Source organism: Pantherophis guttatus, chromosome 1 (assembly GCF_059756535.1).
Source record: "Pantherophis guttatus breed Tessera chromosome 1, ASM5975653v1, whole genome shotgun sequence".
Taxonomy (NCBI): domain Eukaryota; kingdom Metazoa; phylum Chordata; class Lepidosauria; order Squamata; family Colubridae; genus Pantherophis; species Pantherophis guttatus.
In genome coordinates, this window is record NC_142063.1 from 41,021,638 (window position 1) to 41,539,952 (window position 518,315).

A 518,315-nucleotide genomic window follows, 5' to 3' on the forward strand; every position below is an offset into this window, starting at 1 on the left:
TTGAGGAGGGGCCTCACTACCGCCTCTTTCAAGGCGGCAGGAAAGGCACCCTCACTCAGAGAAGCACTTATAATCCCCTGGAGCCAGCCTCGTGTAACCTACCGGGAGGCCAGCACCAACCAGGAGGGACACGGGTCCAATAAACACGTGGCGGCACTAATCTTACCCAGAACCCTGTCCACATCCTCGGGAGTCACAGGATCAAACTCCTCCCAGGTAACATTCTCAAGACCTGCCCTCGTCTCCTCCCGTGGACTCATCCAGTCGGAGTCCAAGCCATCCCGAATCTGAGCGATTTTATCGTGCAGGAATTGCACAAAATCCTCAGCGCGACCCTGCAAGCGATCTTCCCGCACTCCCCCCCGGAGGAGGGAGTGGGTCACCCTAAACAAGGCAGCTGGGCGGTTCTCTGCAGATGCGATAAGAGCGGAAAAGTGGTTAGACTTTGCCGCTTTTATCGCCACTAGGTAGGTCTTGATATAAGACCTCACCTGTGTCCGGTCGGAATCGGATTGACTAGTCCTCCAAATGCTCTCTAGGCGTCTTTTCCGACGCTTCATCTCTCTCAGCTCCTCAGAGAACCAAGGAGCCAGTTGAGATCGGCATCGGGTCAGAGGCCGCAAAGGCACGACGCGGTCCAAAGCTCCAGCGGCCGCCCTTTCCCAGGCGGCCACCAGCTCTTCAGTCGAGTCCTGTTTTAGGGTCTCAGGGCACGGCCCAAGCTCCGTCAGGAACCTTTCGGGTTCCATCAGGCGCCTGGGACGGAACCATCTAGTTGGCTCTGTCTCCCTGCGGCGGGGGACGGCGGTAGGAAAGTCTAATTGGAGGAGCAAATGATCTGTCCATGACAAGGGTTTGATGTCTAGGTCCCCTCTACCAAGATCATTCAACCACTGACCAGAGACAAAAATCAGGTCCAGAGTGTGTCCCCTATGTGAGTTGGGCCTTGAACTAACTGGGTCAGGTCCATGGCCGTCATGGAAGCCATGAACTCCCGAGCCGCCTCTGAAGCCTCACCCGCGGATGGAAGGTTGAAATCCCCCATGACGATAAGTCTCAGGGTATCAACCGCCACCCCGGCAATGACGTCGAGTAGCTCGGGCAGGGTCGCTGCCACGTGGCAGGGAGCCAGGTACGTAGTCAGCAGACCCATCTGCACCCCACGGCCCCACTTTACACAGAGGGACTCACATCTGGCTATCTGAGGAACAGTGGTCTCCCTCGGACAAAGACTTTCCCTAATAATCACCGCCACTCCCCCACCCCTCCCCTGGGCCCTTGGCTGATGAAATGCACGGAAACCTGGCGGGCACATCTCAACGAGGGGGACCCCCCCTCCTGGCCCAACCAGGTCTCCGTAATACCTGCCAGGTCCGCACCCCTCTCCAAAATAAGATCACAAATGAGGGGGGCTTTATTAACCACCGACCTGGCATTACACAACATCAGCCGCGGACCCAGGGCCTGAGACTCTACACAACCCAGGACACGAGTCACGCATCGGGGGCCGGAGTGCGCAATCGCTCGTAAACAGCGTATGCGCACCCCCGACACTTGATATGGCCCCCTGCGTCCGTCATACCTGCCCCTCCCACTCATTATTTCAATTTCACAGCCCTTCCTGTCATCCCCCTGCTTCCTGGTTAAATTCCCTTTCGCGACCCTCCTGCTGCAACTAATCGACCCATCATCCCGCTCAGTCGCTATCTGGACTCCCCCAGGTCCACTTTTACAACCCCCCCTCCCTCCCGGGTCCCCTTAAAATTTTTTTAAAAAATTTACCTAAAAAACCCCTCAACCCCCTCTTCGCTACATGCCATCTCTCGGGGTTCCAAAACCCGTCATCAATATAGGCCCTCGATAATGTGGAGGGCCAGGCCTGCGAGAGGGGGGAGTCTCGCAGCGCAAGAAGGTCGGCTTTTTGGAGCATCAACCAAACCAAAGATGGGAAAAAGGCCAGTCCGGGGGTCTATCATAGTCCAAAGGGATAACTGAACATAAAGATCACAGAGTGTCCATTTGTAGAGCTGGACTCCACTGTCCTCTCACGACAGGGAGAAAGTCCAATGTTCTTTTACTCCAACGGAGGCTAATAGCTAACCGTCCTCTCACGACGGCCGGTCCCGTTACAAGAGGTTAACGGGAACAATGTTCTATCCTCCCCGTTGGGATACAAAAATCTCTCAGTTCTTTCAAATGGTGTTCAGTCTCTCCTACCAGCGAGGGCATGAGTGGAACATAGTGGGGGGGGGAGTGTCCAGCATGAAGTGCTCCAAAATCTCCTGGTAGAGGGCTGCATTGACCCTGGACTTAACGAAGCACAGTGGACCAACACCAGCAGATGACATGGCTCCCCAAATCAACACAGACTGTGGAAACTTCACACTGGACTTAAAGCATCTTGCAGTGTGTCCCTCTCCATTCTTCCTCCAGACTCTGGGTCCTTGGTTTCCAAATGATATGCAAAAGTTGCTCTCATCAGAAGAGGACTTTGGACCACTGTGCAACAGACCAGTTCTTTTTGTCTTTAGCCTAGATAAGACGCTTCTGACGTTGTTTGTTGTTCAGGAGCGGCTTGACAAGAGGAATACGACATTTGAAGCCCATGTCCAGGATCCGTCTGTGTGTGGTGGCTCTTGATACTGACTCCAGCCTCAGTCCACTCCTTGTGAAAGTCTCCAACACTTTGAATGGCCTTTTCCTGACAATCCTCTCCAGGCTGCGGTCATCCCTGCTGCTTGTGCACCTTTTTCTTCCACACTTTTCCCTTCCACATAACTTTCTATTAATGTGCTTTGATACAGCACTTCGGGAACATCCAACTTCTTTTGCAATGAATTTGGGGTTTTCATGAGCTGTAAGCCATAATCATCAAAATTATGACAAATCAAGGCTTGAACTATCTCGCTTTGCATGTAATGAATCTATCTCATATATGTTTCACCTTTTAAGTTGCATTACTGAAATAAATGAACTTTTGCACGATATTCTAATTTTTCGAGTTTCACCTATAGTTTCGAACTCATTTTTTCTATGTGAAACAAGTATAAAAGCCTTCAGCAATATATTTCTTACTGGGAAGTATTTTTCTGTCCACCAAAAGGAAACAGTTAACTCAATTTCCTCTAAGATTTCTTCCTGTTCTGTAGCGAAAACTTCCTCCAGTCTCAAGTACTGACTTTATGTGATTGTGGGTTAGCTCTTCCTTTAGTGTATAACTCATTGTAACAACAAAAGTTGAAACTAAGATGTGTGGAAATGGAAGAACAATGTATAAATTTAGCATAACATAGTAAAGTAACTTGCACCACAATCCTTGGCCTCATAATTTTCTCCTTGAGTGGAACTATTTGCTCCAACTTCTGCTGATGACATTACTTTGGTAATGTCAACTTGTGTTCTGCCACCAGAACATCAGAGATAAAGCACATAACATAAAAGGGACATACAAAAGGCAGTATTCCCAGGAGAGATCAGTGTCACGCTTTACAGTGCTGTCTCTTGCTTGGTGCAACACATATAATTGTGTATTGGAATACTTGTATTGCCTGTCTTCTGCATTGTAAGATTAACTATTACTGACCCTTTGGCACCTAATGTAAGTATTCTAATAGTTCTGAATTCATTTAGCTCAACCTAAGTGCATTCAATAGGTGGGGTTGAACTAGGAGTTGGAAAGCGTAGTCTCCCAAGTGAAATCTGGAAAATAGCCAAGGACATAAAAGATCTAAAACCTTGCCTGGTGGAACACATATAGGTCTCTCATAGTTGAATGAGTCCCTATCCCCTAAACCTTCTAGCCAAACTTACAACTACCAAGCAGGTTGTCTTTCAAGAAAGTCAATGGGAGTCTGTTTAATGAGATGGAAGAGATAAGCAGTAACAGGCACCCAATCAATTACTTTCTAGGTTTGTTGCCAGATCCCTCTTTAGACCTACCTGTAGAGCCCCCGAGTTTCAATATTCAATGATAGTATTTTCATTTGAAAGTGTGCCAGGTCAACTGATCCTAATTGTGGATATAGCTTTGGGCTCCAAAATAAGCACTATGGCTTATTTTCTGAAAAACATGATTTCAGGATGACCAGCTCGGCTGGGTGCCCTGGTGCACGCACAAAAGGCAGAGAGAGTTCAGGGGGCAACATTGTCTGGCAGCAGCTGCAGCCCACTAGCCTCTTGCTCAGAGCACTCTGGGGCTGTGCAGCCCAGGTGAGTTAATTACCTGTCCAAGCAGCAAACAGTGGCAAAGGCGCGGGGGGGAAGCACGTAATCTGGATGTACTGCACGGCCCACAGGCAAGCCAAGATGGAATGTGTGGGTGGCCACGGGAGGCTCATTTTCATATCTCTTGGTTTACCTGTGGCGAGCATCCGATCACTTGCCTTCCCCGCCCCCCCCCGTGCCCCCCTGCCTCTGTCTGCTGCTGGTGCTGCCACGCAAAGACGGGCTTCCTGTGGCCACCTGCCTGCTCTGGCCCACCTCTTCACTTTCCTGCGGTCCGCATAGTGTATCTGGATCGCTTGCTTCCCCACCTGCTGGAAAGGTAATCAACTCACCTCAGCTGTGCAGGCAGCGGCCGGACGCCATTGGCCCCCGCGCCTTCGCCGCCTCTGATACTGGCCACACACCCTCAGGCTGATGATGACCTTCACTAGGGCTTATTTTCGGAGTAGGTCTTATTTTAGGAGAAACATATTAAGAGGGAGTGAAAAGGACATCTGTCATGTGACTTCCTATTGTTTTGCCTATCTGCTCTGGAAGTAGACACTTCCATAACTGACCTCAGCTTCCCGGCTGCCTCATTATTCTTAGTACTCTTTCTTCAGGGGTGTCCCACACAAGGCTAGGAGGCCGGATCTGGTATGCAGGGTGCTTAGATCTGGCCCGCAGGGCCACCCTGTAAACAGCGAAGGACCAGCCCATAGCGGCTCTGCCAGCGAAAATGGAGCTTGGGAGGGCTGCATACGGCCCTCCCAAGCTCCCAAGTTCTCACTGGCAGAGGGTTGCAGGAGGCCATCGCAGCCGAAAACAGAGCTTGGGAGCCTTTCTCTGGCAGAATGCTTTGGCAACCACAGGCGCCCCCAACACAAGTGACATCAAGATGACCATGCCCATCCTGGCCCCCCAAGGTCAAATACAACCCTGATGCGGCTCTCAATGAAATCAAGTTTGACACTCCTGTCTTTCTTGAATCTATTAGGGAACATTAGAGGAGTCTTCAAATCTTCATGTGCTAGAAAATCAGTGTCTTGATTGCTGCTATTTGCTCACCTCCTGTAGTACATTCTTCTCGTTCTGAAACCATATACTTGATTACCTTTACTTTCCCATTGGCCATGGACTTTACCCATTTTCTGGGGGCTTCTCTAACTCAGTCATGAAACTCTCTTGGCTGTGGCCTTCTTGTTGGCATGCCAATCAGCTCCCAGGAGCTGTTTCAGAGCATCTGGCCCACCTTTTTTCTCAGGTCCCAATAGAGCTAACAGGTAAAGTCTTCTTCTACAAAGAAGGGCATTCAGAGGGCATTCCTTTACGGGACAAGGTGTCATCTTAAGTTTTGCCTTCTAGCAAAACTTCTAATAAGCTTTCAACATTATCCTCATCTTTGGAAATTTTCAGAATCCTGTATTAAAAAAGCCTACAAAACCTATTGAAATAGATCTGTTTGAAAATTACTACAGAAAGAATGTACCAAACATAAAATATTTTCTACTTCCTCATCTTACTTAAGAACAATCTATTATATTCAGAATCCACTTTTCAATAAAATTAACATTTTAATTATAACATCCAGCAAAGTTCCATAACCTCCCACCACTTTCACGGCCTGATTCCAAATGGTTCAAGGCCCAGGGCAGTGGGCAGGGTAGTGGGCAGCGGCCCAGGGGTTGGAGATCCCTGCCATACAGGAAATGCAAGTTCTAAAATTAGGGGCTTTTGTTTGTACTGGACACATCTTTAGCATTTTAGGCAACAGACTGAACCTATCACTGATAATGTCTTAGTTATAACATTTCATCACTATACTTGTATGTGCAAGAGCAAGTACAACCATTTGACCTGATCCAACTGTGTAATAGCATTAATTAGAAGAGATGTCCATCTAGATGACCATATTCTTTCCACTACAAAAGCAGTAATGTTGCCAGAATTATGGACAAAAGGAAGACAATGAAAAATTATCCAAAACAAGTTTTTTAATGTGAAGAACGTATCATTTCCTTAACCCAGAAACTCGGTTGGCTGGTTATAAATTTGGAGTTTTTTTAACAATAGACATGCCCTGCATAGCACAGCTATTCTAATGTAATTCAATCCAAAGTATTCTAATGCTAAGTACCAGCTTTCATCGGAGATCTCTCAATTACATCCATATTATGTTAGAATTCACAAGCCCAGTGCATCATACCATACAATTGATTCAACTGATACCACCTTACCTTAAAGCAACAGCATTCCATGAATTACCCTGTCCCATCGTTCACTGATTGCAGAGAATATGAGTATATTCCACAATATCTGCTAAGAATGATCTGTTGAAAACATAAATCTTTTTCTCTTGCAATCATCAGATCTGTTCTTGAAGGTGGAGACCCTGTGGAGCATTATCTGAGAGGTTGAAGGTAGAATAAAAGGAATGGGAAATCCCACAGCAAATGTTTGCTTACGTAATCCTGGAAGGAATCCAATAAAACTTGAAATTTTACTTCAGGAAAATCCATTATTATCTGGATAAACCAGAACTCCATACTCATTTAATGGAATGCTATGCAAAAGACAAGCACACTTATGTTTTTTTAAAATAAAAAAGTCTAATTGAATGCATAAACAAGTAAAGGTAACTTGAGTTTTATTTATCTTCTAATTTCTGGGAGGTTAAAGAACTATAATTTGTTTTGGACAACAGAAGAAAATAGGCTGTGCTTACAGATAATTTTCTGCCATATTCTTCAGGACCACTGTTTTATTGTTGCCCACTCTATTACACGAGATGTACATATCAGGTGTTGTTAAAAGGTCAGTGCCTGTACAATACATTCTACAACTGAGCACCACTTTCCTTAACTGAACAGGCAAAGAGAAAGTACACGGAACATCAGCATCTGGCAGTATTTTTCCCAAAAAAAGAGACTAAAATGGGTTTAAGTTGATTAACACTATTAAATCACATCTAATATTTGTTACTACATGATTTCATTACAGCTATACGATACAATTATACAAAATGTGTTAACATCAAAGAATACAACCAAAAAAAATTTAAGATAGCAAACAAAACCTATATAACTTTTTTTTAATCTTTACAGGAAAATACTTTTGAAGTATGCATGTAACTGCCCATTCTTTTAAAGAAAATCTACTGCAAGCAAAGTTATCAACCTCCAGAAAAAAATCACACATAGCATTACTAAGCATATCCCCAAAAAGTGTACAATATGCACACTTTGAAAATACAAAATTAAAAAATTGTAAGCAACAGGTGAGCATCATATTTATAACAATGTGAAAAGTCCAATTTTAGCACTGTTTGTAGAAAGAACTGTCTTTGATGCAAGTCCATGAATTGTCTGTCTCTTCCAGGTAGGATCACACTTTACAAAAACACCATGCTCTTGAAACCAAATTACAGAGCAAAATGGAGCACTGGAGCAATGCTGCCTTAAAGTTTATTTTGCTACTTTATCAAAAACAAGTCCCTTAGGCATGTAAGGTTCATTTTTTGTGTGTTTTTTTTAAATTCTTTCCTAGAAACAATATACAAAGGGGGAAGCTTATTTATTTTCAACCATTCTCCTGTAAGGTAAAAGATGTTTTGAGTTCAAGAGCTTTCTTCTTGCAGTTTCACTGGTTGTTTTTGGCCTTAGCATGTGTTAAGATATGAGATTTCAGATTAGTTGATTGAGCAAACTTCTTATTACAGCCATCAAAAGGGCACACATAGGGCCTATCTCCAGTATGAATTCGCACATGTGTGCGTAAATTGAAGTCCAGTGAAAAGCGTTTGCCACAGCCTTCAAATGTACACTGGTGAAAAGAAAACACAAGAAATTAACAATTTGTTTACAGATCTTCACTTGCAATATTAGATTTACATGAAATAAATGTTCTATTCTGTACAATTCCAAATTGGGTCTTTGTTATTCATAAGTGAGTTTCATGAAATTGGAAATGTTGAACAGCAAAGAAATACATAAGTATATCCTCTTTGCAGAGAGATTATAAGATTTTCTCTGAGATGGTACTACTTTGTAGAATTCACTCCCAAGACAAATCTACCCAGAACTTTTTTCAGATATATTTCATCTAAGTCAAAACATGTGTACAAGACTTTTCTACAGTCTGATGTTCTAAAAGATTCCGATGGTTTATTTATACTTCCATTTATTAAAATATTCAGAAAGTATTGAGAATTTCTTTCCTTCTTTTTGCAACCTAAAGTAGGCAATATTTTAAAAAATCGTAACAGCCTCCTCCTATTTACTATCTCTCACTACATGGTGGTGGCCCATATTTAAGTGGGGGAATTAACAGATATTATTTAGAAAACATGAACTGGAATTTGATATATTTTAAACCATTTGAAACAAAATACTAACGTAAATTACCAATGAAGATTATCATGAACATTTTAACATCTTACTATAATAATCCAGCTAACATCATCTATGTATATAAGTAAATGTTGTTCAAGTAGCTTCTTTGTATTTAAATATTAATTTTTTAAAAAGCATACTTTAATAGGAGAAATGGTCAGGAGGCAGAACATACTAAAATATACTTTTAATATTTCTCCAATTATCTTCTAAATATGCAATTTAGCCTCTAAACAAATTCCTTCCAAATTTTCAACTGATATTATCTATCAATTTATCTAGCTTCAGAAATAAAGCAAAAACAGAATATACACCAGAGAAACTAACTAGATTCTCATGACAATGTCATGATTGTCTCATCTAGAATATCTGAAATAGTTACCTGAAAGGGTTTTTCTCCAGTATGAACTAATTGGTGCCTCTTTAGCTTTGAGCTCTCAACAAAGGCCTTTCCACATTCTGCACAGACGTGTACCCGAGGCCCATGAGTATGTAGATGCTTCCTCATGGCCGAATTATCCCTGAACATCTTTGTGCAGCCCTTCAAAACAACACAAGTAAATTATTTAATTGTCAAGGCATCCAAATATCAGAATTATCATCATCTTAATCTGTATACATTGACTAGGCTTACAATTATATTGAACCAAAATATGGTTTGATTTTGGTATACTGCAAAGCCCAAGCATGGTCACTGCTGCCTATATGACTTAATTCTGTATGAAGGGAGATTGCTAGGAAAAAATATCTTCTTTCTTGAAAACAGGAATTAGAATTTTTTATATACTACAACAGTGATGAACCTTTTGGGTTCGACATTTCAAAAATTTAGAAAATGCCTTACATAACTCTGCTAATGTGTCAGTGCCCCCCAAAAAGAAACAATTCTTTACATATTCATTTATTTTAAAAAAGACAGTCAAATCATGTATGGTGCTATGTATTATACAAAGAAACATTCAATAACTACAAAAATGAAATGCAAGTAAAACAAGTGCATTTGGAGGGGGGAAGTGTGGAAGGAACGGAGCATGCTTTTGAAAGTAGTTGTCGGGTGTTGGTGGCATGTCACCCAAAACATTGTGGTGCGTCACCTTTGACACACATCATAGGTTCACAATGACTCTAATATGTCGTGGGAGAAATTTAAACTACACTGCAAAATATTGGCAAAAAAAAAAAAGGCCAGAACATGAGCAAAACATTCATGAAACTCCTATATTAAAAAGGTTCTTACTGAAATAAATTGCTCAAAATCGCTTCACTCACTTTATGAGGACATGCTATCGTTCTTGGTGCATCATCTTCTTTGATTTTTCTTGGTTTCATTCTTACAAGAAAAAAAAACAAGCATTGATTGTTGAATAGCAGATAAGTTATCAGAAGTACCTTCTATTACAAATCATTGAACTGCCTTTAACTGCTTTAATTAAGGAATTTAACAATTTACAATTCAGATTCTATGAGATAAGAAAAAGCTGCCAAGTTTGTTTCAGTTAAAAACTCAGAAGTATACCCAGAGGAACAATATTATATTATTATTATTATTATTATTATTATTATTATTATTATTATTATTATTATTATTATTATTAAATTTATATACGCCCTACTCCCGAAAGACTCAGGGCGGTGAACAGCCAAAAAATAAAATACACATAGTACAAACGTTAAAAAACCATTTAAAACATATTTAATACTTTGGCCCAGAAAACAAATTTAAAACACCCCAATTTATAGACAAATTTAAAATTTAAAAGCAATTTAAAAGAGAAGTTAGGCCAGGCCAGCCTGCTGGAAAAGGAATGTTTTGAGGACAGTAGGACTGACATAGAATTAACTGCAGAAATGATTACTTAGCAAGTGATTGAAAAACTAGACAGCAGTTTCTCATTTGTTGTGCTTGCTTTAATACTAACCACCAACATCTCTTGGTGGACATTAAAATCAGATATATTACAGGAAATAATTAAAAGCCTGAGAATTTGAGACTTTTCAAAGACTAACAACAAAGTGTCTACCCAACCAGAAGTGCAATCTAGAGACTGGGACAGCTAGTCCAGCCAGCTAACATTAATTTTTAACATCTGTGAATTATTCTGAACCTTCTGTGAATATCAAAGTGATTACCCTTGTATTGAAATTATATCTCTGCATTGATCCAATTCAGTGATTTTAACTGAGAACAGAAAAATTACATATTGCTCAAAATAGGAAAAATTATTTGTGAAAAAATAATACCAACCTTGCAAATTCAGCCAATTGTTTAGGATCAGAAAGATCAATCCCAGGTATTCCTCCAGGTGGTAGCTTCTTTCCCGTCATGTATTCAGAGTAGTCAGGAGGGGAGTTCTCGCCAATGATCTGTTCTTCCACCACAGTCTCATGGTCAATGTCTTTTTTGTCATCTGCAATGATTAGAGAAAACTGAATTTTGATTTAACATCCACGAAGGACGACACTGATAGTGTGGAAAATGTTTCTTAGACAATGTTTGTACTAAGAAACAAATTCAGCTATTCTTTTTAGACAAAAATACAGAATTTACACTTAGTAAGTATAAGAAATCGTATATAAGTATATTGATTATTAATTTTTAGAAACTAATTTCCTTAAAAACATGTTATGAATTATTCTATAACATTTGACACATAATTATTCCAAATGCACTGTAACTAAAGTGAGACATCTTTTGCAGAAAAGCTTTTTAAAGATATCACAATAATCTGTATATTATAATCTCTGCTATTTATCTTAATTCAATCATACATTTATAAAGCATTTTCCTCAACTTGAAAAATTTCTGAATACTTGCTATGTAATTAACACCAAAAACCCCAGTCTGGCAAGATATGAATAAAACAACACACACATACTTACTATAATTAGGCCAACTTAACATCTGTTGCAGCAACTTTTAAAAATATATTTGAGCAAAATTTCTCTGGCAATTTCTCTTCCTTTTATTTTAGCTATCAAAACTGCAGGTTTATTGTTTATTCTTCAAATAAACATATTTAAAGAATAGTTTTCACTAATAAATTATCAGAAGCTTATATTGCTAAATCAGGTGAAAAGTTTTCAATCTTAATTGTTTCAATGAGGACTCAAGTAGCTTAATAAAGACTAAATAATTCCAAATTTATATATTATTTTTAATAGACATGCTAGGATACTAAATCACAAAATTTTGATGTGTGAATGATGTGTTGGTGTAAATAGATAATACTGTGGCATACAAAACAATGAGATGATTCTCTGTCTACTACCTTGAAAGATCCAGCAGCAGACTGATAGCTGTATAAATTTGTCATGAATACAATCCTATGCCGCCCGCAGTTCAGAAAGAAAAATAGTTTGCAGTAGGATGGATCGAGGAAGTTTTTAATGGAATACAGTGTAGAATCCAACAAAGAATATATTATGATTTTCATTTCCAGCTTTGTTTTGTCGCATTAGGATTTCGTTATTCACTTTGGTTTAGAATTATTCAGGATACAGTCACTGAGGTCACTAATTTTAAACAGCTGTTTCCCCTCTATTATGATTGTGCAAATAATTCATTTCCTTTATTTCCATATGGATAAGGAGACTAGACTTTGTTCCTAGCTCAGTTCTGCTCTCTAGGCAAATTTATAACCTAATTAATTGAGATACAGAACTCATACTAATGTAAATGTGTCTGAATTGTTCATATGTATTTACAAATCATATTTACATGGCTGCCCACCTGATAGAATGTGACTCTGGGCAGTGTATTATAAAATCATAACACTATTAAAACATACCATTAAAAACATTTGAAGTTATTATTAAAAAGGCTAACTAAGAGCATTGGATATTATGAATAGTGAAGCCACCTCAGCAGATCACTTTAAGACTCAGGCTTGTTGACACAGCCACATTTTGGGGGATTTCTGGAAGAATGGCAGAGAAATGGCCAATCTCACCTGGGGAGGGGATGATATTCCACAGGGCGGATGCCACAGTAGAGAAGGCGCATCACCTGGCTCCTGTCAGATGTTAACTCCTTAGTGGATGGGACCCACAACATATCTCTTCTGCTGGATCTAATGGGATGGACAGATGTATCGGGAAGAGGCAGTCTCTCAAATAACCTTGCCTACTACCATTTAGTGTTTAAAATCCACCTTAAATTGGATCAAAAAACTGGCAACCAATAAAGCTTGCAGAGCAGAGGTACAACGTGGGCCATTCTAGGAGTACACATAACTACTTGCACCACCTATTCTCTGCCAGCTGAAGCTTCCAGATACACTTCAAGGGTAGCCTTATGTAGAATGCATTACAACAGTCCACCCAGGAAATTACTGGGAATAACTAACCATGGGTAGAGCTTCCCCATTAAGAAACAGGAGCAACTAGAGCACAACATAATTTGCTTAACTACTGCTTTTCTTAGCAATGCAATATAAGCCAAAGATGACCTGTGGGCTCATGTTTCCTGAGAATGGCTCACTCTCCATTTCTTGCTGTACCTTCCCATGACCATTTCCACCATAATATTCTCACCTACGCAGTCTCGTGAAAGCCCAGACACTGCCCAATCCAACCCTTCCGATGCTCAAGGCTAGAGGTCTCCTCCTGTCCTGCATCCCAAAGAGTGAAGGCTAAGTCCCCTGAGACACTACAGTCCTAGCTCTCAGTGCCATCAAGATATAGTTATCCCTCCCCCAGCTGTTCTCATCAGACTCCTCAGGGCTCCCTACCATTCACACACACCCTTTCCCTTGTTCTCAACCCATGGGAGATAATTGGTGCCTCCGTGGGAAATCATAGTTCACCATCCTTGAGAAATCAAGCCAATGCTATGACTTTCATTGCCAGAGATTGCATCCTCCTGTGTAGATTTGAACTTTGCCCACAAAAAGAGAACATAAGCCAACTTTCTTTTATGAACAGTTCTCAGACTTGAAGAATGTGTGCTAAAGCTTCTACCAATCTCAATAACCCTACATCTCTACACTTTTTAATTGGAGCTTGGAAGTGTGGGCATTGTCAAAGAAAACTGGAGTCTGAGGCAGAGCTGCAGGCATTAATCACATTTGACACGTTGGAGAATTTGGTCTATTAGGACATATCAAACTCGCTGGTCAAGGATTATTCCTGCACTGCAATGAGAAGATAGGAGGAATAGAGGTAGGGAGATATAACAGCAAAGAGAATCCACAGCAAGTAAGTACATATTTAAATTGGAAGAAAGATGTTAAGTTTAACTTTATGCTATGTGGAAGCTAAGTTGTGAAGTAAAATTCAAATAGGCAGATGGTGGCTTATAGATTTCCTATATGTTGTGCTTTGTCCAACCATATCAAGTACAGGAATTCAAATGAAATAATTTCTGGCAGATGGCTATCATATTTCTGCTAGAATATATCCAATAAATGGAAGCCAATCGCTTCTCTGGCTAACTGCTCAACTATTAATTAAACTATTCTTGCTTTTAGGAGGATTTTTAAAAAACGTTTTTTTTAACCTATCTGCCTTTTTTTAACTTAAATCCATTATTCCATGTTCTACTCTCTGTAATGATAAAAGAACAGATCCAGGCCTTCCTCTGTATGATATCCCCAGAGATATGTGAAGAGTGGTATCATATTCCCACATTCTCAATCTTTTCACAAAGCTAAATCTTTTCAGCTACTTCAAATCTCTCTTCAAGGACTTAAAATTTAGTTCCCCAATAATCCTCATTACCTTTTTCTGAATTCGTTTAGATTTTCTGAATACTTTCTAAAAGTATGAAGTATGAATAGTTAACAAATAATTAAAACAGACACTTTAAGCCCTTCACTAAAAATGTTAAATTTTATTTCTGAATACAAAAAACTATCACACCTGTTTTGAGTCATCTATACTTCTAGCAATATTTCCTCCCCTCTTCAACCATGTTATTAATATAATGATGAAAGAATACAGAACCTAAGATTGAATTCATGGCCTTCTCTTTCATACCTCTCTGCAAATGACTACTACATTGCTAACCACTCTTTTTCATGCAGTTTTCAAGTGACTTTTATTTCCATTTAATTGTCATGGAATACTTGACCACAATTAAGTAATTCACTATCAGAACATCATGGGTATTTTATCAGATATTCCTCTGAAATTAAGATACGTTATAGCAGTCCTATTTCTACTAAAATGGTTAGCTGGTCAAACAACAATCAATCAGATGTCACAAAATTTAATCTTACAAGATCCACCCAGGTAATCCAATGGCAAGATGGGCAGCAGATAAATTTAACAAATATTTTTTTCATGACAAATCTACATGCATAATTCTGTTCTGCATGCATAATTGGAGTGGAGAAATTTGGCTTTAGGACCTTCAGAGCCATGATCTTATGTAAAGTAACATAAATGCAATGGTACAGGAAGTCTAACTAGTTACCAACAATGTTGCAATTTATTTGGCATCCAATTATAACACTTAGGGTTTATGAAATATATATATGGAAAGTCAGAAAATAGTTATGGCATCTGAGAGATTCACATATTATAACTGATTTGACTATTTGGATATCCAAAAGCTGCAATGTTTATCGCAGAATAGTTAATATATTCTAGCAAAATCCAACAAAAACCCAAGCAGGTTCAAGTATCTGTGTAGCTTTCCTCAATCTTTAGGTTCAAAGCTGATACCTACTTATGAATCTCCCTACACAATGAGATGATTGTAATATATAATACCAAGCCTAAACATGTTTATATGTACTTAACTTAGTGTGACAAATGCATTTTTTACATACACAAAAATATATACTAAGTCTATGCTGGCCTATGACCATTATGATTTCATCTGAAAGAGCCAGTCCTCAGTTAATGTCTGCCCTATTTAGTGACCATTCAAGCTTACAATTGGCACTGAAAAAAGTAGTTTTATGAATAGTCCTTGAACCTATGATGGATGCAGCATCCCGCTATCACATGATCACCATTTGCAACCTTCAAAGCTGGCTTCCAACAAGCAAAGTCAATCAGGAAGCCAGCAGAAATCACAAGCTGTGGCTGTATGACACTGCATTTAATGACTGCGGGTGATTCACTTAATGGCCATGGCAGAACTTGCATCACAGGTTAGGTGCGACTATCTTCCACTTAATGGCCATGTCGCTCAGCAATAGAATGGCTTAATAAGAAAGGTATAGAATTAAACAAAATAACTGACTTGAAGAATTCAGAGTAAAAATCACAGATTGTACTTGCTCTTAGATTTTTAACAAACTCAATTCTTTCTGCATGATATCTAGTTTTATAATTCTATATACCAGACTTCTACAAGTATTCTCCAGACACATTACTATGCTGACTAATAGTTATGAGAGCTGTACTTGGAAGATTGAGGAAAGCTGCACAGATACTTGAACCTGTTTAGGAGCATGCAGCAAAATCTATGGCAGATGCATACATTTTGCAATTATGATTATATATTCTGAATATTAACAGAGTTCTATGAAATCACTCAATGTAATTATTCGAAAATATAATATAGCAATTAAATTAGTAATACAGAAATTACTATAGCATTTACAGTTTCTTCCAATGGGAGCAGTAAAAATAATTTCAAACAGGGGAAGCCCTTTATCTAATGGGGAAAATGTCTAGGAAACAGCAGTGCTTAAGATTTAACTATTTCTATATACTGTGTGGTCAGAAAATATTTTTGCACATCGAAGGCCCCCATCTCTACCTTATATGGAAACCAAAATGTTCATAGTCATTTTATAATACCCTATACCAGTGATGGCTAACCTTTTTGCAGTCACCTGCCAAAAGCAGGGGGAGCGTGGGGGGGGGGCGTCACACATGTGCGTGCCCACACCCATAATTCAATGTGCCCCCCCTGACTTTTGGCACATGATGGCACGCTGGGCCCGGTAGGCCCATTTTTCGCCCTCCCCAGGCTCCAGAGGCTTCCTTGGAGCCTGGAGAGGGTGAAAATGGCCTTCCCCACCCCATTGGAGGCCCTCCGGAGCTGAGCTAGGGCAATGCTCGTGTGCCCACCGATATGCCTCCATGTGCCACTTGTGGCACCCGTGCCATAGGTTCACCATCACGGCCCTATGCATTTGATCAGAAGGCAAACTGATATAATATTTGTAATGTGCAATGTTCTTTGATTAATTTTAGGATTCAAACTTAGAACAAGTTAGGGTAGAATAGAAGTCCAGTATTGCACGGTGAAAATTATACAATATTTGGGGGGGGATTTCAATTATATTTAATAAATCATTAATTTTTAAAATGAGTAGTGTCTAGTTTCCATTATTTCATTTTCTGTGTGTACAACTCTATCATGATAATCTCTCATTAGGCTGGATTCAGACTCAATTCCAATTTAAATCAACAGGATTTGAGTAATAATTTAGCCCACTGATTTCAACAGAATGAAAACTTAAACTTATCATACAGTATAATTCTATCTTGGAACATAATGTCTAATTAAAAAATGATCCTTTTTCCCATGTCAAATTGAACTTATAGAATTTATGGAAAACCCAAATTTAAAATTTGGGAGAAGATGTAAAATTGGATGGAAGTAGAGTATCAACTTTGGACCAACAGATGATGAAGATGAATTTGTAACAAACTGTAACATACTGTTAACTGTTATGGAACAAATATCATCTATCAGATATATAACCTAATGGCAATATTAACAATTAAGCTTTTGTTAATATTGTTTGGACCAGCAGCATTTTCAGCTTTTGAGATACCTGAGATACTAGAATAACTTGTTAAATCCTTTAAAATTAAAAAATCTATTGGTTTTTATAAGTATTTGTTATCAATAAATCAATTTGATATGCAGATGTTAATAAATGAATAAAGAACTAGAGGTTCCTATATTGCCTAGAACAAAAAGATAATACACAGAATTTATTCTCTATGTAGAAGAGGCTGTCAAAACAGCACTTTGCTGGACTTGTAATAAGTATAATACTTCTTTAAAACTTTTTTTCTACAATTTCCTATACTTAACAAGAAGCATTAGAAAAATTAATGTATGGATCAGTTTATTTAATGAATTGAAGACCGGACTGCATTTGCCACTTATGAGCGGATTGCTTATGGACGTAGGCTTTGTATAGACAAGTATAATAAAAATGGGGCTCATTTATATAGTAGGTTAAAAATGGTCATGTATGTATGTATGTATGTATGTATATTTTGTGTGTGTGTGTGTGTATTTGAAAATTTGGATTAGTCAAGTATATAGAATAACTTTTTGTTAAAATATGTATTTTATTGTATTTTTTCACTTTTTTCTTAGAGCACTTTTTATGTGTTCTTTCCTTTTGACAATATTTACATTGTATCTCCATCATTGTTATCATTGTGTTTTGTTCTCATCAAAACAATAAAATATAAATTTAAAAAGTACAATTCTATCTCTGCTTACTCAACAAAACCTCTGAGTTCACTGTCATAATTTTGTCATCTGGATTACTACAACACACTCTACAAGGGGCTGCCCTTGTAAATGATACCAATTAAGCACATATAACAACACAGTGTACTGCATTGGTTGTCAGGGTGCTGCTTGTCATCTTAAAAGCCCTTCATGGCTTAAAACGCATGACCTGAGGGTCCATCTTTTTCTAGTTGTTTCTAACCATCCACTTGGGCAGGATTCAGACCCTGTTGGTAGCTAGTAGGACCCAGGAGATGTGCCTTTTCTACTGTAGACCCTTCGCCTATGGAACATTCTCCCTCCAGATATTAGAACAGCCCTGACCCTAATGATCTTTTTTGCAAAGCATTAAAAGACCTGGTTCTGTGCCAGAGCTTGGGGCACTGAGGGTGTAAAAGGTCCCATCTCATGGCTGTGCTAACAACCAATAATATAATAGTATTTTCCTTGGCTGCTGTGTTTTTTATTTTTTGTACTTCTTAAGTTTTCAATTTAAGAGTATTCACTACCCAATGGCACTTGCTGAAATGGGTAGCCATACAAATAAATAAAAAAAATATAAGCAAATAAAACAGACAAGTATTTTCATGGGAAAGTTTGTCTTGTGAATTATCAGTTTTTGCTTTCAAAAGTAAGCAATTTCATCTAGCTTTAGATGAAACTATTACTAGTTTCTAAGCAACACAAAACTAGAGCATAAAGGAAATGTGAGCCACAAAGACTTTTGGCCCCTGGGTAGGGCCAAATTTCTAATGTAAAAAGAGATTAAAAGTTTTCTAATGTAAAAAGAGATTAAAAGTTTCCTTTGCAGAATTTAGTAAGGACATAGGCCTCTTCAGAAATCCATGAATTTCAAAAAGGAAACTTTTCCCTCCTTTACCATTACATTAATTATTCTATTCTAGGGATTATATCAACCCATCAATCACTACATTTGTCTTTTCAAACTATATATTATCTCTGAAACAAAACCATTGAATTTTAAATAGTGATCTTAAAAAAATACTTAAAATATAAGATGTTCTAATCAACCCAGCAGTCATAGTGTGCTTAAAAAATAGGTTTCCTGCAATAAATAAGCTGCATTCTTTTTTGTGTTTCTGCTAAGTGTATGAGAATTCAATGCCTTTTATACACAGTAGAGAATCGCAATACAACTCAATTTTTTTAAATTACCCTTAATTTTATGCACTTAAAAAGCATTTTTACAGAGTGTCATTTAAGTTCTAAAAACCTGCAGGATCTTCACAATTGTCATGCAGTAACTATATCCATCTGATTATATGATGGCAGTTCCTTCTAAAGTTGTTGGAGATTTTAAAGCCATTTTTGGGGTCCAGGACTGAAACTACACTGCTCAAAAAAATAAAGGGAACACAAGCAGATCTGAATGAATATAATAGCTTTATTAAATACTTTGTTCGTTACATACAGTAGTTTTGTGTTCCCTTTAGTTGTTTGTGCAGTGTATAAACTACTGTATGTAAAGAACGAAGTATTTAATAAGGCTATTTCATTCATTCAGATCTAGGATGAGTTCTGCTTGTGTTCCCTTTATTTTTTTGAGCAGTATATTAAATCATATATTCTTGCTGTGTCATATGTGAAAAACATGTCCCGGTTAATAGCTCTGGAGTCAAAGATCTAAAACCAATATCTACAGAGGTAGAGGATTTGCTTCTTTTCTCCCAAGGTGAATAATAACAAATATTAAAAATAACCGAAGCACCTATTTTAGGATACTTTCAAGCCCCTAGTTATTTAAAGCCAAAGTACATGAAGCACATAAAGTACATAAAGAAAAACTGTATTTCTTGTGAAGAGTTCAAACAGAATACAGGGAAACCAGGCACTGTTCTAACACTACCAGTGCTGAGAGCTTTATATAGCCTGCCTTTTCCAACACAGAGAACCGGGTGCAATGGCCTTCGTCCTCTTACTTTACTCCTCATTCTAACCAGAGAAAGAATTCCTATCTAAAGGTTTGAGGAAGGGAAAGTGGGAGGGAAAAGAAAAAAGGAAGATGCCAGGAGGAAAAGGAAATGAGGAGGAATCTGCGAAGCAAACCGCCGCGAAGGCAGGACCGTCGATGGGAAAGGAAAAAGGACGTTTAGGAGGGGCAATCCAAAGGAAGCCTTGAAAGAAGAAGCCTGCGCGTTGAGAATACTTAAGAAGAAGGAACTATATTGGAAGGAAGCTCGCCAGGAACAGCTGGATAAAGCCTTAAGGGGGCGCCAGGAGATGTCGAGCAGAAGCAGCGGTTAAATAAAATCAAATCCGACTCAGCTGCGAGGACAGAAGGAAGGGGGGGGGGGAAAGGCAACCGCCGGAGAGGCGAAGGCTGCGCGCGCTGAAGCGACGGCGGCAGGAAGAGCGCCAGAGCCGGCGAACGAGAAAGAAACGGAGCAGGGAAGGCGAAGGAACGGACCGCCGAGGTCGCCGCGCGCCCGCCCCGCCCCCAACCTCCCTCCTCCTCCTCCTCCCTCCTACTGCAGAAACTACGCCATTGCGGCCTAGTCCAGGAATCAGTCAGTGAGGGAGGGCGGGCGCGCGCGCTGTATCCCCTCCCCCCCTCTGCCTGTCCCAGCGGCCATCTTGGCGGGGCCGCCGCCATCTTTCTTTTCCTTTTCCCCCCCGCCGGAGGGAGCCGGGCAATCAGGCAGGAGCAGCGCAGACCCCGCCATCTTTTCGGGGGAAGCCGCCATACTTGCCCTGGCGAGATGAACATGGCGGCGCCCATCACACACATCCAAACATGGCCTCCCTTCAAAACAAAACGGGGAGAAGAAGCCTGCCGGGCACCGTCCGGGGCTCCCCAGACCTTCCCCAGTCCCCGCCGCAACGTGCCGGACTCGTCCCAGCCGCTCTACTTACCCGAGGCCCACATGGTGACTGAAAACTCCCCCTCCAGGGTCTTGATCTGCACCTGCTTCTGTTCCCATTTCCTGGCGCCGCCGCCCCCTTCGGCTCCGCCGCCGCCTCCCGTCAAATAACTCTTCTTACTGCTCTTCTTGCCGCTCCCGCCGCCTTTCTTCACCCGGCCACCGCCAGAGGAAGAACCTCCGCCCGAGCCGCCTTTACTACCGGCAGCCGCGACGGTGACCAGAGTCTGCTCGATGTACTCATCCTCGCCGGCCGGAGCCGGCACCGGAATGAGAATCTGGTCCTCGAAGCCGTCATCGGCCCGCAAACCGTCCGAGTCGTCGCCTCCTACCACCTCCTCGCGAGTCTGCACTAGGATCACCTCCTGATGGTGCGGGTGGTGGTGCAGGTGGAGCTGGCCCCCGCCGGCCCCGACTCCGCCGCCACTCGGGTCGCCGTCGGTGACCAAAGGCTGCAAGGCGATCATGGGCGGGTGGTGGTGATGGTGGTGGTGGTGGTGGTGACGGCGGTGGGGCGGGTGATGAGGGCCGCAGTCCTCGCAACACTCATCCTCCTCTTCATCGTCCTCGTCCTCCTCGCCGCCCACCACAGTGGTCTCAATAGTCTCCACTGGGATGGTCTCCACTTCGATCTCGTGCAGTTCCACGATCTCGGCGGGCATTTCCGAGCCATCTGTGGCAATGTACAGGGTATCTCCTGAGGCCATGGTGGCTGAGCCGCCACTGGCGGCGGCGGCGGGCCCAAGCCTAGCACAGGGCCTCGGGTCCACTCCTTTTCCCGACGTCGGTGGGACTCAGGCTTCTCTGGCTTTCCTTCCTTCTCTTCCGCCGTCGCCTCCTCCCCCTTCCACACAAACACCACCAGTTCTTCGTTAGGCGGGAGGGAGGGAGGCAAGCAGGCAGCAGCCTCAGCCGCCGCCAAATCCCGCTTGCGCCGCCTCGCGAGACTACCGCCGAGAGATGCAGACACCCTAGTTCTTCCTCACCCGCCATCCACACCCGCGGAGGCCGCGGTAGCCGCCGAGACACGCCCCCTCCTAGCCCTGGGCCAATCGCAACCCTCGGCTTGGTTTAAGGACAACTCTCCTCGAGCAAACTCTCCGGCTTCACCAACTGGCAAACGGGCCGGTTACTTCGGGACCGCCCCTTTTCTTCCTGAGCGTGACCTATCACCACGAAGTTGAGCAGATCAAGTCCTGCCCCGCCGATTCCACTTAGCTGGCTTCTTAGAGGGAGGGAGGGAGGGAGGGAGGGAGAGCCGTTGCTCCTGTGGTCACGCCCACTCTTGTAAATGAGCCGTGAGAGAAAGTTCCCGTCGGTGTGGGCGGGTGCCGGTCTCTTCCGCTGCCTTTTGCGTCGGGAGGTTCGGGAAGGCGTTTTGTTTTCTCTTCGGGTCCTGAGAGCTTTTGTGGCTGGGTTGGTTGGTCCACCTGGGGGGAGGAAGACGGGTCGCCTCGGCCTACCTGGGAACTTTAAAAGGGTGAAAGTTGGCTCGTTTTCAGATTCCTGGTTGTTGTTTTAGGTAGACGCGAGAGAAAAAAATGCAGTGTCGCCTCTGTCGATTTTCTGCCCCGGTCTTAAATTTGGTACGTCCAAATTATTTTTTATTTTATTTCTGCCGAGTTCTCGCAGTCCTGTTGAATCTCGCTTTTCATGATCCCAAACAAACGCAGTCCGGGTTTTGCGCCACTCTCTACAGTGGCTGAGTTTGTGGGTCCTTGTGTTGTGCGAACTGAAGAAACGGCGGTTCCTTAATAGACTGCAGCTCAGTTAGCGACCATTTACGCGTGGCGCGAAGAGGGAGGCTTCTTTTTCCGTGAAAGAAAAAATGGGGGGGGGCGCTTGAGGTCCCCCCTCCGACCACCCGCAGAACCGGCGCAGGGTTTCCTTAAGCTCCCTATTTTGCTATTCGGGCTCTTGGTTTTAGGGATCCCGTAAGCTGACGGAGTTCCCACTCTTTACTCGATGCGTTGCGGCATGGTAGGAGCATGTTTCTTCCAAGCTTTTCATACAGAATGTCATTTTCCCCTTTTGGGTAAAGTGCAATTAATGTTGCAACTTGGATGGTTACTGTAGCGTGCATCCCATCCCGCTGAGTGCAACTGCCATTAAATGTTTACAGCAAGAATATCTTCGGTGCTTCACCTTTACTTTTTGTTGTTATTCTTGTTGAAATCTTAGTAGAAGCAGTTTGGCTTAGTGGTTAAGCCTTAAGGCATCAGGCTAGACATCAGGAAACTCTTGAGTTCTAGTCCTGCCCTAGAGATTAAAGCCAGCTGGGTGACTGGCCAAGTACACAATCTCAGCCCAACTCACTTCACAGGGTTCCTCACAGGTTGTGGGGAAAATAGGAATAGTATTGTGGATGTTCACAGACTTGAGTTACTTATAAAATAAGAAAGACGAGATTTTAAAAAAATCTAACAAATTAATTTGGCCCACTTTACTGTGTGCGTTTAATTTCTAATAAAAACTCAGTGCAATTTCTGTGTCAAGTTTTTGTTTGAAATCTGTGAGTCTTCCCTGCAAATATTAAGGTAACTGGATGAATTATATGTTAAGCAAGACTTAAAGAGATCTTCAGTGAGAGAAAAGGATCATATCAATTTACTAATAGGATGGCAGATCACTAGGAAATATTTACTTGTTAAATTTATATGGTTGACCAACTCACAGTGACTCCAAAACTGCAAGCTAGAATGTAAGCTTTTTTTAAAAAAAAATCTCAGAAGACGACGATGGCAAATAATTCCTTATATTACCAAGAAAGCAAACTAGATGGGCAAAATCCCCAAGAGCTGAGTTTGACTTCAAGAAGATTCTACCTTTTTAGCTATCTTCCAGAATTGTGAAATAGAAATGTGATATTTCAATTACAATCTTCTTCCAGAGTATGTTATAAATAGCAGTAATATCATATAATTCTAATTCTAAGCTCAAATTTTCAACCCCATAATCAGAATACATAATGAGTAAGATAAAAGGGGAGAACAAGTTTAAATTCCAGTTCTTACCACCTCTTGCTGGGATAAAATGTTGGTAAATAGTGGAATGCATGATTGTTAAGGAGAACAGAGTAGATAGCAGAGGTCCCTCAACAGAAACAATGGAACAGCTCTGTTTTTCTTTCTGTTCTGTGTTATGAGCAATATTTAAGCGCCTCTAATCATGTCAAACATTAGTTAAGCTCAGAAGAGAAAACTTTCATATCCATCTTTTCTTGTACTAGCTAGCAAAATAACAGTGAAGATTTAGATCCAAGGTTGTGCCAGGGGCAGCCTGTTAGTTAACAGGGTAAAAGTACAGGAAATGATGACCTCATGAATTTCAGAAGCAGTCGCTGACCTGTTTGTTCAAGCACCCTCACAGTGTTTGAGCAAGGGAAGTGAGGGTAGATATCCTTGAACATGAGTGGCTAGATGATGAAGGTCACTGGATTTGAGAGAATGCAATATTGTGCTCACGTTAAAGGCACTATTTACCTAAAATGGGCTCAGGAACTTCCAGCATGGAAAAGGGTTCTCTTATTTCTCTTGTTTTATTGTGAATACCCAGAGATATTCTGAAGTCAGAATGTTGAACTTAATTGTATACACAAGACACTATATCACACAAATATTTCTTTGTAAGTAGTTTTACAGCTTAGAACACACAGCTCTAACATGCCTCATGTAACTCTCCTGCTGCTATGACATTTCACACTTTAATTTAGCAGTAATTGTTCAATGACCACTGGGAAAGTCTATTCTAACTATGTTTCAAGAGGGATGAACACTGCCTTAATTTCATTATCCCTGCATTACCTGATTATGCTTTATCAATTGCCAACCTCCCCTGTTATGTTGTTTTAACTATAGCTTTGCAAGGATTAATCTTCTGTTTCTGACTACAACTATTAAATGATAATATTTATCTAAGATAACAGTATTTTAGATGAAATTGATTCTAGTTCTTAATATTTATACAGAGATTGGCTTTCCAGTAGATATTAACTAAAAAGGTAAACTGATTCTCTCAGCATACCTATGATTCATTCAACTGTCAATTTGGCAAACAACTGTACATGAAGCAAGAAATGAGCAGCAAGAAATACTGTTTCCCCAAAAATAAGACCTATCAAAAAATAAGCCCTAGCTTGATTTTACATACATGCCTAATATAAGCCCTACCCCCCAAAATAAGCCCTAGTTAAGATCCCACCCACTCCATCCCACTGTCTGGTTGTATGAGGTGAGTGAGGCGCATGCGTAAAAATCAAGCTAGGGTAGGGGTGAGGGGGTGAAACTGCCCCACAAAACCCGCATCCACTTACCTTAGGACTGCCGCAGTCAGGCCTCCCACATCCCACTCTCACACATTTTGCATGTTTTTCTTTCACAACACAGTTAACTTTACAACTTGGATATAGAGAATCCAGTTCTACAGGTATCTAAAGTTGTCCAATGAAAGCTACAAAGACGGTATAACAAACCTTGGACAAGCAAATATTTTCTTTGGAATTGTATCCCATATTTTTGAACAAGAGAAAGCATGAAAGTTTCATACTGCTATGGAAGAGTATGAAAAAAACCTACACTTTCTTTGAACATACTGTGATTTGATCATCAGAAATTCAACATTTGGGAGACATACCTGATGATCGTTTTACTGCATCTGCTGATTGGCCTTTCAGTGCTTTACTTCTTTTGGTCACTGACTTGATTCACAAACCACCTATGGAAACATAAAGTTCAACCATTCATTATGGGAGCCAATTTAGAGAGTTCCAATCACTACGTTGACTGGGTAACAAAGCAGAATATGGAGTTCTCCTACATAAGAAATGAAGTGAGGAGAAAGGCAGAGTGAAAAATAATTTCTACTGTATTAGTAACTGGCAGCAGAAGAACTATATTTCTTTTGCTGAATTTTTTTTGTCCCTCAGAACTATCACTCCATTTCATAACAAGGCTGGCATCAAAGGAGTCATTTCCTGCTGCTTCTCTTATGAGAAGAGAAGAGACCTGTTTCTCCTTTTACTTTGTTCTTCCCATCTAGTTTCCTGGCATCCATTGCAAGAAAGTGGGTTCCCCCCCCCACCCCAGTTTTCCAGTCCTATGGAGTGATCAGCCTGTGAGATCAGGACTCTTTTCCCCTGCTTTTCTTCCCTTTCCTCCTCCTACTCAATTGGAGCCCTTTTTGATACTGGTTCTGGCTCAATCCTCCCAATACTCTTTCCATAAAGTAGAGGCCGACCTGCATTTCTCCAGCTTCCTTTCCCAGTAAGGCAGCCTGCAGTTTTGGATAACACTGCTTACACTTTTCCTTGGGGGAGAGCCCAACTCCCTCCCATGTCTTTTTGGTATAATGGAAGGCAAATAATCCTGCAAAGCAGTGGTCAGGAATCAAGGTGGGTGAATGGGTGCATGGCAGTGGTGGATTTCAAAATCTTTTACTACCAGTTCTATGGGTGTGGCTTGGTGGGCGTGGCATGGCTTGGTAGGCGTGGCAGGGGAAGGATACTGTAAAATCTCCATTCCCTCCTTACTCCAGTGGAAGGTTACTGCAAAATCCCCATTTCTTTCCGATCAGCTGGGACTCAGGAGGCAGAGAATAGATGGGGGTGGGGCCAGTCAGAGGTGATATTTACCAGTTCTTCGAACTACTCAAAATTTCCACTACCGGTTCTCCAGAACTGGTCAGAACCTGCTGAAACCCACCTCTGGTGTATGGATACATGCCACAGCTACTTTAGATAGCTAAGAGGAGCAGGAGAGCCGCCCCCATCCCTACCCTGACTTTGGTGTGATATGCTTCAGAAGAACCAGAGAGGATAGGTTGTGCTGGAAGAAAGTGGAAATGCTACTTTTGAAGGGGGGCACAGAAAAATGTTAAGTGGAAACCAACTTCCCAAGTACACGGAGTGCAGTTTGAAGAGGACATTGTACAGTCATGACATCAACAAGGGGTTTGTGGAGCATCTTCACATTGTGACATTAAGATGAACCCCAAGCTGAAATGCTTGTTACAGGGACCAAGGCATTGATGATAATGAAATCATAAATTAACACAACATATGGATCTAATTATTTCAAGAGTAAACAAAATTGATGGTCTATATTTTTATAATTCTGGAGTACTCTGGTAATAATTTTTCTGAAGACTTTCCTTTTTAGCATTATATTTCTTAATTTAGCATCTTAATTTGATCCAAATTCATTTTAAGGTGCTAATAGGAAATGTGTAACTTTGAACCATATTAAAGATTATATACAATTGCATTTCTACTTCAGTTATTTCTGCTTACAGTGATTTATGATGTCTGCTAGCATAATCCAGCCATCAATGATATGATATAAAATCTATCCTTTGCACTGTTGTACCGCATAATGACACCTGTTAAAAGTATCTTTTTAGCAGTTTGTTTAACATTCACCATAGGGGTTAATAGAATTTTTTCAATGCTGAAATGCTATTCAAGTTAGAAAAAGTCCCATATAATCTCTCTCTCAATCTATCTCTATCTATCTATCTATCTATCTATCTATCTATCTATCTATCTATCTATCTATCTTTTCTATCTATCTACCTACCTACCTACCTATCATCTATCTCTATCTATAATTTAAAAGTTGTTTGACTAAGTGGAATCTATATCAACCATTGCAGTTCCATTATAACTAAATTATAGAGTTGGATTGCAGGGAAAATTACAAGTAATTCTTGAGTTAGTTCTATTTCTTTTAGGTATTTCATGACAATGTACATATTAGCCCTACACTAGAAGGTCTCATCAAATTTGAACTGACCAGTATATATTCTTATAATCATGATTTCTCATATTTCGTTTCCTACCGCATCATCTCACAAAACTGCATGATGTGAAGTTCAATCTGAAATAAAAGAAACATGTTTAGAGTGATGAAAATGAAATAGATTTTAAATAAATATTGTGTGATAGATTTACTTGACTGCCTGCAAGAGTGAAACTGCAGTCTTAAATAAAATGCATTAACTTGAAAGGAACACCATTAAATTATTTCTGAACATTCTTTTCATACTAGCCGTGCAAATCTGATAAAGATGTGAATATGTAAAGAAATTGCCCTAGGCAATTTTATTATTTATATGGCCACTAATCTCATAACAATGTGGGTGATATACAAGGATTAAAATAATAGTTACAAGCAATGATTCATGGTATCCTAGGTAAGCAATATATCCCAAGCAGAAAAAACCATATCAACAGCAAGCCTGAGCCAAATGCCTGAGGAAGCAGCCAGGTCTTCAAAGCTTGACAGCAGGCTAAAAGGGTCAGGGTCAGAGCACAGAACAGAGGGATTCTGTTCTGTAAGGCAGGTGCTGCTATTCAAGAGGCCTAACGCCTGTGTTCATCCAGATGACATGATAGAAGGGGACCTGAAATATGCTCCTTTGCGAAATCTGGTGAGACAAGCAGGAACAATGGGAAAGAGGCTTGCCCTATGTCGCTTGGCCCTATGTCACTTACAGCTTTATAGGATATAATCAACACTTTTGCACTCTCATCCACTCCAAAGTACTTTCTGGAGATCAAGGCGGGTATTACACAAATTTGTTAGAAGTACTGTCAGTTTGGAACTGCAGCTTTCATGGGATTTTAATGACCAGTCATGATTTAATGTGTTTATCATGGATCCAGCTGAGTTTAAAATGTACTGTAACTGCTATGAATATATGTGAAAACTGAAAAGTTGACTACATTCGCAGCTAGGCAAAATTAAGCTTTTTTTTTTTTTGTTATTTTGCTGATTTGCACTTGTTGCAGTTAGATTTTTGAATTTATGATTCCACAAATCTTAACGTGATTTCTTACATGAGTGCTGCCCAACGTGTTTTGTAAATCATGGTACATGACTTAGAATAGTGTGCTAAATCCAGCTAAAGTTGTTTATTCAACAATGGCTAAAGCAAATCATGGCTCAGTGTAAGTTTACCTAACTTTTCCAAGTCAAAGATTGGATCTAACTTTGAGTTGGAGTGTCAGGAGGACTCAAGAAAATAGTAGATTGGAAACAAAATCTAAAATTGATTTCATTTACCCTTTATTTAGCTAATATGATTACTTTTGTCAGGTAATTAATCCTCCCCCCTCCCTTTTTTTTGTTATATTAAAATTGCACTTGGTAACTATTTTTGGAAGTTTCTGAGAACCACTTCTAAGGTGTTCAAAGATAGGCCACATACCAAATTTATTTTACAAGTATTTTTATCTTATGGTTGGTTGCCTTAACTATTATTATGTATAAAATATGTATTTCTAATTGTTTTATGTATCCCTGTGCTCCTCTTTGAGAGAACTGCAATTAGTAAATTATTTTTTTGGTTTTTTTTAACATTTTTATTGAATTACATAATATTACAATTCAACTTATATCGGTTAAGCAGTGTTCATACATATACATATATGTAGGTTACTTACATGGTGTCTCTTAAATCACTTATTCCTATTAATAGTTACACCATCTCCTTCTTTTATTTTATCTTCCATCCACTTATACCATCCTTCCTATACTATATAGTATTCCGAATTTTCATCATCATTTAACTCATATGTTAATTTACTCATCTCAGCGCATTCAAATACTTTTCTAATTATGTGCTCCTCCGGTGGTAATCCCTTTTCTTTCCAGTATTGTGCATATATTATTCTGGTAGCCGTAATAATATGTATAATTAGATACCTCTTTTTTTTTTTTCATATGTCCTTTTTAGTATTCCCAGGAGAAATGTTTCGGGCTCCAAATCAATGTTATCCTCAATTATTTCTTGTATCCATTTTCTAATTTTTTTCCAGTATTTCTTCGCTTCAGGGCATGTCCACCACATATGATAGAAGGTGCCCTGATGATAGCCATATTTCCAACAATTTGGGCTTGCAGTTGGGTAAATTTTTGCTAACCTTGTAGGGGCTAAGTGCCACCTATATAGCATTTTATATTGATTTTCTTTGTACTTTACTGCTCTCATCAATTTGTAGTTCTGCAATTAGTAAATTAAACAGCTGCAGTCTGAGGTACAATTCTGAAAATCGGCTGACAAGTATTATGTAAAGATGTGTAATTATCTGACTAAGCTTTAAAACAGCAATGCAATTGCTGTAAGAAATTTGTGCCAAAAGTGTGTTACTGATGGATATCAGCTTTTAATAATGAAAATCTGGATTTTCTGTGAGTCGGCGGCTGCCACAAAGCTGGGACACCCGGACTAAGTGTAGAGCTGGAGAGAAGAGAGGAACGGAACAGAGTCTTTTTGAAGCCGGGTGAGTGACAGCCAACTCAGGCTTCAATAACAACAAGAAAAACATCTTACAATTATAAGACCCCTAATGTGTAATAGCGGCTAAGGAGCATGGGGGCAAAGAAGATCTTGAAATGTAACTTTGAAGAGATAAAAACCCAATTGAAAATTGATTTTTGAACAAACTATTTGGAAACTTTAAACAATTAAATATGGTCAAAGGATTGGAAAGAAATAAAGAGATCCTTTTTTTTCCTTTCTTTTTTAAATTGCAAGAAAAACAAAAAGAATGGATAATACGCTTTAAAGAGAAAGAAAAAAAGTGATGTATAAATAAAAGGGGGAAAAGTGAGAAGAGCTATTTAAATTTCGACTGGACTTTAAATATGATCTGATATTTTTAAACTGAAAAAGAAATATTAAGGAAATTTAAAAAGTCCAGGACTTGGATTTATAAAATGACTATATTAAGATTAACAAATATGAGAAGAAATATGTTGCAGATATTTAGAAATGAAATAGGGATTGAAGCTAAAATGTATGGAAAATAGACTATGTTAAAAGAAAATATAGCAATGGACATAATGAACCAATTTTTTATTAAGATGTTAGAAGGTACTACTTGAGAAAACTGATGGTTATAATAATTGGGATATTGTTTAAATACCTATAACAATTGTTATAATTTGAATATTTTTAATAATATATCTACAAATGTAAAAGATGACTATGCTGAGATTAACAGTGAGAAAAATAAAGATAATTACACTGGGATTAACAGTGGAACAAAGATGATTACCCTGGGATTAACAATGGAATAAAGATGAGTACACTGGGATTAATAATTAATAATTAATAAAAGAAAAGGTTAAATTAGAAAAGCACTTTCATTTTTTTTTTAATCACTTTGAGTCAGTGTTGACTTCTAGTGATTGTCTTAACTAGTCCCTGCAATTTTCTTGGCAAGATTTACTAAGTGTTTTGCCATTGCCTGCTTCCTAAGCAGCATGACTGGATCGATGTCCAGATAGGACAAGAAATCATGGTCACCTGCTTTATAACCTGACATATTTTACCACTGCATGTGGTCCTCCATTTATGACCACAATTTGGGCCAGAATCTTGGTAATTTAGTGAAATGGTGATTAAATTAGATATCACATGATCAGTGCACTCAAGAACTGCAATCCAATCATTAAGCAACCATGCAGGTCATTAAGTGGACAACGGTAGAGAGGGCCCAGGCTTCCTACCACACTTACGAAGCCTGGGGCTCTCTCCCCAGTTCACCAGGGAGAATGACTACAAGAAGACAGGGGTTCACCAGCATTTCCCTCTCTCCTCTAGATGGGAAAACACTAGCAAATGCTAGTGTTCTAACATAAAAACTCAAAATGCTGATGTTCAGTAGCAATTTCCTCTGAAACTTTCTGACCTTTCGATGGGGAGGGGAAAATGCTAGCAAATACCAATACTCTGAAATTCTGATGTTCACTAGCATTTTTGCTAGATTTGAGGTCCCTTCTTTCAGTGTGTGGAAAGACGACTTCTCCTTGCATGGAGGGGAGGGGAAATCTGGGGGATAATAAACCTCTAATACAGGATCCTTTCCACTGGCAACTTTCCCTGCCAGCTTCCCCCTTGATTTCTGAAGAAACTAGCAGAGAAAATTGCAAATGGTGATCATATGATCACAGATCACTTGGCAACTGGTCAAAAATGTGAACAGGTTGCCAAGTGCCAGAAATTCAGACATTCCACCAGCCTGCCCCTAGTCCCCAGGATGATCTTTTATAAAGACTGGAGGTGCTTTTATGGGCTTTAAAGCACCAAATGCAAGGCCATTGGGACTGCAAACTGTTGTTAAATGGCCAGTTATAGGTTGAGGGCAACTGTACATCAAATTGTCTCTCCAATTCTAAATATAAATCCCTAAAATAAATTATGTAGAGATAGATTTTAGTAATGGCAAGTAAATCAGGATAAAATAAAAGATACATATAATGGTATTAATTGGCCCCAGACTACTCAACAGTGGTGCTTTACACAGCATAGAACATTTTCTTATATGTGACACTTTACAGAACACAGCCCTTCTGTCATAATAAAAGCTGCCAGCATAAAGATGTATTATCACTTTCATCATACATACTCCATTCATTGTAGCTGGCTAATATTTTTTACTATAGAAAATAGCAGGATAAAGCTACATTAGTCGTGGTCTGATCTAGATTGGTGGCACAGGGGTTAGAATGCAGTATTGTAGGCTAATTCTGCTGACTGCCAGCAGTTCGATTGTCACCAGCTCAAAGTTGATTCAGCTCTTCCATCCTTCCAAGGTAGACAAAATGAGGAGCCAGATTGTTGGGGGGGAAATGTTGACTCTGTAAACTGCTTACAGAAGGCTGTAAAGCACTGTGAAGTGGTGTTTAAGTCCAAGTGCTATTCAGTAGTGGGTTGCAAAACCCATCGCCACTGGTTCGCTCGTGCTCGCCGCTCTCTCTCTCTCACGCGCGATGATTCTGTGCATGCGCAGAAGCATCCAGCATGGGTGGGCGCAGCCTCCCACCACCGCCGATACTGGTTCGCCAATCCAGGTAAAACCGATAGCAATCCACCACCGGTGCTATTGCTATCTAAGATCCTGCCAATCTAATGGGGAAAGAGAAGAAAGTCGGGGGTAGCCAGGTTTCTGTGGGATGCTATAAATAGTTAGTGAAGAAAGGAGAATTCCTGTTGAAATGTTAGTAAAAAGAAAAAAATCAGGAGGAGTCTACTAGTACTTTTTCAACTAGCAAATTTTCTAAAAAGAAAGATGCTACCAGACTCCTGATACTTTTAGCATCATGGACAAACCTGGCTCTCCACCAACAATAATGAAATAAGTTGATATTTATGTCATTTGCCACTAGATGTCACACTTTCACAAATTAAATATATACAGCCCTGGCGCAATCTGTTTTACTTGGCAAAAGAAAACTGTTCTCTTTCTTGCTGTTTTGTAGCGTAGAATTGGAAAATACCGTATGTCTGAATCCAGCTACTATCCAGTTACTATCATTATTCCTTTCTTATATTTCTTAAAACAAAGGTAGGATTAGAACATTATGAAAAATCAGTCTGTAAACTTCAGTCATCAGACACAAAATAAACTCCATGGCATTTACCAAACTCACAATGTAGCATGTATTAACTCACAGACCATATTATTTTTTTTACAAAATCAAACAATGATGGCTATTTTGATCCTCAGCATATAAACAAATATCTTCAGAGCCTCCCTTATTTAGACAAGATAATACAACCACATATTCAAAGAAAATAAGCAAACACATCTTGCCTCATTTGCATGCTTCTCCATGTAGTTGAAAGCATATTCATCAGCATCCACCAAAAGAATGACTCAGCCCTGGCTTGCCTTCCCCTCTGCCACCAGTGGTCAGCCACAGGAGGAAGGTAAGCGGGACGAAGAAAGGTGGCAATGGCAGAATCCGTGGCGATGGCAGTACTGGCCGTGGCGGTCCAGGGCTCATCATACCTGGGGGCAGGGGAAATGCAGCAGGCGAGTGTGGCAGCAGTGAGAACAGTGGCATCCGTGGCAATGGTGGCAACAACCATGACAGCGATGCCAGAATCAGCAGTGATGGCGGCACCGGCCACGACAGCCTGGCATTGGAAGGTGCAAGCTGGGTGCAATGCTCTCTGCTGAACTTGTGCTGCCCAGCTGATTGGATGGCATAAACCGGCCACGGCATGCCCCACCGTGGGATGTAGCTAAGGACATGTTACGAATGGCTGCGGTGGAGGAACGGTCTTCCTTAACAAGCTTCAACTGCTTCAAGCCTGGGTTCCTCGTGGGTGCTGGAAATATCGGATGTTTTTCAGGCCATTTTTTGGCCATTTTGGGGCTGTTTTCAAGCCTGGAAAACATCAGAAAATGGCCAAAGCTGCAGCCTCTTTGCCGGTGCGAACAGCCTCCAGCCACTGCTTTTTCCAGCCAGAACTGGGCTGGCATCAGCGGCTGGAGGCTGTTCATGCTGGCAAAGAGCAGCGGCTGGAGGCTTCTTGCCCCGAAAAAAAGAGGAGGCGGCTGCAGGTAGGCTGGCCAGCCCAGGAATTGACCCAGGAGTGGGGGTCACCTAGCTAGGCCAGTCCTGCATGCCACTCACCCAGGGAGATCAGGGCCATGGCAGAAGGCGGGCTAGCAATGGTGGGCAAAGGCAGGCAAGATGAGGAATGACTGGGCAGGGCGGGGCCAGCTGATGGCGCGATTTCCAGTTCTCTGAACTGCACAAAATTGTAACAACTGGTTCACCCAAACTGGTCTGAACCAGCTGAATTCCACCCCTGAACTGGGGTGAGGTTTTTTTTCATTGTATACATTTGCATATTTAAGGTCCACCAATGTACCCAAGACTTAATTATGAACCAGTACCTTAAGAGTTGCAATCATGGATGTGAAAAAAGAACCACACTTTGATTGTTAGAAATATATGTTAACATTTTTCATTCAAGATGTTTCCATAAATGAATGGACAAGATAGCCTCTAACTTTTGCCTTGCAATTTCCATTTTAGAAGAAAAGGGAGAAATAATCTTTTAGATCACAGCCCCTCCCCCATTATATTACTGAGATAGTAATTTATATGACACATATACCCTTTCAAACAACATACATTGGAATAAGCCCTGAAGATACTTAATTATAGTTATTTAACAATTACTGGATGCAAAAAAGCCAATGGTAGTATTGTGAGTTAGCTATCAAAGTTAATAAGAATAGAATGGTGAATATGAATATTAACTATTATATATGCTTACTTGAATATGCTCTGATTGGAAGGATTTTTGCTTTTCAGAGAGGAATGGCTAAGGTCACCCAGCTAGTTTTCATGCTTAAGGCAAGATCAGAGTTTCCTGGTCTTTCTAGCACTTCAAGTTCTTAGTAATATCTATAATGCCCCATGAATCTGTTTGACAGTATTCATATCAGCCAGAGAACATACAATTTGCAAATTCATGCTAACCAGATATTATGTAATGATAACGATTTTCTTTGAAAATTCTCCAAAAGTGATTAGGAAGTTAAGCAATCCATGCAATAGGCAAAAATTCTTGCCAGATGGGTTTGGTGTATTGGTCATATCCTATGAATAAACCCAATCACACTGGTCTACCTGCATTCTGCATGCATTTCACATCGACATAAGGCATACATAGTATCAGGGAAATCAGGAACAAAGAGTAGGAAGGAAATGCAGCAGCAGAGGGAATTATTGGTTAGTGATCTGGAGAAAGCACATAAGCACTATTATAAAATGTTTGTCTCTTACAGATAATTATCTAGTTCATTTTGTTGCATTGGTCATGATATATTTAAATGTTCAGATTGCCCTACAGTACAAACATTAGAAATAATATTAACCCCTTTGACATTACCCTATCCAAAGTTTTACAGGACAAAGACATAAACTAAAGCTATTAGGGTTGAAGACCAATACATTAAAAAAAGGAGGGGCAGAGGGAGAGGGAGAGGGAGGGGGAGAGAGCAATAGCAAGAGCAACAGTGAGTGCGCGTGCGAGAATATCAGTTAAAACTGGATACTTGCAGACCTTGAGTTTGACATCCTTGGTCTAAAGTATTAATATTTATCCTATCCTGCTTTTTCAAAGTCCAATTTTCAGTTCCAGAGTGTCAGTGAGTATACCTTTGTTTGCAAATTCCTGTCCTTTGTAAGTATACATCATAGCATTTGATAAGTGCAGTGTATTTTTTGACTTGTTCCTTAACTGTTGAAGCTATATACCATTTAGTTACAGTAACTTCTGTCAGAGTATAAGAATTTATGAACTAGAATAGCCATAGGAACAAGTCAGCCAATGGGAACTGTTTGGTGACTGAGACACAGGATTTGTTGACTGAGCCATATGAGACAACTTGGAGCCTGGGCGTGGCTTAGCTTAACTGTTCTGTGCTGTGAGAGTTCATTTGTTATAAGCAAAAGAGAACAAGGCTGAGAAGGCTTGCAGGATGGCTGTTGATTTAAAGGAGAGCTCTCTGCCCTGATTGGGGCAGAAGAATTATATTATTTGGGCTGCAAAAATGGAGTGCTTCCCGAAGGCTAAGGAGCTCTGGGATATTGTTAGTAATCCACCTCAGGGGCTATTAGCAGCTGCAGATCAACGGCAGCATGATAAGACACTGGCCTACATCATTTTATGCTTGGAAGATGAACAATTCTTGAATGTAGCTGATTTAAAAACTGCAAAGGAGGTTTGGCTGAAATTGAGAACTGTGCATGTGAGTGTGTCAGCATGCAATATTGTGCAATTATCAAGACAATTGTACAGAGCCCAGCTGCTACCACAAGAGAGTGTAGAGAAGCATTTGCTGCACATGCAGACCAGGAGTGAAATGCTACCGGTTCGCTCCAGTTCGGGCGAACCAATAGTGATAAAAACTACCGGTTCAGGTGAACCAGTAGTAAAAAAAATGCTATAAAAAGTAAAAAAAGGTTCCGAAGACCACAGCTGTGCCACGCAATCATCAGAACCTTTTTTGACTTTTTTAAAGCATTTTTTTACTACCAGTTCGGGCGAATAGGTAGTAAAAAAATGCTTTTAAAAAGTTAAAGAAAGGTTCTGAAGATCATGCGGCACAGCTGATTGACAATCCGTTGTGCCATGCAATCATTGGAACCTTTTTACTACCAGTTCAGGCGAATAGGCACGGCACAGCTGTGATCGTCAGAATCTTCTTTTTTTACTTTTTTAAAGCATTTTTTTACTACCAGGTTGGGTGAAAAGGTAGTAAAAAATGTTTTTAAAAGTTGGCCATGCCCACTCAGTCACATGACATGCCCACCAACCCACGCCCACAGAACTGGTAGCAAAAAAAATTGCATTTCATCACTGATGCAGACTCTGTTTATTCAGTTAGAGCATACTTGGACTGTGCACTATGTAAATCATCAAAGTCCAAGGCATTCTCAGTAAGCAAAGTAGCACAAGGCAGATAACAAGAGCTCTAGGGCCGGTACATGCAGATTTGGTTGGACCAATGCAAGCCAGTTTGGGAGGAGCAAAGTATGCGCTGGTCATTGTAGATGACTACAGCAGATTTGATTTCTGCTATTTACTAAACAGTAAAATAGAGTTTTTAGAGGTCATGGTTGTCCCAAAGGTGCTTTTTCAAGAGACAAAGACTTTCTTGTTTTTTCTTTTGAAGATGTTTCGTTTCTCATCCAAGAAGCTTCTTCAGCTTTGACAGGATAGTGGGTAATGGAAGGATTTATATTCCTTGTAGACAGCTGGTAATTTTCATCCTTTTAGACGGTCATTGAAACACTTGTAGGTTTATCTGTGTCCTCAGGGTCACCGGAGTAGTGCTCCTGGTTCCTGTAGTTTGCAATTTCCAGAGAAAAGGACACAGAAAAGACCCTGAGGACACAAGTGTTTCAATGACCCTCTAAAACAGGGGTGTCAAACTCGCATCATCACATCGTCACATGACGTATCATGACTTTTTCCCCCTTCACTAAACTGGGGGTAGGTGTGGCCAGCGAGTGATGCATCCAGCTCTTGGGCATTGAGTTTGACACCCCTGCTCTAAAAGAATGCAGATTGCCAGCTATCTGCAAGGAGTATAAATCCTTCCATTCCCCACTATCCTGTCAGTGCTGAAGAAGCTTCTTGGATGAGAAGCAAAATGTCATCAAAAGAAAAAACAAGAAAGTCCAGTTGCCTCCTGAAAAGCGTCTTTGGGATACTTTCCTCCAATTATTATTCATATTTCTATAGCCAAATCTGCAAACTATGCAGAGATAACCATTTGGCTGGATCTCAAAAAAGAAACCATAAAAAGCAAAACGAATCAAGTTTTCACGTTTTTGCTTATTAGATGGATTCTTAGGTGGAAAATTAATTAACTTTGGAGTAACCACGAAGATTTGGATGGTGAACCCTGGGGGAAGAAAGAGCAATTTTGTTGCAATTTATCAAATGCCACCTGGTTATCAGAGCATTTAATTCAGAACACTTAGTTCAGAACATTAATTAATGTTCTAGGTGATATGTTGGAGGAACAAACTTTTTTTTCACATGATAAAAAGTTCTGTCCCCTTCAATTTGCATTATGAAACCTGACTCATGCTCACAGGTTTGTGCTGTGTTCTCACTGCAGGCTTCTCTTGCCACGTGATGTCACCAAGCCATTATGTAGTTGCCACCTGCACCATCACTAGCTGTTTTATCTTTCAGGTCTTCTAACCCCTGGATGGAAATGAGTAAGTACAAACCATACTGATATGGCGTCTGCTTCCCATTTTCACTCAGATCTTTGTCTCTTTTCTATCTTATCTTTTTCCCCCCTCTCCCAGTAATATGCAGGTTTATTTTCCACAAGGAATATACAGTAGCTGGATTAAAAGACACAATGGATGGAATCAGACGGAGAGAGATCAGAGGGAGATCCAGTCTCAAAATAAGGAAGAATTTCTTGACAGTGCAAACAATTAATCAGTGGAATAGCTTGCCTTCCAAAGTTGTGGGTTCTCCATCACTAGAGGTTTTCAAGAAAAGATTGCACAACCATTTGTATAAGGTGATACAAGGACTCTTGCCTTGGCTATTGGTTTGGACTAGACACCTTCCAGCCCTAAATTCTCTGATTGTGAAGGCAAGTGCCAGTTTCCTACTGCCTTTGTGAATAGATAAGTAAATCACAGGAAATTCCCACCTTCAAATGCTGCATAACATTGACATCACTTCAATCAAATGTTGGGGGCTGAACACATCAGGACCAAGATAGTATATGCACTGGTGTAGTGGAAAAAATACAGGCAAATGGAGACTGTACCCTGTCCCAGACAAAGTCACCTGTAACCTCATTTAACCAATTTAGCTCATTTTCCCTAACAATAGAAATAATCCCAAATTGGACAAGCAGTTTCCTAGCTTCTCCAGAACTGGTCAGCAAATCAATTTCCTAGGATTTCCCACTTAGTAGCCCTCAACCTCTGTACACATTTTTGTTTTTCCATTTTCCAGGGTACCTATTTCTTGTAAAGGCATTCAATGATGGCAGCAATAAACATGCTTCTTCTCAGTGGTGAGCTCCTTACTTCAGCAAAAATTATTTAAAACTCAAAAGAGTGTGAATTTGGGTGAATTTCTCTCGCTATCCAGCCCAACAGAGTTTTTTTATTGAACTCAACATAATTTTATTATACACATATACATAGCAAGCATTCTTGGCATACACTTTGATCAATTTTATACTTGTAATCTCAATAATTTCTCTTCTGTAAATCAGTTCAAGGTGAACAATTGGAGGAAACACTCAAGCCCAAATTCACACTGGGACACTCTTAACTATACTTTTTTATTCATTGCATGGTCAGCCAGATGTTCAGACTGGATTTGGTATTTTTGTCCACTTATCAAGTCCTTCCCAATGACCTGGGATAGGCAGTTGTTGATTTTTTAATGATGTTAAAGGTAAAGAAGCTTCTTGGACGAGAAGCGAAATGTCTTCGAAGAAAAACCAGAAAGTCCAGTTGCTTCTTGAAAAAGCACCTTTAGGACAACCATGACCTGGATGACTGAGAATCTCCATAGACATTCCTATTGGTACTTGATTTCTTTTGCCAGAGTTGGTTTATTTCTATTTGCAGGTCTTTGTATTTTGCTATCATCTCCAGTTCTTTCTCTTCTCTTCTGCTGTCTCCAAGCACTGCCACAATATATTATTATTAATGTTATCATCCAAACAAGAATTTAAATTTAGGCATATAATTTTCTGACTCTTCAGGCAGGTCTGAATGATCAATGATATTCCTGGAGCTCCTGGTGGATCAGGAAGCTGAGCACCATGCTTTGATCTGAGCCAGTCTGATAAATGAAGCTTCCATCCCCTTTGATGATATCTTTGACATCTTCCTCAGGAGCATTCCTGCAGGATCATTATACTATCTAGACCCCAAATCAACTTCCTCTCCTGTTCTGGACTTTTCATAACATTGTTGTTATAATTTACAACCATGCTAATCTGAAGATTTTGCAGAAGTCGTTTGAATTGTTGCACACTTCTGCATTCTTCTTGCATCAGAATGCAATTGCTTCATATTTTGGGATCTAACAGACAAACCACTTAAACCAAAAGCCATACCACTAGAACAGGTGTCTCCAACCTTGGCAACTTTAAGACTTGAAGTCCACAAGTTTTAAAGTTGTCAAGGTTGGAGACCCCTGCACTAGAAGGCAAACCACAACCCACTGGGTCTGACCCCTACTCAAGCAGGACACTCTCTCTAGCCTTCTTCTGGGGTCCTACTCATCTCAAACCTTGTGTTGTCCACCAGCTGCTTCTTGCTCACTCCCTGGCCACCTCCTACTCACAGTTACCAAGCCTCTCTTGTCTATGGAGATTCTCAGTCATCCAGGTCATGGATGTCCCAAAGGTGCTTTTTTTCAGAGCTGAAGAAGCTTCTTCCATGAGAAGCTAAACATCTTCAAAGGAAAAACAGAAAGTCCAGAGCCTCCTGCTTGGTTTGGACCAGGAGCAATGACTCTAAACGATGAAAGTTCACCACTCTGCGCCTAAGGAAGCCGGCAGGCTCTGACCAGCCGGCAAAGGATGGCGCCCCTCCGCCCCCCTTTGCTCTCCTGAACGCAAAGGGGGAGCTGACTCCATTCGCAAAACCAGATTAGCTGGGCGGCCCGGGAAGCTCGGTGGTTGAAGCGGACGAGCGTGGGGCGGGGTCTGCCTCCAGGCTGCTCCGGGTTGATATAAGGTGCCTTCCTGGACCGCGCTTTTCTGTTCAGCACCAGAAGCCACCCCGCTTAGTGTGGTAGCAGGGATGGGTAACCGGGTCACCCGTGGGGATTTCGAGTGGGTTTACACTGACCAGCCCCACACGCAACGGAGGAAGGAGATTTTGGGTAAGTTAGGCTTGAGACGCTGGCTTAACGTTTCGAAAAAGGGGCGCTTCTCCTGGCGAGGTGGAGGCTCTCGTCCACCTTTCTTTCCCCTCTTACACGCAAAGAGTTGCCCTTTATTCCCAGTTGGTGGTCGGTTCTATCGCTTGGGATGATATATGAGCGCGGCTGGATTTTTCCCCATTGCTTCTTGTTCTTTCCTCTCCCCCCCCACCCCCCACCCCCTTGCAAACTCTGAAGTCGAGCTTGTCTTCTGGTGCCTGTGAGGAGCCTTAACAATTTCCCCAGCGCCAAGGAGGAACTGCTTTGCCACATCCCCTTCCAGGACACCTTTGTAGTTTCCCAACTAATACAGAAGCCTGGATTCCTAATTCAATTACTGATCAGCTCCAAACCTGCTTACTTTGATATCCTATGATGAGCTAGGTGCTGCCGTTGCGCAGGATAATTTTTCGTGTGTGTGTGTGTGTGTGTGTGTGTGTGAGAGAGAGAGAGAGAGAGAGAGAGAGAGGGAGGGAGGGAGAGAGGGAGAGGGAGAGAGAGGGAGAGGGAGGGAAGGAAGGAGAGAGAGAGAGAGGGAGAGAGAGGGAGGGAAGGAGGGAGAGGGAGAGAGGGAGGGGGAGAGGGAGAGGGAGAAAGAGAAGGAGAGGGAGAGGGAGAGGGAGAGGGAGAGGGAGAGGGAGAAGGAGGGAGAGGGAGGGGGAGAGAGGGAGAGGTGATCGAGTGATCGAGATCAGAGATATTAAGGCTTTAAACCAGTTTCCTATGTAGACTCTGCTTCCTTCACAAATGAATTTTCAACAGTATTGGTCCTAGTAAGGATCGGGATATGAGGCTTTCCCCCACGTTTTTTGTGGACTATGGGGTGAGCAAGAGAAGTCTAGTGAACACAATGATTCCTCTTTGTTGCAGTCATGCTGAACAGTAGAGAGTTGAACATAACAACTAAACCTGTCAAGCTATCCTTTGTATCCTTTAAAACCAATACAAAGGAGTAACAATGGAGTCAGAGGTTCTTAGAGCAAGATTTAGAAAGAAGGATCCCCAAAAGTAGCAAGGCTGGTTTATTATTTGAAAGAAGCAAAACAGCATTTATACATTATCATCTAAGCAACCAATGTCCCACATTTTCTTATTTCCTCCCCTGGCCCTTCATTAAAACCTTACTTTCCAGTTTAAAATGAACCTAATCCTTTCTCTCTCATTCTACTCTCCCTCTTTTCAGATTATTTTTGTCACAAATAAATTTCTTGAAACATTTTGAACTCCTGGTCCTATCATGAAAGATGGTTAGTGGGATCTAGTTTAGCAACACCAAAGGGACTAGATAAAACAACGATGAGGCTTGCTACCTTTTTAAAATAAATATTATTTTTATCCAGTTTTCTTCCTCCGGAAAGCTCATTTTTTTATGCATTTCTCCATCTCTTTCTTTTTACTGCACAGCAGTTCTGTGGGGAGGGATGATCCAGCTGAATAGTCATGGTCACTCAGCTAGGGACCCCTGGTCCTCCTCTGATTACCAGAGCTTCCTTTAGCTTTCATAGCAGGTTAGTTGACTATGTACTGTGCAATCAAAGTCCTTCCTGAACTGGCCACAAACCTGACTCTTTTTATTGGCTGAAGGAGGATGGAATACGTTCCTTTCACTTACCACCCTCCTGTTTTGTTTATGGTGTTGGTTCTCCTTTAGTTGTACTAAAAGGTATAGTGTAAAATTCCTGCCTGAAGCAACTTCATTAAATCATATTGTTTCCCATGGGGCAACTTGTTTCCTTTTAATTCCATCTGCCTTATTTAGTAGGCAAATATACTTATTTTGAAATGGGTTGACTTGAATTTAAATTTCTGCATGGCATTTAAGCAGTGGTGGGATTCAAGTAATTTAACAACCGGTTCTCTGTCCTAATGATTTCTTCCAACAACGAGTTTGCCAAACTGCTCAGAAAGTTAACAACTGGTTCTCCCGAAGTGGTGTGAACTGGCTGAATCCCACCACTGCATTTAAGGCATACTTTATACCCATTGTGTATCCAATCACTTGTCTCTCTTGGCTATATCAGAACCCCTTTTCATTTTTACAAGCTTAAATAAGTGTAGCAGAGTGTTTGTAATTCTGGAAGGTTCCGTTGTGTTTGACTCATGAAATAAGCTAATTTAAAAGTTCTCCAAGTACCTCACACACTGTTCCCATCCTTTCTTGTTGACTGGAGGTGGCAGGAGTTTTAATCCACCATCTCTGGTGGGTGATAGATCAAGGAAGATCAAACTAAGTCCTTAGGGCTGGGCGTGTTGGATGATTGTGTAATACTCATGTTCCTTGTTCCATCCCTTGGGGCGTTTTCTTATATTCCCTTTCCAGCATGGCTAGCCTGATAATGAACTCCTCACAGGAACGTATATAAAAGGTATTTTTTATAAAATCTAGTATTTTATGCCCTATACAAAGTAAAGAATGCATATATGCATATTCCTTACTGGATAATTTTGAAGTTCTTGAAGTTTTAGGGGATGAGCCTCAGTGGCACAGTGGTTAGAGTGCAGTACTGCAGGCTACTTCTGCTGCCTGCCTGCAATTTGGCAGTTTAAATCTCACCAGGCTCAAGATTTATTCAGCCTTCCATCCATCTGAGGTGGGTAAAATGAGGACCCAGATTGTTGGAGACAATAGGCTGACTCTGTAAACTGCTTAGAGAGGGCTTAAAGCACTGTGAAGCAGTATATAAGTCTAAGTGCTATTGCTATTGCTATCCTCCATGTTATTTATTATTAATTATTGTTGACCTAATGCTAAGGCAACTCCATATTCTTAGGCCTTTTGGCTAGACCAGGGGTCTGCAACCTTAAATTCTCAAAGAACCGGGGCCTGGTGGCTCAGTAGACTGATAGCATTGTGATTAACACCAGCTGTCTGCAATTACTGTAAGTTCGAATCTCACCAGGCTCAAGGTTGACTCAGCCTTCCATCCTTTCTAAGGTAGGTAAATTGAGGACCCAGTTTGTGGGGGCAATAAGCTGACTTCGTATAAATATACAAAAGTATGAAGGCTATTGCTTAACGCATTGTAAGCCGCCCTGAGTCTCCGGAGAAGGGTGGCATATAAATCAAATTTAAAAAAAAAACCCATTTGGACCTATTTCCCACAGAAAAGAAAACACCGGGAGCCACAAAACCTGGGTGGGCATGGCCAACTCGATGTCACTCACTTCCACCAGTCACATGACACACACCCCAGCCACGCCTACCCAGCCGGTCATTAGGGCAGAGAACCAGTTGTTAAAAAACACCAGGAACCACAAAATCCTTTTGACATCTCTCACTCTCCTATCCCTCCCTCTCTCCCCCCCTCCCTCTCTCTCTGTATCTCTCTGTCTCTGTCCTGGCTTCTTCTCCATCCCCCGCTGCTGCCCTTACCTTCTCAGAGGAGTGGTGAGGAGTGACTGGGAGGGGAGGGGAGGGCCAGGGGTGGGGCCAGCCAGTGTTGGGATCACTTGACAGGGAGCCACAGCAGAGGGCCCAAAGAGCCACACGTGGCTCCGGAGCCATAGGTTGCTGACCCCTGGGCTAGACAGTGGGAATATGAGAAGAGCTGTGCTCAAGGATTAGTTTCATAGATCTGGGCTCATAAAATTGGGTGTTTTGGAGGCAATAAAGTCAAGACGTCTGCCTGCTGACTTCCTTCTAGAGCCAAACAAAGTATAAGTGGTCCTTGATTTACAACCATTCATTTAGCAAGAGCTGACCGAAAAAAGTGACTTAGGATGGGTTTTCACATTTATGACCATTGCAGCAGCCCCATGCTCACATGATCAACATTTGAGCACTTGGTGGCATGTACTTGTGATTGTTGCACTGTCCTGGGGTGTGTGTGTGTGTTTGTGTGTGTCAGGTGATCACCATTTGTAACCTTTCCAGGAGCCTTCCAAACAAGCAAAGTCAATGGGGACAGCTAGATTCACTTATAGACTGAATGATTCACTTAACTGCATTGATTTGCTTAACAACTGTGGTAAAATGGGGTTCAATTTACTTATTTATTTATTTATTAGTCCAATTTATATGCCACCCTTTTCCGTAGACTCAGGGCGGCTTACAATGCATTATAGCAATAGCCTGCATACTTTTTTTGTATATACCTGCTTATTAGGGCTTTCGCCCCCCCCAAGCAGTGTTTTTCTATACAAAGTTGGCTTATTGCCCCCACAATCTGGGTCCTCAATTTACCTACCACGAAAGGATGGAAGGCTGAATCAACCTTGAGCCTGGTGAGATTCGAACTTGCACTAATTGCAGGCAGCTGGCAGCTAAGTGCTAGCACTTAACAGCACTTTAGTCTGTTGCACCACCGAGGCTCTTTTAACAACTGCCTTGCTTAGCAATGGAAATTTTGGCCTCAACTGTGATTGTAAGTCAGGGACTACCTGCGTCCATTTTAAGTTTTCAAAAAACAGTAGCGAAGCAACCTGAAATCTAAAAACTGATTTGGGTTACTCTACATTAGAGGGAACTGGCATTAGGATTGATACCTTTCCGGTAAGTAATAAATGAGACCTTCAAATTCAAACTATTTAATAGTAATTTTATTAAACTTTATAATTAAAATGATAAAAAACTAATACAAAAAAAAAGAAAAAGAAAAAAATAGAAAAGAAAAAAATTAAATATAGTAAAGAAAAAGAAAACATATACTGTATATAGAAAGAAATTATTTCCGCCTTCATCACAGCAAGTATTAACAATTTTAGTAATTTATCACCTTCTCAACAAACTATTTCTTTCCACGTCTCTTATCTAGAAACAAATCGTTAAAGCCTTGTTCAGTTTGGGCAGCAAAAGTCCATTATTGATTACTAAAGATAACATGTCTATTTTAACCTATATACTTTATTACAGGGGTGAAATCTACTTACCTTCCTTACCGGTTCGGAAGTGCACACGCCCTGCGCGTGCAAGCATCACATGCGCGCACAGACCTTCTGCGCATGCGCAGAAGCTAAAAACACATTACTTCCTGGTTTTAACCAGGACACCCGGATGGGTGGGAGGAGCTTTGCTCTACCATTGCTACCGGATCGCCGAACCAGCTGCGACGATCACTACCGGATCGCCTGATCGGGTCCGAACCGGGAGCATTTCACCCCTGCTTTATTATTTATATTATTTTATATCTTCCATAGGGCAATTTGGTCTGGACTTAGTGGTTACGCATCAGGCTAGAAAATAGGAAACCATGAATTCTAGTTCCTTCCTTAGCCATGAAAGTCAGCTGGATGACTTTGGGCCAGTTAACTCTTTCTCAGCCCAACTTACTTCACAGGGTTGTTGTTGTTGTGAGAAAAATAGAAGGAGGCAAGTGTGTTGGATATATTGGTTACCATTTTAATTTTTTTCCATTTCATTTTTTTTTTAATTTCAAAGATAGGATATTACATATAAAAAGAACAATTAGAAACTCAATTTTAAAAAAACCCAAAAATTACAAACGGGGGGTGGGGGGGAGGAAAAAAGAAAAAAGAAGTCTACACAACATATATAGAAACAACATTAAACATACATCGTCCACCCTGGTTGAGTGCTGAAAAAGAGATCTCAAATAAATCTAGTATATTCCTTCCCCTTACACAATAAGCTTACAAATAATTATCAACTTTCTCATTTACTGTATACTTAATATATATATTATTATATATATTAATATATATTATATAATAAATTAATATATAATTATATATATATATATATATAAATATATAATTATATAATTATATAATAAATTATTATAATAAATTTATATACAGTCAGGTCCAGAAATATTGGGACATCGACACAATTCTAACATCTTTGGCTCTATACACCACCACAATGGAGTTTGGATGAAACAAACACTATGTGCTTTAACTGCAGACTGTCAGCTTTAATTTGAGGGTATGTACATCCAACTCAGGTGAACGGTGTAGGACTTACAGCAGTTTGTATATGTGCCTCCCACTTGTTAAGGGACCAAAAGTAATGGGACAGAATAATAATCATAAATCAAACTTTCCCTTCTTAATACTTGGTTGCAAATCCTTTGCAGTCAATCATAGCCTGAAGTCTGGAATGCATAGACATCACCAGACGCTGGGTTTCATCCCTGGTGATGCTCTGCCAGGCGTCTACTGCAACTGTCTTCAGTTCCTGCTTGTTCTTGGGGCATTTTCCCTTCAGTTTTGTCTTCAGCAAGTGAAATGCATGCTCAATGGGATTCAGGTCAGGTGATTGACTTGGCCATTGCATAACATTCCACTTCTATCCCTTCAAAAACTCTTTGGTTGCTTTTACAGTATGCTTTGGGTCATTGTCCATCTGCACTATGAAGTGCCGTCCAATGAGTTCTGCAGCATTTGTCTGAATGTGAGCAGATAATATTGCCAAAACACTTCAGAATTCATCCTGCTGCTTTTGTCAGCAGTCACATCATCAATAAATACAAGAGAACCGGTTCCATTGGCAGCCATACATGCCCACGCCATGACACTACCACCACCATGCTTCACTGATGAGGTGGTATGCTTAGGATCATGAGCAGTTCCTTTCCTTCTCCATCTTCTTCTCTTCCCATCACTCTGGTACAAGTTGATCTTGGTCTCATCTGTCCATAGGATCTTGTTCCAGAACTGTGAAGGCTTTGTTAGATGTTGTTTGGCAAACTCTAATCTGGCCTTCCTGTTTTTAAAGCTCACCAATGGTTTACATCTTGTGGTGAACCCTCTGTATTCACTCTGGTGAAGTCTTCTCTTGATTGTTGACTTTGACACACATACACCTATCTCCTGGAGAGTGTTCTTGATCTGGCCAACTGTTGTGAAGGGTGTTTTCTTCACCAGGGAAAGAATTCTTCGGTCATCCACCACACTTGTTTTCCGTGGTCTCCCAGGTCTTTTGGTGTTGCTGAGCTCACCGGTGCAGTCCTTCTTTTTGAGAATGTTTCAAACAGTTGTTTTGGCCATGCCTAATGTTCTTGCTATCTCTCTGATGGGTTTGTTTTGTTTCTTCAGCCTAATGATGGCTTGCTTCACTGGTAGTGACAGCTCTTTGGATCTCATCTTGAGAGTTGACAGCAACAGATTCCAAATGCAAATAGCATACTTGAAATGAACTCTGGGCCTTTTATCTGCACATTATAATTGGGGTAATGAGGGAATATCACACACCTGGCCATGGAACAGCTGAGAAGCCAACTGTCCCATTACTTTTGGTCCCTTAACAAGTGGGAGGCACATATACAAACTGCTGTAAGTCCTACACCGTTCACCTGAGTTGGATGTACATACCCTCAAATTAAAGCTGACAGTCTGCAGTTAACGCACATTGTGTTTGTTTCATTCCAACTCCATTGTGGTAGTGTATAGAGCCAAAGATGTTAGAATTGTGTCGATGTCCAATATTTCTGGACCTGACTTCAGGCTGGTGTCTTTGGCTTCGTGCTTCTAGGAGCAACTCATCCAAGATCAAGTGGCTGTGGTTTCCAGCGTCCCGATATAGTCAGTTGGTGCCATCACTGACTATTGGGGACGAGTCGCTGGCCCTCACAAAGGGGGCTCACAACTTGGGTGTCCTCCTGGATTCACGGCTGTCTTTAGAAGAGCATTTGATGGCTGTGGTTGGGAGAACTTTCTATCAGGTCTGCCTGATTCGCCAGTTGCGTCCCTTTCTGGATCGGGACTCCTTACGCACGGTCACTCATGCCCTCGTCACCTCCCTCCTGGACTACTGAAATGCTCTCTACATGGGGCTCCCCTTGAGGAGCACCCAGAGGCTCCAACTGGTCCAGAATGCAGCCGCGCAGGTGATTATGGGAGCGACATGTCGTTCCCATGTAACACCTCTCCTGTGCGAGCTGCACTGGCTCCCAGTGGTCTTCTGGGTGCGCTTCAAGGTCTTGGTTACCACCTTTAGAGTGCTCCATGGCTTAGGACCGGGGCACTTACGAGACCGCCTTCTGCCACCAGTAGCCTCTCACTGACCAGTACGCTCCCATAGAGAGGGGGTCCTCAGGGTGCCGTCGGCCAAACAGTGTCGACTGATGGCCCCCAGGGGGAGAGCCTTCTCTGTGGGGGCACCTGCCATCTGGAACGAGCTCCCCCCGGAGATACGGAGGATCCCGGACTTACGCACTTTCCGCCGTGCCCTCAAGACCTTTTTATTTCAACAGGCTGGCCTGGCCTAACCTCCTTTTTAATTGTTAATTTTAAATTTGTTTTAAAATAATAGGGGTGTTTTAAATTGTTTGGGCCAAATTATTTAATGGGCTTTTATATTGTTTTTAAATTTTGTATTATGTGTGTTTTATCTTTTGGCTGTTCACTGCCCTGAGTCCTTCAGGAGGAGGACGGTATATAAATTTAAACAATAAATAAATAAATAAATAAATAAATAAATAAATAAATAAATAAATACATACATACATACATACATACATACATACATACATACATACATACCATTGGTACATAATTTTTCACCCATTTTACTGTACAGCCCTTAACGTATTTATTTTCCAAATTCACCAAAATACTTGAGCTTCCTCAAATAAAGTATCTGTCCTTCCAAAGAACAGTCAGGGTTGATTTATTTTAGAATTGACTGATTTGATCTCCTTACAGTCCAAGGGGGTCTCAAGAGTCTTCTCCCACAACACAATTAAACAGCATCAATTCTTTAGCCTTCCTTATGGTCCAACTCTCACAGCCATACATTGCTACTGGGAAAATCGTAGCTTTGACTATATGCATCTTTGCCAGCAAGGTGATGTCTCTGTTTTTTAATATGCTGTCTAGGTTTGCCATAGCTTTCCTTGCAATGAGCAAGCATCTTTTAATTCCATGGCTGCAGTTGCCATTTTGGAACCCAGGAAAATAAAAGCTGTCACTGTTTCCATTTCTTCCCCTTCTATTTGTCAGGAAGTGATAGGACTGGATGTTATGATCTTAGTTTTTTTAATGTTGAGTTTCAAACCAACTTTTGCATTCTCCTCTTTCACCCACATCAAACGGCTCTTTGGTTTACTCTTCACTTTCTGCCATTAGTGGTAGCATCTGCATATCTGAGGTTGTAGATATTTCTCCTGGCAATCTTTACCATACATAACTATGTTATGCCACCCAGATCTCAAATCTAAACTTTCAAGGTCCAACAATTTTGAATTTTTCAATACTTTTTTTTCCTTTTCTTTTTGCAAAGTTTAAATGGCCAGAGGCTAGACTACAGATTTCATGCTCGGCATGTTGCTTGTCAAGACAATTAAGCTTTTACTGGTACTAGTAGTTGGTATGTTTGTGGTTGATTTGTTCTTCCTCATATAGTCAGTTACCCCGAGGCTAGGGTCAGGCTGTTCATGCTTAATTCCTGTGTTATGACCTACCTAATAGCACAATATAGTTTAACATCAAGCAGCAGTTAATTAGTATTTTTCTCTTTCTCAAGGGACTTTCTTACACAAACTCATGTTTGCTTTCTTGATAGGGTGCTCAGGCAGCAATCTCATGCATCTAGATGCCATTTTTTTTTGTAATGAAAAACAAAGAAATGTACTGTTGGAAGAAATGTCCATCTGGGTTCAGCTCCAAGTGGGAAGAAAGACACTGGAAACATGGAGACTACTTGGAAAGATGGCTTAATGGTGGGCAGGACCACGTGGTTTGAGGTCCTGGGCAAAAAGAGTATATGGAGTGGAGAGAGGGATATATTTATACACGCTCTTGGGCCCTGCCTTAGAGTTTCCTGTTCCTGTACAAGAAATGTATCCCATTGGCTGTCAGACTCCCAGGGGGCGAGGGTCTTAGCTAACTTTGTAATCTGTCTGTGTCCCAGGCCTGGTTGAATCTTGCTGGGTGATGATGTAGTGAAAGGGCTTTGAGTAATTCCTATTATGGCTTAATGGCTTTGCCCTGGTTTGGCTCTTGAGTGAGGGCTAATCCTATCATATCCTGAGGGCCATGTCTTTTGTGTTGTAGATAAACTGGCCCACTCTTTGTCTTGTAGATAGGTTGGCACCAAAATATCTGCTAAGGGGGCAGAGAGCTGAGGCTCTGAGTTTGTCTTTAGAAACATGTTTCTCATTTAGGGAAAATATAATATTCTGCCTTTTTAATATTTCTTAGAATATTTCATTTTCCTAGGAGAGGGGTGGGTGCTAACCTCCTACTGTCAGGGTTCCAAGGAACACCCCCAAAGAAATAAAGCTCTGAGGCCTGAAGTTCCTCAAAGTTCCAATTTATTAGAGATGTCATGTTGGCACATCTGGAAAACCCGAATCTGAAAGCTTCCATGTTTTCCACACCCAGCTGACAGTTCACAGCCCTGCCCCACACCCACAATTTCATCACATTGTCCAATCAACTCTTCACACTCAACTGGATACAATCTTCAGGCAGTCTTCATCAGATGCAGGCAAAAGTCCTTGAATACGGAATGTTGTTATGACTAACTTTCTACCGCTCCAACAAGAACCCCCTGCCAACTTCCCCACCTAAAATATGTGGCAGTTAAGAAGCAAAAAAGAAAATTGTCTTCCAAAACTGACATCTACAGTACTACTTGCTTTTTGGTTATTTTGGTAAAAGTACGAAAGCCCAGTTTTGCCCCAAGAAACAGCCCAGTTTTGTGCAAGCTAGAATCTCTGATGCTGAGACTAGCTCACAAGGCCAAGCCCTTTTGTTGCCTGCAGCCTACTGAAGAGGCAGTGCTTAGTAGGCGGCTGGCAAAAGCTCAGATAAGCAAATATTGCATTAATATAATCTCAGTATATTATCTATGCTATATCTCTTTCACCAGATACACAGAGATGAAAAGAGCTTTTCCAGGACTTGTGGCTGAACCTATGTACCATTTTATAGATTATACACTAAAAATCACTCAGAATGAGCTTGCATGGCAGATGAGGGATCGACAATCCTTTCTGGCTTTCTCATTCCATTACCATAAAGCGAAGTACAATAAACATTGCAGAGTGGCAGGGAAAGTGGCTTAATGAAGAAGTCATGGTGCTGGATGAAAATTTCCATCATGCATGGCTATAGGTCTTGCTGGTTTATGCTGAATTTGATTCCAAAGTAGCTAGAAATTTGCAGATTCCAGTCCTGCTCCAGCTCCAGTGCAGATTGGAAATTGCATTTAAGGCAAATTGGGGCAAAGAAAGAAGCAATGTTTTATTTTGTTTTATTAGCTGTATGATTTATCTCCTTTTAGCTTTCAAACCAATCTGGTACTTTTGTTGTGGCAGGAAACCTAGATTATATTAATTTTGCTATTTCTACCTGTGTCATTAAGGTAGTATTCCATTGACAGAGAAGTTTTACTTCACAAATGTCCTTGAAATGGCTTGTATATAAGAGATAGTATATGGACCTACAGGGGGACAAGTCATTTTGTGCCTTTATAGTTCTTCACCTCGTTTTGCATCTTTACAATTTCAATCCAACCCATAAACTGGCTGACAATCTATCGGTGGCAGATTTCATTGACTAATTCTTGCTTTTCTCTCCAAGGTCATAAAAAAGGGTCAAATAGGGTCAAGATTGTTTCTATCAAATACCTTTAAAAATTTGTTCTATGCTCACAGTTTGCTGTTACTACCTATTGGCATAAATAAATAAGATACTTATATGACAATATAAAAACAGATATGTAACTAATAAAACTTAGATAGCTACAGGGAGCCTTCTGGAACTCAAGAACATAATCATCACCATCAAATTAGCTTTGTATATTTTTCTGTGTCTGGAAAAAACGAGTCTGGAGAAGGAGAAAAGGTGTGCCTTTTCTTAACTGCTCCAGAAGGAAGGGGTGAGGCAGAATATATTTACCTTATTTTTCAGGGTATAAGACGCACCTTTTTCCCACCTAAAAGGAGGTGAAAATTTAGATGCGTCTTATACACTCAGGGCCGGATTTTCCTATAGGCTAACTAGGCTTCAGCCTAGGGCCTCAAGATCAAGAGGGGCCTATATTCAAATTGTTAGCAAAATTAAAATTACACTTTCACTATAGGTGAAAGGGCCTCATAAGTGGAATAGCCTAGGGCCTCTTTTCATCTAAATCCGGCCCTGTATACACTGAATGTAGCCCCGCCCACCCACTGGCCCCCACCCTTTGGCCTCTGTCTCCCAGCAATTTACCTCCTTGCAAGCAAACAGCAAGAAAAAACAGCTCCTTTCAGCTTCAGCACAGCCTAATTAGCACAAGTTGATTCGATCAGCCTCCCGACTCTCAGCTGATTTGCTCTCAGCTGTTTTGCACAGGGCTCTGTTGCTTGCTGCAAAGAGGTAAATTGCTGGAACAGATTATTTTCCTTGTGCTAATCAAGCTATGCTGAAAACAAAAATGAAAGTAAAGCAGGCTGTTTGCTGTTTGCTGCAACTAGGCAAAATTCTCAGAAGCAACGGCAGAGGGAGATTTCTTTTTCTTCTTTTCCTCGCCAAAAAAGGTAGGTGCGTCTTATACTCCGGTGCGTCTTATAGCAGTAAGCTATCCAGGCCACGCTTTGCAGCAAGTTTTCTTTCCACCATTCAGTTCATTGTGGGAAATGATAACTATTTCATGTTCTCTTATCTTGGGGGTGGGGGGTGCACAGTTCTTGTTGAGGACTTGGTCACAGTAAGCATTTGAGTAATGTTTGTGTTAAGAGTTGTGTTAAGAGTAAAAAAAAATTCAGAAAGAAGCCAGGACCACAATTAAGTCTAATTTAATTGAAAATGAAATAAATGAGGTCAACGTGATTGTCCCTGCCCCATATTTTAATCATTTCCATTACTTTGGAAATGGGTTTGAGAGGCTGCATTCAAGATTTTGAGGAAGACCCATCTTTGTGAGCCTCCCTATTCAGCAATTCTTTAGCTCAGTACTTCTCAACCTTGGCAACTTCTAAGATGTGCGAACTCTTAAAGACGTGTGAAAGAGAATAGAAATGTAAGAATTGGGAGAATTTAAGAATTTCTATTCTCAGCCTAACTGGGGAATTCTGGAAGCTGAAGTCCACACTTTTAAAATGGTCAAGGTTGAGAAACAGTCAACACTGAGGTCATCCTTCCCTGGGAAAAACAACTTTGCCCCAATTTTGTAGCCAATGACAAGCCTAGATTGATTTATTATGTTGGGCTGTAATTAACTCAAGAAGTCAAATCACCTTCTCACAAAAGCAGATACTCATGCAGGTGCCTTGCAGCCAAGAATTAGCCTTTTCTGTTGGCATATAATCCAGTTTATAAATTGGAGTCAAGGTGCTAGTCCTCAGCATAAAATCCTGAGTCTCTGCTACTGGAAGCTTTGTATGGAATAAGTAATTTCCCCCTCCATTTGAAAATAAAATAATTCCAGATGTTTACTGTTCTTCTGGTCTGCTGACGTGGATGGGGTAGCTTCCAGATAACCCATGTGCTATTTCCTTAATGCTGATAGGGAAGCATAAAAAAATGGAGTGCCAGCTGAAAAGAAGGATTTTTTCTTAAGCTATTTGTTGTGCTTGTATATACCTGTAATTTGATTGTTCAACCTTGTATATAGAAATTTAACTTAACTCTCTCTCTCTCTCTCTCTTTGTGTGTGCATATACAGTTGTATGCATGTATATGAGAATGTTTATATATAGCCACACAAACACATATATACCTACACACAAATATAGCCTATCTCCAGGAAGATGTTCCTATAAGAAGAAAAGCTGTTTTCCTGGAACAGAAAGGTGGACGGATATAGCAACAGGCTAGTGTTGCTGTATCCGGTGGGTTTCAAATTTTTTTACTACCAGTTCTTTGGGTGTGGCTTGGTGGGCGTGGCATGGCCTGGTGGGCATGGCTTAGTGGACATGAGAGGGGAAGGTTACTTCAAAATCCCCATTCCCTCTCCACCCCATTAACCTGCTCTGGGAAGGAATCAAACTCCCCCCTCTTCATTTCCCCAAATAAAATATTACTCATAAGAAAAGGCTCCCAGAAAAGCAAGGAAAAATCAAGCTGCTAACAAAGGAACCTGCCTAAGGCTCATTCTACATTCCTGCTGCATAAAAGGAAACTTTGTAAGAAGAAAACATCTACAGATGCTTAGAGACAATATAAAGTGGAAGTCGGAAGTTCAGCTCCATTTACAAGCAGGCAGGAAATTCATTTCACAGTGGAAATTGCCCAAACCTTTTTAGAAACACAAAGCCCATGTTGTGCAAACCTCCAAACTTCAAAAACATAGAACCATATAAGAATCCCTCCTCTTATCCAGTTTGTTGTTCAGCGACCCAGAAACGAACTGCTGAATGTCACTTTGCTTCTGCAAGTAAAAACCTTCCAGCAGCTGCTTCTTGGCTTGTCAATTTAAAGCGATGGCGTCTTGTTTTATTATTTCTTCTTCTTCTTTGCCAAGTGATTTCTCGGCTGAAAAGCGAGCCCTGAGTTTTTCCTTCTAGCCGATCAGTTGGGAGGCTTCTTGGCTTCTTAGTTTAAAGCAACAGTGTCTTGTTTTTTTCCCCTCTTCTTTGCCAAGCGATCTCCCAGCTGAAAAGCGAGCCTAATTTTTTCCTTCTAGCCGATCAGCTGGGAGACTGGGAGGCAGCGAATAGATTGGAGGCGGGGCAGAGGTGATATTTACCGGTTCTCCGAACTACTCAAAATTTCCACTACCGGTTCTCGAGAACTAGTCAGAACTGGCTGAAATGCACCTCTGAAGCTGCTGCTAAAATGTCTTAGTCTGAATAGGATTTCCTTAAGCGAGGTTAGAATCAAGCTGGCATAAGCACAGGACAAAAACAGTTTAAATGGTAAATTCAGATAAATCCAAAAAAGCAGTTCAACAACTGAAGCAGCAGATTATTTATTTATCTGTTCATTCATTCAATTTATAAGACAGCCCACTGACCAGGCGATGATGATGATGATGATGATCTGTATAGGCTGAGTTCCAGTCTGAATTTATGGAGGTCTATTATTTTCATTTCATTAAGTATTTTGAAAAACAGTCTCATCTAAGTCTTAATTTGCATCTGCATCTGCATTTGCATCTGCATCTGAAGAGATATGGTTGCATCACATTGTCTGTAACATATGATGGATGTTAAACAGACTTTAAAAAACAGCTTTCTGCAATGTATATACTGTAGATATGGTGTTTAGTCACAACCGAAACCACAATGGAAAGCGATTCAACTTTGGACAGAAAGGGATCTTTTAGAAACAGGACATTTAATTGGAAAGTTGTGATTGAGAATGTGAGGTGCTTATTGCTTAGCAAATTGTCACATTTCTGAAAGCAACAAAATCCTTGAAGTGTGTGCATTTTTTGTTATCTAGGGCCTATTGGTTACTTTACCTAACTAAATTTGTCCAAAGGAGGGATAGCGAGATAACAGACTCTGATATCTCTGATGTTATGAATGAAGCCATTCGAGAATGGAAAAAGAAATTGCCGACATGCCAGTAATGTTTAAAAGTAAATGGGAATTTGTGTAAGTACAGTTTGATAACAGATCACAGTGAGCTATTGGTTTCTCTAATGGAATGTGATAATGACCGTGGAAGGTGTGGTGGGGGAGAGAGATGCTGCCTAGGGAATGATCAGATAAAAGGAAAAGATCCTGAACTAATCACGCCATAAAATTGATGGTGGAAATTTGTACTGTTAGATTTACAAGATTATTACATAAATATAGCTTTATTTTATTAAAAAGTAGAATTAGCTCACCTTGTTATGTTTCCTGTCTGATCTACTTGGGAGGTTGACAGTTTTCAAGCAGTTGATATAAAGTTAGACTGAAGGATATCCTTTCTTTTCAATTTCTCACAGTGGTCTGTCCTTTTCTGTATGCTTCTTCTAGATGTCCCAAAGGTGCTTTTTCAAGAGGCAATTGGACTTTCTGGTTTTTCTTTGAATATGTTTCGCTTCTCATCCAAGAAGCTTCTTCAGCTGAGATGAGAAGCGAAAAGTCCAGTCGCCTCTTGAGGACCTTTGGGACAACCATGACATGGATGACTGAGACTCTCCATAGACACTTTTATTCTATATGTTTTCGTTAGCTAACAAACAAACTCTATCAACAAGCTGGGAATGGCTTAATCATATGAAGCCTCCCATTTGAGGGGCAAATAATAGAGAGGGACAGAGATTAGAATCATTGCAAGTGCTAAATTTTAAAAAGTACATAATTACATTAAAGTGTAAGCATTAATATTTAAGAAATCAAATGGACACCCCACCATTTACTGTATTTTTCGGACTGTAAGACACACTCCCCCCAAAAAAGTGAGTGGAAATGTCTGTGTGTCTTATAGAGCAAATGTTGCCAAAGCCCCACCTACCCGTCGGCCCCACCCACCTGGCCCCTACCCACCGGCCTCTGCCTCCTAGCAATTTGCCTCCTTGCAGCAAACAGCAAACGACCTGGTCAGCTTCAACACAGCCTGATTTAGCACAAGCAGCTGATTAGCGGTTAGATCGGCCTCCCGGAATACAATCAGTTGTTCCAGGCTGCAGGGATTGCTGCCGCCTATCGCTGCCTCCATGCGCCCCATTTTCAACCTCCGTGCATCCCGTTTTTGGCCTCCATGCATCTCATTTTCGGCCTCTGTGCATCCCATTTTCCACACATCCCATTCAGCAGTGACAGGTGGTGGCAATCCCCACCACCTAGAACGGGCTGAAAATGGGATGTGTGGAGGCTGAAAATGAGGCACGTGTGGAGGTGGTGATGGGTGGTGATGGGAGATTTTTTTTTCTTGTTTTCCTCCCCAAAAGCTAGGTGCATTTTATAATCCAGAGCATTTTATAGTCCAGAAAATACAGTAAGTATTTTTTTGTGGCCCACAGTATCTTATTCAAAGGAGCCTTGGTAGTACAGTGGTTTAATGCACCCTGTTATTAACACAGCTGCCTGCAATTTCTGCAGGTTCAAATCTCACCAGGCTCAAGGTTGACTCAGCCTTCCATCCTTTCTAAGGTAGGTTAAATGAGGACCCAGTTTGTGGGGGCAATAAGCTGACTTTGTATAAATATACAAAAGTATGAAGGCTATTGCTTAACGCATTGTAAACCGCCCTGAGTCTCCGGAGAAGGGCGGCATATAAATCAAAATTAAAAATAAAAAAAAATTAAAAAAGGCTGAAGTGGCCCTTGGATCATTAAAAGTTGTGCCTGGCTGCTTTCAAGGGGACTCTGGAGCAGCCAGGAGCTCCATGTTGGATGGCAGCCAATGCTCTGAAAAAAGATGACATACACCTGTTTCTTGATCATAATATCTCCCAACTTGATCAAAAGTCAACAAAAGAAGGGCAGTGACACACATTTTTTAAAAAATCAGTTGCATTACTTAATTTTTTATATTGTTCCCATGAGGATAACCAGTAGATCTGTTGGAGGAAAAAAATGTCTCTTAGATTTATAGGCCATGCCGTTTGGAAATTCTGGAAGTTACAGACCAGATATGTCTTAAGGGTGCTATAGATGGCAGCTACAAATTCCCTTGCATTAACTGCCTTGGTATTAGAAATTTTGGTTGAGTGTATTGCCAAGAAAACTCATTGAGCTTGGCCATGTAGCCTGTAGGGCTCATGACAAACTTATAAAGCCAAAGCAACAAAGTTTTTCTGTACATTCCTGGCAAAGGATCCCAAGGTCAAGCTTAGACACCAGTATAAGAAACCTATCACCAGCCTAGACAGAAACCAGGGTAGGAAGATCATAACGGTACTTGAATAGTGTGTTTTCTCTGGTCTTAGACACCACTAGAGGGAACCAGGGCTTAAAATTACAGTCTCTCACAACAATACCAGATTTCAGTCCCTAATTCCTACCCCATTATTAATGTTATTGAATAGGCTATCCATTTTCATAATGTGTTCACATGTCCATGAGGGCTTTAAGGCTTTTTCATAGCCTTAAAGATGGCACACGTCTCAGTAGCTTGGATCTTGGATTTGGGAGATCAAGGACTTCTTCTTTTCGTAGATAGGCAGGGCTGAAATTCAGCAGTGGAGGCCATTTTTATTGGTTATGCTCTTCCCGTTTTGACAGTTGGGGAACCAAAGGAACTGTCATTGAACAAAGACATGAGTGAATACTTTCTTCCAAATGATTCTAAAAGTAATTCTTTGCATCCGAGGAAGGTGGCCATACAGTATATCCTTGAGCTGGCTTTGGTGTTCCTGCTATCAAATTCTTCTATAGCATCCTTTCGTAATCTTTGCCCCGGGATTATGGAGTTATAATGTGCTATATTCTCTTGGCATCAAGTTTTAGTGTTGGCTTTATAAGTTTATTTTATAATAAACTTGGCCTCTTTTTAAAACCTAAGAGGAAGAGTGTTTAGTTACAGAATTGTAGCTGAGGTTTTAGGTCTAGAACTACATTTCATTTTAATCCAAGTTAAAACTATTTTTTAAAATAACTATTGCGTATTTAAAGTGACAAAGTTTAAGACAAGTTAATAATACTTATGTAATTAATGGGGAAATGGAACCAAACAATGGAATACATAATCGGATTACAGGATCCTTGTTGGAAGATCCCAAGGAAGGATTTGAAGACATGTGATAAAGTAACTTTGCTGAAACTAAGCAGGACTAGATTCAGCTATTTGGCTAGGAGATTGTCTGGGACATGGACTCTATAACAGAAAGACTGAATGTTACTATGCAATAAAAAGTTCCTCATATAAATGGTATGGTGGCCTTGTCCTTTGTTGTTGTTTTCTGATTTTTATCAGACGAGCATGTGATTTTCAAACATGGTGGATTTACAGTATAACCTCTTTGCTTCTTTCTGTCACGTGGGTGTAATTATGTGGAACAGACAGTTGGAGGAATGGTGAGATGACTTTGCTGGGCTAGATGAGCCTTTTTTTAAAAAAGGAAGGCTGTTCTCAACTGCCTTTAATGCCATCTTTCTTTCCTCCCTCAGCCAGATATCCAGCCATCAAGTCTCTAATGGGTTCAGATCCCCATTTAAAATGGATTGTGACAGGAATGGTACTCACTCAGCTTCTTGCCTGTTACCTGATGAGAAATTTAGCCTGGAAGTGGGTTTTCTTCTGGGCTTATGGTTTTGGGGGCTGCATCAACCACTCCATAACACTAGCAATCCATGACATCTCTCACAATGTTGCCTTTGGCAACAAGCAGACTAAGTGGAATAGGTGGTTTGCAGTCTTTGCCAACTTGCCTGTTGGATTACCTTACTCTGCCTCTTTCAAGAAGTACCACATTGATCACCATCGATACCTTGGCGGAGATGCTTTGGATGTGGACGTTCCTACTGATTTTGAGGGCTGGTTCTTCTGTACTCCATTTCGGAAGCTAATCTGGATTGCCATCCAGCCATTTGTTTACAGTTTGAGGCCGCTATATGTCAACCCCAAAGCAATTACTGAGATGGAGATATTTAATGCCTTGGTACAATTCTCCATTGACCTTACAATCTATTATTTGTGGGGTTGGAAGCCTATTGTTTATTTAATAGCAGGAACGATCCTGGCCATGGGTTTGCACCCTATTTCTGGGCATTTCATAGCGGAGCATTATATGTTTTTGAAAGGATATGAGACATATTCGTACTATGGACCCCTCAACTGGATCACCTTTAATGTTGGCTATCATATGGAACACCATGATTTCCCCAGCATTCCTGGATCTAGGCTGCCAATGGTAAGCATTGATATTCTTTCCTTTCAATGTTTCAAATTGTTTGTGACCATTGCTTATTAAACTTCTTCAAAATCCCTATTATGTGATGTGACAGGGAGGAAGAATAACAGAATTAAAGCATGCAGAATGAAATAGTAAAAGACAGTTGAAATAGCTTCTAACACCAAAATATGGTTGGGAATGAGAGGAAAAATTATAGATATTAATGAAAAATACTGATTATCAGTGTGAAATCAGATGTATGGTAAATAATGGTTCTTGTTTTTCCACTGGATTATAAATTATAAATTATCTACCTTTCAGTGATTCATCTGCACATATTTTTACACACCCTTCCGAAGGAAAATCGCACACCTCTGGCCTATATTGCATTCCAACCCCTGCAAACAACCACACCCACCCACCTCCCAGTATGTACCACACTAGAATATTATTTGTATAACCTCTCTTAAAAAGTACCTACTTTCAAGAATTAAACATTAATTTTTGCTTGTTTTACTAGACCAAAAATGAATGCCCATGTAATTTTTCCACAATTTACAGCACTGTGCAATTACAAAATCATTGCCTAAAGGGCATGTGCCTTGCACCTGTTGTTCCCTCCCCAAACCCCACACGACATATGCCCTTATATACTAATAAATGGGGGCTTGGAGCATGGATTCCACGAAGTAAAAATGCATTGTATTGTATTCTGTAGGACCCCTGAATTGTTGTGTACTGTGCATGTAGACCAGGGGTGAAATGCTCCTGGATCGGACCGGATCACCCGGTCCGGTAATGATCTTGGGCAGTGGATTGGTGATCTGGTAGCAATGGAGGAGCAAAGCTCCACCCACCCACCCGGGGGTCATTACTTCCTGGTCTGCGCATGCACGTGATGTGCGTGGCGCGTGCACTTCTGAACCGGTAAGGAAGGTAAGTAGATTTCACCCCTGATTTCATTATCAAATATTCTGATCTGTGGATTTTAGCTAGCAAGGGAGTCCTTTCTAACTTCGATCACTGTTGCTGTGAGACTTGGATAAGCACCAAATAGTTGCAGACACTTGGATTGAGATAAACAGAAGGGCAGTTCTCTAATTGTGGCACCAGAATGACCATCTTGCAAATTCTGATATCCTCCCCGCTGCTGTGGTGGGCCTGTCAAATTATAAAGCATTCATTCATTCTCCAGAAAGGCCTTGTGAAGTTAATGCCCACTATCCTTCTGATGTTCTTAGGATGCTCCCTACCACCCCATTTGGCTTTTGAGGGGCAGTAGGCACAGATCAAGCAAAGTAGGGAGGTGCAGCAATCCTCCACTTTCAGTCCTCTGGGAATGTCTGGGTGTGGTCCAGAGGCATTCTTGTAAACAAGAGATCATGCTAAAAATGGATGCTTAGCTTTGCAACATGGCAGCTTTCCATTTAAATTGGTTTAATTGAACCTGTTAAAAAGCCCTTTCATTTTAAAAGTAAATGACTTTAGAAAAGGTAAATATGTGGGATAGGAACCTGGCATGTGCCGAGGGAATTGACAATGTCTCTGACGTATTGGGAGTTGGGGGGGTACCCCTCTGGAAAGCCTGTTACAAACCATGTTTTTTCTAGTGTGAGTTTCTGATTTTGGTTTAATACATTTGATTTTAAAGATTATTTTGTGAAGATTCGTATCGCCCTTAACCATACCTTCAGTTTTGGGGAGTCTTAAGCCATGTTATAATATGGATAGCTATTAAAGAAGTTAAACACATGGGCAGGCAATGGGAAATAACTTCTCCAACATTCCAATAATAAAAGATTATGTGAATATTATTTATTCAGTCAAGGAGTGGGCAAAAGCTCAGTTTGTATGCAGTGGAACTACTATCTTCGCTTCTGCTAACTACCGACTGACTGCAATTTGACAGTTCAAATCCCACCAGGCTCAAGGTTGACTCAGCCTTCCTTCCTTCCGAGGTGGGTAAAATGAGGACCCAAATTGTTGGGGGCAATAGGCTGACTCTGTAAACCACTTAGAGAGGGCTGTAAAGCACTGTAAAGTGATATATAAGTCTAAGTGATATTGCTATCCCTTCATACACTCTTGTCTTTGGGCACACCCTTGCCAGACATTCTCCTCCACCTTTGTTTACACATTTATAGTATAGGATAAAAGAGTAATCTAGCTTTGATCTAGATTTTTGTTAACACTTCATCTTCACCCTTCCCTTCATTAGCATTCCTGTTATGGAATGAAAGACCTTGGGAGACAGGGCAAAGAGACCCTGCCAAGGGGAGACAGCATGGCCAGCATCTGGAGGCAAGAGGCTCAGAAGAAATTATTTATTTTTATTTTTATTTATTTTATCATATTTATATACCACCCTACTCCCGGGGGACTCAGGGCGGTGAACAGCCAAGATAAAAATACAATAACATACAAAAGTTAAAAGCTACTTAATTTAATTTAAGCTATTTAAATTAGTGATTCTTACAGGTTTAATATTTGTAAGAAAATTGGTAACCTATTAAAGAAGTAAGAGCCTGATGGGAGACACTCATAGTGTTTTTACATAAATAGGAATAAACAAACCATTTTTTTCCAGAACATAAAAAACATTGAAATCTAATCATTGTCCTAATAAAAAATATAGCTTGATTTTTTTTTATAAAGCACCAAACATCAAACACTGCTTCAAGGTTACAAATGCCATTCACCCCCCCCCCCAACACATATGCAGATGTACACAAACGTTCTTACTATTTTCATTACACAGAAAAAAACCCCATACTTGCGTAATATTTGTTTCTATGATTCTTCATAGCATGTTATATTTTCCCCACTTCTGTTCAATTTAGCTCTGCTAACTAAAGGATTACAAGTCCTATCATACTTACCAGCATTGGGGAGGCTACAGTATGAATTCATAGTGATATCCTTGGCATCATGACCCTCATGTCAGAGCCTAGTTATCTAGTCCATTCTCCAGGCTTTTTATAGCATCCTCAAAAATAAGCTATAAGCAATTTGATATTCCTTAAAAATGCTTGATTAGACAAATAAGAGGAAGCATAAGCTTAGTCTAGCACTGATGATGTTACGTATTTGAATAATGAAACATCTGCAAGAAAGCAATCAAGGACCCTTCCCCTCCCCAAAAGGAAGCATATGGATTGATACAGCTATCTAGAGTATTTCTATATCTGACATTATAGAATAAGTGAACTGGCTATGTGTTTCTGTGGATTATAGTAACTGCAGGTTGAAGTTATCTAATAAACAATAGTGGTTCAGCTTAATAAATCCAATATATTCTTCTTTGCCACTCTTTCGAACTTTTTTCCAGTTCCCTCCTGCAAATTATTTTGCCACTACTGAATCTCAATTCTCTGACTTTTATTCATTCTTCTGTTAAGTTGACTTGTATCAGATATGAAAGTCCTTGAGATATCTATAGGTTGCAATCTCATTGACCAAGTTCAGATCATTGACCTTGGTAGCTGAGGTTGAAGCTGGACTTCATCTATCTGGAAAGTCAGTGGAGAGTTTAAGTAAGCCAGGGAGGTGTTACCTGCATCTGTCATTAGAGACTGACTTTGTTTGTATTAACCCTATATTAAGTAAATTAGGATTTGGAAAACAGGTCCAAATGTCTGAATTTGCACACCTAGATCTAGTCAGTAATGATGCTGGCTGCATACAATGCACTGAGCTATTCAACAGCACTTTAGCTGATGTGTTATAAAAACTCTACATCTTCTATTTTTCATATGAAATGTACAAAGGCTAGTACATTGCTTTAGGATGCTTTAGGAAGGAACCACATTAGGAAATGGTTGTTCCATACGGAATCCTATTTTTTGCAGAAGAAAGGAAATCAAAATAATAACACAGCAATCATAGTGAATGCCCATTGGGAACAAATCCTAAATATATGATATATTATAATCTATAATAATTTTTTTTTTGATTTGATTTATATGCCGCCCTTCTCCAGAGACTCAGGGCAGCTTACAATGCATTAAGCAATAGCCGTCATACTTTTGTATATTTATAAAAGTCAGCTTATTGCCCCCACAATCCGGGTCCTCATTTTACCTACCTTAGAAAAGATGGAAGGCTGAGTCAACCTTGAGCCTGGTGAGATTTGAACTTGCAGTAACTGCAGGCAGCTGGTGTTAATAACAGTGCTTTAGTCTGCTGCGCCACCAGGGCTCAATATATAATGATATGATAAATCATATATATGAATTTGTGTCACCTGTTGACTCCCCCCGACTCTGCTACAAATCTTTCATTTAGCATAGAGGCCCCCAACCCCCACGAATGCATGAAACTCCATTTGCCCAAGTGGTAGGTATGCGTGTGAAACCATCTCCTCTCCCTCCCTCCCTGATGCTGCTACCACTGCCGGTCCATAAAGGCAGAAAGGTTGGGGGCTGCTGATGTAGCAGCATGCATAACCTTCTAAACCTTTACTAAATTCCTTCCCAAACTTCACATTTTTCTGTAAGTTGACCCAAAATATAAAAAGATTGTACTTTGGGGTATGGATACTAATGCCTTTAACCAATTTCTTTAAAGATGGGGCATACACAAAAGTTAGGGATGCAGTGGCTCAGTGGCTAAGATGCTGCGCTTGTCGATCGAAAGGTTGGCAGTTTAGCAGTTCCAATGCGTATCGCCACATAACCGGTGAGCTCCCCTTACTTGTCCCAGCTTCTGCCAACCTAGCAGTTCAAAAGCACATAAAAAATGGAAGTAGAAAAATAGGGACCACCTTTGGTGGGAAAGTAACAGTGTTCCGTGCACCTTTGGCGTTTAGTCATGCCAGCCACATGACCATGGAGACGTCTTCAGACAGTGCAGGCTCTTCAGCTTTGAAACGGGGATGAGCACTGCCCCCTAAAGTCGGGAACAACTAGCACATATGTGCGAGGGGAACCTTTACCTTTATCTATATACAAAACAGCAGAGGTATGGGGGGGGGGAGAAGTAAAGCTGATGACCACTATTGAAATAAAAAGAGGTTGGGCTTTGAACACAGTTATGTATTGCCTGGCAAAGCATTACCAAAGAAAAGCTTGCAATAAAGGTACTTGTGGTGTAGCTAGGCCTAGCCACCCTGTGGCATTAACTGAAATACATCTCCCGGCTTCCAGAAGCTGTTTTCCTTTTGGGGAGGTAGAGTAGCAGTATCTAGTTTGTGATGAATGACCAAGTAGTTCTATTCATGAAACATACATAATGGTTTATCCATAGAATATTTATACACTTCTTTGAATTGGCCTGATACATCAGCTTCCCACATGGACCAGTGGTTGCATTACAGTTAAAGTTGCTTATGTGGCTAGCTTATGTCAAAGCATCATGCAACAGTGGTGGGTTTCAAAACATTTCACTACTGGTTCTGTGGGCATGGCTTGGTGGGTGTGGCAGGGAAAGGATACTATAAAATCTCCATTCCCTCCCCAATCCAGGGGAAGGTTACTGCAAAATCCCCATTTCCTCCCGATCAGCTGGGACTTGGGAGGCAGAGAATAGATGGGGGTGGGTCCCGTCAGAATTTTTACTACCAGTTCTCCAAACTACTCAAAATTTCTGCTACCGGTTCTCCAGAACTGGTCAGAACCTGCTGAAAACCACCTCTGTCATGCAAATATACCCACCATTTTAAGAGTCAATTAATTTGCCAATATAAATCAGAGTTTGTGCTCATTCTCCATGAAGAAAGACAAAGAGCCTGATTGCATTTGAAGAGTTAATAGAGGTCAGATGTTAAACATTCATAAAACCTTGGAATTCCTTTCTGGGTGACTATTGTTTTGTCTGGCTCACTGCCCCTCAAATTAATAACTTATGTGGTGCTTCGGGATATTGGGTTTGGTCTGCAATAATCAGAAAAAAAACAAGTACAAAAACTAGGTTACACTCCAGGTAGGGTATGCTGACTGAAAACATTAGAATACATTTTATCACCAATTAACTTGACCTTTCACTTGAAGGACAAAAGCCTGTTGTGTGTAAAAACATGGAACTGGGTGCAGCAGAAACAGGGGTCGATTGAAGTGCGTGCACTGAATTTAAAGAATGGATTTTAACTTGTACTGTTGCTCTTTGGTGTAAAAGTTGTCTAAAAGTTACCCTCTTCCCCAATCATGTGGTTTACTGGAAGCTGCAGGTACTTCTTTTTAAAAAAAGGTCCAGAAGGTCCCCATCTTATCAGCTAGGAGCCTGATTGGTCAAACTGATTTAACCTCCCCTTCTGATTGGCAAAAATAAGTAATAAATCTGCGATTATCTTGCCACCATAAATAATTTCAAAGCAAACATGTTGTGTGTTTTGATCATTCTACTTAGGCCTGAATACCTTTAGATGTATGGGCTTCAGGCATCAATATTCTCAGCAATGGCCCTTCAGTTGGCTGAAGAATTCTGGAGCCGGAGTTGAGGAAGACTGAGTTAGATGATAAAACTGCATCACTTGATTGGTGCTAAAAATGATTGTATCACCTTAAAAAATCTGAAGAAAGGGAGGCAGCAGTGGTCCTTTGCTTTCTCTGAATGGTCCAAGGTAAAACCATCTCCTTGCTATTTTTTCTTACCAATGAAATGACAAGTAATTTTATTTATCACACCTTAAGTAAAATGGAAAGGATTAACTTTTCTTCCATACAATGGTGTCCTTGGAGATGGTTAAAACATGGCAGATACAGCATTGCAATCTAAACCCAGAGGTGAAATCCAAATTTTTTTTACTACCGGTTCCGAGGGCGCAGCTTGGTAGGCGTGGCAGGGGAAGGATACTGCAAAATGGTTAAGAGTCAGTGAAAATGTTAATTTGTTAATAAAGAGAATGATGTTAGTGGTAGAAATTATATGTGAAAATGTTGTTAAATGAAATAGACCAGTAGGTGCAATGTGAAAGAAAGAATGATTTTGGAGAAAGCATTAAATGGAGAGAAATAAGTAACATAAGCATTAATTGAAATTATGATGGAAAACTGAAATTGAATGTAAAATTGAATGAAATTGAAATGTTAAAAAATGATTTAAGTGAATAATATAATAATAATAAATTTATTTACGGTCACAGACCAAAATGCAAGCATAGCTACAGAAAAACATAGGGAAAAGAACATCACGAACAGCCGGCCACCGGAAGCCCCGGCTGAGAGGGACCACAGCGCTCTCCTCTAATGGTTACGGCTCTTAGAAAAAATTTTGAGACCTGAGAGGTAGTGTATGAGGAGCCATCCCCTAGACAATACAAGGCCAAATCACTATCATTGGGCCCACAGAAATCTGTCTCTAAGAGAGACATCAAATTAGTCCTGGCTACGTTGTACATGGGGCAGTGTAAAAGGACATGCTCCACAGTCTCAACCTCCGCTCTACCACAGGGACATAGCCGCTCGCCCCTCGGAAGCCTCTTGAATCGACCGTCCAGCAATGCTGAAGGCAAGACGTTAAAACGAGCAAGGGAGAAGACTCTTCTATACTTAGGGATGGTTAGAGTATAGAAATATGAGGCCATCCTCAGTCCAAAATTATTAAGTTGGCTGAAGACCAGAGGGGAGCAGGTTTTATTGGCTCTAGCTCTCAGATATTGTAAGTCTATGTCCACAAGCCGTTGGACTACCCTACATTGGGCATCTTTAAGGCCATAGTCTCCCATGGCATCCCCCGAAAAACCTAACAGGTGGAGTTTCTTCGTCAGATCCCTCTCCCATCGAGACGTATAGGGGTCAGCTAACACCAGGGAGAGGTAGCTGCCAGGGGCTGCCAAAAAGAGTGCCCGAAACCACCATTTAAAGGTGTTGATCCACGCCATGCATTCAACTGATCGAATGCCCAGTTCCAGATACATCGGAGCAAAGCCAACACAGGGAGGGAGACCCAAAAGTTTCCTTAAAAAAGCAGCCTGCGTTCTTTCAATACACTCCTTGAAGCCCTGTATCCATATCGGAATTCCATAAAGAGTTTGGGCCAAGGTTTTGGCTTTGTAAATACGCAGAGCAGAAGGAATAAATTGGCCACCTTGGGTATAGAAAAATCTTAAAATCTGCTGATGGCTACAAAAAGCTGAATTCAGCACCTGGGTTCGGTGTCTAGTCCAAGCACCAGTGTTCTGAAAATGTATACCTAAATACTTAAAATGGGAAACCTGCTTAACAGCATTACCCTTAATAGCCCAGTTGTGTAACTTCCGGGCACTAGAGAACACCAAGACTTTTGATTTGTCGTAGTTAATGGACAAGTGATTCTCAGCACAGTAGGACCCAAATGCAGAGAGAAGCCTTTTCAGGCCAAGCCTCGTCAGTGATAGGAGGACCGCGTCATCAGCATAAAGGAGAAGCGGGATCTTCGTTGTTGACAGCTTTGGGGTGTGAGACTCAATACATCCAATATAAGAGGCCAAATCAGATAAAAATAGGTTAAACAAAAGAGGAGCCAGGAGACAGCCCTGCCTTACTCCACTCTTTATCGGGATAGGGTTAGAGAGTTCTCCCTGCAAACTACACCTAACCTGACTAGAAGTCTGATTGTATAGGGATCTAATTAGGAACAACAGACGTCTGTCGATGGAGCTTTTGAACAATTTTGTCCACAACAATTCCCTTGGGATTGAATCAAATGCTGCCTTTAGATCGATAAAAGCAGTAAAAAGTTTACCACCTGGTATGGTGGCATATTTGTCAACCAGGTGCGCTAGGACAAAGCAGTGGTCCAATGTGGCACAGCCTGCTTTAAACCCAATCTGTTCAGCACCAATAATGTTGGACTCCTCGACCCAGGTGAGGAGTCTGTGTTGGAGATATTTAGCGTACAATTTCCCAGTGATGGAGAGCAGACTTATAGGACGATAATCGGTTGGGTTGTTCCTATTTCCTCGTTTAAAAATAGGGACAATAATTGCTTGGTTCCAGGAGGTAGGAATCCTGCCAGAGGTATTGATATGGGTAAAGAGTGTTGCTAAAAGAGGAGACCACCACTTCATAAAGAATGAATTGTTAAAGAATAAAAGAGAATAAATATGAATAAGCAGGAAAATTAGAATTTGAGGGTGAATGAAGATGTTGTTTATATAAGTAAGCAAAGAAATATTGAGATATGATTAAAAAAAAGGAAAAAAGAAAATTGTGGCAAAAATTGTAATTGAGTAAAATGTATTTGAATTTGATAAATTGTATAAGCTAAGATATAGCCAATACTCTGTTCAAAAAAGATGTGGGTGAATGGGGGGGGGGAAACCAATAAAACTTGATTTTTAAAAAAAATCTCCATTCCCTCCCCACTCCTGGGGGAAGGATATTGCAAAATTTCCATTCCCACCCCACTCTGGGGCCAGCCAGAGGTGGTATTTGCCAGTTCTCCAAACTACTCAAAATTTCTGCTACTGGTTCTCCAGAACTTGTCAGAACCTGCTGGATTTCACCTCTGTGTAAGCCCCACCCCTTTCGTACATGAGCTCACATTACATAGACCTATATGGGTGTGAGGCAGCCTCAGTCATGTTGTGATGGCCACAAATGTGTCTGTTTTTTCAACCACTCCTGTGGTTGAAAACACCCCTGTGTTTTCATCAAAGGATAAAATAGAGCAGAGGGCTAAATAATGTTATGGATCTAAAATATTACTATGAGTAAGCGGGTAGTAACTTTTATCAACTGTGTACATTTTGTCTATGAGAACACTTTGGGATTTGTTAATTGTATTACTTCCCTATTTAGCAGAGGGCTAAATTGTATTACTTCCCTATTTAGCAGAGGGCTAAATAATGTTATCAATCTAAAATATTACTATGAGTAAGTAGGTAGTAACTTTTATCAATTGTGTACATTTTGTCTATGAGAACACTTTGGGATTGTGCTGCTCTGTTAATTGTATTACTTCCCCATTCAAATTTATTCAGGTAAATTGCCTGAGTAGAGAAAGGGGGAAAGAGGCTGAAAACTTCTGATTTTTTTTAAAAAAAATCATTTTGCTCATTCTTGTTTGATCACCTTTTCTCCAAATCCATATCATTTTATCTTTATCGTTCCTTAACTTTTATTTGTCTGACCTCTAGTCCCCTGTAAAGCCAGTTTGCTTACATTCTTCAGCTTTGTCCTCCCTCTCAATCTTCCCATTTTTCTCACAATTTTTATCTGCTTTTTTCTAGTACTTGTCTCTTCGTTTTAAACTGATTCTTCATTCTTTGAATATGCTGAAATAATATACTTGGTATTATTGTATAACAAATAATTTATACTGTATTATGATACAATCTGGAATTTTAATAATACAATATTTTCATACTTTTAAAAAAATAATAAGACACTAAGAATTCTGTCTGTACTTGAAGTTTATGGAGTTATGACAGGAACTGGATCTATTTATGTTTTTTATGCCCTGTAATCCAATATCAGAGCTGGTCTTAGAAGTGATGTTAAAAGTTGTCATGTTTTTGTAGTTCAGACGTTCATGTACATTATGGTTTTGATGTCTTAAATTTATGCCTCATCTCATCACCCACATTAGACTAAGTTGCCCCCAAGATGCTGTTCAAAAGGCAACTGAACTTTCTTGGTTGTTTTCCTTGAAAACGTTTTACTTCTCATCCAAGAAACTTCACCAGAACTGAGAACTGAAGAAGCTTCTTGGATAAGAAGCAAAATGTTTTCAAAGAAAAAAACCCAAGAAAGTCCATTTGCCTTTTGAACAGCATCTTTGGGACAACCATGAGCTGGATGATTGAGAATCTCCACAGACATTAGGCTAAGATCTTTACACCAAGGAAGGTGGTATTTAGGTGGAAGAAACAGGAGAGACTGTCATGAATAGATCATCTCAAAGTCACTGTTTTATGTGACAACTCCCTAGCAGAAGCAATGAGATAATTTAAAAGATCTGTCCTTGGCAATTTCTCAATGCATAGAATTTCAGAATTTGCTAATGAGGAAGCAGATAAATGTAAATTAGCAAAATCTGAAATACTCAGGTATGTTTAATTTTCCCACATTCATCAGGTGTGCAGGTTTGCCTGGTGGGCTTCTGTCTGGATATAATCTAGTCATGGTAGAAGGTTGGATGATTGGGGAGACCTAATACATACGATAAAGAGTATCTGTTGTAGATGGATATTCCCCCCGCTTGTGAAAGAGCAGGTATGCAATCTTAAGGTCTTCTTTGACACTATGTTGGGTTTGACTTTGCAGATCAATGTGGTAGCAACAGGTAGCAAAAGCAGTCTTTTTCCAGCTGTGAATGCTCCATCAATAACACCTTTTCCAGAAAAGATCTGACTATTAATGCTCATTCTCTTGTTCCCAGTTAGACAGTTCTAATCTTGTACTTGAAGATTCAGAAATTAAGCTGACAGATATGTCAGATATTGACTAGTAGCACTTATTCTAATTCTAGTTGTCAAGGCAGATTAATGGATTAATTTTAGATTGCTTATTATAATAGACAAATCCTTGGATAGATAAGTAGATAAGTCCAGGGTTTGCGCCGTTTATCTGCAGAATCAGTTTTCCATAAGTTAAAAACTTACACAGTAGCTCCAATAAATCTCACTTTATTGCAAGTATTGGAATCAACTAGGGCAAAAGCTTGATGTTGTTGTTGTTTTGGTGGTACCTTCCCTTATGATCTCTGTTCCTAGAGATCCAGACTGCTCCATCTTTGGCCTGTTTTAAGAAGTAATAACTAAGAGTACAATCATTTTTATACTCAAACTTTCACCTTCTAAGAGTTTTTATATTGGATATTTTTATTGCTTTGTGGATTTTATAAACTCTTTTGATCTTGTTTGGTATTATATGATAGCTGGATTTTATTTATGATAACCATTGTGGTTGGTATTATTGGAGTCTTCAGTTTATAAACAGACAAAACTCCATCACAGATAAAACCATCGTGTTAATCAAGTTATCTTAAAGTCAGCATATTGTAGGAGTTGCGCCTATCTCTTTATGGGCAGCATATAGGGGAATTCCATGACCATAAATGCAAATTACTTTCAATTTGAACAAATTTCAGTAGATGTTATGCTAGCTAGAATGCACCTATTCCATCTTGTCTTAATTTTTTATCTGCTCCCTGCCAAAGTCCCTGGTCAATCATGTTATATATCTGCATATCTAATTTCATCAACCAGGTAAACTGAGTTTCCAGTGTGTCCAAGAGTGCCTTTTTGAATGCATTTCTATGTCCAATTCATCATATATCACAACACACTTGTTAATATAAATTCATAATAAACGGAAAAATAATAAATTGGGTTATGCAAATTACTTTTGTACAGAGATTCCATTGCAAAGAAGAGAAAAGTCAAGGCATGAATGTTTCAAACAGAAAAAAAGCTTCCCACTCTTCAAATCTCAACTTATTCTTCAGATAAAATTCAGGTTGTATTTTGGATAGGAATTGAAATTATATAACAACTATTATTTTTGAGTCCTGTGAACATTCAAGAACATATTGTGGCATAAGTTTTTAAACTACAATTCACCACAAAGTTATGGGTTGAGTTTAAGATTTCCTTGCCTATACATGTGACTGTATTTACCTGCAGAGACAATAAACTAGCAGCTATACAAATTTGAAGTCTTATGTTATTAACTTTATATCCAAAACAAATACTGAAAAATACATGGGTATTCATTGGATACCAATTCTGATAACAAGAGAGATATAATGTATATTCTGATATTAAACTAAGTATTTTGCAGGTAAGAAATTATGGATTAATATGTTCCCATTGATCTTTACAGGTAAAGAAAATAGCAGCTGAATATTATGACACCCTACCTCAACACCAGTCATGGGTTCTTGTTCTCTGGGACTTTATTTTTGATGATAACATCAGTCCTTATTCAAGGGTTAAAAGAAAGTGTAAATTGGTTTCTAAATTTTCCTAGATTGCAACTCCAGCTTTTCCTTCTGGACTTCTGTACCTTGAAAATTTTTCCCTCGCAAACATGAATGATTCATTGGATGAAGTGTCTTAGGAAGATGTAGCTGATGTATCTTTCTGAATACAAAGGATTGTCTTAAATCCAAATATGAAGAAATATGCAAATGAAGTTAACGAAAAACCTTTTTCTTTAGTACTGTGCAATGCAAAACTCAGAGGCGGTCAGAGCATGGAGGACCCTGAATTTATAGATTTGGAAAGTAGAGAAGAGAAAAATAGCTAGTTCTGTATATTTTGACTAATTAAAGTATATGGCTAAGAAGTCTGATATTGGGTACAATAGACCTCTCTCCATCTTTGTAGATCAGGACTGTCAAACTTCCGGCCAGCAGGCCAAATGTGTCACGCACTGGCCACGCCCATGCCCATTTTAGTGAAGGGGAAAAAAGTTCCAATATGGCACATGATGATGCCGTGGCAACTTGAGTTTGATACCCCTGCTGTAGGTAGATAGGGAATTTTTCAAGTAGGGGAAGATGGAAGATCTCCGTGTAATTAACTTTTAAGTAATGTGCAAGTATGTGGGAATTCCTCATCTCATACTATTGTGATGAGCAATGGTTCTGAGAGCTATAAAAATTATCCATCTAGACCAGAGGTTCTCAGGAATTCTGGGAGTTGAAGTCCACAAGTCATAAAAGTGCCATTGTTTCCCATCCCTGATCTAGACAGAGAGATTTGCCAATGCATATTAGTTGCAATAATTAAATCAGACCTCCACACTGCTACAGGCAGATTACAAAGTACCCAGCAGTGTATATTTAAAGTGATTGAATATTAGGCAGCTCTGTTTATGACTTTAAATTATTTAAAGAGAAAGCCCATATGTATCTACCTATAAGTAATCTCAGTAGAAGTTAATACAATCATCAAGGTAAATAGGTTAGGATTGCAGCTTAAAATGGATTGTGGCAAGTATATTTTTAATACAGTTATGTGCAATTGTGGAAATAACACAGCCTGATAGCAGTGAATATAGTTTGTGTGCTTCAGTGCTTGATATTCCTAATTACATAAAGGGCAGTAGTTAATATTGGAAAGACCTCTGAGAAAATGTTCTAAGCAGGGTGAATGATACTAGTTTGGATGGGAAAATGGCAGACTAATTTATAACTTATTTTTACCTACCTGATTTTCCTTTTTTTCATTTCTTTTTAGGCTACTACAAATGTTATTAGTTTCCAGAGGGGTTAAGCATGTTATTTTAGTGCAGCAAAAAACCAACAAAATTTGTGTTACCTTAAAGATGAATGCATTTATTATCACATAAGCTTTCATGGACTACAGTCTGCTTCCTTAGATGCATGGTTCATTATTCTGAAATTTATATTATATACTCTTGATATGACAACTCACCCCATCCCCCCACCAAGAAACAAACAAAAAACACAACCCCAGCAGTCACATAGCTCCTGAAGTGTGAAATTTGAGGTGCTTCCACATTAAAAGAAATCAGTTTTCAAAGGAACCAAAAAACTTTATTAAAAAAAAACCTAGCCAGTGCTCCATTTATTCTTATCTAGTACCACCCCACCCCCCGTTATAACCACGTTGTAAGTTATTAAGCAACATGAGATGCACAGTATTATTACTTCTTTCTAATCAGCAATGGAAGTTTTATAGTCCAAGGCAGGTAAAGAAATAATATATTCAGGACATAAATGTTAGGCTTGGTCATTGACTTTCCCATAGAGTGAAAGTCTGAGGAGACTTTTGAGGGTCCTGCTGAGGAGAAACCTCCATATAATTTCAAGAGAAAAGAGTTTCAAGGATACTAGCAAAATTTTTTGTGTGGGTTCCACATAACTCTAGTGGTTTGCTCAAGCCAACATACATTTAAGCCTAAGCAAAGTAAAATAGTTTGCTATTAGTTATCACACAGTATTTATGACAAAATATTGGATGACGTGTTATGGGGAGATCTATTCAGTGCAAACTTGTTTTGGGAGAAGAATACTAGTAATTCTGAATATAACCACTATATACAGAAGACATGCTTAAAAATGATGAAAGACATTTTGTCTTTGGAGTTGTTCTATTCTCCAGTCTAGGTCCAGTGATTTGCAGCCATCAATTTTGTAAATTGATATATTTCATACAATAGCCAAGAGATGTAAACATGAAAATGTGAATTTTCTATTTCTCTAACTGTATTTCTGGTAGCACCACCAGAGGTCAGATAAAGACCTGGTTTACACAATATGGAAACCATAATAAGATTTCCTTAATTTGGTATAACGTCTTGTGTGAATTCGGACAATTCAATAAACCATGGCTTCATTCAATGTGTAAACATAGTCATAGCCATTTCCTTTGGAATGCCATAGCTGGTCAAGATTGCCAAATTGGCCATCCCTGTTGTTAATAAGTAGAAAAGTATATATTATGAGCCCAAATCTATTGCAAGAATGAACTGAAAGAAAAGCCAATCAATGCCACAAATGCCACATGGACAATGAACAATTTATTACCAGTATGAGCACAGATGCTGTGATGCACTGATGTACCGCTTTAATATTGTGGTAGCTTTGAGACCAGGGACTTCCTGGCTGACAGCTGGCATCTTCTGGCCTCAAGTACTGATGCCATTAATAAGATTCTGTTGGCAAAAAGGTTCTCATTTACACTGCAGACTACCAGTAAAATTATTTTGAAGTCATCTAATAAAAGCAAATGGATCACATGTTTCCTTACCTACAATATACTAAAAACAAAAATGTCATACATTTAAATAAGCAAATACAAAATACAAAAAGGCTGACCAAATCTGATGTGCATTATCAGATGAATTTTAAAAATCCAGATAAATTTTTAATATTTTCCATTTCAAAGATTTTAAGACTTTTTTCTTTCTTTTTTAAATGAAGCAAATCCAAGGCAGTAGCAAGCTTCAAAGTCTGCTGAGTCTGCTAATAAAAAGGATTTTAAAAACAAAAGATGCTGTCAGGTGTCCTCTTTCACCATTCTGCATGATCTTGGTACACTTAGAAATGAACCATCACTTGTCATGTCCCTTGCAACTTCCAGAGGGCCATTCTTGTGGCCATTATGTTGTGCTGATTCGACTCAATTCCTGCCTGATGGCTGAAAAACAACAACAGGAAGCAAATAAGATGTAAGCCAAGGCTTATTACAAAAGACAAGATAACCACAATCTCACGCCTAATTTAAACTCCATCAAATATTTCATGAGGATTGGCTGAAACAGCCAATACAGAAGCAGCACTGAGAAAATAAGGTTGAGCAGATTAGCTCCTGGTAAAATTCAGACGACACAAGCACCTTGGTGGCCTGGAGTTTCCTCTTTGCTGTCTGCTACACATCAACCTTATGGGTCTCGAATGTTCAAGTTTGGATTTAGATATCAAATAGGTAAACACTCTGGTATATTTCCTTAGGGTAGCAATGCAAAGTAGGTAGTATGTGAGACAAGCCACCCTCCTTCCACACTAGGAAAGAGGTATCACCTTTATATGCCAGTTGAGTAGAAAGCCTGTATTCCTGTATTCTGACATCTCAAAACATAGTGACAGCAAATTTACTTTCACTGTTTTATTTTAAATAAGAATTGCCTCTATCACTTTTTATCAAATCCACATCTGGCAGTTCTTCAACCCTGTAACATCCCATTCTGGTTTATGCTTTTATAGCTCCCTAACTTCTGAAAAGCATCTATATAAGCTGTAACATTAATGGTGGCACCTAACTAACCTTAGTTGATCTCAAAAGCTAAGCTTGACTACACCTGGCTTACCTGGACAGGAGACGGTCAAGAAACTTAAAAAAAAAAAGCATTGGCAGTCAAACCATGTTTGTAATGTTGCTACAGAAAACTACACAGATATGCCCAGTTTAAATATGGCAGAATATATTTTTACTTCTCTTTATGCCAAATCCTGAGTCCAGTTGACAAGTTGAAAGGCAATCTTTCATTCTGTGTTATCTTGGAATGGAATCTGTTTTCCTCTCCAATAACCCATATTGAATGTGAGTTTAAGGCAGAGGTCTTCAAACTTGGCAGCTTTAAGACTTGTGGACTTCACAATTCTCTAGCCAAAGTCTTACAGCTGCCAAGTTTGAAGGCCTCTGGTTTAAAGTATACCTAAAGCTGCTACAAGAACAAATATAGACATAGGAGAGGAGCCTGGTTTCCATGTTTTGTAAAAGTTAACTGAGCATGTTTACTGGGTGTGTAAATCATTAAAGATTTTCAGATCAGGCTGGAATAAAAAACCCACACTGCTTCAAGTGTTTTCTACCTGACTTCTCTGGGAATCTGAGCCTAATAGCAGTTAAATGGATATAATCCTGACAGGGTGGACAATCTCTTGCATCTTTCACATACACCAAAGTTGTTAGTTGCGAAGTTGTGTCCGACCCATCGCGACTCCATGGACAATGTTCCTCCAGGCCTTCCTGTCCTCTACCATCCCCCAGAATCAATTTAAGCTCACTCCGACTACTTCAATGACTCCATCCAGCCACCTCATTCTCTGTTGTCCCCTTCTTCTTTTGCCATCAATCGTTCCCAGCATTAGATTCTTCTCCAGTGAGTCCTTCCTTCTTATTAGGTGGCCAAAGTATTTGAGTCTCATCTTCAGGATCTGGCCTTCTAAAGAGCAATCAGGGTTGATCTCCTCTAGGACTGACTGGTTTGTTCGCCTTGCAGTCCAAGGGACTCACAGGAGTCTTCTCCAGCACCATAGTTCAAAGGCCTCAATTCTTTGGCGCTCAGCCTTTCTTATGGTCCAGCTTTCACAGCTATACCTTGCAACTGGGAAAACCATGGCCTTGACTATACGCACTTTTGTTGGCAGGGTGATGTCTCTGCTTTTTAGTATGCTGTCTAGATTTGCCATAGCTTTCCTCCCCAGGAACACCAAAGTTAAAGCTTCTTAATCTGCTCATTGGGGATGACAGACACAACTGCCCTAACCTCTGGAATGCAGTTTATTGAGAAAGGGTGTGATGGATTAAACAGTTGTGCTTGTCCTTGTTGATGAACACCATTTTTATAAGACAGGAAATGGACTCCATTTTGATCCCTTAGCCCAGGCCAATGAAAGAAATGAACACTTTCTTAGCTTCTTACCATCAATTATCTCTTCTTTTACTTTGTGTAATTCTTTTACAACTTCCTCCAATATTTCCTACAGAAAGAAAAACAGAAGGCAGTTGAAAAATGCTCTTCAACACTGTAAAGGCCCAAGCCCCTTAAAATGGTAAAAATAAAATTCTCCCAAATATTCCTGTAAATGTAATTTGAATTTCTACTTTTGCACTACACAAATAGAGTTAAAATGCACTATTCAGAAAAATGATCTACTGAAGTTAAGCAACCCTTAGGCTTACTTGAATTTCATAATAACAAACTGAAAAGTGAGTTCCTACGGAATTATTGTGGCATGGAATTGCCCATATGCATATGTCAAAAGCTGACGCTACAAACAGATGAATACTTCCGACACACAAACAGATTAATACTTCTTGGATTAGAAAGTAAGGGCCATCTGAGACAAACCTGGTTTATAAAGAGAACATATATTTTATTGTTGGGGGTGGGAAATGCCCTTCAAAATAGAAGACAATCTTGAATTTCATGCTGGCACCTGTTACTGCTTTCTCTTTTTGTAAATTTAATGCAGGGTCAGAGGGACACAGATCTTAGCAAATACTTTGCATGCAAAAAAATTCAGATTCAGTTCCTGCTCTCTCTTTGCCTGAAATCTGGAGAACGGGTATCAGTACTGAGTTAGATATACCAAGGATCTGACTTAAATATAAACCAGGTAGGTTATTTCAGGAATCTTAGCACTAAGATTGAGCGGCTGTGGTTTCCGACGTCCCGATATAGTCAGTTGACGCCATCGCTGACTTCCACCGGCCGGTACGCTCTCACAGAGAGGGACTCCTCCGGGTGCTGTCGGCCAAACAATGTTGGCTGGTGGGCCCCAGGGGGAGAGCCTTCTCTGTGGGGGCACCTACTATCTGGAACGAGCTTCCCCTTGAGATACGGAGGATCCCAGATCTACGCACCTTCCGCCGCGCTCTCAAGACCTTTTTATTTCACCAGGCTGGTCTGGCCTAACCTCTCCCATTCTCTTTTTAATGTAAATTTTAATGTAAATTTTAATTTGTTCTTAACCTGGGGTTTTAAATTTGTCTTGGGCTAAATTGATTTAGTTCAATTTTACTTCTGCTCTTAAATTTTTGTATTCTATGTGTTTTATCTTGTGCCTGTTCACCGCCCTGAGTCCTTCGGGAGTAGGGCGGTATATAAATCAAATAAAATGAAAAAAAATAAGGAATGAAAAATAAGGAATGGTTTGTTTATTAACGAGGTTGAGAGAATCAGAAAATAATTCTTACATCCACAACTTTTCTCATTTTATTGCCTTCGGAGGTCATGAAAATGATTCATTTCTTTGTGAAACAGACATTTCGTAGCCAATTCTGTCCGAATTATATAAACCAATGGCCCTCTGAAGAAACATAGTTTAGTGTTGGTAGAACAGCTCCAGGCTCCATTCTTGAATTTTCAGTTAAGCAAGCAGAAATACTGAACAAAATTGTCATTTTTCCTGGTTTGAACACCATTAATAAACATTTCCTCAATCAATATTCATCAAGGTATTCATTCCAACTCACTTGTTTCATACGATCAAAATCTAAAGTGTCCATTGCCACATCATTACTGCTGCTCGCTGGCTTCATCCTTCAGACAGAACAAAGAAAATAAGAGACAATTCCATGCTGTGTTCCACAGTATTGAGATGTTAATAATTCCTTATAAAATGGTATATAAAAGCAGGTGGAAGTTCACCATGCAGCTGAACAAAAGTTCATTGTTTGACATTCTATTTTCTGTATCACTTAATGGTTAGGTAATTTTGCTAAACAAGCAGCTTCAAACCCTACCCAGTATAAATCATTGAAATATCATTTTAGCTTTGAAAATGTCTTGGGAAGGGAGAAAGCAAACCAAATTATATTTGTGTACCGGAAGACTTTTTTTTTACCTGTAATGCTAATTCAAATAGTTTCCATGGCTATTTTACTTCATAAACTGTTATTGCAGTTAATTATTTACTAAATAGTGTTTGCAATGGCTTCATTGGCAGGATAACAGCTGGGTAACCTTTCAAAAATTTCTGTTCATTCTGCAAATCTATCCTTATTTTTCCTATTAATCATCTTCAACATCACCATCATGTGACAGTCACAGTATCACTACCACCAATATATATGTAAATTTATATACCGAAAAATCTATCATCGCTGAACAATGTCTCCTTTTTACTCAAGCCATTTTGGTCACAACTCATTTCAAAGCCTGAGCCATGGGGACATCATGTGGTCAACCCAAGCAATAAATCAGGAACCAGAAGAACTTTATATGACCTCTTTTTGTTTGATGTAATATGGGAAGCTGAATGATGATTACATGGTAATTACAGGAAAATTACAAGTGAAATGTCACTATCAATGGACTATTGGCATTTAAGGGTGGATGGGATTTGGACAGTATATAAAAGGTTATATGCAAATATCCATCTTTTATAGTCTTTCAAACCCAAATAATTCTGTCCCATCTTTTTGGTCAATATTCAAAGGCTATGCAATAGATCAGAAATAAAGTATTTATTAACACCCATTGCAGTTTATTTTTTTTTTCAATTGCAGAAAAGGCAATAAAAACAATTTTGTACAATTTATAATATTTTTTTCTAGCATACGTGTATGTATCCGCATATTTTTTTGCAAACGCTGGAGGCTGAACTAAGAACATCCAGCAAAATATTTCAGACTCGACATCTGGACTAACCAAATGGTTATAATGCTAAAATTATAATCAGATTTGGCTGAAATCTAAGAGGTACATGAATATATCGTTTAGTTTTGGGAAGGAACATAACTAAATTTCATTATATATTTTTACTTATTACCTTTATTGAATATATTACTGTAATATGAAGCATGTAGTTTGATGCTTCTCAACTCGTGTTTATAAAGTTTTTACAGAATAGTCGCTGAGGTGAGTGTGTGCTCAGGCATGGAAATATATGATGTGGAAATAGTCTCCTTTATTATATTGTTATTAGACAGGTGAGAGAAACAGCTGTTGACAACTAAATGCCTCTCATCTAGTGCAAACCTGATGCTTCAGGGTATAATTTTCACTGTGAGTGCTGCATTTTGGAAGGGGTGCATGGGGATGAAAGCAGTTAAAACAAAGCAATCATCATTGGCATTTTGATTTTAATTTGGCCTTCCATAGCCACTACATAAAATATTGAAAAAAAAGTTAAAAGCATAATTCAACATCAAGTAATGTTTATTATATTGACATTCTCTAATGTTAAAGTAACATCCCCATATATCTGTGGTGGAATGAGCTGTAGTTATGCTGTATCTTTCCACAATGTATTTTCTTTATGTAGTTTCTATATCTCATAGCTACGTTTGTCCTCCTGTTAGATTGCTTTATGTAACATATTTTATTTAATTTTAGGACAATGGTTTTTTTTTAACAAAACAGTCACAAAGTATACTAACAGCAATGCATTTTTTCCCCAAACTACACATTATTTTTCCAACAAAGAACAGTGGTTTTTGCTAACTGAGTTCTGCTGAATTCAGTCTCGTGATTCATGGTATTTCCACGTAAAAACAATCCACGATAGATTTCAATTACCTGATTTCAATTATGTAATCCTAACGTAAGCATCATTGACATGTAATTTATTAAGCAGCAGAAAGCAAACAAACAAACAAAGATGGCAAGTCACACCCAGACATATAGCTGGTTAGTTGTTGCATGAAAAGTTACATGTTTCTGCAAAGGATAAGCCAAAACACTACAGAGAAGTCAGGACAATTTTTCAGTACCTAAAAGATGGCTGAAACTGAACAGGACCTTTAGATTCAGGACTTCTCCCCACTGATGGGTTTCTATGCAATGGAATGAGAGGATACAACATGATCACATCCAGAAGCATCATGCACAGGTCCAATACATGCAGGTGATCCATACATGATGTTCTGCAACTAACCTAGAGAGTAACGAAGTGACCGGTTTTTCCATGGAGTTGCTTCTCTCCCAAAGTTTCTTGCCAGCATCTAGGCAAAGAACAGACAAACAAAGAGAAGGCTGTAGGACTTAAGACTGTGGAAGAAGAGTTTAGGCAGAGGTATGGGGAGGGGAGACATATTTTTTATAAGAAACATACTAAACTACCTAATGTGTTTCTAATAGCAGCAGGTGTACTTGGTGGAATACACCCAAACAAACAGATCCAGGTCAACAACAGTTATAAATCTGCTAAATCAGGAATTCTCATTAAAAACCTAGAACACTAAGGAAGGATCCTTTCATCTAATACTGAGGAAATGAATTCTTGAACTTTTAGCAACAGAGTAACATTGCTAACTGAAGTATAAATAAAAAATAATATAGTTTATCATTCGTGTTATACTCCTTTATTTCACCATCCTTTGTTAATATCCAAACCTATGTACAGTAGATTCTCTATAACTCATGAGTCCAGCAATTCTGTGGGAAAGAGAGCATCAGATGGAAAGAGCCATGAGAGTGGTATTTCTCTTTTACCTGGCCTCTGATATTGTTTTGTTTTTTCATGGTCCTATTCTTTTATTTGGCTGGTTCCTTCTCCACATATCTAGAATGATATGGGACACAACCATGGATAGCAATTCCCACATTGTCACTGTTGGTTGTAAGAAAGCAGATTGTCCTTATTCCTGCTCATGTATGCAGGTTCTGTAGAGAAACACATCTTGAATCCAACTGTTTGGAAAATTTAAAACCTTCATTCACTGTGACTGGTTTCATTCAATATATCTTTTAAAAAATCAAGTAGACCTTCAAATGAAGAATAATATTCTGACCATTTCTCAGCAACAAATTTCATAGTCAATATGCAAGAAAGTAATCCACAGTGCTTAAGATATTATCCTGCGTGGTTTTGCATATTCGATTGGAAAGCAATGGTATTTAGGCGTGCTCAAAAATATTATGTTGACATATGTGTTGGATATTTAGTTTTTGTCTTAAGATGTGTTAATTTCTAGACCAGACACAAATTACTGTTGCTAGGCTCGCAAATCAAATCTAGTTATAAACCGATTTTAATCTTGCTTGAATAATCCACAACAGGCCAACCACAAATACTGATTCTTACAATATTTTAAGGTAAAAATCAAATCAACTACATTACTGCTTAGCAAGTTATCTGAATATAAGCACCAAATTACTGAGGCCGACTCTCTTTCAATTATTGAGTAGGGATCTTTTAAAAGATTTCTGAATCTCCTTCACATCCATTTTGCATAATTTTGATGTCATCACAAATACAAATATTGTCAAAGGAAGATTACAAGTACAAGAGTTTAATACCTGAGGAATTCTGCTGTTGGACAGGGCCTCGTGTAACAGGTGTAGGAGAAGTGCTAGCATCTTCCTAAAAACAAGCAAAATGTTCTCTTAATATTGTGACTGTGGTTTGGAGTACATATGATTTATAATATTCCTGTACAACAGCAACAGAATCTCATTATGTGGCACAGGAGGCTCTCTTTAACCAGGAAAAGCTATTTATTCACAAAGCCCTTTATTGTCAGCTTTTCTATGCCTACTATCCCATAATCATAATTTATTGAAGTTGGCAAAAATCTAATACTGGTGCTCAAAGTATTCCTTCCTTCCTTCTCTCCATATTAAATTGTTCACCACTCATCTTGCTGTGAGGTGATTGTTGGTGGTTTACATTAAAAGCAATAAAATTACACACACAGACACACACACACACACAAAATCAGGAGGGTGGGATCAGAAGGGTCCGTTACACAGCATGCCTCCTCTGTCAGCACAGATTCCATTGGGGTGAGATGGTTCCTCAAGTAGCCTGGACCCATGCCATGTAGGGTTTTAAAGATGATAATTAACACCTTGAATTGCAACTGGAAGCAAACTGGCAGCCAGTGCAGCTCATAGAACAGCAGAGTAATACGGGATGCTCTAGGAGCCCCAAAAACTGAATGTGCTGCCGCACTCTGCACCAGTTGTAGCTTCCAAATGCTCTTCAAGGTAGCCCCATGTACAGTGCATTGTAGTAGTTCAGTCATAAGATAACCAGGTCTTGAATGACTCAGCACAGGGTCTTGTGAGCCAGGAAAGGCTGCAACTGGCACATAACCCAAAGTTGTGCAAAAACTCTCCCAGCTGGGGTTGCCACCTGCTCTTTAAGCAGAAGCAGCAAGTCCAGGAGAACCCTCAAATTGCAGACTGGGTCTGCCTGGGGTAGTACATCTGCATCCAGAACTAAAGATGTTGAAGTCCTGGATCTTGAAGCTCCATGCACCCAAAGCCACTTTTCCAGGGTTCAGCTAAAGTCTGTTATCCCCCATCCCGCCCTGTGAGAGGGCAGTGACAGCATCACTTGGATCACTAGGGGTAGAGATATAAAGTTCAGTATCATCAGCATATGATTATATCTCAAACCATGATGACATATGATCTCACCCAGCAGCTTCACATAGGTGTTAAAAAGGAGTGGAGAGAATACAGAGCCCTGCAGCACCCCACAAAAGAGCAGTCATGGGCTGGCTCTCTCATTCCAATTAATACCGATTGTGACTGGCCTTGGAGAAAGGAGCCCAACCAGCACAAGACTCTGCTGCCCAGTCCCAGACCCCATAGCAGGTCCAAAAAGATAGCATGGTAGGTATTATTGAAGGCTGCTGAGAAGTCAAGGAGAGCAAGATGTCAAGTCTGAGGTGTCATCCTTGTGTCAGGTTCCAAGTAATGCATCCATCATTACTCGTTCACTCTCGTTCTGCTCTCATCAGAGATGATTCACAACTGCGACCTTCCTTCCTTCCTTCCTCCCCTCCCCTTCCACTAGTGGTTAATAATATAACAAATGAAATGTCCACAATAAGCCAACATTTAAGCAATTAAACTGTCCATTAAACAGTAATGAAAAGATGTCATGACACCAAAGCTTTCTAGCTCCATCTTTACTACTTAACAAGAGATCAGCAATGTGGCTAGTCTAGTTTCTAGGAACAGACTAGTTCATAATATCCTAGAGAAACTAGCTCCCTTGTCTTGGCCCCCTTCACTCTCATGAAAATGACAAATTATCTGAAGTTTTCTTTGGAGTAAACATAATGGACAGGTTGAATTAGTTGGAGAAGACAGTGGTAAGCATTTTGTGATAAATCATATAAACCAGCACTTTAAACTGCTCTGGAAACTCAGAGGGAACAGTGCAGAGTCTGCAATGTACATGTACTACTATATGTTTTTGGTGATTAACAGTCTCCAAAGCAGGAGAGGACTGCATAATATAAGAATTGTGGGTTCTGAATATCTTCAACAGAAGCCCTATGTTGATCATTCTACAGTATGAATAATGAAGAAGGTGTTTTTGTTGAGAAATCCTCACTCTCCAGGTAAAGTAACAACAGATACACCAGTAGAACACGGCAAAGAACCTTCTTGCTATGATTTCCATCTATTCATCCAATAGTAGTGATGCGCCTAGGGCTTGGGTTCATAGAGATACTCGCTAGGCATACTCTTTCCCCATGAAAGACAACAGTGGGACTGTCAGAGATGTCTAAAACATTTTTCAATGCTTGATGAGGCAGATCAAATATTTCAATATTAAATTATATATAAGAGCAGATAAAGGGTACTCTTCACAAGTTCTGATAGACATGCAAATGACTTCTGTGATTCAAGTGCCACAGAGTCAGAAGTATTCCACTTACATTTTGGCTTTCCTCTTCTTTTTTGTCCACTGGCTTATCTGACTGAGATGCTGCTTTTCTCCTTAGGACAGAATGAAAAAGGCTATAAATCAATTCCTTAGAAATATATTTACAACTTACAAATTCAGATATGTTAATTCCTCCCAACATAGTTGGAATTCTCTGTAGAAATAGAAAGGGGTGTATTCAGTAGTGTGCTGGAGCTGGCCACACTGGCTTATGAGAGCCAATTGTGTGTTTTTAAAAAAATACTTTTGCGAGTTAGTTGAGAGCAGAGCTGAGCCTCAACATCTATGTGTCAATCAACTGTTTAGTGTCTAGCAGCATGGCATGAGGGTGGCAATGTGGCTGTCAGAACAGGTGGTTAAACATTGAGTCGTATGCCATTGGACATATATAATGAAGAACTCACATTGACTAGCAAATAGCTCAAATAACTCACTGGGCCTGGTGGCTCAGCAGACTGATAGCATTGTGATTAACACCAGCTGTCTGCAATTAGTGTAAGTTCGAATCTCACCAGGCTCAAGGTTGACTTAGCCTTCCATCCTTTCTAAGGTAGGTAAATTGAGGACCCAGTTTGTGGGGGCAATAAGCTGACTTTGTATGAAGTATGAAGGCTATTGCTTAATGCATTTTAAGCCGCCCTGAGTCTCCGGAGAAGGGCGGCATATAAATCAAATTAAAAAAATAAAATAAAAATAAAAATCTTCATCTTCTACCTGAAACATGACCTGGTGGTCTTAATTAGAGATATGGTCTTTTGCTTTGAAAATTTGGTTAATCTTATATCAAGTGTAGTTTCACTGGGTGATTTAGCCTGCAGTGGACCAACTCCTTCCCACCCTTCTAGTCTTTTTGAAATTGTGGGTAAGAAAAAAGAGGTGCTGTTTGTCACGATCACAATCACTAACCTTTTTGCCAATAGTTTATTCATTTCCTCCATAAGACCACCTCCTCCACTACTTGTTCGATTGGCATCACTCTTGGAAGCACCACTGGGACTAGAACCTCCAGATCCATCCTCTGGCTTTTAAGACAGAAACCAACAATGTAGAGTCCGTAAGCATTAAAAATTTAACTGTTCAGAAAACTCTAAACATCAAAGACATCCATTCTTACTTCTTTATATATTAGAATTTCAAGATCCCAATTTTAAGCTTATAATGCTTCTATCACAGCCAAGAGTCTTACCCGTTGCACTCTTCTTAGTTTGGCACCAGCCAGAGCCGCTGCTAGTCCTGACACTGATCCGTCATCAATGCTATATCCTCCACCACCTGCTGGCAATGGGGGAGGAGGAGGAGGTGCGGTTCCCGTAGGTGGAGGAGGAGGGGGAGGAGGAGGGGGTGGTCCACCAGATGATGTGGGTATTCCAGTGGCAACAGAGGGGTGACCTGATGGTAGAGCAGGACCTGAAACAAAGAATTGTCATTCAGGAACTGGAATATATTGTCTTGTTTGCTCTCTTTACTGGCAGTTGCTTGGACCAATAATAGCAATCAAAATGAAAGCCATGAGAGACATCGTTTTTAGGATCATCAGAATCTCTCAAGTGATTTTATCACTATGACACAAACCATAAGGCTTGTTGGGAAATAACTTGGGCCTTCCCTCTTGCCTGTAACAACCAGCTGTCATCTCTCTCCATCATATTTAGTATCTAGTTGGATGCCTTATTTTAGGCTTAGGAATGCTACACCAGGAAGGGGATGTATCTTAGCATTTTATAAAAAAAAAATAGCAATGTATAGTAAATAAAAAATAATGCATCTGTGTACATAATAATGTCTAGTAAAATCTACGTACCTTGCAGTAATTAAACTGAATATGAGAGGGAAAGGGGACGGGATTCAACATTATATGATAACTCAAGTTGAGAATTATAGCTACAATATATGGGCATTATTTTCAGTCATGTTCTGTTTCGGTAATTTCTCTACAAGACTTTATTTTTGAAAGCAAAAGCTACAATGATGGCTTTGCTTCAACATTCTTATTCAAGGCTTTTAATCCAAAAACCTCATCTCAAATTTTACATGAAGCTACATTCTGGAGTACAGCTGTCAACAGTAACATAACATAACTCAATTCAGGTGACATTTTTAAGAGTTCTTTTAAATGTTTCCAAATTGTGTTTCTAATTATTATTTATTTTACTGTTACCGATATTCTTTTGGAAACCACATCATCTCTCCAAAAAGAAATGCTTGGCTAAGTACAATGAAATCTTAGTTGAATACATATTTTCAAAGGCAAAGAAGTTCTATATGGTTCTTATGCAGACAGGTGGTTTAAACAGATGACTCAAAAAAATTATTGTTGCTGAGCTAATTATTTGTTATCCAGGAGTATGATATTGGCATGTTACTGCTTTAAATAAAGATTATGGGACAACAAGTGGCAAAGGCCAAAATTCAATATTACCCCTAACCATTACAATAAATTACTTTTTTCAGTTTCCTATATATTTTAGCAGTATATATTTAAGTGAATATAGAATTAATTTTTCTAAAATGAGATTAAATCCACTGCCATCAAATTTGTTATATAGAATAGAGAATTCTATTCTAGGGAATGTTCATTCAAAAGTTTTGAATGTTGTTCTTTCAGGCGAATTGTTTTTCAGATACTTAATATATACTGGCTAAATTATCCACATCAAAATAATGGTGAGAAGAAAGATATGTATAATGTTCCTATTTTCCCCCCAATAAACTAGATTCAACATATTTTTTAAAGACAGAACCATTTTCTCTGTGTTTTACCATGAGCATCTAAAAACAGCATAGAAGCAAGATATTAGATAAGTATACTTCTGATTTGATCCAACAGGGGTCATCTCATCTATATGTAAAATTTTATCCTATTGTATTAGATACAATCTGCATGATTTCCAATTTATGCAATACTTTGCTCTTCCTGTTGCCAGATTAAAATTGTTTCCAGGTAACGAAGTATGTGATAGTTTTCTTTTTAAAGTTACAATTTTAGAACACAAACATAGTGGGCAGGTTAATAGAAACAATGAGGAATAATCACTCTAATTGCAAGTCCTCCTCTCTCTAGTCTAGAGTAAGTATTTCTCATAATTAGGCTAATAAATAGATTTTGACCTGGTCTTCATAATTATCTTTTGATTAAACATTCTTTCTGTAGGAGATGACCAGGCTGAGCCTTAGGGAGAGGTCAAACATGTCATAAGTCATGAGTCCCTGCGCACCCACAAGACATCTAAGTCCATCCCACCACTCTTATTTCCTGCTCATTTCCTTGGACTGTTAGTTGGTCAGATTTGTGTAGGCATCTTAAACTGACAATAAATCATTTAGGAGATGTCTGAATCTCCTAATTTCCCTGGCACTTGACACTTTCCTTGTATTTTGAATAAGTATTTTCAGGTATTAGATGCTATGTTATACTATTGTCACCACTCTTTCTTTTTGTCTTTTTTTCAAAGTAACATAACTTTAGTGTTTCATATAAAAGTGGTGTTACATTAATTTAGCCCTTTGAAACCATTATTACAACTAAGCCAATAATCAGTAATTAGCACCCAATACAAATAATCAAGTTAAGAAAAAATTAAGAGTTTTAAACTTATTTCAGAAGTCTGTCCTTATTATAATGAATTGGGCAAAATCTACTATTTTAAAAACTTATACTAAAAAATCCCCAATCTTCAACAGTGGTATTAATCCACGTGCAGAATTATATTTTATAAATATTTTTGAGATTAAACTGAAATCAGTTATCAGGCTTTAATCAGCATATTTCTATAGTTAAGCCTGCTGTTCATCTAAAAAAGAAATTAGTAATTTCCAGTAAGCATCATAAAAATGTTATCATACGCTCAGTATATTTTGCAATAATGTAAGGCTTAGTAATGCTTAACAAAAAAACAGCCTGCAAGAAAGAAAAATGAGTATTTAAAGCATGTTTCATTCCACATTGAATTATCTTCCAGAGCTCTTGAGTTTTATGACCTTAATGTATGAAAAAATATCCATTCTGATTATTGCATTTCCAGTAGTTTTCTTTTAAATAAATGATTTTTTGAGTAATTGTTACCTATTTTGGCATTCAACCAACAATTCTCCCTTCTGCATAAACGTATTTTCCCCAAGTGAACTACCTGTGCTTTCATTTTATTAGGATTTCTTCTTGCTTCAGTTTAGCTTTTTATTGTCATATAAATAACATGTAATTTTAATCTACATTTTGGAAACCATTTCTAAATTCAAGGCTATGGCAATATTTGAATTTGTAAAGTATTCTTCATTTCCTATCCAAGACTCTCATAAACAGGAGTTAACAGTACTGCATTAAGCTGTCACATTAAAACTACAAGAAACTACAGTACCTCACATTTGCCTTTCTGTTCTCAGAAAACCAAATACTAGATTTGTCTTTCAATGCTACAACACAAAGTGTCCATTCCAATTTCAGTAATGGTTGTCTATAATATGAGTAGGACTGCTTGACTAATGAAAGTTCAAAACTATTCTAGCAGAATCCGTACAGACAGCAATTTTTTATCAGGAATGTGGAACCTTCTGGTGGCCAGGAGTAGCTGCATATAACATCTTGCTGGCAGCTTATAAAGTGAGCAGGTCCACATCACAAATGTGTGCAGGATTGGGTCTGGGGTTTTCTTCCTTTTTAAATTGTGATATGCCTGATCTTTTTTTAGCGCAAGCATGAATAACTTACAGCACAAGGCTTGCATGTGGCACCTAAAAAACTTTAATGGAAGCCTGGAAATGGTCCCAGTTGGGTCACTGAATTACAACAATGCATTTGCCAAACAACTGTAGCAATAATTCCTATAATTCTGAAACTAGAAACAAACAATAATGTATACCATAAAATAAGCTTGGAATAATGAAACACAGAAAGATTCCTACACCTTTGAAACACATTCTGGGGAAAGAAAGAAAAATTCTGTTCATGTTTGCGATCAACTCTTTATTATACCTGCTATTGTCCTAGTCAAAAAAAAAAATTAAGTGCATCTCTTTGCTACCAAAAGGTTGGTTTCTGTGCTTTAAAGTGTCCAGATTGCTTGCTTGTATGACTTCACTAGCAATGTTGTCAGATTTTATTTTATCTACAGAGATCATGCAATCACTGATATACAACACATTATAGATACAGACACAAATATATATTATACAAATACAATAATCTTGTCAGATTATTCATCTACCAATCACAGATCTACCTTTATGACATCTTTAACTAAAATTACTTCATGGATTCTGTCTTCAATGCTCCTTCATTGAAAATGCTTTGATCATTTAATAGGAATTAGGATACTAAACCAGTAATTTCCCAATCCAGATATATTTCACATACATCAGTTTCAAATAGTATGGCCATTACTAAACTTAGAATCTGACAAGTGTAGAAAAGATTGCCCTAAACTAATTATGATTTTACATTACATCATTTACAGCATTGTCTGGATGGTAGTTTATATCATGAATTCATCATAAGCACCTTAAAGGGCTACTAAAAGACATATTTTCAAGTCAAGTACTTACTTATGTGGGAAAAGGTAGATGAAGCCATGTAAGAAGGGGTCCTCTTGGACAAATTCATCTCAGAAAAAGCAGCATAATGAGGATGTAATGAAACAAAGTGTGACATAGATGGATAGAGCTGGTGTGGAGAATGAGACAACTGTTGGGAGGGCCAAGAAAAAGCCTGGATAAAGGACCCAGGTGGGCTGGTCATAACAGGTAAATGTGAAATAGGCACTGCTTCTAAATAGGAGAAAAAAGATCGATCTTTTCTTTTTGGCTGCGTCCTAGAGGAGCTTAGAGGAATTTGTGTAACTAAACAATCTTCACGTCGGCCATTCAGACCTGACTGAGGTACATTTGCTGAGGCATCTTGGACCACTGCATCTGTAGGCCCCTGGAGTCTGCCATTCTGGGCAGCGATCACAGGAAGGACTACTGGAATATGGGGCTGCAGGATCAGCCCCTTCTGTATAGGGGATGTAAAGGTCAGAGGAGGAGAAGCAGCTTGAGGAGAATATGACAGGGAAGAACATCTTATGGACTGATGAGGGGAAGCAGAGGCAAGAGGTGGAGATAAAGATATTTCCTTGGTGCTTCGTGTAACAGTTCTGTAACCTGGCCAAGTCGGTGGAAAGGAAGGGCCAGGAGATGGTGGGCATTCAGAGGGAGAATATTGATGGCTACGCAGAGGGGATTCCCGGACCCTATGAGCCGATCTGAAAGAGGCCTTGCCAGCAGATTCAGGGAGAGCAGATGCTGATGAGACTGCTTTGGCATAAGGAGGAGGAGGAGGAACAATCGCACCAGTGGAAGTAGAAGCATTGTAGTTACTGTAGTCAGGAGGAGGAGACTGGCAGTGAAAAGGGGAAGAAGACACTTTAATCTGAATGGTGGAGACTATAAAGAACAGAAAAGGGAAAAAGAATAATATGGGTTGGCACTGAGGAATGACAGAAAGCATCATGGTTAGAAGACAGGGGGAGAGGGAATGAAACAAAAAATAAATCAAAATGATCCCAATGCTTAATAGTTAAAAAAAATTAGTGAAGATACAGATATCATGGTTATTCAGAGGAAGCCAGAAAAGCTGCTAATTTGTTTAGTTTAGAGCCAACAGAAGACACAGCACTGAACTGTCTTGTGATTAGGAGACTTTTAAACTTACAACCAATTTGATTAAAGACCACTTTCAAGACCCTACCGTCTAACATATACTCTTATTTGCCAAACTTGTTTCTATTTGTTGCATTCACATACCACTTCTTTATATTGTGCTTCCTTCCTTATATTGTACTTGTATCCCTCTTCATTTGATTTACAGGGTGATCCAAATGATCTTTTCCCAATATTAATTACATCTACATCTGTTTTACAGTAGTATTGCTAAAGTACCCAATGAAGTTGGTTGGGCCAAATCAATCATTAACTTACGTATCATACTCTTCTTTGCTCCAGGTCCCAAAATTCCCTACTGTTATTTACCTGTGGCCACAATGGCTGGAAATTCTGGGGCCTATTTCTAACATACCTGATACCTCTAAGGGGAAGACTAACTTGGAATACCCATATGATCTCAGTGGTGGAATTTTATGACCCATCTGGATTATCTCTTAACCACAGATCCCTTCTGTTCAGAGAAGCAGTAATTCACAAACAATTATGACTAGGCATACCACAAACCATGTTGCACCAAGTTAAAGTTTTTTTGCATGCTGTTCAATTTTTGGGCTACTGTATCTGTGTAGTTGTCACATCTATACACATACTTCAATAACAAATCTATTGTGAAAACCAAGTAAGTGAGGACTATAATGAATAGCTGACTAATCTCAGTCAGTTCCCATGCTGAAGAGGTATTCTATAGAGATGTGAATGCACCTTCATTCTTCCCATAAGATCTCCCAAATTATATAATTACTGTATGGGAGCATGGACAATGTGGGAAGCAGCAGACTGGTACAGTCATAGAAAAACTAATTTTCAAAACCCGTTGTTTTGTGAGAAAGACAAAAGAACGATCACGATGACACTATCTAAAATTAAGAGTATTTTCAGACATACAGAATTAAGAATCTTGGAGTATAAAGTGAACTCTCTCTTGTTATTTGTGCTATGTTTCTATGCTAATAAAGATATGCTAGAATGTGAGACTGTAATCATTATGAGCTTTCTATTTGCACTTTGAGTAATTTCAAACAAAATTGATTTAATTCCTACCAATAAAAACACCCTAAAGAAAATGAGAAAGAATAATAATAAAAAAACCCACTAATACTGCATTGCATTTCAATGGAAAAACATCCCTGTATGCATTATGTATGAACTTTAGTAACTGAAACCACAGAATAATTGTAGCAACAGACAAGAAGCTGAACTTTTTCAATAAAAGCACAAGGAACAGCCAGAAGTTAATAGGGAAAATCAGGGGAAAAAGTAGTCTCGCTTGACTTCCAAAAGCATGATACATGCCTGTGGTAGAGGTTCTTCTTTCCAGGGATTCTTGGCGTTGCTGCTGCTGCTGCTCCATCGCTTGCCTATAATAAAAGGGTTTAAAAAGAATCCAGCTTTAGTTCCCCAAATGCATTTGAGAATCCACTTAACACAAGGAGGGTCTAATTAGGGATTTTTAAAAAAATATCTCTGTGTAGTCATTGAATAATAAAAATAGAATAGAATAACAGAGTTGGAAGGGACCTTGGAGGTCTTCTAGTCCAACCCCCTGCTTAGGCAGGAAACCTTACACCACTTCAGACAAATGGTTATCCAACATCTTCTTAAAAATGTCCAGTGTTGGAGCATTCACAACTTCTGGAGGCAGGTTGTTCCACTGATTAATTGTTCTAACTGTCAGGAAATTTCTCCTTAGTTTTAAGTTGCTTCTCTCCTTGATTACTTTCTACCCATTGCTTCTTGTCCTACCCTCAGGTGCTTTGGAGAATAGCCTGACTATATAAAGAACATTTGATTTCTATTCAATGATCCAGCTCAAACGAAGCTAGATTTCTGAAAAAATATTAGTTATCTGAAGAAGAAAGCAAGACACTTATTTTCATAATTTGTTTAGTATTCTTTTAAATCAGATCTCTAATTTGTATCTCGCCTGGCAAGCCAGAATTTTTTAAATTCTATTTTTACTTTATTTTTAATAGTTAAAATACAAAATACAAACACAAAGCTTCCTTTAAAAAAAAAAGCCCCCAAACGTCTACAATATACAATCAAGACATTAAAAACTGGCATTAAAAAAACCACATACACACATATTATCCTCCCTAGTTGAATAGCAATAGCAACAGCACTTAGACTTATACACCGATTCACAGTGCTTTACAGCCCCATCTAAGTGGTTTTACAGAATTAGCATATTGCCCCCAACAAACTGGGTCTTCATTTTACCAACCCTGGAAGGATGGAAGGCTGAGTCAACCTTGAGCTGGTGAGGATTGAAACCTTGGCAGTCAGCAGAATTAGCCTGCAATACTGCATTCTAACCACTGCGCCACTACGGAATACCAGCATACCTGCTTGTTCCTGATAAATCAAAAATCTGAATTATACTTGCCCACTGCAATGTTAGTAGTGATTCAATGTATATTCAATAATACATGAGGTTATGGTTCATCAAGAAGCATTACACATGTATGGAATGGAAAACTGCTTTTATTGAAGATATATATTATGGAGCCTACGTTTATAGCCATAGCCTGGCTATGAGAGCTCATGGTAATAGCCTGTGACTGTTCCTTCAATATCAATTCCATAACATCATCCCCAGGTCTATGAAATAATAATTATATTTATTGCAAGGACTGTTTTAGCCAATGGAAGACAAAGTATCATCTCTGCCCAGCAAAAGTCACTTCAGAAAGTGTGTGTATGTTTGCACTATATGCATGTTCTCACTAGATGGAATTATTCTTTTGCTGTGTGCCAATTGCCTGGCTCCTGTTGTAGTGGTGTGTTGGCATGGTTAAGAGGATAGAAAAGAATGGAGGTCTGCCACCATTCCAGGTGGGAAACCGTTGAATATTCTTTATACACTTGGTTATATTTCACACTTCCTCCACCCCACCTTCTGGAATTCCTTCCCCTTCCCCAAATCCTGCAAAAACATCCACAAATAGAAATGCAAAAAAAAAAAAAAAAAAAACCCAAAAAACCAAAAAACCCTCCACCAAACCTGAAGTGTAGGAGATGAGAAACAGCAGCAATTTATCTTTATTCCATTTATGAAGAAGGAGATGGGATTATTATTATTTATTATTAGTATGGCATAAAATTGGTGAAATTAGGAGAATGCTCAGATACAATTTGGCTTGAAAGGACAGAAAATGAGCACTGATTGGATGGCAGTTCTATGTGCTCAGCTATTGTCCAAAAAAGGCAAGCAATAATTTGCTGAGAAGCTTTGAGAGCTCTAGACATGCAAATATAGAAACACAACTGCTCTTTTAACACACTGATGCTAAATAGTTCTGCAAATAATCAAGACATACTTGATCAGTATTGCAGGATCATAGCACTAGACACAGTCATCTCCCTTTAGTTCCTCTGATGATGCACAAAATAAAAAAACACACTTCAATTTTCAATATCACACCCTCAACTCCTTGTGGTAACTTGATTTATTGGAAAAGAAAGTTAAGTGTGTGTTCAACTGTTTTCAATAAGACAGTGATTCAGGGTTATGCTAACTTCACTGATACTATACATACCAAATGTTTAGTGATAGCTAATTCTATATTAGCTATTTTAAATCGCTACATATTAGGATCACCTTTTGTCTCTAACTGGTCCATCGGTTCTGGTAGCAGGGTCATGCTCTGCATCCTATCAATTGAAGAGTTTGACCTGACGACTCCCAGAAAGCATGGCTCCCTGTAGCAGGACCTGCTATTTGGAATATTATTCTTCCTACCATTGTATTAGCTCCAATTTGCCTGGCTTTCTGCAAAGCCCTTAAGACCTGGTTGTTCTCTCAGATATGGGGTTGAAAATTGGCAATCTTGTGAATTGTATGAATTTATCATCTGGCTGCTTAGGTTGTTTGGATGTTGTGGGTATTTCCATCACTAGAGGTTTTTAAGAAGAGATTGAACAGCTGTTTGTCTGAAATGATAAGAGTCTCTGCTTGAGCAGGGGGCTGAATTAGAAGAATAGAATAGAATAGAATAGAATAGAATAGAATAGAATAGAATAGAATAGAATAGAATAGAATTTTTTATTGGTCAAGTGCGATTGGACACACAAGGAATTTATCTTGGTGCATATGCTCTCAGTGTACATAAAAGAAAAGATACATTCATCAAGAATCATAAGGTACAACACTTAATGATAGCCATAGGGTACAAATAAGCAATCAGGAAACAATATCAATATAAATCGTAAGGATACAAGCAACAAAATTATAGTCTTTGAAGACCTTCAAAGTCTCCTCCAATTGTGTAATTCTGGTTATTTCTGTTTTTTTATATTTGTTTTTGCATTTACGTTCTCATTGTGTTAACTGCCCAGTGTTGCTTTCTGTGAGATGCATGGCACAATAATTCTAATAAATAAATGCATACATGGAGTGCTATCAGTCTTTCTAGTTTAAGAGCAATATGACTATGGCAGAAAATCATCATTTAAAAATTTTGTAGTAGGGTTTTCCACATATGGATTTTTTTAGTGTACTTGTATTAGATTCTTAAACAGCCAAGATTGTATGTTAGGATTTTATATTAAATATAATTAAAGGTGCATGAATTCTAAAATACAAGAACAGTCCTTGTAAAAATGATGGACAAATCTCAACTATGTAGAATTACTTTCAGCAAAATAGTGCAATTTGAATTTTAAAAAACACTGCAAACCACTGTTCTCCCCATACGCCAAAAATTTCATCTTGGTTGCAAGCTAGCACATTAAGCTATCTTACATGGAATCTCATTTATCCCTCAGAGGTTTTATGGCCAACTTCTCAAATTCTATTAACTGTAAATAATCTTCACTTAAGGATATAAAGTGATACAGGTAGACCTTGAGTTATGACAGTAATTGGGACCAAAATTTCTATTGCTAAGAAATGTAATCATAAAGCGCAATGTCATATGACAGCATCGCTTAGTGGCAGCAGTCCTGGCATTCCCCATTATCATGGTTAATTAAATTTTAGTCAAGGACACCCCCCTCCCAAATCCAAGCCATTCTGGACTTGGTCTCTGCAAGCCCCATGCTTCAGTTCTTCCAAAGTCAGAGATTGCCTCTCCTTCAATTCCCTTCCCCCATCTCGGCCTGTTTGGACAATCTGCCCTTTGCCTATGGGATGGTAAGCAGCCCCAGAACTGTGCGGCTCTGAGGTTACTTGCCACACTGCAGTTCATTGGTTTCTTGCAGTTTGCCTTTGTGGGTGAAGGAATACTGTTTTGCTTCTTCTTCCTTAGGGGACAATTTCAATTGATAGTGATACTGGTGGAGAGCTAACGTCCTATGGCCCTCTGGTGTGGGTGTCCCAGAGTTTTACTCTCTTGTTCTTCCTATTTATCATCTACAGCAGCTCCTGGGAGAGGTCATCTGTCAACATAGGTTGATATTTGATGATATTCAGTTGTACATCAAAATCCAAGGTTAACAAGAAATGCAGTCAAGGTTCTATCCAGCACCTGCAGGCTGCGAAGTTCTCAGTGGGAAGAGCAGATACGGGTTTGAAATCTTCCATCAAAAATTGGATAGTAATCTGCCAGAAATGCTCTAGCAAAACTAATGCTAAACAGTGCATTGGATTAGATGACTGTATGGGTTATTCTAACTATCATTTCACCACTGGCTTTAATAATTGAACGTGCAACTATGTATTTTTCACAAATGAAGATAAATATATTTTTTAATTTTTAATTTTAATTTTTTGATTTATATGCCGCCCTTCTCCGGAGACTCAGGGCGGCTTACAATGTGTTAAGCAATAGCCTTCATACTTTTGTATATTTTTATACAAAGTCAGCTTATTGCCCCATAAACCGGGTCCTCATTTTACCTACCTTAGAAAGGATGGAAGGCTGAGTCAACTTTGAATATATTATCTAAACAAATTCCCTAATGACTGAATTGATATGCAAGTTTAAATATTAGGCAGCAATTTGGCTTCAGTTTATTTTTAAAATGAAAATCTGGGCATTTCTGTAGATTTTGGTTCCTTACCTTCTCTGAATTTCAATTTCATCTGGAGAGGGTCCATTTTGAACCTGGCGCTGGGTTGTGGGACCTAGAAGACAGTAAAACAGCTTAATAACATGGTTATTAATGTAATGTAGTTAATGGTAGTAAGGATCTGAAAAATTGGTTATTCAAGGAAGTGTGATTAACATCCAGTGGCTGGTTTCAGTGTCAATGGACTTTGGGATTTACTGCTGTTAGATTTATAATGATGACTAAATTGCTTATAAATGAAGAATCTCTTGCAATCAAAAAGAAATGCTGCCATAAACACCAGTATTATGAAACAAAACATATTAAAGGAAATCTAATTCAGAATAGAATTATAAATTAGGAGACACAGGAGAGGAAAACTGGGAAGAGATGGTTGACAGGAGGAGTATGCTACAAATTTCTATGTCTAGAATCCACACTCCAGCCTATATATTACTCCTGAAGCCATTGTAGTAGAATCAACAATTTTCATAGATTTTGTTTAAGCCACATTTCAAACACCATCTCCCAGGCAAATGTTTTCATTTAACATGCAAGTTTTTAATTATTCAACCAGCAACCAGTCTGTGTGATGATTAGCATTATAATGAAGAAGGGAATTTAATTCATTTACATGATTGATAGCAATAGCACTTAGACTTATATATCACTTCACAGTGCTTTACAGCCTTCTCTAAATGGTTTATAGGGTCAGCATATTGCCCCCAACAATCTGGGTCCTCATTTCACCAACCTTGGAAGGCTGGAAGGCTAAATCAACCTTGAGAAGTTAGGCAGTTGGAAGAATTGAACTGCCCAACTACTGGCAGTTAGCAGTCAGTAGAAGTAGCCTGCAATACTACAGTCTAACCACTGTGTCACCATGGCTCTTAGATGCCCTAAAACAAAATGAAACAAACACAAAACAAATCTTCTTCTGGAACTCTAGGTAGTCCTTGACTAACAACCATTTGTTTAGTGACCATTCAAAGTTACAACAGCACTGAAAAAAGTGACTTATGACCATTTTTCACACGATCATTTCAGCTTCCCCATAATCATGTGATCAAAATTTGGATGCTTGGCAACTGGTTCATATTTATGATGGTCGTAGTGTCCTGGGATCCTGTGACCATCTTCTGCAACCTTCTGATAAGCAAAGTCAATGGGGAAGCCAGATTCACTTAACAAGCATGTTACTAACTGTAGTGATTTGTTTAACAACTGTGGCAAGAAAGTTTGCAAAATGGAACAAACTCACTTAACAAATAACTCCCTTAGCAACAGTTATAGGATTGGGCTCAGTTGTGGTCATAAGTTGAAGACTATCTGTACAGGTCTCAGGAAGAATTCCCTTTTCCTGCAAACAATTATCAGCTTTAATGGACATACACGAAAAACCCAGATTGTTGGGGGCAATATGCTGTCTCTGTAAACCACTTAGAGAGGGCTGTAAAGCACTGTGAAGTGGTATATAAATCTAAGTGTTATTGCTATTGCTACTTATATCAGGCCTACAATGAAAAATGAAAAAGTTAAATTTCCATTCTTTCCCTGCATATCTGCATTTTTACCAATTGGACATTAAACGAGTCATATATAAAAGTCTTAAGTGCCTTAATTAGGCACTTTTATACTTGCATGCATACACACAAAGAAGTATCGTGGACTGGTTTGGACACAATGCATGTTGTTTTTTTGCAATGACAGATGCATGTGCCTTTACCCACATTCTGTCCTTACAGTACCCCTATGCTTTGCACCAGTGGTGAAATTACTAGGATGAAAAAAAAAGTTAAGAACAGAATCATAGGTGGAAATTAGTTTAATCTCTTAGGTGTATATTGAACCTGCTCTAATATAATAATATTGGGGGAAGGGGCAACTTGTTGGAGAAGCCTATGCTAGACTCAAAATCACGAAGATGATAGTAAGAATAAAGAACTTGTGGCCTTCCATAACTTGTTGCATTATAATTTCTGACAGTTCATGCATATCTACTATAAAGGAATGAAGTTAAAGAGGCAGGAATAGCAGATCCCATGCTAGGGATGTTATGAAATATGGCATCAAAACCACTAAAAGAACAACTATAACTAATTCATTCCAATAATGTCTATAAACCTTCTGCCAAATAACCTGAATAAGAGGATCAGTGCTGGAAGAGCTATTTCTTGCTGGGTCAGAGGAAAGCTAGTATCTGGAGGGCCAGAAGTTCTGCTCTCCTCCAGTGTATTACCAAACTTGGTACTATTCAGGTAGGAATTATTAATAGCTGCTAAGAAAGTCTGCAAATAAAGAAAAAAGGCTGAAATGAGACAAGAGGTAACACAAAACTATTTCAAAGATTGAGCTTGCCAAGAGAGAGATGAGATTTGGCCCCAATTCATAAATATTTAAGAATTTAGAATGTACACGCATCTTTAATATCATCCTTCATAGAATAATTAACATCACAAGCATTTTGCACGTGATAATAGAAGTATCTATTAGTTCTAGAAGTTAGTTCTACAGTATTCAAGAGATTAATAAAATTATAGAACTCTTCAAAATCATTCTGGCAAACTATACTATTTTCAAATGTCCTAGAACAGGGTTGTCAAACTCATGGCCTGCGGGCCGGATGCATCATGCGCTGACCACGCTCACACCCAGTTTAGCGCAGGGGGAAAAAGTCTTGATACATCATGTGACGATGCTGTGATGATGTGAGTTTGACACCCCTGTCCTAGAAGAACAGAGGATGAGTTTTCTTTTCTTGTGATCCTAAGCAAAATAAAAATGAAATCACTGTAAACAGATACAATTCATCCTGCTTCTAACAATTGTTTAACTGAAACTATCACCATTGCTTAATTTTAATTAACCAGAAGGTTTTCTGATTCTTGCAGCTACTGGCTACAGAATTTTGCATGGTCATGTTATCTGATTTTCAATTTTGTATTTGTGCTCTCACAACATTCGTGCACAAATTCAGTGAATGGAATTCTTTTTAGCAACAGACAGATTTCATATACATATGATCAGTCTGAGACAAATCAGTCCCTGCTTTGGGAACTAATTACATGTTACACCCCAATGTATGCAATTCAACCTAGTTTGTGGTTTTAAGTGAAAAAAGAATTTTGGAAAAAATAAGACCAGAGAAACAGAAGCAAATATTATTTTTGTTTTCCTCTCCTAAACACTCCCAAACATTCCTATGCATAAAATCTTGCTGGGGAGAAGGAACAATTTGACGGCAAAGAATTAAGAACTGCTTCTATTTCATTTCAAACCTCTCTCATATTTTTTTTTCTCTAAAAAGATGCCTTAGTTTTGCTATTTCAGTATTTAGAGAGTTATTTTTTCTTTTGCAGAAGAGTTGAACTGTGAAAGAAAGAGAAGATAGGAAAACAAAAAGGGACTACAATTTACACAAAAAAAAATTAAAAATAGATTTGAAAAACTGCATCAGTTTCTTTTTTAAAAGGCAAACACAGGGCAGTGGAAACAAAACAGAGTCCAACTCATTTTTTTTAAAAAAAAATCATTAACAAAATTCTGAAAAAAAGTGAAATGATGTGCTCGTACATGCAAATGAAGAGATACAATTATGAGCTGCAATCGCTTCTCTTTAAAAAAAAGGGAGACAAATGAGCAGCAGGAAGAACCACTCGACTTACAACAGTTCATTTAGTGACTGTTCAGTTACAACAGCATTGAAAAAAGGGACTTATAACCATTTTTTATACTTACAACCATTGCAGCATGCCCATGATCATGAGATTGAATTCAGACATTTGGCAACTGATTCATATTTATGAAGGTTGCAATGTTCCAGGGTCATGTGATCACTTTTTGTGACCTTCTGGGTGGGCATGGCCAACTCGATGTCACTCATATCGAGGGACACCTTGCCAGCCTCTACTTGCCCCTCCCCTCCCACCCATTCCTCCCCTGACCGCCCGGGCTCCTTAGAGCCCCAACAGGAAGCAGTTGTTGGAGCTAAGCAGCCACCACGAGACAGAGTTGGCAAAACAGCTGGCTCAGTTCAAATTGGATCTGACCGAGAAGGAGGCTCAGCAGAAGCACCTCACTGAGGACTACGAGCATAGACTTTCCAAGCAGAGGGAAGAGTGTGGGAGTGCAAGGCCTGGTACCAGCATCTGGAGGCTCAGCAGGCTGAGATGATCAGCCAGTTCCAGGCCATAATGCAGTCCCACTGGAACAAGACCCTCCAGCTCTTCACAACCAGGTGCTTCCCTCCAGCCTTCGCCCAAAGCCCCACACCAGGAGGCTGAAGCAGACCCCAAGTTGGAATTTCTGCCCCCCTCCAATCTGCACAAAAAGACTCCGAGGGTGGAGACTCTACAGCAACACAAACGTTCATTGCCAGGGGCCGTAGTTTGAGGACCCCTGTTTAGTGCAATATAAAAAATGCAAATAATTTTTCTGTGGACCACCAAAATTTTCTCACAGACCACCAGTTGGTGATTTAGACCACTACACAAAACGTTTTTCCTCAATGCAAGAATGTAAATTAAACATTCTGACAAACTCCAAACTCTATCTAGCCTCTGCTTGAATATATCAGCAGAGGGGGATCTACTGTTTTCCCAGGTAAACTGTTCAGGATTGCATAGCTTGGTTCAGTTTAATGGTTAAAATAATAATAATAAAGACTAATTAATTATTACACTGTATCCTAAATTTTTACTAGCCCTGGTCCAGAAAGGTAGGACATGTTCTCTGTATTTTGATAAGCAATACAACTCCTGAAAGAACTGAAATATCTGAAGTACCCTGAGGGAGTTGCTTTCCAATAAAACCCCAACATTTTGCTTAAGTAACCTTTGGTTAATTTTCTGCAGATTCTTTCAGAACAACAACAACGGAAATAAGTTATGTTTGGAGTTTTCCTTTAGCTAATGAATATTTGTCAAGATACTACTTGTCTAGAGTTAGGAAGAAATATCCTTCTGGATTCAGCTCCACATGGGGAAAAGGTCACTGGAAACATGGAGACTGCTTGGAAAGATGGTTTAATGGTGGACAGGATCACATGGTTCGAGTTCCTGAACAGAAAAGGGCCGAGATGCAGCGAGTCCCCGGGTTTTATGCCCTCTCTGGCTTTGAACTTCCTGGGGCCCCGAAAGAGTATCCTGATTGATTGTCAAGGCTCTCAGGGGATGGGGGTCTTAGCTATCCTTACTGGCTGATGTAATCTTCCCAGGTGCCATGTGATGAGTTTCTGTTCCTAGATGGGTCCTATTGTGTTGCAGATGATGGTCCATTGACAAAGATGGGAGGGAATTGAGTTTCTGCCTCTGGCCCATTGACAAAGGGTGTGGAGAGCAAGAAGGTGGGAGCTGCTTCATCTTTAAAACATGCTTCTCCATTTCTCATCCAAGGAAACATAATATTCTGCCTTTTTAATATTTCCTAAAATATTTAATTCTTCTAGGAAAGGGGTGGGTGCTAACTTCCTACACTAGGGAATTGTTTTAATCATTTTCCAGCCTAATGTTTCTGATCTACTAATTTTAAAATATGCTCACAGATTTGTTCTGAATAGTGTCTGGCAATTAGACATATGCAAAAGAATGATAGTAGAATCAGAGACGAACCACTTGCAAATGAAACTCTCCAAGGCTGAACAGATAATTAAGCAAAATAGTTTTATTCTTTTCCTGATTAGACAAACTATTTCCTTGAAATACACTTTAATATCATCCTTTGATCCTCAAAGTTCTTGAAAAGATTTGAGCTCCCTGGTAATCTGTCATGTATTTATTTTTTGATGGTACAGAGACAAACAGAATAAGTAGAAATGTGTTTTATCCTTACAGGGAGCTACCATTATGTTGCAGCTACAGTACCGTAATTGTTACTGATGTAATATCGTAAACTTAAATATTCCCTAAATCTATGCCTATTTGCTGGTCTACAGACTTATGCTTATTAACCCAAAGGTTTATTTATAAATAAGCTTTCTCCTCTGTAACACAGCCTCTGAATCAAGTTGATACACAATCTCCTTCAAAATATATGGCTGTCTTTTTAACTACTTCTAAGACCCCCTTTTAACTTTCACTTTCATTCCTCTTTCCCCACACAGCAGCTCCGGTTCTGCTTCACTCTCTCTTGGAGATTCCTTTTCATCTGCTGGGAGTGAGGCTTGGCTTCTTTACTTGTTTTCTTTGTGCAAGACTGTTTCTTCTTTCTTCCAGACTGCTTGCAGCTGCCTCTGCTTGTCTTCTCTCCTTTGGCAGTTGAGCTAGTTCTCTGCTTTGCTGTCCCATGCCACCTCTTTCCTTGGTCTTCTTTCATCCTCCCTATGAAACTACAGCGCCCAGGCTCAGACAAACATATATCAGCTCCAGCAGCAACTCCTTATTTCAACTCTCTTCACCTTTCATCTGCAGGAGATCTTTTGATCAGTAACCGAGTGCAGAGACTCTTGTCACTTCTAGAATGATTGCCCCTTCCAGAAGCTCTGTTTCAAATAATAAAATAAAACCACAAACAAAACAGGGCTGAATTGTTCTATTTGCTACATTTTAGAAAACTACCCTCACTATGGTATCACAAATATGAAACAGTCTCTACCATATATTGTGTCTGCTTAATTGCTTCTTCATTTTTACTCCAAATTAGTGATGTTGATAATTAGTGATGAAGAAAGGTGTGTAAGGGAAGAACAGAAGGAACATTTTCTTCAATGTTCTCCTTTGCTCCAAAATCCAAAAAAAAAAGGATTTTTTTTTCCTTTGAAATGAAACTCAACACTAGGGTTCTACCTGATATATTTTGCACAAAGGAAGTGGTGTTGATTCTGTGTGTAAATGGAAAAGTTTTAAAATACTCTGAAAGATCAACCGGCTCATATTGAAGTATGCTTAATATGTTTTAAAAAGCTAGATTTTAAAGTAGCATGACTAATAAATCAACATTAATGAATAACAAAGATAAAGGGTCACATAAAATAAGAGAATAATGAAATAAATAGTGTAGCTAGTTATTAAACAATCTTTGTTTTAGTTAGGATTTTTCTCTCCCACTTAATGTTTATTAAATCTAAACATCATTTAGTCATCATTAATTGGAAAAGAAAGGGCATATTAAAAAGAAGAGATTTTTACACAAAGTGACATGTATCTGATTCATAATAGAACTCTAGCAAGAATCTGGATGCTGCATGTTGAATTGGCTTGAATTTTCTATAACATTTAAGAGGAATCCTGAAATAACCAAGTCAAGAGATTTCATGCACCAGAACATTCAGATCCTTCATGAATCAACCCAAAATATGTAACTTGCTTCTAGACATTATCCATGCAGATGCCTATATGCAAAAAACATTCCAAGACAGTGGACTTCACCTTAGGTCCATAACTACCTCATCTATGGTAGACATTTCTGCCATCCTAGCAAAATTAGGCTTGTTTACTATGGGCAACTCTCACCTTGTGTATGAATTTCAAATTTCCCCTTCATCCATCTAATTCCAGATGAACACCCAACAAAGAGATGACATATTTTTATTCAGATGAAAGGGAAAAATACATCAACCCGGTAATCTGAATGATCTTGGCCATCAGTATCAGACAGATGTCAGTACTGTAGAAAGTTAGCACCCACCCCTCTCCTAGAAGAATGAAGTATTTTATGAAATATTAAAAAGGAAGAATATTTCCCCTAAAAGTGAAATAGAAATCTTAAGACAGAAACTCAGCCCCAGCTCTCTGCCCCCAGCAGATATTTTGGTTATCTACAAGACAAAAGACTGGGTCAGCTTATCTACAAAACAATAGATCTTCACCCTCAGGACATACTAGGATTAGCCCTCTACCCATCTAGCAACAGAACTCACCACATGGCATCTGGGGAGATTGCATCACCCAGCAAGGTTCAACCAAGCCTGGGACTCAAGACAACCTACAAAGTTACCCCTGCATAGATCCATGGGAGACTGACAACCAATCAGAATACATTTCTTACACAGGAACAGGAAGATCCAAGCTGGGCCCAAGAAAGGGTATAAATCTCTCTCTCACTCAATCATGTGCTCTTTTTTATTATTTTTTTATTATTTATTTTTATTATTCATATTTCTATGCCTCCCACTCTCCGAGGACTCTGGGCGGCTTACACTAAAGACAGTATACTAAATAGCATATTGCCCCCAACAATCTGGCTCCTCATTTTACCCACCTCGGAAGGATGGAAGGCTGAGTCAACCTTGAGCTGGTGAGATTTGATCCGCTGATCTGCTGAACTAGCAGTCAGCTGAAGTAGCTGCAGTACTGCACTCTAACCACTGCGGCACCTTGGCTTCCTCAAACCATGTGGTCCTGTCCACCATTAAATCATCTTTCCAAGCAGTCTCCATGTTTCCAGTGTCTTTCTTCCCACTTGGAACTGAACCCAGGTGGACATTTCTTCCAACAGTACAAAGGGCAATACAAACCTATGAGGAAGAAAATCCCTCCATGTTATAGAAATGCAACTTCCTGATGAGATAGGAGTGAAGTTTCCTCCTGTGCCAACAACCTAAATCTCTTATCTGCAAGAATACTGTGGCCAGAAAGCTGACAAGGAAACCAAAAGCACCAACAGGTATATATTTCTCAGCTAACTCAATTAAGGTGCCTTGGAATCCTACATAAAATCACTTTTTTCAAAATCTCCCAGAAGATTTTGATACTATTCGGTGAGCAACTTCTTGAATAATTTGGTCAATAACTGAGCAATAAACATTGATTTATATTGCCACAGATAATGAAAACGAGCTATTTTTTCTCCTAGCAACCATTGTATAATTGTATATATTTCAAATCAAATAAACATGTAATAGTAAAGGATTCCCTTTTGTGTGAAACCTACATGCAGAGTTGCATATGTAAAATCGTACATGCTTTAGTTGTTGCACTATATACGTGGATGCCTATGACCACATGAAATGTCAGGAAGCAGAATTTACTATGCAATCCTATCCCCTAAACTCTAAAATTAATACAATTTTCATAACTATAATAACTGCTATACAAGGATTCTGTTCTAAGCGGAAAAAAACCAAGCCCTACTTCTCTCAATTAATATTGAAACACATGGGTCAAATAAGGAAGGCATAGCTGAGACAAATCCAAATATTTTGATTTAATGCTCAGATCTCAGCAATTTATCCAATAATAATCTGATCAGAGATAGCCTTAATTATTCAGTTAGTTCTCATGTTGCAACTTCTTTGGATAGTGATTATTCACAAATCCAACAGTAATAAACGATAATAAAAAAAATATTTCTTGACCAATACATTTACAACAACAAAAGCCTGCAGTGTGAAATTGATTTAAGGCCTGGTCAGTTTCAGACAGCAGCTGCCAGTTAGCCAGAGGATTCTAATCAACCAATTAAGGTCACAGAGCTGAGCTTGTTAACTTGTAGCTAGCATTTTTAGGGATATGCTGTGCTGTGGAGAAAAGCAACAAGAAATAGCTTGTTTAAGCAATCTCTCTGTCTTGCCAGGGGGAAAAAAGGGGGGAAAATGGGTCAAGCACAGGATACTGTGTGAGAGAACTTTATCTAAATGAGAAAATTTTATCTAAATCTGTCTTTGCAGCATCTTTTCCCTCAGTCATGTGGCATGCTTAGCGACCATGTTCCTTAGCTACCATTCTGCTGGAATGGATTGCAGTCACTAAATGAGGACTACCTGTATTTAATGAACAATAAAATTCTCTAAATTAGTTTTAGAAAAGAATTTTAGTGGAAAGCTCTTTTTTTTTTTTAAAGCAATTACAAGATATGGTGTAACATAGTTTATAATAAACCTGATGAAGTAACTTTATGACCATTCCTCGCATTTATGACTTTGGCAGATCTGTAAAGCAAAAGAAACCTGCAGTAAAATGAAAAGTACAGTTACGGTTTCACTCAGCTACACAACCAAACTACCGATCTCAATTGTGGTCGCTAAACAAGGCCTACCTGCATCATACAGATTTCCACTTGTCTTTTTATGTTTTGAGTTACCCAAAGCAATAATCAGAAATGACAATCGCATCTTATAATTTGAGAAAAAAATGCAAAAAGGAAATTCTTCCATTTGCTACTTTAGATCATCATGCCTATGAAGAGTACTGTACAAAACTGAAAAAGTTTTGAAAAAGAAAAAAATGCAATAATCTCAAACAAAATACACATAATGAATTAAAGTAAGGTGTCAAACCAGTAATTATAATGAGAAATCAGTCCTACTTTTCACTATAATAAATTTGTAAATGTTCACTACTGATGCAATAATTTCTATGATCATTTAAATCAGGGGTGTCAAACTCGCATCGTCACATCGTTGTCACGTGACATATTGTGACTTTCCCCCTCTTCGCTAAACCGGGCATGGGCATGGACAGCGTGTGACGCATCTGGCCTGTGGGCCAAGAGTTTGACAGGTCTGATTTAAATCAACTACATTTTGAAAACCAACCAACCAACAAATGAACTCCATCTCAACAATTTTTTTAAAAAAATAAAGAGCCAATAAGAGACAGCAATTCATCCTCTTCCATAGGGCTGTGCATGTTCCTTTTTAAATTCAGCCTCTGAAGCTGGCTCCTCATTAACATTCAGGCAGTAAATACTACAATGGAAATACTACAGTGAGTGGGGCAGTGACTATGAATGAAGGGACTCTTAGAAATATGAACCTAGGATGGGAAGGATTAAGTACTTATATTAACAATTCCACTCAAAACCGCAGAAGTGTATTTATATTCATCTATGTACAAAAATTAAGTTTTTCTCCTTCCTGAATGTTAAATAATATATACTAAAAATACCTGAAGATGTATTTGAAAAATGGGCAACTTCTCACCTAGAAAAATTAAGCTTAATCATTAATTAACAACACCAGCAAATGCAGAATACAATATGCTAAGAAATGTTACAGAGATCCAAAGCAAATAATATGGCTACTTATTAGACAAACTTACTTTTAGTCAGTGTTCACTACACTTGAGGAGTCCTCTCCTGCTCCATTTCCTGATATTACTAGACATCATCTAAAAAAACCCTGTTTTTAGCTATCATCCATTGGAAAAGAAAAGACAGAATAATCATTTTGCACATTATGGCACTAAAAGCATCTTTCCAGGACTATCGACAAGGAAGATTCATTTCAAAGCTTGTAAAGTCCAAGCATATAAAATTAGAGAGGATGATTAACAATACCATCCACTCTTCCCTTTGCAACTGCAATCTGAATATGAGAGACACTAAAAATACAAAACAGAGAAGTAAAACGTTTCTATCACCTACAGGACATTCGGCACAGGATGATGCAGTCACACTGACAGAGGCAGAAGCAGTGGCAAATCCATTCTCTGTTAACCATAATAAAACTTCAGGACAACTTTTTCATGACCAAATAAAACACATAGCATCCCTCAATGGCCAGGTTGCACAGGATGAAATCAATACCTTTCCTACAGCAGTAGAGTGGGGGCCTCTTTCTTTAATTATTTAATCAGAGGCTGCCTTCTGAGTGTAACAGAAGGCTTAAATGTTAGGTTTATAATGGAGCACTCTGTCTAGAGAACAAAAATAAACATGGCTGAAAGGGCACTACGGGAAACATTTAAGAGTCCCAGAAGGACAAGATGACTGACCTTTCTTCATACTTTACTTCTATGGCTACTGAGGAAAGCAGAATATGATAAAGCAGTACTTCTAAAAGGGAGGTCCCTGAACAGCTGCTTTGTCTTATCTGTAGCTTTCGAAGGACAGGTATTAAATGAATCAACACATTTCACTTTCCCATAATATGGAATGCATACAACCTCTTCATCATTATCGTTATTTTCATTACCTATTACAATTATATGCTGCCTAGTATCAATTCTGGGGTGGTGGTGGTGGTGTTAGGTCTCTTTCCTTCCACCTTTCCCAGTATTAGAATCCTTTTCAGAGAGCTAGGACGTTGCATAATATGTCTGAAGGAGGATAATTTGAGCTTGGCCATTTGTGCCTCAAGTGAGAACTCCGGATGGCTGTTCAGATCCATTTGTTTGTTTGTTCTTTTGGCTGTTCACTATATTCTCAGGATCTTCCCCAACACCAAATTTCAAAAGCACTAATACTGTTCCTATCCTGCTTCTTCAATGTCCAACTTTTGCTTCCATAGAGTATCAAAGGGAATACCATGGCTTGCACTATTCTGACTCTGCAGCTATAGACATCATCTGAACACTTTTTCCAAGGCCTTAATGGCTTCTCTACAAAGTCATAGTCTGCAGCATATTTCTTGACTGATCGTTGCTTTATTATTGATGGTTGATCCTAAAAGGCAGAAGCTATCCACCACTTTTGAATTTCTTCATTACCAATTCTAAGGCTGGTTGTTGTACCTGTGGATATTAATTTGCTTTTCTCAGAACATCTCATCGTCCTTATGAGAAACTGGTGTGAAACTGTTTTCTTTCTTCATTAGCTTTACTTGGAATTTGCACATGAGAAGTTTGTATCCCACAATCAGTACCTGGCCATGTCTTTGATGCTATACTTGAGTTCCTTCATTTCCTTTTAGCAAATAATACAGTCAATTTGATTTTTATGTACCTCTGTGTATGTACTGAAGTGTCATTCTGATTGTTTGAAAGTAGTGTCAGCAGTAATCACTGGACTGGCAGAAATTGAACAACAGGTCACCCACTTTCCTAAAGTCATATAATCTAACTAGTTTCTTCTTTTGAATTTCCAACATTAGCATTCCAGTCTCCAATTATAAGTAGCACATCTTGCTTGTAAGTACTACTGATTTCAAATTGAATTTGATCATAACACTCATTATCTCTTCTTCTATACTGCTGTTTGGAGCATAGACTAAAATTATCTTCATATTAAAAGGATGTCCACAAAGTGTAATCAATATTATTCAGTCATAGATTATATTTTAGTCAAATACTGTTTTTGCTATATCCTTCCTAACTATAAAAACAATACCCTTCCTTTCCTTTTTGTGTCCCGAGTTATAATCAAAGTGATATTCTGAGTGTCCAATCCTAATCCATCTCAATTTACTTATGCCTATGATAACTATCTGTAATTGTTTCATTTCAATTTTCCCATGTTAATGCTTCTTACATTCCATGTTCCCACTTCGCATCTTTGGATTTTCTTTTCCTGTATGATAGCATCAGCAACTAGATGTCCTGAAGGCTTTAATCTAGTTGTATCTTTAAAATCTTCTGATCTCCAAAAAATCCTCACTTTTTCTTTAGTAGCATGTCGACAGCCTTCCTACCTGAAAGGCCCATCATCTGGCATTTTATCAACAATTTTACATTTTCTATCTACGTGGTTTTTGGTAAAATACAGGAGTGGTTTACCATTGTTTTTTCTTTACAAAGTATTGATGCTATCTTCACTAATAATCTGCCTCTAGCATCTTCCTATATCACTGCTGCTCAATATAGGTTTCTGCTTGCTTTGGCTGGGCAGCTGGAATGACCTTCACTTGGATAATCCTGCTGAGAATATATACTCCTGGTATACACACCCAATAGTCTTTAGTCATTGTAGCATTGTAACCTATCCCCCACCCAAAATGAGGCAGCACAGCAGGATTGACTCTCTCTCTCTCCCCCTCCCTCCCTCCCCCCTCTCTCTGTGCAGAAGCACAAGCTTGTGGATATATAAATGCCTTTTACTATAATATCTCTTTCATACTTCCAAAAAAGAGCTTCTAATGTTTCCAATTATCATTCTGGATTTCCCATTTAACAGATTTTATCTCATAATAAGAAAAATGATCAATGAAGATAAAATTGTTGCATGGCACATTTACCTGACTAGAAACTGACACAGAAAGTCAAGAGGACTAACTTCAGATGTATTTGCTGCCATTCTACATTATGGATCCATTTATATTAGTCATTTATGAACTCCATACTGCTAGTTATGCTCATACCATTATATTATTTGCATGTTTGCAGGAGATTGAAATGTATCTTTAAAAGAATATTATCCCCAATTTTTCTGTCAAAGGGGACAAAACTATTACATACACATACAAATTTTTGGCATACACAAAAAAACTAAGATCGTTATAGTGATCCAATTTGTGAATCACTTTGTATTAAATAACTGATACAGCAGTTCCCTTCTCCCAGAGGAAATGCGAGGAGGGAACTGCTATATCAGTTATTTAATATGTCCAACGAACAGTGCAGATGGTTGCAAAGAAAAGAGGTGTTATATTTGTGAGATACAAATAGTTCAGATCAAGTGTCCTTTCAAAGCCAGCATCTTTCATATTTGCTGCTACTAATTTAGATTTCTTTCTCTTTCTCTTCCTAAATATGTGCTCTCATCTTTATCATTCAACAACACCTGCCGTGGTCCATGCAAGACAAGGAGGCATGCTATCCCAAGCAGTATGCTGATTGTTTTAATTGCTTCTGGACTGAAATCCTTTCATTGCATCATTAGTATGGGACCTAACAGCTGCCTAAGATAATCTTAGGGCTGCTCTTGCATACAAATGCAATGTATAATTCTGAAATTCTGAAAATAATTCACAAGTACTTTGGACCTCACATGAACTATAGCACCTTTCTGTTACTAAAATAATCTGATTTTTTCAGGCTTCTGTATAAGCTTGAGGGAATAGGTGGTAGTGTTTTAAGAATCATATTGTGATATATTGATTTATTAAAATTAGTGGCTTTTTTTCAGGCTTGTGCAGAAGCTTGCAAAAAATTCAGGAGAGAGATATTACATTTGTAAAAAAAAAAAAAAAAAAGCTCAATAGCTCTTCTGAAACATTTTCAAAACTGAATACAGCCCTATGGAGTTATACCCTTAATAGAGAAAGACTGGTGGAAAAAAAGGGAATCATGTGGCAAAGTGACCTCACTCCCAAATAAATGCTACTCTCTAAGGAATACTCAAAAGAACTTCAACACACAACTGTCTCACCTAGTTATCAAATGACCTGAAATATGGCCTAATCAGGTACAATAGCAACTAGCTCACTGGTAATTGGAAAGCTTCTAACATGTTATTAAACTGCCGTCCAAGTGAAAAACCAAATACAATCCAAGTAAAAAGCCAAGTGTACTTGGTTTAGGTGGCATTGGGTTCAACAGCAGTAACTATGAGAGGGATCCAGGAGTCCTAGTAGACAATTTAAATATGAGCCAGCAATGTGCTGTAGCTGCCAGAATAGCCAATCTAATCCTAGGTTGCATTAACAAAGAGATAGTATCAAGGTCATATGAAGTGTTAGTACTGTTTTATATTGCCTTGGTAAAACCACTGTTGGAATATTGCATCCAGTTTTAGACACACGAAACAAAAGTGGTGTTGAGACCCTAGAAAGAGTGCAGTGAAGAGCAATAAAGATAATTGGAGGCTGGAGAATGAAATATATGATAAACAGTTGCAGAAATCTGGTATATCTAGTCTAACTAAGAGAAGGACTGGGGAGACAATGTTAGCAATCTTTCAATATTTGACGGGCTGTCATAGAGAAGAGGGGGTCAAATCTATTCTCCAAAGCACTTGAGGGCAGGACAAGAGATAATGATGGGAATTTATCAAGGACAAATCCAATCTAGAACTAAGGAGAAATTTCCTGATTGTGAGACAATTGATCAATGGAACAACTTGCCTCCAGAAATTGTGGATGCTCCATTACTGAGGGTTTTTAAGAAAAGATTAGACAGCCATTTCTCTGGAATAGTATAGGATCTCCTGCTTGAACTAGAAGACCACCAATGTTTCCTCTAACTCTGTTATTTTGTACTGTAAATTGTTAATTATTAATTTTTGAAGGCAAGTTTTTTTTGTCAAAACTAGGTTGGCTGACTGATTTAAAAATGTCTCTAAAATTTTAGATCCACATTTTATTTCTGTAGCTATTCTGGCTGTTCAAACTTTGGAACTGGATTGAGAGTATACTTTGGTAGGGTCTGTCATAACTTTGAGCAGTTGTTAAGCAACTGGTCATAAGGGGAGAACTACCAGAATACTACTATGGAAATTCTATGAGAAATTGCCTTGAAGAAGTGCTCAGTTCAGCAATACAAACAGGCAATTTCATTGATTTATTTTATTCTTCCCAGGTGGCTGTCCTAAAAGTAGTCATAAGACCCTTAAAACAATTTACAAATTTAGCAAAAATAAAAAAAAACATTTGAGAAAAACTTTCGTCAATAGCCATCACATCTGCTTATAGCACCAACATTTAGACCTAAATACCACTCCATAGTGATTTGCAGCATGCTCTGAGCAGTTTACAAAGTCAGCATATTGCTCTAAACAATCTGGGTCCACATTTTACTGACCATCAAAGGATGGAAGGTTAAATCAAAGTTGAGCCGGTCAGGATTGAACTCCAGGCTGTGGGCAGAGTTAGCCTGCAATACTGCATTCTAACCACTACATTATCGCAGCTTTTATTTCATAAATATATGGAACGTATCTTATTCTGCAATTATTTAGAGTAAGATACAGTTTTTAAAAAAGTAACACAAAATCATGGTATAATCATTATGTTCCTAAACCTCCAATATCACTTTTGGGAGGGGCAGGGAGGACAGGGCTATAATTTTAGTATTTCAAGGTCTTCACCAAGTTTTCCATAGAATATTGAGGTCCATACACCAAACAAAAAAGGAATTCAGGAATTGAAGGAATACATCGGATTCTTAAACATTGACAATATTGAAAGTTACATTGGCTAACAAGTTTCCTGAACACTTTGAGATGTATCTTATAGATTTTTGGCTACTAAAAATAACTTGTATTTTAACCTATTTATAGAAATCTTCCGTTTTTACATAATGGAAATGTATACCCTTCAATACCTGTTGGCTGTGCTGCACACATGAAAGAAACATACGAAACATGGAACTGTTGATGCACATCTAATACAAGTACAACCGGAATATCTGTGAAGATCTAAAAGTAGTGGTTCTGCTGCTTGGAATGCAGCTTGGACATACCAAGTACTACAGTTACATATGCAAATGTGACAACTATTCAAGAGAGTTGCGTTGCATTAAAAAGACATGGCCACTCCAAAAGAATTTGGTTCCAGGACAGAATAACATGGCACATGAACCATTTGTTGATCCGGGGAAAAAAAGATATTCTTGCCTCTGCTTCACATAAAATTCAAACTGATGAAAGGTTTCGTGAAAGCAATGAACAAGGAAGGTGAAGGTTTTTGTTATTTGAGACAGATGTTTCAAAGAATAACTGATGCCAAGATTAAGGAAGGCATTTTTATTGGTCCACAGACAAAATACATAATTAGTGACAAGCAGTTCAAAGATCTGTAGTGGGACCAGAGAATATTGCTTGGAAAGCATTCAAGGATGTTGTTGAGAATTTCTTGGTAACTACAGAGTACCAAACTACATTCAGCTGGTTGACAAACTTGTTACAATATACAAGAGCATGAAGTGCAACATGTTACTGAAGATTCATTTTCTACATTCACACTTGGACTTTAGCGCAAATCAAGGTGTAGTCAGTGACGAATGTGATGAAAGTTTTCACAGGACACTGTCACAACAGAAAAACGGTATGAGGGCAACTGGAATCCATCAATGCTGGCTGACTACTGTTGGATACTGCAGCAAAATGCATTTATATTATTTTGTGGTCTTCCGGGTGCGCTTCAAGGTGTTGGTTCTCACCTTTAAAGCGCTCCATGGCTTAGGGCCAGGGTATTTACGAGACTGCCTTCTGCTACCGATAACCTCCCACCGGCCAATACGCTCTCACAGAGAGGGCCTCCTCAGGATGCCGCCGGTCACGCAATGTCGGCTGGCGGCCCCCAGGGGGACACCCTTCTCTGTGGGAGCACCCGCCCTCTGGAACGAGCTACCTCCCGGAATACGGCTGATTCCGGATCTCTGCACTTTCCATAAGGCCCTGAAGACGTTTTTATTTCAGCAAGCCGGCCTGGCCTGAATAGGTTTTATGGGTTAGTTTTTAATTGTATCGCTAGGGATTTTAAACTGGGGTGGCCATTTAATTTAATTTATTTTTAATTATTTTAACTTTTATATTGTATGTCATTTTAATTCTTGGCTGTTCACCGCCCTGAGTCCCTTCGGGGAGAAGGGCGGGATATAAATTAAATAAATAAAATAAATAAATAATATAAATGAAAATCAGCAGCAAAATGCATTTAGCCCTGTTGAATTCATGCAGCATGTTGGAATCATTATGTGATTAAACACATTATACTATAATCATTAAAAATGAATTTAATATTTCTCAAGATTCCTATAAGACACAGTCATTCTAAAATTATATTTGCATTCAGTTTGAATGGGTCTAACGTAATCACCAAACATTTTTCGGGAAGAAAATACTGTGCTTGATCAGCCATTTATATAATCCATCAGTATCCAGTATCAGTATCCATCAGTATAATGTTCCCACCATAATGTTCAATATTATTCATTAGAGATAACATTAACAATTTTATTTCATTTGATCGTGCAAGTCTTCTCAACTATGAATGAAATCAATAAGAAAAGATTGCTACAAGGCTGCCTCTATCAAAACATTAGCGTATCCTTATGGGACACACATGCTGTCTTTAAATTTAGTGTGTGAACTGTCGAGACAAACTACTTAGGAAAATGCCAGCCAAGAGATTTCTTGTTCAGTTCTACCTTCTCTGTGGGTTAATTAAAATGTTTGGTTAATAATAGAGTCTTGTGTTTGTTCAGAAAAGCTATTCATCACTAGATTTGAGTAAAGGCTAAAGAACACCATTTGGCTAGTGTTCTGAGTTTATTCCAATGTGTTGCTCTTATTTTAGAGGTGCATTGGTAAAGCATGCAAATATAGTTGGCATTAAGCATTTGCTCTCAGTAAAGGCAGCTTAATAAAGATAGTGAGTAATTTCTGCAAAATGGTGCCCCTCAAAACAAAAAAGCTCAAAAATTATTCATCTCACATTCATTTTTAATCAGACTTAGAAATATACTTATAGATTGCTGAAATTGAAACAATTATTCATTAGACAGTTAGATCTTGTAGTCATATTCATATGATTCTATTAAATCCTATTAATATGATTTGCACTTTCTGAACTTTTTTCATATCCTTGAATGAAATTTTATCAGCGCTTAAGATGTGTCATCCTTGATCCATAACAAATTCACCAAGAAGAAACCTTTCCACCCAACTTTTCTTGCTATGTGTTGGAAGTACTTTCTGATTTGTGTCACCTCAAGCTGTACTATCCAGTCTGCCTGCTATAATTCATTTTAATGTGGGTAAACACTTCTGCTCCAATTGCCTACTATGCATTTTGGCAAGATTCTCCTTCCCTTCTAGTCATTGGTTGTTGCCCTTCATGACCATTTAATGTCACCAATAGAACAAGACCAAAAAAAAAAAAAAAAACCAGAGAGAAAAAGCACAAACTCATTGATGGAAGACTGGCATGATGCGGGTCTTTTTAAGACAGGTGAAATTATCTTGAATTCTGCTATTTTCCTTTTCTAGCCCAAGTAATAGGGAAAAGTAGGTTAACCCCTTCCTTCCTTCCTTCCTTCCTTCCTTCCTTCCTTCCTTCCTTCCTTCCTTCCTTCCTTTCCTCCCTCCCTCCTTCCCCATCCATCCCTCCATCCCTCCATCCATGAGTGGCAAACAAGCATTAGAAACCAACAATCAACATTCATGTCAAACAGTCTAAACAGCAGGGAAAGAGGTTGAAATTTGGAAATTTCTTGAACTGGTTTCATTTTTAGCTTGTCTATGTTTGGCATATAAGCAGTTTAAGACTGCAGCGCAGAAAAACGTGGTGTCTCTGTGATTCACTGGAATCCTGGAGCTTTAGAAATGGCTTTGTTACTTTCCCTACCCTGATAGGCATTGATGGCTTTTTTATGGAGTCTTTCAGAAATTTCTTTTGAACAGGATATGATAGAGAAAACATTACTGTTATTGGGAAAGTCAAAATTTGTCTGATTTACAAAAATCGGGGGGGCTGGAAAAAATAACCCCTGAATATTTAATAAAATAAATAGACAACTGATGTTTTAATTAAATTGATTACACTAAAGGGATTGCTTACTTTTCAAACTGGAAGCTTACATGTTGGATGAAGTTCTGATAATATTCAGTGACAAAGTTCTGCAAAGAATCAGATAAAAAGGGCTGATTCCACTCATCCCATGAATTAATGGCAATTTTTTCCCCCAAAAGGACAAATAATTCAGGATATGGACAGAACTATTTTATTGATTATGTGTGAGATTATTCATAGACTGAATGGATAGTCCCAAACAAACTTTAATCTATGAAATAGGGATACTAATTATCTACTTCATAGAGGTAATACACAGAAACCTGTAAAACAGGTAACAAACTAATTCTTGAGTTTATCTTACTTTGTTTTTTAAAAGAAATAGTTTAAAGTTCTTGTAATGCTAACAGCAATAACTTAAAACAAGTTATAAAACAATATTCATTTGAAGACTGAAAAAATAACATACACCGCTCATCAAATTAATTAATTTAAATTAATTATTTTAAATTATTAATGAAAACATTAATCCAGAAGAGTAAATAATTTCTCCTGTAGCAAGGGATTTTTTTTCCATGAAGGGAAAGAGGTTTAGAATTTTAAGGTTTTGTTAATCTGCTTTCTTTTAAATAAGTATGTACATAGTACATATACACGCACACGAAACATTCTATACATAATATGCTTTTTCATTGTGCTGCTAGTGTATCAGTGAATTCCATCATCGCCAACTTCTTCAGTATTTTGTAATTGGAAAGAGAAGGTTGCAATAACTCATGGTATGTTCCATTCTCCAATGTCAATACATTCTGTTTTGCTGGTACTGTATTTCAGTACCTGAGAATGATGATCCCAAAAAAATAAAAATAAAATCTCAGTCTAGATCAGTGATGGCTAACCTTTTTGCCATCACATGCCAAAAGTGAAGGGTGTCCGGGGGGGGGTTGCGGACATGCGTGCCCACACCCATAATTCTATGCTCCCTGCCCCCCCCACATGCATGTATGACCCCCCGGCGCGCTCCCCCCGCTTTTGACACGATGGGCCCAGTAGGCCCGTTTTTTGCTTTCCCCACGCTCCAGAGCCTTTCTACGAGCCTGGGGAGGGTGAAAACGTCCTCTCCCCCAAGAGGCCCTCCAGCATGTTTCCTGACTTCAGGAGGGTCCAGAATGCCCCAAAATCAGTTGGCTGCAGCTGAGCTTGTATGCCCACCAATATGGCTCCATGTGCCACCTGTGGTACGCGTGCCATAGGTTCGCCATCATGGGTCTAGACCAGTGGTTCTCAACCTTCCTAATGCTGCGACCCTTTAATACAGTTCCTCATGTTGTGGTGACCCCCAACCATAAAATTATTCCTAAAACCATTGAAAAAATGTGTTTTCCGATGGTCTTAGGTGACCCCTGTGAAAGGGTCATTCGACCCCCAAAGGGGTCCTGACCCACAGGTTGAGAACCACTGGTCTAGACCAATGTGCCATAATACCATAGAGAATCATTAAAACAGACCGACCCTCTTTAAGAAGCAAAACTTTTCTGAAAAGCTCTGTATTGTTAAAGCAGTTATTAACTTATGCTATCAGGTGAAGAAAAAAAAAACCTGTTCACTTTAAAGCAAGGCACACAAAACAAGTTTATAAAAGGCATGGGGAAATAGCTCTGTCATGCTTGCTTCAGGCGTTATGCTTTCATGTTATTCTTACAGGGTGTACTGGGGATAATTTACAACCCAAATTAACCTCAAATAGCCAAAAATAAACTCTGGAAATAATGCCTGTGTGCCACTCTTCATTCTTCCAAGTTTAGAGTAGCAGAAAAATAGGGTAACATATGAACAGTGAACAAAAAGTTTTTAAAAATCCTTTTATTTTTCAGGCTGCACACTAAAAAAATAACTCACAGAAATATTATGATAATAAAGGTTCTGTGAATTTTATTTTGAAAACTAACAAGACATCCAAGCCTGAAACATTATTTTGTTTTCCATTTTCCATTTCATTTCTATTTTTGTTTCCTCTTCTATTCTTTTACTTTTTTTATTCTTTGAACTTGTATTCTCCTCACACCAAATTGTCTTGCCACTGTCTTCCATAGAATGCACATAATAGCCCAAGAAGAATCTGAATCAAATATAATCAATTATTAATCAACATAGTTACTAGCTATTCTTTTGTTCCTCTCCTCACTAAATATTATGATTATCATATAAAATGATTCTATATAGGTTACCTAAACCATCTAAAAAGCTGAAAATGTGAAATTTATTCTGCAGAGGAACAGGATATCTGAACCTGCAAGATACTTTTAGTTGCCCTTGTTTTGCAAAGAAGCTACTCGCCACTCGTGCAGAGATGCACACTTGCAAAATGCGACATTTCTCTCCCCCCCCATTTAATGCACCAGTAGATAATATTGGGAAGGCCTTGAGTAATTGGCTATGCTCTTAATGAACAGAAACTGTTACTTACTGTGTGCACTCAAGCTGATAGTGGCCCAACTCACTCCCTTCAGATGACCATGCCGAGTCCGTCGGACTGGCATTTTTAAAACATTAGGTTACTTTCCACGTTGCAACATAAAGAGGAACAAGACAACTCTTCCAACTGATTTTTGCGTTGGGCATAGAGGATACTGTATCCAAATGACACATCCGGAAGAAGGACTTTGCAGCTAAGCAGCCACAGAATCAGTCTCCAGCATAACAAGAGAAATCCCTTGTGTAGAAAAGTTCCGAGTGAGGGAAAAAAGAAAGGAGGGGAAGGGAGAGAGAAGAGTAAACCTGGAACACAACCAATAACCCTAAAGACTCCTTGAGATATTTTGGACCTAAAAATCCTCCAATCAGAGACGTGATGACAGGAAAAAGCAGACACATGTCTCCCTCGACCATATATGTCGTAGATTAGGCAGACTTTGGAGGGACTGAAACAGGAGATGAGTCTTTGAGACCCATCAACCGGCATCACATGTCACTTGTCAACGTGAATTACAGTAGAGTTCCGAGGTCCTGTTTTGAGAAGTGGAATTAGTGGGTGAAACAACATGCGTTAAAAGCTCTTTTTTTAATATATAACAACACTGACACACACATTTATATAGGGCATTATTACAAGCACTCAGATTCAATTGCTTGGAGATGATTTAAATACATTTTTCTTTCAAATCTGTTACTTTTCCCTGGTTATAAGTGCTAGGCTTTTTTTTTTTAACAATCTGATAAAGAATGGAACTAATTAGTTAGTTTAGTTAGTTAGTTAGTTTATTTGATTTGTATACTGCCCTACTCCCGAAGGACTCAGGGCGGTGAACAGCCAACAATAAAATACATAAATACACAAAATTTAAAAACCCGATAAAATCAAATTAAACTTTTTGGCCCAGACAAATTAAAATACCCCAATAATTTAAAAACAGGTTAAAATTTACATATTTAAAAAGGGAAGAGATCAGGCCAAGCCTGATTATAACATTAATCCACCTGAGAACAGCTGACAAATCTAATGATACAAATTAGCTCATTTTTTGGAACTTGGCACTAACAGAAGATCTCTTTTCCCCAGTTACTTATTTCCTTGGTGAGTTTTAATAGATTAATAACAATTAATCTGCAGCAAAATAAACGATGTCCCCAATAATCATTAGGTGATTTAAGAATTGCATTTTGCCGAGACAGACTACATGGAAATTCAAAAAATTACATCACTGTCAATCTTCAATTAGCTTCCACTATTTAAATTGTCACTCTGTGTCATAATTTTATACGTAATCCACCAAGAAAGTGGAAAATTAATCTACACAGAATCATTCATAACGCACCTTTTCTAAATAAAGTTAAGTATACAAGAACAGGAATCACTGGAGATTAGAAATGAAAACATTCTGACACAATGTTTACGCACGATACCAGACCTCCGGACTTTTCGTCGGGCCCTGAAAACACATCTATTTCATCTAGCCGGGCTGGCTTGATCCCATCCTTGCGGTTTTAATTTGTAATTGGTTTTAACTGGGTTGTTTTAAATTGATGGCCAAAATTATTTAATGTCTTTTAAACTGCTTTTAAATTTTATATGTTGTGTTTTATCGTGGCTGTTCACCGCCCTGAGTCCTGTTGGAGAAGGGCGGTATACAAATTAAATAAATAATAAATAAATAATAATAATAATAACAATCTAACATTGCTTAAAGATACTTTCTGCTAGTTAGGAGTTTTAATTATAAAATTCCAGGGCAAAAAAGAAAATAGGATGCTGTAACCATGTACTTTATTTGGAAGTATGCTTACCTATCCAGAAAAAAGGCACTGAAGCCTTAGAGAATACCTAGGAGATTTGAAAGAAAACTGGGTGGACAGCAACCTCAAACATTTACCTTCTGGTAAATTACCTTCTGTAATTCACCTTCATTTTGGCAGTGTATTGATTGCACTATCTTGGAATTCAGCATGGGTCCACTTTTCACTGATGGAAGGATAAATTACAGCATTAGCTTATTCCATTTTATCAAGGGCTTTTTTGGTAAAATATTTTAGTGATGCAGGAAAGAGTAATTCTGCCAAAACCAGGCTGTTGGGTAGTTCAAAGACTTTCTGTGCACTCCTTATGATCCCTGAGAATATGCCCCATATTCCTGACCCTATCCCCATAATTTTAATCCTATCGTCTGAGGGCAGGAAGCCAGATCTCAACAATCCATTCCAGCTGCTGTGAAAAGAGGAATTCCATTGGGAGTTTCAGGGAAAGAATTGGTCTTTAGTCTTCATAACCTTCCAGTTTCCTCAACCCAACTGAAAAGCAGCACCCAATAGAATGGTATTCTTAAGGAATTTTTTAAGTGAAGACAAAAAAAGCCCCTTTATTTCTGCCTTACTAACGCAGGCTTGACTGAACATTGGATAAGGGGATTCCTTTGCTTCTAGGTGCCCCATTCCTGACACATATACAAATATACACTTGGTAATATGATTATTTGGCCCAACATTTATCCTTAAGGAATAACTTCATTCATTTGGTTTTACATTCCAAAGCTTAATCTCACAAAAAGATCTCTCCCTCACATTCCTGTTAAGTTGTATGGAGCAACATTAATACCGTGCTTCCCCAAAAATAAGACCCTGTCTTATATTTTTTAAACCCTGAAATAAATGCTTGGCCTTATTGCCATGCTCTCAAAAACCCGTTTGGGCTTATTATCAAGGGATGATTATCTTATTTTGGAGGAAACAGCCCAGGGGTGAAATGCTCCCGGTTCGGACTGGATCACCTGATCTCGTAGCGATGGAGGCGGGTGGTTCGGAAAACCGGTAGCAAAAATCCTTCCCCCCCCCATTGCCCAGCCGAGCCACGCAATCATCAGAGGCTTTTTAAAATTATTTTTTAAAGCATTTTTTCTACAACCTCTTTGGCCAGAAATATGCTTTCAAAAGTAAAAAAAAAAAGCCTCTGATGATCACACGGCTCAGCTGGGATCATCAGAGGCTTTTAAAAGCATTTTTTCTACAACCTCTTCGGCCGAAGAGGTTATAGAAAAAATGTTTTTAAAAGGAAAAAAAGCCTCTGAGTATCAGGCAAGTCAGCTGGGATCATCAGAGGCTTTAAAAAAAAAAAGAAAGCCTCTGCCGATCAGGCAACTCAGCTGGGATCGTCAGAGGCTTTTAAAAGCATTTTTAAACAACCTCTTCAGCCAAAGAGGTTGTAGAAAAAATGGTTTTAAAAGTAAAAAAAAAAGTTGGCCATGCCCACAGAACCGGTAGTAACAAATTTTACATTTCACCATTGAAACAGGCTATAAATGATTAAGAATAAATTCAGCTGTCCCCAGTTTATGTATTGACTAAACCAATTATCCAATCACAGTAGGTTTGATTCAGACATCTCATTCACATAAACAATAAGAGTTAAGTGTCTGTGTTAATTGTCTCCTATGGAATGAGCAGGACTTGTTAAACAAAGCTAGAATATGCCCACCATGGGTGTTGTTTTTTTTTAAATGATTTCACTCTAATATAATATATGGATTGTCTCTATAAATAAGTACATCGTACGAAACCCATGTCAAAAATAAGAAGCCTAAACAAATCCGTACCTATGAGCAATGGGATAGGAAGCTTTACACTACCAAGTCACAAGTTCCAGTCTGGCTGAATTAAGTAACATGATTATCAAATGATAGCCAAAAATGTACTCATGACGGATCAGTTTGTCTTACTGACACCTAAGATTTTAAAATAGACAACTTTTCATCAACAGAATACTGAAAAACATTCTTAATCACCTGACTTACCAGGATCTTATTTTAGTATCCTTATTTGTTCACATGTACTATGATATTACTACAATGGTAGACTGCTTTGTTTTCTCTTTATTTTTAAATTTGTATATGCTGTCAAGTCCCAATATTTGCTCAACCCACAAATATTCATAATTCAATAGAATTATTAAATCCTAATTAAAAACTCTAAAATTGTGAAAAGTTCTAGAAGACCTGTATTAAAAATATTTAAGCCCTCTTCTAAACTGTAATACAAAAGAGGAAAGTTTCCGCACCAAATTATTACATAATCTGGATTCAGTTTCAAAATTAGTTGCTGATATTATGTAGGATCTGCAAGACATGTGCCACTGAATGGATGTAGGTGGTCCTGCATCTAATCTGGGCCCAAACTATGTAAGGCAGTGGTTCTCAAAATATTCTTCACCACAGACCCCCCCCCCTTAAATATCTTTTGTGTCCATAGACCATGGCCACGGATCCCCAAGGCTTAAGATTTAAATCACAACATTTCTTCAAGCCTTTGTAAACCCTCTGTGACATTGTGCTCCCCCTCAGAGGCCACAGGTTGAGAACCACTGATGTAAGGTATTATATAGGACAATTAGTACCTTCAATTGAGACCAGAAAGGAAATGGCAAGTAGTACAACAATTTGAAATACAGTTGTGATATGGTATTCTCTGGAAGCACCCCCACTACCACTCCTGTGCTCCCTTCTATAAAAAAAAATCTTTTTATTTATTTATTTATTTATTTATTTAAAATAACATTACAAACATGTAATGTTGTAATGTATATGTTGTTTGTAATTTGTAATATAAAAAAATTCTATGAACATTGAATTGCAATAATGCATCAAGAAAATAATTTGAATATGCCCAATCAATGCCAGGATTCTTACTTCTAGCAAAGAATACAATTTTTTTTATCAATCAATGCTGAAAATGCTCCTTTCCCTATTGTAACTTGTCTATTCAGCATTAAAGACAGATCCCCAAATCTGAAGAGAAACACAACCTTATTCAGTGCAGGCATATTTTCAAAAAATCAGCCTCTGGAATTGACAATTCTGTCTTATCCAGATTTAGCTTTAATTTGTTCTCTTACATTCAGTTCTTTATAACCAACTCTCTTTGAATATCCTAATAAGCCATGATAGAGAGGAAGACAATGAAGTAAAGAGATATAAGAACGTTATCCAAGGGACAAAGAATGGCATAAATTCAGACTTCTCAAACTGTTCATAGCAGAACTTTGTTGATATGTCAGTGCCTGTTGGAAGTTCCAAGATCCCTACCATATTGCCAACAATGTTAAAAACTCTTATTGTTCAGTTCTGTGGAGATGCAGTCAAAGGCAAAATACTTGGTCTCTTTTTATCCAAGTCTATAAACAGGCCTTATAACATGCCTATATATTATCCATAATATTTTCCTATATTTACCTATACCCATGACATTGGCATTAATATCACCTGCCAAGCTTCATAATAAGTTTCAAATTAAAGTCTCCTCACTCTGAGATTCTTAAGAAGTTAAATAGCAATACTACAGAGAATCAGAAAGACATAGATACAAATAGGAATACAATTACAATATTCCTATATATGCAAATTAGGAAGCCCTATTTACAAAAAACATTTTTCATTTAACATGGAATCTGAACCATATACTGTATGTACTATATACTGGGCCTCTGCCACCACTATTTGAACCTGTGGCCATGTAATTTACTATATTTGAAGGCTTCTGCCATTTGTCTCTTCTCTAGCTTTTCCTGCTGTGAGAATCAGAGATCTTACCAAGTTCCATCCTTAAATATCTTCTATGCACCATGGAGTATGACAGACTCTGACACAGGGTAGAAGTCACTTAGATACTTTCTTATTTTGTGTCTCTGCCAGATAGTTAGTTAGTTAAGTAAGTAAGTAAGACTGCACCTAGAGTTTTGGTCACCACACTGTAAAAAAGATGTTGAGACTCTGGAAAGAGTGCAGAGAAGAACAACCAAGATGATTAGGGGACTGGAGGCTAAAACATATGATGAATGATTGCAGGAACTGGGCATGGCTAGTTTAGTGAAGAGAAGAACCAGGGGAGACATGATAGCAGTGTTTTAATATTTGAGGGGCTGCCACAGACAGGAAGGGATCAAGACAGGAGTGAAATGCTCCTGGTTCGGACCGGCTCAGGCGAGTAGATAGCGATGGTGGCGGACAGTTCGGAGAACTGGTAGCAAAAATCCCTGCCCCCGCCTCCCATGCCCAGATGAGCCACGCAATCATCAGAGGCTTTTTTTCTTTTAAATGCCTCTGACGATCCCAGCTGAGTTGCCTGATCGGCAGAGGGTTTTTTAAAAACCCTCTGCCGATCAGGCAACTCAGCTGGGATCGTCAGAGCCTTTTGAAAGCATTTTTTTACATGGTTTTACATATAAAAAATGGTTTTAAAAATAAAAAAAATTGGCCACGCCCACCCAGTCACATTACCCCACACATGCCAAGCCACGCCCACAGAACCGGTAGTAACAAATTTTAGGTTTCACCACTGGATCAAGCTATTCCCCAAAGCACCTGAAGGCCAGACAAGGAATAATGGATGGAAACTGAACAAGGAGAGGTTCAACCTGAAATAAGGAGAAATGTTCTGACAGTGAGAACAATCAACCAACAGCTTGTCTTCAGAAGTTGTGAGAGCTTCATCACTGGAAGCTTTCAAGAAGAGATTGGACTGCCATTTGTCAGAAATGGTGTAGGGTCTGCTTGAGCAGGGGGTTGGACTAGATGACCTACAAGGTCCCTTCCAACTCTGTTAATCTGTAGATAATTAATATGGTGGATGGGAAAATCTGAAAAACATTCCATAGAAACAGTCTTAGAAAGTCAACACATCCAATTGAAGTGCAAATAAAAGACAGATATCTGCTATTAATTCATTGCTTGGTATATTCTTGTTATTTATTTATTTTATTTATTTTATTTGATTTCTATACCGCCCTACTCCCGAAGGACTCAGGGCGGTACACAGCCAAACAATAAAACACATACATACAAAATTTAAAAGTAGAATTAAAATCAAATTAAATAGTTTTGGCCCAGACAAATTAAAACTCAAAACTATTTAAAACCAATTTTAAAATTTGAATATATAAAATACTAAAAGATATTTAAAAATTAAAAATCTTTTATAAAAGAGGGAGAAAAATTAGGCCAGGCCCGCCTGGTGAAATAATAAGGTCTTTAGAGCGCGGCGGAAGGTGCGCAGATCCGGGATCCTCTGTATCTCTGAGGGGAGATCATTCCAGATAGTAGGTGCCCCCACAGAGAAGGCTCTCCCCCTGGGGGCCGCCAGTCGGCATTGTTTGGCTGACGGCACCCGGAGGAGCCCCTCTCTATGGGAGTGTACCGGCCGGTGGGAGGCTATTGGTGGTAGTAGGCGGTCCCGCAAGTATCCAGGTCCTGGGTACTGGGTACTTGTTATGAATAAAGGTCACATTACATCACACTACATTATTTGATGTCATAGTTAAGGCAGGGGTGTCAAACTCGCGTCGTCATGTCATTGTCACGTGACCTATCATGACTTTTTTCTCCTTCGTTAAACTGGGGGTGGGCATGGCCAGCATGTGACACATCCGGCCCGTGAGTTTGACACCCCTGGGTTAAGGTATTGGCATAGGAGATTGTGAGTTCTAGTCCTGCTTTAGGCATGAAAACTGGCTGGGTGACTTTGGGTCAGTCATTCTCTCAGTCTAACCCATATCACAAGGTTGTAATAAATAACAAAATAACAAAAGGAAGAAGTATAATATATGCTCACTGCTTTGAATTACTTATAAAAATAATAAAAAATGGGATTTAAAAATTAGATTATTTTTTCATAAATGTTTTTTATCTAAAAATAAATAAATTAGAAACTAAGAAGGAAAGAAAGATTGGTGATTGTGTGGCAATTTAAACCTAGCTGGTATCACGGCTTCATATAGTGTGTTCTCACTGACATCATTCCCCAAGGCAGAAGTCTTTCTTTATTCTGCTCTCTTTTAATTGGAGACTGAACTTAACACAGCAAAAATAACTTGGGAATTTAAATAATAGGAATAAAAATAGGGTGGCAGCTCTGAAATCTGAATTCCCTTCATGCAAACTATGTGCTCTACTTGAGCTAATGGGATAAGCTGTTCTGATTTTTAGGATATTAGAAGCTCTCTCCCTCCCTCCCTCCCTCCCTCCCTTCCTCAAATAATTCATAAAGGAGAGAAAATAAAATTGGAATTGTATATGAATTGAATATGAATTGACTATTGTCTCTAAATTCTAAGATATTTCTAATATCCATTTCAAAATCCACTATATTTTTGAAATATGCACTTATAAATCCAGACTATATTAAATTCACGTTATTGCTACCTGATCTTTTTACAATTGGGAAATGAATTGGATCTTCTATATGCAAAGTATGAATACTGCACTATTCTTAAATTCTGAAAAAATCATTCCGCTCCTATCAGTTTCTTGTATCAGTAGGAATTACAACTATTTAAACTAATTTAAATTTGCATTCTAAGAATAGAGTAGATTAAAAGAAACAAGAGGAGAAAGAGAGATGTTTCAAATTGTGAATTAGGGTTGATGAATCAAGGGCTCCTTTGAGAATAGATTTGAAGGAATCTCTTTTGGTGAATTACCTAAATGCTTAGCTGTGTCTGCCCATCCATGATGCTACAGAGCAAATTAACACACTTCCTCTAACATCTATGAGTTGAAAATGGATGTTTGGAAGCAAAATTAGTCTCAGCAGCTCTATATTGTCCTCAAATGACAGGAGCAAAGAGCAGTATTAGTTCTGAGCCCTCCATTCTGGGAGCCCTCCATTTGGGAGAGCACAGTTAGATGAGGAGAAACATCAGAAAGGAGAGCTGTAAAGGAGTTCCAAGTACACCAAGCAAGGAGAGAGAATATAAGGGGTTTTTAACGAGAACACAACTGTTTAAAATAACACATTCTTCTAGGAGAAACAAAAATGCTTAGGGTTAAAAAAAAATCTAAAGCCAAAGTGTCCAATCTTGGCTATTTTAGCACCTGTGGATTTCAATTCCCAGAATTCCCCAGCCAGCTGGCTAAAGAATTTTGAGAGTTAAAGTCCACAGGTCTTAAAATTGCCAAGATTGAACACCCCTGATCTAAAATGAAGACAGAAATATTGATTTTCTTTATTTTTCTGATTCAGCATCTATTTTCTATTTGTATCTTTGCTCCTCATATCTCCCACTCCTCCTGGCTGACACTGATTTCTGTGAAAGCAGGAAAACTTTAAGGAACTTTCCCAAGAGATGTGTTTTAAAATGTGCTTTCAAAATGACTGCTGGTAAATCTTTATGTATATAAACAACAGTAATTCTTTTCCTGCTACATTTCTAACAAGAGATATTTGGGCTCTGACTCTTACCACAAGATATTCGTAAGACAATCTTCTTCTCCATACAAGGTAAATCGTATTAGAAGAAAAAAAAAATTTTTATTTCTTTACCTAGGTTGATGTTAGTTAAAGCAATGGGATCATCCATGGAAAACACCACCTCAGAGTTACCAGCTGTAACTTCCAAGCACTTTTCAGGGGCAATCTCATGTACAATATTACAGGCAGTTCTCAACTTATAACCATTCATTAAGGGACTGTTCAAAATGGTGCTAAAAAAATGACTTATGACCATTTTTCACACTTTCAACCCTTACATCATCCCCATGGCCATGCAAATTTAGAATTTAGGTGCTTGGCAACTGGTATGCAATGCAAATAGTTGCATTGTCCTGAGGTGATGCGATCACCATTTGTAATCTTCCCAGCTGGCTTCCCACAAGTAAAGTCAATGGGGAGAAGCCAGATTCTCTTAACAACTGCATGATTAACTTAACAACTGCACGGATTTGTTTAACAACTTTGGCAAAAAGGTCATAAAATGAGGCACAACAACTGTCTTGTTTTGAGCTCAATTGTGGTCATATGTCGAGGACTACTAATTCCAACAGGGAGATGATTAGTGCATGAGAGTCTGTGAGCAGGGCTGGTTGAGCCAGGAACAACACACAAGATTTTCAAGCCACTCAGAATCATTTTGGAGTAGGCAGCACCTAAATCAAGTACGTGAAATTAAAATGAAGCCAGATGCATCTGTGTAAATGCCCCCTTGGTCATACCCAACAACTGCTCCTTGAAAAGGTGTTCTAAGTCCAGGAGAATGCCTGAATGACAAAACCACCTCTAAGCAGGAGAATACATTCTGAGCTAAAGATCATTCTACCTTGGCACTGTTTAGCCCACAGATCCAAATCACCCAGCCTTTGAGGAATTCCATCTGGGTCTGTTCCTCCCAATCCAGGTCCTGACAGCTTCTAGGCAGTGCACCAGCAACTTCTACCACTGTTTGTTTATGCAGAACCAAACTGGGCACAGGAAAGTGATCTCCTAGTGATCTCCATTTCTGTAGCCCAGATCCCATAGTCTTCACTATAAATAGTACTGTACAGTATGCCTTTGTAGAGGAATAGGGGTCATTTTGCCTGAAGCAGAAGCAAGAATAATAGTTGTTGAGATATTGTAGCACAGCAGGTGGAGAAATGAAAGTGTTTGTTTCTTTGATTACAGAGCAGATCAAAGCAGGGAGGTTGAAGGAACAACTATGGAGAATGTTGAGCCACTGCAGGATGTTTAACCAGAAGGCATCTGGTTGCCTTTCAAGAGGGCCATATTCTTCCCCCTTGCTCTCAGTCTGAGTTAGATATAGACTTTTCTAACCTGCCAAGATGCTAATCTGTTGGACATTATGGGACATACCAAATGCAAATTATGGATGTTAACTTCTTGACTTCTGTTTAAGGACTGCATCAAATAATAATAACTAGACAACAGTGATTCACCGCTTCATCCTTTCAGAGGTATTTTCTTACCTAAACAGAAACACAAAGTCCATGGGTGGACAAAAAAAGCAGTGGGAGCAGGTATGACTTCTGACTTTTTGTCATCTTTGCAACTGACTTTCCTAATGGGAAACTGGCAGGAAGTATCAGAATTTTTCCTTCCTTCCTTCCTTCCTTCCTTCCTTCCTTCCTTCCTTCCTTCCTTCCTTCCTTCCTTCCTTCCTCCCTCCCTCCCTCCCACCCCCAGCTTCCTGCCAGCTTCCCCATTTATTTTGTTTATGAGAAGCTTGCAGCAAGAAAGCCACTGGAGAAACCATCAGAAAGTTGCAAGAGTGGATGGGTGGGAGGATCAGTGCAGATCAAGAAGAATGTGTGGGGTTCATGAGGGGTTGTGAGACATGCTATGCTGGTTGGGGAGGACACATAGGGGATGTTATGGACCGGGAAGGGTGCTTGGGGGTGCTAGGGAGTGCACAAAAGGTACTGTGCAGTTTAGGAATGACAGACATGGTGGCAGTGTGGGTCATGAAAGGTGCATAGGTGCTTTCAAGAGATGTTGCACAGATCAGAGCAGGCACATGGGGGAAGCATGGGTCAGAGAAGATGTGTAGGATTGCAAGAGGAGCTGTGTGGGTTTGAAAAGGCACATGGAGAATAATGTGGGTCAAGGAGGTTGAGGGGAGGTGCACAAGAGGTGCTCTATGAGTCAGGGAAGACTTCCTTCCTCCCTATTCTACCTTCTTTCCTCCTCCCCCTTTCCTTCCCAGCAGGCAAAATATCATAAAATATCAAAATCTGAAAAACGAAATTGAAAGGTTATAGATAAACCAGCATGGTTTATGTTTGTATATTGAACATCTCATGCTATTTGAGATCCTTTTATAAAACATCATACCATAAATTAACACAAGAGTTACCATTTAGTCTAAAATTTTTTCTAAGTACATTTAGGTACATTTAGACTGCAATTGTATATGCACAAAGCTCGGAATAACCTACTAAATTCAGTATGACATGCTTATGTATAGATGAATAGAGGGCTGCACTTTTATATGAATTACTCATTTCATAAAGGCTTTTATATTTCAATCTTATACACGCCTATTTAGAAATAAATCACTGGATTCACTGGGCTTATCTTTATGTATGTATGCTAAGGGTTATACTTTAGTCTTCCTTTTGTAGTTAAACAAACAAGATGGATTATCCAACACCATTCCAGTTAGTTGCAATCTAGGCTCCATTCCTATATTGTTTGTTCAAATATGGCTCACTAAATAAACCACTGTCTGAAGTTACACCACAGACTAAGCCATGAACAAAGCTTTACAAGCAAGAATTGTTGCTTGACACAATATACTGTACACAATAATCTTAAAGAGGAACATTCATCATTGTTTCCTTAGTGTTCTTGCACTTTTTAAAACTTTATTCATGGAATTCTTGATTGTTTAAGGAGAAGATAGTCTATTACAATTTTCTTTTCATTTTATTCCAGTGCAATTTCTCACATTACCTAATTAAATACTGTCCACAATGACAGTATGAGAGAAATAAGAGAAGAAAAAAAGATAAAGAAAATGAAATGAAATAAATTGCATCAAAAATACTCTATTTAGTTTATGATAATTTTTAGTAAGGGTGTTTAGTATTTTAAGTGCATGGAAAAGATCACTTTCACAGGTTGTATGAGAAAGAAAAGTTTCAATCACTCGTTCATCACTTTGGATTCTCAAAACCAAAAACCAATGTTTTCAATGTAGCCACTTTTTTATTGCAAGTTTCTTAATGCTTTTGCTGCTAGGAAATATAGTATACTCATATTATTAGGAGTAGTTATAATATATAGATTATTGCCATATTTATTATTTTAAAAACAGAAAACTCAGAACAGAAAAAGACCTAATGGTCCATTGTATCAGTCCTTTGCTAAGTTGATATATGTTTACTTTCTCTAAAACTAACTTTGGAAAAAAGACAATGACAGAAAATGATCTCATACAACTGGTCAAAAGCAACAAATGTTGAAAAAGAAATGTATGATTTGTTTTGTAAAAAAAAAAAGATTTAACCAGTTACAGTGATCTGAAATATTTAAGAAATTATGAAACACATTTAATTTTATGTTGCTGCATCCTGATCAAACAATGTTTTTAAAAATGTCAGAGAGTTTATACTGCACTTTTTTCTTTGAGCAATATAAAATAAAATACTGTAATCTCCAGTTGTGTTACTATTTGCTTCACAAGATCTTGCTACATTTTGTAAACATGACTATGATACAAGTTTTCATTTTCAGACATGTAAATATGTTGGCATGAGCACTTGGTTTCTTTAACAGAAATGCAGTTACCAAGTTGTTTTAAATCTTATTTAGCAGTATAAATTAAAAATGTAAAAGGGGGATGAATCTGTTATGGACCACAGAGGGGGAAAAAATCAAACCCTATCTTTGCCGGCATTCTAGTCCAAGTCGAAGTGTCTGCACTTACAGTACTTTACCATAAGGGGGAATAAAATTGTTTAAAATATAACTTGCTTCTGTATATGAAAAGGAGAGCTGGTTAAAATCTGCCAATGTCATTGAAACCTGAGATCAAACAAGATTCTGTCTTTAAATGATGGGAGGGGAGGGTTTTTTTTAAAAAAATTAAAAGTGCTTTCTGTCACTGCTTTCTGTTGTCCATTTTCATTTTCCAATTTTATTTATTTTTCCTCCTGCTGCTTGTGTTTCTCTTTCCTATCATAATTTCTTTTACTATCTGCCTATTTTCTTCTTTCAGTCCCCATTTTTCACTTCCTTTTAAAATTACTTCCAATTTGCTCCTTGCTCCTCCATGGAAGACAAATTCATTGAAACTCTCATAACAGAACTTGTCACCTTCCTGTGGAGATCATATATATCTGTGATGGCGAAACTATGGCATGAGTGCCACAGGTGGCACACAGAATCCTCTCTGCAGGCACGTGAGCTGTCGCCCCAGATCAACTCTGCCGCACATTCGTGCGCGCCTCCCACCAGCCAGCTGGTTTATGGGTCTCTGCCACGCATGCATGGGGTAGCATGAGGGAGATGCGTGAGCATGCGCAGAGGGCAGGGTGCATGCAGGAGACGTGCACATGCGCGGTAGTGTGGCACATGCAGAGGGTCACATGCACATGTGCAGGGGTGGGGCACACATGGGTGGGTCACGCTTGCAATGCATTTTGGGTGTGCGGGCGCACTTTCGGCACTTAGTGCTGAAAAGGTTAGCCATCACTGATATATATCATTTATATGTTTTCTAAATAAAACAAAATGCTTGGAATCAATGTTTGGTAGGATCAATTTGAAATAATTAGCAAAGTCATACTGCTCAAATAAGGGACACAAAAATCTCTTCACTAAAGCTTTTTTTTTTTTTTTTAAAGAAGAAGCAATGATGTTCATATTAAAAGAAATTTCTTGTGGGCTGCCCCCAAGTAAACCACTCCTTAGTACAGCAATTATGTATTGTATTTTTCACATACTGCTATTCACATACTGCTTACAACCAGAGGCTTGGAATTATACTGCAATTCTTCATGTGATAAATGTGCCTCCCAATACATCATAGTTACATAAAAACTATGATGCAACAGAGAAAAGTAATCTAAATCCAACTATAAAGGATTTATACAGGTGATCCTCAACTTTCTAGGACAATTGAGCCCAAAATTTCTATTGCTAAATGAAACAGTTGCTAAGTGGGGTTTTTTTTACCACCTTTCTTGCCACAATTGTTATGTGAATCACTACAGTTGTTAAGTTAGTAACATGCCTGTTAAGTGAGTCTGGCTTCCCCATTGACTTTGCTTGTCAGAAGGTCGCAAAAGGTGATCACATGACCCTAGGACACTGCAACCATCATATGTAAGAGTCAGTTGCCAAGTGTCTCAGTTTTGATCCCTTGACCATGAGGATGCTGCAACAGTTGTAAGTGTGAAAAACGGTCGTCACTTTTCAGTTCCAGTGTAACTTTGAATGGTCACTAAATGAACTGCTATAAATTGAGGACTACCTGTATTTACAGTCTGGGAAAGCATGTCCCAGACTGGGTTCTAAAATTTTTTACTACTGGTTCAGTGGGCATGGCTTATTTTGTGGGCGTGGCTTGGTGGGGGTAATGTGACTGGGTGGGTGTGGCCAACTTTTTTTTTATTTTAAAAGCATTTTTTTCTACAACTTTAAGAGGTGGCAGAAAAAAATGCTTTTAAAAGCCTCTGATGATCAGGCAACTCAGCTGGGATCGTCAGAGGCTTTTAAAGGCATTTTATTTCCTACAACTTCTTCGGCTGAAGAGGTTGTAGAAAAAATGCTTTTAAAAGCCTCTGACAATCCCAACTGAGCCGCGCAATCATCAGAGGCTTTTTTTTTTACTTTTAAAAGCATTTTTTCGGCTGAAGAGGTTATAGAAAAAATGCTTTTAAAAGAAAAAAAAAAGCCTCTGATGAGGTGGGCAGGGTAAGTGAGCGGCGACCGGCCAGGGACTGGTTCGGGGGCATGGCCAGCCAATGTTATTACTGGTTCTCCGAACTACTACAAATTTTTACTATCGGTTCTTGCGAACCGGTGCGAACCGGGAGCAACCCACCACTGATGTCAGGGCAGTAGAAAAAAACTTAAGTTTATGTTAAAGCTACAATACCAATGCCATCTTTATATAAAGAGGACTAATCTTTATTGATGAGACATTTGATGTCACAAAGTTTGTGCTTAGCTTCTATTTTAGCAGCTATGCTGTCACGATAGAACAGAAGAGCAAGAAAAAAAGCTCAGGATTTTCGTGCCCTCCAAATGGCTTTACTATGGACTTTGTGTTTCTTCTTCTAGTATAGAGTAATAAGAAATTCAATGGAATTGTCCAGCAGAGAAATGCTGGGATGGATTGATTAAATTAACATGACTATTCAATTCAATGGTTCAAGACACTTATTTATTAAAGACTGAGAGTATTTTCTTAGGGAATCTAAACAAAAAACCAAAAACTGATAAAGATAATTCTAATGGTTAAAAAAAATGGCCAGCACTATCCCCAGGTACTCAATGATCTCCCAAAGAATACACTGCTTCAAAAATATTCTGCTGCAGCTAAAACAAATGGAACCTGGTGAGAGCAGATATAGTGTTAATTTCTCCTTTTTTCAACCTACACCACTGAGCAGATCAATTAATCAATCAATTACATTTGTATGCTGCCAAATTAATTTACTCATGGTAGTCATACAGGTGGGTGTCTGAGTGTAATAAGCAGTTTAGTGCCAAACACTCAAGATGATCTATGTAAACCTCACAAACACCTCAACATAAAGTACTGAGTCTGATTTATGAAGAAAGTAAATGTTAAAAATAGGACATCAGAAGTAGTCTAAGTAACTAATCCCATCAATTTGACATCCTTACTTCTTTCTCAAAAACGATCACAATAATGTACAATAAAATTCCTGCCCTCAAACACAGACCTGTTAAATAATAATCTGAGTTTAGGAAATACAAATTGACATTTCTTCATCTTTGAGAAGACTCAATCATGTTTATTTAGTGATAACAAAATAAACTGGAAAGCTCTACACACTGTTATTTTTACATTTTTTTGTTCATATTTCAAGCATTTGCTTAAAATGTGTCTAAAAGCAAGTGCAACTAGATTTTGGGGGAAAATAGAAAAAAATTGCTAAGCATTATTCTAACTTAACTATTATTCTATATGCCGTGGGAAGAAAAATCTTCTATGCATATGAAAAGCAGAAGTAAACATCATGGTCAACCAAATCTTATGTTCACATTTATTTTAGGATAAGGACCTATAGAGAGTGAGGAAGATAACTTTCTTGGGGATATGCAGAAGTTCTAGCCTAGTAAAAGGAGCCAAAATATTATTTTTAATTCCAGAACAGATGTGACTCAGACAAACTCCTTCCTGATTTATTAAATTATAAGGAAGAAGAGCTATAGCACAATCTGCAGCACAAGATTCTACTGTTAGAGCCAATCTCAATAAAAGTAGTTGTAGACAACCTGTGGAATTAATTTCATAGTGTGGTCTACCTAATGGGATTGACAAGACAAAACTAAACATCACATAGCAAATTCATGTCTCATATAGATCTCGCACAGATGGATTAAAACAGTGGTGGGATTCAAATAATTTAACAACCAGTTCTCTGCCCTAATGACTGGGTGGGTGGGCGTGGCCAGGGGATGTGACAGGCAGCACTTGGCTTCCTGCACCTCCCTGGGAGCAAAAAACAGGCTGTGAGGGGGACGCCCTGACCCCCTGGGTCCGTTTTGGGCCTAGTAGTCCTTCCTGCAGCCTCCTGGGAGCAAAAATGGGGTGCGTGGGGACTCCTGGAAGGGGCTGGGAGGGGCAGGGCCAGCCAGAAATTTAACAACTGGTTTGAACCGGCCCAAACCTGTTGAATCCCACCACTGGATTAAAACAAGAAAAAGAAATGTATCACACTTCTTCATAATAATGGAAACAGTAAAATTTCAGCTATGAAAAGTGCCTAGATTATATTTGTTTTATGAGCATCCATATCCCCCCCCCACATGGGGCAGAGACAGAAAACAGCATGTGCTATTGCTAGCAGTAGTGTTCTCTTAAAATTTAACACAAGCCTTAAAACAGAAAAATGCATATTTTAAAAATACCAAGGTTTTGCCTTCATTTGCTTTCAAAAAGGGCAGATATTGCGCTCTGAATGAGTCATGTATCCTGACTCTAATATTTGTACTACTGTATAACAGGCTATAATTTGCTAACAGAGGTGGTGATGGTGGACCGATAATCATAATTATTTGTCTTACCTCCATCTTGCTGTGAGTTCATGATATTTAGGGCAAATAGCATTGCATTTGAAAATGTGGTTGCCTCTTCTTTACTAGCAAAGTTCAGTCCATAAACCTGCCGTGCGTCACGCCACTGATGGAATGTTGGCGTTGCCTGATTGTACTTCAATCCTTTCACAATTGAATAATTAATCACTACCTGAAATTGAAATGTAAGAAATGAGCAGTCACTAAGAACATACGCTTTAACCTGATGCCATTATTTTCATACAATTGTTTTTTTACTACTATAATAGTGCATAATTTTATTATCTGGTTTTATGAATGGGTTAATATTAGCTGCATCAGAAGGAGAAATAGCCTAGAAGGCAGCACAACAACCTACTAAGATAATAATGAATTAGCAGCTACTAATTCGAATTAGCAGGAACAACAATACACATAAACCCATGTATCATTTTAACATTATTTTATAGTCAAATGTTATATACCTTGTTTTTCTCTTTATGTAAGACTTTATTTTCTTTTTGAAATAAATTTTGATTCCTCCCCCAAATATATTTCCAGAAAGGCAGAAATCAAGAAGATGTCTTGAATGAGATTGTTCTATCTTTTCATTTAGCCCAGTATTGTCTGTTCTCTTGGGAGCCCAAATATGAAGGAATCTTTCTCAACACCTGTTATCTGATTCTTTTAGCTGCAGATCCTAGGGATTATAGCTTGGGGCCCCCACACGTAAAGCAAATATTTATAACTGAGCTAGGGTTTATCTCAACCATTCTGTCGGAATCACCAATAGTGAGCCTCCAGAGCACTGGTGAAATCCAAATTTTTTTACTACCAGTTCTGTGGCTTGGTGGGCATGGTGTGGCTTGGTGGCTGTGGCAGGGGAAGGATACTGCAAAATCTCCATTCCCACCCCACTCCAGGGGAAGGATACTGCAAAATCCCCATTCCCTCCCCACTCCTGAGGGAAGGATATTGCAAAATCTCCATTCCCACTCCACTCTGGGGCCAGCCAGAGGTGATATTTGCCGGTTCTCCGGACTACTCAAAATTTCCGCTACTGGTTCTCCAGAACCTGTCAGAACCTGCTGGATTTCACCCCTGCTCCAGAGTCTATACAACTCCTTGTTTTGCCCTTCCCTTCCAGCTCAGACTCCTAAGTATCATCATACCATATCATAAATTTTGTTCTTTTCAGTCTAGGTATGCTTCCTCTTCAGATCCAAATTCCTAAATCAGATACAGTTTGGAAATAAAGTACATTCTGCAAGGGTGTAGCAGTAATGTGACCTGAAAGTAGGGGACACTGCCATCAGCCCTCTTGCTACAGTCCAGTCAATTATGCACATTGTCACCTCACCTGACCCCTGTGAGGGCAATGGAATGGTTAAAATGGCCTGCCCCAGTCACCTAATAAATCCAAGACATAAATCCAATTCCGAGGGCACCTAGGAATTTTTCCAGCCTTCAAGTAACTATTTTCTGGGATTCAACAAGGACGTTAAACATGACTGAATACAAGCAGACTTTCCCAAGTTGAAGACTGAAGGCCTCTCTTTTTGCATAGCTCTAAGAAATGAAGCAGCTAAAGAGAGAGATATATAGTAAAATTGGCAGAAGACAATCAGTGAGTGTCCATTGTTTAGGAGTATTTAGTAGCATAAAAGGAGTGGAACGTGTTTTCTTCACCGCTTTTCCTATGTCTCCAGACTCACATCACATAGTAGCTCTGGGTAAAGAAGCTGACCTCTATGCTGACCACCACAATAGTTGTATGGGATTCTTTGAGATAAAATGATTCACATTTATTGAAAATAGACACTAATTGGGCAGAATCTTACAAGGTGACGAGGGTAATGTCTAACAAGATTATCTGGGATCCCTTTGAGCTTGTAGAGATCAAGAAAGTGAAAATAATCCTCTACAGCACGATTGGATTTATGCCAATCCTGGCTTCCTAAGTAGAATGCCTTCAGCTGGATCTGGAAGGTAAGTGATATCACTCTGATGGAAAGAGAGAAACCATCTACTATAAAGGAGGCATACTTCTATCCAGCTATATTACAGAACTTCTGCCCAATCTCCAATCTTCTTTTTTTTAGAGAAGATGGCAAGGCTTCTTCTACAGAAAATCCTAAAAGAAATGGATCATCATTATGCAGGCCTTGACATGGAAGAGAAACAACATTGGTTACTCTGGTGGAATCATCTATGTCAAGGTATATATAGCTGGACTGTATACCTCTTGGTCCTAGTGTACATTTAAGCAGCATTTTATGCCATCAATTATGATATTCTTGTAGACTGCCTGCAAAAATTCAAAGAGGCACTGGTTCCTGCTTGACCATCAAGTAAAGACTGGCTAGGAGACCTTCCAATTTGACTGATGAGCCAAACACAGTCCTTTTGGAAACAGAAAGCCCATATAACTTTGATTCATTCCCACCTCATGTTTAGATTACTGCAATACTTTAAAATGGAGCTCTCCTTGAATGACTCAGAAATTGAAACTGAAGTAGTCCAATTTACTTCTGCAAAAAAAAGTGTGCCAGTTTGGTAGTTTCCACATTATTGAAGTTAATCTACTGATAAACCAATAGGCTTCCAGCCAATTTGAGATTTTAACTTTTTAATTCCTACATATGTGGCATCTATTAGATCAGGGGTGTCAAACTCAATTTCATTGAGGGCCGCATTAGGGTTGTGTTTGACCTCATGGTGTGTGTGTGTGTGTGTGTGTGTGTGTGTGTGTGTGGCTGGTGGCATGGTCAGGGTGGGTGTGGCCAGCTCGAGGTCACTCATCAAGGCTCCATTTTTGGCCGCGACGGCCTCCTGCAGCCCTTTGCCAGCAAAAATGGAGCTCAGGGAGGGTCGTAAGCTCCATTTTCACTGGCAGAGGCACAGCGGGCAGGTCCTTCACTGTTTCCAGGGCGGGTCCACAGGCCAGGTCTAAGCACCCCGTGGGCTGGATCCGGCCCCCGGGCCTTGAGTTTGACACCCCTGTATTAGATCATCTTTATTGACTAGAGTTAGTTCTGTGAACTTATCTTAAGAAGGGAGCTACTGGATGAATGAAGCTGCTCATTCAAATCCAGATGATAAGAAACATCTTGTTTCTGAAGATATGGAGAGCTTCAGCTTGCTTGCCTTTTGATAATCATTAAGGCCATAAAGTTCAAAGGGACTTTCACAGCAAATGATGACTATAGAAGATTATTATGCTAATGAGAGTTTTCTTGTAAGGCAAGGGGTTTGAAGTAGAACAGTATGTATAAATAAATAATTCAGACAAATGTGGGGGAGTATAAAGCTTGGAGTGTACAACATGCTATTTATACAGTATCCCACATATAAAAGCTGGCATCTCTTGGTAATGCTGGAATTATCTGAAACCCTGGAGAACTTCTTGTAACCACTTGAGACAGATCTGTGTTAAATGGAGCAACAGCCCACTTCAGCATAAGGCATCCTTTGCTCAGCATAAACTATGTATTTCAACCACAGAGGAAAGAATGTACTCTTAAAATAAAAAGTTTATATGTACATACACACACTAATATACCTTTTTCTAAGACACAGAACAACCACTGTTCTTAGAATTCTATTTTAGAACTTGTATGGTTGAAAGGCTGAAAAAACACTCACTTGTTGATCTTGAAGTTTAACTCCAACTACTCTAAATGTGTTGCTGGCCGTGTTGTGATAGATGTTGATTCGGCTGAAGCCCTGTTGTCCAGGCTTTATTGGCACCCATTTCTTACTGGTATCGTCATAAACCATAACTGATGCCCGGGCTTGGCATATACTCTGTTCACTGAAAAATAAATCAATAAGAATAAACAATAAATCAAAGACAAGCACGAGATCTGTGATATATTTTATAATCTGAAATAGTAGTGCAATAGTAGTAATGTTACCCTGTTTCCCTGAAAATAAGACATCCCCTGATAATAAGCCCAATCAGGCTTTTGAGTGCATGCGCTAAAATAAGCCCCTTCAAAAAATAAGCCCTCCCTGAAAATAAGCCCTCCCCAAAAATATTTAAATACATGCGCAGCCGGTCCCCACCACTTCCTCTGGTTAGGGTTAGGGAGACAGAGCTGGAAATCAGGTAAGATGGCAAGAGGAGCCTCGTCTTGCTCAACACGCCCCAAAATAATAAGACCTCCCTGAAAATAAGGCCAAGTGCTTATTTCGGGGTTCAAAAAATATAAGACAGGGCCTTATTTTAGGGGAAACATGGTAGACATTTGCATTTTAAATGAAATGATTCAATTCAAATTTCACCAATGGAAATCTGAACATTATCTTGTAGTCTCTACATTTTATATTTTGGATAAAATGCATAGAATAATACACTGTCTGTGGAAAACAAATATTTTCATGTTTAAATGCAAATTCGTTTTTGTTTTTCCAATGATGACTAAAACAAATAAGCATGAAGCAGACTTATGAACACATGAAAATGAAAGGACTGATTCACACATTCCCTCTAGCCTGTAAAATGAAATATTTAAAAATGACTGTATGCATACAAAATACATACTATATGCTAAAATAGGATCCCTAACCAGTTTCACACTTTCAGAGGTTTCTGTAATGCTGGCCTGGTTGTGCTGGTTTGTGCTATCAGAGGGGAAAATGATCTTGCCTACTGCTTGTAGTTTCTTTAGAGAACTCGATGTAGAAGAAACTCTGTTTCATAGGTTTATCTGAAGCCCAGGACTTAATCAAGCTCAATTTTCTTACAAGCCATTCATCCTTACTTAAACATTGTACATTCCAAGGGAAGTGCTAAGAAGACTGTTCACAGCAGAACTTCTCCTTACAGGATTTAAGAATTTGAGTTCGCCTGCCAATAGAACAAATGGAATGGCAAACTAGATTGTTTTTGTCCCTTCCAGTTCCCAAAGATCACCAAAGAAATTTTGGAGATACAGTACAAATGAAGAAAAGTACAGGAAGTCCTATTGCACAACTACCAGTTTGTGTATATCCATCACACAAATTGTTTGAAGAGGGATTTTTTAAATTGCTGTCAGCTAAATCAAAGAAATCTAACCTCATTTAATTATTCACATATAAAAAAAGTAATTTAAAAATTTAAATTATCACATTTAATAGACATAAAAAAAACAACCAAAACAATTCTTAGCCAATCTTCTATGTAGAAACTTCATTTTGTTTTATTTTTAATGGAAAAAACCCAGCTTTTTATGTGAAAGAAAAATATTTCTTGTATTACACTACTGATGTCTGTGCCTTAAATAGCAATACTGGATACTTGTTAATCAAGCTACTAGCAATAATTCTAAGCAGAGAAATAAAAGGACAATTTTTTTTTCTTTTCTTGTTGTATCACCTCCTTTCTAATCTATTTTTTAGGCTAAGAATGTTTTAAAAAACAATGAAAAGTGCTACAGTTAAGATTAAAAGCACTTCTTAAGTTATAGTGCTCTTATAGTGTATTTCACATAGAGATTGCATTCTAGGATAGAAGAATGCAATCACAAAATAATTCTAAAAATTGAAAAGTAAATATTGATCAACATAAAACTGTGAGTAGAATTACAATTTAATCTAGTGGAGTTGTTGGTATGAGAACTGGAACTCTAATCTAGCAAAACTACAATTAATGCTCTGCAATGTATACTGGAGAGACTTTAACATTGGGCCAGAATGTTTTTATTTGTTTTGTTTTGAGCACAGAGGTAGCCAAATTTGCCAACACTACAAAAATTTATCACAACAGGAAAATAAAATATACAGTGAAGAGCTCCAAAAATATTTCTCCAAACTATATGAATGAATGAGTGCCAGATGTCAAATGCAGTTCCACGCAGAGCAATGTACCGTACATCAGCAGAAAAATTCAAACTTCATACATTAATGAATGGGTTGAAAGTTGCTGGCAGTTGGGAGCAGCTGATCGGGGAAGGTATCCTGGAGTCATGGTAAATAAGTCAAAGAAAATATCAACTCAGAATGTAATGCGGGGGGAGGCACAAGTTGGAGATTTTAAAATAAAGCATCAATATTGCAATCCCCTTAGCTAAATCATAGTGACTCTATTGGAACATTGTGTACATAACTAAAAGAGGATATTATGGAGCTTGAGAATCCCCCCTCCCAAAAAAAAGACACATGCACACACACACACAAATATATATCTTTAAACAATGTATAATTTCATTGTGCAATTACAGTGATGGCTACCAATTTAGAATATTTTAAAAAGGGCCTGGAAGATTGGGCTATCAGAGGCTAGTAGTCTAAAGAGCTGTTTACCGCTCCCTTAAATATTGACTCCTGTATTCAAATAGCAAGAAAAGGTTATCACTCTCCGGTTAACATCATGGGGTGCCCATAAAGCATCTGGTTTGGCAATGTGGGCACAGAATGCCATCCTGATGGGTCACTGTGTTATTCGAGATGACACTCATGTTCTTATGGTGCTACAAATATGGAATTTATAATGGATAAGCCATATCATTATGTACTGCTGGGTTCTAATTTCAGATTTTAAAAACATTTTGCTTTTCTTTTATAACTCAACCCAGGCAGGACTGTATATACAAGTTATTACCAGACTCACACTAGAATGCCTTTTTACATTTCAATTTCTCCTCTGATAAACTCTCATGGTAAAGCCTAAAAGCCCGTTTCCACACTGCTTCAGGAGCTTCCACTCTTACGTTAATATTTATTTAAAAGCTCACAATAGTTGGTAGGATTCTGTCATGAAATTATGACAGTCCTTCTATCATTACATGTCATACCATCAATTACAGTATATCACAGGAGTACACCCCCTCACATTTTGTAAATATTTAAGTATATCTTTTCATGTGACAACACTAAAGAAATGACACTTGACTACAATGTAAAGTAGTGAGTGTACAGCTTATATAACAGTGTAAATGTGCTGTCCCCTCAAAATAATGCAACACACAGCCATTAATGTCTAAACTGGTGGCAACAAAAGTGAGTACACCCCTAAGTGATAATGTCCAAATGGGGCCCAAAGTGTCAATATTTCAGGTAGGTAAATTGAGGACCCAGTTGTGGGGGCAATAAGCTGACTTTGTATAAATATACAAAAGGATGAAGGCTATTGCTTAGCGCATTGTAAGCCTCCCTGAGTCTCCGGAGAAGGGCGGCATATAAATCAAATTAAAAAAGAAATGGCAAAAAAAAAAAAAAAAGAAGATATCTGTGACAATTAGAAGGAATTATATCCTTGAAGCTTATGTTTGCAGTTGTGAGTTTTCTATTCTAATTACTGGATTTCTGGTTTCTAGTATATCAAGGAGCCAACTTTTGAAACAACTAATGGTCTTATGGGTAGGTGTAATTCTCAGGATGAGGCCAACCAAGTACTTAGAACATATTTCTCCTGAATCACAAACTTGGCAAGAATCATCATTGTGTAGAAAAAGGAAACAGTGAGGGATTCTTCTGGAAACGATCCCAAATACCGACACTTAACAACATGCATATTGTAGTACCCTGCATGATTAATGGTGACTGCTGGGATTACAACTTTTGTTTTAAGTAAGTGGCAGTTTTTAAAAACACATGACAACACTTGAAGCACAATCAATCTTACCCAGTCTAATTTCTTTGGGGACTGAATGAGACGCTATGGTAGATGGTAAGATTGCTGCAAAAAAGCTACCCTATATTGCTGCTTTGAGATGTCTGGGTTTGTATAACATGATGTAATATCATTCAGCAATGATTTTTCCTAAGTCCCAGTGAATTTGAAGAAAGGCAATGAAATTGTGTACCAAAATAATGTGATGCCATACAAAGGGGAGGTGAAGGAAGAGCTGGGGCTAATGGTTTGGGCAGCAGCTATAGATCTGCTTTTGCATCTGGCAGGAAATGAGTCACAGCATCATAATTCTCATTCATTTTGAGCAGAAGATGTTCCTGGTGGATTGCACCTCAACCCTCATCATTTTAGACCAAATTATAACACCAAAACACAAAAGTATTTTGCCCAGGGTTGTAATTCAGTATATCACTTTGGCATGCAAAATTTTGGTTCAGTTACCATAAGATATAAATAACTTTGGGATAGTTCCATGACTGGAAAAAGTATTCTCTGTTCAAGACTGTACAGAAAAATTCTGCCAGGCAGTAAAGAAAATAATTAAGTTAACACAGTCAACAATGTGAAGCACCTTTTTACAATACATTGTGCTAGAAGGCTGAAAGACTTTTCTGTATCTTCATATTCTCTCAAGCCTTACAAAGTTCTTCTACAATCACATCAAACCTTTTTTTTTCCATTTGCTTCAGTGAAGCAAATGTTAGTTAGGTTTATATGATAACAGTGCAGCCTCCTCTGATGTGCTGGTGTTGGCATTTGCAGCCAAATGAAATTTTCCAATATATCTGAAATTTGAGGAAGAGCTTAAGACTGTACATGCAGCCTTTCTGGAATGCTTGAAATACAGCAAGTTTTGATCTTAAATGATCAAGAAGTGGATGTCCTTAAAACTTTTTAAAATGCAAATGGCTGAAAGAGATTCTGAAAAGTAGAGAGAAACAGGCATCCCCCCAAAATAAAGCCATACAAGGGAAGGGCTGAAATAATAGCCCCTCCCCCCAATCTTTCAGGTGACAGCTGCTCTATTAACTGAATAAATGGACTACAATGATCTTCTGAGGTGTACAAACAAGAATAATTTTTAGAATTATTTCCTTGCTCTCTGTTAGATTCCACTGTTCTGGTTTTGTTATTTAGAGACTTAATACTTTTTTCTTATTCTCCTTTTGTTAAATAACTCTGTTTTTAAAAAAAATATCTCAGTAACTTGTATATTTGTTTTTCTTATGCAAGATCAAGAGACCTGGTAGGGTTATTTTGAGAGCTCACCAGTTGTGCACATATATCTATATTACCATCACCTCTACCAAGAGTGTTGTATTTATTTTGTTTATTAGATTTTTAACCCACCTTTGTTACTTGATAAGTGAATCAAGGCATCAAATATCCATAATACTCCCCTTCATCCTTTTATTTTCCTCACAAAAACAGCCACGTGAGATGGGTTTGGTTGAGAAGAGCAACTGGATTAAAGTCATCCAGCTGGCTTTCTCATGCCTAAGGTAGGATTGGCATTTTCATCTCCTGGTTTCTAAGGCAGCATCTTTAACTGTTACAACAAACTGGCTCTCTAATATCCCTGCTCATTCCCCCTGCTCCACCATACTCCACAGCAGTGTTCCCTGAACCTTGTAACTTTAAGGTCTGTGGACTTCAACTCTCAGAATTCCAAAGCCAGCATACTGGTTAGTGAATTTTATGTGTTGAAATCCACACATCTTAAAGTTGCTAAGGTTGAGAAACACTGCTCCAGAGAAACAAAAAGCCTGTCCCAGAAGACCAGCAGGATTCTCGAAGTTTTCTGTAACGTCTCATTCATCAGAGCCTGTGAGAAACAGCCCTGAACAGACATACAGTTTCATATTTTTGTTTAAGCAGAAAAGAAAGAACGAAAGCCAAGGAAAAAAATTACATTAAACAATATGCAAGCAGATATTAGTACTGGAGAGGATGAGACAATTTACCATTCCTCTCTAACTTATAGCAACAGCTAAGTGCCAAATTACGTGTCTGTGATATTAGTCCAAACACACCTGGACCACAATACCTGCTTATAAGCAAAATAGATCATACCAGTCACATAAAAGTTCAGCAGTACATTCTACAGTTGGGGAAGTTATGGGAAAAAATTGAGCTTCTTCTTTACTATAAATGACAACAAGCAGTTCTAATTCCTGTTGGTTAACCAGATATTTTTTTTAACTTATGTGAATGCAATAATATTTTTTTCTCTCAAGCCAACAGGAAATCATAAACCTATGGTTCTGACTTTACTAGAATGATTTGGCTAAAGCCAATGTAAGCTGCATTTAGTATGGCTGTTTAACAAAAACAAAAAACAAAAACCTGAGATTATACAGGATGTACAGCTGACCGATGTTACCTAGTATGATAGAGATAAGAAGCCACATGCCTGTTGCTGCAATCCACATACTCTGAAGAGCTAATATATTAAACAGTTAATTAAAATAAAATTAGTTATGGCAATTTTTAGGAAAAATGTACGGTAATGTAAGTTTAATGTAAAACAAGATTGGTTGAATTGAGAAAATGTAATTTAATTACAGAGCAAAGTAATATAACTCTAAAATAACTTCTCATATCAGAGGTAATCTGCCTTTTAATGCCACTTGCCCAAGTAAATGGATGGTGTTCGGCCTATTTAGAACCTGAATGGGATTTCCTAGGAATACCTGGCTAACCAGGAGGTCAAAAACAAGACAAAACACAGAAGATATAAGGCAAACTATATCTGTGTAACTGACAAGAAAGCTACATGGACATGAATTCACCACGAGTCAAGCTTGACTTGAACAAAATTTTATCAGAAGCTACCAGATACTGCCAAATGTTATTTGGCCCAAATAATTGCTTTGACTTGACACAATGCGTATGTATAGTTTTTGTTCAAGTTCAACACATTGTTAACTCTGTTTGTATGCCCTAATTTTTGAAAATATAGTTAGACAATTTTGAAAACTTACACTCTTCAAAGAATTTCAGTTTGTGCCTGGAAATATCTATAAGGTACTAAATGAAAAGTTTAATTCTACTCTCCTAAAATGATACAATATGTGTAAATATAGACTCTCTTGCAAATAGCTTTTGAAAGTTTAAATTTTCACATTTCAATGATTTTGAGATGAACCTTACCAGTAAACCACTTCAGAGAACAGCTTTCAACAACCTTTCTGTTACACAACAGCTACTTAACACCAAACTGTTTCTAAAGTGCTCATGGAGTGACAATGGGTTTGAAAAAATTGTAGAAGATTCTTTTGAGTTATTGAGGAATTTGAACTATCACTAGAATAATTTTCACATCAGAACCAATTAAGTATTAGGAAATTGCACGATGAAAGAGGCAAGAGATGTATCAGTACATGATTCAAAACAAAAGTGCAAAGTGATTTTCTTCTTTTTAAAGAACATTATGAGTAAATACATTACATATTCAATAGCTGAAATAAATCTGAAAAGTCTGCAAAACAGGAACTCAAAAAAGGTAGTATGATGTTACTTGAACCCATACTCAGCATTATAATGTAGAGATCCAAAGGTTATTGACGTAGATGTACAGTGAATCTAAAGGCATTTTATGCTGACTTTCAAGAGACGTTACACCTCAAAATAAATTGAACTTTATTTTTGAACCAAGACAATGCCCAACATACATACTACAGGATGTAATGTAACATACACAGGATACGCTATATCTCACTATAAAAAGGCTATCATTAATTTAAGTTCTTCACTTGGAATCATTGATCTCCACTTGCATTATAAGGTTCTTTCCTGATCGTGATTGGTTCAGTCCCCACAAAATCATTAAAATAGAGATAACATGATTAGAAAAAGAAAAAAAGGTCCACCTTCCCTAGTAAAAATAAATAAATGAATCTGACCTGGTCACTTGGTTATTTGACCGATTGAAATCACTCAGGTGTGACATCTGTAGTTTATACTCACCAGACGTTGGCCATATCTGTCTTATGAACAAGCCAACTAATAGAGATAAAATTAATTTCAATACTACTTCTGACAACTAATGTTTCAGGATTCTCCTCCAGACAGACTTGATTTAACTATGGTGTCTCTATTTTATATTGTTGGTGCCTGACTTAAAAATGACAGGAAATTGGCCACAAAAAGAGACATGGAATCATGTTACAATGGCAAAGCACTGGCATCTTATTTATACTGCTACTATAGAAATTTGAGGTTCCAACCTCAAACTGATATGCTAAACTGGATACTGGACTGATAGTAATTTATTCAAAGTAGATTCAAAGGTGGAAGGAATATACAGTACTGAAATTTTGTACAGCAGAGATGCCAACCTATCTTAGAATATGATTCCTACTTACAGGAATCTCTAATACTGGAAGATGAAAGTTAGATCTGATTATTACCAAGTCAGAAGGCTAAAGAAGCTGGTGTAACACTCATAGAAAATTTATGGGAAAAATAAAAGAAGAATCAGTAAAGGATTTATATAGGTTGTCTTCAACCTACAATCATTCATTTAGCAACCATTCAAAACTATGATGGCACTGAAAAAATGACTTATTACGAGTCCTCACACTAACAAAGTATGACAAAGTTCATGAGGGAAGCTGGATTCACTTAACAATTGAATTATTTACTTAACAATTGCAGTGATTTGCTTAACAACTGTGATAGAAAGGTCATAAAATCAGGTGCAAACTCACTTGACAACTACCTTCCTTAGCAATGGAAATTCTGATAGCAATTGTGGTTGTAAGTAGAGGACTACTTGTAATCAACCCATGCTAGAAAATCTGGAGAATGTTACAGTGGCCAACAGATTGGAAGATGACAATATACACACCACTACTAAAGAAAGGTGACTTCATAGAACATGGAAGCCAGCAAAGGTGCTTTTCAAAGGCAACTAGACTTTCTTGGCTTCTTTCCCTTGAAAACATTTCACTTTTCATCCAAGAAGCTTCTTCAGTTCTGACTGAATAGTGGGGAATAGAAGAATGATGGGGAATAGAATAGAATGGTGGGGAATAGAATTATTCTCCACCATTCAATCAGAACTGGAGAAGCTTTTCAGATGAGAAGTGAAATATTTTCAAGGAAGCCCCCCCAAAAAAGTCAAGTTGCCTTTTGAGAAGTACCTTGGGACAACCATGACCTGGATGATTGAGAATCTCCATAGACAACATGCAAACTATCATACAATATCCTTAATTTCACAGAAAAGCAAAATAAAACTGAGGGGCATCTGAGTCCTAAATAGTATTTCATTCTCATGCAAAACCTATAAACAGGATAGGAAGTCACAGTACGGACAGAATGTGGCAAAATAGATTGGGTCCAAGCTGGCAAAGGAATGAGACAAAGCTGTATACTCTCCTATTATTTATTCAACTTACATGTGGAAAATATATTAAGAGAGCAGGATTGAAGGAAGGTGAGAAGGGTTTTAAAAATTGAAGAAAATCACCAACAACCTGCACTACACTGATGAGACTAATAGCTGAAAATGCAAATGATTACGAAGCTCTTGTAACAAAAGAGCACAATGAAAAAAATGGGACCAAATATAAAAACTCACTTATGGTAATGGATAATGCAACCAGTCTCACAATTAACAATGAAGATACTAAAGTGATAGACAGCTTCTGCCTTTTAAGGGTTGCCTATCAGCACTAAAGGAACCAGCAAGAAATTTGGAGATGTCTATTATGCTGGAAAAAGAAGAAAAGATCAGAGTAACCAGCATCAATATGGATGTCCTCAATTACAGCACTAAGAGGTGCACCATTGGAAGACCTGAAGGGCCAAGTTGGGGACAGATGCTTTTAGGTAAATTCAACTTAATATCCTCTAAGAGTTCACATCAACTTGATGGCTCATAATCAATAAATCAATCATGACGCAAATTCAGTCCATGGAAAATTAACCATTGATTCAAAATCTTACAAAGGAATGTTCCAAAGAGTGGGCTTCTTTCTTCCAATTCGCAGCCTCAGTGCTTATACTAAACTTACTATCTACAAGAGAGAACCAGGTAGTCACAATGGTAGGTACGTCATTGTTTTTTCCCCAAAGTGAAGAAAATTATAAACATATATTGTTATTTCAAGGAATATGAGAAGTAAAGCTCTTTGCTTTGTTATACTGTCTGTGCCTCTTTCGTAGCTGGAACATTTAATTTTAAACATATATTTATATCGTGGAGACAGAATGGAAAACAGGATCAAGACCATGTCTTGATTTCTTCTTTTTCTTGTGCAATCTGGATGAGTCAAGGTTCAAATTCTACCTAAGCAACTTCCTTGAGTTCTGGGAAGAGTCACTTCAAGTGGTTCCTCATGGTAATCTCAGCCACCATATATCTTCCCATTTAGGGTGAATATGAAATAGCCAAGATAGCTTCAGATATGTAGGGACTTCAGCTGGAATATAATACAATACAAGCATATAAACATATCTCTATCCTCTTGCTTAGGAGAAAGAAGGAGATAGCTAAGACAGAATGTCATTTGTATACATATCAACAGAGGCACCGGCAGTTATTGAGAGGGGAAGGAAAGAGCTAAACTCAAGGCCTTGCAGGTTAGATAACCCAAAGGCCAAATAATTCTCATCTCCCCAGATAATCTTTTTGCTTACTATTTAACAGTATGGTAAAGAAATGGTGATTTGCTGATTTTTTTTTTAAAAAGCAAAGACTTTAAATATATAACATTAAGGAATAGCTGCTATTTTTTACAGTGCCACAAATAAACACTGACATGGAAAATAGCATTAAAGAAATAGTTCTGTAAATATATTTGATTAATAAGAATAGCAAGTTAAATCTGTTTAGAATTGATTATCTGAATTAGTAATGTTGCAAAATTTGTAGCAATTCTATATGCAACTTGCATGACATATTCAACAGCACATGGCAAAATAATTTCATGGATTTAAACAGAATGGCATTCAGTTCATATCATACAATAAAGACAGTTTAAGAAAACATTTTTTTAAAATCAGTAAGATTCATTAAAATGAGAAACGTAGATAACTAGGTAGGCACACTAACTAACAAATAAGATTTACTCTACAACCACAATCTGAAGACTGAAAAAAAATCACCTTGTAATGATAAATAAGTCTAAAATTACTTTTGGGCTGATGATTTCAGATTTGAATTCTTACTTGTCATAATATAGAGTATTATTCTTCAAAGAAACGGTATCTCATTCTTAGCAGGCTTGTCAAAATCTTACCTTGCTGCCATCACAGAAACTACTCAATGTGTTTTTGGAGAAAATCAGAGTACTAATGATTTGTCCAGTACGAATACTACATTGTAGTTTCAATTTGCAAAGGAGAAGTACACGTTAACAGTTTGAACAAAGCCAACTGCTTTAACTTTATAGAGTCATAACTAAACAGGAAAAAGGAAGCTTTACCAAAAAAGAAAGCACATATACAGGAAACAAGTTATAGTTGTGCTTTTTGATAAAAAAAAAAACCCAATGATTGATCAAAAGGGGATTGGAAAAAGACATGAGACTCTTAAAATATGAAATTCATGTTCAGAAGTTGGCACAATGGCAAGAGCTGAGGTTACAAAATTATTACTATGTATAGCAGTCAGTTGAACTGTTTTTCTGTAAGATTTATATTCCACCTTTTTTCCAGGAACTCAAGAAAGCATATATACTAAATAGACTGGTCTGATAAGTTTAAGCTTATCAGTGAGTTTACATGTCTATCCCTGTATTAAACTGGGTCTCCCTCGTTGTCATCCAACATTCTATCCTTTTGCAGCAATTTAGAACAAATCCTGCAGTAATGTGACTCACAGCATGATCAGTTTTCTCTAAGCCCTCTTAATAAATAAAGGGATTCTGGTTAAACAAACACTGTCCCAAAAGGTGTACTGTATCATGTTTTTACTGAAAATACAGAAATAGTATTCACTGTTTTTATTGGAAAAAGGGCATGAAGTCTTGGAATAATCATATAACAGAGTTGGAAGGGAGCTTGGAGATCTTCTAGTCCAACCCCCTGCTCAAGCAGGAAACCCTATACCATTTCAGACAAATGGTTGTCCAATCTCTCCTTAAAATCTTTCAGTATTGTAGCACCTACAACTTCTGGAGGCAAGTTGTTCCACTGATCAATTGTTCTGTTGGAAATTTCTCCTTAGTTCTAGCTCGCTCCTTTCCTTGATTGGTTTCCATCCATTGCTTCTTGTTCTCACTTCAATGGCTTTGGAGAATAGATTGACCCTCTCTTCTTTGTGGCAGCCCGTTAGATATTGGAACACTTCTATCATGTCATCCCTAGTCCTTTTCATTAAACTAGGTATGGCCTTTGGCCTCCTAATTATCTCTGTTGCTCTTCTCTGCAGTCTTTCTAGGGTCTCAGTATCTTTTTTATAGTGTGGCAACCAAAACTAGATGCAATATTCCAAGTGTGGTCTTCTCACGGCATTATAAAGTGATATTAACACATCACATGCTCTTGATTCTATCCCTCTGTTAATCCAGTCTAGGACTGCATTGGCTTTTTTGGCAGCTGAAGTACACTGCTGGCTCATATTTAAGTGATTGCCCCCTAGGACTCCAAGATCTCTCTTACAGTTACCATCAATCAATTCACTTAAAGGGAGAAATTTGAATTTGATGTTCCAATTAAATTATGTTATGGCATGGTCTCAAATACAGGCAGACCCAAAATATCTATGATTGAATGAGGAAAATCTCCAAGCCAATGGGGGACATTCATTAATAGATACAGGAAAGATAAGACTGAATTTATTGCTGTTAAATAATTGCTACTAGTTACTAAATGTAAAATTTTATAACAAATCAAGATACTGAATGTTGGCTCAATATTTTCAATAAGAACATGATACAGTATACTGTTCAATCAAAGTCACTTAAGATTTAGATGAAATTCTAATCTGGATCTTGCAGATTATATATAGTTTTAAAGAGTTCACAAACTTTGTCTCACCACTGTAGCACATGACAGTTTTCTAAATTCTTCCTGCTGTTATCACTGAGGTCAGCAAAGCAGGAAAATGAGCACTGCTCTTAGAACTAGGTTAAAGAGCTTTGACATGCAGTGAGATCTAATTTACAAGAATGGCTTTTTTTTTTTTAAATGGAGGGGACTTTCCTAAATCATTAGTAGCTCAGCTTGTTTTTGTCAGCACCTGTTCCTGACTATCCTCTTCAAAAAATATGGCTAAATATATTTATTTATAAAACAACAACCTTGAGACTCCAAGTGTCCAATAGCTCTAAGCAGATTTGGTCTATTACTAAAAGCCTTTAACAATTTCAGCATTTACAGGAGCAAATAAAGAGCTTCACATAAGTTCTTAAATACTATAGGAATAGCACTTAGACTTATATACCACTTCATAGTGCTTTACGACACTCGCTAAGCAGTTAACAGAGTCAGCAAATTGCCCCCAACAGTCTGGGTCCTCATTTTACCCACCTCAAAAGGATGGAAGGTTGAGTAAACCTGAGTCAACTTGAACAACCAAATACTACGTGATTCAGCATGTACTTTCTCTTCTTATTTTACTCAAAATAAATATTACAAGTCCTCTTCATAGAACATAAAGTTTAGAAGGGATTCTGAAGATCGTCTAATCCCAACTCCTGTCCAATTCATCAGTACAACATCCTCAACAAATGGTCCTCTAGTCCCTAAACACCTCCAGTTTCTTATTCTGTTTTCTGGAACAACAGAACAGTTCTTCCCTTCCCATTCAGATACTTGAAGAAAGCAAATGTTGTCTCCACAGCCTTCTTTATTCTTTCCTGCCTCCGAGTCCAACCATTCCTCAGTTTCCTTCCAGGCCCCTATCATCTTGGTTGATCTTCTCTGGATCTATTCTAACTTGTCATTGAGAGTTAGGCAGCATACACATTTTAATTTAACAACAACAACAACAACAACAACAACAACAACAACAACACTCCCCCCTGGTGACAGCAGAATCGATGAGAAACAATTTGAAAAAGTCACCAGATATCAGGATTTGAGAATCAAAATGCAGAGACTCTGGCATAAACCAGTGCAGGTGGTTCCAGTGGTACTCGGCACACTGGGTGCTGTGCCGAAAGACCTAGGCAAGCACTTAAAAACAATTGGCGCTGACAAGATCACCATTGGTCAGCTGCAGAAGGCCACCTTACTGGGATCTGCTCGCATAATCCGTCAATACATCACGCAGTCCTAAATGCTTGGGAAGTGTTCGACTAGTGATTTGGGATACGAAATCCAGCATGGTCATCTCGTTTGCTGTGTATACTGTCATCATCATCATCATCATAAAATGTATTATTTATTATTCCGCTGTAATAACACCAGCGGAACTGCAATAAACTGTGCTACTCGGAACATCATATATTTTAAGATACTTGGTTGATACCTAGGACGCTGGCAGCAACCCGTATCAACTATTAGCACCAGTCAGTTGTATTTGTGACACATTTTTAAATGTTCAGTTGACTGAGTTTCATGTTTAATGAATAAAAGCAATAATAAATAATTCAACTCCCTGCCACATGACTGAATAATCAGAAATAACAGAAGAGTATCTGAAGGACAGTGAAAAAGACTCACTGAAGTTAGTACACCATGAAGGATTTCTGAGTACGGGAGAAATAGGACATGGCAAGGCAAAGTATTACATAGCCAATACAGGTAGTCCTCAACTTATAACTGCAATTGAGCCCCAAATTTATGTTCCTAAGTGAGACATTTGTTAAGTGAATTTTGCCCCATTTTACAACCCTTCTTGCCATAGTTGTTAAGTGGATCACAGTGTTGTGGCTCCATTACCTGAGCCTGTGTCATCGGCAGGAGAGGACTCCAAGAGTGAAGGAGAGGAGTTGGCAAGGCCTCCCTCTCCAGGACCCTCCTCTCTGGCAATGCCTTCGGTGTCCACCGAAGGGCAAGAGTTAGGGCCGGGGCCAAGCACATCCATGCAGCCACAGGTGGACAGTGATGAGGGTAATGAGTCTTGGCTGGATCCTCGGCAGCGTCGCAGAGATAAGCGCATGCAACAGAAGAAAAGGCATGCCAGAGATTAGGCTGAGTCACTGGACCACACCCCACAGGGTATAAAAGGGGGTGAGGTGGCCATTCAGACTCTGTGACGGACAAAACTAACTACTATCGAGTCACATTGCATCTTTGGAAACAACATTATCGGCCTTGGATTTATTTTACGAACTGGACAATTCTTGACTGTGGGTATTTTGTTTATTGAGTAAAGTTCTTGGCAAGCAGCTACTGGGTTACTGCCAAGCATCTTATCGGAAGAATTGGTTGTCTGCCAGTTTATTTAACCCCCGGCTGTTTGTGTGCGTGTGTGGGATGGGGACAGAACACACAGCTGGTGTTAAATTAGTCACACAGTTGTTAAGTGAATCTGGCTTCCCCACTGACTGTGCTTCAAAAGGTCGCAAAAAGCGATCACATGACCTTGGGACACTGCAACTGTCATAAATTATGAGTCAGTTGCCAAGTATCTGAATTTTGATCACATGACCATAAAACTACAGAAACTGGTTTAAGTCTGAAAAATGGTCATAAGTAACGTTTTTCAGTGCTGCTGTAACTTCAAGCGGTTACTAAATGAACTGATGTAAGTCGAGGACTACCTGGACATAAAAGAAAGCAGGCAAAGCAGATAACACCTGGCAATCGCTAAGAGCAGGGAAATAGAAGAAAGACCTAAGGCAGAGGTGTCAAACTGGTGGCCTGCGGGCTGGATGCATCATGCACAGGCCATGCCCACCCTAGCTCCGCATATGGGAAAAACATTGTGAAACATCACACGACAGCAACATGAGGCTGCGAGTTTGATACCCGTGACCTAAGGGGATAATTCTAGCCGCCAAGAAGAAATGCCAATCCCCGTGTGAAACAAAAACCTGAAGTAGACGGTCCTTCGTTCACACCATCACACTTTCTTTCACGCTAGGCTTCTTTGGCTGGTGCACAAAAGAACACCCTGGCTGCACTTTCCAACTACATGCCATAGTGATAGAAATTTCACTCCCAGTTACTACCTGATGTCTTCCCCCCCCCAAAGCCTTGGATCTTAGTGTACACTCATGAAAATTCAAAAAAGGAAAATGGACGTTGGTCTTACCTGATACGTCCATTCTCGACATGAGGAAAAACGTCTGAGTCAGAGTGGGTATACGTCCAGTCCAGCCAATGACCGAGTCCCTTTTACAAGCTAAGGCTCCGCCCTTCGAGGCTGCCCCAGTTCTTTGTTGAGGCGAAGCGACGGACTCGTGCACGTGTCCTCCTGAAACGATAGAGAATTAATATCACCCCCCCCCCAACCACCACTGGAAAGAAACCAAGGGCGGGGCTGACTGACGTTTTTCCTCATGTCGAGAACGGACGTATCAGGTAAGACCAACGTCCATTCTCCAACGAAGAGGAAAAACGTCAGTCAGAGTGGGGACATACCAAAGCTTGATGTCACCAGGGAGGGAGATACTGGTCCGGTAACCCTTAAGCGAGATGGACCGACTGGAGCACCCTTCTGCCGAATGCAGCATCAGTGGAAGTGAAGGACTCCACTTTGTAATGTCTGATGAAGGGACTGATAGTAGTCCATGTGGCCACTCGACAAACTTCCTCGAGAGGAGCCTGAGTCGCCCAGGCGGCCGATGTAGAGGCGCTCCTTGTTGAATGAGCCATGATGGGGTGAGGCAGAGGAGAGTCAGAATGGCGGTAAGCCAAGGCAATTGCGGCCCTAATCCAACGACCCAAGGTAATGCTCGATACGCGTACTCCCAGAGAGGAAGGGAGGAAGGCCACAAACAGAGCCTCCGTCTTTCGGTGAGTAGCCGTTCGGGCTATATAAATCTTTAATGCCCTGCGGACATCCAGCGTGTGCCAGGCTCTCTCCAGCCGATGAGAAGGGCGAGGACAAAAGTCCGGGAGAACGATCTCCTGTGCCCTGTGAAAGGTTGAGTTTACTTTGGGCACAAATGATGGGTCCAGCCGGAGAACCACCCTATCGGTATGAAAGATGCATAAGTCCGCCCGCACGGATAATGCTGCCAGTTCCGAAATCCTGTGGGAGGAAGTGATTGCCACTAAGAAGGCAACTTTCAGAGAAAGGAATCGCAGGGAGACAGAGCGTAGAGGCTCGAAGGCAGGAGACATGAGAGCCCTAAGGACCTTATTCAGGTTCCATGTAGGAAACCGATGAATGGTAGGAGGCCGTAAATTTGTAGCTCCCCGCAGGAAGGTCGTGATGATCAGATGATGTGAGATGGAATCCTTCGAGCCGCAAGACAAAACAGAGGCAAGGGCGGCCACTTGTCGACGTAACATATTAGGTCAAAGACCTTTGCGAAGACCAGCCTGCAGAAAGGTTAAAACGTGGATAATTGAAGCGGAAGTAGGCAAAACTGGAACTGAGGAACACCACGAGACAAAGGACCTCCACGTGGCCTCATAAATCCTCACAGTAGATGGTCTGCGAGCAGCTTGAATCGTGGAAACGACCTCTGGCGGAATCCTGGCCTCCGTCAGGAGGAGCCGCTCAACCGCCAGACGGTTAAGTGAAGCCACCCCGGATCCGGATGGATGAGATGACATTGTGACAAGATGACCTTGGAGACAGGGATCTGCCAAGGAGGAGCCACGGAAAGGTTCATCAAGTCCGCAAACCAGGGACGCATTTGCCAGAATGGGGCCACCAGAAGAAGTTGAGCCCGTTCGAGTAACTTCCTTATGACTCTGGGGATCACCGGGAGGGGGGGGAAGGCATACAGAAGCCCCGATGGCCAGGGGCTGCGAAGGGTGTCTGTGGCTTCCGCCTGAAGGTCCAGGAACCTGGAAAAATAACAGGGAAGACGATGGTTCATACGAGAGGTGAATAAATCCAAGACCGGACATCCAAATCTCGAAACGATGTCTTGGAAGAGCTCCGGGGAAATCGACCACTCGCCCTGATCCACCTGCAAACGACTGAGGGAATCAGCCTGGATCTTGTCGGATCCCAAAATGTAATCTGCCCTGATGGAAGCCAGGTGGTCCTCAGCCCATAAGCCCAGTAAACGAGCCTCGTTCATTAGTGAATGAGACCTCGTGCCCCCCAACCTATTTACGTGGGCCTTAGCAGTAGTGTTATCGGTTAGAACTAAGATATGTCTACCGTCCACCAAATCACGGAACTGCAACAACGCGAGCCGAATGGCTCGCAATTCCAACAAGTTGATACTGAGGAGAGCTTCCTGAGAGGTCCACCGACCTTGAGCCATGTGATGTTGCAGATGCGCCCCCCAGCCAGATAGACTAGCATCCGTAGTAAGCTGGAGTCTCTGAGGCTCTCTAAAAGAAGATCCCTGAGATAAAGCCGGAGAAGTCCACCAGAGAAGCGAGCGGAGAACCGGCGCAGGTATCAGGATACGACGGGAAGAGACCTCTTGATTCGCACGTTGAAAGGGCAGCAGAAGCCATTGAAGCTCCCTACTATGCAGACGTGACCACTGTGTAATTCCGAAGGTGGACACCATCATGCCCAACAGACGGGAAAGAACGAGAACGGTTGCCGAGCCAGCCGCTAGACATTTAAGAGCCAAGGAACGCAGATTGGACTGGCGTTCCGGCGAAAGGCAAACCGTGGAAGAGGTGGTATCAATAGAAGCTCCTAAGTGGAGGATAGTGGTGGAAGGGGACAGATGGCTTTTGGACCAATTTATAGAAAAACCATGTGATTGAAGGGAAGACAGAACAAAGGACAAGTCCCCTCGAGCTGCCTGAAGGGAAGGGGACATAATTAATATGTCGTCTAAATAAAACTGAAGGCGAACCGAATGAAATCTGATGTATCCAATTAAAGAGGCCATTATCTTTGTAAATACCCTAGGGGCTGAGGAGCGGCCGAAGGGCAATGCCTTATACTGGTAATGAGCTCCTTTAAAAGCAAAACGGAGGAACCGTCGATGAGCAGGCAATATAGGGACATGCAGGTAAGCTTCTGTTAGGTCAATAGAGGAGAGGAAATCGGAGGGACGGATGGACTCAAGGATTGACGAAAGGGAGTGCATTTTGAACCGGCGGTATTTAACGTGCCGGTTCAACGACTTCAAATCTAAAATGGGGCGCCAACCTCCCGAAGCTTTCTGGACAACAAAAAGGCGGGAATAAAACCTGTGACCCTGTTGAGAAACAGGGACCTTTTCAATGGCGGAGATTCGTAAAAGATGGTCAACAGCCGCTGAAATAATCCCTGTTCTGACTGGGTCCCGAGAAACGGGGCAAGGAATAAAACGGGAGGGGGGAGGAGAGGAAAACTCTAATGCCAACCCAAACGATATGGTATTGAGTACCCAAGTATCGCTGATGGAGGAAGCCCAATGATCTCGAAATAATGAAAGGCGACCCCCAATAGGAGAATGGAAATTCTCCTCACCGAGCCCTGCGAGACCAACGACCCTACCACCTCGGTATGTCTTACGAGGGGGGAACCTGGACCCTTGTCTGACCTGGGGATCCTGTTGAGGTCTGGAAGGAAAGGATCGTTGCCCCTGAGGCTGAAAGGAGGAGGGATCGGAGGCCCGAAAGGACTGAAACCGTGAAGATGAGAAACGGGATTCAGAACGACGAGTAGCGGGAGGAAGAATTTTACGACGATCCCTGGTCTCGACCAGCAAGGGTTCCAAGGCGGAACCAAATAGAGAGTCACTGGCATAAGGAGCAGAAGCGAGCTGCCATTTACTGCGTATGTCGGCCTGCCAATTTCTAAGCCATAAGAGTCATCGAGACGTTACGTTGGAACCTAAAGCTCTGGCTGAAAAATGAGTGGAATTCAATGTGGCATCTGCCGAATATTCTAGAGCCGCAGCAATCTTGTTTAGGTCTTGGTGGGACCGTGTGTCCGAGAGAGGGAGCCTGGCTTGTAGTTGTTTAAGCCAAAGCAAGGCCACCCGGTTAAAGAAAGAGGCCGAAGTAGACACTCATATAGACCAGGCTGTAGCTTGGTGTCCTTTCAGAAGGGTCTTTTCAGCTCTCTTGTCCTCAGGTCTGAGAGAATCTTCGGGAGGCCCTGCGGGATGGGCTGTATCAGTCAAGGCCACAATAGGAGGATCCACCGTCGGAACCTGTAAAATATCCGCTAACGGGGAGGCAGAATTATAGAGTTGCTTATCCAATCCGTTAGGGCTAGGACCAGCCCCTGGCAAGGCCCATTGGCGATGTAAGACATCGGTAAACAGCTTTGGAGCAGGAATGGTTTCAGGCTCGCTGGTGGGTTACGCAAACATGGCAGCTGCCGGGTCCGAAACTGATGAAGCTGGAGCTGTTGTGGGAGGAGACCCCAAACGGGTGACGGCAATGGCCTTGAACAGCAAGGAGCGGAAGAGCTGTGGTTTAAAAAGGCCAATAAAGGCCGGCTGATCGGGTCCCAAGCCTTCATCATCCGACCAGGCTTGATCCTGATAATCCTCACCTTCAGACACTGAGGCTTGATCGAGGGTAACTTGAGGAGCGGAAAGCTCCTGATCCAACAAGGAGCCTTCCCGGGCCTCAGAAAGTGGCTGAGGAGAGGCCCTTAAGGCGGTAGTGGCAGGAGCCTGGTGAAGGCATTCCGCAATAGTCTGTCGGATCGCCCTAGAAATAAATGTCTCCAAGGAGTCAGTCATCGGAGTAGACAGAATTGGAGGTGGAGGAGGAGGAACAGGAGGCAAGCCAGAAGGCTGGCCAGAATCCGGAAGGGTCTGAAACAATCTCTGGGGCTCCGAAGGAGAAACTGCCTGAGGATCACACATAACGTCAGGGGAGAGATCCCTCACCGAACGAGGCGAGCGAGACCCCAACGGTGGCTGGGAGGAAGGCCGCTCAGAAAGTAAGGCATGTGACTGTGCCTTCAAAAATGCCTTTTCCATGGCCTTATGTCGACGCTCCTCCTCACGTGAAGTTCCAGATTTTGAGGACTGGGAACCATCCCGTTTAGAATGGGATTTTTTGCTTCGCGGAGGAAGCGAGGTTGATGATCCCTCAAGTGGATCGCTAGGATGGCGCCTTCGGGTGGTGGAGGAAGAAGGCCTGTCGGAGCTCCGCATGGCAGCCGCCATTTTGAATTAATTCGAGCCTCCGAAATGGCGTCCCCAGAGAAAAAGAGCCCAGCGCTCAAATCGCGGCAAGTAAACTGGAGAGATCAATCACGCCCGTCGCAGCCCTCAGCTATGAGCGACCCAGCAGTACAAAGAAAGCGTTCGCTTAGCTTTATCTCTCTGATCTCCCCGTTTGCACCGATCAGCTGGGGAAAGGGGCGCTCTTCAATTGCTAGCTGTCCGGCCTTAAACGCGACTCGGGGAAACTGGCGCGCAGCCGCTAGTGCCAGTAAGAGCTGCTTGGCAACGGCCTTTTACACGCAGCAAGGGATCCAGAGAAATTCGCCCTGTTGCAAGGCATGAAGCCTGCAGGAACGAGGAAAAACACTTGCCGGGTGTGAAATGAAGATCGGAGCAGCGATAGGAGGCTAATTGAGCTTGAGGAAAAGTCTGTCAGAGGAGGACACGTCCTGTCAGGCGAAGACCGAGACGAAGAACTGGGGCAGCCTCGAAGGGCGGAGCCTTAGCTTGTAAAAGGGACTCGGTCATTGGCTGGACTGGACGTATACCCACTCTGACTGACGTTTTTCCTCTTCATTGGAGAACTTCCTGTGTCTGCTCCTGTTCTTCTGGGACTCAATAATACAGGCATTCCTTGTTTAATGACTAGTTGCTTAGTGACATTTTAAAGTTATGACAGACCCAGAAGTGAAATCCAGTCAATTCTATCTGGCTTGGGCGAATCGGTAGCGGCGGCTGCGGGAGGCTCTGCCCACCCACACGGATGTCATGATGTTGCTTTTTTGCGACATTTTAAGCCTCTGCGCATGCGCAGAAGGCTTTGCGCATGCGATGGCACATGCACTTTGGCGAACCGGTAGCGAAGGTAAGTAAATTTCACCCCTGGATAGACCCTGCCCCTCCTGAGCTACTTACATCCGATTCTGATGGCCATGCCCTCCATGGTCATGTGATCACATTTTGGGCACTTGGCAACCAGCTTGCATTTATTTGCAGCTTCCTGCAGTCATGTGATCATGATTTTCAACCTTTTTCCAGCATTTACTTCCAGTTGCCAGCAAAAACTGCTCATTGAGGAAAATGGACTTTTTTTAAATGACTGCCATGTTCAATTACTGATACAAAAGTTGGACGTGGTCACCACCATTATTTGCAACCATAATTCTGGGCTCGACAGTCATAAGTTGAGGACCTGTACTTAAAAAAAGATACTTCGTATATCTATTCAGAAGTGAGCCACACCAAGATTTATTTTCCTCTTGTTATCACATAAACAAATTATCATGCCAAAGTTACAGAGTATCCCCAAATTGAATATTTTTTTTATTTTTATTTAGAACACTTTGTGGTAAGAGAATTTTAGCATTATAAATCTAAACTAGGAATCATTAACTTCCTTTACTTTGTATCTTGACAGACATACTGTAGTTATATGCAGTGCTGCAGTGAAATCAGCACTGAAGGTAGGCCCAATGCTTTCAGTCCTATTTTAATTGTGTGTGTTTTTAAAGGAAAGGATGCAATACTTTAATCTTTATTTTTTTTAAAAAAAAATGGCAAATCAAGCCATGAAGAAATTGTCTATTACCATTGAATTAAGTTAATATAATTCTGGGGCTTCAGAGATTGCAAAAATGAGTATGGAAGGCCACATTTACCCATGAACTCTCCACCTACCACCTAGAAAATCAGAATAATAAAGTTATATACTGTTTTCAAAAATACAACTCTAGGATTTATAGAGCAGTGTATAATACATATTTGACAGCTGACCCACAAGATTCTTTCACTATCATTTCAACTGGCCCACTTAAGTGTTAAATATAGTTTGGAGCTTTGAGATATGGGAGAGGTCACTGAGGAATATAAAAAGAGAGATCCTGTAGTGAAAATGGCTATGGATCTAACAATTGTAAGCCACCCACTGAGCTTAAACGTTCTGTCCATTTAGCAAGAAATACAAATGAAATTGTTCAACACTTATTTTGAATTGTTATATTTCTGACAGAAAGTAAGGATACCAACCAATCAAGCAAAAGTATTTTGAAGTCTGTTTCCATATATCAACCTCAAAAAACAGTATGGTAAATAAAACTATCTCTGGGACAACTTCACCCAAAGCTTAACATGATAATAATTCTCAGTTCCAAAAACATAGCAAGATCAAGATTCCAGGGCTTTTGGCCTTCTGCGGCTGTGAATGAACAATCATAGCAACTTGGATATTCCATTAGGCAGTGTTGTGTTACCCTAACAGTTTAACTCAGTGGGAGGCTGAAAATATAGTCTCAGTAAATTGTTGATGTGGATAATGAATCCTAACCCCATACTGAGCAGCAATGAAACAATTTATAGACCATATGGAGGAAAATATTCTGCCAATTCGTATACACAATGGAGTTTCAAAGTCCATTGCACTAGTATCAATGTCTTTTTCACTGTTTATTCTATTGTTCCATTACTTTTGGAACAGTTATGTTTACACTTCATTTCTTCGTTTTTATTGTTGCAAGCTGCCTAGATTAGTCCAAGAGCAAAATAGGTGGCAAATAAATTTAACAAATAAATAAATGTAGGATAAATACCATGTCACAGATACAATACTTAAGTTGAAATACATTTATCCTCTTCCAAAATGTCTAAAATATTTTATAATTTTTTTACATACATACACAAAAGAATTTGGAGCTCCAAGTGTCTGAGACATTCTACAACATATATAAAATATTTCAACTGAGGAATAAAAGAGGTTGAACATAGAAGTGGTAGAAGAAAAGAACCAGGCTGGTTACACAATTCACACAGGGATCACCCACAGTGAATGAACAAGAAACCATTGGATCAGGAAGGAGGAAGGCTTCTCACATCTATTTATTCCCCAATTCACCTATTTTGAGGAGAGGCTGGGTAAATCTAGGAAGACAATTTGTAGCATAAGCCAAATTAAGAGGTAACTAAGCAGTTTAAGATTTTGAGAAGAAAATTAAAAGCCAAAAAAGCAGCAAAACATATTCTGTAGATCTAGTGAATACAATCTGAAAGGATAAGGCATAACAATGAATCAACTGTGGCACGCTCCTTGCAGTTTGCAAAACACTGTTAAAAATAAAACTTAAAGGATCTAATCTTCTTCGTTAACATGCTCATTTTCCTAAGTTCATCTAATGTCAAGGGCAAGGGATCAGGATCACACATAAGTTGCAGTTCAGAAGATTTATTGATCAAGCATATACATAAGAATCTAATCAATTAATGATCAGCACTAAATTGGCACTAAATAAATGGTAATGGAATTCGGGGGGGACTAGACTTGGAGTGTTTGTGGACTACGTTCTCTCTTGACTCTGCCCCCCCCCGACCCCGTCCAGGCTCTGACTGCTCTTCTCTTACACCAGGGAAGTAAAACTCAAGGCTCGCAGACCAGCTCTGGCCCTTGGGGTGCTTAAATCTGGCCCATGGGGCCAGCCTGGAAATAGTGAAGGACCAGCCTGCAGTGCCTCTGGCAGCCAAAACAGGGCGTAGGGGGCCCCCACACCCCGTTTTGGTTGGCAGAGTGCTGCAGGAGGCCGTTCAGGCTGAAAATCGGGTTCAAGGGGGGCGCGGACAACCCCCCATGCCCCGTTTTGGCCAGCAGGGTGCTGCAGGATGTGTCCATCCCGTCCTTTCCCTCGGCCAGCCTGCAGAGAAGTACAATGCTGATCCGTCCCTTGAAGAAATCCAGTTTGACACTTCTGTCTTACACCTAATTACATTTCTGCAATCCAACAAGAACACAGCAGCAAAATACAATTAGTGACAATTTTTTTATACCAAACTGGCTAGAAATAGTTTTAAGAATTACTTTCACAGATATCTTATGTTATTACTGAGCTATCTCCATAAATCAAGCTCAGAGTTAAGCCCTAATAACTTTCCTGTGTACTTTCCTGCTTGAACTTCAAAAAAGGATAGATAATTGATTTGTTATCATCTGAAAGATGCTCTTCTGCTCTTTTGCCTGCACAAAATTAACTTCACCACTATAAAGACAAAAATACAGATCAAGCCAAGCCATCCAATGTTACAAAATCTGCTTGGATAGTTAATAGTTTAATAGATAAAAATACTGGCCTACCAGGCCTTTTTCAAATCCAACTGAGAAGCTACTTTTTTAAAATCACACTTTTGTGCAGCTGGATATCTTTCTGCCTTTTTTCTTCCAATATTTCTACTTCCTTACTTGCCCATTTCAGTTCTTTCTGTGGTAAGGTTCAGCATTTTCTAATACTCAAGCATTGAACCTTACCAGGTAAATCTGCAGCAGAAAATGTGTATTCTTGTGAAATGGAATAATATGCATGAAAAACACCTTGCCTTGCACCAATTTTAATCGACTTCTGCTTATTTCCCAATAGTGAGTGAAATTATCTTATTTCCGGTTAGGGAATAACATATAGATTGTACTGAAATCTGTACTGAAACATTTTTATTCTGTAAAGCAGGGGAAATGTATCATATGAAGGAATCCCTGAACTATTCATTTCTAACATGTGCTTCTGTTTTTTAAAACAATAACATAATTTATTGGTAAGTATCAAATAACATTATTTCCAAACAATACATCATAAGTAGTGTAAATTTTAATCTAATTTCATCTTGCTTTACAATTAATTAAATCCATTAATCTTATTATAATGCTTTTAATTTAGTAAGGATTTCAGCATAGATTTCAGTGTGGTACTTGGTCTTGTTTGGTTTTCAACTGAGGTTAGTTATTTTCTATAGATTCTTGTACTTCAGCTTAAAATCCTTATATATTTTGATTTACACCTGCTTTAAGGCAAAAAGCACTTTTATTTTCCTAAGGTACATATTATGAAACCAGAAAAGGCTATTTTTTGCAGAGTAATCCTGTTTGAAATGTTTACTATGTATGTGTACATGTTTGCATGCATGTTAACATTTACTAATGAAACTAGATAAGGAAATAATCCTTCTGAGTTTCAACATCAGAACATTAAGAAATGATTTGGCAAAATCTATCCTGTTGATGTAGCTAATGGTCCAGGTTTATACCCCAGAAAGCAGTAGCTGACCTACTGCTCTAATTAGGCTGGCAAACATTTTGACATTTATGCTGTGGAAAGTAGACAACGTTTATCGCTTGAGGGAAGTCTTTCAGTTCTTCTAACAATCACAGAATCTCTTACATTGCATGCTGTGGCCTTTAAGCTTCTGAATGCCCAGTGAATGTGTCCTGAATTTACTGATTAAAAAAGAAGGTTCATTCTGCAGGAGGAACACTATATAAGCAATATTATTTCAGCCATCTTGCACCTGATGTTAAATTTCCTCTTCCCAACTTTGTAGTTTATATATATATTTCCAATTCAGGAGATGGATTAGTCATACTCGTAAAACAGACAAAGGAAAATAATTCTTCAGATCAGACCTGTACGAAGCTCTGTCTTGTTCTTCCCCAGCTAGGATCCATTTAATCTCTTATTCTTCCAAGCCTCCGTAATGGCACTCAGGACAATGATAAAAACTAAGCTGTTCCACAGAATGTTCTAGATAGCTAATTTCCCCATTTTTAAAGAATCTTTTATCTGTTCTTCTGCATTTTTAAAATTTTTAAATTCCTAATTTGTTATTCATATTTTTAATGCTTATAGTGGAACTGTTAATGTTTTTTATATTTTGTAAACAGCAGAGACTTACTTAGATTATAATAGGTATAAATAAATAAGTATTATTTATTTTTTATTAACAAAAAAAGTAGATAAAAAGGAAAAAAGCTTATTTGAAGAACATTAATTCAGAATAATGGAAGTATCCTCTAATTGCCTAATTGGGAAGGCAAAGCATCCATATGTTTCAAGCATTTCCTTCAGTGTTACACTGTCATTTATTCTATTGCATGCTAGCTATTAAACAAGTCCATCTTAATTAAATATAGTTTCATAGTGATATTATTCGTCATAAATCACTGTGTAAAACAGAGGTCTTCAAACTTGGCAGCTTTAAGACTTGTGGACTTCAACTCCCAGAATTCTCTATGCTGGCTGGAGAATTCTGGGAATTGAAGTCCACAAGTCTTAAACCTGCCAAGTTTGAAGACCTCTAGTGAAAGTATGAACATATTTGGTGAAATCAGAATGAAAGTATTTGTAATTACCAAGGTAATATGCTTAAAAGTATTTAAGTGTTAATTACTGGTATACATCACATATGTGTAAGCATATTACCAATATTTATGTGCCATAAATAGGACTTTGGATTTCTCCCGGTTTTTAAGTCAAATTCAGAGAAACTCTACAGAACTCCTTATGGGTAGACTCTTTTTTTGCCAGTACCACAAATGTTGCTGAGGCCTAGACTCTGTATTATTTGCTTTATTTAAATTGTACCTGAAATTAAGTCTAAGCAAGTTCTATGTAGCATTAACTTCAAAATTCTCATTTTAAGAATATAGCACAATCTAATTTTCCTTCTTTTACTACCCTTCTTCTACCCTCATTTCTTCAAGTTTCAGATATTTGTCTCACTCAACCTGACCACACAGCTGTCTCTAGGTCTCCCATGAAGATTTAATCCCAGCCTAATGTCAATATTCTTTCTGTTAATACAGGCAGTCCTTGACTTACCACCATTCATTTAGTGACTGTTTGAAGTTATAACAGCACTGAAAAAAGTGACATGACCATTTTTCACACTTATAACTGCTGCAGATGTTTGACAAGTGACTCACATTTATGACAGTTGCATTGTCCTGGGGTCATGTGATCCCCTTTTACAATTTTCTGACAAGCAAAGTCAATGGGAAAACCAGATTAATTTAACAATCATGTTACTAATTTAAAAACTGCAGTGATTCACCTAACAAGTGCGGCGAGAAAAGTCGTAAAATGGGGCAAAACTCACTTAACAAATTTCTCACTTAAATTTTGGGATCAATTGTGGTCGTAAGAGGAGAACTACCTGTATTTTAATTCCAAAATTGATAGGGCATAGATAGAGAAATGGAAAATGAGTAACAATCTTAACATCAAATAAAAATAAGTGATGACTGTGGAACCACAATAAGAAATTATTATTATGCAGACCTGGCGGGTATTACGGAGACCTGGTTGGGCCAGGAAGGGGGAGCCCCCCTTGTTGATATGTGCCCACCAGGTTTCCGTGCTTTCCATCAGCCAAGGTCTCAGGGGAGGGGCGGAGGGGTGGCGGTTGTTATTAACGAAGGTCTTGGACCAAGGGAGGCCACTGTTCCTCAGACGGCTGGATGTGAGTCCCTTCTTGTGAAGTGGGGTCATAGGGTGCAGTTGGGCTTGCTAGTCACGTACCTGGCTCCCTGCCATGTGGCAGCAGCCCTGCCTGAGCTGCTTGATGTTATAGCCGCGGTGGCTGTTGACACCCCCAGGTTTATGGTCATGGGGGATTTTAACCTGTCATCAGTTGGCGAGACATCTGAGGTGGCTCGGGAGTTCATGGCTTCCATGACGGCTATGGACCTGACCCAGTTAATTTATGGCTCTACTCACATGGGGGGACACACACTGGACCTTGTTTTTGTCTCTGGACAGTGGCTGAGTGATCTCGAGATAGGGGATATAGTGATTGAACCCTTGTCATGGTCAGATCACTCCCTCCTTCGCCTGGACCTTTGAACTGCCACACCCTGCCGCAGGGAGGTGGAACCGACCAGGTGGTTCCGCCCCAGGCGCCTGATGGATCCTGAGAGATTCCAGATGGAGCTTGGACCATTTCCTGAGGTTCTAGCACACGACTCGGCTGAGGACTTAGTGGCCGCCTGGGATAGGGCGGCGGCTGATGCTTTAGACTGAGTCGTGCCTTTGCGGCCTCTGAGCCGGCGCCGGTCTCACCTGGCTCCTTGGTATACTGAGGAGCTGAGGGAGATGAAGCGCCGGAAAAGACGCCTAGAGAGCAGTTGGAGGGCTAGTCGTTCTGAATCCGACCGAACACTGGTAAGATCTCATATTAAGAATTACCTAGTGGCAATAAGAGTAGAGAAGAGTAACTAATTTTCTACTCTTATTGCGTCATCAGATAATCGCCCAGCCGCCCTGTTTAGGGTGACCCGCTCTCTGCTCCATCAAGAGACACGGGAAGACCCCTTGGAGGGTAGAGCTGAGGATTTTGTACAATATCTGTATGACAAAATTGCTCAGATTCGTGAACAGCTAGACTCTGACTGGATTGATCCAGAGGAGATGACAGGGGCAGGTCCTGAGAATATTATTTAGAAGAGTTTGATCCTGTGACTCCCGAAAGCGTGGACAGGATACTGAACAGACTAAATGCGACCACATGTTTATTGGACCCGTGTCCATCCTGGTTGGTACTGGCCTCCCGGGAGGTGACGCGAGGCTGGCTCCAGGAGATTATAAATGCTTCTTTGAGTGAGGGTGTCTTTCCCACCGTCTTGAAAGAGGCGGTGGTGAGGTCCCTCCTCAAGAAGCCCTCCCTGGATCCAGCTGTATTAGCAAATTATCATCCTGTCTCCAACCTTCGCTTTGTTGCAAAGGTTGTTGAGAGTGTGGTTGCACGACAACTGCCTCAGTACCTGGATGAATCGAATTATCTAGATCCATTCCAGTCAGGATTCAGGCCCGGGTACAGCACAGAGACAGCATTGGTCGCATTGGTTGATGATCTCTGGAGGGCTCGGGACAGGGGTTGCTCCTCTGTCCTGGTCCTACTAGACCTCTCAGCGGCTTTTGATACCATCGATAATGATATCATGCTGCACTGGTTGGAAGGGTTGGGGGTGGGGGGCACTGTTCTACAGTGGTTCTCCTCCTTTCTCTCTGACCGGTCGCAGTCTGTGTTGACAGGGGGGCAGAGATCGACCCCGAGGCCCCTTATATGTGGGGTGCCACAAGGATCGGTCCTCTCGCCCCTTCTATTCAACATTTATGTGAAGCCGCTGGGTGAGATCATCCGTGGTTTTGGGGTGAAGTACCATCAGTACGCTGATGACACCCAGCTGTACATCTCCACCCCAGACCACCCCAATGATGCCCTTGAGGTGATGTCCCGGTGCCTGGAGGCCGTACGGATCTGGATGGGGAGGAACAAACTCAGACTCAACCCATCCAAGACCGAGTGGCTGTGGTTTCCGTCGTCCCGATATAGTCAGTTGGCGCCATCTCTGACTATTGGGGGCGAGTCGTTGGCCCCCACAGATGGGGTTCGCAACTTGGGCATCCTCCTGGACTCACGGCTGTCTTTTGAAGAGCATATGACGGCCGTAGCCAGGAGGACTTTTTATCAGGTTCGCCTGATTCGCCAGTTGCATCCCTTTCTGGATCGGGACTCGTTACGCACGGTCACTCACGCCCTTGTCACCTCACGCCTGGATTATTGTAATGCTCTCTACATGGGGCTCCCCTTGAGAAGCACCCGAAGGCTCCAACTGGTCCAGAATGCGGCCGCGCGGGTGGTAATGGGAGCAATGTGGCGCTCTCATGTAACCCCCCTCCTGTGCGAGCTGCACTGGCTCCCAGTGGTCTTCCGGATGCGCTTCAAGGTTTTGGTTACTATCTTTAGAGCGCTCCATGGCTCAGGACCAGGGTACTTACGAGACCGCCTCCTGCCACCAATAGCCTCTCACCGACCAGTTCGCTCCCATAGAGAGGGACTCCTCAGGGTGCCGTCGGCCAAACAATGTCGACTGACGGCCCCCAGGGGGAGAGCCTTTTCTGTGGGGGCACCTACCATCTGGAACGGGCTTCCCCCGGAGTTACGAAACATCCAAGACTTACGCATATTCCGCCGTGCCCTGAAAACATTTCTATTCCAACAAGCTGGTCTGGCCTAACTCTCCCTTTTTAATTGGCTTTTAAACTGGCTTTTAAATTGGGTTTTAAACCTCTTTAGATAAATTTGGATGTTTTTAATCTTTGAGCCTAAATTACTTAATCTGTTTCCTAATAGTTTTTAACTTCTATATGTATTTGTATTTATTATGGCTGTTCACCGCCCTGAGTCCTTCGGGAGTAGGGCGGTATACAAATATGAAAAATAAAAAATAAAAATAAATAAATAATAAATAGGGTGGGCCTATTTTGCCTATCATCCTAGATCAGGGGTGTCAAACTCAAGTCCTGGGGGCCAGATCAGGCCCACAGGGTGCTTAGATCTGGCCCACGGGGCTGCCTTGAAAACAGCAAAGGATCACCGTGGTGCTTCTGCCAGCAAAAACAGAGCTCGCAATGGCCGCGGGAGGCCCTCCCAAGCTGTTTTTGCTGGCAGAGGATTGTAGGAGGCCGTCGCAGGTGAAAACAGAGCTCAGGAGCCTGTTTTCACTGGCAGAGCATTCAGGCCATCAAAGGCGCCAACACGAGTGACAAGTTGGCCATGCCCACCCTGGCCCTCCACGGTCAAACACAATCCTGATGTGGCCCTCAATGAAATTGAGTTTGGCTTCCGGTTTGGCTTCCGTCGCCGGCAGACGGTCTTTCGGGACCGCCAGCCTCGTTGCCTGTAAAGAGCCGTCTCTACAGCTGAGAGACGGCTCGAAAAACTCCGTCTCCTTGAGGAGACGTGAGATAGAGCCGGCGAGGACAGGTAGAGCCCTCTGCGAACTCCCCAGAGTTCTTTATTACTCTTGGGGAGGAAGCAGAATGTGGCTCTCTATACAGCTCGCCGCTGCTCCGGGCTTCGAGGGAACTCTGCTTTTTGCAGAGCCAGGCGATGGGACCAATCCAATTAATGAAAACTAACAGATTGTCCAAACAAACAGGATGAAATCCGGATTTGGGATCCTAAATTGCAAGTATTTCTAACAATTTTATAAGTGATTTTAAAAGCGAAGAAAAAAAGTTTAAAATGGCGACTGGCTGAGGCTTGAGAAGAATAAAGCTGAAAGCGAAAGTCCTTCTGCCTGAATAGTTCAATACGTTACAAAGTATCTGAAATAATAGCGCTGGCTAGTATTGAAGAGAAAAATTTCTACTTTATGTTTCTTCCTTCTTAGAGACTTGATACTGATACCGTTTGGAGAGAAGTCTTTTTCTTTAAAAAGAGTTTGTCTGTGTGGCAGGATGGCGTTAAAACTGACAAAGCCAGACAAACAAGCAGTGGGGGGGGGGCTCCCCCATTTACAAATCATATGAACAGGTTTTGAGCTTGCAGATTCAGAAGAATGGCTTTAAAGACCTAAAGGAATTTGTTTTGGTTCACAATCCCATGATGAGATTGTGAACCAGAATCTTGAAAAATTCAAGCAGGAAATTAAAGAGTTGGTGCAACGAAAATATGCCAACCTGAAACAACAGATTGTAACAGCTTTGAAAACTTTTTCAGAAATAGTTATAAAGATGGATAACGATACCAACCTAGAATTAGAGTCTAAAATGAAGGAAGCTGATAATAAGTTTTATAATTTGGACAATAAAATACAAAGAATTGAAAATGATTTGATAAATATTCAAGACAATAGCTCAGAAATAAAATCTAAAATAAAGGAAGCTGACCACAAGATTTACAATGCAGACAATATAAAACAAAGGATTGAAAAAGAAGTCATAATGATGCAATACAGGTCCATGGAATTTGCGGTCAGAATGAGGGGAATACAGGAAAACAACAGAGATGATTTGAGAAAGATGTCTGCTGAAGTTCTGGCTGGGATTTTAAAGGTTAGTCCTGAAGAGGTATCCTGCAGGATTGATAAGGTCTACAGAGTGAATTCTTGGGTTGCAAAGCAAAGGCAGTTGCCTAGAGATGTGGTGATTTATTTTACTGATAGAGCAATAAGAAATGATATTGTGCAAAAGTCTTTTAACTCCACTTTGGAAAGGAATGGAAGGAAGATTTGGATATATAAAGAGCTGCCATCCAAGATGTTAAAAGATAGAAAGGACTTTGGATTTTTGGTGACTGAGCTAAAGAAACAAAACATCCCATTTAGGTGGGATGTTCCAGTTGGTATAATATTGAGATATCAAGGAGAAAGATATCAATTAAATACTGTTGAAAAAAGCGGAAGAATTTTACTACAAGGTTTTTAAAATGGATCCTAAGTGTTAGGAATACAGGAGGGGAATAAAGAAAAGTAAAATGAACAAGAGATTGAAACTCAGGCTAAGCAGATGGCGATGGAGGCAATGGAAAAACAACAAGTTACAGAGGCCCTTTTGGATGAGCCGCTTTTGGATTCTCCTTCAGAGGTTATAGTTGGATTACCTATAAATACAAGAGAGGCGGCTTTGGATTTTAATGTGATGTCTTATCAAGTTACAGACCAGCATGGAAATCAATCAGCTGATATGCAAGTTCTAGAAAGGCAACTAGGATGGAGATCTAAACCACAAAAGGCCAAGAAAAGAAGAAGCAGGTCCTACAAAACTAAAAATTTTTAAACTAAACAACAGTCTAATGCCAGTTACTTAAGAGATGATTAAATATAATAAGCGGGATTTATAGAAGGCTGATACATAAAAATATAATTGAGGCAAATTATTGACTTATACTATTTTGAGAAGAATAACAGATCTCTGCAATGCTGGTGCCTTTGGGATGTGGAAGGTGGCTTCTGATTGAGTGGATCGGAACTTTCTATCTTGGACTCTTTGAAAAATGGATTACGTATATGTTGAGTTATGTGGCAAGAGATCTATGGGATTGGGGCATGCAGAAGATCTGGTTGTTACCCCAATGTGGTGGTTGGAATTAACAATCTAGATAAATGACACTACAGAAGATACTACATGGAATATAAATATAAAGTCACTCGGGTGGTTTTTTATATATGAAAATACTTATTATTGATGGGGGCAGATGGTAATTGAAGATACTGAATATACTGTTGGAGGCTGAACCTGATATTACCCTAATATGGGTGATGGAATTAATAATCCAGTTGAAAGACATTACAGAAGATATTATATGGATTATAAATTTAAAGTCATTTGAGGATTTTATTTATATATGGAAATATCTTTTAGTGGTGTGGTGTGGGCAGAAGAACAAAGATATTAAAAATATTATGTATGTTAGACCTGTAGGAAAATGGGTGGAGATAGGTTGTTGATTCTTTAGTTTAGGAAAAGGGATGTTATGTTTAGATATAAATATATGTAAAAGATTTGAATTAAGAGATATATGTTTGGGGGTGGAGGAAATGGGTAGACTATGAGTTGAATAAATGCTAAATCAGGATTTATTATATAGTTTTATAGCTGAAGGTTGTTTTGAAATGTATAGTATAGTATAAGGGGATATAATAATAATGTTAGAAAGAAATGGTTAGCATATGGGTGGTAAAGTATTATATAATTTGATGTTAATTTGGATTTTATTTTGGAGAAGCCATGGGGGGGGAGGCTGAGGGGGGGGTTAGGGTGGAGGGGGGGGAAATGGGGAAAAATCTGTATTTGAAAAACTTTTTCAATAAAAAAAAAATGAAATTGAGTTTGACATCCCTGTGCTAGACCAATTAAGACAACGTTATAGTTATTTCACCTTTTCTACTCCCAACTATGTTCTTTTTGAATATAATTCCAGTCTAAAAACAGCCTAAATTATGATGCAAATTATTTACTGGAACTCATACCCAATACTATATTTGGATAAAAAATATTAGTAACATAAAGGTATTACCAGCATAGATTTCATAAGTGACTGAAGCATTAAGTTTTTGAATGGGAAAAATAGGTATCAAGAAAACCTTAAATCCTATCTTAGAATAAAATGGACAAAGATTGAGAGAGCAAGAGAGAATGCAGTATTGCAGGCTAACTCTGCCCATATGCACTATGGAGCAGTATATAATTCTAAGTGCTATTGTTATTGCTATAAAATAATGTATCAACATAAAAATAATCCTCCAAAGCACAGCATAGATCTCCACTACTTTTTAAAAACCTGCCAAAATTTTATTTATTTATTAACATCAAATTTAGAGACTGCTCCATTTCACTCACTGAGAAACTCTGGGTGGTGAAATGGTTTTAATGACTTTGAGGAAGGCCAGCAATAATGAAGCCAGGAATGTCTCTGGTGTAAGGGTTTCCAAAATTAAAATTATTAATTCATATTTCCACTAAAAATAAATTTACTGAGCACTGAAGAGTAAACTGCTGTAATTCTTTCAATGTTCTTGCAATACCATGGAAGTATGCTTTCAATATCAACATATGTAATTAAAACTCCAATGTTTGCATACTAATGACACAAAGTCTAAAATTCTAAAAGTATTCCCCATGTTTGGTTGTTCAACAGATACGCAGCTGGGCCAGTTCTAATACTGATTTTTAAAAGATTTTATTTTTAAAAAATACCAAGATGGAGATGAACTTTACTGCAGTTCTTGAATTAGTAGCAATTCAGTATACATACTTTTTAATGTACCAGTGGAATAGAAAAATATATTTAAATTGCAATGCCATACCCAATTTTTTTGGAATAAATTCTACATTAATGCTAGAGTTTATTTCTGAGGTACAGAGAGAGAAAACCTGCTCTTTGGATACTCGTTATGTTGAGGGGTTAAAACAGAAATCTGTAACTATTCCATTTAATATTCCCACATGGCCCAATAATCAATGTTTCCTAAAATGTATATAATGCTAACATGAATATTTTTATAGTTAAGGGGAAGGGGAAGGGGAAGGGGAAGGGGAAAGGGGAAGGGAAGGGAAGGGAAGGGAAGGGAAGGGAAGGGAAGGGAAGGGAAGGGAAGGGAAGGGAAGGAAAGGAAAGGAAAGGAAAGGAAAGGATTGGATTTTTTGGCCAGGTTTAACTAATCCCAGCAAGAATTTACAATGTTTTAATAACACTGGAGTAAAAAACTGTTACCTAGTCATTCAAAAGTACTATGTGTGCATACACCTACATTACCTTCTTGCTTCTTGTTTTCAGAATAAACCCATATTAATTTCTGTGCTGTACTTCATACTTTTCTGAGTCACAGTTTCCAACACCTTTCTCTTCTGACTCACAGTATCATCAATTGGTTAACAACTGATTCCGCAGTTGTTAACCAGTTTCTTCCCATGAACAAAAAAAGGCAATTGACTATGAAATAGATATCTTCAACTGTGCGCAAGTTATAACAGTTTAGTAAAATAATCCTAACTATTTCCAAACACAAACCTAAAATTATTAAAAATTATGCAAACTGTTTGTAAACTAAATGCATGTATGTCAGGAAAAGACCCAAGAAAGCGTAATTGTAACAGACAGTTTATTAATTGATGACTCTTATAATCATAACAAAAAATAAAACAAAAATCAATATAGGTTCTAATTCTAGGGTACAAGAGATAAAAGAAAATAAATAATTGTAAGAGACCTAATCCTTGGCCCATGGTTTGGTATCTATTTTGTGTGATGCCATCATCTATTTAAGCCTAGTTCAGGGACCTGCAACCTTAAACCCACAAAGAGCCATTTGGACCCATTTTCCACAGAAAAGAAAACACCAGGAACCACAAAACCTGGGTGGGTGTGGCCAACTTGTCACTCACTCCCCACACACACATGACCCCCCTAGCCACGCCTACCAGCCAGTCATTAGGGCAGAAAACAGTTGTTAAAAAACACCGGGAACCACAAAACCCTTTTGACATCTCTCTCTCTCTCCCCCCTCCCTGTATCTCTCTCTCTCTCTGTCTCTCTCTCTCCCACCCTTTCTCTGTTACTCTTTGTGTCTCTCTCCCTCCCCTCTACCCTCTCTGTATCTTTCTCTGTGTTTCTCTGTCTCTGTCTCTCCCTCTCTCCCTCTGTATCTCTGTCTCTCTCTGTGTGTGTTTCTCTGTCTCTGTCTCTCCCTCTCCTCCTCTGTATCTCTCTGCCTCTCTCTCCCTTTTCTCCCTCTCCCCATTTCTCTGTATCTATCTGTCTCTCTTTCCCTCCCTCTCCCTCTTTCCCTCCCTCCCTCTCTTTCCCCCTCTCTGTCTCTCTCTATATATATTTATCTCTCTTTCCCTCCCTCTTGCTCTGTCTGTCTTTTTCTTTCCCTATCTCTTTCCCCTCCTCTGTCTCTGTCTGAATTGGTGCTGGGTGGTGGGAATCTGATGTCAGGCTAAAGAGCCCAGGAGCAGCACACTGAAGACCAGATTGCCGGCAGGGAGGCAGGGCATCACAACACCGGCAGCTCTGCAGGAAAAATAATTGACATCCAGGAGGCGAAAGCGAGCCGAGTGGGGCAGGGTCGCATTGTGGCTCCACGTCTTAATGGGTTCCAGGAGGAGGGGACCCCGCCTCCCCCACTGTGAAGCGTGCTGAATTTCACTGTGCCACGCAAGGCGCTGCGAGAAGTAGCAACAGCAAATGTACGTGACAATGGCGCGCAAAGGCAACTGCACAGGTGCTTCGCTCCAACACTAAGGCTCTGGCCATCACCACCGCCACAACAGGGCAACAGCTTTTTCATCCCTCTGCCGCAACAGGGCAACAGGGAGCCACAGCAGAGGGATGAAAGAGCAGCATGCAGCTCTGGAGCCACGGGTTGCCAACACCCGGCCTAGTTCAAATAAATTGTTTACTGGGTTTGCACAACACACTAAACCACAAACCATGGTTAATAAACCACATTATCTAGATTTATATAACATACAATATTACAAACAACAAACCATATTTTAGTATATCATGGTATGTGAACCAGGCAACTAAATCTATGCACATTTGCAAAAATCAAAGCATTCACTTTAGAAGCAATGTGTTATTTAAGATAAGACAATTAAAATGGATCATATGTTTTAAGAAAACTCTAGGCAAAACAATATAGTTAGTCCTTGACTTACAACCACAATTGGGACCAGAATTGTTAGATCCGGCGCAGGGAAAAGAAGACTGGACCAGCTCGATACATAAAGCAACTTTTATTCATTACAAAGTAACGAGTCAAGACTGCTGGCGCGCTGCCGGAGCTCTCCTTATATTCGCTCCCGGCAGACGCACCGCCCCTTGACAGGGATTCAAATCTCCCGCCCGATGGCTGGCAGCCAATCAGGGCGGATGTCCTTATAAGGACATAACACTCCTCCCCCCTTAGTCCGAAATGTCAATCTCATTCACAAACGTTACGTAGTCGCGCAGGTACGCCGGACGCCTCGGCACCCTAGCTGACCTGCGCAGTCTCACTTCTCCTCCGTCTCCGGCCTGGAAGGACGGGGCTCTTTCGTCTCCTGGTTCCCTCTCCGGAACCGGGCTCGGTTCGGCTGTCGAGTGAGCGGGGCCACCCCCAGCGCCTCCGGCCGGACCGCAGACCTTGGATCGCTGGTCCTGGTGGTCTTCCTCCTGTCCTGTGGATCTCTCGCCTCGCCTCGGCTGCTCGGTTCCGACCCGGGAAGAGCGTCTGAGTCTCGGTAAGTCCATTTCTTGCTCTTCCCTGGTCTCCCGGGCGCTGTGGTTCGGTCTCGGTCCGGCTTGCTGCCGCTCGGGTGGCGGTTCCGCTCGGTTCGGGTGGTGCTGGCTCTCGTTGTTGTTGTTGTGCCGTCCGACCTCGCAGGGGTGGCGTTGGTCCCCTCGGTTGGGCTGGCGTCGGTCTACCTTGTCTGGCTGGCGGTGGTCGACCTGGTCGGGGTGTTGTTGCGGTGCTACCTCCGCGGGGCGGCGGAGGTCTCCCCTGCCGGGGTGGTGCAGGTCTCCCTGGCCGGGTTGTTGTCGACTTCCCCTTCCCCCTAGTCCCTGGTCTACCGTTGGTTGGTGCCTGGGGCCATCCTGGTCGGGGTGTCGTTTCTTGGCTGTCTCTTGTGATGGGCGGGGGTCCCCCACGTCGGTGAGTAGTGTGCCACCCTCGCCCGTGGGTCGTGGGTTGCCCGTCTTGGCTGGGTCCCGGTCTACTCGCCTTGAACTGCAGTCTCCCCTGCCGGGCTGGCATGGGCTGCTGTCACTGGTGGGGTGCGTTGCTCCTCCTCTGGGCAGGTCCCGGTCTACCTGCGGGCTGGGTTGGTGGTCCCTGGCCTTGCTGTGCCCGGTGCCCACCTGGCTGGGTTGTTGTTGCCATCCTCCGTGCGGTTGGCCCCGGTCTACCTCGCTGGGCTGCCGGCGTGACAGCATCTGGTAGTGGGCTGGGCCGACCTTGACGGGGTGGTGCTGCTCTGCCTCGCAGGGGTGTGGTAGGCCTACCTCGTCGGGGTGTCGTAGGCCTACCTCGCCGGGTTGTTGTAGGCCTACCGGGTCTGGGTGTGGTAGGCCTACCTCGCTGGGGTGTTGGAGGTCTACCTCATCGGGGTGTGTAGGCCTCCCTCGTCAGGCTGGTTTTCATGCGCTCCCCCCCACCTTTTTCGGAGTTGGTCGATGTGACGTCTCGCGAACTGTCCATCTTCCAACTCGACGATGTATGATTTGGGGCCGGTTGTGCTGGCAATCTTCCCCTTCAGCCACTTAGGAGAGCCGCTGAAGTTCAGCGCGAAAATTGAATCTCCGTTGCTGAAGGCGCGAAGCGGGCGGCTGGCGGTTGCGGTCACTTCCGGGCTGTATTGGGGGTGCAGCCGGTCCAAGGGTGACCTCAACCTTCTGCCCATCAACAGTTCGGCCGGGCTCTTGTGGGTGGTGGCGTGTGGCGTGATGTGCTGGGTGAGGAGGAAATTGTCTATGCGCTCTTGCCAGTCCCCCGGGCCCATCTTGGTGAGGGCCTCTTTGGTCAGTCGGACCATGCGTTCCGCTTGTCCGTTTCCGGCCGGCCTGTAAGGGGCGGACAGGGCGTGGCGGATGCCCAGTCCCGCCAGGAAGGATTCCATGGCCAAGGATGTGAGCTGGGGGCCGTTGTCTGAGACCAGCACATCCGGTAGACCATGAGTGGCGAAGAGACGGCGCAGGGCTCGGATCGTCGCGTCCGTTGTGGTAGATGCCATGGGCACCACCTCGAGCCATTTGGAGAAGGCATCTACCACGATGAGGAGGTGTCGCCCCTGCATCGGACCCGCGAAGTCAATGTGGACCCTCGACCAGGGGTTGCCGGGGGTCTCCCACTTCGCGACCTCGGATTGCGGCGGCGCTGGGCGAACTTCTTGGCACGGGTCACATCTGGAGACCCATTGTTCAATGTCTTTGTCCATGGAGGGCCACCAGACATAACTCCGTGCCAGTGCCTTCATGCGGACGATGCCCGGGTGCCCCTTGTGCAAGGTCTCCAACGTTCGCCGTTGCAGAGTGCTTGGAATCAGCACCCTGTCTCCCCATAGCAGACAGCCCTTCATGGTGGACAGCTCCTCCTGTTTCCTGGCGAACGGGCTGAATCTTTCCTCTGGCTTTCCCGACGGCCACCCTCTGAGGATCCAGGATTTCACTGTGCGGAGTGTGGGGTCCTTTTGGGTGTGGACGGCCACATCTGCGGATGACACCGGGCAGCTGGCGTCGTCATCAATGTGCAGTAGGTGGAGTGTGGGGGCTGGGTCTTCGACCGGCTTCTTCGACGGGCATCTGCTGAGGGCGTCGGCGTTTCCTATGGCTGTGCCTGGCTGGTGCACGAGCCTATAGGAGTAGCCCGCTAGGAAGATTGCCCATCTCGTCATTCTCGGGGACATGAAGGTCGGGGTTGGTTGGTCGCCTGCGAGGAGTCCCAGGAGAGGCTTGTGGTCTGTGACTATGGTGAAGCTTCTTCCGTAGAGGTATTCGTGGAAGCGCTTCACTCCAGCCACGATGGCCAGGGCTTCTTTGTCCAGCTGGCTATAGTTCCGTTCTGCGCCGGACATGGTCTTTGAGAAGTACGCGATTGGGGCTTCCGAGCCATTGGGCAGTTCGTGGCTGAGGACTGCCCCCACCCCGTAAGGCGACGCGTCGCAGGTCAGTCTGATGGGAAGCGTCTCGCTGTACTGAATGAGTACGCTTTTGGACGTCAATAGTCCTTTGATGGCCCGGAATGCCGCTTCCTCTTCCTGGCCCCACTTCCAGGAAGCCGATTTTCCCAGCAGGCGGTGGAGTGGCTCAGCAACTGTGGCTTTCTGTTTTAAAAAAATGGCGTAAAAGTTGAGCAACCCAAGGAAAGCCTGAAGCTCCGTTTTGTTTTTTGGGCTTGGAGCTTCATGGATTGCTTCCACTTTTGATTTGGTGGGGTGGATGCCTGTGCTATCAATGAGGAAGCCCAGGAACTCGACTTCCTGTACTCCTATGATGCACTTGTCCCGCCTGACCCTCAAACCCTTGGCCTTGAACCGCTGCAGGACAAGCCTGAGCCTTTCAAGGAGTTGGGTTCTTGAGTCACCGGAGATGAGCACATCATCGAAGTAAGGCACCACCCCTGGAACGCCTTGGAGAAGGCGTTCCATCATGGATTGGAAGATGCCAGGGGCAGCGCTGACTCCAAATTGGAGGCGGTTGCATTTAAATGCCCCTCTGTGCGTGACAATTGTTTGAGCCTCCGCCGTTTTGTCATCCACTGGCAGTTGCTGGTAAGCCTGGGCCAGGTCCAGTTTCGCGAAAATTGATCCAGATCCCAGGGAATGCAGCAGATGTTGCACCACTGGGACTGGGTATGCGCTCTGTGCCAACGCCTTGTTGATGGTACAACGGTAGTCAGCACAGATGCGCACGGACCCATCATGCTTCAGTGGGGTCACAATGGGGGTCTCCCATGAGGCATGATCGATCGGTTCCAGGACGCCCTGGGCGATCAGCTTATCCAGCTGCTCATCTACTTTAGGCCGCAGGGCAAATGGAACTCGGCGGGGCTTGAGCCTGATTGGGGTGATTCCCTTGTCCAGATTAAAGGAGATTGGCCTCCCCACAAATTTCCCCAGCTTACCATCGAAGACTTCTTTGAACTCTTCGATGATGGAGTCGAGTTCGTCCCTGCGGATCTCGTGGATGCCCTGAAGTGAAAGTCCCAGCGGCTTGAACCACTCCACACCCAACAGGTTCGGTCGGCTGTGCTGCACAATGGTGATGGGTAGCTTTCCGTTGAAGTCGTTGTACTTCACCCGGATTGTGGCTCTGCCTAGGATTTCAATGGGGTTCCCGTTGAAGTCCACAAGTCTCGCCTTCGGGGTTTTCAGCTGGGTCCTTTTGTATGCCGGGTTCAGCTGCTGTAGGTGCTGCCAGTCCATGATGGAGTAGGCGGATCCGGAGTCTACCTCCATCTTGCACGGAGACCCCTCTGCTAGCAGCGTCACGTGGAACTTGGTGGTTCCCTCGTCGCTTGTGTGAGCAATGGTGGTGGTCTGGTGCACCGTCCTGTTGCGGGGATATTCCTCCTCCCCGCGCCGGGACTGGTTTGAGGACCGTTTGGATGTCCTCTGGTTATCTTTGCGATTTTCCCTGAATCGTGGTCTGGGTGGTTCCGGGGCTGGATCTGTGGCTCTGCAGACCTCTGCGATGTGGCCCCTCTTCAGGCATCGGCGGCAGGTCGCGTCCCTCCATCTGCAGTTTGCCCTGGGGTGGTCGCCTCTGCAGCTGCCGCATCGCTCTCCCCGGTCGCCATGCTGTGGGTTTTCCCGCCTGGGAGGGCGGGACACCTTGTGGACGGCCATTTCCTCATCAGACTCGGATTGAGTAGTTGCCTCGTCTGATGAGGTCGGGCCCGACTTGTGGATCTTATGGATCCCCCTTGCTTTTACCATCGCGGCGGCTGCTTGCTCAGACGTTTCAGCCGCCGTTGCCTCGTCGAGGACATCTTTGAGCGGAATCTTCTTCCGGCTGAGGAACTTCTTCTGCAGCCCCACATCTCGCATTCCAAACACAATGCGGTCCCGGATGGCATTGTCCACATTGTCGAACTCGCAGTTGGCAGCGATTTGGCGAAGCGCTGCCACGAATTCCTTGATGGATTCACCTTCCCGCTGGTTTCTTTGCTGGAAGGTGAACCTGTTTGCGATGGGGGTGCCTGTAGGTGCATAGTGCTCCTGTAGGACTTCCTGCAGGTCGTTCCAGGACATCTCCTCGATGTCCCTGGGTGCCACGAGGTCAATCGCCATCTCCAGAACGTCCGATCCGCAATGAGCCAGGAAGAGGGCTCTTTTTCTCTCCTCATCGAGGTTCTGGTATCCATTGCCTCGCAGGAACTGCCGGAATCGGACCATGTATGACCTCCACTTCTCCCGGGATGGGTCGAACGGGTTCAGCGCGGTCATCGGGGCTTGCGGGGTGGCCATTCTGGAAGATCGCTGTGGTGTGGTGATTTTGTTCGGTGGGCGATCGTGCCAAGAGTCTTGTGAAGGTTCTTCTCTCTAGTCCTTCGTCGCCAGTGTTAGATCCGGCGCAGGGAAAAGAAGACTGGACCAGCTCGATACATAAAGCAACTTTTATTCATTACAAAGTAACGAGTCAAGACTGCTGGCGCGCTGCCGGAGCTCTCCTTATATTCGCTCCCGGCAGACGCACCGCCCCTTGACAGGGATTCAAATCTCCCGCCCGATGGCTGGCAGCCAATCAGGGCGGATGTCCTTATAAGGACATAACAAGAATGTCTGTTGCTAAGCAAGGTAGTTGTTAAGTGTGTCATATCCATTTCTATGACCTTTTTGCTATGGTTATTAAGTGAATCATTGCAGTTAAGTGAATTATGCAGTCGTTAAATGAATCTGACTTCCCTCATTCACTTTGTCAGAAGTCAGCTGGGAAGGTTGCAAATGGCAATCACATGATCCTGGGATGTTTCAACTGTTATGAATACATGCCCACTGCCAAGTGCCCAATTTTTGATCACGTGACCATGGGGATGCAAGTATCAGTTGTAAGTAATTTTTTTCAGGGCCATTGTAAGTTTGAACAGTCGCTAAACAAATGGTTGTAAGTTGAGGTATGTTTGTAGTAAAAACAATTCTAGAAGAAGGATAACTTTGAACAGGTAAGCGACGTGTGAAAATCTTTGAGTCAATGGTGAATCCTGACAACTGCCTGGACAAGTACCTGCAGCCTCCTTGGCAAGGTTTCAGAGGTGATTTGCCATTGCCTGCTTCCTAGGGCTGAGAAAGAGTGTTTGCCTCAAAGTCATCAGGCTGGCTTTGAGGGGGAACTAAAAACTCAGTGTCTCCCAGTTACTGAAAAAACTAAAGGGCATCAACATACTTCAACACTATATGCCAGTGATGGCTAACCTTTGTGCCATCGCATGCCAGGAGTGTGGGGGGGGGGTGTCACACTCATGCGTGCCCAGACCCATAATGGGACTGGAAGTTGGCAAACGGGCCATTTCCAGCCTCTGGAGGGCCTCTGGGGGGGTGGGGAAGGCCGTTTTCGCTCTTCCCTCTGGAGCCTGGGGGAGAGAGAAAAACGGGCCTTCCCCACCACCCCGAGGCCCTCCGAAGGCAGGAAACAGCCTGTTTCCCTACTTCCAGTGGGCCCAGAAGGCCCGAAAATCAGCTGGCTGGTGTACACATGCATGCCGGAGCTGAGCTCACGTGCCCACTGATATGACTACGTATGCCACCTGTGGCACGCTTGCCATAGGTTTGCCATCATGGCTATATGCTGAGTTAAAAAAACTGCACTGAACGATGGATTATACCAATAGCAAATTAGTAGTCATAGCTGCCTTATACACTAAACTACAATGCTTAGATTCACACCAATATTAAACATAGTTTGTTAAACTAACATGCTGGTATGAATTTGGTCATTTTGATATGCGATTCTCATGATAGCAAGATATAGCTAACATTTGAACTGTGGCTGATTCAACAAATTATAGTTAGGCAAATGATAATATTTGAAGATCATGCAATTATTAAAATTAAAACAAAAAGGGGGAGTGGTGGAGGAGAGAGGTTGGCTAGAATTCTCTCCAGTTCACATATATTTTACCACACACGAAACATAAGCAGCAAGAGCAATTTAGGAGATAAGCCAGGCAGCTGGATGTACAATGTTCTTGGACGCCTGTCAAACTTTCATGCCTCTTATATTAGGAGATACAGATGGAATATTGGGGCTTCACACAGCAAACTGTATAAAAATTATATAAACAAAGAGTATATTTAGTACAGGCATGTACATGTGCCTGGAAAGCCTAAGACAATTAGATTTATTATTATTTTTTTAGAACTGAATGCCAGTAAAATTTCAAAATGTTAAGAATTATGTTCAAATAGTTATTTGTGCACTCTATCTTTGAGTCATGTTTAATTTAATTTAATTTAATTTAATTTAATTTAATTTAATTTAAGTCCTTTAATTTGTTACATGCATCTTTTCATTACTAACCTGCTGCCCATAGCGAAAACTGATAGTAACTCCATCAACTGAATCAGGATTTCAGATTCATATTTTCATAGTAACTATCTTAATGCAGAGGCATTATCAGTTCTTAGCATCTTTGAGTAACTGTAGTCCTATCACCCTGGCAAAATCTTTCACAACTACCCACCTCAGTACAATTTTGAAAAATCAGTTACAATTTAGTGTTTCAAGTAGCACTGGTAGTCAGGGATAAGAAGTCTAATTTTTCACTGTGCCCATGATGTGCTAACATTCATGAGCAATCTGGTAATTAAAAAATGTTAACCACTACCAATCAGGGTTGCATGGATCACTTCTGCCAGATAACTGTCAAGGCACAGCAATGAACCAACAGGCTAATTGAAGGAAAAATTATCCAGAGTCTTCTTAAAGCCAGTCTCTGCCTTGCTTGTTGGGTAAACTTAATTGTTTCTAATAAACCAATAAATTTCTTCACAGACAAGGTCTGCAATATAATTGTCACAGCAAAGCTTATCACCCTTTCTTATTCCATCTCTATGCATACCAGTGGACAATCTCTTTCCACTCTGACAGCAGTGACTGTAGGTAATTACTTTCTTACCCAACTTAGACTGCAAGTAGCTACATAGTAGAGGAGCTTCAAGTCAGAAGAGGAATGTTCATTTCTAGTGATCTTTATCTGAGCCTTGCTGGAATCACAATAGCTAGGTTCACATGTAATTCTTAACCATGGTTTGCTAAATTAGTGATCACATACTGGCATAATGTTACCATACTGAGACAAAGTCATATAAACCAGATTATTATTGGAAGATTCCCAACTAGCTAAACCCATGAATAATGCCATAATGAAATCAGAATGTTTTTTATGTTAGACAAGAATATAATTACAACGTTCAAGTCAAGTCAATGCTTATTACAGTCAAAGACCAGTGCAAATCTTAAAACATTGTTTATTAAAAAATAAAATGATAATACATTAATAGTAATCAGTATAAATTTACACTTCCAAACTCAATTCAGGTCTCTTGTTTCAGGCAGTCCTGTCCCACAAGTTGTGATGAGACCTTGTCACTAGGGAACAAATTTTTGAAACTAACAAGATAATCTTAGGAGTTATTTATAAGGTAAGATAAATATAAAACTCATCTCAGTAAAATTTTCAGGAAAGTAGAATTAGTTCAGTAAAACTAATTTAAATTTACTTTAATTTCAGTAAAGTAAAATTCACAGCAGGAGAGATTGTTGATTCAATCTTACCGGATCACATGGACTAAGAAAATTGAGGTGTAAATAATGCCCATCTATAACTGGGATCAATAAAATCTATAGAAGTAAGCTGCTGGAGCAATTGTCTGGAATTGTTTAAGATGCTGATAAAACTTAACTTGTGACTTAAATTGTTCTGAAATTCTATGTTCCAGATCCTTTGTTTTATAATCTCTTTCATCTTCTCTGATCACCGATGCAAAAGATACATGGGTAAAAGGCTATATAAATTCAGTTTGTTTTGATGGTTTTTCATTGTGTAACTCTAAAGTTATCAGAGGATATTAGTAGAGGCAACACAAGTGGTGCAAAGTTAAGCCTCAGCCAGTCAGTCAAGATAGTTAACCAAACATTGGATTCAATTTTGGGCAATCTGAGTCTAGTTTTGGAAGTGCATTAGGAATGCATCTGGAGGACTTGAAAAAGAAAAAAAAATTCAAGGAAGCAGAGCTGGAATAAGATCCTATTATGTACACTTCATATAATAATTCTGTTGTTGATTTTGCAACAAAACATTTCTCTTCATGAAGCTTGGAAAACAACTCTTATAAAGTTTAAGTATTTAGCTTGTTTATGGCTGTCTATATGCCATTTATGGATCTTAGTCCTGTTGGGGGGAAATTCTGATATATTTTTGTTTTGTTTTGTTTTATGACCGTTCATAATTAGCTGCTTCTCTTGGCAATGATGGCCTCAAGAGCTCTCCTGAGTCCAATCAGAGTCAATGACAAGGTGACAGCATCATCTGCATAAAGCAAAATAGAAAAATCTTTGCCAGACATATTAATCTATTCCCTCCAGACATTTAATAAAGAAATTTATATGACTATTGAGCAGAAATATATTCTGTTTTACTCTCTTGGGCACTATCTTACTCTGCTTCTTGTATTATCACACATTTTGTGATAATATCAGAAGCAACCATTTGCCAGTAGTAGAATTCTCCAGCTTTTCCCACTCTCAAAACTGATTGAAAGGCTGCCTCAAAATAGAACCCATAATCTGCAAAGCTTATAATAAACGGTATCACAGATGGAGAAAATTCTCAAAGGAAAGAATATATGCTTTTTTTTTTGTCTTAGCAGAAAATTCTTCCTTTCTTCCATTAAAATATATATGACGGACAGCAATCATTTCATTGTTTAATACATCATATAATTCTAGTTCACTTCTAAGGAACTAATTCTATAGTACAATGCTGGACACACTGCTATTGGGGATGGAAATTAGTGGAATAATTGTATTATCTTTATGAATGTTTTGTTATCTTCACTTTATTACAAAGATTGCCTAGTCTCTACATGAAAATTCCCAATAAATACTTTGTGTCATTATTTCACAATTGTGAAGGATTCAAAAACTACATTTTTTACTTAGAAAAGCAACGTAGAACATAGACTGAAGAGCTGTACCAAGAAAAAGCCAACTCTGCTACATCTCAATACTTATCAGCATTAATTTTTTGTCAACCCTGAAACTGACCTGACCGAGGCCATTTTGATGTTTCAATGTTGCCACACTGGAGATGGGGGATGGGGGGAGGGGAATAGAGATAGTTGGGATGTGTAGCCAAAACAAAATACTTTCTCCTGGGAACCAAGGACATTCCTACAGGTGGTCCAAGAGAAGAGGAGTGAAGTTACCAGGCAACCAGACGATACTTTGACTGGACCATGTGACTGATTGTTTGGGGAAGGGAGAAAACCTTTACTTTTAATTAGGTGAAAACTGCAGGAACATTCAGAGTCGGTTTCCACCAGCCTCTGCCAATATGATACTGTATATCCAAATAAAACTTTTCCTTGAGGAATCTACTTGCCTCAGAGTTATGTTTGCTATGGGTGTATTACTTGGAACCCTGACATTTTTACTCTAGGCTGACAGGAGTCAAACACACAGTCATCATTGTGTTAATTAAGTCTGGTAAGTGATCAAAATTCTGAAAAGTAGGAGCCATGAAAAAAGAAAGAAATGATGTATAAGGAGGACATTTGATTTCTATTGAATAATGAAACATAGATCCTTTCTCATAAAACACAATAATTCATGTTATATTAAAACACTTGAGTCAGCGCATAACTCTACTTTGTGTATGTGTGAGTATGTGTGTTTACTTTCAAGTTAATCTTGATTCCTAGAAAATCCCTGGACTTGTCCCTACATTTTTCTTGGCATGATTTTCAAAAATGAAAATGAATTTGCCCTTGACTTTTTAGAATTGAGAAAGTCACTGCCTAAAAGTCACTCAGCTGGCTTTGTGCCTAAGGCAGGACTAGAACTCATGGTCTTCCAACTATAGCGTGGATTGTACTTGGCAACTACAAAAGATATATTTAATTTTTCTGATGAAACAAATAGTAGTATAACACTAACAGCAAGTTCTGACCCCTTTTGCTGCTTTTCCCTATGAAATAAATTTAGCTAACAAAATATTTCATTTTTTTTTTTTTTACAATGGGGTTTACTAAGTAAATCTCATACCTGATGGCTTATCCTGGGTGCTAATGAAAGATTGGAAATAATCCAATAATGATAAATTATCCTGAATAATATTTAATAGTGTTAATATACACTAAGCAAATAAACTCAAATGCATTTATGTAGAAGTAAACTCTTGTGATGGAATGTGCACCTGGAGCAGCAGTGGAGGGGTGTTTTAGCAGCACAGAGAAAAAAGGCAATACATTCCAGAGAGAAGCACAAATTAAGAAACTGCACAGTCCTAAATTAGATAAGGGAGGTTCAGGGTAGCTCTAGAATCTCTCAGGATATATCCATTTGAGTACAGGGTTATAGTTTAGTTTAGTCTGGCAAAATTCTGCCCATTAGATATAAGCAAATACATGGCAAGATGGGCAGCATGACAATCGATCACTTAAAGCCCTAGGGATCATTGCTTTTTTCTTGCTTTCCAGAAGACCTGTACAGTAGAGGAGAATCTAATATTTAAAGAAAGTCTATTCTATAAAATTGGTGTTATTATGGAGAAACATCTCACTTTAACCATTCATGATGTCATGGAAGTTGTGTAATAAAATTCACAATTATTTAAACATAAGTTTACCATCAACCATTTCCCTATTCTTGAATACATATTCCCTATTCTTGAATACATACATACACCTCCATTTGGTGAGATGTGGGGAACAATATACTTGGATTGCAAAGTAGCATCTAGATTAGAAATTCTTGTTTCCAAAAAATAACTTAAACTTACTTGGAATAAAACTGAGCTCTGATTGCATTTGTGACAAACTGTGTGGAGATAGTGGGGGTTATGCTTTCATACTTGTAAGATTCTGTTAATGTATCTTTTAAAAAAAGCAGAATTGACTCATCTGATCATGTTTCCTGTCTGGTCTACCTAATAAGGTTGACATTAATCTTGCAAGTTTAAAGGTAAAAACCGCTGCCCCTCCCCACAGTCTCATATACAGTCCAAGAACCTAGACATGATCTCTTCTGAGCTTCTTGCCCTGCCCACTATCCATCTGTAAACTATGCTGTCTCTTATCTGACCATTCCCTTGTAGCATCCCTTTGTAGTTCCCAAGGTCTTTCCCACATTAGACATTACAGACAAAAATGTGCAGAAACTGTCTACACTGTTCTTATTGTTGGAAGGGAAAATTGCACATCTTGTGGGTAAGACTAAGGTTGGAAATATACTGTACATTGTCTCTTGTCTTTCTAAATGAAAACCCTGATTGATCAAAGCCATGGTGATGATCATGTGTTATGGAAGAGTTCAAATACAACTCTAAATTGTAAAGAGTATGAATTAACAAAGCCAAAAAACGATTCTATTGTTTTAAGAATCACATTAAAAGCACAATGTTTTAATGACTTGATTTCATTAAAGTTAGAAGCATCTTCATTCAGACTTTCATGGAATTATGGGAGGAAATGTGCACTTTAACAAAGAACAGAGAGATTCTGAGCTCATTTAAGGTCCAAAGCAGTTTCCCCAAATAATTTCTATGATTTCTAAGTTGTTCTTTAGCTGTTCAGTCACTTCTGGGATCCAATGGACAAGACATTATTTCATTAGGATACTCTGGTTTATGGTTCTGTCATTCAATATATCTTTGCTGCAGTGGTTTCCCTTTGCCTCTAGGTACATCAATAAGTAGATATCCTTCCAACTTTAATTGAGCTACACTATAAGTAGCAATAGTACACTCATAGTTGTTTGCTCTTCTCAGTAGCTGACTGGATACTTCAAACATGAAGGACTCATGCTCCAAATATCAACTTAGCATTGTCCTGATTGTGAGTAACTATTTGGTTTTTTTGACAGAATTTTACAATATTCTTTTTCCAATGGACTGTATTTAGTCTGATCCTTTATCTTTGACCTACCTGTCATGGATGACCTTTCTGGGAATGTACACTCTCAACGGTTAAGAGTTCATAGCGTCACTGGGAATTGCTAGTCCCTGACATTACAAAGTAACAACCCATGGAAGAATCATTCCAAGTGTATATAACCCAGAGGTGGTATTCAGCAGCTTCTGACCAGTTCTGGAGAACCGGTAGAGGAAATTTTGAGTAGTTAGGAGAACCGGTAAATACCACCTCTGACTGGCCCTGCCCCCATCTATTCTCTGCCTCCCGAGTCCCAGCTGATCAGAAGGAAATGGGGATTTTGCAGTAACCTTTCCTGGAATGGGAAGGAAATGGAGATTTTACAGTATCCTTCCCCTGCCATGCTCACCAAACCATGCCATGCCCATCAAGCCACGCCCACAGAATCGGTAGTAAAAAAATTTGAATCCCACCACTGACTATATCTGGGCTGAAAATAACCACTAGAAGAGATAAAGAAATATTTAACACAACAGACTTTTACAGATATGGTAGCCTTAAATATTCTTTAACATTAAAACAACTAGGAAACTGTCAACATTTTAGATTAAATCAAATCTCTAGAATTTGTGGTTCTGATCAGATCAACTGACACATAGAGATAAACATCATTTAAAAGATATAACCAAAAGGCAAGGAAGGCATCAAACATCCCACAACACATCTTTCCCAGCAACCAACACCAGGATAAGAGAAAACAGGATCAAATAAACAATCAAGGGAAGATACAATACTTTAATCAAGAAAGAACTCATATCACAACAAAGACTGGCAAGGAAAGCTACAATATATATATATATATAAACAATCTGCAAACTTCACTCTCCAGTGCATTGATGATATTATCTAGACTAGTAATGAAAAGTCTGTAGGAAAACAACCAAGCTCAGATACAATCAGAAGGCCAACAAAATATTATATAGTAATGTACTGCATGGAAGCAGTAGACACTTAATGAGGAAGGATTTGCTAACCAAGTATGTAACAATATTATTCGTTCCAATAATTTCGGTAGAAGAGCTGTGGTGGTATATTTGTTAGAATGCAGTACTATAGGCTAACTCACTGCTCACTCCAGGAGTTCAATTCTGAATGGCTCAAGGTTAACTCATCCTTCCAAGGTTAGTAAAATGAGGACCCAGATTGTTGGGGGCAATATGCTGATCTGTAAACCACATAGAGAAGATTGTAAAGCACTATGAAGCAGTATATAAGTCTATGTGCTATTGCTATTGCTATGTTGAGCCATGCCCCATTCAATTTTACAGCATTCTCTGAAAATCAGCAGAGAACCAAATTCTTCAACACTCCTGACTAACCAGCTTTTGTTTTCCCTTATCTCAGAGATAAATGAAAAAATCCAACATTTGATGGCATTTGGTTTCTCACTGGAAAAATTGCCCGACATACCTGCCTTCTAGCTTACATTTAATACAGCTCAGATCATCAAAGAACCTTCAAATGAAATTTGAGGTTTTGTGGAGAAAACAAGCTTTTCTTGGAAAAATATCTGGTATCATAAAGAAACAGACTATTTAGACTTCTAAATCCATTTGTTAATATATTCTAACATCAAATTTTTATTGTAATTGCTCCTCTAGTATCAGGAGGGAAGTTTTGAAAAGCAGCAAAATATAAATATACTGAAATGCGTGTTCTAAAACAGACTGTGTGGTGAAAGGAGGAGGAAACTAGAAATTAATTTGATCTACATTTTGTGAAAGGAGAAAAAGTTAACTCAGAACACATACCGGAAATTCGTTGGGGGGAAGGACGGCAGGAAACAAGTTTGAAGCAGAGAGAGCATGTCCTCATTGGCTGGCATTGTCTTTGTCAGTTATCGGCCAGTTTAACTGAGCAATTCAATCAATCAATTTATTACAGTCTTAGACCAGAGACCAGAACAAATAAAAACATTTAGTATATATACAATTAAAAAACCTAATATAAAATAATAATTGTTGGTTCAAAGCTAAAAGGGAAAGGACTAAGCCAGGGTTCAGCAACCCGCAGCTCTGGAGCCGCATGTGGCTCTTTCATCCCTCTGCTGCGGCTCCCTGTTGCTGGTCAGCTCCACAATTGATAGGGCTTTCAGTTAGGACAGGTAGAAGAAAAAGGATGCCACACTAGAAGGAGATTCTATGGTGGGGGAACCGGACTTCCGGTCAGCAGGGGAAAAAGGGCGCTGCACTAGGAGGAGACTATGATGGGGGAACTGGGCTTCCGGTTGGCTCCATAATTGAATGGGGACTTCTGGTTAGGACCTTTGTGGCTCTTTGACTGTTTAAGGTTGCCGACCCCTGGACTAAGCAGTGCAAAGGGTTTACTACAATTGTTATATAACATCACTATGGTGGAGAAAATATGTTTGCAACGAATCCCCAGTGCTGCTGCACAGAAACTGGCCACCAGTGCTGTAGTTGTGGACTATTCGTCCTTAAGCAGCCATTGAAGATAGGTAGTGTCGGAATGGTCAGGATACCTAGCAGTTATTGGCAGAATATGTTTTTTCTAATCTCCATGTAAAAGGAGCATCTAAGGAGCATCTTAGCATCTACCCACAGTTTCCACCTCTCCTGAGGTGGACTATTCGCTGGAATAGTCTTTCCATCAATGGTATCCTTTTATACTTGCCATACAGGACAGCCGGTGGAAGCGCATGGCACCGTGTGGACAAAAATGCTTTCTGGTGGTTTGTTGACTCCAACTGACTAAGACTGGCAGGAGCAACAACACATCTAATGGTATCTGGAGCAGAAACAGCAGAGCTTTTCCTAAGTCCACCTGCTTCTCGATGTCCTCCACCCTTTGTTCCAAGGTTTGTCTTGCTAGTCCATCTTGAGTATTGAAGCTGGGGAGAAGCCTAGTTTGGCAAGGTTGGACTTGACAGCCTTGATCCATGACGAGGAAAATTTGTTTTGGAGGATTAATGGAGCAAGCCCTTGCGAAAAGAAGTTAAGCTTTAGCTAGAGATTTAAGGACGCTATACAGATTCTTGCTTTGTCAATCCTGTCTCCAGGCACAGGAGTACATTTAAGACACAACATGGCATCTGGAGAATTGATCTAATGAATTTGGATTGAACTATTTCTAATGGTATAAAACACGAAGCTGACGGTCCAAGCAAGATCCCATAAAGAAGCTGTGCTAGTGACTTGGCCAGAAAAAGCTTAATTGCGGGAGGGACATAATATCCTCCCTTTGTGTAGAAAAATTTAAGAATGGCGCTCACTGATCTTTGGCCCAAGGCAGCTGCATATTCTCCATGTGCTTTTATTGAACCATTGGCCTGAATGACTACCCCCAGGTATTTGAAGGTGGTTACCTGCTCTATTTTGTGGCCATTTAGATACCATGAATAAAGTTTTGACCTTTTTGTAAAGGCCAACTGAGCAATTAACAGCTTACCTTCAGATGTTGTGGGTGCTTCATCACTGGAGGTTTTTAAGAAGAGACTGGACAGTCACTTCTCTGAAATGGGGTATAGGATCTTCTGCTTCAGCAGGGGGCTGGACTAGAAGACCTCCAAGGTCCCTTCCAGCTCTATTCTGATGTTTGATGAATTATTGGCTAAACCTGTATTCCACAAGCTTCAAACTGCAAACCCACAAACAATGCCATTGTTTCTGGCCTGGTCATCTTCAACCCTTCAACATATATACATATATAAGTATATATGTCTTTTTTCTGGATAAGCAATATTTTGCAAAGTTCAGAAAATGAATAAGAAGAATTTTAATAGAAATTAAAAGAACAATAGAGAAAATAAAAAAGACCAGGTAAATGTAGTCTACCACTGTACATTATTTTCCTCCTGTCTTTTTCTCTTTGCTCTCTGGCTGGTCTCCTTCCCCCCTCCCCCTTCTGCTCTTCTTGCTCAGTCTCAAACTCATATGCACAAACACTTTCCTCCCTATTCCTGCACAGATTCCTGGCCAAGCCAATGTTGATCTACTTGGTGCTGCCTGCTCCTCTAGGGATCTGCGTAGGAATGTAGAGAAGGAGAATATTTGTGCCTGTATAAAAGACAAAGCAGAGGTGAATTTGAGAGCAAAGAGAAATTCAGAAAAGGAGAAACAGCGTGGTAGTATTCTTGGATTTCAGCAGGCACCAGAGTGGAAAGGCAACAGTAATGTAAAGAGCACGGGCTGCCTCAGGTAGCTTGGGAAGAATCTGGGAAGCTGTGTGTGTTTTTCTCCACTCTGGCATTAAGAAATCCAAGTGGAAAGTGTTGACCTGCCTGGGGAAACCAACAGAGAAGATTTCAAAAAGTGATCATATGATTGCAGGACACTTAGCAACCGGTTGTAAGTGCAAAAGTGCCCAAATGGCAATCACATGATGACGGTGTTGTGTGTGTCTGTGTGTACATGCAACATTTTGCAATGATTGGAAGTACAAGTAGCCCTTGACTTATAACCGTTCAATTAGTGACCGTTCCAAGTTACAAAGGCACTGAAAAAAGTGACTTAGGATCGTTTTTCACACTTACAACCATTGCAGCATCCCATGGTCATATGAATAAAATTCAGATGCTTGGCAATTGACTCATATTTATGACGGTTGCAGTGTCCTGGAATCATGTGATCCCCTTTTGCAATCATCTGACTAGCACAGTCAATGAGGAAGCCAGATTCACTTAACAACCGTGTTACTAACTTAACAACTGCAGCGATTCACTTAACAAATTTGACAAGAAAAGTCATAAAATGGGGCAAAACTCACTTAACAAATTTCTCATTTAGCAACATAAATTCTGGGTTCAATTGTAAGTCAAGGACTACCTGTAAAAGCATGCTATTCAAGGCCACTGTAACTTCTAACAATCGTTAAGCGACCAGTCATAATTTGAGGACTATCTATATTGAGCTATCAAGACATTGCTTGAGTTGAGTATAATGCCACTGTTGTGAGTTAAGGGTAGCAAAATTCTATTTGAAGTAAAAAAAAAAAGTAAAAATAATTATTTCAAAATCAGAGATTTAAAGTGATTCCATTAATAGTTTCCTATAAAACATTTTTAAGGGGACACGGTGGCTCAGTGGCTAAGATGCTGAGCTTGTTGATCAGAAGGTCAGCAGTTCAGTGGTTCGAATCCCTAATGCCGCTTAATGGAGTGAGCTCCCATTACTTGTCTCAGCTTCTGCCAACCTAGCAGTTCGAAAGCACATAAAAAATGCAAATAGAAAAATAGGGACCACCTTTGGTGGAAAGGTAACAGTGCTCCATGCGCCTTCGGCATTGAGTCATGCCGGCCACGTGACCACAGAGACGTCTTCGGACAGCGCTGGCTCTTCAGCTTAGAAACGGAGATGAGCACCGCCCCTAGAGCTGGAAACGACTAGCACACATGTGCAGGGGCACTTTTACCTTATAAAACATTTTGCCACTTATTTTTAAAGTAGAATTTTTCCAGAGTTAAATATTAACGTGTCTCAAAATTCAAAATCCAATCTGCCACCTACAGGGCCCATACATATCTAGCTGTACACCATCCAAAAAAAATGGAACACCCCCCTTTCTACTATATGTTGAGCCAGAACTTTAATGGAAATATATATAAAAAATTATTTGGAGCATCCAATAAAGTTCACAAAGTTTTGTTTGTTTTATTGTTTGTTTTATTTGATTTGTATACCGCCCTACTCCCGAAGGACTCAGGGCGGTGAACAGCCAAGCAATAAAATACATAAATACAAAAATTTAAAAAACCAGTTAAAATCAAATTAAATCATTTTGGCCCAGACAAATTAAAACACCCCAATAATTTAAGAACAGATTTAAAATTTATATATTAAAAGAGGGAGGAGATTAGGCCAAGCCTGCTTGATGGAATAAAAGAGTCTTCACAGCGCGGCGGAAGGTGCGCAGATCCGGGATCCTCCGTATCTCTGGGGGGAGCTCATTCCAGACGGTAGGTGCCCCCACAGAGAAGGCTCTCCCCCTAGGGGTCACCAGCCGACATTGTTTGGCTGACGGCACCCGGAGGAGTCCCTCTCTACGAGAGCGTACTGGCCGGTGGGAGGCTATTGGTGGTAGTAGGCGGTCCCGTAGATAAAGGATGTTAATTCTAATGAATGTAGCTTATAGACTATATACCTAATAATATTTGTGAAAATCCTTGGTGGGCCATTTTCCCATATAAATTTCCTCAATAATTTATCTGAAATTTTTTTTAGTTAGGATTAACACTGGAATGCCTCTTAAAACACAATATTCATTTTAATAACAATAACATGAATTTGTTAGCTATTGTCCGATCCTCAGGCAACATGGAAAATAAATTCACACCCACTTTCTGATAAAACCCCATCAAATATTGGAACATTGCTGCCATATCTCCCTTTAGTTTTCTCTTTTGGCTAAACATATGTTCTTTATAGAATTTAGCCTTCAAACCCTTCATCATATTTGTTGCTCTTCTCTGCATTATTTCCAGTTCTTCAACATCCTTCTTTATGGTGGAGACCAAAACTGGTGTGGTCTGACCAATAAAACTATCAGTTCTCATGATCTCAAGACTACACATATCTCTTTTATGCAGCTAAAAACTGCTTTGGCTCTCTTGGCAGTGACAGCACACTGTTGACTCATTCTTAACCTATCATCTACCAGAATGACCAGATCTTTCTCACAAGCATTTTTGCAAAAAAAAAAAAAAAAAAAGGTCCCATGTTAAATAAAAAAAATAATTCCAGAATAGAAGATTGGGGTTTTCAGTACATGAACATGCCAACAAAATAAAATATGAACATTCTGTCAGATCTATAGCATAATACAGAACATCGTAAGTTTTTACTCATCAAGTACAAAGGAACATATGCCTGAGGGATTCTGGCTCTGGCTTAATTTTTTTACCCGTCCCTACTTTAATGTTCTTATATAGTTTGAAATGGAAGACAAGGAAATAGAAATGGGGTCCATCAAGATGATAAATACCGTATTTTTTGGAGTATAAAACGCAGCTTACTTTTTGGAGAGGAAAATGGGGGGGGGGGGAAATCTGCCTACCAGGTATTCATCTGGCTAACATCCTTAGTCTGGTCAGCTTCAGCATGTTAGTTTGCTGGTTTTTTATCCCCTGCTTGGGGATAAAAAACAACTTCTAAGGCACAGCTGAGAGGAAGCAGCAATGAGAAAAGTAGGCAAAGCATGGGGAGATCACTTCACTTGTCTAGCGCCTAGTTAGGGCTGAAAAAAAGCTTCTAAAGAACAGCTGAGAGTCAGAGCAAAGCATGGAGATCTTCGAAAAAGCTACATTTGGAGTATAAGACGCACCCAAATTTTCAGCCTCTTTTAGGGGCGGGGGAAAGGTGCATCTTATACTCCGAAAAATATGGTAAGTTCCAAGAAAACTGATTTGGATGGAGGCAGGATTTATTTATTTATTTATTTATTTATTTATTTATTTATTTATTTATTTATGAATGAATGAATGAATGAATGAATGAATGAATGAATGGATGGATGGATGGATGGATGGATTTGTATGCCACCCTTCTCCCAAAGGACTCAGGGTGGCTCACAACAATAAGAAACAGAAAATACAAAAGTTAAAAGACAAATTAAAGCAGAATATCCAATAAATAAGATTAAACGTGGGAATACAAATTCAAATTTAAGATTTAAGAATTTAAAAAGCTACAAAATCAATTTAGAGTCAACCTAGGCCCACCCGTTGGAAGAGCCAGATCTTCAAGGCCTGGCGGAAGGTTCGGAGGTCGGGGATTATCCGGAGCTCCAGGGGTAACATATTCCAGAGGGTAGGAGCTCCCACAGAGAAGGCTCTCCCCCTAGGGGTCACCAGTCGACATTGTCTAGCCGAAGGTACCCTGAGGAGGCCAACTCTGTGGGATCGAATCGGGCGATGGAAGGCTACCGGTGGCAGGAGGTGGTCTCGCAAGTATTCTGGTCCTAGGCCATGTAGGGCTTTAAATGTAATCATCAGCACCTTGAATTGCACTCGGAAGACAACCGGGAGCCAATACAGAACGCAAAGGAGTGGTGTGACATGGGAGTACCGAGGTACCCCTATGACAACCCGCGCGGCCGCATTCTGCACCAGTTGAAGTCTCCGAGTGCTCCTCAAGGGCAGCCCCATGTAAAATGCATTGCAGTAGTCCAAACGAGAGGTGATGAGGACATGAGCAACTGTGAGTAAGGCATCTCGGTCCAGAAAGGGGCACAATTGGTGAACCAGGTGCACCTGAACAAAGGTTCCCCTGGCTACGGCAGTCAAATGATCTTCCAAGCTAAGCCGTGGGTCTAGGAGGACTTCCAAATTGCGTACCTTCTCTGAGGAGGTCAACACCTCCCCCCCTAGGTATAGCGATGGAACATAGTGGACAAAATGGGGTGCTGGTAACCACAGCCACTCGGTCTTGTCGGGGTTGAGTCTAAGTCTGTTCATCCCCATCCAGACCCGTACGGCCTCCAAGCACCGGGACATCATGTTAAGGGCATCGTTGGGGTGGTGCGGGGTGGAGATGAAAAGTTGGGTATCATCAGCATATTGATGATACCGCACTCCGAATCCCCGGATGATCTCACCCAGTGGCTTCATATATATGTTGAACAGGAGAGGCGAGAGAACCAACCCCACAAGGTAGGGGCCTAGGGGTCGACCTCTGCCCCCCTGCCAGCACAAACTGCGTACGACCCGAGAGGATACCAAAGTAATAAATAAATATTCATAACAGATGTCTCCCTACTAGTTTAAAACCCCTAGACTGGGGAAAGCAAAAAGAGAATGAACCAAGAAACCTCTCATTGTTACTTCTTAAAATTCTGATACCCTGACATATCCAGGGAATATCTCAGCATTGCTAGAATTGACAGGAGGAATGTTTACTAACTTTCCTACAACTCTGCAGAAACCATGCTTCATTGTCTACATAGGTTTTTGGTACCAATCCCAGATTAGTGCCACAGTGTTCCCACACTGTTGAAGGTATCAGATGACTAAGCTAATTTACTTCAGACTCCACATGAACTGCAAAATTTTAGTTGTGCAAGCTGCATCATTTTCTTATTAATTTCTGCCTTTCAACTCCTTAGTTCTTCCACTCCCTACAAGTGCCAATTTCCTATATTATCTCTCATGGGGCTTTCACAGAACAAAAGGGTGTAACAAGGAGAAAAGGATGAAGATAGGTACTAGCTCATTTTTATTTTTACGATGTCATGTAAGTCACCTACCAGAAACACTGATTAAGTAATCAGAAGTTTAAGGCAACTTTGGTGAGGATAACTGCACACCATTTTAGGATGGGTTCCGACAGTTTGGGAAATTATGACAATGATTACATAGGAGTGCCATGAACTGCAGCAGTGAGCTTAATTGTCTTAAACTGGCAGACACAAATTGGGCATTTCATAGCTGCAGTTACTTCTGCCTATATCTTGTATCTCTGCTTGAACTGCTCTTACCAGAGAAGATGCCATACACACATACACACATGCATAGTGCTCTCTGTGCAATTATACAGTTGCTGCTGCAGAATACACACAATCTCAGAAATGCTAGGATCACGGTACACCGTCCTCATTTCCCTTTTTTGTGAAGGCAAGATGTCTCAATAAACTTATTTATCCCTTAAAGAAACCTTTCAATGGTTAAATATCAGCAAAACATTTGTGGTTTAGATCACATCTGCTATGGGTTATTGTATTATGAACACTCCAGCAAGCAAAAATAAGCTCTTCTTTGCCAAAATCTCATCCACACTTTTGACAGATTTTTTTTAACCACCACTGACTGCTATATTGTACCTTACGTTGTATGCTCTGAAGAACTGTTGTCAAACTTCTTATTTAACTGATGACTTTGTTCTTCTCCTGGGAATCATCCAGTCACAGTTATTTCCACCCGACACATGGCTATAGGTACAGTTTTTGAACCTGTAGTATTAGTCCTAGCATTGCTTTTCTTTTGTAAACTTAGTAAATTTATTAATTTTAGGTTAGAAGTTTCTTGAGACACAGGTTTTTCATATAAATCACCATGTACATCAATAATGCTGTATTAGCAAAATACTATCATAGCTGCTGTGCCATTTTTCATTATTTTGGATATTCTTTCATGCTGAACAAAGACTGCTGTAGGATGAGCCCAAGGGAGGGGTCAAAAGTGTCATCAGTCTCGAGTGCCTTCATGCCCACAAGAGATCTAAGTCTGCCCCACCTTGAATTCTATTGGCTCTTATCTAACACCAATTTGCTTTGACTGTTAATAGTTCTGATTCTTGTAGAGCAGGGCTGCCAAACCCACGGCCCGTGGGCTGGATGCGTCACGTGCTGGCCATGCCTGCGCCTGGTTTAGCGATAGGGGAAAAAGTCCCAATACATCATGTGACACCGCCATGACGCTGTGAGTTTGACACCCCTGTTGTAAAGAGTTTAAGCTTGCAATAAAACTTTATATTTATTTGAACTGCCTGGATTTCTTGATTTCCTTGGCTCTTGACAATCGCTGTTGGAAGAAGCAGTTTTTTTTCAGCATACAGCTATGACTAGTAATGCTGTTAATAATTTCATACAAATGCATGCAAAATTGTGGATTCAGTTGTTGCCACTTCCAGCTGAAATGGAAGGGAATAGACTTATGAACAATTACTTGAGAAAATAATGCATTTAGAAAAAGAACCATCCATTCATTTAATCCTACAGGAATTGGCATGTACACATATATTTTATGGCAATAATATCTAATGAATACTTGAGATTAATTTAAATATGCAAACATAGTCTTGAAAAACTATTCAAGCAAATATTTTAATCACACCCACAAAACTGTATCAGGAGTTGAAAATAAACTTTCTTAAAACTCAATCAATCTTACTGAATTTAAAGACAGTATAGGATCCAGTGAAAGCATTATTTTAAATCAATTGTTCTGGATTTGTAATCTGTCCTAATAATGGGTTTATATTTATCCTTTAGTACCTAAAGATTCAAACAATGCCATAGTCTTCTAAAAAAACCAATGTACTTTGCCCCCATATCCTCCTACATATGTCCTTAGACAGACTTACAGGTTTTATTTTTCATGTGCTAGACTAGAGCATGATAAGGCTTTGCTCTTATAGCAGAAGCAGTGATGCTATATTATTTTGGCAGAACTGAAACATTCTATATTTCTGAAAAAGTTCAACACCCTTTGTGTGTGTGCAAAAATGCAATTGCCTTAAACTCTATAAACTTGTACTTATCAGCACAATGACATTCATCGAACCTGAGATTTTTAAGATGCCTTTTTTGCATATATTTTGACTTGTTCAGAATGTAAATACATTATATTGTTTAACTGACACTACTGTTATGTCTATGTCAGTTATGAAAGACACAATAACCTAGCAAATAGTTAAAAGTTTAAAAATCCCCATAAACCATTCACTTACTGACCAAAAATCTAAAAGCAGCTGTCACACTTTTATTCCAAGTTAAGTGTGTGATAATGGATGAAGTTTCAATTTGCTTTTTTTCTTTACTTGTAACTTGTGACTTGTTATGGAACAATGGGTTGGAGGGAATCAAGCTTGCAGCTGAGAACAAAAAATCTTGCAGACTTTGCAACTTTTATGGTTTTATCTTTTTGCAGAATGTAAGGTTTACTTATATATATGCTGAACAGAAAAGGAACCATATAATCCATTCTCTATATATGAAGCATTTTGTAAGAAAACTCTTCAAATGCAAACTTTTACACATGATATATACATAAACATATACAGAAAAGACGTTGGTCTTACCTGACACATCTCTTCTCAGTGCGCTGCGGGAGAACTGCAACCTCAAATAATAGATATTTGATCTAGAAATTTGACATTTTGATACAGATACTCCTCAACTTTTGACAACTGGGACTGAAATCTTGATCACTGAGTGAGGTGGTTATTAAGTGAGACACACACGTGATTGTTTTGCTAAAAGTCTACAATGGCAATAGCACTTAGACTTATATACAGCTTCACAGTGCTTTTACAGCCTTTCTAAAGCAGTTTACAGAATCAGCATATTGCCCCCAACAATCTAGGTCCTCATTTTACCCACCTCAGAAGGATAGAAGGCTGAGTCAACCTTGAGCCTGTTGAGATTCGATCTGCCAAATTGCAGTCAGTTGGCAGTCAGCAGAAATAGCCTGCACTACTGCACTCTAACCACTGCGCCACCATGGCTCTTACAGCAATCCTGGCACTACTTGTTGCAGTTAAGTGGTATCCAGAGTTGTTAAATGGATGGCCCAAAAAGCTGCCTACCGAAGGATCTCACCTCTGTGAAAAGCTGAAATCCTCCTGGTAGGCAGCTCTTAAGAACAAAAGGGCTGCCTGCTGAAAGAGTTCAGTTCTGTGTGATGCTGTAACCCTCCTGGCAGGCAGCCTTTCACTTTCAAATGTTCCTTCCAAAGGATTTCAGTTCTCCTCCTTACACAGAGAGGAAATCCTTCAAGAGGCTGCAGGAACAGAGCTGAAATCCCCAAAATTACAGCTCTATTCCTGCAGTCTGCGAAAGGATTTCCCCTCCCTTCCATGCAGGGAGGGAAAATCCTTCATGGAGCTGCAGGAACAGAACTGAAATTTCAGGATTTCAGCTCTATTACTGTAGCCCTGTGAAGGATTTTAGTTCTTTTCCTTCTCCTTGTGTTGAGAAATCATTCACTTACTTCCCATTGGGAAAGTCAGCAGAAAATATTGCAAATGGTGGTCACATGATTACAGGTTGCTTGGCAACTGGTTGTAAACCTCCTGAAATCTGATCATGTGACTATGGGTTTTATGAATGTGTGTGCAACATTTTATGATGGCCAAGATTGTCATAACTGACCGGACATTTAATAAGTCAAGGACTACTTGCATTCCAGTTAGGATGTCAATAACCCTGAATAAAACCAACACACCCTATTAAAGACAGTGCTTTTAGACTGTTACTGATAAATTTAACAGAAGGATTCAACACTGATTATTTGTTCTGTTATATATTATATTGTTCCATGTCTTCCTATATCAGTCTTAGAGTGGAAGCATGAATAGATCTGTACTGGCAGGGAAGTTTAATGTCATATTCAAACATATTTAAAAATTTAACATTCATTTATATTAGAATACCTGACAACATTTTAACACAACAGTTCACTTGCTAGGCTTGCCACCTGCTCTATTTCAAGAAAAATTTATTTAGTCCTATGATTTAGTGTTTATTTGCAAATGCAAATCCTTTCTTAATTTAGATTCTAGCAAGGAGAAAACAAAGATGCTGACAGCAACTATAATAATAATTTCTGCATGCCCTAAAAAACTGCAAGCATAAATATGTTTCCAAGGAATAGATTTATGAAAACAGTTAGCAGCAGATGATGGACAGCAGATGATGGTTTTATGGTCTGATCCTAGTTGGATACTCTAGAACAGGGAACAACTCAAGGCTCACAGGCTGGATCTGGCCTATGGAGTGCTTAGATCTGACCCACGGGGCTGCCCTGAAAACAGCGAAGGAACGGCCCACAGTGCCTCTACCAGTGAAAATGGAGCTTCAGAGAGCCCCATGTGGCCCTTCCGAGCTCCGTTTTCACTGGCAGAGGGTTGCAGGAGGCGGTTGCAGCTGAAAATGGGGCTCAGGAGCCTGTTTTCGCTGGCAGGGCACTTGGGCCACCACAGGCATCCCTGACATGAGTGGTGTTAAGCTGGCCACGCCCACCCCAGCCCCCCGAGGTCAAAAACAACCCTGATGTGGCCCTCAGTGAAATTGAGTTTGACACCCCTGCTCTAGAACGAAGTTTTTCAGCTCCCATGCTAAAAGATCTGCAGTTATGCTGTATTAGTGAGCCACAAGTAAATAACAGAAAGCAGAACACTGTCTTTTTTATTATTATTATTATTATTAAAGTTTTATTACACACATATTAAAAACATTGGACACTGTGTAACCGTCCTGGCATTCTTTTTGCCATACATACTAAAAAGGTAAGTATCATATATACCTTAGTCTGTTCCGTATTTACATATCTAAAGACATCCTTCTTGTATCTATATTACTTATACATTTGTTTTATCCATTATCATTCTATTGTAGTTACATATATAACTTTAATTCTCCATTTTATGAATTCTAGTCAGTTCTTGTTTTTTGACCCTCTTTTCTGTTCCAACCATTGATACAATTTGTTCCATATCTTGTGGTATTCTGACTCGACTTTATTTTTCAATTCCAAAATTAATGTATCATTAATCTTAATCACTTCATCTTTTAGAGGAGTTTCCTTATTTTTCCAATTTTGGGCAAAACTCATTCTTGCTGCTGTTATAATATGTACTATTAAGTAAGTTATCCCTTTACGTATTTCTCATTTATTATTCCCAATAGGAATAGTTCTGGTTTATATTCTATTTCTTCTCCAATTATTTCCATCAACCATAAATAAATCTTCCACCAATACTTCTGTGCTTTTTTACATAACCACCACATATGATAGTATGTGCCTAATTTGTGGTTGCATTTCCAACACTTTGGTAATAAATTTCTAAACATTTTTGCCAATCTCGCTGGCGGAAGGTGCCACCTGTAGAACATCTTATATAAATTTTCTTTATACGGAATATTGTCAAAGTTATTTTCCTGTTTTTTTCCCATAATTCTTGCCATTTTTCCAATTGTATATTATACCCAAAATATATTGCCCACACCACCATTGCTTCCTTGACCTGCTCTTCCTCCATTTTATAATCCAATAAGTATTTTCTTTATCAATTTATCATTTGTCCCCAGAAAAATATTATCTATTGTCATTAATTTCCTATTAATGCCCCACTCTTTCATGTCTTTCAAATAATGTGTTTGTATTTGTAAACACTGTCTTCAAGACTGGGGTACACTTCCATTTCTCCTCCAGAGTCCCTGAATGCCATGAAAGGAAAAAGGTTGAAAATCACTGATCTAGAACATTTAGAATATTCTAGTACCACTGCTGGGAATTTTCAAGAAAGGATTGGATTTTGTCCGTAATAATATTAAAATATCCTGCCGTGGGCAGGGGGTGGACTAGAAGACCTCCAAGGTTCCTTCCAGCCCAATGATTCTATAAAATTCATCATATTGGCAAATACTTATTTCTGAAAGCTGTTAATTCATATGACATTTTTATATACTTTCTTTTCAACAATCAATTATAGTTTCCATAGGGTCAGCTGGATTCCAAAGGGCTTTCACAAGTTCTCACATTGTTAATTAAATTGCTATTACACTTTCTCTGAATGTTACATTATTTGAAACGATATTAGTTGGATGCAAACAGAATGATTGGTTTCCCAAGTGATAGGAAAGTGGAGGATAGTCTGACTATTTTTCCCATCACTTTTTCAAATAGGTGAACATATGTTTTAACAGTGGTATGAGGAAGCACAACTTCTGGGGATAAGCAAAAATAGATTTATAAAGTTTTTCATAATTTCACAATTCATAAATTCATAATTATTGTTGTGGTTTTATTATTATATTATTATCTCTTTTATTCATTAAATATGAAACTCGGTCAACTGTACATTTAAAAATGTATCACAAATATCATTGACACATTGTTGTTATTATTGTTGTTGTATGGTACTGTTACTTAGCCAGACCAAAAAGCTATTGCAGAGTAATAATTTGGCTGCCAATTTACCAACTCTATTGTGGGACATGCTCATGCACCTTGGGAAGGTGAAGGAACAAAAGAACACAGGAAGGTGAGCTGGCACTGCACCAGAAAGAAAGAAAGATGAGTCACTCTTCCTGCAGCATCATTCAAGGCCCCCTCCCTTTCCCCGAACCACCTCACAAATAGGCATCACAACTGGGAAGCTTCAGAGCCAGCCAGAATTATAAGGTAAAACTTGACGAAAATGTTTAAACTGGAGACGTCACACCATGTCCAATGTTTTTAATTTGTATTAATAATAAAAAACTTTTTAAAAAAAGAATCTGCCTATCAGCATGGAGCACCAACTCATTTACCCACTGAAGTGGTACCTATTTATCTATTCACATAGAACATGCTTTCAAAATGTTAGGTGGACAGAAACTGAGGTGAATGATCGGAACTCAGCCTACTATGCAGTGCTAGGACTTGAACCACTGGAATAGAGACCCACTCCAGCGTCATTAAGCCATTGAGCCACTGCATCTCTTGCTACAACAATAATAAAGATAATAAAGCCACCAATGACAGAGAAAACAAAATAAAGGACAGAAAACAAGTTAAAGAGCATCAGGGTCACATATGCTTGTGTAGGTAGTATGCAATAAGACTTTATTCATTCACTTCAGTAAGAAGTGAATGAAGGCAATATTAAGTAGGAAGGATGACTTTACTTCCAGAAATATAAATTTCTTCATATAAAATTTCAGAGTTAGTATCTGTTGGGCAGTGTTGAGCTTCAGGGTTTAGTCACTGTGGCGTAGACCACACATTTCCTGATGTTTCACTGGCATCCTCAGAATCAAGATGGTCTGCTACATGTCCTGCACCACACCAAGATCCTGCCCTTGAGTAGGAGAAACCAGGAATATGATAAATTTTGTTGTTCAGTTGCTAAATTGTGTCTGTCTTTTTGCAAGCTCATGGACCATAGCATGCCAGGTTCCCTGTCCTCCACTATCTCCCTCAGTCTGGCCAAACTCATGCACACTGCATCAATGACACTGTCTAGCTATCTCATCCTCTGCTGTCCCCTTCTCCTTTTGCCCTCAACCTTTCCCAACATCAGGGACTTTTCCAATGGATCCTCTCTTTTCATTTGGTGGCCAAAGTATTTAAGTTTCAGCTTCAGTATCTGTCCTTCCAAAAGACAGTCAGATGGTTTCCTTATTAGATGGATGGATGGATGGATAGATAGATATAGACAGACAAACAGACAAATAAAATGTGCAAATCAGAAACTTGGTTGAACAAGAAGTGAATCAGATCACAGCTGCTCAGAATAACCAACCAGAATCCAGCACAAATAAAAATCCGATCAGGAATAAACACTCCATGGTACATATCACTTTTCACACACATGACCATTGCAGCATCCCCATGGTCAAGTGTTCAAAATTCAGCCTCTTGGTAACTGACTCATATTTATGACGACTTCAATGTCCTGTGGTCATGTGATCACTTTTTGCGATCTTCTGACAAGCAAAGTCAATGGGGAAGCCAATTCAAAACAACTCTTTTACTACGTTAACAACTGCAGTGATTCACTTAACAGAGTGGTGGCACAGTGTTTAGAATGCAGTATTGCAGACTAATTCAGCTCCCTGTCAGGAGTTCAATCTTACCGCATCAAGGTTGACTCAGCTTTCCATCCTTCCAAGGTCAGTAAAATGAGGATCCAGATTGTTGGGGGCAATATGCTTCATATAAATCACTTAGAGAGCTGTAAAGTATATAAGTCTAAGTGCTACTGCTATTGCTAATTGTGGCATGAAAGGGCATAAAATGGAGCAAAATTCACTTAACAACTGTCTCATATAGCAACAGAAATTTTGGGTTCAATTGTGATTGTAAATTGAGGACTATCTGTATTTTTTAAGGTGCAATAAATGGTTACATTCATATCTCAACAGGAGTTAACATAAATTTCCTATTTTGCCATAATGCAATTGTTAACTATGTTCGTCTCAATACTGATAATATTCACTGTATCCTATTTCAAGCTACATAGTCTCATGTAGAACATTAACTACAGTAATCACAAATTTGATCAATAACAAATTTGCTTTTTTGCCAAATAACATTGCCAAATAACAGATACGTTTAAATTTCAAGAATGCAGATTTTAACTGGACATCAAAAAGAATATTCTTATAGTGCAAGCTGATTAACAATGGTACAAAGTGCCCTGGGAGTTGGTGAACTCTCCTTTGCTGGAAATATTGAAACAGAGGCAATGTATTAGAATATATACTTGGAGAAGCAGTGTGTATGTGTATGTGGGGGGGGGGGGTGTCTTGGCAAGAGCACTGTGATTTTCTAGGGAGTGGGTAGTACATTCCAGAGAGAAGCCCAAAATAAGAGACTGTGCCATCCTGAAGCAGACGGGGGAGGGAGAAAGAGGTTCAGGGTAGCCACACACTAGAATATTTCAGGATACATATATTCAATCAAAAGCTTATAGCTTTAGTCTGGCAAAATTCTGTATATTAGGTGTAAGTAAATAAAAAATTAGACTCAATTGGATTTCACTTTGTCATTTTTTGAGTTTGAACCTGACATCAATCTTGCCAGACTCATACTCCCTAATAAAGGGGAGGAAAATTTTCAAGCATGGCTACAGTGCACCTATAACTCCACAGCAGCTTGCAAGCAGCCTAACTACAACACCAACAGCAGGTGGATAGGAAGATCATTAATTTACAACATGCTGTAATACAGTTGTTGCAGCAGATTGGGCATAATGTCCAGCAGCCTGCAGTCATTCCTGTAGCAGCGGTGCAGCCAATGCTTGTGTCTCCCATGGAAGCATACCAGAGAAATATGGAGAAGCCATATACCAAATTTCTGGCTCAGTGTGAAATGTTGATTAACAGCAGCCAACACCAGACTGATTTTTTATTACACTTACTGAAGAGGTCGACAGCAAAATGAGTCACTCCAAAGCAATGACCTGATATTAGACAACTACCAAAACTTCATCAAGAAATTTAGAGACTACCAGCAGGTGCAAGATGAAGAAGGTAAGCAAGAATATTTTTCTTACCCTATCACAATAATCTTCAAATTGGACTACCCCCAAACTTCATAGATCTAGAGATATTGCACAGTTTGCAATTACCTACAGTAAAGCTATCAAGACTGATGGAAACAAAGACTGTAAATGGCCAATCTTTAAAGGTGGGCCCTGTTGTGAAGTATATGACTCTTTTGCAGTTGGCAATTGACCTTCACACACAATTCTTGCCCTTTTACATAACAGCAAGTATTCATGGTGCTCAGCACTTCCTGGCTATGACTTCACAACCCATTGGTGGACTTGATAACAGGGGCAATCTCCTTTCTCTCTCCAGATTACAAACACCATCAGGCACAAACTTCTACATTTTCTTTGGTGTCTCTAGAGCAGGGATTTCAAACTCATGGCCTGCGGTGTATGTACGTATACAGTGTATGTACGTGTATGGTGTACATACGGTGTAAGTACGATTTATATGGATGACATTTTAATATATTCTGAAGATGTAACCTCTCCTATTAAGCATTCCAGTTATATTTTGTAGGGGCTGAGGGACAATAAGCTTTTTGCCAAGTTGGAAAAGTATGCATTTGATCTGTAGCAGTTAGACTAGTATGCATGTTACAGGACTTCCACAGTAGAGCTGCAGATTGACCCAGCTGTGGTATAACAGTTTTATCTGGGCACACTTCCTGTGGGGAAAAAAAATGCAGCAATTCCTGAGCTTTGCTAATTCTTTGTCAGACATCAGGACAATTTGTAAGGTTGCAGCACAGACAATTTATTCAAGCCTATATACAAGAATCTAGTCAACTAACGATCAGCACTAAATTGGCAGTAGATAAAGTTTAATTGAATTCAAGAAGGGGCATCTCTTGTGAAGATACAAGGACTCTAAACCGATGACAAGTTTAACTCCGCCCAGCAGCTCTGCCTGCTCTTCTACACTTTTACAGGAAGCTCATTTCTAATTCTGCAGACAAAGTTAAATCTCTTTCACAATTCTTAAAGAAAGGAAGGACATTTGCTTGGATGACACACAAACAATTGCCATTCCAAGCATTAAAATGACTCTTTGCCTTCCAATCCCTCCTCCCAGATGCCCCCCAATCCGGTGCTTTGGATGCCAATGTCAGAGCTATACTACTCCAAGCTATAAAAGTAGGGGAAGGAGAATTACTACCATGCATCTTCTTTTCTCACATGCTCTCAAACACAGAAACTAGGATATATGTAACAAGGAACTGCTGGCAATCAAGGCAGCTTTTCAGGAAAAGAGGCAGTGGCTAGAAAGGGCAATTTCCTATACAAGGTTGCACAGACCACAAGAACTTGGAACTGATGCAAAATTCAGTCTCATGCCCCCAGGCAAAGCAGATGGAGTCAATTTTAATCTCATTTTGATTTCCATATAATTTATGTACCTGGTTCCTGAAATATGCTACCAAATGCACTCTCATATAAACCAGAATACATTGTGGTTCAGAAGCCTTCTTCCCATGCTACTCTTTTACAACCTCACAGCCCTGCAAGGATTACAATACGGAGAATAACAACAAGCTGAAGATCTAATTGCAAGAATCAAGAGGGAAACAGCTGCAGGACCTGTATGCAAGGCCCCAGATCATGGGTGAAATACTCCTGGTTTGGACCGGATTGCCTGATCCGATAGCAATGGTGGTGGGTAGTTCAGAGAACCGGTAGCAAAAATTCCTGCCCCTCCCCATGCCCAGCTGAGCCGCACAATCATCAGAGGCTCTTTTTTTATTTTTAAAAGCATTTTTTCTGCAACCTCTTCAGTCGGAAAAATGCTTTTAAAAGTAAAAAAAAAGCCTCTGACGATCAGGCAACTCAGCTGGGATCGTCAGAGGCTTTTAAAAGCATTTTTTTACAACCTCTTCAGCAGAAGAGGTTCTAGAAAAAATGGTTTTAGAAGTTTTTTTTTTAAAGTTGGCCATGCCCACCCAGTCACATTACCCCCCACCAAGCCATGCCCACAGAACCAAATTTTACATTTCACCACTGCCCCAGATGGATAACCTCTGGGGGCTCAACAAGGTACTGTATCTTGGTTTTCAGTGGACGGAGGCAACTATGGCCTAATGAATGCCTTTATGTTCCCCTTCCTTTATGGTTGGAGGTATTGCAGCATTGTCATAACAATGAAACAGCTGTGCATGAAAGAGTTTTTAAAACCCTCCACAGGACTCTTGAAGATTACTGATGGCCCAAAATATCTGTGGCTATAAAAGGCTATGTTGCATTTTTCCATGTCTGCTGGCACTCAAAGCCAGTTCTGGGCAACAGCCTTTAAACACACCTACCCAGCTTGGGATACGGTCAATGGATTTAATCATAGATTTACACCAGTGCAAGGTTATATGTCTATTTTGGTAATAGTAGATCGTTTCACCAAGATGTCCCATTTATAGCATGTAGGGGACTCCCAACACACAGACTATGGCTCTTTTGAGACAACATATTTAGACAGAGGAGTGCAATGGCTCAGCAGTTAAAGAACTACGCTTATCAGTTGGAAAGCTGACAGGCTGGGTTCAAGACCTGAGCACCATGCAATGGGGTGAGCTCCTGTTACCTGCCTCAGCTCCTGCTCACCTAGCAGTTTGAAAGCATGCAAATGTGAGTAGATAAATAGGTACCACTTTGGTGAGACGATCACAGTGTTTCTGTTACATACTAACAGTGAAGCAATAGGCTTCACTCAGGTCCGCTGAATGAGCGGGAAAAATACTTAAACCTGATTGGTTGAGACGCCTGACAGCTCCCTATATAAGGGCTAGCTGTCAGGCAGGGTTTTGCTGGATGTTACAGATCTACAATAAAGATTAGTTGTATGAGCCTGGCTTCCCGTCTCTTCATTCACCCTAACTAACAGTTTCATGTGGCTTGGTGTACAGTCATACTAGCCACATGGTCACAGAAACATCTTCAGACAACACTGGCTCCCTCGGCTAAAAAAACAGAGATGAGCACTGCCCCCTACAGTTGGACATGATTGGACAGGGAAAACTTTTTCCTTTACCTATTTAAGATATAGAGGAACAGACATTCACATAATACCAAATAGAGGAAGTCATTTCAGTTTTGGGTTTTGGAGAACTTTTTTTCCAGTTTTTAAAAGTATAGATTCACTTCAGCCCACCACCTTCCTACTAAAGGAGCGGCAGAGAAAATTAGCCAGGTAATGCAATAGTATGTAAGACGTTACAGCACTTACAGCCAAGATAACTGGCTGGCACTTCTCCCTTTAGCAGTATTTGCATACAACAATTCTGTGCACACTCATCAATTGGCATGTCACCATTCCAAACAATGTATGGAATCCACTGAAGAGTTTTGTCAACAACCACTCAGTACGGATCTGTTCCTAGCACAGCACAGTTTCTCAGGGAACAGCAAACAGCTATTAAAACAACAATTGCTCAGGAAAAAAACAGTGTACAAGGAAGTAGCAGCTGCTCAGAATATAGCTTTCTACTACTTCAACAAGACCATCAAAGAAGTTGGATTCTAATTTTGTGAGACCATTTGCCACCATGCAACAAGTAAACCAGTGGTAGGTTGCTACTGGTTCACCCCGGTTTGGGCGAACTAGTAGCGGCAGGATGCTCCGCCCACCTGCCCGGATGTCTCTACGCACCCACGAGCAAACTGGTAGCGACGGGGTTTGAAACTCACTACTGAGGTAAACCCAATAGCTTTTCACTTGCAACTATCACTTTTGATAAAAGTCCACTCCTGGCTAGTCAAGGAAGCTCTGTGATCCCAGGATCCCCCACTCCTACTCCTGATTGTGGATGGAAAAAAAGAATATGAGGTGGAAACTATCTTGGTTTCAAAGAAAAGAGGAAACATTCAACATTTGTTACAGTGGAAAGGTTACCAAGAGACAGAGCGTTTGTAGGAAAATGCACTCCAAAACTGGTGCACTGTTTTCATCAGTGTTTCCCTGACTAGCCATGGCTTCTCTAGCTCCCTGATTTTCCAGATGTGTCAAAGCAATAGGAGGAGTTCGTGAGTGGAGAGGGAGATTACTCACAGGGGCCCAAGAGAAAGGGGAAACCAAGGCCAGAACTTTCTGGCCCTCAACCTCAGGCATTCAGTTCCCAAATGAAAGGGTGGTGTTTTTTCCTAATCCTAAACCTGTTTTGCAAGACAGGCCATTTGACTTGAAGGATATGACCTCTATTTGGACTTACGTGATTGTTATCTCAAGTACATTAATTTCCAGTTTAATTTGCATTTTATATAGAAAAGGCCACTGAATGATCAAAATCAGCAACTTCAATGTGATGGAATCAATACCATGTAAAAGGAGAAGCAGAAAGAATTCATTAGAGGATACCATAATTTAATATCTGCACAATAACCATAGGTATGAACTGATGTTATCTGCTTTAAAATAAATATGGTGTATTAATTATTTGATTCATTAAACAATCTGTTTTCAATGTTGCTTATTTCATAGACTTCACATCATCAAATGTTAGATTCCCACAACAAAATCAGAGATCAGAATCAAATCCATTAGCTTATTAAGATGGAAAATTGAAGAGTGTACATCAAGTTGCAGAGTAGACAGATATAATGACCTCATTTGGAAGCTAGCCAAATGCTTTGGATAATCTTTACGTTGTGAATATCCAAAGAGTCAGGAAACTGCATCATTTAGCTAACACTATAATCAACCTGTTAAGCAGTACAGTAATACCTTACATATATAATGGCACTGATTCCTTCAATTTATAAAAGTATTCCCACTTTACTGATTTTAATCCAATACTTTCATTTCTATCCGCCACACCTGCAACTGTTTTTTTTTAAAAATGACCTTATAGTCATTCCTGAATACAGGGGGGATCATTTCAAATGAACAGATTTGGCATCTAGAAGACAGGCGCAAACACACAGGCACAGTTCACACACTAAATCTTCAGAAATCATACACACCTCCAATTATACAGTATATTTTGGTTTTATGTGATTTCAACCTTGCACCTTAAGAGCTACTTTCTTAAGAAGCAATTAATTTTCCAGTTAAAGGCAACACAACTGAAGGCCAATCAACAAAAATGAGAACTAGTCAAAGGAAGAAGGATGGATGTTTCTTAGCCTAATTTCCAATTCTTCTTTCCTTGAATGCTTAACTCCATCAGTTCAACTAGAGGACGACTGCATAAGGCTAACCAAAGAGGATGGTAGTGCTCTTGATATCCATAGATTTATCTGTCAAAGGCTCCCACCCACTTAAAAACACTAGAAAATATTATACTATAATTAGGCTTTTCATTTTATTTGATATAATTCTCATCTGAATTCCACATTTTTTTTCTAATTTTATAATTTTAATATGATTTAATATAAAAAAAACATTTATAGGGATGACTGTCATTAATCAGCTCTGGGAAGCTCCCAATTAAAAGTTAAAACAGCATATAAATCATAAATCAAATCACATTTTTTTCATCTCTTGGAGGTGGAGAGTTATGGAAAATATAATCCAACACATTTGAAATGTAACAAATTGAAAAAAGCTGCCCCATGCAAGGACAGAAGAAAGATCTCTAAAACTTGCAATGAGAAGGAAAACGGAAAAATAAAAGAAGCAAGGGTAAAGGAATGATATACATTTATTTCAATTACATCTTCATGAATATTTGGTAAAAATTGTTTTCAATAACATCAATCCTATTTAAAATGCTGTTTATGTAATAGTAAATAACATTTTCATTCTTAATTATGTTCAATTTGAATCAGTAATTGTACAAGTTAGAAGGAGTTCTTCATTCTGGCTGATAAAGAATTCTTTGTAGTTTAAAAACTTTCACATTCTTACAGAAGTGTAAAAAATATAATCATGACATCAAATGAATGAAAAAAATACTAAGCTGGTGATTATAATGACATCAATGCTAGTTGCTTGTAGTACCTTCTAAAGACACCAACTCCATTTTATTACTAATTCAGAATAATGGGGACACCTCAACGATGAGCGGGTGATATGGATGATGCTGGGTGACACTACTAGTAGTTACTGAAGAAATAAGGTACTGTTTCCCTAAAATAAACCTCTGTAATTTTAAAAAAAATGGCATGCTACTTGCTCCAAGACAACTAGGTAAATGCTAATCTTGTTTGAGGCTATCAGCAAATAATAATGTGGTTTTGCCTTCTATAGATAGTTTATTTTATCTAACAGACTGATCTGAGTATCATGATGAAAACCACTTTTGTATCACTGGGTCTTCATCTGTGCATGATGACAACACAAAAATACAGAAGGGTTGGTGCCTCTTCTCTATTTGCACTGTAACTTGGTGACAGTAATTGGCCCTCTTCAAGGTTTGCTAGCACCCTCATAACAATGCAGTTACAATACAGCACTGCACTGATTTCTAGTAAAATCCTTCTGTTATCAAGATGGTAATTTTTCTGTTTTTATTAAATAGCACATGTTTCTTGTTTTTTATCCTAAACTCCACAAACACTGATGACATACTTTCAGGAATTAAGAATTAGCTAATGATCAATAATCTGCTAATGATGTGAGACAAGAGCAAAGATATCACCAATATTATATCTGACATCAAATATCATACTATCCTTATAAGTAAAGTCCATCCTTCCCTCTTAGACTGGTATTCAGTTAAACAATCTTCTTCTCTTATGCAAAAAGACACCAAGCTAGCTTTTTACATAATGCCATAATAAAATGACATTATGACAAAACCAAATAAAATATAAGCAACATGGAAATGTTCATTATTGTTACCAGTAAGTTTCATCAAGAAATTAACAGATACATCTTAAATAGTAAGTTTAAAAAACTAAATATTATAAAGTGTAATACATCCCTATATTATTTAGTTATAGGTTAAGAATAGCATTGAGATTTGATAATTAAATAGACATTTTAAAGACTGAATAGTTATCCAAAGGTGCCATCACAAAAAGAAAACACTTCTTATATTTTTTCTACTTATCCATTATCTATTAAATATATAGTACTTTATATTTTTACACAAAATCCCTGCAGTGGTGTCTAAAGCATTTTATTTTTTACTAAGTGATATCAATGAAATCCTGCAGCAATGAAACCACAAGAAGCAGACATGTATGTGGTGCAGAAGCTTCCCAGTTTATTCCTATATGTGATCCAAGCATATTTTGCTCCTTAACTCTCATCATCTGCATTTTTTACAGAGGAGAAGCATTTCTCATATACCAAAGATAGCGAAGATGCTTTTTATTTTTCCTGACAGAACACCATCTTTTTATAACTCTAGATTACACTTGCAGTTTAAGGCAGCAGCAGTGACAAAAATTCCAGTAAGGCTTAAGAAGCTATTACTCATCTATGTACTTCATCATGCAGTTAGCTATTGTTTACCTGCATCTCATCTTTGACACACCCACCTCCCAAACAGTACGGAAGAGCTGCAATTTTTAGATGAAGGCAAAAATCCCTCTTGCATTTTGGAAGCCTTTTGCAACCGTAAAAGCCATCTGAAATTACCCAGCGGAAATATTCCAGGAACAAAAAAAGCCAAGCATGCTGATGTATGAAACCCAGCCTACCTGAATTCTTCAAATGCATACATGGCCTAGGAAACAGGACAGAGGCCTTGAAGTCTGCAAGATAACCTTGGTAAATCTCAGGAGAAACATTTAGTTGGCCAAGCCACAGGCATCACCAAGAGCAGCAGGCTGTAAAGATTCTGGAAGAAAAGGGGCTGCAGATATTGGCCTGCAGCCTGCAGCTCAACCAGCTGCTGACAAGCAGCAGCTCGCAGGGAAAGGCGATAGAATACCATGTGATCATTCCAGCAAGTCTGATTAATGCAGCATACTCTAATAATACAGGCTGATATCTTTATTATTCAAGCCAATCCATGCCATACTTACTAAACCTGAAACACGCAACACTTAGCATCTCTTGTTTTATGTTGGGAAGTGGGGAGGGGGAGGGTTTGCATTTTTTTTAAAATGAAAAAAAATGCATTTATTCACAGAAAAGAAAAATGTGGAATCAGAGAAGGTGTCGTTTCAACAGGATTCACTGGAGTTACACAAACTAAAACTGTGAAATAGGATTTTAATTCTATTTTTTATCATAGCTATTTTATGTTTTAAAAAACGGCAATAAATCCTACCTAATGTACTATGTTAAATGCTTCAAATCTGCATACAACTGCATGAAAAGGCAACTCCAGATAGGGCTGGAAAAACTAGTGTGAGCCCCTGAAGAGTTGCAGTCTCACAGCACGCTAATAGTTTATTTTGTTGCAAAACAATACTAGAAGATTCAGTTTCACTCATCTCTGAAACTGGGAGTGATGTTTAGGGAGAATAGGAACTACGGTCCAATAGTTATGGGGTCAAGTTTGAGAACCAGTGCATCCACCAGGATTAAGTAATCAGATGCCTTCTAAATAAATTGGTCTAGAATTTTCATAATTATTTAGCATTTAACATTGATCCAGAGGAGCCAGAGGTCTCAGTTGATAACAGGCAGATCCAATATTTTCAGGAAGCCAAATTAGCAAGAGTTGAGCTGGAAGACACAAATCAGCACTCTGGAGTTAACTATCTGATGGCTATTGATGGTTCATATGAACATCCCTACAGTTGTACTTCATCAGCTAATATTCAAGGATGTGGTTCTAAATCTGGAAGTAATGTATAACAGACAGAGTTATCATATTTGGACTCTCCCATCTCTTGGAGAGAGAGGGGAAGAGGGAGAGAGAGGGGGGAGGGAGAGAGAGGGGAAGAGGGAGAGAGAGGGGGGAGGGAGAGAGAGGGGAAGAGGGAGAGAGAGGGGGGAGGGAGAGAGAGGGGAAGAGGGAGAGAGAGGGGGGAGGGAGAGAGAGGATAAGGGGGTAATCTGTCTACAGCAGCTTCCACCTGAGTTGGCAGGTAACACATCTGGTTCCCATGGAAGCACATGCATATATGCAAAGGTTTCCTGTCCCGTCCCCCCCCCCACCTGGCAGACAGTTGTACTGTAAGTATAAAAACAATCCCTTCATTTCTATTCCTCTTATGCTGAGGAGATAATACCTGAACACAGTAGAGATCAAACCTAGACAGAAGACTGCTCTATCCCCCTTCAGCAAAGGCAAAATCTGATTTCTTTTCTGCAAATCTGGCACACTACAGTATTAGTCAAACGAACAGCTTTCACACTCAAAACTCGAGGCAATGTATCTGAAGGGATACAACATAGCCCAGGCTTGACTCTTGCCATATGAACCCTGGGGGCCATGAGGTGCATCAATCAGTAGCAGCCACTCCTCTTCTCAACATATTGTTGCATTAAAGTAATAACCTTCCAGATCAGAGAAAGCAAAATCAGAATATCACTTACAGCATTGTTTTTTTCCCTCACGACTAAGCGAACCTGCTCTTTCTAAAGCTCTCCAAGCCCTTTAAAAAGAAGGGATGCCAGATATTTTTGCTATTTTTAGTTTTCTAGGGAGTTCAATGTTAAAACAAAGATTTGTCCAGGAAATCCCAGATGTGTGGTAACCCCACAGACATCATGCATTATCTTCCATTAATTTGTTCAAGCTGCACGAGTAGATTAAAATGGCTGGAGCTATAGCGAGACCTTCTTCGCCCTTCTGCTCCTGCCTCCCCAATGCAATTTTTTAAAGGCTGTGGCTATCAAAAATCACAAAAATGTGTGCTTAATTGACAAGATTCACATAACATGCTATTTTACTGTAATATAAAATAGGGTCTATGGTTCAAGACATTTTCTTACCATGTTATGCGAGCCAGATCATTGTATAATGACACAGGAACTGTGAATGTTTAACATATGTTTACTGTTCAGCAAATGAAATGTTTTAAAATGCGATAGAATAAGAACAGACAAACTGGTGTGACTTGAAAAGGGCCAAACCAGCAGAGTCACATTTTGAAAAAAGCAGCGCTGACTGAGGGAAGTCGAAAGTGTTAGGAATTGAAATATGCGTCAGGCAAAAGCTTGTCTGCCTAGCAACAATACAAGGAGCAATGTGGAACATTCTAGTTTAGCAGACAACATACAGTCAGGGGAACAAACTTTCAAACATGAGCAGCATTCATTATTAAAAGCATGGCTTTTTAAAAAAGAGGCAGGAGATCTGCAAAAAGAAAACTTATTTATTTGCAAGATATTAGAAAAGTCAAGGTATTGCAATGTGCAAAAAGAGAAAAAAAGGAAAAGATTGTCTAGGAAATCATTTTGGGAATATTTCCAAAATACCAACTGTACCCAAAAAGCTTTGAAAGATGTTGGTATTCATATTAAAAAACAAAGCATCTCCATCAATCCTAAATTCACTTCCTTTGAAGTCAACTGGTGACAGAATTTCGCCCATTGAAAGGTTTAAGGTTGCAACCCTGTCACATTTTTTGATAATGTTCATTGAACTTCATCTAAAAAAATATCTACACTACAGTTTTGAATTTGATTTATATTTTTCTAATTGTCACATATTCCGACCAAGGAATCTTTATTAATGACATGGAGTTATTTCAAGATATTACCAAAAAAGGCTCTATTTCATCAAATGTTGTGTTCAAGAAAATGTTTTAGTAAGTCTATAAACATTTTCAGTTAACTATGCTTAAAATCACTACTTTTTGAATCATCTATTTCATTTTTATTTTTATTTTTTTAGTCATTCACCAATTTCTTCTTCTATCTTTTTCTTCCCAACATTCTCAGACATCATACCAGGCTCATCACCAAATCAGTTTTCCAAATACTCAACCTATGGCATTTAAAGTGATGGTTACTGGCTCCAAAATGGCAGGCAATATTTTTTTGCATGCATGTAACACATGCGATGCACATTTAAAAGCTTTCGTTGTCTGATTACACCTTCCATTTTGAAGCCAGTAACAATCAATGTGATTTCCTCTGTACTTTACAACCTTCAGACACTTTCAGACACAACATAGCCAAATTAGAATGTTTAATGCAAACCAGAAGAATGGTTTAATATAACTGTCAGCTGCAGAGCAAAGCTTTTATACAGATACGCCTCAGCTAGATCTTTTAATTTTTCTAACTTTTCAAAATTAACAGATTTTGGGGGTTCACTTAATGGTTTTGGCATGTAAAATCATATTTCTCTGCAGCTTAAAAAACAACAACTCGTTCCCACCTTGGATTTTCAGCTATTACATATTCAGCACTTCATATTACAGGTTTGACTCAACTTGTATCAGCTTCCATTTGCAGTTTAATTATTATTTTACTTCAAAATAATATATAGAGAGACATGGTTTTATCACTAGGCAATAAAGTCATTTGTGGTTCAACTACAAATCTCCAATTTGTATGATTTATAAATATTTTCAAATATTTTTCTGATACAATGAATTAATGATATTCTTAGCAATTAATAAATACTCTTTGGAGTATTAGCTACTCTTATGACATTTTGCAATCTGAAATGGAATAGCACAACTCTAGTTTCACAACAAAGAAAACAGTAGGTACTCCAGGATGACCAATATCTTTTTTCACCAAGAGACAATTAATAACAAACAAATCCCACACAATTTGCTATTTTTTACCTAATTGTTGCTACAGGCTAGCATGTAAGATTGTTACATACTGTTTGCTACAAAAAAAGACTTATCTAATTTTAACTCCCTGTGAAAACAACTCCTCCTCCTCCCCCCCCAATCATCATCATCATCATCAATCATCATCACCATCCTGCCTTCTTGCCCATAAGGGACAAAATAGATAAAATATAATTAAAATTAGACTTTAAAAATATATATTGATTGTTCCCAGGTTAATTTGACAGGTCAAATTAATTTCAGTTTTAGTTATGTGAAAACTATATAAAGCAAGTTAGAAGAAATGTGATCTTATCAAATAATTCAAGCTGCCTGTTGTAGAGCTCAAATGCATGAACCATTCCATACATTTATATTTTAATTTCAATCCCACATTTTCACAGCGGGATCAAGAGCAATCCTGGACTCAAGGTTAAGTATTGTCAATCACCTACAAAAGTATAACTAAATTTATCAGCATTCATTATTATTAAAGCATGCCATAGCATGAATAGATTATGTAATAACACACTTATCCAATGAGTCAAAAATAGCAAAATTGTTTGTAAACAGAATTTATGTAGTGTTTAAATCTCACCAGTTAATGAAGTGTGCGTGTGCACACACACGCATCTTGGATGTATTTTTACATGATAACAATGAATAAATAATGAAATATTATCTGAGATCTCACAATTAAATTTGATGATGTTTTAGAACCAACTATTAAATATTTCTTTGCTATGATTTATTTTTCTCACCATACACCTTTACAATTTATTTATTTTTCCTAATAGATTTTCCAGAATCTTTCTTCCAAATACCATCTAATTAATCCCCCAGTGGTACTTAATCATGGTTTGACAATCAGAAATTATCATTAATATGTTATATATATATATGAGAGCTAAATAGCTTGAAATAGATCTATACTAGTCTCCCTTTATTTCTTTATCAGCGAAATATAAATTTGGTATAAAATGGTTTGTCGTGAATGCGACTGCTTGAGGGCTCCTGGATTGCAGCTGAAAGAAGAAAGGGATGCAGTATGCTCCCTCCCACATGCTGGGGTAGACTAAGTGCCTCGATAGAAAAACACTTAATCTCCCCCCTGGCTCAAGATGATAAAGGGAGGAGAACTTGTGGCTCAGAGGTTAATACAACTGCCTAACATGCAGGCAACCCAAGTTCGAATCCAAGTAAGATCATGGCTAGCTGATGAGAGCTAAATAGCTTGAAATAAATCTATACTAGTCTCCCTTTATTTCTTTATCAGTGAAATATAAATTTAATATGTGTGTGTGATATATGTGTGTGTGTGTATGTGAGAAAGAGAGAAAGATGTGATGTGTGTGTGTGTGTGTGTGTGTGTGTGATATATATATATATATATAGCAGTTTATAGACAAAGACATTGTATATAGTTAAGATAATTTCCCACAAATTAAAAATACTAGATCCAAATAATATTAAGTATGACAGAATGATGTATTATAATGTATTCAGGAGCCCAGTAATTAAACAAAATAATTACATGGAAATTTGAAGGTTTACTTTACTAAAACATGGTCTATATGTCACACATTTATAACAAACCATGCAATCTGATCAAATACCAATTTCCATGTTCCCACATTAGCTTTCATTTTCAAAATTTTTATTTTCACTTTTGAGATTGTAATCAAAAATTACATCAGTCCCACTAGGCAGACCAGATTAGGAATCAACTCCACATAAAGTCTAAAACTATTTTTATTGATATAGGGTATAATAATAGAATCTTGCAAGTCTGACTGTGCTGTACCTCCTCCTCCTGTTATACTCATCTGAATTAGGGAGGTGTCTTTCTCTGCGGCCGGCCAAGGGGGGAGCAGGGAGATGGGACAGATGCCTCCTGCAGTACCCTGCTGCCCAAATGGGGTGGGAGGTGCATGAGGCCCTGTGTGCCCTGTTTTCAGCCTGGACGTCCTTCTGCAGCACTTTGCCAGCCAAAACGGGGCACAGGGGGCCTGCAACAGAGTGCTGCAGGAGGCCATCCAGGCCCCAAAATGGGGTGCGGGTCCTGTGTGGCACTCCTATGCCCTGTTTTGGCCAGCAGAGTGCTGCAGGAGACCATCCAGGCATGCAGCCCCCCCATACCCCATTTTGGCTGCCAGAGGCACTGTGGGCGAGTCCTTTGATATTTCCAGGCCAGGCCAGCCCCGCAGGCCAAATTTAAGCACCCAGTGGGCCAGATCTGGCCCGCGGGCCTTGAGTTTGGCACCTCTTGTCTAGAACTTCCAGTACTCACTCAGGGAAATCAAAGACAAAGGGTTAGGGCAGATAAGTAAAGCTTATTACAGATACAAAATATTCCTAATGAAAAAAATAAATCTACTTCTTTGAAATTTAATAACAAGTAAGAGATATACCAATAGCTTAACTACTGTACAACACTCGTGGATCCACAAATTATGGCCTATCTAAAATGAAAAAGAATATCTTGCAGTAATATAGACATGTGGATGGTTTTCAAAGTACCTTTATGGTTTGAAACTCTTCCACCTATGTACAGACTATGATCCATTGCTTCCTCTGATAAAATTCAGTTTTAGATTGAGTACCAATAAGACCCTGAGATCTCTTTTCTGTTCATGAGCCATAACCTTCGTGTTTAATGCCATCTAGGCAAAATAACTTAGTAGTAGACTATACTGTGCTTGTTTGCCTTGTTTTACTTGTTCGTTTTTATGTAATAATCATGCTGTATCTTGTGACTGAGACCTTGGAGTCAAGTTTGAGCCCAATATTTTTCTCAAACTATGATAAGATGAGTGTCTGGGAACTACTGCCAAGTTGTTATCAGTGAGCTGGGCATCAAACTGTAAAACAAATTGAAATTTCCAGCTTCACTGCCTACTTCCGATTGGTGTTTTCAAGTTGTACATTAAATCACTGCTTTTGACCCACTTCCATGGGCAATAGCTTTTTTTAAATGGCTTGTCATCATAGTTATGCGACATGTCTATTTCACTCAATCTATTCTTTAGATGACAGAAAAACTTACAATATCATCCAGAATGACTTTTGGGTAATAAAACTGTTATCCTTGCTGAAATGCTGTAAAAAGTTTTGGAAAAACTTTAGGAAAGGCATCATTAAACGCAGTGAATGTGCAAAGCCATCTGTTCAGTGTACCAAGTTAAGTCAAAGTCTTATCTCTTTTGCAGCAACCAGAATCTTTCCAGTGAAAAGAACCCATGTGGTTTACACCAGTGCCAGACAGACACTGGAAGAAAATTAGAAGTAATAGTTGTTTACCTGCAGTTTGTAAGTATTTGATCATCATATGCTATTTTTTTAGACATTTTAAGATTTTAACCATGATCAATTTTACAAAATCCACTACCACTGATTTCTTAAAAAGCATAATGATTATGATAGGGATGCCTTAATGAGCCCTAGTCAAAGAAGAAATTAAATGGAAACTCTAAAACCATTTTCTAGCATTGTATGGCCAAGGAGGTCTTTGAGATGAAGAATTTTCTAATGGGTCATTTCAGTGGTGAAATCTAAAATTTGTTACTACCAGTTCTGTGGGTGTGTCTTGGTGGGGGGGTTAATGTGACTGGGTGGGCGTGGCCAATTTTTTTTTAACTTTTAAAACCATTTTTTTTTACAACCTCTTCGGCGAAGAGGTTGTAAAAAAATGCTTTCAAAAGGCTCTGACAATCCCAGCTGAGTTGCCTGATCAGCAGAGGCTTTTTTTCTTTTAAATGCCTCTGATGATCAGGCAACTCAGTTTGGATCGTCAGAGGCTTTTAAAAGAAAAAAAGCCTCTTCCGATCAGGCAACTCAGCTTGGATCGTCAGAGGCATTTAAAAGAAAAAAAGCCTCTGCCGATCAGGCAACTCAGCTGGAATCATCAGTGGCTTTTAAAAGCATTTTTTCTACAACCTCTTCAGAGGTTGTAGAAAAAATGCTTTTAAAAGCCTTTGAGGATCCCAGCTGAGCCGCGCAATCATCAGAGGTTTTTTTTTTTTTACTTTTAAAAGCATTTTTTCAGCCAAAGGGGTTGTAGAAAAAATACTTTTAAAAGTTAAAAAAAAGCCTCTGATGATTGTGCGGCTCAGCTGGGTATGGGGGGCGGGCAGGGATTTTTGCTACCGGTTCTCCGAACCACCTGCCTCCATTGCTACCAGTTCGGGAGATCCGGTCAGAACCGGGAGCATTTCACCCCTGGGTCATTTCTTTTCTATATACATGTACTGCACATACTTCCTCTTTCAAGATGCTATCATCTGTTGTTTCCACTTTAATTCTGATTTTTCCACCTCTTGCCAGGCTAGAAGTATCAAAACTTATCCTAGGAAACTATGTGCATATCAGCTTACCATATCTATTAAAATAATAGGTGGTTTCTCTTTCTTCAAGAAGTCAAAATATTAAAAAGATATGACAATGAAGCCAAGAATAACTTTCCATATTAGGAAATAAATGTTTAACAGCACAACTTTTTAAAGTCTTTTAAATTAACTTTCCCTCATGGAAAAAAAATTACTGTTTAGAAATATCTGTTCTACTGATATTCTTCACATGGAGAATATAAGGGGTGGGGGAGGGGTGGAAAGCCAAACAGTGTCATGCCAGATTGTTCTAAAACTTTTAGGAATCTAAAGATTTAATCTTTGTGTGTATTATATTTGGACTGAATTGAGTTCTTTTGTTTTGTTTGAATAGGATGTTAAAATCCCATAAAAGTTATCATTCATTTATGTATAACATACCAAGCAAAAGGGTCGAAATAAAACTGGAATATTGTAACAATTTACAACAGGATATTAGGATTAATTAGTACAAACAGCTCCTCATGGGAAATAGATCCTATCTGGTTTTTACGAGACAAAACTAAAGTAAGCAATTTCATGGACCCTAGAGAAGACTAAAAATTTTAGGTAAAGATTTACAAGCCTCTAAAATGTTGCAAAATAATACTATATAACAATGAAAATAGTGAAGGAAGTGTTTAAGAATGAAATTAGAAAATACTTCTAAGGATTTGTTTATAGATAAGATATGAGAAATGGGATGAAGAGATATTTCTAACTTTAAAGAAGGTGATGAGTTACTAAATTTGTTTCAGAGGTGGGTTTCAGCAGGTTCTGACCAGTTCTGGAGAACCGGTAGTGGAAATTTTGAGTATTTCAGAGAACCAGTAGTAAAAATTCTGACTGGCCCCACCCCCATCTATTCTCTGCCTCCCAAGTCCCAGTTGATCGGGAGGAAATAGGGATTTTGCAGTAACCTCCCCCTGGAATGGGGGTGGGAGTGGAGATTTTGCAGTAACCTTCCCCTGCCACACCCACAAGCCACGCCCACCAAGCCACACTCACAGAACCGGTAGTAAAAAATTTGGAAACCCACCACTGATTTGTTTATATTTGTGATGAAGGATGCTTTTTCTCTATGGGCTGAGAAATCTCGTCTGTCTGCTTTCCAGGCAGTGGCTCTTCCTCTTGTCTTCCAAAACTATTCTTACAGCTCTTACACCACTTCTGTGATGTTACCATGTTATAAACCATGTCCAGAGGCAACAGGAAATGCATCTCTCCCACCAAAAATATGAGGTTGCACATTTTTTAAAAAACCCAGTGATACCAATGTGCTTTATGCAATGCACTACATACATATATTATGCATGTAAAACTGAGAGAGCCTGTTTGGTCTAGTAGTTAAGGCACCAGGCTAGAAACCAGGAGATTATGAGTTCTAAGTACCCCTTAGGCATGAAAGCCAGCTAAGTAACTTTGAGTAAGCCACTCTGTCTCATGATGTCAGGCTCAGGTAACAAGCCACTCAGTCAATTCCTGTCACAAACAATGGATCAATATTTGGTTGATCAAAAAAAAAAAAAAAAGGTGGGTCCTGTGCTTGTGAGAAAATGCTAGAAAGAAAGGAAAATATATGGGAAATTGATCTCAAGCCTTTTGTTATAATTGGTTAGAAAAAAGTGTGAGTGGAGGTTATGCTGAAACTCTTTGAACTTCAATATACAGCACTGCCTTGACAGTAGCAGTGACACAAGATTTTATGAATTCAATTTGTTTAATTAAGAGACTTTCCAAGCCAAGCACATAATACCATAAATCTTTTCTTTTTTTTCTTCTTCCTGGACATTTTGGAATTTGTGGATTTAATGATAAACTTTACTTTTTTTCTTGCTTGATTATTTTTTATGGTTTTGAAATTTAATAAAATCATTAAAAAAAAGAAAACAGCAACAAGTAAAAGTCAGGTGAATGAATGAGAGAAGAACAAGTCTTTCCCTGTTTCACCTCATCATCAGAACAAGGTCTCTGATGAGGATGGGTGGGCTCTCAAGTGTTCTAGATCCCTGATGTTATATTGATCAATAGAATGATGCTTGGAAGGACATAGGTACCCAGTGACATTTTTAAACAATAGTTCGTTTAGTGACTATTCAAAATTACAATGGCACTGAAAAAAGTGACTTATGACCATTTTTATACAACTCTTACAGCATCCCCAGGGTCATGTGATCAAAATTCACATTGAATATTTATGACCATTGCAATATTTTGGGGCATGCTTTTGCGACCTTCTGACAAGCAAAGTCAATGGGGAAGCCAGATTCACTTAACAACTGTGGCAAGAATGGGGCAAAACTCACTTAACAAACTTAACAACAGAAATTTTGGGCTCAATTGTGGTTGTAATTCAAGGACTATCTGTACTGTATTCCAAATTCATGGAGGAACTAAAGTAAGAAAGTAATTTAAATTACTGTGCAAAATTTATCATCTTCTCTGTTTCAGCAAATATCACATTTTCTCATTCATCTTATTTGTGTGATAAGAAATAAAATTATCTGTAGTAAATCTCTTACTTTGCCTTCCACAATATCAGAATATGATTTTTTTTAAAAAAATCAATTATTTAGCAACCCATTCCCATATAGTAAGAAATTATTTAAATATATTTTAAAGAATGTATATTATGGATCATGACTGAAAAAAGTTATTCCCATTTCTCACTGTTTTGAATGTATCACTCCCACATATAAAAATGTGCATCAGAAGCAGGGTACAAATAATTAATTAAAATTAAAAATAGCTGCCCTCATATTTTAATTAATACGACTTTCCTCAAAAAGACTTTGAAATAATACCTGATAATTTACCATCATTTACTGTCAGTGCTGAAATGTGGCATTAGCTTTTCCTGTGATTGATTTTAATGCCAGGAAGAACAATAATTATAATAATCTATTCCGGCACAGACATTGTTTCATAACAAGAGTCAGGTTGAAAATATTTCAGAGGTGTATCAAAAGTTCCATTTCTACTAATCACAAAAGCTTAAAAATAACAACACTGGCTGTGTTCATCAAATGAACCATGTTATGTTTAGCCATAACAAATCCATTGAAACACAATGCTATGATGATTAATCATCTAATAGTAATGCCAAGTAACAGGGCCTTTAATACATTCTGAGCCCCAGAACCATGTACATATATTTGTAAAGCTTTGCGAAAGGCCAATATAGTTGGGGCCTCTCTAATTTCCAAGGGAAACCTCAGCCCCAAATCCTGGCTTGAACAGATTTTCTGTGGACCGGAGGGGCATGGTTTTGCATGCTGCCTGCATCCTGCAGATGGAGCTTTGCTTGTTTGCGCGGCCCAGTTTCTAGCATGCTGAGGCCTGGTGATGGACCACGGACTGGGAGTTGGGGAACCTATGATCTAGATTATCCATTTCATCCAAAATCGTCTGCAGCTGCCATGTAACCATTCTCTACACAATCTTCCCTAAGAAGGGAATATTGGAAACTGGACAAAAATTGTTTAGCTACATTAGGTTGAGCAATAGTCCTTTCAGGAGCGGGCACACCACAGCCTCCTTAAGATACAAATAAATACAATAAATTAAAAATAAAATAAGTTAGTTATTTTACCCATCAATGTCAAAAAAAATGACAATAAAACAAAAACCCCTCCAGTTTTCAACAATAGGAAGAGTTCTCTATTGAAACAAGGTGGAATTAAATGCAATGTAAGAGAAATATTTTCTTGGCTTTTAAAAATCCCTGTACTTGAATGCCAAACCAATGTTTTAATCTCTAGAACTAAAGTTATAGCATTAGCTAATTTCATTATTGCTCTCAGTAACATAGTTCAATTCTGACCAAAGAAAATTCCATTTCAGAGGACTACTCACTTCTGTGCAGCTCACAAACCAAATATAGCCACTTGATCATAACAGTTCTTTTAAATCTAAGACAATTTATTAACAATAAAAAGGGCTTATTCTCATTTCTTTTACAATTACTTTACCATGGGTTTTTGAATATGTTCTTTAAAAGGCCTGTTGCTGCCTCTCAATGGCAACTTTTGTAATAATTTATTAGCAAACATATCCACATATCCACAGACAAATGCCACATTCTTTCGGATTGCCAGGTATGAAAACCTAAAAGGCATTCAAGTTTTCAAAATTCAGTTCAAGGATACATATATATTTATATATTAATCATCCATCACAGGTAATAATTAAACAACAAACACCATCTCAATTCTTTATTTTAATAATGTTTATATTATCTGAAATGATTACCTTAGTATAGACTTTCCCCAACTACTTCAGAATTCCTGGCCCATATTCAACCATCAGAGGTAGAAAATTTTCCCAAGTGAATTTTTCAGTAGTTAATTTTATTGAAGAAAAAAATCTTATTCCACAATCAGAAATACTATTTAGCATTTAATTATTTACATGGATATCTATAAATCATCCTATTTCAACATATTCATGACAGTTTTCCATACAGCATAACTACAAGCAGTTAAGAAAATCACAAAATTAACTACCAAAGACAATGTAAAATGTCAGCCCATCAGAACAGTTTTTACTGCTTGAGAAAGTTGAGCAAAGTGAAAGCACCATAACCCAGTGGCCAAGGTTTTCCACAGCATGGGGGAAGCCACCAAAAGACCACAGGAGGAGTAGGAAGGCTTTCCAGTCTCTCCTGGAATAAATATGCAAGATGACCAGAGTGGGTAAGAAAAAAAATCCTAAAACCAGTACCCTGAACTGGGCCTGCAAGCTTATCAACAATTAGTTGTTGATAAGAATCAGCTACAGAGCTCTGATGTAATGCTACAAAATCTACTGCTCCATGTTGAGCCTTGCATTTGGGGTCACATACAGCTTTCAAGTCACTTCTGCCTGCCTTCCATGCATACGCCTTGCCTTCTGTGCATGCGCCCAGTCTCAAAAACGTGCCTAAATAGGATGGCATAGAACCGTGATTTCCACTACTGGTTCGGGCTAACTGGTCCAAACCGGCTGAATACCACCTCTGATGAGTTTCCTCTCCAGTCATTAAGTCCACTTGCTGTCAAGCAAGGGCAATAAAACTAGGAAGACTTCAGAGATGCAGATCTGTTCCTTCAATGGGACTGAGACTCCACTGAGAATTAACCTCACAGCCATAATCAAGCCACTTTCATCACACAACAGCAGCAGCTGGGATTTCATTAAAGCTTGTTTTGACATGTAAGTAGACCTCAATTTATGACCACAACTGATCCCAAAATTTCTTTTGCTAAGTGAGTTTTGCTCCATTTTATGACCTTTCTTGCCACAATTGTTAAATGAATCACTGCAGTTGTTAAGTTAGTAATATGGTTAAGTGAATCTGGCTTCCCCATTGACTTTGTTTGTCAGAAGGTCACAAAAGATGGTAGCATGATCCGTGGGACACTGCAACCTTCAACAATATGAGTCAGTTGTCAAGCATCTGAATTTTGATAATGTGATCATGGAGATGCTAAAAGACATGTGAAAAACAGTCATGTCATTTTTTCCAATGCTGTTGTAACTTGAAACGGTCACAAAACAAATTTTATAAATTGAGGACTACCTGTACCTTGTTCCTTATTCATCAAATCAGGACTTTCATAGCATCTTTGGCCCTATATAAGGTGACAATGTATTGTGAGCATTATCCACATATTGATGATAACCTTATCTCAAATAATTAACAAGTTTCATGTAGATGTTGGGAGCCACCTATAAAATAAGTGTTAAGGACAATGAGGGACAGAATTAGTCCTTGTGGCACCCTACTATTCCTCTTCTTCATACACTGTATTCTGCTTAGGAAGGAGCAGAAGTAATGCAGAAAAGTGCTTCCTACACCCAAACATCACTAGAGTTCCTGAAACTCTAGAGTTCCTGAAACTCTAGAGTTCCAGCCATGATGGCTGATGGTACAGAATGCTACCAAAAGGTCTAATAGAATAAGAACAGGCGCAATCCAGGTTTCCAGGTACCAACACAGGTGATGTCTCTTCTGCTACATATACTTTCCCTTTCTTAATTTCTACAATCTTAAGAGACTCTCAAAGCAATGCAAAGACAGTATCAGAATCATCTCACAAAGCTATGTCCACTGGGTAACTAATCCAGAGCAATTGTTAGCAATTTTGTCAGCAAAGAATTTCACATGTCACATCTTCAAAAATACATTCTACAGTCTGTAGAAACAATGAGTCTGAAGAGATAATCATTTTCCATTTTTATCATCATGCTATATTTCTGAATACGGATACACAATCATGTTTAATTAGATTCTTTGTTTTTTTTTCCTACTGTTGTTCTCAGTGTCTAGTCATCAGCTTTATTCTGGGCCCTTCACTTCCAAATTCCAAAACACAAATACATGGCATAAAACACTCAGGAAACCATTAATAATAGTAACAACAATACTATCAGTGGTAAATAGGATTCAAAATAAATAGGCAATATTAGTTAATATCAGAGTTTCAATGTTTAATAATTTTTCAGGAGATTACTCCAAGTATATGAAAGAAGTCAGATGATTTTCCAATACAAACTAGAAATTTTCTAATTGCAATTACTCTCTCCCTAACAGCACAATTGCATGCAAAATGCTTCCTATCACATTTTCTGAAAAACCAAGGTCTCTATCCAACTGTTATGGAAAGTCAGGAAAGCACCAAGTCAGTATAGAGACTGTTCTAAAGCCAAAGGAAAGGGATCCACCCTCCAGTGAGATGATAATCTTTCACCACAAATTTGGAACTTCTGTGCCTTCAGATGCATATACTGGCAAAACTAGACTTTGCATCAGTTATGTGAATTCAATTAACAAGCATATTATGAGCATAAAAATAGATTAAAAAACCCTCCAGCATAATCATGGAGAATGAAGTTTAGCCAGTTTTGCTTGCCATAGCCTTTTACCTTAAAATAAAGAAATAAATATTAATGTCACACAGAAGATCACTAGCCATTTCTACCATCTAAAGCAGTGATGGTGAACCTTTTCGGCACCGAAAAGGGGAAAACAAAATCATACCAGCCATCATTTGTCTAAAATAAAACGGCAAGTCAGAGGTGTACAGGATTTACTAAGTGACTAACTTTGTTGAGCCAGAGGTCACTTGTGATTAGATCACATCAATAGTTCTCAAAGTGTGGTCTGGGGACCAATGGGATCTCTGAGAAGATTTCAAGTGATCTGCAAAGTGGAATAAATATTTTTAAATTAATATTTTAATATTTCTGATAACAGTAAATATTGATAGTTAAAACCCACACAAATCAAAGCTCTCTGGGGTCCTCAATAATTTTTAAGAACGTAAAGGGGCCAGAAGACCAAAATGTTTGAGAAGTACTGGTTCACATCAGTGCCTTTGAATTGAGCAGCTTTTGAGGTCTGATTAAGATCCTTGGTTATTATTATTTTATTACTATAATTAGATTCCTATCCAACCTTTTTAAATTATATGTTTTGATCAACTCCAGGCAGCAAACATACTTAATACTCCAGCCTAATTTCTCTGCAACAACCCTGTGAGGTAGATTGGACTATGAGAGAATGATTGATCCAAGTTACCCCGCCAGCTTTCATGCATAAGGCAGGTCAGTTTTCTGGCTTCTGGGCCAGCACTTTAGCTTTTGCACTACACTATGATTGTCCGGCCTCTCATTTTGAAAAACTATTTTATAAACTGGTTTGTAAAACCTAACAACTGATTTAAATTATGGAAAAGATCATTGTTTCATTCCTTACACTTTCATCTTAACTCTTGACACTCAACTCCACTGTACTGTACTCAGAAAAGTGTAATGTTGCTTCTTTTAAAATCCCTTGCCTTCAATTTATCTATCTGAATTTTTGCAATGGGTATTCCCAACACCAAGGCAAAATTCATCATATTCTGTTTCTTCACACACACAAAAATTGTACAGTTCCAAGAGCTTGGTTCCTTTAAATCCAACAGTTTTAAAGGAATAGAGCACAAAAATCAATTTATATAAAAACTGGAACTCTTTCTCCCCTAGGAAAGATCTGGTTTTCCAGAATATCCCATTCTAATACTGTAAAAATGTTTCAAACATTTATGTTTATTCCACATGAATAAACATACTACGAAAAAACTTCACTATGAATTCAGCTTTTAAGTAAAAATGAACTACCTTTGACATGATCCAGCTTTGACCAAGTAATTTTAGAGTTCTTGATTTAATTCCAGTACTGATTGGGTGGCCTCTGCACAGGTTTAGTAAAAGGGAAGAAAAAATTATTTATTTTAATTAAAGACAAATACCAGGAAATAATGTGCAATTAAGAATCAATACGTGGTAGCTTTTCTTCATTGCAGTTTGCCACAGTTTGAGTCTATGGAGTATTAATTCACATACCGTAGTCGCATATATCTGAATATGTACTCAGAAACATGTTGCCAAATCTTAAGTGAACTGTCTGTTTACACAGCAGGGAGTTAAATCCATGCCAAGATGTTTCTTCCCAGAGCTTTTTGGCACCTCCGTTACCTCAAGTATTTTGCTTGTTTGCCACTGTTGCCGATGATCTTTGCTCTTCTTTATACACATTATTTATTTTTTTTGTATTATGAATTGTTTGCATATTCTCCTGTTTTTTAAAGTTACTATATAATGTTTATTATTCAGGGTTTTTTTTTCCAAGTTTTCACTTATGTTTAATCTTTTTAAGCCCCCAAACCATTAAAGGAGTGGATGACATACCAACACTTTAGATAAAGGCATATTGAAGCAATCCATCTCCCCAATCACTACAAAATGCTTAGCATTCACAAACAAGATGCAAAAATATCCCAGCTTGTTTAATATGTTATCATTTTTAATAGTCAACTCAAGATTTACAAGGGTGGTGGACAAGCTTTTGAGTTTCCAACAATTCTCCCTAGAGTAAGACCTTGAAAATTAAAAAACACATTCATTATTTTGGAAATTTATTGGCCTAATAATGATATTTCATTAAGGTTTTCCCCTTGTGGTCCATCAGGCTGCGTTGTTTTTTTTTTTTTTCTTTGTTTGAATGTAGTTTTTAATGATAGTAGACTTGGAGAGCAAGTAGACAGACAAAGCATTTTGTTCATTAATCAGAAGTATAAGAGTAGAGCACCAAGCACCCAGGTTTATAAATATTTATATCCTAAAATTATAATAATCTACAATTGATTTCTAATGCAATTTACAGCAAGTCAATTCAAAGATCATGCCGAATCATACTTTGTTGGAATATAAACAGGAAATCTTTCTTGCTAGCAAATTGCCTTTATATTATCTGCCAATAGACCATAGAGTTCTTTCATTGGACCACTTTAATGTTTTGCCCTCTGCTGTATTGAAAGGAATATATAACAATATTCTCTTTGTAAAGAAACTATATCGTTTCTTTGTCTTAATGTCATTCTGCTTTATTTTACCTTCCTCTCCAAATATATCTCCAACTCTGCTATTCTAGTCCCACATCCAGTATTCTCTTTAGAGACTAAAATTGCAATTGCATACTCACTAATTTAGTAGTAAGTTGTAAACAGATATCCACAATATGATACAAAATCCAAGTAGAAATCTGTCTTTGAAGCTTTGAAATAGAATCTCCCAATCAAAATTGAAGATCTGGTACACAGAGCATCCTAAATTATAATGTGTTTTATTTGGTTTTTGGCACAGTGTATGTGCAATCCTAGCCACTGTAGTTTGTTCAATAAACCATAGTTTAATATGTTTAGTTCAATGATGAGAAAAGTAAAGTTCTACATTTAGGCAAGAAAAACCAAATGCACAGGTATAGAATAGGTGGTAACTGGCTCAATAGGAGTAACTGTGAGAGGAATCTTGGACTCCTAGTGGACAATCATTTAAATATGAGCCAGCAGTGTGCTGCATTTGCCAAAAAAGCCAACACAGTCTTAGGCTGCATTAACAGAGGGCTAGAATCAAGATGAAGTGAAGTGTTAGTAGCGCTTTATAAAGTTTTGGTAAAATCACACTTACAATACTGCATCCAGTTTTGGGAGACATGATATAAAAAAGATGTTGAGACTCTAGAAAGAGTGCAGAGAACAGCAACAACGATTAGGGGATTGGGGGCTAAAATGTATGAAGAATGGTTGCAGAAATTGGTTATGTCTAGTTGAATGAAAAGAAGGACTAGCAGGGTTAGATAGCAGCGTTCCAATATCTAAGGGGCTGCCACCAAGAAGAGTGGGTCAACCTATTCTTCAAAGCACATGAAGGCAGGACAAAAAGCGATGGATGGAAAATAATCAAGGAGAGAACCAACTTAGAACCAAGAAAAATCCTGATAGTTAGAATAATTAATCAGCGGAAAGACTTGCCTCCAAAAATTGTGGGTTCTCCAACACTGGATGCTTTTAAGAAGAGATTGGACAACTCTTTGTCCAAAATGGTATAGGACAGTGATGGTCAACCTTTTCAGCACAGAGTGCAAAAACTGGAACACGCGCATGTGCCTGCGCCGGAGCACCAGAACCCAGAAGAGAGCAACTGGCCAGTGCACGGTGGCCAGCTGCTCTTCTGGGTTCCGTTGCGCGCATGCATGTGCCCACAGAGTGGGCTCTGCATGCCATAGGTTCACCATCATGGGTATACGATTTCCTGCTTGAGCAGGGGGTTGGACCCGAAGACCTCCAAGGTCCCTTCCAACTCTGTTATTCTGTTAATATATCATGGCTTAGCACTGTAGGAACTCAGTGCAGATCCATCTTCTTTTACTGTATATTAAAGAAAAACAGTTTGCTTTTTGCCTTCACACAGTGTATGATTCTCAGTAAGGATGAAGTTAAAACACTGCCTTCTCTGTGTATGCCAGGAGATCTAGGAGAGGAAAACAGTTGGTGGCAACTACAGACAATGCCTGGCTATCAAGGCTTGCCAAGATTGTGAACCCTCTGTCAACATTACAGAGCCAGCTTTAGAGTCTATAAAAAGAAGAGAAAGCCTTCACTTGCACGAATATAAGAGGTCAGCTATTTTGTGATCAGAAAAAACATGAACTAAGTAAGCCAGTCTTCAGTGGATGCTCATGAAAATAATAAATATTTTCCTTTCTCTACCAAATAACCTTTTAAGCATTCTGCTGACCATTACCCCTTAGAAGACATGGGTAAAATGAGACCTTTGAGAGGCAGTCTAATTACTGTAGCTCATGTACTGTCAGAGGTAGAAAAAGACAAGACTTACACATTACACATACATATGTAGTCTATGGAGTTCCATATCAGTACACTATTTTCTGGTGTTGTCTGCAGCTTTTAATAAACCCTGGCATACTCTGTCATACCAATGTAAGTAATGATGGGCAATCATGCCAAAACATACCATCCACTCACATGATATCTATTCATCCCATTGAAGGACTGAGACACAATGATACTTCAGTGTCCTTTATTCCTGGAATGTCCAGTTCCTGTCTAATAAATAACCTGTGCCTAGCAAGCAGCTGCAGAACATTCTGACATTTCAGAATGTGCTCCCATCATAGTCATCATAGTCATAGTCCTGGGAATCAACTAAAGGGGTACCTCAATAGACAAAATTCAACAGAGGCCAAAACCTTCTCCTGCCATTTCATTTTTATCTTGCCCCAAGAGGCTTCCATATAAATTATGAAGTGCCACAAACAGTGGCAATTATACCAGTTGCATGGAGTTTGCATTTTAAACCCAAAGCTTCAAAAAGAACTCCATTCCAGAATTTTTCCTAAAGGCACATGCTTAGATAATGCACAGAGAAGGGGGGAAATGCTGGGTTCACCCATTTGTACAAGTGGCAGACTCTCAAAACAGCAACAATAACAATCAGGATTTTTGTGCCATTTATTCTCTGTGCACTAAGAAAAAAATGCAGAGTGTTGTGCCATTGGCAAGAAAAATAACAACATAAATCCAGAAACAAGCACATGTATAAGCAAATAAAGACCACCATCATTATATATAAGATCTTAATTACAGACCTCATTACAGACCCTGGACCAGAAATCCTCAGTGGCACATCTTTTCTTAATAGTCCCATCTCTTCCTATGCGGTATCATTGCTTCCAATAGTAGAGAACATACTGTAGGTAGTCAGTATATCACTGCTGCCTGTTGACTTGTTGTTTTTTTTCCGCTGCACCCAATCTGCCCCATAGTTCAAGAAAATATTCAGTACATCAAGAGGTTGTATACAGATTGCTCTAGTAGCTGTTTATATTTCCAGAAAGCAGCATTGGAAAAATAATGAGAAGATCAGAAGATTAGCAGCATTTGAGGGATCATCATTTAGTTCAATGCTAGAACCTATATCTTTTCCTTTGGTACCTAACAATGTCATCTACCTAAATTGGTCCTGCAAGACATATATAGTATATAAAGCTTAAACTACGTATCTATTTTACATCATAAAATGAGAAAATACAATGAAGAAATCTCTTCTCCCTAGCTCAAAACCACACATATTCTCAAATACAAAGGAAAATGCAGGACATACACTACAGTATGCAGAGAAACAGATACACGACTTCAATGAATTACCTTCCAAGAGATAAAGGAAGGAGTCTTAGCACTGTCAGTTAATGCATGGCAACAGTGATGAAGGAAAGGCACACCCACATTCATGGCAACAGAAGGAAGCAGTACATTTTCCCTGCCTCTGTTGCCATGCATATATTCTGTTTTCTCCACATGAACCATTCCCTGATCATTATTTGGAGTATAAAAGCCTATTTTCATTGTTCCCTTCTCTCCCCCTCCCCATGTAACAGCCGATTGATAAAACAATTTACGTATGCTGAGCAATACTAAAATCACATGCATACAGAACTGAGAGGTCTCTTTATTAATTACATACACAAAGAGTTCTTTCCCACAACTCAGTTTAATGCTTTGCTCCCATCTGTGAATCATCAGAAACCTAAACTTTAAAGCCTTTCCCACTGTTAATTCTAACTGCCTCTGTGCTGGCTTATAGTCAGAAGACAATGTTCTCATTTCCCATGTAGGGAAGGCTGCTTTCACCTTCCCGCTTCTTAATATCATCAGCTGGAGGGAAACCATCTATCAATCACAACATTGATCCACCTGATAGATTTGACACATGGATAAATCAGTAAGTTTAGCCAACTCTCAGAACCTGCCCTCCACTTTCACCTGGAATCTCTTCAAGTCTGGAGAGGATGGGATGGGAACAGCTTCCTATTGCCTAGACCTGCTGTAGGCCAATTAATGCAATTAGTTCAAAATAACAGTTTGGTGGGGATTACAAAAGCCCACTCTTTTCTGCTGTTTGTGATGTACTTCCCCCATCCTGGAAGAACATGGAATTTATTTTTTGAAAGCAATCAAAACAATAGCTGAAAGAAGTGGAAGAGAGATATGCTAAGAAGTTCAAATAGAGAGTTAATCTGTTGTGATCCTCATGCAATTCCATCCCCACCATTGCTGGTCAACTATTATTTGGGCTGTTCCAAACTGGGGTTGGTAAAGGAACCTAATGTCTACAATCCTGCCTCCCCATGGACCACCTAACAGAACCATCAACAAAATTGTTGCCTCCATGTAAAACTGCCACAACTAGTCAACTGCTCAATAAAAAAAAAACATTAGATAGTTAGCACTGACTTGTTTACCTAAAAGCATGCTATGTGGTTATTTTATTTTGGGCTAAACAGGACATATGATCTTTCTGATTACAACATGATATGTGAACAAGTAATTATAGTTTGTTCAACAAATTAATTTTAAAAAATATGAAATTATTGTTAGTATAAACTCAGGCAATCTGTCGTCCTAGCTTAAGACATGATAGTCTATGCTAAACCACTCACAAGCGTTGCATCCATCTCTTCATTTGGTGAAAGACTGAAGGACCCAATAATCTTTCTTTCACCGAAGGGAAAAAACTACACAAAATGACAGGGTTTACATTTCTAGGACAGGCTCCAAGCCTGACGCCCACTTGGAAGTCATTCCTCTTAATGCCAGCTGCCATGATTTGGTTGCTATTCTTTGAGGCCAATGTATTTCCACTATGTGCACTCACAGTAAAGCTGAATTACCTGAAGGGAAAATGTTTCCCCAACTCTGAACAATGCCCATCTTCCAAAGGATTGGGTTATGTGCTAAGCACACGAAGGACCTTAGTTTTGAGAACATGAAAGTATATGTGATTAGATGAAATTCACAACAGAGGTAAGTTTTCAGGGTGGCAACAGACCAGGAAAAAAAAAATACTTTTTCAACAGCTCTGCAGAAATCGTTAAGAAATCTAAGTAAAGGTTTGCGCCATACCACAGAGAAAGAAGCCCGGCCATCCGCAAATGCTTGTCAAATTCTAGAGAGGGTGTGAACCTGTCAAACCCGCAAAAGACATCACTTGGTAGGGCCTTCAGATTTACCCTACTGAGACTTTAATGAACTAGATAAGACAACTCACAAGAGGCAGGTGTCACCCCCACCATACCCTGCTGGCCACGGGGATGCCACAAAGGATTCTTTTTGTCTCCCACAGCTGCGGATCCCGCCGCTATTAAAGAGCACAGGAGCAATGGCTCATTAAAGAGAGAGAGAGTTGGCAGTTCTATTCATGTTCTCCATGGAAGCGGATACAGAAGGCTCAATTCCGCCTAGATTGAAGCTCTCTGGAAATTCTAGGCCAGAGGCGAAGAGGATTCGAGACTGCATTGCACACGTGTCCTTGCTAGAGGCAGACCCAAGAATCCCGCTCTTACACCACTCCGCGCATACTCCTCTGAAGGGCAGAACCAGCGTTACTTGCACCTGCCCGCTGCCAGGTGAAAGCGCCAGCCCTCCTTTCCCCGAGGAGGAGGACGAGGAGGAGAAGAAAGAGAGCTCGAGCACCCGCGCCTCACGCTCGGCCGACTCACCTCATTTTCCTCGCAGCTGAGCTTTGCGCAGCCGTTTCTAGCCAGCCGCCTTTCCCCCCCGCCGCACAGCGGGAAGTTTCCCCGCCCCGGCCCGGGATTCGGCGACGCTCCTGCAGCAAAAAAAAAAAAAAAAAAAAAAAGCGGCAGCAGCTGCTACTCTGGCTGTCAGATGCTCAATGGAGGAGCGCCCGAGAGGAGGAAGAAAAGCCCGCCGAGCGCTGGCGACTTCGCTCTTGCATCTGCTCTTCAATTCTGCCGCCTCGCTCGGCTCCTCCGGCTCGCAGGCAGTGGCATCTTCTTACCTCCCCCCCACACCCCCTGGCCAAGGGCGCTAGCTGGGGAGCCACTCCTCGGCGCCTGGCAGCTGGTCCAGGGCCCCGGCCATCTCCCCCCGCCGTTTTCCCGGGATGTGGCGAGGCAAGAGTGGGCGTGGGACAAATCGCTGGCGAGGGAGGAGGAGAGGGAGGAGGAGGAGGAGGCGCACAAAGCCCGCGGGGCTCTGCTGCCCACTGCTGCCGAGAGACACTTCCGCCAGCCTGTCTGCCGCTGCTGCAGCTCTCACGAGCACCGCGGACCAGGCAAGCCCATCCAGGCACGCGCAAAGGGGAGAACGCACGCCGAAACGTCTCTGCAACACACACAAACACCGGCAAGCGCGCACGCGCCTGTCGGTACGAGCAAGGTGCGGGCGCCCTTCCGCTTCGCTTGGTAGGACTGTGTGCCGATTGCTCGTTTAAAAAAGGAGCCGCCGCTGGTATTTGCAGTGCAGTGAATGCAGAATCGTAGGGTACCCTAATTCAGTGTGTTTTATGTGTGCCCGCAAACTTTCGTGGGCTCTTGCCGTCGTTTTATTCCTTAAAACCGATACAAAATGCGATGCTGTGGGTATACTGTGTAGCTGCCGGTCTTGCGCCTTACGACTTGGTATGGGATTTACCTCAAAACCAAACACCCTGGCTGGGAATCCATTGGAGCCGAAGTCGCTTCAAAAGCAGTCGTTCCAGTCGGTTTCTTTGCCCCGAGCATTGAACAAAATAGAGCCCAAACTTGTAATGGCAGTAGTGGAGCCTACTTGCCGACATGTGATTAGAAACTTTAAGCATTTAAAATGCAGCAATTTGTATTTTCAATGGGTGTTGTCCGGTTGAGTGGAACTGTCCTGAATTGGTAAGTGTGTGTACATATGTATATACGTATAATGTATACAATCCACGGATTCTTTTGGCAGAAAAGGAGAACAAAGTATTCTTTCAGCTTAATGGGTTTATTCTTGTATATGTCAGGGGAAATGATTGTTTTAAGCTATGGTAGCAGTTGGTGTTAGTGGAGAAATAGTTTCCATTTGTTGAATGGAAGATTCTCTTCTAAGTAGCTGCTACATAGGATCAAAGAAGAAATGTTGTAGGATGGAATCAAGCGTCTTCCAGGTGACATTTGGCCCAAGCCTTTAAAGTGCCACAAGATCATACCTACACAGTTTATAACATAATTCCAGAAATTGCAAAAGATGACAGTCTGTAGCTCCGAAGACTTCAAAAATATTTTACGCCATTCAGAAAAAAAAACATGAAATGCCGAATTCAGAGGTGTGCAGGAATGTCAGAAAGATTTGTGAAATATGCCATTGTTGTGAGTATGAAAATTAAACACAATGTAGTTTAAAATGATATGTGAATTTCTATGTCTCAACTTAACCCATGAGTGTGCATGGAGTCATTGTGCCAAAGCTGCTTTGGAGCTCTTAGCTCACTATAAATTGAGCAGTTTTAAAGGCACATCATATTTTAAAGATACAGTACTTAATAAACAGACCAAACTCTCCCTGATATTTTTGCAGAATGCCTAAAATCAACAATTGGTCCTGAAAAAGGCTTTTGTAGCAATTTTTAATACTGATTCCATCCTCCTAACTTGATTCCATTTTCTGGATTGGTCTGATTGGAAAATCAAAGGCAACTCTGAAGGGCTCCAGAAGATCTCTGGAAACTAAGTGATGCACATTGAGGCAAACTGTGCTCTTTATGTAAATACAGGTAAGGTCTCAGCTTTTGAGGTCATGGTCTTGAGGATAGAGATAGAAGAAGGGACTGCCATATTGTAGTACTCTCATACCAATCTATGATACATCTACATCTGATCACTACATTTCAAAAAAATAAAATAGTTTGAAAAAGGGCAAAAAGAAAAAAGTAACTCTGATATGTACAATTATTTCCCATGGCATGGTGAAAGTACACAGCTTTTTTTCTCCTCCCCAAAAAGGCTATCCAATAAAGCTTTTTAGAAGACAAACAAGAACAAAGAATTTCTTCACACAACATATAATTAAGGTATCAAATTGATCACATGGCATGGTAATGGCCACTCACTTGGATGGTTTTGATACATCCATGGAGGAGAAATCTATTAAATATTAGCAGTCTCTTCTACTAATTACAAAGGAATACCAGTTGCAAAGGAACAGAGTTGGAAGGCCTCTGTTCTTGCTTGAGAGCACGTAGGGGTAAATGAGTGGTCACTGAGAAACAGTATGGTGGACCATGTTGATTCTATGGCTTGATCCAGCAGAACTACTGTTACACTGATAGTAGAATTTAACAAATCATGAGCTTGATCTTTAGCAATCCTAAGTGAAAAACATCCTGACAAGACTTTTGTTTTTATAGTATTAGATTAAAACAAAACAAATACACTATAGTCATTTATAATGTACACATACATCATACACATGATGCAACAAATAAATTCTATCAATTTATAAGAGCCCTGGTGGCGCAGCAGACTAAAGCACTGTTATTAACATCAGCTGCCTGCAATTACTGCAAGTTCAAATCTCACCAGGCTCAAGGTTGACTCAGCCTTCCATCCTTTCTAAGGTAGGTAAATTGAGGACCCAGTTTGTGGGGGCAATAAGCTGACTTTGTATAAAATATACAAAAGTATGAAGGCTATTGTTTAACGCATTGTAAGCCGCCCTGAATCTCCAGAGAAGGGCGGCATATAAATCAAATTTTTTTAAAAAAAAATTATATATAGGAATCCAGCACTAATGGTCTGATTTCAGCTTCTCTGAATAAAAGCTAATAATTACAAATACAAAGGCAAAGTTCATGGAGATTCAAATTTCTTTGGAAAGTTATATTCTTGTGTAATACTTTAAAAGTTTCAATGTCAAATTCAACTCATATTGAAAGGTATAATTTTAATCAGAACAGTACATTGATGTTTATTGCTGTCCTGCAATTTCAATGTAGCATGTTGGAAATGTAATTTAGAAGGCTATCAATTTATTAAAACTTCAGCCTCTAAAAACCGGAGCTTAATGTTCCCTTTCCATTTGAGGAAAAAAGGTCTTTATTATTTAGCTTTTCAGAATCTGCTTATAATTTTGTTCATTTCAAATATTTAGATAGATTCCCCAATATAAATAGTAATTTTCAAACCAGGGATGTCAAACTCACGGGCTGAGGCGGGATGCATCATATGCTGGCCATGTCCACCCCCGTTTTAGTGAAGGGGGGGAAGTTGTGATACATCACGTGACGACAACGTGACGACATGAGTTTGACACCCCTGGGCTAAACAAAACGTGTTAAGGGCATATGAGCTATTTTATGCTACTTCTAGTTTTACTTCATTGCAAAATGCAGTATCTTTTTGTACTATAAATACCAATCCATGAAAAACTCAAGAGCAAAAAAGGGTAAAATTGTTCATTATTATGCAGGGCATTCCCAAACTTTATTTTGTCAAGTGGTTGCATTATATGATTTGACATCAGGCGTCCTCTGCATTGGGACATAGACCTCTTGAACTGAACACTGTTTCACTGACACCTCTAAAAACATAGCAAACATATTACCCCAGGGACCAGAAATTTTTTCTTAATGGTTCACATGTTTATTTTCCCATTTCCTCTGCTGGTTTATAGTAAGCTTAAAAAGATCTCTTTATACATGATCTACTGAGTCTTAAAATACAAATATACAATATCCATAAGCAAAAGACAAGTAAAGCTTTGAATGACTCACTATTTCTTATGAACTTCTAACATTTTTATACATGTATAAACATTCATGCTGATCAACATACAGAATGATTTCCTCTATCAACCAAACATCTGAGAAGGGATCAGACACGTCATTATTTGTATGAAATGTTCATTAATTTTTAATCTTTCAATTTAAGTGGGAGCTGTAATTCCTGCTCCTATATTCAAGTTAAAACTGTGGTAGTCCATATTTAGGGTTACCACATCTGTGCTGTAAAAATCTGCATAAGAACTTTTTTTCCTTCCGTTCACCTAGATGGCAGAAAAAAATATCTTTCATCTCCTTGCTGCCATCTGGTGTTCATCTGGATTTCTGCAGCATAGACACAGTAGTATAATGTAATATTATGTATAATTATGTATAATTTCAGAGACAATGAAATCAAAGCACAATCCAACAGTGTTAATCTTACTGAAATCAATTCTTTAGTTGCAAATCAATGAACATTCTAATCTTCACATTTACTCTTTTAAAGGATTTATAACTCTAGTAGCAAATTGGCCAAAAATGTTGTTTGAACCTTTTATTTCATTTCACAGGCAAACCTCTGAAGGTTCCACTGAAATGAACAACACAGAACAGCAGTGTTTAATGGTTGTTTACTTATCTCACCTTGGTCTAAAATTTCTGTCTGTTTTCTTCACTGTTTATTAGAAATAGATGTACCATCATTTATGCAATCATTGATATTCTGACAATGTAGTTAGACAGTACAAAGCTGATAAACAATAGAACAGCGAAGCAGCCATGTGTAATATTAGAATAAGCTTTTTGGTGACTATTTCATAGATTTTTTTCATTTATATTGCATAAATATTCAAGCCATGACTTCATTTTAAACTTGAATTTCTTCATATAATATACAACAAAGAGATGATAATTGTTTTTTGAAGTGATGCTTAATGAATAACCAAAATAATTATAGTAAGTAGCCAAGGACTTAACTTTCCTGAGGTTTGTAAGAATTTCAAAATTTCAAAATCACAGTGACTAGGCTAGACAGTAACCATACTGTTAAATTTTCAATATACATTTTGTACAGAACTTTGATGCAAGGCCAGTTCTTGTTTGCACATATAGCTTCATGCAAGGATTCTCCTAAATAACTCGCCATTGCATAATACTAGTATCTTTTCCACCTGTGGAGATGAGATGAGTATCTTCATATAGAAAATCTACATTGGTTACATGACTGCTATGTCCACCATACACATGACTTGGAGCCTGAAAGACATTAATAAAAAGGCACATACAGTCAGAAATGGTAAAGGGAACAACAAAACCTGTCAGTTATAACTAATAATTAGAGGTCAATCTAGAGAGAAATCATGCCATGTTATTCAGCACGTGATACCACCTGTCTGATCTTGATTCAGCTCAGAAGCTAAGCAAGATAAGACCAGATAGGCAACTACCAGGGAACATCAGGAATGAAATTTAGACGGGGAAATAAACACACAAGAAAAAGGGAACAAACCACTTTTAAAGTCTGGCATTGTTTTTGCTTCCATCAGCCATACAGGAAGGTTCATCACTAAGCTTATGGCTAAAACCTATATTTCCTTGATAAATGTACATTGGAGATTTGCTATGGCTGCTGCCACCACAATTTTGGGGAGTCCCTTCAAGTCACTGTTGGCTTCTAGCACTGCTTAGGCAAGCCCTGCAGTTCTCTTGGCAAGATTTTGGTTACCACCTTAAAGCGCTCCATGGCTTAGGACCTGGTTATCTACGGGACCGCCTACTACCACCAATAGCCTCCCACCGGCCAGTACGCTCTCATAGAGAGGGACTCCTCCGGGTGCCGTCAGCCAAACAGTGTCGACTGGCGGCCCCTAGGGGGAGAGCCTTCTCTGTGGGGGCACCTACCGTCTGGAATGAGCTCCCCCCGGAGATACGGAGGATCCCAGATCTGCGCACCTTCCGCCGCGCTGTGAAGACCTTTTTATTCCACCAGGCGGGCTTGGCCTAATCTCTTCCCTCTTTTTAATATGTAAATTTTAATCTGTTTTTAAATTATTGGGGTGTTTTAATCTGTCTGGGCCAAAATGATTTAATTTGATTTTATCTGGTTTTTAAATTTTTTGTATCTATGTATTTTATTGTTTGGCTGTTCACCGCCTTGAGTCCTTCAGGAGTAGGGCGGTATACAAATCAAATAAACTAAACTAAACTAAACTAAACTAAGATTTCAAAAGTGGTTTGCTGTTGCCTACTTGCTAGGGTTCAGAAAAAGTGACTAGCCCAAGGTCACCCAACTGCCTTTGTGCCTAACTAGACTAGACTAGAGCTCAGACTCACTCTCTTTCTAGGCATTTCTTACCATTGGACCCTACTGACTCTCTACCAGGATATTAGTCCAGCATAAAAGGAACATATGGTATACAGACAAATGGAATTTCCCAAAGGTGCTTTTTCAAGAGGCAACCAGACTTTCTGGTTTTTCTTTGAAGACGTTTCACTTCTCATCCAAGAAGCTTCTTCAGCTCTGACATTGCCCACCATCCAGTCAGAGCTGAAGAAGTTTCTTGGATGAGAAGCGAAACGTCTTCATAAAAAAACCAGAAAGTCCGGTTGCCTCTTGAAAAAGCACCTTTGGGACAATCATGACCTGGATGACTGAAAATCTCCATAGACAGACAAATAGATTTTCAAATGCCTTTGTTTCTCACTGCTTTTAATGTGGGAATTCCTAGTCATCTAACTTCTTTGATTGGCAACCAGATTATGCAGCATAATTTGCATTGGTCCCAGAACAATTTGCTTTAAAAAAAATTACCATTACTGCAGGCCAGGGCATTAAATGTTTAAATTTATATTTAAACATATAAACAAGGTTTCCGCTGCAGCAGGGATATTGAATTTGTCTCTAATGTTTCAAAACAGTATTCTTACCTGTGGCCACTTATTCACTGATAAGACTAAGAATCAATAGGCCAATTTACATAGTTGCAAGGCCACAGGGGTTACATTTATCTTTTTTAATAGAGAAATATATTTCCTAGAAGTCAAAAATACCAAAACTAGCTTTTCAAGAAAACACACACCATAATCTGTAACATCAGATTCATTAGGGGATTTTAGGATATATTTTGAAAGCTATAAAAAAAGGAAGAAAACCAATTTTATATTTAAAATTGTAAGACTGGATATAACATTGATGACTCATGGTGGCAACAGTGATTAGAATTCAGTATTGCAGACTAACTCTGCTCACTGCTAGGAGTTTGATTCCTTCAATCCTGACTGGCTCAAAGTTGACTCAGCCTTCCATCCTTCTGAGTTCGGTAAAATGAGGACCCAGATTGTTGGGGGCAATATGCAGACTCTGTAAACTGCTTAGAGAGTCCTGTAAAGCACTACGAAGCAGTATATAAGTCTAAGTGCTATTGCTATTTGGTGAAAGTGCATTTCCTACCTTGTTTGAGAAAACAGTTATCAAATAATTAAGTTCTTTCAGGCATGCAACTCTTTTAATGTTTACTGTTTTGTAATTTATTAAATGAATTGTTCTGTAATTCTTTGGTGAACAGCTTTATCTAAATTAATATCATTCGATTCAATTTTAAAATGCTAATGAGGAAACCTATATGTATTTACTGAATGACTGTGATATAAATTGTTACATTGATATAGTATTATCTAAATCTGCATGAAATTCAATGAAACAAATTATAATATAATAATATTAAAATTATATATAAATATAATTTAGTTTCTTTCTAATTATTAAAATAATAACTGAAACAATGTTATTAAAGTTGGCAGAATACAAATAAGAGATACCTTCTTCAAAATATTCAAATCAAATAGTATGAATGCTTTAATCAGAACAACTTATGCAAATAGTCTCTAATATAGCTAGTGCCTTACCCTAAACTGTGAACATGGGTAAGAAAAAAGATGTACTTTGCCAAAGTCATCACCAGTTGATAATAAATTTCTTTCATGTGAGCGACAAAGGGCATTTATATCTGTGCCATCTGAACCTTCTGGCCACACACCTAAAACAAGAAATAATCATTTATATATTAAACTTTTTGAAGATCCCACTTCTTGCCAAAACTACGAATATGCATTATATTCCTGAACTGCTTAAAATATGACATCAAATAACCCAGATCCCATTTCTTGGCACATTATCAGAATCTGGATCTCCCAGATAAAAACAGAGACTGAAACATGTGCTGAGATATAGCACTGGTTTAAATGAAAAAAGTGTTTTGTTAGACTGGTACAGGTTCAGAAAACATAGACTGTTTTCTGTGTCATAGACTGTGTAAATATATCATGACTAAACCATGGATTGTTCAATATATGACAATAGCTAATTTAAATTATATAATATAAACCAGGATTTATAAATAATGGCAGCTAGATTAATAAGACGATCCAATATAAAGTCATATAATGCTCATTATGGCTTAGCACAAAATATGACACCAGACCAAATATGCTGCTGTGAAAAAAGAAAAATGGAATTTATGTTGATTATAATGTAGCAATAACTAGTGCTATTAAATTTATCATGTGCCCATAACTATGAAGAATAAAAGCATGCAATAGAAACAGATCTTATAGCCAGGAACAATCAATTTAAAAAATCATACTATAAAACAAGGAGTCTCAAAATTAAAAGAGCCTTAACATGTTACAAGAGATGAATGAAAAGGTATGCCTCCAACATTATAAATATTATAAATTGCTATAGATGATAGTACTAAATGTCATATACTTACCAAAAACATGAAATCCTAGAGTACACGTGTAAGTAGCCCATTCTATATCTCTAGTGGTTTCAACGCTTACTACTTGCTTACAAGCTGAAGGAACCCCTATTAAGAATAAAGAATGGGGAATGAAAACAGACTAATTAGGACAATAACTGAAAACTAAAAGACCAAAAATAATCTTCCGTGTAATGGAATCTTGGTACTAAAGAACAAAGTCTGTATTCAAGGCAATATACTATTTGTTACTTACAGTATAGGATTTCATAGTCCCCTGAATTAGACACAAGATACTGAGAGTTAGCAGACCAATCCAAGTGAGTAATGAAACTGGAATGACCCTATGAAGAGATGCATTGTATTAATTCCAACAACATAACATTATACATAGTTGCATCTTGCAACAAACCAGAAGTTGTGGAATGTTTCCAGTAGAGTGACTAAACTAACTAAACTAACAACCCTTTTTCACTTTGAAAAATCAAAAGAACCAAGAGATACTCAGCCTCATGGGGCAAACCAGATAGGAAACATGGCCAGATGAGTTAATAATACTTGTAAAGCTACATTGACAGAATCTTGCAAGACTGAAAGTACATTTCTCTCTCCCCTACTCCCCCAACCATCTCTTTTACAGTCCAAAAAAAAGGGAGGATATCTTCTGAGACTTTTATCCCACCCACTATCCAACTACAAAGCTGTTTCTTAGCTGACCATTCTCTTGGCAGCATCTTTTTGTCCAGTCTCCCAACATCTTTCTCACAAACCATTATACTTTGACCTTAAAAACTTGTATTTGCCTTGAGTATTTATTTTATGGTAATCCTGACTGTATAATTTGAATGGGAAATCAGTAACTCATTCTCCAGTTTCAAAATGATTTTAATTATTGGTTCATAAATGCAACAAATTCTTGACTATTTACGCTTTTGTTTTTGAACCCCAAATTATTGTTACTGGTCTACCTGTAAGCAATGCAAATAAACAAACAAACAAAAAGCAAAAAACTCACTCTATTCAACTCAATCAGTGCAGGACATCACTAATATTCTAGTCCTAAAGCCTGAGTAAGAACCATGTTTTTAGGCCTTTTGAAAGGCCAACAAATTTGAGGCCATATACACTTTAGGGGAGGGATACTGCTCCCCAGGGTAGGCACAATTACAAAGAATATTTAATCATTTAAATATACACTAATCTTTCAATAGAATTAAATATTTTCAAATATTTTTGTTACTCAAATATTTTGTTACTTTCAAGATATTAAATAAATCAACTGGGAATATTAAATAAATACAAAAATAAGCCTGTATGCCTAAGAATGTAATAAGATTATGACTTACAGAACATTTGCCAATTCTACTGTATTTTCTTCCATTGTCACTAACACTGTATATATAAATGCAATTGTCATGAGAGCCTATTGCCAAGAAGTTGCCATCTGCAAAACAGAAACATTAAAACTGTAATCACATTGATGAAGCAGAAATATTACTTGAGCAAGCACTTTTAAAAGATATCTGGAAGTGAGATACAATAAGGCACTGGCAAGAGATCCAGTGAATGGATCTCTTACATGAATTTTTCCATGTTTCAGTTTAAATCTGAGGCCCTATTTCAGGGAATGAAGACATCTAAGTTTATCAATTGATAAAAATCATTTCAATGACACGTTCTTTGTTATGTTCTCTCCTTAAATATTTACAAAGGTGTTTAGACTTGTGGGGTATGGTGTTGAGCTGTGATGACTTCTTTTTAAAAACATACTCTTAGCTGATTTTTTATCATAGGATTTGTTTAATTTTATTACCGGTATTCATATTTTGTTTTGTACAAGGAATTGTATTATAGATGCTGCCCTTGAGGGACCACCATAATACAATTTGAGGTTTTAATAATTACCGTACTAGGATTATAATAAACTAATAGCATATATTTCACCAAGAACTTTTATTCAAGCTTAAACATAAACAAACATATTAGAAAACTTAAGACCTGCTTAGCTGCTCAAGGGGAAATACGTATTTTTGCTTTTATGATATTTATTAATAAGATTTTTATACTGTATATTTTTGTTTTTATTTATGTTTTGTTCTTATTGATTCTGGTTTGCTGCCCATAGTCACCATTGGTGAGCTGGACAGCTATATAAAATTAATTAATTGGTTACTTATAGTTCATTCAGGTCAATGAATGAAAAGAGCAACACTTGGTGGTTTGGATCATAAGGGATGAATGCACAAGCCCATTGCGCTGAGTCAACATAAAAAGTAAGCTTTTAGCATGGTCCACCAGTGACAAATGGGCAAAAGGCATAGTCATAGCAGCAATTGGATACTGAGGTATCTGGTTTCCAAAAGTGATTAGGATATGTCCTGGCCAAGCTTCCCATTACTACAAGGAAATTGCACCTATGTGGTTAAATTCTACTATATTTGCTTATTTATTTAGATAATTCATATGGCTGCCCACTCACTTTCAGTGATTCTAGGTAAAAAAAATATAAACCCAATATACAAAGAGTAAAAACAATACACACACACACACACACACACACACACACACAGACACACCCACCCACCCCAATCTCTCCTGGTGAAAACAAGCAATCAAACAAGTCACTCGATGGGCTCCATCCCACTCTGGGTTCCGCAATAAGCCTGCTTCTTATAACCATATTTTATGTCACTTCAAGCTTCCCAGCTCTACCTCCAGAGAATGTTAGCATAAAGTTCATTTTAGGTTAGGACAAATCTGATGCATATGGATTTTTGACACAACTCTTAATTATTCTATTATTTTCAAAGGGATTCTAGTAACATGGTGCAAGAGCTTAATCCAGATACCACACTTAAATCAAAAGAACTGACTGAAATGTTAAATCATGGTAGCTTCATTATGCCAAAATGAAATGATACAAATTTGTAATTGATGAAAAAAATAAGAAATTTCAGTTTCAGTTGAAATGGTATTCTGATTAAGCAAATCAAAATATATTCACTATTCACTTTTTTATATTTTTAGAGATTCTGAGCAGCAGAAGCAAGAATTGCAAAACTGTTATTTATGGAGATTAATAACTATGTTATGAAAATTCTTTTTTGATTAACCAACTGATTAAATGATGCCAAACTAAACAACTCCAAACCTGGTGAGTAACGCATTGTGGACAGCTGTTCATTTCCATCTGTATGTACAGTGACCAAATCCTTTGTTTCAGTATCAAACACAAACCACCTGTTAAAAACATTAAGAGGAAAAGTTGTTTCATATGAAAGCTGCTGAATCAGATCAATGATAGCAGTTCACCCTCTACAACTTTGTATCCTCCACATAAAAAGTATGTATTGGTACCCCTTAACAGTTCCTGTTGGTTTATAAGGGATGTAAGTATTACTCTAAACGCTAAAAGGATGACAGATATAATTTTTAGCATAAAAACTAAAATATTACAGTAAGTAAAAGTTGTAAATAAATAAATAAATTGAAAAAGGGAAGAGCTTTGTTTCAACCCCAGAGGCTATTTATTTTGTGATATGGATCCAATTAGAGAAAGTCAACTTAGTTTTTAATGCCAAAGTATCCATGGTTTAAACCACAAAAAGTAGCCCAATAGTGCGGGGTAGACTATACACAACATGAGCCTAAACCACATACTTATATCTTTATACATTGTTATGAACATCCTGAGTTGAACACAGGAAGCAGCTAACAACCAAAGAGTCTGTTTCAAACAGGGTAACCTGGCTCCCTCCAGGAAGCATCACTCATTGTCCATGCTGTGGAATCCTGGAATATCTATATATCTGAAGCATGTCCCACAGCTACCATATAAAAAGCCAATTAAAATAATCCAGGATTCATGTTATCAACAGTTGAATTACTGACCCCAAGTCTTTCTTCCAAAGACTCAGCTAGTTTTTCAGTTGAATGTAATAAAAGACATTTCTTGGCAAAGACACAGTATTATGTGGCATTCATCATTGAACTGGATCAAGGACAACCCCAAGTGGAAATCTGTATTTAGGGGGGAGCCACAACCTTTTCCAGAACAAAGGTATCTCTAAAGTACTGAAATCAGGCTCCCCACATCTGCCTTCTCTGATCTCACACACACAAACAGTAATACTTGTTACAGGATACAACATGTAAAAACTGCTGGGGCTGCAGGGCTACTGCTCCCTCCAACTTCTTGGTTTAATATACAGTGATGAGCATTGTGTAACAGTTAAAATTGCATAGGTCCAACATAGCTTTTAAGCACAAATCTTTTTTTTAAGGTGGTGGGGAATTTTACCTGCAAAAGAGCAGCAGAATCAGGTTGAGGTCTTAAGTATCAGGATGGAGTCTTCAGTGACCCTAAATATCATGATTAGGAAGGCTCTATCATGGGACTGGCACAAACAATTCAAAAAACTTATCCTCAGCAGTCAAATAACAAAACTGAGCAGATCCTAGTACAGATAATCCTCAATTTACAGCAGTTCGCTTAGTGACCATTCAAAGTTACAATGACACTAAAAAAACTGACATGACCATTTTTCACACTTATGATCATTGCAGTATCCCCATGGTCATGTGATTTACATTCGGATGCTTAGCAACTGACTCACATTTATGACAGTTGCAGTGTCTCAGGGTCATGTGATCACCCTTTGGCGACCTTCTGCCAAGCCAAGTCATCGGGGAAACCAGGTTCACTTAACAACCATGTTATTAATTTAACAACTGCAGTGACTCAATTAACAAATGTGGCCCTAGATCAGAGGTCTACAATCCCTGGGCAGTAGGCCCCACACCTGGAGGTGAGCGGCAGGCAAGTGAGCAAAACTGAAAACATCCCCCCCTCAGATCCGTGGAAAAATTGTTCTTCTATGAAACCGGTCCTGGTGACAAAAAGGCTGGGGACCATTGCCCTAGATCACACTGAGCCTAGCATAAGACCAGGGGGTTGTTAATGAAAAACTGCCCAAACTAGGCATAATCAATCTCATATGATATTAGGATACTGATAGGATTCAACACTGAGCCACATACCAAACAGCTCTAAAAAGGTTGAGTCAGGTTTAGCGACATTTAATAAAAATGTCTTCGCTGTTGAGTAGATCATAAAGGAATTCATTGCATCAAGTCTGCTTTTGTAGTTACACAATTTTTGCTATCTTTTGTTCTACTTTACCACTATATTGCTTTTTATAGTGGTGAACTGCCTAGACTAGTTGGGAGTTTGGCTGGTGTACAAATATCTTGTATTCCTAGGCTTTGAACATGAGATCAAATGTTATTTCAGAATGTCAAATACTTAAAATCTGAAATATCAACAATTCAGGATGGGGACATGCAAGAAATGATTACTATTAATTACTATTACGATCATTACCATTCTTCCTTTATGAAATGCTGTCTTAATTCATATACAATGGTCAATCGTTATATGAGTCTGGATCAAATTTAACTTAAAATAACATATGACATTCAGGATATAACCTCCCTTTTACTTCATATGAATACAAATAGTCCTCAATTTATAACAACTGGGAGCAGCATTTCCGTTGCAGGTGATTGTTAAGTGAGTTGTGCTTGATTTTACAACCTTTTTTGCCATGGGTGTTAGCAAATTATTGCAGTGAATTATGTGCTCATTGATTGAATCCGGATTTCCACACTGACTTTGTCAGAAGCCAGCTGGGAAAGTTGCAATTGGCAGTCATGTAATCCCAGGACACTGCAATTGTTATAAATACATCAGACTCAATTTTAAATCATGTGACTGTGGGGATGCTGGGACAGTCAGATGTAAAAGGAAGAGCTATAAGTCACTATTTTCAGTGCTGCTGGAATTTTCAACAGTCGCTGAACAAATGGCTGTAGGTTGAAGGCTACCTGCATTTAATGGCTATGAAAACGCATTACCTGAGGCAATATATTTAAGACTTACCTTCCAGTGAGTGTTCCTACTGCAACTACAGACCCTGAAGGATGAAAACCAGAAGACTGTGCTGCATCCTACAATGTTCCAAAAGAATTATATTTGTTCGATTATAGCCATTCAAACATTTATATATAAAGCAAATTGTTAGAAAACACAGTCTATGTCAGTGGTCCTCAAACATTTTAAACAGAGGGCTGATTCACAGTCCCTCAGACTGTTGGGGGGGGGGCGGACTGGCTGGGTGGGGGTGGCTAGATGGTCATGTGACTGGGTGGTGTGGCCAATTTAACAGTCCTTTTTTTTTTTACCTTTCTCCTTCCTAAGCTCCTGTTTAAGTTGTTTCAAAGACTTTCCATTTAAAGCAGAACTTTACAAGCCCAGAGCTGCTTTTCAAGGTTGCACCAGCGAGATCACCCCTCAGCTGGCCCTCAGCTGTCCTTCCAGCTGGCTCGCTGGACCATAAGGCCCACGGCAAGGGGCGGGGCTTAATCACACCACTCCATGGGCTGGATACTTTGCATTGGTAAATTTGAGGATGCCTGGTCTATGTGCTCTTATTCTTGTTTTAAATAATTCTTCTCAAGTGTTAACAACTCAGTTTACTTGACATGTCACCTGGGAAAGGTAAAGGAATACAACCTGAGCCAGAAGGGAAATGGATTATTCCACATATTCCAGAAAGAAATCCCTCAAAGCCATAAAAATTAATTTTGTGATATGAACTTTGAAGCATAATTTAAATATTCATATTGAACTGTGGCACTGAAAATAAGATTATCCTGATACAGCATACTCTCAGAGAAGGATATGTAATAAATTTTAGCTATCACCAATAATATGAATAAAGTTCCTAGACATTGAGTCATTAATAACTTGACTAATAATGTGAAACCATTTTTGTTGAATGTGAGACTTCTGAAAGGTATTTATGTACCAGAATTATGCTTTAAAAAAAAAAAAAAGGATATTACGGTCAACATACTGAAATGAAGGCTAAATGATGCTAGGATTCCAGAACTGAATATTTGTATTGAGAACGTTCCAAAATCAAATAAATCCTTGAGCTCACTTGGGAGAGAAAATTGGAGCCATATAGGATGCTGTTCCTACCCTGTTTCAGTCCTGGAGGCTTTAAAGGGGCTGGAAGAGGGCATATAGGCTCCAACTAAATCCTGGCAAGACTGAGTTTGGGTTTAGGGCTTTCTGGATCTTGGACTTTACCATCTTTGGTGCTGCACCAAACAGACTCTGTGAAATCTGGGTGTCTTCTTGGACTCAACTCCTGTTTAAAGAATAGGTGGCAGTAAGAACTAGGAGGAATTTTGCACAGCATCATATTCTGTGCCAGTTGTGCCCATTCCTGAACCAAGAAACTCAATATTACTCATGCCCTGGTCATCTCCTGTCACCCTTATGAGGTAGACCAAAATGACAAAATGAAATTCAAGCCAGAATCATCTGCGCTTTACCCTATTAACTAATGTAACATGAAAATCATTCAATGGATGAAGTAGAAAATATAAGGAATTGCTTGGATCTTCTTGGAAAAAATAAGTTTAATCCATTTTAATTTATTTTGCCCAAATTTCTGCCCATTGTTATAACAAGAAGTTTGCCAAATAAAGTCCCACAATGAAACTATACAAAAAAGAATGAAGAAATAGATTGTAGCTTGTGTTACATCCAATAAAATAAAATAAAAAATAAAATAAAATCATAAATAAAACAAAACAAATAAAATAAAATAAAAATAAAAAAATAGAATTTTTACCTCATAGATTTATAACTAAAAGGTCGAATTCAAATTGCTCTATATTGACTTTTGGCTGTATCTCACATTAATGGAAGATAAGGGGGTATTGCTTTTTTTTGTTTTTATATTGGGTTTTTATCTTTGTAAACTACCTGGAGTTACTAAGAGTGCATTGGGCTGCCTTATAAATTTTTATAAATAAACAAATAAATACCACAAATACATTTTATTTTATGCAAATATAGTAACTGTCATTTTTATGTTTCCAAAACATACTCATGACATTCCCTCTATTTCAAGTGCTTAGGTTGCCATGACAGTACCATCCACACAAAAGAGAGCTATTAGAAGATGCAGGAAAATCCACAATTTAGCTAAGTAGAAAAAAAAAATTCAAAAACTGAGCATACATAAATAATCCAGATAGACTATTAATCACCATGGTGGCACTAGTTAGCAGCCTGACTAGACTGGTGAACATAGAAATACTGTGTTTTGTTTCTTTTTTTTTTTTTAATGTATATAAATTCACTATAGGCATCAGGCTAGAAAGTAGGAGACTGTGACTAAGTCCCAGCTATGAAAGTCAGCTGGGTGACTTTGGGCCAGTCACTCTTCTCAGCCCGACCCACCTCACAAGGTTTTTCTGGGGAAAATAAGTGGAGGAAAGTGTGTTGGATGTGTTCGCCACCTTGAGTTATTTATAAAAATAATGAAGGCAGGATACAAATAAATAAATCTACCAAAGATCATGGTTACCTAATTATTAGTCAAGCACTAAACTATGAATACTCAACAGTTTTTTCAGAGTTCAGCATTCAGAATAAAATAAACTGAGATACGTTAAACGTGATTTTTACAATTAGCTGACTTGTCTCAGAAGTGAACACTCAGGAAGTATATGAAGTTTGGATGAATGCCTCTACAGTATTGCTGTGGATGATATTGGAAATGTTAAGAGACTTTTAAGTTGAAGCATACCATTCTTGAAATTAAAAACTTGTCATGTTATGAAATCCTCAGCATGTTACATGATAGTTGTCCATACAGTGTTGGCCTTATGCTCTACAAGGACATCTAACAGACTATCCAAATTGATTGGGATGTCATTATTATATGGAAAAATTGAATGAACCATTTCTGTCAAATCTTTCTAACTGTGAACAGTTTCTCTGAGAGTGCACCACAATGCAAGAGTTATCATTCTCCTTGCTAAAGTCTCTAGTAGAGGGAAATAGGGGAGGGGGGATTCTTCTCTCATTCAGACAGTGGATACCTGGAAATCTTTCTGGATTACATGATGAAAAAGGACTTAATTTTTCACAAGCAGCATGAAAAGAATTGTATGAATGGGAAGCTTTGATATTATGTAAGTGAATCAGGTGTATGAAATTCCTCACTTAATAATTTGTTATAAAACCAAAATTATATTTTAACTCCCCCCCTTTTTTAAAAAAAAAAAATACCTCTATAGTTTTGTTCCAGATTGGACGATGACTGATCGCATTCCAGAGCATAATGTGTTTGTCTTGACCACATGTAAAAAACTGAGGTTTGGTGGGATGGGCTGCTAGTCCCCAAAGCTCATCAGTATGACCCTGAATGAACACAGAAACATTTCTTTGGTAAGTGAACAATAGTTTGCATACCATCATTAAGCCAGAAATCCTATCAAAACACTACATGAATAAGATATTTGATGATGCACATTATGTTTAGTTTCACTTGATTTTTCACACATATGCAAGCTAGTATAGAATTCAGGCACAAACTATTTCGATTATATCTGGGCCAAAGGTTATATTTGAACTCAATATTTTAAATATAATGCTAATTTAGCCATGCATAATTAGTCTACTTGTTTAAGCAAAAAGAAATAATCCTGGCTTGTCTGTATACAGTAATCTATAATTTCAAGGTTCAAATATCATGCTAATTTATTTATGCATAATTAATTTACTGGTTTGTATAAAGGAAGGCTTAGGCGAACTGTGTTTAGTAATCCAGGATTATTGTCTTTAAATGAAGTGCAGATAATTCCACATCTGGTCCTTTTATTGGTAATACTAGAGGAAAAACAGCTTTAAAAATCTATTCTGTTCCCTGTCTGTAAAACTGTAAATTGGGGTTACATGGACTTTCTATAAAATTGCTACTTATTTAGCAAGTTCTCAACTCATCTCCAAGAATAGTTTGTTCAGGTTTATTATGCAGCATTTTTCTAAAAAGTAATAAATTTAATGTCACATGTTTTGAAAACATGGGTCTTAAGGAAAGATTGTACTAAAAAATAATAACTACCTGGGTAATGGGAGAAAAGTCTCCTGACAAAGAACCTTGGAGCACAAAGTTTCGAGTGGTTCCTATCAAAACAATGTCACCTTTCCCTTCTGCTATTGTTCTTATAGGACCAAACTGCTCCAGAATCTGTTTTAGAAAAAAAGTGAAATAGTTAAATTGACTGTGTATATAATTATATACAGAGTGGGAGAGGGAAAGAGAGGGGGGAGGGAAAGAGAGAGAGAAAAAGAGAGGGGGGAGGGAAAGAGAGAGAGAGAGAGAGAGAAAAACAGGGACAGAGAGGGAGGTGATTGGGCAAGAGAACGAGAAAGAGAGAGGGAGGGAGGGAGAGAAAGAGAGGAATGGAAATAGAGAGAGGGGGGGAAAGAGAGAGAGAAATAGAGAGGCAGAGAGAGGGAGGGAGGGAGGGAGGGGAGGGAAAGAGAGAGGGGGAGGGAAAGAGAGAAACAGAGAGAGGCAGAGAGAGGGGGAAACAGAAACAAAGAGGCAGAGAGAGAGGGAAAGAGGGAGGGAGGGAGGGAAAGAGAGAGAGGGAGGGAAAGAGAAATGATATTACGAAAGTTTTTCTTTTTTATTGTTGCTACACATATTTCAAAAGCAGGGAAAAAAATGAAGGGGCATAATAGTGCATTTATCACATTTTTCTTAGAAAAATTAGCTGAGCTCTCCCTTGTTTATCCATATTTTAGGTAGTAAAACCTCAGTATTCAGGTTAAATTGCCACGTTGGCATTTTGCAATAAATAAGTGGGTTTTGGGTTGCAGTTCGGGCACTCGGTCTCTAAAATGTTCGCCATCACTGATGTAGGGCAAATTTATAGGATAAGCATCAAAAGATATGACCTCTTCAAAACAGGTGAGTTATGTGATTTATCAAAAGTTACCAATATATGTACTTAGAATACAGATATTGGTAATGAAAATCACACTAATATTTTTAGAAGAAATAAGGAAAAGTGCCTCAAGTGGTAAAACAATTAACTTATTTTAAAAGAAAGAAAAATATTATCAGGGAAGTTTTAAAGCCTGAAGTCATTACCTCAGTTTTGTGAATTTTCTGATAATTCCCATTCCAAGATATCAACTTTCTGTCCTTTCCACCTCCAGACACAAGGGTGCCATCTCGTAACATACAAAGGGCAAATATACCCCCTTCATGAGCTCCTTGAATTGCAGTGCTTATTCTGTTGGTACCTGGAAAGAAGAGGACAGAAGCTCACTAAAAATAATGTTTTACTCGTTTATTCATTTAGTTTTTCCTTTGCTAAAGGAAATACAGTGTGGTGGCCACTATAATTTCTCTCTGGTCATGAACTTTAACAAAATGTTAAAGTTTTGAGAAGAAAAAACAATAAGTCAACAGGGTTTGGGTTTCTAACATCCTAGATCTCCTCTTAGAGCTTTCTTTAAAAAACAGATTTTTATGATTTACATGAAACAAAACAAGTTTAATTGCAAATAATAAGCTTTTCCGAAGAAATGGACAGCAATAGAGAAGACGCGACTGTTTGTCCCTTGCTGTTGTGGTCTGCTGGCAGCCTGCAGAGCTGACAGCAGAGTTGGACAGTGAGGAGGCTGGGGAGAAACATAGGCCAGTCCTGGAGTCTGGGGAAGGCTCGGACAAGGGCTCTGCGTCGGAGACAGAGATGGGGCCAGGACCATCTGGGAGTTATGTGCTGATTCTGGAGTTCCCAGAGTCTGATGTCAGCGAGGCAGAGGAACAGGGGGAGTCTGTTCCCAGTGCGCGCATGCGCAGAGCTGCAAGAAGGCAAGAACAGTTAAGACAAAAGGGGCGACTCGGGAGTAAGGCTTGGAGATGATTGGCCCTTCCCATAACACATAAAGGAGAAGCAAAGGCACATGAGCCTTTGCAGGAAGCAACTTTGTTCGTGCTGGTCCGGTTTAAATTCTGAAGCTCCGTTTTGACTCTGTGCTCATGTGGCCTTGCAAAGCTAATTGCCAATTAGGTCTTTAGCAGCATGTCAAGGGAGATAAAGGTGGGTGCTTATCAGCCTTATCCCGAAGGACTGTGGCAGACTTCTGTCAGACTCTTTACAAACTATTTGTGACTCATCATGGGCTGTGAATGAACAGAATTCACAGCTGTTGAAATAAAAGGAGGGTTTTTGGGACTAATTGTGTGCTTTTTACTGTCTAAGGAATCCTAGGTCAGAACACTCACACTTAAGAATCCTTAAAGGAGTGGGCCTTGAGTGGCTATCCTGTTTAATAGCAATAGCACTTAGATTTATATACCACTCCATAACGCTTTACAGCATTCACTGAATGGCTTACAAATGTCAGCATATTGCCCACAACAATCTGGGTCCTCATTTTATTGACCTTGGAAGGCTGCAAGCTTGAGCCTGTCAGGATCGAACTCCTGGCTGTGGGCAGTTAGCCTGCAATAATGCAGTCTAACCACTGTGCCAGCTCAATCTCATTGGAATAAATTTGAATAAATTTACAGCTCATCTACAACTTCATAGCATCCCTCATCCATGTGATTGCCATTGCAGAGAGTATGTGTTTGCCTTGTTCCAGTCGTGTGGTTTTTTTTTTTTTTCCCCCACTACGGAGATGAAAGATTGGAGAAACTGATTGCAAGGAAGTAAGCTGTTTGCTCTAATACAGTGGTAGGCAAGCTTGGTTGTTTTAGGAATTCTGAGAGTTGAAGTCCACAGGGTGTGAAAGAGCCAAGTTTGTCTACCACTGCTCTAATACATATTGAAAACAATGGAATTGTGCTGGCCACAAACACACTACAGAAACATCTCATAGTATTATTTTGAAATCTGTTTCCAATTTCTTTGTTTGGGGGGGTGGGGGTGGAGAAAGCAAGCAATTTGTATAGGCAAATTCATCTACCTGACCTATCCTGCCATTGGTGCAATTGCACTGCTTTTGACGTGTAGAGAGCAAACAGTTTCATCTCAGGAAAACTCTTTCTCTTCAATTTCTCTGCTCTGGTGGGGGGTGGGGTGTCAGGTAAAGGAAAGATTGCCTATAGAAATCGGTCAGTTCCAACCACCATCACCTTTTGCAAAGCAAAGATTGGAGAGAAAGAGATTTCAAGAGTTGCTTGTCCTTTTACACATTAAGAACAATGCTATCGTGCCAGCAACCTAGGGCTAGAATTTGTAGATGCACTATGAAAATTAGCTGAAAGTACTCTATTGAAATCTTTTCCTCTGCTCTACAGAAAATGGGAGGGAGGTTGTTTTTTTAAAAAAAGCAAGCAATTTATGTAGGTAATCTATTCTTTCTTTCCAGCTGCTGGTGCTAATTTACTAGTTGTAGTAGTAATAGTACTATTATACTATAATATACAGGTGAAACTCGAAAAATTAGAATATCATGCAAAAGTTCATTTATTTCAGTAATGCAACTTAAAAGGTGAAACTAATATATGAGATAGACTCATTACATGCAAAGCGAGATAGTTCAAGCCTTGATTTGTCATAATTTTGATGATTATGGCTTACAGCTCATGAAAACCCCAAATTCACAATCTCAGAAAATTAGAATATTACATGAAATCAATAAAACAAGGATTGTACATAGAACAATATCAGACCTCTGAAAAGTATAAGCATGCATATGTACTCAGTACTTGGTTTGGGCCCCTTTTGCATCAATTACTGCTTCAATGGGGCATGGCATGGATGCTATCAGCCTGTGGAACTGCTGAGGTGTTATGGAAGACCAGGATGCTTCAATAGCGGCCTTCAGCTCTTCTGCATTGTTCGGTCTCATGTCTCTCATCTTTCTCTTGGCAATGCCCCATAGATTCTCTATGGGGTTCAGGTCAGGTGAGTTTGCTGGCCAATCAAGCACAGTAATCCCATGGTCATTGAACCAGGTTTTAGTACTTTTGGCAGTGTGGGCAGGTGCCAAGTCCTGCTGGAAAATGAAGTCAGCATCCACATAAGTCATCCTTCCACATGTGGAAGGAAGTATGAAGTGCTCCAAAATCTCCTGGTAGACGGCTGAGTTGACCCTGGACTTAATGAAGCACAGTGGACCAACACCAGCAGATGACATGGCTCCCCAAATCAACACAGACTGTGGAAACTTCACACTGGACTTCAAGCAACTTGCAGTGTGTGCCTCTCCATTCTTCCTCCAGACTCTGGGTCCTTGGTTTCCAAATGAGATGCAAAAGTTGCTCTCATCAGAAAAGAGGACTTTGGACCATTGAGCAACAGACCAGTTCTTTTTGTCTTTAGCCCAGGTAAGACGCTTCTGACGTTGTTTGTTGTTCAGGAGCGGCTTGACGAAGAATACGACATTTGAGGCCCATGTCCAGGATCCGTCTGTGTGTGGTGGCTCTTGATGCACTGACTCCAGCCTCAGTCCACTCCTTGTGAAAGTCCCCAACACTTTTGAATGGCCTTTTCCTGACAATCCTCTCCAGGCTGCGGTCATCCCTCCTGCTTGTGAACCTTTTTTTCCCCACACTTTTCCCTTCCACATAACTTTCTATTAATGTGCTTTGATACAGCACTTTGGGAACATCCAAATTCTCTTGCAATTACCTTTGGAGGCTTTCCCTCCTTATGGAGGGTGTCAATGATGGTTTTCTGCACAACTGTCAGGTCAGCAGTCTTTCCCATGATTGTGATTCCTACTGAACCAGACAGAGAGACCATTTAAAGGCTCAGGAACCCTTTGCAGGTGTTATGGCTTAATTAGCTGATTAGAGTGGGACACTTTGAGCCTAGAATATGGAACCTTTTCACAATATTCTAATTTTCTGAGATTGTGAATTTGGGGTTTTCATGAGCTGTAAGCCATAATCATCAAAAGTATGACAAATCAAGGCTTGAACTATCTCGCTTTGCATGTAATGAGTCTATCTCATATATTAGTTTCACCTTTTAAGTTGCATTACTGAAATAAATGAACTTTTGCACGATATTCTAATTTTTCGAGTTTCACCTGTAATATAAATCTGATAAGCCTAATATAATCCTAGCTAGTATTTTGAAAAATAACATTTTGCAAATAGGATTAATATATGTCTCAAAGATCCTCCCCAAAAGTCTTACCTTCTATTTTGTGTGTGTGTCTAAAGAGATTTCTTCTTCTATATACAGTAAAAAGTTATTTATTATTATGCAAGTTCATTCTTTTCTTACCCTTCCCCCATATGAAAATATTTCCACTTGAATCTCCTGTGATTGTATCACCATTTTCAGAAAATGTCACACATAAGACAAACTTTGGCTTTTCTTGTTTCTACATGATAAAATAGAATATCAATGAGCAATATACTTTTATTATATATTTCATATATTCCGTTCAGTTATCAATGTGTTAACAATTTTTTTTTAAATCCTACTTTTCTCCCTAATGAAGAAAAAAATAAACACATTAATGTTTCAAAGAACAAGTGAGAAAGTTATATTATAATCTTAATGTAGTAGAAAAACTGTATAAGTATAGATATACATGATATGAATAGCCTATATTGTATATATGCTTTCTCTCCCTTAGTCTTGACTTGTTGCTTCTAAAAAGCAATGTAGTATCAAGAGCTACTGTCTATCAGCTAAGATGCTTGAAAGATAATAGGTGATATAAATTTGACAAAAAAGTGTACGAACAAGTGTGATAAAACAAAAACATATCTTTAGTAGATGATGCCAAATATTAGCTCAGGAAAATGGCAAGGAAATAGAGAAAGAGATAGAGAAACTTCCATTTTGAGGTTTATCAAGCAAGAGAAAAGAAATAATAAAAATATAGCACGACAAGGTGCATAATGGGATTCCATTAAGGACAGAAAGATTACTAAAATAGGAAAGTGATCAATAGTAGAAAAAGCAATATCTTACTAGTGCAATCATCATATAGCCATGGTTTTAATAATACAGTAAATTTTTGATTCACTCTTTTAAATTATTCTTAGCTAGGTAGGTAACTAGTTTTGAGTTTTAATTATTGTTAGCTATGTAACTGAAATAAAACAGACCACTTAATCGTGATTAAGTGGATAGTTAACACTTAATACTTTAAAATAATTAAATTAAATTAATGATAATGAGAAATATCATTTTGCTGGGATTTAAAAGAAAAAATAAATAAAAACATACAGTAAGATGAAATTTGCTAGGGAATAGTTCAGGATACAAAAGAAATAAAGAAATTAATTTGTCTGTTTACGACTTCATGTTTCTAAAGAAACAGCATGACAGCAGAGCAAAACTGGGAGATAGAATATTAACATTCCCCTAATGACCCTCTGGCTGCAAGGGAAAAAAATAAATAAGAATATAAACATTTGTACCTCAAATAATCCCTGCTTTTTGATAAGAGAATTCCCTTCAATCGTCCAAAAATAAAGATGAGATTTTCCACATGTAACTATTATGTTAGTGTCTGTAGGGTGAAAATCAGCGGCAAATACTGCTTCATTAGAGCACTAGAAGAAGAAGAAATATTTTAAATTTGCGAACAAAAGCAATAATTTTAATATTAAGTTCTACTGCATACTAAGTATGATTTTTCATACATGAATCCCAAGTTATTGGATTGTTGCAAGTGCAAATCTGCACTTTATATAGTACCTACAGACCCAGAAGGTGCTGGCACAGTTTAGAAATGAGAGCTATGAATAGTGCTGTTTTCTTCATTTCCACTTTATCCATACAAGACAAGTTTCTTATGATTTCTTCCACTAATAAGTAAACCTTATTACAGATGTACAGTAGAGGCAGGATATTTTCTCCCATAGCATTCATTTATAATGAAGGATACATTTCAACAGGAAAACAATTTAACAGCAAGACTAGTTGTCCCATCAACATCAACAAGATGTTGGAATGACGGCAAAATATTATAGATATTTTTTGACTACAAAAAAAAAAAAAAATCCTGCTGGTCTCAAGTACAACACACAAATGCAAAATACCTTGACCTCTGCAACTTTTTCTTCCCTCTGCCAGTCCCATACTGAAAGCACATGGTCATTGGAGTCATCCACTGAGCACAAGTTACTGCCTCCATTCTGAAATAAAACATGAAGTATTCCATCATCCTTCAGTTGTTTGCTATTTCAAAACTAAGCACTCATCTTCCAGTTACAGTTTTGTATTTAGGATATTATGAATACTTTGTCTGAAAAAATGGTGTCTCTTGAGAATGCTGAACTTAAATTTGAATGTGAAACGCAAACTGTGTGAATTCTAAAACAAATGAAATAATCAGACTCTCTTTCTGCATTCAACTAATTCCACAGATTGTCTTCCAATTGAGCAGGGTTCTACTGGGAAAAACACAATGGAATAAGGGACAGAGAGGCCTGTTTTCTTCATCTAAATGTTTCTCATATCCAAAAATAAAAGTAAAGTAATGGGGAAAATATACAGATAGCTATTTAGCAGGGGTGAAATGCTCCCGGTCCGGACCAGATCACTTGATCTGGTAGTGATGGCAGCGGATGGTTCAGAAAACCGGTAGCAAATATCCCTGACATCCCCCCACCGAAGAGGTTGTAGAAAAAAAAATGCCTTTAAAAAAGCCTCTGGCGATCCCAGCTGAGTTGCCTGATCGTCAGAGGCTTCTAAAAGCATTTTTTTGCAACCTCTTAAGGTTGCAAGAAAAAATGCTTTTAAAAGTAAAAAAAAAAGTTGGCCACGCCCACCCAGTCACATTACCCTCCCCACCAAGCCATGCCCACAGAACTGGTAGTAACAAATTTTACATTTCACCACTGCTATTTAGTGATATTATGTAACAACATTTATACCTATAAATATGTTCGAAAACTATATTCTTATACTTAAAACTTCCTTAATTAAGGAAGATTTCAATAAAAAAAATTAATTCACATTGTCCAGATAGTATCTCTAGAAGCAAATAGTATTATATACCATCCATTGTAAAATCTATGCAACCAACCCTTAAGTAATTTTGTTAAGCAGTCTTAAAAGGAAAAAAAATAGTCCAGTTGCCTTTTGAAAACTATGTCACCTTTGAGACAACTATGATCTAGATGACTGAGAATCTCCATAGACACCAGCAGTCTTAATTTTTAAAAAAACTTATAATTGGCCCTGAAAAGCTTAGAAAGCACATTAAATATACATTAAATACTACTCACTGATTTAGAAAATGCAATGCATGTAACAGCTCGATCAAAGAATCCCATGCCAATTACATGTAGTGTATTCAAAGTAACAGAATCCCAAATACGGACATGAGGCAGCAATTGCTATGAAAATGAGCAAAGACAAATAGATGCTTTAAGGGAAGAGTTCAGAACATAAACAATTCTCAACATCCTGGATGGAATGCACAACATTTTCAGTTTGCAGAAACACAGGTAAGAAAATAAGAAGTTCTATTTTCTATGGTCAAACTATTACAGCAATTTGTTACTTGAATATTTTAACAACAGCCATTATTCTATTTGAAGTCATCAGCTCAGCTCAAGGCAAATGACAGGTACTTTGAACAACAGTCCACTCTATGCTAAAGTTTGAAGGTACAATAATTAACTATGGGCATGTTGCTGCTAAAAGTTTTAGGATACCTGCCCATGTAGAACTGCACTGATCTGGCATTGGCATATAAACTGTGCCACATGGCAAAATGTCCACTGTATGATTTGCTCTGCACGGTTTGGAAGCAGTCTATTTTCCCTTGGGTAGAAACTCTTCCTTCATTCTTCCTCCTATTCTCTGCGCATCAAGATCCCAGTAGATTTCCTAGACAACCTTATTCATGAACACAGATTCAATATTTTAGTCAATGTCATAATTCCTGTTTTAAAAAATTCCTGGCTTAATTCTATCTGCTTATATAAACCATATGTTTTGAACAGTTGTCATAACCAATCTCTGGCCAGTTGTTGTTGTTGTTGTTAGTATATGGTGTTGTCACAGTAGCCAGGAGACCGCAATGCTATTGCAGAGTAGTGATTTGGCTTGCCAAGGTACCAGCTCTGTTATAGGTAATGCTGGTGCGCTTCCCAAGATGTGCCACAGACAAGGGCGAGCTGGCTTCACACCAAAGAGAAGGATGAGCTGCTCTTCCTGCAGCATCATCCAAGGCCCCTGTTCTGTCCCCCCACCTCACACAGGCAGACACACGATCAAAAGACGTCTACAGTAATTTATTTTTACAAGCCGACCTGAATCCCTTTGGCAGATAAAAATTCTGGCAGCTACTTTCCGAATGCCTGCCAAGTTTTTATCACCTCTAGAAACAGGAGTCAGCGTATCCGTAGTCCGTTGCTGGGGCAACCAAGAGTTCAACGAGTAGTCAGAAGTCATTCACAAAGTCCAAGCCTTAATTCCGAAAACTATCCCATCCGAACCTCACGATATGCAGTTTTTGTCTGTCACAGAGCCTGCAGAGTAACCCCACCCACTTTTATCCCCTGTGGGGCATGGCTCAGTGACTCAGCAATCTCTGGCCCTTCCCCACCTCTTCCTTTGCTGCGCACGCCTCTCCCTCCGACGCTGCCTGGGATCAATCCAAGATTGATCTTCATCACTCCCTTCATCACTTCATCACTGCCCCGACATGCTTTCCTCCTGGCCTTCAGCTAGAACCTGAAGCGTTGCCAGAAAGGAGATTCCTTGAGAGGGAGGCCTTGTCAGTTCCTCCCCATCACTTTCAGAGTCATCTTCCTCCGTGAGGACAGACTCGGGAGCCGGAGTCACAACAGCTCCCTCCTTTCCCAGAGCTGTCTTGCAAACGGGCACCACAACTGGGAAGGTTCAGAACCATCAGAAATCTGACTGCCTGCACAGAGCATTAGCTCGTCTCCCCACCAAAGTGTTACCTATCTGTTTGAAAGCATGTTCATTTGTATAGAAGATGCTTTCAAACTGTTATGTGGACAGAAGCTGAGACAAATGACAGGAGCTCACCCTGACATGCAGTGCTAGGGCTTGAACCACTGGAGCTGAGACCATCTCCAGTGTCATTAAGCCACTGAGCCACTGCACTCTCCTGACCAGTGAGTTCAAACAAATCTATACTGTGATGCTATGGTTCCATACCATCATCACTACTTTTAATAGAAATTTATATGCTGGGAGAATGACATCTTGACGTTTTGCTCTTTCTCTTTGTAACAACTCAATTTTTTGCAAAACAGTCAAACATATACATATAGTCAAAAAATGGAGGCAGTGTTTACAACTTTATTTTCCCTATTTTTGTGTAAAGTGGTAATGGGATTATTTGGTTATTCCATGAACCGATGTAGTTGGAGAGGATTTCTGTATTTTCCTATTGGTCAGCTCGAGGGACCACTAATCACCTCATAATACTGCCATGTTTTCAGTGATCCAGTGTCACAGACACTAAAACAATTCTATTCAAATTCTTTGGAAAATGGAAAATGGCAACAGCGTTACAGTTCAAATGACAGAGACCACAATTAGTGCTATGAATTTGTTAAAGGTCTTAATTGAAATAACTCTTTTAAGCTTAGAGTCTCATTTGAAGTGCAGATATTAGAGTTATGGAGTGTTTGAGGTTAAAGGCAAAAAGATGCTTTAGAATGCATGAAGAGTAACACCTATTTGCAACTCTTTAATCAAGCACATTCTTTTTCCAGAATTGTAAACTGGTGCTACACTCCCATACACATTGAAGCAATCCAAAGTCCTAATGGGAATAAAACAAATGGATTATCAAATAAATCAACCCAAAATTCTCATGCAAGGCACAAATGACCAGGCCCAAAATCACCCTACTTCGAACACATTATGTAAAGACTTAGCTCTTTGGAGAAGACTTTAATGTTAGGGAAGGTGGAAGAGAACAGGATGACCAAACAAAAGATGGCTAGAGTAAACTACAGTGGTGATGAATGCATCATTTTAAGTCCTAAAGGACCACCTCAGGGGCAATTGTCATGAGAAAAAATTATATGTGGTTGCCAACAGTTGGCTATAACTTGCTAGCACATAATCAATCCAAAAAATCCCAAAAGTCTAACTTTGAAAAATATTCCAAGTATACACATAAAGAATTACCAATATTCTAAAATTCTGGTGCTTGAATTATTGGGAAGAGAGAAGGGTCCCTGGTATTTTTGGACAGCACTGGGTGGGCGGTGGGGGGAGATATGAGTTGTCTAAAATTAATAGGAGTTTATTTGAGTTCATGAATATATTAAGTTTCTGTTGGGTCCCTTTCTATAATATGAACATTCTAAAGTTTTATATAAACTCTCTATTTTCTTGTTACAATAAAACTACTGGTAATTATATATACTTCTGTGTGGTGAGGCACCTTCAAGTCAGTGTTGACTCTTGACAACTGCCTGGACAAGTCCATGCAATTTTCTTGGCAAACCTTCAGAAGTGGCTTGCCATTCTTATCTATAAACTGTATAAAATCTTGACAATGATATATATATATCATTATATATAAATTATAAATTATAATTAACTGCAGAGCCAATCTGTATTTGAAGTACCCTTGTATGATTCTAATTTGACATATAAATATATTTTCATATAATATATACATGCAATGCATTTATAGGACCACTAGAGAGCAATCTTTGTAAATTTAAGTCTCAACTACAACTTGCACAGGAGACAGAAAATATTTATATACTGATGACTGAAGTTAGTAAAAAGGTAAAGGTTCCCCTCGCACATACGTGCTAGTCATTCCCTACTCTAGGGGGCGGTGTTCATCTCTGTTTCAAAGCCGAAGAGCCAACGCTGTCTGAAGACATCTCTATGGTCATGTGACCAGCATGACTAAATGCCAAAGGCGCACGGAACGCACCTTCCCACCAAAGGTGGTCCCTATTTTTCTACTTGCATTTTTTATTAACTTAGTTTTTGCTAAATTACTAAATTAGTGCAGTGGGCTAATTTACCAGATTACACATAGTTTATTCGATTGATAACCTGCCTTTCATTTAGGAGCTCAATTTACACACACAGAACTTCTTCCCCTTATTTTATCCCACAACACATTTGAAATTAGTTGGGCGAAGAGACATTGTCCATTATGTTAAAGTTTATGTATATCAGAAAGGAGACCTAGCACAGGTTTTTAATTTAGTTTTTTTAATTAATGACAGAAAAACTAAATTAGAAGACCAAATTTAGGATATTAATGCATCTTTTTAAACATTTTCAAGGAAACTATTTTAATACAGTTAAAAATACAATTAAAAATACAGTTTTAATAGTTTTCAAGGAAACCAATATTTAAATAAGTATATACATTGTATCCAATTTAATAATTAATCCAGGGGTGAAATGCTCCCAGTTCGGACCGGCTCACCTGATCCAGTAGCGATGGAGGCAGATGGTTTGGAGAACTGGTAGCAAAAATCCCTGCCCCCCTCCATTGCCCAGCTGAGCCGTGCAATCATCAGAGGCTTTTTTTTTTATTTTTAAAAACATTTTTTCTACAATCTCTTTGGTGGAAAAAATGCTTTTAAAAGTAAAAAAAAAGCCTCTGATGATCACGTGGCTCAGCTGGGATCGTCAGAGGCTTTTTAAAAAAAGAAAGCCTCTGCCAATCAGGCAAGTCAGCTGGGTTCGTCAGAGGCTTTAAAAGCATTTTTTTTACAACCTCTTCAGACGAAGAGGTTGTAGAAAAAATGGTTTTAAAAGTTTAAAAAAATGGCCACGCCCACTCAGTCATATCACCCCCACACACACCAAGCCATGCCCACAAAACCGGTAGTAACAAATTTTACATTTCACCACTGAATTAATCCCATGTTATGTAATTAAAATGACCAACCAGATAGCTATGGAAAGCCCATAAACAGAATATAATGGCAACTATAATGGCATCCCCTGTGTGAGGAGCAAGCTGGCACGCATGCGCACGCCCGAGTGCCTGCCGGCCTGCTGCTTACACAAGTTGAACTGTGCGCAGGCGTGCACACGCTCCAGCCAGCCACTCAGATGGCCCAATTCCGAATAGGCCACAACCTGGTAGTGGGCCATTGGCTGAAGATTGGGGACCCCTGATATAGACAACACTTCACCATAATAAAAAAAGGATCAATTAGAGAACACCTATAGAACCATCAACAACATTTTCAAAGGACTCCAGTTTACCAGAGAAGAAGAAAACAACAACTCATTACCCTTCCTGGATATCCTGACCAGCAGAGACCAGAACGGCAATCAAGAAACACAAGTCTACAGAAAAACCACCCACACCATTTAAGTGCTCCACCGTCAAAGCAACAACCCAACCTCCCATAAGAGAAGCTGCATAAGAACTTTATTTAGATGAGCACAAACTCCCCGCAGCAATCCTGAACAGCAGAAAAAGGAAACAGAACATCTATACAACATATTCCAACAAAATGGATATCCATGCAATTTTATCAAAGTCTCTGATCACTCAACAGAATACAGCACAACCAAGCCCTAAAAAGAGTAACACTGCCATACATCAAGAACATTTCAGAAACAGCAAACAGTCTAACCAAAGAACCTCTAAGATCACTCCCACCAATACTGGCAGGGCAAGCCACTAGAATATAATAGTTTCGGTAATGAAACATCTGCAAGAAAACAACCAAGTTCAGAGAGCACCAAGGACCCCTCATTTCAATCCAGAACTATAAATAGTCTCCTTTAATTGTATCTGAAAGCTTCATTTTGATACAAATTATTCTCATACAAAATAATGCTATACATTGGAACTATCATATAAATGAATAGGCTGGATACTGAATTCAAAATAATTTAAAACCAAGTTTCTAATGTTTAGAAAATTTATGAAGCTTTATGAAATGTTCAAATCAAAGTTATAACAAGGCATAGACATTTAAGCAAAGACAACACTGCTACGGTTTTAGACTGAAAATATACCTGGAGTATGAAGCCTAGGAGCAATTTCAACTTCTTTCATATATTTCAATAACCAATTAATATCTTATTCACTAACACAAATATTAGGAATTTATTTCAACAGTTGCTCTATATTAATATTAAAGCAATCCTAGCACGGGACAAGAATAATTTCATTTCAAGGAAATAAAATTCTAATAACTCCTTACTTTTCCATCCTTAGATGTCCCTGCAACCTGACCAGTTGCTATGGTAATCCTGTCAGGATGTACTGCTAGGCTGCCAAAAAAAAAAAAAAAAAAGGTGGGAAGAGGAAACACACATTTATTAAAATAAAAAAAATAAAAGCATTTTTATAACCTGAATGAAAACAACAAAACACTTTTTACTTGATGTTTCCTAAAAATTTATTGAGGTGCACAAGAAAACATTCTTATTTTATCATGTATCTTAACTAATATTAAATGCTACTGTATACTATAGTGCCCTACAATGCTATTTTAATTTTGTTTAATTTCAATTTTATTCAGATCTAATCATTTATTTTTCATTACAAAGTGTTCAGATTGGATTTATCTATCTACAGTGTCTTCTAACACTAAAAAAATGAGGATGGCTAAAAGTGCAGTTGCACCAATTTTTTTGTTCCTTTTTGTCTAATTATGCATATTTGGAGATTGTAGTTTATATTATATAGGATAAACTTGTCCCATTCAAATATTATTTCCTATTATTTTAGATACGCACAACCTGAACTTGGGTTGCTACAGACAAACCAGTACTTAGCTTCAGTCTCTAAGCTGTATGTCTTTCATAGTTTTTGACAGGTTTTGTTTTAGGAAAAATGAAATATTGAACCAAACAAGACTCTATACTACAATATATTCTAACCATTACCAGTGAATCCAGGGCCACCACCATTTCTAAGACAATTTCATTTATAGCCGCAGAAATTTGGCTGCCATTATATTTTCTTTATCAGACATAAACTAAAAGATATATCTTTGAATGTTTTATTCTGATTTTTTTTCAAACTTCCTTTTTCTATGGCTTACCACTTCACATCGTCATTGTGACCAATGTAATGTCTCTGAAGTTGTTCTTCAACGTTATACAATACAACCACAGATGCAATGAAGTAAACAGTTTCTCCGGTTGGTAAAAGGTACAGATTATTGCGACAATCCCGACCTCTATAACCATAGCTGGCATCTTAGTTAAGATATAACAACTGAACATTAGATGTTGACAATCATGTGGAATTCTAGGACCATAAAGTGCATACAGTAAGGCTCTTCAGCTGTTTGAAACTTTACCAATCTCTATCACAGGAACAACTCTGATGGTAACACTTGTTAATTATTACATCAATGATTAAAATTCTAGTTATAAGAATATATTATATATATATATTTCCCTTTAAGAAGATAGATACTTTTGTAGAATTTTATATATTTTTCACATTTCATGGCATGTCATCATAGGTGCTGGTTCGAAGATCACCAACTTTCTATTAGAAAGATTATGAATGCATTTATGAGTGGGAAGATTTGAAACAATTGAAAATTTGCTCACGTGCCAGTTTGTGGAAGGGCAGAATTTTACATACTGTAGAACATTCTCCTTCTCCCACTTAAAATCAAATATCCCCCAGCTAATAGGAAGAGATTCTTCCCAAAGGGAAAATGGACGTTGACTTACCTGAACGTCCTTTTTCTGGGCACTGTGACTGCAATTCATGGCTGGGTATTCCACACATGCGTAGTTGAGTACTGAATGATGAATATTCAAATTCCTTGTTGGTGTCCGCCCTCTCTGTGCTATCCTCCAGTTCATTTCGCGAAGAAAACAGGTACTAGAAGTCAACAGAAGAAAACAGACCAAGACACCAACACCGCCAACAGACAAATGGCTAACAGGGCAGTCAGCCGGAACAGGGAGGGAATGGATTGCAGTCGCAGTGCCCAGAAAAAGGACATTCAGGTAAGTCAACGTCCATTTTCCAGTGTACTACTCCTGAAATCCATGGCTGGGATATACCCAAGCTCATACTCAGTGGGCGGGAGGCTGACTGCTCCCCGAGCCCGGTACTGAATGGACTTGTTGCAACACCCTCCTGCCGAAGGAAGCCTCAGCCGAGGCAAAAGCATCAATTTTGTAGTGTCAGATAAATAGTGAGGCAGAAGACCACGAGGCTGCCCGACATATATCCGTAATGGAAGCCTGCGTAGCCCACGCAGCCGTGGTAGCCGCGCTGCGGGTGGAATGGGCGAAGACCCTGCCTGGTACCGGTCTGGACTGGCGTTCACAAGCTGTAGATATGCAGGCTTTGATCCAGCGGCCCACCGACGAAGAAACCTTCCGTCCCATGGAAGATGGATGGAAGGACACCAAGAGAGCCTCCGTCTGACGAAAAACAGCCGTACGTTTGAGGTATCAATGGAGTGCCCTATGAACGTCCAACATATGCCAGCGTCGCTCCAGAGGGTGACGAGGGTTCGGGCAGAAATCCAGCAAAACGAGCTCTAGGGATCGATGGAACAAAGAGTTCACCTTGGGTACGAAGGTAGGGTCCAAGTGGAGAACCACCTTTTCGGTGTGAAAGATGCAGAGGTCTTTGCGCACAGACAACGCCCCAATCTCCGAAATCCTCCGGGCAGACGTGATAGCAAGGAGGAATGCGACCTTGAAGGAAAGAAACTTAAGGCTGATGGAACTCAAGGGCTCGAACGGGTCCGAAGTAAGAGCCTGGAGAACCAGGGGCAGGTCCCAGGAAGGATAATGGTGAACAACCGGCGGAGACAGAACAGTTGCTCCACGAAGAAAACCTTTGATCCTCGGGTCCTGGGACAAGGGGTGTCCTGGATCCCGGGGCAGCACTGTAGCCAGAGCAGCTACCTGGCTCCGTAAAGTCGCAGAGTCCAGACCCTTGTCCAGCCCCGCCTGCAAGAAATGAAGAACTTTGGTGATCTCAGCCGTAATAGGATCAACATGGTTGCGTGAACACCAAACAGAAAGCGCCTCCCAGGACGCCTCATAAATACAGACAGTTGAGGGCCGGCGCGACGACAGGATGGTGCATATCACGGCCTCCGGCAGCCCGTCCTTCCTCAGCAAGGACCTCTCAAATGCCAGACGGTCAACCGGAGCCACTGAGGATCCGGGTGAACGATGACCCCCTGGCTGAGAGAGACCTTGTGCGACGGAATCGTCCACGATGGAGAGGTGGAGATCCGCGAACCAGGCTCTACGAGGCCAGAGAGGGGTGATGAGTAGAACCTCGGCTCGTTCCTGCAGTAGTTTCCGAATCACCTTCGGAATCAAAGGCAGTGGCAGAAAGGCGTAAAGCAGGCCAGGAGGCCAGGGACAGCGGAGAGCGTCGCTTCCTTCCGCACCCACACTCGGGAAGCGGGAGTAAAATCTGGGGAGGGGACTGTTCTGAGGTGATGCGAAAAGATCCACCAGAGGCCTGCTGAACAATTTCCTGAAACACTCGAGGGTGAAGGCGCCACTCAGCTGGATCTAGCTGCTCCCTGCTGAGCCAATCGGCACGAACGTTGGCCTGGCCTGAGATGTGGTCCGCCCTGAGCAATAGAGTGTGACATTCCGCCCAGGTCAGTAACTTCTCCACCTCGACCATCAGGGACTCCGAACGAGTTCCCCCCTCTCGGTTCACGTGGGCCTTGGTGGTCATGTTGTCGGTAAGGACCAGGACATGGCGCCCCTCCAAGAACGGCTGAAAATGGTGAAGGGCCAGGCGGACAGCTCATAACTCCAACCAGTTGATACTGTGAGACTTCTCCTCCCGGGACCACAGACCCTGAGTCACGTGATTGAGCAGGTGGGCTCCCTACCCCTGTAGACTCGCATCTGACGTTACGACGTTACGTTCTGGATCGGGCTCCAGAAATGTGCAGCCCTTCAGAATAGCCGGGGACAGCCACCAACGAAGAGACTTGCACACCCGAGGAGGAACCGGAACAGGATCCCTGGAAGTGCCCCGGCCCAACCTCTGATAACGTAACAGAAACCACTGTAGTTGACGACTGTGTCTGCATGCCCAAGGAACGATGGCTATGCAAGATACTAACTTCCCCAGCAACTGGGAAAGGAGAAGCAGAGAGGAGGTCCTCTGAGACGTCACCTGGGTCACCAACATGGTGATGGTCTGAACCCTGTCCGGGGAGAGAAACACATGGCCCCTGTCCGAATCGATGATCGCCCCCAGATGAAGCAATCGAGTTGTAGGCGATAGATGGCTCTTCTCCCTGTTGATCGAAAATCCGTGTTGCTGGAACACATTGATCACCAAGTTGATGTCCGACTTCACCTGATCTGGAGAGGTGGATAGAACAAGGATGTCGTCCAGGTAACAAAGGACATGCACCGGAAGGGCCCTAAGCTGTGCGGCCACCACCGCCACCAACTTGGTAAACGTCCTTGGGGCTGATGACAGTCCGAATGGCATCGCACAGTATTGAAAGTGAAGACCATTGTATTCGAAGCGCAGTTACCTGCGATGGGCAGCGTGAATCGGAACATGTAAGTATACCTCTTTTAGGTCCACCGACTTTAACAGATCTCCCTGTAGCCCCCGGAGGATTTGGCCACCAGGAACACTGGAGTAAAATCCTGTCCTCTCCTGAGTTGCTGGCACTGCTCGATGGCATTGATGGACAGAAGATGACGAAGTTCGGTATCCATAAGATGTCTCCTTGCTTCCAAAGTGGGCACTGGACATCGAACGAAGTGACTGGGAGGGGTAGAGTGGAACTCCAGACAAAGACCTTGTGAGACGGTGCGAAGGATCCACGGTTCGTTTATGGAGGCTTCCCAATGGTGGTGGAACAGTTGAAGGCGACCACCAATGGGAGCCGAAGGCCTTGAGTCATTTTCCTTTCTGGAAGGATCTGTGACCAGAACCCCTAAATGGGTGCCTGGCCGGGGGTTGATTGCGGCTACGATCCTGAAAGGACTGCCTGTCTGAGGGTCGATCCGCCCCGAGCGTAGGACCGTTGATGATAGCCCCCCCCCCCCCCCGAGGCCAAGAAGGACCAAAAGGACTGCCTCTGGGTATATGGAGTATATCTACCCTCCGGACGACGGTAAGACGAAGGAAGGATTTTGCGTTTGTCCTTATCTTCGATCAGAAGAGGCTCCAACGCAGCCCCAAATAGATCTGGAGCCTTGTAGGGTGAGGTGGCCAGCTTCCATTTGGTCTTCGCATCTGCTCTCCAATTGCAAAGCCAGAAAAGACGGCGAGATGTAACAGCTGACGAGAGAGCGCATTAAGCGAATTTAGCGGCATTCAGTGAAGCATCAGCCAAATACTCTGCTACCAGCTTGTTGACATGATGGAATCTCGTGTCCTCAGGAGGAAGCCGCTCCTGGAGTTGCTGCAACCAGAGCAAAGAAGCCCTGGTGAAGAAAGATCTAGCCGCTTTTACAGCCCAGGCAGCCGCCTGGTCTGTTTTTCTGAACGCCAGCTCAGCCTTCCTGTCCTCTGATTTGAGGCCATCCACCATGTCGCCGGAAAGAACGGACGAAGAGGCAAGAGCAGCTACCGGTGCGTCCACCGAAGGCACAGCTAAGAGGTCCTCCAGTTCAGGAGTGGCACAGTAAAAAATTTTGTCCAAGCCACTCAGTGCTATCAAAGAACCAGGTTGAGCCCAGCCACTCTGCACCACTTCCGAAAAGAGAGGGGGACAAGGAATCACATCCTTCTCAGGTTTAGCACTCTGGAACAGAGGGTCATGAAGAACCTTGGAGGAGGTATCTCCCTCAGCCGTTGAAGGCGTCAGGCCAAATTTGGTAGTGACCTTGGCCTTATGAAGAAGAGGTAAAGATCGAAGGCCTAAAAATACCAGTAAAAACAGGCTAGTCAGGGAGAAGGTCCTCATCTTCCAAAAATTCCATCTCCTCAGGACACTCCGCCTCAGCTTCAGACTCCTCACTGGAAACGTATTCACGTCTAGTTGAGGTAGTAGCTCTGTCACACACTTGCCCTTGCACCGTGGGCTGAGTAGAAGTCGAGGGGCCCGGAGCCACATTCTGTTGAAGGCCAGCTGCCAAGATCCTGGCCAAGGCATCTGACAGCATAGAATGAAGATTCAATTGTACATCCAAGCTGGTAGAGGCCGGCAGACCAGCCTGAGCAGTTGCAGGCGGATGAACGCACACAGGAGACTCTGGAGCAATGTCCACCTCTGGATCAGGAAGATGAGGCTCCGGGCTCAGAGGTCTGTCTGAACCAGGTTGAACCACACCAGCATCAGGTTCCAGACTGAGAGTTTCTGGTGGCAAATGGTGTGGCCTGTCGCCAAACACAGGTGGAGCTGAGGACACTGGAGCAGACACAAGTGGAGGAGCAGGTTGAGCTGTGGAGGTGCGAGTGGCTTTGGCACATTGTCATTCTAATGCCTTGTGGCGTCTGAGAGCGTCTTTCTCCTCTGTAGCTGAAGGCTTGGACTGTGACCTGAGGGCCCTAGGGACCGCACTCTTGGATTTGGCCTTAGCCCCCCTGGTGCCTGCTGCTGCCACTTCCCTAGAAGGGCTGGATTCGTTTTCCAGATCAGAAGAAAGGTTGGGGTCAGCCATATTTATTATAAGGTAGCCTGCAAGAGATGAGGCAAATTGGAACAAATTAAAAAAACAATCCATAAGTTAAGGTGAAATTAGAATAACCACCATTTAATACCCCCTCCCCAACTTCCAAGAGCCAGAAGAACTGGGGGGAGGAAACTGACACCCCATTCAGGCTGAGCCAATAAGGCCACAGGCAAGGCAAAGAGGCAAACAGTCTCCACACGCCAGCAAAGAAATAAGGCTTAGGCACAAGAGCCCTCAAACACCTTGCCCAGAGGCTAGGGGCTTACCCTGACTTGCCACGCAGTTAATCTGCCAAAGGCTTCATTCCGATCCGGAATGTGAAGAGAAACAAAATGGCGGCTGCCATGATTGCTGCCTCAAAATGGCGGCCGCGCCAGCCTCCGCACCAAAAATGGCGACTCCCAGCACACTGACCGCAGTTCCTTGATCCACGCAGCGATGACGGCAGTCCTGCAGCTCAGCAACCCCCGGCAGCTCAAATAGACCGCCGGTCAGCAAAGCGCCTAGTCGCAGGGACTCACATGGTGCCGAAAATCAGCTGAGATCCTCGGAGTGTGCCGCAAGCCTGGGCATTAACTCCGGAGCCGCAAATCAAAAGAACGAAAGCTGCGGCTCCGGCGGTAGTGGTTTTACCGGCTCACCGGTTGTCCAGCACCCCCGCCTGCGGCTAAAACGACCTCGGATCTGCCCAGCCAGGTCAGAATCCAGAAGAAACGCTGCGATTCTCGACAAAACAAAACGAGGTAGAGTGGCCTGCAGCCCCAGATATGCTATCTCCCCACAGCAGCAAAAAAACACAAACAAAAGCAGCCCCCAGCCAAACAAAAATTAACTAACTCAAATACACTAACACAGGAAAATATTAAAAACAAAAAACAATATCAAGAAAGTAATAAAAGCTAGCTAAATAGCACAGAGCAACAATTTACACTAGTTCCCACAATTACTGAGTGAAATGAACTGGGGAGGATAGCACAGAGAGGGCAGACACCAACAAGGAATTTGAATATTCATCACTCAGTACTCAACTACGCATGTGTGGAATACCCAGCCATGGATTGCAGGAGCAGTGCACTGGAAAATTGCAGCTCTTTTAATCAGCACACTTGATACTAAGCCAAAACTTCCACAGCAATATATACAACACAATAGCCAATAGGCCATATCAAAATAAAGAATATAACATTAATAAGATAATACGTAAAAGTAAAATTAAAAAACAGATTAAAAAAAGAATAAAATGATGAAAATCATATTAAATAGCTAGATTTTTAAATATTAAAATATTAAAACAATTAAAATTAGACTAAAAGCCAAACTACATTAAATCAAGAATGGTTTTCAATAGTATTTTAATTAAACTGGAAATCTATATTTAACAGTACAAAAACATTTGTAGAGTTTATTTGTACAAAAAAGAAATTGACTTTTGCTTGTAACTTGAAATATTAACAATGAGGAATAATTAAAAGAAGCAATCCAGCATAGCTAATGTTTTTGATTAGTATATGATCTTTGTGCTTGTACTGACAATCTGGATAGTTTTTCTAATAATTGGGTTTTTAATTAAAAAATAGTATAGAAATATTATAAATTCCCTTTGATATGCAACTAGAAACACACAACTTCCTTATATTATAATTAGTAATTACAGCACCCTACTTTTTATTATGCCTCTAATTTACTAACCTGATAGATTTAAACATAAACAGGGTGCATTAAACTGAAAACGTGAGAGATGATTGATAATATATAGATGAGAAGCTTCATAACATCAATATTTATTGTCTTCTTTCTGTGACAATATACTAGTTCCTTGAATTTAGATGCCTACTATGCTTCATCACATTTAAATATGTACTTTAAAAATAGATTTTCAGAAATAAGCATTATTTAGTTGAAGTGTGTCCATAAAGAAGGATACACCCATTCCAGTTTAAGCTTTTTGGATGGTAGTTCTGCCTTTGCTTCCAAATTGTAAGACTCCACTTGATCTTTTGGCATGTACATGGTAACAGGACGTCCACGCAGAAACATTTTAACATATCCTTCCTCTATTGAAAAAATAAATAAAATACATAACAAACAACATTCATACACAGTATTCTGCCATTTTATCATTTCATGTTTCTAACAAGTTATGTGGGAGAAACAGATATTTTTAAAAACAACCACCAAAGCCCTTAATTAGTAATGCACACTATTTTAAAAATACTTTTTAATACACTTGAGACTCCTTAATGAATAAATATATAATGGGGAGAAACAACCTGACTTTCAGAAAATGAGTGATTTTATTTTCTATTTCTATCTAACTGAGGAATTAACCTAATTATTATAATTAAAACAGAAAAGTCAGTAAAGTAAATTTTACTTTGAATTAAATTTTCCCATATCTGCATATCAGTATCTATAATGTTAATTGTAATGACTTCCTAGTTTAAACATAAACTTGGTATTTGATTTGCAATGATTAATGATACATGTGCTGAAGATAAGACAGTAAAAGAACTATGCTGCACCATGCATGCAACAACATAGCTGGATTTTGAAAATATAGGTAACCCTCGTTTAAGCAATTGCCTCATTTAACAACTATTCACAATTACAATGGTGATGAAAAAGTAACTTTGTGACCTATCCTTGCACTTACAATTTTCATACGTTTGTAAAGCAAAGGAAAACTGAAATAAGATAATAAGTGAGCCTGGCTGGCTCCTGGAAATCTATTGATGTTGCTAAATGTCTAGCCTACAGCCCTGATCCCATCCAAATAACACATAGGAAAAAATTTGTCTAACTTTACACATCAGCCAAGGCTGGCTAGATACAGCTGTTTTCATAAAAGAAAGAAAAATGTGTCTTGACAATAGTACCAATATCCACTTTTTAATATTGATACATGTTGTTAGAGAAACTCTGAAAGCATGAATTCATCAGTATGTTTTTGTTTGTTTTGAAAATGAGTACAAATGGATATTATAAGCTTTGCTATAATAAAACCTCCTGTGTTAGCGAAGACTATAGAATACATGTCTAGACTTTATCAAGGAATAAATTGTACTGCAATTCTGCACTTAACACTAAAATATATATTGAAATTTGTATCGATTTATGACTGTCAATTTCTTAATTTCGTTGAGTGAGGGTCACCTCCCCGCTGCCCTGAAAGAGGCGGTGGTGAGGCCTCTCCTCAAGAAGCCGTCCCTGGACCCAGCAATATTGGCTAACTATCGTCCTGTCTCCAACCTTCGCTTCATTGCGAAGGTTGTTGAGAGTGTGGTCGCGCAACAGTTTCCACAATTCCTGGAGGAAACATCCTATCTGGATCCGTTCCAGTCAGGTTTCAGGTCTGGGCACAGCACGGAAACGGCATTGGTCGCGCTGGTTGATGATCTCTGGAGGGCTCGGGACAGGGGTTATTCCTCTGTTCTGGTCCTATTAGATCTCTCAGCGGCTTTTGATACCATCGACCATGGTATCATGCTGCACCGGCTGGAAGAGTTGGGGGTGGGAGGCACCGTGTTACGGTGGTTCTCCTCCTTTCTCTCCGACCGGTCGCAGTTTGTGTTGGCAGGGGGGCAGAGGTCGACCTCGAGGCCTCTCATTTGTGGAGTGCCGCAGGGATCGGTCCTCTCGCCCCTTCTGTTCAACATTTATGTGAAGCCGCTGGGCGAGATCATCCGTGGCTTTGGGGTGAGATACCACCAGTACGCTGATGACACCCAGCTGTACATCTCCACCCCAGGCCACCCCAACGATGCCCTTGAAGTGATGTCCCAGTGCCTGGAGGCTGTGCGGATCTGGATGGGGAGGAACAGGCTCAGGCTCAACCCTTCCAAGACTGAGTGGCTGTGGCTCCCGGCATCCCGATATAGTCAGTTGACTCCATCACTGACTATTGGGGGCGAGTCTTTGGCCCCCACTGAAAGGGCTCCTGGATAGGCAGCTGTCTTTGGAGGAACATCTGACGGCTGTTACCAGGGGGACCTTTTATCAGGTTCGCCTGATTCGCCAGTTGCGGCCCTTTCTTGATCGGGATTCCCTGTGCACAGTCACTCATGCCCTCGTCACCTCTCGCCTTGACTACTGTAACGCTCTCTACATGGGGCTCCCCTTGAAGAGCACCCGGAGGCTCCAGCTGGTCCAGAATGCAGCAGCGCGGGTAGTGATGGGAGCAACATGGCGCTCCCATGTAACACCACTCCTGCGCGAGCTGCACTGGCTCCCGGTGGTCTTCCGGGTGCGCTTCAAGGTGTTGGTTATCACCTTTAAAGCGCTCCATGGCATAGGGCCTAGCTATATCCGAGACCGCCTGCTGCTACCGATGACCTCCCATCGACCTGTGCGCTCCCACAGAGAGGGCCTCCTCAGGGTGCCATCAGCCAAACAATGTAGGCTGGTGGCCCCCAGGGGGAGGGCTTTCTCTGTGGGGGCTCCCACCCTCTGGAATCAGTTGCCCCCGGAGATAAGAAGAATCCAGGACCTCAATGCCTTCCGTCGTTCCCTGAAAACCTATCTTTTTCAGCAAGCCGGGTTGGCTTAAGAAGAAATTTTAAAATTTTTAAATCCTTTTAATTAGTCTGCGATTTTTAATTTTTTGGGCCAAATTTTATATATATTTTTAAATGTTTTAATATTTGTATTCTATGTTTTTTATCTTGGCTGTACACCGCCCTGAGTCCTCAGGGAGAAGGGCGGTATATAAATTCGAAATTAAATTAAATTAAAAAATTAAATTAAACATAGAAGATGGAAAGCAGGTTGTGATTTCTGAAACCTGCTCCATCCTGAATGAAACTTTTTTCTGCTACTTTTTGAAGCCTTTAACTAAAATTCAGTGCTTTATTTATTTCAATTCAAATCATAATTAATGTTCAGGGTTTCATCTTAAAAAAACTGATTAATAAAGAATCTGATAGATAAAAACCACAGTTGAATTTTAAGTTTTAATTAAAGCTAATAAGAGAAATGGTTAGAATTGATACATGAAAATAAAAAGAAAGGTACAGAGTAAATATACAATTTTTCCCCATTGTCAGGGATATCTTTATATCTGCTTAAATTATTTTTTTTTCTAATAACATCTAAGTCCTGAAAAATTGTAAAAAATGCATTTTAATGTAAATATCATGAAAACATAGTAAAAACTATAAAGGAATTAATACACAAAGCAATCACAATGTATGAAATTATACTACATTGCCAAAGGCAGTGTTCTGGTATATTGTTCAAGATCAGGTTGATTTATGTAAAAACAATTCTACAAAACCTATTATTAACTTAAACCAACCATGTTACTGATCATATTCCAGGGATGGATTAAAAATTTGTTATGCTTGCTTTCCAGTCCACCCTCTGACAATAGGCAGACTGATCTGAAAAGTGGCATGTCCCATATCAGATAGAAAGAATAACATATGGTAAGCATCTTAGACTATAATAAAACATATAGATTTACAGAGATTAAGCCATTGAATACAAAGTTAAAGAGACAACTGCTGAATGAAGCTTGGTTAACTATGTACAATAGTTGTAAAGAGCTCTGAAGAGATCATATTAACTGCTTGTGGTAATCTTAAAACAGCACCTTAATTTACTCATAAAAGACTGAAAAATTAAAGCAACACATGGCATATTTAGAATGTGGAATAACAGAAAAAATAATTAAGATACAATTTTATAAAGTTAAGAATATATTTATAAATAAGGTATTAGGAATAAAGCATTTATATAACTGTAGTACAATTTTTTTTAGTCTTCACAATGAAAACGCATAATATGTATACGTTACTATATGGTTATATGTTAATTATTAACAGGCATTTCCAATATTACATAAACACCATTTACATATTTACATAATATATAAAACACAGAAATATGTTATTCACTTCAACTTGCTTACTGGTGTCATAAATTAAATCTATTACTTGCATAAGGTAATTTAGATAGTGAATAAGCACTGCAATTCAATCTAAAGCAAAAGGTTGATTTAGCCACATGTTAGGATGCTATTTGAGCATACTAGAACAGGCACTATCACTGTTTTCAGCCAAACTGTAAAGCAACTATAATTACAGACGATTGTGGGATGCTATATAGCTCTCTTTAACATTTGGGCCTTTTTCTTGGCCATTCATTTAATCAAGAAACCTATATAAACATCCATTAACATTCAGTACTACAATGTTTACAAGCCAGTAGATGCTCTGCAAGAAGCTGGCTAAGAAAAAAGGAAAATTGTTTAATAATATTATAATCACACAAGGAATAAACTGCCTTTACAGACTCAAACTGCTTGGCCCTGTTAATAGGCTTGTTTAGAGAGCTATGAGATTTTAGAAGCAAGGTCTACCTACCTGTACAATGTGTCACACGACGCTTCCCTTGTGGTTACAGAGACAGAGATAGAAGTGCTAGATAAAGATGCATTCAAGAACAGTCAGGCTTATCTACATCCCTGCTCTGTGGAGTACCCAGCTTCTATGATCAATGCAGGTAATATAATATGTCCCTAATTTGCATTTGTATGGATATGAATAGAAAAATCCAAGTACATACAGTATGTAATTTTGTGTAGTTTCTGCAGCTTCCATTACCTTTCACAATCCAAATATACTATCTCAAAAAGCAGACTGCAGAGGAAAAAATAAAGTCCCAAATTTTGTTTTACTGCTGTTCTGTTGAGTAGTATTGGTTCAGGTGATACAAATTAATGTTTGGCATTCTGTTCAAGCTAATGTATAAATCAACTATAAAAGAGACCTCCATGATAAAAAGTAAAAAATAAATTTGGATTTTCTTGTAAAAATAATAGTTCAGTAATTGGATATCCTTTAAAAAATTCTAATATTTTAAATAGCCCAGAACACTTCAAATGAACTGAAAAGCTTTCTGTGAGAGTTTTTATTCGAAAGCCAGACTGAAATTTGTTTTGTCAAATACGGTACATGTCCTTGGCCCATATTGCCAAGGTTATCAGAAACTGGTGGAAGATATTTATAGGGGGAAAAAAGAGAAGCTGAGAGAAAACCTGTTCTTCCCTGCCAATCTGTCCACATTCTTCACCACATTCTTCCCTGCCAATCTGTCCTCAGAGTACTCTTCCACACTGGTATCTCCACTAGGCTAATTTCTAGTTCTGGGGTCAATTCTGGATGGGATTGGATTTAAAAATTCAAAAATGGCATTTAACAGGGAAATTCAAGAGGCACACTCTAGCACCTCCACTCCTTCCCATCAGTTCTATTCTGGTTTAGACGCTGACATATGAGGATTTATATTATGCAAGGAACATTTTACACATCCAATTTAAGCACTATCTTCAAAATCATAACCTTGATCCATATTATTATTGATAATTTAGTTCTCTACTGGTTGTATGGATTATACTGACAGGGTACTACAGTGTGTATAAACTATCCACATTTTTTGTGTGTGAACTGTTTGCACAGGATTGTGCAGTATCAGCCATAGAATACCCTGCTTAATCAGTTTCTATATTGCTACTATGTAGCGGAAATCCATAGTGAACAAAGTCATTGAGATAAGATATATAGTTTTGGTATGTTGCATGAACACAGCAATTGTACTCCATTAACCCAGGTTTATTATATTTGGAACTGCAGCATTCTATTAAGGAAATGTTAGCTACATCAAGACATATTATTCTGAGGGAAAGACTGACAAATATTAAAATTACTGAACAAACTGTAGACTTCTTTTAAGATGGTAGCAATATAAATAGCAAATAAAAAGTATAAGCTTATAAACTTAATATGGCAAAGTAGTTTGTTAAAATGTGAACTTTACAGCAATTCAGTAATCACTACAATGAAATCTAGGCTATGATTTAGGAACCAAAGTATAATAATTCTGCTAACATATTATTTAGAGAAAGTATTTCAAATATTCATATTCTTTATTAGAACAAAAGTTATATATTTTTATAAAAGAAAAAAGAAAAAAAAACAATTACCTGCACTGAACATGGGTTCCTTGGGTTTGCTGTAAAAACAATCAAGAAAGATTATTTTAAATAACATTGACCCCATACATCCTTCCTTCCAAACATCCAGTCCTTGAATACCCATTGTACTTTTGATTAATTCTTCTCCTTTAATATCATCATTCATTCTAAATCTCTCTTAAACTAATATATCGAATTTCTATGCTGCAATCAAATGACTTTCAGAGGCTGACAGAGTGTAGAAAAAGTTACAATATCCACAGTCTAATTAAAACATGAAACAAAAGTAACAGTAAAGAATAACTTTTTTTCCTTTCTTCCAAAAAAGGGGAAAAACCATGTATAATTTAAGAAAAGGATCCCCAAGTTTGATTTTCAATGTTTTTCTAAAAACCCTAACCTGGTATCTGTCATGAGGCTGTTCCAAAGCATCCCCATCCCTACAACAGACAGAACCAACTGGCTTCAGAGCCCTGGTATTTTTGAAAACATTAGACTTTAATAACCTCTTCCCTAGATGTTTCAATAGGTTATACCAAAGTACATAGTCTTGCAGTTATCCAGAAGCCAAGACACAAGCAGCTTTATAGGTCAAAACTAGCATTTTAAAAATTGTACCAACAAACTAATCAGCAATCAGTGCAGGGTCTATTATAGGATTGGCATCATGTGCTCCTATTGTTGATTGCTAATAAATATGCAGACTGCCACATTTTGGTCCAATTATAGTTCCAAGTAGTCTTTAAGTGAAGTATTTGGAACTATATGGGGATAGAGGACCTGGCTACAGTGTCTATGTAGTAATTTGAGAATGAATTCTTATAGCCAGGTCCACCAGCTGCAGCTGGGCATAGTCTCCATGGCTTCTACCTGCTGTTCAAGCAGAAGCTGTGAGTCCAGAATTCCTACCCGCAAGTCATGAGCCTGTTCCTTCACAAGTAGTACCTGCTCATCAAGAAATAAACACACTGAAGTACAAATAGCAACTCCATCTTGCTTGGATTCAATTTCAGCCTGTACCTTTGGCTGCTTACAGCCTCCAGACATTGCCAAAGGACAATAACAGCTATTCCTTACAGACTGGGGTAGCAATGTATAATTGGATACCATCAACAAACTGATGGTACTGTACTCCAAACTCTCTATACTTTCAACCAAAAACTTCATAAAGATGTTATACGTTGCTACCCCAGTCTGAAAGGGATAGCTGTCATTGTCCTTTGGCAGGGGAGAAAGGACTGATCCTTGAAGTACCCACATTGGGGGCCACTGAACCAACATCTCTTCCCTCACTACACAGATTGAAACTATTCACCAAGAAAGGAGCAGAATAATTGTGAAACAATATATCCTATCCCTAAAACCCACAAGTGGTCTAAAAAGGTAGAACTGTTAATGATATCAAAGATTGCTGAAACACCCAGCAAGACCAGGATATTGATACACTACCTCCTTCCAGATCTTGGCACAGGTCATCCAAGAGATTGACTAATGTTGTTTTTGGTCAATATCCAGTCTTAACCCAGATTAAGAAGGTTTTATGCTCCCTATCACTGTAACTCTGATTCTTCCTCAACATTCTAAAACTTGCTTATATTTTAAGATTCTCTTACCCTGACTATTTTAAACTTCTAACCAATTCTTGTTGCACTGTAGTAATTTCTTCCATTCAAGCAATGCTATCGAAATAATTAATATCCACTTTTATATCCTACACAGTGCTTCAATTTAGGTCCAACACTAGCTCCCCATCCTTTTTACATCTATTTTTATCTCATAACTGAAATACTCATTATATGAGCATTTCATTTTTTTTCTCCTTTAAATTTCTCCACAAGAAGTTTGTTTACTTACCTGTAAGTTCTTCAAATAGTCACTTGAGAATTTTCATGGACTATATGCCCTTGTAGAACCTGTTTAGAACTTTCTAGAGTCTACCATATTCTTTGGTGGGAGCCTAACTTAGAACTTTGATATAGGCCAGTTCAAGAAACAGACATAACAGAGATAACGGGAACACTCTTTGTTGTAATAATGGAGAATAACAGTATCTTAAAAATCTGAAAGTTTGGCAGGACAAGAAAAAGACTCAGGATCTTAATTTACTTATCATAGAAAACCCATCATGGACTGAAGAGAACAGAATAATTTTTTATCTTCAAAGGATTACCTGCTAGATCAAGGCCTTGATCTAGCCATTACATCTAACTAACCAGAGAAAAGGGGAATCTTGCCATTAAGTGACTTATAGTCAGAATTTGGAAGAGTTGATAGGGTAGAATTAAAATAGTGTTAATTTTAAGTTAATCTTAAAATTATTAATCTAAGATCATAATTTATACATATAAACGTATTTAGTTAATAGAGCTATGATGGTTAAAAATAAGCTGAAGGAATTCCATGAAAGTCATGCTCATAGGGCTTCCACCAACCAATTTCGTTGTATACATGATGTACAATGACAGTAAAGGCTATTATTATTATTATTGAAATTCTAGGAAGCTCTCCATAATGCCTAAATTCCAAAGACCACAATGAAGAAATGTCTTCTCTTAACCTCCTGAGCCCCAAATAAATGTAATTTAGAAATTCTGCTTTTCATACCAGTCACTGTTCTTTTTACCACTAGATGAACTGCTTGTGGATCCAGCTCGATTGCGATTGCCTTTGGAATCTCCATAACTTTCCCTCCGACCACCAGGAGAAACACCTTCAGCTGAGTTGGTTCTTTTAATAGTGCTAATAGAAAACAATAATACTGATTAAAGACACAATCATTAGCCCGAACTACATGCTGAACACTTTCAAAATACACTCCCAAGCAATTATCCTGGTAATTCAGCAGCACTCCCCAGCTTTAGCTTTTTACCCAGCTGCTGGGGTAGAATGAGGATATCTGGAACTGACTCTGGGGCATCCAAAGGATGATTGATGCAGCAAGTTTTTGTTTCTTGGCCTTCTGGTTTATGGTTTCATGGCTTATGATTTATTATTGTGAGCCACCCAGAGTTGTGTTTAAGATGGCATCCATACAAATCTTTTAAATAAATAAATATATTTTAAAATGAAATTACTAATCTGTAATTTCAAATTGAGGGGGAGCATGATAAATTAAGACTTTCAACATAAATTAAGTTCCAGAAAAATAAAATAATATAGAAAGAAAACCGATTTACGAGGAACCGATATATAAATCATATTCTGATTCTGATTATTAATAGAGAAGAACAGGGATTCTTAGTACAAAGTTATTCAGAGATATAACATATGTATGGGCAGGCCTTCCACACATCAAATTGACAATAAAATTCCATACTAACTGTATCTTTAAGGCTAATAGCAGAGTTAGCCCTGTACAGTACTGAATGCATTCCAGTAGTCTGAACATTATAGTATGGGAACAAAAAGTGTTTAATTGACATATCAATGAGGCTAATAATGGTCAGCCTTTGGCACTAGTCATTTGGGCCTCCAGTGACAATAATAGTCACAGGAGCAATTCCAAATTTCTATTCTACAAGAATGCAAACTCTTTTAGAACAGTGAAACTCACAATTACCACACCAGAAATCACATACCATAAGGTCTCCAACTTACAAGTAGTCCTCGACTTACAACCATTCGTTTACTAATCATTTGAAGTTACCATACCACTGAAAAATATAACTTATGACCAGTTCTCACACATATCACCATTGTAGCATTCCCACAGTCACAATTCAATCATGATCAAAATTCGGTGCTTGGCAAACAGCATGCATTTATGATGGTTGCAGCATCCCAAGATCCTGAGACCTTCCTTTCTAGGGAGCTTCTGACAAGCAAAGTCAATAGAGGAAGCTAGATTCTCTTAACAAGCACATGGTTCACTTAACTGCAGTGATTCACTTAACAACCTTAGCAAAATGCTCATAAAATGCAGCATTTGCTGAGCGTGACTCACTTAACAACTGCTTTGCTTACCAATGGAAATTTGGAATTGTGGTTGTACTTTGAAGACTGTATTCTGATTCCATCTCAAGTTATTAGCCCTCATCTACCCCAGAATGTGCACATCCTCTCTTTGTTCAAATGTTATAGTCAAAGAGCAAGATATCCTCAGTTTATTGATGACATAATGCCGCAGATCCACAGATAACCAATGACAGCCACTTCATATAGTAGTTAATAGCAATGAGGACTAAATAATGCTTTGTGGCATCTAAAGCCTTATTACCCAATGTTATTTTTCAATTTTTTCTCGCAAGAAAGAGAACCACCACTGTAACGCAGTGCCTCTGAACTACCAACTGCAGATACCATAGGTGACCACACCAAAAACTTGTCAGACATTAGATAGAATCAACAAAAAAATAATCAACGCAACCACAAGTAATTCTGTTCCTAACCTAGGCCTAAAACAAGTCTGAAAAATCTTGAACTAATCAATGTCCACAATCATCCCCTTTTGGCAAATTCAGATAAACCAAAATGGGTGGATGTCAAGATAACATCACTGGGCAACTTTAAATGTCTGACTCAAAAACTGTAAGCTATTCCATGGGACATGGATAGCAGAGCATATACAGTATTTCATTAAAAACAGGCTTTTAGTTGGTTTAAATGAGTAATTTTATTTCAGATTTGCAAAATTTGTCAACCAGATCTTTGAAGTCTCTAACATATTTTCCAATGTAAATGGTAAACCAGTCTTATCAGCCTACAGATTCTGTTTGTTGACTTCTTGAGGATGCAAGGGAGCTACATAATGCCCATCACTGCCAAAAAGCATGACCATATGCACTAAATGCCATGTGGATGTTTTGTTTTGTTTTTTGTTCCACAAGTTTTATGTCCCTTTTACCTTATATGTATTCCTCCCAGATACCTCCTAAGCAAAAAACTGCTCTTCTGTTTCATTCGAAAAGCAAGTATATGTATCTTCATCTATATGCAAGCAAAGGAATAATTTAGGATATTTTGAAACTCATTTTATTTCCTATTTCCAAGTGTCAAAGCTTCATTGCTGACATGAGACTCTGAGCCTAGAGCAGTGACCTTTTTGCCGTCGCATGCCAAAAGCGTGGGGGGCGTGCTGGAGGTCGTGCACGCGTGTGCCCATACCCATAATTCAAGGCCCCCCACCATGCCCCACCCCCTGCGCATGCACACGTGACCGCCCCCCCCGTGCTCACCCAGTTTTTGGCATGTGATGGCAAAAAGATTACTGGTGGGCCCGGTATGCCTGTTTTTCACCCTCCCCAGGCTCCAGAGGCTTTCTTGGAGCCTGGGGAGGGCGAAAACGGCCTCCCCCATGCCCCTGAAGCCCTCCTGAGGCCAGAAACAGCCCATTTCCTGACTTCTGGTGGGCCTGGAAGGCCCGAAAATTAGCTGGCCGGCGCGCACATGCACGCTGGAACTGAGCTAGGGCAACACTCATGTGCCCACAGATATGGCTCCGCATGCCACCTGTGGCACATGTGCCATAGGTTCGCCATCACGGGCCTAGAGGTTGGAACTGTCTGAACATGATAAGAAACAAGAGAGTTCTGAATGGCTTTTTGTGTTAATCTGATGACACCAAGATTGTAATATGTGATTCTAATACTTTGATTAATTTATTCATAGTTTTGAATAAACTGTTGTATACTCATACAACAGTTTTTATTGAAAGTTAATTATGAATGTAAGTTATTCTCTCCATAAAGAGTCAAATTATTTAGTTGATTTTTAGTTTAGTAGCCAAACTATAATTCTCCCCCTTTATTCCTTTCTTTTTCTCTCTGACCCGATTTACACAAAATAAAATCCACCACAAAAGGGATTTGTTTGCATTCCTTTACTTACAAATGGGAAAGGATGGCTTTGGCCATACGCACAGTTCTACAAAAACTGAGGCAAAACCAAATCACTTTAAGGCCTAAGAATACACTCCTGAATCTTGACATGCTGGAGATACTACAGGAAAACATGTTCTCCTCTTTATTATGATACTGAGAGAGTACGGATGCAGTAATTTAAGCATCTCTTCCCCCCTTTCTTTCTTTCTCTCTGTCCCATTCACATGCAAAACAGCACAGAAGCTGCGTTCTTAATTTTATACTACTGTATATGAGTGTGCACATAAAGGAACTAAGTTGCACAAACTTGTTTCATGCAATACTGGATAACACTGTAGAAATTATTGCTATATTAAGTTACAGCATGCCTAGGAAGTCTGAAATGTATTTGTAATTACTGTCAATTTTCTTTGTTTCAATTGCACAACTGTATACTCAGGTACTATAATTAAAATTTGTCATCTTGATTATTGTGACAGTAAACAAATTTATTGGGAATATCCAGTGAGATATTAGAAGCTCCTAGACAAGGTGAAAATGAGCACAATTTACTACTGTCATGAGATAATGGTTACTGCACAACATAGATGTTTGCCATTTCCTCAATTAGTAGAAACAGAAAAATTTGCAAACATAAACCCACAGTCAAAACGTATCTAGCAAATTGGAAGAGAGCATGGTGAGATGGAAAACTGCTCAGAATCCCAGGGAAGGGAGCATGCTTACACGCCCCAAAGTGGCCAATAGGTGTCAGGCTCTTCCTTTATCATAAAAGTCACCTGAGCACACTCCTAAATGATTCAACTGGCAATCACATCTGAAAATATTCATATTCACCCTGCCACTATTGTCAGTTAATGAGGAACACATCACTCTTTTACAGTTTAGTTGCAGTTCCAACATACTTTTCCTCCCAAGAAACTGAAATATACCTAATCCAAATTCTATGTGATAATGTTATTCTCAAAAAAGAGCTGTTTATGGGTTTTAGCTATAACTTGAAAATGGCTTGTAATTTTACCTATCAAAATCTGATAAAATACAGTATAAATGTTTTCTGTAAAACTATTTGAAATAAAAAAAAATTAAGTACAAAACTACTTGAACAAAAAACATTGAGGAAAAAAATAATTAAAACACTGTAAATAAAATAAAATGAAATTTCTAATCCTTTTGTTATTACAAAACCAAAAAAAGAAAGACGTGGAGTAAAGAATTCAGAGTAGGCAAGTTTATTATAATGAGAAAGTTATGGGTACCCTGACCCTCCCTCTCCTTTTTACTGATCTATTAGTGGATGTAAGTATTTACAGTCTTTTCCCATGTTAACATCATTAATTTTATTACGGCTTTTATTATAAAATATATTATCTATGGTACTCGATAGTGAAAGAATTAAACACAAACAAAACATCTGAAAATAGCCTAATATATCACCTCATTAATATGATTCTTATTAATTATTTTACCATGTTTATTATATTACTTTATAGAAGACAGTCAGAAAATGAGTTAAGATTGGTACTAAGCCATTGACTGAAAATATTACTGAGAGGGAAACACTCAGAATAGTAATTTTAAAACTAAAGATACGCAGTATATTAACATATATTAACATATATTAAATATATTATCTTCAAGACCGCCTTCTACCGCATAACTCCCAATGACTGGTAAGATCTCACAGAGTTGGTCTCCTCCGGGTCCCGTCAGCTAAACAATGCCGGCTGGCGGGCCCGCGGGGGAGGGCCTTCTCTGTGGCTGCCCCAGCTCTCTGGAACCAGTTACCTCCTGAGGTCCGGACCATCCCCACCCTGTTGGCCTTCCGAAAAGCGGTGAAGACCTGCCTTTTCCAGCAGACCTGGGGCCGTTGATCTCGCTCTTGCGATCCGGCGAGATCCGGCCATGAATGGTTTGAATGAGTTTTAATGTTTTTAATGTTTTTAATTTTTAAATGTTTTTTATAATGATTTTAAATGCATTTTGAGCCACCCTGAGTCTTCAGAGAGGGGCGGCATACAAATTGAATTAATTAATAAATAATAAATAAATAATAAATAATAACTTGATGATACCTTTTTGCTGCTGGTGATACAATTTCTTTCCTGGTTCCTGATGGAGAAGGTAGAGAACCACTAGATTTCTTTGGTAAGACAGTTCCATTATTGACAGTAGTCTTTAAAGGCAGTGTTTGAACTAGTGGTCTTGCTGTGAAATGAAAACAAATAAACAAACAAACAAATAAATGCTGAAATTTACAAGTTCAGAAGTGTACACAATACTTGAAGTAAGACCTAATTATTGCAAAATAAAGTGGAAAGATGACTACCCATTATTTGGAAAGTTCTCTTGTGGCAACTGGAGATATATATTCAATTTGTAATTTATTACTAGGTAGTAGTAATACAGTACTGGAAGATCCTTTTCCACAAGGACTAAATCTGCCATTCTATATCTGTGCATTTCTTTCTTTTTTTCTAAATAAAACACTGCATTTTTAAGAAGTTGGTTTGCTATTTTCAGACCATTTCTTTGATTTATTGAGACCATTTCATTTTTTTAATCTTCTAAACACTTAATCATTCCACCCAATTGTATCATCTGCAAATCTGATAACTTCTCCATCTGTGTTATTAGTAAAAAATGCTGAAGTATATAGTCCAAGACTGAATCCCTAGTATTTCCACTCAATACTCTACATCATTTTTATATGAAATCACTGAGCACAATCTTTGAGAATAATTTGCAAGCTAAGTGTCTAGTTAACTATCTCACCTTCAATTCAAATCTGATTAACCTGCTAGTCAAAATTTCTTGAATGTCTTGTTAAACGCATAGCTGGTATCAATATATAACATTTCAACAATATATTAAGAAATAAATCAATCCAAAATATGAAGATTAGATTGATAAGACATGTTCTTCAAGATTCATACTAAATTTATTATTAGCTCTAAAATTTCCTATTAATGTTAGACAGATTGACTTTGTTGTTCCCTGTGTCTGCTGTTCTTGTTCTAGAAGGTAGAAACAATATTTACTTGCATCTTATTAATACAGAAATTCACTCATTTTCAGAAAATACTATCACAGCCTTTAGCATATTCCTTCTGGCCCTGAAAATTGGAGTTTATACAGGGCAGTAGGTAAGGAAATTTCAAAACTTATGCTTTGTCATTTGCTATAAACTTCAGCTACATGACTGTGGCAAAAATGCTTAAATAGTCAAATTGCCCTTCCTTGATATAGAAGTATAAAGAGATTTTGAGAAACAAATAATCTTCCTAATCCCATAAAATAAAATGTAGGACAGCACCAGATACATAAAATCTGTCATTTCATAAACAGTAACATATTTAGATGTTTTACTTAGATATACAAGATAATGAAAAAGGTCAGGTGTTGTTTTCTGTGCCATGATATACAAATATTTAGAGTAAAATTCTGCAAAAACACAGTTGACCTCAAATATTTCTGGAAAAATTTGGTATACTTTAACTTAAATATTCTTTGCATTCTTTAATACAACCAAAAATATTCATATAGACAAATATTAGCTAATATTCATTAAAAAACAGAAATATGAATTCCAGTCAAATTTAACAGAAAAGTAAACTGAGACCTGATTAGAAATTTGAAAAATACTTATCTGGGTACACTTCTTAGAAGACTTTTTAAAAATATATACTTTAGATTCAATATTTAGGTTAAACCGTACAACTGATAACTATCCAACTGAGAAAAATATTATGCAAGAAATATTTTCAGATAATTCCATTCATTTTAACTGGTTAAAATATTTTCATTGTAATATATACAGGTGAACTTGAATGGGAGGTTAATACCTTTGGTAGGTCCTTTCCTGTTCTGCATGGCCTGTTGCTCCTCAGTAATATTTAAACGCCTAACGACATCTGCCAGAGCGGACTTGAGCAACTGAATGTCATCTTCCTGCATCTGAACACGTTGTTCAAGTGAAGCTATGCGGTCTGTCACCTCCATGCTACTGGCAGCAGAAGCACTGTCATCTAAAAATACATATGTATTTTATTATTTTATTTTATTTTACTCATTTAAAACATTGATATTTCTGCCTATCTTCTAACCAACTTTAGACTGCTCTCAATTAGAAGTTAAAACCCCAACCCTTAACTTTGAAGTCCTGTTACATTATGCTTGCTTCAAGGTAAATATTGATAGATCTGCAGCTTAAACATAATTGTAAAAACTATCTGAAGAAAGCTTCTCCCAACAAACAGAGAAAGATACAGGTATATTGCTGCTTTTATTAGAAAACAATCACTCTTGTCAAAATAGAATTCAGTTAATTCTCCTTTAAATTGAAACATTCTGCCAGTAATTCATAGAGAATATAATTTCCCCTTCCCTCTGCAGTTTGTGTGTATATGGTCAAAATATAATTCAAAAAGGTGCAGAAAGGTGAATTTCTCCTATTAACTATAAATATCTTCACATAAATTGTGTGATCCAGATAAACCTAGACAAAAGAAAAATACTACAGAGACTATCTCCTGGTATATTTCTTATAGACTAAAAAGCAGGATCTTTATATTAATTCTTGCCAAGAAAACTGCAGGGAGCCTTTGAGAATTGGAAACAATAAAATGGAAGGGAAAAAAATATCTAGTTCATCATGGATGCCCATATGCTTGCACAAAATGCTCAGTGTAAATGGAAATACTCATCACACCATTCTTTTTCTTACTCTAATTAATATGTGATGTCATTGGAAACATTCCTCCTCACAGTGTTTAGTTAAGCACTGTGAACAATTAAATAGGAAGGTAAGAGGGGAAGGTTAAACCCATCTTTTAGCTGAACTGAGCAAGATCTGAAGAAATACAAATTACAGATAGTCCTTATTTAATGATAACAACCAGAAGGGCCAGAATTTCCATTGCTAAGCAACGTAAAACACAACATTACATGACTGCCTTGATTACCAGTGAAAATTCAAATACTTCCAGTTGTCATCATTAAGCAAATCACTGTAGGTCATTAAGCAAGGATGTAATGTGGTTTCCATTTGCATTAATTTTGCTTCTGGGAAGCTGGCAAAGAAGGTTGCAACTGGAGATCACATGACTGAAATGCTGTCTCATCATAATTGCTGAGCTTCCAGATTTTGATCACTTGACTGTAATGGCTGCAAATATGACAACTGTCAAAACCAAGCCCAAAGATAATCCAGCATGATCCAAGAAAAATAACTTCAAATTTATCATTGATCATCAGTGTTACATAATACACCATAAAACATAGTTCTTAAAATCAAATGTTCAATTACAGTGCAATATGAAATATACAGTACAGTACAATATGAAATATGAAATATGAATTAAAAAATTACTGTGAGGATCTGACTGAAATTAGGTATGAAGATGGCCTAAGCCAGAGTTCCCCAACCTTTCTATGTTGGCAGCCTGGAGGGGAGGAGGGGCAGGCGCCTTTATGCATGCATGCGCATGTGTGAACGGGGCTGTGTGTGACGCAAATGGGACCATAAGCACACATTCAACACAAACGGGGCTGAAAGCATGTGCACGACACTCACCATGACGCTAGTGCAAGTGAGGTGTGTGCACACAAGTGAGCGCACTGGCCAGCCACTCATGTGGCCCGGTAGTGAGCTGCGGCCCACAGGTTGGGGACTCCTGGCCTAAGCCTACATGAGATGAGGAATATGAATACACAAACACATGTACATGCACATACACAAAAGAACCTAAATATATTGATATGCATTAATTACATTTTGGAAACCATTAAGCAATTTAAACAGAATTGTACATCTTATCTTTGATTTGTTTGATTGTTCAAGGTAATCTGTGTACTTGTCCAGTCTGTTCTTGTAAATTCAAGACCCCTCTGGAGATATTGAATTTAGAAGCAGTAGAAAAATGGAAGCAGCAAAGCTCGAAACTAAAGAAAATTTCCAGCTCCTACTTTTCAAACAAAGTTAGGTCAGCCCAGAGTTTTTATATTTCCTTGTAATTACAGATGCTGATGTTGTACATTCTCTCCTTTTGTGTGTGGGGAAAGGCCTGTGAAGCTTAACCACAATTATCTCATAAACTAAGTCAGTCTCTAACTAAGAAATTTCTGCTGTAAACTCCAGAGTCTCTATAATGAAAGGTAGAACAGTTTGTTTTTCTAGCAATGCTAACTGGAAGCAAAAAATATAGCCTGTTTTTTTCAGGACTGTAGATCATGTGCTTATGAATAGTGAAACATCAAACAGTTCCATGATATGCAGCTGCACAACATATACTGTATACATTTGGAAGCTATAGCTGTGCACTTTTCTGAATTTTTGAGAGGCATCCAATACTCAATTGGTAAAGCTTTATGTATTTCCATTAACCTTGTTTTTTCACCATAAAACATGATTGCAGTAACCAAATTATATTTTTAAAATAACTATATGGGATTTCAATAGTCAGAAATCTCTTTTGAGCAAATAGATAACTGAAGAAACAGGAATTTGAAAAGAATTATAGTAATATGAGATAAAAATGTTTAATTTGGAAAAACTTTATTCCAGGTTTGTTTTTTAATTATTTCATTTTTGAGAAAGGTAAACTGCCATTCTAATGTCAGTCATATTATTTGTAGTAGCACATTTGTGAGTGTGGATATATTTTGATTTATTTTTTGCACTTACTTAAAATACTGAAAGCAGCTTGCAAACATTAAAATGCAGCACACAGAAAATACAAATTAAGCATCAGAAACAATCAAGGCAAACTATTCAAAACTAACTTCTGTAACACCATCAGTCCCAACAAGTGAGCAAACTTGGCAACCTTTGTATTCAAAAATAAATCAGAAATGGATCTGGATAGTATTTGAATGAGAAATCACCAAGCTACTAGGGCTAATGGCTAAATTTTAGGACCTCACAGTTCCTTGGCATTTAATTCTGGAAAAGTACTTGACAGTTTGAACATTGTGCAAGTTTGCAACTCCCTAAAGTAGCATTGCCTTTTCTCATAAAAAAGATTTGAAGATTTACAAGTAGATTCTTTCTGAAGAACTCTTGTACATCCTTACTAAATACTTCTGAGTAACACAATAGCAGTTCTGTACTTTTGCCAAGAAAAATTGTGTAGATGCATCTCATCAAAGCTGAGTTTGTTTTAAGATTATTCATATATTTACCTCATTAAGACTGGTGCAGAGTTTGGTCACTGTTCATTGATAAGGTTTTGAGGAAGTTAACTGCTAGTTAAGTTGCTTCCCACTTCCATAGTATCAGTGAAAATCAAGTTTTGGAGGAGACAGTGATAAGTTTCTGGGAAATAGCAAACCTCTCCTTTCTGTATAATGCCTTATTATCCTAGTGAAAATCAATTATTGCTAGGCCACTACTGTATGTAAAACACAATACAATACAATTTAGTTCAACCCCATCTAGTTCGACCCCAAGGAACAAAATTGTTTCTTGACCCCAAGGAACAAAATTGCATATAAATAATGAATGCCAATGCAAATACTTCTAAATCCTCTTATTTTTAAAGGGAAATATTAAAGTTTGCTTCCAGGAGTTTTGGGGGCTCCATCAGTGAAGGTTTCCAAGCAAAGGTTGGACAGCCATTTATTTGGGTTGGTACTTATATGCGAATTCTTAGGCAGAGGGTGGATTAGAAGGCATCCTTTCTAACCCTAGGATTATGAGATAAATTTTAAAATGCTTAACCTTGTGTTTCATGCACTAGGATATATCTTCTTATATGGCTTTGTATGATAAAGACATAATACTGAACAAAAAGCATCCATATATGAATATTGTAATGAAATGAATGTTGAGAATCAAAAAATATTATCTTATTAATATATTTGATGATTTTGTCTCCATTGGAAGAATGTTATAACCCATTAGTATATTATATTAACTTATTTTAATATTTATTAATTTTATTTTTTGTTTTCATTCATATTTATTGATATCATTATATTCAAAGGATTTTTTTATAGTTTTCTAATAAACTTGTGCAAAGGGCTAATAGCATATAGCAGATATGTTAAGTATAAAATACAGAAATGTCTCATTATGGAATGTAGTTGAAAAGAAATTCAGTTATGAATAAAATAACATTTAGAATCCTAAATTAAAGGATTGGAACCTCACTAAAAATCACATTTTTTCTGACATTCAAGGAACTATTTAAATATTGATTGCACTATATTATGTGCTATTTTACTTTCTTCTTACTTTTAAATATACATAAGTTGATAAGTATATATACTTATCATTATATTGTATTTAAACTTTGTAGACTTAATTAAATTTTGATTTACATTTCATATTTCTTTATAGTTTTAGGTTTGACTAATAATGATCCATGAGAATATCGATGTGGTTAATGATTGTTAATTTAAAAAAACCACCTCAGTTCTGTAGTGTATAATAGCAATCTTTTAAAGTCTTTAAAGAGATGGAGCTTAAAAGTTTTCCAGAATAACTGATCTAGGTTATCTAGTTGGATCAGAAAGCTACAAGGCACTGGAAGGCGTAAAATCTGGACAAAAGGAAAGAATTAGCAATACTTGATGAACTTGATTTCTGAGGTACTTCAAGAAGTAGACAAGAGGAGCAAAATATTCTTGCCCTTATGACATACTCACTGAGAAAAGAGGTGCTAAAGTTTCTAAATTTCTAGTTTCTAAGATTATATAATTTATCCCATTTTAATTTTCAACAAATCTGATTAATAAGAGCCTATGATAATGTATCCTTCTTGGTTGTAAGTGGCATTCTAGGCAAAGGAAGGAAGAACTTTACCTAGACAAGCAATAAAGAGAAGGAGAAATTAGCAACAAAAAAGATTAAAGAAAAGAAAGCTTATTTTGCTCAACCAGGAGAGAGAAGAGAAAGAAAAGGTGGATTGGGCATAATGGACTTAATGGATGCAAAAATATTAACTATTAACTGATTAATGTAATAAAACATTGGTGTTCTAGTTAATAAAAAAACACATCACAGGCTAATTGATGAAAGTGAAATGTTTTTGCTTGCAGTTACCATATTTTTCAGAGTATAAGACGCACCATTTTACCCTCAGAAAGAGGGTGAAAATTTGGGTGCATCTTATAACCTTCGTCTGAGAGGCTGAAAAAAAAGCAAGGCACAGAGCTCACAATCAACGAACCTGTTGCTAAAGTTCACCTCAGGGAACAGCTGATTGGGGGTATTCCGGGAGGCCGATCCACCCCCCAATCAGCTTTTCTCTTTTTTCTTATTTTCCTCCCCAAAAACTAAGGTGCGTCTTATACTCCAGTGCGTCTTATAGTCCGAAAAATACGGTATATTTCAGCAATAGCTATTTCACAATTGTTATAGTCCATCGCTCAGGCAGCCAGATGTTTAGACTGGGTTTGGCATTTTAATCCACCTATCAAGTCCTTCCCAAGAATCTTATTGTTATTATTTTATTTTATGAATTTGTTATGAATGTCATATTGAAATATTCTTCATTTTCACTCATTAGATTTCATGTATATGTCTGAAAGATCTTCAAAGATGTTGAAGTCCTTCAGCTAATTAACTAGTCCTTATAAGGCATGTGTGATAGTCGAAGTCTGAGACCCTTATTTAGTGGCTGTGCAAAATAATTGGAAAGCCACATGAAAGTTTGTGGCCTGAAGTTAGCCAAATTTGGCCCAGGCATTTCTTTAAAATATATTTTCCTATAGAGTATGTGTAGAATTTTAAAACTAAGGCAAAACCAGATGCAACAAGAACAATATTTGTATCCACTTTCATTTCTTATGTTGCAGATTCTTAAGTTAACAAGAAACATGGGTAAGGATACTAACTCCGACTCCTGATTTTTGTCTTTTCTCTAAACAAACAGAAAATGAGAAAAATGTTACAAAACCTTAACATGCATTTAAAGTGATTTAAGACTTATATTGTTTTTTACAGTTGTCATAATACCTGGCTTCACTTTCACAATTTTTTACTTTTTACAGTGGCATCTAAATCAAAATTTAATTAGCTACATGCAGGTTTTTGATATACTTTCAATTAGAAGGTACAAGCTAAATAGCAGTATAAACATGTAGCAGATTCATAGAGGAGCACTTAATTTTGTTTATAATCTGGCAAAAACTTAAATATTGGCTTAGAAATTTATGAGATTGTGTATGAGACAGAAATTCCATGAAAAATTAAATTTTGTGACACTTAGCAGATCTAACCCATAGCAGGCCTAATAGCATAATGATAAGAACGTATTGTTCGCTTTTAATCAATTTTAATACTGAATTATAAGTAACTATTATAGAAAGATTGGCCAAGAAGTTGCTTCATTTGTTTTGTTATTCTCTGGTCACAACCATAATTCGTTCCATAAGTTTGGTCACAAACTAATTTGGTTGTGACCCGAACCTAATTTTGGAAATTTGGCGCTTACAAAAAAAAAATGGCACAGAAGGGGAAATCGGCTGGGGAAAAAATTATGAATTTTTTGGCCAGAACCCAATTTAGTCCTGGCCAGAAGCGTTCGTGACCAGAGGTTCTACTGTACCTTGTTTCCTTATCCCTGAAAAAATGCCTAACACATTGAAGTTAATATTATATGAACAAAAATAGTAACATTTCTGGGGGAAATGATACAAAACTATAGCAAAACCCTATCCTCCTAATCCAGTGTGTATGATTAGTCAGCCACAACTAAATTATTGTAGATTATATGCCATAGTCAATTCAGTTGTAAAGGATGGTTGGTGTTTACTGGTAAGCTATCTCCAACACAGACTTTGATTTAAAAAAAAGTATGATATCTAATACAGACAATTAGAAATCAGCTATGCCACCAATTTTTTAAGACTATAAAACAGCTTCCTATTTGATTAATATAGCAGTGGTTCTGTGTCAAAAAAAAAAAGAGAAGACTGATTCACTTGGATGAATGCTCAATCTTGAACCTTCTTGACATGGATAAAAAAAGATAAAAAGGAAGACCAAAAAGTCACTCAGAATCCAAAACATTAGTGCTTTCATCAAATCACTCAATAACTTTTCATCAATTATCATATATAAGTGTAGACTGAAAAGGATACAACCCCCCCCCATCTTTTTGTATTACACTTCCATCTTTGAAAAATTAACAAGCTGTGTCTGTCATGATCAACTAAACATTGAATTTTAAATACTCTGGCAAATTCTCTGCTCCCATGGCACTGTGTTTCCATGAAATCAGCTAGGGTTTGTTTTCTTAGGATTGGCATTCACTATCTGTGAATAAAAGCAAGATAATCTTGTGGTAAGGACAATTGTCTATGGAGATTCTCAGTCATCCAGGTCAAGGTTGTCCCAAAGTTGCTTTTTAAGAGGCAAATGGACTTTTTTGTTTTTCTCTGAAGACATTTCACTTCTCATCCAAGAAGCCTCTTCAGCTCTGACTGGATGGTGGGGAATGGAAGGATTTATACTCCTTGCAGAGAAAAGGTATAGATAGGAGATAGTTACTTCACACTGATATTGGATACCATGATAGCAGCAAGTCTATGTTATTTAATTTTGTTACTGCTACCTGTTTTTGTGCTTAGCTTGGCAAAATACGGGATTTCTGTTTTGCATGTCAAAATAACTGGTGACTCGTCTAGGTAAGTGATGGCATGTATCAGTGATGGCGAACCTTTTTAGCACCGAGTGCCGAAAAGGTAGTGTGCACATGCGTCTGGGCCGCGACCCGGAAGAGGAGCTGCCAATGATGCATGCACGACCCCAAAAATGAACTTCCGGTTTCTGATGCATGGATACTCCCTGGCCAGCTAGTCTTCCAGGTTCCTGGCGTGCATGCGCTTACAACTATCAGCTGGCCGGCGAGCATGCTCACACAGGAAAACGGAACACCACCTCCTCCAGTTTCTGGCACTGCCGCACACAAAAAGGCCAGCTGATGGTCGCACTCGCATTCGCGCCAGAAACCCAGAAGAGGAACGGGCAACGCCACATGTGCCAGGTGACATGGCTCCGTGTGCCACTTTGGGCACGCATGCCATAGGTTCGCCATCACAAGTATATATTACTTCATCTAAAGGGGCAAAATTTCACTATATTTAAGGTGGGTTCAAATGTGGTTGGAGATTTCATTCAATGATAACAGAGGGTAAGTAGAATAACTAAACAGCAGAAGAAACAGGCAACAGGAAATAAATGCTTAAGAATTGCTAAAAGCTATTATATAGTGGACCTATCATCCAGAAATTTATTTTTATGTCAAGATGGCCAATTAACTATGTTAGTTTGGAACATGCATTTTATGCCAAGTCACATTGTTTATTGCTGCAATCCTGAATGTTTTGAAATTTCCAATAATGAAGACACAGGAATCAAATATTCACGGTACAAATTACAAATTATAAAAAATGCCATTACAATAATCACCATCAGTCCGGTAATGTAATTAGTTTTTGGAAGGTAATAATTCACTCAAGCATTAAGCTGTTCCAAAATATAGGTGTTGTCATAGAAAAGAAGCACCTAGACTTCCATAAGTATAGAGAATTGGGGGATTCGCAGCAGTTTCTCCCAGGGGATATAATTTTGATGGATCAATTCAATCTGAAATCAAGTACTCCTGGGATTACTTTAATGCAGAATAGTATCGGGGTTTTATTGATCAGAAATTTGCATTGCCTCCTACTCCCAAAAAGAGCCAATAATAACCTCCTGGAATCTGCCTTCAAACCATTTCTAGCCTCATGGAGAAGCCAGAAGGAGTATGCCTCCAAGATACTGGTGGTGAGAACACACTAACCAGCATTATTCATTAGCAAAAGCATGAGCAATATCATTAGTAATAAATAGCACAGATCATATCTTCAAACTCCCATCTGTATCAAGGCCCCTCCAGTGTTACATTATAAAGGATAACTAGTTGTTATTTAATACAATTTCCTTAGGGCATTCCTCTCCGTTTCCATTAATGCTATTCCAAGACATATTTTGATTCCTTTAACTTGATGTTAACTGACAGTAATTGTTGATAAACTGAAATTATGTGCTGTCAGCAAGAAATTTTTCTACTAAATCCATATTAGGCTCAGGGCAAGACATTTCTAGTCTTAACTTCTTCCTCAAGCTTCTAATTAGATTCCTCCTCAAATGCTTTTAATTCTTCACTGTCCCAATTTAGTACTAGAAAATTATTAGTATTATTAGAAGATTATTATTATTAAGATTGAATACTCAATGACACATTAAATCTTTGTAAGCTGATCTAGTTTAAGTTGTTTATAATGTAAATTGTTTAGAATTACAAAATCCTTCTCTTTTCAGTGCTTTTTCATCAATTCTTAATTTTCATATTACTTTTTTCTTTGATCGTGTCCTTTCCCAAGGTCTGATTCCCGTTTATATTCCCTATATTAGAATTTTTAAAAATGATAACATACTCCACAGAACTAAAGACACTTACATTACTATTTTAATCATATCTTCAAGGGTGGGATTCAGCCGGTTCGGGAGAACCGGTTATGAATTTGGGCAGTTCAGAGAACCGGTAAATTGGCCACTGTTAGCCCCGCCCACCCTATATATTATTTTCCCTACGCCACGCGGTCCAGCTAATTTCCGTACCTCGCCTGCGTACTTCGCTCTGCTCACCAAAGGTAAGAATGCCCCCCACTCACCCTTCGCCTCGGTTTGGGCCCCAGAGACACAGCATTCCCCAGCTCCGGCCTTGCCCCGGAGCTGCCATCCACTCACCACCTGCCTCGGCTGGGTTGGGGAATGTGCCATTCCCCAGCTCCGGCCTTGCCCTGGAGGCGTTGCCCGCTTGCCACCCACCTCGGCCGGGGAATGTGTCATTCCCCGGTTCCGACCTTGCCCTGCTCGCTGCCACCCCCCTCTGGCCTCAAACTACATCCAGATTCTTCTTACCTAAAGCACTGCAGCAGAGATCTTGCAGCCGTCCTTTGCTGAGGCTTGCTTGCTCACAGAGACGCTCCATGTGGTCTCCGGGTCAGCAGAAGCAGCCGCTGCCCTGGAGAGCAGAGATGGAGCAGAGCAGGCCCCAAAAGGTTGCTTGGTCGACCCTCGCTGCGTAGCAGAAGCCGTACACGCGTGCATGCACTCACATTTTTGGTGAACCAGTTGTTAAGTGGGTTGAATCCCACCACTGATCATCCTGTCCCCATCCCTGAAGTGAATCAGTTTAATCAGCCTAATTTAACCCAGGGAGATCATGTGCAGCAGTTAGTCTCAACTGGACTAACGAGTCATTTAAAGTTGGGTGATGATTATGCCTTGGATATCTAATTACATGATTGCAGAGAGGCAAAAGTGAGCTTTCATGTATGTCCACTTCACAGATTGGGCCCCAAATTACCTGGATCAAGTCTATGACAGAATGGAACAGCTAAGCCCTGTTTGCATGTCACATGATCTCCCACACAGATAAAGGAAATAAAATAATCTAGTAAAGCATTTAGCTGGAGTAGGTAAAGTTTATTACATGCATAGTACTCTAAAGGCAAGTTGGGCAATAAAAGATCAAATAGGTTAAGAAGAAAAATCTATTGTTGGAGTTGGGAAGGAGAATATGATTGCTGGCAAACTAAGTGGGATCTATCATCTATTGGTCTGTCTGCCTGTTCATCCCTCCGTTATCCAAGACACTGCTGGCAGAGGCACCACGGGCCGGTCCTTTGCTGTTTCTACGGCAGCCCCGCTGGCCAGATCTAGGCACCCCATGGGCCGGATCCAGCCCCCAAGCCTTGAGTTTGATATCTTTGCTTTAAGCATCACAGCAAACTGGCTCTGTTTATTAGTTATTCCCTCCAATTTTAGTCAGTTGTAAACTAAAGAAGCTTTCTCCCACCTGTTTATCCAAGTCATTAAAAAATATAAAAAACAGATCCCAGGACTGATCCTTGTAGAAGTCTACTTGATGCTTCTGTTCAATTTGATAAGAAACCATTGATTAGCATTCTTTGAGTACCCATGGGTGTACAAAGCACCCACTGATATATATGCTTGTTATGGCAGCCAGAAAATATTTAACTATCTTGCTAATTAGCATGACATGGAATACTTCGTCAAATGTTTTGCTAGATGATTACTTCCTAATCCTGGTCTGGTGAATAAGCCATAGCAAGCTTGTTCACATGTCTATGCCATGACACAGTTTGTCTAATTTGGTTTAGCAAGCTATATGAATCCAAGCAGTGTGGTTTATGACTTAAAGCAGTCTGTTAACCCATCCAATTGTAGCTAAGACAACAAAATGTTTTCACAAGTATGTGGTTTTTCATGTCTGACTTGCATAGATTTTTATCCTATCTGGCTGGAAGTTTCCAGATGGTGATGTTGGGGCCAATCCTGTTTATTTTCGTGGCCACTGTACTATGGGATTTGTATACTTTTTAATATCAAGATTAAGTTTTGTGCTTGGGTTGTACTCTTAAGAAGGATCAGGCTAACAGCTTGCAGATATTTTGCAAGTCTACATTACTTCTGAAGATTTTATTCTAAATATACTACCCTCAAAATTATTTTCATTTCAAAATAAAGTCTAACAAACCTTAAGACTTTATGGCCAGAACACCTGAAAAATATCCCACTTCTCATTAGCCACTATGCAATTGATGAATCTTCATCAGATGACACCATCAAGAGTAGGTAACAAGGCACGATCTTTATTATAGCAGAATCCTGATTGTGGAATTAATCCCCTAAAGAGAATAGAATGCAAACATTCTATTTATTTGCTCAATATCTAGAGGCATTTGTGCTCTCTGATATTACTGAACTATCTAACCAACATGGCCAATAGTGAAAGAAGGTGGAAGTTGTACTTCTACAATATCTGAAGAGTCCACATTTTTCCTAACTGTTCTGTAAAAAAAAATTCCTTATTTAGATTATAAAATATTCATATGCACTCAATTTCTTTCACATCATTTCTATAACTAGAACACTCTTCTGAAGTACAGTATTAACATAACTTACAAGTAATCTTCCTTTTAAACAGGTTCTATATAACCTTAGCTCTACTTGCCACTTTATAAGACAGAAGTTATATTATCAGCTGATCTATCCAACATAGCAAGCTGACAGTCCAGTTCTACATCTTTACCTCAAAGTAAATCCTAATAAAGTTAAATTCACATGGGAAAAAGGCACAGATGAAGCTCTATTAAAAGCAATAGATATATAGTTTTATCTATCCAAAAGTATAATTTACTGATCTTAACTTTACTTACTTTAAATATATCTAAACAAAAATGCAAACAATGAAAAAGAGATGCAAACCCAATATTTAATTTTCACAACACAGTATAAAAATTGCTTTAAATAATCCCAACCTTTAGCTGATTTAAGAGTAATTTTCTGTTTTTTCTATCATTACCAAAAATAGTCTAACAAAGTCCAACATAAATAAGCTATTTTATATAGTTCTTACTTTTACCAACACAAATATAAATAATATGTGAACTACACTGTAATCTATTATAATTTCTTCAGGCAAAGAAACATGTACTGTAAATCACAAAGATTTTTTTTAAGTGAACAGCAAAACCTTTACATGCTGTATATATTCACATGTAACTCCTGTTAGTCAATACTGAGTTAGGATGTTTACAAATACTTTAAATTCCATTTTTAAAAGATCCTATTAAGTCCAACTGACAAACCATACATTAATATATTATCCAATTAGTCCAATACAGGAAGGGTCTTCTGTCTTAAATGTTTATTGCAAAAGTTTCCTGTAAATCAAGCTGCCTTTTGTTACATCACCATCCCAAACACCATTTGGTTTAATATATTGTCAAAGAAACAGATCAGAAACTACACAGCTTGGAAAGCAACATATTTTCCATCTCAAGACTTCTGTTTACTTTAAAAAATAACTGTACAAGAAACCATAAATCTTTCACGCAGTGCAGTATGCCAACGAACAAAACTCACCGTCCGAATTACATAAAAACTTCAAAGACCATCTTTAATACGATTCACAAACACATATACACACATTCTTTATAACTGTGAACGTTTGCTTATTTAGAACGAAAGACCGTGAAACAAGGGAGAAACACACGTCAATCGAGCTAGCATTTCAACGCGGGGCGGTTCCTAGAAGTTAAAACTCAAGAAATGAAAACTGCTTTCCTCCCTCCGTACACACAGAAGGTGAGGTGGTCGTGGTTGTTGTTGTTTACTTTCTTTTCCATAATCTTCACGATCCTCTATCAGGCACCCGTCAATATGCAACCCTGTAGTGGGAGAGTCCAGGCAGGCAGGCAGAGCTCTCGCTCTCTTCCCTCTCGCCTTCCCGTGAAGCTTAACTAAAACACCCAGCGTTTCTTTCGGCCAGGCAGAAATAAGATCGTGGTGGTGGTGGTGGGGGGGAAGCCGATGCTCGTTCTCCCCTTAACCTAAAACTAAAGAGCGAGAGAGAGAGAAAGCCCCGAAAAGGCCCCATCCTTTCTCCAAGTAGGAAAGCTGGGAGCTTGGCGGGGGCGGTTCTCCTTGCCAGCTTCTCCGGCACAGGCACACCCATCCCACTTGCCAAGTCAGCCCATCTTAGCCAGGCACAAAACCGAAGCCCCCCCCCCCGCCGCCACCCCACGGCCGCTCGACTTCAGGGCGATGCCCACCCACCACTACCACTACTACTACCCACCACCCCAGCGGCCCTTGATCTCGGGTTCTCCCCTCCGGGCGCGCATGCACGCTTCGCTCTCTTGACTTTCCTCCTCTTACCATTACAGAACTGCAGAAGCGAAGAAGTGTCATAGAGGCTGCTGTAGCTGGAGAATCCGTCCTCCATCATCCCGAAGCCAATTTCGCGCCCCTCTTCGGCCCGCTTGGGATCCTCGGCCCCCCCAGCCCTAGTCCAAATCGCTCCTTCCAGCCTCTCGGCCCTCCTTTTTCCACACCCGCTCTCGTCAAAACTCGGGCTGCTTCTCCTGCTCTTTCGGGCGCTCACCCACACAGTGCAAAAGCGGAGGAAAGGCTGGGGCTGGGGCCGGCCTGCCGCCTGCCTCTGCCAGTTGCCATGACAACGCATTCACTCCACCGTGGCTTTGGGCCGCCGCCGCCGCCGCTTTTCTCCTCTGCTGGAAGGGGAGGGGGGAGGATGAGGCTGCCTCTCCGGGTCTTGCGGTGGTGGTGGTGAGGAAAGGGGGGGGGAGTTAGACATAATAAAAGTCGCCTGTTCGTTGTCTTAAAAAGCAAAGTTGAGAAGGGCGACGCTACTCTTCGCAACTTGCAAGAAATAGGGACCACGTTTCCCCTACCCTGCCGTTGAATGGGAGGCGAGCGGGCTGCCTTTCGTTCCAAATTTAGGTTGCCATCCATTTCTTTCCGAAGGCAATAGCCAAGCTCGTTGCCTCGCACGTTGGGAGCTGAATTGCACCCTTGGAAGGGCGATTGCATAAAGCATATCTGGGGCTTCCTAGGCAGATAAAGAGGTAATCTCGCCGGCACCCAGCCTTTAACCGCGCTTCCAACCTTGACACCACAGTAGCACGGAGGACTGGTACATGCAAGCTACCCGGGTGGTGATCCGCTCCACAAATAGGGCGTGCTTTTAAGGAGACCCCCCTTCTGTAAGGGCAAGGGTCAAAATAGCCGACGCGAAGTTTTAAAAAAAGGGAATCTGTGGGAGATTCTCTGGAATGGGCTCTTCCCTGCTCCCTCCCACAAAGTGAAACAGTAAAAAAAAAAAAAAAAATAGGCAATCCCTGGATCACGAAGTACAGCAGGCTGTCCGCAGGGCTGCTTGCATGCATGTGGTGCAGTGCAGAAGATGCTGTCAAACAGATTCCATCTAAATATGAAGGCATTTCCAATTATGAAAGTAATTAGAAAAAAAAAAACGGGGCTCCCAAGCATGTGCAGAATGCCTTTACACCGCTCCCAGCACTTATCAGGAATTACTGCCTCCATATTGAGAGAAACCATAAATTCCAACAGCCTTCAACCTTGACACACCGTTTTGTACATTGATCTTCCTGATAAGAACCAGAAACAACCTTTCCGGTTTTTAGCGACTGCAAACGACGCCCTCCTCAGCCTGCAGCTCACTGCCCCGCCCAGTCGTGGGAAGGGTGTTCCTTTCAGCCCCTCCCCCGCCTTCAAAATAGGGACTCGGGAGCGAGAAGCCTGAACAAACGGGAAAGAAATTTGGCGATTATTTGCGGAAGGTCCGGGAAACCGCGGGAGGCCCAACAGAGAGAAAGTGAAAGGAGAAAGAAGAGAAAAAGACATTGTGGCGGGAAAAAAAAATCTGGCAGAAACGCGAGATTATCGAGGGCGGAGCGATGCAATCAATCAATAAGCATTATTGGAGGAAAAGCAGTCATTTCTGATGCTGGTTGAAGAGCAGAATACGTTGCCTGTTGCTTCTGAAAATCTGGGAGGTGCTGGGCAATTCCCCCCCCCTAAAATGCTTCTGAAACTGGCCCTTAAGACTCTGTTCTAGTTTTCGCCTCCATCCGAGAAAGTCCGAAATAATTAAAAGGGCCTTGCGGTTAAAGAAGTGGGCCTCAAACTTGCAAATCGTGCCGTGCAAATCTAAATGCTTTTATACTTAGCACCGTAATCGGCCTTACTGCAGCTTTAATTGATGCCAAAAAGGAAATCTGTAATTAGAGACATGAAGAGCTGGAGGACATCCAAAATTATTTTAAAACGACTTTTTAACCGATCAAAAGTTCTGTATAGTGTATTTAGTATACACGTGATCATCCATAGGAAGTACTTAATTTTTTTCAGATACATATATTGAATGCACTTGTAACAAATTTAGTAGAAAGTCCCATTAAATTTAGTGTTCCTTATTCCAAATATAAAGTTTCTACTCTTACTTATTTTTATATTATTTATTTGTATCCTGCTTTTATTATTTTTACATGAAAATACTCAAGGTAACTAAAGGCAGTGAACATACCCAGGACACCTTCCTCCTCCTATTTTTCCCACAACAACAACCCTGTGAGGTAAATTGGGCTGGCTGAGACAATGACTGACCCAAGGTCACCAAGCTGGCTTTCATGGCTACTTAATGTGAAAGTGTGTAACTTCACACAAGGAAGTAAACTCAGGGGTATTTCTGGATAAATTTGCCAGGAGTGTATATATTGGGCTATATATAACAGTTGAGAGTTATTAAACTGCTAAAACTATTCAACTTTACAATATATGGTAATACGGAATGGAATTTCTGTCCAGCCTCCAAACTGCTGGAAGAAACCAAAGTAACTGTTGTACCATAATGTATAATAAAGTTCACCCCTCTTTAAGAACACTTATGATATATTCTGGATATATCAAGCAACATATCTTAATCACACATTTTGCTAAACTGATATATTTTATCATAATTTAATTGAATAATCTACAGTTGTTTGGGTACAATACAATTATTCATAAACTGATTTACTGTATAACAGTATCTGAGTTTAGACAGTAAATCAGAATAAAAGAAATTACACAATGTCTTTTTGTAAATTGTTGTAAAAAGTCTACCTAGAAGTCCTGTCATGTATTGTAATGAGGAGAGACCCTTTAAACATTTTTATTTTTTAATAATTTCCTGTTTGTTTTTTTTTCAAAATTAAAGGTCAAGGAGGGAAGGATACATTTTAAGTGTACTTGAGCTTTCTAATTTCTGCTGTTTACAAAACTTATCTTTTGCTAATCAAAAATATTTTATATTGTAAGTTTCATGAGGCTGAGGCTTAGTCCCATTGTTGGACTGTAGCCTTCAGGTCTTTGAAATATAGTATCTATATAAATAAAAATGTCCGTTTGTACATAACCGCACATCTCCTAAAGTTCTTTACCGATTGCTTTCAAATTTTGACACAACGTTGCATTCGACTACGGGTGTGTTTTTATATACCTATATTATATAGATGTCACACCTGTGACAGGTAAAAACATGAAAAACATTGAAAGACATTGACAAACATTGAAAAACAGCGCCATCTGCTGGACGTAAAACCAACACACCAACATTTTACCACATGAATTTTGAAAATTAAATCACAAATTTTTCACTAGGTATAATTCCAAAATATATCAACAAAAAAATATCAGCAGTCCAGATACAGAAGACTCAGGTAGCACATACATTTACATGTTTAAAAATGCTATAAAAATTGTTGCTCTGTTCTCTGAGGAAACATACTACACCACAGCTGCAGTTGTGTTTTTACTGAGATTTATGAATTTATTGGAGAACGACCAACACTGGGATGTATGCATTAATGATGCGTGCAACACATCACATCCCAATCAAATTCATGCATTGTTTGCAATCATATTGACCGCCTGCTCTCCTTCATCTCCAACAGAGTTATGGGACAAATATAAGTCGCACATGGCTGAAGATATTTTACATCAAATACGCAACCTTCTTTTTCCAGCAAGCCGGGCTGGCCTAACACTTTTTAAAATGTTCTTAATTGTCTGTTATTGTTTTTAATCATGGGGCCAAATTTATATATATATCTTTTTAATTGTATTTTAATGTTTGTAGTTTATGTTTTTACTTGGCTGTTCACTGCCCTGAGTCCTCAGGGAGAAGGGCGGTATACAAATTTAAAAATAAAAAAAAAATTAAAAAAAGGAGAATTCAAATATGAACATGGATTTCACAGCAGAAATCTACAACGAAGCATTGCTAATGACTGAAGATTTTTGCTTAGAAATTGCAAACAAAGTTCTCAATCAATTGGGAATGCCATCACCAAATCAATCTGCTGATGCTTCATTTGATGTAGAATTGCGTCGTGAACAAAATTACAACATGGATGATCTTTTGTCATATCTGCAATCAAATATTCCTAAACTAACACTTGAGCAAAAAGGCATTTACCATCAAATACTGCAAACTGTCAATAACAGGGTTGGAGAAATCTTCTTAGATGCACCAGGAGGAACTGGTAAAACTTTCCTAATTAGATTGATTCTAGCAGCAATTCGATCCCAAAATCACATAGCCTTAGCTCTTGCGTCATCCAGAATAGCTGCAACATTGCTACCAGAACTGTTCATCCCGCTTTGAAATTGCCATTGAACATGCAATGCATTGAAACTCCCACATGCAACATTTCCAAAGCATTCGGCATGGGAAAAGTATTGCAGAAATGCAAACCTATTGTTTGGGATGAATGCACAATGGTGCACAAAAAATCGCTCGAGGCTCTTGATCGATCATTGCAAGATTTGCGTGGAAACCTCACACCATTTGGAAACGCATTAATATTGCTTGCAGGAGATTTCAGACAAACATTACCTGTAATTCCTCGATCGACACCAGGGGATGAAATAAATGCTTCCCTGGAATACTCTACTTTGTGGCAACATGTAAAGACATTAAAATTAACTATAAATATGCGTGTCCAGCTGCAAAATGATCGATCAGCTGAGATATTCTCACATCAATTGCTGGAAATTGGAAACGGAAAGGTGCCAGTTGATCTGACCTCAGGATGAATATCATTCCCTCATAACGTCTGCAATTTAGTGACGAAAAACAAGAATTGGTTGAAAAAGTATTTCCCAATATTCAGACCAATTATACCAATCACAATTGGTATATGAGCTATTCTTGCGGCCAAGAACAAAGACGTCTACGAAATTAGCAATATTATTCAGTCTAACATTCAAAGCGAGACAGTCACATACAAGTCCGTCGACAGTGTCGTAGAAGCAGATGAAGCAGTTAATTATCCAACAGAATTTTTGAATTCACTCGATCTCCCAGGGATGCCACCACACGTACTGCAATTGAAAATCGGCATGCCAATTATCATGTTGTGAAATATCAACCAGCCAAAGCTTTGCAATGGCATGCGGCTTGCAGTAAAAAAATTAATGAGCAACGTCGTAGAAGCAACAATCTTGACAGGACCTTTCAAAGGTGAGGATGTCCTCATTCCACACATTCCTATGATTCCAACGGATATGACATTTCAATTTAAGAGATTGCAAGTCCCAATTCAATTGGCCTTTGCAATCAACAAAGCTCAGGGCCAATCTTTAGAAATCTGTGGTTTAGATCTACACACGGATTGTTTCTCACATGGACGATTATATGCCGCATGTTCTAGAGTTGGAAAACCACACAATCTCTATATCTACACACACAATGGAACAACAAAAAATATTGTATACCCACAAGCATTGTGCAATTAAACATATTAGAAACGTGCACTTTCTCTTTCCTTTTCCATTTAACAACGCTGAGCCACAGCAATTCACCAGCTAGACCATCCTCCCCACCCCCTGGATATGCTTTTGGGGATGGGGGGGAAGCGGCCTATAAACATCACCAACCCCAGTCGCCAGAAAAGGCCCATTTTTTTCTCCATCACCAGCTGGATAGGGGTGGCTGGGGGGGTGTCATGTGATGAAAGTCAGTGACATCGAGTTGCCCACGCCCACCAAATGTTCTTGGAGAGTTTGGGACTTCAGCCTCGCTCTTTTAGCCCAGCGGAATCATCAGACTGGGCCACAGCAACGTGTGGCAGGGTACAGCTAGTAATAAATATATTTATTTGATTCTGTTTAATCGTATCGGATTCTTGGAAACCACTTGGACTTTTTCAGAAGTGTTTTTTTGCCATTGCCTCCTTCCTAGGGCTGAGAGAAGTTGACTGGCTCAAGGTCACCCAGCTGACTTTGTGTCTAGGATGGGACTAGAACTCACAATCTCCCAGTTTCTAGATTGATGCCTTCTTCACTACATCAAACTGGCACTTATATAATATATAATAAAATACAAACAGGTATTTTCAAGTTGAATAGAGAAAGAGTTAGAGGAACAGAACAGTTCCTTTTAACTTTGCCATTTATCAAGATGATTTCTGGAACATCAAAAAAGTTACGGATCAAACATTTAGATATATCTCTTTATTTGTTACCGTAATTCCTCTAAAACATGAACAGGTTGCTAAGCATATCTCTGTGTGTGTACTACATGATTAACTGTTGTAATAAATAACTAGTTTCTATTCAAATAACATTTAACTCGGGTCTGTGGCGTGCCAGCAACTGATCCATGCAAACAAGTGAAGCCCCATCCGTGAGATATAGGCAGCATGTGAAACCATACCCCTGCGGTCCAAGGAAAATCTTTTTCCATGGAACTGGTCCCTAGTGCCCAACAGGTTGCAGGCCACTGGTTTAGATGATTATTTGTGATATAGAAACTGACTTGGGACACTAAATGCTAAATAAAGTAGTTTGTTTAGATCTCCATCAGCATCTTGTGAATCAAACCATTCCCCTCAACACACTTTGTTTCACTTTGCTACTCTAACTGCATAAAAAAAATAAAAGTATTCCATTTCCGAATTGAGAGGTACATAGCCAGTGTTATATTTTTGTGGGGTAGTCCTGTAATGTAGTCATTTTATCCATATTTGATGCCATGCCAACCAGTATAGATCATGGTGTTGAACAGCAATAAAGATACAATGCAGCCCTACTTCACACCAATATATACAAGGAAGTCTTGGGACATTTTGCCATTAACATGAACAGAATTTCATGATTCTTCTTATAGCTGTTGCAGGAAGCATCCTATTTTAGTGGACATAGCTTCTGCAGTAATAGTGACTGTTTGTCCATAGCTTTTTTGAGCTCAGCCAAGATATCACATGCTCTAATATCTCATTATATTTTTTACTATTTTTCTGTGGAGTCTGTAGAGTTCTGAATTTTGTAGACTAGGTAAGATTTGCAAGGGCAAATAAGAATTCATTTATTCATAAATTATTGCCAAAACAAAATACACAGTTGACTAGCCAAATTCTCTCTGTATGTGAGAGAGAAAGAGACAGACAGACAGACAGAGAAAGAAGGAAAGATTAATTCACAGTTCTGAATATTTGTTCATCCAAGAATGACATATTTAGGATGCTGGCCACAGGAGAACAGCTAACGCATGGCAAAATAACAAATCTTTTCAGGGTCTTTAGGCAAAAACGTCATTATTTTTAGTTGTTTTAATGCAAAACCAAGCTGCTCATTTTGGCCTCCTAACTGAACTATAAGCTGATTCAACTATCTACCATGGTTTTTAAAAATGGAAAGTTTTGTATCCGTAAGTCCTTAGAGTTGGTCCCTGGCATCTCTGTAACAGAACTGAGCAAAAATGGGAAATACCTGTGTCTTAAGACAATTATATTGAAGGAAAGGGATGGAGGGAAGACCCAACAAAGTAAATATGGCAGTTATAGTAGTTTAAGCATGGCCCTTTTGTAATACATGCCACATTGATGCGCACATAAAATAGGTGAGGCATCATTTCCCTACATTGTGAAGCTTCAAAGCATCATAACAAACTATCAGATAATTATAGATAGGCTTAGTACAACTATTTTACTTTAAAAAGAAAACCCTGAGCATTCTGAACTTTATATCCTTGACTGAAATGAAAGGGACAAAATAAAATTGGTCCACTGCCATTATAAGATTATCTAACCTGACTGTTAGATTGTCATGTCACCCATAGAATGCAATCAGTGTCACCTTTTTTACTGTCCTTGAACATTCTTGGAGCAAGCAGAACTAACTCTGTCGGCCCCCTTCTTCAGTAATGGAAAGCTATAAGCTTTGTTCAAGCTATTTCATATCAAAACTCCTAACAACTTGCCTAGATTGGTCTGAATCCTACCCTGCTTCTCTGCTTATATTCTGCTTCTCACTTAAATTGTTTTCTGCTGTTTAAAATCAACATACAAGGAATATTAATGTAAATACAATTAAAAACAAAATTAACTAAAATCCATGTCATTTTCCTTAATAAGGAGAGGGACCAACAGCAAAGCATGATTGGAAAAAACAGCCTATTTTCTTTCTATTATTAAGAGGCAAAATGGAAGCTTTAATCACTCCATAAATCCCACCTAAGACAAAAGGGATAAACAACTGTATCGTTCCAATTTTAGTGTATGTGCTGCCGAAGCGAGCACTGTAATTGTTTGGAATGATGATGTTTTTGTTTTATGTTTGTTTTAAAATAAAAAAAGTGATTTGTGGGGAAAAAGGGATAAACAACTGAAAAATGTACCCCTGCTCTCTATAGAGTTGGCAGGCACATCCCCTATAACCTGAGAATGCAAAATTTAAAAAATAATGATGAAGAAGAACCAGGTCACAAAAAAGTTATTGAGGCCTGACATCAAGCTGTCAGCAAGCCTGCCTCAGAGATGTATGAATAGAGGTCTTTGTATATACGTTGTTTAGATTAAATATCCTCATCAGCCTAAACTATACCTGATCTTTAAATACCATTCTATTACTGCTAAAAATTCACCATATATATTATATATATTATTTTATATACTTCGGGACTAGGTTGTACATCACAATTGGTTTTGTGCTATTATCTTATATTTTAATACAAACTTTTGGTTTTCATGTATGCTAGCACATCATATTAAGGTTAAAGAGCCTTGGTAGTACAGTGGTCTAAAGCACCCTGTTATTAAGAACAGCTGCCTGCAATTATTGCAGGTTCGAATCTCGCCAAGGCTCAAGGTTGACTCAGCCTTCCATCCTTTCTAAGGTAGGTAAATTGAGGACCTAGTTGTGGGGGCAATAAGCTGACTTTGTATAAATATACAAAAGAATGAAGGCTATTGCTTAGCGCATTGTAAGCCGCCCTGAGTCTCCAGAGAAGGGCGGCATGTAAATCAAATTTAAAAAAAAAAGGTTGGAGAGAAAGGCTTAATTATAAAAACATCTGGGCACAGTGGATCACTCAAGGTAATACAACGCACAACAGATGCACTGACTGAAAGTATATTGCAGATGCTAATCAAGCCTTGATTTAGTCATTGTCTGAATGGCTGATTAGGTAGATATCCTATGTAGGTAACATTAAATTCTCAGGAAGAAAGATGAGAAATACATATAAGGTTTATATTAGACTATTTTTAATACTATTTTTATTTATAGCTATATGCTGTGTAGATAAATGCAGGAATAAAAGATATTTCACCTAAGCCGTATAAAGGAAGTAACAACAAATTTTCTCTGTTCATAATCTGAGAACCATTAAATCTGGTTTATAGGCTACCAACTGGCCTTAGCTTTCAAAAATGAAATATTAATATGATAGATGTACTATTGAATAGAAAAAGCATCTAAACAAATCTAATCTATTCTTGAAATCATGTACAGGGAACTTATCTAATGTGACTTGTGCACATTTTAGTGCTTTATTTTGGAGATAGAATGGCTTTTATGTTTTAGTCTTTGAATGTCAGTATATGATATTATCGAATTTTGGAACCAAAATAAGCGAAAGGAGAAATATTCTAGTAATTTCATTGCTCGGGTTGCTTGATGCTTTGTAATCTTGTTAAATTACTAAAGCACAAAATGAAATAGAGAAATAATATGCTTAAAAGTATGCACCGCAGTGTAATAGATTTGGAAGGGTTTTAATGGACCTCAGAACTAGGAAACAACCAGTAAAATATCTTACCATTAAGCATTATTCAGTCAACAATGGCGTTGATGGATTTGTACAACTTCAAATTAGTTTATATGGAAAAATATATCAGAAGCCATCTGACTGAAAATACATCCCTTTGAATGACATAAAATGGGAGATTATTATCTTTGAGCCATAAAAGAAAATGGGACAGTCTACTTTTTGTTCTTGTCGCTTTCAAGCACACTGAGACATTTATTCCATTATTTTTTCACATAACCAGTAATTTAAGCAAAGTCTACATTCACACTTAAACATTTTGAAGTGCATTTTCTGTTAATGTATATATTTAAAAACATGGCATTTGTAAAATACACATTATAAACAACACATCAATAAAATTTTAAAAATTTTAAAAATATAATAAAGATCATAAATGAAACTATAGAGGAAGTTTTTTCTTTAAAAGAATCATCTAATAAACCCTAATCTGGGCATTTACATGTTTGTAATCTTAATATAGATATTATTTTCAATTTCCATATTAAATAATTTTTCCAAAAGAACATTTGCATGGATGAAGTTAATTTATTATAAGCTGTTTTATTAATAATCTAAAACACAGAGTCCAAAATGAGTAAATCTATCCTTCAAGAATTCTTAAAATTCTTTTGATTATTTGCTGTGGTATTAATTTTTATACCAATGCTATTTTCTATGTTTTTTAAATAATGCTGACGCAAAGCAAAAGATTAGTAATAGTAAATCTGGCAAACATCAATAAACATTAAATCCATGTTATATAATTTTATATATATTTGGGGAAAATGGATAATAAAGTCACATTAGAGCAGATTGCCCAAGGTAGTTGTAAAATGTGAAGTTGTAAAATGTGAAATTATCAAAAGAAATGATATTTATTAATTTGACTTAAATAACAACTATGCAACATTTTAGCTGAGAATTGTGATTTATCTTTATGACAAGCCTAATATTCATAGATAGCTGTACTCTCATATGCCTCTTAGGCTGGGACATCTATCCACAACTTAGTGTCCTCTAGACTTACAGTGTTGGACTTTACCTCTCTAAATTCCTATGTAGTATGCTCAAACTTTTAGAATTCAAGGAGTTGAAGTGTAATACATATGGAGCATATCAAATTCCAGAAGAATTGAATCAAACCCCACCACTGACTACCATAGCTTCCAAATTAAAATATATTCAATGCAAAATATTAAACCACAAATAATGCTGAGATATTTTGTCAACCCAAAGAGATTCCACAAAGTCTGTCGCGGAATGATTAAGAATAATTTCCATGGCTTAGAATGAGTACATAATTGATTCTGATTTGTAAGGCAAAAGGGATTTTGCTCCTACCATCTTCTTCAGAACTCATTGCTCTGAGCATCTGAATACTAAATGTGCTTCTTGCTATTTTCCCTCATTATTCTCAACCATGTTGCAAGAGGACTGATTATCAAAACTACTATGTACTGCATATCAAAAGATATTCTTCTGCATTTTGACATCAAAAGCATAATAATTCATTCTGCAGAAACCTTCCCATAGGCATTGTATAATGTGACTAATATGTAATGTAATATGTAATGTTAGTACTAAATTCAGTGTGTGCTCTAAGATATTGTAAATGCAAATTAATACTTTAAAATGGTTAAATACTTGAAGCTAAATACAGTAAACATCCTCATCATATCACTTATACTATCAAAATCTGATTATAAATTAAGAAATGTGTTAACTCCTGTATCTGCATATAGATTTACCATTTTTGTATCTCATATAATCATCAGGACTTTTGTGAGGTATTTCAAGGGTGACACTATGATAAACGTGTTTTAGTAAGTATTTTTAGAATAGATTTCCTCCATATGATGCCTTTGGATAAATGGGAAGTACATTTCTAAAAATTCTAAGCAAAAATGGAAGCAAGGTGACCTACAGTTGTGCTGCAAATAGAATTACCAAACTCTGATCATGCTAGTTGAGAACAAGCTAGTTGAGCATTCATCCAACTTCCAAGTGCAATCCAAGATGCTAGTCACTACCTTTAAAAACCCAAATGGCTAAGAGACCACCTTTCCCTAATCAGATATGCCCATTTGATCCGGGTAGTCAAAACTGCTTACGGTTTCCATCTACCAGGCGGTGACGTAAGGAACAACGCAGATGTTCCTGTAATGGTTCTTCTCCTATGGAGAAGCTTATTTTCTGAGGGGAAAATAGCCCATGCTATTTTGGCCTTTCAGAATTCTATCAAGACTTGCTTTTTTCAGGATTGCAGCCCTCAATGTATGTTTAGTTATAGTTATAGTTACATATTGTAGAGTCCAGTTGGACTGAGGTGGTGTATACATTTTATAACTAAATTCTGAGAATAGCAGTCCCAACAAATACCAAGGGTATTTTTTTTTTAAAAAAGCCCTGATTGTAGATGTTACAAAGACATATATAATGAGTAGAAAGAGAGGTTCCTGTACCATCTCCTTTCAAGAATCTATTAAGTCCAGAATCACACATGGGGTATATTATTTTAGGAAAGCTACAGAATGTAAGTACAAAAAATAATTAGGGGCAAAAAAAAGAGGAAGAAAGCCACTTCCTCGTACCGTCTGCTCTGGTTAGCACAAGTTCTCCCAAAGCATGGGATCCTTGGCCACACACTCATTCCTTCCTTATCCCATCTTGTAAGATTATTTTGCCCAATGTGGGCAGCATGATCATGCAGCAAACTGATAAACTAAGGACTGCAATCCTTTATAAATACTTTCTCAAAAATAAGGCCCTTTTTAGTTAGTATGAGTTAGTAACTCATTTCTGGATAAATATATATAGGATTACACTTTGGCTTTATATTTCATGTTTTCTTTTTGCCTGAATTAACTTATGTATCTATAATCACCTTTGTTATAATTCTAAGATAATTGCATTTGACTACATTCTTATAACACGTTTAATTAGATAAACTAATAAGAGGGAATGAATTGTGAAACAAACTTATGAAGGAAGAATGAATGGGTCAAGAGCAGGACTAGTCAAGACTAAGGGAATCGTGGTTGGATGAAGTTCATAAGAGTCTGAAAAGAAATTTAAAGAATAAATAATAATGTATGAAATGATATAGATATGGTGTAAACAAGGATAAAACAGTATGCAGAGGTATGATGAAAGGTATTGGTGTAATTTAGATTTACTGCAATTTTATTTCCTTTTTATCTCATGTTTTTAATTTCTTTGGGGTTTCTTGTTTCTTATTCATTTTTATGCACTTTGCTTAACATTATTTATCCCAAAAAGGAATAGTGGGATAGTATATCTGTATATTTCTTTAAATTTAAAGCTTAATTTACATTTTCTGCTATTATGGAAACTGAGAAAATTGGTTAACTCTGTAACCAGGATATGTGTGTTTTGTGAATCTAACGACTATATATATGGCTATAGTTACAATTTCTTAAAAATCCTTAGGCAAATCAATCCCAAGTAAGCAACACTTTCTAAAACCAGCATGAAATGATATATGATCAGTCATTAAATTGACAAGCAACCGCCACAAACTCAGTAATAAGGATTATACTGGTTGATAAAAAGTATTTTCCATTTTCTTACATTATTGTAAATTACATTTTCTCATCAAGACACAATGCAATTATGGTAAATAGGGACATCTCAAGGGAGCAGCTGCACATTTGGTTAAATTAGCAATCGGCACCATAAATTATACAACACGAACACATTTATATGCTGTAAATCCACCACTGTGAGAACACATTATCCATTTGTATTGAACAATCGATTTAAAAATGTTGTTTTTAGAACCCGCAGGTTCTAAAAGAAAACACATTATCTCATATAATATAGTTTGTTATGTTGAATTGCCTTTACTTAAAAGAATAAATAGTAATAATCAACAACAATCAGCTAGGAAATTGAAAGTGCACTCTCCTTTATTTGTTGTTACAAAAGTGTTGCTATGCCATCCCAATAAATTGTCTAATCTATTTACATATCCCAGCTGCTGTTATGAATGTAAACATATTAGGATACATTTCAAATCAATACATTGGATTGCAAGGCCAGGAGTGGCTGCTGTTGGGTGGAAGAGGTATGCAGTACCCTATGAAACATGGTGCTGTTGGGTCAAGGGTAGCTACTGCCTGTTATGGGGGGAGAGGGAGGCTGCGAGCAACTTACCAAAGCATTTTGTGATCTTCCTGGATGGCTTTCCCATTGACTTTACTTGTGGGAAGCTGGCTGGGAAGTTTGCGAATAGTGATCCTGTGACCATGAGACACTGTAATCATTGTAAGTATGAGCTACTTGTAATTCTCTGAGGAAACTATTTGTGATGCTGACATTTCACTGTTTTGCTACTGCGCCTTGGAGAGTGCTTAAACATAGCATCTTGCCATATACGATAGTTATTGTGGAAGTGTTTCTTCTTTCTCTTGACTGTTAACTAAAGGTTCTATATAGATGATTCTGGATGCAAACAGTACGAGAAGTGGGGGGAGAGAGATAGAAACAGAGATTTGATAATAGGGACTAGGACCATATGTGTTTCTGCAATCTATTAATTCTCCAAGGGATTATCACAGAATTGCATAAATACATGAAAGTGACTTTTAAAATATTCCCAATTTCACTGGATGGATTAAGACAGATTTGAGACCATTTCTTTTGGTGGGAACTTGCCTTGAGACAGCCCACAGCATTGTAGTTGGATTAAGGAATGTCTCAGCAATGACCACAGGGAAATTGACAGTAGAGAAACAAGATTACTGTAATAGACCCTAAGATCCTTTTAGTCTCATGGTTTCTCTTAGGGTATACATTTTGGGTTTTTTTTTGTCATCAAAATCATGGTAGTAGACTTCAACTTGGTAGTCATGATGCACCAATAGTGTTATTATGAAGTACATGTAGAAGATAATTAAGATACAAGTTTTTGAATAGGCTCTACTCAGTGGTGGGTTGCTCCCAGTTCTGCCCGGATGTCAGAATTGATGCGCTCCCGTTGCGATCTGGTAGTAAAGGTAAGTAGAACCCACCCCTGGCTCTACTGTATTGCCTTTCAGATGTGTTGGGGTTCTGAGGGCCAAAATTGCCAACCACCCTGAGAAAGGTCTCATTTGAAAACTCTGGAGGGCATTAAGCTACTTTCTGAGTATTTTCTTCCAATAGGCTTTAGATACTGAACTTCTCTTTTATATTTCCATTCCAGAACTACCTGGATGTATGCATGGATTCATCCGACTGTTTGTAGGTTTTGAACAAACAATAAATCTAACTAACATTTTGGAGGATGGTGTCATGGGAAAAATGAAATACTATGTCACTAGTTTTACAAACCGAGCAGGCACTTTTCCTCATATTGGCCTCAAATTCTAAAAAAAGCAAAGTAGCATTTGTACCTGGTTGTATATTTGAAACAGTATTCCTTCTCTGCTTGAATGTGATCTTTCATGGTGTGTTGGTACAGCTGTTCAAAATATCCTCCCTTAAGGATTTATGTATTCATGATTAACAATTTCACAAAGCGTAGCATCTTTTTCTATTCTCCTACCTTTGCAATTATAAACATGGATTACCATCAATGCTCCACAAATTAAGGTGCATTTGCAAGATGAATTAATGTGGATTAGTTAACTCTGTCATGTATTCCAGTCTCTCTTTTGTTCACACAGTCAAACTGGTTAACATGCAATAATGGCTGGACTATCCTTTGAATCTGGCCAAGATCCAAAGAAATAATAAGCACACAAAGCCAGAACTTTGTTTGATGTTGGTCCCAGAGCTGTTCATGCTGCCACTTGTGAATTAAATAGCAGCTTGTTTCAGCAGCAGAGACTGCTGTGTCAGCCTCAACACAGAAAGTTTCAGCTGTATGTAGTTTGCTGATCCAACATTTTTTTAAAAATCTGAATATTCCTTCAAATTTATCTGAAAACCTTGGATTAATAATATTAAAATACATCACATCGTTTCTGGCAATACCAATGAAATATATAAGGAACCTTAGTAATGGAAGTGTCTCCTATCCTAACTTGTCTCCTAATTTTGGGGACTCTTGAATTATACATTATCCTATTGAGGAAGAACTGCAACATATTTTTAGTCAGTTTTCCATGTTTGATTCCTAATTGGATCAGTCATGTGTTCCTTACCTGTTCTAAAATTGTCTCAGAAATAGAAGCCACTAGCCCCAATACAGAAATAATTTGGACCAATTCACAAAGAAGCAAAATCTCTGCTTGACTCATTAATGCCTCTCACCCAACTCTCCATAGCATTAGAGTAGAGTAGAGTAGAGTAGAGTAGAGTAGAGTAGAGTAGAGTAGAGTAGAGTAGACTACTACACTACACTATTTTTTATCCTACCTTTATTATTTTTATAAATAAAATAAAAGGCAAATAATGCCTTGGTGGCGCAGCAGACTAAAGTACTGTTAAGTAACACCAGCTGCCTGCAATTACTGCAAGTTCAAAGCTCACCAGGCTCAGCCTTCCATCCTTTCGAGGTAGGTAAAATGAGGACCCGGATTGTGGGGGCAATAAGCTGACTTTGTATAAAATAGAACACCGCTTAGGGGGGGGCCGAAAGCCCTACTAAGCAGGTATATACAAAAGTATGAAGGCTATTGCTTAACGCATTGTAAGCCGCCCTGAGTCTCCGGAGAAGGGCGGCATATTTATCGAACCAATAAATAAATAAATAAATATTAAATAAATGAATATTATTATTTAAGATAGAAAACATACATAATAGTCCTTCCTCCTTCTCTCTCTCTCTCTCTCTCTCTCTCTCTCTCTCTCTCTCTCTCTCTGTGTGTGTGTGTGTGTGTGTGTGTACGCACAAACACACACACACACCATCAACCTTCCACTTCTACTTAGGTCATAGGAAAAAAACTTGATACAGGTTGTCATTGACTTACAACAGTTTGTTTACTGATCATTTGAAGTTACAACAGTATTGAAAAGCATCCTATGAAGGGAGTGGGCAACTGTGACCCTTTTACAACCTGTAGACTTCAACTCCCAGAATTCCTGAGACAGCTTGGCTGTAAAAGGGCCACAGTTGCCCACCCCTGTCCTATGACCATTTTTTACAACGTCCATTGCAACTTTCCCATGGTCACATGATCAAAATTCAGATGCTTGGCAACTGACTCATATTTATGATGGTTACAATGTTCTGGAGTCATGGGATCACCTTTTGCGACCTTCTGACAAGCAAAGTCAATGGGGAAGCTAGATTCACATCTTCCAGGCACTAAGCTGTTCCCTTGGTGATAAACTTCCAGAAAGTGCAAATATTGTCCTTTTTCAGAGGACCATTGTGGATCAACCGAGCATATTTTGGAAGCAAATTTTATTTGCTCATTGATTAATTAATTTATGGTGCGCTTCAAGGTGTTGGTGACCACCTTTAAAGCGCTCCATGGCTTAGGGCCGGGGTACTTACGAGACCGCCTTCTGCCACCAATAGCCTCCCACCGGCCAGTACGCTCCCACAGAGTGGGCCTCCTCAGGGTGCCGTCCGCCAGACAATGTCGGCTGGCGACCCCCAGGGGGAGAGCCTTCTCTGTGGCGGCGCCCACCCTCTGGAACAACCTCCCCCCAGAGCTACGTACAATAACAGACCTCCGGATTTTTCGTCGGGCCCTAAAAACCCATTTATTTCAACTAGCTGGGCTGGCTTGAGTCAAATTTTAAACGGATTTTAAATTGGAATGTTTTAATTACGGCCAAAATTATTTAATTATTTTAAACAGATTTTAGATTTTGTATGTTTTGTATGTATGTCTTGTTTTTACTTTGGCTGTTCACCGCCCTGAGTCCTATATTGGAGAAGGGCGGTATAGAAATTTAAACAAATAAATAAATAAAATTATTTATCTCAAAGTCAAACTATAGTTGTCAGTGAAATTTGCAAGCACAGCACAGTGATGCACAATAAAAACTATTAGATACATAGTTCTTCTATGTAGACCTATATCATGTTGTACTGGGGATTTGAAGAGGTGTTAAATTTTGTATTTGTTTCTGTTACTTCTGTTATAGGCCTCATGGAAATCACTCTATATACCTCAAGTGATTATTAAAGTCACTGTTATTATACAATTTACTTTATAATTCTGGAAAATAATTAAAAATTAACCAAATAATAGAATCCAGTGTCCCCACACATCTCTTCTTTTTTAAATGAGATAACAATTGATTACGTGTATTTATCCATTATGCTGTTATGTTGTCTGATCATGTGACTAATTTGCTTATGTTAGGGTACCACATGTATAAACTTGTTTTATAAGATCTGATTGATTGAAAGTAGCCTCCTCACACTCCCATACCACTAATAATTTAGTATAAATGAAATGCAAAAGAAGAAATGGTGATTATGATCTGAAGCTCAGGCACTCTGTCTAGATCCATCTGCAGTGCATCTAATTCCCTTGCTATAGTAGGATGTATCTTGTTTCTTTTAGCTTTATTGTATTTAGCAAAAAACAAACAAACCCAACATGCTTAAAAGATTGTAAATATAAATTGCCAGCTTAATAAGTGTCAACTTTCTTTCAGGCAAACAGAGGAGATCAACATTAAAACTCTTCTAGCTCTAGTCGCCAAAGAGGTTATTTATTAAAAGATTTTTGTGAATGGCCTTTATTTTTCCCCAGAGTTCTGCTATTTTAAATTTTATTTGGCTTCCACCCAAAAATGACAAATTAAGCAAAGTTTTAGGATTACAAAGAACTCATACTGTATGAATCATCATTTACAATTGTCATACTGTAGAGTGTGAACTTACAGAAAATAATATAATTGGGTGGAACTGAGAAGCTGAAGCACATCTACCTTATTATGCTCCTCCCTGCTTAAACATATTAGGATGTTTGCTGAAAATATCATGTTCATTAATGTTATAGTAATGTCATAACTGTTTGCAAACAGGAGTTCAAAAGGACCGTGCAATGACCTAAAATGGATTTTGGAAAGTTATGGACAGAAGAATTACAAATATGCGTCGGCAAACAGCCAGCTACATCAGGATAGCGTGCATTATATCCTACAGAATAGTGATTTAACTGCCAAGAATAGAGGAAAAAACACACAGAACAGCTGTGAGATCAAAAGGCTAAGGAGGAATGCTAGCTTGATATGAAATCAGCAGATATAAGCATTTCTCCCCCTCAAAATGAGCTTTGAACAATGGAAGTCAAACATGAGAAGCAGCTTCCCTATAGCTCTTGTATTGAAAAAAAATGATTTCATAATGATACTGTGAACACCTGCGCAGAGATGCTCTATGAATAGTCTGGCTCGAACTGCTGTGAGCAAGATCAAGAAGATCTCTTGCAACAGTGTGCTTGCCTTGATCTTGCAATGCATCATTTCTGCCTCCTTTTTTCCCCATTCCCAAAGGCTTCCTTCTTGGCAAAAATTATGCGCATAATATTAGGTTCTTGGTGAGAATCCTGAGGTTTGTGGCCATAGTCCTCAGCTGGCAATAATAGTTTTTGGAGAGCCAAGATCTCTGGATGCTAACCTCTTTCTCATTCCCAAAGGTCTGGACTTCATGAACAAGGAGGAGAGCAGGTGGTAAAGGATACTCTGTTTTATTTTTATTATTATTATCAATTTAATTTCTGTAGCCACCCAGTTCAACAAGTGACTTTGGACAATGTACATTGTATCAATGGCCCGGGGTCAATTTTTCTCTAATAATACGTTGAAAGCAATCATGAACACATATTTTATTCCTTTTTATCCTACAACTTCATAAAAATTTACTCCAATCGTCTGATGAAATGGTTTGATCCATGTAGTATGATGATGTAATAAAATTGATTATTCTCAAAAGTATCATAAATTTCTTAGGTTTTTTTTCCCCACTTAGACAACTCAGAAAACGTTCAGGCCAGTCTGAAAAAACATTGTAACAAGAGCTTGCAATAATATAGTAATGTCTCTAGCAAAATATTAGTGCTTGCCACTTGTTCCATATTTCAAGAAATGGTTCTATATTTAGAATTGAAATGCAGAATTCCTTCTCAGGTTAGTAATAACTGATTATTTTTGGCTTTGAGAGACAGATAAAATAACTTTTATTTAATCTATATAAATGGAGATCCAGAACTATTGTTTTGTTTAACATTATATTTCTGGATTCTTATCCTTTTTTTTTTTGAATACCATCCAATTAAGTTACTAATTAAAAGCACCATTATAATTAGTAACATAACTAGTCATCATGATTAATGTAAGACACATTAACTTCAACATAACTTAATTATGATTAGCAATAGCTCTTAGACTTATTCACTGCTCCATACTGCTTTACAGCCCTTTCTAAGCTGTTTACAGAGTCAGCATATTGCCCCCAACAATCTGGGTCCTCATTTTACCCACCTCGGATGGAAAGCTGAGTCAACCTTGAGCCAGTCAGAATCGACTTTCTGGCAGTCGGCAGAATGGCTCAGTGGCTAAGACGTTGAGCTTGTCGATCGAAAGGTTGGCAGTTCAGCACTTCGAATCCCTAGTGCCACATAACAGTGTGGGCTCCTGTTACTTGTCCCAGCTTCTGCCAACCTAGCAGTTCGAAAGCACATAAAAATGCAAGTAGAAAAATAGGGACCACCTTTGGTGGGAAGGTAACAGTGTTCCGTGCACCTTTGATATTTAGTCATGCCGGACACATGACCACGGAGACATCGTCAGACAGCGCTGGCTCTTCGGCTTTGAAACCTTTACCTTTACCTTTTACTGCACTTTAACTGCACCACCATGGCTCTTAACCAAATAACCAAAACTGAATAGTTCTCACCAATATTACAAGCAATTTGTTTATAAAAGTAGTATGTAAATATATAAATTAAATCCATTTAATATAATAGCAATCTAATAAATGTTTATTCAAAGTCTGGTTTAGCTCAACAGACAGAAGCACTGTAATTTACACCAGCTGTCTGCAATTAAAGTAAGTTCGAATCTTGCCAGGCTCAAGGTTGACTTAGCCTTCCATCCTTTCTAAGGTAGGTAAATTGAGGACCCAGTTTGTGGGGGCAGTAAGCTGACTTTGTATAAATATACAAAAGGATGAAGGCTATTGCTTAACGCACTGTAAGCCGCCCTGAGTCTCCGGAGAAGGGCGGCATATAAATCAATTTTTTTTTTAAAAAAAGTTTAATAAAATTTAAGTGATTTTATTAAAATTTATTTATTTCTCATATTTATATGCCATCTCAGAAACACGACTCTGAGCTGTTTATAAAAACCATAAAAAAATAACACTCTACAATTAAAAACTTAAAAACTATTAAAAGAAACCAGAAGGGCTTGGGAGAGTATTTAGATGTTACACATGATATAACCACCTCATTAAATCCCAATTCCCATGAGACCCAAGCCTGTCGACATTACCAGGTTTTAAGGGACTTTTGGAAGGACATCAAGTCTTACAAATCTTATAAAGGGTCCTTATTTAGAACTCTTCAGCCTTTTTTAATTTTTTAATTTTACCTCTATTTTGTACATCATATTTCAAGCCTCTCTTTCTTCTAATTGTCACTGGCCCAAATGTGTATTTCCTCCTTACCACATTTATCTCTTCCAGCTCAGGTCCAGCAATTACATTTCCCCTGAAGAGCATTTTCCTCAGACCTTGTCCCTGAACATAGATTGCTCACCCAAGGAACTAATTTAGACATTAGATCAAAATGAATATTCTTTGTAACATCCTCAGAATGATACTTTCTCAGAAAGCAAACCAGAAAGATACATAAGTGGGTGATGCAATATGAACAGGTTGTTTAAAGTTGCCATTGAAACTATCAATATTTTCTCATGCTACCATGTTTCCCTGAAAATAAGACTAGGTCTTATTTTCTTTTAAGCCCCAAAATAAGCACTTGGGCTTATTTTCGGGGAGGTCTTATTTTTTTACATGTACAGGAGGCAGCAAGCCCACCGACCCTACTCTCTCCATCCGGGGTAAAATGCTCCCGGTTCAGAGCGGATCGCCCGATCCGGTAGTGATGGCGGCAGTTGGTTCTGAGAACCAGTAGCAAAAATCCCTGCGCGCCTCCTCCCAATGCCCAGCTGAGCCGCACAATAATCAGAGGCTTTTTTTTTTACTTTTTCTACAACCTCTTCGGCTGAAAAAATGATTTTAAAAGTAAAAAAAAATGTTGGCCACGCCCCCCGTCACATTAACCCCCACCAAGCCACGCCCACAGAACCGGTAGTAACAAATTTTACATTTCACCACTGCTCTCCATCCCACCACCTGCTTGCCTGCGGCTGTAATGACCCAAATTCTCAGCACGCCCTGGCCTCCGGCTTCCCTGCTTGATGGTCCTACTGCTGGCTGGCTACTGAACAGCTGACTGTGCCTGCCTGGTGCAGGGTGAGTCGTCCCAGATCTATGACCTCTGGAGTGCTCCCCTGCTGCCGGTGAAGCTGCGCCGCCTGTGACGCCTCAGCTGTGTAGTTTAGGTTTATTCTACTGTGTAGTACACTGGGAGGGAGATATTCTTTTTTTATGGAAATAGGAAGAGAATGCTTGTGGTATAAAGCAATATTAACTATTGCCTTTAAACAACTTAATTTCTTAGTTTAGAGTAGATAATATTTTTAAAAAATTGGAGAACTGACAAAACTAATTGTGGCAAACATGTACTACAATTTTTGTCCCAAAAAATTAGCAAGATTCCATTGAAATGCATGTAGTCTGCCCAAACTAATTCAAATTAAACTTGTACTCTTAACTAAATTGCATCTTTGTGGAAGTTGATGGGGGAGATAATACATTAAAAGATTGAGAAATGTACTTCAATATAAACAGGAATTGTAATGGGCCAGGATCCAGCCTTTGGGAGTGAGCAATCTGGGCTCACTGAAACTTTGGTTTAACTCTTTTTTTTCTTTTTTTTTACCAGTCAGTCACTATAGTAATAGGAAAATATTATGATATATAGAAATTAGGGGGTTATGACTCAGAACAAGCAGAAAAAGAATTCATAGTTTCCACTGGGCAAATTGTTTAGCCCTGAAACATGTACAGTTGCGCTGTCTCCTCCAATTCTCAAAGGCTCTTCGTAGACTTAGAAAGAAAGTCTACATTTTTAGGTGTTAAGATGTCACCAAACCCTTCACTGTTTTTGCTGTAACAACTCTACTCTCCCAAAAGAATTTTAGTCTTAGAATTAAATCATTTATTCTTTTTTTCAGGTAAAAATAAACAGGCAAAAGAATCCTGTAAAACGATAAAGCTGCTTGTACTTTAGTTAACTATTTTAAAATGTTAATTATGTTTTTCTTTTTTTAAATCTTAAATATATATGGAATATGTTTGTATGTGTTAAAAATATAAAGCAGAAATATAAAGATCATTGTTTTTTTTTTTAATTGAAAGGGTTTCTGGAACTCATAAATTCTACCTCCTGCACTTAGCAAATCCTGCACCAGATGGAACTATGGACTAGATCAGTGGCCATAGGCTCGCCATCATGGACCTATACAATGATTTCAGTGAGTGACTTCAGTGTCGGTACAGGTACATCACCAATAATGAAAAACCTTTCTAAACCTAGGTAAGAATCATAAGAACTAATTTACTACTCTCAACTAAAAGTAAGGCAGTGTCCCTGATGCAGTGTCTTGGCTCTGCAGTAATCCGAGGCCCAGTCATCTGGTGAGTGAAACAGAATTAAATCAGTTCCACAATTCTGCAAGTTGGCTTTGGCCCTGTTACTTTCTCTCTTTTTCTACTGTTATTCCTATGACCCCTTTTGGAATCCAAACAGAACCACCCTGGAATCAGCAAAGAACATACCAAAACATGAGATCACATACAATTTCATTAGGAAACAAACATCTTCCACACAGAGTGACCATTCAGCATTCAGAATCCAACTGACTTTGTGCTTGTTGTACTCAGATAAAATAAATGCATAGTACATAAAAACAGCTTAAAATACAAATAAGGATAGGAGAAACAAGGGTACAATCTAGCTTTGAAATGGGGAGGATTTCAAACAATACTCTTTCTCATGAAGTCTGAACAAACCCTTCTTTAGACTCATGGCATGCTTCAGCTCTAACACCTACAGATGCAGAAAGCCAGGATCTTAAGTGTGATACCATTCAATTTGAAAGATGTACTGTTTCTATTTTTTGTATATACTAATCCTGCAAATCTAAAATGGGATGTCAGAGTTTCCTCCAAAAAAAAAAAAAAAAAAATTAGCAGAGATTCCACTCCAAATACTTTTCATTGACCCATTCACTCTCCAGCTTTCAGCCACAATGTTTAGTGGTTCCGTATAACATATTTCAAATCCTTGCTCCCATCCTAGTGTTCTTTTTTGCCACTCCTTTCTTTCCACAAACTGGTTTTTCTGGAACCACTGTGAAAAGGTACATATACTCTGTTTAAAGTGCTGTCTAGAATTATATCATTAGAGAAATATGTATGTGTTGATTAATTACAACTTATCACCGCCATCATAAGGAGCTGGAGAAATGGTGCCATGCTAGTAAATTGGGAATAGACTGTTTGGATGCACCTCTAAATTGAAGAGTTCTTAAGGTTCTTCCATGTAAGAATCTGATATCTAGCCCACTACCCTCTTATCTCAGTGGTTGTCAGCTCTTTGAAATGGCCAGTTCAAGAAACTGATGCCACAAGTTTGACTGGAACTGCCTGATTGCATTTTTTTTTCTTCTTTCCTGTCCTTCTTATATCCAGTGAGTTAGGTGGAGCTAGTCTGAATTTCCTCATTAATTTTTTTTTGTTTCCTGGTCTTGAAGCACATTTTATATGCATTGTTATAACTATTTCTTGTGCAGTTTGCAGTTTCACCAAAGTCATATCTGTGGGTTGGTAGCAATATTGAAGAAATTTGCCAGTTCCACTTTCTAGGAAAAAGTCAATATTCTCTCATGATGATCTCCAATCCAAATACTAACTAGATCCAGTTCTGCTTAGCTTTTTTGAGATCAGCTAAGGAAGATCCATACAGTACTACCATCTGCAATAATATAGTAGAGTAATGAAGATGTTAAAATTGGACACATGTTCAAGTCCCTCTTTGGTCCAGAATTCACCGGGTGAGTTTGAGCATTGGGTGGGTTTGAGCTAGTTCCCCACTTTTTCTTAACCCATTTCAGAGGTTTTATTTTATTTTATTGATGATCGATTGATTGACTTAGGCCATCCAACTCCATCACAACACTAGTAATATACAATAATAAGATCATTGCTACAAATATTTTAGTGGGAATAAAATATATGGAAATATACATTTGCTCTCAAGAGAAGACAGAATATCAGTGCATTAATTAAAAAATCATGCCTAATAAGCATTGAAAGCTTTTATCTACCAGAAACATTGTTTGTACCCCTTCAGTTCTCTTCTTCAGTCAAAACTTTGGAAAGATTCCAAAACTCTGCAAGATTCATAGCCTGTGGCAAAACTCTTTGTTCTCTAGCTTATTTGTTCATCAGCCTTCCAAATTTCTTTTGTGCTACACACAAAATCTTTTCTCCAAAAGTCACTGAGGCCTACAGACATGGGGCCTGATGGCAGAAAATTATAAAGGCATCTTTTTACCTCAGTAGCTCCAACTGTCAGGCCTGTTGCCCAGCAACATGAAATTCTAGTACAAAAAGTACAGCTTCATTAATCTTTTACAATATTTTTCCTCACTAATTAGTAAATAATTAATGCTGATTTGGGGACTTAGATGCAACATGTCAATTGGAATTTTGACAGGAAGCAAAGTATTTACAACAAATTCACCCATTCACCCCTTTTGTTATGTATTTGAGTCATAGTGGCACAGATTATGCATTACAAAGACTTAGACTATAAATTAATATTAAAAACCAAAGAAGAGATATTTTGAGCTTATTTTAGGAAAATAAAGCGCAATTTTAAAGACTAATTTGGTTTTGTGGAACACGGGTATCCTATAATATGTTCCTTAGTCTTTAAAATACCATAGGGATATTATTTTGCTGTAACAAACTCAGCACTCCCAAAAATAAATAAAGGCAACTCTATCATCTATTTGACTCTCTTCCTTCCAAATGCATCTATTGTTGTTGAAGTAAGTTATTTTTAAAACATTCTTGACACTTTCTAGTGCTTCCCCCTTCATCACAACAAGAATAAACAATTACAATTTTAACAATTTATCATCTTCTCTTAAAATACAATCATCTCTTCATCTCATATCTAATCTTCTATCTATAAGCAGATCCTTAAAATCTTATCATTCATAATCAGAAGTCCATTAAGAAATATTAGAAATAATATCTGTTTTAACCTTGATCAAATAGCTCTCCTTTTATTCCTTCTCTTTAATCTTAATCTTCAATTCCTTCAAATAATGTCCTAGATTTTAAAAAACTCTTCATTCAGTCCTGCAAAATTCCATTGTTACTAGAAATAACAACAAATATCTTATTTATGATCAAATAAACCCATTGTATATTCCTTCCTTTTATTTTTTTAACAATTTTAATCCTTCAAATAGTGTCTTAGAACTTGATTTCATTTTTTCTTTGTTACTTCTCACAAAACCCATCAGAAATGTAATTTTATACTTTTGTAAACTGAATATCAGAAAGTTGTTGAAGTCATTCTTTTAGTTTGCCATTTGTATATGTCTTTTAATTATTAAAACATCAACCAGTTTCACTTGTATATCCAGTGTAACATTTTCTTGCAGCCTGTCATTTTAAAATCTACTTTCGGATCAGTCTCAATCTTACTTGGTAAAATTTGTTCTTCTTTAGCATCAAAATGCAGTTTTTTATTTTTTTAATTTTGTGTTCTTTCTTTACTATATTCTTATTTTTTCTATTTTTCTATTTTTCTTTTTTGCAGTTTGTATTAGTATTGATCTGTATTACTGTAATGCTTTATAAATTTTTTACATTAAAATGTTCTAGTGCAAAAGATTAGCAAATTTTCTTATACAAAATCTTCCCAAATATGAATTGCTAGTGTTAATTTTCACAAGAAACCTGGTATCATTACTGTACTGTCAGCTGGGTGGTCTAGGGTAGTTATTTTCTCTCAGCCCTAAGAAGTAATCAGTGAAAAGTACTCCTGAAAAATTTGTGAAGAAAACTCCATGGACTTCTCTAGGCAGTCTCTGAGAATCAGACATGACTGAATTGGGGGGGAAATATCTTAATTTCTATGCCCCCCATAGTTTGTTTAAGTATATCAAAATCAGTTCTGTTTAAATCAAGCTACAGATCCTTACTGCATTTAGAAGGACCACAATTTAATCAGAATTACAGTCCCAAAACAGGATTCAGTCCCAAAACATCTTCAGTCAAGGATTTGCACACAGTATTTTAGAGATTACACATAGTCTTCAGTGGTTTGAAAACAAGCTTTGCTCCTGAACCAAAGCAAAAAATATAATTTGATTTAAACTTAAGTTAAACCTTCAAAAATGATTAAATAGTTAAAATGATCATCCCTGTGTATTTACTAATTTCCCAAGTGTATTGTCTATGATAAACAGCAATGAACATTTGAAATAAAAAAAACAGAGAAAATCAAAGTGAGTGAAGATAGTTAAACAAGAAACCTTCAACCATGTAGATGGAATAAAAAATAATGACAAGTTCAGGGATGAAGGGGAATTTTTTTAGAAATTTGTTTGAGAATACTATGTCAGACTAGAGTTGAAACAAATACTGCAAAATGTTCATATCCAGAAAAAATGCCCAAAAAAAGAGTCATACATTCTGTGAGAATGTAAAAAGTTGTAAAACGGCAGCTGTAAATGTTTTGTTTGGAGAAATGTTAAAATATGATTGTGATTTGCTTATGAAGCTGCTATGCAATTTGCTTAAATGTGTGAAAATTGCACCTATGTCTGACAGTTGGAAGAAAGTCATTAATAGTAAGAATGAATGCAAAAATAACAGCAGATCAGTTTAAGAGTTTTGGGGGATGTATTCAGTAGATTTCTGATTAAGAATGAGAGATGGTAACAAATACCTTTGGAGAAGTGCAGCTTTATGGTGGTTATAGAGGAGATTTTTATTTTTGACAAATATGGAAAAAAAAGGGTATTGTATGTTGCAAATTTGAAAAAAACATACAATAAAATGAATAGGTTTAATTACAGGTTATTTTTCACGATATGAATTTGAATATCAGTTGCTAAATCTGATAAGAATGACATATGTCAGAATAAAACATGCATTAGGAGCCTTGGTGGCGCAGCGGACTAAACTACTGTTAAAGTAGCACTTAGCTGCCAGCTGCCTGCAATTACTGTGAGTTCAATTCTCACCAGGCTCAAGGTTGACTCAGCCTTCCATCCTTTCAAGGTAGGTAAAATGAGGACCCGGTTTGTGAGGGCAATAAGCTGACTTTGTATAAAATAGAACACCGCTCAGGGGGGTGGCAAAAAACCCTACTGAGCAGGTATATACAAAAAGTATGAAGGCTATTGCTTAATGCATTGTAAGCCGCCTTGAGTCTCTGGAGAAGGACGGCATATAAATCAAACTACTACTACTACTACTACTACTACTCCTACTCCTACTCCTACTACTACTACTACTACTAATAATAATAATAATAATAATAATAATAATAATATAATGACTCTACAAAAAACCACCTTACTCGGAACAGCTTACATCCTCCAACGATACCTTAACAGTTCCTAGGTCCTTGGTTAGGACTCGAGCTGCTGAGTTATTAACCAGCCTCACAGACTGTGAATCTCACTAAAGATTAACCAATAATAATAATAATAATACAGATAAATAGAATGTTCTACATCAAGCATTCTAATTTTATATTAAACAGGGAGAAAAGCAGGGATTTGTGATGACCTATTGATTGTTTACTGTATATATGAATGAATGTTTAATTAATGTTAGTTAATGAGGCTAGAGATACGTTGGTTGAAAACTTTTATTTCTGTATATAGATTATAGCATGCAGACTGAGAACCTGAATGATTTCCAGCAAACTTAGATAGAGCATATATGAAGGGTTTTAGTTGGGTTGTGTGCAACAGTGATGTCATGTGTTTGTAATTTAGATGCCATGTGGTGATGCCATATGTTTGTAATTATTCAGATGAGTACAAACACACTGCAGTAACCAGACTACCAGAAAAAGGAAACAAACTGCCTATACCACATATTCCAACAAAATGGATACCCATGCAACTTTGTAAAAAAGGGACTGACTTCTCAATTTACTAAACACAATCAATAGAAGCTACAAAATGGATAACACCGACAACAAAAGCATCTCAGAAACAACCAACAGACTATTACACACACATGGCATCACCATAGTGCAGAAGCCAATTAAAACCTTCCAAAGCATTTCCTGTAAAGTGTAAACTAAAAGACCCAGTGGCTCAAGAAGAAAAACTGAAGTTTTAAAAACACCACTTTTAATAGAATGTTTAGCTATTTTCTTTGGTGGAATTGCTCAAGGCAGCTTTCAGTACATCCAAAGCAGTAACATCTGCATCAAGATCTTTGATATTTATTTATTGTGGGTGTATATACCAATTCATTCAGATTTACAATAATTTACTGTGCAATAATCCTTAAATTTAAAATCATGTTTAAGAACAAACAAACCAAAAACCAAAAAGCCAGTAGCAATATAAACAGTTAACCAAAAAACCAATGATAGCCATTGGTGCCAGACAATACTATTATCCAATAGTTCTTTGAAAGAGTTGTAGCTTGAAAGACTTACAGAATAGCATTGGAGCCAACGCAAAGACTCCAAAGGGAAGTTGTTATGCAGGAAGAGGGCTACAGAAAAAAGCTCTTCCCTTGGATACACAATCTTCTCCTCTTTTGCAGATGGGAAAGAGAACATATCCCCAACCAGGACAGCTACAAAGAACAGGACCATTCTACCTAGAAAAAATTATTCTGAAACTACTTAGGGCCAAGCATTTATCTGGTCAAGTAAAAAGAGTTATTATTTGAAGAACTAATGTTAAACAAATTTGTCTATGTAAATCTTGGTTTTTATATTAGAAACTCAGTATTGAGAAAATTGGTTCTCTGATCTTATACCATCTTCCCCATCTGGGTACCTCCAGATACATTTGTAAATTAAAATCACAAAATTCTTGCCAAACTCATGTAAAAGATACCAGGCTACCTCTCTGTGGGAAAGAGAAAGAAAGGTCTACATGTTCCTATTAATTCAGGCTCCTTTTTCTTTCTAGTTCTTCAAAATAAATCTTGACATTTATTGGAACTTCTCTATTTTTAAAGAGACGATTCGGTTAACAAAAAATGCTTGGTTTTATTGCAATCTGATCTGAATCGTATTTCCACAAATGGTCCCAAACTTTTTGAAGATATGGTTAATGTTGGGAAATGCAAAGTAGACTCTAATTTTTAAAATATTGATCTTAAAGAGCCTTGGTAGTACAGTGGTCTAAGGCACCCTGTTATTAAGCTGGTTATTAAGACCAGCTGCCTGCAATTACTGCAGGTTCGAATCTCGCCAAGGCTCAAGGTTGACTCAGCCTTCCATCCTTTCTAAGGTAGGTGAAATGAGGACCCAGATTGTGGGGGCAATAAGCTGACTTTGTATAAATATACAAAAGTATGAAGGCTATTGCTTAACGCATTGTAAGCCGCCCTGAGTCTCCGGAGAAGGGCGGCATATAAATCAAATTAAAAAAATATATATTGATAATATTGATCTATTGATCCATGGATCCATTTATCCTAGGTCAAAGGTGGGGAACGATGGCTCTTTTATGACTTGTGGACTTCAACTCACAGAGTTCCTGAGTCAGCATGGTCATAAAGGGGCCATCATTCGCCATCTCTGATCTAGGAGCATCTGGAGATAATAAACTGGAGAGATTTTATTTTATTTATTACATTTCTGGGACTGCCAAACTCCAGATTAACTTTAAGAAGCTTTCAGATCAAGTAGAAAGAAACATCACAGAATCAAAAAAGGAGAATCAACTTTTTGTAATTCTAACAAGAATGTTAATATTCTTTATTTTATTTCTTTTTCTTTTAAATAAGATTTTGGTACAGCCCAGAAGTTCATACATTTCCTTTGAGTACCCTGAATGTCCCAGAATAGACAAAAATGGTTCAACATTGTTACTTTCAATGACTGGAGAAAAGGTATGGCAATTGACAGCTATTACATATGTAGTCTTCCTAGCGTGGGATCATGCATGATACAGTAACCACAAGGGTACCAATTAATATGAAAGCAGTCAAGCTCACATGCTGTTTTAACCAAGAGAGTGGCTGCATTCAAGCAACTTGTCTGGTGTCATCCTTTATAGAGATTACTTTCTGTAGAAACAACCCAGTAATTAATGTGCAAATAGCCAAAATATCTGAAAAATTAGGCTTGTGTTGAGAGGATGAATCCAACATTTTGAGGGTAAAAGAAGAAGCCAGTGCTTTTAAAATAACGACATATGGCACCAAAGGAGGCACTGGGTGCATTTAGGCAACTCCTTCTGAAAGCTGATTTTGCATACTTGCTGCCCTCCTGCATTTCACATTTGCTGTGGGTTGGCCTGTTTCTTAAAATATTTGAAAGTTTCATGAATAATGGATAAGGAGAGGGATTTATGAATATTCATAATAATCACTGCTTTGTAAGGCAGTAAGCAGACAGAAGTGTTGAAAGCAAACATTTAGAATTCTAAATCTTAAAATAATTGTTAAATCATCATAGGGAAAGTAGATTTCTCTCACACTTAAACACATTCTCACACGTGCAGATGACCATACAAAATGTCTACAATCGTTTCTAAACACCTGCTTACAGCTATGATAGTTATCAAAAATGATTCTTGGCCATATATTTGGGGTGTGAGAAATAGAACTATTGAACACATTCTGGGAATTGTTTTCTGGAAATATCATTATAGCTTTCTTTTTAATACTGTACATAGTTATTCATTCAAATCCATTTCAACCTCTCTTTCTCTCTCTGTTTTCAATAAATATGTAAGAAACATCTTAATTTATTTTTATGTTTCTTTCAGAATCCATGCTGATTAAAGCATCCAACTAGATGTTACTAGTTGAAAGGGATTTGAATACTACCATCATAATTGTCACCAGTTATGCTTCCTTGGTAAGTCTCATAAAACAAAATCTAAAGAGACCACATTTTCACATTTTCACAGTAGAGTGATATAATCATGCAACAGTTGTGTCGTTGGATCTTACTATATAGTAGATTAATTCTATAAGATAAGATGTCAATAGGAGTCTAAGAAAATGGTCAAATTCAGATTCAAATATTAGCCATAACATAACATCGAGTTTGCACAATATGCAAATTAATAGTTCGTTAACTGCTGGCTGAATACAAATGAAGCCAAAAACAAACAACACAGTATTTTCTTACTACTTTCTTACTACCACTATTAATCAGTGCTGTTTCTGAATTCAGTAAACTAAGTGATTCAGACTCTAATTCTCTACCTACTTACCCCGGATTAGGCCTCACTGTAGTTGGTGTGATTTGTTTCAGAGTATATTTATTCTTTATTTATTCAAATTCTATAGCTGCTCATATCAGTTATTGCCTCTGGGTTGCTTACAAAGATTCTAGGAAGTTACCAAAAATATACAGATATATATGAGGAAATTTTATCAATTAATCATAATTTTTCTACAAATGCTTTGAAAATCCAAGCATCGTGTGTATGTTTTGCAAATATGATTATTTTTTAGGAAGTGGTCATTGCCTTTCAAATATATTTTACCTCTTTTAACCCACACCAACAAACACATTCATTCAAAACCACTGTGATTCATTAGCTTGGAAAGGTGTCCAAAGTGGGTTTTTTTTTTTACTTGATTGTGAAAATTACTCACAAGCTAGTCTTTAATGCAAAAATCCATGATTTTGGAAAATTGCTGTTAGTCAGAACACCCACTTGTTAAATTTCTATAACATGTATAAATGGATTATGGGCTGCGGGGTGGAATTTATGGAAATTCTAAAACAAAGTGAATCCACTGAATCAAGTAAACCAGAAGTGTTTAAATTTCACCAACCTTCTCATATTTGTCACCATTCTGATTTTCACTTCACAACTACATGAAGGATGAAAAATAGTAGTTGCAGGATGATATAATTCCCCTAAATTTCTCCATGCTGATGTCAACTCCAGTTGGCCCAACATGGATTTTTCTTTCTTTTTTCACCCCAAAAAACCCACAGGGATCACTTTGAAATATTTTTGTGGTCACAACTATTTCTGGTTTGGGTTATGAACTCAGAATATGTATATTTGCTGACAAAGGTGTTTTATAAAACCTCAGAGGACAGATTTGAATCAGCAATATGAAGAGCACTTTCTCCCAAAAATATTGCAAAATTCCTTGAAGGTAAGCATATTCAAGTAGAGAGGTGGGATGGGTGCCACAATCAGGCTACATCGCCAAAGTTCACTAGCTGCATTTCCAATTTTTTTTGTATTCCTTGAAAAAGTCTGATGAGGAAATGCTAAATTCAAATGAATGTTCTTAGACTGCCCTTCAGATCTTTGCAATGAGTATTCACGGATTGAAAGTACACCCAATAGATTGGATTGGTGAGGACATGATGATATATCATTACGTCCCTCATATGTTCACCAAATTTCAGAATAAGAGCATTGCTTTACAAATTACTGTATTTTTGAGTCTGCATCTCTTTAAAAGCATCTAGTAGGCCATGCTTGGTTTTCAAATGATAAGCTAAGTGAAAGCTTGTTACTACTTGAATAAGAGATCCATGGGGAATATCAGATTGTGGAAAGCCAAAAAACAGCTCAATGGCAAACAACAAACCACCCCCATAGTGTTGTCTGGAAAGCCATATAGGCAAGAGACACTGGGAGTCAACATGACTTAGATTTTATATGAAATTTGAATAAATTTTATAAGACCATATAAACTATTTGGTCACATAATATCCCAACCCCCGAAAGTGTCATTTCTTCCTTAGAAAGACCATTCCAAATATGAAAGAAAAAACTGGCTCAGTGGTGGGTTGCCCCCGGTTCGCACTGGTGGGAGGCTCCGTCCACTGACCCCGACGACATCAAAACGCTTCTGTGCTTGCACAGAAGAGCATGTGTGTGGCCCCGCTATGAACCGGTAGTAAAGGTAAGTAGAACCCACCCCTGAACTGGCTGGATTGTTTCAAATAGCAATAGCACTTAGACTCATATACACCAATTCATAGTGCTTTTACAGCACTCTCTAAGCAGTTTACAGAGTAAGCATATTGTCTCCAACAATCTGGGCCCTCCTTTTACTGGCCTTGGAAAGATGGAAGGTTGAGCCGGTCAGGATCAAATTCTTGACTGTGAGCAGAGTTAGCCTGCAATACTGCAACCTAACCACTGCACCATCACCGCTCTTTGGTATGACATTTCTTGGATTCAGAGATCCATCAAGGAACATTTGACATCTCTACACATTTTCCCCTGAGTTCTCTCTTTATGAGTCATGTATAAGCTATGACAAAGAAAATGACATGATCATTTAGAAACAACAAGAGAGTAATCTCCCCAAATTATGTTGGTGTTGCTTTGGAATAACTGTAGCTGAATGAAGTGCAGCTTTATCAATTTTAACAGGTGTAGGCAACCCTAAGAGAAGATTTTTATTCAACTTTATTTGTTTGCTTGCTTGCTTGCTTGTTTGTTTATAGCATATGATTTTTATTTTATGGGAATATCAGGGTGTTTCCAAGATGTCTAGTTGGCATCTATGGAATCCCAAAATTAGTCATATAATTGCCGTAATGGCCATGTGAGAATTCAAATGAGAAATATGAAAATATTGCAAGACTTTGGTATTTTTCTAATGTGACATTTGATCAGATTTCAACATATTATGAGAGGCCATGTGACATCATGATGGTAAGGTTATCAAAATTTTGTCAGGTTGTGAAAAATTGGCCATTTTGCTTCTCATTTTGTTCTGCCTACATAATTATGCAAGTGTCCATTGCCTGAAAACAGCTGATTCTAGAAGTTCTACCTTACAGGATTTAGCAGAGCTGAATTAGAGCACTTCATCTGTTCTAAGCCTTTGGAAAAATATTTCATATTTATTTGTTAATATAGTTCATCAAAATGTCCTGACTCCCTGGAAAGGTCTAGTTAGTATTATCTATATTTCAGGAATATAGACTCACACTCAGAAAGGTGTGCACACTCCCTCTCTTAAATCTCTCTTGTATATAGTTGGCCTTTACCACTGTACTGTGAGTTTACTGGAAAAGACAGTGAAGCCTCTTAAATTGCATAGATTAGTCACAGCATGAACCTAGACTTCCTAAAGCCTTTATGGCCTTTCAGGAAAGCTAGAAATTAGATTTATACAACTAGCGGCTAGAACACATGCGTACTCACGTACGTGCAGGCACTGACAGAAAAGAAAGTGGCTTTCCTTGTGCATTAATAAACCAAACAGAAATAAGTTACAACTAAAAGGCTGTAATAAATGATTTGTTTTTCTCATTAGAGCTTGAAAGTACAGCCGTTTAAAAGCTACAAGAGACTGAAACAAAACTTTTTTTTATTAAACAAGATTAAGAAGTTATTACTATGTAAGTTTGGCACCTGCCCCGATTTTCCAATTATCCTGAAGGGACAGAAAAGCTGTTCCTTGCCTCCAGTTCAAGATGTAAAGGGCCCCATCCTCTTTAAATAATGATGCTTAAGAGGAACAGCTTGATGAGTTCACAAAATAACAAAGATTAGATAATGTTATTAAATACCTGCCAACCCACTTTCCCTTCCCTTCCTTTCCTGAGCCAGTTCTTCTGATGTAATGTTTGCAGTCAGACTTTGGAATCACTCCCTTGGATGCTGCAACTGAATTTCTAAACAGTTCATTTCAGCCATGAATCAATATTGACTAAATTGCACAGGTAATCCATTTTGATTATATATATTTTTGCAAGCATTTTCATGAAAGGGAGAAAAGAAATGCAATATATATCTGGAAATGACCCTCTTTTTACCCATCATGGAAATAGCAAATGAAAATGACATTCAGTACAATGTCCTCAAGCCACAAGGTCATCATCTAAGCACCGTTAAAAATATTCAGCAGAGAATGAGTTAAAGAATACTGACATAACAACACATCCATAGCAAAACTAAAAGGACAAGGAAAAAATGGTGAGACCTGCACAGCATTCAGAAGGTCCAATATTCAGAAGGTCCATTTGAATAGGTTCTTCAGGAATCGATTTCATATTTGTCCCTAATGCTTCAAAAACTGGAGGTGGGGGATGCCCAGTGTTCAAAGAATTTTGCAGGAGAGACATCTGGTTCTCTTTTCTTCCTTATATTTATGTAAGGGTTGCAGTGACAGCTGGCTGAAAATAGACACTTCCAAATTAACTGAGCCTCCTTTAAGCCAAAGCATTATTGTGATGTCATGAGAAGCTGCTTAGGATACCAAGGTCAGTGGAACAGGACAGCACGAGTACACACGCTGGACCTGCAGTGAGCCAGTTTGAAGGCAGAGGAGAGAAATTTTTATGGCTATACTGTTTTCATTATACATTTCATTTCATTGTATCTTTTTAAAAAGCCATGATACTAACTGGAAAGATGCATTATCAATACAAACGAAAGCATATGCCTACTTCATTGTCAGAGCTGCCAATATTTCACCTAAAAAAATTGTAACATCTTTGCCCTATTAAAATTCCTGGTTATTATGTTCTGTACTGTTGGAAGGGGTATTTTTTTGTTTTTTGTTTTGCTATATTTTATAGAAACTTGTCCAACACTGTTGTGAAAAGTAAGATGATGGATTGGTTTTTAGATTGTCTCTTTCCCCCCACTTTCTTGAAAGGTTGCACAAAGAGGCCTTTTTACCGCAGCTAATGAGTAATATGAAGATAGACAGAGTTCAGAGAATTATATTCAGACGTAATCAACCTTCCAATAGCTTTCTGCCAGACTTTCCAAGCTCCTATTACTGAACTCTTCACTGTAATCTAATTGTACGTATATTAGTAACAGCCAATATGTTGATTAAGGAGCACTGGAAAATATAAGTTTCATAAAACAGAGATGGTATGCAAATTATTACGAATAACTTTTATCTGGTCACATTTTGTTCTTTTTTAGCATTAAAAACAATCCCCAAAACAGCATCACACTTTTTACCTTTATAAAAATTAAAACCAGTTAAACAAACTCATATTGATAATTAATTACAAACCTCTAAAAAGATGCTGAAACTATGAATCACATAAATACCCTGTAACATAGAACCACAATACCAAAAGAGGCTAAACAGCCATTGGGCTAAAACACAGTACTATCCTCTGGACATAACCCTGCAGGAAGTTGAATAACTGTGGTTCCCATCACAAAGAGCTAGTCAAGAAGGATATGATGGAAAATTGTAACAAAATCACCAAGAGATTCCAGGAAGTTGCATTCCCACATCTATTACCCTGTTAAGGACATCAGGGTGTCCAAGGCTGATTCAGCTCTTGGACCAGGCCTGAATCAAAACTTGAATGAATCAGCTAATACGTTTCTTTCAAAAATGACTGCAGCTGCATAGCCTCTACTCATTTGGATATCGTCCCTAGAAAGGAAAATTGGTAGTTAGGAGGTTCTGATAGAAGAGAATATTTGTATTCAGGGTTGAACTGTAGGGTCCTTGGTGCTCTCTGAGTGCGATGGTTTTCTTGCAGACTTTTGGTAACACTGATGATGTTACCTAGTTTAATAATAAAACATCTTCAAGAAAACCACCAACCTCAGAGAGCACTAAGAATCCCACAGCTAGGAAGTGTTACGAGCCATAGGTTCTACAGTGAGTTTCTTGAAATCAGTCATGATGAATAAGAGTCAAGAGATAGTTATAAAGATTTTCAGGCCTTACAAAAACATCCTGTGTTACACTACTGTAATTAGGTTATTGAAATTTATTTTTTTAGAGTGTCACAATAAGGAATAAGATATTAGTCAATATGAGAAGCTGTCAGTAATACAAGGAGAGGGAAATGCCTTGCTAGAAGAACAAATCAGCTGCAAGTTAATGGTTGAACTAATGTGTTTTTGGAAGAGTTTTTGGAAGATTTCAGATCTACTTCATTGGAACGTTCTTAAATACCATGCTGGATTCTGAAAGAGATCTAATTCATATATCTTTTAAGAAGTTATAAGAATAACTAGGCGATTCATGACCTGTTGGGTCAGACTTTCAAAGAAATTTTTTTACCTAAACAGAGAAACCGAAAAACCGAAAAACCACAGATTGGATGAAATAGCAGTGGGAATGGGAAAAACTTCCCATTGGCTGCTCCACTGAGTTTTTCTGTGGAAAGTTGGCAGGGAGCATCGGAAATGTTCTTTCCTTCCATTTTCTGGCCCTTATTCCTCCTCCCTTCTTTCGATTGGCAAATAATGCTTAAGTTAAACATTTTTCCATTTATCCCAAGGAACTAATGGATAGCTATTTAATATTAGGATGCATTTCAACCAAATCTATCAAACACTATTTGTAGGGTTGTGAAATTTAGTTTCATATTTTGTGAATGTTTCTCCACACCAGAATAAAAACAATAATTCTCTGACAGTCATCATTCTCTGGGAACTTATAAAGATTTGGCTCCTGGTTGGTGTAGTAATGGTTTATACAGCACTTCACCTGGCAGATTCAACCACGGGACAGGATAGTTCTCCTGTTTTGAAATTCCTGCTAGGAGAGCTCTGATTCTTCCCCATGAGTGGTGGGTGGTAACCATTTACTATCCTGTTCTTCAGCTTTGTAACTGAAGAAAAGTGAGAAAATAACATAATCTAAGTGTGAATTTAGGTAAAATTTAAGGGATGGTAGAAATAAACCATTGTTATTGCAGATATCAAGTTAATAATCATAGCAAATATTTGGTTTATGTGTGAAGAATTTTCACTGGTAATTCTGACTCCTGTATTTGCAATTTTTTATTAAAGAAATGTTTTTTTTAAAGCATAAATCTTAAATTGATGTGAAATCAGCTGGAATGAGTAATACTTTGCATATTCTATAGCTAACCTGTGGTTGAGAACATAGCAGGAGAAGATAATAGTGTACTGTTGATATTTTCCTGAAGAATCATTCTTTGTGAGATGATGCAAGTCAGAGCATTCCATATGGTGAAAAGTTTGATAGAAACTTGCTCCATTCTCTTACATTACAGCAAACGCTTAAGCCCTTGCAAACTGTAATAACAGGCTAACTGCAGCCTGTTGAATGAGCCATATCAGGTTCACCAACATAAAGGGAAGTTTCACAGTAGGAGAAACTTTTTTTAGAGGGCAGATACTTTTACAGCAATGACATATTTTAGCACCCCTAAGTAAGCACCTAATGCTGGCAAGCAATAAAATATGGTGACACAGCCTTTAGAATTCAACTAAAAACAAACAGTTAATGAAAAAGTAAAGATTTTGAATCAATTTGGGGCAAGGGAAGAGGTCTTATAGTTTAAGTATTAGTGTTTTAAAGGCCTAAAAGTGAAGTGGGGTCCTCCACTAATTATTAAAATACTAATTGCTCAAGCCAATGGATAGCTATTGTGGCTAATCAAAAAGCTGGCAATCCCCAAGTGGACAAATCATATAGTAGGGATGGGCTTCTTCAAATTATGAGATTGCTAAACAGCCATTCTTGTTGCCAAATATGCCAAGGACCATGATGGGGCATGTACTGGAATTCAATAAGGTCCTTTTGATAGTCACACTACTTCAGTGGTGGGTTTCTACCGGTTTGGCCCGGTTCAGGCGAGCTGGTAGCAATGATGGTGAGCTGAGAGTGAACCGGTTCTCTCTGACAGTTAGGTTGGCCCTCCTGCCTGCCTCTGCATTATACATACCTTATATTTGGTCATTTTTAGCCCAGCTAAAAGGCACGGCAGAATGGATTGCCATGTCTCAGCTGTTCTGTAATACACTGCGCTTGCACGAAGTGCGTGCATGAAGCGAACCGGTGGTAACACTGGTTGAAACCCACCACTGCACTACTAATTTGTATGATAGAATAGGAAAGCTCACCTTCTAAACAAGCCTTTTAGTAAGTTTACAAGCTCAGTGCTGGTTACAATCTTGGCAATACACCTATGAAAATCCCAAAGGTGCTTTTCAAAAGGCAACTGGACTTTCTTTTTCCTTGAACTGAATTGAAGAAGCTTCTTGGATGAGAAGTGAAACATTTTCAAGGGGAAAAAAACAAAGTCCAGTTGCCTTTTGAAATGCACCTTTGGGACAGCCGTGATCTGGATGATTGAGAATCTTCGTAGACATCTATGAAAAATTACTACATTAGAATTTTGTTTCAGTTCAGTCGTTTCTAACACCATCCAACAGTGGTATTGGTGCGTTTCAAAAGCTGTGATCTTTTCTGGCTTTGTGCCAGTTTTTGGAGACAGGAACAAACACTTGAAACACACATGATTACTTTAAAAGTATTAGAAAAAATGATCAGCTATAGCTACCGTATGTGCCTAATATGTGGCAATTGTCTGAAATCATTTTTATTTAATTTGCATTGAGCTGTTTTTGCAACTTAATGGCCATATACTACTTTTTCTGTCTATATCGTCTCCAACATAAAAAAAACCAGAGGTTTGTCTGTCCTCCCCCAATATAAGACTCTCTTAGACATTTTAGATTTGGCATGATAGTCTAAACTATCAAACATTTAAAGGCCAAACAGTGCAATATTTAACCAATATAATAATAATAAACAAAGAATAGCACCAACAGGGACAACTCTACATAGCAGCTGCTTTACCCAGAAACCCCTCGTAAATCAATTCAGATCATTCTGCAGTTGTCCTCATATGCTGTTGCTGTGTCTGATGCTTATGGACTTCTGAACAATATGACAGCATAAAGCCTATCAGTGACTTAGCAGCACCCAGCTGCTTCAACTTTTTGCTTTAATTTATATTGCAAGGTAATGCCTGTATTGTGGGTACTGCATTGGTTTCTGGTAAATTTCTGAGTACAATTCAAAGTGCTGATTTTAAGCTTCAAAGCCCTACATGGCTTGGCTTCTACTTCTCTTTAGAATTGTTTCTTTCAGACAGAATTGTCCTGCCTGCCTTGTCCATTTGGGATGCTTAGGGGCCCCACCCATGAGAGAGAAGTGGGAAATTGGAATCAATGTTTTTCTGTGGTACAGTAGTTCCCAGGTTGTGGCATAGTCTCCCTACAGAGGCCCATTATACCCTATTAAAGATGTAAATGCAGAGCTTTCACCAGAAGTTGAGGCCCAGTTGGGACTATTATGAGTTAGAATTTATGTCAGGGTTTTATTTTATGCTCCAAATGATTATTTTAATTGTGATTTAATTGTATGTCTATTTTAATTGAACTGCAAGTCAATAAGTCAATAAGAATAAATACATAAATGGTACCCTTCATTCTCTTTAAAAAGACAGTGAAAGGGTGTTGTGGCACCTCAAACCCAGTGCGAAGGAGGAACAGCTGAGGATGCTGGAGATGGGATTGCAGTTAAGAATACCTTTCAACTGGGAAACACTAGTCTCCTAGCTCCACATTTTAGCTATAGGGCTGCTTTCACAGCAATTTGTCTTGCACAGCACGTTAAGTTTGAAATTAATTGGCTCTACTTGTAGAGGATTGGAAGGAATGCAAGACTGGTTGTGTAAACATGATCTTAGCCCTGAAGGAATGGAAGGAGTGAGAAAGAAACTCAATATTGCTCCACTTTGATTTTCTTTCGTGTAAGAGGGGGAAAGAGAAGCTCCTGTCAGTCTTTCAAAATTCTATTATTATATTCTATAGCTGTAATGGAAACTTCTAGCAGTTCTTGTCTAATCTGTTTCTGGCCTGGTTTACTTCAAAGGATTGACACAATTATACCATGGCATATGATCATCTAACTGAAGAGGTGCTCTTGGGGTGACAAACTTGGTGCATAGATTGTTGTTTATCTTATATTTTGTATTGTCACCAGATCATTAGCTCATATGTAGAAAAGTACCAATTTACAAAGAGAGAACTCAAAGGAAACCTGAATTGTGTCAAGTAAAGAAGTGGAAACTTAAGACTATGCCAGACCAGTTTATTTATGCATCTAGCCTGATACTTTTTTCCATAGCATTATACTGAAGAAGACAGTCCCCCAAAAGCAGAAATTCCCAAATCATGCGCCATGAAATAAGTAAATGAGCTGATGAATCTCTGCATTCAAATTCAAATCTTTATTGTCAGTGCACAACATATGTACAATGAGATTGGTTGAGCTCCCTCAGTGCACCCCCCCCAACACAATACAACTCACAGTGAAGACAAAAAAAACCCCTAACCCAATAAATCATATTAACAAAACACCCAGTCCTATTGCACCAGTGTGAACATGTTACACATTGCACCGGCCCTGCAATCCATCATACTACGTAGTTATGATGTTATTTCTCATTCAGGAGTCTGACAGCCCACGGATAAAAACTGTTCTTCAGCCTGTTTGTGCAGCTGGCTATACTTCTATATATCCTTCCCAATGGTAGGAGGGTAAAGAAGTGATGACCAGGGTGAGAGTCGTCCCTGAGAATTTTCCTCACTCTTCTAAGGCAGCGAGCCCTAGCAATCTCACCTCATGGTATCAGGGGCTAGCCCATAATGTTTTGTGCTGTGCTCACCACCCCCTGTAATGTTTTTCTATCCGTGGCTGTCAGACCAGCATGTCATATTGTGATACAATAAGTGAGGACGCTTTCTATTGTGGACCGGTAAAAGGAAGTCATCAGTTGTTGTTCCACCCTGTTTTTACGCAAGACCCTAAGGATATGGAGTCTCTGTTGGGCCTTCCTGGCCACCTGGATCGTGTTGTTTTTCCAGGTGAGGTCTTTGCTGAGATAGACTCCATGAAAAAAGAATGCTCTCAGACTGTTACACCACTTTAGCCTTTCCTTTGCCCATTCAGATGGATTGGAGATGGATAGTTCAGTCTAAAAAAGGAGCCTCACTGCCAATCATCTGCCTTCAAAGGAGTTGCTGATTGCATCTTAGTATGAGTCACACTCTGGACTTGGTTCCTTCCAGTTAGGATCAGGGCGGGCAATGTTTTGATTGGCAAGAGTTGTAGTAACATGGGAAGAGGGACTGAGAGTCAATAACTGCATGGGAACACATCAGTGTATGGCAGGCAGTGAAATTTATGGCAGCGCTTTGGGGACAGTTTAACCTTTTTAACATTTGTATGTCTATTTTAAAGCTTACACTATAGTTTGCATCTGTTCTCCAACTTACAGTTTACATTTGCTTGCCAACTAATTGGGGGAGAGGGCTCTGGAAGTTGCAAAGGGTCTTGGGGATATACAGGCAGCCCTGGGGAAAACACTTGAATTATGGGATGGGCGCACCAATCACCAAAATCTGCCACTACCTCCCTCTCTCCTTCATTGAATCATATATTGCTATCAGGGGCAAGAAAGGAAGAAAATAGAACAGAGAGGTTTTTTTTAAACTGTACTGCTACAGATATATATCTACAAACATTTGCTATTTGCAATCAACTGGGTAATACTTAAAAGATTGTAACATGTTTATGAAGTAGGGGATTAAGAGAACACTGTCAGGCTGTAAGGGAACATATCCCAGCAAAGAATAAAACTGCAATATGAGATTTCCTATGAGGGAAAAAAAGCACTGTAAACATTCATGTAATATGTCAGATTTTTTTTAAAAATGAATTCTTAACTTTGCAAATATCGGAATGACTCAAGGATTTTATTTCATTCTATTACACCCATTTTAGGGCATGTCTTTTCAGTACCAATCTTAAAGATTTTCATCAGAATGTTGTCATTTTAGGAATCTGTACCATGGAACCTGCAGTTGTGCAAAAGTCTCAGTCCCACTGTTTTTTAAAGTCATTTCTTCCAAATCACTTTAGAAAATTTGCAATATGTACAATGTATACAGAATGGTTTGTATTTATTCTAACTCTAAATGCTTCTAAATGCTTCAAAAGTGAAATGCTCTGCCTTTCGCTTCCTGCTTTCCACAGCTTCTGAGCAGATATCAAATCAAACGTGACCTAAATGGGTAATTCATTGTTTGCAATATTTGTGTAAAGAGCAGGCACAGGTCTGCTAATCTGGATTACAACCTTAATGAGAAAATAGGATTTTAGCCATACTTCTCTTGCTGTAATTCTGCCTTAAATCAGATCTGTTCTTTTTTACCAGCTGTTTTTAACTGGAAAGCAAATTTCCATTGGGTTAGAGGGAGATTTTCTTTCTAAAACAAACAGCCAGTATGTGAATCGGACTGGATTAGGATCAGGGTAAAATTGAAGGGTTAAAACATTTTACTTCCCTCCTAAGGTTATAAATCTGCTGTTCCCATGTCTGCTTCTTTCAATTTAAAAAACTGGCAACAGAATTGCTATTTACATAGTATTGCATTTAGCTTGGTCATGCATAACACACCAAGTCAAATATTAGTCCACCATATTACTTGTATAATGCAGAGTAAGGTCATATCATTAGAATATGGTTCTATGTTCATCAAGGCAATTTAGTTTAATTTAGTGAACAGTGATTAAACATGAAGTAAAGCATCTCTTTGAAGGAAATGGATGGCTCAGAAATGCAAAATATAAATAAATGAATGTAAATGTTAAAATCAAGTTGGTTAGCTTGTGGTCCACTGGATTGTGTGGATTTAAGAAATTGGATTAATTCATTAAACCATGGTTATACCTGTCAAATCTGGGCTGCAAAGTGTTGGAGGTTTTTATATCTCTTTGCTGCCATCTGGTGATCATCTTAAGTACCATTACTGCTGCATATAGTAATTGTAGGAGAAGGAATGGCAGAGCCTGGGGGTGGAGTGAAAAAGGGGAATCAGCCTAGAATCCCTTTGTAGCCACAAGCGAACTAAATCTAACCCCCCCCCTTCTTGGGACTCTAGTCTAACTCTAACCAGGTGCTGACGGTTAGTTGGGAAGATTCCCATGCATAGGCTTTTAGCAATAAATTACTTTAATTGAACTTTGACATGTGGACCTGGTCTTTCGTGCCTGACACTAACTATGGTTCAATTAATATTCCGTATCCCACAAGCTTATGCACTCTTTAGATCACTTCCTTTTTCCTTTTTCTGAAGCCAAACCCATATCTTGCAACCTTGCTCTATCTTTATTTTTCTAGTGCTTCAGTTCTGCAAAGCTTGTGGTTGGTCCATTTGATCACTGGGAAAACTCTTCTCTGCTCTTGGATTCTTTGCCATCATTTCTCCTTTGGAGATTTTTACTGAGCCCGATGACATGTAAAGAAAACTTTGGATCTGTACCTGGAATTCATATGACTCCTTCTGTAATTTGGTGGTAAATGTAAGAAATGTATGGCAATGAAGATGGGGTGTAATCTGGCTGCTCAATAAACAACAGGAAAAAAAATGCATTATTTTTGCTAACATACTGTTGCATCGGATGGCATGTTCAGATACATCATTCTCATTCTTGGTTTTTCAGTTGGAGAGGTTGGTTCCATGTTGCAGCCTTTTGACTCCCAGCCTATGGACTGCAAAGCAAAGCAGGACAAAGCACTGCAGAGGAAAAGCAGGAAAGGTTTGCTCTGTGTTGGGGATGGCTTGTAAACCCTGGGGGATAATTCACTGGGCAGACATGTGGCAGATTCATTAATGCAATGAGGGAAAGGTGGCAAGGCAATTTGGATGTTTAGGAATAACTTTTCCATTACATCAACGTAGGTTAAGTGTGACTCTAGTCATTTATATTTCAGGATACATATATTTTTATTATTGAAGAACCTGCAGTGCGGCATTATTTGAACAACCTTCTTAGTGCTCTCCTACTGACGGTTTAGAAATCTCTGTAGCTTGGTAGGAGGGAAGGTGATTGCAAGTCAGCTTCAAAATTCTTCAGAGGGATTGGGGAACAGAGAAAATGGTGCATTGGAAGTTCCCTTGTTATGCCTGAATACAATAAACCTTTGTATAGTTCAAAGATCTATGTGAATTGCAGCCTATACTTTGATTGCCTAGTTGTGCAAAGGTTTCATTCATTTGCGTGACTTTCACAAAAGGAAATGGGATCAACTGCATAAACAGGCTCTCTGTGCCTTTAACAATAGTACAGACATTCAGCATATAAAAGTTGTGTTTCAGGAACATCCATCCGTTCATCTATCATACTGCATGTCCTTTGAAAATAGAGGAATTATATTTATTTATTTTTCACATTTTTGAACAGCCTCCCCCCACATCTTCCTCAGAGTGGATATCCTAGCCTTTATATTAACAAATCTGATCTGCATTGGACTGATACCAATATAACTCTTAAGTTAAATAAGTTAACTCTTGCCTCCCAAAAGATGCTGGAGATGATTTTCTCTATTGTAAGGACTAAGAATAGTCAAAAGGTGTTTATTTTTCAGGGATATGACATTATTGATATAGAAAAGAAGCTCACATCTGCATAGTAGTCTACAGTGAATAAAATATTTTAAGTGAATTTTTAAAATTATAAACATTTTAAATATAGAAATTGGATTCAGTATTTATATGATGGTAAAATTTATTTTTATTACACCCTACTTTATTGCACCAATTATCTCCTATAAATTATGCTCTAAAACAGATGGATTTGGAACATATATCGGAAAGAGGTTGGAAACTGAACCTAATGAGAGTTGTCTTTGTAGTAATGCTAAATAATAATCTTGAAATGACCATAATTAAAGTGTTATATTACCCTCCTGGGAACAGTAGTATAATAAAGAACTGGGTTTTATTTCACAACTCTGGATTTATTTATTTATTTTTGGTTGTCACCAGATCTCTTGATGGGATTATGAGTTTATAATACACTACTAGCTTCTTGTAAGAAACTAGTTAATAGCTGAAAAATACTATAATGGGTGAGAATTTTCCCCCTTACATTCATTCACAGCTGGATTTTTTTATTTTTATTTTTTTTGCTCACTTGTGAATGTTCACATATATTAGACGGACTTCTAATTTCAAGGAAGTGCTATGTTTTAGTAGTCTTATTTATTTAATTCATTGGTTCATCTATTGTGCTGAATTAAAGTGCATAAAGCTAAGGTGTAAAGAACAGTGAATGGAAAATGAAAATGAATTAGTGGCGTTCCATAAAGTTTTTCTGTAAATGTGAGAATTATTTTTTTGGGTGAAGTATGAAAGTATGATCAGCAGTGCTGCAGCATAAGAAACACAACAAGATTTACTCTAGTAGCCTATGAAAGTTTCATGAAATGATATTGTATAGTTTTACACAAGAATTCTTCCAAATCTCTATAGAGTCATTTTCCACGTAACACTTTTCAGCTGGAAAGGTGGAACGGCCTGTAATGTAACAAAACACAACCAGTGAATCCAATATGTTTTAATATCCATTAATAATGCACTCAAGCAAGGAGAGCTAATTTATAAGAGACATGCATCTAATTGCTTTTATGAGACCATTGCTTACTTTGGATCTAAATAAGCTATTAGAAGCCACTATGAAATACATAAACTAGGACCTTGGTATTTTTATAGTACAGTACTTGATTAGATCTGGGAACATAAATCTACATCGGTTGCAATCACTTGAGCTGTGTTATCCAAAATTTATTTAACCATGTGTTACTTAAAGGAACGACACTGGAAGGCTTTGCACCAGTTCAGATTCCCCGTGAACTTGTCTGATCATGCAGTATCCGCTGATATTTAATTTCTGCCATTTTTGTTTGTTTATTTGTTTGTATTGCTGCACCTCCTGCGAGAAGGCCATTTTCCCCACTGAGAGGAGAGTGAGGTAAGGAGTGGGGAGAGTTTCTTCCTGCCCCCCAGTTCCTATTTCACGGGGCCTTTCAATGTCAGGAGAAGAATGATGATCTCAATGGCTTAGAGTTCTCTCTTATACTAGTGTTTCATGGCTGATGGAAGTGAAGTTAATAATCAGTTGGCTTCAGGCTACTTTTGAAAGATTAGGTTCTGATCTGCATGATGAGGTCGCCTGAAGTAGAAGATGCTAATAATTTCTCACAGGTGGGAAAAAACAGTGTTGCTTGTCCCCTACTTGCCCCAGCCAACAAAGAAAGCAATCCCTGCCTGTCCTTTTCCTATACCATATTGAAAGTAGAAGGTTCCAACTTCTCAAGCAGTGTTGTTCCATTTATCTATTGTGCATTGTTTCATTCTAGGCAAACATTCCCACTCCACTTGGTTACTATGCACTATGGCAGGAATGCTTCCTCCTCTCTGCTCACTGGTTGCTATTTCATCCTGGACTGCTGGACTCTTTTTTAAAAACAGATACAGCAGTAAATTGTGATGGCTGGGCATACCAACACATCAGTGGTGGGATTCAAATTTTTTTACTACCGGTTCTGTGGGCGTGGCTTGGTGGGCAAGACTTGGTGGGCGTGGCAGGGAAAGGATACTGTAAAATCTCCATTCCCACCCCACTCCAGGGAAAGGATACTGTAAAATCTCCATTCCCTCCTCACTCCAGGGGAAGATTACTGCAAAATCCCCATTTCCTCCTGATCAGCTGGGACTCGGGAGGTAGAGAATAGATGGAGACAAGGCCAGTCAGAGGTGGTATTTACCGGTTCTCCAAATTACTCAAAATTTCCGCTACTGGTTCTCCAGAACTGGTCAGAACCTGCTAAATACCACCTCTGCAACACATGCATCCAAATTTATTGGTACAATTATGAAAGACCCAGCTTATCTATTTATTTGTTTTACACATTCACCTAAGAAAGGTTGGTTTGTGTATTTTTTTAAATCAGCTCATGGATTTAAAAAGTGAAATAGTAAACAAAACTGGCAAAAATTCCACCAGATTTTTTTTTTCAAGTCCTTGTGACAGTATAACTAATAGTTTGTTTGTTTTTTACTTGTCTATCCATTGACGCATCAGATGGGAAGGTGTTAAATACAAAGTGGAGAAAAATAGAGAAGTTCATACAAAAGTTCTATTAATGGAAGCCTCATGATGTCAAGAACCACTCAGAGAATACAAAGCAAATTTCCATGGGATGGATAAAGAAGCAGAAAAGTTTAACAATCAGGGACCTGAGTAAGCACTTCTAAACAGGCAGATGATCAGCTTGGTTCTTCCAAAGGAAGGGGCTAAAGACCAGAAAGTGATTTTTTAACGCTGTCTTTACAGGTAGTCCTTGACTTACAGCAGTTTGTTTAGTGACCGTTCAAAGTTATGACAGCACTGAAAAAAGTGACTTATGACCATTTTTCAAAGTTACGACCTTTGCAGCATCCCCATGGTCATGTGATCAGAATTCAGACACTTAGCAATTGGTTCCTATTTATGATGGACACAGTGTCCTGGGGGGGTCATCTGATCACCTTTTGTGACATTCTGACAAGCAAAGTCAATGGGTAGGCCAGATTCACTTAACAACCAAGTTACTAATTTACCCACTGCAGTGATCCACTTGATAAATGGTGGCAAAAAAGGTCGTAAAATGGGACAAAATTCATTTAACAAATGTCTCTTTAACAACAGGACTTTTGGGCTCCGTGCTGGTTATACATTGAGGACTACCTGTGTCTCTAACTGCTCTGCATTCTGGAATTAGGCAGCCTAGAAAGGACCTGGGGGGTAGAAACATTAGAAGAATGGCAATTACCCCAGCTAACTTTATTTTGGGGATTTCATCCAGATGTGCCAATTTAACTGTAAAATAGATATATTCAGTATACTAAATGGAAAATATGAATAATGGAACAAACCACCGTCTTTCCTCCCCTTCTATCATTTTGAAAAATTTATCATTATACCACACTCTTATGTCCGTGGATGGCCTCACCCAATGGCTTCATATAGAATAGATTTTAAATAGGATGAGGAAAAGGATGGAGCCCAGACCATCTTGACCTCTTCCCTCCTAAAATCAATGACTGGAACCCCAAGAGAAAGGAGAAAAATAGTGCCTCCCACTCCTAACCCTGAGGAGGGATGGGAAACAACAGAGGGACATCACTTGGTGTTGACAATGTCTTAGTTGTCCCTAATTTTTTGAAGCTTTGGAACTTAAAGACCTACAGAAATAATGAATATAATGTCCAAGGTGAATATCTTAAAAAATAAATACAGCATTTCACAAATGTTACAGCACATTCTTCACTATGGTATGCCTGACCACCAAAAGCCAACAAAAATATGTTCTTCTGGAAATTGTTTGCTTGCAACTAAACAAATACAAATAAATAATAATAAAAAGGATGTCAATCAAAATACCTGCCTAATACAGATACCACCACCTTTTCTCTTTGGAACATTTGAGAGTGACAGTACTCAGAGAAGGGGATTCATAAAAGACTTGCAGCTATGATGGAACAGATAAGAGGTATTGAACAAAGCAGAATTTGATGAACCAGCATATATGTATATATTTTGTAAGCAAAAGATAAAGGAGTCCCTGTGGATTTTACTCCACTAGTTGTTGCCAACTATATGGGGAGGTGCTCATCTCCATTTCAAGGCCATTGAGCCATTCTGTCCAAACATTTCTATAGTCATGTGACATGACATCACTGAGTGCTGTAACCTTCTCACCAATGTGGTACCTATTTCTCTACTCACATCCGCATGCTTTCAAACTGCTAGGTTGGCAGAAGTTGGGACGAGGATGGGAGCTCACCCCGTTGCATGGCACTGAGGTCTCAAACCTGGGCTGCCAGCTTTCCAGCCAACAAGCCCAGTATCTTAACCACTGAGCCACCATGCCTTCCCCCCCCCAATATTTTATATATTTTGTGAGTATAGACAAGATTTTATCCAATAAGATATCAGAAATGCTGCTGTACAATATTTATTTACTTGGAAATACAGCCCATTGTATATGCATTGTGCTACTAATTGTTATAATCCAGCTAGCTTTGTAAATTATAATCATCTCAAGAGGATAAACAAAGAGCAAATACCGAAAATAAAAGCTGGGTTGCAATTGACAAAGAAGACATTACTCACTAAAACAAAACAGCTTTGCAAAAGAACAAGCATTCAGCAATCTAATCCACAACTTGTCCTGTATTGTTGATTGTAAACTTCACCTTCCCTGATTCTGAAGTTTGGTGTAGCATATAGAGACATCTAGTGGCTGAACACTCTGTACAGCTATTAATAGTTTTGGAGAGAGTAAAAAAGACAAGATCCTCCACAAAGAATAAAAAAAGTGGGACCTCTAAATCTGTGTTTTGAGTCCAATATTTATTCATTCCAAGAAAACTGCATCTCATAAACCCCACTGCATGTTCAAACATGTTCAAATTTATAGAAATCTTGGTTCACTATAATCTAAACGAATATACTATAGATTTCTGGGCTCAATTCAAATTCATTTGAAGCTATAAATTACAACTCAGGACTTTCATATCTCTTTTTAAAAAATGTCCCATAATTGTTCTTAAGATTTGATTACTGTTCCATATAATACATTTGAAAATAGCTCAAATGATTAGAGAACAAGGTGCATGGTTATGTTTCATCCTTGGTTCCCCTTTTTCCAGTGTCAAGTTCTACAGCCAATTTCAGCTGTATTTGGTGACGGCGTCTATACTGATTTTCAAATATGTGAAATTATACAGGATCGTGCCAGAGTTATCTTTACCATGTTGTAGTCACAATCCACTTTTTGATAATCATCTTGGCAAATAGAGATGACCAGCTTTGGTGTGTTGCAAGTGTCAAAATATTCTAACTGCTCTGGAGCAAGGGTGAAATCCAAAATTTTTCCCTACCGGTTTGGTGGGCGTGGCAGGGGAAGGATATTGGAAAATCTCCATTCCCACCCCACTCCAGGGGAAGGATACTGTAAAATCTCCATTCCCTCCCCTCCTGGGGAAAGGATATTGCAAAGTCTCCATTCCTACCCCACTCTGGGGCCAGTCAGAGGTAGTATTTGCCGGTCCTCCAAACTACTCAAAATTTCCACTACTGGTTCTCCAGAACCTGTTAGAACCTGCTGGATTTCACCCCTGCTCTGGAGCATTAGGAAACTCCTTGCTTCAGAAAACATCTCTGCTTCAGGTGGAGCACACATTCCTATGTATTTCTGCTGTTCTTGCTTTTTCATCGGAGAGAATAAAGCGTCTGCTATTAACAACCAGATGGAGACACAATTTAATTCATTTTACTCCCAAAGAGAGCAGGTTGATCAAGTCTATATTAGGAAAAACCAATAAAGAGGGATATTAAGACCAACTTCAAGTGTATTAGAGACACTTTTTAAAATTGTTGCACAGTAACAATAAAATCTTGCTTAGCATAGCAAGAAAACTGCTTACTATAAATTTATTACTAGTGCTAGGTTGCTTATGCACAGTCATGTAGTAGGTATGCACTTCGGATGCCAGTCTGAGGAGAACAAAATGGTGTTAAGAGTTACTTCAGTGTATTCCTTTGGCTCGATCAGCTGCAAATATGGAAGTTCTCAACATTTTGTTCTATACATTTTGGCTTGGGAAGAAGTTATTGCTTACTTGCTTTTTGACATAAAATAATATTGCATACTGGTCCTCTTCAGATTTCTAGGAACATATTGATGCAGATAAGTCTTTGTTTTAAGTGTATAGTCTCTTGAATGGAATTTAGGAGTTGCAACATATGTTATATTGAAAGTGTGGACAAAGGAGGAAAATGGTATCCATTTGTCCCAATTCGTCTAAATAGCTCCTGTACATAAAATACATATAGTATAATTGCTCTCTCTATGTATGGATACAATTGTTACTCTTCTTAATCAGTGGGCTCCAACTGCATGCACAGAACTTTATAGGGGTATGCAATGCTTTAGATTCAGTTTGGAAGAGATGTTTAGAAACATGAGAACATGAATGCACCATCAATCTGCATCTTATTAAAACAGCCATGCAGCTATTCCAGAATCATGCAGCTGCCACAGGGAAGTTTTCATTGCAGCTGTATGATCCTGAAAACAGAGAAAATTGCTTTAATACAGTATTGCATTTGTAGTCTCCTGCACCCTGAAACACTTATTCTTAGCGAGATCCAAAGCATTGTTCAGCCATAATATTTTGCTTCTGAGTAGACTCATTTTCATGTTATGCTGAACACACAAATCTACTCCATTGGTCCTGCTCCTATTCCATTGAACTGCTGTCCCATTTTTCATGCTATGCAGGTTTACAGTAGGTTCCATAAATTAGTTTTATTCATTTAAAGACTAAGCCAATTATAATATTGTAGGTTCACTCATTCAACATAGTCTTCATACCAAATAGTTTCCTGAGTAACATGAGAAACAAAATAGTTCAAATAAATTCCACAGAAAATCATAGACAGAAATAAATCTTGCACAGAATATACAACATGATCTCATCTGTATTAGCTATTTCTAACCCCTAGGTTTGGTTCTGTTTTTAGTAACAAAAATGCACATTTAGTGTTGGTTTCTATTTTAATTATTTTTCTTCAGGATGGTGAAACTGGTGCAAGGGGTGAATATTAAGCTAAAATATATATATCCTGCAGATTTATTAATAATGCCAATTGATACTGTTCTAAGGATTATTTCTTGGGTAAAGTGTTAAAACTGTAAGCCAGCAAAATAGATTTGTTACCTTGCCAATGGAGGTGACATTGGAACCTGTTGATATACAATCTATTTTCGTTATTCTTTCTTCTACTGCCTTTAGTTGGTTTATCAACCAACAAAGGCTTTTTTTTTGTTTTGGTTTTTTTTTTTGGAGGGAGGAAAAAACTAACATTGGATGCTGCTTACCCTGTTGGTGTATTTGAAAAGAAATGTTAAATTGCTACATATAGAAAGAAATGGATTATGAGGAGGCCTTTAAAGATAGAATGAATGTAATGACAGGAATCATAAATGCTATCCTCCCCATTGCTGAAGTCTACATACAAAGATTTATAGGATGATTGAGTTAGAAGTGATCTTTCAAGTTAGTCCAAATCAGTGGTGGGTTGCTCCCGGTTGGGTCCGGTTCTATAGAACCAGCAGTAAAACCGGCGGGAGGCTCTGTCCACCCACCACAACATCATTATGGATGATCTGCGCATACGCAGAAGATTCTGCATATGCGCAGAAGCACGCCCATGTGCGAGCGAAGCAACCACGCACGTGTGGTCCCATTGCAAACCGGTAGTAAAGGTAAGTAGAGCCCACCCGTGGTCCAAATCACTTACCAAGGTAAATAATTCAATGTCAAAACAAGTAATCAAAACAGTTATATAGTAGTACTGTATGATGCTTCAATCCAAATAAATAAAAAATAGATTCTAGCTGATATTCTAAATCCATTCTAATGATCAGACTAATGATGGAAATCAGACTGTAGATGATCCATGCACCCCGTTATCCAAATTTGGCTTGAATTACTCCAATGAGAAAATATCTACTAACATTTCAAATATTTGGCTTCATTGTCAGCACTGCAAGATGTTTCAAGCAGTTTTCAATGTTCAGTTGAAGTCTGAGCTATAGGTAAATCTTATCAATACTTATCACCTGGAAAATGCATTAATGTTAGGTGATAATATTCCCACTTTTCTCTCTAAAGGTACCTTGTAGCATGTAAGTTGGCATAGATAGGTTTTATTCAAAGCTCTCTTCCCTTGCTTCCTTCTCCTTTGCGATATTTTTCTTCTTTTTTGACAACTAGAAGTGGCTTTTCTGCTCACAATATGCTGTGCCAGCTTCTCCGTTATCTAAAACTCTTTGTGGACTAACTGCAAAAATAAATAAAGGAGTAAAAGGAAGTTCTATATTGTGTATATCGCATAAAATGATCCTAACAAATATGCTCATTTATCATTCCCAATGAATATGATTTTAATGAGGGAACGCCCCCGCTTGAGTCTGACTAATGATGCTGCTGATGAAGTGGGTACAATGCACATCTAATATTGTCCTCTGTAATAATAAATGACAGCTTTCTAGAACAGATTTTAGCCCCATGTTTCCTTTCTTTTCTGAGTCAAGACAAGGTCATTTCATTGATGAGCGCACAACTTTCAGACATCCAATTTACTTAAAAATCTCTTTTTTTCTGATTGTAAGATCTGAGACGGAGAAAAAATAAAGCGCTCCTGAAGTTTTATATATATATACAGTATATATATATATATCCCAAGTGTGAAAATCTTCAATCAGGTTGTCCTACGAAATGGTTTTGCTTAGAAAGAAAGCTATTTTCTTTCCTCTTCTTTGTTGCTGTTGGATTTTTTTTTTTAAACTCAAATGTTATCCTGTAGCAGATGTAGGCTGCATGCTGTGAATTCAAAGGCTTTGTGATCTTTTGTTGCATGCAACACCCATGGATTGTAGGGGTGCTTGTGAAAATGTGTTGTGCAAAGCAAGAGCCTATTTCTGACTTGCCCTCATTCATAAGTCTCAGCAGGGCTCCATTTACATTGTGGTAGCCCATTTGGATATTAGTCCTACACGCACATTCCTTTGCCTGGGGACTCTTTTTACCTACTTTTCATCCTCTCTAGGCTTGCTGCTCAGGAGGGGATGGCAATTTCATTCCTGGCCATTTAAAAAGCTGCTTGGGTTGCCCTTTGCTTACACAATTTGCTGAAACAGGATTGATTTCGAGACAAAGGCGTTAACAGCTATGTTTTTCAAAAGGAATTTCAGAAGCATCTGATTTCTATTCTTTCTCTGTCCCCTGTCCATCTTAATGTATAATGGTGAAATGAGCACTGTGTATTTATTTCTATCACAAAAACATGTACAGTACAAATCTGAATAATAATTATGTTTGACAGTCATATTTCTTTTAAATATTCAAGGGACTGCAGTGATGGTGTAGAGAATTCTATTAGATACCTCGCTTAGATAGAGTTATCAAAAATACAGTTATTTTACCATAGGTCTCTGATTAAAGGGACTTGGTTTAAATTAATCTAGCCTATGCATAATTATTCAGATGATAGTTCAATGGATCTTACTCTCTGCAGTGGGATCAAAAAGTCAAGATGACGACCACACCCATGTAATCAAAGCCCCACCCCTTTTTACATGCATATAAAAAAGGACAAGGCTTGGATCCATGGTGTGCCCCCAACCTAACTTCTTCTATACTCTCTCTGGTGGGTTGCTCCCGGTTCTGTCCGGTTCTATAGAACCGGTAGTAAAACCAGTGGGAGGCTCCGCCCACCTGGCACGACGTCATCATTGGTGATCTGTGCATGCGATCCCGCTGCAAACTGGTAGTAAAAGTAAGTGGAACCCACCTCTGCTGCAGACACCCCTGATACTCTGGATAAGTGTCAGTTTACAGAACTGCTTTTATTGTTTCTTTCCACTTTTTCCTAACATTTTTTCCAAACATTCAACCACTTTTCTGTAAACTTAAATCTGTTATTTTTGTATCCTGCTATTTGGGATAATAGACAGTTTGAACTAATGGCCCTCCATCTCTCAACCAACTCAGCAATCTCTGAGATGGGCAGCTATCTAAATTGGAATAATAAAAATAAAGTTTTTTAAAGGAAGTTATAAACTGCAGTTCAAAGATCTGGAGGCTCATATGCTTTTTAAAAATAGGTCATTTTTAACCTATTCTACTTCACATTTATATACACAACAAATTGATATATACAGTATATATGTGTACTTATGATTATTTTTATTCAGTGGCAACAAATAATGGTATCTCCTCCCTCATTGGTTCGCTTTTTATGACATATTTTAATTGAACTATCAAAAATAAATTTTATTTATAAGTCAGTTAAAGTAACTGTAAATAATTTCCCCTTATTTGCACATACCATACATTTTACTGTAAAACATGGTACATTGTAATGGCAATTTTTAATAAATGATGTTCTTCAAGTGCAATAAATAAAGTAGCTCATTGTACAATTTATTAGAAATTGCCATTGCAATATAGCACATTTTGCAATACAAATATAGGTGTGTTTGTTAATTAAAATTCCACTGAATGGGAAAGTGCTTACAAGTATGACTTCTAGGAGTGGCACTGCAGTTCCATTTCAAGTGATGCAATCTGTCCCTACATTAATTAATAAAACGGCAGATGAAAAACACAATTATTAAACCATGTGCCAGGCAAAGGGATTTCTCATTTATTTTTCTGATCAGATACAAATATGTCCCTATTAAGAATTAGCAAATGTTCCAAACCTGTATTTGCTTAGTTATCTTACATATGTATCCACTTGGTTTTATTTGTGGCACAATTAAAAATATTTCAAAATGAGTATTTTGAAATATAATTTTCTTAAAATACACTTTTTAGATGTGCATCTTGATTTTTTTTAAAACCAAGAACTGCTACAGAACATTCAGTATGTGTGAAATTTGAGGAGTCGCTAAGTTCTTATCACCTTATGAATCCAGACAATGCAATAATCAAAATTCCTAAAATCTAAATCCCTCAAACAACTCTGGGCAGCAGAACAAAGAAAGGATACAGCATTGAACCTTTTATTCTACTACACAGATTTAGTTCAAGGTCAAAGAGATGAAAAGAACAAGAATGATTATGCTATATATTTTTCTTTAGTAAAGCAGCTATCTCGTTTCGTGTGTGTGTGTGCGCGCGCGCACTTGTGTGTCTCTGTCTGTGTATATATTGTCCATGTTCATTCATTTAAAGATGCTTCCATTGTTCTTAGTACTTCAGACTTCACAGACTTAGCAATAGAAATAGTAATAGCACTTATATACCACTCCATAGTGCTTTACAGCATTCTCTAAGTGGTTTTCAAATATCAGCATATTGCCGCCAACAATCTGGGTCCTCATTTTATCAACCTCAGAGTATAGAAGGCCAAGTCAACTTGAGCCGGTCAGGATCGAGCTCCAGGCAGTCGGCAGAGTTAGCCTGAAATATTGCATTCTAATCACTGTGCCACCACTTTTTTTTTTTATTGAAAAAGTTTTCAAATACAAGTTTTCCCCCCTTTCCCCCCTTCTTCCCTAACCCCCCCTCACCACCCATCCCCCCTGTGACTTCTTCTTCACCACAATAAGCTAATTCATAATTAATTACATAATATTTTACCATGCCCTTACTCACTCCTCAAAGTACTGACCCTTAGCATAATATTCTTATAACTCCGCTTTTCTCCGCTTTTCGCAATAATCTACCCTTTTTCTCCTCCCCCAAACTTATAAAATATTATTATTATTATTACAACAACATAACCTTTAATCTTTTATATATATTAATATAACATTTCAAAGCAGCCTTCTCCAAATTTAACATTTATTCAGTTCTATCCAATTCTTCCACTCCCCAAAATATATGACTTAAAAATCCTTTTTCTTAAACTAATCAATCACTAAACTAGCCTATTTCAACCCAGTTTCCTGCAAGATTACCATACACTACAATTCTAAATAATTCTAAATATAATCCACTGCCCACTCTGCTAAAATATACATATGTCTATATATACATTCCATTTTATAAAAAGAGAAAAGACAATAACTTTAAATTTATAATTCATTTAGTATCTTCTTTGATGTCTTTCCACTAGATTGTTGAATCCATCATCCATAATAGGGTAACATAGCATCCTGGTGCAACAGTTTATTCAAAATCTTCAGTCATCTTCTGCCCCCATCAATAATAAATATCCTCATGTATATATAAAAGTAAAAACAACCACCCGAGTGACATTATAATTATATTCCATATAGTTGTAATTGTGGTTTTCATCAGGATTATAAATTCCCATCATCTTAGTGGGTAACAGCCAGATCTTCTGCATGCCCCAGCATGACTCTCTTGCCTTGTAACTCAAAATAGTTATAATATATTTATCGGTAAAAGAAATCCAAAATAGATAGTTCAAATCCAACAATGTAAGGCTCTTTCCACATCCCAAAATCACGGCATTGCAGAGATCTGCCACTTTCCTCAAGATAGTATTAAACGATAATTCGCCTCCAATATCTTTTCACATATTCATTTATTTTTTAAAATCCCTGGCTTCACTGTTGCTTGGTTTAGAAACTACTATTTCTACGAGATCTGTTTCTTTTCTTTTTCTTTTTCGGGTTGCATTTCCATCCAAATTTCCTTCCTACAAGTTGTGTATCAGCTGATCGGTTGTCATTCTGCTTTGTAAATTGATCTTGTTGGTTTTGTTTTATTATCTCATATGTCTTTTCCATCACTTGTATATCAACTGGTTGATTTACGCACTTGTCTGTAACTTGATAATTCATCACATTAGAATCAGGTGACACTGCTCTCAAATTTATAGACAGTCCAGCTGGGGTATCCAAGGAGTCCGAAGACAGTTTATCTACCACAGCCTCTGTAATTTGATGTTTTCCCTTTATTTCCAACTCCTTTTGCTTGTCCTGTGTTATGCCCAAAGATGTTAAATTTATTTTTAAAATTTTTTGATAAAATTCTTCCGCTTTTTCGACAGTATTCAGTTGGTATCTTACTCCTTGGTGTCTCAATATTAAACCAACTGGGACGTCCCACCTAAATAGAATATTTCTTTTTTTTAACTCATTCACTAGAAAACCAAATTTCTTCCTCTCCATTAACATCTTGGGCGGGAGTTCCTTAAAAATCCAAATCTTTCTTCCACGAAATTGCAAAGTAGAATCATAAGAATTCTGCACAATATTATTTCTAATTTCTTTGTCTATAAAATAAATCACCACATCTCTAGGCAATTGCCTTTGTTTTGCCAACCAGGAGTTTATTCTATAAATTCTGTCAATCCTGCAAAACACTTGATCAGGTTGAACCTTTAAAATCCCAGCCAGAATTTCAGAAGATATCTTCCTTAAATCATCTCTGTCATTTTCCTGCAGACCTCTCAGTCTAATTGCATATTCTGTAAAATTGTGTTGGATCATTAAAACTTCTCTTTCAATCCTCTGTTGTACATTTTCTTCATTACCAGTCTTTTGGTCAGCCTCCATTTTAAGTTTGTCTTCTGAGCTATTATCCTGAGTGTTTGCCAAATCCTTTTTAATTTTTTGAATCTTGTCATCCAAATTCTCCTCAGTTTCTTTCATTTTAGACTCTAATAATTTAGTATTTGCTTCCAACTGAATCACAAAGTCTGCTAAGCCATTAGCTGTTTTTAAAATCTTTCGATCCAAAAAGCCAAACTTAGATTTCACCAATTCACCAATTTCTTTGATTTCCAACTTAAATTTTTCAAGTTGCTGATTCACAATCTCATCCCTTCTTACAATCTCCTCAAGAAGAAATTCTATTATATTAAAGTCAGGTTTCTGAGACTGGAGAGTTAAAACTTGTTGATGTAATTTATTAATGGGGGAATCCCCCCCCCCACTGCCTGTTTGTCTAGCTTTATAAGTCTCAGTGCCATTTTTCCACGCAGACAAAATTTACTGGAAAAGAGAAAAAAAAACTTTTTTCCAACCAAGATCAATATCAGATCCCCAAGGAAAAAAAAGGAAAAAAAAAACAAAAGTGAGAGTGAGGTTTTGCCTTCAGTTACAGCCAAAAGTATTCATTCCGCTACTTTGTGATTGAAAACGGAAGGAGTTTCCCTTTCAGCCTCTCTTCAAGCCGCAGCAGCAATCGCCATTTTAAAAAAACTTTTTTCCCTTCACTTCACTTCTTAGGCAAAATAGAATTAAAAAAAAATACTTGCGCTTCAGGATCAGAGGTCCAGCTCATATCTTCTTTAATTAATTTATTTGACAGATTTACAGGCTTGCTTCTGCCCCCTAGCTCTGCGTGTAGCAGAGATTTCCCAGAGCCCGGAGCATCGGCTGGGGATACGGGGAGTCTCTTCCGCTCCCTCCCAAAAGTAAATGAAAAACTTTTGGGATTAGGCAGAGGACTCTACCCACCCCAGCCGGCTCTATCTCCGTTTCCTAATGGAAACGGAGTTTTTTCGAGCCGCCATTCCGCTGAAAAAGGCGGCTCTTACAGGCAGTGGGTTCGACGATCCCGAAGGAGCGTCCAGCGGGGACAAGCAGCAAACCGGAAGTCTAAGGCTCCAGACTTAAAACCATCTTCCAAGGATCAGAATTTTTTGCTGATTATCCAATCTGGTTTCTGACAATGGCACTAGGATATTGCATAGCTAAATTTGTATGATGGCACTTGGGTTAAAGTTACAAAATCCATGTCAGTGTACTATAAATACACTGCTTTACTATGTTTACATGTTGAATTTTCTAACTTGCATTCCAGTTCTTTCAGAGAAATCCTCCTTGCCCTGATGGAGCCATTATCAAAGTTAACAGTCTTCCTGCTACCTGTCAGTAGAAAACAAGATAGTAAAGACTTCCATTGCAAGCAGTAACAGGGGTTCAAAGTAGTTCAAAGACTGATTTACAATAATCCTCCTCCTGATGAGATTTGGAGGATTAGGAAGCTCCAGAGCTTCTGGTGATCTACCCCAGTTTATTCTCAGGTCTCCCTTCTCCCCTCTGCTGATACCAGAACACCAACATGGGGAGAAAAGCACTGTGTATTTTTTTTTTTTTTTTTGTAGAATTGTTATGTGTGTGAAAATTGCCTTACTTTCCAAGGGCCCTATAGAATTGCTGCCTTAGTTACTTGTTTATTTTTTTTATACTGATGTCAGAATATTTTGGCATTTCTTCTTCTGCTTGAAATCCCAGGATGTGTGTTTTCTACCGCCCCATTCTTTTATGTTCTTGTCCTCTCGCCTCCCCACACATTTAATTTTCCATTCAACTTAGAAAAAGCAAGTCACTGCTGCCTGCTAAAATCTAAAGAACTGCATATAATTAAAGTTTCTTATAGGAAAAGAAATATTACCAGCTAGTGTCTACTTATTGACTCGCAAACAGGTTGTGGACAGTAGCTCTCCACCCAACCTTCTGCCTTTATTCTACTCCCACTCCACCCAACAAGAACAATTGTGCAGCTGTTCAAATACGCTCCTTGTATAGACTAAAAATGGCACAGAAATTATGGCACTTGGTTATTCTAACTACTGCATAAACTACACTTCCATGAATTTATTAACATGCTTAGTTTTTACAGAGCCAGTTTGATATAGTAGTTAAGGGATCGGGCTGCAAAATATGAGACCATGAGTTCTAGTTCCACTTAGGCACAGAGCCAGTGGGGTGACCTTGGACCAGTCACTTTCTCTCAGCCCCAGGAATTAGGCAATGGCAAACCACTTCTGAAAAACCTTGCCAAGAAAACTGCAGGAATTGTTCAGGCAATCTCCAAGAATTGGACATGACTAAATGGAAGGGGGGAAAAAAACTTACAGTAGGTTTCGATGTTGCACTACAGTTAGATAGTGCTAAATTCTTTACTGTATAAGGAGGGAATTCCGAGTCCTTCCATGCTGGAAAAGACTGCATCATTTCTGTACATGTCTTTCTTGCTCACATATCCTTATCAGAAAGCAATGGCACTGTGCTGTAAAATCTTTCTCTACCACACTACACGTGGTCCTTGACTTACCACAGTTCATTTAGTGACCATTCAAAGTTACAACAGCATTTTTAAAAAGTGACCTATGACCATTTTTCACACTTACTACTGTTGCAGTATCTCCATGGTCACATGATCAAAATTCAGTTGCTTGGCAACTAGTTCATATTTATGTCTGTTGCAGTATCCTGGGGTCATGTAATCATCTTTTGCAACTTTCTGACAAGCAAAATCAATGGGGAAGCTAGATTCACTTAACAACCATGTTACTAAATTAACAGTTTAGGGCAGTGATGGCTAACCTTTTTGCCATCACGTGCCAGGAGAGGGGGATTGGGGGAGGGTCACACGTGTGCATGACCACACTGATAATTCTATGCGCCCTGCACTGTGCATGCGTGTGCAACCCCCCTCCTCCCCCCCCCGCTCCTGGCATGCAATGGCCCGGTAGGCCCGTTTTTCTTTCTTACCTGGTTCTAGATCCTCTCTATTTACCTGGGAAGGGCGAAAACAGCCTTTCCCAGTTCCTCGGAGGCCCTCCAAAGGCCTAAAACGGCCCATTTCCCAACTCCCGGTGGGACAGGAAGTGACGTTTTTTGCTGTCCTCAGCCTCCAGAGCTTCTCTAGGAGTCTCTGGAGGCAGGGGACAGGAAAAAACGTCACTTCCTGTCCCACCGGGAGTTGGGAAATGGGCCATTTCAGGCCTTTGGAGGGCCTCCGAGGGAGTGGGAAAGGCTGTTTTCGCTCTCCGCAGATGCATAGAGAGGATCTGGAGCCAGGTAAGAAAGAAAAACAGGCCTTCCCCATGCCCCACCCCCCAGGCCCTCCAGAGGCAGGAAACAGCCTGTTTCTCTACTTCTGGTGGGCCCAGAAGGCCCGAAAATCAGCTGGCTGGCGCACGCCAGAGCTGAGCTGGTGTGCCCACTGATATGGCTATGCGTGTCACCTGTGGCACGCGTGCCATAGGTTCGCCATCACGGGCTTAGGGAATTATGTAGGTGTCAGCTGCCACCTCACACTTGCTTGTGCTTTGATACATTCAGTAACAATCTGCCATGAACTATGGGGAGGGGGGATGCTTGGAGGAAAGTGAAAGGAACTGCTGCTTAGGGAAAGTGGGAATAACTACTGTATTCCCCCCACCCCCCAAAGCTGCTTGTTGTATCTCCACTGAATGCTGTTTCAGAGTCACCTGGCTGGGAGAAGAACACAGCTGCATACCAACCTACTCTTGAAGTGACCCTTCTGAAAACGTCTTGCTTAAACTTGTTTGGTCATTGGGGAGGGGAGGTAGTGATTTTGGCATGTGATTCTCAATTCTGGCTATGCACTACTTCAAATGCACTTGACTTGTAATAAAACTATATCTTTCTCAACAAATGGAGCCAAGGATCATTTCTATTGCAAGGTTTAAGGTGCAGCAGGTCTGACAGTGGGTTAACCAATATATTTTTATCACATACATTGCTGTAATTTCACCTGCTGTACAGGTAGTCCTTGACTTGCAACCATTTCAAGCATTTCAAAACTGCTGGTGGCCTTCTACCACTGCACCATAGAGAGTATTTTAACTTACAGCATCTGTGTATGGTTTGCCAATACACAGTGGCAGATAGGACAGTACTCCAGAGGGTCAACGTCATTGCCCAGACGTTGCCCTCTCCCCTCCTTGGAAGAGCTTTATAGCTCCCACTGCCTTAAGAAAGTTCAAAACATTCTTAAAGATCCATCTCATGCTGGGCACTCTTTTTTTGAACTATTACCATCTGGCAGACGGTACAGGTCAATAAAAACAAGGATAAGTAGGCTGAAAAACTCCTTCTATCCCCAGACAATAACCCTATTGAATTCTACGATATAGTGCAGGGGTCAGCAACCTGCGGTTCTGGAGCCGCATGTGGCTCTTTCACCCCTCTGCTGTGGCTCCCTGCCACTCAAAATATGCGTCACAATCACCAATGTGCGTCACCCGCTGGCACGCGATTTATTGAGCTTTTCAACTCCCGGTAGGGCAACCATAGATAAATCCAAGAAAAGAAAAGTTTCAGAAGAAAACAGAACGTTTAATTCAACTACATATGCTAGTTTTGTGGCCGTTCAAGAAATAGTCAGGCACGGGAAGGGTCTCCCGGTGTTTTCTTTTCTGTGGGAAATGGATCCAAATGGCTCTTTGAATATTTAAGGTTGCAGACCCCTGGTATAGAGCAATATCGGGTTTTCAATTTCAATTATATATAATGTAAAGGATGTATGTTTGTGTTTCTACTTTTATAGTTATAATGTACACTGAAGACGGCGTTTAATTTCGTTGTACCATGTGCAATGACAATAAAGTAAACTATACTATACTATTTATTTATTGACCATTCAAAGTTACTGAAAAAAAGTGACTTATTACTGTTTTTCACACTTAGGACCATTGCAGCATCCTCATGGTCACGTGTTCAAAATTCGGATGCTTGGCAACTGCTTCATATTTATGACAGTTGCAGTGTCCCAGGATCATGTCATCATGATCCTTCTGACAAGCAATGTCAATGGAGAAACTAGATTCACTTATCAATCATCTTACTAATTTACAACTGCAATGATTAATAACCACTGTGGCAAGAAAGGTTCTAAAATGGGACAAAACCCACTTAACAACTGTTTCGGTGAGCATTAGAAATTTTGGGCTCAGTTGTGATTGTAAGGCAAAGACTACCTATAATGTACCTTTGTTCTTTTTTACGAATTACAAATATTGTTGGGGTAAGGTAAAAACTGGTCAGAGTTGATGGGGCGGGGGCATGATGGAAAAAATAAAATTGCTTTTGAGATTTGAAGCGGACAATAGTTGTTAATCCTGAAAAAGAATATCGCAAACAGTTTTTCTTGTCAAATCTCGGCTACAAAATTCAGAAGCAGTTGTGTTCCTTAAAGGCCAGGAAATGCATTGTTCTTATGACTCTCACTTATGAGTACAATGCACCATAAATATAACAGGGTCTTCAAAGTTCATTTGTAGTATATAATATGTTGGAAAATGTGTAAATCAAAAAGCTTGTACATCTACAAAGATGCAGTTCTATCAGCTGATTTGAGAATCCAGATATGTGGCAGAGTCTGTGCAGAGGTTGTGTTAAATTGCTGCTGCTGTTCTTTTACCTCAGCTGTTGATAATATTGATGCTGTTTTTATTATGTTTTATTATGTATAGTTTTTAACTGTTGTTAGCTATTCAGTCATTAATTTGAAGTGGACATTAGGTAAATTGAATATGTGTGTGTGTGTATGTATAATACACACACACACCAGGGGTGGGTTCTACTTACCTTTACTACCGATTCACAACGGGGCCACGCGCACATGCTCTTCTGCGCATGCGCAGAAGCATTTTGATGATGTCGGGGTCGTGGGCGGGGCCTCCCGCTGGTTTTAGTACCGGTTCTATAGAACCGGTGTAAACCGGGGGCAACCCGTCACTGACACACATCCAAAATACACACTAAAATGTCCATAACTTGATTTTCTGGTATACACAACTCTACTAGGCTGAGGAAAAAATGAGGATACAGAGAATTAGCATGATGAAAGAGTCCTGTTCTCCATTAGATTTCCAGAGGAATCCATAATGACTTGGGATTTCCTGCAGAGAACAACATTATCTCTCTGCTTCTTTTTTCAAGCTCAGTTTCCAGCACAGATGGATTTCCTGCTCCACATGAGTTCTCATTCTCTTTCCTTTTGAATAATAGAAAAAGTGAATAATATCCATCCATCATCTATACTTTTACTCACATGTTGGAGAAAGTGATATTGTTTACCAATTGCCTTTTGTTAGATTTTATTCTATTTTATTCTATTGCTTACACAAAATGATATCCTATGATTAATTGAACCATGGTTTACAAAGTTAACCTAATTGATTTTGCACAATAGTCTGAGCCATCAACAACCAGCCACATACTGTGTGGATCCAGCCACGGTCCAAATGAAAGAATTAGGCCTGAGGGAGTCATCTTGACTATCACAAAACAATTCTGTGTATCAAGCTTCAATAACTGTTCAGTATCAAAATACCACACTAGGACTATTATGGCTTATACCTGATACTGTATGGATCTAAAAGCAACTTCATCAGCAGTATTTCTGGGTACTGTTTACTGGACCAGGATCTGGATTTTGCAAAGAAAGATTTTGTGCAAACAACTTACGTTTGCACAAAACTATTCCAAACCCTAGGAGGAGAAAGGCAGGACCTGATGTAAATAAAAGCAGCCAGTGAGACTCAAGTAACTGGCAGGGAGCTTAATTCACTTCCTGTACAGATCTGAAGCCATGTATGGTAATGCTCTGAGTCAAACTACGCATAAAAATTGCATTAAAGCAATTCATGTATTCATTTAAATACTTTCAAACATCAGGTGTCAGGACATGAAGTGAGGAGACTGTAGCAGAATCAGACTATGATGAATGTGAGGAAGGTTGTTGTTATTGTTTTTAATCCCTTATGCTTTTCCCAGCATAAAATCACTGCAACAGGCAAATATTCACAGGCATCAATAGAACTACGAATGATTATATGTGTGATTGAAAATCAGGCTTGTCAGATGTCACATCTTTTCTATCCTGCTCTATGGAGTTGGTCTGTGACAGAAAGCTACTTGAAGAGACTAGAAGCATTTGAAATGTGGATTTACAGGCGGCTGTTACGTATAAACTGGGTTGACAAAATCAGAAATGAGGAGGTGATAAGCCTCCTGGGAAAGCCAAGGCAAATCATCAAAACCATTAAAAAGCAAAAGTTAGAATATTTTGGACATGTGATGCAACACCTGGAAAAATACAGCATACTTCACTTAATCCTGTAAGGAAAGATTGAAGGCAAATGAGGTCCAGGCAGAAGGAGAACATCATGCTTCAAACTCTAAGGGACTGTTTGGACAAAACTCAGCAGCACTTTTTCGTGCGGCTGTTGATAAAAATAAGATCGCCAACATGATCACCAATGTCTGATGATGGATATGGCACAAGAAGAAGAATAAGAATACAGTTATTGCGACAGTAAGGCAAAAACTTTATTTTCCTTATAAATAGTTGCAAATACCTGTATCTTAAGCTCTTTTTTTTAAGGCATCGTGCATGTAGTCATGATGGCATTTGTTTGAATTACATTCATTGTAAATATTGTTTCTGTCATTTACTGTAACTCCCACCTTCCTGCCTTCTCCCATTTTCCTGATATGACTCATCTCTGCTTAACAAGCAAATATGCTTCCAGCTTCTAACAACTAGCTCTGGTACAAACTAGGCAACAGGGCATTTGATATGGCAGACAAGAATCTCTCTTTTCCACTTTATTCCTCTAACGCACGCAATGCTCTTTTCATTCAATGCAGAAGTTAGAACTGGATGTGTTTTGAGATGCAGAAATACATATTTTGAATACAAACACTGCTCAAACAAAACTTATTTCTGCATGTATCTATTAGCACAATCACTCAGTTCTTGGTAAAACCTTTACAGCACACTTATTATACTTTGAGAATGATAAATAAGATACAATTGAAGCATAGAACAAAGATTTGCAAGTTACTAATACTGCTAATAATTCCTCAGTTTCCAGTCTCAAAATACTAGATATAAACAAACCAATAGATGCAAATATTCTGAGTTCACTTCATTGAAATATTCTCTATTTGGGCCATTTATTTCACTTTTAAAAACAGTCCCTGAATCTGTTCATTTATCTGTTATCTGTTATTTCAGTCTTCCATTTTTTCCCTTATCATTATGTAAGGTTTATTCTCTCTCTGGATATACCTTGCTATAGAATAAGTAAATCTTTAACAAGGACTTGAGTAATGGAAGATATCAGAAATGAGAAAGCATTTAATATTATGAATCAATGGGTTTTCAAGTCTTCATTCTCTTCGTTCTTTACAATGGAAGATATTTGGTGGCTTAATAGTCTCTGGCTATTTCTTCTATGATTTATAGCATTGACCAATCATTAATTGTGCTGTGACACAATTAGAGCAATAAAGACTGCCATTATATTGCCACAACAATGGTAGGGTGACAGTAGAAGGTGCTGCAAATCGCTAGTGAAAAACAATCTGCATTCTAAAATGCCATAATGGACATCATCACATGCCCAGGAAATAACGTGACTCCATGATTGCTCAGAATTATTTTATGCAGTACCGAAAGAGATAAAAGTTTTCTCTTCTGCATCTATAGATATTTTCAAATGAGCTGTTTTATATCACCTTTTCACAAAATGGCTCAGCATTTAGTTGGACTGGATTCCTTTAATGCAATTTCCTTTTTGGAATAGAAACGGTACGGTGCAGTGTTTACAGTGAGGGTTCAGAAGTTTGTGAACATTTATTTCAGTCAATTTCTATGGTGCGTTGCTAAGATTGGCATAGCCTCCTAACAGTAAAAGAATATGCTTAAGATATACTGAACTAAGAACTCAACTTCATACTAAAGTGCGCTTCCACCTTTAGCAAAAATCCCTGTTTCATTTTCATTCCCGTTTCTGCAATCTTTGGCAGTTAAGAAATGACAGAAATATATTGCAGCAGACTGCTATTTCTGGTCCCGGTTACAGACAGTGCCTGCCAAGGTGATCCTGAACGCTAAGGAATTAGTCACAATGTATGCTGTCACCATTTTTCCACATACTATTAATGCTCCTCACCTAATCCCTCAGCACAGAAGTTAATTATTTTTACAAGCCAAATAAAGACATAGCATTTATTATTCAAAACTTTAAACTAACAAAAATAAAACATGTCACTTCCATAATATTTTTCCTGTTATGGCTGTGCAAAAGCTCTGCAGGATGTAAACTGATGGCTTTGAAATGGAAAATCCTCCCCAAACTCTCACACCTTCTTGTTCTCCCACAGTGAAAGGATTAGATGTCTATTTAAGAACCAGGACAGTTTCCTATGTATTGCTTTTGCAAGCTGAGAATGTGAACTAGGACAGCGTGGTAAATAGAAATCAAGCACCTACCCACAGCCATTCCCTCGCAGTCTGACATCATGTGAAAAGAAGTTTCCTTTAATTCTGCTTAGAGGAGCCGCAGGAGGATAAATACAGAACTCGTTCCGTCATCGGGGCAAGCCGATCAGGAGTTAAGAAAATACAAACTGCTCTCTATCCCTCTCTTCCTTCTTCTTCTTCTCTTTCTCTTTCTTCTTCCCAACAGTGTATTTACCCACCCAAAGAGTTTAGAGCAACATATTCTGGCTCTGCCTTCTCATTATGGGATGTAAAGATAAGAATGTGCTTTTGTGCCAAAAGAGCACGCTATTGGTGGATAAATTTGTTGACATCCCTCCCCTTCAAACAGCTTCCTCTGTAACTGGCACATTAAAGGCTAGAAAATGCCATGGAATATTTATGAAAAAGCTTTTAAGCTTATGCTGGGAATCCGAACTCAAATGCCCACTGAAATAATCATGATGCAAAAAGATTATAGCCAGGGCTTCTTTCCAAGGCATTCCTAGTTATGTAACAGGAACATGTCCCTGATTTTCAGGCACGGGAGAAGCAGGAAAGCAGCTCTGGATTTAAAACACTTTGACAAATTGTGTGGAAATATCTGGGGCCAGGATTCATTTTTTGAGTATATATTTTAAGGAAACAATTCTAACAGTCCCACAAGGCATTTTCTCTTCTAATTCTGTCTCTTTCTGGATTAAAACAAAGCATGATTTAATCCTGGTTCATGCACCTTATAAACTGTTAAGACATTGTACTGTAAATAAAAAGACAGTTGTGGAATATATCATAGCTTAGACTATTACAAGCCATGGCTTTCTTAAAGTAGTTAGATTCACTCAACATGCTAAGACCAATCTAAACAAATGACCCAACAGTGCCCATTTTTGTTAGGCTTAGATCCAATCATGTCTTTGAGGGCATACCAAGGTTACACTTGAAATCAGGGCCACATAAAAGGATTTTGAAAGGATAGGGGAAAATATCAAATTGATTTAATATTAATACAGCTACAATTTATTTGCATAAAGACTCCATCTCCTCACATCTCAAATGACTCCCAGGTTGAAAATAAAATATGTTCTCCCATAGTTGCAGACATACAATCTATGCCTCATACACAAAAGAGATACCTGAACAAGACCAGATCATAACTTCCTAGTGGGCAACAGAGTCTGGGGGGAAGCTTTGGGGGCCACATATGACTTCCAAGCAAGCTGATGGGCTTCATATACATAGTTTTGTATAACTATGGTTTACTCTGATAAGTGAAACTGATCAGAAACTGCAGACAATTAGCACCACCCTTCTCCTAGAAGAATGAAATATTCTAGGAAATATAAAAAAGGCAGAATATTATATTTCCCTGGATGAGAAATGGAGAAATATGTTTTTTTAAGGCAGGAAGCAGACTCACTCTTAATAGCCCCACCCTCCTCAATAGCCCACAGCAGATGTCTGCACTTAAGAGATAAAGAGACGGCAAGGTCTGTTCATAAGCAAATACCCACACCCTCAGGACGTAATAGGAATAACCCACTACCCATCTCACCACATGGCATATGGGAAGATTATATAACCCAGCAAGATTCAACCAAGCCTGGGACTCAAGACAACCTACAAAGTTACCCCTGCATGTCCCCATGGGAGTCTGACAACCAATCAGAAAACATTTCTTTCACAGGAACAGGAAGCAAGATCAAAGCCCAAGAGAGGTTATAAATATATCTCACTCTCCATTCCATGTGGTCAGCTACCCAGGACTTCAAACCCATCTGGTCCTGTTCACCATTAAACCATCCTTCCAAGCAGTCTTCATGTTTCCAATGTCTTTCTTCCCACTTGGAACTGAACCCAGATGGACATTTCTCCCAAAAACTCCACCCATGTTTTCACGTAGGAAGTATTTTCCTGGGCACAAAAACTTCCTTCAATTTGTTTTTCTCTGAGAAAATGTGATCACTGTAACAAAATATTTTTTTTAGTATTTACAAATAAATTCACAAGGTTCCTCTTATTGCATTGTTGTTGCTAAGGCTCAGGCTACCATGGGTGGGAAAGTAGGTGCATGTAAAGACAGCACAGAAATAGACATGCTTAGGAGTCATTTATTTCAATTATATACCTAATTATGGACTAGACTCTAGTAATGAGAAGGTAAGGCAGGATAGCTGCAAAATATAGCTTTGTTTGCTGTTTTGATTGAGAGCCACCCAGTTGGTTACAGATGGGCAACTATATAAATGTTTTAAATAAATAAATAAAATGCCTTTTTACTGTTAACAGTACAAACCCTCCATAAGTCATAGCTCAAAAAAAAAAACCTTTACATATTTGGAAATACATATTTCTGTGGATTTTTAATACAAACTTTAAAAATCACATTATAAATCTGAAAGTGGAAATGAATGACACAAACATCTGTAAAACTGACATGGGTTAGAAATATAGTGATCCTTCCCTGGATATATGTCCATTGATCAGTCTGCAAGAAGGGATGTGTTTTCCTTTATTTACTTATTTAATTCAGTTTCAAGTTTGCTATCATGACTTTAGGTGGCTTATGAAAAAGAACATTTCAAAGAAAGGGAATGCAATTGGCTGGAAAACCTACTCTACGGTACTGTGTAACCCAAAGAAAAATGTCAAAAATGTCCAAAACCGAAGGAGCTAAACCACCATCCTGTTCCAAGATCTGGGAGAACAACCAGGATTAGAGCAGTTTGTAAAAAAACAGCACTATAGATCTCCAGGGGGTTGGGGGATGTCATTCCAGAGGACAGGAGTGATCACCAAGAGGGCATATTTTCTGGGTCACTGAAGATGACATTGTTTAATTGACAGGATCCAGAGCACTCAATGGACAGGTGGAAACATATGGAGGCAGGCAGTCCCTCAAGGAGCCAGACCTTATGGCAGGAAAGGCTATATAGGCAATAACCAGCCCCTTGAACTTTACCCAGAAGTCAACTAGCAACTAATGCAGCTTGCAAAGCAGCTGGGTTTTGTGTGTGTGTGTGTGTACTATGACACGCCCTTCATTGCTTGAGTCATTTGTATCTTCCAAATGGTCTTTGAGGGCAGCCGGGCCCCCTGTAGATTCAATTAAAGTAATAAAATTGCTAGGGACCAAGTCATGAGTGACTGCCTAAAGGACCTCCCACCTTGAATATTCACATTCTAGACAACAGTACTATTAACATCAAATATATTTTGTGGTTGAACTGATATCCAAATATGAACACACACAAACACACATTGGCACCTAGAATTAAGATTAATTAAGTAACATGGGGCTTCAGATAATTACAGAAGTCTTTAGGCACAACTGGCATTCCAAGTGAAGCTGTGCAAAAGGCCCTCTTGGCCCCAGCTGCCACCCACTCTTTGAGATGAGCTGTGAGGGCCCCAAACTACACATTAATTTTGTTGCCTAAACCATTAGGATCTTGAAATATTATATAAAAACAAATATAAAACGCTTTGTATACATTGCCAATATTGATCTGTAGGAAAACCCTACAAGGTAATACAGTTTTATTCTCCATGTTGATAGATTTAAGAATGTGGACACCTTGCAAGCAGATGTTCCAACTTCCAGCATTATTTTTATTGGTTTTGGCCTTTCCTTTCCTTTCCTTTCCTTTCCTTTCCTTTCTTTTCCTTTCCTTTCCTTTCCTTTCCTTTCCTTTCCTTTCCTTTCCTTTCTTTTCCTTCCTTCCTTCCTTCCTTCCTTCCTTCCTTCCTTCCTTCCTTCCTTCCTTCCTCTCTCTGATCCTAAACTGCCTTCTGTAAAAAAGAAAACTAAAAACTAAAAATGAAAGCAGGGGTAGGAAGGAGGATATGAATGATTTATAACGAGAGAGGGAGGACTAAGGCAAATAACATTTTGGTAACCTGTGCTTTCCAACTAGTGATGAGTCTTAAACTGTGAAAGAAGTACTTTCTGGTAGAGCCAAAATTTAAACCGGGGATTTCCAATTGCAGAGTTCAGTCTTGTAACTAGATATGAGTGAGGTTCTAATTTATTAATTTATACAAATGAATGAACATTGCAAAATTTAAAATACTACTGCTGTTGAAATAGGATGAAGAAAAATGAAATGCAGTGTAGATAAACAATAATACTGTCTCTTGTTTAAAGAAGCAATACATGTACCAGCCACTCAACCTGGGAATTGTACAAATGAATTATGCTAATATAAGATTGATACACGATTTCCCCTGTCAGAAGCTTCCATGTTCTTATCTCTGATTAGAATGTTGGCAGCGTGTTAGGCCTGGGATGAGTGCTTCCCTGACATAGCAGATGAGATGAATAGATCCCCTTCAATCTTCATTTATCACCTACAACAAAGGTCATATGGAATGATTGCTTTTGCTAATCAACTGGGCCTGCTTATTAAGTATATACTTGTTTATTTCAATGACGTGAACACATTCCAATCCAGTTCTATTCGTCCTTCTCTTGCCAAACAGAAATGGTATACATAAAATTATGTAGCATAGAACTCTGTGTGTATACATTTCTGATCTATATAAACATATTTGCTTTCTTCCCCACCCTTCTTTTTTCCAAGCTAAGGGAGAGGAAAATATTCACTTCTCACAACCAAAGAGTAAATAATAAGCATGTGGGGAAAGAAGTAAATTAAGGAGCAGCTCTTTACTTTATTTTTTTTAATGTATTTGAATTTCCAGGGAAATTCCAAATAACTGAAGTTGATAATACAGTCCCTAATCCCTTTTCAAATATATGTATTCACCACTTGTGCAAAATATATATTTCAGTGCAAACTTACATTTTAGAGAATATAATACAATGGAATGGAATACAATGACATACAAACCACATTTTTAGAGATTAACCCTTTGAATTCTTGTATGTCTCAGTTTCATAGCTGAGTGATTTTTGCACTGTGATAAAGTAACAAATGCAAACTAAATACTATTCATCAATGTGCAAATTGAACTAGAATGTGAAGGAATACATGTATTTAATAATTCAACATTTCAATTCAGATGCAAAGTTTGGCAGGGCTCGGAAAGCTGCACACAAAAGGATTTAGGTGATATAAAAGATAAAGAAAACAGTAAAAAACATAAACCAGACATGTCGGAAAAAACATTAATCATGTAGCTAAGATTCCATAAAGTAGCAGAACACATCCTATCCCACTCCCTGGGGAGACAGACAGATTTTCAAAGACTTGTTGAACATCATCAGAATGGGAGCCGTACAGATCTTGGAGAGATGTTGTCCCAAAAAATAGGTTTGTTTGAAACAAACAAACAACACACATTTCCTAGATCTCAACAGATGGCATTGTTTAATCAAAGGAACCAGAGCATGCCCATCTTGCCCAATTGTACAGAGTTTGGAGAAACCCAAATAGGCGCTATGTCATAAAGGATTTCATAGATAATAACCATCAATTAAGAACATTTCTTTATTCCTCCTATATGTTCTCCTTTGTAACCAAATGCTTTAACCTCTATTTGCCTTCAATCTGGCAGCACTAAAAGTCTTATGGATGGGTAGTTATACTGTTGAGCTTGTTGGAAGATTCCAGCAGGGGAGCAAAGCTAACGTATACCCTGGATGGAAGATCAGTACACTCCTTTTATCTGGGATGGTTGTCCTCTTCCATCAAGCACACAGCTTCAGGAGACATGCACGTGGAGTGGTGAGGAGAAAGGGAACACCCATTAGCCAGCCAGATCAGCTGAATAACCCTGGTGATCAATAGGGTGATAGATGTGGTAGCCAGATTGTCCTCACATTCCACTGGTGAGTTTAAATTAGAGTCCTGGACAGAGAATCTCCAGCTGGTGGGACCAGATTCTGGCCTAGGTCCTGAACTAAGGCTTGACTCATCTGGCACAGAAAGCTGTTCAAGTAATCTCAGCTGAGGCCATGATATCCTAGAATTAATTGAATGATGTATGAGAAGAACAAAACAATACCACATGCAGATCAATTTAGACCACATTTGAGTTGGTAACAGCTTGCATATTTATTTATTATGGTTTATCTAGGGCTGCCACTAGACCATTTCCAGGGGGCTGCTGGCAAGCCATTGTATTCTTTTTCTGTCTTCAGAACAGAAGCAAGTGAGCTCAAATGGAATGAGACTGGTGTCCAGAAACGGTTCATTAACCAGAGTAGTCATAACTAAATCCCTGACCTGAAGTACCCTATCAGCATGGTTGCTAGTCATGCTGGCTGAGAATTATAAACTGGTAACCCCACATTATCTGGAGGATAATGAAAAGGGTGGACCACATTGTCTGCTATAAAAAAGAAGAAAAGAGAAAGGATAGTTTTGGTCATTAAAATAAAAGCCAAAATACTCCACAAGAACAATAGTTTAAACAAGAATAGAAATATCATGAAAATAGTTTTATTAGAGAAGCAATCTTATACATGTCTATTCAAAAAGAAACTCTGTTGATATCAGTAAGACTTATTTCCATATAAATAGAGGATTAAAGTTTTAAATGTTTATAACCCTTCTTTCTTTCTGCTCTAAAGATACTATATAGAATCTCAGCTAAACTTCACTCTCATACCATGAAATAAAGACAATTTCTTAGGGGCTCTGCTCTAACTTCATCGTTTGAATAATTTGTTTAAGTGTTTAAAGGAATAATAGATATTCCACCAGATGTAGAAAAGAGAGCTTTCTTAGTGCTAAATAAGTGCATGGGATAAGGGATGAAAAAATGAAATGAGATAGGGGTGTATACGAAAGGAAGAACAGATTTCTGCTTTGCTTTGTAAAACCAGGTTATGTAAGAATAAGACAGAACAGTAGCCATACTTAAGGAAAACTTACCTCTTCGCAGATCAAACTATTCAGTAGAAGGATTTAGCTTTGCCAGTTCAAATAGAGAAAATAGGAACAAAATCAAGACATCTATCTTGCAAATCACTTGATTGGATTACAAAATATTTAATGGAAACTAAATGGGTCAGTTTGCAGCAAATAAAATGAAGTCCTTAGAATAAAAATTAATTTGTCTTTGAAAAAAATAAATTGTTCATCTATGAGATGTAGCAACATTTTTATATAGAAATCATTGCTTAGTCCGAGGTACAATATTATTACATTGTTCATGAAACAAAGCATAAATACAAGCAATACTCAAAGAGTTCTGGTTTTCCCCTTATGATTTTATGTAGCACTAAGTTTCTGGGCCTTTTTTTCTGCTGACAAACTGCAACTCTGTGTTGCTCTCTATATATATAAATTTAGAAGGATTAATTTGTGTGATGAACAAGACAGCTGCCTCTTTGACTTTCACAAGGAAAATGGACCTGAAGGAACCACTTAGATAAATGGCTCATCAAATTAGCAAGCCATATTTCTCTGAAAAAAAAATCAATTCATGGAAGAGCATCTGCCCTCTTGAACTTTGTATAATACATAGCACTGACATTATAGAAATAATCCAACAATTTACATAGTTTCTGCTGGCTGCCTGTTTTCCTTTGTCTTCTTGAGTATATTTTCTCCATAATTGTGACTGGATCTAGATAAAAGATACAAAGAAATGGCAACACAATTCCTATTTCAATTCAATCTTCAATAATAAATTATATATTCTTCCAGGAAATAATGAAGGGGGGGGACGAAGGAACAGGACTGAACTAGATTGATATATTTCCTACATATTTCTATGTTCTGGGAATACTTTTAACAGTAACAGAGTTGGAAGGGATCTTGGAGGTCCAACCCCGTTCACACAGGAGATTTTCTTTGAATGAGTTTAAAACTTCATAGCCAGATGGATTGCATCCAAAAGTGCTGAAGGAACTAGCTGATGATCTGATTGAACACAATTATCTTTTAGAAATTCTAGAACATTAGTAAAGTGCCAGATGATTAAAGGAAAGAAAGAAATGTTAAGACTCTAGAAAGAGTGCAGAGAAGACCAACAAAGATAATTTAGGGGGCTGGAGGCTAAAGCATATGAAGGATTTCAGGAACTGGGTATGTCTAATCTAGTGAAAAGAAGGACTAGGGGTGACATGATTGCAGTCTTCCAATATTTGAGGGACTGGCCAAAGAAGAGGGGGTTAACTTATTCTCCATAGCACCTTAAGGCAGGACAAGAAGCAATTGATGGAAACTAATCAAGGGGAGAAGCAATCTAGAACTAAGGAGAAATTTCCTGACAGTGAGAACAGGGTCTGGGACGTTTAGGCAATGACCCTTGGCCTTGCCCCCCTTGCCCCCAGCCACCTGCCTCAGCCCATTTACAGCCAGCTTTCCTTCTCCGCTGGCCCTCCTCTGGCCATTCTCCACAGGCAGGCAGCAGTAGGCGGTCTTCTCATTTTGACCCCTCCCCCTGCAGTTGCCTCTGCACCTGAATTCCAATCTGACACCGGACAGGCAGTTTGACTGCTGCATCCCACCCATCCCACACCTCATCCTGCAAGTCTGACACCGAATGGGCAGTTTGACAGCCCCCACTCCTGTGTATTATCATCGTTCATCCCCCTTGCAATGCCAGCAGCCATGCACCATCACCGTTCGCTCCCAACACCAGCAGCTGTGCACCATCACTGTTCGTACACACACACATCCACAATGCCAGCAGCTCCTCACCACCGCAGTTCTTGCCCTATCCCCCAGCCTGTCACCAATCATTCACCAACCAAAAGAATGTTTTGCCAACTTTTTGGCTACCCTTTGCCATAACTTCCATAAAGCAGTCACAAAAGTAGAAAAGAATAATATCCAGATGGCCCAGATTAATTGATGAGATTCCAAAGCAAAAGAATCCCTGGAGGAATTAAGAACAGCCACATTGTGTTCTCAGGAGTTGTAGACTGCAGCATTGGTTTATAGGGTGTAACTGCTTCAGAGGTAATTACATGTGACCATAGAAGGATTTTCCCCCCTGCATGCAATATAAAGAAAGGTGCAACAGCCCTGAAATATAGAGCCACACTGAAGAAATTGAAACTAATATTGCAACAGCACAGCTCAGTTACAGATTAACATCAAACAGAATCCCTGGCCGGGAACCCTGCTGATTTGAGTAACTGGATATAGGGTCAAATTAGGGCAAGTCCTAGTTAGCAGGAAGATTGCACATTAAGCAATGCATTGAGCAGGCTAACCAGTTGTTTTAAGACTCTGCTAAATAACAACAACAACAACAACAACAACAACAACAACAACAACAACAACAACATAAAATAGACAAAGTAATAGAAAATAAGAAGTTGTCTTGATTTCGGACTTTAGGATTCGAACAGACAAGCACTTGCCACATAACACCTGCCATATAATGCTCAGACTTAACACCTGTTAATAAGAAAGACAAAAAGTCTGGATCGTGGATGTGGCAGTACCTGCAGACAGCCGAAGAGAAGAGAAAGAACTAAAGAATGTAACAAAGTGCAAAGGCCTGCAAACAGAAATAGAATGACTGTGGCAAAAGTAAGGAAAGTTAGTTCCAATAGTAAGAAGGACTTTGGAAGCACGCCCGAAACACTTGAACACAAAATGACCATCAATCAGTTGCAAAAGATTATACAAGTGTACACATGTATATATACACAACCAGAAATGCACAAATGAAAAGTAAACAAGAAAATTACAAACGACATAAATATTAGGACTATTCATAGCCTTTTCCTGAATAAAACTACTGTATTTTTCTTTTTATTTATTTATTTATTTAAAAAGTTTTAACAATCATTACAACAATTTTCCCCCCAATTAAAGATTCCAATTCAAAGTATTTTTTCTCCTTTTATTAAAAGTTCAATTGCTATAAATCTTCCTTGATCAACTGCTTCAATTAATTTGGCAATTAGGTCTTTTTTTTAGGTATATAACTCTACCATTCTTCTTCTCGGGAGCAGATGCAACAAAATGTATACCTAACCTTGCATTTATTAAGTATTTTTGATCTTTACTTCTAATATGAGTCTCTTGTAAACAAATTACATCATTTTTAAACTGTTTCAAATAATGGAATATTTTTCTCCTCTTTTGTGGTGAATTTAGGCCATTAACATTCCAGGTCAAAAATCTAGTTGCCATTCTTGGCCCCCTGAAGCATTTGGAGCATCTGCTGGAAATCTCCATGCATTTTACTTTTTGGCCTTGCTCCTCCCACTGCTTCTGTTTTTGTAGTATCTTGAATCATTTGAAGTTGCTGCACTCTTAATTCTTCTTGACGCTTGGCTGCCGCTCAAGTCTGTCTTTGATCCTTAGGTTCTTCTATCTCCAAAGCTTGAGCAGTAGTCGAAAATTGTATTAATTCTTCTTGAATAATCAAATCACCCTTTTGGGCCTGTGCCAACAATTCTTCTTTCTCCCCCTTTCTTGCCCCCTCTATTTCCGTCTTCCTTCTAGCTTCCTGGGGCTGTGGGCATCCAGCCTTTAATACATTGGTATAGAAATCTCTTGCCTTCCACACTGAATTGAGATGATATCTTTCTCCTGAATAATTCAGGAGAATAATTTTTTTAAAAAAACACAAATCTCTAATTTTGAACAGGGGCTGCCAACACTAAAAGAAACTTTCCTTTTTAACTTTCGCTTTCACACCCCATTAAAGCTCAATCGCCATCTTGGTTTCATTTTCTCCCCTTAATAAGTCAGAAGGAAGTAATACACATTTGGAGTTAAAGTTCAGTACTTGCAGATCTAATCTCTCCTGAGTTTGCTCAGCCTGCTTCCGAATGATGTTTATTCCAAGCGTTGTTTGCAGGGGTGGTCGCAGCGTCTTCTTCTGCTTAAAGCAGAAACGTCCTGGATCCGGAATTCTGTCGGGCTTCCAGGGAGCTCTCACCCTTTGAGTCCCAGAATTATTCCAGGAGCTCCTTGGGGAGCTCTACCTACACCCGTCTGCTCTCTTCCTCCCCTTTTCCCGGGGAGAAAGTTTCCAAGCCGCTAGACAGCTGATTTGCGCTGTTCTAGTGGCTTTATGAGATCGCGGGGCTGGCGCTCAAGAAACGAGCATCCTCGGCGCCTGCGGTGCCACCGGAAGTCCTGTATTTTTCAGAATATAATACACACTTCCCCCCCCAAAAAAAAGTGGGTGGAAATGTCACCTTATAAAGCGAATATTGCAGCTGGGGGAGGGGGATTGGTGCAGTGCTGATCAGCTGTTCTAGAACAAGCCACTGTGGCGAACGTGCCGTGGTGGTGGACAACAGGCTGCGGCGGTAGAGAACAGGCCGCAGTGAATGGGCGGCAGCAAACAGGCTATGGCGAATGGGGGGTGGCAAACAGGCAGCAGTGAATGGGCATCTGTGAAAGGATGGCGCCAGCGAATGAGCCATGGCAAACGAGCCAGATGAATACCGGATGGATGCTGGGAGGCAGAAGCAGATTTTTTTTTCTTGTTTTCCTCCCCAAAAGTTAGGTGCATCTTATAGTCCAGAGTGTCCTATAGTCCGAAAAATACGATAATTTCTAGTGCAATGAGCTTCCAATACAATTAAGTGCATTTATTTGTCCATCTTCCTCTCTCAGAAAGATCAAACACATATGACCAACCAAACCTACAAAAAGGTGATAATTTCCTGACACTAGCTGTAATTCAAGTTCTGTGAAATGGTTGTTGTTGCCATCACCATTTTTGGCTCTATTTGCATTAACTTTGTAAAGGAAAATCAGGAATCAGAATTTTTCAAATGTTTTTTCTGTCTCAGAACTACCATGAGGTGTGACTCTATTAACTTGTTGTTGCTGTATCAGAGGACAATTATTCCAATACTTTTATGCCAAGATACATGTTTCTCCTCAATTTCAGAAAATCCATCTCTCCACCCTTGAAACTCCTTCAGTACAACCATTGCAAGCTGAGACATGTCAGAATAACAGAATTGGAAGGGACCTTAGAGGCAGGGGTGGGTTCTACTTACTTTTACTACCAGTTTGCAATGGGGCCGTGTGCACGGGCTTGTTTTGCTCTCTCGCATGCTCTTCTGCACATATCGCAGAAGCATTTTGATGACGTCAGGGCAGAGCCTCCCGCTGTTTTTACTACTGGTTTTATAGAACTGGTGCGAACCGGGGGCAACCCACCACTGCTTAGAGGTCTTCTACCCCCCAGCTCAAGCAGGAAATTCTATAACATTTCAGACAAATACTGTATTTTTCAGAGTATAAGACGCACCAGACTATAAGACGCACCTACTTTTTTGGTGAGGAAAACAAGAAAAAGAAATCTGCCTCTGCCTCTGCCTCCCAGCAATTTTGCCTCATTGCAGCAAACAGCAAACAGCCTGCTTTACTTTCATTTTCGTTTTCAACATAGCTTGATTAGCACAAGGAAAAAAAAAATCTGCTCCAGCAATTTATCTCCTTGCAGCAAGCAGCAGAGGCCCACGCAAAACAGCTGAGAGCAAAACAGCTGAGAGTCGGGAGGCCGATCCAATCAACTTGTGCTATTTAGGCTGTGCTGAAGCTGAAAGGAGCTGTTTCTTCTTGCTGCTTGCTGCAAGGAGGTAACTGCTGGGAGGCAGAGGCCAAAGGGTGGGGGCCAGTGGGTGGGCAGGGCTACGTTCGGTGTATAAGAAAATTCGGTGTATTCCCCCCCTTTTAGGGGCGGGAAAGGTGCGTCTTATACTCCGAAAAATAAGGTAGTTGTCCAATCTCTTCTTAAAAACCTCCAGTATTGGAGCACCCACAACCTGTATTTCTTCTCTTCTGATGTTCTCCAAAGAGGTATATTTCCACATTAATCCCTTCCCTTCAAGTTTCTACATATTGAGTTTTCACCCAATGTGCAGGATGCCATATACTTACTGTTTGCTGAAGAAGCTGCCTGCATTCAAACAGGCTTCTGTTGTGTTTATAGTAGGCAAATATATGCTGCGGGTGGCACTATTAGCAAGGATTTTTTTTCTTCTCATGGAGGGATTTGGGAAGAAATTTTTGTCAGAATTAATATATACTCAAGATACAATGGAGGAGAGGATCATTAAAAGATGGTGGAGCTGACATCAAACGGCCAGGTTGAGAACATTTTTTTAAAACAATTGATCAATAAATATTCCTCTTTTCTCCCTACCCACAGCAAACAAGGTGGAACACCAAAGGCAGAAACCTGCAAATTTTATTTTGAGTGCTTTCCATTTCACAATTTCAAACCTATGTATGGTATCAGCTTAGTTTCACATCTAAAAACATTCAGAGAAGCCGACAGGAAGATGCTATGTTTAACTTATGCATGATTTTGTTTTCATATTCCTGAACAGTGAGGATTGTTTGGGAGCTAGGACACATTTCTCCTTGCCAAAACTCAACCTCACAGCAGCAGTATTTTCTCTACTTCATTTTTTTCCTCCTTCTGTTTGTCTTTTTCCAAAACAGTAAAATAACTTATAAAAACAATATTTTTCCTGGATACATGAAGCTACAAAATATCTTTGCGGAATGTCTCTTTGAGGATCATCTGAAGTCTTATGAAAGGCACCACCCTGCTTGATTTTTACTATAAGACGTGAAATAATAATAATGTTTTAACCTTTAAGAATAGAAGAATATTGGGGTTTATACATCAAACTAGGAGCTTATCAGCACTGCCTTATTGCCCCAGTGCCAGAATGGATCAGCAACAGTTTCTTGAGGACAGAAATGGATGTCACTGCCCCCTATTAATCCCCCCATTAACTGCCAAAATAACCCCAGGCCTTATTTTTCTGCTCCATTTCTGAAGTACTTGTTTCCAGATGATGTCATTTCAAGTCTGCTTTACATTTCAAATAGCATACTTCAGTGTGTTGCAGGCTAACCCCAGCAACTCCTTGACTGCTTTATAGAGGAAGGAAGACCTTTTCAAGGGAATCTCCTTCCTTCATGTTTAGAGCTACCTTTTCCAATAATGTTGTAATAGCATAGCGGTTTTAACATTTGAGTTAAATGGAAGTTTGCTGATTTAATCTGGTAGAAATGCTTAATTTTATTTACTATTTTATTTTATTTTATTATTTTATTTATTTTTTTATTTTACAAGGTATACCACTCCAAACTCGATTGCAGAAAATATGACTTCAGTAACAGAGTGGTCAATGCCTGGAATGAACTACCTGACACTGTGGTTTCTTCCCCAAACCCCAAACCCCAAACCCCAAAAACCTTAACCTTAAACTGTCTACTGTTGACCTCACCCTATTCCTAAGAGGACTGTAAGGGGTGTACATTAGTGCACCAGCGTGCCTATCGTCCCTATCCTAATATTCCTTTTTACTCTTACTCTTTTCATCTATTCAAATTATGTTTATACTTTTACCTGTTATCTTATATATGCTTGATAAATAAATAAATAAATAAATAAATAAATAAATAAATATTTTCTTTCCCAGTTTTTTCCCCCCTTAGACCTTTATTTAACTCCAGCAATGCACCAAATTGAATATCTCAAAAACTGTTGTCAGAGTGTTGATTTGGATAGCCATTTTGGAATTAAGTCAGCTATGAGCACAGGAACAGAATGGTTGAAATGTTAAGTGGAGACATGGCTTAATTTATACTGTTGCTTGTTTGGCTTTAAGTTAGTAGGTTATATGAAACTATCTAATGTTTGCAAACTGTAGTTTATGGCGAATTATATGTGACTTCAGTTGTTGGAATTTAATTCAAAAACCATGCTCAATCCATGATTGAATATGATGCATGAACCCAGACATAATACAGAAAATCCTTATTTATAGACCACAATTGGGACCCACAATGTGGTCATTAAGCAAAGTGATCATTAAGTGAAACCGCATCTGTGCTTATGATCTTACTTCAGCTTTCCTTGCAAAGGTCACAAATGCAAGGATTGCTCATAAAAATATGTTAACATCACGGTTTAACTGTGAGCGGTTGCTAAACAAGGCAGTCACCAAATGAGGACTATCTGTATTTCAAGTGACATTTGCAAAACTTGTACCTGAAATAGCCCAACTGCGAAGACTCTCTTTACTTTTCAGGTTATTTTACTTATTTAGTTCTATCTTTTATATGCTCGATGTATCTTCTGTTTCTTCAGTGCAATAACAAAAAGTCCCTAGAGTAGCTTGCAATGTTCAAAGACAAGCTATAACCGCGTAGTCAAAAATAGCTGGCCTAGTTCTTATTATAGTGCGAAAATATCTAACCAGGACAATGACTCATTTGTGTTTGGGGGTAAAAACATGTACTAAAATATAAACTCAATTGCCTACCCCTCCCATATTCATTCTCTTTGCAGAGCTAAGCTGTGAATAGACATGCGTGCTTGATGGATTATTTTTTTATATATATAATGTCCTTTTCCCTTTGTTCTGCATGGAATTTGTGATGTGGATGCAGGACCTGCAGTTCAAAAGATGAAGAGGGAAGCATTGACCATGTACTTCCCTCCATGCCATTTCAGAAGTTCGGACAATTATAATTATTTTTAATGAAGAAATTCCTTCCTTCCCTTTTCCCCATCAATCATTCGTTCAATTTCTATCTTGCCTTTATATATATTTCTGCTTTTCTATTTTTCTGACAGCTAAGAGATAGGTTGGATTGAAATTAAGATATTGACTCAAAGTCATTCAGAGGACATGGTTCAGGGTGGGGTTTTAGCAGTGATGGGATTCAGCCAGTTCGCACCACTTTGGAAGAACCGGTTGTTAATTTTCTGAGCAGTTTGGTGAACTGGTTGTTAGAAGAAATCATTAGGGCAGAGAACCGGTTGTTAAATTATTTGAATCCCACCACTGGGTTTTAGTCCTTGTTACTTTAAAGATATAAGCTCTTCATAAAAAAATCTTTTTCTTCAGCCTGTCTATAATTATTCTTAAATAGTAGAATGCATTTTTCCGATAGATCTCATGATATATAAAACTATTAGCAATACAATTCTACAAAGTATACAGTTTGGCAAAAGCAAGTTGCATTGCCTTTTCTTCTTTGAAAGGTTTAGATCAGGGGTGTCAAACTCAAGGCCCACAGGCCGGATCGGGTCCGTGGGGTGCTTAGATCTGGCCCGCGGGGCTAGCCTGGAAAAAGCAAAGGACCGGCCCACGGTGCCTCTGCCAGTGAAAACGGAGCTCAGAGGGGGCTACACATGGCCCCCCATGCCCCGTTTTCAGCCATGATGACCTCCTGCAGCCCTCTGCCAGTGAAAATGGAGCTCGGGGGGGAGGGTGCACATGGCCCCCAAGCTCTGTTTTCGCTGGCAGAGGGCTATCAAAACAAACTAAAAACAAAACAAAAGAAGAAATGTTTCCCCTTTTGAATTTGAATATAAGAAAGGAGAGGAAAGGAGAAAGTGAAAAAGAAAAGAAAAAGAAAAAGGAGGAAGGATGAGAAGATAGCAAGGAAGGAAAAATAAGGAAAGAGGGGAAGGAAGAAGAAAGGAGAATGAAGAGGGAAGGAAAAAGAAGAAAAGGAAGGAAGGAGGAAGGAAGGAAGGAAGATTATAATGAGAGTGAGGGTGGGTCTCAGAGTAGTCCTGCCTTAGCACTTGGCCACCACGGGTGCCCCCAATATGAGTGGTGTCAAGCTGGCCACACCCACCATGGCCACACCCACCCCTGGGCATGCACCGCCCCAGCCCTCTGAGATCAAACACAACTCTGATGCTGCCCTCAATGAAATCGAGTTTGACACCCCTGGTTTAGAGAATATTATTTTTCTCTTTTGGTTTTCACATTGATTGCCATAAACACTTCAAGTTTTCTTTCAATAAATTAACTTTAATCATTTCGTTCTTTAGATTGATCTTATATTTTGAATGCATTCCTTTTAGATCAAATCTTGTTAGCAATAGCATACTCACCCTTTAATTTTTTAAGTTTAACCCATATATTTGACATATGTGGTCTTTCCACTCACATTGTATTTATTCCTTCTACCACTGTATCTGTTCTTGGCACATAGGCTTATATATATATATACTGTATATTCACTGGATCATCCACTAAAACTAATAGACATGATCCTGTTGTTTATTGAGTTCTAGCAAGTATTTAGCAATGTTGTTTTTTAATATTAATTCTATTATTATGTATAGTGTTGTGCCTATTCCAGTCTGTTTAATATTAGATTATATCAGGGTGCCACATCTTATTCTAGTCTATTCCAGTCCTTAGAAAACATATTCAGATGTTGTGATGTCTGTATACCTACAAAACAGAGGTGGGTTTCAGCAGGTTCTGACCAGTTCTGGAGAACCGGTAGCGGAAATTTTGAGTAGTTCGGAGAACCAGTAGTAAAAATTCTGATTGGCCCCACCCCCATCTATTCTCTGCCTCTCAAGTCCCAGCTGATCGGGAAGAAATAGGGATTTTGCAGTATCCTTCTCCTGGATTGGTGAGGGAATGAAGATTTTATAGTATCCTTCCCCAGGTGTAGGGTGGGAATGAAGATTTTACAGTACCCTTCCCCTGCCACATCCACCAAGCCACACCCACCAAGCCACACCACGTCTACCAAGCCACGCCCACAGAACCGGTAGTAAAAAAAAATTGAAACACACCACTGCTACAAAGGTCAGGATCATGCAAGCCACATTGTCTCCTCCAGATTTATACACCAAAGTCAGCATTCTTTCACAGTTGCAGAAAAGCAGCAGTGTAGTGCTTTTCAGCCTTGATGGGGGAGTGATGAGGGTGGGTGGGTTCAAAGTATCTCATAATCTAGCACCAATATATTAGTGCTGGGTTGCTATCAGTTCGCCCCGGTTCAGGCAAACTGGTAGCAGCGGCGGCAGGCTCCGCCCACCCACCCGGATGCTTCTGCGCATGCGCAGAAGCATTGTGCGCATCTATGCACACTCATGCGCCCGTGAGCGAACCGGTAGTGATGGGTTTTGAAACCTACTCCTGCAATATATGTCTTAATGTTTGACTTATGTCGTTCTACGGGAGCAATGTAGAAGTTATTGGCCATTGCCTTATTCTGGAATTGATATTGGAGTTTTTTCATGTGGTTAGTTGGCTTCTCTTATAGCCAAGCCCATTTGTCCTTATGTATACATCTTCATTTTTTATTTTACCAGACAGGGTAAGGTTACCAAATGTCTGGCAAAAGAGGGGGAGGTGTCTTCCTTTTTGTCATCATCTGACAGGCATAGCCTTAAAATCAAATATTTTCCAGGTTTTTTTTGTGTATCTAACAAGCTCTCTATTCCTGAGCAGCTTTTCTCTGCTGTGCAGTGTTTCCCTAATACTTGCTAACCACAAGTTAACAAGCTCCACTCTGACCTTAATTAGTTAATTAGTCTTCACTTGCGCTGTCTGAAATCGTCAAAACCTTAATCAGTTATACGCTGAAGGCTTTTCCTCCTAACCGGCTCATGGCTGAAAATAGGACATAAATAGAGAGTAACATGCACCTATATGTTAGGGAAACATTACAGCTTGCAAATATGTAGGCTCTGATGTTGAGGATTACAGAAACATATGTTCAGCTGCAATGCCTTTTAATACCCTTTTATTTCAAGCTGATTAAAAGGGTATAAGAAAAGAAAAGCAGCAATGACTTTGCCTTCTCCAACAGTAAATAATCTTTATTAACTCTTATTAAAGAATGTGATAAATTTGAATGCTTGCCTACTTTGATATATTTTTTTAAATATATGGAATAAAAAAATCAAAAGGTGTTGCTGTTTATAGTTTATTTATTAAACCCCAAGAACCCATAGGAAGCCCTGGTTACAATGGGTCCATATAGGAAAAGGAAGAACAGGAAAGTTGTGATGTGATGGAGTTGATTTGGTCCTGAAAGATTTAAAAAACAAAGTGAATTGATTTGGGGAAAACAAGGATGGTTTGTAAGGATAGGAAAAAAAATGGAGAAATTATTTATTTTGATTTATAAGGCTGCCTAAGCACAAGCAACTCAAAGTGGTACACAATAGATTTAAAAACACCATAAAACAGCAATATTGGGAATCAGTAAAATAATAATAGTGTGCTAATTGCTATTTAGTTGTTTATTTAATAACTTAAGCCACCCCTCTCACAAGCAAGTGACTCATATTGGCATACAGTTAATTGTTATGTGGCATAAATGAAATTTATTTAACTGTCTGTCTTCAATTTTTCTTTGCTTACCACTTCTTACTCCCTGTGCTATTCCATTGACAATTCCTATTTTTGTGTAGACAAAATTGTAGAAAGTAAATAAAGATTAAAAAGTCTTTTATTACAATAGTGGTGCTAATAATACTTGCTGACAAGAAGCAGCACAGGATTGGAAATATGCAGAATTAGTATGCAGCTGTTCAGACACAGAAGTGAACAGAAGCCTTTGGAGGAGTTCCATCTCTGAATCTAAGTTTTGACTGAGAATCCCACACATGCCAGCCTCAATAACTTTGAGAAATGATGGAATGTATAAATGCTTAAATGTATAAATATATACATGTGTTTTGCTTCTTGCAATGCTTTCCTGTAGCATTTACAGACCAACCTCATAACATGGCTCAAGCCAGAATGAGACCATTCTTAAAAAATGAAAAGGCATTTGATATGGATATACATAGCTCATAGCCAGCATGACAAATAAATGTTAGCAAGATATGTAAGTATTGTATGCATTTATATAGTAGACATTAGTTCATAATGGTGTGTCACCCTGAAGATGGTTAATGGATTAAATAGAAGATCTCACCTCCACTCTGTTGTATACCCCCCACTATCTTAGTTATTTCTTGTTAATTTTAATGTATTTATGGTTTTCATCTTTTAAACTTTTATACTATAGTTTTATCAGATTGCTACCTAAGGGGAAAGACAAGATGATACCTGTCTCTCAACTCCATATGGAGAAATAAGTTCAACTGAATTTCACTAGTGAAGAGAGGATAGCATCTTTCACTGCACTACTAATTAAGAGGAGGAATCTGCAATCTTTGCAGACGCTAAATGTCATTACATAATTTTATATGGGAACTACCTTTTTTAAAAAATAAAAGTAATCTAAAGACAAATCTCATGGAACAATTTTGCAAGAGAACACCAAAATCTTTCAAATATTTCCAAGAGACATTCATGAGTCTTGGGACTTATCCAAGAAGCTTCTTCAGCTCTGAAGAAGCTTTTTGGAGGAGAAGCGAAACGTCTTCAAAGAAAAACCAGGAAGTTCAGTTGCCTCTTGAAAAAAAGCACCTTTGGGACAGCCATGACCTGGATGACTTAGAATCTCCATAGAAGTTTAATAATAATTTCCACTAAACAACCTGCCTTGTGTATGGTACAGTACTAAAAACAAATCTCGTTAATAAAAACACGTATATCCATTTCTCACATAAATAAAAAGCAACTGATGACAAATAGCACTTTTAAAAAGAGAACTATAAGTATCAAGAATAAAATGTAGCGTGCATTAAAAGCGGAAGAGAGCTATTGCGGTTTACTGGTCAAGACAAGAATTCTCAAACTGACTTGTGACCCCTGAGAGGCACAAGCACATTTGAGGAGATGGGGCAGAGGTTCACCTGCAAAACAGGATTGCCATGAAAATCCATCCCCGCTTTGCCTGAACAAATTATTTGTTAACTTGCCCTACCAAAGTGGAAAGAAAAACCCAGAGTGTGGCCTGATGGGACTCTGGTTTTGTGGACATAAGCCTGAGGGCTTACACAAACAAAGCTGAATCACTATCAGAACTTACTTCTATTCTGCCTGAACAACCTGGCAACTAAATCAGGATTTTCCACATCTGCTGCCATAAAGAGCAAATATTGATCCAAATAAATGCAGAACAAGAAATGAGGATGGATATTTCAGACCTAAAGCCAAACTTTCAAGAATTAAGCAAAACTAAGCAAGTTCTTCCTTCCCTGTAAAAATATGGTTTTAAATTTAGTTATTTCATTGTTTATTTCCAATGAGCTTTTCTTTTATAAAGTTACCAGGTTCTAACATCGATTTATTTGAATTATAGATTAAAAATGACAAAGCTTCTGACATTCATCTAAATACTATAGCATACCTTTACAAGAAGCAGCAGTTTCATAATATGTTCTATGTCCAGTTTATGACTTTCTCTAAGAAGCAGCAGTTTCATAATATGTTCTATGTCCAGTTTATGACTTTCTCTAAAATAAAAACTGGCCTTGAACTTTTCTGTTGGCCATAATCAACAATGTAAAGCAATAGGCCAACCTATTACTGCCATTAAAGATAGAACATTGTTAACCATAAAATAATTTATTACTGCTTTGCTAAAAGGAAAATACTAATCATGATGGTGTTTTAAAAGGAAATAGAACTTACGCTGTATGTGCTCATTACAGAAGAATATGTATAGCTACTGGGAGATTATTATTCCTTTTATGTCTTCCTATTAGAAAAAAAAATATCCAAAAATTCTCTCCACCAAATGTAAAGGCTATTATAGAACTCAAGCTCCTTAATTATGCATTTTTAAACTGGCTTTGAAGCCATAGAATGGAAGATAGATGAGATACCCTCAAGCTCTTTATTAGCCTTTCTCTTCTTTGATGGAAAGAATAATCACCCTAGCCCTACAATGGAATGAATATTCCTAGAGTGGCGTCTTGGCTACTTTTCCCTCATGTATAACATTTCTGTCAATGAAGGATGACATAACGTGATGAATAATTGATAATCATGCTTCAGGTTACAGGAGTCTCCTCCCCAAATATAGGAATAGAGAGTTAGAATATTATGAAAGTATGTGGAACAAATTGAGCGTGACTGGGGGGCCGTGGGGAGAAGTGATTTATGAGAAAAGTAAGGTAGATTACTTTTTATTAAGCATTAATAGGGATTTACTGTGGCTTCAAGGCCCCCCAAAAGATACACAATTCCTTTCATTTTATTGAAATATGTCACAGAAGGTTCTGTTGGGGCTGAGAAATAATTAAAGGAATTAGTTTGATGAAGACTGATCAGCTTGCCAAAAGAAAGCAAGAAGTTAAATCCTTATTGCAAATGTTGTTAGTAACTGCAGTTTAAAAAGTCAGGGGAAACAAGATCCCCAGAGATACTAAGGTAAATAGATACTCAGCTGGGCTTTGGGGTCAATGGGTGAAATGTAAACTTTCTCAATCCTGATCGCCATTGCTTAGTATGCTTTAATCTGCTGTTGTTCTATAAGAATTATTTATATGTGTGTTTTACTTTTAGACCCCTCCCAGGGCCACATGGCTTGAGCTGGGTGACCATATAAATACATATAGGAAGGAAGGAAAAAACCCAGAAGAGGAGATAAGTAGAGTGGAAGTATAGATGCAGTATATAAAAGCAACTACAAAATACATATACTGGGGACAGGAAGGAATGGAACAGCAATTTGGCCTGGGGAAAAAGAAGACAAGAGGAAAAGTAGCCTAAGACAGATAGCCTACAGAGATAAAGGAAGAACAAACAAAACTGGGAAGCCTTTTTTTCTGTCCAAAACAAGAGAGAAAGAAAGACCACCCATGAAAAGGAAAGAGAGAAAGCACAAGAGATTTTCCAGCAGTGCTTTGCAGAGCCAGTTTTCCTTGAACTGGAAAGGGGGCAGTTTGGGGTTACAGAAGAATAAAAAGATTCTGTCAGCAATACCCAGCCACGAGAGAGAGAGAGAGAGAGAGAGAGAGAGAGAGAGAGAGAGAGAGAGAGAGAGAGAGAGAGAGAGAGAGAGAAGGGAGAAAGACACAGGTCAGCAGGTTTTTATCTAGGAAGAAAGTGCCTAGTATAGCAATTGGGGAAGGATCAAGATTTACAGGAGCCCTCAAGGGCAAGAGAGAAATACGAGATAAAAGGTCAGGTGGACAGAAGGGACCCAAGTGAGGATCAGGCGGAGTGAGAATATTGCTGGGAATTTTGAAGCATAGGACTAATGCCTGACTTATACATTCTGTCTTTAAGAAGCAATGTGCCAAGGTTTAAGATGCACTGAGCTCAGTCCAGAGATGAGAGAAAATGAAATCCTGAGTTGATGAAGTACTAGCCCACCTAGAGTTGTTGTGCAACCCAAAAAAATAATTCTCCCTTTCACAACCCTAAACTCCTTGTTTAGAATTTTCCTCTGCTTCTATATAGAATAGAAAATAATAGAATAGAATAGAATAGAATAGAATAGAATAGAATAGAATAGAATAGAATAGAATAGAATAGAATAGAATAGAATAGAATTCTTTATAGGCCAAGTGTGATAGGACACACAAGGAATTTGACTTTGGTGTATATGCTCAGTGTACATAAGGAGAATAAAATACATTCATCAAGAATAGAAAGATACAACATTTGGTGATAGTCAAGGTTACTAATACTGTAAGCTATCAAATCATACTAGAAAACAAGTAAAAACCATATAAATTGAAAGATATAAGCAACATAGTAATAAGTAAAAAGAGCCTTGGTAGTACATGTTATTAACACAGCTGCCTGCAATTACTGCAGATTTGAATCTTACCAGGCTCAAGGTTGACTCAGCCTTCCATCCTTTCTAAGGTAGGTTAAATGAGGACCCAGTTTGTGGGGGCAATAAGCTGACTTTGTATAAATATACAAAAGTATGAAGGCTATTGCTTAACGCATTGTAAGCCGCCCTGAGTCTCCGGAGAAGGGCGGCATATAAATCAAATTTTTTTAAAAAGTGGGAAGAGATAGATACTAGTAAGGAAGAGAAGAATAATAGTAATACAGTCTTAGTAAATTATTTGACAGTGTTGTGGGAATTAGTTGTTAAGCATTATGATCTACATATTGTCACTCTTTTTTTAATGCATGTAGGAATACTGTTCATGCTTGTTCACAACTAGAGTTTTGATTTCTTATTGGACTGCCAAGGAAGAGAGAAGAGGATTAAGTGCTTCCCCATCCCTTGCAACCTTTGGGCACTGGGTGCCAGGCTTTGCATTAAGTGAATTGCAAAAGAGCTGGAGAGATTCCTCTTAGGAAATCTAAGTCTTCTTGTCTTCTCCAGCAAAAGGCAGCTTCTCCTTTAAAAGAGCGGGCACTGAGATATCCTTAGGTCTTGGAATACACTAATTTGCTAGTACTTACATACCGATAATTATATTTTCATGACTATTAATATAATAAGACTACTAACGACAATATGCATAATAACTTGGTGGGTTTTTTTTAACTAAAATGTGGGAAAAGCACACACAAATATTAGCAAGGTCCTCTTTGGAATAGCCTCCCACCTGAGAGCCAAGAGATTCCTATCCCTTTTAGTCTTCCAGAGCAGGGGTCTCCAACCTTGGCAACTTTAAGCTTGGCGGACTTCAACTCCCAGCAAAGCTGGCTGGGGAATTCTGGGAATTGAAGTCCGCCAGGCTTAAAGTTGCCAAGGTTGGAGACCCCTATTCCAGAGGACTGTGAAGATTTGCCTTTTCCCCAAATATTGGGTTAGGATGAGTGGTGAAATCTAAAATTTGTTACTACTGGTTCTGTGGGTGTGGCTTGGCGGTGGTGGTGGGTAATGTGACTGGGTGGGCATGGCCAAATTTTTTTTTAACTTTTAAAACCATTTTTTCTACAACCTCTTCGTCAAAGCCTTTTGAAAATGCTTTCAAAAGGCTCTGACAATCCCAGCTGAGTTGCCTGATCAGCAGAGGCTTTTTTTCTTTTAAAAGCCTTTGACTATCCCAGCTGAGCCGTGCGATCATCAGAGGCTTTTTTTTTAAGCATTTTTTCGGCCGAAGAGGTTGTAGAAAAAATGCTTTTAAAAGTAAAACAAAAGCCTCTGATGATTATGCAGCTCAGCTGGGCATGGCGGGGGGGGGCAGGGATTTTTGCTACCAGTTCTCTGAACCACCCGCCTCCATTGCTACCGGATTGGGCGATCCGGTCTGAACCGGGAGCATTTCACCCCTGGTTAGGATAGGAGCTGAGCAGCAAGGATGATTAGTCTGGCACATGGGGGTGGGGGGTGGGGGGGAGGATGCTTTGTTTTTAATGATGGTTTTTTTTTTAATGGATTGTTGTGAATGCCTAGAGTCATCATATGAGATAGACAACTATATGTAAATCCTATAAATAAATAGGTATGGTAAGGAAGTACAGTTCTGGATAACCCCTTTCCCTCCTTGAAGGACCAGTTATATATAGAAGTGGCATTTTGCATCACAATCCTGAGCAAATCAGAGGGATTCTTTCTCAAACACATTGACAGTAGGATTCAAAAAAATGCCTTAGGTCTGGACTATTTTCTTTTTTTCATGCTGCTAGCATTTTTTCCCCATACAGCTGGCACAGCACAACTATATTTCTCTTTGGGAAGAGGCCAAGCCACCTGCAACATCAGCAGAAATATTTACTCTGCAAAGAACTGACAGCTAAGAGATTATCAAGGAAGCCCAATATGTCAGAAAAAGGCATAAATAACAAAATAGTCAATAAATATGAAAGGGTTTGATCTTTTCTCAGCACCAGGACAATATCCTGGGAGACCTGCCTGTGCATGTTAATGCATGTATTTATTAGATTTATATTCCACCTTTTGTACAGGAGCTCAAGGAGCATATATCACACTCCTTCTTTGTATTACTCCATGTATGCACAATCCTGTGAAGTAAGTGCTTAGAAAAAGTGTGGCTGGTCCAAAATCGATTTCAATGACCAAAGGTAGAGCCATTCCCCACTCCTAGCCCAGCCATTTAAATACATTCTTTACAACTTTTAACAAATGTTCACCATTTTGCAATAAAAAAAAGTTTCTTCCACTTTTCATATCTACAAATGTGTAGAAGCGGAAGAAATCATGACAGCAGCCATATTTGAATGTTATTAGCTTGATGAGCTTAATTACCTCAAGATCTCTGGAGAAACAAGCTCTGCCAGAGTGGTTCTTTTGAGAAATTCCTGACTTGTCTCATTGACAGTGTTTTTGCAGAGGGTGGAAGATAACAATTAACTGTAACTTGATACTAATCAATAATGAAGACAAATTCAAGGAACTGGAAGTAGCAGAAACAATAGTGGGAAATTATGGCGTAATACCAGAGTTCTTTATTTTAAGGTAAAGTTAGTTGAACGCAGTTAGACTTGCATTTTTTACTTCAAGAAAGCAATAAACTCAAAACAACGGTAAGATTCTGTGGCACCAGTAGTTAGTGGGAAAGATGCTCTAAGATAGGTAAGAATTCCTAAAGAAAAACTTAGTTAAATCAGTTACAAGCAATTCCACTGTAAACAACAACAACAAGAACAAGAAGAATAGAAGGAGCAAATGTGACTGCAAAATAATGTAGCACTAATAAACTGATCAATCCCAAATAGTTTGGATTAATGAAGATTGCATTGGATTCTCACATACACTGAGCCCAGATGATAGCATTTGATTTCTTCAGTAATATACATAAATCGTGTTGCTGAAGACTATTCTTAGGTAAGAAATTCAGCAGAAGGCCAGGATCAGACAGAATTAATCTGTGCTATTTTCAAGGAGGGAAAAGAAGCAGCTATGCTCCATTTTCATTCAAGTCATTCCATAATGTCTAATAAATTACATCTTGTTAATAAATACTGCTGGATAAGCACAAGAAAATAAAATAAATTTATCATTTTATATGTTCTCCATCACTCCATATCCATCCGTACCTTCTATGGATTCCACTATGAAGTTGTGCATTTAGGGAGACAGGACGCAGGTTGATATGCAAGTCCTTTTGAGAAAAAAAAAGCCACGCAGGCTTAGAATAATGTTAATTTATTTGACTTTTATTTGTGAGAAGCTACTAAGTTCATCCCTGCAATGGTCAGCACTATGTCCATTTTGGGACAATATACTGCAGGGAAGTGCAGCATGCTGGCTGGCAAATTCTGGGAGTTGAAGTCCACCTATCTTAACATTGCCAAGGTTGAGAAACACTGATATAAATGACATCACATGGCAGTTAGGCTGCTGGCAGAATTTTTGCTGCTGACATTTGCTAAAACTGGCTGAAGAATTTATCTTCCTGAAGAAATCTATTGAAATTATCCTTCCATTTTCTCTGCCTCCAGCTATGGAGAAGAATTTTGTATGCTGTGTTAAAATTTCTAAAGCATTTGCCTTTTCCTGTGCTTTCCTGTTGGAGGCAATGGGTGCCTGCTGGAGGGGATAGTAGCCTCTCACATATTATGAGAGTAAACATTTTTTAACATTATTCTAAGTCTGCATGACTGCCATGCCTCCATAGAGTTCATTGCCCCTTTTAAAATGCACTGTTTTATCTCTTGCAGAACACTCAAATGTCTATATTGCTTTCCCCTCAACGCTTTTAAGGTAATGGAGAGAGTACTACCAGCCGTTTTTTGGCTTTAGATAACAAAACACAATTCACTGCTAGTTTATATTAATTGAACATGGCATTGATTGACTACTGTCTGGGAATGTAAAATGGCCTAAAAATAATCAGTTGTGAAAAATTAATATCAGTATTTGACAACAACTTACAAAGTAACTGTCAAGAATGACACTGAAGAGAAAGGCCATCCATCTAACTTGATGTTACCTCAGCAAATGCCCAATTTACAATTCTCATTCAGAGGAAACTGTCTAGTTTTCATGATTAATTCATTTTCCTGAGATTGGTAAGCCCGCACTATTTACTCTCCAATACCCTTCTAAATCTATAAAATAATTACAACTGATAATGGAGATATAAATCTTAATATACTTGACATTGCCTCTAAGAAGTAAAAATAATACTCTTTACAAAACAGGGAACAGAAGACAATTTGAAAAGAGATAAAAATGCCTGCAAAAATATAAGAGGCAAAGGTAATGGGGACATAAATCATCAAATCCAATCATGCAGTGAATGTTGTTTTCCTTTCTAGTGTTTTTCCCCAAAAAACTAAATAAAGGACAGGCAAATTTGACACTATTTAAGTGATTAAAGAAATACCACTACAGATATGCAGTATCTAGAGCAGGGCTGTCAAACCTGTGGGCCGGATGCGTCACACACTGGCCACGCCCATGCCTGTTTTAGTGAAGAGGGAAAAAGTCCCGATACATCACGTGATGCCGCCATGATGACGTGAGTTTGACACCCCTGATCTAGAGGATTTCTGATGCAGTTTCTAATTCAAACAATTGTCAGCCCATTTAGTCCAACAGGTTCTGTTTCTTTTAACTCCTGCGAATCCTAGGTTACTTTAGAAGTGTTATTAAAGGTGGCTTGGTATCCAGGAATTCAGTATAGGTAGTCCTCAATTTACAACAGTACATTTAGCAACCATTTGAAGTTTCAACAGCACTGGGAAAAGTGACTTTGCAGGTGGTCCTTACACTTACAACAATTGCCGCATCTCCAGGCTCACGTGATCAAAATGCAGGTGTTTGGCAACTGATATTTATGATAGTTGCAGTGTCCTTGGATCTTCCTAGCCGGCTTCCAGCAAGCAAAGTCAATGGAGGAACCTGAATTCACTTAATGACTGTGATTCGCTTAAGAACTGCAGTGATTCACTTAGTAACCATGGCATTAAGGTCATAAAATTGGCATGACTCAGTTAACAACTGCTTTGCTTAGCTACAAAGAAATGTGGTTCCAATTATAGTCATAGGTTGAGTGGGGGGAAGGCAGAAAAGCTTCTATAAATGCCAGTTTATTGGGAAGGACATGCCTCTAAATAAATGGCAGGTGTTGGGAGGGAGAGAGTGGAGGGAGCATCAGGACATGATGTAGGACAGAGCTTGTATGTCTCATGCAACCAACTAAGCTCCTCTCCATCAAGTTTCTTGACCTCAGATAAAATGGAGGCCATTGTTCCTGTAATGCTATATATAGGAATGACCTTGGGGAACAGGGAAGAGCCATGACCAGGAGAACGGATGGGGGTGGGTGGAATAAGAGGTAGCTTAGCCTGCAGAAGGAATGTCGGAATGGCACATGTTTCAGAAGAGACAAAATAAGGTGAGGTGTGCATCTATTAACTTCTTGCTGCTGTATCAGAGGACAATTATTCCAACACTCTTATGCCAAGATACCTGTTTCTCCTCTTCAGAAAATCCATCTCTCCACTCTTGAAACTCCTTCAGTACAATCACTGCAAGCTGAGACGTGTCAGAATAACAGAGTTGGAAGGGACCTTAGAGAACTTCTAGTCTAGTCCAACCTCTTGTTCAGGCAGGAAACCCTATACCATTTCAGACAAATGGTTGTCCAATTTCTTCTTTAAAACTTCCAGTGTTGGACATTCACAACTTCTGGAGGCAAGTTGTTCCACTGATTAATGGATTAATCCATTAATGATTAATGGATTAATGGCACTCCCTAATTTCTTGGACTGAAAGGTGACAGGCAGGGAAGTGGGGGAGGGCAAAATGTATTTTCAAACTTGCAAAATTCTGTTAATGTAACCTTTCAATAAAGTAGATAGTTCATCTGGGTATGCTTCCTGTCTGGCCTATCTTGCAAGGCTGATGCATTGCCAATGTAGACATACACTTTAAGTCGGTGGTGAAAGCCAAATATTTTTATGGGTTCTGTGGCTTGGTGGGCGTGGTGGGCATGGCAGGGGAAGGATATTGCAAAATCTCCATTCCCACCCCACTCTGTGACCAGCCATAGGTGGCATTTGCCGGGTCTCTGAACTACTCAAAATTTCTGTTACCGCTTCTCCAAAACCTGTCAGAACCTGCTGGATTTCACCCCTGCTTTAAGTGCTAATTTGATCAGCTTCTGTATATAAGGGGTACAATCTTATAATGTATTTCAAGCTGAATTTTAGTTTGATATATATTCAGCTTTGTTATTTCTTTATGTGTGCTAATCACTAGTTGAGTACATGTACATACCATGTGACCCAAAAATGAGAGGAAGCACTACTGACTGTATTACTTTCCTTGCTGGAAAAGCACATAAAACATTTGTAGGCCAGCAGCAGTAGAAACGGTCACACATCAGCTCCAGATTTCTCTTGAGGGATTGGGGAGTAGAAACAGCATGTTGTAAAAGTGCTTTTCTGTCTCCAAAAGATTGTGTTCTCCTCTACGCGTATAGAAGCCAGTGTTGCATGTGCAATTGTGCATGCTATACAAAGTAAGTAAAATAAACAACTGATCAGTAGAGATGGAATTTAAGGACCATCTAATCATCTCTAAATAAACTACTCCCTACATAGGACAGAAATTTGTCTGGGTTGGGTTGAACAGAATGAGCGGTAGCTCCAAATGGGTGTATTAATAGCCATGCTGTGAATGTGTGATTCAATGGGATTGGTATTAGAATAACCACCATTGCTATGTTTGGTTCCTAATATTTTAAGGGAGGGAAAAATACCTTGCTCTTTGCTTTTTTTCATACCATGTATAATGTTATCCATCATCAGCTGGAGTGCTTTCCCTCTTTCAACATAGGATTTGATTGGAGGATCTAACAAAACTCTTTTCAATGCTATAAATTGTATGCATTTGTATTTTCCAACATTAATCTAATGTGAATAACAACATTCGCTTGGCAACAATTTTGACAGTTTTGAGTCTCTTGCAGGGAAAAAGAAATCTTACTCCTCATATATGGCGGGGAAAACAACCTTGTGTGTCAAAGATGTTCTTCCGCTAGTCTGCTTGAACATTTTTATTGCTGGGCCTAGTGAAGTCACAGACAGTCCGAAAACCCAAGAAGGTGACCTTACTGTATTTTTTCTACTTGTCCTACATCCTAAATCATTGTCACCAGTATAAAAGCAGCAGATCAGGCAACATATAATTAGGATAGGGGCTAATAGCAAGAATGGCCATCTGCCAAACGACGTGCCTCCTTTCATCTGCAGAGTTTTATATTTAAAGAAACAGAAAACATTAAATACATTTTTATAATTAGTTTTACTTTTAACGCCACAATTTGCTAAGCTGCTTTTAAACTTTTCCTCTAATCTTAAAAAAAAAAAAAGAGTATGTTTCATTTCCTTTTTTTAGTTAATTGCTTCAGCAATACCCTAGATAGAAGACAAGGAAGGTCCCTCTGAATTTCTAATAGCCATCAACCCAAGGTTAGTATTTCCCACAAGAAAGAATGCAAAGCGTTTTGAATATCCATCATTGATATAGAACAGGGGTGTCAAACTCAAGGCCAGGGGCCAGATCTGCTTAGATCTGGCCTGCAGGCCCACCCTGGAAACAGGGAAGGACCAGCCCACAGTGCCTCTGCCAGCAAAAACGGAGCTCGGGAGGGCCATGCCTAGCCTGCCCAGGCTCTGTTTTCAGCTACGACGGCCTCCTGCAGCCCTCTGCCAACAAAAATGGAGCTTGGGGAGGCTACACTCAACCTGCCCTGGTTCCGTTTTCAGCCACAACAACCTCCTGCAGCCCTCTGCCAGTGAAAAATGGGTGGGCTATGCACTGCCTCCCTGAGCTCTGTTTTCACTGGCAGAGGGCTGCAGGAGGCCGTCACAGCCAAAAAAGGAGCCTTGATGAGTGATGTCAAGCTGATTATGTCCACCCTGGCCACACACACACACACACGGCTCCCCGAGGTCAAACACAACCCTTATGCGGCCCTCAATGAAATTGAGTTTGACACCCATGATATAGAACCTTAAGAAGAGGAATATCACTCTTTCCTCCCTCCCTCCCTCCCCCCCTCTGCCCCCCCTCAGATGTCGTAATAATGCAATACATTAAAAGAAGTATTCAAGAGAAAGATAGATAATCTAGACATGAAAAATAACTAGTTGTCTCCCACAAAGAAACAATTGGCTAATTGTGGGACATTAGTTCCTCAATAATTATGATGTAACATACTTTCTTTCTTTCTTACCGAACAATACATTAATTGATACATACCGTCATCATTTTTTTTCTACAGGTAGTCTTTGATTTACAGGTTAGTTGAATGAGCATTCAATGTTACAACAGCACTGTAAAAAGTGATGGTTTTTCACACTTACGACCCCTGGTCATGAGATCAAAATTCAGATGCTTGATAGCTGTCTCTTATTTTTGAATGTTGCAGTGTCCCAAGGATCATGCAATCACCTTTTGGAGTCTTCTGACACGCAAAGTCAATGGGGAAGCCAGATTCACTTAACAAACTATGTTACTAACTTAACAACTGCAGTGATTCACTTAACAATTGTAGCAAGGAAAGGTGTAAAAGGGGGCAAAACTCACTTAACAACTGTCTCACTTAGCAACAGAAATGTCAGGGTCAATTGTAGTCATAAGATGAGGACTACCTGTATAAGATATGAGAGTGTATTGAAGACAATAACTTGTAAAAAAAATTGAAGATTGGGTTCCAAGGACAAACTTAACCAACATGAGTTAGAGCTGCTATTAAAGCCAACCTTATGGCAGAAAGGGCAATGAAGTGGCAGTATCCTTATTCTGTCCATATATTGCCACCCTGCAGCCCTGTTTCAGTAACATGAGCCCTCTTAGGTAAAGGGGGCCTGAGGAATCTTGCAGGAATGTGTGGAGGAATTTGTCAGCATCTTTCACAAAATCACTTGGATTTGCTTGCAATTGGATTCTGGTCTTGTTGCATGTCCAGAGGAGATTCCTGGTATAGAATCCTGCCTGGTTATTAGAGAAGGTTTGAACTGGTTGGACCCAAGGAAATGGTCCTTAGGATTGTGAGTTCTTAGGACTGCATTTCATATCCTGCCTCTCCTGGACTATGAAAGTGGCCTGGGGATGTGTGTGTCATGTGAGTGGATTTTAACAGTGGTTAATTCTTCTTTAAGTGAGTGGGTTTTGTGGGATGCCACAGGGTTTGAATGGGGGGCAAAAGGCTTCAGTTTAAACTTGGCAAGACTGAACAGTTTAGTATAATGGGACATATTAGTTCTAGGACTATGATATCTGTAGTGCAGGATGGGGTGGCACTACCCGAGATAGACTCAATGTGCAATCTGGGGGTGGGGGTCCTCCTTGACTGGCAACTCCCTGCTTGAAGAGCAGATGGCAATTGTGGCTTTGCACAGTTTCATGTTGTACACCAATTGCTCCCTGTCCTGTATCGGCAGGATCTGCTCACAGTCACTTATCCTCAGTCACACCCAGATTGCACTATTGCAATACGGTCTACATGGAGCTGCCCTTGAAGAGTATCTGGCGATTCAACTAATGCAGAATGCAGATGCCAGACTGTTTTCAGGGTGCTGGTTTTAACTTTTAAAGCTGTTCATAGCATGAACTGGTTTATCTGAAGGAGCATTTCTCCCTGATTTCATCAATCTGTCTCATTAGATCTGGCAGAGAAGGCATGTTGTGATTACCATCCGCCAAGGACCTATATTTGGTGGGTACAGGAGATGAATCTTCTCTGCTGTGGTACCTACTCTATGGAACATTCCCCCCCAAGGTAGGTTAGTTCCATCCCTGTTTTCATTACAGAGTTCCCTAAAAACCTGGTTATGTCACCAGACCTGGAGGTCCAAGGGAATCAGAGACATTCTTATTGGCTCTTTGTTCTTATTGGATCTTTAACTCTCTCTCTCTCTCGTGGTTTGTGTATTTTAAAATTTGTATAATGAAATTTTTATATTTATAATAGTTATTTTTATATATTTGTGTTTTACTGATTATTATATGCTGACCCGGGTCTCTTCTTGTGAGATGAGTGGGCATATAAACACAATAAACAAACAAATAACAGATCTGCAAATGATAATGTCCACTAGCATTTTTAGCCAGTACAGTACAATTTCAACATAATTCTTGCTGTGTGCTAGGGAGACTGCAATTGTGATGTTTTTTGCACATGGAAAAAATGCAGATTAGCCATAATTAACTTAATCGTAATTGCATAGTAGGTATAGAAAGCAGGAAATATTTAACTCAACAGTGGAAGTAAAATACAAACCCCACAGAAATGTAATACCTTTATTATGAGCAATCAAAATATCCCATCCCAGTCATGACTAAAGAATTCACGTTTTTCTTCTTCAAGGCGGGTATTAATCAAAATGCATATGAAGGGGAGAAAGCACAAAATAATACTATCAAATAGACTTACTGGAGAAAAAAAATGAAGGCTACTAAAACAACAACAAAAAAGAGAATAATTTTCAGAAAGCAAAAGATGGCATAAGCATCATAACTTCCATATAGTTTTAGATTTGAATTGTAATGAACTATTCAACATAACTGATTTCAATCTAGTTTTAAATCTAGGAAAGAACTTCATTTTGTCTTGTCACTATGCTAAAAACAATTAAATAGGGACAAAGCAAAGCTCGCTCCTTCCTTCCTTCCTTCCTTCCTTCCTTCCTTCCTTCCTTCCTTCCGCCCTCCCTCCCCCCCTCTCTCCTTCCCTCTCTCTTTCTTTCCTTCCTTCCTCAAGTTCCCTCCTCCCCTACTATCTAATGTGTTGGTGAGGATCTAGAATTGGCCAAGTTCCTAAGCACTCTTTTGGGATAGACATCAAGTTAAAATGTTCTCGTGATGAGAATTATCATTAGATTCAAAGGGGAAAAATCACAAGGAATTGGCTTGCTATTACAAAGTTAAAAAATCTAGGTTGCTCAGTTGGGTTGGTGGATTTTTAAAAAAAACTTGGCTGCAGTCCTACACAACATGTTTTAAGAATGCAGTTAAAACACTTTGGATAGATGGATGCAAGCCAACAGCAACATCAAAGGTAAACAGGCTTGGCATTCATTTAAAGAGCAAGGAGTATTACATAAGAAATGCTATTTGTTTAATATATGTAGTCACATTTAAATCCACTATAATTTTAGCTTTTTATTTCTCCTAAGGAGTTAACCTTGAAAAGGTGAAAGTTTATATGTGCAGCCTTCTCCAGTCCAATGTCTTTCAAATACATTGCATTTCAAATTCTAGTTGTACCTGGTTGGATTTTATATCAAGATGGTCAGTTAAGGTAGTAGCTCTGGTGTTTGCCTACTGGTTTGTGACAATTAAATAATTATCTGTAGCCTTTCATGCATCTGATTCTGCCATGAGTGTATGAGCTGGGGAAATGTTTTGGTACACCAAAACATACACCAAAATGTATGTTTTGGTATATTACCAAAGGAACTTGATCACCCAGCTTCTCTAGTAAAACTAATTGCTGACGAAGGTTACAACTGAGCTAACTTCCTAAAAAATTCTTACTCCCTAAACATCTTGATTTTATCCCTTTCTTATGCCTATGGTCATTTCACTTCTATTTCTTAAAATAATTTTAAAGCATGTTGTTTGGTGTTGCGTCATCTCTGTTTATTTATTTATTTATTTAATTTATATTGCTGCTTATTCACCCATGGCGACTCAAGATGGCTTACAGAATATAAAACCACATTTAAAACAATAAAAACTAACAAAAAGAATCAAATAAATTAATATAGTACAATATAACAAAATCACCCCTCACCTCCCACCACCATCACCCCGCCCCAGTGACAGCAGATCACATGAGCCATGTAATGGGCTCCATCCCGCTCTGGGTTCCCCAGGCCCGCTGGCAGAGTCAGGTCTTCAGCACCTTCCAGAAGAGTATTAGAGTGGGGGGCCATTCTAATCTCTGGGTGAATGATGTTCCAGAGAGAGGGAGCCACCACGAAGAAGGTCCTTCTGGGTCCCACCAGGTGTATCTCCCTTGGGGATGGGACCCGCAACATTCCCTGCATCCTCACTCTGATGAGTCAGGTAGATGTGACCGGCAAGAGATAGTCCCTCAGGTAACCTCATCCCAAGCCATGAAGGGCTTTAAAGGTGACAACAAACAAGCAAATTGGCAACCAATGCAGCTCCCGCAGGAGGGGTGATACATGTGCACACTGGGGTCTGTACAAAACCATGCGGGCCGCTGCATTTTGCACCAACTAGAGAGTCTGGATGCTCTTCATGTAGACCGTGTTGCAATAGTCAAGACAGGAAGTGACTAGGGCATGAGTGACTGTGAGTAGGGTCTGTTGGTCCAGGAAAAGGTGTCAGTGGCACACAACCAGCAGTTGCGCAAATGCCCTCCTGGCCACAACCACCACCTGCTCTTCAAGCAGGAGTTGTGAGTCCAGGAAAACCCCTACATTATGCACAGGGTTTGTTTGGGGTAGTGCCACCCCATCCAAGACCAAAGGTGGCAATTCTCCCTGAGCCAACGAACCCCAAACCCAGAGCCACTCGGTCTTGCAAGGGTTTAATTTCAACCCGTTGCTCCCCATCCAGCCCCTAACAGCCTCTAGGCACTGCGAGAGGGAGGACATGGCATCACTTAACTCACCATGGCTGAGACATACAGCTGAGTATCATCAGTCCATGGTGATGGATGATCTCACCCAGCAGCTTCATATAAATGTTGAATAGAAGTGGAGATTACTTTATTAATTACTGTTCCTTTAATAGTAGAAAATATATTCTTTTAAAACATAATTTAATTTTTATCTAAACATTTTGTCCACATTTTTTCCTACTCATATTTTTCCAAGGATGTAACAAAATTGCTGTTAAAATATTTTTCTTCTGGCACATATAATTTTCATTGCAGCTGATGCCCTATAGTTTCCATACTTAATGCTAACTCAAGCCTAAATATAACTATAGGGAGAACTGACAGTTAACAGCAATTTGAAGTAATTTGAAGATTATGCAAAGGCAAAATCACTCATGTTAATTCTTGTGATACAAAAAACAGTTGCATTACCTATACTACCAGCTGCTTCATGCCTCTGCACATATAAATCACATCATTTGACATCTCCACCAATTTATAGGAGGAAAGTATAAAAGAAAAAACAGGAATGGATAGTTTATTTTGCACAGAAAACATACCTGAAAAATTTGTTGAGTAAGCAAAACTTGATTCATATAAGACAACAAACATAACTATGTTTACAACCACAGTCCATCATTCTTCCATGACATTTAGTCTAAAATAAATAAATTATATACAAGAACTGCACAAAGCAGGAGAACCATTTGGCTTAAAAATAGACCTGGAAAAGATATATATATGGATTAGAGAACAAACGAAAGTGTACGGTATCATGAAGAGAGTAAAATAATTGCAATGGAAATGGGCTGGTCACATAGCAAGAAGAACTGATGGCAAATGGACCAAGGCAGTCATAGAATGGATCCCACTTGATTAAAAGCTTCCATGAAAAAGACCCAAAACAAGATGGATCGACAACATCAGCAAGTATTGCGGGCCCAACTGGGAAAAGAAAATGCAGGACCATATTGGTTAGTAACATGCAGAAGAGGCCTTCATCCTGCAAGAGGCCTTCATCCTGCAGTGGATAATGAAAGAGAATGTGTGTGTCAGAGGTGGGTTTCAGCAGGTTCTGACCGGTTCTGGAGAACGGGTAGCAAAAATTTTGAGTAGTTTGGAGAACTGGTAAATGCCACCTCTGACTGGCCCCACCCACATCTATTCTCTGCCTCCCAAGTCCCAGCTGATTGGGAGGAAATGGGGATTTTGCAGTAATCTTCCCCTCGACTGGGATGGGAATGGAGATTTTACAGTGTTCTTCCCCTGCCACGCCCACCAAGCCACGCCCACCAAACCATGCCCACAGAACCGTCAGTAAAAAAAATTGAATCCCACCACTGGTGTGTGTGTGTGTGTGTGTGTGTGTGTGTGTGTGTGTGTGTGTGTAGCTCACAGTATAATAAGTTTTTTAAAATGATAACAAATTTTTTTAAATGAATAGAAAAGCTAAAGGTTAAGAACCAAGACGAGGGATGGCCTATGGATGAGAATCTTCTGTACCCTCTCAGCCATCCTCAAAGTAACAAACAGCAGAGGGAGGCCACAACAAACAGCAGAGCCACATTTTTAGGCTCTTCTAGAAGGTCAGGATTGTAGGGATGGTTCTCACCTCTGATGGAAAGAGATGAAAAAGCTCTTCTGCTAGACCCACCAGCTGAAATTCTTTGGCTGACAGAATCTGAAATTGGCCCTTTCTGCTGGAACATGTGTGGCAGGTTAGTCCTGGATGAGACAGTTCCTCAGACACCCTGGATATTATGACTTTAAGCAACATATAACTCCAGAAATAAAGTGAGATTTCTGTGTATCTAGAATGTGTAGCGAGTTGTCCACACTATTTGAATGATTAAAATGAAATGCGAAAGCCAGGAACTCTGAAAGGAATTCTTAAAAATAGGGGAATGGGCATTAAAATAGCAAATGTCATTCAGTATAAGCAATAGAAGAAAAGTAAAGTAATGCACATGGAGACAAAAAACATCTTCATACTGTGTATATATATGTTGATGAGAGCTGAGCCTCTGGGAACTGAAAAGAAAAGACAATATAAGGGCTGTGATGGATAGTTGAATGTAAATACTAACTCAGTATGGGGGCCTTTTGTTAAAAGCAAATTCTATCCTGGGGTTAGAAAAGAAAATTTAAATAAAATTACCACCTGTCATTTTTATTCATTTTATTGATATGCCATTCCTCATCTCAGAATGAGCCCCAACATAATGCCTTTATAGAAATAGATGATGTCTTTATCTGGAATATTTCTACCATAATGACACCTCAATATGACCTTCTACAGCTGTAGGAGAGTTACCACAATGACCTGGGCAATTCTACTATGAGAGAAAGTTACCGGTATATCTTGAGACTTGTTTAGCTTAGGGGGAAAAAGACAACTTGAGAACAGAGGACTTGAATGTGTATTATGTATGGTAGGGAAAGAGTAGTTGTGGAAAGATTTTCTCTTTCCTACTACTAGGGAATTTTCTGAAGTCAAAGTCAGATAGGTGATGGCCTTTATTCTGACATCTTTTAAAAGGGAATGAATAATTTCTTATGACAAATTCAAATTCACAAATGACTCTAGTCACAGTCTGCTCTGTACTGTTTTCAGGAGCAAATGCATTATATTCTGAATATTACTAGATATAGCTATTATTTTCATGCCCATTTTATGGGCATCAATACTTGAAAAATAAACATGATGCTCCAAGTTTCCTTAGAGGTATCCTCAACATACTGTAGCACCCTAATAACAGTGGATAAGTAGGAAAATATATCTGAACAATATCTCTGAATTCAATATGGTTCAAACAAGCACCTACTTTTAATATGAAGCATTTTCTTTCCTTCTTTAAATGGGAGAATCCACTTGGGAATGGACTGTGATTCTATAGTCTATAGCATGGGTGTCAAACTCACGGCATCATGTTGCCATCATGTGATGTATCGCGATGTTTTCCCCCTTCACGGAGCTGGGATGGGCATGGCCTATGCATGATGCATCCGGCCTGTGGGCCGCCAGTTTGACACCCCTGGATAGAAATATTTGTGTATTTATTCAATTTGTAGTCACCCAGCCCATATATGTGACTTTGACATAAATAATCCAATTAGCTGCCTGGAAACAATGTCTCAGACAGCATAAATTTTATTACTGCTACAAATTTTATTTATTTATTTATTTATTTATTTGTTTGTTTGTTTGTTTGTTTGTTTGTTTTGTATACCGCCCTTCTCCCAGACGGGACTCAGGGCGGTGAACAGCCAAAATTAAAAAACATACAAATACAAAAGTTAAGATAATTAAAAAGAATTAAATCACTAGCTTCCCAATTTAAAACCCCCGAATCCATAAAATTTAAAATCCCAATTAAAAACCATTTAGGCTAGGCCGGCTTGATGGAATAAAAACGTCTTCAGGGCTTTACGGAAGGTCCGGAGGTCCGGGATCAATCGTATTCCAGGAGGCAGCTCATTCCACAGGGCGGGTGCCCCCACAGAGAAGGCTCTCCCCCTGGGGGCCGCCAGCCGACATTGCCTGACCGACGTCACCCTGAGGAGGCCCTCTCTGTGAGAGCGTATTGGCCAGTGGGAGGTTATCGGTAGCAGCAGGCGGTCTCGCAAATACCCTGGCCCTAAGCCATGGAGCATGAAATTTAATAATTCTATCTTCTTACACCTGGAAATGGAGTCAGATACCACAGAGGGACTTTCTTCGGCTACTATCTGAATCCTTGAGGGAGTTCATGACTGAGCAGATATTTGAAGAAAATGTCCATATTCATTAAAGATCATGAATTCATATCAAATATCAAGACAAAGAAGCAGTGTGTGTCTGACAAGCAGTCAATGGAGAAGCCAGATTCACTTAACAACTATGTTACTGACTTAACAACTGAGGTGATTCACTTAACAACTGTGGCAAGAAAGCTTATAAAATAGGGCAAAATTCAGTTAACAACTGATTCACTTAGCAACAGAAATGTCAGCCTCAATTGTGGTCATAAGTTGAAGGCTATCTGTATCATTTTATATTTTACAGAGAAATTTAGAAGAAATGTGAAATGTTTGCTATCTGAAAGGATTACTGAATGCCTGCTTTTAAAATTGCAGCCAATTTTCATGGGAACTAAGTTGCTGAAAGCATTCAAGATAATAGGTGATAGTGTTCACCATTTAGCATTTGGCTGACCTCCCGTATTGAGAGTATATTGCTGATTTTATCTTCCAAGGTCCAAAGATAGGAAAGATAAGCCATTATCTCTTACTCATCCAAAGCAACTGGCATCAGAAGAGAAATCTTTTGTTTCTCTGTTTGTGTTTCTATTGCAAACCTCTCTTTAGCGAGGTCACCATTAAAACCAGATCTTTGTCAGTAGGATAGCTTTATTCTCCTGCTTAATATTATTAGTACTTCTTTTCTAAAAAGAATAGCTTTTTGAACACTTTTACACAACAAAGTTATAATGGCTAAGAAGGGGTGTGCAACTGTGGCTAATGAGGCCTTAACACAGGGCTGTCAAACTCCCAGCCCGCGGGCCAGATGCGTCACATGCTGGCCACACCCCCGCCCGGTTTAGCGAAGAGGAAAAAAGTCTCGATACGTCACGTGACACTGTTGTGACGACGTGAGTTTGACACCCCTGCCTTAACACAACACACCTCAACACTATCCAAATACTGCATTGGTGCAAAACCTCTGGTTACTTACAGAAAGCCACCAGAGAATGTTAACTTCTGCCTCCAAAGGGTCAAAGTATGTATTTCAGAATCATAAGTCAAGTCAACATGGATGGTATAGGCAAGCTTAAAGTGTAATGGGAACATCCTTGTATTATTAAATTGCCTTTGAGCCGAATTATTATAACGCAATAGCAAGTGTGTGTAACAGCACATACACACCCCTTCCAGAACAATGCAGCTGAAGGATGCAGTTATTTAAATTTTACCGGTAATTTGTGTAAGAGCAAGCAGTATTATAGGAACTGTGAGGACTTGTTCCTTTCGCTTCTGAACCTTTTTTATCCTTCAGTATGTCTTCTTCAAGATACTTTTCCCATGCCTGGAAGAGGAGTTTTTGTTTATCCCACACCCATGAAAAAGCAGCAGGAGCAGATTTAGAATTCCTGCTGTGTAATAAGTTGCCCCTTAAATCAATCAGTGTCTCAGTCTTACCCTTAAGCAACTGGAAAAACGTATTTTTCGTATCATAGTAGGATATGAGAATTTCTGGAAAATATGTTGACTACCTAAGAATTTTGATCTTCTAAAAACATTGTTCTAGAATGCATATAATTTGGAATCCAGTTGTGCAATAGACACAGCATGTGTGTGTGTATATATATGAGTGTTCCTGTACTAGAGTTAAATGAAAACTTTCAAAAAATGCCTACATCTTAAAACTCATCATAATATCTTGTGATTTAGGAAATATTGCTATGAGGCTAAACTTTCTCCCATGATGCCCAGATAGCCTCAGCAGACTTGGGCAATAAGCCACACTTGCATAGACCATACTACATGTGTTATATGCAGCTTGTCATGAATGTTTACGAACTGGGCTTGTAGTTTAGCATGAGATCTTCCTTGGCTGCTCTATACATCTGTATTCCCATTGATGCTCCTGTCAATCACATCTAAACCTGTCACCTTAGTTACAAGGTACATTCTTGTACATCTGTATTTCCTGAATGGTTAATAGCATTTTTTCCAAGAACCATAATTTAGTTGGTATGCTTCACTTTCCTTTGATTAAACAATATTATCTGTGAGGATTTTAGAAGCCCACCATCTCTGTAACAGATCCGGCCCTCTGAAATGAGGTTCCCCACCAAGATCTGGATGGCCCCCACTCTGGTGTTATTTAGAAGAGCTTGACTCTCCATCAAGGCCTTTGGTAAAGAAGCATTGTGCTTACTATCTTTATTTTTTATGTTTTATTCTAACTTCTGTGATTATTATGAGCTGCCCAGAATAATTTGAAATCAGGTGGCCTACAAGTTTAATGAATTACGGTATATAAAATTTGAATTGAGAGGATGATAAATGAAACAGCTAGTTTTCCCTTGAAGCTAGAATTTTCATGTTAACAGTTAAACATAGTATTCAATGGTGTCTTAAAATTTTTAGTCATTAAATAGAAAAAGATGAAACATTTTTAAAGGGACAGCAATTAGAATGAAAAAAATATATTTTTAAAAACTAGATATGCATACAAGTTATTGAACATTTTGCTCAGCAGGATTTCTTTCACTGAAAGTAATACTGAATAACCTCCAAAATTGGTACAGAACTTTAAACATATCACACTTAATCACACTGAATTAAAATAATCAAAGTAAATATTGTATAAAATTATGTCCCCATCTTTTCGTTTTGTGGGCTGCGTTATTCAATAACAACTATAGGTTCAAACTATTACCTTACAGTTTGAAACTGGAAAAAGTTAATTTAGCCAGAATAAATACTGGAAATTTAAATAATCAGATGCAAAGTCCCTTAAACTATCTTTTGTTAGGGAAATTGGGGTAAATGAAAACAGTGATTTGGAAATATTTATCCTTCAAAGATGTCATCAGCACTTTTAATGAAAGGTTTAACTCTCTCTCCTCAAGGGCAGTTTAAATTAGATAAACATGCCTGCGAGACACAAAGGAAATAAAAGAGGCTGAGCACAATTCAAAATTGAATTTGGCTTCTGGCAAGATGTAAGGATGGGGTGGTCAAAAGAATTTGCTGCTGAGTGTTGTTAAAATGTAAAGACGTAAATATTTCTGGTTTACAAATGTTTAAAAAATCTGTCTTGAGAGTTGTCAAGAGCTTCCTTATACACAAGGAAATGGGTGCAATTAGAAGGACATATTAAACCCTGAACCTGTTCTGAGTACCAGAATAATGTTGCTGAAAATGATAAATTGTTACTTAGAATTATTTGCAAGTCAGCTGCCATTCATTCAACAATCTACCCGTAAACCCTTCTGTGTGCGTTTGCACTTGGCTCAATCATATCTAATAAACTTAAATATTACAAAGGCATCAGGTTAGGAATCAGGAGACTGAGTTCTATTCCCACCTAAGGCACATAGCCAGCTGGATTACCTTGGGACAGTCATTCTCTCAGCCCTAGGAAGGAGGCAATGAAAAATCACTTTTGAAAAACTTTGCCAAGAAAACTGCAGGGACTTGTCCAGCGAGTCTCTGACAATTGGACAAAATTGAATGGGAAAAAAATATATTTAAAAAGCATATTACATAAACATATCCAGAAACAAATAATTTCCCCAAATGTAAAGTAAGAATGTCAAATATATATTGACATTAATTTGTACTTCCTGGACTAAAAGCTGCCCAGAGTCATTGGGAGGTGGGTGGCATACATTTAATAAATTGTAATACACAGAATTTTTTTTTATTATTTGATTTATATGCCGCCCGACTCAGGGCGGCTTACAATGCGTTAAGCAATAGCCTTCATACTTTTGTATATTTATACAAAGTCAGCTTATTGCCCCCACAAACTGGGTCCTCAATTTACCTACCTTAGAAAAGATGGAAGGCTCAGTCAACCTTTAGCCTGGTGAGATTCTAACTTACAGTAATTGCAGACAGCTGGTGTTAATCACAATGCTTTTAGTCTGCTGAGCCACCAGGCCCGGTTAATTGGGTTTCTTCTCAATAGCACATTGATAAGTTATAAAACAGTGTACAATGTCTAAATTAAGGGAAATTGTGTCTATAAAAATGCATATATTAAAGAAAGCCTCTATTAATGTGTCCCTGAAGGACAACTCCATAGAAAAATAAATGCTTATGCCCTTTTTCTTTTTTTAAAACATATACAAAAATAGAAATACAAGATTGAATATATACAAAGGATTCTTCCAATCCTAGTGGTGGCAGAAATTGAGACTTGCATAGTTGTAAGTATGAAACAGCTTACAAAATGCCCCTGGATTGGATCAGTTCTTAAATAAAGAGATAAGATTATTGAAATATTTGTTCACATAAAACTAGTGTAGATGATTGCTTCACAGCAGAAATAATGTAATCCATTGGTGTTGATAGCATCAGTCCCAGTAACAATGCCAAGTTGTCTCTAGCAACTCAATCAAAGATTTCCTCTTGAAAATGCAGATCGTTTAACATAAACCTCCATGGTGCTACCTGGAATTAAGTAGGTCAAATTGCTTTGAAAAATAGCAAGAGGACGCCCTGAAGAGGAAAAGAAGAATTGAAATGCTGTGAAAGAGGACTAAGAATATTGACAACAGTAAATAAGATAATTGTACACAGGTTAAGATTAAATGATACAATGGAAATGTTATTGTGTTCCAGAAATGCTTTAGATCCTGGTCACCACAGGATTCCTGTATTTCTATAGAGTAGCCCCCACAATAAGGGCCAAAGCATGTTCCATACCATACTCTTAAGTCCTATAATACAAATTCCTCTTCTGGCCATAAAGGCGGAGAGAGGAAGGACAGGCAAAAATTGATTAAAGTAATTCAACAACATAGTGCTATGATTCTCAAGGGGGCAGATAGCCTGAATAAAGTAAGTCAGACTTGAGCAGAATCAATCAACATCTTCAGGGCATATTTAACACATACTCAAACTTAGTGGGTGTTGTCATCCAAGACATCTGGAAGCATTGGAAAAAGCTGCCTTATGCTTTAAAACAACCTTGCCCAGCCTGACACCTTCTAGGTGACCTAGAACTCCTTTTATCCTCAACTAGTGGTGTACTATACGTAAATGGTGGGATATGGAATCCAGCATATCTGGCAGACTCCAGGTTGGGAAAATCTTCAGACTTACTCCTTTCCTTTTCCTTGCTAATTTGTCGACATAAATTTATTAAATAAAAATAATCTGGTGGTAACATCTGGTTGTCTGGGCATGGAAATTAAACAAGGCCAGTTCCAATTAGCACTTGGATGGGAAAACACCAGGGAGGACTTGGCCTTCAACCTAGGCTATTGGATCAGATTATATCTCAAAAGGAAACACTGAAAAACCACCTCTGTATCCAGCCCTAAATGCAAGGCTATATTCATATAGCCATCAGGAGCTTAAATATTCAAGCCTTTATTTTGTCCTATAGTGAGATATACTGTAGTATCAATAAAGAAGAATATTTATAGCTCAGGGTTGAAATGAGGAGCCCTTGGTGCTTTCTGAGCTTGGTTGTTTTCTTGCAGACAGTTTCATTACCCAAATTAGGTAACATCATCATTCAATGGAAGATTGTAATCAATGTTAATTAAAGAATATTCATGAAGCAAGTTGCTTTGGAGATATAAAAATTACTATCATAATTTTCTCTATCATTATCATTCTCTTACATAAATTGTAAGAGAAGTTCTCATTTTTAGAACTTTTAACTACGATACCCAAGGTATTTTATACAAAAGTTGTATACAACATGAATTACTTATTCTGTCTTTGGTAGTTACAAAAGAATTTAATCAGAAAGTAAACCAGTCCCAATTGGGAAGGGAGGGAGGTAATTTGATGTAACTTCATGACTGAAAATATGCATCTCGGTATAGCATATCTCAAATCTGTGCCTAATGGTACAGGAAAAAATGGATTAAAAATGTATTCTTTAAAGACTAACAACATTCAGTTTAAGCAAGAGCAAAATCTGTGAAGCTGATAAAGCAGATGAAGCCAACTCATAAAAAAGCTACTTACCTTGAATGTTGTTTTTTTTTTTAATTTGATTTATATGCCGCCCTTCTCCGAAGACTCAGGGCGGCTTACAATGTGCTCAGCAATAGCCTTCATCCTTTTGTATATTTATACAAGTCAGCTTATTGCCCCCACAAACTGGGTCCTCATTTCACCTACCTTAGAAAGGATGGAAGGCTGAGTCAACCTTGAGCCTTGGCGAGATTCGAATCCTGCAATAATTGCAGGCAGCTGGTCTTAATAACCAGCTTAATAACAGGGTGCCTTAAACCCCTGTACTATCAAGGCTCTTGATCACTTGCCCCAAAATAGAACTAAAATAAGAGGATGTGGAGATATCCCCTGCAAATTTTTATGTTGGGTATTTATAAAGCTGTTCATGGTTCTGCAAAGATTTTTGTAAGTGCTTTTCTCTAAAAATGCTGATAACCTATTTTGAATCAGAAAATCTGCCTCATTACAGATTTCTGATTATGGTCAGAGCTGTATGCATACGAATGCCCTTTCAAACATTGCAGAAAATATGTGAAGTTCTTTGCAAGCAGTTGGTAGTGTTACACTGACATGAGCATCTCTTTCCTCCAGAGTTTACACTTACTCAAATCCAAGTAAAAGCATGCTAGATCTTCTGTGAATCTTCTATGGATTTTTGAGGAAAATGCCTAGATGGTGTTCATAATGCCATCTATTCTTACCTGTCCATGTTCTCTGTGAAGTGATGATAAAATGTTGGCACTGTGGATGGTAACTGCAAATGGAGGCAGCTTCCTCTACATTATGAACAGACAACATGCATCTCAAAGGGCTATATGAAGGCCAACATTTATAGTCCTCTGTATCCATACTGTGGAACCCCTTTGCAACAAAATATTCTGGGGGTAGGGAGAAAAGATAAAGGATTACTACTATGTACCTGTTGGAAACTCAGAAGTATTCAAGAAATGAGAAAAATGGAAAGGATGTTTTAAGATTTTGCATCCCAACCAGAATTTATCTTCCCAGGCATGTCTAGCAAAACAGTCATAAATCTTGTCTCTCTTACACATACCAGAGCTACTCTTTATTAGCAGTATGGGAAATAATAACATTTAACTCTTATCTCTTTGGACAGCCTTCATGCCATCACTGACTCTATTTTTTCATTTAGAAGGGTATAGAATTTATTACATGAAAAAGCACGAGTTCCATTCCCCAAGCAGTCCTGCCAGAATTTTCAAGCTCTAGCAATATCTACCCCATTTTAAAAGCATTTCAAAAGAAATCAATAAACTTATTCATAATGAAACTGACCTAAGCATACCACCTAAAAACTAGAATGTTCAGAAGATAAGCCATTACACAATCCATGGATATATGAAATGGGGCTATGATCACAAGTTCCATACTCTAATGTTGTAGTAGACCATCTTTGGAGTCTAAGATACATTTGGAAAGTTGAAGATTATAACGTGTGTACTTACAAAATGGCTGTCATGGTAAATTTGCCTATTCATAAAATGGCCACCATGGTCAGGAAAATCTTTACCACAAGAGAATTAGCTTCCGCTCCCCCAAAGCTCTCTAATATCTCAGGAAAACACTTGAGTCTAAAAGCATTGCCACAAATAGTCAAAGTTTTGCTTTATAAAATGTCATTTCCTTATATATTGGTTTTATTTAAAAAAAAATTAAAACATCAGGTGGGGCAGGAGTTCAGTGGGCATTAAGAGAGGAGCCTAGGGTGTTCATGCAGATCAGATTGCCAATCACAACTGCCATAGCTGTATGTACAATATTATCTTGAAAGAGAATCAAGCATGTAGGCTTGTCTGCTCTGAAGTTGATTGATTTTTCAGATGTATGTTGCATAAATAATAGCAGGAGTTATGGCTGATAGACACATTAGTGTCAGCACTAGAAGGTATGCCCTCATTTCCCACCATAGGTTACTAAGGCATGAGAGTTGTTTAAAATAAAAGCTCCCAAAATGAAGTAAATCCTATTCATTACAGTCAGAGGTCCCTTCATAGTGAAAGCTAATTTTATCAAAATCTCAATGACTCAAGTCTCAAAGGGATTTAGGTTGACCAAGCTACGTCTCCCATTGATTACAAAGGGCTTTAATTAAGCACATTTTAACAGGGTCAGGTCCTTGTGCATTTAGTCTGATCTTCCTCATTAGTTATGAGAGCCATACCTTTTAAGTGAGAAGGCTTTTTCTGCAGATAAAGTCCTGACTTGTACAAATGCAAAACTTTTTGGAAAGATCGTAAAGTTTCATTCGCTCCATATCGTAAATCACCTACATGCAGAGGGGAGAGAAATGTTTTAAGGCGAAAAATACTGTAAAGCAGTTCTTATTTATATAAACGTTTTAAATATATCTTTAATATTTTGAACTAGCACGTACCGGTGGCATTCAAGATGTCCTTCAAAATTGGTTGCAAAGCAATGGGTGCAGTATGAGGTAAGAGATAAGTGAAGAAATACCTAAAACATATATGAAGCTTTACATATTAAAACAGAAATCTTCCAAATTTTAATAAAGATTGATAACAAAAACCCTAAATCTAATTCTAACAAATTGAAAATTGAAGCTTCTTGGCTAGAGCTAAATTCAGAATAGAAAAATATGTCTTATCCTACTTTACACCAACAATGGCTTTTCATTTATTTTTATCGATATATTTCATCCATCTCATAATGAAACTCACAAAACATTGTGAGTAACATTGTTTCTCAAATATCTTTGTTATTGAAATGCTTCCAGTTTTGTCCATAAGGTTCCCAGAAGTGAATTGGAACATATTCTAAATATCCTATTTGTAAACACCATTTGCCCAGTTTTTGTGCCTGAGAAGAGGATATAATGATAAGAGAGGCATCAGTCCATGCGATTTGGCAAGAGAAAATTCATTAACTAATTCAAAGAAACTCACACTTTCTTGTTTAAAGTATGCAAACTCATCAATACACTAATTTTAAAGAACTGCCTGAATCTTTGATCCCACTCTCATGAGCTAATTATGGCAAAGTCACCTGCAGGATTTGCATATCACGTTAAGCCATAATATATCTTGGCTTATTTAGTTATTCAATTTAAATGAACTCACTAATTGCCACCCAACTCACTAATTGCCACTCTGGAGTTAAAAGAGAAAAAAGAAATATATTCAATGAAAAACAACCATTATCAATCTAACATCCTGGCCCAATGCCAGAGGAGGCCTTTGAGTTTTTAAGGCTTTATAAAGTCTTTGTAAAAGACCAGCAGTCTATCATGTATAATATACGAATCCAGCCAAGAAATCATGTTTTAAACAGACATACATTGCAGGTGTTTCTTAACTTAGTTTCCCAGATGATAATCAACTTTCTCCATCCTGGTGCCCTCCATATATTAGCTGCTCTGAGAATGAACTGTGCTACCTTTCATTTTCTAATAAGGACAGTCATGCAGGAAGAAGGCTCAAGAGCCTCCTTCACATAAACACTGCTAGTTTTATCTCAGCAAAATTTTGAACAATGTTCTACAGGCAGTCCTTGACTTAAACGTTTGTTTAATGACTGTTTAAAGTTACAACGGCACTGAAAAATGTGATTTATGACCATTTTTCACACTTACAACCTTTGCAGCATCCCCATGATCATGTGATCATAATTGAGATGCTTAGCAACTGATTCATATTTATGACCATTGCTCTGTCCCAGGGTCATGTGATCCCATTTTACCACCTTCTCACAAGCGAAGACAATGGGGAAGCCAGATTCACTTAACAACTGGGTTACTAACTTATCAACTGCAGTAATTCATTTAACAACTGCAGTAAGAAAGGTTGTAAAATGGGGCAAAACTCACTTAACAAATGTCTCAAAGGAAATTTTGGGCTCCATTGTGGTCGTAAATCAAGGACTATCTGTATTCATACTAATTAATGTAAAGAACACTTTTTTGAATCTGCGTCTGCTATAACTTACATTTTTTGTTGCTTCCTAGTAAGATTAATAGACACTTGTTAGTACCACCTGTTTGCCTGGATCTAATCATTATTCTAAGTTTGTCCAGTATGTTATTTCCCAAGCCTGAGGAATTTTCAAAAGCAAACAAAAAGTAGCTTAATATGTGGTTTTCGGGAAAAAGCATTTATGAATGATAATCATGATAACTTTAGTCGAAATACTACTATGCACCATGCACTAATGTTTAAAGAATTATAATAATGTAGAATAACTTCCTGTAAATTAGCACTTTCCAGATGTATTGAGTAAAAGATCCAGAGTTCCAGACACACTGGTCTCAATAGCTAGAATTCTGAGGATTGCAATCTAATACACCAGAAGACAGTGGTTGGAAAAGTCTGACAAAAAAGGAAATACTACATGAAGGAAACTGCTAAAAATAAATGGCATGTGTGATGATGTTCTTCTTCAGACTTTTTTTAAAAATATATCCAACTTACCTGTATGCATTGAAAAGATTCCGTTTCTCATTTATTCCTTTACAGTTCCTATGGCTGGCACATTTGAGAAAGAAGGTTTTTGTGGGAAATTTGAGAATGCAATCTTGATCTCTTTTGCAAGACAGCTCCTCAGTGCTCACATCATCCAGGTCTGTAACTTTCAGGAGCCCATTCACCATAACAAATTGTCTTGGTTGGAAATCTAGAAGAGCAATGGAACCTAGAGGAGAATTTGCCAAGTAATTGAGCAGTTCTACCAGATCCAGACAAATCTGAAAGAGAGATGGTAAACAAATAAGAGGTTTTCTTACATGATAACATCAGCAGTCTACCTTTCTTTCTTCCTACTATTTTGCAGCTTAATGGACAATTCATTGAAATTACAGTATATCTGCTATGGCAAAAACTTAAGCTCTTAGTGTATATGTAGATCTAATGTAAACATGTAATGGGATTACAGTCAATTTTTCCATATTGTTTAACTGCACCTTAAATATACATTCTAAGTTCAACAGACTACTAGTAGTATACTGTAGATGAGCTGTCTTTGAAACATTCCAGAAATGTCAGTGCAGAGAATTTGCTCCTGCCTATATATGTTTACAGATATATTGACACTAATGTGTTACAATACTTCTAATAGCTTCCAGGCCCAAAGATTTATATGAGCTAGAATGTCTCCAGGACTGGCATGTCCATAAGATTTACACAGAAGTTTAATATAATATTTTTAAGAGCAAAGATCTTCCCCAGCAGACCCTTCCTTCTATCCTGGAATGATTCAGGATTGGGTCTATCGCTATTGATAAAACCCACTTTGCCTTTGTCTTCTTACTTTAAATCGCTCTTCCCAGGGGAGCTGCAGAAGCTGAATCATCTCCAAAGGACTTCCGAGCTCCAGCATGGAAACCACTTTCATTTCAGGATATAGGCTATTGTTATAGCATTGACCATGCAGCTGTCAGGAGAAAAGCAGAATGAAGTATTAATACAGATGCAAAATATAGAAATTATTCTTTGAAAAAAACAAATATATTTTGCCAATGATAAGAAAGATCAAATGAAGACTTATTTCAAAACTCAACTGCTCTTGCTATAGTAAATGTATGCCTTACATAGTTGAACCCAAGCATGTTGGTAGAAGTTATAATTCATCAAGTTAATTCATCTGCATCTTGAAGTTGAGAGTTTATACCTCCCAGATAACTCTTTATTCTTACTTATGTTTATTTACCACTAAATCAGCCAAGAGTAATTTTCTTTCAAAGAGGTTTAGAAAATTGCTTTTTGTGGGCTTCCTCCTGTTACAAATTCTGTAGGATCATAAACAGTAATCGAACCAAGAAAAACATTTCAGATTAGATGTTATCTTCTGCGCTTTATGTTTGGGATCAAATGTGTTCTATTTTATTCAATACTGCAAGCTCAATTGGCCTATTTTTCATGATACTCCCCATTTTTACCTCCCCCCCACTAAATAAATATTATGGCTTTCTTACAGACAGTGACAGGTAACCATGGGAGAGAAAACATCTTGAGGGCTGAATGCACCAGAGTCCAAGGAGCCAAATTGGGCTGCCCAAAGAAAGCTTAGAAGCAAGGCATAATAAGTATGAAATTTCTTCCATTGTTGTTCCCCAACATATAGTATTTCAGAATGGAACCCTGTGGCCCACCAAGTATTTAAATATAGTATTTTTCATTATTGTGCATTTTTTTTTGACAACAGTATGGCAATGGTTTGTTTCTGCCTTTCTTTGACATACTTTTGTCCACTTCTTAGCCTAACCAACAATCCTAAAATTCCCACATGGTCATCAATCCAAGAACTGAATAAAGCCAACCATGCTCAGTTTCCAAGACCTGCCAAGAGTCAGCATAGCACTTTCATCTGCTGGGGATGTCCAGGCGTCACAAGACTAACACTGCCAGCAGCATCAACCAGCACCTTCAGTGGGAAGGATGCAGCACACTTGCAGATTACCAACATCTCAAGAGTCGCAGATTCATCACTACTGTGATTCTCAAGAGGTTAGGCAGATATTTATTAAACCTGGCCACCAAAAGCCTAACTCACCACTGAGTTGACTAATCCCCTTTAAAACCTTTAAACTAAGTTGTCTTCATATTTTGTAATAGCAAATTTCTGGAGATTAAAAGGTGCATGTTGAAGTATTTGAATAATATAGCAGCAATCCTGCATTTTACCCCAAATACGCATTGTCCCCTCCAACAAATCCATTAAGTTTTTTCAGTTGATAAGTCATTACACGATTGATTTTGTGTGTGTTGTATGTAAACCTAGAACAGGTCCCCTTTAAACTAATCAAAGGAATAGGCATGCTTGTGGCAGTGCCCACAAAGCAATTCGCAAAATAAAATGTATCTGTAACATTTCCTCCTAAAACCTAGGATTGGTCTATTAATGTGAGGTTGCACTCAAAACAAGAATGTTTGAGTGATGACAGCTTAAAATCTGGTGGACTCATTAATTATATTTAAAAATTTATATGCTACTGTCTGCCAGGAATAGTCAACTTATAGATATTGATATCCATTCCCAGTAAATTATCATGAGCTACACGTTGGGCTATTACCTTACACTGTGTAAAAGATCAATAATCTTGGATTAAACACGTTCAACCATCACGTGGTTGAAAGTGGGAAGAAAGGTAATTAGTCAGATATCTTAAGAAAGGTACAAGCATTTATAACTATCCAAAACATCCACTTAGGCTGGGTCTCCTGCCCTCCTTCCCGAGCGCGCTGGCGGATACTACGTGCCTTGATGATCCCTTCGTGATCCAGAGTCTGCAGCAGAATCGTCTCCTTCAACAGCTTGTAAGCAGCGAGCTGGAAACAACCTCCCGCGTGGCCGTAGCGTTGAACACAGCGACTCACGTCGCTGCCTGCCCAGTGCACGGATTTCAGGGCGATTTCCTGGCCACCGGGCGACAGAACTGCCCTCAGCACCAGCTTCGTGATGCCAGCGCCTACCACGCCCACGTCGCTCAGGCCGTTCAGTTGCGCGCAACCCAAAGGCTCTGCGACCTCTGCGCGCCTTGCGGCGGCTAGAGAAGCCCGCGCTCGGGCAGAGGCTGCCAGGCGACTCAGGTCTTGCTGCCGCTGCTCCAGCTCCTTCATCAACTCCAGAGGCGGCTGGGAATCTAAGAGCCTCCAAGGGCCCGACAGAACAAGGGCCAAAGCAAGCAGGACTGGCGAGATCAAGAGCGCCAGGAGCGCCTCAGGACCCGGCATGGCGAAGAAGGCACGAGGGGACGCACCGGGCGGGCAGCTGGCCCGACTACAAGGCTGAGTTTGGCGAAACGAGAAAGGTGAGGCTTCAGACAAGGAGGCGGGTTCCCAGCAAGGCACTGCCCGCCTCTCAGCCTGGCCTTGCATGCGATCGGCTAGGAAGCAAGATTGCAAAAGTAAGAGCTCCCCGCCCCCAAATTATGCACATTCGCGATTTGGAGGACTCTCTCTCCCTTCGGGGGGAGGAGGGGGCAACCCAAATCAATTTTTCTTTCTTTTCTTTTCTCCAGTGGCAAGGTGTAATAGTGCGACGGCTGTTCCAAGGGCGGATTTTAGTTTGTCTACGAGGTTCAGATGAATTGATAGAATTTTTTATTGGCCAAGTGTGATTGGACACACAAGGAATTTGTCTTGGTGCATAATGCTCTCAGTGTACATAAAAGAAAAGATTCATCAAGAATCATAAGGTACAACACTTAATGATAGTCATAGGGTCCAAATGGATTAATTGCAAATATCGCTTGAAGATGATCCCCGACATCCAGTGATGAACCTGGTGGCTCATCACCGATCTTGTCAACCGCCAATAAACCCTCCAAATTCTTTTTCCAGTTCAGAGAGCAATGCTTTTTGATCGAGCAGTTCACATATACTGGTCTTGAAAGGCTTGGGTTATAAATATTAAACAAGGGCATTTGGGAGTGCTCTTCCTCCCCCCCCACCTTTTTTTTTTAATTTTACAGTTGTTGCTGGAGGAATAAGAATATAGGAAAACCTTCATGCAGGGAGGGAAAAAAACTTCAAAGTGTTCCAGAAAAAAAAAACATGCTACTTACTTTGAAATGTTTGCCACAAACATTTCAAGGTTATTAGAGCTCCTGCTTGTTATTAATCTATTGAAGGGAGTGTGTCTAAAACTAACCTCCAGCAAATTACAGTTTAGAAACTGCCTGGGAGAACAAGCTATGGCTCTAGATTCTTTGTTGTAAAGACAGCATGCAAATAAAATAACTAGTAAAATAGAGCGCAAGTGCAGAATATGAAGAAAGAATATGAAGCCTGCCCTATCCCATAGCTGTGGGAAAGGCTTCCAGGCATTCTGAGAGCCCACAATTTTTGTCTGTGGGAGAAGACTTGTACCCCATTGTTCTGGCACTTTGGTATCCTTCAGGTTTTATCATACTTTAAAAAGTAACAGGGTAAGTCTCTTCCATTCCATTGCCATTTTTTAATGCTAGAGTTTTGGAATTATTTAAACAAAACATTTTAGAGTGTTTTTAACAGTATCAATGGATGTATACTGCACTAATGTTATTGAGACACTATAGGATTAGGAACAATCTTTGGGCTGTGTTTTACCCCATAGTACCACTCTTAAACTGGTTTTGTTTAAAAGAATATGTTTTAGTTAAAACATATTTTTAGAATTTTAGAATTGTTTTAACCATTTTCCAAAATATTCAATCATTGTATTGTTACAGTATTTTGGGGAGTATTCTAAAGTCTAATTTGTATGAAGATCCTTTAGTTTTATTAACAATGTTATGCCCATTTTTATTTACAGTATATATACTTATAATAAATACCTGATGATTAATTTCCAATTGCAGTGGTCAGAATGCTTTAAACTGTGGATGCGTTCTTAAAATTGTCAAGGATTACAGTTACAATTGTACAAATGAAAATTGCTTCTGTGAAGCTTTTACTTTTTCTTACAACGATTTTCAAGCCTTTGGAACTAGGTAAGGCTTTTCTTTTTATTTCAAAAAGAATTGCATCTTGCAATTTTCTGAATATATGAAGTCTGATGATAGATAAGTGGAAGAAATACAGTATAAGAATTAACATGTGAATTTAAAGCCACAGAGCTCTATCAATATGATTTGCTCATATTTTAAGACATCAATAGCATTCATGCTATATTTTTATTCAGACTTTTCTTGTACCCTTCCTAGAAAAGATATTGCATTATTCTCTTATGCATATGAATGCAACCTGCTTTTACAATTGGGAATTTTCTCTGAACATGGAACTAAATTCAGTTCCTATTATTACAATTATTATACTATTCAAACATATGGAGGAAAAATATTCCTTCATAAATATTGGAAAATATCATTAGGAAACTATTATAAGGACTGTCTACATCTGTGCACTTGGGCTTTAAATGGACTCTGCCAATCTGGCATTATATTGCATTATATTGGCAATAAGAAGTCATTGAACATATTTCTCTGGAATTATATTCTACGATCTATTCTTCCACTGCCTGTAACAAGTCTTAAAAGATCCCTTTTCATTTCAAACTGATTTTCATGCTGGTTGCTACTCTGGAATGTTAAAAGTATTTTTATTTGCAAATACTGCTACTTAAAAATCTATCAGATATGGTTTTTATATTTTAAAGATCTCAAATGAATATGGAAAGCCCAATTCAAACTCCCACAAGTTTGGCAACAGAACTCTAGGTATCTTTTGCATAGATTAGGTTTCACCACCCCTTTCCCAACAACAGTTTTTTTTTTCATGGATAGGTGCTCTCAGTAGAGATCCATATCTTCCTTGATAATGTTTCCAGGTTTGTCCTCAAAGAGTAATTTAGTTCAGAAATGAGATGCAGATAGAAGATAAACCAGAAGAATTCCTTTTAAAGGGAAAAGGCCATGAGATGTCCTCTCTATCTGCCCACCCATTTAAAACTTGACAAAGTTTGGTTGGGTTCAGATGAGACCTTCCTATAATTTGTGTTATCCATTGCACTTGCCTTGCCCATTGTCATCCTTTGGCCATAGCATGGACATTTGGTACATAACATGGAATCATCACACTGTGAACTTTTCCATTCCTACAAGGGGATGCTGTTAAGAAAGTGGGTGGGGAACTCCACTACGGGATAAATACATACTTTGTGCTATAGATTAAACTCAGCAGCTCTTCAATTGCATCATAGAATGAAATTACTTGAGGCCAGTTTACTGTTTCGTAATCCAAGAGATTTTTAAATGATGATAACTCTGAATTTCCTACACACTTAACTTTCTTGAAACGCCTTTTGACTTCAATAGGCCATCTGATTCCACATATATAATGATTTCGGACCACAAGAAAGTTTTTATGGAACTGCATTGAACAAAGTACAGAGGGGTAGCTGCGTATATGAACTAGATCTGAATACGATAAGACATAGGGGTGTTCCAGATGATGCTCCAGGGATGTCCACTAGACCTAAGATCTAAATGAAAAGGAGTTAAACTGCACCACCCAGATGCTTTTGCTTCTGGACTGTCATCAAGATCTATTAAAAAAAAACCCTCTCTCTCATTCAACCTTGCCTGAGGTCAAATGGCTGCCAGCTGGCTTCTACATTCTCTTTGTTCTCCAGTTCCTGCTGAGAGTTGCATCCTTGTGTTTTCCTAGTGAGACAACTACTTCTCCTTTTGTGTTGAACCTACTGTTGTCCAGGTAACCAGTCCTGCCACAATAATTTAACCATTAAGTCTCTCTGCTACAACCACCTGCCACTAACTCCCAAGACTGGTTAAACTTAGCAAATGATCACCTGGTATTATGTCAAGAAAGCAAACTAAACAGTATAGGACTGATTTTTAAGTTATCATGTTAACTTAATATTTATTTTTATATTTATTAATAAAGAAGAATCTCTTCAAAAATATTCATCATATTGAAATTATCTGTTTTGTCCTTATGTATGGTTAAAATACAGATTGAGAATTCTCTGCTGTTTGTATCAGTGATTATGGTTTGCTCACTGGCGAGGTCATTAGGTAAAAAGTTGAAAAGGGATGGAATAATAATCAGTAGCATAACAGGTTAAATTCTCAGTGGGGTGATCAGGAATATTTTGCAGCAAGATTTTCCTTAGTAACTTCCATGATTCAAGTGTTGAATTTATATTTTACCAACAAAGAAATAAGGGAGACTAGAGTAGATTGACTGTTTAGCCCAAATTTCAATTATCTCTGCAGTCTGGTTGGGATAAAATAATTTGTACTTAATGAACTACTGAATGAACTTTAATGAACTACAAGCAAGCATCCAGTAATGGCTACTGTGCTTACCTAAAACAATGAATGAATAAACAAATGAATGAATTCTTAAACTTCTAAAAGGAACAGTGGTGGTATCTCTGCTCCAATGAGGTTATGGAGGGCATCTTACAGAAAACATTCAGGGTTCAGAAAGGAGATATATCTGAAAATAAAAAGGACTTTCTGGAACATATCTCATTCCTACTGATGAGACTAAATCAAGTATGTCATTTTTAAAAATTCAACACTAGAATAATTCTCATAATAGCAGAATTGAATTGCCTACATTTTTTTTTTTTTTAAATTTGATTTATATGCCGCCCTTCTCCGAAGACTCAGGGCGGCTTACAATGTGCTCAGCAATAGCCTTCATCCTTTTGTATATTTATACAAAGTCAGCTTATTGCCCCCACAAACTGGGTCCTCATTTCACCTACCTTAGAAAGGATGGAAGGCTGAGTCAACCTTGAGCCTTGGCGAGATTCGAACCCTGCAGTAATTGCAGGCAGCTGGTCTTAAGCAGCTTAATAACAGGGTGCCTTAAACCCTTGTGCTACCAAGGCTCTTTAAAGTAATGAATTTGGGAGGTTTCTTCAATAAAGGTGAATGTTATAGAAAAGGTAGAGAGATACCTTTTCCCATCTTCCACAATACTAGAATTGATCCAATGAAACTGAATGGCAAGAGAATCAGAACTAATGATGCTTATTTTGCAAAGTACTTAATTAGCGGGCAGAATTTGTTATCACAGTACCAGGACAACAGCTATAGCATATTCATGAAAGATTAAGCTATCCATCCATCCCCAATATAATTATTTGCAATATGAAAAATTAACAGGTCATTGCTTTGTGCAACTTTAGTTAATAAAAATTTGCAAATAATTTGTTACCATCTGCTACTTAACTCGTTCCAAAATGAGTATTTTGTTTCTTTAGGGAATGGAATAGTAGTTGGAATAGCAGCAAATGGAAAGCATAATTGACATTTTACCTTCCATCAAAATCATAGCAACTCTTCAAAGTTTGGGTAGAATTATAGGAGGTAAGGAGAAAGGGAGGCTATAAAAGTGAGTCTATAACTAGGAATTCTTAAGAGGAAAAGATAACTACAGAAAATAAAAATGGAAAGCTCTATAAATGGATTGCAAGAACTGTAAAAAAAATTCAGCATTATACTAATTCTCTTAAAAATAAACACACACACACAAACCCTGCTCTGCAGAATTTGCACCGCAGCTTCTGCTACCTCGCCTTTGGCGCATCTGATCGTGGCTCACGTGGTTGGTGTTTATATAGCTGCGGTAAAACACGAAAACCACGTGGGACGCAAGGAGCAAAAAGAGCACGAAGGTTTTTAGACCCCACTCAGCCGTTCTACGTTATTCGGGAGCGGTAATTGGCAGCTGCGATGATGTCATCCAGCGGGACGTCTCTGCTGGGCCAGGCCGACAACAGGCACGGATAGTTTAAAGCAGCGGTCTCCAACCTTGGCAACTTTAAGCCTGGCGGACTTCAACTCCTCCTCCCTGACTGAGGAATTCTGGGAGTTGAAGTCCTCCGGGCTTAAAGTTGCCAAGGTTGAAGACCTCTGCTTTAAAGCAGTGTTTTCCCAACCTCAGTAGCTTTAAAGACTTGGTGGACTTCAACTTCCAGAATTCCTCAGTCAGCCCATACGGGCTGCGGAATTCTGGGAGTTGAAGTCCACACAATTTAAAGTCGCTCAGGTTGAGTAATACCGCTTTAAAAAGACAGGCTATGAGATCGACTTTGACGCCTCCCCTTTAGGTGGTACGGCCAGATGACGTCATATAAGGCTCCCGTTCAGGGAAAAGAGCAAGTCGCCGCACGCTCGCTACCGCGCTTGTCTCAATTCGCGTTCGCCGTCTATTATGGAAGAGATGTGGAGCTTTTGGCAGCTGCTGCTGGCCGTGCCGCTTTTGATGTTGGGACTCTACTGTTGCTACATTAAAGTAATTCATGTAAAGTACGATTACATCCCCGGCGCTCCAAGGGCGAGGTAAGAGCAGCTGCGGACGGCAGGGTTGATAGTCGCTCAGCGGCTGGCTGACAGCCCGAAGTCGGCTGCCGTAATTCAATAGTTGCGCGCTGTGCACTACCGTTAGGTCGATCGCTGAAAATCCAGAGGGGTCCTTGATACTTTCTGAGCATGGTTGTTTTCTGGCAGATGCCAACCCTACACCCCCACCCCCCACCCCCAAAACGCTGGTTAGGTGAAGCCACGAGTTCCCAATGCATTCCATGAGAAAATCAGACAGGTTCTTAGAGGCTAGCGAAGTATGGAAATAAAGAAAAGAAAGTCCACTAAGCCATTTGTTTGGTTTTGCTTGGTCTAGTCCAGGGGTCAGCAACCTGCGGCTCTGGAGCCGCATGTGGCTCTTTCACCCCTCTGCTGCAGCTCCCTGTCATTCAGAATATGCGTCACAACCGCAAATGTACGACACCCGCCAGCATGTGATTTATTGAGCTTTTCAACCCCCGGTAGGCCAACCCCATGGATAAATCCAAGAAAAGAAAAGTTTCAGAAGAAAACAGAACATTTAATTCAACTACATATGTAATTTTGTGTAATAGATTGGGGGTGGGGCCAAATAAAAGGTAAGAATAACGCGGGGGTTCAGTGGTTCAGTGACATCATATCGTCACCGCTACCGGCTCGGGAGAACCGGGCCGAACCGGGAGGAACCCACCACTGGCATGCATCTTCATGTCCTCTACCATGGGCTTTATTGTTTGCATTTTTCTACATTCTTTTTCCTGGGGTTCCTCCCCATGTAAATCTGCTTGCCTGAAGTTCTATCTTTTTCTGTGGAAAAAAATTGTACCATGCCTACCTTGTTATGCATTTTACTGTGAAATAGCTTTATGGAACTCAATAGCAATCTCCATTCTGTCCTTCCTTCTCTTGCGATATCTTCTTTTTGGATTGTAATGTGCACATTTAAAACCCTGTCTTTCCCCCACCCTCCCCCACCCCAAATATTACAGTTTTTTCCTTGGTCACTTGCCAACCCTCTGGAGAACATTGAAAAACAAGGAACTGATACATGATCTCTTTCTGAAGTGGTAAGTTTTTGAAAAAATTGCATCGCTTGAAAGTAGTTATTTTGAATTACAATAATTGAGATCTATGCTGCTGCTTCATAGATCTCAATTGCCTGTATTTTGAGTTCTAAGCCTCCATTTGGATTTGTTAAGTATTTTAAACCTACATTTATAAAAGTAGTAATTTAGAAAAACCATAATCAATAATCTTCTGATAAAATGAAATACAGGTAGTCCTCAACTTACAGCAATTCACTTAGTGACCATTTGAAGTTACAACGGCACTGAAAAAAGTGACTTATGACCGTTTTTCACACAACCGTTGCAGCATCCTGATGGTCATGTGATCAAAACTCAGACACTTGGCTACTTATGTTTATGACGGTTGCAGTGTCCTGGGGTCATGTGATCAACTTTTGTGACCTTCTGACAAGCAAAATCAATAGGGAAGCCAGATTCACTTAACAACCGTGATATCAAATTAATCACTGCAGTGATTCAGTTAACAATTGTAGCAAGAAAGATCGTAAAATGGAGCAAAATTCACTTAAACAACTGTATTGCTTAACAATGGACATTTTGGGCTCGGTTGTAGACGTAAATCGAGGACTACCAGTACTAATAAAAAATATTATCCTTAAAGAAATTATCATCCTTAAAGAAACAATACTTGAATGTAATGTAATTTAGTGTTTCAGAATTTATAAATATATAAATGCTAAAAAATTTTTAGCTAACTAACATTTTTGCATTCATAGGGCTGAGAAATATGGACCAGTTGTACGTTTTAATGCTTTTCATAGAGTTGCATTACTAATATTAAGTCCTGAAGGAGTAAAGGTATGTGAAAGTTGAGCATTCTTTTGCGGTTTGCTTCAAAACTGATATGACAGGCATAAATACTCTGCAGTCAAAGTTGTAACTGTTAATTGAATCCCAAGGTAGGCAAGGCAAATTCTTGACAGCTTCTCACAACCAAAGTCAGTAAGTGAGAGTGCCATAGAGTGTGCAAGAGATGTAGTTTGTGGGGCGCAGCAAGAGTGCAAGAGGTGCAGGAATGATGTAGTGAGGGTTAGAGAGGTAGATGAGAATGTAAGGCTTGTACAAAAGGCAGTGCGGGTGAGGGAGGCTGTGCAAGGGTGTAAGGGAGAGACCAAAAGGGTTGAGTCTGCAGTTTGTGAAGGTGCACCCAGAGGCTCAGGGTTTGTGGATGCGGGAAAGTGTGAGGGAAGTGTGGAGAGGGCCAAGATGAGTGCAAGGGAGTGCATGAGAGGCACTGGTTCCAATCTCCTGCTTAAGCAGGAAAAGGCAGATATTTCTCTCTCTGGGCACAATGGGACTATATCTGCTGAACAAAACTCTGCATTGGTGACAGGAAGGGCATCCGGCCAGTAAATACTCTGCTAGCTCCATTCTGTTGCCCAGACTCCACCCCACAAGGGATTATGGGGTCGTTAAAAGAAGATTATTGTATATATATGTACATGTATACGTGTATGTATATATACACCAGTGGTGGGTTGCTACCGGTTCTTCCCGGTTCTTGCAAACTGGTAGTGGAAATTTTGAGTAGTTCGGAGAACCAGTAAATACCACCTCTGCCTGGCCCTGGCCCTGGCCCCAATCTATTCACTGCCTCCCGAGTCCCAGCTGATCGGCTAGAAGGAAAAAATCAGGGCTCACTTGACAAAGAAGAGAAGAAAAAAAACAAGACACCATTGCTTTAAATTGAGAAGCCAAGAAGCCTCCCAACTGAATGGCTAGAACCGATCCACTCCTTGTAAACTGCTCGGTGGTGGTAGATTGGCAATTGAGGCCAAGCTGCCTGAAAGCGGTTTCCGATGCTCTTGGTGGTGGCAGAGCGGCAAAAAACAGTTTGAACTCTTGCCGCGGTGCTTCAAAGGGCCGCCCTACAGCTGATCAGCGGTAAAAGGCAGTGTGGTGATAGACCAGTGCGCTCCAAAAACAAATGGGTAGACCGGTGCGCTCCAAAAACAAATGGATAGACCGGTATGGCTCTGCAAGCAGTTAAAAGCCTGGTAGACCAGTACCTCTGCTAAATCCTAAAGAATCCTAAAAACTCACAGTGACTCTGAGATAATCAAACAGACAATGGCTGAAAGCCAGATCTGCTAAAGATGTTTCTCTCAGGCCAACTGAGTTGAAACTGGGCCTGAGAGGAAGGAACAAGGGGCATGGTCAAAGAACTATAACTCCCTTTGACATGAGTGACATTGAGTTGATCACACCTGCCCAGTCACATGACCATCAAGCCACACCCACAGAATAAACCACGTCCACAGAACCGTTAGTAAAAAACTTTAGAACCCACTCCTGATATACACACTGTATCCAAAACTGAGACAACAAAAAGGACTCCCAGTTCTCCTTAAACTTTTATTTATACTCTCCAAAAATTTATTGTAAAGATTAATATGACAACATTAAACATACTCAGTAAAGGATTTATCAGAGCAATTTAATTTTAGGAGTACTTGATGTCACCACAGTATTCAAAGGACCCAAGGATATATAACCGACTTCGCAATGTGTTTGGTGTAAGGTAAGCTAAAGCAAAATTATATATGACGTATTAAAATGCATTAATCAGGAAAATCTTCTAATTCCCAAGATTTCTCTGTAAATATATTTCACCTATAGCAAAAGTCTTCGATGAAAATTATTTAAATCAGAATTACTATCCAATCTCAATGTGAATTAGTGAAGTACAGTATATTCATGAAAAACAAACTCTGCACTGCTGGTTTACCTGGGAAATTTCACCCAACAAGGTGAAACAAGGCCCTGAGCAGGTAGACTAAGGCCTCTAATTATTAGATCAGTAAGGCACTATAGAAGATTGTCATAGTCAGCGGCATTCAAAATTGTGAAATAATTTCTGTTGACTCAATAAAATGGATTCACCTCTTATTTTTCAGTGAAACTTTTAGCATGTATTGTCCATCAAGATTTGTTCTGTTCCTGACTTGTAATGAAATAAATTGAGATAAAGATCTTTTATCTTTATTTCAGAGGTGAAATGCTCCCGGTTTGGTCCGGTTCGCCTGAACCGTTAGTAAAAAATGTAGTTAAAAATGCTTTAAAAATGTTCCGAAGATCGGGCTTCAGTCAGCTGATCGTTGGAACTTTTTTTTTTAGGCATTTTTTTACTACTGGTTCTCCAGAACCGGTAGTAAAAATGCTTTAAAAAAGTTTTTAAAAAGGCTCACAGCTATGGCGCGCGATCGTCAGAGCCTCTTTTTGTACCTTTTAAAAGCGATTTTTTATAACCTATTCATTCAAATAGGTGTAAAAAAATGCTTTGAAAAAGTTAAAAAAAAAAAAGTTGGCCACGCCCACCCAGTCACATTACACTCCCCCCACCAAAGCCACGCCCACAGAACCAGTACTAACAAATTTTACATTTCACCACTGCTTTCTTTATTTATGTTATTGTAATTTCTTTGATTTATTGTTGTGAGCCATCCTTGGTCATTAAGAGTTGAGCAGCATACAAGTTTAATTAATTATTTCCATTGACACCCACTACTGCCAAATTGCAATTATTAGCAGAGGTCTTATTACTATGGTTTCTATTTAATGTTAAACATAGTTTGCCAGATTATGCTGGGAGGAAGCCAGCATGTAAGAAGGAAATTGAACTCCTTGGCATACCTTTTTTCCCTGAAACATGATTTTATGGGCAGAACAGGTTATTTAAACTGGCTGAAAAATACTATGTACAAGATTATTTTTTTTCCTCTCCTTTTTCAGATTTTTAGGGAATGGCTTGGAAACCGATCTTGACTATAATCATTGGCACAAACAGCGAAAAATTATGGATCCAGCATTCAGTCGAAAGTAAGGAGGGGAAATTCTTGGAATAGGTTGATATTTTTAAAGAGATGTCATTTCAAATAGAATTAATCACTGTACATAATTCTGGTTATGCAATGAAATTTCTTTTATTCTCATACTGTATTCCTCTGTTCCTGTATGATGTTTAAATCTATGTGAATATTCGGAATACATACCGTATTTTTCGGAGTATAAAATGTTCTGGACTATAAGATGTATCTACCTTTCTTGGGAAGGAAAACAAGAAAAAAAAATCAGCCTCTGCCTCCCAGCAATTTGCCTCCTTGCAGCAAATGGGCTAGCAGCAATAGGCAATGGCAATCCCTGCAGCCTGAAACAGCTGAGGGTCGGTCGGGAGGCTGATCCAACCAATAATCAATTTCTTGTGTTAATCAGGCTGTGCTGAAGCTGAAATGGGCTGTTTGCTGCAAGGAGGTAAATTGCTGGGAGGCAGAGGCTGGTGGGTGGGGCTGGAAGGTGGGTGGGGCTACATTTCGTGTATAAGACGCACCCAAATTTTCACTCTATTTGGGGGGGGGGAGTGGGTCTTATACTCCAAAAAAATACAGTAAATGTTGTAGGAGGGTAGATAAGATGGGAGATATTCATTTATTATTTCATTTATTTAATGGACACAAGGACATCCTTGTGTCCTTCATTAAATAAACTTGCAATATATGTATCTGGAGATTCTCAGTCATCCAGGTCATGGTTGTTCCAAAGGTGTTTTTTTCAGGAGGCAATTGAACTTTCTGGTTTTTCTTTGAAGACATTTCACTTCTCATTCAAGAAGCTTCCTCAGCTCTTCAAAATGTCTTCAAAGAAAAACCAAAAAGTCCAGTTGCCTCTTGAAAAAACCACCTTTGGAGTATATGTGTAATTATAGTGTACATTTTTTCTAATGGGTTATATTGTAGTCTCGCTTGACTTGATTTATAAATCTATCTTTCTGTACACAAGAAAAAGCTCTTTTGAAAGCAACGTATCTTTCGTTGCATAGTTACTTGATTGGGTTGATGGAGATCTTTAATGACCAAGCAGAAGACCTCATGAAAGTGCTGAATGAAAAAGCAGATGGAGAGATGGAAGTGGATATGATGAGCCTGCTCAGACGGTTGACCATGGACATCATTGCAAAGGCAAATGAATTCCTTTTTCCCAATAAAATAAGAAAATATCTCTAATGCAGATGCCAGCACATGGCCATAATCAAAAGGGCTTTTTTTAATTATTTGATTTATATGCCGCCCTTCTCCGGAGACTTAGGGCAGCTTACAGTGTGTTAAGCAATAGCCTTCATACTTTTGTATATTTATACAAAGTCAGCTTATTGCCCCCACAAACTGGGTCCTCAATTTACCTACCTTAGAAAGGATGGAAGGCTGAGTCAACCTTGAGCCTGGGGAGATTCGAACTTGCAGTAATTGCAGGCAGCTGAATGTTAATAACAGGCTATTAGCCAGCTGCGCCACCATGCCCCATTTGTGATAATATGTTCTCCAACGCGCAGCTTGGAGAATCCAAAGCTTCGGGTTGTTCAGTAGTTGATAGCCTACACTGAGTGTGTTCCTTTAAGAGATTTCTCTTCAGACACGCCCACTTGCTCAACAGAGTCCCAGTTTAGTTCACTCAGTTGAGCCTGTGACACTGTCTGAAAATTTCTCTGATTACTATCTGAACTGTTCCAGAAACTTTGGATTCTCCAATTCCAGTCCTCTCCTTTCTATAATTGCCGGTGGTGAGTCTGCCTGCTGCTTCAGGCAAGCTGTCAGTTTCTTCCCATCTTCCTGACACTTGCATATTGACTGCCCTCTTTAAATTGCCGCCCTCACCGTCTGGACTAAACTTCACCTTGGCGGCTGGAGATTGACGCCCTATGCTCAGCGGCGTCTCTCTCCCTTTCCCTTAATCGTCCTGAGGGCTTCCTGGCGTTTGGATCACTTCTGAGTGATCGCACGCCGTCGCCATCGCAGGGATCGCTGCAGCCTCCTCCCCCACGGACGCCTCGTCGCCGGAGCGATCCTCGAGCGCCGGAGCGCCCCACGTGCGCCCCTTCATCGCCGGAGCGCTCTCCCATCAATCTAGACAGCCGGGGAAGCGCTTCTGAGCCTTCGGCTGTTTTCTCTCTCGGCTTGCAACCTTTCCAAGGGCTCTAGGCGTCGTCGCTTGGACTGCCTTTTAAAGCGCGCGCCTTTTCCTCCTATTCGCCTCAGCGCTGGGAGCTGCGATCAGCGCAGCTCGCGCCCCTTGGCCTTCCTCCTCCCCCCACAAGGACTCTTCCTGACGCTGGGTCTCCGTTCTGGGCTCAATCTTATCGCCGTTCTGCTCTTTCAAAAGGGAACAGCCCCCCCCCATTCCTTCTGTCGCCCTCGCTCTGCAAGCCCTGTTTGGCGCCATTTTCTCTGCCTGACAAGAGAGGATTTCTAACGGCTGTAAAATTCTGCCTGGTGACAGCCTCACGCAGGCGCAGTGAGTTGCAGAGGCCGGTCTTCTGATTGCAAGCATTGGGGGACCTACTAGCCTGTCTCTTTGGAGCAATCGGCTAGTTGCACGGCTTCCATACCCCCCCCCCCAATTCCTCCCCCCAGCCTCTACTTCTAAAATAAAATTAGAAGAAAAGACTTACCTGCTAGCCCTGGGCTATCTTCATTTACTCAGTAGTTCTTCAACTGTTTCCTGTTAAAAAAATAAATAAATAAATAAAATAAAAGGGCTAATAATCAACAAATTAAATACTTACTGAATCTTCATCTTCCTCCCTTCTAAAAAAAAAAAAAAAAAAAAGGAAAAGGAAACAAAGGTTACAACATGGCTGAACGTGTTCTCTCATCCGATCTGGAGGACAACAGCTCTCCCGAGCGCATTCACGACCAGGCCAAGCAACGTAAACGGTCCCGTAAACGCGCTTCACATTCATCTTCATCGGCGGCTCCACGCTCTAAAAAGACAAAGCACTCATCAGCTGCAGACAAGGACGCCTCCAGGAGACACAAGGCTCTGGAGCGCCAGTTCGAGAAAGCGCGCAACCAGTCAGCACAAGCTGTTTTCGCACACTTACCTACGCCACTCTCGCCCGTTGTCGAAGCTACGGTCCAGCCCGTCCATCAGGCTCCTCAACAACCGTTGTTTCCATCGCCAAACATGGAAGTTTTCCCTGAGGCGTTATCGACTCACTGCATGGAGCCCGTGGACCTCTCGTGCGCTGCCATTCTTCCTCGACGGTCTCAGCCGGAGGCGACCTTTACTCCCACGGCGGCAGGCTTGCGCGCCACGGAGGCAGCTCCTCCACCTTCTCAGTATGATATTCAGCGGATCATCTCTGACACGGTTTCTAGAACACTGGCAGCGACTTCTCAACGGGCTGCACCATATGGAGCCTGGCCTCAGCCACGTTTTCCTCCTCCTCCTCTGGCCCGGGACCCTCAACAGGCCCCTACCCAGTATCAGGCTATGACGCATGAGTCCGAGCTGTATCTGGACCATGGTCACCACGAGGAGTCGTCTTTGGAGGAGGGGGAGTGCGACCCGTCGGATATGGATTTATCTGATGATGCAGATATGCCACCCGAAAAGCCAGCCTTCTCTGGGCTCTTTAGACCCTCGTTATTCAAATCGCTCCTGCGCAAGGCCAAGTTGGCCACAAATATGGCTGACCCAGTCTCTCAAGTTGATCAGCCCGGTTCCTCTCAACAACATGAGGCCTTGTTTATGGCACCTAAGGCGCAAGCGGACTTTATTCCGTGTCCACAGCTTTTTTCTGAGGTGGTCCAACGATCCTGGACCACACCCTCATCCTTGCCCGCTCCTTCCGGGCTAGACAAAAAACTTTATTGTTCGGCGCCTAGTCTCCAAGATCTCCTTCAGTTACCGACTGTAGACGCGCCAGTGGCCAATCTGACGGCTTCCTCTGTAATTTCCAACGACGTCGCCGACGGTTTGCGCTCAGAGGACCGAAAAGCTGAGTTTAACTTCCGACGTACTCACAACGCGGCCGCCTGGGCGGTTAGGGCAGCCACCTCAGCTTCCTTTTTCAGCCGTGCCTGCTTAATCTGGCTCCGCCAACTTCACGAGCGCCTTCCCCCGGCGGATTCACGCCTCCGCCAAGACGTCAACAAACTGGTGGCGGCTACTGAATATACGGCGGACGCTTCGCTCAATGCCGCGAAGTTCGCTTCGCGCGCCCTGGTGTCGTCCGTCACATCTCGCCATCTATTATGGCTTAAAAATTGGAGAGCTGATGCCAAGTCTAGGTGGCGCCTCGCTTCAACTCCATATAAGGGTTCCCGGCTTTTTGGAGAGGCCTTAGACCCCATCCTTGTCGAGGACAAGGATAAACGGAAGGTGATGCCATCCTCATATAAGAGGGCAGATCGTAGACCATCGTCCTATTTCACCAGGCAGCCCTTTCGGAACGACTCCGGCCCTTCGGGGTCCTTCCCCTCAAGGCCCTATTCTCAAGGATTCGACCGTTCCTTCGATAGACCCGCCTTCAGAGACCGTGGTCGAAAGGCCCCAGCGACCAAACGGCCATTTCGAGGTACGGGCTCCCGTACCTTTAGAAGAGGGAAGTGACTACATCCATCTTCCCATTGGCGGCCGTCTGACTCATTTTCTTCCCCAGTGGGAGATCTCGACGTCGGACGCCTGGGTGCTCCAAACAATCCGTCTTGGCCTTACCCTGGAGTTCCGCTCCAGACCTCCCTCACACTTTGTCCAATGCCCTATTTCTCCCAACCTGGACAAGCGCCAGCTAATGGAGGCAGAAATCCATCACCTGCTTCAAATCCAAGCCATCGAACCGGTTCCCCACCATCATCGCGGGACCGGCTTCTATTCAATTTTCTTCCTGGTCCCCAAATCATCCGGGGGTCACAGGGGCATCCTAGACCTCAAGAGGCTGAACGAATTTATAGTATATCATCAGTTCAAAATGGAGTCCCTCCGATCAATTCTGGCTTCCATTCGACCATCGGACTGGATGACCTCTATCGATTTGAAAGAAGCGTACCTCCACGTACCCATACGACTGTCCCATCGTCGTTTCCTACGCTTTGCCTACAACAACAGGCATTACCAATACAGAGCAATGCCCTTCGGCCTCTCCTCCGCCCCAAGGACCTTTACAAAGCTCCTGGCAGCAGTGGCGGCCCATCTACGTCAACATCCGGTCCGCCTCCACTGCTACTTGGACGATATCCTAGTGCTCTCCCCTTCTCCGGCCCGGGCATCCCGAGACCTAGAAGTGGTGTGTCGCTGCCTTCGTCATCATGGCTTCTCCCTCAACATTCCGAAGAGCCAACTGCAGCCCACTACTCGCATCCTTCACCTAGGGACAATAATAGATTCCGTAAAGGGCCAGGTGTTCCTGTCAACGGACCGGCGTTCCAGTCTCCAGTCATTAACATCACAGGTCCTCTCCTCTCAGAAGGTGACCTTGCTGCTCCTGTCCCGCCTGCTCGGCAAAATGATTTCCTGCCTGTCTGTCGTCCCTTGGGCGAGATTCCATTCGCGCCAGCTCCAGTGGTTCCTCCTCCCCTTTCAGAGAGCCAGGAGGAGCAACTCTCCCACACTAGTTTCCCTCCCGCCAGAGGTCTCAAGGTCTCTCCTCTGGTGGTCCTCCCAGAGCCTACATCAGGGCAGCTACTTCCAGAATCTACAGCGCCTGGTAGTGACAACGGACGCCAGCCTGACGGGATGGGGAGGTCATCTTTTATCCCACGTTGCCCAGGGAACGTGGTCAGCAGAGGAGAGCCTAAACGAGATCAATTGGTTGGAACTCCGTGCGATCCGCCTCTCCCTTCAACGGTTCCAGCAGATTGTGTCAGGGCACCATGTCCTGATACGCACGGACAATGTAACAGCAAAGGCGCACGTGAACCGCCAGGGGGGGACGCGCTCGGGTCCATTGATGGAGGAAACGACCCTACTGCTGATCTGGGCGGAGACGCACGTCCTGTCCCTTGTGGCGGAGCACATCGCCGGGACCACGAACATCACAGCGGACTGGCTCAGCAGGCAACACTTGGACCACGCCGAGTGGCGACTTCACCCAGATCTGTTCGCCGAGATCGTCCGCAGATTCGGCACGCCTCTGATCGATCTATTTGCCAGCCGCGACAACACTCACCTACCCAGGTTCTTCACCCGGTACCAGTGCCCTCAGGCGGAGGGAGTCGACGCCCTCGCCTCTCCCTGGCCCAGGGGTCTCCTCTATGCCTTTCCCCCTCTACCACTCCTTCCTCATCTGATCCGCAGGATAATAGCAGAGAGGGCAGACGTCGTTCTGGTCGCACCCCACTGGCCTCGGAGGTCCTGGTTTGCGGATCTGGTGGACCTGTCGGTGGCACGGCCGTGGAGGATTCCAGGGAACAGGATCGTTCTCAGCCAGGGGGTCATTCTGCACCCAGACCCGCAGTGGTTGCAGTTGACCGCCTGGCGCTTGAACGGATCTTGCTAAGGCGAGCCAACGTGCCTAGCAATGCGATCCCCACGATTCAGGCCTCAAGACGGCCGTCAACATGCCGCATTTATAACGCAACCTGGAACTCCTTCTGCTCCTGGTGTGCTAAATCCCACCTGGATCCAACGTCTGCTTCTGTTCCCGAAGTGCTGGGATTCCTTCAGCGGGGCATGGACAAGCACCTTGCGCCTAACACTCTTCGTCGCCAAGTTGCTGCACTTAGTACGGTCCTTTCGACTTCTGCAAAGCTTCCTCTCTCCCAGGACCCGACGATTCGCGACTTTCTGCGAGGGGCATCCAACCTGCGCCCTCCTGTTATACATCGATACCCGACCTGGGATTTGACTCTGGTCCTTCAGGCCCTCATGCACCCTCCATTTGAGCCTCTCGCCTCCATCAGCCTCCGCTTTCTGTCTCTTAAGGTGGCGTTTCTGGTCGCGATTACTTCGGCTCGCCGTGTATCCGAACTAGCTGCACTGTCGGTGAGAAGCGACCTTTGTGTCTTCCATGCAAATCGCGTGGTACTAAGACTAGATCCCTCATTCCTGCCTAAAGTAAATTCCACATTCCATCGAGCCCAGGAATTAATCCTTCCGGACTTCTGCCCCGATCCTCGACATCCTCGGGAAGCAGACTGGCACCTGCTAGATGTCCGACGGGCCCTGCGCAGGTATATTAAACGAACACAGCATTTCCGGAAATCAGAATCGCTCTTCGTTTCCTTTCTGCCCTCCTCCATGGGCCGGAAGGTATCCTCCACAACCATTGGGAGGTGGATTAAGTCCTGCATCTCCAAGGCTTATTCAGCTCGGAATAGACCAATTCCGCAGAGGATTCTTCCACATTCTACCAGGAGCGCCGCCACAACGGCCGCCTGGGCCACTAATGCCTCCATCTCTGACATCTGCAGAGCGGCCACCTGGTCATCCTTGAATCCCTTCATCAGGCACTACAAGGTGGATTCCTTTGCCTCGGCGGAGGCATCCTTCGGCCGCCGGGTGCTCCAAGCTGTATGCAACTCTTCAGACGACGTACAGCAGCCGGGTTCCCTCCCTGTCTGAACTTGCTTGGGTAAATCCCGAAGCTTTGGATTCTCCAAGCTGCGCGTTGGAGAACGGACGTTGCTTACCTGAACGTCCCTTCTCGACGCGCAGCTGGAGAATCCAACCCACCCAGCTTGGCTGCTGGACATTCCTTCCTGACGCTCTACTGCTCCTTACTTCGTGAACAAAACTGGGACTCTGTTGAGCAAGTGGGCGTGTCTGAAGAGAAATCTCTTAAAGGAACACACTCAGTGTAGGCTATCAACTACTGAACAACCCGAAGCTTTGGATTCTCCAGCTGCGCGTCGAGAAGGGACGTTCAGGTAAGCAACGTCCGTTTCACAAAAAAGCAAAGGGCTGGGGAAGATTCATGTTTTACTTTACTAGGTAGTTTTATCTGAGTGTGGCTTTGCAACTGATTACAAATAGCTAGCATCTAGTAAGGTAGGCACTGTTTACAAAAAATGCATGCCATGTTATACGTAGAGCTTGTTTTTCTATATCCTTTGCTTAGTTGCAGAGTTTTACATTATTGTATTGAGCTATTGCTGTCTAAAGTTGCTATTCTCAGAAGCAAGCAACTATAAATAAAAGATGTCATATCCTGCTTCTTTTCCTCAATATTATCAGGTGGCATTTGGCCTGGAACTAAGCACTCTACACTGTAACCAAACACCTTTTCCTCATGCATTTAACATGGTCATAAAGGGAGTGAGCAAGCAACGAAATCCATTTTTCCAGGTCAGTACAGATTTTTCTCCTTTATAAAGCTGTTGTTGGTCAAATGTACATGTGGCCTTTACTCAATATTTTGGCCTTTACTTGTCCATAATGCAAACACCATAAATCTCCAATCAGAAATTCCATCAGTGGGAGCCAAGAAATATTGTTCTCTGTTTTGCTAGAGCAGGTTGTTTTCATTTGTTCCTTGCTGAGTGGTGAAGCTGATACTCTATGCCAGTGATGGCTAACCTTTTTGCCATCGTGTGCCAGGAGAGGGGGGCAGGGGAGGTTCACGCGTGCGCATGCCCACACCCATAATTCTATGCGCCCTGCGCATGTGCGCGCAACTCCCCCCCCGCTTCTGGGATGCGATGGCCCAGTAGGCCCATTTTTCTTTCTTAACCTGGCTCCAGAGGGACTCTATGCATCTGGGAAGGGCGAAAACAGCCTTTCCCACTCCCTCGGAGGCCCTCTGGAGGCCTGAAAGGGCCCATTTCCCAACTCCCGGTGGGACAGGAAGTGACTTTTTTGCTGTCCCCAGCCTCCAGAGATTCCTAGAGAGTGGGAGAGGGCCTCTGAGGGAGTGAGAAAGGCTGTTTTTGCCCTTCCCAGATGCATAGAGAGGAGCCAGGTAAGAAAGAAAAATGGGCCTTCCCCACCCCCCACCCCAGGTCCTCCGGAGGCAGGAAACAGCCTGTTTCCCTACTTCTGGTGGGCCCAGAAGGCCCGAAAATCAGTTGGCCGGCGCGCGCATGCGTACCAGAGCTGGGCTGGAGTGCCCATGGATATGGCTACGCGTGCCACAGGTTCACCATCACGGCTCTATGCAATTATATTACCAGTCCTGTTACACCTAGTCTTGGCTTTGTTGGCTAGAGAGGCACATTTAGAGGGGTATCACCTTAGAGAAATCAGACTAGCTGCACTGTAGTAAAAATGGAGAACAAAACTTGTTAAGATCATGATTGAAGGTATATAATTAAAAATAGCAGTCTTCCAATATTTCAGGGGCTGCCACAGAGGGAATTGACCTATTCTCCAAAGTACCAGAGGGCCAGACAAGAAGTAAAGTTTGGAAACTTATCAAAGAGAGATCCAACCTAGAACTATGGAGAAATTTCCTCACAGAACAATCAGTGGAATGGCTTGTCTCCAGAAGTTGTGGGTGCTCCATCACTGGAGATTGGACAGCCACTTGTCCAGAACTTCTGCTTGAGCAGTGGGTTGGACTAAAATATCTCAAAGGTCCCTTCCAACTCTGTTATACTGTTACTGTAAGTGTGCTTTTGTATTTATGAAATAGGAGAGGATATGATATTAGAACCGCAAGAGATGCAGTTGTGGTATAAGGTGAAGGAGAGTTCACAAACTAAGGAACAAGTTTTATTCTGATCTAGCAACAAACACATTGTAGCTCAAAAATTTGGTTAGTTTTTTGGGGTGAATTGATTGATTGATTATGTCCTATCAAGTCCTTGCTGATTCTTAATGATCATATAGATTTTCTCTGTGATGATGTTCCTAAGTTAGTCTTTTAGTTCTTCCAATGGTGCCCCCCATCGGCACTGAAATTAAGTCTATTTACTTTGATGCTGTTCCTCCTTTTCTTCCCTTTCCTTTTCCCAGATTTATAGCCTTCCCGAGAGAGTGATGTTTTTGCATAATGAGGATCTGGCTGGACTGGAAATGTATCTAAATTAATTATGTATGATTGGTCCAAGCACAGGCTACCTAGAAATACCTGATGTATGCACAAAATAGTTTGCACGCTGAATGCTTTGGACATAATTAATAAGAAACAAAGAATGGGAAAACAAGAGTGTAGAACATTGTGTACAGGAAGCATTTATTTTATTTTATTTTATTTTATTTTATTTTATTATTTTATTTTATTTTATTTTATTTTATTTTTTTATTTTATTTTATTTTATTTTATTTTATTTTATTATTTTATTTTATTTTATTTTATTTTATTTTATTATTTTATTTTATTTTATTTTATTTTATTTTATTTTATTTTATTTTATTATTTTATTTTATTTTATTTTATTTTATTTTATTTTATTTTATTTTATTTTTTTAAATTTCTATACCGCCCTTCTCCCGAAGGACTCAGGGCGGTGAACAGCCACAAGATAAAAACACATAAATACAAAAATTTAAAATCAAATAAAAACGAATTAAATAATTTGGCTGAATTTAAAATACCCCATAATTTAAAACAAATTAAAATTTACATTTAAAAAGGGGAGAGGATTTAGGCCAGGCCAGCTTGATGAAATAAAAAAGTCTTAAGCGCGCGACGGAAGGTGCGCAGATCCGGGATCCTCCGTATCTCCGGGAGGAGCTCGTTCCAGATCGTAGGTGCCCCCACAGAGAAGGCTCTCCCCCTAGGGGCCGCCAGTCAACATTGTTTGGCTGACAGCACCCGGAGGAGCCCCTCTCTATGGGAGCGTACTGGCCGGTGGGAGGCTATTGGTGGTAGCAGACGGTCCTGTTATATGTCCAGGTCTACAAATCCCCAACCTGTATTAAAATGATGTATCTATAAAGTTCTTTAATGTAGGCACTATTTCTGACTAGATAATGTTTTGTGGGAAGTGTGGTCTGTTTTTCCTTAACTAGAATTTAACCATGTATTTAGACTTTAGCAATCACAATTCATGCTGACAGTCTCTTAATAATAATATTAAAGAATGTCCTCCCTTTTTTGATGATTTTTGTTATTTGCTTAGTATCTGCCGAGGAATAGAAAAGAGGTACAGGAGGTTCGTGAAAGTCTCAGATTTCTACGTCACACTGGAAAGGAGTGTATCACACAAAGGCGCAAGGCCATCCAGAATGAAGAACCTGTCCCATTAGATATTCTCACCCAGATATTGAAAAGTGCAGGTAGACAATTGTTTTTTGGAAGAAGTTTAATAACTATGCATAATAACTATGCAGGCTCTTTCCACCGTGACCTTAAAACATGGTTGTTTTGCCAGGCTGGCCTGGACTGAAGGGGTTTTAATGGGAATTTTAGATTCTTTTATTGTTTGAATTTTAATTTGGACTTGTTGTTGCTTATTGCTGTGAGCCGCCCTGAGTCCTTGTGGAGAAAGGGCAGCATATAAGTCTGATAAATAAATAAATGAATGAATGAATGAATGAATGAATGAATGAATGAATGAATAAATAAATAAATAAATAAATAAATAAATAAATAAATAAATTTGCCACTTTGATTAGATTCATATTTTATAGTAATTTCGATTTTCTAGAGAAAGCTGCAATGCATTGGGTTCACATTCTAGAAGCTTACAAGTGCTGTGCCACAGGTTTCCAAACAATACTTCTTTGGAAGAAACCCATTTTATGGATGGATTATACCGTGAGAATTCCTTCTTTGAAAGACAATTAGTTAACCAGTAGCAGAAAACCTGACATCCATGAAAAGCAGCTCAATTCACTTAATGAGCCAAACAACAAGGTTCGGACTAAAGGAAAGTTATAAAGAAAATTCAAAATGCATGATAGAGGAAATCACATAAACAAGCAAACCAGCTGATATAAAGCAGACTCTAGGGGGAAGGAAAAAAAAAACCCTATTATATATTTTCTCACTTTTTCATACATTCATGGGAATTCTACTGTTTTGCTTAATGCGGAGTTGTTTACATACTTACTTTTCCAACTTTATATCAAATGAGCCTTGATAGTACAGTGGTTTAGTGCACCCTGTTATTAACACAGCTGCCTGCAATTTGTGCTGGTTCGAATCTCTCCAAGGCTCAAGGTTGACTCAGCCTTCCATCCTTTCTAAGGTAGGTGAAATGAGGACCCAGTTTGTGGGGGCAATAAGCTGACTTTGTATAAAATATACAAAAGAATGAAGGCTATTGTTTAACGCATTGTAAGCCGCCCTGAGTCTCCGGAGAAGGGCGGCATATAAATCAAATTAATAATAATAATAATAATAATAATGTAGATGTCATTGCCACCTGCAATGTTTTTGCCTCTGGATATAAATGCATGTCAAAACCACAGATATCTCTCTCAATTTTTTCTGCCTTGGTTTACTTTCAGAAGCTTGAAAGTCATTTCCAAAGAAATGTTTGTGAAGATTTTATAAATCAGTTAATAAAAACTAGTTGAAGAGAGGAAGTGTCCTTTATTTTCAAAAGTTCAGTTAATCAAAGATAAAGTCATTATGACAATGCAAACAAGAAAATTACGAGACAAAACACTATAGTATGTCAAGTTCAAATTTCTTCACTAGAAGATTTTTCAAAATCTTAAAATGAACTTTTTAAGACTATGTTTGAGTGTATTTATATTGTATAGTTTAATTCAATTTTTCATCAGTAAAAATGTCAAAATGAAATTTAATAAGATTGCATTTGTATAAAATATTTTGAGAATTATTTTCTGCTTGAATGTCTTGCATCTGGAATTAGAATAATAGGAAATAGAATGATAAATAGAACTGGTTTTTTGCATTCTTTCAATATCTCTTTTGTTCATCTGATATTTCTGTGAGTAGCCCAATTATGCTTCCAATAGGTGTTGTATTTTTAAATGCTGCTGAACTTGTATTGATATCCTTTAGTAGCTTTCTTCTTTTCTTTCTTGTCTGTGGCAGATCAGGAGGAATCTGATGATGAAACTATGGTAGACAACTTTGTCACCTTTTTTGTGGCAGGTTTGTAAATCTAGCACCCTTTTAATTTACAGCTATTCCAACGTGTATTCCAGTACACTGTATATACTTATGAATTGGTGGGAATAGGGACAGTAGTTGGGTTGCAAAGTAGACTTTTGATTAGAGGCACTAACTTGAAATAACATGAGCATGCTTGGGGTAAAACTGGACTTTGGTTGGGCTTGTGACATAGTGGCCAAAAGAGCAGTACTACTCTTAATGTAAGCAGAAATGCTGCATGTGGCACAGGTACAACTAAGTTGCTCCACAATGTCTCTATCTTACTACGGAGAAAGCACAATGTGGAAGCCTCAGTTAATCAAAACTACTGACTGACTGAGGTAAAATCTTTTATTTATTCAGAATAAAAGAAAAATTAATGATGAGCTTACAAATTACAAACCCCCACAACTTTAACTTTAGACTCTCTACTGTTGACCTCACCCCAACCCTAAGAGGTCTCTAAGGAGTGTGCATAAACGCACCAACATGCCTACTATCCAGTGGTGGGTTGCTTCCGGTTCTGTCTGGTTCTATAGAACCGTTAGTAAAATTGACGGGAGGCTCTGGCCACCCACCCAGGTGTCATAAGCCCCGTTGTGAACCGGTAGTAAAGATAAGTAGAACCTACTCCTGCTACCGTCCCTGTCCTAATGTCCCCATTTATTCATATCCATTTCATATATTCATAATCATGTTTATACTTGTATCTGTAATCTTATATATGCTTGACAAAATAAATAAATAAATGTAATAAAAAATTTAAAGATGCAAAAATATTATAAAGACATTTTTGAAATACTGGAAAATAAAAAAAGTGAAAATAGAATAGAATAGAATAGAATAGAATAGAATAGAATAGAATAGAATAGAATAGAATAGTTGGAAGGGACCTTGGAGGTCTTCTAGTCCAACCCCCCTGCTTAGGCAAAAAACCCTATACCATTTCAGACAAACGGTTGTCCAATCTCTTCTTTAAAACTTCCAGTGTTGGAGCATTTACAACTTCTGGAGGCAAGTTGTTCCACTGATTAATTTTTTTTCACTGCCAGGAAATTTCTCCTTAGTTCTAAGTTGCTTCTGTCCTTGATTAGTTTCCACCCATTGCTTCTTGTCCTACCCTCAGGCTCTTTGGAGAACAGGATTTTCTTTAGTCACATATGGTAAATATTGATTTATAAAGTTGGACATGTATAGTTATATTTTTAAAGAGTCAGGGCTAGTCGTGGTTCTTTGCCTTTGAGTCAGTTTTTAATCTTAACACAACTTTAACACGATTTTTGGGGTAAGAGATTGTGTTATTAATGTCATAAACTAACCATGCCTGGCAATAGTGGTGTCATTCCACTGGAAATGTTTTAAATTGGAGTACTCTTATAATTTGATTACTTTTAAGCTATACCTGTATTTTTTCAGTTAATAAATTATTATTTTCCGTAGGTCACGAGACCACTGCCAATCAATTATCTTTTACTATCATGGAATCTATCACGGCACCCAGAAATAGTTACAAAGTAGGTATGCTGTTGTACTGTTTATTTTTCTGAACTTATATATGATTGTATTTCTTCCCAGGCTGAAGGTTTTTTTAAAAAGGTTTGGAGCCAATTCAGACTGCCTTTTGGCTCGTTTAGAATCCCATACTCCTTTCATCCTACACATGCTTTGCTTTCTGATTGTTGTGATTTGTTGGAAATTGATTCTATTTGGAAAGACATAGTCTTCAACAGCAACAGACTTATTGGATACGTAACTATGTGGAAGGATGAACTGCCCTGGAGCATAAAAAATGTTACATGAAACTGTCAGTTGTTTTTTTCCCTCCTCTGTGAAGGTCTGATGTCAGGTAGGCATATAAAATTGACTATCTGGGCTACTGCATTTTCAGAGATAGAACAAAAAGGGGGGAAAGTTAAAACTCCTTAGAATCACCTGCAATCTGGTATGCAGATTTTGAAACTATAAGAAGCCAAAAAAGATAGACAGTAAAAAAGGGGAGGTATTTATGTTTGGTAGCAGGTGAGTGTGTGCACGCGCACTACATTTGTGTGAGTGGCATGCATGCTTCTCAGCTGCTCACACAGAACCATCCTCTGTCCCCCTTGCCGGTCTGCAAAGCCAGAAACATTGAGGAACTCTGCTCTAGAGCAGCTAAATCCACAGAAATTGCAGAGCAGAGAGATTGGAGAAGAAGGGGTTATAAGAGAGTAAGCAGGCACATAATGTATAATGGAGTCAGGACTGCTGATGCCACCATGTTCCTTTCAATGTGTATCTTCCATTGTGTACCTGCTTACTCTCTTGCAATCCCTGCCTCTTCAGTGAATGTAGATAGAAACATTGGCTTCTTGCCACTTATGCCAGTGCCAGAAGAAGCATTCCACAAGACCCAACAATGCTGGGCCAGGGTTTATCCTTCCATGCTGCCATCGCATCAGTCTAACCTGACATCAGGCTTCTCTCTTGTACCACCTACACATTCAACAACTCACTCACATACAGACAAGCATAGTGCGGGCTACATCCACTCTGGGATAGTACACACCATCCATCCGCATACATGTATGTATATGTGTGTATCTGCCAATCCTAGGAGACTATAAAGTGATCTTATATAGATGATCATACACACCACACACATATATGTATACACACACACATATACACATACACACACACACTAGCTGCCAATCCCAGCAGACTATAAAGTAAAGGAAAAGGTATGCGAATATGTAAATCTGATTTCTGTACTTTTTGGTTGGTGTATGTACACATAGTCCTTGACATAAAGCAGATCATCCTCGTGATCAACTCAATTTTGCAACCTTTTTTTCGTGATGGATATTAATTAAACGCTGCAGTTACAAAGTGACTGCCATGGTCATTTAGTGAACACCACAGTTGTTAAGCAAAGTAATGGTTTGCTATGGGCACAGTTTTGCCAAAAACCAGAAGCGAATCCATCATAAAATGCGGCCATATGACCATGGGAGGCTGCAAACGGCTGTAAAGATGTCCCAGTTGCCCAGTGCCCAAAGCTTAGTCGTGTGACCACTGGGGGGCCCTGACCATCAGAATTTAGAATCTGGGTCATAAGTAGCCCCGAGGTAGATGTTTGGCTTTGTTCTTATGCATTCCTACTCTCTTGACAATCTGTATGGGAGCACAGAACTATGAAGGTAATTAACTTTTGAATCTTGAAAGTGGGTGGTACATATGCAGGTATTTATTTATTCACTTGCCTACTTACTGTATGTGTAACTCACCCCAATCATGAGACTCCAGGTTATATACAACAATGAAAACAAATAGTGCCATTATAAATGACTGCGAGTCTCATCAAATAAAGCATTATCCACATTCACAATTAGTCAATGGGTTTTGGCTAAGCCACGGTTCTTCTGCCATTGCATTTTAGACTTCAGGCTGAAGTCGATGAAACTATTGGTGTGAAGAGGGACGTTGCCTACGAAGATCTGAGGAAACTGGAATATTTATCACAGGTACACTTGAATAATAAACCTAGAGTTAGTCCAAGATTTTGACCCCACCTTTTATCCCGCTTCTATCCTGATAGTAAGAGTGATAAATTAGTTTCTGAAAAAAATCTGGAAAAATGGCCCTTGGCATCATTAAATGCCATGACAAAGACATGCTGGGATTTTGATGCTGTGTAATCTCTGTAAGAACAAGTGAAATCTTTGCATCCAGTGCTCATCTTTAAAACAATAAGTACATTGTTTTTGCTTAGAATTTTAGGTATATGTTGCATTGGGACATTATTTTTATGATTATTATTTAGAGTTAATATAAGTGCCCACTCCAGTGCACCCTGGGCAGCTTACCAAAAACATTGTAGTAAATTAAAACAATTAAGAACATAAAACAAAACAAGATAGCCTGGACCAAAAATAACCTTTAAAGCAAAGCACAACGATTCCTTCACCTCTAAACACATTTACCCTAGACCTAGGACCACAATTTTCAGGACTTTATGGAAATCCAGAGAAAGGATAGCTTTTTTGGGGGGGGGAGGGGGGAGATGCTATTCAGAGGAAGAGAAGGCTCTCTTCCTAGGTTCTGTAAGGTTCTGTTTACCAGGGGGAACCCTGAGCACACCCACTTCAAATGTGCCAAATGGGCCGAAACAGTAGGAGTAGGGCAGTTCTTAGTAAAGACTTCATCACTGCTATGTATAGAATTCAAAAAAGTATTACAATGCAGTAATTTATGATTATGTTATAATTGTAACTAGCATATTCATTTCATATGGGCAATGGATACACTTGCCATTCATCTTCTGCTTCTTTTCTCTTTACTTGGCTCTGATAATTCAGAAATAGAAGGCAAATTCTATATATATTTTTTTTAAATTGAAAACTAGACTGAGAGACTGGAAAGCATCAGTCATGTCTTTCAAAAGGCTGGTTTTATTTCTATGATCATCTGGTTAGGAAGCAGGTTGCTCGGTGCAGCAGCTCTTAAAGTAGAGAGGAAATAAGAAGGTGATAGCAGCCTAAATAGAAAAGAAATGTTTTCGTATTATTTATTGATAAATATATATCCCACCTTTATTTGTGCGGCTCAGGTAGTGCGAGTAATGCTCCTGCCTTCAATTTCCCTACAACAACCACCCTGTGAAATGAGTTGGCGTGAGAGAGGAGCCAGCCTTTATGTCTCAGGGAGGTCTAGAGTTCTCAGTCTCTTCAATCCCAGTCCAGCACCTTGACCACTGCACTAAATTGGCTCTCTGACATATTGCTTATGTCCAAGGATCCTAAACTGCCTGAAGGATGCTCCCACATTTCAGGCTTAGAAGGCCTCAGTGGACAATCATGGCAGCAAATGAAACTTCTTTACACAGCTAGTTAAGGGATGATATTTTTGATCAGCTAAGAATAATTCTGCAACATGATGACATGGCTTTTCCATGGCACATGTGTTGATAATCCATTTTAGTCCTCATCTGCTTTAGAATCTACCATCTGATGCAGCATGTAAAAAAAACAAACCCTTGTCAGACTTCGATGCTATCTCAAAATAAATGAATTTCCAAACTGCCAATCTTTAAGGAAATCTTTTCTTTAATTGAGCACAGCCACCGGATCATGTCTCGATGCGGACAAGACTGACCTTTTGCCCCCCAATCCCTCCCTTTCCGATCCCCAAATCTCTGCTTCTCATTGGCTATCTTCCAAGTCATTCTTCAGCCTTCTTGTCTCGTCATTTCCCAGGAATGTCTACCCCCTTCATTTCCACGACAACCCGACTTCAAAGGGATTTAGCAGGCAAAAGTTCAGAGCTTATCTCTCTCTCTCCTCTGCTCTCTATGCCAGCGTCGAAGCGCTGACATCCCTGATTATTCAACTCACACCGTTTTTAAGAAAAGATTCTTCCAAATGGCTTCCCCATTGATTTTGCTTATTGGAAGCTAGCAATGAAGGTTGCAAATGGTGATTATGTGACTGCAGGACCCTGGGATATAATAGTGATCAGGTTACCAAGCACTCAAATCACAATCACAAGACCACAGTGATGCTATCATGGCTGCAACTATGATGATTGGTCGTTAAATTCCCCTTGTTCTGTGCCATCGTAACTTCAAATGGCTGCTAAACAAGTGGACATTATGTGAGAACTACGTGTACCTACTTTCCAGAACTGCGTGTATATCATTTAATGTGTTTCTGTAGGATGATGGCTTTAATTCTTGTAATTTTGCATGATTCCATTTACTGAATTTTAATAATCTGGCCTTCAGGTTATTTTTAGTGAAAAGCGGGCAAACAGTTGAGATATATAATCTTTATGCAATATCATACCAACTATTAAAAGAAAAGCTGGCTCTTACTTACAGGTCCTCAAAGAAATCCTACGGTTATACCCACCAGTTCCAGGCACTATGCGCTGGACAGAGAAGAAAAATGTAATTGAAGGAATTGACATTCCAGCAAACACCACCCTATTTGTGAGTCTGTGCAGTCTTCTGTCATATATTCCACTTGAATGATAAAGAGTAGAAAGGAAATGTTATAAATAGATGACTGGTCAGTTGTCCATTAATGTCATAAATGAATTTTATATCTAGATTAGGCTCAAATCCATAGTGTTGGAAGCGGATTTTAGAATGTTGAATCCAGCTCATGGCTTACTGACGGGATGGTTGTTTAGCCATCTTTGAAAACATCTAGTGAAAGGGAGGCTATAACTGCTCTGGAATATTGATTCCACAGCTGAACTGCCTCACTGCTGAATTTTTTTCCCAACATTCAATTGGAATCTCCCTTCCTATAACGCAAACCCATGTCCTACATTCTGTAGAGGACAACCTTGACTTTTTCATTGTAACTTCCTTTCACCGTGAAGGGCCATGATGGCGCAGTTGTTAGAATGCAGTATTGCAGGCTAATTCTGCTGACTGCCAGCAGTTCGATTCTGACCGGTTGACTCAGCCTTCCATTCTTCCGAGGTTGGTAAAATGAGGACCCAGATTGTTGGAGGCAATATGCTGTCGCTTAGGGAGTGCTGCAAAGCACTATGAAGTAGTGTATAAGTGTTATTACTATTGTTTTCAGATTGAATACTGTGATTTATTTGTGAGTTTATTTATTTATACACACTCACAGACAGACAGACATATAGAGTTTCTAAGGATAAGATAATCACATAATCCTGAAATCAAAATAGCAGGAAGGATTTGTTTAATGCTAGCCCAAAGAGAACAAGCATTAGAAATTTATTTTATTTTATTTATTTATTTAGTTTGTCAAACATGTACAAGATAACAGGTATAAGTATAAACATGGACATGAACACAGGAAATGAATACAAATAAATGGGGATAGTAGGACAGGGACGGTAGGCATGCTGTTGCACTTATGCACGCCCCCTTTACAGACCTCTTAGGAATGGGGTGAGGTCCTAATTTAAATTTAATTTTTAAATTCATTAAAATATGAATTTGCCCGTACCTGTGAACAGCCCCAGTTATTTTCAGGTGGCTTTATATTTATCTCTGCCAATGTCTCTCTTCCCTTGATAGTTCAGTACCTATATCATGGGACGCATGGATAGATACTTCAAGGATGCTCTGACCTTTGATCCTGATCGATTTAGCAAAGGCAAATCAAGGTGACCTCTGTGTTTAAAATCTTTTAATCACAATATTTGAAGGGTTGCAAAATTATCAGAAACTTTTGTATACACATCTAATTATTTTCAGAGTCAAGCAGAAAATACCATAAACCTTCTGCTGCAAAAGAGGGGATTTTCAAATAGGTTGCTCTAACTTTCTCCAGTAAACATACCTTTCCTGCATAAGTAATAAGAGTCGTCATTTGTTTAATGTAATCACTTGATGCTGTCTCCTGGAGCGTGATGAAGCCTTGTCCAGTATATAGGAAGGCATGTACAAATCTTTTGGAATAGTAGGATCATTTGGTGATAGTGTGTGCCTTTTACGCCAAGTGTTCCACATCTCAATTATGAATGACATTGGGATGTATGCTATACTGCAGCAGTCCCCAACCTTTGCTGCTTGATGGCCTGGTGTGGGGGAGAGGGGAACCGGGCCACTTGAGAGGCGGGCTGGCGCACAGCACACACATGGCACATGCACATACATGCGCAGCTCAATTTGTGCAAGTTGAGCTGTGTGCACATGTACATGTGTGCTGGCCTGCCACAAATAGGCCACACCCCAGGGGTTGGGAAACCCTCTTTACTAGTTATTTAAGGATTACTGATGGAAATTAGTTTGCGGGGGCCCTGCTCATATCTTAAAATAAGGAGTAAATATCAGTATTGACAACATTCTGACACATACTAACATAATGTGTTAGTCATTTCCTAAAACTGCAAATTAAGCTGCTGTTAAAAGCGAGGTACTAGATTACAAAATTAGTTTGTAATCCTAATGACTATGCAGTGCTTTATTCGAGAAATAAAAAAATGTAAATATGTTTATCCTCACTGTGTAGAAAGCACAAATAATAGTATTCGTAAAAAATGAAGATGTGCTCTATAAAACAACATTTCTAAACAGTTGTAGTATTTTAGGTGAATAGCAGAACCTAAACAATTTTCTGTTTCATGTGGTTTCTTCTAGACCTTATTTTTCCTATTTTCCATTTTCGCTGGGACCTCGTTCATGTATTGGACAGTTATTGGCTGAGGTGAGTAAGATACCTGCGTTAAGAATGTCTACTCCAGTACTAGTATTTGTTCCTTTTAAAAGAGAGGTAGAGAACTTGCATATGCTCCTGATCCATTCTTCCAGTCTCTAGCGCAGGGGTCCCCAGCTTGTGGACCATGGCCCATTAGTTGTTGTGGCCCGTCAGCGGCCTGTGCAGATTGTAGCTGATTCCGACAACGAGGAGGCTGGTGTGATGCACCAGCAGCCTGTGCAGCTGGCGCTCGAGTTTGACAGTGAGGAGGCTGGAGAAGATGTGGTGCCAAAGGCAGGGATTCAGCCAGGGCCTTCAAAACCTCCAGAAGCTCCTTTAAGTGAAGAGGACGAAGAGGAGGAGCCTCTTCTCAATGCACGGGCGCGCAGAGCTGCCAAAAGGCAGGAGTGGCTCCTCAGGAGGAGGTCTCCTCGAGAGTAAGGCTTGGGGCTAATTGGCCACTCCCTTAGCCTATTTAAGGAGGAATGCCGCTTGCAGTAAATTGTAGGGAACAACTTTAGTTCAGTCTCCTTCGCGTCTGGATTCTCTGCAAAACTGCTTCTGGGCTTTCTGCCAACTAGTAAGACTGTGATTACCTTATCTTAGAATTCTGGTAGGCTGTTAAGACAGTTTATTAACAGCCTTTGATTGATAAAGACTGAGTTATTTGAGTAAAATAAGTTTTGTATAGAATTTGTGCTGCGTTCTTTGGGGTCCGTAGCTGGGGCAGAACACTAGTGGACCGTGAGGGGTTTGCAACCAGGTCATGGAAACAGCCGGCAAGCACACAAATGCGCACACGCACATGCATCCTCACTTGTGTGAGCAGCAGGTGAGCGAGTGCACACGCACTCCCATTTGTGTAAGCGGCATGCACTCTTGCCAGCCACTGATGCAGAACATCCCCTCTCCCCCCTGCCGGTCCGCAAAGCCAGAAACATCTACTCTAAAGTAGCTAGATCCACAGAAATCGCAGAGATTGGAGGAGGCATTATAAAAGAATAAGCACATAGTGGGCTGTTTGTATCATGGAGTCAGGACTGCTGATGCCACCACGTTCCTTTCAATGTATGTCTTCCATTGTGTGCCTGCTTACTCTCTTGCAATTCCTGCCTCTTCAGTGAATGTAGATAAAAACATTGGCTTCTTGCTAATTATGCTAGTGCCAGGAGAAGCATTCCAGAGTGGTGGAGTGGAGAAGCTGAAGTGAAATATTTAGGAGGCAAAGAAAAACTGAAAGTGTAAAACTTATTAGTCATCAGTTGTCAGCAGCTGCCAGCTAGATACCTCAGCATTTAGGGTACCATTTCCAGGAGAGTGGAGAAAAGGAAAGCAGTCACCAGTTATGACTACTAAATGAGGACTACAGGTGCTAACACTGGTGTGCTTTCCCCCATTCCCCAAGTACTGTATTCCTTTTAAAGAAACAAAGGGAATGTGAATGAACTGGGTTCTAAAAAATTAAGAGTCATTGTCAATATCTATTTCAATTTTCTGTGAATCTCAATCTCTGTTTTGAATGGACCTAATCATTGAAGCTTGGATTACAGTTACTCTTGGAATCCTTTTTTTTTTCCCTAAGCCTCTTCCTCATGCCCAGATTAACATACATCTCTTCAGTTTTTGAATTGTTTTTTTTAAAAAACTTCACATGTAATGAAAAATTATGAAAGAGGTCAAAATCTAAAAAGTATTTATTTGATAAATAAAAGACTGGAAGATTAGAGCAGGCGTTGAAGTCTGTGACATTCCAGATGTTGGTTAAACTCCTTGCAGTCCTCATCAACATGGCCAACAGTAAGGGGTAGAGGAAGCTCTCATCCCTGGGATAACGATCAGTCCCTGAATGAAGAAGTCAAAATATGTGTGGGTGGGTGTATTTTTAAAGAAATATTAAACCTTTCTTCTAATTTTGTTTTGTTTTCTTTTTGTTTTCATGCAAGATGGAAGTTAAAGTGCTGATGGCCAAATTTCTGCAGAGGTTTGAATTTGAGCTGGCTCCACCACAGAGTTTTAAAATTCTAGATACGGGATCCTTGAGGCCACTTGATGGTGTAACATGCAGATTGAAACCACGGCAGCAGTTTAATTTTTAAAAAGAGCAAATGTTGTCATTTGGCATTTATGTTCACAATATCTTTTAAACTGAACCAGGGTATATTAAAGAGCATTTCAAGCAGCAATTGAATGGCTGGTTATGACATTTACATTCGGGTTCACCTGACTACTTTATATTCTAAAGTAGTTGATTCTCTGTAGCTTGATCAGTTATCTGATCCTGTCACTGCTGCTGTTTCAATTGCTCTCTTCCCGTGGGACAAATGCACAAGACTGCCTACATGCAAGAGATTAGACAAATAGATGCTTAGAATTAGACTTGGAAAATACCTTGGACATCATCTAGACCAGCGGTCACCAACTTTGGTGATTTTGGTGGTCCGCAGAAAAATTATTTGCATTTTTTATATTGCACTAAATCCTCAATCTACGGCCCCTGAGCCGGATACATGCAATGAACGTTTGTGTTGCTGCAGAGAGTCTCCCCCTTCAGTTGAATATTGATAAAATTAAACAATGGGTGATTAGAAAATGAAAGAATATATTTTAATGTAAGCATGTGCATTAATAGTAGAATCACATGAAGTGGATGATTGGAAAGAACATGAATAGATTTACTCTATATGTTTAAATGATTGTGATTGATACTAGAAGTGTGCATTGAAACACTGAACAATGAAAGAATGAAAGATGAAACTTTAATATAAATAGATGTGAAGAGCTAAATAAGGGAGTTATGAATAACAAAGCAGATGAAAGATGAAAGATAGAAAAGAAATATTCTTTGAATATTACAGTGAAATAGAAAAAAGTTAAAATAGAGTTAGAAATAAGGGGAATAATAGTATATATTAATATAACAAGATATATTAATATATCTTTAATATAATATATATATATATTATATCATATATTATATATTAATATATATAATAAGATATAGAAAAGAAGGTTCTACATTTAGGCAAGAAAAACAAAATGCACAGGTATAGTATATGTGGTAGCTCGCTCAGTAGTAGTAATTGTGAGAGGGATCTTGGAGTCCTAGTGGACAACCATTTAAATATGAGCCAGCAATATGCAGCAGCTGCCAAAAAAGCCAACACATTCTAGGCTGCATAAACAGAGGGATAGAATCAAGATCACGTGAAGTGTTAATAACATTTTATAATGCCTTGGTAAGGCCACACTTGGAATACTGCGTTCAGTTTTGGTCACCACGATGTAAAAAAGATGTGGAGACTCTAGAAAGAGTGCAGAGAAGAGCAACAAAGATGATTAGGGGACTGGAGGCTAAAACATATGAAAAACAGTTGCAGGAACTGGGTATGTCTAGTTTTTTTTCTTTTTTAAAAAATTTGATTTATATGCCGCCCTTCTCCGGCGACTCAGGGCAGCTTACAATCTGCTAAGCAATAGCCTTCATCCTTTTGTATATTTATACAAAGTCAGCTTATTGCCTCCACAACTGGGTCCTCAATTTACCTACCTTAGAAAGGATGGAAATCAACCTTGAGCCTGGCGAGATTCGAACTTGCAGTAATTGCAGGCAGCTGGTCTTAATAACAGGGGGCTTTATACCACTATACTACCAAGGCTCTTTAATGAAGTAGTTTAATGAAAAGAAGGACTAGGGGAGACATGATAGCAGTGTTCCAATATCTCAGGGGTTGCCACAAAGAAGAGGGAGCCAAGCTATTCTCCAAACACCTGAGGGTAGAACAAGAAGCAATGGGTGGAAACTAATCAAGGAGAGAAGCAACTTAGAACTAAGGAGAAATTTCCTGAGAGAACAATTAATCAGTGGAACAACTTGCCTCTAGAAGTTGTGAATGCTCCAACACTGGATGTTTTAAAGAAGAGATTGGATAACAACTTGTCTGAAGTGATGTAGGGTTTCCTGCCTAGGCAGGGGGTTGGATTAGAAGACCTCCAAGGTCCCTTCCAACTCTCTTATTCTTTAATATATGTAATAATTATATTCTACAGTATATGTAATAATAAGAGGGAGGTTTAGAAATTGAAGGGCAGTAGTGTTAGGTATGTTTAAACAATACGAAACAATGAAAATGAAATGTAATAACAGAGTAATTATATGTCTATTTGCATCAAAATGTATGATACCCAGGTATTGCACTATTCGTCCATTGATATAAATAATATAAAATAAAAAACTTGAATTAAAAAAAAGGAGAGAGTGTCCTTTTTTTAAGGTTAGACTGTCAGAAGTGGGCTGGAGGGATAAGGGTATCTGGTGGAAGTTTAGGAATGAAGCAGTGGTCATACAGAAGCAAGTGGCACAGAGGGAGGTAACCATTCTGGGACAGATGGTGGTTAATAGACTACTCAAAAACAATACCTGCAAAGTATCCTTTGAACTGGGGCTTCTGAGATGTGGAATCTAATATTAGCTGCCGGGTTGACTGCCTGTTCCGAGGGGAGACTCCTCAATTTCAGTAACTAAAAAAGCTATTATACAATACTTTTATTTTTTACATTTATTTTTAAATCTGGGGCCAGGGCTTATCTTTCTATGCCGCCATCACATCAGACTAAACTGACAATAGCTTCTCTCTTGCACCACGTACACATCCAACCATTCACACACAAACACACAAGCACATTGCAGGCTACATCCACTCTAGGAGAATCCACACCGCCCATCTGCACTCTCAGTCACACTCCATCCTTTCAGAATCGTGCTCTGGCTTCCGTTCATGGATTTCCACATGGGAAATTCCACTAAAATTCTTGTCATCCTGCTTGGGAACTTTCCGCAGAACTTGCCTTTCTACTAGCCATTGCCTGCTTGTCCATTGGCCTCTACTCATCGATGCTCCATTGCTGCGAACTTCCTGCCTGGAGTAGCCTGGAGTGCCAAGAGGCAGGCTGCAAGGAAATCAAGGAACCCTGAGCGGGCTAGCTAATCTGCAACACACATTTCCCAAAGACATCCAGCAACCTCGGGCAGTAACACTATACCTGAGCAACCCCTGCCAAATTCCACTGGCTTCCTCTGATGAATATCCACCGGTTTCCTTTCATTCCTCATCATAAGGATACTTAGCTGCTTTCATGCCACCACCGGACCCAACGAAGCTGGGTCCAAGGCTTGTCCTTCCATGCTACCACCATATCAGACTAAGCTGCCACCAGGCTTAGTCTTGCACCATGTACAAATTTATCTATCTATCTATCTATCTATCTATCTATCTATCTATCTATCTATCTATCTATTGGTTCAATTTATATGCCACCCTTCTCCGGAGACTCAGGGCGGTTTACAATGCGTTAAGCAATAACCTTCATACTTTTGTATATACCTGCTTAGTAGGGCTTTCGCGCCCCCCCCAAACTATGTTCTTTTTTATACAAAGTCAGATTATTGCCCGTACAATCCAAGTCCTCATTTTACCTACCTCAAAAGGATGGAAGGCTGAGTCAACCTTGAGGCTGGTGAGATTCAAACTTCCAGTAATTGCAGGCAGCTGGTGCTAATTAACAGCACTTTAGTCTGCTGTGCCACCAAGGCTCTTCGACAAACTCATTCGACACACCACACACACACTGCGGGCTACATTCACTGTGGGATAGTCCACACTGCTCAGCCGCATTCTCAGTCACACTCCATCCGTTTAGAATCATGCTCCAGCTTCTGTTCATGGATTTCCACACAGCTTCGATTGGCCATCTTTGCTAGGTCCATCTTCCAGACCTCAGTCTGTTTCAGTGCAAGGGATGAGAGGGCTTCAACTCAGAAAAGGGCCCTCCCTCTTATCCACCATCCCCATCTCCAGAAGACATCCACCAGCCTGAGTCCGGAATATTGTACCTCAACAATCCCTGCCAAATTCCCCTGACTTTGTCTGATGAATATCCACCGGTTTCCTTTCATTCCGCATCATAAGGATGCTTAGCTGCATTCACGCCACCACCAGACCCGATGAAGCTGGGACCAAGGCTTGGGCTTCCATGCCACCACCACATCAGACTAAGCTGACACCATGCTTCTCTCTTGCACCACAAACACATTTGACAACTCATGCACATACATCTGAGCACGCTACGGGCCACATCTACTCTGGGATGGTCCACACCATCCATCCACACTCTCAGTTACACTTCATCCATCAACAATCATGCCCCGGCTTCCATTCACGGATTTCCACACAGCGTCTATTGGCCAGCATTCGCTAATTCTATCTTCCAGACATCAGCCTGCTTCAGTCCATGCAGATCAGAGGGCTACACGCTGCAAAAGAGTTGTCCCACTCAGCAAGTCCTCCAGGGAACTTGCCTTTCCAGCCTGTATCCTGAGCTCCACCTTTGGGCTCCTCTGGGCTGACTTTAGCTGTCGAGGAAGTTCCCTTCTGAAGAAACTGGCAGTATCTGAATGCGCTCTCTGCAAAGAAAGGACATTAATCATAGAGATCATACCAAGACTGGTTTGGCTGGTGCTGTATGTAAGGTGGGCCTTTAATTCTGTGAGCTGTCAATGGCCCTGACTCTGGCCCGAACAGACACAATCATGTCATGAAGGGGAACAGATACTGGTCTGTACATGGAGTTTGACTTAATAACCAGATATGTTTAGGCACCAGGCTCTGTGTCTCTTTTCCAAAGTTGTTTCATGGCCTCCCAAGACTTCTTATTTAATGTCAGCGATGAAAATGCTTTGGGACAGAGCAGGCAGGAAACGCTTGACAATGGCCTATCAGCTACAATCTTGATAACCTTGCATTCTGAAAGTTTCTGACAAACTTTCTTTGTTCCAGCAGTCACCTTCTTGGCATTGCCCTCTACTCATTGATGCTCAGTTTCTCTGTCCTTTCCTCCTGGAAAAGGTGATCACAATCATAAAAACACTTGATTATTGTGACTGATGCATACCAAAATAAAAAAGAAGCATGTGAAGAATCCAATATTGTACTATCCTTACAACCTAAGCCATAGGTATGTTGGATTTGAAGTAGGAAAATATATTTTTCAACCAACATAAAAATAGTAGTTGTAGAACTTTTTATACATAGAATTCTAATCTGAATAACTAAACCTAGAAATCCAGCCCTGCAAATTTTCATACTTTGCTTTTTTATACTTCTTCCTTAGGTACCCTTAAAAAACATTAAAATACATAAGGACACCAAATGATATAAACATATCTCTCCTATAGATTATGCAACACACTCTATGGGAAATATAGTTATTAGAAAAGAAGAATTATGGATTTGAATAGTGACATCAGAAAAAATTCAAATGCTTTAAAAAATATGTTGATTTTTTTTCTATACATTTATATGCACTTCTCCAATGAACTGTAATAAGCAGTACGAACATTAACATCTTGTTTAGCTTTTTATAGAGTCTGCTCCTTTTTAAAAAATCCTAATATACTCCATTTGGGTAGTTAATTGAATCAATTCCCTAATGAAATCCTGAACTTCTCATTCATGCCAATTGAAAACTCTGTTTATTTACTGATATATTCGCCTTTTGTCCAGCATTTTTCTTTTGTTTTTCCTTTTTCTTTTTTTTCTTCCCAGTTTTATATTCTGCCTTCCCCTTCTCCCCAAAATGTCTTAATGATGAAAGAGTAATTAGAATGAAAAAAAAAAACAAAATTGTTCTCCACCCCCACTCAGAATATCTCTTGGTGCTCATATCATCCTTCAAGAGGGGAGTTTCACCGTTGTAGTACTAGACTGCACTGTGTAGATATAGGGTCGGCTTTCCTAGGTCATAAAAGCAGCTTTTCCTGACAGTGAAAGATCACCTTTAAGGCTCACATTTCTTATTGAAACTGTCACTTCAATCAGCCTTCCAAATTCTCTGCCTGACAAAAACACTTTCCAAAGGCAACTCTCAGCAACTTCCTCTCTTTTCCATCTGGGGGGGGGGTCTTTGGAGGGACTTGCCTCCCACTGGAGAAGTTTTGTCCTGCTCCTGAAGATTAAAGGAGGTTTCGGGGAATGGGATCTGTAGGAAGGAAAAGAGGGCACTTCGGTCTGGACAATGCTTTTACTGCCTTTGCTCTTCATGAAGAACCTGCAAGAGATTGCATCTTGCTTTTGCTTCAGCTACCTTGGGGCTGGGGGAGCGGGGGATGGACAACTCCTCACTATCATGCTTGGCATCCTCAACTGAGGACTGAAGCTTCTCTCCAAATCCTTATGTAGCTGCCTAGGCTTCTCTTAACAGCTCCTCCAATATATTCTCCTCTACGATGATGAGGTTCCATGAAACCTCTGCATGTGCCACTTCCTCTTGTATATAGATCTTAGTATTTGAACCACTTATCTCCCTTTATTCTGGTCTGCTCCATTCTATTCTTAATGCCATTCCTTAAGCATCTTAGAGCCTACAGCTTTTAGTTTTGATTTCATTTTGGTGTAGTTTAATGCTGTCCTATAGTTGCTTTGCAAAGGATTATCAATATAATAGGTATTGGTTGTGTTTGTAAACTGTCACTAGATTTAAAACAAAAGTAATAGCATGTGTTTGTTGTCATGACTGCTATATAGCCACTCATGGGAAGAACTTACAGGCAGCTCCAACTGTGCCTTGTTTAGCATGTTGTATCATGGACAGGAATTCAATCATTATTTCTCTCTGGCTTGTTTATCTCAGAACAAACCAGAGTCCCTGCCTTACACGACATGCTAAATAAACCATAGTTCACTAGTCGTGTCCATTTATAGAGAAAGCCAATTACTATTTTTATGCTCACAACAGTTGTTAAAAAAATGAAGACTTAAAAGTGGAATTTCATTGATAACCGTTACTTTCATGTTAAATGATAGCATATTTTCAAAAAAGAAAATTATTGGAAAAGATACTGTAAGCTTGAAGATTTGGATTCATAATTTCTTTATTTTTATTTTGCCTTTATCATTTATACAAATAACTCAAGGCAGCGAACATATTCAACATTCCTTCCTTCCTCCTCCTATTTTCCCCACAACAATCCTGTAAGGTGGATTGGGCTGAGAGAGAGTGACTGGCCCAAAGTCACCCAGCTGGCTTTCATGGCTGAAGCGGAACTTGAACTCAAGAGTTTTACGCTTTCTACCCTACAGCCTTAACCACTAGGCAAAACTGGCTCTCCTGTTTTCAATTCATTTTGACAAGATCTACTGTGACATATCAATATTTTTAAGGAGTTAAAAACAAACCTAATAAAATCTTGTTGAAACTTGTATTTTAGTAGCATTTTGCAACCAGCATCTTATTTCATTGAAGACTCCCAAATAAGTTCCTGAACAGCAGGCTAGTAGTTTCTAAGAAATAATGAGTATGCAAATGTGTATAAATGCAGTCAGCAAATAGAGAAAGCAAAGTTCCTTATTTATGGTATCATGGTTTTTATCTCGTATTAAAAAACAGTTAGCTTATTACAGTCTAATCCAGAGGTCTTCAAATTTGGCAGCTTTAAGACTTGTGGACGTCAACTCCCAGAATTGAAGTCCCAGCTATGCTGGCTGGGGAATTCTGGGAGTTGAAGTCCACAAGTCTTAAAGCTGCCAAGTTTGAAGACCTCTGGTCTAATCAAATACATAATGTTTTGACTTTTCTGAATATGATTCAATTACCTAATTGCACAATCACGTGTGTGTTTTAGGCTATTCTTAATGATAGGTTTACCTAGCTGTAAGTTGACTTACAGCTATTCATTTAATCACTGTTCTAAATTATAACAGTACTAAAAAAAAAGATAGCTTAACAACTGGTCCTTCACACTTATCATTGTTGCAGCATCCCCACGGTTTTTGGGATCTTCGGTGATCAAAATCCAGGGACTTGGCAACCAGCATGTATTCACAACAGCTGCAGCATCTGGGTTCATGGGATTGCCATTGGAAACCTACCCAGCTGGCTTCTGACAAGCAATCAATGGGGGAAACGGATTCAATTAAGAACAACAGTGATTCGCTTAACAAACATAGCAAGAAATTGTAGTAAAACCAGATAAGCTCATTTAATCACCTTGCTTGGCAACAGAAATTTTGCTTCCAATTGTGATCATAAAATGAACATTACCTGCACGTTGTTTTAATATATGGTTTAAAACCAGTGGTGGGATTCAGCCAGTTTGCACCTATTCGGGAGAACCGGTTGTTAACTTTCTAAGCAGTTCGGAGAACCGGTTGTTGGAAGAAATCTTATTTTGGTTTTTTCCACTTTACAGGGCTAATCCTGTAAGGAAGGCAGGAAAGAAACATTCTGGTGTTGATTCTAGCCTAATCTTTATTGCCCTGCTTATAAAAACTGCCTCTCTGGTTAACCCTTATTACATTGTAACAGCTAAGGCGAAGCACCCATCGACATGAGTGATATCGAGTTGGCCTTGCCCACACAGTCACATGACTACCAAGCCACGCCTACCCAGCTGGTCATTAGGACAGAGAACCAGTTGTTAAATTATTTGAATCCCACCACTGTTTAAAACCCATTACTGAATGAACCACAGTTGCTTGAATTCATGCAATGGAGCATTCCAAAATTAAATAAATTGTATTCTAGTCTGGTTTAAGACTAGAATATGAATAGAAATCCTTAAGCCACATGATGATTAAAGTTAATCAATGAGGTTGCAATTATATAATTCAATACAGAGCTAAATTTAGCAGCACCTATTTCAGAACAAAGAAGAATAGGGTAGCACTGTTTTTCTTTTTTTCCTCTGAGATTACAGTCCTTCATTTTTATTGAATTCTCCATAATGATTCTGTTACAGGTATGTTCCTTTTGTAAAACAAAGGATAATATACATTCTTATAAGTAACCAAAACAAAACCCGAAAACAGAAGATAAACATCTGGTATTTAACCCAAATGCTTTTTTTCAAGAGGCAACTGGACTTTCTTTTTTTGTTTCTCTTTGAAGACGTTCCACTTCTCATCCAAGAAGCTTCTTCAGCTCTGACTGGATGGTGGGGAATGGATAGCACTTCCAGACAGCTGATCATTTTCATTCTTTTGGCTAGTCGTTAAGGCCACCTGGAGGTTTATCAGTGTCATCAAGGTGTCCTGAGCGGTGCAAATTCCCCACCATCCAGTCAGAGCTGAAGAAGCTTCTTGGATGAGAAGTGAAACGTCTTAAAAGAAAAACAAGAAAGTCCAGTTGCCTCTTGAAAAAAGCACCTTTGAGACAACCATGACCTGGATGACTAACAATCTCCATAGACATCTGGTGTTTAATTTAATTCAAAACATTCAGTACAATATATTTTCTTATTTACAGAAGGAATCTTATAATATTATTTAGTTTGTGTTCCACTTTCAAATGGCAAGCAATTACTTACTCTAGATATAGTATTTATCTATACTATCCCTTTCATTTAATTTATTCACTTTAGTTATCACCCAACTCCACACTGAGCAGCATAGAGAATTAAAATGGTTGGTGAGTTTGGCAAACAGACTCCACATCCAGATTCCCAAACAAAACTTGAAGATAATCCCAACCACATTGACCCCAAAGCCTGGGAGAATGCCAGATTTTTAGGCTTTCTTGAATCCCATCAAGGTAGAGGCCACACAGCATCAGGGTGAACCAAATCAGACAGCAGCCACCATGACAGAGAAGGCATGCTTCTTGGGTGCTGGTAGATGACATGACTGCAGAGAGCACTGACCTATTGGCTTGTACTGAATAGGCAAGCAGCATGGAGAGAGACGGTCCCTCTGATAATCAAGTACTATGCCATAGAGAGTTTTATAAGTGAAAACCAGGATCTTCAATTGCACCTGGTGGTAGTACACTGAGCATACTGCTCAGAGTCACTTTGTACTGCAGATAGATGGCAAATAAATTTAATAATCACACAGACTGATTACAAGCAATAGCATGACAAAGTAGCAACAATGGTGGATTGGAAGATCCTGAAAAAATATCATTTTCCTGCAAGAGGGAATTGGTGGGATCATAAAGTAGAGGAAATAATTGAAAATGAAGAAGTGAAATTGCTCTGGGAGTTTAAAATTCAAATTCAAACCTACAGGAACCTGCCACACCCCAGACTTCACAATTGTTGAGAAGATAAGTGGATAATGGATGTGACAGGGTCTGGAAGCAGTAAAGTAGAAGAGAAAGAAATAGAGAAGATAACAAAATACAAAGACCTGCAAACAGAAATAGAATAATTGTGGCAAAAGAGAGCAAAGACAGTACCAATAGTAATAGGTGCCTTGGGTGCAATCCCAAAACCATTTCCCAAAACAACTCGAACACCATCTGAACGACATTGACAAAATCACTATTGGTCAATTGCAAAAGGCAGCTTCACTCGGAATAGCCTACATCCTGTGACAATACTTTTAACATCATCAAACACCCACACCTGCCTATGCCTAGCTCTTGGGAAGGGCTTGATAGATGGATAAAAATGCCCAATAAGTTTTAACATCTGGCTAACCATACTGTTAACCACCACAGCTTGTGAAGGAGGGGTACCACATGGGCATACTGAAGCATTACCATCCTGGCCTGCCCTATGGACATGTATCTTTCCAAAACCATATGCTAATCTGATAATCGTAACAGTGTATTCATGTGGTCTTGTTTGTTTTAAAAAGACACAGCACAAACTCATGCTATGTTGTAGGTAGTTCTACTCAAAAACTTCTTCTTGACTGCATATCACTCCTGCATCCTCTTTGTGGGAACAATTGTGCTTTCCAATCTCTGCATGGGAGCATTCCAGGAGGGTCTTTTCATGTCCTATGCACTGAACATCATCAAGTAAAATAGAAAGTGAATGTCCCTCCCCAAACTCTGCTTTCTTGGTGGCCCGGATTACAAAAGCATAACCCAACTGGCGACAAACTACTGCAGCTGCTTTAGAAGTCCACAAATCATCACAAACAGTGCCCCACTTGCCATTGATAAAAATTTCAACCCTTCCTTGGTCTCTCCCTCTTGTGCTGCCATTCATGAGTCGGACTGCACCATTCTGTGGCTGTCGGGAAACACTGGAAGGCCTATTCTTCCTTCTTCGATATGGTCTCCTCCCAGGCCTTCCTCCTTTCCTGGGCTTTGAAGGTTTGGTTTTTGGTGCTATAGTAGTCATCTGCCATCCGTTCTGATTCCTAAGCAGAGTCAAGAGTTGTTCCATCCAGTCTGGAGTTGTGCCTTGTGAAGACTCTGTAGTTACTTTACTCCTTGCTGGGACTCTGGTTGTGGCTTTTATCTTAGGATCCTGTGCGGGCATTTTCACTATCATTTCTAGCAAAGAATAACAAAGACAAATATTTTTAACAGGTCCTTCAAACCATATTATCTGGTACAAAAACTGAACTGCTGATGGCAACAGGAGAAGCTGCCTAACAAATTAAAGATTGCTGTCTTTCATAACCAGATGAAAAGTAAATGAAACTGGTCTGTAATTTATTTGAGATGGAGAGGGCTGGTTGGCTGGGGCGGAGAAAATGCATGCTTTACAGAGCAAGCCTGACCCTATTTCTGCTGTCTTAATTATTAAAAATTGGGAGGTGCTGGGTACTTGAATACAGAATTGCCCTTCTGTCCCTACCACAATGTCAATTCTGTTTTCAATGCAGTATGAAGGGCTTTCCTGTTCTCTGGACTACCAAAAGTAGATCTTTTAAAGACAAAAAAAATCATGATAACAAACTGGAGTTGCCCATGGTAATAGGCTGCATATGCCAAGCTGGCTTTAATGAAACTCTCTTTCAATTTTTGTACTGCATGTCCAATCTACCTTGTAGTCAATCAGCTCACGTTCTTGAAAGCAAAAAGATTCGCTTTTTTTCATTAATCAGAATATTAGCTTCATTTCCTTGCATGAACAAATTGTTTAGCCCCAGAATTCCCCAAGGTTAATACTCAATAATATGTATCTCCATTACTCACTTTCCTTTGGAGCAAATTTAATGAGCCTGCCTTTCACTTTTACTGGCAACGGCTCAACATGGCATTTTCCAGGTGGTGCTCTCCTAATGAAAATAAGAGAAAAACATACAGAGTACCACAAACATAAATAACAGCAAATAACTTACATAAATGGCCAAGTAGTCATTGCTAATGGAGGAAATTCACCATTAGAAGTTCTGTGATAAGCAGTACTTATTGTAGATTCAACAAAAGGTTGACAGTTTAACTATGATGAAAAAGACTCAAACTCAGTAAATAAGGCCAAATTTTTCTTCACATCAGCATTTACATGTTTATGAGCAAAAATGTTCCAAGTCTTACCGTGATGTGTCAACTATTTTGTAAATGACTCCATTCGGAGCAGTGGCACTTGGTATTCTAGTTGACATGAAATAAAGTTCTCCTTTAGGAAACAACAAAAAAGACACAAATTGTTTATATCTATTCCTTTGAGTCTACTAGACAAAGAAAGTAATCTGACATCACAAAAACCTTCAGAAGCCAAACTTTAAGGCAATACATAGAGATTTCTGACACATTACTCATATCTTTCCATTAAAATCAGGCAGACGCATGCCTGGACTTTGAATACACTGAGTTATCTGGTGAAGTTTGTGAATGGGCATCCATTAGGAAATCCCAGAACTATGGATTAAACTGAAGAGTTCAAATGAGACAATGATATATCACTTCTGTGTTGCTAACCAATAAAATTGCACGATTATATATAAGAATCAGTCCCAGTTCCAAGAGAATCTTTACTAATCTCTATTGCTTTTGATATAATCATGCCAATGGATTTTCCTCAGCCACTCAATCATCTATTCTCCCAAGAATAAGACAGACCTATTCCACATCACTTATAATTTCAAACTACACACCAACCTTCTCTAATTTTATGCGGTCAGGATGGACAGGATGTCAATTCCATATTGCCCAGCCAAGTTTTAGCATGCTGAATAGAAAAGACAGGCAATGACAAAGCATCTGGAAGCTGAGTGACTGGGGAGAACTAGTAACTAACAAGAGTAATCCTGCAAAAAATTGGCCATTTAGCTGACATGCTAATATTCTTTAAAAATTAAAGGAATTACATATACTGTGTTTCCCCAAAAATAAGACCCAGTCTTATATTTTTTGGAGCCCCAAAAGATGCATTGGGGCTTATTTTTGGGGAAACACAGGTAATGTGGTAAAATGAGACGGTGGGACAGATTGATACCCGATTTAATGGAGGCAGGTGATTCTGACATGCTGCGGCACCAGCAGCAGGCAGAGGTGCATCGGAATCACCTGCCTCCCCCCACTTTTGCTGCCGGTGCTGCCTCGCATCAGAATCACTTGCCTCTCCTCCTGCCTGTGCTTGGAGGGCTGGGCCGGTGGTCACAGCGCTGGGACTCACCTGTGCTGCATGGGCTGTGGCTGCTGCCATACACCCGTCTGCCCCCATGTACTAACTGCCTCCTCTGCTGCCCCCACCCCAGCTGATGAAGATCTTCACTAGGGCTTATTTTGGGGGTAGGGCTTATATTAGGAGCATGCTAAAAATCAGGGTAGGGCTTATTTTTCTGGTTGGGTCTTATTTTTGGGGAAAACAATTTGTGTGTGTGTATCTAATCTTAAAAATGTCTATATTTGCACAGAAACCCCAAAGAATTAATTTGCTAGCAGGCTTGTTTTTTTGCCTGTGACATGTTTTCAAAATTTCAATTGTTCCTATGCCCAAAAGTTGAAAACTCATGTTTTGTGTTGGTCATTTGAACTCTATAATTCTATGTTTTTCCCATGCTTGAGAATATTAGCCACATATTTAAAGAATCCCGCTATTACCTGCCTCATCTTCAGCAAAAGAGATGATGTATTGATAATAGTTATTGATAAGTCCAGGAAACATACATGTTTGGCCTGTTCCCATGCATATTTCATTGTACTGCCACTCCCCAGTTTTGTGATTCTCTTTCAAGGACATGAGCCGCCTGAAAGATGAAAAGAGAAAAAAAAAACCCTACATTAATTGGTATGAAAGAAATCAAGGAGAACAGCTTTTAACTATCCTACTCCAATTCAGAGTAATACATTAAAGCTAGCATCTTACTGGGCAAAGAGGGAACTAAATCAATCTCTTAGCCAGATTACTTTTCAACTGAGGTATGATTAACATCATTTATTTGCATAAAGAACAAGGTAGAAATTAAAGTACAGCTAAAGTTAGACTTTAAAGATTAAGAATATAATGGATATTTAATTATTCATCTTAGAACGCTTCGCTTTCTAAGCCTTAACCTTATTAGTACCTAAACTGTAAGTATTAGAACCCGAATTTAAAAACATAAAGGTTGGCAGCTGTTCACTTTAACGAGCACATATGTTGCACTATAGCACTTTTAAAATAGTTGCAGACAAATCCTATAAGTATGTATCAATTCTTATTAAGTACAGGGAATCCTCACATACCAATCACTTGATGTTAAGACTGTGCTGAAAAAGGAGATTTATTTCTGGTCCTGGAAGTTGTGGCCATTGCAGCATCCCTGCAGTCTTCTGATTTGAGTCATGGTGGTGCAGTGGTTAGAATGCAATTGTGCAGGCTAACTCACTGCTCATTCCATGAGTTTGATTCTGAGTGGCTCAAGGTTGACTTAGCCTTCCATCCTTCCAAGGTCAGAAAAATGAGAACCCAGATTGTTCGGGGCAATATGCTAACATCGTAAACTATCTAGAGAGGGCTGTAAAGCACTATGAAGCAGTATATAAGTCTAAGTGCTATTGCTATTTGAGCACTTGGTAACTAGCATGCATTTATTGTAGCTGTCACATGATCATTATTTGCTGTCATGAACCATGTTTCGGCTAGGATTCTGACTTCATTTCTGACAATGGTGGTCCAGCTGTGTCTTTGGATTGTCAGCCTCAGGAATCTTCAGCCATGATTCATCTGAGGAGATTGAGCAATCACAGGCATTTCCTGGTTAGCTGGAGCAGTTGGATTATGAGGTAAAATCCCCAAGCCCCAGATCTCGACACACAAGTAGAGCAATGCTATTCAATGAACCGCCCCACCAGAATATTAAGATAAATCCTGACTGCAGCCAGCTGCCTGCAGAAAGATTTGTAAAGATTATGTAGCTGCTTTGCCTTTAATCTTTGTTGGAAACAACTGTTTAGAATCTTAGCTTGTAATTCTTGTTCTGGTGTTTACTTGCTCTTGAATCCTTGACTATTGGACTGGCTGACTATTCCATTTGGCACTTTGACTTCTGGAATTGGACCATTCTATGGCTGCTTGAACTTCAGAGGAACTTATTCAGCCAAGATCTCCTTATACAGACCCTGATTTACGATCTTGTCTACTATTATCTGCATAACTCCTTAGCAACTATGTCTGTGTATGTCTGCAACCTGAGACAGAACATTTGCAACCTTCACAGTCTGTTTCTGAAAAGCAAAGCCAATGGGAAACTGGCAAGAAGTCACAAGTTTCAGCCATATGACATTGTGCTTAATGACCTGTAATGAATTGCTTCATGACTGCATCTGAAACTGACATCATAAGTTGGTGTGGTCAGAAGATGCTTCACTTTAGATCCACATCGCTTAGTGACAGAGTGGCCGGTCCCAATTGCAATTGGTAAGTGAGGACTACCTGATTCAGGTATAATTGTTTCTTTAAAGTTAACCATACATGAGACACATGACTATATAAATTATAAAGATCAACTAGATTTGGAATCCAATTAAATACTGCAAACATATCAAAATATTGCTGTATATTTAACACTTAGGATATCATAGCAATAGCATATAATGCTTTTTAAAATGAATATCCAGTTTCTGAACAGTGGCATTTTACTATGAGGTATTTAGCGGTACATTTTTATTAGTGGTTCACTAATCCAATTGTTAATATTTATACACATGTACATTCATATAGCAGAGACATAACATGATGGACACATAAAGTGCAGTAGAACAGCAATGGATGGCATTCTGCTAAATGCCAGGAAGAAGCTTATCAGCAAAGCTTAAAGCCATCTTAAATACTGTAACACAGGATGCCATCTAATTAATAATTTACCTAATAGCTGGCCTACTGTCACTTACCCACTCATAAAATCACCAAATATGTAGAGCCCATTCAAGTTTGGAGACTCACAACCTCGATAGACATAACCTCCTGTAACTGATTTCCCCATTTTGTGGGGATAAGCATATATTGGAAGGACATCATCTGCAGAAGGAGAAAAGGTAGTATCATACATCAGTATCATGCAGAGGAACCATTTTTATAATCAAGTATAAACTTTTTATAGGTATCAGCTATAGAAGAGAACAAAATAATAATGAAAATATTTTCCCCCGTACATTATTTACTTCAGTTAGTCAAACCCCATAATTACCTAAAGAGGAATTGATGCAAAGTTTTTTGTCATAACAGCTGAATCCTTCTCTTGCTCTCCAGCCATAATTTCTCCCTTTCTCCACAATGTCAATTTCTTCAAATTTATTTTGTCCTACATCACCACAGAAAAGCCTCCCTTTCCCTTCCTTTGTATTGGGATCACCCCTATCAAAAGAACAACGCCACATATTCCTTGCCCCATAAGCATAGACTTCAGGTCGGGCTTTTGATTCATTGATGAAGGGATTGTCCGGAGGGATTTGATAAAGAGGTCCAACATCATTGTTTTCCACGCTGATTCTGAGTACTTTGCCTAGTAGTGCTGACCTGTTGAACACAAATAAAGAACTAGTAACAGTATTATTAGACAGCATCACCATCAGATCATGGTGAAATCCAAATTTTTTTACTACCGGTTCTGTGGGCATGGTGTGGCTTGTGCGTGGCAGGGGAAAGATACTGCAAAATCCCCATTCTTTCCCCACTCTTGGGGAAGGATATTGCAAAATCTCCACTCCCATCCCACTCTAGGGCCAGCCAGAGGTGGTATTTGCTGGTTCTCCAAACTACTCAAAATTTACGCTACCGGTTCTCCGAACTGCACAAAATTTCCACTACCGGTTCTCCAGAACCTGCTGGATTTCACCCCTGCATCAGATGGATTCGTAACTGGCTGACCAACTGCATTCAATGTGTAATCCTCAAAGGAACTGCATCTACATGGAGGGAAGTATGTAGTGGGGTACCCCAAAGTTCTGTTTTAGGCCCAGTACTCTTCAACATCTTCATTAATGACTTGGATGAGGGGATAGATGGGGAACTCATCAAATTTGCAGAAGACACCAAGCTAGCAAGATATAGAAGGATCTTGACAGACTTGAACACTGGGCGCTATCTAACAAAATGAAATTCAATGGTGAAAAAAGTAAGGTTCTACATTTAGGCAAGAAAAACAAAATTTATTTTATTTATTTATTTATTAAATTTTTATACACAGGTGCACAGGTACAGCATGTGTGGTACCTTGCTCAATAGTAGTAACTGTGAGAGTCCTAGTGGACCATTTAAATATGAGCCAGTAGTGTGCAGCAACTGCCAAAAAAGCCAACACAGTTCTAGGCTGCATAAACAGAGGGATAGAATCAAGATGACGTGAAGTGTTAATATCACTTTATAATGCTAAGGTAAGGCCACACTTGGAATACTGCATCCAGTTTTGGTCACCACGATGTAAAAAAGATGTTGAGACTCTAGAAAAACTGCAGAGAAGAGCAACAAAGATGATTAGAGGATTGGAGGCTAAAACATATAAAGAATGGTTGCTGGAACTGGGTATGTCTAGTTTGATGAAAAGAAGGACTAGGGGTGACATCATAGCAATGTTCCAATATCTCAGGGGCTGCCACAAGGAAGAAGGAGTCAAGCTATTCTCCAAACACCTGAGGGTAGAACAAGAAGCAATGGGTGGAAACTAATCAAGGAGAGAAGCAACTTAGAACTAAGGAGAAATTTCCTGAAAGAACAATTAATCAGTGGAACAACTTGCCTCTAGAAGTTGTGAATGCTCCAACACTGGATGTTTTTAAGAAGAGATTGGATAATAACTTGTCTGAAGTGGTGTAGGGTTTCCTGCCTAAGCAGGGGGTTGGATTTAGAAGACCTCCAAGGTCCCTCCCAACTCTGTTATTCTGTTACTTTTTAAAATGGAATTTCCCTTACAAGATAGAAAGAGTTGCATTCCTTTATACAAAACATTTAGATTCTTCCTAATCTTCACTTCATAAAACTTTCCCCAGATTTTCAGAAGAAATGCGGTTAAAAAAAGTTTGGGATGGAGGGGTGCTTATCACTTAGTTGTATTATTTAAGTTGCATTTTCAATCTCTAGATAAATTAGGGATTGGCATTTTTGGTAACTCAAGGGGCACAGTTCACATTTTTTAAAGCAGCAACTTTGCAAACTATAGCGTCTGGTATTTGATCTGAGGCAGAAATAAACCACGGGGAATAAATTCTTCTGACAGAACATAGTACACGCATTAGTAAAGATATTCTTTATTTTCTAAGAAATGGAAATTTAAACTGAATGATGCTTACTTCTCAGCCTCTCCTAGCTATCTTACAAAAAGAGCAAAGAAAAAGTACAAAACTTCCCCGGTGACAAACGTTTTGCCCTTTCTGCTATTTTTCTTCTTCAGAAAAGATCTGAAATTATATCTCCTTCATTAAATATTGTGAGAAGGCGAAGAGGAAGAGAAAAACATTTCAGAACTAAGGCAAGAGAATCTTTTTGTGGGTGTAAATGTGTGCCTTTAAGACAATATTGACTCCTGGTGACCGCCTGGACTAATCCCTGCAATTTTCTTGGCAAAGGTTTTCAGAAGTGGTTTGCCATTGCCTCCTTCCTAGGGCTGAGAGAAAGTGACTGGCTGAAAGTCACCCAGCTGGGTGTGTGAAAGACTGAATTGATAGTTAAGAGCTAAAAATTATCATTGACCATTGACTGAATTATCCAAGTACTAGCAAGGCAAATTCAATTTGGAGCATTAGCAAATTCAGTATTTGGATTTTAAATATAACGTACCTTAGGCACAATATGTTTTGAACTTCTTTTGGGAAACCTACAGGGTGTAATCTATTTGTGTGCTCATAAATCTGCTTCCATTTTTCGATGTGACAATAAGAACAATGAAATAACTAAGCATTTCTTGATAAATTTCTACGCCGCTTGGAAAATCTCAGTTTTAAAAATCATTAAAAATGTAGCAGCATCTAAGTCTAAGTATCAGCTTCTATGCCTGGTATTTGGAACTAAACCTTTTGGGAGAATGTGCAGGAAGATTTGTTCAACTGTTATTGCAATTGCCAATACCTGCAAAAAATATTTGAATCATGAAATACTAGAAATTGTGACATTAAGGACACAGATCCATGGCCTTAAACCAAACTAAATTATTTGAACATAATTTATTTGAAATTGGCCAATAAACTTTAGTTTTGATTTAAGTTAATTCCTATTAAAAAATATAGGATTTAGATGCACCCAACCTATTCTTGCCATTGTGGAAAATATGAGGTCACTAACAGCCAACACTGATTTGATGGTACATAACCAACCAATCCTTGATATAACCTTATATTTTTTTGCAATGTATACCAAGTTCCAATCTACAAAAACAATAAAATATATTCCAGTATTGCACCTACTTTCAAATCTATAAATGAAAACAGTAAATTTTATTTTTTCCCTCTTTTACGAAGTTGGTAAATTTAAAATCCTACTTGTTTTGAGCGTTTCCATATGTCCCAAAAGGATCACCACCCATTCCTCCATCTCCTGTGAAGATATAAAGATAGCCATCATCTCCAAACAGCAGTTCTCCTCCATTGTGATTGGAAGCTGGCTCTTCTATCTCCAGAATTATCCTGAGAGTATAAAGGAAAAAAGCAGAAATCTTATACAAGCAATACAGTGAAACTTCAAGAAAACCAAGTTTTCAAAACTGCCTAACTGTCTGAATTTACGTAACTTAAATCAAGTATACCCATATTTGTACATTCCTACTTTGAGCTTGGTGCAAATTAATCCAGTGTTGGTTTTTGTTTTATTTCATTGAAGACATAAACCAGACCAAATTCTTGCAAAAATAAAAGAAAGTGTAATAAATTTTCTGAAATAGTTATTTTGTTAAAACAGTTTTTATTTGGTTTATATGTGGCTACCAAATTATAAAGATTCAAAGAGGCTTCACATTTAAAACAAACAATCAGAATGCAGAAGGCATAAAAATGAATAATAATATGGGGAAGTTCATTAAAAAATACTTCAGTCATCAATATCACATGGCTATAATATAATAATAAAATAATAATAGGATAATAAAGGATAATAAAACAATAAAATAAAACTGCTGGCCTGCTCTTCAATGCCTTTCAAAAGCAGATCATGGAAGTGTCCAAACAGGCTCTGGCTAAGAAGATTTAAACAATAGTGATGGGAAATGTTATATATTCCACACATACTGTACCAAGTAATATTTTGTTCTCAGAGAATAATGAAACACTTCAGACTTTAGGCTAAATACATACTACCAATTGTATATAGTTAATTAGGACTAATTCTCATTGGAATCAATGTTACTTAGTTCGGAAGAGATATATAGAATTTAACTTAATTTTAATGCCTGTTCCACCCCCTCCCCGATTTAAGCATTCCCTAAGACTATATACTCAATGCTAGAAACATGAGCATAAACTGCACAGCATCTGTTCTACACAGTGAGTATTTGCCATGTGGATATATAGACAACATAAACTGAAATGTTCTGTTGAAGTGTACTGTCCAGTCCTGGATTAGTCACTTCGAATCTTTGCAAGTGACAGCTTTGCTATTATTTAAATATTAAGAAAGCAAGTTAATACTTGTCTACATGGCTAAACTTTGGGCAGTAAATTGATTGATGGGCCTTCCAACAAACAAAAATATTGAATTGTTCCAGGTTATGTAGAGAGTGTAATCTCCCTTCAGCAATGGCTTAAAGTCAAAATAAAATTGTGCCACTTCTTTCAGTACAGTTAGAATACTCAAGATTATAATACAGTTCTTGATGCCAAGGAACAGCTAGCTGGATCAGAGAAATACTGGAAGAATTTATGGAAGTCAATACAGTAATACTTTTGGGGGAATATAATATAATATAATAATATAATATAATATAATATAATATAATATAATATAATATAATATAATATAATATAATATAATATAATATAATATAATATAAATAATATAATATAATAAATATAATATAATATAATATAATATAATATAATATAATATAATATAATATAATATAATATATAATATAATCATATAATCATTCAATCTGGAATAGGACTTCACTTATTGTTCCATCTCAGCATTTTTTGAACCTGTACCATTTTATAATGAATTAGACTACTGGTCTAATCCACTATTGTATTATCTATTCTGAATTCTCGATGGTTCAGACAAATGATTAGTAATATCAGCATGGGAAGTATTTACTAGACTCTGTTGTGTCTTTCACTTCTTTGTGAAATAGAGCATTTTACTCATTGGTCGCGTTGGTTGAGGATCTCTGGAGGGCTCGGGACAGGGGTTGCTCCTCTGTTCTGGTCCTGTTAGACCTCTCAGCGGCTTTTGATACCATCGACCATGGTATCATGCTGCACCGGTTGGAAGAGTTGGGGATGGGGAGCACCGTGTTACGGTGGTTCTCCTCCTTTCTCTCCGACTGGTCGCAGTTCGTGTTGGCAGGGGGGCAGAGGTCGACCTCAAGGCCTCTTATATGTGGAGTGCCTCAGGGGTCAGTCCTCTCGCCCCTCCTGTTCAACATTTATGTGAAGCCGCTGGGCGAGATCATCAGTGGCTTTGGGGTGAGATACCATCAGTACGCTGATGATACTCAGCTGTACATCTCCACCCCAGGCCACCCCAATGATGCCCTTGAAGTGATGTCCCAGTGCCTGGAGGCTGTACGGATCTGGATGGGGAGGAACAGGCTCAAGCTCAACCCTTCCAAGACTGAGTGGCTGTGGTTCCCGGCATCCCGATATAGTCAGTTGACTCCATCACTGACTATTGGGGGCGAGTCTTTGGCCCCCACAGAGAGGGCTCACAATCTGGGAGTCCTCCTGGATACGCAGCTGTCCTTGGAGGAACATCTGACGGCTGTAACCAGGGGGACCTTTTATCAGGTTCGCCTGATCCGCCAGTTGCGGCCCTTTCTTGATCGGGATTCCCTGTGCACAGTCACTCATGCCCTCGTGACTTCTCGCCTTGATTACTGTAATGCTCTCTACATGGGGCTCCCCTTGAAGAGCACCCGGAGGCTCCAACTGGTCCAGAACACAGCAGCACGGGTAGTGACGGGAGCAGCATGGCGCTCCCATGTAACACCGCTCCTGCGCGAGCTGCACTGGCTCCCAGTGGTCTTCCGGGTGCGCTTCAAGGTGTTGGTTATCACCTTTAAAGCGCTCCATGGCATAGGGCCTAGCTATCTCCGAGACGGCCTGCTGCCACCGACGACCTCCCATCGACCCGTGCGCTCCCACAGAGAGGGCCTCCTCGGGGTGCCATCAGCCAAACAATGCAGGCTGGTGACCCCCAGGGGGAGGGCCTTCTCTGTGGGGGCTCCCACCCTCTGGAATCAGTTGCCCCCAGAGATAAGGAGAATCCATGACCTCAGTGCCTTCCGCCGTGCCCTTAAAACCTTCCTTTTCCAACAAGCCGGGCTGGCCTAATTCTTTTTAAGTGTTTTTAATCGTTTTGTTTATTGTTTTAATTAATGGGGCCAAATTTATATATATATTTTAACTGTATTTTAATATTTGTATTTGATGTTTTTATTTGGCTGTTCACCGCCCTGAGTCCTCAGGGAGAAGGGCGGTATACAAATTCAAAAATAAAATAAAATAAATAAATTCAACATTTGTTGCCTCTGGCACAAATAATCTGGATCTGCCTTCCATAAATTCGTGACTTCCAGAAAAGCTGGACCTTATTTCCCTTAATCACCCATTTGAAGACAATAGATTGGAAAGGAAAATAGCTCCAAATTCTGAAGCCATGTTAACGAAACTACATATTGTAATATACTTGCGGAAATCCTCTGGGTTACTAGCAAATGTGATTCAGCAGGGAAAGGATAAAGAACCTTTATCTTTAGTAAGATAAGATATCTTTAGTGACTTTAGTAGGAAGCAAATAAATACAATTTCCATGAGGGATTTTTTTACATTTTCCAATATTTATCTTATTGCCTAAGATTGTACTATGATAAATAAATATTAATAAATATTCTTCAATAAATGATATTATTATATGCTACTCAAATTAGAGGTAAAATGAATTCCAAAAGCCACCTAAGAAACATATGGACTTAAACTCTCTCTTAAACAATTCTCAGGGGCTGCCACAAAGAAGAGGGAGTCAAACTATTCTCCAAAGCACCTGAGGGTTGGACAAGAAGCAATGGGTGGAAACTAATCAAGGAGAGAAGCAACTTAAAAATAAGGAGAAATTTCCTGACAGTTAGAACAATTAATCAGTGGAACAACTTGCCTCCAGAAGTTGCAAATGCTCCAACACTGGAAGTTTTTAAGATGATGTTGGATAACCATTTGTCTGAAGTGGTGTAGGGTTTCCTGACTAAGCAGGGGGTTGGACTAGAAGACCTCCAAGGTCCATTCTAACTCTGTTATTCTAATTCTAAATAATATAAAGTGTATTTAGTCTTGATACTTGAGATGTAGCACAGGTAATTTCTTCTTTTAAAATGCCCTAATAATAAGAATACCTTAGTATACATATGCACTAGACTGCAAGTAACTAAAACATGCAGATATTAAATTTAGGTACTATTGCCACTCCTTAGGAGTACTGTACATATTTGCCATTAAATGTCTTAAATGCATTGGACATGTAAAGGGGCATACCTTTCAGAACCATGGTCCACTGAATTCATGTCACCAGGAGAAATTCTGAACTCACTGATTCGGATTCTCTCTTCATATTGAACTTCAACTGAATAGTAGACATATACCTTACCATTAAACTTGAATTTAGGATGCAAGGCAATGCCTAGGAATCCTCTCTCATCCCCTTCCCATGGTGAGGTAAGTACAGCTTCGCTGATGTTCAAAAATGGTTTTTCAAGCCGTGACAAATCAGGAAGGTAGGTCCAGACTAAACCAATTTGTTCGGCAATGAAGAATCTGTGAGTTCCATCACTTGCATGTACCATAGCAACAGGATTCCTAAGCCCATTAGCAATTTCAACTAAGCATAACTGCAGACATCCTTCTGAATTCGCAGTCACTAACCCAAGGTCTTGATTAAGACGCTGATTAGTTAAGAGGTGAGGAAAACAGTAGTCTGTGTCATCCAAGGACAAATAACGACAAAACTTAACCCTGTTATTTTCCAGTGCCAGTAACTCTTTATCAGGAGTGAAGTAATGAAACATTGACCTACAATCTTGCCACACTTGAATGCAGTAATCTTGGCAAAGTCCAGGAACAGTTCTCTCTGGAGTAGAAGGGTCTTCAGTATCATACAGATGAGCAGCATACGGAGAACACTCCTAAAAATAAAAGAGGATCTCACATCAGTTGTTTTGGCTCCCCCATATGCTTCAGTAACAGAGCTGCCTTTGTTTTAAACAAAATAGGTGAATGGAAGGTGCTTCTCAAGACAGACCTAAACCTGCAGTAGGAAAATGGGAAATATTCATTCAACAGTATTGAAATAAAATGATGTGACTCTGGCTATTAAACTTAAGTACTGTATGTGGGCCCATAATATAATGAACCACATTTGCTCCTTTGGAGCCTCAGAGGCATAGTTGCCCATTTAAGTCTACCGTAGTCCAGCCATTTAGTAAGGTAAATCCAATCTATTTATAAGCTGGGCCAATCAGAAACCTGCCATATTATGGTATTTATCTTTAGATAATTGAACCTGAAAAGGGCAGCATAGCCATTACTTAAATGTTGGAACATTTAATAATGCAAGAGAATTAAAACATTTAAAATTATAGCACAGTACAGACAGCAAGTATTTTATAATATTTTAGAAAGTTGCAGAATAAATATCAAAAAGACCTGTGAAAAAGGCTGTGAAGGGACTGAAGAAGAAATCATAAACTGTTTTATGATTTCTAATATTTCTAGGTCACTTCAAAAATAGTACATGCCTAGAACAGTTTGCACCTAAATTTTTCTCTCTGTATCTGCAAAAATGAATTGGTTTTACTCCGTTTTTTCACTGCACTTTTTTGCAGTTAGATTTGAATGTTGATATTCAGAACGAAAGTCTGTCTAGCCACATTGAGATAAAGCAGAGGTAGTAACAAGATAGTTGGGGAAAAACTGAGTAGCTCCTTTATCCTATCCCCGTGATGGTGAACCTATGACATGTGTGCCAGAGGTGGCATGCAGAGCCCTCCCTGTGGGCGTATGTGCCATCGCCAGCTGCTCTTCCAGTTTCCGGTGCGTGCATGTGAGCTGGCAAGCTGGTCTTCGGGTTTCTGGTGCTCCGGTGCGCGCACGCTCCAGTTTGGGCACTCGGTGCTGAAAATGTTCACCATCACTGCCCTATCAAAAATTCAGTAGAATGTTTCTGTGCAATCTGATAATCCAATACATTTCTACAGCTGGTTCTAATACAGAGTTACATAAGGCCTGGGGGCAATAGCTGCCTAGAAAAGCTTAGGAATATCCTCTTATTGTTCTCTTGTTCAATGGACAACTCTGCAAGTAATGTTGAAAAAGTGGTTTGGTTACTGCATCCTCTATCCTCATAAAATTTTCCTTTAACCACAAGAAAATGTCCATCTATTTGCATCTATATTTCTCTGTTTTGTCTAGTTTAGTTACTCTTGTATTTCTGAGAAGCAATGAAATGCTGCGACTCTGTCCCTTGAGATTGGAAATACTGATGTTTTCATTACACATTACACACAACTCTATGTGGGCTGCAAATGTTGGTGGCATATGTAGGCTGCATATGTGGGCTGCAAAGAACCAGACAACCAGTAGATGGCAGCAAAATGATACTTGACACTAATTTTTTGCTTATAAACAACCTAGTGGTTGTTCACATTTTTGCAGCCCAAATATGGCAACTTTAATTTTAGGGCCTATTTGCAAAGAGAAAACAACAAGTCCTTGACCCCACAAAAAACGAACCAAAAACACTTAAATATGGAAGAGGAGAATTTGGGGTTTTGGTTTGCACACAGTACTGTGTCTCATTTTTGTATTTTTGTTACAAATTAAAAAAACCCTAACAGTTCAAATGCTTCTTCTCAAACATCTTTTTTTATGATAACCAAGTGAAGAATCACATCTGGTTTACTCTAACTTCATCTTTTTAGTCCTACTATTGGCTGAAGTAAGTATACAGCTGGGCTAGTTGAGGACAAGAAGCAAAAAAGAATCCAGCACAACATCTGATTTCACTTAAAGCAGTAAAGAGTTTCATTGACTCAATGACCACTGACACTAGGACCAGGAAAAGTGTTTTACTCACAAAATTTTAGGTTGATTAGTAAGGTGAAAGATAAACAACTGTGATTGTACAAAATTCCATTTTTCTTACCCTTAAGAAATAAGCGAAAACAGCTGGAATAGAAGAACTTGTGTTGTTAAAGGGTGACTTGTTTATGTATTATGTATACTCATATACGTCTTAAAAAACTGGTATAATTTTCCCTTAGTGGAAAACTACTGCTTTCAGTTCTCCTTTATAAATGCTTTCTAAGCAAACTATAACTTTCATTGCTGCTACCAACATTTTAACTATATTGGTCCACGGTATATAGACCAATTCAGCTTAGATGAATTGTCAGGTTATTTGGAACCGGTTACCTCTTTAAACTGTTTTCACCTTTAAAGACTTTGTGCTATAGCATTTCAAATTTTAGGGCTTCCTAAAGCTCAGCATTTTCTGAGTGGGTGCTGTTTTGGCTCCTCCCAACCTGAAGACAGGAACACAGGGAATGGTATTGACGTAGCTCAGGGGTCAGCAAACTGCAGCTCCGGAGCCGCATGTGGCTCTTTGGGCCTTCTGCTGTGGCTCCCTGTCAGGTGATCCCACCACTGGCTGGCCCCACCCCTCGCCCTCCCCTCCCAGTCACTCCTTGCCTGGCCTGAGAAGATAAGGATGATGGTGGGGGATGGAGAAGCGGCAGATACAGAGAGATAGAGAAAGAGGGGGAGAGAGAGACACACATAGAGAGTTACAGAGAGAAGGGGGGAAAGAGGGAAGGAGGGAGGGAGGGAAGAGAGAGAGATGTCAAAAGGATTTTGTGGTTCCTGTTGTTTTTTAAAAACAGGTTCTCTGCCCTAATGACCGGCTGGGTGGGCGTGGCTAGGGGGGTGTCATGTGACTGGTGGAAGTTAGTGACATCAAGTTGGCCATGCCCACCCAGGTTTTGTGGCTCCTGGTGTTCTCTTTTCTGTGGGAAATGGGTCCAAATGGCTCTTTGAGTATTTAAGGTTGCAGACCCCTGACCTAGTTTATAAAGTGGTGCTTAAAAATTTGTGAACCCTTTTGAATTTTCAATATTTCTGCAGAGATATGATCTGAACCATGATCTGTTCTCCACACAAGTTCTAAAATTAGAGAACAGAATCAAAAACATTATACTTGTTCATACTTAATTACTGAGCAAAATTCTTCAAAGCTAGATATTTGCTCTGTACAGGCAGGCCTGAACGAGCGTGCTATGTGATTCATCTCAAACCATTTCTCTCTTAAAAAAAAACGAACCATCAGAATTAATACAAATATTGAATTACATATTTGGGGTGGGAAGACTGTTGTCTGAGGATACAGCCAGGAAAATATGCTACATGGTTCTAAACCCTTTTCAATCTTGCATTTAAAACGGATAAGGCATAACCAATCATATAATATAGCTAATATAACACAAAGCTGCCATTTGATTGGAAGTACAGTAGTTCTCAGCAAATTCAGAAAAGTGTAGGACAATGAAACTTAAGCAAATATTTAATTTGTTGTTTTGTTTAATGTTGGAATTTGACATTGCTGAAAAGGCACGTGGAGAAAGGAGCACATTCATTCAGACCTGTCCAATACACCTGGTGCTGGAGGAAAGCTCATGGCTTAAGAACAGACAAAATGATTTTACAAATCTATGACATAGATAAAAAGGTATCTGCATGACCTTGGTCCAGAAACTTTTACACACAAACAATGAGTATACATATTATAAGGAAGACCTTCAAGGTGTCACTAGTATTTGCATCTGGGATGATTAGAGGATCAGTCTTCAATGTGTATAGTGGAAATCAAGTGGCACAAGCACATACGGCATCCACTTTTGGTCGCCACGATGTAAAAAAGATGTTAAGACTCTAAAAAGAGTGCAGAGAAGAGCAACAAAGATGATTAGGGGACTGGAGGCTAAAACATATAAAGAACGGTTGCAGGAACTGGGCATGGCTAGTCTAGTGAAGAAAAGGACCAGGGGAGACATGATAGCAGTCTTCCAGTATTTCATGGGTTGCTACAAAGAAGAGGGAGTCAAGCTATTCTCCAAAGCACCTGAGGTCAGAACAAGAAGCAATGGGTGGAAACTAATCAAGGAGAGAAGCAACCTAGAACTAAGGAGAAATTTCCTGGCAGTGAAAAAAAATTAATCAGTGGAACGACTTGCCTCCAGAAGTTGTGAATGCTCCAACACTGGAAGTTTTAAAGAAGAGATTGGATAACCATTTGTCTGAAATGGTATAGACTAGAGTTTCCTGCCTGAGCAAGGGTTTGGACTAGAAGACCTCCAAGGTCCCTTCCAACTGTTATTCTGTGCTATATGAGGTAGTAAATTATCCATTTCACCCACTTAATAACAAACATTTTTGGACAAGAAATTTATCAGTGACTACTAGTCATCCTAAGCAGCTATACAGAATCTCCAGATTACTGAAAGGTAAAAGGAGGGGAAGAATGTTGAGTTATGTTAGGGTAAACACCACAGTGCTCAAAAGTATCATGGTGTTCTTGGATATCCATTTTGATTCTTAACAGATCCCCTTCCCATTTAACTTTTTAAAGATTTCTTTTAACTAAAAATAGATAACTAGGAAGCTGGCAGAAAAAAAAGAGGAACTACAAAACAGAAAATAGTGAACTGGTATTGCATAATGTCTTGCCTAAAGGGGTATTATTGTCTGAGGCCCTTTGTACCTGCTGAACTATATTAAATGAAGTACACCCCTAATGTTCCTTTAACAACAGCAGAGAGTCTAGTACATTATCTGCCTTTCACAAGGTCACCTCCTTGATCTAGTCCAGTATTCTGATTGACAGCAAAGGTCTTTTTCACACTTTCTATTTCAAGGGTCTTCAAATAAATACTTTCAAGATAGCTTGCAGGACAACTCTCACTCCTTTTGCTACTGAGGAAACCTGGGAACTGAAATCCAACAAATCCCAAAGGGCAGCAGACTGAGGACGGCAGCCCAAAAGTTTCAACTATGCCTGACGCTGAAATTGGGAGAGATCTTCTGCAGGTAGCTAGACCAAATTATGGGCTCTACCGACAAAGTGAGATGGACACACAGGCGGTCTTGCCTGTGGAGGAGGATCAGCGCCAATTCCATCCAAAGTGGCTGGGTGTGTGTGTGTGTGAGAGGGATGGATGTAGCGGCGGTGGTCCGGTGGGAGGAGGAGATCTGGCCCGCTCACCTGACACAGGAGGCTCTGCAGGTGACTGGCGCAAGCGGTGTAGGTGGCCTCGCCAAAATGCTCGCTGATGCGATAGTAGCGTTCCAACAGGGCAGCATCACGCCCCGCGTCGCAGCAGCCGAAGTTTGAGTACTGCAGGCAGAAAGTGAGCGGGCGAGGAGGCTTGAAAGGCGGTTTGAAATCCAGGCATTGTGGATGGCTCGACGCCAGCTCTGCGAACAGGGCCAGCAGGGCTACCAGAGCCCAGGATCGGCGCCCAGGGCCCCTCGTCATGCTTCCTCGGGCTAGGGTAGGCGCAGTCCAGCGGGGTAGCTGCGGAGAACGAGGGCGCGGGAGTTCCCAGGCGCCGTCCTGAGCATGGTTCTCTCCAGCTCAGGCTTCGGCCCGCCTCGGCAGATCCCGTCGGGCCTTTTAGATCCCGCAGCCCGTTTGGGGATTGCTTTATGGGCGCTGGAATGGAAGCGCCTTTTCGGAGGGGCCCTTCGCGAAAAGGAGAGAGAGAGACGCGCTCAATCAAGTCGAGCAATAGCCCAGCAGATTCCCTCTCCCCCGGGTTGCGACTTTCCTCACGGCCTTTCCAGTGAAAGGGTGGATTTCTCCCAGCGGACAAGCGAAGTTTAGATTCCCCCTTTCCCGCCCCGCCCTCAGCTTTCCAAAGCGCATCAGATCCAAAAGGGGGGAAGGAAAGCGGAGGCGCCGCCTTCCTCCAGCGCGGGGCGTGTAAATAGCCGCTGGAACAGCACCCAACAAGCTCGCTGAGCTCCAGGAAGGAGGCACGTGCGGCGGCGGCGGCAGCAACTCTAGTGCCGGGAGAAACGCGTGAATCGAGTCAGACGTTGCGCGTGTTAGAAAGAGGGTGGGAATGGAATCGGCTGTCCATGCTGGTAAAAAGATGCCGAAATCTAACAGGTGGGAACCTCGGCAACGCAACTGCTTCTTCTCTACTCCCTCACCCCATGGGTCATTCCTAGGAACCCAAAAATGAAATAACAAAATTAAAAGAATAACAAGGTTGCAAGGACCTTGGAGGTCTTCTAGTTCAACCCCATGTTATGGAAGTGTTGGAAGAAACATCCTTCTAGGTTCTGCTCCAAGTGGGGAAAACAGACACTGGAAACATGGAGACTGCTTGGAAAGATGGTTTAATGGTGGACAGGATCACATGGCTTGAGTTCCTGAACAGAAAAGGGGCAGATACAGTAAATCCTCAGGTTTTTATGCTCTCTCTGGCTCTGCATTTCTTGGGGGCCCGAAAGAGTATCCTGATTGGTTGTCAGACTCCCAGGGGGTGGGGGCCTTGCTGGCTGATGGTCACATGTGCTTCCCAGGTCACATGTGGTGAGTTTCTGCTGCTATTGTGTAGAGGGCTAATCCTATCTTTGGTAATTCTTACTATGGCTCTGCCTGAAGGAGGGAGATCTTTGTTATGTATAATAGACTGGCCCAAGCCTTAATGGCGCATTGACAAAGAGTGGGGGGGGGGGGGCAGGAAAGTGGGAGCTGCTTTGTCTGTAAAATATGCTTCTCATATTTCTCATCCAGGGAAATATAATATTCTGCCTTTTTCATATTTCCTAAAATGTTTCACTCTTCTAGGAAAGGGGTGGGTGCTAACTTCCTACAGAAGGAGACCCTATACCATTTCAGACAAATGGTTGTCTGAAACAAATGGATGTTTCTTATTAGAAACATCCAGCAATGGAGCATGCATAATTTCTGGAGGCAAGCAGTTCCAACTTTGAGGAAATTTCTCTTTGTTTCTAGGTTGCTTCTCTCCTTGATTAGTCTCCATTCATTGCTTCTTATCCTGCCTTCAGGTGTTTTGGAGTGTAGGTTGATCCCCCTCTTTCTTGTGGCAGGCCATCAAATATTGGAACACTGTTATCATGTCACCCCAGACCTTCTTTTCATTAGATTAGACATACTTGTACACAATCCCTACTTTTAGTCAAGTCTGTTGAGAGCCTCCTGGATCTTATGGAGTGTTGACTATTCCTGTAATCTGCAAATTTGATAAATTCCCCTACTATTCCGTCATCTAAATAGTTTATGAAAATACTGAAGTATACTGGGCCTAAGACAGAACCTTGGTGTATCCCACTGCATACTTTCCTCCATGTAGATGCTGTTCCATTAAGGACTGACTATATGTTGTGTACAGTTAGTTAGCAAATTACTAATCTGTCTGGTGGTACTGCTGTCCCATCTTTGTATGCATATTTGGGATTACAGAATGCTGCTATATAGGTTTAAGAAATGTTGAATTGGGAAAATTCATTTTAAAATACTATTTAAATAATTACTACCCAAAAACTATTAAGTGCCTCAAGTAAGCTAGCTGTATTGAAGTATTACAATATGCTTGTAGAGACTGCTGCCATCACATGGTGATATGGTTATTTTACTTAGAATGCCTTTGTCTAATGGAAAAAATTATCATCTGAAAGCATTATTGGTAGTACTCCCGGAGCTCTTCAGTTATTGGACAGATTATATGCATGTTTGTTTGGGTAGATTAATACTTGTAGATATGTTAACAGGTAGAATTTTTCTGTAAATTACTTCTATTTTGATTATGATTTAAATTTAAATGCTTTGATGGATGCTTCCAGAGTGACATTAACTATTTAATCAAAAGCCTTTTAGTGTAAACTGGGGGATTTTAACTGGATTTCTGCACTTACAGGGCTATAGAAAAATTTATGTGTGTTCCAATATGTTCCATAAAAATAGATCTGCCATGATTGTGCACATATGGAAGAGACCATCTACAATACATGAAAATGTATTTTAAAACAACATTCTTTTAATTATGCAAAATTACTTATAACTTACATTTTTAACTTAAAATACTTTATTTATTTTATTTATATCCTGCATTATTTATTTATATCCACCTATTTGGAGCGAAGTATCATCAATAAACCACATGATAAACAGTGATACAATAGCACTTAGACTTATATACCACTTCACAGTGCTTTACAGCCCTCTCTAAGCGGTTTACAGAGTCAGCATATTGCCCACAACAATCTGGGTCCTCATTTTACTGACCTCAGAAGGATGGAAGGCTGAGTCAACCTTGAGTTGGTGAGAATTGAACTGCCAAAATGCTGGCAGTCAGCAGTCAGCATAATTAGCCTGTAATACCACATTCTAACCACTGTGCCTGCACCTTTGGCCCACTGGGAGGTGTGATAGAAGTCACAATCTGGAAGCTTTCAGGATTTTGATGGAGAAAACAGATACAATTTAGGGCTGGGCCATCTTTGGCTCTATGATGGGCATGTCTTCCCTTGGAAAAAGCAAGCTTCACTCTGAAGTCCTCCTGGCCTCTTGACTTCTGCTCACAGAGCAGGCAGAAACTTAGCTAAAATGGCTTCTGCAAAGTGTAACAGGAACATGATGCACTGAAGACAGTTACTAATGCCTAGTCATCTCTTGATTAGATTACTCTTGATTTACACGGGGCTGTCCTTGAAAGCCATCTATTACACTTTCTTGTGATGCTGCTTGTACTGTTTGTAATTCCTGCCATCAAATATGTAAAACTTACTTGTATAGAGTCCCAGGATGATTTGCACTTTATTATTTTGGCCTTCTCCTACCATTTTGTCTACCTGCAGAGGAAGGAAATGGAGGAATGTGGGAAACTTTTCCATATAGTTCTGAAGTGTGTATTAGAACAGAAGAACAGCCTAATGACCCTGAATGACAAGGAGACAGATAACAGAAGCCAGATTGTTGCCCTTTTCCTGGTGTAAAACGAAGCCCAAATGAGTACAATAAATGATACTGTATATGTTAGAAGGTGCTAGTATGAGAAGAAGAGCCTGAAGCCTTTGTAGGAATGTGAAATCTCATATTAGTATCAGATTCTGACTGTAAAGTTCACAGCATGATTTATGTCACTTTCTTTAATTTCTATGTAACAGTTCTGGGACTATATAACCCATAACTTTGCTTAGTTGGGTGCTGTTTATATTCTTATGACCATTGAGCTGTGCATGCTATTAAAAGATAATTTATTGCATCAAACTCTCAAATATTGGTTTCTTGTTTAAAGTCAGTATTTTTCTCTCAACAATGTAGTGCCATATACCAATAGCACTTAGACTTATATACAGCTTCATAATGCTTTACAGCCTGCTCTAAGTGGTTTACAGATTCAGCACATTGCCCCCAACAATCTGGGTCCTCATTTTACTGATCTTGGAAGGATGGAAGGCTGAGTCAACCTTGAGCCAGTGAGATTCCAAATTGCAGGCAGCCAGCAGTCAGCAGAAGTAGCTTGCAGTACTGCATTCTAACCACTGCGCCACTGCAGCTCTTGCTATGTGAACTGCATTGATTGCCATTCAGCTTCCTAATACCATTTGAGGTGCTGGTTAGTTCTTATGAAACCCTGTGTGGCATAGGGCCTGGATATCTGATGGACTGCTTGTCTCCAATTATTTCTGCCTGTCTGGTATGTTTCAAAAGAGAGGGTGTGCTCCAGGACCCTTCTATTGCCATTTGGTGAGCCAGAGGAAGCATGTCTTCTCTGTTTGCTCCCCACCCTCTGGAAAAGCATCCCTCCAAAAATAAGGACAGTACTTATTCTCCTAGGGTTTGGGAAAGTATTTAAGACCTGGCCTGGGGTTAATGTATTATTGTATTTTTGGGATTCCCATTTTGTTTGATTTGTGATGCTTTTTTAAATTGCTTTAGTCTGCGCTATGTGGTTTTATGGTTTACCTGTTTTTATGAAGGTTTTGGTTTTGTACCTTACCCAGGGTCCATTGGAGTACAGTGGCCATAATAAATTTGAAATAAAATAAAATATTAGTCTGCTTGATTGGGGTGGGGGAGTGGGGAGAACAGGGTGTGTTTTCCCTTCCTCTGAAATAGCTTGCTCCCTGAAATGCAGGTACCCTTCATTTGTCAGGGTGGCAATTTTGTCAGCTGGGCTCTCATTCTGAGACTTACGGTAGACTGTCTGACTTCATTCTTATGGACTCCTGAAATAAGATGAAAACATGGCTCTTTTGGAAAGCTTTTGAGGATTAATTATTTACTGTTTTTATTATGAGCCTAGATCACGGGTGTCAAACTCGATCATGTCACGTGATGTATCGTGACGTATTATGACATTTTTTGCCTTTGTGGAGCTGGGGTGGGCGTGGCCTGCGCATGATGCATCTGGCCTGCGGGCCACCAGTTTGACACCCCTAGTCTAGGTGATCAAAAATTTCTTACTTTGAAATAGATTTTTTTAAATGAAAAATTTTATTTGTACTAAAATATTTCTCGTTTCATTAGAAATAATTTCAGTATGGCATTTTAGTCAGATTAAAAGCTTGATTTAAAAAGGAGAAAATTGAGGACTTGGAAAAGGTAATATTAAAGCTGCATTTTAAAATGCACATAATATGGCATTTTCTCTTTGTGTTGACACCGGAGGTCCCAGAATTCTTAGCCTCATGATTAAACATATTAAGTGAGGTCCAAACTTACTGGAAGGCACTAGATTGGCAACAGGAGCATAAAGATACACTACACTCAGTGACATAATGTGTATTTAAATTATAGATAGCATTAAGTTGATCTGTTTTTTTACCTTTTTTAAAAATAGGACTTTTGCAATCAAAATGAATGAATCAAGGTGAAACAGGAAAAAAAGCAATTTAATGAGGACAACCTATATATGCTTCATAAAAAAAGAGTCTATGTGGTAGGTCAAAATTGTATACGAAATTAAATTGCCTTGTAAAAAATATTAAAAGAATAACTATTGCACTGTAGTTCTCTCTAGGTAATGCATAAAAGTGACAAAAATGTGATTTTCCTCTGCATGCAAACATACTGGTAAGTCTTTTGCCAATTACATCAAGAAAAACACCATCTAAATCAACATGACATTAAACAGATTGCATTTTTCTCTAACCTCCAACTACCTAGATGAAAAGCCAAATGGAATTCTTCAGTGTTTGGAATGCTTATGTGTACTGTAGGTTAGCTGTGCTGAACAGCTACAAGGATTCTCATTATAAATAATTCATTAGCATACCAATTGGGACATCCTCCCTCCCCCTCACCTGATGTTTTATTCAAAACTATTTTCAAAGCAGTGTGTTAATGCGGTGCCAAGAATGTTGCTTTCCTGGAGTTTTTACTTGATTTAAAATTTCAAATCAGTGACAGCTAAAATAAACAACCAGCTGCTGACATAGACTAATTCAAATGTTCATCACTAAGTTATAAGCAAGGATTTCTCCATCTCTCAAGTTCCTTTAGGATGATGTTGATTGAAGATCATGGCTTTAATTTTCATTAATAGTTCTCTTTTAACAGTAAATAAATATAGAGCTACGTAATTTTGTAATTTTTAATTTTTAGAACATGATTCTTATTAGGAAAATATGAGAATTTTGTTAGAATAGTTATTTTATGTATAATTAAAGCAGAGGACTTGCCTTTCTTGATTGAGCTGCAGGGAAAATGGGGACAAAATTATATCTGATCGTTTGTGCCTAAGGAGGGATGAATGTTCAACATATTGTTGCAAGCCGCCCAGAGTGGCCCCATGGTGAGATGGGCAGCAAATGAATTTAACAAATAGATAAATAGATAAACAAACAAACAAACAAACAAATGATGATGACCAGTACCTTGAATTGCACCCAGAAGCAGTTCAAATCATGGCAGTTCCCAAAATAATTATGTTACATGGATAAATTGTAACTTGGCCATTACTACTTGAGCCACAGCTTCCTGGAGCAGCTGGTCTTCAAGAGCAGCCCCATATAAAGGAAGAGGCAGTAGTTCAGTCACGAGATGACAAAAGCATGAGTAATTTTCAACAAAGTTTCCTAATTTGGGAATTTTTATGACTGATACACAAGAAAGATCCGGGCAAAGACCTTCTTGTCCAGAAGCTGTATTCACTTTTCCAGCAGGAGCTGTGAGTCTAAGAGGATTCCCAAACTATTAATTTGCTCTGTATTAGGAAGAACTATCCTATTCGATATTAAATATTAAATTCTGCTGGAATGTGCACAGTCACTGTATCTGGCTGAGATTGAGTCTAAGCCTCTTTCTCCCCATTTAGGCCCTTATAGCCTCTAGCCATTAGATTATATTACAATTACATCTCTTCAATTACACCCCCAAGGCCTCTGCATCTCCCCCAAGGGCATGGGGGTTAGGATTAGCTGGACGCTGACCTTTGAAGGCAAATGGGCATGGGGGACCGCCGGGAAGGCCATGTGAAAGGCAGGCAAGCATGGCAGGGCTGCGGGGAAGGGAGTAGGCTGCTAGCTCCCTTCCTCGCAGCTGGGCAGCCCCTACATGCTTGCCTGCCTTCCACTTGCCTGCCTTCACAAGCTGGCCATGGGGACACTGGGAATGGAGTAGGGGAGGCCTTCGCAAGTGGGCAACTGGCGACCAGTTTGGGGGCGTGGCCAACCAGCAGTCGCTACCGGTTCAGTGACCCAGGCCAAATGCCTGCTACCGGTTTGTGCAAACCGATCCAAACCAGTCAGATTTCACTCCTGGTGTAATCTCAATGCACTGTCTAACCTTAAAACACACAAAAAAGGTTCCAGTAATTTGATTCATTCAGGATTCATCACAACTGCAAATTCATTATAATATCAACAATTGTATTCAGAAAGGGCAGGTTAAAGACACGTTGAGGGTTGTCCAAGCAGTGGGTTCTTGATGATGAGACATTTTGCTCTTCAAGGTTGGTGGCATTATCTCTCCACCCAAGGATGCATTAATCATTGTTCTTGCCAGTTTCCTGTTATCCCCCTCAGCAGCTTTTATCAGCACTTCAAGGTAGAGCAGACTAAGAAACCAGTCATGAAGGCTTTTTATTATAAGGTTATGGTAACAGAATCATCCAAGTCTGAATGTGCTTCCCAGGGCCGGATTTAGTTTGAAAGAGGCCCTAGATTATTTCACTTATGAGGCCCTTTCACCAGTGGTGGGATTCAATTTTTTAACAACAGGTTCTGTGGGCGTGGCTTAGTTGGAGGTGTGGCTTGGCAATCATGTGACTGGGTGGGCGTGGCTAGCTGGTCACGTGACTGTGTAGGCGTGGGTAGCTCGTCATGTGACCGGGTGGGCGTGGCTATGTGCATAGACTTTTTTCAGAGGGCTGAAAAAAGTCATTTCTGACTGGGCCTCGCACTTTTGACCAGTCCTCACACTTATGACCATCCTCACATTTATGCCCGTGCAGCTTTCTTAACAACCATGTCACTCATTTCACAACTGCTTTTCTTCACCATGATGACAAGATACGGCAAAAACGTAAAATGTGAGGACAGTCGTAAGTTCGAGGACTGGTCAAAAGTGCGAGGACCAGTCAAAAATAACTTTTTCAGTCCTCTGAGTAGTCCATATGCATAAAAGGACTACCCAGAGGGCTGAAAAAAGTCATTTCTGACTGGGCCTCGCACTTTTGACCGGTCCTCACACTTATGACCATCCTCACATTTATGCCCGTGCAGCTTTCTTAACAACCATGTCACTCATTTCACAACTGCTTCTCTTCACCATGGTGACAAGATAGGGCAAAAATGTAAAATGTGAGGACAGTCGTAAGTTCGAGGACTGATCAAAAGTGCGAGGACCAGTCAAAAATAACTTTTTCAGCCCTCTGAGTAGTCCATATGCATAAAAGGATACAGCAATAGAGAGGGATGAAGGAAGGGAAGGGAAATTAGAGTAGGAGGGAGGGTAAGAGGGGGAGGAAGAGAGGAGGAGAAGGAGAAAGGAAGAGGAAGTAGGGAGGAGAAGAAGAGGGGGAAGAGAAAGTAAGAAGGAAAGAAAAGAGAGAGGTGGTAGGTTTGAGGAGAAAGATTGCTGTACAATAAAAAAGATGAAAGGGAAGAAAGCCAACCCCAAACAAATATAAAGATATTAAGATAAAGAATGAATGGTTAAACTTTAAAGAATAAAAGAGAACAAATATGAATAAATAGCAGTAATTAGAAACATACAAACATACAATTTATTTTCTTTGAACAGAGTATTTGGCCGGTTCACAAATTTAAACAGTGTTTAGTCACTTCAATTAAATTTACAATTTCTATATTTCCTTTTTGCCATATTTATTCCTCATCTATTTTTTTTTAAAAAACCAATATTACCCTTCATCCTCATCTCTAATCTTAATCAAATTCAATTTTTCCCTTCTATTCTATATTATACCCCTTTCCATTGTCATCTATTTTTATATCCATCCTCACATTGTTTAATTATGTAATTATGTAATACAGTTGTTTAATACAAATTCAACATTTTAATATAAATCAATTAGTTATAAAACTATCTTTTTTGTATATTAATCATCAATATGAACATGAATATTCCAATTATTTCCATGCAATCCAATTTCTTACAAATCAATTAATTAATTATATTTACCAATAATAATAAACCAAATAATTTCCCCCATATATTCCTCTGAACCACAACTTAACCATTTCTGCTTTCAACACAATATACAATTAATAGTATCTCAATTATTACAATTCCCTAGTTAAATACAGCTTTTTTTTCTTTTGTGTTTTAAAATCTTGAACTCTCCTCCTAAATTTCCCATTGTTTGCAGTTTTTCACCTACCTTTTTTGGGGAGGAAAAATAAAAATAAAAATAAATCTCTCTCTGCCTCATTTTGTCACGTTGCACCAAAGATCCTGGTTTCGGTTTCGTTTCTGCAGCTTAGCTAGGGGAAAAAAAAACTGCTTCAGGAACTCTTTACACTGATTGCCTGTAGGGCGGCCCTTTGAAGCCCCGGGCAAGAGTTTAAACAGTTTTTTTTTCTTCTAGCCATCAGCTGGGGCTCAAGAGGCAGCGGGACTGAGGAGGCAGAATGAAAAATCGATACTTTTTTGAAACGCCGCGGGACGCAGGACAAATTGCTAAAAATCGGGATGTCTGGTCACCTTACCCTAGAACCCCCAGAATCCCAGAAGGGTGTAGGCCCCTCTTGATCTTGAGGCCCTAGGCTGAAGCCTAGTTAGCCTATAGGAAAATCCGGCGTGCTTCCCCTCTTCCTCCCTTTATCTTTATGAGAACTATGGAGGTACTTCAGGTTCTAGTTGTGGCCTAGACTCAGATCCCTGTTATCTGACTGTTGTCTTGATAGTGACTTTTCGTCAAGTTTATTCCTTCTGCCCATTATCTAAAGACAGGGTTCCTATTTAACAGTGGTTTGGCTGATGTCACAGAGAACCCTGTCTACTTTCTCAAAATAGATAGGGCCAAATTATTTCCAGATAATCTTAAAGAACATTGCCTCTGTTATTTCCTGTAGAGTTGTTCAGTCACTATCCAATGATATGTGTATTGAATGATTTTATCCTCCAAGATGCCTCCAGAATCTTGCCCCCCAAGAAGCTTCTGAATTAAGATGTCCAGCAGAAATAACTAATGGCAAGGATGCTGCCGCAATAAGCTTAGTTGTAATGATGAAGGACAATGTATGTCTCTGTGTCTTTTTTCAGATACATACCTATTGAGTTTAATGGAAGTTACTCTCAGATGTATGAGTGCCATTTCTTCTTTTGGAAATGAAGGTATACACAAGCTGCTTGTATGCTCAGAAATTTCTGCATTATATTTATTTGTTTTTGTATACCAATGTTGCCTATGCTGGCTACAATTATTTCTAAACCTCTATATTCAGAAATAAACAATGTTAGGTTTCAGTTGTATTCAACAGAACAGGTTGTGATTTATATTCTCACCTAAACTAGACTGTCTTGGCAGCTTATTCACCTTTAGGATAAACAAGAAGCTGAAATAAATAATAAAGGAATAAATAAGAAATTAAAGACAAGCAACTAGATATTATAGAAATTTTATTTAAAAATGTAAAAGAAATTCTAGATTTAACTTGAGGGTAAAGATAAACACTGAATCAGGAAAATGTTAGCCCTGGAAGCCAGCTTTTCTTTGGATCTTCAGGGCTGCCACATTTAGTGCTGTGGGAAACTGGGAGGGGAGATTGTATGGAGTTGGGGAGATATCTGGCCATAATAACATTCTTTTCTCTTAAAGGACATTCTGCCCTGCACCTGGAGTGGCATGACTGGGAGACATCTACAGTTGGGACGGTGCATTGATTAGACCATGTGATGGACGTGTGGGTGCAGAGGAAGGGACTTGGACTTTCTTTTGAGTGGGGAAAACCTGGAAGCTTTCAGATTTGGGTTTTCCCAGATGTGCCAATATGACATCTCTAATAAAATGGAACTTTGAGGAACTTCTGGCCTTGGAGTCTTCTTTCATTGGGGGTGTTACTTGGAATTCTGACAGAAAAACTGAAAGATACTCATTTATAGAAATGATGTAGTCAGTAGATCACAATATCCAATGTATAGCACTTGGCCAACCTTAGTTGAACTAAAAAACTATGCAAGATTGAGCCTAGTTAGTACTTGGGTTGGAAATCCCAGGTCTGTAAAAGAAATTGAGAAGTTGTACAGAAAGAAAAAACATAGCACTTGCAAGTAGGGGCAAACCATTTCCATATGATTTCCAGAAAAATTGCGTTGAGGAAGTTGCCAAGAATTGGCTGATTGAAATGCATGGCTGATTGAAGCTTATTAAGAGACACAATTCTGTTTTGTTTTGTTTTTTATTAAAAGGCAACTCCATCTGTGTACAGTATTTTCTCTTATGGGCGATCTCCTTAACTAGGAAGCAGTTTGTAAACAATATCATTAGCTAACTCCTTTTAAAATCTCCCAAATTAATGAGACTCGGGTAGGAGAGATGGCTTCCATCTTTGTTTGGCCTGTACTTTTATTGTTGTGCTAACTGAATTTCTCATGGTATTAGAAGAAATTATTCTAGAGCTGACATCTGCTCCCTGTGGACTGAAAACACTCACTTATTTCATATTGGCTAGTTAGCAGCTGTCAGATGGTAACAGCATTCAATCACTGCCAAGTTTGCTTGTATTTGAACCAGGAGCTTTAAAATAAAGAAAAGAAAAGAAAACCCCAAACATATATTGCTGTTACGCTGAGCCCTTGGGATGTGCTTCCTTCTCAGCAACAAATGTCTGATGAGTTTAGGAAAATTGATATCAGCAAATAATGTGAATGGGATTAAAACTATTTAAAGAAATTTAGTTATGGTACGTTTCAGGTAACCAGAAATAAGCTTCCTTTAAATCAGTAAATATACTCATGAGTCAATGTTTAGGCCATATCCATATTGATATTATATTCCATTAGTAAAATGATTATATCACTCAAGGAACACAAATAATATATTTCCACTGGTACTATCCCCAAAATACTGAAACATTTTTTCTCATTCAGTTTTTATACAATACCAACAACATTGTGTTCTAAAAGTTCTTTTAAATTTGTTTGGTTGCTTGGCTCTGATATTTTGGGTTTTTTTTTTTTTTTACCTTCAAAATTTTTCCTTCAGATCCCAATTCGGTTTATTGAGATCTACTGTTGATTCTGGACTGCTTATGGAGAGTTGGTTCCTCTTTTGTTTCTTGCTCAGATTTCAGACTCTTAAAATAGGACAGGACAGGACAGTTAAAATAGTACAAAAGACATTCAAGGAAACTCCTAACCTTTTACAGTCATTTTAGAAATATACCTAGTGACTGAGTATTGTAAATGAAATATTATCCTATGGTATTGTTGGTTGTATTACACAAAAATCTTCATACAGAACTAAATAGAAGGGACTTAACTTATGTTACATTTTCTTAACATTAAGAGAACCATTCTGCTAAATATACCTAACCTTGATAATCTCTCACTGGAAATCTTCAACCAGACACAGATTTCCATCATAAATAGTTTATGCAGAATAATATATATGTCTCACTAAGAGAAAAATTGCAGCTGTACTAATATTAGCTGTGCCAGATCTTGAAAGAAAAAGTATATTAAGACTGATTGAGACTTTTTTTGGCTCAACAGTTTAAATGAAAAAAAGCTTCAGCAATTTTGCTAAAGGAAATAGTATACAGGATGTTAAGTGTTATTTAATAGTATCTGAAAACAATATTGTACTGATACAGTTAATAGTGCTATATCATTTTACATAGTTTTAAGTATTTTGCTATGTCCTTCAAAAAAATTTGATTTGATTCAAGGCTGAAAAAAATGATTTGCTGACTTTTGGCATGCCTATTGTATTATTTGTTTGGTTTCCTCATTAGACAACATGTAAGCATGCACTAAACTTCTGTTCTCTGAATGATTCTCAGATTTAGAATATCATTAGTTATCAGGAGATACAAAAGTGTAATTACTTGTTAATACTTTGGGCATGATCTTCTCTTTTACTGCTTCAGGTGTCAAGGGAGATAAAAAGTTTTTTTTTATTTTTTTATTTTTTTTAAAATTTGATTTATATGCCGCCCTTCTCCGAAGACTCAGGGTGGCTTACAATGTGCTCAGCAATAGCCTTCATCCTTTTGTATATTTATACAAAGTCAACTTATTGCCCACACAAACTGGGTCCTCATTTCACCTACCTTAGAAAGGATGGAAGGCTGAGTCAACCTTGAGCCTTGGCGAGATTCGAACCCTGCAGTAATTGCAGGCAGCTGGTCTTAATAACCAGCTTAATAACAGGGTGCCTTAAATCCCTGTACTACCAAGGCTCTGGCTCTTGCTCTTCTGGTGTCGTCAACCATTGTTAATTGATGTTGCTGTGCTGTGTCTTTGATGTTGTCTATCTTCTTTTGGGTCTGCCTCATATTCTTTGACTTTCTCATCTTTTTGTATATGCATGGTATATATTTTTGTATATTATACGGTATGTAATCGCAAGACATCTTCTCCAGATGAACAAACTACTTTATTTATTGTTTTCATATTCTTTCTCTTATGGTCTCATTTTTATTTTATCTCTTCTGGTCACTCCAGTAGCTTTTGGGCATGATAAGAAATCTTATATGCTCTTGCACCTACATTAATTTTACATCAACTGCAATCAGAATATTAGCATACTTAATGAATGATGGTTTAATCAAGTAGATAAAGATATAAATATAGCAGGCGAGTTTGAGCTTAGCATGCTTTGAGTATGTTAAAAACATACATTTGTATATATTTGAGATCTGAAACTAGTGGTTTACTAGTTTATGGAAAGGATATCTCGTTCTTAATGCCAGTCCAACTGCATTGTGATTTTTTTTTTTTTACTTTAAGCATAGGAATAAAACTTAATAGGTAAAAGTTATTAGAATGAAATGACTTGGGAAAAAAATGTTTGCAATTCTGATTTTGACCTGTAGAGGGGATATTTTCATAAGAATTTACAGTAGCAAAATTAAGTTGCAATAATGTGAACTACAAAAGCTTGTAACATTTGTCAGTCCTTAAAGAACCACAAAATTATGTTGCTGTCAAGAATACATATATCAATTCAGAAATAAAAATGGTTTACTTTTTTACCCGAGATGTCCACAGGAAATGGTTTAAAAAAAATAAATTAAATGCTGGCCATGAACACTGTGATCAAAGCTCTGCCTGCCTTATTTTTTTAAAAAAACTGTTGCACATAAAAAGCAGAAATTCAATCAGACTGTTGTGGCTGCTATCTCCAGCTTTTTGACTGAATTCTGCAGATATCCATGCCTTTTATATAGAAATTTCTTTTACTTTGTTCAGTGGTGACATTATTCTAAAACAATAATTGATGAGACTTATTTCAATTTTTGTTTTATAACTAGTATCCAAAGTTGGTTCATCAAAAAGTTGTACAAAATATAGATCACTGCTAGATTGCTTCCACTTATCAATGTTAATACACCCCTGAATATCACTTATGAACAGAGAATTCTACCACTTGGTTTTAGCACTTAATCAGTTGTTTCCTTACAGATAGACATTTTAGCCCTATCACACAAATATCTGCAGATAAATGGGAGGATTATTTCTATAAAATATTTAAAAGGGAATCTGCTGTAATCTCTCTGATTCCCTCTCATTATGAGCTCACACATGGCCATCAGTATTCCTAACTGAGGCTAAAGATCTTATAGCCAAATTAACATCTAGAGGTGATTTTATCCAATTTATACCAATTTTGGCCACTTTATTCACACATATTAACCCAGGCCAATTCCCATTTTACATAGAAATAAAAGAAATACATTTGACCATACAAATTATAAGTCTAAGTTTATTAAACATAATAAAGTTTATACCAGATTTCTTTATATAAAATTAGTGTTATTGACTACAAAATGGAAATATCATTGCTGAAGAAGAGGGTGGATTTAGAGGGAAAAAACCAGCATTAGATTGTTGTGTGGTACTCTGTCAGAAAAATATTCTAGGCTCAACATTCCGTTTGCAACTTTTGATTTTAAGACAGATTTTATCTTAACAAGAGACTGGGACAGTCTGAGGTAGTCTTCTTTAGAAAAATGTTGCTTTTTCTTATTCAGCCACTTTACTCAAATATCTACCAGAGAATAAGATGTACACCTTAGGATCATTTATCTAAAGCGATCTCAACTTATAGAGATGTAAAACAAGTTTACATATTAAGTCCATTACTGTTTAATTTATATTTAAATCCAATAATCCAAGAGCTTCCTGTTTTAGTCCATCACCTATTTTAGCTGATTGTGCAATTCCAGCATTACTATATGTCAACAATGTAGCTATTATGTCTACTTCACAGGGGGGGAATGAGAAGCATGTGTAAAAGCTTATCAATAAGCTACCAGAAAAATCAAAGTTTAAAGTTTGCCTGACATTATCCTAAAATTCACAAATGGCAAATAAATGTGATGTTTGAAATGTGATATTAGATATCATGGAATGATTGTCAGAAATATGAGATCTATTTTGGAAAAAGGAATGAAGATGTGATGGCCTCCTCTGATGCTTCCCTGGACGCCTCTCCGGATACCAGCTTGCGGGAAAATAAGCCAGTCCCAGGCACGCACCGCGGAGGTGGCCGCATGTCCGGAGGTGGCCAGTGGCTCCGAACAGGGAGTGATGAGTCCGAGTGCAGTGGAGCAGGTGCACAGAGAGCAATCAGACTAGCAGCCACCTTAGCATGGGTCAGTTGAGAAACAGCTGTAGGACAGCCCTGAAGCTTTGGGTGGAGAGCCTGCAGCTGCAGTTGGCCAACAAGGAGGAGGAACTGCCTCCTCCACCCATTGTGAGCATGCAGGGTGGAGAACAGACTGGAGCAATGGAGATCAGCCCAGCTACTTGTGAAGTGGCAGTTTTGCCTCTCAATGGGCTACACCAGGTGCTATTTAACACAGCAGGAGGATGGAAATGATGTTGGGAACAACACATCCATTTTGTTGCCTAGCATTTGCCAGTCACTTAGTTGAGCTTCCTCACCCTGACACCCTGATTTTAGACCCTGGATTCATGACTCGACTCTTGGACCTGCCTTTGCCTTGAATCCTGTTCTCTAGACCTCTGACAGTGGACCTTGGTGTTGCCTTGCCTTGTGGACTGCTCCAGCTTCGTGCATTTGTGCTGGACTCATTCTAGAACTGAGCTGGGAACTTGGGAAGTTGCCTTATTGCTGGACTGGGTATTTTCTGGAGAAGACTCTTAGAGGGGCTGTCTATTAAGTATAAAAACAGATTCTTTTTTCTCAGTTTGTATTTTTAGTTTATCTGGGTTTGTTCAATTATTTAATTCTGTAATTAATTATTTACAATAATTATTATTAATAATAATTATTTACAATAATTAATAATAATAATTAACTATGAGTACACCTCAGAAAAGTTATTTTTTCTAAGGCCTACTAGCTTCATAAATACTTATGGTAGGTTAGCAAGGAAGATGTTAGAAATCTTAAAACCAGTGTAGGAAAATTGCATACAATTTTCATACAATCCTAAAAAATGCTTTTTTCTGTGGTAATTTTTGTATGGACGATCATACATAAAAAGAGTAGGTATAGTTTAATTCATAATCCTGAAAATAATAATCACCTGCAAAGAAAATCAGCCTTGTGAGCTTTCCATAAATCTTGTCATATTAAGTATTACTCAGTAAAATTGTTTCCCATTAGCAGAGAAGAAAAAAATGTCTTCTTAAATATAGCGAATTTTATAGGCATTGATGCTGTATTAGGTGGGTATAAAAAGCTTAGTGTGGTATGCACATTAAAAATCTTACATTCACAGCTTGATGAAAGTCCCCTGGCTAAATGTGATGCTTGATCTATTGTTTATTAACAGCCTTATTTCCCTGTCACAAATTAGCACAGAAGAAAGCAATTTCCTTTGAGACAGGGCAGGAATTGGCTTTGTTAGCTAGCTGTAGAAACAGGATGCACGCATTTATCATAACCATGCATCCCACTTACAAGAATTCTGTTGTCTTCAAATGACATACATGTCTTCTATTCTTTAGAGATGTGTCCAGATTATTTTTGATTGGTATTTTCAAAGACAGAAAACAGATTTTTCCAGAGAGCTAAAGATGGAATAGTTGAGGCACAATGCTTGGAACATTTGCACTTTATCCCACTGTTTCTTTTCATTGTATTTTCACTTAAAAAATCTGTAAAGCTTGTTAGATTAAAAAATTAGAGTGAAACAAAAGAAATCAGTATATATATGGAAAATAATGTTTGTTGATATACTGTATAATCACTTTTATATTTAAAAAAAGACTAAAGACTGAAAACCCTGCATGACCTACCTCTCTATAATAAGGTATTACCATCATACATAGACAGCTCAGTAATAATTAAAATCTTCCAAACCTTTTAATATGCTAATATTACAATACCATCATTGAACTTTTAAATTGTTTAAATAATTATTTCTTGCTGCTTTACTACCTACAGCATGCATACCAGCTCCTGTTTTAATTTCCTAAGTTTAAATTTTAAATTATAGTTTTGTGTGCTCTAATTAAAAAAAAATTGGTTCAAAAGAGCACTGTATAACTTTCCAAATAAATAAAATCCAAGATTTTATATAAATTCTAAAATTCTGTAGTGTAATGTCAGGCACAAGAATTAGAACCATTCTAGGTTCCAGTTAAGCTGATTTTACTGCTCATACTTATGCACATTTTATACACTAATTTAGTGGTAGATGAGTATTAACAGAATTT

The 518,315-nt window shown here is 39.1% G+C and overlaps 7 protein-coding genes, 1 long non-coding RNA gene and 1 pseudogene across 24 annotated transcripts; 4 read left to right on the plus strand and 5 right to left on the minus strand.

The window, feature by feature from the left end:
- Positions 1-6,179: 6,179 nt before the first annotated feature.
- Positions 6,180-22,722, minus strand: YY1 (YY1 transcription factor). Of its 2 annotated transcripts, none has more exons than XM_034418466.3 (5): positions 20,908-22,722; positions 10,840-10,990; positions 9,864-9,924; positions 8,977-9,135; positions 6,180-8,025 (listed from the first exon to the last, which is right to left on the minus strand). In XM_034418466.3, exons 1-5 carry the CDS (start codon positions 21,620-21,622, stop codon positions 7,843-7,845), a joined length of 1,269 nt encoding a protein of 422 aa, XP_034274357.1. In that variant the 5' UTR covers positions 21,623-22,722; the 3' UTR covers positions 6,180-7,842. The 2 variants fall into 2 exon arrangements, with proteins under 2 accessions (XP_034274357.1, XP_034274356.1); XM_034418465.3 differs by having other exon boundaries at positions 10,840-11,002; positions 20,908-22,619.
- An 18,172-nt stretch (positions 22,723-40,894) lies between these two features.
- On the plus strand, positions 40,895-76,634 carry DEGS2 (delta 4-desaturase, sphingolipid 2). Its single transcript, XM_034418464.2, has 3 exons — positions 40,895-41,114; positions 60,028-60,770; positions 73,496-76,634. The coding sequence occupies exons 1-3, from the start codon at positions 41,033-41,035 to the stop codon at positions 73,640-73,642; spliced, it is 972 nt and encodes a 323-aa protein (XP_034274355.1). The 5' UTR covers positions 40,895-41,032; the 3' UTR covers positions 73,643-76,634.
- Positions 74,934-243,813, minus strand: EVL (Enah/Vasp-like). 6 transcript variants are annotated; one of them, XM_060687320.2, is made up of 15 exons: positions 219,980-220,190; positions 142,885-143,053; positions 139,252-139,432; positions 99,204-99,267; positions 94,494-94,558; positions 92,043-92,921; positions 87,691-87,911; positions 87,411-87,526; positions 86,497-86,557; positions 84,116-84,179; positions 82,752-82,818; positions 82,588-82,650; positions 80,347-80,413; positions 78,791-78,848; positions 74,934-76,782 (listed from the first exon to the last, which is right to left on the minus strand). In XM_060687320.2, exons 1-15 carry the CDS (start codon positions 220,000-220,002, stop codon positions 76,745-76,747), a joined length of 2,136 nt encoding a protein of 711 aa, XP_060543303.2. In that variant the 5' UTR covers positions 220,003-220,190; the 3' UTR covers positions 74,934-76,744. The 6 variants fall into 6 exon arrangements, with proteins under 6 accessions (XP_060543303.2, XP_087728382.1, XP_087728366.1 ...); XM_087872256.1 differs by lacking the exons at positions 92,043-92,921; positions 219,980-220,190 and adding an exon at positions 243,218-243,813; XM_087872240.1 differs by lacking the exons at positions 92,043-92,921; positions 219,980-220,190 and adding an exon at positions 240,308-240,395.
- A 3,281-nt stretch (positions 243,814-247,094) lies between these two features.
- EML1 (EMAP like 1) lies at positions 247,095-383,806 on the minus strand. Of its 8 annotated transcripts, XM_034418458.3 has the most exons (23): positions 313,936-315,261; positions 300,038-300,220; positions 298,268-298,400; positions 292,978-293,112; positions 290,383-290,411; positions 288,764-288,790; positions 284,326-284,455; positions 276,848-276,997; positions 276,002-276,071; positions 270,092-270,202; positions 268,901-268,996; positions 268,277-268,411; positions 267,126-267,225; positions 263,024-263,178; positions 261,986-262,111; positions 261,151-261,282; positions 257,938-258,005; positions 255,148-255,236; positions 253,343-253,440; positions 252,253-252,340; positions 252,009-252,104; positions 251,143-251,273; positions 247,095-248,493 (listed from the first exon to the last, which is right to left on the minus strand). In XM_034418458.3, exons 1-23 carry the CDS (start codon positions 314,240-314,242, stop codon positions 248,368-248,370), a joined length of 2,715 nt encoding a protein of 904 aa, XP_034274349.2. In that variant the 5' UTR covers positions 314,243-315,261; the 3' UTR covers positions 247,095-248,367. The 8 variants fall into 8 exon arrangements, with proteins under 8 accessions (XP_034274349.2, XP_087728400.1, XP_034274350.2 ...); XM_087872274.1 differs by lacking the exons at positions 288,764-288,790; positions 313,936-315,261 and adding an exon at positions 383,132-383,806; XM_034418459.3 differs by lacking the exon at positions 288,764-288,790.
- LOC148116395 (uncharacterized) lies at positions 318,565-319,396 on the plus strand (annotated as a pseudogene). Its single transcript, XR_015733511.1, has one exon. The product of XR_015733511.1 is annotated as an uncharacterized LOC148116395 (transcript).
- A 41,553-nt stretch (positions 383,807-425,359) lies between the features above and the next one.
- LOC117665977 (extracellular tyrosine-protein kinase PKDCC-like) lies at positions 425,360-437,676 on the minus strand. Its single transcript, XM_034418456.3, has 7 exons — positions 436,102-437,676; positions 434,153-434,275; positions 433,318-433,589; positions 431,268-431,347; positions 431,055-431,159; positions 429,574-429,750; positions 425,360-427,396 (listed from the first exon to the last, which is right to left on the minus strand). Exons 1-7 carry the CDS (start codon positions 436,717-436,719, stop codon positions 427,293-427,295), a joined length of 1,479 nt encoding a protein of 492 aa, XP_034274347.2. The 5' UTR covers positions 436,720-437,676; the 3' UTR covers positions 425,360-427,292.
- A 4,749-nt stretch (positions 437,677-442,425) lies between these two features.
- CYP46A1 (cytochrome P450 family 46 subfamily A member 1) lies at positions 442,426-470,802 on the plus strand. Its single transcript, XM_034418455.3, is given in 16 exon segments — positions 442,426-442,640; positions 443,630-443,707; positions 444,445-444,526; positions 446,176-446,249; positions 447,461-447,547; positions 448,545-448,683; positions 455,678-455,788; positions 458,506-458,662; positions 460,395-460,454; positions 461,895-461,938; positions 461,940-461,968; positions 463,873-463,957; positions 466,312-466,422; positions 467,497-467,585; positions 468,562-468,628; positions 470,563-470,802. Coding segments are annotated over 16 exon segments (1,494 nt in total). The 5' UTR covers positions 442,426-442,512; the 3' UTR covers positions 470,716-470,802.
- Positions 470,803-477,527: 6,725 nt separating this feature from the next.
- Positions 477,528-500,944, minus strand: HHIPL1 (HHIP like 1). Its single transcript, XM_034418453.3, has 9 exons — positions 500,223-500,944; positions 494,447-495,093; positions 490,250-490,393; positions 486,967-487,295; positions 486,671-486,797; positions 484,400-484,545; positions 482,891-482,972; positions 482,549-482,631; positions 477,528-481,900 (listed from the first exon to the last, which is right to left on the minus strand). Exons 1-9 carry the CDS (start codon positions 500,493-500,495, stop codon positions 481,287-481,289), a joined length of 2,445 nt encoding a protein of 814 aa, XP_034274344.2. The 5' UTR covers positions 500,496-500,944; the 3' UTR covers positions 477,528-481,286.
- On the plus strand, positions 500,433-511,483 carry LOC117665974 (uncharacterized). 3 transcript variants are annotated; one of them, XR_009621357.2, is made up of 4 exons: positions 500,433-500,511; positions 505,837-505,935; positions 510,723-510,794; positions 511,279-511,483. It is a non-coding gene; the product is annotated as an uncharacterized LOC117665974 (long non-coding RNA). The 3 variants fall into 3 exon arrangements; XR_004591537.3 differs by lacking the exon at positions 500,433-500,511 and adding an exon at positions 500,933-501,131; XR_004591538.3 differs by lacking the exons at positions 500,433-500,511; positions 505,837-505,935 and adding an exon at positions 500,933-501,131.
- The last annotated feature ends 6,832 nt before the right edge of the window (positions 511,484-518,315 follow it).

Excerpts from the sequence above, each read along its gene's own strand:
- YY1 (XM_034418465.3), bottom strand. The coding sequence starts at position 21,622 with ATGGCCTCAGGAGATACCCTGTACATTGCCACAGATGGCTCGGAAATG. Across the intron at positions 11,003-20,907 it reads AGTCACCATGTGGGCCTCGG|ATGACAAAAAAGACATTGAC; the intron begins GTAAGTAGAGCG and ends TAATCATTGCAG. Across the intron at positions 9,136-9,863 it reads CGATAGCATGTCCTCATAAA|GGCTGCACAAAGATGTTCAG; the intron begins GTGAGTGAAGCG and ends GTTGTTTTGAAG.
- DEGS2 (XM_034418464.2), top strand. The coding sequence starts at position 41,033 with ATGGGTAACCGGGTCACCCGTGGGGATTTCGAGTGGGTTTACACTGAC. Across the intron at positions 41,115-60,027 it reads ACGGAGGAAGGAGATTTTGG|CCAGATATCCAGCCATCAAG; the intron begins GTAAGTTAGGCT and ends TTCCTCCCTCAG. Across the intron at positions 60,771-73,495 it reads CTGGATCTAGGCTGCCAATG|GTAAAGAAAATAGCAGCTGA; the intron begins GTAAGCATTGAT and ends TGATCTTTACAG.
- EVL (XM_060687320.2), bottom strand. The coding sequence starts at position 220,002 with ATGTATGCATTTGAAGAATTCAG. Across the intron at positions 99,268-139,251 it reads GAACTCACAGCAAGATGGAG|GTCCCACAACCCAGCGCCAG; the intron begins GTAAGACAAATA and ends ACTGTCTTCTAG. Across the intron at positions 80,414-82,587 it reads CAGTTTCAGCCATCTTTTAG|GATGAAGCCAGCGAGCAGCA; the intron begins GTACTGAAAAAT and ends TTCTGTCTGAAG.
- EML1 (XM_034418458.3), bottom strand. The coding sequence starts at position 314,242 with ATGCGTTGTCATGGCAACTGGCAGAGGCAGGCGGCAGGCCGGCCCCAG. Across the intron at positions 284,456-288,763 it reads TCGTGTGACACATTGTACAG|AGGAAGGATATGTTAAAATG; the intron begins GTAGGTAGACCT and ends TTTTTTCAATAG. Across the intron at positions 251,274-252,008 it reads TCTAGGATTTCATGTTTTTG|GTGTGTGGCCAGAAGGTTCA; the intron begins GTAAGTATATGA and ends TTCTTGTTTTAG.
- LOC117665977 (XM_034418456.3), bottom strand. The coding sequence starts at position 436,719 with ATGCAAGGCCAGGCTGAGAGGCGGGCAGTGCCTTGCTGGGAACCCGCC. Across the intron at positions 434,276-436,101 it reads ATCACGAAGGGATCATCAAG|CTGCATGGTCAATGCTATAA; the intron begins GCACGTAGTATC and ends TTCTCCTGACAG. Across the intron at positions 431,348-433,317 it reads AATCTTTTCAATGCATACAG|GTATTTCTTCACTTATCTCT; the intron begins GTAAGTTGGATA and ends TATATGTTTTAG.
- HHIPL1 (XM_034418453.3), bottom strand. The coding sequence starts at position 500,495 with ATGACGAGGGGCCCTGGGCGCCGATCCTGGGCTCTGGTAGCCCTGCTG. Across the intron at positions 482,973-484,399 it reads TTTTGCTGAAGATGAGGCAG|GAGAACTTTATTTCATGTCA; the intron begins GTAATAGCGGGA and ends TGTTTCCTAAAG. Across the intron at positions 481,901-482,548 it reads TAAATTTGCTCCAAAGGAAA|AAATGATAGTGAAAATGCCC; the intron begins GTGAGTAATGGA and ends ATTCTTTGCTAG.